At 27.4% G+C, this 518705-nt stretch overlaps 10 protein-coding genes and 4 long non-coding RNA genes across 18 annotated transcripts; 8 read left to right on the forward strand and 6 right to left on the reverse strand.

The window, feature by feature from the left end:
* Window positions 1-14626: 14626 nt before the first annotated feature.
* LOC107171054 (protein amalgam-like) lies at window positions 14627-359604 on the reverse strand. The gene is made up of 6 exons (XM_089219587.1): window positions 359453-359604; window positions 340928-341175; window positions 48499-48659; window positions 39373-39583; window positions 25780-26070; window positions 14627-16290 (listed from the first exon to the last, which is right to left on the reverse strand). Exons 2-6 carry the CDS (start codon window positions 340992-340994, stop codon window positions 16136-16138), a joined length of 885 nt encoding a protein of 294 aa, XP_089075713.1. The 5' UTR covers window positions 340995-341175; window positions 359453-359604; the 3' UTR covers window positions 14627-16135.
* On the forward strand, window positions 174748-239753 carry LOC107167925 (cytochrome P450 6B4-like). Its single transcript, XM_015517145.2, has 5 exons — window positions 174748-174964; window positions 190121-190898; window positions 209540-209761; window positions 229432-229674; window positions 239294-239753. Exons 2-5 carry the CDS (start codon window positions 190181-190183, stop codon window positions 239539-239541), a joined length of 1431 nt encoding a protein of 476 aa, XP_015372631.2. The 5' UTR covers window positions 174748-174964; window positions 190121-190180; the 3' UTR covers window positions 239542-239753.
* LOC149057983 (uncharacterized) lies at window positions 245242-246506 on the forward strand. 2 transcript variants are annotated; one of them, XR_016190282.1, is made up of 2 exons: window positions 245242-246224; window positions 246273-246506. It is a non-coding gene; the product is annotated as an uncharacterized LOC149057983 (long non-coding RNA). The 2 variants fall into 2 exon arrangements; XR_016190281.1 differs by having other exon boundaries at window positions 245242-245646.
* LOC149057984 (uncharacterized) lies at window positions 251025-251821 on the reverse strand. Its single transcript, XR_016190369.1, has 2 exons — window positions 251485-251821; window positions 251025-251230 (listed from the first exon to the last, which is right to left on the reverse strand). It is a non-coding gene; the product is annotated as an uncharacterized LOC149057984 (long non-coding RNA).
* Window positions 359605-368944: 9340 nt separating the features above from the next.
* Window positions 368945-415297, reverse strand: LOC149057985 (uncharacterized). The gene is made up of 3 exons (XR_016190131.1): window positions 414983-415297; window positions 414754-414899; window positions 368945-370582 (listed from the first exon to the last, which is right to left on the reverse strand). It is a non-coding gene; the product is annotated as an uncharacterized LOC149057985 (long non-coding RNA).
* LOC149057986 (chymase-like) lies at window positions 374734-380027 on the forward strand. The gene is made up of 6 exons (XM_089220449.1): window positions 374734-375000; window positions 375218-375331; window positions 376193-376389; window positions 376470-376793; window positions 377943-378045; window positions 379971-380027. The coding sequence occupies exons 1-6, from the start codon at window positions 374734-374736 to the stop codon at window positions 380025-380027; spliced, it is 1062 nt and encodes a 353-aa protein (XP_089076575.1).
* On the forward strand, window positions 394550-397734 carry LOC149057987 (uncharacterized). Its single transcript, XM_089220454.1, has 3 exons — window positions 394550-395019; window positions 395083-395243; window positions 397657-397734. The coding sequence occupies exons 1-3, from the start codon at window positions 394581-394583 to the stop codon at window positions 397732-397734; spliced, it is 678 nt and encodes a 225-aa protein (XP_089076580.1). The 5' UTR covers window positions 394550-394580.
* A 271-nt stretch (window positions 415298-415568) lies between the features above and the next one.
* Window positions 415569-418259, forward strand: rush (pleckstrin homology and FYVE domain containing family member rush hour). Its single transcript, XM_015518071.2, has 8 exons — window positions 415569-415809; window positions 415884-415948; window positions 416073-416210; window positions 416290-416353; window positions 416465-416697; window positions 416758-416926; window positions 416996-417081; window positions 417146-418259. The coding sequence occupies exons 1-8, from the start codon at window positions 415794-415796 to the stop codon at window positions 417158-417160; spliced, it is 786 nt and encodes a 261-aa protein (XP_015373557.2). The 5' UTR covers window positions 415569-415793; the 3' UTR covers window positions 417161-418259.
* Window positions 417808-420727, reverse strand: LOC107168596 (uncharacterized). Its single transcript, XM_015518070.2, has 2 exons — window positions 419632-420727; window positions 417808-418052 (listed from the first exon to the last, which is right to left on the reverse strand). The coding sequence occupies exons 1-2, from the start codon at window positions 420548-420550 to the stop codon at window positions 417880-417882; spliced, it is 1092 nt and encodes a 363-aa protein (XP_015373556.1). The 5' UTR covers window positions 420551-420727; the 3' UTR covers window positions 417808-417879.
* A 110-nt stretch (window positions 420728-420837) lies between these two features.
* On the forward strand, window positions 420838-428581 carry LOC107168594 (uncharacterized). Of its 3 annotated transcripts, XM_089218715.1 has the most exons (22): window positions 420839-421086; window positions 421151-421230; window positions 421303-421368; window positions 421940-422283; window positions 422363-422525; window positions 422625-422904; window positions 422969-423106; window positions 423166-423256; window positions 423356-423629; window positions 424195-424406; window positions 424470-424664; window positions 424733-424858; window positions 424911-425041; window positions 425119-425244; window positions 425302-425612; window positions 425682-425823; window positions 425905-426038; window positions 426102-426295; window positions 426359-426494; window positions 426622-426768; window positions 426822-426995; window positions 427182-428581. In XM_089218715.1, the coding sequence occupies exons 2-21, from the start codon at window positions 421168-421170 to the stop codon at window positions 426972-426974; spliced, it is 3426 nt and encodes a 1141-aa protein (XP_089074841.1). In that variant the 5' UTR covers window positions 420839-421086; window positions 421151-421167; the 3' UTR covers window positions 426975-426995; window positions 427182-428581. The 3 variants fall into 3 exon arrangements, with proteins under 3 accessions (XP_015373553.2, XP_089074841.1, XP_089074842.1); XM_015518067.2 differs by having other exon boundaries at window positions 420838-421086; window positions 426822-428581; XM_089218716.1 differs by lacking the exons at window positions 420839-421086; window positions 421151-421230; window positions 421303-421368 and having other exon boundaries at window positions 421940-422067; window positions 422136-422283.
* LOC107168598 (UDP-glucose 4-epimerase-like) lies at window positions 426763-431573 on the reverse strand. The gene is made up of 6 exons (XM_015518072.2): window positions 431078-431573; window positions 428201-428491; window positions 427892-428072; window positions 427733-427821; window positions 427168-427360; window positions 426763-427104 (listed from the first exon to the last, which is right to left on the reverse strand). The coding sequence occupies exons 1-6, from the start codon at window positions 431315-431317 to the stop codon at window positions 427013-427015; spliced, it is 1086 nt and encodes a 361-aa protein (XP_015373558.1). The 5' UTR covers window positions 431318-431573; the 3' UTR covers window positions 426763-427012.
* A 10457-nt stretch (window positions 431574-442030) lies between these two features.
* Window positions 442031-468681, forward strand: Gpb5 (Glycoprotein hormone beta 5). Of its 2 annotated transcripts, XM_015518068.2 has the most exons (4): window positions 442031-442290; window positions 444798-444836; window positions 462960-463157; window positions 468066-468681. In XM_015518068.2, exons 2-4 carry the CDS (start codon window positions 444816-444818, stop codon window positions 468300-468302), a joined length of 456 nt encoding a protein of 151 aa, XP_015373554.1. In that variant the 5' UTR covers window positions 442031-442290; window positions 444798-444815; the 3' UTR covers window positions 468303-468681. The 2 variants fall into 2 exon arrangements, with proteins under 2 accessions (XP_015373554.1, XP_015373555.1); XM_015518069.2 differs by lacking the exon at window positions 444798-444836.
* Window positions 468682-491347: 22666 nt separating this feature from the next.
* Window positions 491348-504670, reverse strand: Mst84Da (Male-specific RNA 84Da). Its single transcript, XM_089220769.1, has 2 exons — window positions 504474-504670; window positions 491348-491588 (listed from the first exon to the last, which is right to left on the reverse strand). The coding sequence occupies exons 1-2, from the start codon at window positions 504534-504536 to the stop codon at window positions 491487-491489; spliced, it is 165 nt and encodes a 54-aa protein (XP_089076895.1). The 5' UTR covers window positions 504537-504670; the 3' UTR covers window positions 491348-491486.
* Window positions 504671-508004: 3334 nt separating this feature from the next.
* On the forward strand, window positions 508005-510938 carry LOC149057989 (uncharacterized). Its single transcript, XR_016190476.1, has 3 exons — window positions 508005-508435; window positions 509968-510163; window positions 510776-510938. It is a non-coding gene; the product is annotated as an uncharacterized LOC149057989 (long non-coding RNA).
* The last annotated feature ends 7767 nt before the right edge of the window (window positions 510939-518705 follow it).

A 518705-nucleotide genomic window follows, 5' to 3' on the forward strand; every position in this document is an offset into this window, starting at 1 on the left:
GCCCAATCGTGCACAGCCCTGTGCAGCTCTTTAATATCTATTTCCTATAATATTATATCTATCCACTTCCGACTTCCGGGTCACACAGATAAAATGGCCTCCTGACCGTGCGTAGGGCCAATTTGTGAAGTTCCCTAACTGCCGCAGCAGATTTAAGTCTCTGCGGCTGAGTAAGGCCACCGTCACAAGTTAGTATTCACAGTTCAACGTTACGAGTTCAGAGAACTTTTAAGCCAATAAAACGGTAAAGTTTTTATACCCCTTCCCCCACCCACCGAGTTGTATATCTTATGGAAATTGAAAAGTTGTCTGCCGTCACCCCTACTTGTCTTATCAGTCACGTTCTTTAACGTCATCATAAATTAAACGCTGTACAGTGTACACTCGTATGCGTGCGGTGTATTATAATATTATATTATTATTGAAACGTGCATATACTCGTAGTACTTCCTTATACTCAGAAAAAAAAAATAAAAAAATAAATATTATAATATTAAATAAATTTCTCTAAGATAAAACAACTTAAATTCATTTAAAATGTTGTTGGAAAAATTACATTTTGTAGGATAGAGCTGAATTCGAATGTATTTTAGGTTAAAAATAATGTTTTATTATTGATAACAAATTTTGATATTGTGATCGTGTTTCAAATAGTAGGTACAGCGTTATCATGATGAAATTAATTTGTTTCTTTATTAATTAGGTAGGTTACTTTAAAAGTTCAAAAGTTCAATTTTATTTATTTATTTATGCATATGACACTCGGCATGAGCTCGTATTTAGATTTAAATTTAACAGAATTAAAAGATATACATATTATATAGAATATTAGATAAAATATAAAAGACTAATAACTATAACAACAACAAATAAAACAAAGCAGACTAAAATATTATAGGACATGTTCTTCAAACATGGTTGTTAGAGTCGAATATCAAGTTCCTCTAGCCATTTGATCACCAAATGGGGGGAGGGGGGTGTGCTGTACCTTCTCGTGGTCCTCCCTGTAAGTAGTGGTATTCCTAAGGTGCTTTCTGATCTTTGAGATTGAATTTAGCTTAACATGCCACGAAACCAAACAACACAAAACCGACTGCCAGACGTCCCATGTAGACCTCCTGGCATACTCGGCAAAAACAGCCCTTCTCAGGGCTACCCTGACCCACGCGATATTCGCGTAAGCCATAACACAACACCTAAACCTTTCAAAATAAATTTCGAAAACTAAATTTCAAAAACAAATACAAAAATAAACAGACTTTTCATGATAGGTCAAGAGCCTTAAACATAACCAATAAAGAACATTACTCCCCAGATTGTAATGACTCACAGAAAAACATAAGAATCATACACCTTAACATAGAAGGTTTAACAAGCTCTAAAAGTTCAATAAATTATTGTTATAGGTATTTTTTTTAAATGTGAATTGAACTATAGATGATCATATTAATAGTGAATATGTTAATATAGTTTGATTGAATTTTGATCTTAAAATAAACACACACATACAAAATTAGTTAATTATTTTAACCATTGGCTTGATTAATGTAATAATAACACTATCATAACTGCAGTGACCGAGAATGAAAAGTGTTAGTGAATTGTACAAATATATTTATTGCATAAACCCTTACATGTTATTTTAACTTACGTGTAGTGTTTAACTTAAAATTTAAAATGTAAAATAAAATTGTATCTACTATAATTTTTAGTAAATGAAAAAAGAGCGAATTTGATTGAAAGAGAGAGTGAGTAATAATTTATGTCATTTTTAATATTATATTACAATATTTTACTGATTTAACATAATTAGACATTTAAATAAATTAAAATAATAGTAAGTTATTAATTTGTAACTAATTATACTCGTAAACAGTTGGTGTTAAGGGATGTTAATTAATAAAAGGTATTAACTGCTAATGATATAATCAGAGAAATCACATTTATAACATGATTTGATTGTGTATAATGAAAAATGTAAATAACCCTTTACTGCAAGTTATGTTAAATCTCACAGGATAGTTTAAAATTGAATAATAAAAAAAAGACAAAAATAACTGTAGGATGTCTTTGAAGGAGTATGTTTAGTTGGCATTTTTTTGGTGCAATTTATAAAAATCTTAGGATAGCGAAAATGAAATAGGACTAAAATACAATCGAAGCAAATAAACAGTTTTATGATTTGACGTTTACGTTTACGTATATTCGATGATTATGAGTAATAGTTATTATACGAATGCTTGAATCTTTGTGATACAGATGATGACATTGCAAAACTTAATTTTAATAGCAAATGAATACTCCTTTTAATGTAAATGTAAGTTTAGTTTTTGTTTTTGATTTAAGTGTAACTTATACCTCTGTCTGTGTGCGTTCCTGGTCGGATCCCTACGACAATCCTTTATATTATATAATTTGTATAACACTCCCATTGTTTTTTATACAATTTAGGTATTACATTATGTGTTCTTTGGACAATATTATTAAATTATTATTTTGTATTACAAATCTGGTAATTATTGGTTTTTCTGATTTCTTTTGTGTCTAATGAAATTAGCTGCTGGTGTATAAATGGGTTAAAAATACATTTAATTTTTAAAACTGTGTACATTTATAGGTACTTAACCTAACCTAAGTATATATAGCCATATGGATTGATAATAGTACAATACTAAACATTTATGGTTTTTGTGGAAATAAACTATCTTATATACAATTGAAAATAGTTTTTTGAGTAGTCACCAAATCATCCTCTGCCACTTTAGAGCGGCTCTCTTAAGCGTCTAAAATACAATTGTAACAGTTATTTACTAGTTTAATAAAAATTTAATTTCTTATTGCCCGAAGTTCTATAAATAGATGTTTAGCACTTCCCCTCGAATTACGATTACCAATGATATACAGTGGTTCATCTTCACATGTCGTACAATTAATTTATTTTAAAATTGTATGATAATCCAAAACTTGTTATTATATTAAAAACCAAAGTATATTATCATTAGGTATGTTATTTGGTGCAAATACGCACAAATATATTATATTCCTTTTTTTTTTTAACATACAAAAGACTGTATTTTTAACACCAACTAATTAAATCTCTACTCTTATAAATACGGGCGGTACTGGTTTGCGCACAAATACCAAAAAGACAACTTGTTTGGGCACAAAACTACCACTCGTTTGGGATCAGTTGAACCGTAACCAAGCACATGGTTTGGGCACAGTTACCTTTTAGCCTAACCTTTTAGATCTTAATAGTTTAATATCTACCATATTAATATTTGTTTATTTATAAGTAAATTATTGAAGTACTTACATACATTTTCCTTCTCACTTAACAGACTTAGGACCGTCAATGAATATATTCATAGGTATGGTTAAAAATTCATGTTAATACTTGCTTTTTAATAATAATTGTTAATAAATTTATAATATGTTAAAAATGCATATAATATAATACTTGTTTGTGTAAATTTTAATTTTAATTTTAATATAATATGATTGGTAAACGTGACTATTATTTTCCGTAAAAACAGTTTTCCATTATTTTTATGTATTTCATTTGGTCTATTTCGCCAGATCTATATCTTGTCCATAAGTTTATGCGATGTTAGACTGATTCTATTGACTCCTTACTCCTTATTTTCGTCTGCGCAAACCAGTTGTACATTTAATATAACTGTGTGCGCAAACGAGTTCCGATTTTTCAGGTAAAAATTGTAGAATGTGCGCAAACAAGTTGCAGCCATAAATACCTAAAAGACATTTAAGTTATGTAAAGTAGTATAAAGAAACTAGGCTGAAGAAATAGCGTAGGGATCTTATCAATGATTGTATATAATAGGACAATATTTAATTATATAAGAAAGAGGTAAAAGAATGTTGGGACTTGATAAACAAAAAGCTTAGTATTAACTGTTCAGCTATTCCAAAAAAGTAAAACAATCAAATGATAGATATTGCATGATCTACGTTTAAAGTAACAACATCCTTTATTTAAATAAATTGTGCATATGTCATTTTATAATACAAGTATTATTAATATTAATATGATGTCGAATATACAAAATATGAAATATTTCAACCAATCAAACGGGTTTTTTTTAATACATAAACAAAAATAAATTCTAAGTGTTACTTCTGGTTGACTTCTCTCTTCACGTTTCCGTGCCTTGTATATACATGTATATTTTTGCATTTACAGTTGTTATTAAATTCATAACAGGTTGTGTATAATTCAATAGATATTTAAAAATATGTTTTTATTTTATAGTGAGGGTTAGTTTATCAACTGTTAGTTTATTAGTTGTTGTTGTAAAATGATACTATTTATGTGATACCGTTAAGCAATTAAGTTTCATTCAAATGTCTATTAAATATTTAAAATATTATGTTATTTATATTTTGTTCTATTTTTAATATGCGTAGAGCTGTAGGGGACATTATCGAGCACTACGATTTTTTCTGCAGAATATTCATTTATATTTATGTACGTATAAAGTATATTATAATAATAGTTTTTTTAGTAGGTCAAAAGTCCTACTTGATTTGAAAAGGTAGTTCTGAGGGAATACGACTTATCCCTAGAATAATAAATTGCACGTAAGAGTTGCCACAGGGTGTTTAATATCATTGTACGTGTAGGTACGTTGAATCACATTTAGAATTAGTGAAAACCGTATAAACTATGGAACCCTAAAATAATTTGTATTAACGTCACAAAAGGGACTGTGACTTTATTTGTTTATCTTTTATTACCTATTACGGTCTGATTTCGTTACGACTTGAACTCAAAAGAGCCCATAAATGATTCAACGATGTTGAATAAAACACACATCCTTCATAACGGGCTTTCCTTGGTTTATACCCTTTTATATCATTCGGCCCATAAGTCACTTTTTTTAACCGGTTAATGTCGATTACCCATTAAAATTTAACGGCATTAAAACGCTCAAATATTGTGTTCTCAGTCTTGGTGGATATACATTTAACATTGTTTAAAGTTTTCGAGTTCATTGTTTTTTTCTCAGTTCAATTATACTTTTTTTTTATTCAATTTTAACCATTAAAGATGTAAAATCGTATGATTAATAATTAATCGTATACTTGTATTTATTTTTATTTTTTATTTATTACATTTGACTAGGTTTGTAATTCATTCGTAGATTTTTCTGTAGAACAAAAAATCGTATGTACAATAGCTTGTGCCGTACATTTTTTAGAAACTGATAAGAAGTGGAAAATACATAATAACAGCTTAAGCAAAATTTTTTCATCTCATTGATTAATTCGTATGGGTAAACACAATTCTTTATTAATTGATAAAATTACTATGATATTTATTTTTATTAATTATTTCTTCTCATATTTTATAGATACTTACATAATATTAACAATAATAATATAGTGGCTTGGTGTCGCCTAGTGTCTACATTCATTTTCGTACGCGCTTTAAGTATATGTACCAGCCAGAGTTGCTAGTTCCAGGATGAGTCACCAGTGATTTTTACCAAATAAAATCTTTGTCACCCATAAAATACTTGTTATAAACTAACCGTTGTCCTTATAAACAGCTAATATAATAATATATTATGATAATCTGTTATATGTTTATCTGTTCAATTTTCTCTATTAAAAATAATTTAATAATTATATGCCATTCACTTGATTTGTAAACGAATTGTGCAGGTATTTACATATAATTTCTTTTGTGATTTAATGATAAGTGTGAACCAAAATATGATTATGTACTATTGTTTCATGTTTATATATACTATATACTATAGTTAACCAGATGGATCACAGATAGATAATCTCAAATCTTGTTAGTCTTTTTTTACTGTTTATTAGCGTCTAAACTTTGATGTTTATTAAACATTTTATTATTATTATTATTTAGATAATATTTCGAAATAGTATTTGTTATATCAAAGCAAATTATTTAGGGGTTTGTTCATCTTTAGGGCATATTTTGTTATTTTTTTTTTTTAAATAAGTTAAATATTTGAGATTTTTTATTTAACTAAGAATATATTTTATATTTTAATTGATTTTTGGATTGAAGATAAGTAAAACTTAAAAGTGTTATTTAAATAAATAATTGTGTGATTGTTTTTTTTTTTTTTTTTTTACATTAAAAATCAGTTATAGTGACTTTTCATGCATCATTTAAAATATGATTGGTTAGTGTAAACCGTTTTATTTTTTTGATAATTTCTAGGGTTTAATATTAGGAATATATTCAGCATACATATATTTAGTTAGTTTTTAGGGCGTATTATAATGTGGCTGGTTTATGAGTGTCTGACTTGTTTTAGTAAACCACCCTCTCAACGCCATCTCACACTGAAGAAGTACGTTAACCACTTGACTGCCATGCTTTTTTTTTAAAGTAATTGTCACTGCTGCTATCAGATTTATCATAAAATCTTACTAAACATCAGTTAAAGATATTATTTAATAATAATTATAATACTTTTTTTACATAATTTTTGTTGTTGTCATGATTTAGAATTGTCTAATATTATAATATCTACCTCATATTTTAAGTTTTTCAACTAGGTATAATACTATATACTTAATATGTAAACATTATAAATTATATTCAGTAACTAATGCTCTAAAATAGAATACCATAATTGTTAGGCTTAGATACTTGAAGTTCTAAAAAATAAACATGACAAAAATATATGCATACAGAATACAGCTGATATACAGAACAAAATCAAATATGTATCAAAAAATATCAAATATGATCTAAACAAATTGTTGACTGTAAATTATTGTTATTTTTATTTACAATATTATTTTAAAAATATTAATTTGTATTATTAATTATGTTTCTCGTTATTATAATTTAATTGCTAAGAAATCAACGTCAATAAAACAAGTCAATAAGGGAATATATTATATTATTTGAACTTTGAAGAATTCCGTCGATGGCAGTCTTTAAGAGTAGGATATATTTTATACAGGAGAAATGCTTACAATATATTTTATACATTTTTTGCATAATATAAACATTTTAAAATTTGCATTTAACATTTTTATGAGCAATATTTTTTTCTGTAGAGTAGTTAAAAAATGCAATAATATTGTAGATAATAATATGTTAATATTCTTTATTAAGTAAATATCTTTAAAAATGTACAAATATGAAGAAAACAATGTTGGAATTACATTCTCTATAATAATAACTTTTGACTAACATTGACAAAATGTGCTTATTGTATAATATTTATTACATTATAGCCTAGTATAGGTGTTCACATTTACGCATTATACTTCAGTTCAAAACATATTTTAATAAATGATAAAATTGAAATATCGATGGGTTTTAGTGAAGTAATAATTGTGTAATATAGGAATAAGCCAACGTATAATATACCTAGGTATAACCATTGACAACAGATTAAAAATTACTTGTCTTAACGAATTCTGTTAGAATATTTTTCTATATATTTCACGATGTCAGGTTCAATTTCAATATTCACTTAAAATGATTATTATATTTATCGTTATAGTTCAATCTATTGTTAGTTATGGCATTTGTATCTAGGGATAAGCATATAATTCACTTATACCTACCAATTAAAAACCACATTTAAGGGTTTAACAGATTAATAAAACTTTTGTCATTGTATTTTAACAATAGCTCTGTTTACTTAAAATTTAGTGTCTTATGCATTTATAAATTATATTTAAAAGATATCCTATTATGTTTTTACAGGCTTAAGCATAATCTAGCAAAGATGAATCACTCAAATAATACCTGTTACAAGGAGAATATTAATATTTGTGTACATGTTTTAGAAAAATAATATTTTGTATTAAAAGCTACCCGCAGCTGCTCAAACATGTGGACAACATACTATTAATATTTATAATGTTGAGAATATTTACATAATTAGATCATTCTTTAAAACTTAAAACTTTTTTTTTTTTTTTATTAAAGTAGAAAAAAATATACAATCTGTATAACATAATACAATAAGTAATTTAGATAACATTTTTACCAGTCTGGACGGCTTGAGGGAAGGGAGAGTCCATTGACAAAACTTAAAACTATAGATTTTTTATAAAACTGTTTAAAATTTAAAATATATTTTTATATTAATCATCTATGCACGTTTATTAGTGTTGCAGTTATATTTGTTTATACTTTATCTTACTCTTAATATTGTACTGAAAATAAGATTGCTTATTGAGGATCTGTAAACATATAGCACTAATATTTTTATGCAATAGAATAGGAGTGCCACGAGGCGATACAAGCTTCTATTTTCAAATAAGAACTCCAATTTTTTTTATTGCTATTTTTTAGTATATAGATATATATGTACATCAAAACTCCAAAAATCAGAGTTTGTGTGAATGTCAAATGCATATTTAAAAGATAAAACGGGGTGAGCATATTTTGGAAATCACCGCGTATACTATTTACTCACTCCCTTCAGTTATCACCAACCACTTCACCCTTCCGATACATGACATGTAGACGACAGTGCTGTTGCTTCGCCAAATTTCAAAAATCTTTTATATTCCACCTACACACATTATTATTATACTTCCATAGCTATATAATATATTATTCTTGGATGGACGAATATTAAAGGCGCTGTATAATACGATTACGATATATTATAATATTATCATATACGATCCATTTAAAAAATATATCTACGGGGCCTCCTATATATTATATTTACGGTTTAAAAGGCCGTTATTATAAAAGTAATAATAATATTTCCAATGACATCTACGTAGATAATTTAATATTATTATTATATAGGTACTATCGTCGCCGTTCTCGTGGTGAGTTTGTACACGGGTAATATCACTATAAGAGCTTCAAGTCAAAAACGTTTCTTGTATTTCTTGTCACACGCTATTATTTCATCAGATATAAATATTTTTAGTGATTATGCATGTTGTATAATAATATTTATATTGCATTTATGGTATTTTATCAATTACGTTCGGGTTGATTTCGATCATTTTATGTTGATTTATATGGGTACGTATACTTAGGCATAATGCACGGTGGTTGTAAAGTAAATATAGTATATTATTATTATTATTATTTATTATACCTACACCTGTTAAGGTTTGCCCGGATGGTTCAAAATTAAAACCATACCATAAATATCGTTTGTATGAAATAGTATAAATAGTTTAGATCCAAGTTTTTTTTCAATTTATTCTAAAAATATATATTTTTTTATAATTAATTTGATATTAATTATATGCTAAAACAAAAATCGTTTTGAAAAACCATGAATATTTATCGTATTAAAATTGCATAAGCAATGCGCCGTGTTAAAAAAATAAACATAACGATAATAATATATTAATATTATAGATCTATAATATTATTATTTTATATGCATTAGTGAATCTAGTACCAACTATAAAATAGATTATCTGTAAAATCTATGCTTACGTTCATCTAACTCATCAATTATTAACAAAGATGTTTCTACAGTACCTATTTTGTCTTAGTACCCAAGTATTTTATTGTAATAATATGCTTTGCTAGATTTTATAGATTTTGCTAGTAGTACCATACTAGTTTAAGTTATTTGTGAACTGAAGAGGCGATTAAGCTCCAAACCATTTGTTGCTGTATTTGTGTCTTCCATCAGAACTCCGAGTATGCATAGTCAACAGATATCTATACCCTCGATTGGTTATTCTGCATGAAAGCGATGAGAACTCTTATGCTTATGTTAACGCTGCGGTATTCCTACTATCAATATTTATCGGTAAAATTCCATCCATTTTACCATCGTCAACTAAATAAGTATTAAAAATGTGATCATATTTAGTGTGTGTGCGATGGCGTGTAAATGAGATGGTGTATTCCAGGGCCGTAGCTGAAACAAATTTTCTTGGGGGGGTTAAATCAGATAATATTTTCATTTTAAGTGATTAAAAAAACACTTATTTAAAAAAAAATCACATTTTACTATGTTAATACATTATAATTATTTTAAAGTAAATTTATATTATATACAATATACAATATTATAAATTAAATTTATTAGTTGTAAAATATTTCGAGGGGGGTTGAACCTCTAGACCCCCTCTCCCATATACGGCTTTGGTATAGTCCTCTCGCACGTGCCCAATCATGTCAATAACTTATTACATGAATAAAATGAGCTTCTTGTTTTTTTCGGCCAAAAATATAGTATCAATTTTTTGTAAAAAATGTTAAAGTAACCAATTTTTAACAGATTAAATGTTTAAAAATAAATATGAATTAAAATTAATTTTTCACATAAATATCATTAACATTTTACGAAATTAAAAAAATTTATTTGAAAGATCTTAAGTATTATATTTCAAAAAAGTGGGCAGTTAATTTTCAAGTTAAATACATGGAGAGTTAAAATATATTTCCTGAAATTTTATATGTTGTCTTTAATAGTCGGTATATATTTGGTATTGGATATGTTAGAAAACTGAGTTGAATTATCTTAAACACTGGAGTTTGATATAATAGAAATTATCAAAAATTATTATTAATTGTGTACAGACTTGAGTATAACTATCAATTTATAATCTGAAAATACAATATAACAAAATCCATTACGAGTTTTTGTGCCATTCATAAATGTTACTGTCAATATTTGTTAAATTTATATACTCACCACGTTATAATCATATTATACTTCGCTTGTTTTTGAATGATATAAAATTTAATATTGATGGAATTATCATAGTTTGTTGATGTTTTTTTCAATATAGCATTTTTTATGGTGTTGCAGGTATAAACGTGACAAAAATTTTAAACGAAACGACTTGTCGTTAAATGTCTATAAATTAAATGGACGTGACGATTATTATACAGATAGCTTCTGAATTACATTAATTTAATAGTTGCTGCTCTGTATCTAATTACTTTATGTTGATAATTCCCATGTTATAAAGTTCTCGAGAAACAATTTTCTTTTTTAATCAAAATATTTGCTTTCGATTGCATATTGCGTTGTGCTGCACACTCCACTTGTCTAAATTCTAAATACTCGCGTTATTTTCAAAAAAAAAACAATAAACTAAATTACAACGATAAAAACTAGATTTGTTTGCATGATTATATAGTGCAATTATGTATTAGGTATACGTACATCAAATTCAATTAAAAATAAACGTCATATATTGAAGTTGAAAACATTTTTAACACATATTATTTATTAACTTATTACAAATCGTTTAGTTATATCTAGGCATATTGAACAAATTACTAATTGTATTATGTAGGAGATGTTTTTATTTCATATGGCTCAGAACATTAAATATTAAGTTAAATATTTTCACCTAATGATAGATTTCACATTGTATAATTAAAATGTATTTGTGTGTTTCTATTGTTCGGTCAGATGATTTAAAATTATCTTGCTTATCATATTATGACGTACAGAAATAAACAATTCTTCTAAATATCTATCGATTTCAATGATACGTATTGATATTAAATATTATGCACGGTATGGTATATATAGTCTTTTCATTTGTGTCGATTGTTCTCAATATATCTTTACTCAAATTATTTACAGGATAAGGAGTATCATGGGTAAAATTTAACACTTACAGTGGACAAATTTCTATAACTTACAAATTACTTGGTTGCCAGTAGTATATAGACTTTTATACGGCGTGTTGTTAAGTTACCCATAGAATGATTACTTACGTTTTATAAAATAGTCAGGTGACAATGATTAATTGATTGATAATATATAAATTCCTTATATCATTATTTGAATAAAAAACTGATTATGACGTGATACACTATTTCATTAATTACCTATCTGTAATTTCTGCACCATTTATGTCAATTATAATTATTTATTTATTTATTTATTTTTTTTTTTTACAAGATGTATAAAATACGCTTTCAATAAAAATTAAATATAATTATATATTATTTGAATATTGAAGACGAATTAAATACTTAAGCAAATGAAAAAGCAAAATTAAATCGATGCAGAATATTACCAGCTATTATTACTAATGTTTGTTAAGAATAAAAATAATCATCATTATTTGTCAGTTTTTATTTATTCGTATATTCTCAATTCGAAAGAATTTCCATAAATTGCCATTTTTCCAAACAAATACTTTCTTATATTATATCTTGACTTTTGACTTCATACTTTGTCAAATGTTTACTTTTTGGGATACAAAGTTTTCTCAAAATGGTAACTTATAGGTTTGTTTGATAAAAAAAAAAAATCACCCAATGAAAATATAAAATAATTAAAAAACTGTGCATGGCGGTTTTCAATTTATACTTTTAACATTATTTTTAGTAAAATAAACTCAAGCGATCGTTTTTCGAAAAGTGATAAAAAGTTAAAATGAATAAATTAATTTTTTTAATGAAATTCATAATAAGCTCTTACTTAAAAATATTAATATAGTATATAGGCATACCTACAAGTATGAGTAAATTAAAGGGTATGGTATTTTATCACAGAAGTTTAAAAAAAAAAAAATAATAATTCATAAAAATGTTGTTGACGTTTAATTTATTACAAAAGTACATATATTCCACTAAATGGATTTTTTTTCTTAAAATATAACACTTGTATTTTAAATATCCGTTCAAGTAGTATCTGAAAGAGTTACAGCCATCTTATTTACATGTAATTTATATTCGTTTTTCTTGGCTCAAAAATCAATATCAAACACCTTCTAATTTAAATAAAAAAATCTATAACCTATAATATTAGAAAAAATAAAGGAATAGAAAAAAAAACGTACATGAACATATTTATCGGAATATATCATTTGCTTGTAGGTGTTAAACTTGCTTTCTCATCTACAACAGTAAAAATACGTTTTATCTCATAACCATATTTATTGAGTGAAAATCACGTTACTTGTAGATTAAAGTTTATAGTATTACATTAATGCTGTAACTTCATACACTTATTATAGTGGTAGTACGTCTTGCCAGAGCAAGTTCACCGACTTACTGGATATGCTGTCTCGTTCTTATCTCCTTAGCTCGAATGTCTATCTTTTATGTATGACCTTTATAATATATTTATAGCGTTTCGTAAACATTCTCTCTAGGCGTATTTTAAATATATTTTTATTATCTGTTTCTATATTTTATATACTGCTCATACACACACATTATTCGTTTATTTTGAGAATATTATTCATAACTTTCCGCTATATAACCGTGCTTTTATTAGGTACCTATAATATTGTATTGTATTTTCCATATTCTACATTATCAATCTTCATCATGAACTTATATAACTATGTGAATTAATATTAATATTGTATGATATTATAATATTATACACGTATAATTAAGGCTAAATATAAAAAATGTAAAATCGTAAAAAAAATAATGGCCCCATAAAAAACATATTCTTAACAATAATTTATATATCATTTTATGTGAGATTTTGTCATCAATCCTTAACCTTTAAATAAGAAATGAGTAGTACACATTCAAGATATTTCAGCTATAATATAGTGCAATATAAATAACCATAAGAATGAATTGTTTGAATTTTAATAATCTTCGTTAACGTTTTGTTGTCAACCCTATTTTTGACTAAACTCATTCTTTTTAAAACAAATTTCTCCAACACCGCGAGTGTTTATTTTACTTTAATTAGGTATTCTGTTGTCTAAAGATGAATAAATATACCAATCTTTTAATCTTACTTAACATGATCATAATTTATACAAAATAAATTCGAGCACATTCAGTGGTCTAATATTATTATTGTTAGATATTTATTCGCAGTGGTAAGGCATTCGCGATATTTCAGAAACAACATAATTATATTATATTATAAACCCTTCAAAAATTAATTTTGACAAACGACATTTATTCCATTGCAATATACCAGACAAATCCAAACAAAGATGTACCTATTTTGTCTTAATTCCCAAGTATTTTATTATAATAATTAATAATATGCTTTGCCTGATTTTATAGATTCTGCTTAGTAGTATCATATTAGTTTAAGTTATTTGTGAACTGAAGAGGCGATTAAGTTCCAAACCATTTGTTGTTGTATTTGTGTCTTCCATCGGAACTCCGAGTATGCATAGTCAGCCTCTGATGAATGCCCTCGATTGGTTATTCTGCATGAAAGCGATGAGTCTCTTTATGCAGAACTCCTATGCTTATGTTAACGCTGCGGTATTCCTACTATGAATTTATCGATAAAATTCCATCCATTTGACTATCGTCAACTACATAAGTATTAAACATGTGATCATATTTAGTGTGTGTGATGGCGTGTAAATGAGATGGAGTAGACCTCCCACATGTGCGCCAATCACGTTAATAACTTATTACATGAATAAAATGCGCATCTTGTTTTTTTTCGGCCAAAAATATAATATCAATCTTTTGTCAAAAATATTAAAGTTACCAATTTTTAACCGATGAAATGTTTGAATTAAATATACCAGACAAATCCAATTGTGTAAAATGCTACACGTTGTATTTAACTAGTTAACAGCCTATGACGATATGTATAATATACAATCGTTTTTCGCGTTAATTATTGTAGGTACAATGTGGTTAGGTTAGATGCGGATGATATTTCCCAAGAGGATTTAATTAATAAAATATACCTATTACATGTATCATTTTTAATTATACGTTTATTACATTGAATTATAATTTGATCAAGACAAAAACAAAAACATATAACATACTGATTGTGATACTGATATTATTCCTTATGTACAAAACGGTGATGATAATATTATTTATTATTTAATTATGTTATAATATTATTTTATTTACACATTGCAACGATACTATATATTGGTCGGAAGTGATCAACACAACAGAAACGATAAAACAATGTATATTTAACACTATTATTATTGTTATAATTATAATTATATTAAATTGTAATGATCTAAATGAAACTTCCGACACGACATAAACGATTTGTTTTAGAAACATAACGACATCGATAATAATACACAATTACATATACATATATATAATCTTGTCTATATAATAATATATTATATAGGTAATATAATAATATAGTATTCAGCAATGTACACAATTATGAGAAAAAGAACAGCTATAATATAGGAAACATTTATATACAGGTCACAGACACAAAACAAACAATACAACATCAATGGTTCGGCAACAATAATAATAATAATAATAATTTTGACATTACAGCTTACAATAATAATACATATGACAGAAACACGTATATATCATAAATCATAATACAATAATATACATTATTTTTCGTACGAGTGAGGCTCAAGCGGTAAGGAACGATACGGAAAACAAACATCAATAGGTATAAATATTTACAAGCATGTATTTTTTTTCCGTTATCTTATATTATAATAGTTGCATTAGTAATAATATAATGTAATAATTTATAGTGTTTTAAATTTATATATAAAAAAGGGATTTTTGACGCGGTGAACACCACTCAAATCACCGCGCACCGTCGTGAAAAACGCTTCGACCCAAACCGCGTCCTCTGCCTACAATGGTAGTGATAGTAGTAATAATAATAATACGTGTGTATAATATATTACATTATAATATTATCTCTTATCCCTCTCACCATATCACTCTCTCTTCCTCTCTGTGTCTGCTCACTCTCGTTCACTCTTACTCGTTTAACGCACCATTTATTGTCGACACGTGAGTGTTAAACAGTCGAACACCGCGGTGGCACACCACACGGGTATAACTCACGATGATAAATCTTCGGTACACCTACGCTCAATAATAATAATAATAATAATAAAAACAACAATAGCATTGTGTGGAAAAAATGAAAATCAAGAAATTCAATCGACGACGCACATTATAATACATAATATAATAATAGTAACAAAAACATTAAGTACCTACAATAATATTATTATACTTTCCACGCTTAGGTACTGATGACGGTGACGGCTCTTTCCGCAATGATGACAGTAGAATTCACGACGACGTGTTTACATTTATTTATTTTTTATTTTTTTAATAATATTATTGTTTAGACACGCGAATGTATATTATATACGCGGTGTACACGTGAAGTAAATAGTTGTTATAATAACATAATATAATATTAATAGAAAAATGATGATTTTAATCGTGTGCGTTCGTAGTCGTTCATCTAGTCAATTTGACGACGCGGGCTGGCACGTACACATCGGTGACTAACAGCACCTGAATGGAATGGCACACGAACAACAGAAAAATTGGCAGCAGCCTGGTCACCGCACTGTTGCTGCTGTTGCCGTGTTGCATGGCCGCCGGGTGTTCACCTGCCAAAGTTGGAATTTTCGTTATTATTATTATATTGTTGTTGTTGTTGTTGTTGTTGTTGTTATTGTTGTTGTTAGGAATAGGGCCATATAGGTGTATTGCATAAGAAAGGTATGCAAATATTTTTATGAGTAAAAAATTAATATTAGTTGTTGACATTTTTTCGAGAACATAAGTGTCATGATTATAAACGTTTCATATTGATTATTTTGAAATAAAAATATGCAATTGACATCACACGGTTAAAATATTTTAGAAACTATATATTTAGTATAGTTTAATATATATCATGTGACATTTAACATAATAACACGTCATTATATTGTAACTTTGAAATAAGTACAAACATAAAGTTTAATTAAGGGGGATATAGTGTACGTTATCCCTTGACAGTTTGGAAAAAGCTGCCAAACCGTCGGTAGTTGTGATTACGACCTCGGCAGTGGAACATGGACTTATAATTTCAAAAACCATTTAATTACATGCAATATTTCCTTAACACATTCGAGACGAATAATAAAAGGGTCATAATCTAAAAGTTACGTTTGAGACGAGTAACGTGTGGGGCGCGTTACGATATTTTACTAATAAAAGACGAATCACGCGTTGTGCCTACTATCGAATTTTAAAAATCGATATAAAATCATATACTTACATAATTGTTTTCATATGACAATCTATCGATAGGTAATATCGTAAAGATTATTTATATAAAAATAATAAATTATTTAATCCACGTGGAGCGTCACTGGAATTCGATTCGAAACGCCAATTGGCTGTTAATAATAGTTGTTTTAATTAATAATTTTAGCAAAATAATTGTTCATTTTCTTGAACTCTCGTGTGTCGGCTTGACGAAGTTGTTGACGGAGTTTGTGTTTGTTCCTAAATGGTAATACTATTTTATTTATATAGACACGCATATTACGTATTATACGTCGTAATATTTTCTTGTTATCGAATTATTTCTAAAACAAAATAGACGCTGTATACATTTTATTTTTATACATATCGTGATAAGTAAACGATTTACATTTAATATTTTATTATTTTTACACTGAAAAATGTCTAATGAAATTAAAGACAAAGACATAAGTCGTATATTAGATGAATTTATGGACGATAGTATATTTGATAGAGAAGATGATAATGTTGATAATAATAGTTCTGACGAGGACACGTGTGAAGCTGTTAATACGAATTTGTTACCGGTTGCATTTGAAAATGAATGTGCAAATCTTTTTGGAAATCTTGTTGAGATGGTTAAGATTATTTTTTATAAATTTGTTTTTATATTTAAGTTTTTTGGTAATAACTAAATTATGTTATTTATTTTGAATTTATGAATAAAGAAAAATATTGTTTTTGAAGTTTTACATTAAAAAAAGAATTGGTCGACTTTTTTTTGTCATTTTTGATCGTGTTTTGACCGGTAAGAAAAATATGAAGTATTTAAGTTATGGAAATTATTTTTTTTTTTAACAAAAACGACAACATTTCTTCTATATTGGAGTGAAAAAATCATAAAAGTTGATTAAAATGCGAAAGCATAATAATTGTACGAAAAGTGGTAAAAACTGTTCGTCTTCGGAGGAAACAAGGAGCGAAAGTGTTCCGTCTTCATTGTACATAGTTGTATCACGCGCCTTGCGCGTGATTCGTCTCGAATATGTTAAATATCAATGATATATTATAATACATAATTTATTTATTTATTTATTTTGTAAATTTAAACGGGTAGATCCCAATTACAATTTTTATAATTAAATACAATTTTGTGGACTTAAATCTATTAAAAAGAAATACAGTAAATAATATATGTATGTATATAAATAATTATATTAAAAAGTATAAAAACAATATAAGAATATAATTTGGACAATAATAATATAGGTAGCTGAAATAATTTAAAGATACGCAATATGGTTAAAAAAACAATAAAAGTAAGGAAAATTAAATACATCTATCTGGACGTCATTAGTTATTTTCATTAATCTATTAATAGGTGAGCAAAGTGCGTAATTAGTTCTTTGAAATGGAATGTAAAAAGTATTTGCAGATCTAGTTCGACAATGAGGAACATTAAAATTTAAGCAGCTGAGTAATTCGGGACAATTTAAAAAACCATTTACTATTTTATAAAGAAATTTCAAATCTATGATTTTTCTCCTAGACTGGTCATTTTTAGTTGGTTTAATAACGGTGTATATTGTGAGTGTGGTTTTCGTGGTATATTAAATTTGTAAGAGATAAAATGAAGAAAACAATTTTGAATTTTGGATTGCTTCTAAGCTTTGTATATGAACAACACTAGAGGGAAACCATACAACTGAGTTGTATTCTAGAGAAGAATGCACTAAAAGTAACGTATTCTACAAATACATATGTCATGTTGCAGAAATATGCATAAACTAAATGTTATCAGTAGAATCAAAACATTGTGGAACATATTATATATATATTGTATCGGAGAATAATTTTTCTAATTCAAATAAAAAAAAATACATATCGCACATAAATCAAGGTCATTATTACTACTATCATTATTGTGATTATTGTTACACCCACAATCGTCGACGTAATGTATTTAGCGATAGTAGTTCTGATTTTGAATAAATGATGTGTTTAGGTACTACGTAAATTATAATTTCACAGAAATCGTTCTAATATAACATAGTGTATATTATAATGATATTATCGAAGATACGTTTATAATAACCGCTATGCTAAATAAAAAATAAAATTCAAATTTCAGTGAATCTATAGAAAACCTTTGTCATACCATTATTATTTAAAAACATTTACAGTTACCATAAAAATTGTTAAAAGCATCGCTATAATATAACATGACAAATAATATATTTTCATAACAAAATATAATAAGTAATATGCGTACGTATAAAATATTGTACTCCTACCTACACTTTACTTGAAACCACGGCAAGCTTAAACTGATGGTGTTGTGAAGGAGAAAGATTTTTTATCTGCACGCATTTGTTCACCCCACATTAATATCGTTGAAAATATAATTTTTGAAAAACTAATTTTTAACTTTAGTAGTTTATTGGAAAAATCTCAGTGATGTTATAATTCATAGCTCATTTTATGTAATTTAAATTTCGTAATAACTCGACAGTCAAAAATAAAACTTTTTTCTTGGAAATATTTTCCACGCGGAATTAAATACGAAGGCGAACTACTTAAAATATATATTTTTTTCAAACAGTGGCAAAGTTTCACGTTGCATAGACCTATTGGTGCCTTTTATTTAATCTTCCAACCTTTGTTTCTTTGACAATCTGGTATTAATATAATATTTACCTATTGTACAAATATGCATGTTTGGATTTTAAAATAAACAACAGAAAATGCATCGAACATCAACTACAGCAAATAACCACGTTTGATATAAAATGCAATTACATTTCTTCGCGATTCTGGCCATATTATACGTTAAATTATGTACAAATTCCAATTTAAAAGAATACTCCGTGTTCAAAGTTCAACTGTCAAACTCGACAAACTCCATGATGAGGTGTAAATAAAATGTTTAACTCTTTTGCAGTACCTAAATGTTTTTGAAAAAAATTATATCGTATGTATCCAAAATTAATATGAATTCTCTCTTGCACTTATTCAGATATTACTCAAAAAAATAAATCCCAATAAAAGTATAGGTAATATTTTAGATTCTGAGCAGAGCGAGGAATGTATTGGTTTTACAATGATGTTTATTACTTTTTATTTTTTATTTTGTAAACACTTTTTCTCCCTCTTAACTTGCTCAAAAGTATCAAGTGTAGCATATTTTCTGAAAGATAATATTTTTGAGCTGATACTTTAAAAAGGTCATTTTTCGATTTTCGAAACGGTATTTGAAATAAAAGCGGCCAAAGAAGAAAAACGTATGATTTCACGATTTTATAATATTAAATAATTACGGACGACGTTTCTACTAGAAATATTGCTTCAAATGAAAAATAACAAAAGATTTTTTTTTTGTATTTTGGATTTTGTTTTTTACAGTTTAAAGTTTGGAAAATTTTAGTCATTTTTTAGATGTTTATAGACATTTTAATTCCGGGAGTTTTTATTATAACTCAGTCAAAAACATTTGTAAAAACTTGAAGTTTGGGTTGTTTACTTAAATTAGCCTTACCTAGATATGGAAAGACTTTCAACAACTTTGAGCGACTTTTTTATTTTTAAATCTAAGATTTGCAAATTTTTAATAATCTATTATATACCCTAACAGCTAAACCGTCTCCACTCAGAATCGTTTTTCGTATACAATGATATAATATAATTGGATTCAAATTTAATTCCATCCATTACAGTAACCCACTTGTAACCTACTATACAGCAGAGTGACATCCACGACTTACTCACTTTTTTAAAACTTTATTCGAAATCGATGGATCAATATAATTTTGTATTTATGAACGCAAATCGCAGAAATAACATTAAATATGACTGCGTTACAATAATTAATATGCTCAGATGTATTGTCTATGCCTATTACAACAGTATTGATTATATTTTAATTTTTATCATACAGGTGATTCAAATTCTGAATTTTGATTAAATTTAAATACATATACATAGTTAGTATAATATTATTATTATATCCGGGGACGTATAAATCATAAACCGAGTCCGTATGTAATGGCCAATGACATATCAATACTGAATAAAGAGTAGTAACGACAGGAATAAAAACGTGAGTGAAATTGAATATGAAGAAACTGATTCTGAAAACTCTTGCTCGATTTCTATGACGGACAACAGTACTGGACAGAGTATTGAGTGTATCCAAATGTTAGAAAACTCAATAAGTAAACATTCATATTACATTTTATTTATTTTGTATCAAGACGTTCGTGGATTGAATAGGATAACAGAGCAAATAAACTGTGAAACTAAAATGTTGATTATTAATATGATAAAAGTACTAACTGACGATGGAATCTTTCAGCGAATAGCGATAGCGACTGTGTTATGTTTAGAATCGTGGTCTTAGTTTTTGTTCACTTCAATCTCAATTTCCTTGAACTATAAAAGTTATCTAATATTAATATGAAATTTGTTGTTGGATTTTATTTAAATACTTAAATCCTGTGTCTTAACTGGTAGGAAAATGAGGGGAGAGGAAGTTGCTTGATAAAAAATGTTCTGTTATATTTGTAACATGATTTACAAAATTATAAAAATGTATTGGTTAATTTTTTTGCTCCAAGTAATCGTGTAATTGTCACGTTACAATAATTTATCTCGGGTTAAGGTCATTGTTAACCTTTCACTGATCGTGTTTATAAAGAGTTTACTTTCCATGAAATATTCTCAGACTTATTTAATTTTTTTTATAAGACGATAGGCATCATTTTAATACAAATACACATTTAAAAAAAAATGCCATTTTAGCACTTACGTATCAAGATATACTTACAAACGCGGGATAAAAATTAATTTTTCAATCACGCACTTCTAGATCAAGACTGCCACAACTCAAAACTTATTAGTTAAGACTGCTTTCAAATAGTGTAAATAAATAGTTTGAGTAGCTCATTAAAATACATGGATGTCAAATTAGTATACGTATTTTAATTTAATCAATTAAGAAAGTCATATAAAAAAACTTGGCAGTATTGACTTTTATATTGTAGCTGAAATAATATAACAAATTATAAAATACGATATCGCCAAAATTCTAAATATTGCAGTTTTGTACTCAAAATATTACACGATAATTAGTTTTTATTGAGTGTAAAACACCACAAATCGAAATTAGTAAGTTTTGAATTTTGAATTCGGTGATTGAAAACAATTTCTTTATGCAATACAGCTACGTCATTTCAAAATATGTCAGTATTGTATTTACTTAAAAAATTATAATATTCAAAAAGTCTACCCTTTTAGGTTTAAGAGAGCATTTCATTAAAATATTTTAAAAATTCATTTTGTAAGTATGTTTGTAAATATTTATGTTTTTTTAGTTTCAAACGCATTAGTAAAAAATCTCTTTAAAATATAATCTTAATTCAAACTTAAAATCGTTTTTCTCAAAATTATACCTTTAAGTCGTGACAGTTTTGTTCTAGAAGTGCAAATCATGACTTTAAATCGACGATATAGCTAAATTGTATTATTTTTTTGCGAGGTTTCGAAATCGGTCAAACGAATGGAAGTTTGGGTTACGTAATTACGATACGGATTTCGTTCCATCTAATTTGTTTTTAATCAACTTTATTATTGGGTACGACTATTTTCTTTTTTTCATAATTAATATGTGATGGGATGCACCCTCAAATCGCTTTACCCCGTAAGATATATTTCAACAAATGCGAACACCGAAGAATGTATTTCATGTCTGTGCAGAGTTTATATAATTTTAGTCACCCGTTAATGATACGATTATTTCAAAGGTCTCCGCGAAAAGTTTACCGTTTACTTACACAATAATTGTGCGAACCCTTCCTCATCCCCGAACAAAATTGTTTTACATATCAGCCAACTAGATTTGCTTAAGGCATTTAATAAAATATTGGTATTTGAACATATCGTTATTTTTTAATTTGTACAATACACGTGTCGTGTTATGTATATAATATATGAATACATAATAATTAATGTGTAATAATAATAATAATTATTATAGTATGTTTGTTTGTATGTACATTGTCTGGTGGTGGTAACGTGCACGGCCGATTGTGTAAAATATATTTTCTGAAAAATTCACTTGTATAATTTTAAACTCTTTGATAATTTATTGCTCGATATTATAACAACATATCATATTATTAATATATAGGTTGATTTACAAACAACCAATTGACGTTGTAATTTATTTTTAAGTGGAGTCCATGTAGTTACAATTATGTTCAGTTATATTATTTATACGAGTCGTAATTTTAAGTGCGTGACATTTCTCTAAGGGTTCGTTTCAAATAATTGATCATACCTAGTTTTTCATTGACGGGACACTTTTTGAAAACTATTTTTTATTGTTATATTTATTATGTTTCGTGTTATATTATATCTAATGGATTCTTGAAATTAAATAACAAAGTATTTTATCATACTATTATTATGTTTTGCGTATAACACCACACGACCGTTTCTCATTTTTTCATTTTTATAAAATGCTGAAAACTGTTAAGGTTGAATATGATAAAGAGCTACAACCAACTAAATTTGTTAATGAAATATTTAAATACTCAATGATATTTTACTGAAATTTATTTGTCTAACCGTTCATTCATTAACGGTATTTTGACGCAATTCTATTTTACATCTAAACCACGATGTTGTCAGAGTGTCGTATGCATCAAACGAATGTCGACCCAGATATTGGATATATTTTCAAGTACACACAACCACACAGAAACACTCGATTATCGAAGTTGTATAATATAACAATAATACAGAACTAATAATATCAAAACATTGAATTACATTATGAAAACATAATTTAATACCCACTCGAAAAGGTCGTCTAAGGATATCAATTAAAATACCACGTGGTTCATTCAGATCTAATATGAATTGTATTTCAAATTTACCACCAACACCTTTATCTTCAGAGATGAGGAAAATTAATTTATAATCAACAATATAGTTAGTTAAGTCAATATCATAACAACGTTATTACATGATATTATTAAATAATTAAATAAAAATGTTAATAGTTAGTAATTATTCATCGTCAGACATCGTTCAAACGATCTTACCTAATAAATATTATATTTCTAATAATTATATTGTAATGCAACCATGGTTATTTAACGTGCTATATTATACGGTACCGAGTACCGATGCGTTATTAGCTGTCATTTTTATTCACGAAAAAAAAAAAAAATGTATGTGACATTAGTTCAACGCATTTTGATTATATCAATATATATTATACTATACCTACACCAGAGTTTCGACGGCGAATGAATGATACATTTTGATCGTGAAAACGGCGCAAGTTTGCTATACGTTTTTATTATAGAAATTGGTCACGCGTGCACGCCAAACGCTTATAGGCGTAACACGTTTTATATTGGTAAAATAATAACATATTTCCATGACGACGTGATTTGTTCGGGATATCGGTTCGGATGTATTTTTGCCTAATGTAAGTTGGCTGTCGTCATTAGGGTATTGTAATATAATTATAATTGTATTATTGAAATTCATAAAAAAAAAAAATAATAATAAAACAAATATCAGAATAATTACTAGCTACTGGAAAAACGTACCAGTGCGGTGTGATGTAACTAAATTGCCTATCCAGGACGCCGTGTTACCATTATAAAAAATAATTGTATTATTGAAATCCGTAAAAAAAAACAAACACGACTAATGATACACGGACAAAATTGTCTTCGCGATTTGTGGTACAAATTACGGTACGGAAAAAGGATTAATTGGATCAAAAACATCCATTGTGAGTATACCTTATAGTTAGATGCCACGGAATTAAGCTTGTTGTTTTTTTCATAATCATACAAATTTAACCCTCCTTTATTTTTTTTACCCGTCTTAGTGTTAAATAATTATTAATATCATCAGGTTGGATAGACGTTTCCGAAATACGTAAATGACGATAACTGTAGTAGAATGTTACTATTATAGTTCATGACTTCATAAGTATATAGTTAAACTAAACTCAATCAGTTACAATTTTTTTTTGTAAAAAAAAAAAAGAAACGTCTATTTTACGCGATTTACGAGAATTTTATTATTTTAAAAAATATGAACGATATTTTTAAATTTGATTTTATATAATATTTTATCTATCTTGAAGTCATCCGTATTTATTTGATCTAACCATTATTGTACATCGGAAATAAAAAAAAAAATATTTAAAAGCTGTCTAATTCAACTATCGAGTTAAATACATTTTAAAATTTTTACTGTTATGGACATGTTATGGACGTATACGTTTGATATTTTTACTAACTGCCATTTATATGTGTAATGTATTACATGAGTTTTTGTTTAAAATAGACATTATATATGGTAACAAAATAAATCTATTACTGCGAAATGCATTACTGTATTTTTCGAATATGTTATTATTATTATTAACATAAAAGTTTTATTTACAAGCTGGAATAAAAACCTACTAGAAATGTGTACATGATAATAATAATAATGATAAAATAATTAATTTTAAACTATTTGCTTATTACTATAACTCTAGATTAAAAAAAAAAAAAAAATAGTGTTTTCATAAAAACTAATGAATAAATTGTTATAATATGAGTAATTTTCATTTTTAATTATGTATTATTATATTATTTTTTAGTTACTATATAAATTACCCTCACCTGTTCACTGAGATAAAATTGTCTTTTTTTTTTATACTACAAAACCAGAGATAATTGATAACATATATATATGTATATAACGCATAATTACATTCAAATTTGTCATAAAATATTTTACCATACATATATACTGCGTATATTATATTAATGTTAATATAATAATATAGTTACCGTTTAAGACGTGAACGGTGACGCTAGCCGAGTCCGAGGCAGACGGAGCGCACGTGTAGTTGCCAGTGTCGGGTGGTTGGGCCTTGGATATCAGTAGCCTGCTGGTTCGTGTCTGTTTCTCGGTCACCACACTGATGCCACCGCGGCCTGAATAGTTGATGACATCCCTGTCCCGGTACCAGTAGATGAAACTGGGTGGATCTGGCGTTTCCAGCACAACGCACGTCAGGTTAATGTCACTCCCGCTCCGAATGTACATTTCCGTGTTGCCGATGATCTTGGCCTTAGATACTGCAAACGTGAATAATATATTATTGGATTTTTTTTTTATTCACACGATTGAGTTATTTACGACATTTATTCGGCACGTCTCATTCCACCTGTTCACACACTCGTATATCGCGTTCGCCGCGCTGTCAATTGTCATATTATGCATGATATATCGTTGATACGTGGTCAAAACCAAAAAGGGCTCAAGTTAGAATAGTATTAAGATTTATGAAATGATATTCAGAATATTTCCAAAAAATAGATTTATACTAGCTGAGAGTTTGGTAACACCATGATTATCGTTTTAACGATATCAGTGTGGCTTGATTTATTACACGATCTTCATAAATAATAATAGGTATAAAAACACTCATTAATATTATTTTATATGGTTACAATAACTTCACCTACGTATCATTCAAATGTTAGATTAAATATCTGTTTGATCTTAGTCAATTTTATACAAATAGATTTCATATACTTACAATACAATATAATGTGTATTTAAGTTACATAAAAACATAACTATTATTAATACCTACTAACCTAGCTGAGTTATATACAAGGAGTTTAACAGAATAACTCAAAAAATAAAATAACTTTTATTTTAACCAATAAAGTTGTTTAAAGAAGTATCTGAAATACGAAATAATTGAAACATACTCAGTAATATCTGAAATATTAAAGTTACTTAAGTTGAATTGACATAAGTAGCAAGGGTATATAACATAATATAAGTTAAATTTTATTTAAATGTGATAGGTCAGAGACTGTCCACAACTATTCCTCAATATAATCAACCTCTACCCTACTCTTAAAACGTCAAATATCTTTGACTATCACTAGACCACCAGCTCACATGGGCTCCTCATATAATCTCCAAACGTTTAACGCTCAATGATCGTAGCCGCTAGCTGCGACACCTACTTAAACATATTTATCTGAACAACAAGCTCTTTATATGCAAAATGCTACTTAAACCAACATGGGTCTATGGTATACAGCTCTGGGAATCAGCAAAACCTACTAACATCAATAAAATGAAAACCTATCAATCCTAACTTTAAGACAAATCATTAAAGCACCTTATTACGTTTCCAATCACACACTCCATCACGACCTCTCCATACCCTTTGTTGCAGATGTGGCTAAAACATACTAAAAAAGATTCTATAACCGCCTCTTAAACCACAGAAATCCGCTCATGCATGATATCTCTTCCTTGACTATCCCTGGAAATCCTCCCAAACGGCTAAAGTGTAAGGGACATAACTTACTGACAAACTAATTCAATCTTAATATTCATGTTCTTTTTTTATTGTAGTGCCTCCATTGGGGGAGGCTTTTACGCTCTGTTATATCTATCTATCTGTATTATTTGTATTTATTTTTTTTATTACTATCTATTACACTTCGGTTGTTCAAATTGTTCTTTTTTGAAACAGATTGAATAAAAAAAAAAAAAATGTGATAGTTAGGTTTTTAATAAACACTACGAATTTTAAATTTTTAATGTAGGAAAAATAATTTGCTCAATATTTTGTGCTCAAAAGCAGTTATTTTAGATTAGAATATTGTGTTAAAACGTCAAATTGTCAAAATGTTACACGTACCATTTTGGCCACCTACCAAAAAGATATACGCCCATCATATATAAACGATCAACAGCGCAAATGCCGAAGGCCGGCATGTATGTATATACACGTCATCCTAGCATTTAGCTCAAATGTATGGTTTAATACCTATATTGTGGTTTATATCATGTATGTGTGAGTGCGCTTAAAAGAGAGAGAAAAGGAATGCTCGAGGTGGGCAAAAATTTCGGTCATACTATACGAGAAAACATCCACCCCTGTACACGATTGTATTACACATTTTTGCGGGAACCTGTAGCCTCGGAATCAACGGATTTAGGTGACTTTTGTAATTTTATATCGACAATTTAAACCAACATACTTCGGAGCTCCAAATACCGGGATACCTAGAGCGTAAATTTTTTTTCTAGTGGATGAGGGAGGGTGGAATAGTTCAGAACTCGATATGGTCGTGCTTTGAATCGATAATATTTTTATAAAATATATTCAATGATATCACGTTTTTGAAATCACGCATTAGCTATTTACAATATTATTGCGATGAAATGTTATTTTATTGTTTATTGGATCGGTAACGGCATCATATCACGAAATTCAACGAAAAAAAAAACCAATTTCTACTGCGCTCAATATTATTATAATGATTATATTGTACCATATTATTATATTAACGAGGTGTATGAACCACATGGGTTTAGCGTAACTTCGCCAGCCGTTTCTATAGTCGCCTTTGTTGTATCTTATGTGCAGATAGGTACTGCTCATAATATTATAAGAATATACATTATTCATACAGAGGCGAATACAGCCTTTGGCGTATCAAAAAACGACGGCGTAGTAATGATAGAAAATCGAATACTTGTGATAAATAGAAGAAAAAAAACAATTATTGTATGTTTTCACACAAAAAGTTTAGTTTTTTTTTTTTTTTTTTTTTGTCAAGAAAACTCCTCGTAAATTTTGTAAAAAAAAAGATACCAACTTAAGAAAAATAATATAAAATAAATGAAAATCCCCTTACACAGACGTAAAATACTGGTAAAAAAATGGTTGAGAGAATCCAGATAGTCTTATCTACCTTAATCGGTGGAATATACCTACCTAGCATCCAAGGTACATTTAATCGTGAGTTTTTAATTATTTTCATAAAGTTTATGGTTTTTAATAAGCGGAGGTCGTTTTCTGTCTGTGTACTGCGCCTGTTGGCATATTACTGAGAATGACATAAGTTATGAACATAGAGTCATAGGCGGTAGCAGACTTTTACTCCGGGTGCATACAATATGATACACTAACATTATAGTAAAGAAGGGGTCATTTTTCTAAATTATTCCCATTACGATCCGAATTTGTTCTTTGTTAAAAAGGTTTAAAAATATTATTAAGATATTTCTTATATTTTATATGCCCTACATGGATGGAACATGATGCCTATCATTAATAAAATAATAAAATAAATAGCATTATTTTACCAAAATACTATGGAAAAAAATTATGATTTTTATTGAATAAAATATCAAACATAACTAATTAGCTTGAGTTTGAATAAATTTACACATTGAAAAATAATAAAAAATTGTATAGCTGATATGCAAGCTCATTTAACGTAGGTTATACGACGAATGATAATAATAAATCACAATATAGTTTAAACAGTTTCAAATTATAAAAAAAAGAAGTACAACAGACATATACTTCTTAGTTATGTCAGTAGAATATAATATCAGAACATAACATTATTCGATGTTGAAGGTTTTAGCACATAAAATAAAAAAAACAATTTAAAAAAAGGAGATAAGTCGTAGATGTCGCTCTGCTGTACACTAAGTGGGTTATTGTAATGGATGGAATTAAATTTGAATTCAATGATATTAATAATAATATATCATTGTATACAAAAAACGATTCTGAACGGAGACAGTTTATCTGTCTAGGATATATTATAGATTATTAAAAATTTTTAAATCTTAGATTTAAAAAGAACATTTTTTATGAATATTTCCAGCTTAAAATAATATGCGAATTTTTGTGATTTTGATTTTTTTTTCAAAATTCAAACTTTGAATGCTTATAAAAAAAAATTGTGAATATATTTTATTTTTCAACTGTTATTGTAATAATATGTTAGAAACCTTTTATTACATTTTCAAGCTTTTCTACCCAACAAATACATTTTTATCGATATTAATTTAAAAAAACTAATAATGATCGGAAATTACATATGCCTATAAATAGCTCAACTTAGGTCGAACATTTTTGAAAATTGCAAAGTAGATAGAATATACTTACATAAACATTCGGAGAAAATTTTATGTATCTATGGTCATTTGTTTTAAAGTTACATCAAAACCAAAATTGATTTTTTCAAAAACTGATTGTGTGCGTAAAAATACCCGGTTTTTCTTTAATTTTTAGTTTGTTTATTCCAATTACTTAGAAAAATATTTACTTATAACTTTTGACCCCCCAAGTACCAACTAGATCACTTTCTGATTGAACGAGGTACTGAAGTCAAAAATCGAAGCACTTTTACTGTCCCAAAATGGCAAAATGTGATGACAGACACATAAAAAAAAAAAATAATAATAAAAAAACACACATCATGGTAAAATCAATACATTCCTCGCTCCGCTCAGAATCTAAAATATCTATTTATATATATTATTATTATAATAAGTCTTTCTTGATTATTATTTATAAATTTATAATACTTATGTTAACATTCTACAGTACTAGCATAGTAGCATGGCAGTTTGACCTTTATGTTTATTGCTCGTATAATGTGTTTTTTCTCGTTACACATATTCTAATGAAAATACAATGCCAAATGCAGCCTCTGGATATGCTGCATAAACTGCAACCGTATGACTGGCTACGTGAAAAGTACATTAAAGTACTCTGAAATTCGCTTAATTGAAACATAATCAAGGTCTGCATTTTAACAGACGTATTTTTCATCTGTTATTGTACAAGTATATTTGATTTGGAGCATAAATCTTAAATGTTTTCTACGACACGATCTTATAATGAATAAATTATTTTTTATAAAATAAAACTAAAGTATAAATGGCGCAGTTTTATCAAAAATTTGGTAGATATCTTTAGTCACTGATACAAATGTCGTTTCTCTTATAAGATTGTGTTGACCATTGATTTCAAAATTACATCCGTAATTTATATACGAACGGAATTTGTGTAGTGCGCAAGGTTAAACTTTTGGACGACAAAAACTTGGCAAACACTTTACCGTGGCTCGAGACGAAAATGCATTGGAGTTATTCATAAAAACTACATACCTATACTTATACCTGTATACTTGTTTCAACAGAATTCACTATCTGTGTAATCGAGATTAGTTAAAAAAAATTAGTGGTATATGTATAATTTCTGACTTAAGGTTTTTGATCAGTGCGGTGGATTTTCTGAAACGACAGTGTTTAAAGAACGGAAGACATCGTACAATATAATATAGAAATTAATTAGATTTAATAATAAGCACCTGCTATTTTATTAAATACAAAATCCTAATGATTTGAAAGAATATGGTTTACGAAATTGAGTACGTAATGTATGTGTAATTTTGTAGCATTAGGTGTAAAAATTATTTAGCAAGCAATGAGCAAACTGCGTTTTGATAAAAAATAAATCGTACAAAATAATACTTTAATCCGTAGCTACCTATGTTTTAAATAATTGTCATCAATAATATTATTTATCTGAATAAATCAAAGCTCTATAATATATTTCAATTAAAAACATTAATAAATATATGTTTACAGTAACAAAATACCAGAACATTGAAAGACTTGATATAAATATTATATTAATTTATAGAAATAAATTGTTAAGACGTTTTAATTAGACGACTTTCAGAGTTTACTTATCTTTTTTAACTCTACTTGACATCAATTTAATTCACAAGCTATAGTGTCTATGCTAAGATCTTCGAAAATTATGAACACCAAAAATTTGTTTTATGAATGTTAATGATTATCAGCAGTTACAGGTTATTTATGATATTCAATTTTTTTACAAAATTGAGGTTTATTATTAAATTATATAGCGTATAAGTATAGTTTATTGTATTAGTGTTATTATATTATGTTAATGACTGTCCAAATAATTACAAAAGTTTCAAATCTATTGAATTTCGTTTATTTTCAACATTTTATGAATTTTTTTAATACTTGAAAAAAGAAACATTTTAATCGTGCGGTAAGTTTTAGGTCTTGAATTTACTTTACGACTTAATTGGGTAAATGTTAAACATATGTGTATAGTGTATATATATTATAAAAAATACCAACTTACTATGGAAAACCTTGTATGTTTAATAGTTAAAATATTATTATATTAACCAAGCAACAAGCAAACATCAAATTTTCAATAATAAAATAATACCTGAGGCTAAGAATTTACTGTTAACTTTCGACAAATTAAACTTAAATTTTATATATTTTTTTTATTTAAATAATTTTTCTAACTTATTAACATTTAATACTATAGATGATGGAAAAATATTTTTACTAAACTTGTGTCCAACTGTGGTTAACTTATTTTCCGTCAAATTGATTTAGTAAGTCCAGTACCTCCAAGTTTATTCCATTCAATAGTTACATTTTTGTTGAAAACCATTATATTTTTTGTACAATAGAATCATCGGACAATGGTTTTTAGTTTATTTCAGACCATTAAGGTAATATCTTGAGTTGGCACCTTCTATACTTGTTTATCCCAAAAAAATTGTTTTCAAAATTCAGGGCCCATGATTTATGGAGTTCAGTCCTATCCCAATTCCACTATAATTATTAATATTGTCAATGTCGTGGAAAAAAACTCAAAGCCATAATGTAATTTTTTGTGCGTTTGGCAATGAGTCATAAAACATCTATTTAATATTTTTCTGATGTGTGGTTTGTTTAAAGGTCACTATAAATATACGTGTACACTGCAGAAATGTGAATGAACTTTGTTCAATCCAACAGAATAGGTAATCTAAATCTAAATATTACCTATGGCATTAATAAATGCAATTAAACAAAACTACTAATCTGATTACGTTACATTGATGCATTCATCGTCATTTACAGTTAGTTTCATCGTTCTAACAGTGAATCAATATGTAAACTTTATAAACGTAATTCCACGTTAACTTGGAACACAGAAACTGTAAATATTAACTAAAAATAACGTTTTTGCAATGTAAGTACAAACGACTGTGAACAAATACAAGGGAATGTGTAATGCATTATGTAAATAATATTATTGTTATAAGTTAATAACCTTAGTTGTTGATGCTGTACCAATAATAAAAATAAATGTAAATGATGTAAATAATATGGAAAATGTTTGAATAAATATTGGATACTATGAATTTGTAATACATTTGGGATAGTTTTATTTACAGAGAAATCGATAAGGATAGGTTGATAGCTGACAAATTAATTTAGAAAAAAAAGGTTTAAAAAATGAACAATATTTATTGGTGTACATTTTCATCCAATAACATCAGAGTAATAACCGCTTATAATATTGAATAATTATAAATTCATATAAAGTATAATCTCAATCCCCGGAGGACTGTATGAAAGTATGGAACCAACTCAAACGGAATACAATTATTAATTACACAATGCAATTCATTTTTAACATTTACAGCAATTATTAATTAATTATGGTAATAGTACACACACTTGAAACACGATATTAATATATTATGGATTAGTGGAATGAAAATACTGTGAAAAAAATATCATCAAAACCAAATTGTTTTTATATTAAAGAATAAGTACCTATAGATATTATCTGATACAAGAGAATTGAGAGAATGAAAAAAAAAAGACAGCGAAAACTCCGCAAAAACGTTTGTTCTCTAATTACGTCGTGTCGCTGTCATTAAACGAAAAGATAGAATGATGGCACCGTACCTGATAGAAGAGTAATATAGGAGACGTGTAAGTATCTGTCGCAATGACACATAATACATATTACACGGGATATAAATGACAAGATTAAAATAAGGAATATCAATCCTACCGACGACGAACTATTATTATAAGAGAACAAAATATGATCTGGACGGTAATATGAATAATACTCTGGACGACTGATTCGAGAACCAACAAACTCGCGTACAAACAAAAACCCTTCTGAGCGTGAACACGATGGTTGTGCTGTAAACACACCATTAAAATCAGACTCTATGATAGTTGAGCGACGAACGGAAGTGAGAAAATTATTCAAAATACTCGCGGACGATATCAAACAAACCAGAAACACGACCCGGCAGAAAACAATTCAGGGCTGGATAATTAAAGTGTTTAAACGTATTAGAGAATTATTTCAATCACGTATTCGCTAGTTCAAAATTATATATATATATATATATATATCATAATTATAATAATAAAATATTTCCGGATATTTTTTATATTTTTTGCGCAGTGATAAAGATGGTAAAAAAATGGTATTAGATTTCGTAGAAGTATTTTCAGCCGCAACCACCAGGTCATTGATCGATGATATCGTTTTTTTTTTTGTCACAGAACGTATCCGTAAATTTAATAGCTGTTATTAACAACAAGACAAAAGGATCGAACGACCGAGTTTAAAGTAGAATACCGAATATAAACTAGTCAAATATAATTGAATCCATGTTTCGTACGTACTTTGATCTCCTGTGTTGTCTATTTCCATTATTACGTATAGGTAAATTATAATATGTATCTATTATTTATAAATTTATAATATGTTATATATATTATTCAATGTATGTATTATTGTACGATATAATGTGGAAGTACTTCCAAAAATCACTAGGTAACCTAAGTTTCTACGAAGCAAATATTCGGAGTAAATCATACAGCGCTTGATGAGAACACATATTTTTGACGTCATAATAATATTAGGAATATTATGTCAATCCTATGGTTTTGCGTGTTATTGAAACAAAATAGTAAGTAAATTAATAAATAAATAGGATTTACGAATCTTGGTGCAGAAACTTAAATACCTAACTGAAAAATAAGATTTAAAAACTAATATAAAGAAAACCCAGTGTCGAAATGAAATAAAATCTCGCCAGATGTTACGGAAACTATTTATATTAACGGCGTCACAGTAGAGCATACACAATTCAAATGCCTTTGAGATTTTTGTCGAATAAACCCTATACTCGAGATTTGGAAGTAAATATTTCTGATATGGCCACGCCACGTCATACAGACCATAGTAACTCTATTCACGGTTAATACGAATTGGTAGAGTATACTTGTTAAAACTCTAGTATTGTATGTGATGAAAACACGGACTACTAGAGTACTGTAATATTAGTATACTAGAGTATTGTGATGGATAGAAGTAATTTTTTGAGCATAACATAAAATTCCAAACATTCAATGATGGTGATTAAAGTTAAAATTTTTATGTTTGGATTTAAAGTTGCAGATTTTAAATCAATCTTAAGTATTCATCCGATAAAATTGTTTTCTAATTTTGTAACATAGTACCTAATACATTTAAAAATTTTAAGTTTGCAACTTTGTTATTTTTATTGTATTCACTAATTATTGTATGGAACGATGGTATTTAAATTACAAACAAGTTCAATTAATTGGAAAGTTTTTTACTACATTTTGCTATGTCTAATTTTTCAATCGAAAAATAAAATCCTTTATGAAACTACCGTGAATTTGTAACTAATCAGCTAACTTAAATTAATATATTGCAAAGTTTTTTAATACATCCGATTTAGTTCATCAACCGTTTTATTCTTGAAACAAAATCATTATTTTCAGTTCAGATATTAGTGGTAAATATTGAAAGAACAATTCAAAGAATTCTTATAATACTAAGATTATAGTTTGATACTATTTTCGTAAACTATAGTGTCATTATTTTTATTAATATATTATATTTTTATTTTTAGATTCTGAGCGGAGCGAGTAATGTATATTGGTTTTACAATGATGTTTATTTCTTTTTCTTTTTCTTTATTTTTTTGTTTTGTATTTCTGCCCTTGTGTGCATTTTTAGAATACAATTGAAGATTTTTTTATGTGACATGAAAAAAAAATTGACAAAGGTACAGTAGAATATCTCGGTATAATGCGAATTTAATGAATAATTTTACGAAAGCGGCAACATGAACCATAATCAATATTTATTTATTTATTTCCACAATATGCAATAAAATAAAAGACATTTTAATGAGCAAGGCTTTTTTCTATATAAATTATTCACAAAAAGAAATTCTATTCTACAGCGGAACTATAACTAATAATATAATTATGTTTTCGCAAATATAATATATTATTTGCAGGATTCACGTACATCTTTAACTTTAAACGTGGAAAGCCAAACGTGTCTTCATTTTTTTTTTTTTTTTTTGTATATGTGTATCCCGTAAGTCATGAGTTAATAAAATTTTTTTTTGTTAATAATCCTCGCCACCAAGGTCATTTGGATACTAATTTTTTTTTTTAAATATGAGTTACAACGTTGTAACTTAAAGGCTAAGAACAAACATGAAATGAATAAATTTTATAATAATAATAATAATAATAATAATAATAATAATAATGTTGTTTAAATAAATTTGGCCAATCTGGTTATTACTCTCAGTTATGATGTGTTTACAGATTGAACTCACAGGATGTGGATGTGGGAGGTTCCTTTCGGGACATTGGTTATCCATGGGTAAGTCTGGTGTGATCTTTTCAAAGTCAATTTATACATATAGGTTTCTATTTTTCTGATTGAGTGATTATTAGGAAAATATTGTATTGATTGCTTTATTTTATTAAGTTTAGTATTTTGCTTAGATTGTTAAATTTTTATTTTTCACTAATGCTCATAACCAATAGATTCAAATTGCTTCTATTACAAAAACAGAGATTTGTAATAGAAAAAAAAAAATTGAAATAAAAAAATACTAATAAGGAGATAATGCTTATTGAAATATTAATCGACATTTTTGCTGTTATTTTTAGAACTCAAAGTGTTTCATGAATACTCCATTAACTGTTATTTTACAGGGGCAATTACAATATGTTTGTCATCGATGAAACATGAAACAAAATAATCTATTTATTTAAACCAATGAAATAAGTTAGCGTGATTTCTGCGAAAATGGAATTTGACATAATACGAAATATATTTCACTTAAATACGTTAACTATAGAATTATAAACACGGATTGCTATAGTAAACACTTAAAATTACGAGAGTTTATAACATTTGTATTTCAATGTTATACCGATGAAAACTTTTATTTCCTTTGTATAGTTTATAGTAATAAAATGTTATATCCAATTTAACCACGGTATTCATTAAAACTTATTTAAAGTAATAAAAACATTAAGGATAATTAATAGTTGTGGTTTTTTTATTGTTAGAACATTTCAATTGATTTGATCTTTACGATGGCAAATGTTCCAAAAACATGTTGAATTAACATGGATATGTTCTTAATGTTGTATTCATATAATAAGCACACGAAATATTGTATATCGTGCAAAATTCCTAAGTTTTTTTGGCAAATGTTTGTTTTTACATAATTTTTAAATATATTTTTTTATTTATTGGCTTAATGCTTGGCTAAAGGCCATTTGTTGATTGCAAAGAACATTTTGCTGTTTAATTTAGGCAAATAAAACAAGACAAACGTAAGAACTGACTAAGTCGAGGGATATTATTTTTGATTAAAAACTACGTCTTCAGGTTTCAATATAATATTTTTTTTATATTCAATGTAAGTAAACCAAGTGATTAATTTGATATTATTTACTTCTGAAAATTATAATTACCATTTGAAAATCGTTTGTAGATTTTTTAATTAAAATTACTATATTATATAGGTACAATTGGTAAATGTTAAAAATTTTTTAACTTTGTCGATTGTTATTAAACATATTCGCATAAAAAACATGTCAATTGGGAATTATAAATACTTTTAGTCATTAAATAATAATGTATTATTTTTAGGGTTCGTTCTAAATTGAAATATTTCAATGAAATTATTAAAATTATTTTCTTTTAAACATTCGGTTATGGTTGATTATAAATATGTGTTGATTACATAAAAAACCTAACCAAGCCATATGGATTACTATGTTATTGGTTAAAAATTATTGGTACCCTATACGTAAATAGTATTTTAATAGGTAACGGTTAATTTAGCCTAATTAATTTGGTTTCTATTGGCAATTAGGCAGTTTATTAATTAATATATATATATTAGTATTCGATAAAATAAATTCACTTTCAAAAATGTTCTCTTGTCGTAAGTTTATGACTATAATGACAATTTTTTTAAATTTTTTCACACGAATGAAATGTTAAAAAAATAAAATAAGAAATTTAATCTAATTTTAAAACCTCAATAGCTTAAATATCATACGGTGAAGTTAGCATCATAATACGCTTTAATTCTGAGCAATATGTAAATGTTCTTACTTTACACGATTTGAACTTTTTCCGATCTCTTATTTATGTCGTAACGAACTTTCAGTGGGGAAACGGTGCTTGTATTGGTAATGTAGAATCGCAGTGGTTATCGGATCTATCACGACTCTATACACATACAATAACGCAAATGTTTAACAAGTCGCATTGTGCTCGTTGGATAATATTCGGCAACGGATGGTTTTCACGGCGTATTCAAGCGGTGGCGAAAAACGTACAATACGTGTACTATATACATATGACGGTATGTATAGGAGGGTGTTAACCGATCTGATCTGGATTCAGCGAAGAAAAAAAAAATAGAAATGCTTATATATGTATTATATTATATTATAGCATATGAGCTCATCGTATATAATATGAGGTATTTCCGCTATTGTCAGTTATGGCGTGGCTCGTTTTACACAATAACAAAAGCAGCGGTGCTGTCCGAACACACTCACACACGCTCAAATTCTTGGGCCGATATAATGGTAACGTAGGCGTGTAATTTCCTGGTGGCTCACCAGTTGTCGAAAATCGTGAGAACTAAACTAACATTTATACCATTTTTTTTTTATGTATATACAATATACATAGTATATAATATACAATTTAGGTACCTAAACACAAAGTGTTTCACCGAGTACGCTTACTACCGTTTCGTTGTTTTATTTACTAATTTGTAAAAATTCAGATTTTTCGAATTATTGAGTACATAATATTTTAAGATGTTATTGAAAAAAAAAATTTAAAGCGTGTATGCTACGAAACAGAGTCCTATGTCAATTTTATTTTACTTCATAACAATTTAAAATAAGTTAAGGAAGTTTTCATTCCATTCATTTAGAAGTCTGTATCGTTACAGAATAATAATCAATAACTAATGGCATTACATAAATACTTGAGTTTGAAGATGTGAACATTAACATAGTGTAAATTTTCAAAACTCAGAAGTTATATAAAATAATAATTATCATTAAAATATAAGTGAAATCAGTGTTAGCAACGTGCGTGAATTCACCCTGTATAATGTTTTATTCGAATTCGACTTGACCGAACATCCGTAACACTGGTTCAGATCACGTATTGTTTTGTACTCACGTCGGAATCTTTCTCTCTCTCTCTCTTGCTGTCTCCCTAACACACGCACATGTTATATCCACATACACACATACAAAGACACGGCTCAATTTTACTTACTCAATCGTCCACTACTTTTTTTTCTATTAAAAAATTCCGTAGCTTAATATTATTGTTGTTGTTATTATTATTTTATACTCACTGACTACGTTCAACTGGAACCCTTGGCTAATTTTCGGTTCGGTGCTCACTTGACACTCGTACGTCCCCGAGTCTTTGATCTGCGGAGACGTGATCCTGAGCGTCCACTCGTCCGACCCGTCCGAGTGTAGCGATTGGAAACGCTGGTCGTTCGTGTACGTTAGTATGCCAACGGTCAATATGTGAAGGTCACGTTTTCTGATCCACGACACCTGGAGAGAAAAAATATAAAATATACCGCCTTTAAAAAAAAAAAAAAAACATTATAGTAGGAAATTCTCTACACGCGAAAATACTTTTGTTCGTTTATGAGAATTAAATTATCGTAAATCATTTATTGCTATTATTACATAGGTAAGAATTTATACAGGGTGAGTAGCCAGGTTTCCCCGCTTTCCGTTATTATAGTAAGAGCATAAAGAACAATACGTTATTCCGATATATTATGTACATAGTTGTTAATTATAAATTAATGTACACGAGGTGATTAATGTTATTATTTTTTTCTAATTTTATCCATCGATTTTAATTTTTAAACTAATAATTTCGAAGGACACTATGTAGATAATATATACCTTTTAATCTATTACAAAAATAAAATGTGACCTTTTTTAATATGTAAAATTTAAACTGTTTAAATACAACAAAATATGGATTATTAAATTAATTTTGTATAACTATTCATAAAAATATTTGAAGTTTAGCCGGGTTGAGTAACAATATTAATTGTCTGCTACACTCATCTTAACTTAATATGTATTATTGATGTTATGCTCATTAATAATGGCTTTCGTTGGTCCAGCATGGCAGTGTTCGGTTATCGTTATTTAAAATGTGGTGCTCCAGATTTATCGTAAACCAGTATGGAAGTATTTATAATGGAAAATAAGTTATCGTTTCAAAAATGCGAAAACCCATAAAACTGAATACGAAAATTACATTTTTTTTAACCAAAAGTATCGTTATAATAATAATATGTAATTTTATAGTACCAGTAACTTTAAATAAATGGTTCAAGAAAACGTGCGTGTTGGTTTTTTGAATAGCGACCCTGGAGTATACCCTTAATATTATCATATCGATGTCGTTTATCATATCGCCACTATACTGACCTCCCGCGATGCGATCATATTATTCCAACGGTTATCAACAAAGGCAATTATTTGACACATATCTTACACGACCTATTACGTCATTATTTTACACAATTTTTCTCAAAATCGAGGATATAGAATATTATATTGTATACCATTTTTTTCCTCGTGAAAATCATCTCTTCTTTCAGCTGTCAAATTTAAAGTGCCTACTTGCCATGAAACTTCTTTTCGTCTCCCAATCGGCTCAACCAATATTATTATACTATATCCGACGAGCCAATCAACCAATTCACTGGCAAATGAGGGCCCATATTTTTTTAATATTTGCAAATTGAATTATTCGATACTTTTGTTATTATATTTTTATATTGCATAGTATTACAAGGTTACGATACATTATTCACTTGGGTACAAATTTTTTTTTGTATAAAATACATAACTATGGCGTATTATATCATATTTTACACGTCGTCGTCAAGTTTTATCATTGTGTCATGCGCCGTCGTAGACTGTTCGTAGCAGTGGCATAGTGGACGACGTCGTAGTCCGGAAGTTGCGGAGGAAACGCGCAAATCCTCCGGAAACCCGGTGAAAAATCAGCTGCCACTGTTAAGAGATTACAAGCGTACGACACCCATTCGGAATAGCAAATAAAATATTATTATCGGTCCATAATACTGGAGGAAACTCATGCGTACAATGCCCAACGTATGTAACTTCACACAATACAAATATATTATATAAATTATTAAGTATAAACTATAAATATGTCTAGAATAGCCGCCATCAGGAATTTAATGTGAGTGGTATTAATCGAATTTCTTTTTCGCGAGACTCCGATGATACGATACGATTGTGTGTGTAAAATAATCAAAATACAAAATAAATAGAAATATGTAATAGATGCGTTTAAAGACGCGTGTTTTTCATTTTATACCATGCTATGGACAATAATAAAAAAAATGAAAAGACATTCGTATTATTTTGTTTTTTATTTTATTATATATTTATAGCGACGTATTTTTGATATCAATTATAAACGTAATATTATTATAATTATTAATAATTCATAAATGCCCCGTGACGTATTATAAACTCATTCTTATTTTACGACAATTTATAATGTGAGAAATTATACGACGCAAAATTTAAATTAATTACCGAAATTGATAGGACGGGACATTCGTACGGCATAATTGAAATGTTTTATTAAAACCTTCACAATACTCTTTGATTAATAGCACGGACAGACGAACGTAAAACGCATTAAAGAACGTTTCGGCTAATTTATTTTGCCGAATGCTTCTACACCCCACTCCTCTGTGCAATAAATTTGGAGTAAACTCAATATAACTTCGATTAAACAAAAATGTATGACATTGTATATCGTTATGAACATTATTTTGATGAGCTTAAACCAGTCAGATGATCATTGTGTACATTTGAACTCGGCAAAAAATATTTCATGTAATTTTCTTATACTAATAATATGCAAACGTTTCGAAAATATAGTAAGAGTATACGCGTATGTGTTGTATACATCCTTCGTATTTTTACAGGCAACTATAGCTAGGTTAGCAATATATTCTCGGTACTTAAAACTGAGTGTTAATGAAACATTAAATTATTAGTTCAATATTTGGAATTTAAAAATAAAATTATAACGAAAATAATCTATGTCGTAAAATTAAATTTAAAATAGGGATATCAGTAGAAAATGTAAATTTATTATCATAGCCAGGAATTTACTGATTTTACATCAGTATTTCTTATATCATTTTTTCTCTACAATTGTTTAATAAAATTAACATTTGAAAAGTTTTATGGTTACTTAGATATGGAAACCGGGTCTAGACGGTTAAGTTTTTGATTTCTTATTAGTAATTCAAAGCATGAAAACATCATATCGAGAACTGTAAAATAAGTTTAAGAAAGGTCGATTTAAAAGTGCTTCACTTAAATTTGTTTTTAAAATGCGAAAATTCATTATTTATTTTAAGCGTATTTTCACGGAACAATTGCTTGTAGTGTATTGATCGAAATGAGTACAAGATGTGTGTATATTAATCATCTTGTCTGGATGATTTTAAACATAAGTTGGACGGCGCAATATATAGGCAAAAATGGAACATCAATGTATAGAAAAACATATTTTGAACAATATTTGAATATTGATAACTATTTATTGTAATATATTATTATGTAGTAGGTAATAAGGTATACAGTAGGTTTTAAAAGTCCCCTAACTAATTTGAATAAATACTGTTTAAAAATGTGAATTAAAATATCAAATATAAAAATAATGAAAATTTGGTATTTATGAATTCCCCTGAAGATTCAATTCAAAGTCTAGTTTCATTGAAAATGTATAAAAGTCGTATTATAAGAGTTGAGAAGCAAGTTCAACTAAATCATGAATCATTAATGAAATGGCTTATGAACTTATAAAACGACTGTCAGATATAAATTTTGTTTGGTCCAACGTCTCAGTCAAATTATAATAGTTCAAAGATTATACTTAAAGTCGTTTTATATTCGGATCATGTCATGTCGATGTATTAGTCATCAAACATATTATTATGTTGTTTGTAATATTTTGTATGTTAAATGATGGCGTCTTTACTTTTTAAATATATGCAAATGCCATACAAATTACACAGTATACATTATTTAAATAGGTTAATTTGTACGAGTAGGTAAACAAAAACTACAAACAAATACAAGTTAATGGGTCTAGAAATGTATATGCATGTGACGTGATGCAATTGGTTTGGCTGTTTTAATATTACTATAAATCCAGTTTAAACATAATATGAACATTAAACATATAATATAATTAATAAATACTTTATAATTCATTAGTCTACGTATTTTAGTATGCTTTTAGAGAAAATAAATTATTATTATTTTTAAGAACCAATACATACTTTGTATTCATGTACTAAAATGTTATAACAGTTATGAATATAGATTCTGCATAAAATATTTCAAATTCGATTGCACAAAATATATAAAACATGATAAATACAGTATTTTAGTTACTGTGCCTACTCATTGTTAACATTTTACTTTCATTTAACATACTTGGATGGATTTTAAAAAGTTTTTTAATATAGTTGCACCGTAAATTAATTTCAAAACAATGCTGTGTAATATAACTGAGTTTGTTTTATACGAAATAAAATGTTCATCCTTTCATTCAGAAATATTTATACATGAGGGTTCGAAGTTGAAACTATTGAACTAAATTTTATCTCATTAATTATGTACAGTATGTTTTAAATTCTAAAAATTTTAAATTCATCATTAACTTTAAAGAGCGTTTACACGGTGTTTAAGCGTTTTAATATAAATGCACTTAATTTAGGCCTTAAAATGAAACGAATTGTATGTATTTTTTTTTTTAATTAACATACTTTATATAATATTGTACAGATTTCAATTTATTTAATTGTGAAAGGTGTCAAGATTTTTCATTGGATATTTCATGAAATATCTGTAGTAAAAAGTTGATCTTAGAACACTCACTATAAATAGTTTAACAATAAATTTAATTTTTTTTGCAATCAACCTACCGATTCATATTAAATTAATTCAGTGAAAAGATGTTGTTTCCAAGACACGTTATTGATATAAGCAATAATTATGAAAATAAGTTAAATTTGACTGTAAAATAATCTACACACAATATTAACTTGTAAAAAAAAAAAAATAATAAACAAAACAGATGAAAATCAAATTCAAAAATATGATCGCAAATCTAGTAAAATTATATCAAAATATATAAATTTGGAGGCATTGGAAATTTAACACTACCACATGTAATTTAAAAAGAAAAATGCGTAAATGCGTAAATAAAATAGAAAATGGCAAATCTGTTTGGGAATACTGATATTACAAAAAAATAATAACTTAAGAATTGTATTAGGTTCTCGAATGAATATTTCTTATCTGAAATCTTACAATTTAACTGTAGGCTGTTAAAATATTATTTTGGAAATTAATTAAAATAAACCAATTGTAAAATTGTATGAAAATTACCACTATTTTTTTTTTTTAAATTCTTATTTCGAATAAACAACATGTCGATATAAAATACACAATACGCTTTTTACTAAGATTAAGTATATAGATAAAGTGGTCGATTAGGGAGTCATCACTGTTTAAATAATATTTTTATCAAACGTCCAATTCGTTTAGATCCTATATTATATTATAACAGTATTAGGTATCCCTTCGTAGTTGATCGTTTTTATTCAATAACACAATTTCATTAGTTTTCAAATGAAATTTTCGATTAAAATTAGACATCATTTCGGGCCTATTTAATTTGTATAGCCGTAATAACATACGATAGGTAACGTATATCTAACTCATTTCACGCGTTTTGGATTGTGTATCCAACCCGATTAAACAGCACTCAGAAATACGTGTGGTCTACTTAACTCTTTCTATATTTCTCTCTTTCTCTCTCTCCTTGGCTACACCTCCGATCTAACCACGTTAAAGGCTTCCGAATTCTTCAGACGGAATGAAGCGGACCATGGCAGCGGAAGAACGCCCCAGTAAAACACAACACGACAGGCGCTCTTCTATGGTCGTTTTAAACGCACTACATAATTTATAATATTCTATAAATTATATTTTATGTATCGGAAGCAGTTATACCAATTCTTTGCGAAACGTCCCTCGTGGCCTACCACTGACGGTGACGCCTGCAGTGATAATAACGTGACACCGGGGTTTCTGGAACATTTTTGAATTGGGTCAAAGTATTCGGATTTCTACCGCCCCAAGTGCAATATTGCCACGCGAGACGTGCGAACGGAATACCCAATACGGAGATCGGTTTCTTCGATACTATTATATTGTTGTATAATTCACGGCGTATGACATAGTTGACACACGTCGTCGATGAGCTGCCATTTCGGTTTTAAAATAGTGCTGCCAAATTTTTAGGCAATAAAAAATTTCGCAAAGTCAAGGTGACTAATTTTAGCCTTTAGATGAGAATATTAGTAACATAAAAAAATTTGAAATAGAAAATAATTTGCTTATTTTTTTGGGCTATTTCGTTAAATTTGTAATAATTTTATTGTGATAGCGTGTACCATAACATACGATTTACTAATCAGGGAACAATTTTAGGCTTAAAAATTCTTTTTTTGTACTATATATCAAATTATTAAACAGACGCAGAAAAAAACAACACATAATATTATGAAATTAATACATTCGTCAGAATCAAAAACATGCATAATACATGGACAATATTTATTTATGTCGTTCAACACGTCTCATTTATGTACTTGTAAAAAATATTTTCTAATATTTTCGAGTTAAGATTTGAAAACCAATGTCCAGTTTGCCATACACCTAAATCACAAGTCAACCTGGCGATTATATTAATTAAGATCGACTAATAACTATATACACTAGATTTTAGTGTTAAATTTTACACCTATAAGTACTCGATGAACCACCAGACGTGAAAATAAAAACAACTGACTCCGAAGTACATCAGAGCTTTAAGCTATTTTAAGTTATAATATCATAATGTCGTGATGATAACTCGATGCGTGCCAGTTAAAAATAAATAGCCATATGGTTTTAATCGTGAGAAATGAAATTTCTGCAGCGAGCGTACCTGATACATGTATATTTCATAATAATGAATTTTTATACAACATAAAATATTTTTTAACAGGAAATTCGTAAAAAAGCAACCTTTCTGTGCGCATAGAATTAGGGTGAAAAACCAAAGCAATGCAATAATTATTTTACATAGTATGCAAGTTTATTTTCAAAAAAGACCGTTCCCTTCGCTATTAAATCTGAAACGGTTGTATATTTTAAAGTAGGTAGGTAGTTTATAATTTCACTGGTTGGAAATTGGATATCGTTGTGTAAAACCCTTTTTACGATTATCCGCTTTAAAGGGACTATTTAAACATTTTTGCAAACTTCTAAAATTAGAAAGTTTTAATTTGATTTGTAAGATATTATATTATCATAGTACATATTTTGTGCTTCACGCGCAGTTGTAGATTGCTTGATTACAGTTTACTCCTATCGGCTATCACACATGGAAACCACTAAAATATAACAAAATATTATTTTATTATGATAATCACCTTCGGATAGATCATACAACGAATCGGAAAGAATATTTTGCACTCAACCATAACTGATAACTGTATAACGTTGTTTAATTTAAATCTGGTTTATATTTGTTAATATTTAGCACCAACAACCCTAAATAACATCATAACCTCGACCCGTGCAACAGCTAGAGTTTATTTTGGATCGAAGTGTTAGAACAAATATGTTGGCCCCTTTTTCAAATGATCAAATTATTGCAATACATTTTTATATAAAAAAAAAAATATAATATATGAATAATATTTTCCAATTATTAATTAAAAAATATTATCTCTATAACTTGAACTACGGACAAAAAAATTATCATTACTGTTCACAATAACCCATGCAAGGCACATATAAACGTTTTCTTTCAATCACTCAATCAAACCAATAATGGTTGTTCATCAGTTTACCCGAAATTCGGATATAATATTCAAGCTAAACGACTGCACAATGATGAGCACGTAAAAGCTTAGTATGAACCTATTTCTACGATGAACATTGAATATATCAAATGCATTTAATAAAAATGTAGGAACGATAAAGGGTACCCGAATAAGTAGTACATTGTATAGCATAAATAATAAAGAAACATTTTTTAATAAAACATTCTTGATTTGTTTTTTTATGATAAATATGTTGATGTCTCAGCTTACTTACATCATCATCTCATTTTGTATAACAAATGATCAAAAAACTAATATCTACTATATTTGAGTGTTTCCCAAACGACGATATTTTATAATATATGCATATAAGAATATATGCCTATAAGAAAAACAGTTTATATCAATTTAGTAGGTATTTTTAATTATCTAATAAAAAAAGAACATTAATTAAAAGTCCAGGCTTATCTTACTACTACTACGTTTATATGCATATCTAGTGATATTATAACAGTGCGGTTATTTTAGTCGTAATGTAAAAATGAAAGTAAAAATAAAACCCACGTGTATCGTAAACCAGAATGACCTGAACACAATATAATAAGACGCAATGCCTATATTGTTGTTATTGCTGTGGTCTTTGACGATTATCTTACTGTGATACACTATAATATATGATTTATACAGGGTGTATCACTACAAAGTTTTTTGGTAATACCATCGCTGGGAAATGGGAAAATCACGATGGCTTCTCCTGTATACAAATTTAATATTATAGTCAAGCAGATGCAACTTTTGCTTTACCGAGACAATGGAATACCATTTTTTTTTCTTATTTATCCGTAGTGTTTCTCTCTCTCTCTCCCTCTCTTTCGTATGTACACCTAGATTATGGATACGCAAAATACGAATAGACATACGTGCGAATATTATATTTATGATGTGGTATACAATATACCTATCTATATTGTACCTATAGGTATAGGCGCTCATATTTATTTTATTTTTTTGACGTAATGCGTCACATATCTATGCTAATAGGTAGGCTGCCCTCCCCCCCCGGCAAAAAAAAAAAACAGGTGAACAAAATTCACGACGACTGCATCGATTAATATTATTATTATTATATATTAAACTTCTAGGTGTAGTGTATTTTTTCAGCAGCTGCATAGTAGGACGTGTTTTTTTTTTTAATTTCGAAGTCTTTCCCACCGTAGGTATAACTACAACTATTATCCCGACATGTAGCGTCGTTCACTCGATCAATTACATCGGTGGTCCAATTTGTCCACGAACGTGTCCGAAACTTTTTGACCGAAATCTAAAAGTGCGTTGGCTGTAGATTAATGTTTAATCGATATTTACAACACAGCGGCCTACACGCGCGCGCACACACACACACTTAGTACACCAGACTCAGTGACACCATCGTTTCGACGGTACGACTGTCGCTGGAGACTGCTTATAATATGTAGGAGTGGCGGATAATGTCTGACTTACCGATCGGTCACCGAGATTTCGGACCCTGCAGTGTAAGTATGTCATCTGACCAACGGTCGCGGTCACGTCACGTCTAGTGGCGTTGTCGAAGTAAGGCTGCGAGAAGGGCTGTTCCCAGTAGTTGAGGTTGCCGCTCTGCGACGGCGATTCGATCGAACCATCTGCAAACAAGAAAACACGCACATCTATTAAGCATTATGTTTCTTATGTTTTAATAAACATAAAAAAAAAAAAAAAACTCTAAATCTTATAAAACATTAACGACAGTGTGGTAGGTATGTTATTACGGTGTCAGTTTAATTGCGTTATATGTACGGACTTAGTATTAAGTTGGTATAAACTAATATACGGTTGTTACAAAAAAATAAAAATAAATTATAATAATAATAAACATTTTACTACTATTTGCATATTTTGTTTAAACTAAATTACTTCTTGAAGAAATAAAATGTTTTTATTGCATGTAATAATAATAACAATAATAATAGTAATAATATAATATGTCATGAAAAAAAAACACATATGAAAATGTATTTGATTTATGACTTTTATACGGCATATTTGCAGTAATAAACTTAAGTTATTCGGTTTGTTGCATTATATAGGTAAACCTTTGGGGTTTTTAACGACCACAGTACTATATTATAATACAGGCGGTACTTACATACTAATACAATATTATACATGATTTATAATTTTATAATTTAAATCGTATATTATTATTTTCTCATTATAATAATGCCAAGCATATCGTAATACATTGTGTTTATTTAAGTAATTATATTTCTCAAACTTTTGAGCACGATCCACGACGCAGTATTACGTATACGCGTCAATTACACATTATTCATATTCAATATTACATTGTTATCTAGACAATGTGATACGTTCGGTCTTGTGTGGTATTTTCGGTATCGCCATTAAATATTAGTGTACGGAATACTTAATAAATAAATAAATAAATAAATAAATAAATACTTAATAAACTTCGTTTACGTGCTACTTTATTAATTTGATTTTGAATGTCACGAGACAAGCCATTAGTTTCGGGTACATTACAATTACATATGCGTGTCTATACGTGACAGCTGCTCTTGTGACGTATAAATATCTTTTCACTAAATTATTGACCACCAAGCATCTCTTTCTAGTCATCTGTCATCAATATCGTCCGTCTCGTCTGGAGTTTAGAATATTATATTTACCCATTATCTGATATGACTGGTCAGCTGACTTATTGTTTGTCGTAGAACCTTAAACGTATACTTTGCTGCGAAACATAATAAATCTTACGCGATAAGTACAAACATTTTTGCATTCATTCTATTATATTATGGCTATGCTGTTGTTATGTGTGAGATAAAATACATGGATAATCTTTTTAATTTTCGATAAGTGTTATAATGTCTAAATATCATCAGCGAGTTAATAAATATTCAGTTTTAATATTTCGATATTATTGCTTTTGGTTTTACATCACTACGATTTAATCTAAGGTACAAAGAATCGTGAAGCGTATTATAATAGTGTTTAGCCAGTAACTGCAAATATGATATAACTTGCAATGTTTATTTATAGATACTGATAAACTATATTATTACAATATTGTATGCATTGTTGTAACTTATTAGAATAACTATATTTTTGTTTATTATTTGATCATTTTAATTTAACACTAAATTAAAATAAATTGAACATATATATGTATATACATATAATATAGATACATATACACATATACACATACACACATAATATTTAGTTTTTAACTCATCAAAAGCATAAAAAAATCGAAATTATTTTTGTATTGAGTAATGAATTTATTATTATACCTTAAAATAATATAAAATATTTGGATGACTCTTCACATAGACACAAAATATTTTATTTCTATGTGATCATTTTATAGCTTCATAAGATTTGATAATTATGGATTATCTAGCTAATAAATATGCTATGCATTAGTCATTTTAATTTAAAAAAATGAGTTATAGAGAAAATGTTCACTTCAAAACAATTTTAACAACTTTCCAACCCTATGCATTTTTAGAATCATCGGATAAATATTTTCCTCAGGACGTAAAAGATTTAATTATTGAACATCTTCAAATTTTGATATATTTATTTCAAAAATATTTTCCATTTCCTGAAAATAATAAAAATTGGGTAGTAGACCCTTTTAATGTATATATGTACCCGAAATTACTTGTTTAGCAACAACACAAGAAAATCAATTAAATCGGCATATCCAGCCATTCTAATTTAAAAAGGATTTTCAAAGAATCTTTTTTGTCGTCTTTTTGGTTGAGTTTAAGACAAGACTATCCAGAAATATTGGAAACAGCAATAAGACCATTGATGCTTTTTTCAACAACTTATCTCTGTGAAAAAGGATTTTCTACTTATGTTTATACTTACTAAAAAAAAAATACATAGAAATCGATTAAATATAGAATCAGATTTACGTATTCAACTTTCTAATATAGATCCTAAAATACTATATTTATTATCAAAAAAACAACACCATCCATCTTATTGAACACGGTAATTATCTACTATATCTATTATACAAATATAATTATACTATTTATCCATTTTTGTATTAATTAAATTTTTTATCATAAAAATATGTGTATTTAGTTCAGAAAATAAAGTAATCAATTTAGTATTATTATTTGTGATTGTTTTTAATTTTAATTTTTCTTAAGGGGTCCGACAGAGACAAAGTTTGGAAAATGCTGATCTATAAGTAAGGGTAAAAAAAAAATAAGAATAATTATTAGTATGGAAATAATATTTAGTAATTTATAAAAACAACAATATTTTAATTCTATTGGTTGGGATAATTTAAATATGTATTAACGAATTTAAGTCGATCACAAAACACGATATTAAAGAAATGCAATAAAGAAAATATAATCCATATTTACGTACGCATAATATATGTATATATTACTGAATTTTATTCGTACGAACATTTTATTGTTAACATAATTTTAGTTTAAATCGTCAATACGTATAATGTATATACTGTTGGGTGTTGAAGTGAATAGATACGAAATTCAACCCCAAACCTAGTATAATAGTAGCGAATTTAGAGGGTTTCGCGACTTCGTATTGTCTTAAAAGTGCTATACATGTATAGCTGAGAGATAAATTCTAGTTGTCGCCGACTTTTTCTCTGTGGCATGTTATTTACTTATTTAATTCCAAGCTCTTTGGATTTGACTGTTACGTTTATTGTCTATAGCCTTGGGTATGGAAAACTCTGAATTCAATGCATGGTGCTCTCTCTCTCTCTCTCTCTCTCAAATCGATAATCCAAATTATTAAAACTAACAACCTGACTTGACCTGAATTTAAAAAAAAATCATTTTTGTGCTCTCAATGGAATGTATTCTATAATTTAATTATGACTTAAGATTTTTAAGCCAAGACACGACAGAATTTGTTTGCATGATTTAATTTATTAGTAACTACATTTATGATAATTATTAACGTTTTTTTAAAAAAATAACCAATTGGGAAAATTTAGGTGGTTCACGTCGTAATTCAGGAATAATTTTTTTTTCAGTCATAATTATATATTTTTTTAGATTAATTAAGCATTAAATAAAGAACGTTATCTGTATTTTCCAAGTACTTCTGGAGGTTTAAGCACAGATAGAAAGTATTTTATATTAAACGTTACTTAAAGTAATAGTATTAATAAACGGCAGAAATTAATTAAATATTCAAAATACATAATAATTACTTAAAGACGATATTATGTAATTTAATGAAAAAAGATTACAATAATTATGATTTCAGATTTATTTTTATCATTGTATTTAACATAATTTATAATTTTATTTTAAATTACACACACATTTTTTTGATACTATATTATGTAAAAGTTAATAATTTTTAGTCAGTGTACCAAGCATGGAATTCAACATATTATTACGACATGTCTATTTAATATAGTTTATGTAAAACCCATAAAAGATACATTGAAATATATTAAAAATTAATAGTTATGGAAAATGTACTTTTGTTAAATTTAAAATTTATTTTTTATTGATTCACTCAAAATTATTTTATTTATCCACATTAAACAATTCATTAACATTTTAACTCCCAGTAAATATGATTTTAGCGGGCGAGGACAGTGAAACTATACTAATTGAGTAATACAATTTCATATAAATAATGAGATACATATTATATTGATTATATTGTTATATTACTTATTTTATTTAGATTACAATCATTACATATTCACAAAATTTGATTTAAATACGTGGCTATAATATACAACAATAAATAATAATTAAACTAATTAAACAACCACATTGAAAAATTTAATTGTTCTGAATAGTTGGTTAAAATATAAATGTATCCCTTTATTTATATTATAATAATTCCTCATTGATGATGTTTTTTTTTTAATCAACTTTAAATTCCCGTCATTTCTTCCCTTGTTTTATATGTGTTATGAAATTTAATTTTTTTCCGCTATTGTATATTTTTTTTTACATCTGATGGTTTATTGTATAATTAAATTACCTATTGTTAAAATACTATGTTCATTTTTTAATAAATCCTCTGTATTATGTTCGTCGTGTTACTATCGATGTTTTCATTATTATTTCTCTAATAAGTTTTATACGTATTTTTATATTTAGTGGATCTAATACATATTTTTTTTTTGAGCTGAGCCACCATACAATTATAATTTATATTTTATATTATTACTGATTGAACATAAGTAATATTGAAAATACATGTTGAACGTAACTCTTAAATAATATATTGCATGCATTTTTTTTTGTACGCAATGTTACCGTTTCAATATAAGGTACCCATTTTAAGGTTTAACCAAATATTATACCTAAATATTCTAATGGATATACTTTATGTATACATTTAAAATTTGAATTCATCTTTTGTAATTTTTTTATACTTAGGAACATGTAGTTTAATTCAAATTTGATTCGGTTGATTTGACATTGATTGATAAAAGAGAAAACCATTTAGTAGTGCAATGTGATAAAATGTTTCGTTCTACAATATTATGATGGTCTCGAGGGATATTATTAAGAAAAGTTTACGTCACTCAGTATAAACAACATTTTCGCAAAGATTCAAATTATAATAAAATATATTATTATATGATAAGTTATAGATAATATGGTATTGATATTATATATACGTATTAATAATAATTTTCAGTTTTGTGGAAAAATGATAGAATGTACTATAAGCTCGTATCATATTGGTACGTCATCGGCATCGACTAATAATACTGGAATGATTGATTTATGTTTTATGCAATAAACTGCTCATAATTTTTGACTGATAAACGATGCGAGGAATGCTTTGTCGTAATGGATAAGCAATATCGTTTTGTTATTTGCTATATCGTATTTTTTCATATATTGTACTTCAGGTGTTAAATAGAAGCGCTCGAAAGTCTCACACAACACGTCCTGTCCATCCATATAACTACCATAATGTCTATAGGAGTCGATATTGACGGTACACTTTTTTTGAAGAAGTATAATATTTCGAATTTTTTTCCTGGCTAGTTTATTTAAGCGCTGCTTTGAAAATCTTCTCGGAAAGTTGACTCTTAAAAGTTTTGACATCTTGTCTACGCCATAGTTATGATATTATTTAAGTAACTGATATCCGACTGGAATCGCGTTTTATGGTTGTTATTAACTATATACCGCCACAACACATATATACGAATATAATATCCTGATTCGAAGCTGAGATAAGTGGGGTGAGCTCATCCCTTTGGGTCTGAATTTTCACGGTATCCCGTCCGGTTCGGTTTCATATTTCTGCAATATTTATAATAATATTATGCTCGCTGACACCGATCTACATATAATAGTGTTCGTACGTGCGCGCGTTCGTGTGAGTGAAATAAATCACGATTTGCCGGCCCCCAAGGCATATATTGACACCGATGTTACCGCGCGTATACGGTATCATTCGCTTCGGTGTAATATATTTCGTATATACAGTAGCTTTCACATTTGTTTCAGAATTTACGTCGTTATTGTTTCGTGCGAAAAATAATAAAAAAGAAGTTCACAGTGAATATTGTCTGACACTCGGGCTGACGCATCGTAAGATGGCGGCAAACCGCTGAAGGACTACAGGAAAAGAACCATTTGCGAGGGTGTATATAAGTATGGTCGTCGACTGTTCGCATACCTATGATGGTACGATTTAAGGTGTACCTACGCTTTAAAACACGTCGCGCACAAAAAAATAATAATAAAATAAAGAATCAAATTCAACCCTGCGAACGATCGATTTTCTAATCAAATCCCACATGCGCTTATTATTCAGAGGTACAGCTGTTTCCGACGTTGCTGTGCCGCCGACGACGACGACGTAGGTCGGATTTAATACAGTTCATCCTTTGTCTTTGGCTTAGTAATATATTTATATATATGTGTGTGTGTGTATATATAAATAGCGTGAACGCTAAAAAAAAAGTTTTCTATGTGCGAGAAATATTATCGCTGTTTGCGAATCTAACGTGAACGATGCACACGACCGTTACGTATATATATAAGAATATAGGTATATAAAAAACATATATATGATATACACATATTATACAACAACTTGGACCCATCCACACGTACACATATATTATTATATATGAATACGGCGAACATTCGTATTTTATATTCAACGGTAAAAAATTGAAGAGTAACAATAGAGATGCCGGTGCCGTTTGCTTTGCAATTTTTTTTCATACTTTGTAGAAATCCGCTTTGGCGTACGTTCATCCACACACACACGCTTGTGCGCGCGCTCTCTCGACCCTGCACGAGCCGACCCGCTCGCCCACTAATGTCTCTCGATATCCTACCCCTTTCACCCATTTTTTTTCACCTCATTCGCGCCAACTTGAAATCTTCCTAAAACGCGCGCAATAGCATTAAAAACGCACACACGCTGAACGAACATTGTGCATAAGTTTCCGTCGTCCTTCGCACCGTGAACTTTGGCCATTGTCAACACAAGATGTATTTTATATATATATATATATATCATCACATACACCCACCATACCTCACTCCCTCTTCACGCCCACACCCACACACACACACACACACACATACAATATAATAATAATAATTAATATTATTATGCTGGTCGATTCACACACACACGCACACGTAAGGGGCAAAAATATGCACCAGCCGTTTATTATTAAATACCACCATAATAATAATAATAATAATAATATGCCGTCACCGAAACTTGACCCTTTGTGAAGCGGTGGTGGCCATGGCCGTGTGGACCTAGTAATTTACCGTCAAGTATAAATTGGCCGACAAACTTTTGGCACCACGACCAAATTTTATTTCAATATATATCCACGAGTCGCCTTCTGTTCCTCTCCCTCGCCCGAACGGATCGCTCGCATCAGGGGCTGTTCTCTCACTCGTTCTCTTTCACTCAACCCTCTCTCCTCCGTTTCCATTTCGCACTCCTCGACTATAACACACACACGCTGCACCGTCCGAGACGGCTTTGGGGGCCATAAAACACAGCAGCTAACCGCAGTCAACGCAGTCAACGTGCAGGAATTCCGACTGCCAAATGTAATAGCGGTGTTATATAAAATATGTTCGCAGGTCGAGGGGGGGGGGGAAACTGCAGAACGGGACATTTATCGGAGGGCCGCGATTCCGTCTATTCACTACTACAGTAGCCACAGTTCTTCCTCACGTCTATCACTATGTATACAAATATATACACACATTGAAGTGGAACTGGCAAAAGAAAAGTTATTTGGAAGTCATTCTTTGTATAGCTGACGGGTCCCGTCAGAATTGAAAGCGTATAGTTCGGTACTGATTTGACGACAACCGAAGAATTATTATAATACTGTGACAATTATAAATGGCCAGCTGGGACATTATACAATTTTAAACTGCAGTCACTACCATCACATGACATAGTTTTTGACTATTTTTTGCAGTTGACTAGGACTCATAAATAAAAAGTAAAAACCGTTGCTGGGGATTATGATACTCAGTTATCGTTGAAAGTATTACCATTGTTGTTGTTGTTTTTTTTTACCATTACTCGTTCCAATACTTATAAAACTTGAAAGCATGTTTATGCAGTTGATGGAATTGAAAGATGAGAACAACATGCTTATACGATGCTATATACTAATATATAATACTGAGTAGATTTAATTTTCCCGTCTTTTTTTTTTTACAATTTATGTGTGTTAGAAAAAATTAATAAATATTAAATCATTTTATAATATTTCCATGGGCACATATAAAAGTAAGCATTTCCTAGCTTTCTATTTTTACGATAAGGGATTTTTTTAAGCTTTCATTACGGGCATATTATGTGAAGTTGTTTCGTATTTACAGCCTAGGATGTCGCTACCTTTTTTCATTATGTACTTTAAAGATAAAAGGTAGCAAAATTCGGGTTTTCATTGCAGACACCTGTTTATATATATATACTAACTTATGATTCCATGTACACGTGAGCCATTTCCTTTAAACTCGACATTATAGAAACGGAAGTTTTAGTTTTTTTTTTTTTTGTGTAGGGTCAATGGATGAAAAAAATGAAGGATATACCTTTATGTAAGACTGCAATATCATCGTATATATTACAAGCACGATTCGATTTGAAAGGATCGTTTCCTGCGTTAAGCGGTAAAATTGATTGTATTGGTACACTATATGTATTTAACATTACATAATTATGTTATTTATACAATATTGAATATATGATTTTTAGGAGAAATAATTTTTTTTTTACGTTATACATTATTAATTTTATTTCGATAAATGAACAATTACAATTTTGACATTCCACTTTAACAAAATATAATTAGTTCATTTAGCGGAGTTGCCAGGATTTAGAGCATAGTACTGAAAATAAAAGAAAGGTTTTTAACTAATTTTTTTTTTAAATTAACATATACATTTCTCTTCTTCAGACAGATATTTAAAATTTGAACGTATATTTATAGATTTTTATATTGAGTTCAGTTTTTACAACATTTGTCAAAATTACAAAAAATGTTCAAATTACATATTTCGTTAGTATTTTTTTAGCAAGTACTGATAGGATTTAAGTTTATTGAAATTGGCTTCGAGCTCTAAAATGAAAAATTTTAAATTAGTAGGTTACTATGTATTGTTGTTTTAATTTTGACACGTATAACATCAATCATCAATTTTGATAAAAATTCTTTTTGATTATTAACAATATAAATAATTGAAAATTAACTAATTGAATTTAATGAATTTGTGACTAAAACAGCTCATAAATTTTATAACACTTAAGAATAATTTTAAGAATAAAATAGATCTCAAACATTAATAAATGGTTCGATGACGAGATATGAAAAAATGTTCATTACATCTACTACAATATTATAATATAGACCTATTACCGATATAATTATTAGATATATATAAATTTCAAACTGCCTTTGTAAGTTGGGTCATTGGCTAAAAATTAATGTTTACTCTTTACATTTACTATACGCAGATAATACCTACATAATATTTACAGGAAGTTATAGTTTATTCGTTTGGATATTGATAAAATGTAGTGTATATACTGTAAAATGTACAATACACATAATGCATATATCGTATTATAATATATATTCAGTAAATAATATTTTGACAATAACCCCGAGGGAAATATCTCATTTTATTTAAATAGAGTTGTAATAATAATAATAATGGAAAGTAATTGAAACAATTGAAACAATTGAATTTAGACGTGTGTTAAATTAGATGAAATTTCGATTGTGAGCCGCATCATTAGTGTATCTTTGTGGACCGGGAAAAATGGGTTGTTCGTTATCCAATTACGCTCATCAAACAATGAAATATCGAAACCAATTATTCATTAAATAAATATATCTATGGTATATTGGTATGGAGGTGTTGTAAATTCACATTGATGGTCAGTGACATTTGTAAATTGCGCACACCTTTAAACCTACTGAATATTATTTTGGTTAATGGTTCGTTTCCTCTGTTGATTTAACTTATCAAACAAACGGCCTATATCCACCCACTCATACCGTATACATAACATACATATAATATAATATAATATATAATATATATACATTATACAATTATACATAATACATTTTATACTAAACTAAGTATTTGCAACAATTATTTAGCAGGCAATTAAAATTAAATACCAATATTGGGCAGTTAATTTATCATTAAATTCGATTGTCATAGATGTAGTATTTTATTTGTCCAAACTATAATATTTTTACTAAACAAAAAAAACAATAATAAATAAACCGTCTAAAAAAAAAAAATGCTTTGATTATTTTTTTAAACTTCTAAGTTTATAATTTAAGGATCTTATATTGATATTGTTTATTTTTATAATCATAAATATACAATATTTATGCATAACTCATACAATTTCAAATAGGTAATAATTATTACATTATATTATTATGCTTATTAATATTTTTTAAGTAGAAAAAGTCTATTAGGTATCTTGGTACCAATAAACAACCAAACAAATATAAATATTTATTATTTTGTAATGTTTCTTTACAATATAGAGCATTCCTTGATGGTGAGATATTAAATATAATTAATTATGTTTAAATAAAATATTTTAACATAATCAATAATCATATATTTCAAAGATTTTATTTATACTTAAAAATAAGGAGAGCACTTTTATTTTAAACATTATATTACACAGATGCTGAGTAAAAAAAGTTTTTACAACTCTAGACATTAACATTTTATAATATTATAACTGCTGTATTCATGAAAAAAAAAAAAAACAAGTAAATTACTCAACAAAAATGTTTCTTCATATATATTTTTGTGATACATGTTACAATATGAATATAACGTAGAATTTTTTAATTACATTTTATGATTTTTAAAAGGTTACCTATTAATATTTTTATTGTACAATATTGTGTAATATAATTTATATAGTATCAAATATAGAGATATAAGCGAAATTAGTTAATTGTCATTCAACGAGTTCAGTTTAGTTTTAATTTAAAAATATTTCTTCTTATAAAGAAAAATAAAAATTGGTTATTTTTTTGTCAGTAGACAGATGAATGAAAATGTCAATGTGTCCCTAAGTTGAAACGTATTTCTTTTAGCAGTTGTGGTCTGAAACTATTGTATACATTGTATACCTTTTGTCAATGATGATTTCAAATTAATTATACATCACATCATCTATAAATTATTTATGCCATCGAACCTTTAATATTTTACACATTGTACAAATAAATGCATGATTTGGAAATGTGACCAAACAACGCATTCAAATAAAATTAACTAATAAAAAACATTTTATAAAATAAAAAACAACAGTTATTTAATATTGGCGCCGGTCTGTGATTTTTGTTGGACTTGTCTAATATAATTATTCCATATTTATTTATGTTTTACATTCATGAATTTCAAATAAGTAAGCTCACGTTTGTCCATATTACATTTCGTATACATATTTATTTTTATTATCAAAACACAAAACGTTCTAAGTTAATCATTTTTTAATCAAATTAATTTTTTAATTACTTTATTATTATTATTTTAATGGCGTATTTAAATGGGCAATGAGCTGAACAAATTGTTGTTTTCATTTAGTTTGAAATTAAAAGTTACGTCTTTCAAATTAAAATACAAAAACCTTTTGCACATTTATATTAATCTGTTAAAACTGTTCACACTGATTTTCGTATTTTTCATTAGTATCTATATGAATATATGTGAATAAATTACTGTATATTAAATTTGAATGTTTTAAATAATATGTTTATCTTTACTATTTAATTCCAAGCTATAATAAATAATAATAATAATAATATATATATATTAATAATAAATATACATAGTGATAAATTTTGAATAGAAATTCATGTATTATGGCTTATGCGTGTTGTACAACAATGCGTTGTATACGTCATGGTTGGTAAATCTTATTACCTCAAAATCAAAATATATTGTGCCTACTAGTATAATGCCGTAATAGAATGTCAGTTAAAGTTTATCGGTCACTACTGCCGATAATTTTCAAGTATGTAAAGCTTTTCGCCCTCTACACCACCCGTGAATAGAGAAGATTCCTCCCTCCTCTCCCACAAAAAAAAAAAAGATTTAATAAAAGTTGGACATCTCATGGTTGGACTTGAAATGCAATCTATAACTTCAAACTTAAAGACCGCCATTGTTATATAGTCATATAAATATATTTTGACCACCCATCGAGGAGAAACGTGAGATATAGGTATATATATATATATATGGTATATCGCATATAATATATAACCGTTTTTTTTCGTAGCGAAACGCTGTATGCTATTGTACTATTTTTATAATATCATATTAGAATAATGAATAATGAGAAGGGAGATGGAGAAAAAAAAATCATTACTCTGCATGGAGTTTCTTTATGCCATCGACCAGGACTATAAAACTACAAGACGGGTGAACACAAAACGTTATGATAATAACGAGCTATAATAACAGAGGGCGTAATTTATCGCAAATGACCATTTTTCGGTTGTAATTACCATTTCGTTTGTTCTGTACGTTCACATATTACATTAACGTTGTTCAAACGTATTCAAATAACGGTGGGATAAGCGTACTCGCAAAAAATAACTGCACTAGTTTATCTATACTTGGGTTGAATTTCATAGCATCGGACTGCACGATCAGTGTTATCTCTTATTGTGATTCTACAATACGTTTGTAGGTATATATTCTCAGGACCAATTCATTCAAGCACCACGTAATATATTATATGCTATCATTATTATATATATATATATATATATATATATGTATATGCGCACACTATAAATAATGATATCATTGCAATAAGAAAGTCATTAATTGTTAAATCGATTCTGCAACGAAATTCCTATTTTTTTTTTATCGGTCAGTGCAATTATCTGTGCAATTGCATTCGGCTATATGGTGGAAAGAAAAAAAATCACAACAATGTTGTTATAGACCAATCTATATCATTTTCGAGGAAAAACACAATTCTTTGTTATACACCAATGGAAATTATTTAAATGCAACACAAATTATAATACCTATATGATATTGCCATAGGATAAATAAATCGTATCAATGAGTATCGGTTATATACTTATATGGCCATTAAAAAATCAAAGTTCAAATAAAATATAATATTATTATGCGTGTTTTGGTCGAAGAATCTTATTATTTTTATATTTAAATAAATATGTATATGATTATGTTGATAACTCTGATACCTAAAATTGATATTCATCTTTCACAGAGTCCAAGTTTTTTTTATTAGAATTTTTTATTTACAATCTATATTTACAATACAATAAGTATATTTGATTACATTGAGGGTCCAAGTGAATTTTATTTTATTTTCAACACATGCGTTTTCAAACTATAACTTCCAAACACAATATTTTCGGACGATGATTCGTGGTCACAACTCGCGTGGGTTTTAATTTACGAACAAATGACAAATTTGGTAGCCATGAAATTGTACAAGAACTTTATGACACGATCTGGACTAGTCGAGTGAATTTACAAGTATAAACATAAAACAGTAAACACAGATGAAAATCTGTGGCCAATGGAAGACTACATTGAATATATGACAGAATGAGAATTTGTTAACGAGCAAAGTTTTCATGAACAGAACTAACTAAGCTATCAATGTATGTCACAGAGTTAACACTAAACAGATGTTCAGAAGATGACAACTGTTGATTTATTAAAACCACAAAACTTTTCACCACTGTATCACGAAATATTATTGGACACAAAATCTATATTGAAAATAATATATTCTTCTTCTTCTCCGATTCGCCAAAATATGTTGGAAATGTGTAATTCGATAATATTATCCACACGTTATGATTAATTTGTCATAGGTAGAAAGTCGTATAATTTTAGTTTTTTTGTGAATATTATGATTATAATAATGTAAAAGATAAATTTATGAAATCAAAAATGGTTTTATTTTAAAACTGTAAGATAGCTCTAAGATGTATGACTTAGAGTTTAATTAAAAAATACGTAGGTTTTTTAATCGTTGATTATAGAAAATATGCTAATATAAATTTCAACTATACGTTATTCAAATTCAAAAAATATTATGTTTGTTTAGTATAGTGGGAATACAGAACAGCTTAATATTTAATTACTAATTAACGATGCGTATATAGTATAAAAATAAATGTTTTTGCATAATATGCTTTTAAAAATGATAAATCTGCAAAAACAAAGAAAAAACTTTAAAGAAAAAGTGAATTAAAAAAATTAGTGTCTGATACTGTATACTTCATTGGTGGAATAAATATTCCCTCACTTTAAGGCATTAAAATAAATAATAAATTGTATTGATTGATTTATTAGGATGGTATTGATTCCAAATCAAAAATCAAAAATAGTAAATATAATTATATAATTAATTAATTTAAAATTTAGTACATGGTAGCTTCCGAATCTCTTATTATTATAGTGCTGGAACCTGGAAGACTTGAAATATTATTATATTATTACTATATTAAAATTATTCTGTATCAATATTGAAAAGCTAACGATCATAACAAAATCAATTTTATTATAATTTAATTGTAATATTATATTGTGTAAATATTTAAAAGTCGTGTATCAATTCTTTAAATTACTTAAATATTTATACAATGTAATAACTTAAATAAAATTAAAAAGTAATATACAACTTCTTACTTTTACTAACTTTTTGCATAGAAACTATAGCTCAATGGTTATATAAATACAATTATGTAAATATGGCATTTATGCAATCGAGTATAAAATAAATTAAAGCCAATATATAACTTATAATGGCTATTCAACTGTAAAAGATATAGTTAGTCTACGTTAAAATGCCATTCATTGCCTGGAAATAGTATTATGATTTTATTTTTAACTGTTATCGTTACGATTCATTACATATATATATAACTCATAAATTACATTTTTTTAAATTTTCGCTTCAATATGCAATACATTTTAAATTTTGATAAAATATGCAAAAATATGCAATAACCTTTAAATAATATGTAGAAATATACAAAAAAATATTCACCATTAGCTTCTAATTATGATGACTCGTGGAGATTTCTGACAGATATCCAAAAATATTAAAAGGAAAATAATATGCAATTGCATAGAAATCCACGCTTTACTCATAATAATATACTCCGAAGACAAATCATATGATTGTATCAAAAACCATGGGAGTACGATCATCGATCGCTCGACATTATTTATTATACGAACAACAAATTGTAGGTGATCTTGGTTGTACATCTCAAGTCCGTTTGATTGAATTATAATATTTAATATTATTATTTAAAAAAATAATAAAAATCACAAACTATTACCAACAAAATATATTTGTAAAAAATGTGGGTTTTCCTAAGTGTTTTGAATCAAACTGCCATACAAATGGTAGACTTGGCTTTGAACATAAAAAAAAGGGAATAAAACCTTCTTCAACAACTTGTTTAGCATCAAACAATGTCATTTAAAAACAACCATTATACTTCCTTGTACGATTGATGAAGTGATTGTGATCAGGATGATAATGCATGAGTAAACTGCGTAACGGTTCAGGTGACTGTAGAAACATATCGAGTTTTGTTCTATCTAAATACATGGTGTTTCGCCTTTCTATTTGAGAGCGTTACAAAACTTACAATTTTGGTTCATAGTGCCAATGTAATTTTTATAATCAATTGTTGTGGAATCATATGCAAGACCAGTTAATTTAATAATTTTCCATTTGCGCAATGGATTTTCAGACCGAAAAATGTTTTTCTCGTTTTTTTTGAGCTTCCTTGACTTGGTTGCTTCGAGGTCTATATGTACATCTAGCACGGAAATGCTTCTTACTTTTATTAATTAAATTGTCTGTGATACTAACATTATTACAAATGGAAAAATCGCTCTCTGAAGTAAAAATTACATCTGTAAAATTAGGAATATTAGAAATAGATAAATAAACATCAAAATGCCCACTATTAATATTTCCGGTTAGACGCGATCTTTCGAATTTCGATCGAATTTCGAATACATATGGGAAAATATTGCCAGCTGTGAAAAATTCGCATTAACCAACGTAGACAGTAGGATTTTCCATATCACTAACATAATACTCAGCAGTGGAAAAGTTGTCACCATATGAATTGTAAGACATATTAACAAAAGTATTTCAATTATCAGTGACATATGCAACAATTGTATTTTGGATCTCCTGACATCTTTCTTGAGTCTTAAATAAATGAAAGAAAATTGAACAGAAAACGCAGGCACCTTCACCGATAATTGGTACAACTATTTGAAATGTCGACATTCCATTCACAGTAGTTTCTTCAATAGAAGACATATTTTATAAATGAAAGTGAAAAAAAGTGGGCAAGTCTTGGATGTACCTGTAATGCTGCACAGTAGGTAACAAGTGAGTTACTGTAATGGATGGAATTAAATTTGAATCTAATGATTTTATATCATTGTATACAAAAAACGATTCTGAGTGAAGACGATTTATCTGGCTAGGATATATATATATTTTTTTTCGTATGGCGCTATGTCCGGGAGTAGGTACGGAGGCCTAGTTCAGACGCCTATTCGGCAGAATTTCTAGTGGGCACCCGTAGGTTTCTGCCATGCCCAGGAGGGGGGCGGCGGGCTCTCTTTCCAGACAGCGTGAACTGTCCTGAAAGCGATGCTGCCCGTGACCGGGATTCGAACCAGCGTCGGTGCGTGTCGCAACCGACGCATTAATCCACCCGGCCACTACACCCACGCTAGGATATATTTAAAAATAATAATAATAATAATAATAATAATAATTTGAAAATTGCCGTAATTTTTACCTATTTAGTCAAAATTTGAACTTCAAATGCTTATAAAACAAATGACCGCACTACAGTACCATTTCAAGAACATTACCTTTCAGAAAAGGTACTACACTTAAATACTTTTGAGCAAGTTTAGAGGGAGAAAAAGTATTTACAGAATAAAAAATAAAAATAAATAAACATCATTGTAAAACCAATACATTCCTCGATCCGCTCATAATCTAAAATAACTGAATAATAAATAATATCTTATACTCATATTATATTGCAAATGACAACCTCTAATCAATAATAATAATAATTTAATAATATAAATAAATAAATATAATATTAATAAAATTAGATATTGCTTGATAGATGGTGCCACTGTTTTATGCTTACAACCACTTAATTTTGCCTTTAGAGGTTGAATTTCCAAAAATCCTTTTTTAAATCACGGTGAAATTCTAATATTAATCCATCCTGAAAATTTCAAGCAGATCTGAGTTCTACGGAGCACAAATTCCTTTATATATATTCTATTTTACTTTGGAACCGTTTTGCGTATTGTCGGTTACCGTGGCTTTGTACATCAGTAACCATAGTACCAGTACAACATTTTGTGTTTCAATACGGTTAGCGCTTTAATTTCAATAGCCCTTCACCCTTTCACATTGTTATTATAATAAAACTTTCACAATCTGCGGGAATCTGTTTCACGAAAACGGGTCAGGAGGAGAATTAGATGATAATGTTATAATTATTATTCCCCGTTGTTTAAATCTACCGATTATAATATGCATCTATTCTGTATGCATACACTGTTCGGATTTAATTTAGCGTCATACCTACTACATGCAGATATGCTGGGTCATTCCATAGTGCCATATCTATGTACTGTTTATTTTATAAATATTACGAGTCTAATGTTAAACGTCTTTCGTTAGCAATTTTGGTCAAGGTCGTTGAATGTAAGATCAATTAACAAAAAAAACCTTATCCAGACTACGATCACACCGAATGTTTAATGTGCAAAAGGCAATTATTTTATCATTGAACACTCTGCATTTCAAAAAGTATAATTTTTTTGAAAACAAATTTTACATGGGTTTTAATCATAGAAAAATGACATATTAAATACAAATATGTATATTTTTAATAATTTTTAATCCTTGACATTTTTCAAGTTCTACTTTTTTTAATGACATTTTATAGACTTATTAATACATATTATACTAAAGGAAAATATATTTTTTTAAGTTTTTTGATACATAAAAATCAAATTTATTACTAATTAGTAGTTTATGGTTATTTAGTTATTAGTATTTTCAGTTTTGATAATAACGGAGAGGATTGTTACATGTTCACCCCGCAAAATGTTTCGCAACACTACCCATCTAAACTTTTAATACTTATAAGTTATAATTCATAATTCATAAACTACACGTCCTAAATTCTTGTATATATCGAAATACTCATAAAAGTATTTTGCTTTTGAAAGTGAAATTAAAACCGTGTATTGGAGTTCAAAATAAGGAAACATTTATTCAAAAAATACATTTTACTTTTTTGATTGTGATGATTGTCCTACATTAAATGAATCATCTAGTATAATACAATGTCATATTATATTGCATGATGTACTCGTTATTCAGAACAGATAATATTTGTCATCATTCCAATAATACTATCTTAGTATTGTTAATAAATTACGCTAGCCTAATTTTCCCGATCCTTGGGGAACCCTCCGCATGTTTATGGATGGAATGCAAAATAAATTAATAGCAAATTCCGTAGATGCTACGATAATATTGAAAGTTTTATGAGATTGGTATAATATAATAATATGTGATATTGTGTATCCTCGGTTTAGTGTGTAATATAATATTGTAATTGGTAGGAGTTTATGAAAACTTTTTATTTAAGCTTGGGTGAAAAAAAAACATAAAATACAGTCTATTTTGTCTATACAATATAATCGTACTACATTTAGGAGGCTTATACAGAGTCATTTTATATACTACTACTATTACAACAGTCCTTACCGAACTAGATTTTGGCACAATAACGTAAAAGCCCTCAGAGCCCCTTACAGTTAAGTATTAACATCTCTTTTTTTATGACACAACTGCAATTAGAATAGGATGGCTTAACATATTATTGCCCTTTTCAAATCGTTGTACTACCGCCACTATAGGTTTGATATTACAAAAAAATTAAAAAATAATAATATCATAATGATAACAACTATAATTGATATTGTACAATTCAAATTAATTTTACTAAGTCGGAATTGCTTTAAATTGGAATATCTACTAAAACTACAAATACTTAAATTATTATTACTAAAACCACAGTTAAATGTTTTGAATTTTTTTTTTCACTACGTACTTGAAATATAAATATATATTTATATAAATATTTTCTTCTCTCAATTATTTTTGTTTTTAAACTACAACTGAACACTATTAAAATCAATGTTTAATTTTTAACAATATAGGGTAAAATATTACTTCTATTAGTCGCTAATTGATTTAGAAGTTATAATTAGATTCAGCTGATATATGTACTCGTCGTTGACTCTAACACACAATATCGTATGAATAAATTTGTATTGATCTTTGTCATTTCTGATGGATGCGACTGGATAGTTAATTATATTAAAATATACTTTGGAGAGAGATTGTTGGTTCAGTAGATTTAATGCGAGTACATAGTGTTTGAACAAAGTATACACTTTAATATACACATAATAGAACGCAGGACATTAAATTGCTGTCATCTGTGTTAGAAACCTATTATCGTATAATTTGTACATGTATTATTATGATACGAGTGTAATTTATTCGTAGATTTATTATACATTTAACCATCATTAAATTAGCTGGTGGCTACTAGTTGCGTCCCGCGGTAAAAATTTCTTCCAAACTGTGGCCCGAGTTTTTTTGGGATGCATACGAATTGCGGCCCGAGTTTTTTGAGTTACATATGAATTGCGTCCCGGAATTTAAAATTAAATTAATTATATATATGTAATTATATTTTATTATGTTATAACATACATGAATTTATGCATTGATTTTCATTCAAATATGTAAACAAAAATGCATGTTAATTAAATTTATTTAGTTTAAAAATGTCAAATATATATAATTCATTAAATGAGTAATATGGACAAAAAAATGTATTAAAATATCTATTTGAAATAATTGATGTATAATGTACTTATTTAGCTATGTATTTTGTATAAAGTAGGATGTTGCATTTTGAACCTTCACTCATCTAAATAAAAAGTCATGAACAAAAAAAAAAATTAAAATAAATTTAGTATATTTTTATAATATTTCAAAGTTACCTGAAGAGTTACAGTTGAATACTAAAGACTTGGATAAATTTTCAGTAAATCGGTTTTCAAATTTTAATTATCTAGAATAAAAAAAATTCGGGCCGCAACTCGTCTGTACCCAAAATAAACTCGGGCCGCAAAATTCGGATTAGACCTTTTTTCGTAGATATTTTTGGGACGCAACTAGTATGCAGTATGCAGCCAAATTAGCTAATATATATTGTTATGTAATATTTACGAGGAATTAAAATAAACAAACTGTATTTTCTATAATTTGGGCTAGTCATAATATTGACTTGTATAGTCATTAGTTCATATAAGGTGTATCAAATATGTATGTTTACTATTTTAATTTAATTGCGTTCAATAATATTCAAAAATACTATAATCCGTGTTTAATCCCAAATAAATCTTTTCCTTGAATATTCACATGATACGTTACGATAACACCGTTGTGTTAATTTGGATTTCGATTATTTGAGGATTATTTGGCCAATATACTATGCCTTAAGCAGGTACTTAATAATCAATCACCACACACTTGTCGAACCATTTATTACAATTACACATGCCAACACGTGGTGTATATTATATTATTTCCGACAATTCTGAGAAAGGAAGAACATAGTTATTATTATGTTAAAGTAAATTGCTTTCATCTGGTGGAGTATTATTAGGTTTGTAATGGAGATACATGATATACAATGTAAACACGTTACAATAATACTTAAACATTAAATATTAATTGACAACATAATTTGGGTAAAAGTATTTTTATCAGGCATCATGTGACCTATAACGTGCCATATAGTATTTTTTTTATTAACATTTGATAAAAAAAGAAGCTAAGCTTTCTAATTTTGGTAACCTATTTATTTTTATTTACAACATAGTCAAATTTTCGTATAAATAATAAATAAATGTCATTAATAAATCCGTATTAAAATATTTAATGTACAGTGGGTTTATAGTCGGGATTTTCATGTAGGAGATTCATTTCTGAAGATGCAAAATAGACCTGAAAAGAAACGAATTTATTTGTCGCAGTTTGAATTTTTCATAGGTTTCAAAAAAAAAAATCTTTTACATAACTCCCAACCTGGACGTGGAAATTTATAATAATAATATTAAAAATATGAAATCAGTCGGTAGGTCTAATAATAATTAATATAATGTAATTATCATTAAATTCATTTTAAAAGGAATATGCATTTATAGCAGGAATGTACCTATTTTGCCTATAAATTACGCCGTGTTATAATAACTAAGTAAATGATCTTTGCTCATGATTTTAAAACACCATTGTTATGTTAAGTCTCAAAAATAATGGTGATACAAAACCAAATATAGTTTTTAATTTTTATTGAAATTTATTATTTTAAAAATGACCTTTATGCATAGGATCATCAGAAGTTACTTAGTCGTAGTTCATAATATAATATTATTCTATTTTTGTTCAAAATGAATTTAGAAATAAAACAAAAAAAAAATTACCTAAATAGGTTTTTTTTTTCTATTTACGTAAGTTCTTTCTTACGATGAGATAAAACATTGTGACGATCGCAACACTACTTCTTTCATTCCACAAGATGTAATTTAAAATATTGACTTCATGTGGGTACCTTCCCATGTAGGCATAAAAGGAAACAAAATGGCCGACGAAGCAGCCTCCTTGGCTGGTCATAATTAACACGACAACACCATTGATAAAATATCTTCCAGCGACATATTCACATAAATTAGACATTAAACCCTCAAGTCATGGCAACATCTCGGAGACACCATCCCCCTAACCAACAAACTAAAGTACATTAAAAGTTCAACCAAACAATGGTATACTCCCCCGAACCTCATCCGACGCCAAATTGCTATCACTCGCATCAGAATCGGCCACACCTTTCTTACACACTCCTTTCTTATCAGTAAAGACCAACCTCCTATATGCAACACATGCCAAACTCGTATCACCAAAAGACATATTTTTGAAGAATGCCCCAATACACGAGCCAAATCGCACACTCCTCAAACCTCCCACCCAAAATCAAATAAGCCCTCAACGTAGAATCTACTCCAAAAATTATCCAATTCATCACCAAAGTCAACCTTATCAATAAAATATAGTTTAAGCTCATATTTAATTGTAAACTTTCCTAAATAACCTATAATTAATCAAATATTGTAATCTTTTTTTCCCCTATTTTTTCTCAAAAAAAAAAAAAAAAAATGTCGGCTAATAACCATAGCAGTTGAAGCCTGTAAACTTTTAAATGAAAAAAAAAGATGTAATTTACGATCTGTGTAAAATAGTATTGAAAAACTAAAATAAACCCTGACTCATGAATCATAAATGTTAGTAGAGAATAAGGAATATTATATTTTAATACCTAAAAATGAATGTATCAACTCTCTTATAATATTGGCAGGTAATAATATATGATAATTAATGATTATTTCTTTATTTATATAAAATATAAAATTTATTTTTATTTTTATTTAAATTCAAATTTAACTATTTAAGATTCTAAACGGAGCAATTTTACAATTAGGTATGTGACCTTTATAATGTAAAAAATCTTAATTTTCAATTTTGATATCATTTCTGAAAAAAAAAAAACATTCATGTAGTTAGAGGGTCTTAAGTAAAAAAATAATTATTTATTTTCTTAATAGTTGAAAAAATGACTCATCCAATACCGACATACACTCAAAACCTCTAATAAACTGTACAGTACTCCACAAGGTTACCTCCTTTCCACGTTTTTATAAGCTTATCTTACAAAAATTGGTTGTCAATAATATTATGATATAAAATATTAATATTAATTTAATTTAATAACAAAAACAACGCGATGCAAGTTAACATAACTAATAGAAACTTTATTGAGTATATCTAATAATTCACATTAAAAGAAAACATGGCTGGAGCCAAACAAACAAACATGATAATATATCTTAGCAATATGATAAGAGATTACAACAAATATGTTGGTAAACATAATATTTTAAAACGTAGGTGAAATATTAATATTAAAAAGAATAATTCAAAAAACTTTATATTACCAAGTCACTAAAAAATATTGACACATCATATACAATTTTTATCACACCACAAAAGTACTAATAAATCAATTTAAATTTTTCTTTCATAATTTGTATTTTTTTTTTTTTTTTAATAGGTACTATGATTCAATACGAGAAAAACAAGTTTTATATGCAATCCCATGTGCCTATATTAATTATTTTTTAGTATTTTGTATTATAAGAACGAAACTACAGGTATGGTTTAAATTGAAAGAAATTATTATAAATAATAATTTCCATTTTAATATATATAAAAAAAAATTATAATATTTAGTTTATTAAAATTAAAAAACAGTATTTTTTAGATTCAAAACAATATTCGAGGCTGATTAATAATAACAAATACTTTAAGTGTTGATTGTTATTTTTAAACATTATATATTTTATATAAATTCCTGAATATAAAATATTGAATTTTCCCTTTAATTTATTTAAATTAAAAATAATATAAATTTATCTGGAAAATATATTGAACATTTTTTTTCTAACCCATTTAAAATCATACCCATGTTCGTGAAGTTATTTTCTGTTTTGGATTGGTCATTACAGATTATGTATTTTAGAAGTTTATTGTTCTAAAATTTTTCCTGGTGAGTCTATACTTAACCATTAATTATAACCGTTGGTCGTGACGTATTTCAAGGGTTCAAGTGTTTTATTATAAGTTTATTTTTAATTATTTCAAGTTTTATTCATATACCTAATTGGAATAATAATAATTATTATTATGATAATCACAGCTTTTTCTTTTTTTTTATAAAATTGGGCATCAAATTATACTTTTATATAGTTGTATTACAATACCATAGTATAATGCCGATATTATACAAGACATTTTATTAGCTTATGAAATATTTTTGTTATTTTAATAATACACCAGATTGAAGTGCAACCATTAGGTATTTATAAATAGATGGTGTATTATTATTAGTAATAACGAAACACAAGTTGATTTGATAAAATATTAATCAAATTTTCGTGTAGCAATGATACACGATCAGGGGCTGAAGAACAATAAATATTATGAGTTACAATCGTTAAAGGACACATTTGGTAATTTTATTAAAAACTTTGTCGGTAAGTAGGTTGGTAAAATTATGTTAAAGAGTTTTGGGTTCGAAAATTCTCTGCGGCGCACATATTATTCTACACGTATACAATTTTTTGATGTTAAACAGAAAAAAACCAATCTTGATCTAGTTAGTAGTTTCAAAAGCAATTTTTTTTCCAGCACGTGACTGTGAAATCCGATCATCTTGCGTGTATCGCCGCCTTTAGAATTTTTTTTTTCATAGGATGTACAGACATATTATTATAATGGCGGGCAAGTAGGAAGTAGATACATGAGTTCGTATGCATATACATTTTATATATTACGCTGTATAATATATATATATACTCGTACAATATACACATACATACAATAATATGTGGCGTGTAATTTCCTTTCGCGGTTTCTATATAATTTCCTCGAGCAAAGGAGTTACCTACGTTTTTTTTTTTTTTCGTACACATATAATGTTAATAATCGTATGATATACGTGTGACGTACGTATAAATATAATATAATATATTATGACGATAACACGACGTATAATCTTTTACAGCAATCTTGCTGGAAATTCATTTATGCGGCAGCGTATGTAGGTATTCAATTTGGGGTAGGTAATACTAAATTCGAACGGAAGCCATTCCGGACAGTGGCTCTTATTCAGGACGGTTATGCGAATCACGAGTTCCATATTGTACGTGTGAGACACTTCGGCAGTGACCCATTGTGAACCACGACATTTACACTGTCTAGATAGAACTGATGCAATGGCGCAAAGGCCGGAGTGAAGAAATCGAATCACGGAATAACAAAAATAAACGTTTTAATATACGTTATGCACCCTCTCAAAACTGGTGACATAAATGCTAGAAACACCGAATCTTATTATTTTTTTCTTAATTTTGGCACCGGTAATATTAGTATTATTGAACACTAACAAACGATTATCCACTTCCGCCATCCCGTGACTACTTGGCATAGTATACGTCATATTATCACCCACCCCTCCTCTCATATGTTTGGGCTCTGTTTGCACACACAATCACACACGTGTTAGGATACATCCGGAGCCTTGATTATTAATTTGATTAAAAATAACGTAATCGTTAATAGCACAATAGTAATAATTACGAAACGGAGCGATGCGAGGTTGAATATATTCAGAAAGGCTCATTGAACTGACGGCGGCGGTGTATACACGCGAGCAATATATTATTGCTCGGTCGGCGGCGGCGGCAACGATTAAGGGTGAAATGCGTTTAGGACTTTTGGGTCCGATCCAAAGACAATAAATGATAGACAATACCGTGGTATCGCTCCGATTCACCTTTGGCTTGTATTCAAACCGTGTGGCGTCGGTACCGATCGAATACACACTCCTGTCAGATCGAAGTCCCGATGGGATGGTATATTTTTCGTATGCGACCACCGCGCTTTTTGATATGAATTTTCGTTCGATGTATTTTGTGAATATACATATATTATACGAAACAAAACCGATAACAGCATAACGTGCAGTCGGCGTGATGGTACAATAATTTAAGAATTAAATTACTATAGCAATAGCGTCGAGGTTGACACGTAGCTGTGGGTGATGTTGTGTGTTTGCGTTTTTGAATATGAAAGCAACTATGAATAGTATTCTTCTGTGATAGTTAACGTTTGCCCATCATTTATATATATTATATAAAACGGTAATTTTTTTTTTATAAAACTATTGATATATTTTATAAATTACTTTTTTAATGTATCTTTTGCAGATGCTTTTTCATTAATTGAAAAATATATTGGGCGAATTTTGAAAAGATAATGTGACTGTTTGAAAAATGAGAAAGTATAAATATCTGTATAATACTTATTGATCACTCTTAACGTCCCAAACCTTAAATCTTATACTTTTTTTCGTAAACTTCAATTGATAAAATGAATTATAATAGCTTAATAATAATATTGTGCTATAATTTACAGTATAGCATCTTAATAACGCAGAGTAACATAGGTAGATCAAGAATTATGAAACTCGTACACATTTCAACAGGTACAGATAAACCTGCTGGGAATAGTATTTATTTTTCAATTAAAATCATCTATGAAATATAGAGTATTTCGAGAATGATGAATTTAAAAAAAAAAACTGGTTTCTTGTCAGTATTACTTATCCATGCGTCGTTAACTACTTTCAGAATGCACATATTGTATTAGGTAATTGGGACACTAGGATTTTTTCCCATTCCAGTGTGACGCTTACTCGACGGGTATGACAAAACAATCAACAAATATGAGATAGGTACGTCACTCAACATTTGTGAAGAACCATGCAACTATTCATCACGCTAACGTTCTGCGATTTCCTCAAACATACGAAGTGATGTAAGATACGACAATACGTTATCATAATATTATATTTCTACAGTAAATCTGATAGCTGTTCGAAACATAACTTACCACCAGGTAAAATACAAGTAGCTATACCAACGTACAACGTGGATCCATTATTTTCATATCCTAAATATTTAAATATTCGAGAGGAATATAATTACATAAAAACATAATATTATATTAAAAATAATAAATATGACATGGCGTTGTTATCTCGGTCAGTCAATTAAAATTTGGAAGATGGGGTACATACATGATTTTAATATGTTTATAGGAACACAGAAAGAGTTTTAGAGCATGCTCAACCTTATTTTATGCTTAAGTTGTGTATTTGTTTATATTATTATGTATTAATTTTATCAAGTAGGTAACTAATATAGTAATATCTACCTCGAGTTATGTAGTATAATATTCAGGCATTTCAATTTTAATTGTCATTTAATGTGTGTCGTTTGGAGATACAAATTTTTTTTTGTTCAAATTAAGTTTTCAATTTACACTAAATAGGCTCGTTTTTGAAAAAAAAAATAAAGACATAAAACATTTATATAAAAAAAAAAAAAAAACTGTAATTTTGAATTAATGAAAGTATTTATTTTTTTTATTATTATTAAAAGAATAATTACAAGCTATATATAATTTTGTACAATGAATAATTTTATTGAGTGAAATACCGGTGAATATAACAGAGTGTGAAGATACTCGTAGTATCACCCGACAGGTCAAGCCAGCAAGTCTCTAGGCCAAGTTGATAAAAGTTAAATGATAAGATTAGAGTTAACTGTTCAATCATCCAACAATTACAAAAATATCATACGGATGAACATTATTAGTCATTATCCGTATTATCTTTACTCATAACACAACATATTTTTACTGACAGGTGCGTATAATAGTATACAATAATATCATTACGTGTAGTTGATATTTTATAATTGTTTACCTATACAACGGAAAAAAGGTGGTTAACACATTATATTTTTATATTAAATTTAATTAAAAATGAAAAGCTACTTTAAGAAGAACAAGAATAGTATTTTAATACTGTGATTTAAATAATTTTTATCCAAAATGTTTTTTAGTCCTGAGGGTTCAGTATTTTAATAATTAAATATTTTTTAATAAAACTAAAAAAAAATTATAATGAACGAATATAATTATTAAATTACATTGAATAATGTTCATTATAGTTTATAAAGATTAAATTAGTCATGATAAAAATTAAATTAAATAATAAAAGGTTTTTTGTGATTATATAAAGTTATATAAAAACTATGAATAAATTACTGGATATTAAAATAATTAAATTAAATTTTAAATTCTAAGTAATATACGATTTGTTAATTTTAATTTTGGCCACAAATATAACATCCAATTTTTATAATAAAATCGGAATAATGTCTTGAAAATGAAATCATAAACCATTCGAGATGAAATTATTAGAGAAACTATAGAAGCTTTATTAATCATAGATTTTTGGCATTGATATCTGGATTTACTCCAACAGTGATTACAGAACCGTTAAATTTTGAAGTAAACTTCGTTTAGTTAATTACTAAAATTGTTATATCCGTTAGGTATATAATGATTATAATATTTGAAAACATAAAATATGATGTCGAAATATTAGTAACCGACCATATTGATTGACGATTGTTTAGCACATTCGCACATTCACATATTTTTCCACATGGCACATGCCATGGTATTCAAAAATAATATTAATTTATTTTAATTAAATTATATTGCATAATGCATTTTATGTTTGATATTTTGTTTGAAATTTACAAAATATAGTTATTTATATCGTATATTCTTAAAACAATTTATGTATTGTTCTTTTGGGTACCTTATAAGAATATTTTACATAACTGAACGATATCTATTAAAAACAAACTATATTACTTTAATTGCAAAAATATAAATCTTAGTTAAATATCTGCTTACATTTTGTAGTACAAATTTTAAGTACTAACTTCTTAAAGCTTTGATTTGTTTTAAAATGAACAAATCAATAATATAATGTTCAAGAGCAAAGAAGAATATCAAAAAGAGTGGTTGAAGGAATTTGTGAACTTCAATAATATTATTTTGACATAATGATATGTGGATAATATTAATGCAAAATGTCTTACTGAATGTACCGAAAGTATAAATCGAATGTATACAACAATATTAGAGAGCAAAAAAAATAAATCAACGATCAATTATTTGCTGCACGATGAGTTTTTGTTGATTCGTAGAAAACTATATAAAAACGATTTTAAACTGTCATCACAATTGAAATTAATTTTCACTCTTGCGTGAATATGAATTCGTTATTGCGTCTGAATGTCTGATTATAAGGAATTATATTATTGTACACGATTTATGCAGCTAAAAAACGAACTCAATACATTTATTTTGTGATTGAAAAAAAATTCCTACTTGATGATAGAATTAAAAAACCTCTTGAACCAAACAATAATATTAATACATTCTTATGTTAGATTAAATTTATTTTTATTTTTATTTTACAATTTGATATACATAATCTTTACAACGTAGCACAATAAGTATATGTGATATAATAATTAATAATAGTAACATGAATATATTGAATTAAGAAATCACCCATTGGTGACACTTGGCTGGGAATTAACGATATCTAGAATCTAGAACTTCGTTATGTTTTTTTTAAAATTATTTTCATCATTATATATCTATAAATTATAACGCTTCACGGCACCAGTTTCTTTTTAGACGACGCCTGGGGGTTCCCGGTATGGTTTGAGTGTAGAGACTCTTTATTATTGGACTTTGGTGGGTTTTTAGGCGATTATGAAGATTAAATGTGACCAGATTTTATAGGAAAAAATGTTTAACAGAATATTATCTCTACATGGAATTTATAGCTGGTCGGTTATAACTTATACCGTTGTATTGTTCTACAACTCTTGCAGCCATGTATTATTTACACCGTCACACTGCTTGCTATTATAATGTCCCATCATTAATAATATACGATGTATATAATAGCTGCAGTGTAAAAATCAAAATATATGCAGATGTGTTTTTGCATTGTTTGGAGTGTTCGGACCCGTGGGTAATGGATTGTTTAAAAATCCTGCGAAATGTGTATCGATCGTTTTTCGGTACCTAACCAGTGGCATCCCATTTCTTTCCATTAGAAAATTAATGAACGTGATTTGGAACCCATGTCACTGATTAAAGACCTAGGTGAGGTATGTTCAGTGATCTGTATTTTTCTCTTTGTGTTCATTCGACACACGAACGGGAACAGCGTAAGCCTTTTATGGTGCACTCTAAGCCCTTGTGTCCCCATGAAAAACTGCGTTCTATTTGAAAATATAATATTTACTGAACATTTTTTTATAGTGTCTAATATTATATAGCCTTTGCGAGGGCTCGTGGTTGTCATTATTTCCATTGCAGTGTTTTAATATATTGGAATTTAGATTTTCTGGCTTCCAGACATTTCAAAAGCAAAATTGATATTTTATTAAACTGTACATTACTCCAGATCAGATTTAATTTAATTCAGTAGGTTTAAAGTAATAATATTCAATTTAATTCCGAAACAGGTACCTATACCATAAAAGTTTAGAACAAAACGAATCAAATCCAAGAATCGAGACGTAAGGAATTAAGTGAAACAGTGGCTGTTCTAATAAAATTATTGAAATAACTTAAGTATGAATATTACCCACACTTAAAAATGATATGATAATATAAACCATGTTTAAATCTTTATCATACAGATAAATAACGATAGTTCAGCAGTTAATATTCGATAAATATTTGGTGCATTGACTAGATAGATTAGTTATTAATTGTTTCATATCTAAATGTTTAATATATTCAAACAATAAATTAGCATATCTAATCTAGTCTAGAACTGCATATCTTCCGTCTCATACATAGTTTTGAAATGTGATGATTTTTTATTACACTACCTACCTATAATTGTCCACTAGCTAGTAGATGGCTATTACACGACTACTCTTCTGGAAGAGATGGAAAAATAAAAAATACAGAACACTGTGTATTTCAATTGAGTGTAGCACATTTCATGAGCTGGTCAGTGTCGGCAAACCTCGATTTGTGGACAATGACTAACTTAATGAAAAAATCAGCTTACTGTTTACCCTAGTCACGGAAATTACAAATATATAAAAATTAGAGGTTTTAACCATGGTCAAGTCATTGGTTCTGAAGAAAAACATCTTAAAAATTTGCTTAAAAGACCTTACAGACGTTGGCGTAATTCCGTTAAAAATCTGGTTTTTATTAAATTGATTTAAATAACCAAAGCATATCAATTAACATGTTTCAATGTCAGCTGTGAGGTTCACGTACGTTTTGTACGTCTCGTTGTAGTGTTTCCGACAAGGGAAGTGAAAAACCTCGGAAGATTCATATTATAGGCAAGGGAAAGATTTTAACTCGACCCTTTTCTACTCCGATTATGCTTCACTATCCTTTACGTTGAAATTTGTAAGTGGCTCACGCACGCAGTTATCATATGGCAACCAAGGGAGAAAGTGGATCTTTGCCTTCGCTGAGTATACGTGTGTGGTGTGGTCATTAGGAAATGATAGCGTTTTGAATTTGCGTTTAACCGAAATTCATTTTCGGTGACCCTTAGTCATTCTTTTTGGAGCCGGTCAAAGTGCACACCCAGACAATAAATCTGTCAGTTTCGTTTTACCACGATCTTTTTTCCTCCTTTTTTCTTCCTTTTTTCCTCCTTTTTTTTTTTTTGCTCTCACGTAAATAATGTGTGTATACATCAGAATGAAAAAAAGAAGTAATTCCCAAGACTACGTTAGTCAATAGACGTATTTAAACAGCATGCAGTAGAAACAAACTGAAACACTAATAATACCGATGTGACAATTGTTAGTTTTTCATTTCTGAAGAAGGAAAAAAACGCCAAGTAGAACATAGTTTAAAACTGAGTTGTAATTATTTTATTATAGTAAATGCTGTCACATTCAGTTACCTATAGGTGTACACTGTACTGTACTCGCTGTAACGTTGTCTAGAAATTTAGTCTTTAATGCAATATACAACATTAACCATAATGTATTATTAAATGCATTGTTTTCGCAATATATGTTTAGATACGAAAATAATACAACTGATTTGTACATATATAATGTAAAAAATAATTGTTGATCTAAAATCATTGTTCATATTGTTTTCCGAGACACTCTCGATACGAAAGTCGAAAACAAAACATCAATAATAGTTATAATAAAAAATAATAATAATAATAATAATTATGATGGTGATAACTGATAATACAATAATCATAAAATGATAATATCATGCCTACATGTTGCTTTGACGATATCACGCTGCCACTACAGCTGAAGAAAATTCCCGCAACTAACATTGGTCGTTGTTGCTGCCTACACGCAAATTAAAGACTTAAAAATACGAATAGTATTCCGTTTTGAATTTCAAGAACAAAAAACAACGAGATTTTCCGTCAATCGGGGCCGGATCGATTGTCGTGGCCAACAATCAAATACACCATCATGCCTGAACCCGGGAAGTCCGGCGACCATATAATACATTAAAATGAATTGGATATTCATAAGCACATATTATGTATGAATTTGTGTGTATGTGTGAGAGAGAGAGAGAGAGAGAGAGAGATAGAGATAGAGAGAGAGAGTGAGTAATGTATGCACAAGTGTATGTAGAATAACTAGAATAGCTGGAACGGCTGGAATGTGAATAGGTATGTGGTCAACGATTTCATACCGGATAACTGTAACCCACGATAACCATATGTTGGCAGGGGACAGGACATCGGAGTGTCCTGTTATAGTAGACGGAGGAGGGGGCGAGATAGTGACGGTAGATGGATGTCATAGTTGGAGGGCGTGGGAGAGAGAGAGTGAGCGACTGAGGATGAGAGTGACCTAACAAATCGTGTTTTCTGCGGTTCGAACAAGTCCATGGTGACCTGCAACATACCACCACTGGCTGTTAGGTCGGAATTATTATAATATTGTGATTGTATTAAATTAATATTTCGTTAAGAAGATTATGACCATCGCCACGTGTATAATACAATAATAGCACACGGGCGGTAGTATTCAAACAGCACTTGCTCTGATTAAACGTATAGTGGGAAGAGGAATTAAATGTAGCCAAGTTTCGCACAGGTTGATTGTTGTGATAATCGGTAGGTACGTGACGCGTACACTGCAGGGACAACTATTTAAAGTGCCAGGAGTTGTATTGCTGTAGATGAATTATTAGCTACAAAGGTCAAAGAGAATTTTTTTTATTATAAATTACCTGAAACTCTGTTCTCTATTAATTATTGTGAAAAAAAAAATTAAAAAAAAAATAAATGTAAGTAGATAAAAGTTAAAAATATGTATAGAAGTAGAAAAACTGTTGTTTTCTAAAATATATTTTTGGTAAAAAACATTAAGAAATAATAATAATAATAAATTTAAATAACTTGTGAGAAAAAATAATTAACGTTTATATTTTGTGTTAAAATGAAATACAAGCTATTATATATTTTGTTAGGTATATTTATTTTGGATTTTGGCATTTCGCTAGAACTAATTAAGTTAATGTTTTATAAAAGTGAATATATGATACATTATTTAGTTTTTACAAATTAAAATTTGAATTATTATTATGTTTACATTTAACACTGTCATCATTAATATAGTAAAATATGATAAATATAAAAAATAAATTATGCAGTATTCGCCTTCAAATAAAATTTAATAAAACTAATCATCTAATATAGGTAATGAATTTTATTGTGTCCATAAATTAAACAATATTGTACTATTTTTTTTTCTTAAAATATACAAACATTATATTATGTTAAAATACTTTTGGTGAATCTATGACAGTAAACATTTTCTGATGAAATATATAATCATGGGTATTATAAATTTAAAAAAAAAACGTAAACTATATCAAAATGTTATGTCAGGCTGGCAAATAATGAATTAATAAGTAAACTTTTTAAAAAATTTTTATTATTAATTTAATTTAAGTTGTTTTATACAATATCTATGATTTATTAATTAGAAGTTTGTTTTGAATAATATAATACCTTTAATAGGCTACTTTTATGAGTTTATGTCTACAAACCTGATATTTACTCAACTAATTTTCTAAAAATAACCTATTCAAATAAAATGTTAGTTCATATAACTCAACTGAGATGAAATCATTCATTAAGCTTCACAGACTAGTTTTTAATTACTTTAAATTTATTCCCAACAAGCTTAATAGTCCGAAATAATAAATCTTTATTGCATATCTTATATTATTGTATTATACACTGGTATAACATGAGAATTAAGTATAATATTTATATTAATTTTGTTTGAATTAATCGTTATAGAGGATAAATGCGTGTCTTATTGGTAGGTTCTTATATGTTTCCACATTATTATCTATACTGAATTTTTTCATTGATCTAAAAATATTTTTTATGAATACAATAAATTATTTACGTTTTAATAACAAAATGAAATTCATCAAACGTCGACGTGATCGATTGACATTTATTTTAAAATGTTGGGAATGTTTGACGCAGTTCTCACAAATAATCTTACAAAGTTCTTATCTACATGTTCAAAATACTTGTAGTGATCTATACTTTTTAAACTTTTACAATAACTTACCATTAAGTTTATTCACAACGGAAACAATTGAAAATTAACTCGAGTAATTAACTTTATAACTCTGTAATTATAATAATCGTGGTTCCATAAACACTTAAACTCTATACATCATACTGTCGGTTGTTTAGAAGAAATACGCGAAAATTGATGTCGATTACATGTGGGAAATACTAACAAATTTAAGAACATACAATAATCTACAAAGATATACGAACAACAATCTATAATTTATATAGCATAATTATTATTGAGCCGGTCGACTTTTGCCGTTAGATCGGCACGTTTTAATACGATTTTGATGTTGGAAAATCTCTCATAATGTGGAAAATCCTTCGGGAGAAGCTGTACTTTGTAGTTTCACGCGCATAACCTATACAATATGGGTACCTAGGCAATTGGTCGTACACCTAACGGTTGAATGCAGTCATCAGTTGTTATCGTCATAATCATATTTATAATAATGCTCTAATCAAAGCTTGTCTATTGTTGACTGTGGTCTTTATAGTGGATATGTAAATATTATACGGGATAATAGTTTTGGTCGTTAAGTCCGCGCACAAAAGTTTTTCAACGATATTAATTCGGTCCACCTGTTATTTTTAGATGGGATTTCTCTCTTAATGCGTCGAAAACAGGTCTTCTCCTTAAACTACACTGTTTGATTTACAATGTGTGCACAATATACACTCTCTTCGTTCTGAGCCATAGTCAAAGAGATTTAGATTGTTCTTTGTTACGGTGCTTGTTCACGATTTAGAACATAAAAAAATTTTCTAAAAGTTTTATTTATCATAAAAAATAATACCTATGTTTGAGTTCAACATTAAACAATTATAGGTATCTATAACCAATTATTAATTATTAATTATATTTTTTTGTCCTTTAATGATGTCACTAAGATATATGTCTTTATACTCGCTATATCGTGATATTTTAAGTTACTTAGTTGCTTTTTAATTTTATATACATTTTTTTTTTTAAATTTCTTTGCTGTAGATTTATTACTATGCAGAATTTATTGAAACCACGGTAGTTCAACTCGAATACATTTTATGATTTCCATAAACTGCGTTTTGACCATTTTTTAAGGCTTAATGCAAGAAAACTAACGCAAGTAATAATGGAAAAAAAAAAATGTGCAGGTACTATTTATATTATACCGTTGTGGAATAAATTACGTTTTTTTTTTTTTTTTTAAGGTTTCCCGTCGTGATATAATTATTTTATGAATATATGTTTAATATAGCTATCGTACATGTTAATCGAAAAACAAAATAAAAACATATAGCTCAACAACATTGTTTGTAATCAAATGTAATATGTTTATTTGTATTATTTTATTTTTTCTCAGGCTTATTACAAATCAACATCGACGTGATGTGCGAGAACGGGAGAGGAATAAGAAGCGTAGTCTCTAGCGAGGGAATGAGATATCCTTGGCATCTTTTCTTGTACAAAAAAAAAGCAAAGAATTTTGTGGGATACGGAACGCCAATCACGTGCGCACACCCCTTCTTCCAAAAACGATTCTTGGGAGAAAAAAATTTTACGCACAGTCAAACTTAACCGTTCCTTCCTCTTCTACGTCTATCAACCCCTCATACTACCTTTCTCTCTCACATATACCCTCCCCTCGCTCTCTCTCACTCTCTCTCTGTATTCAACTTGCTTCTAAAACTATATATGTATTCTTATATTATATATTTTCATTATATATATGTACGTCTCGTTGGCCTTCTTCATTTCACGTCACGTATCTAAAAAAGGTAACATTGCCGGAATGACATATTTTTCTCGCCGGTACTATCAATAGTCATCATACGAAAATTACCAATCACACAATGAATAATGGACCATATTTTTATCGCAATTTGTCTCTCAGCGTGGCACGTAAATCGACTACGCAGAAATAATACACAGGTACACGACGGTGGATCTATCGTTCTTGCGAAATCTTTACGACGGCCTCGCAACCGATGCAGTTTTTGTCATCGCTGAACTGTTATCATTTTTCATTATACTTATTATATTAGTTTTGGCAATATGCCGACCGCAATCACAGCAGAGAAATAAAAATAAAAACAAACGGGTGAGATGTTGTTTTTTCAATCCCAAGATGACGAGAGCACATCTTATTTTATGTATATACATTATAAACATGTAATTAACTTTAAGAAAACACCAGACTTTTTTTTTTTTTTTTAATTTAAAACATTCGTAAAATGTATAACTCTCGTCGATTGCACAATCTTTTGACGGCGATCATAACATTAAAATAAATATATACATTTCATTACTGTGAAAAATCCACAATCGTAAATTAAATTGTAAATAATGACATACAAGATCCAGTTGGTTATTATTCTGATAAAGTTTCTTTTGAGGGTTTTGAGACTCGCATATTTTAAAAATGACTATTACGAAACTTGTATGTTTGATGATATTGCACCGCCACAATATTGTCAATATTACATCTAACGATAAAACAAAATGTTTCGATGGACGGAAATCTTTTAACTGTATAAAGCGGTAACCCAAAGTCTGTCTTACACTCGCGGGATGATGCAGTTAAAACTATAGCTCCTAATATTTTTGAAAATTGAATAATCATATTTGTTTTATTTATAAAATAAAAAAGTTTCCACAAAAACATAATGCATGTTACTTTATTTTATATTTGATCTCATAGTCATTATATGAACAGTGGTTTTTTTCTTATAACTATGTTAAAAGGACAAATACATACTGTGTCATACAGTGAACCGGGTGGACCATTTTTTGTGGAGGTCATAATCAAAGAAATGACTAAATAAGTTCATAATATACATTGTACAGAAACACCGAATGGCCTATGTTGCCCCGTTTTCCACTTAATAATAAAAAATAAAAATTTTACAGAATACGGAATTCGAATAAGATATATTTTTTCACAATTATTGTTAGAATTAATAATTTATGTTCATAAACTTCTTTGTTAGAAACTTTCATATCAAAAATATAAAAATTTCAACAATATTACAACAGTTTAATATTGTTGAAAATGAAATGATTATTAAAAAATAGTCAATTGGTATGATGGGTACCGAAGTTACAGTATGCCTATATTGTTATTAGGTTAACATGAAATACAATATTATCAGTTGGGAGCGCATTTTAATGATAATACTAATTAACATTCATTAGTATTTATACAGTTCAAGTCGTTTATGAATTACTGGTATATTATAGTAGGTATAATGGTTAATAGTTATAATGTTCCTTATTGGTTATATTATTTAGCCCTGATTTTATTTTCTTAAACGTAATAACTGATTCCGCATTATTTTGTGTTCCGATGAATAATTTTCTACTTTCTCCAAATAAAGACTCGTGTAAATAATACAAGGGAACTTAATGGCCATGATTTTAGAATCGCTTTTATTAATTGTAATTTGTTCGTATTTTAACAGAAGAATGTTCAGATACTTTGAATCAAATCCGTTGGTAAAATCAAAATGTTCCATTTTTCATCTAAAGATATATAAATCAACATAAAATGTATTTCAAATATTTAAGTGGGCAATTATGTAGATTTCACAACAATATTTTTATTTATCTAAATTAAGTAGGTAGTATGAATTTGAATTTAATTCGTTTAAGTAGGTACTGTGTGTCTTATAGAAAAATACATTACATTTGTATTTGTTTTGTTTCGCCCGTAAATAATGTAAATTAAATTAGAGACAGTTATTGTGAACTGCATTTTAAATTATTTATCTTCTAATGATTATTGAATGAGGTAAGAAAATAAAAAAATACTGGCCGTTTGTTTTTAGTAGTATATAAATGTGTGCAATAGGTAATCCTGTTTTGTGGACTTGGAGGATCAAAGGATCTAAATTATGGTAATTTTCTTGGATCTCTTTCCAAATATACGCCTCTACTACAGTCTATATAATGTGTATGTCTCGGGATATCTGTACAGTAAAATAAATTTCAATGGAACTCTTTACTCTGAGGAAAAACACCGTTATTTGACGACACCGTAATAATATAAGGAATATTCAATAAACACAACCATCCCGACCGGGATACGAAACCATATTATATAGACAGTGAACAATAATAAACGCACAAAAAAGCATACACGAACATTTTTAGTAAGGTTTTTATTACCTATATAATACACTCTGATGTTGTTTTTTCCTTCTGATCCTGGTTAAACACACACACATGAAAAAAAAAGAAGCAAAACACGAAATGGCCGTTTTTCGACCTTTTCTCTCCGCGTAGCTCGACACAATTCTAGATAACGTTATGAGTCGGATAAAGGCCACGTGATAATAAATTCGCGTATCGAATTTCCATATGTGAACCTGTGGACATACTGCAGCCCATATAATATACAACCTTACGTAATAGACAGTCCTAGGACCACAAAGTGTCGTGAGAAAATGCTAATAATATTGTGCCCGTTGCTTATTACTGCGCAGTTGTTGTAGCTGTGGTCTGTTGTTGCATTTAACGCGATGGCAAGAAATGTTACTGAAAGAGTTTATTTGTTAAAAGTGATTTTTTGCATTCGAGCAAGCACTAAAACTACACCTTAGTGGCTTAGTGTTACATACATTTGTTTATTACATGCTGCATTACAATACGTAGACTAGTTATAAGCTTTGAAACACTTAAGTTAGGTCCAAAAGTTTGGTTTGGATACAAAATAAATAATTTATATAGTTGTTTTTATTTCTTCAGCATAAATTACATAACAAGGATATTATTTACTTCATCATTATAGGTTGAACGTTAGATTGACGTAATGTTGTGAATAATAATTATTATAACGTTAAAAATCGTCGATCGATGCGCTGCATATTTTTTTCATACTTATTAGTTATTACACAAAGAGTACCCATTAATCGTAGTACTGGAAAATTATGAACACAATGTTTACTGACTATTGACTATGCCGCGACCTATGAAATGTCGGTACCTAATATTTTAGCGTGGCACCATATTAATATATTATTATGTTCACTACGACTTGTTTGGATTTGATTGAATTCGATTTGTTGAAGCCTACTCCACCGCATAATATGCTTTAAAAAAAAAAAAAAATTACATTCGTTATCTAATATATTATATCGTTATATTATTATTGAGTTTAAATAACTACATTATTGAGTAATGTCGACTATTATAGGTAGGTTTTTTGTAAGTCAAACTTATTATCAAAACTATTATTGAAGATGACAAAAATTGAAATTTTACAGTTTGCTTAACATAATATATGACGTGGCCAGAAATCCTTACTATGTATGGTGAAGATGTATCAAGAAAGATCCTGTTAGAAAAATGCTCGTATGGCATGGAAAGACTTAGTTAAAAAATATATGGAAACATTAGGTTAAGTTTTAATTTAAAAAAAGGAACAATTGACAAAGATGGCTGTAGGGTTGAATGTTTGATTGATGGTTCTATTGGCCGTTTTCCCGAAGATTAATAGGAAAAATTATTTGTAATTAATAAATAATTTATAACATAATATCTATTTCTAGTTTTAAGTACGTTTAACTGAATTTTAGATTCTGAGCGGAGTGATTTAAGTTAAAATATTTACAAAAATCTCAAAAAATTGTAAATTATTTTGTAGTTAAAAATGTATAACATTTTTCATTTTTATAGGTATGAATTGGAAATGTTAAATAAGGTTTCTCAAAAATAGTTTATACTGTAATCAAAAATTCTAAAAAATATATACACAGTTTTCTTTATGTATATATATATATTTTAAGTTCAAATTGGAACGAAATTTAATATTATAAATATCAAACAAAGAATGAAGAATTTAGTTGGTTTGTCGTATTACTTGTGGATACTGAAACTTTTAAAGAAAATATTATTATATTTTATATACATAATGGCATTTTCAAATGCATTTTTTTCGGAAAAAAATAATTTCCAACTGATTTACCAACGCCATATAGTAAAATAAATCACTTTAATAGCAAAAGATATTATGAAAATATATAATTATATATTTTCATAATAAAGTTTGATAATTGCTAAGTAGCAATGTTTACTGACTTCGTTAATAATCTGTTTTGTATAAAATGATTTTATAATATCATTGAAATAAAATAAAACATCTATAATTACAATGACTCCTGTAGACATCTACTGGATAGAAGAGCAGTACCCCCTCCCTACCTCCCGATCATTTTTGTTACAATGCTTTACAATTTCATAACAGAGTGACTATTTATTTTTAATTAATTTAAATAAGTACCTAAAACAAAAAAAAAATGATTCTGAAAATGTATAGTTAACAGACAATAGACCCTGAAATTTAAAAATAATCAACTGGATTTCATTAAAAATTCTATTAATAACAATTATATCAGTTAATATAAATTATTAGAAATATCTAAAAAACAAAAACTGTTTTTACCATATTCCGCTAATTTATTTATAGTAAACAATGGAACCTGCAGTTTAATATTAATTAACTAGATTTCATTAAAAATATCGTATAAAAAAAAGTTGTTTTTCTACGTAGTTCTTGTACACGTAATGAGTTTTTTAGAATTTCCATTAATATAATATTTATTTAAATATAAAACAAGTCGGTAAGGCTTGTTTACAATGATAAATAGATATAATTATAGGAAAAATTCGCCAAACGTAATTTTATTTGATCTTATGAAAATATCGTTTTCCTATACATATAATTTAAATACGATCATTGGTGATATAATTAACCTAATTTAATGTTATGTACAAACATTTTATTTAGGTACATAACCTATATTATGGTACTTGGTTATCGTGCACATTTATAACGATGTTTGTACAATCAAATGTTGATAAACTAAAAGTTAATACCAATTTATTTTGCTTCTATTGATAATTTCATTAAAACGTGTCCTTTATGATTTATGTTAAATTTTAAAAGTACAGTTAAATTTTTAATTATAACATTTTATTTTATTCGTATAATATTACATCATTAATTGGCATTCGATAAAACTGAAAATGTATGATTATAAAACGGGGGAATTATCATGAATATTATTTCGCGCCCTTGGAACAAGACCGCCATAATTCGAAATTTGGAACTTTTGTCTCGATATGATTCATCTACATCAAATTAACTTAAATTTAGTTGGGATCAATCCAAATAAGTAATGATAGACTTCTAATGTTATTATTTGAGTTATACATTACGAATTCGGTACATGTGTCTAACATACGGACTGAGTTAAAAATTAAAATAAATTAGTCAGCGGCCAATGTTCACAAAATAAAATTAACGTGTAGTTATCATGCTACTTAACATATTATACTATAATATAGCTGAGATTTCAATGTCCTAAAAATCTCAAAAAAATATTCGAAAATGAGTCGTTAAACTCAAAATATACATTATGAAATTGTAGCAGAATTAGTTTAAATTTGTAAAAATTTTTACAGATAATTAGATCTCATCGACTTGTTTACCAAAGATGTCACATCACCTAGCCTCGTTATTTAACTTTATAATTTGTTATATTTATATAAAAATCATGTTGGTTTGTAAATATTTGAAAATAAAATTTTAAATTCATATTTTTTTTTTCAAAAACACTAAAATGGCCTAAAAAATTAAGAAATTGACTTATAAACTAATTTATATAAGATTTAAACAGTATATATATAAAAAAATCATTTTGCAAACAGATTATTTTTATATTTTTCCCCGTACTAACCCTATGATATGATTTACAACATGAGGGGTGTCGTCCGTGGGTGGCTTATCCCCTTAATATTTCTAAGTTAAACTTAAATTTACATTACTTAGGCGTATATTGTGCAAAAATGTAATAGATTGTTTGATTCAAAAAAAAAAAGTGCATAAATCAAAGTTTTAGTTTTAATATTTTTTAATAAATTATTTCACGAGTTCATGGCAGTTTTATACAAACCTATCGTAAACCAAACTTCCCATGACTGACATTGACAGAAAACTATATTTTTAACGTTATATTAATATGATAATTATTTTTTATTTTCACGTAGTTTATAGTATGATTGCTATAAAATAACGACTGGTATTATTTTTCGTTCATTGTTATTTTATTATTGTTTTATCAAATGCATATTAATGGTATATTATAAATTAAAAATATAGTTGTAGATTTTAACTTTTATCTGTATTTTATTAGTTTGGCTTTAAATATTGAAACATACAAATCATTTACTAAGTTTATGTAATTCGTTAAATTATATATTTGTTATACATATGACATATTTTGAAGAAATCTATAAAATTTCCATCATTATAGTTATCTAAGAGCTTCTTCTATGTCTGCTAGAAATGAGTTTTGCGCTTGTTCATAAGTTTACCTAATTGTGGTATTTTAGAGTATATTGTATTATTGATGTGATGATTATGCGATTTCGGTCCTTACCTATACTTAAAAATTATGGGTTGTTTGTTATTATTTAGTTATGTATATTATGTTGATAACATAGAAACAATAATAGGTAATATAGTTAAAAAAAATTTGTTTCTAGAAAAAAGCGAAAAATTTACAAAATGTAATGTTTTTATTAGTTACTAATTATAAACAATTCATTTCAAGGTGCATTATATCTTCAAAAGAAAAGTTTAAATATATATTAATGATAATTTTGAAAATATTAAAAAACACTTAAATTTTTAATCATTTTGGTATACTACATGAACATTTTTATTATTTAGATCAAATGAATAACCTTTAAACTAAACTAAAAAAAAAAAGAACTATATTGGCTCCGATGGCTGTTGTAGTTTTTTAAATTTGTAAACGTTGATGTCAATATTTTTAAACTTGCTATATTGTTATGATTCGATTGGATGCAACTGGCAGTATTTCAAATTTTCTATTTGCCAAATTCGTATAAAATATACCTATTTTGATTATAAACATAAAATGTGTATTGTAGTTTGGTAGATTAGTATCAAAACCAAATTACTCGTTACTTTAATATTGGGCAGCTATTCACAGTATCTAGCCAAACAGTTTAATATTATTATTAAAAGTCTGATGAGTGTAACCATTTATTTAAAATGCTATATACAAATTAGCAGAATTTATAGACCAAAAAAGCAATTGATCACTTTGATTTTTAAATTAATTCATTGTAAACGACAGTTTTGAATACATTTCCAACTTCATGAGATTATAACTATGATAATTACTAAAAATATTGTATTGCATTATGGTGACTACAGTTTCGAATTAACATATGTAAAAACAGCACAATATTTTATTATTTGTATTTATATTTTATGTCTGAATTTAAATTATTTAAATTTATTATTTCTTTTTAAAAATAATTTTTTTAGCATATAATTATTAGTGTTTGCGCAATTTTGGTTATATTATAATTAAATGATTGACTTCGTATTTTATAGTTATTATTTATTATGTACTCAGATGTGTTAAAAAATATATTTTTTTATCAAATAAAAGAAATTGATGAAATAATATGGTTTTATCTATTATATATTAAACAAATCAATACAAAAATTGGGTATTACTGACAGATTAGGTTAGGCTTCAATACCACACTTTTGGTTATCTATACAAATATATTATTCGTAATTAGATATAGTAAACAGCTTATATGTTATCTTATTATTTGACATTATTTCGATATTTCAATTTTAAAAAAATGTATTTTTCACAAATTAAACTCAATGGACTTTTTATTAGATTCTTTTAAAATTATAATCGTTACATTGAGTATTTTTTATGATTCATTAAAGAAAAAATCTTACCTAGGTATGATAAATTCATATTTTCATTATATGCTAATTGATAATTTCGTTTGGATGGTATATAATGTATTTTTGTTTTACTTGTACTTATAAATATTATATTAAAATACATTTATTTCATAATAAAATATTATAAAAATGTAATTCTTTTATAACTTAAAATTTGTTTTTTTTATTATTTGTTAAATTTCATTAGGTACTCTCTATGTTTTCTCTTCTGAATTAATAATTTTAATTTATGAAATCGTTTCTAAATAAATGTAAGAAAAACGATACGTCTAAGGTATAACTCATACCAATAACTATATATATATATGTATATAAACGTTTCATTGGTTTTGGTTGGTCAAAATATAATGTGAATTTATTATTCAAATAAATATAAGTATCCCTGTATCTTATTTAAAAATGTTATCTAAATGTTAAATTTAAACTTAACGCACCACCATAAAACTTAGACACAAATAAAGTATCAAGTACTTTTTTACGATACATTTACTAGTTCCCGTAAATAATATATTTAATGTTTTGAAATAAAAATACTCATTAAAATTTAAAACTATTTAAAAAGTATACATCTAATATACAACCAAAACATTTTTGGATCAACTATATCTGCTTTTTTAAACACATATTGCGTTTACATTATACGCTGATAGATTAAAATCATTCAAAATATATAATATATAAATATGTAAATATAAATATATAAATATATAATTCCTTTATCTAAAAATAATTCCATACTTAACAATTTAATGAAATGTTTTACCATCGATAATCGTTAGTAAATATCATCAAAGAAATTTTCCTTCAAAATTTAGGTATGCATAGAATCACCTAGTGCTTTGAATCTTTATAAATTTATTTTTTTAAATACAGAACATAAAAATAAACGTTTAAAATATATTTCAAAACATTTTTCCAAGTGTATTTAAATAATTAATAGGTACCTTGTTAATAAGTACATAACATTTTATTATCTATTTCTGTAATTTATTATCAGGAAATAGTATTATATCAGCTTTACAATATTAATTTAAATAGAAAAAAATTAATATAATACATATTCCATTATGTATAATATTAAACTGCAATAGTTATTGTACGGTTTTATAGAATTATTGATTTATGATTAACTAAAAAAATGAAAAATACAATTTTACAAAAAATTACGTTTTAGTTAATATATTTATATAACTATTTTATACTTCCATTTTCAATTCCTGTATTAGTTCTATATTTTTTTTTACAAATTAAAATGTTTAAGGAGAATTTATTATTTTTTCAAAATCATTAACTTCCTATAAAGTTTTAATGGATAATTTCCAATGATAAAAAAATATACTTCTTATATTATGAGTTGAAACTATTTTTTTTTCCATAAAAGTGGCTTACCATGCACAATATGCACATACATAACATTTAAAATATCGTTAATCGTATAACATAATAAATTAAATGTTATATTTCAAAAACCATTTTAGTTACAGTTGACTTCATTTTAAAACCTTTGTTGTAGACATATTTGTAACTTTATGTATTTTCTCACTCGGACACTGACTAACTAAAAAACAAAAATGATTAATGTTATATGTCCAATAGGTATAATAAAGCCGTTAAAAATCGTTTTCATACTTGAAATTGTATTTTATTCTTACCATAGTGAAGGGAGATCATATTTTATCAGAAATATATTATAGAGTTTTTCTTGGAAAATTTTTATATTTAGTCGTTAAAACAGGACTTAATGAGATTTTTAATATTTAACTTATCTACCAAACAAAACAGTTTTCGCTAAAAACCGATAAATCACAAGAAAAACCATGCTGTGACAAAATCAATAGACTAAAACAAAGATATATACTGATACTAAATTCATTTATAATTAATTAAATATTTGCAATACATTTGTATATACCAGAAAGTGTTGTAATTTAACTATTATTAACCTAAATGTTGTCGAATAACTTTTCACATTCTTATAATATTATAGTTATATTAAAAAATATAAAAATCTAAGAATGGAGACTAGTATTGGTGTTCATAGTCTTAAGGCTGTCTTACATACGAATATTTTACAATAATATTAAGAATAAACACCTAATTTCGTTGAACGTCCAGTTCATATAATCGACAAAATTTTAAAAGCAAGAAACATGTTCGCTCATTTTTACAATTTCTTAGCTATTCACAATGGACTGAAATTTATACAAAAATTGGATTTTAATAGTTTATTGAAGTTAAATGTACAATATGCATGCTGTAATAGTTGTGGGACGTGAACTTTTCTACTACGGATGAATTAATAATATAACAAATGATCATGATTGGTACCTTCAACCTTGAATCTAATGCAAATATGAGGAATAATGTAATAACAGAGGCTGCATGCAATTGTTTACGTATTGACATATTGCATAAAGCTACAATAATATGACATATTGTGTGCGTTTAATTTTAAGTGATCAAATATTTCTGTATTATTATTATCGGTTATACTTTATTATACTTAAAACTCATTATAATATATTATAGTTGTATTAATTATGATAAGATATATGATATCATATTATAATATGTATATTCAGAAAAAGTGAACATAAAAAAACATCATTGTTTTAAAATAGTTGAGCGATACAAAAAATTATATAATATTATTAAAATTTTTTTAATTATTCTAACAATTCCCTCATTCATAATCACTTTATTTTTAATTTTATACTTATGTTATACGTAAATTACAAATATTCTTTATAATCATCATGAATATTTTATAGAATAAAAGATATTCGGTATTCCATATATAAGACATCCTTATATTTTAACATCTCAAAAAATAATTATGTTTTAAATTCTGAGAATTTTTTCGATTTGAATGTAAAATATTAAAGAAATACAATTTTGAGGAACAAATTATTTTCAGGGATACAAACATTGTTATTCTGTACAAATAATGACTATTATTTGTGTTACGGTCGAAGAAAATTTTTTCACACGAATAAAAAATACAAAACAATATATTATTCGGAATACGTGTTTGAGTAGGTACTTCATTCCAAACGTTTTCAAATTTCAATAAAAGTGTAAAAAAAAGCGTTGAAATACAATTATTTAAATTCTATAAGATACTGATAAATTATAAAGTAAAAAAATTATAAAATAAAATCATTTTTATTATTATATATGTGAGTTATATTTTTTTTCTTGATAAACAGCACCGCCTGAGGCGTGCTGCAAATGCGGTCTCGACCCGAAAACCTTCACAAACACAAAACAGACTGTTAGGTGGTGGTCTATGTCGTCCGCGACGACAACAATAATAACGGTAATAATAATAATAATTAATCTCGGACTTTGTACTTTTCCGCTACAATTTACGCGTAATAATATTATATATATATATATATATATTATATTATAACGCTTTGTGTTGTGTTTACGAGCACTATATGTTTATAACATTTCGCCCACACACACCTAACCGGTATAGTGCGGACTCTACACCCACTGCACCGGTGGCCAGAAAGCTTCGGCTGGGTGGTGGCGAAAGCGAACAAACGTTTCGTTGGCGTCGGCAAATAGTAAATGACGTGACAGTCGGAACATACAATCCGATTATTAATGATATAGCCGACTTAAAACCGGTGATCAAGAGTCTCAGTAGACGGCGGGGCGGTTGAGGGGGAGGGTGTTATGTGGGTGGGTACGTGATGGGTGAAGAGGGGCAGTGGCAGCAGAAGGGCGGTTGTATACTTGTGGCGTAAAACAAGGTCGTTCGGCCGTGAACGGCCGGAGAGCGAACGCCTCGACGCGTATTTCAACGGGAGCGATACACTCGCATGTACTATATTATATCGCCCTCGAGTCCTGAAAAATGGTGTTGCCCACTTGATAAAACCCGCAGTTTTAATTTTTTCTCTTTTTTTCTCTTTCTTTTGAGTTACATTGATGTCGACGCGTTTCAAAACGGATTAATGAATGACAACAGACGGTGACGGCCGACGGGCCCTTTACACGCTGTGATAAGCGCAAACACACACGTGTTTGCACGTGCGTTTATTGTTATAATAATAATAATATTACATCGCAACGTCTATAGCACCTGAATCGTTATTATTATTACTGTACGAGTGTCATAATAGGTAATAATATTACGGCATATGAATATAATACGATGATATACTATGTATTACGGGTGATCCGCGATGTCGGTCAAAGTTTGACATTGGCCGGATGATATCAACGTACGTTATCCGATACGTCATTACTCATCGGGAAGTAAAATATTATGTTTTAGTATAGGTATGCAGGTAGGCACCTATAGGTATAGGTGTTATGATAATATTATTATGGGTACCGCGTTAAAATGTGTATATTCTCGCATTATATAGTTATATTTAATATTTTGGATTTTCTCGAAATAAACCAATCGTGTCGTAGGTATTAAATAAAAGTTGTGGCAGAAAGTCAGGTATATGTGAATTCAAAAGACGAATTAAAATGAGACATGATCACATTTTATGATTCGGCTAAAAGTGATGGTTTCTACGGGGACGGGATGACTAAAATCTACGGGCTGTAAAACATAGTGCACGTTTGCTTTTAGAGCATCTTACTGCATTATATGTTGACTAATTAATTCTATGATTGTAATATACCTTTGGTGTATAAACCTGGTATAAACCTACACCAAAGGACTAGAAAATACGAAAGATAAAATGACAAGACGATTTGAGTTTTTGAAAACTTAGGGCAAACAATTTGTATAGGATAAAGTTAAGAGAAGAACAGCAAATAATTATTATAGTTTACCTAAACTACAACTATAAAATCAAGACTAAAAAATAATGTTACAACTATAATTTATTTCATTTTACATTTTGAGCGGAGCATATTATAATTTATCAATGAATTTGAAATCACCGTAACATGCCATAAGTAGTATGTTTATATTATACTGATATAATTATGCTGTAGGTATTATAATAGAGTATAATAGAAAGATCTGACAAATGAAATAACTTTTGTCCTTCAATTTTTATACATATATATATATATATATATATATATATGTACAGAGATTTAGGCTACACTTACAGCATAAATGTATATACCTAGTAAAAAGTTATTATATATACAACAATTATATAGGTATATATAGTTTAATTTTTTTAATAATTATGTATATACCTCTCTTAGGAATTAAGCTATATATCAAGTCATTAATGTATTGTATACTTTTATTTTAGAAACTCTAAAGAAACTTTATTTCAAGAAATACAAATTATTACTATTAATCACTGTGCCCCCCCCCCTTAAATAAACTCTCTTATTGATAGACCCTTAACTCAGAATTTTTTTTAACAATTCGATACACAAAAATTAGTAAACAAAAAAATGGGAATTTATTATTTACATAATATAACCTACAATACACATTCAGTGTTTAACTCGATGAAATCGTAATAAAAAATATTCACAGTATTTTACTAACCATACTTTATTTTTTAAGATTTTAATGCAATAGTAAAATGGCTAATGTAAAAATAAAAAACTATAGCATCAAAATACGTAGGACAATATTAAGGCCTAGGATAATATTTAAAATCAAGCGGGCTAAGCGGACCTCACTATGATGAAAAAAGGTGAAAATAATTCTTAATTGTACATACGAATGTTATGTAAAGTAAAAAAATAAACTGTTATCGTAAATCAATAGATGAATTAATGACAGTGACTGGTGACTCTTATCATGAATCACAATAATCATATATTATGTGCATGTGCCACGCTACTGTATGTATATTATTATCGTCCTAATCGTCACCTTTCTGTCATGGTCGTCTGTCCTCGTTTCGAATGAGAATAATAATTAATAATAATAATAATTTCAACATTTTACGTACGACCCGATTCACGTTTTCCATGAACAACACCACATTTATGATACACGCAGGTACACGACATATATATGTATAATACGATAATAATAGTTCCGAGTTCGTCCAACACACGGTTTTCGACGTCGTCGGGAGTGCCAATGGTTGCTGGGCCTTGTGGGCGTAACGGATAGACAAGGTATCGGCCCACCGAGTTTTAGTTATTTATCCGCTCCTAAAAGGGGCCTTTTTCAAATAAAAATGTGTAAATTGATCTAGATTTGACTTAGCGCACAGAGTTAAATAAATGTATTCAAATTTGTGTTATGAAATAATTGCCCAAAAACTTACGATCGATATTTTTTTTGAGTGGCCCACCGAGATTTTCTCGGTAACTCGCCTAACCAATCCGGCCCTGCTTGTGGGGTCTTAAAAAGTCATAATTCAAAGGTCACTGAGCAATAAAGCCACAGAGACTAGTCGCGTATATTATAAGTATGCTGTTTGCGTTTGAAACGCTCGTAATAATAATAATAGCAACAACCGGCGATTAAAATGGCGGCCCACCATTAAGGAACGGTTATTATTACTCAGCTAAGTCGGGGGTATTCGTGGTTTGATGTTGTCGTACGACTATAATATAATATGCTAATTACGCCAGTCAACGCGATTTTTGAGTTGTAAAATACAACACACACGAATACAAATGTACCGTAATAATACGGGCGTTAATTCAGTCATTAGTCGATTAGAAAACGCCTTTTCCGGCATCCATATCTATAGGTTTGCGTTCTGGAAAATTAGGCTTATTATCATAACGAGAGTTATTTGGAGAATGTGAATTTCTCGCACGCTATAAATTGTTGGTCGAGAATACATTAAGTCTTGCAGGCAAAAATATAACGGTCTAATATCCAAATTTTGATTGTTACCATAGGTATATGTTTTTCATAATTATAAATATAATTAAACTTCTCGCGAACGAATCACGATAACATTAGATCGTGAAACAAAATAATAAAGTTCTTAGGTACATAGAAAAGTGCACTTAACAATGCGCGCGTGTACTCAAAACCATTGAATTAACCGAGACGCAAAATATTGTTGATTATTATTGGCTTATGCATTTTCCGTTTTATTACTGTGGTTTTCGCGTTTGTGTGTGCCCATAACAACATGTTATTATTTTAACACCACGCGTAACGGTGCTACTTATCATATTAGCATAGCTTTTGTATTTATATTCAGACAGTAAAGGAATACTATTATAAGGTCCGCATCATGCACATGTTTTTTTTTCTCTGGCCTTATCGACTCGCAGGTGATAATAATAATTTTAATGTAACGTCGCTGTACTATTATAATACATAATATTATGCTAACATATTTCATCCACATATTCTTCACGTTCAATAATAACAACAACATGACACGAACACACGCGTATCATTACTTACAAATAATGTTTCTGTTCATTATCTAGGTAGACGTCGTGTTATTATTATGATATATTATATCCGATGAAAATATTCAAAATAACCTTATAGTTATTTTTACGTCAAATATTGCATATCTTTATTTTTGCCTCTCACAGATGGTCAGCGGAAAAGCTAATAGAATTTACAAAGAATTAAGAAAACATATTTTTTAAAATTGACTGCAAAGAAATATTGTAACCAAGACAGGTAAAACAAGATATCTTTTCCATTGTGAAATTATTTCAAACCTTATCTAAATATTAATCTATGTGGAGTATGTTAAAACTCTAAAAGTATAATGCTATACCTGTACCTTACTGTACATATTCTTGAATATTCACAATATTCCTATATGCATAGAAACTGTGAGAGATGAAAATTCATTTCGAATGTGAATAAATACCACCTAATAAAAATGTAATAATAAGTCACGAGTGTAAAGTTTAATAGCACATAAATTGAAAAATGTCAATCGTAACGTTAACAACTAGACGATTATACCTACATACTATATGAAACAAGAAAACGTGAATAGACCCGGAATACATTTCAAAACCACGTCCTGATAAATACGTGTAAAAGAGAAGGTTGAAACTTGAAGGGATTATAGTTAAGTCCAAAATAATCCATCTAGCTGGTATTTAATGGTTAGGTTTAATTGTCTCTGTTATCGTGTTTAGATGGAAATGGCTGTTAATACAACTTTCAAAACTCGTTGATGACGTTTGAAAATGGCATGTGATCGGTTATTACGAAAACCATATTGTAAAATAGTGATATTATTTTATTATATTTTTTTGTTTTTGTAAGCTTATGAATAATTAGTATGGATAGAATAATAATGTTCACGAAAATCAAATGTATATGCATATTTATAAAATAAAATATCTAAGTACTGCTTTAAACGTTTGTATGTACATACTTTAAGTCCCAATTATTTATTTACTAAATAATGTCAACATTTGCATATATAAGAAAAACTTGATATTTACTTTTTAGTATTCTATAACAGTTGTCAATACATTTACGAGGAAAATATAAACGCAGTTACTGGTTTTACTTGATTTGGAACTATAGTAAGAAGGTATTCTATGATTTTTGACTTTGAGTTCATCTAAAAATCTTCTGTTTGTTTTACAAAGAAGAATTTTCAACGATAAATGTGTTGTGGCCAATTTGAAAGAAAAATATTTTAGTATAAATAAGTATATATTATACCAGAATATTATGATACCTACATAAGATAAAATATTCGATTTAAATCACACAGATACATAAAATAATTTTACTTTAAAGTTTAAACTCCTAATTCTAAATTGCCTCGGTTATATTTTTATTTTTTATTGAACTTAAGAAGCATCAGCAGCTATGGCATTAGAATTTTATAGGGAGGTTACGGTTGGTTGAGTCAAGATTGTTTTGTTTAACAATATATATTATGGTGGTTTGGTAAATGCCGGTTGAACGCTCAACTACAGATACACTCTGAGTGTACGTAGGTACCGACTGGTATTGCTAGTTCCCGGATGGATCATCTCCTGGGTTTTTAGCATTTTAGCAACACATCCTAGCCACACATACAAAACATACCCAACCGTTCCGCAGTATCAGGCTAATGACCTTGGTAGTTGAAACCTTAATTTTAATAATTATAGTAAGACAAAAAAAAAAAAATTATTACGTTATATTTATCGGTATTGGCTTGGTGGAATTAATAAGAGAGAAACAATTATTATTGCCTTAAACTAAAGAAAGTGGTACAAGAATAATGACAATAATTGGTTATTTAGATTCGGATAATTGACACCCGTCGGTTTTCCGGTTTCAGAATTTTTGCACCCGATATATTTAGAACACCAAAGCGTTAATTGACACCAAGCGATTACGATGACGATGACGATAATCGTGAGTAGGTAAGCACCTATAGGCATTAGGCAATAGTTATTAGGTACTAGCTAACGTCTGTAGTAGTGTAGTATCTACTCAGTTTTATTTTAAAGTAACAGATTCATAATATTCATTCAATATGGACTCAGAATGTTCCGATATAATTGAAATAATTAAAAAAAAAGTAATAATTAATGATTATATTTATGTATTTCGAAAAAAAGTAGGCGATGGGCTTAGATATACTTGTGTTCAACGAAAGAAACATTATTGTAAAGGTAGTGTAACGATAAATTCGTCCAAAACCAAAATTTAAAAATTCAAAAACATTCTCATAATCCTGATTCTGCTGAAGCTGAAGTATGTCGTGCCTTAAATTCGATGAAAGAAAATATTATAAACAATTTTGATATTCCTTCTAAAGTGTACGCAAAAGAAGCTACCAAATTAACAGACGTATAGCTGCTTGTTTGATGACAAATAAAAATAATGTGAAAAGAAATTTAAGGAGAATCCGTAAAAATTCATATCCTACAATTTCTTCCAAATTAATTCGTATTAGAGGGTAAGTGGACGATGACAGCAGAACCCAATCAGCAAAAGTTTTTATTTTATGATAATCGATCAATTAATAGTCGTATAATTATATTTTCTTCTCCAGACTACCTAGAAATATTATTACAAAGAGATCACGTGTTCATGGACGGAACATTTTCGTCATGCCCTAAAGGATTTTATCAACTTTATATACTACACGTAATTTATAGAATGAAACCTTTACCTTTCGTTTATGCGTTATTACCAAAAAGAACACAGACAGATTATGTAGAACTTTTGATGGCTCTCAAAGACACGTGTTCATCAGTGAAGTCATTTTCTATTTATATTGATCTTGCTATGATAAAAGCGATTGAAGAAGTTTTTGAAGACAGCGTTTCCATACATTTGTGCTATTACTATCTTTGTCAAAGTGTGTGGCGTAAAATCCAAAATCTTGGTTTGGCAACAAAATATACAAAAGACAAAGGACTCCATTGTTCAGTTCGAATGATCAGTACATTGGTCTTTTTATCAATTAATATTATTAAAAAAGATATCATACACGTACCTAATATATTATACATATATTTTTTTTTAATTTAAATATCTTTTTTTATAGGTATGAGCATATTATATGACATTTTTTCACATGATAATGATGTGGATGACATTTTAACATACTTCGATGTAACATATATTAATGGGCCATGCAAATTAATTAACAATACGCAAGTTATGTGCTTTAGAAGGAGACCATCTATGTTTGCTCCATAAATGTGGAATGTCCACAATGCAACAAAATTAGGATATAGTAGGACTAATATTATATCAGGAGGTTGGAACAATAAATTCCAACATTTAATTAGATTTAAACATCCACTTATACATATATATATATATATATATATATATATATATATATATATATATATATTTATTGAAACTTTACAAATGATGAACTCCATAACCTCAAAGGAGATTTTAAAACTAAATACAGGTATTCAAATAAATTGTAAGATTAAATCAAATGAAGTTAGGCTTAAACACATGTGTAAAACTTTTCAATTCAAGACCAATACTGAAATAATCAGTTTTTTAAAAAACGTATCCTACGTAATTAAATATTAAATTTGAATATTATCTTTTATTTTTATTACCTATTATTTATATTTATATTAATTAATGTTTACAAAATCGTTCATCTCTTCATTTTATTAGAATAACCTTTTGAATTATATAATTATATTATACGATTATACGCTGATTATTCAGTATATATTTTATAAATTTTATATTCAGTGTCAATTGTCCTCTCAGTGGGTGTCGATTGTCCTATTATTGGATGTCAAATGTCTCGAGTGTCAAATGTCCTATAGATTCTAAATTTTAGGAAAATGTATAAACAATATTGATCTAATCACAAGTATTTAAATGATGTATCTCACAATAACATATTTTAGTAGGTATTTATTTTTAATTTTAGATACAATCGGGTCGATGATTACTCGTATGGTTTGTATATTGTATTGTATTTTTTTTCCTTATATTTGAAAACTTTTTTAATCATTGTTACACAAATTATTATACAAGTATTTTGAACCGATTAAACACACACTAATATTTATTTTATTCATTTTAATATACATTTTTATTTTTTATATATACATATATTAATAAAATAGAGCATTTTAAAGATTTTGTCAGGACAAACAATAAATATTGATTGAGTTTTGAATTTGTAATTAATTATTCTCATCGTACAATCGTGTAATAAATGATATTTTTTCAAAACAACAATTTTTAGTAAGATTAATACATTTTTAAAATAATTAAAATAGATTTAATTTCTTCAATTTTCTAAAATGTGTTCGTGAACTTCATCAGTGTTATAAACAAAAGTAAATAACAAAACAAAAATAATAATAACATTTATAAGTTATTTAAAATGTATCTATATTAACTACTAGGAACTATGTTTTAAATTGGTTTTTTATGCAATTATTATTTATAAATATAATTACATAATATTGTACAACGTTACAAACATTATAAGGTTATAATTAAGCAATAATAAATAGTAAGCCATTAAAGTAATGGATAAAAAATATATTCTATAAACATTTGAAATAAAAGCATCGGATATCAGAAATCATAATGAACGCTCTGACATTTTAGTCACAGAAAATAATCCCAAGTATTACCACAAGCAAGATAATTAATTTTGAAATTGAAAGGTCATCTTGAATTCTATATTTATGGTTTTAAATGTTACAGTGGAATTTTTTAAGAATCTATTATTAATGTAATTGTAATGGATTCGACAACCTAATAATTAATAAATGATAACATCAATAATTTATTTAAAAAAGCCCATTTTAGAAAATTAATAATTACAATTATGTCAACTTATACTTAAAGTGATTGATTAATATTTTAATATAAGGTTTTTATTAAATTTTTGTATTAGTACCGGATGATTATTTAATGCTATTATTATAATACTTAGGTATATTACCAGGACAATATAAACTACATAATATATAAACTATTATAGTATAATCTTTTGAATTAGTTAATCGATTTTAAAAGTTTCATTTTCATTTTTTATCATCTGCAGAAAGTATTTTTTGTTTTTAGTACACATTTGAGAATTTTTTATAGAAATCAAATTAAAAATATCATCATCGTCGTTCTAAATTTAACTATTATATGTTTTTATTTTCTCGCTCTTGATAAAATATATTATTTCGTGATGTAAAGGAATATGTTGTTTCAACGGAAATATTTATTTTTGGAAAAATTATAATCGTTTATGATTGACATATCAATTTTCAAAACAATATTAATAGTAATCAATAACAACTATAGGACTTAAATGGTTTGCGCTATAGACGAAAACTGAGAGACATGAGTCAACACTGATAACATTTAATACCCAAAACCTTTTCTTATGATAAAATGCTTAATATTAGAGTTTAGTCAAATATGAGTATAGGATAAATTCTCAGGAAATATTTAATACTTATATTATACAAGTTGAATACCTAAAAGAGTCTAACTCAATTCAACAATAATAGTTTTATTAGGTATATCATATTAAAACGATTCACATTTCATTTTATTTACTGACTGATATTTATTTTGGTATGGATACTATTGTTCTATTTCAATTTATATCAATTAACTTACATTTATAAAATACATATTGTTAAAAAAAAACCATAAATCATTAAATATTTGAAAAATTGCGTTTTATTTGTTGTATACTACCCAGAGAATTGAACCTTAGAGAATTTCCGTTTCCTGGAATTTTCAGGTGTGCTGGTTCTAAATAAGTTATTTATCCATTATAAAAGTAAAGGTTTTTTGTTATATTATTTACTTATTAAAATCACTTTTTGTAAGATGTAAGTCGATACCTATAAATTTCAAATATTTGATTATTTTTTTAAAAACCACATTTTTCAAATAACGTATTTGTTATTTTTTTTAATTATATTGTTGGAAATAATTGTATGTTATTCAAATACTTTTTATAAATAGAAATTTGTTCATATATGGTCGTGTCTGCCTAAAAAAAAAAAAAATACTTAAAAACGGATTACGATCGACTTAAAAAAAAAGTGAACAAAAATGAAACGAGATTTATTTCATTTCTATAATATGATAGTATAATAAATCCTATAAGCTATAATATATTGAAGTTCGCGTACTTCGTTTCTTTGTCACCGTATACTAAATTAAATTATAATGGTGATAGTATTTCACTTATAAAAATAATATAACTTATATTTGATTGTAAATACGTGCGTACACTGAAGACAGTCAGTTATTATTTATTAGAAAGCAAAGCAAGTTCATCTGTAAATTATAAGTTATTATATTGTTATATTAACACCATAAATGTTTTAAACAAATACAAATATTACAACGACGATATTATTCATCATATTATATTAAAATATCATATGAATTACATAATACATTGTGCATATTTGTGTCCAATTTGAAGTAATTCAAACGATGTCAAATTTTAAAATTTATTTAAAAACATATTATGAAACGTACAAAAATATCTATGAACAATTGATTTATGACTATACATTTATATGAGTTGTGACGGATGAAACTGAATAAAATGTAATTTTAGTTGTAACAGAAGTATGCACGATATTAAATTGTGTAACTGCCGAATAGTAATTATTTTGTTTTAATTAAACATTTTAACCGTTAGACAAATTTAGCTATATAGGTCAATTTATACATATTATACGTTTATAATGAAAATATCTTTTTATATTTTACCAAAGCAATATATATTATATGTATATATATATATATATTATTTTTTTTTCATAAACGGAGTGGTACCTATTACCTGTGCTGTGGTTTAAGCTCATTTATGGCATATTCATGTCCGTACCATGTAACTGGAAAAGGCCTTGATGTAACATTTAATGAAAACCCGAAATTAGTGGGGTGTGAGCTGGGTCTTGATGTTTCACCTAATCTTTTTGTTACCCTATATACTGCCAGGAAACGCCCATAAAAACAAAAACTCGTTTCGAGTGCACTTTTATCCCACTGAAAAATAGGTAAAATAAACTTTTTTTTATATGAAAATTATAAGAATATATTTTAATGTGGGTGTATTATATTATTCTAATATATTCCAATAATAATTAAGACGATCAAAAGTGTAACTTCAACCGGGAAACAGTCTCATTATTATTAATTGTATATTATAAGGTACATGAAGTCAAAAATGAATGTTGTAGTGAAGATAAGAAATATTATTTTGAATTTGTCTTACAGCAAGTAACCTATATAATATTATATGCTTGTTGTTATTAGATTATTTATTGTTTTATATATATAAATAATATATAAATAAACTAAGTTTAATGAACGTCTCTTATGGTACTTATATAATATAAATTATAATGTACCGCTATTGTCTACCAAATAATTTAGCTTTAATCAATTTTTAGAATATGATTACCTATTCAAAAACAATATTAAACAATTTTTGTGAAATAATATAGTATATATTTAGTAATTACTTGGAATTACTCGGTAATATTACAATATAAATTTTATTCTAATTATATCAACAAATAAAAGTGATTTTAGTAGTTGCGATAGAAACTAGATTACTAAAATATTTATACATCATTCCTATGTTTCGGTAGAACTAAATATAATTTACGCATAGATATAAATAATAAAAAATTGCTATTATTGCTTTTATATTTTAAATTGATATTTTAAATCTCCAATTATTATACGTTTCCATAAACATAAATATTATTTTAAATCGATGATAAAATTTTTGTTGATTATTCGGTACATGCGAAACACACCACATGTGGCTATTAAAGCATGTGCCAAAGTCAAAGAGAAAAAAAACACAAAATATGAGTACCTAGGATGTGGCACCGTTGTGATCCGTATTATAGGCAGTTAACCTGTTACGACTTAATCTGTTCTCAGTGATATCGCTATAACATCGGTAACATTAATATGATATACATATTATAACCACAAGCAAAACTCGGAAATCGTATATGTGCGATGTGTATAGTGTGTATCGTATATAAGACGGATGAAGACCGAGCCATATAATATATTATACACACACACTCTATTACATCCGACAACCGTATGAACATTCTAATGGGTTTCTGCGCTGAGCCGTATTGCGAACTATTAAGTCCAATTTTACCTTCATAATCGTACCTATCTTGTGCGGTTGGAACTCGGCACAGCACAATTGATCTACTCGGAGCACTATATCCGGTACAGGCCGATTTATATTTCGTATCGTGAAAGCACCCCGCGTTGCTATAATATGCGCACGACGTCTGATGATGCTCGCGCGTTTTATATTGGATTTGGATTCCATTACGATAGCCGACTTCAATCGCGAACCCACCGGCACATATTATACCGTCGATGGCGATTCGGTCAAGTCTATATTTGAAATCTCCAATCTCGGCAAACGTATAACTATAGTGGCACGTAGGTATATATTAAGTCGATGTCCGCATTTATCACGGAGTGTACCGCCCACTATAGCTGAGCGATGTCGCGTCGTTCCGAAGACAAACAATTGTTCATATTATGTTATTACTATAATTATTTTATCATAATATGGATAGGTTGTGCGGTATGATTGAGCCTTGTAAGACGAACACCTCCTTTTTGTGCTCGTGATAATATACGATACATAACACTCGAATAGACAGCACAACAAGTAGGTACATTTTATTATCATAAACGTATTCAGAATATTTATTTGAATATCGCTTTTTTTATTTTTATTTATTTATGTTCAATACAATAAATTTTATAATCATCACCACACTCTTTGTGGATTCGTGTATACATTTTTACATTGTTTTTTTCAACTACTTTATTATGCCATGTATTATATAAATCATCAATTAATAATGTATGAAAAACGAAAATGAAAATACAAATTTTATGTTTTTTGTATAGACAAGTTACACATGAAAATTTATTCAGTATTATATAATATTATGAAACATTTATTTTCAGTTTTGGATTTTTCGTTTACAGGTCATTGTCATTTATGCATTTTACTGCTTCTACCAAATCCTTCCAGTGATCTCTATATTATATTATCTGCTTTTTCCATTATCACTTTGTCAACTACCTTGTCTATTATTGCTTGCTTGCGTGCTTGTATGACCAGACGAATGATTTCAGTGTGCCTAGTTATAATCATATTTTATTTCTTCAAAACTAGAAAAATATTAAAAATCTGGAAATTAATGAAAATAAAATGTTAAAACTTCATTATTTTTAGAAAAATAAACTCTATGAAATGGCTATCTCAAATTTTTTTGAAAGTAATTAGATAAAAAAATCTATTTTTTATATTTTTTACTAAAACATTAAAAAAAAATGAAATAATTGTTGTTCTTATCGTTATCACTGTGAGTTTTATAACAAAACCAGAATTTTGATATCTCCATTATTCCGTGAGATATCACACGCGAGGTAAATCCTCGCGGGATACGCTATTATACCATTATTAAATTTGGTATCGGCACAGATGCGGTCCGTACAGTTGCGGTCAATACCTTTTTGGTGGCACTTGCGGTCACTATTTTTTTTTACATATTTGAACTGGTTTTTACACAATACTGTTATAATAATAATAATAGTTAAACCTATAATAATATATTAAAAATTGAACTTTCCTTCTTTTATGTTATTTTATATATAAATTGGTACAACGTACGATTGGAAATTACGATGGGAAAATTATATTTTTCGATATACGTATATGTTAGTTGTATCAGTTGTAGACAAAACGAATTATTACGAATTATATTTATTGCCAGTCCCAAGCTCCCAAGCCTGTAAAAGTGCGAAGGAAAGTTAATATAGTTTAAGTTTAACTTTATTATTATTATATCAGTATTGTAAAAACCAGTTCAAATATGTAAAAAAATATAGTGACCGTAAGTACCACCAAAAAGGTATTGACCGCAACTGTGCCGACCGCATCTGTGCCGTAATCATTAAATTTTATTTTATTTCTCTGATTTTTTGCATGTTATCTCTCAATAAGCTTTTAAATATTATATTAAAAATAATAGGAGATAAATCACTTCCGTGCACCGGAATTAACTTCGAAGTATCTTGATTCTCTTTAAAGAAATAGTAAACATATTTTACATATGGCATAAAAATTGTAGCTTTTAATTGAGCTCATCAACTTCTTGGACAGGACTGTACCCATACAACTATTATTATTAATTTATTTTTAATAACACAATTTATCTCTAAATTAAAGGATTATAAAATAATGTTCTTTGAAGTTAAGGTGTTATGTATTTTAATCAACATTTTCAAAGACAGATTATTTTCACAGACAATTTCTATTTTTACTTTTTCCACAATTATAATTAAAATACAATATTAATTTAATATACAGTACGTTTTGCACGAATAAGGAATACAATAATAATAATTTTTTTTGTTCATTACACAATATTTATTTTCCTAATCTTAAATGTATTTAATTGAAATTGCATAATTTATAAGACAGCGATCTACATTTAATGATGCAACGAAATGGTGGCTTTTTAAAATACATTTATAGATTGATGTGGTTTCATACTTTCGTATGCATATATAGGTAATCATTCATTGTATTCAAAACACTATTGTAACAACAGAGCTCACATTGAAAACTGTATTCACCGTCATTTTCATGATAATACTTTGTTGACATAATATAGTAAGTATAAACTATTAAGAGACAAGGAACGTTATTTTAATGATTGTAATAATTCATGTGATGGGTGTTGTAAGTTAACAGTGGCCATTGTTATTATGTAGAGCCAATGGAATTGGAGGTACCTATTATTATAGGTACCTAATGTTATCCGCACGATTATCCTATATCATCTTTGGTAGGTAGGTATCGGATTATGCGGTTTTTTTGTATTCCAATGTGTAATAAATAAATAAATGTATACTTAGCTCTTTATGTTTGTCGCACGATGGCTCGTATTTACATTATTCCATTATTATAATATAAAAGGATATTGTATTCCTAGATGCATTATAATACAAGGAACGTCTAAAGAAAGGGTAACGCTATCGAACGTCGACCAAACAGCCACCGAAATGATTATGGTGGTTGTTGCAGTGGTGATGGCGGTGGCGGTATAGTGGTGCAAGTGGTTTTTCTACGGGTCTAAAACGATTTTTTTCCATCCATACATTTATTACTATTTCTTCCATTATTATCCATCATATATTTTTCAGATTCAAATTGATTGAAAAAAATTACTACTATGAGCATTTTTTTTTTGGTTAAGTGATTCCGAGTAACTATGGTTCCGATTGAAATCATTATAAAAACCGTAGTTGCATTTGCATATTGTAAATTTATACATCAAACATCAACTGAAATAGAAAACAAATAATAATGTTTTTGTTCTAATTAAATAGTTGGCCCCATTTAACTTCCTAAGACACTTTTCAAAAGAATTTATTTTATTTTTCAATAATTTATAAATTATATAAATTATAAAAAAATAAAATACCCTTCTTAGTATATGCATTTTAGTGAATTATAGACAGTTAAATTATTTTACCAGTGGATTAAATTTGAAACAAAATTTCAATACCAATAATTCTAATAGTGAAAAATATATTATTGTTATTGTTTCATATAAATTATTTAATTAAAATTAATAAATCATGTATGGTTTTTTCATTTTATGTAAATTGTGTAACTAATCTGGGATACATATTTTCATCATAACAAAAAAAACAAAATGTAGATTATTATATTTTCCTGAGAAATATTATGACTTTATGAGGGTTCAATGATGAAACATATTATTATCATATTGGTTTGATAACATTGAATGATTATATATATTGTTATATAATATATAGTCTAAACTTCAAACCAATTTTTATTGAAATATGTATTTTCAAAAATTGATTTATAATTTAAATACTGAAATTGTATCTACTATATTATGTTTTAAACTAAAACAATGTACCTTTTCAAGTAGTTTTTCCCCCGAGTCTAAAATACTTATATTCGTATTTCTATTATAAATGGTTTTCATATTAAACATTATAATAGCATAACAAATATTTAATGCACATATAGGCAGGTACCTGATCATTTTTACTTTACATTCCATAAAGACACATTAAAAACTCGAGAACAATGTGTTCATCAATAAACCACACTTAAAGCAAATATACTTTGCATCACAAACGTAGGTACTTATAATAGCTGACATTACGAATATTTAAGTGAACTCGCTGAACGAATTGACTTCCCACATTTACATATTATATATTTCAATATTTCATACAATATTGTGTTATATAATATATTGGTTGAGTTAGCCTTAGCCGGTACTTACTCTCAATACTCTCATAGAATGTTTGTTCTTCGCGATTGATTGCAACAAAAATTCCACGCCAAGCCTCTACTTAAATGTTGTATATAATATTAAAATGGATATTTTCTGTAAATTGTATCTAACTATTCCATAATGGGTTTTAATGTAATTTTTACTTTAACCAATGTATTGAATTTTTAAGTGCGTTTAACAAAATATGTAATGTACCCATATTTTAACAAACTGATAAGGTGTCCAACTTTTTCTTAGTTCAAATACGTTTAATTATCATTGTAATATCTCTACAATGTTAACTACTATAATATGCACATACTTATTCCTTATTATGATTTGTTAAACATAATGACCTAAGTTGAACACGACGTATAATATGATAAATTTTTACATATTATTTTAATAAGACTAAACTATTGAATGACAGTGTTTTATGATTAACAGCATAATGCAATATTGTCACCTAAAACTTAAGGGGGCTACAGCCAATAAAAAAAAGTGACTTTTGGACTAATAAACTAGACAAAACTGGAAGAATTTGGTTTGACAGATTTTAATTTTAAAAATGGATTGTTAATAATTTACAAGTTTACTATTGAATGATCGAGGTGATTTTGAATAATTTTTTTCAGCTGTGATATCCAAAAATAAAAATATCGAAAAAATATCATATTTTTCATTATGATATTAACAATACCTAATTGGAATATTCAAAATCGCCTCAATCATACCCTAGTAAACCTGTCGATCGATCATAATCTGCTTTCAAAATTAAAATCTGTCATCCAATTTTGTCTAGCTTATTGGTCTAAAAGTCCCTTTTTTATTGGCTGGAGTCCCCTCCAACCCCCTTAAGGCTTATTTTATGACAAGGAAATTAAATATATTGAAAAACATTATAATAAAAAAAATTAATTTGTAGATTAGTCAAATCTACATAAGTTTTGACTTTTGAGAAATTCGGCTGCAGCCCCCTAAAGTATAATCTATACAATATGTTTAGGGCCACTATCGGAATTTTTCATTTACTTCACTTTGTAATTAAAAGAAAAATACTCATTAAAAAAGTTTAAGGTTGATTCATTTTTAAAAGGAAAAGTTTTTTTTTAAAAGAAATCCATGCCATACTAATTGGAATAGCCTCGTTATACACTCAGGGTTAAGTTCATTTTTTTTAAATGAACAACGAACGGAGACTTTTTGTCCTTGTATTTTTTGTTCTCTGTTCATTAAATAATTTTTCTTTATTTTACTTTTTGAAAAACGAAAACGTTTAAAGGAAAACGAGTTATGATTTATTAAATATTTGGAAGAAAAAACAAATTTTGTGTAGAGTAACTTGGTCTTTGGATATGTAAGGAAACTGTAATATTGTTATTGCATCTACTGAAGAATGTTATCTAGCATAGATATGTCTAATGAAATTTGTAGTCACTTCAAAAATGAATAAGGCCATTTCAGTATAGATTTTTTCTTCTCATGTCAAATATTGTTCGATTATGATTTTAACTGTTTATAAAATAAAATAACTGCGACGCGCACCGGTTCGAATCCTGAGCATGGGCTGCTCGCTTTCCGGGCAGTTCGCGCTGTCTATGACAGAAACCTACGGGTGCCCATTAGAAATTCAGTCAAAAACACACACGTGTACCAAAAACCTACCCAACTTAAAATCCCTAAAGTACCCTCCTTACACCCAATTGCCTATGTCGCCGTGGGTTAACTAATAAAAAAAAAATAATAATAATAAAAAAGTAGAATAATACACCAATTCTAAATTTATAATTTATATGACAAATATTATATTTTATAAGTATTTAAATTTTCAAGACACATAACTATAGTACTTTCACCTTAACGTGAAGTTAAAAAATCCATTTTATAATAAATATAATATATTATTTTATTTTACAAATAATATCCAACATTATAAAACGTAAATAAGCTATTTAAAAAAAAAAAAAAAACTAAAAAGAGGGTTATTGGATAACGCTCTGATATATATTAGGTGTGTAGAAACCAGAGAGTCACCGTAATGAATGTTTTAAATTTAAATTTAATAATTTAATAAAAGATTCTGAGTGATGATGATCAGTCAGCCTATTACATTAATAAGTAAAAAAACAAAAACTGAAAATTGCAAATGCCTATAAATAGTTCAAAATGAGTCAAAGTATTTTGAAAATGTTATAGTTTAAATTAAATACAGGTTAATAAAAACTTAATTTTTTAAGTGGCATCAACTACTAAAATCAATTTTGTCAAAAACATATTTTGCGATACAAAACTAGCTTAATTTACCACTAGAAAAGATACTAAGGTTAAAAATCGAGTCATTATTTTGTGTACAAAGACACAAAAAAAATGAAAATAAAAAAAAACGCACATCATTGTAAATATATTCATCAAACCGCACAAAATCGAAAATAGCTTGCTCATGTTTTGTAGGACCACGTGTATTATCTGTGAGTTAACTCTTAGAGTAACACCTTCAATTTAATATGCTATCAACAATTGTAGTAAAAATTTTAAATATTTCACTCCGCAATATTTAATAGAGCATAGACACTATAATAGTATAACATTAATGACCCAAAAGAATGTTTATTGACATTATAAAATAAAAAATACTACAGCAACATTGTTTTGAATTTAAATCGAAAGTTTCCATCTTCACTTAGGATGTAAAATGATTTAAAATATTCATATACAGCATACTGATGACTGAAATTCAGAGAAAGATAAATGGATTCTTTGGAAATAATATTGTTACACGGTTGACTTCTTTAAACGATTTGGAAACAAGATCTAACTTTCAAAGTGTATATAAAAAAAAAGTTTTTGAAACAAGTTCATATAACTTGAATGAGTTGTTAGTTGTTAAATATAATTTCTATTATACGTGAAGAGTACTTCCTGGGGCTTAAAAAAAAAAAGTTTAGATGTGATTGAGTGGTGTTGACTAAATTGATGAAATAAACGGTATTTACCATAGTTGATGTTCAAAATTAAATAAAACTGTTAAAAATGAACAAATATTAAAAAATCGATCCAAACACAGAACTATAAAAATTTACCAATTTTATAAAAGTGTTTAGTGCTACAAATATTTTATGGTTAGAGCTAAACATATTTTGGTTATTGTTTTAAAAATGGTATGGTTCTAATAATACACACGTCTGCTATTATTTATTTTTAATAATATTATTATTATATAGCAGTCTTATAGGTATTATATACTAAAAAGAATCTAGAATGAAACATATTATGCAACCATATTTTAATGAATTTAGATTTCTTATGTCATTTCTTGGGGCAAGACTAAATATAATTGATGTAGGCACCTGATGAGATTAGCGCGCTTCTAATCAAATGCATAATATGGAATTATAAATTAATTGAAACCTTTAGAATAATGTTGCTATTGCCAAAAAAAAAAAAAAATATCATGGAAATAATTATTTTGTTTTATTCGAAATACGCATACATATTTTATTACTGAAAAACAAACGTACTTGTACTTTTAGTTTAATTTAGAATCAATTACGATATATTATGATCAAACTTCTTAATCTCAAAAAAATTGTAAGTATAATAATACAGTGTAGTTCAGAGTACAGTAACATTTCGTTCTTTACTGTTTTTTTTCGTATTATGATTTATGATATTATGTTGGACGTTGAACGTTAGTGTTAAGATTTATGTACTGTGTAACGTCACTTGAATTGTTTAGTGGATTGTTGAAATTTTTTTATGTTCATAAATATATCATGTTTAAGTATCAAACTTCAAAAACTAATTATAAAAATAAAATATTAAAAACTATGAAACAATAATTTATTTATTAGGTAAACTTTGGCGTGCTTAAATATATAATATTATTATGTATGGATACATATTATAATATTATATGTATATTATTATAATAATCAGCCAATATCACTTCGGTAAATTTACACTATTTTTGCAATCTGTTAGTAGAACAAAAAAGCCTTCTGGAATCCAATACACATAAATCGATCTATTATTTGCCCAAAATATAAGGGTATACTTTTGTTCGAAATCACAGTATAAATTATACAGAATCGAAATGAAATCGTCTTCTCATTCTTATGCCAAATCTGACTATTTTTCATTTAATATTTACTATATCGGGTAGTTTTGATAAGTTCAAAGAAAAGCAAATACATCATACTGTATACCGCCTATCCTGCTGGTAGGTAAAGCCCGTTCAAAAAGGTATAAAGTTTATAAACCCTTTGAAAATTGCATTGTGCTGTGCAAATCCAAATTCAGCCAATATAAAATCTTTGAAAGCTGTTAAAAATGTTGAATATTCTTATAATAACATCTTTATAAAAAAACATTTGTTTACCTATAATAATATTTTTGGCAAGTACTCAATTTAACATTCAATCAATATATTAAATGCAATTTATGTAAGTTTCTTGTTACTTACTTAACACTTGTAAATACACACATTTAATATACATTATGTCATATTATACTTTATATACCTATGTGATAACTGATTTAGTTTTCTACTATAAATGAGCAGTCTGAACCTGTCAAACTGTGTGCAAAAAAAAAAAGTGTAGAAGATAAAATATTTATATTATTATCAATATTATTTTTAATCAAAATCTATTAATCATAAATTCATAACGCTCAAATTACTAATTACGACTGAATATTACGAATTCGTGAAATTCAGAAAAAAACAATGGTGTATCACAATGGTACGCATTGTGTACACAATACGCCAAGTTTAAACAACCCATAATATTATTATATGTTTATTTTGTATCGGTAAATATCACCGAATGGTCCAAGTCAAAAATTCAATTGTGAAATAAAAAAAAAGTTATTCAAACAGAAAAGTGTAACTATTGTATTATGATTGCGTATAAAAAAATATTACAAATAATACGTATACAGTAATGAAAGGACAACGATGCACATATTATAATTTATTGTGATTTCATAAACAGTAATATTTTTCTTTGATGTATTAAATGTTACATAAAAAGTTAATTAAATGTTTTGTGGTCTATAAATAGCATCTATGTTGACCTTAAACTATTTCTGATCTAACCTTGAAAATCGAAAGTCTTAAGTACTTAAGGATCTTTCAGGTATATAAAATATTATAAATTAATGAAAAGTAAGAATAAAGAACGGGGAAATTGCACTTTGTAAAAGTAAGCAGGTGACAGTAATGAATGTGAAGTCGGAATTTAATAATGGTAAATTATTTACAGTATATTTTTGTTATTTTGACAAAATTGGAACTTACGGCGGTTATTAAAAATTGTGAAATGTATTATAGATATTTTATAATACTGCCGTATCACAGAAAATTGATCGTATAAGATTTTTAAGTTCTTTTACTGGTAAAAAACGTTTTGATAACACCAGAACGAAAAAAAAACCTTAGAAACGGGGCAAATTGAAAAGTCTATTAAAAAAGTTTAAAACGGCAAAAATATTTTGAAAACAATTTTATTTCTATAAAATTCTAATATAATTAATACCTATTTGTTTTATATTTAAAATATTTACAATATTTACGATTATTCAATTTTGGTTTATAATTAAAATATTATAAAACACTAATAAATTACATAAATAAAGCTATTGAAATAATACTATTAGAATTTAATTTATGACGTGATGCTTCATAATGTTACATATAATTATCTGTGAAACACGCATTAACAGGGTACATAGTTTAAATAGAGAAGAAAAGCAATATTCCCATTAACAGCATGAAATTTCGGGACCACATATCAAAAGCCAAACACAAAAAACCAACTAATTCATACATGTTAATGTCTGTATTAGTAAAAGCCATTGTAAAATAATAATCTAAATATTAATTTTACATAATAACCCTTCGTATTTGAATCTATAAAGCTGATAAGATCAAATAAATACTCACACAATACCATGTATTATATTTTTAGAAATATCTAAATTTTTATGAAATATTATACAATTACCTTTTATAATAATTCATCTAAAACTATTTGCAAGTTTTAAGACATTTTATAAGTTTAAATTTCCTCTTTTAAGTTAGAACAACCATTACGCATTTAATCATAATATTTCATTCGAAAACGGGAAGACTGTTTTGGTTTTTATTGCCACACGGGTGAATTATAATTTATATGTACAACAGTCAGATGGGGAGGTTATGGTTGATTTTCAAGAAGCCGTTTTCTGGAGTTGAAAACACTTATAGCTACGAGAGCCTTAAAATTCTAAACGGCATTTATGTAATGAAAATGAAACAATATTATCATTTGTAATATTTTTATTTCAAAACATATAAAATAATCTATTATTATCTCGGTAAAATTATTTAAAATTTATTATTTCCGAGAAAATTATTTCTGTAGTGACACTACAGATGGTTGCTGCATAAATGGAATTAAATTCAATTAATTTTACTTAGGACAATGTAGATTGCTTGAGTACCTCAGCCGAATATTAAGTTCTGAATAATACAAGACGTAACTACATTCAAAATCTATTTAATTTTCATGTACATGTTAAAAATATGGACAATAAATCAATAATTAAATTATTTTATCACATGATTTAAGGTTTCAGCTTTAAGTCAAGTTTAGATTTTCATACTAACATGTTTGTGATTCTTCTTGTTATCTTACAGTACACAATATAGTCACCAAAAAGCACCATAGTGGTTGTCATAATATGAATTATTTTACTTTATTCTTTCAAAATAATATACGATGCTACAAATGTTGAGCTCATGATTGAATCTGACGAAAATTTAATCGTTTTTTTAAAACCTGTGTCAATACTTCATTTAAAATTGTAATTAGTTATAAGTTATTAGTTAAATCGTAATACGGTAGGTACTATTATAGTACATATTTGAAAATGGACATTCGTTCAATTAATATAAAAATAGATATATAAGTTGAGATTATTTATTAAATTATTATTATTATTTAAAGTGGCAAAAATAATATACGCAATATTAAACTTCCCAACTATAACTTAATTGCATATAATAATGTAAACCTACTGCAGGCTAATGACCTTGTTGTTGAAGCCTTATTAATAATACCAATTATCAATAAAAAAAATTAAAAATTAAACATTAGTTTCATTATATAAATCAGTTAATAGTAGTTGTAACGACTTTTATATATTTTTTCTCAGCTGTTTAGGAGTATGTTATCTACAATACCTACTGGAAAAAAATGTTGATAATTTTTCAGAATAATATTCAATCGTAGGTACATACTATTATAAATCACGGGTAACACTAGCCATAATTTGACGTATATCTGGATAAAAATATTAATTTTAGAAAATAAACGATGCAACAGGTTGTTTAGTATCGACAATATTTGGGAGAAAGTATTTCAAAATAAAATATACTCATAAAGTCTTATTTTATTTAGCATTTAGAGTTTTAAATCAATTTGTGAAATAACCGTTTTTAACGTTATTCGCGCGAGTATTTTGTTTTGTATATTTTCTGCCAAATATTATCGAGACTAAAAAACTTGTTGCACCTTTTTTTATAGAATTAATATTTTTTACCCAGATATATGTTGATTTATCGTTGGTATTTATGATTATTCAATAACATATTGTTTCAGTAAAATCATTTAATGTTTTAAAATATTTGTATGACCAATTAAATCAACAAAATGGATATTAACATCATTCAAATACCTAATCGATCATATTATGTTTAAAAAAAAAAGATTATATTTATTTGCATGAAATGAATTTTTTAGCAATGTATCATATTAATATGTTATGTACGTATATTATAATATCATCGTAGCTCACGTATGACATGATCCAAAGTAATTGGTGTCTGGTGTTGTAAAAGCCCGACGGATGGCGTTAACAGTAAATACTTTCTGGAAAATGTAAAATTATGTTTCATTTTCGTTGTATTGTGTTCAGGACAATCTAATTAGATTACGGCCATGTCTTAAAATTACGTTCCGTTTAATTTATCGACCCATGTAGCGTTTGGCGAATATTATTTAGTAGTTTGTACACTCCAATTTTTTAGAAAGTCGTATCGCTTTCGTTTTTTAGTTTTCCTCTTTTATAAATCATTTTTTGTAGCATTTTCAGAATAAAAAACGGGATAATCTTGTGCACACATTCGGTGTACGAGATAACTATATCATATAGACTATATCACTAGAGTAGGAATGGAAAACCTATGTCAAGCGTGTCACTCTGTGATACTCACGCATTATTTCACTGACGCACCGATTAAAATATAATTCATAATATTTGCTTCACTTCTAAAAAAATTACTGATAATTTGAAATTAATTTTCAAAAAAGCTGATATTAGTGCAGCATGTATTCAATTAAAATCTCTAAATTATAATCCTAGCTGGAAAAATGCAGAAACAGATTTGTCATTCTAAACTAATTTTTGTAATTAAAAAAATTATGTGTTTATATTGATTTGTAAATGCTGTTAAGTTTAAATATATTATATACCTAACAACAAATACAATTATGTTTCTCCGGACTCTCCAGTCAAGCTTACACGACATGAAGAGACCATGATCGCCATAGTACGCATCGGACATACAAGAATCACCCATTCCTATCTTATGCGTAGAGAGCTCAAACCCATGTGTGAAACATGCAACTGCGAACTCACCGTTAAACATATATTCCTAGAATGCCCCACTTACCATAACGCTAGATCAAAAGCAAAAATAAACACCTCCTCACTCAAAGACGCACTCGGACCAGGACAAGAAAAAAACATTGTTAACTTCATCAAGATGGCCGACCTTACAACCAACATATAAGACAAGAACCAAAGACAGCACATCACAACCATCAATTTCATTATATTATAAATTAAACATGTAAACCATTGTAGGCTAATAAACATTGTATTTGAAGCCTTTAATTAATAAAAATAAAAATAAAAAAAATTATGTTTCTATGTTTGATTAAATTATTTTTTAAGCAAAAAAGGCCTGAAAAGCTTCTGACACACGAAGCAAATAAAATCAAACCAAACATTTTGATCTGACACGCAGTTATCAAAAAGTTTGCCATCCCTGCACTAGAGATGTCATTTGATAAAATTATTTTTGCGTTAAAAGTACAATGTACATACAAGAAAAAAATGAAACTTTTTAATAATAATATATACATTTTATTAAAATACTACCTGCATACAAAATTACGTTATAACAGTTCTGTGGAAAAAAAACACTAATCGTTTTTATGACACACACCAATATAAATATAAATACAATTAAGTACCTATATCAAAAGTTTTTATAACAAAAAATTATTTTGTTTGAATAATATTTTATATTTTTAACTATACATATCGTAATATAATAAAAAAAATTAATCAACCGTTCCTGGGCTTCATTTAGTTGACGAACCTTATTTGACGGAAGAAGAAAAAAGCCATACTGTATGGCCGTACATATGTGAGCGATTAAGTATCATAAAATAATAAAAAAAAAATCGTTCTTAACGTATATAATATAATTACAACAATTTTAAAACAGTTAGGTACCACTAGTAAAATACTATATTGACATTGTCTCTGTGAATTAATGATAAATTATTAAAAAATTTATTTTTTATTTTTTTAGGAATAAATGTGATAAGATTGATTGAGTTTAACTAAAGAGCAAAACTTAATCTTAAACTTAATTTCATAACGAAAATTAAAACTAAATCTCAAAGATAATGAACCTTTCAAATACTACGTGCATTTGACATTCTAAAACATGTAATACCTAAATACTTAAAAATTAAGACACGTACTTTTAAATGAATCCAAAATAGTTCTGTGACTGACATTTTAAATAAAATTAGGTATTAAAAATAATTATTCTCAAAAATTGTTTCAAAAACGATGATGTTGGATAAATCATATTTAAGTCATATAGCATAAATTGTAAGTATGATCAGAAAAAGAAATGCTTGATCAGACTTAGTGTACCTGAGCATATGTAAGTTAATTATTTTTATTTTGTCAAAAAATCTAAAAAATAATATATTTTTAACTAATATTTTCGTTATAAATTAGATTATAATCGATGTGTATTAAATGTATATTTCATTATGTAATAAAATCAACAATAGATCATTTATTTAATTTGAAATAAATAAAATTATATTTTTTCGATGTTATTTCATACTTACATACTTAAATGAATTTAAAATTAAAACATTAATATTTCTAGTTTAAAAATTGGTATTTCTTTAAATTGCTAAAAAAATTTTTTAATCCTTAACGAGTGATGTGCATAAGAAGTAATTTTAATTTTTATATCGGTGGTTTTAGATTGGATAAGCTTAAAATCTAATATTTAAATAAATAATTATTTTTTAATATAACATCATAAAAATATATTATACACGTTTAATAGTTTTATGAAATACATCCTAAATTTTGCCAAATTGAAAGTCTTTCTTAAATAATATACTATATATTTCTATTTAGACTGGAAAAATTATATAATTAATTAATTAATCCACTAAAATGTAAGGTTTTTTATTATCCTGTATATAGTAATATAATTTAATACATTTTATATTTTAGTTAGTCACTACTTGTATAAGACTTCTCTGTTGTCTGTAGTGAAATGGACTTTTACAATTAGTTTTCAATGGTAAAATACGGATGAGAAGAAATTATGGTAATCAGCATGTCTTAATTTTGAATATTAAATTTTATTACAATCTTTCAAGTCTTATATAATGCATTTTTTTATTTAAAATACATCACGGCAGCAGCAATTGTTAAACTATTACTTTTGAAATAACTCAAAAAAGTTTTGTGTACTTAAAATTTAACTATTACCAAAAACAAAATGGTTTTTCAATAATTTCTTAGTAATGTAATATGCATATTTCTCTTTGAATTTAATATAAATAATTTTTAAGAATAAATTTATAGTAAGTTGTTATTATACAAGATGGTTATTTTAACAGTAAACAATCATCAATTAGAAAAAACTTAAATATAATTTCATTATTAAAATTTATTATTTTTTTAAAATAATTGTGATATATTTTCCTATTTCTACCAGTATAATTTATTAAGTTTTTTATTTTATTGAAAATTAGCATGAATGTTTTATTGCATATTTCAAGACAAAATATTTTTCTGATAATAATTTAGATAGTCAAATGGAGTTTGTTTTTAATTTTTTATACTATGTGTTCTAAATGGTCTAATAAGTGCCTTAATTTTTAGAAAAACGAACTAGTATATTAACTTGCTATGAATTATGGGGTACCTTTGTGTCACACCACTGCGCTTAACTAAACTTTAAATAGCTATTTTTAAATAATTATGAACTACCTACTCCTTAAAACTTCGATTATTATGCATTGACAGTATGTAAAAAGTATTAACTTAGGAATATGAAATTTAAAGTACACTTTCATTTAAAAAGAAAGGTTAAAACTATAAAATTTTTAAAAATTAAAATGTTTTCAACAAATTTTGTATTGTAATAAATTAGTGTTTAAATAAAACAGTATGTATGTTGATAAACCCTAAACTACTTCTATCAATATTGTATTATAAATACTGAATATTGATATAGAAAGGTACTGATATTAAATGAAACAAAATGTTATGGAAATACTGTCTCCAATCAGAATCGTCTTTCGTAGGCATACAATGATTTATCTTCATAGTCAACGACAATAGACATAGTCAAACATCATACGCAGACTTTCTGTGTTGATGTTTTTGGTTTGATGTCTACTAAGATCATATTATTAAATACATGGAATAATATCATGTACAGGTTTACTGTCAGTGTTTGTTATGAATAGATCTGAGTTGAGTTATATACTCCGTTTGAAAATTTTAATGACGTTAGTGCGTTGTCACACAAATGTATTCAATTTTGATTTTAAATTAATATCATAGATGTTACTTATCATAATTTTATGTGTCGTTAGTATTCAGTACAAAATATTTAATGTATAAAAAAATAACAATCACTAATATAATATAGACCACAGTCTTAGATAATACAGTTGCGCAATGATGTAAGGTATACCTAATAAGACGTTCTAAGTATCAAGATACTGCGACAGATCTAAGCTCAAGTCCATACAGTGCCATAATACCCATAATATACACTACGTATAACAATACGAGTATAATTTATATTGTGTATTATTATAGAAATCTAACGCGAAGTAATAAAAATGACAATGATAATGTTCTATTGTTTTTTTTTTAATGATAATGTATTAATATCAGTCAAAAAACAAAATTGATAAATAATTGAGTACCTATATACAATAATATGTACTTTATTCATACAAAAAAAAAAATGAAATGCAGAACGCAGAAAGGACCACTGCCAGGTGCCCACACTCTCTACCTCAAGAATTCTACTATTTTCATCAATGACTTAAAATTCCCCAGTTTTATGTTTTTCTATTATTTACTATTAATTGTTTAGTAAAAAAAGATATTACATCTTAAATAAATATTGTGTCAAAAATTGTTATTATATAGTAAATGCATTTTTATTATACCTATGTATTTGTAATTCTTATACATTTGTAAATAAAATAAATTCAAGCATGTGGTTTTTAATTATTTTTATAAATTATAGGAAAACTTATTTAAATTTCGGTAGGTATTTTTTTAATTTTTTTAATTCTTAATAAATGAAATTATAAATTTGTTGAAACAAACATAAAAAGTACAATTTTTTCAATTTATATTAATTTAAATTAAAAGGGTTCTAGCTTTAAATTACACATTTACATTTTTTTTTTTTTTTATTAGGGTTAAGGCTTCGACAACTGAGGTCATTAGCCTGGGGAACTGTAAGGGAAGGTACTGTAGGTTTTTAACACGTTGGTTTTTTTTGGCAGAATTTTGAATGGGCACCCGTAGGTTTCTGCCATGCCCAGTTTGGGGGCGGCGGCCTCTCTCTCCAGACATCGCGAAATGCCCAAAGAGCGATGCCGCCCGTGATCAAGATTCGAACCGGCGGCGGCGACTGCGTGCGTCGCAACAAACGCCTTAGTCCGCTCGGCCACTCCATCCCCACATTTACATTTACAAAATACTTTGAATTCATTTCTTAAATGGTTTGTATACAGAATTAGTTTTAAAAAATATAATGGTCATAAACCTTTTCGACACGATTATTATTTATTTATTATTTTTTTTTTTTTATTAATCTGAAATATACATCGACAACTAGGCCATTAGTACACGAATTTTTTTTTGATTACATTGTTAGTATTTTAGTATTTACATGATTAATATTATTTATTTATACATAATATTATATACAATATATAAAATACAATAGTTTGATTGTGAATAGACAATAATGACTTCTTTCTTGAACAAGGCACGGATAATTACTTTTTACTAAATATAAATTAAAATATTTATACCCATGTACATTGTACATATATAAAAACAATTCTATTAAACTTATATTAAACATTTTATTTTTATTTTTAACTTTTTTCTAAAGGCTGTAATGAAAGTGAAATAAACAAAAAATCGTCTCCACGATTCAATACATAATTTAGTATTGATTAATATCGTTATAATATTCTAATATTTATTAAATTACACATGTTAATATTCGAACTCCGTATTTTATTATGAGCGATTTATTTAGATTTATTTTTTCTTTTTCTCTATGCGTGTGAATCTATACCTACGAATTACCTATACTTTGTTTCGTAAAGATAATCATTTAAAATTTAAAATCATATTTTACATTCTGAGCGGAGCTCAGAATGTATTGATTTTATCATGATGTGTTTTTTTTTTTGTCTGTCATCACGTTTTGGGGCAGTAAAAGTGCTTCGATTTTTGACTTCAGGACCTCGTTCGAACATAAAGTGAATATAGTTGGTACTATGGGGGGTCAAAAGTAAAAAATTCTTAATATTTTTCTAAATATTCGAGAAAAACAAACTAAAAATTAAGGGAAAAACGGGAAATTTTACGCACACTCATTTTTCGACAAAATCGATTTTGGTTTTTGATGTAACTTTAAAACTAATGACCATAGATATATGAAATTTTCACCGAATGTTTATATAAGTATATTCTATCCACCATGCCATTTTCAAAAAAATTCGATTTAAGTTGAACTATTCATAGGCATTTGAAATTTTCGATCATTATTAGTTTTTTTTAAAATTAATATGGATAAAAATTTATTTGTTAGGCAGAAAAGCTTAAAAATTTAATACAAGGCTCTTAACACATTGTTACAATATGAGTTGAAAAATAAAAGAAATTCATAGTCACAATTTTTTTTTATAGGCTTTCAAAGTTTGAATTTTGACAAACTACGTAAAAATCACGAAAATTCACAAATTATTTTAAACTAGAAATTCATAAAAAATTTTCTATTTAAATCTAAGATTTGAAAATTTAATGCAAGATTCCTTACAAGTTTTTCAATCTTTACTACAAAATAAAAAGTCCACCGGAAACTCAAATTAAATTTTTATGAGCATTTGAAATTTAAATTTTCACAACATTGGATTTTCACTTTTAACGATTTCCTTATTTTGGTGTAACTCTAAAACAAATGACCGCAGATACTTGAAATTTTCACTGAATGTTTATATAGGCATTTCATTGGTAAAATTTTCAAAATATTTAAATTTGTTTTGAGCTGTTTACTGACATTTTAATTTTTCAACTTTTTTAGTTTTTTTTTTTCTATAAATATCGATAAAAAATTATTTGTTCCATAGAAAAGCTTGAAAATTTAATACAAGGCTCCTAACATATTTTTACAATAGCAGTTGAAAAATAAAATGAATATAAAGTCACAATTTTTTTTTTAAGCATTCAAAGTTTGAATTTTGATAACATATGTAAAAATCACGAAAATCACAAAAATTCGCAAATTATTTTAAAGTAGTAATTCATAAAAATTTGTCTTTTTAAATCTAAGATTTGAAAAATGTTAATAATCTATAATATATCCTAGACAGATAAACCGTTTCCGCTCAGAATCGTTTTTCGTATACAATGGTGTAATATCATTGGAATCAAATTTAATTCCATCTATAAGAGTAACCCACTTGTAACCTACTGTATAGCAGAGCGACATCCACGACTTAACCGCTTTTTTTATTAATGTATACATTATAATATATATAGACACTATAGAACTGATCTACAAACATATATGGTATACTTACACCATAATAAAATATAATAAAAATATAATAATTAGTATTTATCACTAATATTTTATGATAAATAGTACCTAAATTGAGAGTCTTCTTAACTAGTTTATTTGCAGGTCATTGACTATTTTTATTTTATGAATTAAACTTATTGTTCTAATCTTTAATGAATTTTCTGATGAATAATTTTGTTAAAAGAAATATAGTATATTAAATAATGTTAATAAAGCATGGTCATCCCCCATTTTCCTTTAATAATGTAATTATTAATAATCTGATTTTTGGAATTTTTAAATATACTTAAAGAACATATTTCCATACTCTTCAGATTTTTTTTATACCTATGGAGTGTCTTGTGCTGATACAAATTTTTGTATTTTCAATAAGAACCCTCATTGTTTACTATAAATTATTTTATGAATAATTTTCTACAACATTCGAACATTCAATTTTAAATCAATTTTATATTTTTGTAAAACAATTTTTAATTCAATTTATCCTAATATAACAATCCTAAGAATTGAGGAACTACGCGTTTGAATATTGAATTGAGTACAACAATATGATCCACTAAATAATCTTCAGTAAAAAGAGGAGGGTTTATCAATTTAAAAACTAAAGTTCGTTTCATAACAGACCCACAGAATAGGTACTCTTAAATAGTAACTTAAAAAAAATCTAGAATTTCAATATATGGTTTTTGAGTTTTTAAAACTCATAATCATAATTTGAATAAATTTATCATTGGACAAAAATAGGTCGACCATACTTCATCTTGTGTATATTCAATAACCAGATGATACGTTGGCATTAATATCTGTCAATATACGAGTACATGGTTAAATTATTGTTGTTAAATACAATAACTTACATAAATATCTTATGATTTATATTACGTTACTAGCTGTGTTGAAAAATTTTCAATTTTTGAACGCAGGTCAAATTTACTTCATACCTAGAAAAAAACAAATAAGCAAATTAATAATTTTATCGTAATATAGATAAAATAATTATTAATTATAACGTCGTTATAATTTTCAATCATAATATAGGTATGATTCGTATAATATCTACGAAAATACGTTTTACCTTAATGTTTCGTAAAATACAACTATTACAACAGTATGATGTTTTAATGTATTTTGATGATGCCTAAAAGTATCATAAATGTGATTTAGTTTTAGAACTTAAACAAAAAATAGATTTAATATCTGTGATAATTCGTTATTATTTATGATATACGTATAATATATGACATTTCAAAGATTCTTTTTTGTTATTCACAAAATAATGAAATAACTATTATTGTTTTACCTTTTTCCATAGTATTTAAGTTCAAATACTCTTTGTAAATTTACCTTTGTTTTTCTACTATTTCTAATATTGTTGTAATTTATACTAGGCTAATGACCTGTGAACTGTGATGTTGAAGCCTTACTTCTAATACAAAATAAACATCATGTCTACAGTCTACTATTATGCAGCTTATACTCAATATTATACGTGCACACAATTTTTACTTTAATAAATTTATACGTCATTAGATTCAGCACGAAGGTTAATTTGAAATATTTTCATAGTTTCGAAGTACAATAGAAACACTCTCTTTTTGTCCGTGAGAAAAAACTTTTCTGTCTCATTTTTTTGAGTTTATAACTTAATAAATTTATCAGTTTCCGTATATAAAAAGTACCTACATTATACTATATTTAAAATAATTATGTTTTGCAAAGTATGTATTTGAGAAAACTAACAAAAAATGTTCCTAATTAATTAACTATAATTTTAATAATGTCTGTATTCTAAACAATATGCATATTTTTAGTAAGTCTATTTAGATAATTAATGACTATCATAATCGAAGATCATGAAAATGGGATCTGTTACGTTATAACTTACTGTCCGTGACAATATCATAGGAACTTATTCTTGATTTTTTAGCTCTAAATCGAATGGTTCAAAATAGAAGTGACGAGTTCAAAATTATGTTATTTTAAGTACAGTAAATGTATCTACAGTAGGTAATAACTATTACGTTTTATCTTCGTTCTTTATATTTAGCATTTGCATATGATATTTAAGAGATTTTGACGCCATCAAGATGTCTCACCACCTATATCTACGGCGTACTGCTAATTCTTACTAATCCTCCGATGTAATATATCCCTTCTACTAAATATTTAACGTCCTCGAATTATTCAAAAGTCAACCCACGCGTGATACCAATGTATATCAGACGCATTATCTTGGTTTTTTTTTTTCATTAATCCATATACCTAACTTCTAAACTGTCCTTTCTATCACGTTAACCACCCATGTTTGTACCAAAGCGATTCGCCTATAGTGTCAAATAATTTCAAAATCTTTCGCCGAGAACACGATTCTCGTTTACCAATAAACTTTGTCCCCCGCTTTGCAATTATCGCCACTTTCTCTAAAAATTATCCTCCAAAAAATGCGTTTTCTCGCTCAGGTCAGTCATTTCTGATATACGGCTAAACCATAATAATATTATTATTTATTATATAATCATACTTTTTGTTTCATTTTTCTGTACACAGTTCAATTACTTTAACGTAATACGTTTATAGATAAGCCAAATTTTTAAATTTGGTCTCTGACGTGATTTTGAGAATTTTAAAAATCTTTAAATTATTGCCCCACGTGTACTAATTAGTTATTTAGTTCATAAGTAGGCGCTATTTTACCTATTTGTGTTTTTTACTTGTAATTTTTTTTGTTGGATAACTCTCCGCGTTCTATAGTATCTTACTCGCAGTGATTATTCGATTTAACGAAAAAAAAATATGTGAAAATGGGTTCAATAATAATGATATTATATGCATGACGGGAGTTAGACGTAGAGGCATTATTTACCAGTAGTTAAAATCATTCTGAATATGTCTACGCTAATATATGAATTTGCAAACTCCGTATCGTTAGTAACCGGTTGTGTTTCTAATATTTGTGCGCACCGTTTATTCGCAGTGGAAAGTTAGTTTCGTAAACTATAGTCGCGTGATGGGGCGGACGGTTGATTAGGTATAAAAATAATGATGGGCCCTGTGGCGTAGATACATGCAGACGCGAGTCGTGTTACAGGTACTTAAGTATTTATCGTAAGACTATAATCAGATGTTGTATTAAAACAATAATAGATACGATAGTTCCTAATAAAAAAAAAAAAAATAGTATTACAATATTTTGCTATCAGTTATGAACAAAGAAAAATGTATTTTATAATTTAAGGGAAAAAAACAGTACAGGATTTATTTTTTTCTCTCGCATCCTAGTTCCTACTAATATAAACTATAACGATTTTGAAATTAATAATAATATGATGATTGTAAGAAAAATATCCTCAATGAAATACATTGGACTCGTTTCCAAATAAAAATATGTCATCTTTGTTCTAAAAAAGGATTACTAATTTCTCGCAGAATCTAAGACATTAAACCATACAAATATATACGGCTTTTAACTACATGTCAGTAAGAAATTTAATTAATTATTTATCTTTTAATATTCATGTGTGTATGTAGTGCAAATTTTGATTTTATTTATTTATTTATTTTTGTACTAGCATAGATTTTGTGAACACAGATAAACTAACGAATTAGCTTCATTTTTCACACACGCTATCTATTAAGATATTATTTACAAAAATATATATAATCATTCAATGCGAGTATGACACAACTATAAATGACATAAAATGCGAAGGAATGTATTCAAATAACTATATTGAATTATCGTCTGTTAATGGTAATATTTTTTAAGTAATTTGAATGGTTAGTTAATTCATTATTACCTATTCATATTATTACTAAGAATTATTTGATTCAATTATAAATTTTCACAGACCCTTTGCACTGTTCAGCAGTTAAGCGTTCTTACAGTTAAGAGTTAAATATTTTTAAAAGGTGAATATTTGATGTTATCTATGAATGTTAGTTTATGGACTCAATTGCTTAGAAATAATAGAAGACAGAGAACCTTATTTCAATTATATTCAACATTTATTAATTCATTATAAATTATTGTAGAGTTAATAAATAATGATGCTACATTTAAATTACAATACAAAAAAAAAAAGACAACTATAGATAACGATATACAGTTCACAATATTATACAAATCTTTGTTTCAACTTAACAATTTAATTATTTTTCATCGTCGGCTTCATTGTATTTCCGTTATTATTTCAAATTGTATGAACGAATTGTGTGCGAAACCTATATAATATAATATGCGATTTATATATTATAGATGACTGCAGTAATATAACCACCCATGGTCGAATAATTTTTAGCAATTCTTAGCATTACACACATACAAAGGAAATTAGGTCAATAATGTACGCTCGGAAAATTTACATCCATTATGTGGTTATATAGGTTCCCATATTCTTGTCTCTCTTTTTGTCGTGGTAGGTTGGTACCTATATATATATATATATATTTGAACTCATTTTTCGATGTCATTTAGGACGTTAAACCAGCTCATCCTCGGTAATGACCGTATCACTGTGCCAATAGATGAATTTCGGAGCTCCCGAACAACGCCGGCAATATAATACCCTCGGCCGTGGCTTGGTGTTAAAATCTCCGACGTTGGAAAAAAATATAATATCGAAAACGAAAAAAATAAAAATAATAATGGAGAGAGAAAAATATCGGAAACAGCGATCGTCGTACACGGAATAGATGTTGTCGTTATCCGAGCATAATCCACTTTTCGATTATACCAATTTTCGATGTGCACACCAGGGATTATCCGTTTTGGCGGATTCTTATATCATTATTGTTTATTATTTTATTTTTATATAATACGCGCCACCTCGTGTGGTGCCGTCGAATAATACGCGACCGCCAAAGCACATAATTACACGATAATAATACGCTAATAATGGTCGTTATCCATATAATACGATGATGTAAAATATAATTAATAATAAATAGCGACAATAATAATAATATGATTACAATTGATTTCGAATGCGGTCATCGCGCGTATATGATTATTATTATTATTATTATTGGTCGTTAGCCCAGTTGCCCGGTGGTGGTCCGTTTTTATTACCCGACATATTTTATTCGCGAATAACGTACCACACCATTATATTGTTGTTATTATTATTATGACATGTAGTGGGGATCAAGAAAATATTGAAACATTTGAAATGGTTCATCATATTATTTTTATTCCCTCGCCAGTCCACAATTTGCACTGGGTATAACAATATAATGCCATAAGGATTAAAAAGGGCTTGATTGGTGGTGGTGGTTGTACGGGGGAGGGGGGTGAAACTAAATAACGTTACATAGTATTTATTTTTATTTTTATTTTGTTTTTACCCATCACACATAAACCATGTATAGGAGCTTATGAAAACAGTGTCGAGCAACGACTTACGTGTTTTTTTCGCCTTTTTTATTTATTTTTTTATGGTCGAAGGCTTAAAAAATTAATCATTTTGGTCGGGGTGTCCCTTGACAGTAAAAATGACTTTATGATGTACCACGGTTTTAAAATTTACCAACACAAAAGTGTATATAATAACTCGGTTATTATTATATGACGACGACGACAATAATTTTACGTACGTAATCATTTTGTCACGCGGTTTTTACGACTGCAGTGAATTTTTCTTTAATGAAAGTGCGTGTTTTTGATCTCAGAAAAAGCGGTTCCGGTTATCTTTTTTTTTACGTTTTTTACGTTCATCGTTATTATTATTACGGTAAGAACCTATTATTGTAGTTTTGCGCATATCCCTTTTGTTGCTTTCGATATCATTAGCAATGGAGTTTCATAATAATAATGTTATATTACAATATATTATTATTCTTTTTTCATTAAAACAATACATTTATTTGTATTTTTCGTTAATGATTGGTCCAATAAAGTGTTGGTATATATTCCATAATTTTCATTGAATTTATATATTATTGGTATTATTGGTACTGAGTGCGTGACTGTTGAAAATATAATATAGATGTATTATAATACATCGTCCTACTTTTATGAGAATATTTGGTCATCTTAATTATGGCACATGTATTAAGTGTGACAAGTATAGTTTAAACCTATTCAAAACGTTGTGGATTGGTTTCTACTTTGTTGAATAAAATTTTTAATTATATAATAAAACTTCAAATCCATAAAACTTATGGATATAGAATCTACTGTGACATTTTAATTTTGTTGTGTATAAACATAAATACATAAGTTATCATCATGAATTAAAAATATATTTGTAGTATTTTAAGTCTAAATATTTAATGATATATAAATATTGGTGAAAATGTCTAGTTTTAAAGGTTTTTTCTTGATAAACTTATAATATTGCTTGAAACATTTAAAAAAAAAAACGGATCTCAGGTTTTCATTGAAATATTTTCTACATAAAATTTTATTATTAGTGATTTTGTTCTAAAACTATAATAGAACAAACTATCACTACTATCTTTTGTCTTATTTTTACACTAAAAAGTCAGTGGTATATTTTACAATATAAATAAGTATCTAAAACACTACTGGTTGACACTAGTGGTCATAATTTTAAAAAGATTGTATAAAAATATCCAATTATGTTTGTTTAGTTTTAGTATAATGTGCTTTGTTTAAAAAGTCTCATTTAATCAAACTTTGTTGTTTCAAACATATTTTTGAAAATTTCTCACTCACTAAGTTCACGTTAACAAATTTTCTAAGTTTTCAAAAACTATAACGCAATGTGTAGTTCGGTTTTGTTGGGTACATTTGTAAGGTAGTTTTGAAATCGCGGCTGTTGGTGTACACTTATCGGAGTTTTTAGATAAATACAATTTTTATATACTTAAGTAGGTACCGATAAATTCACAAACTTTTTTTAAATCAGTTTATAAAGTATCAACATATTTGTTTGATAGATTTGAACGATATCTGTAACATGTGCTAAACTCGAAAACATGAACATTTGTGTTTTGTAGTGTTGGGGTAACTGACTTGTTTGTATTGTATATTTTAGTGTCTACAGATTAATGAAACATTGTTTTACTTTTATCCAAGGTCATTCATTATAAGCCATTGGTTATTATAACGATCACTATTCAATCGTTTCAAAATAGGTTATAGTTATACCGATGTTTGTTTGTTCAGTTTTGACAAGTTCACAGAATTTATTAACAAAATCAATAGTTGTATATTGAAATAATTATTATTGAACAATAATTATGCGTTATGTTGATACATTGTACACAAATACTGAATAATGTTTGAAGTCACATAGTTGTCAGTTTAGCTTGCTGTGATGCAAAGACACGCTGTACAAATTAAAACAGTATTCATATTCTGTTCATTCGTTATTTACATTAGCTGGTGCAAAATATCAGGCAAATATTCATCAAACCTGATTTGGCTTATCTGGATTTTCCTATGTAGATAATATATTACGTATGTTGCCAATTAATAATTATTTATTTAATTAAATACATATTAAGTAGGTATTCTAATATTATTACCTTTAATATACCGTTCATGTTTTTACCAACCAATAAGTACCTAACCAAATCGAATGGATAGTTTTTAAGTTATTAAAAAGTTTTTATTCAGGATGATAATACTATAATAGTCCTTAAAAATGGTTCTACAATTATATAAAACATACTTACCATTGGAAATAGGATTTATTTACTTACGACAATATTTCAAATAAATAATGTTGATGGATTAATATTTATGAGTAATGACTAAAAATGTTCAAACCACCATAGCCTCCATATCTTATAACCCTATTTCCATAGACATTTTATCCTTTGAACACAAAGTTAAATAATTCAAGAACCATTCGTACGAATTTTGATTCTGATAAGTCAAATTTTTCAGAAAAATTTTCAAAAATTATTCATCGTTCGAAAAATAAAAGTTTGTATCTTCACATTACACTCCTTAGTAAGTATATTAAAAACCTCAAGATTTTGAAAATATGGTTTTTATAATATTTAAAGTATATCAGAAAATGTGTTCATGAGTTATCTTTAATATTTAAATTGTAATCGCATTATTTTTTCAATAATAAAAAAAAAAAAAATGATGAAAAAATCGAAAATTAGACGTTTTAAAGTGAAAAAGTTCAACTTTGTAATACAAAATGTACTTTGTAACATGATTTTATAATAGCTCATATTTTTTTTTTTATATAAATGATGAATAACTTATAACATGTTTAATTTATTTGAAAACTATATTTTAATTACACACAATCTAACAAATTATACACCCAGTTTTGTTTTGTAATATACATGAGCTGTTTAATATATTAACAATCAGACGTTCTCTTGACGTTATTTTTACTTACAAATTATTAGATAATAAGTATTCATTTATAATTATTATAACACCGGAAGTTAACGAATGTTATGACTACGATATTTTAAAATTTGTATGGAATAGTCTACATGCGTATACGTATGTATATAAATGTATAAATATATTATTATATACATAATTTTTGAAATGTATTTAAATGGCTATTAAAACCTACACGATTCCAAGAATTTTTAGAATCGCGTGTCGCAATCTTTTTTCCAGCAATAAAACATTGCTGTTTATTCTAATATATAATATTGCATAATATTCTAACAAAAACATTACTTTAATAATAATGTTGTACAAGAGCGGTATTTAGTGATTATGGTTTTTGGAATATAGGCAAAACACTAAAACACTGTGAGTCGTGAGATGTGCATATACTTTCTATATACGTTCACGTGAGTTTCTGCAGTGCATATATACCTACGCTTAGATCACCCGTATAGATGATCTTATGTTAATTATACACCTATACTTAATTATAATTATATTATGTATTATATGATGAGGTTAGGTACCTTTGAATTATTCATATTTCATACTATCTCACTTCTATCAGTGAAGTCCATTTAATAATAATAATCGTTAAATAACAAAACTGATAGTTTCTAATGATCCGTGATAAATTTAGAAACTAAAAATTATTTTATAAGTAAAATATTAAACCATAAATTACACTCCTAAATTTCTAAACCGTTTATAAGTATAGTTTTTACACTGTTATATAATAAAAATGTATTACATGCAGGTTTTTAATTTTTTTTATAATATAAAAAGATAATTTTATTGTATACAATTATATACAGGACAAAAATATTTTAATATATATCGTATGTACACGTAGTTACACAAATACATTTATTATTTAGGTATTTCTGCTCAATATCATTTTACTAACTTTTGGCTTTGGGTTAATATTTACTTAATACGTATTTAAATTGATAAAAGTATGATAATTTTTTTGAAAATTAACGTCAGTATTAAAATTAAGTACATGTATAATAATAACGATATGTTACTACAAGTTTAAGAAATAGGTAACTGACAACTTTTTTCTTTAAAATGACACATTTCATACATATAATAAGCTGCTTATTTTTAGTGCCTAACGTTTACATACGTATTTTTATTTTATCTTTCAAAGTATTCATTCATGAAGTTATTAAATATTTTATGAGTGAAATGTTAAATAGTTTATTGTACAAGTATAATAGTACCTTTAAAAAATACCGCAACTGTATACAATTCGAAATTGTTAACCATTAGCAATTTAAATATTGTGACATTTGGTCGTATTCTTATTACTTTCCATACGTATAATCTACTGATATAGACTTGTATAAGGCTTGACATTTGATGCTTTCACGAGCATCCTTGTAGAATTTCGTATAGTGGCTTAGTGGCTTATTTTTATATCAATTATAGATATTTGTATATATTTTTCTTTTTCCGAATTTCGTAAGTACCCCTCTTTACAAATATTTTATCAATATTTACTTTATATCATCACCTTACTCAGCTAAGCCATCACAAACATAGTGTTATATTTGTTCATATTATCTGGTCGATAAAAATAATTAACTACACCTAATATTGTATTATTTTGTTATAATATATTGTTATCTTGTTTCTCACTATACTTAACGTTGCTATATTACTCATTAATTATCTAAATTGATATCCATAATACGAGACATTTTGTTTTTGCTTTTTCAACACTTTTTAATGGTTACAAAAAAATGTATTTTTAATAAAAAGTAATGTGTACAAGTTTTCCAAAGATTCCAAAAGTTTTGAGAAATATGAGCAAAAACTAAACGTCCTTTTTTAAGGTGCTAAATCTTATAGGCTACTATAAATAAAAGTGATAGTGAATGTTCTTTTGATAAATGTTATTTTCAAACATATAAAATATTCAATTTTCTTAATAAATCTAGGTATAAAATGATTATGTGAAATTTGAACATAACGAAAAAAAAATACAGGGTCAAAATAAATAAAATATAATAATATAGACATGTATTAGAGATGAAAATATATTGTTGTAATATGTTAAATATTGAAAATCGGCTATCGTCCATTCAAGAAATGTTTGTATTCTTATTTTACATTTATGATCGAAAATAAAACATAAAATGTCGCTTGGAAAAGTAACTATTTAGTTTTATTTTTAAATCTTAAGTTTTCCTAAATTAAATAAGTGTTTATAAAAATGTCATAAAATGTCAACTTTTGTGTCTTTGTTATTGATTAGAAAATCATTTTGTTTTAATATTTTATTACTATAATAATACCGTAAATTATAATAATTTTGAATTAAATTTTAATAAAACATATATTAATTTGAAACGAATATTATTTATATGCATATATGGACTATAAATCGTTACTCCACTAATCGAGTCAAAATATATGAGTTGTACTATTTGGGTCATTATATTTGATAAAATTAAATACTACACTCTTAAATAATTTTTTTCTGACTGATACTTGTTTATTATTAACACAATTTATCGAATTTTAACATGACTTTAACTTATAAATAATAATCTATATTGTATGTTTGTTATTTATATTATGTTTATCATTATAGGATTTGTAATCAATTGGTAGCACTTCAGCATACTAATTCCAAAATTGAATTTTCAAATGCACATGTTTAAATTTTGATTTTTTTTCAATTATTGAGTGCAAATTAGTTTTAAAATAGATACAAAAACATTTTAAAAAGTTTCAAATAGGTAGGTAGGATACATTATAAAGATAATAAATATATGAAAAATTACTAAAAATATTAAGTTAATATCATGTATTATAATGTGCACAATATTTTTTATGGTGTATTATCCATTATTATTTATACAATAACTAATAATGTTACAAGCTAAGTACTAAAATAAAAATAAAATAATATGAATATGTAAAAATTTATATTGTACATATTACAAAATATAATATATACATAATTTAAAATTGTAAACTACCTATAGTATGTTATCTATGAATCACTCTAAAAATGGCCACTGCTTCCGAGTTTATCCTTCAATAAATTTAAAAAAAAAAAAAAACGTATAAGCTATAAAAAATATTTACTAATCATCATTACTTAAAGGTATTATATTATTATATCATGAGTTATTGAACAAAATAAAAACAAATAAATATGTATTTTTTAAATTGATTTAAAATAAAAAAGTTATTATTTTAAAATATTATATTATTGTACCTGATTCGATGGTAATGAAGGTAAATGTTTCAAATCTGTGGATAACGTTATTAAAATTTACTAAAAATATTATATATGACTTTTTTATTGAACTTAAAAAATTAAAAGCAAAGGTTATTAGGTTTTTGTTTAATTACATAATGAGTGATTTCTAGAACTATAATTATACCATTAATATGACGTTAATTTTGTGTAATTTCCACTAATATTAATATTATGGCTATCGTTAGCAGAAGGTTTAAATTTCATTGTATAGGTCAGTTTTCATTGTAAGTCGGGGAGCTGTCCCGTCTGCCTCCCACGTATGTATTAATATTTGATACTGTCAATAAACGATGGCGGCGCTGCGGAAGCAATGCGAAAGCAGATCCCGCGGCGTCGTCGGTTAAAACGGAAAAAAAAAAGGTCAGTTTTCCTTCAGAAATCTAACACGTTTGCGATGTTTTTGATGCTTAGTCCTAATGCTTCATTCATGTTGGTTGGAATATTGAATTTTCCGAGTTCATCGGAATATTGGAGTATATATTATTGTATGACCACATGAAAGTTATTTTCAACCAAGCAATAAAACTTTACGAACACATCGAAAATGTAAAATATTAATATTTAGATTTATGATAAATGTAATAAAAGGCTGCTATGATAATTCAACAAAATTATATGATAATATTATTGTTCTACTGTGTCATACAATTTTATAGAGAAGACGATAAAATAAAGTATACTTATTTATTTCAAAATTCGAGATTTAATATATTTATATCATGTTAACATTATACGGAGAAAATGATGAGTAAATTTAAAAAATAATAAATTGGTTTGAAAACCATTCATAAATTGTGTATGGGTTATCATATTTATTTGAGTGATTTTTTAATATTAATTTAACAAGATTACGAGTATCATTTATTTCAAAGAAATTGAATATTAAATTTAAAAAATAAATGTATATTGGTAAAAGTTATTGTATTTCATGAATGCTTATTAAGTTCATAGGTAGGTATGTGTATTATTATTACTCGAAGCAGTTGAAGTTAAATTTTAATTAACTGGAAATTATGGTTTCGTGTATATGTGTCTATAAAATAAATATACAATACTTCAACAATACATTTTTATTCTACTTTCTTTTACAACTTTATTTTGTTTCTATAAATATCATTGTATGATTTTATGTGTATTCTTGAAGCAACTAATATAAATAACTGTACGTTAAAGCCATAGATATAAGGTCGTTGTGATGCTGTGAGTATTTTCTAAAGTTATAACAAGAGTATCGAATATATTGAATGGGAGGTTTTGAATACAATTTATACGAAATTATATGGTAATTTAATTTACGAGTATTAAAATCTATTTTAAATTAAGGGGGTTTTAGATCAATTAAAATTAGATTACAACAAATTAAGATGTAAGTACTTATAAAAAGTAAATAGGTATACATGATACGATATATATGATTGTTTTGGACGTGAACATATTTGTAATTTTTATTTTATACAATCATTATAACTAGGCAGTAATTTAATTTTGTAACATTCCTGAACGCCTCAAGCCATCTAGCCTTGTAAATTTGATATTGCTTATTATATTGTCCATAAATAAATATTAATTAATTGTCCATATTGATAGTTAATATCAATTTTTCTCAATAAAAATTACGTATCCATTATTTATTTTTATTTATTAAATTTGATCACGCATGTTAAATTTAATTTATTAGAATAATTGTTTAAATAGGTTGTTCAATCAAATATGTTTTTTGTAATACTGAAAGTTAAAAATTACAATAATTCGTCTTTTTTTGCGTACGTTGCTATACTTTTCTACACTAATTTTCAAGACATAAAATATTAAGGAAATTAATTCTTAAGTCCAATAAGAAATACTCCAATAATTACTTTCTGTTGTCGTTTATTATATCCTTAAATTGTATGTAAAATGTAATAATTGCACTTTTGGGCCTGCCCGTAGTATAATTTAATAATAATTATAATAATAACCCGGAAAATTCCTAAAAAAATGTCATATTCACGGGTACCCTTCGCGGAGGCCTGAATGAAGAATGAATCTGTGTCTGGTCTTTGCGAACATTGATAATGTATTATGACACGTTATCGACGGACAGTTTGAAGCGATGAATCTGTATCCGCATAATATTATACTTAGATATTTATATACATATATGTATAATTATGATATATTATATACGAATTATGCGCATGCCACATTATGATCGATCTGATATACAATATATTATATAATAGGTAGTATGATACCATCTTATAATATTATATTGACCGTACGCTGTTGACGTATAGTTTTATCCATTCTTCTCAACGTCTCACGCGCGTTTATAATAATATTTCCATCTCGATTAGCTGTATTTATACAACAATAATTATGGTTACAGATAGAAAAAATCAAAGTGTCATAATATTATGTCGAGTCGTTTAAAATTTTTATCGGACGGCTTTTTTTACTGAAAATATATCGTGAACGGTCGTCATCAAAGTATCATTATACTATTCGTACTATATTTACTGTAATATACTAAATACAATTATATGACAACGAAAACGACTAATTTATTAGTGGACATTTATATACAAAAGCCCAAATCGGAAATTCCAAATCTAAGTTTGTTTATTTTTAATTTTAATAGACTTTGTGGTCTCTTGAATGTCTATATAGCTAGAGAAAAAGTGAGTTGTAACTACAAAATAATATGGTATCCATTAAATTTTGTAGTTTAGACTTAAACTTAGATGTGATTAATTGGCTACTAAATATTGTTCATAATGTTTGCATTATAAAAAATAGATAATAATATATGCTATTATGTCGGTCACAATTATACAATATATATTTGGATATTTTTTATCTGACATACAACTATAAAGAATAAGATAATACCCAATAATGACGATTAAGAAAGTGAATGTTTAAAATAAAAAGTAAAAGTTATAATTAAAATTAAACCATAATAATCAGAATTAAAAAAAAATTTAATTTAAATTTATTTTATGTAGCAATTATTAAGCAAGTTTTAATAATATTGGTACCTACACAGTATTTTGAGTCTTGATACAGGTAATTTAAATTTTAAATAAAAGTAATAAAAAATATTGATTGTAATGATGCGTGTAGATGGAAATTATTAAATATAAAATAGGTGAACCATGCAATTTAATCATACACAATTTATACATAGCTTTTAATTATTAATAGTAGCCCAAAGGGATATATTCTCATTCATTTTCTCAAAATTGTAATCGTTTTCAAACCTTACAGTATATAATTTCGTTGTTTTGTTACATACTAAATTATTCACTGATTATAAACACCAGAGTTACATGGAATCTATTGTGTAATAATTTTACCATTGGATTAAGTATAGTCGTATAGAACAAACGATGGATCACATTATTACCAAATTAAATTGATCGGTAAGACGGCATTTACCAGAAATTCAAAACGTATTATGTACCGTGCATAACCGTGCATAACCGTGTAGGTACTAAGTAGGTACTAAAAAACTACGTTAACACGCTATCATCCTACAATATGGCAAATAATATCAAATTTCTTAACATGGTCGTAACATATTATTGAGGTAGATACATTATCCTATTGAAAAAAATAATTTATTATTATTTTACTATAAAATATCTATAAATTATTATATTTTACGCAAAGTCTGGTATCATATTGAATATGAAAAAATACGCAACATGGATTACCTTTATTGTTATGCACCGTCCATTGAACATGTTTATAATAATTAAAAATTCAACGTTTAAACTCGGTTGTGTAAATGAATGGTTAGTGAAACCTATTAGACTTAAATTGAGATCCATTATAGATGTATAAAATCATAATTAAAATTACCAAATTTTATATTATTGTTTCGGTTTAAAGTCTCTATTTATTATAATAAGAGTCGGTGACTGATATTTATTTTGTTCAATATAGGCCAACTCATCAGCTTAAGAAAATATCTGCTTGGATAGCTGATAGTGACAATTAAGATTATAGACTGGTATAATATTATAATAGGACCTTAACAATAACAGCGAATCAGATATCCTATTATGTATTTATTTTTTTTAATTATTGTTTTTGCTTTCTTAAAATGTGTTTATCGAGATTCTAATCGTTGTTGTTTTGGTCTACAGAGTTCAGTTAGCATTGTATTATTGATACCATATTATACCTAGTTATTTAATATTTATAAAACATTCGGGACCCAAGTATATGAGTCATAAATAACCATGATGAATTGTACCCTTAATAGTATACAAAATTTTTTTATTTGAAACTCTGAGGAGCACCCATTGTACTGTGAGGTATAAGGATGAACGTTATTAAGATTGACGTGTGCAAACATCAACGCTGTCAGGGAAACGACAATGCGACTATGGTTAAGTTCTACGATAAATTTTATATATGAGTAAAAAATACAAATAATCATACACGGGTTTAACATGATAAATTGCGTGTAAGATATTTACAGCGCCATATTAGAATTTTGAGGTTAGGTTAGGTTTTGCAAAATTATTTTAGATACTCTAGTCTCAAAGATATATACGCTTATAGTGTGTGGCAATCATTATATTATTTTTTGACAGAAAAACTGTGAATTATAAATTTTTTTGTTGGGGGGATTGATTTAAAAAAAAAAAACTCAAATCATGTATATTACATGGGTTTATTGTTTGCGCCTATGGTCATATATTAAGTTGAATCAATTTCGTAGATGATTAAAAGTCAATAAGATTTTCAAGTACATTTAATTGGTAAAAACTCTGTACTTACTAAGAAAACTTTTAAAAATTTTTCTTATAAATTTAAAATCAACATATTTGTCTATTACTGATGAATCTATCATACAGCAGCTAACTATACTATAAGATACAGATTTGTAAAATCTATTTTGTATATTTTGTCTCGATAAAGTTGTAGAATTGTGTATAAAATGTGATCGTGTGCATTAAATTCTAACTTCATACTTGTAATATTATAATTAATGATAACATTGCGGGAACTGATAGGAATCTGCATATTTATTTATGTATTTAAAATCCACAATTTTTCTATGTATTATAATAATTACAATTTTTTTTATATATATTATATTCGTGTATTTGGTCATAGAAGGAATGTATTTTTAAATACATAATTTTTTATGTTTTATGTGCATAATATTATTTTATAAATTTGTATGATAAGAACTTACTTTTCGAACAAAGTTTTATACTTTTGTATTATACAAAAAGTATAAAGTATAATATTGGTTACTAGGTTATAGCTCAATAATTAGTATACGTATCAGCTATTATTAATGTAATTATAGTTGTAAGTTATAGTCATTATGTTATTGATTCAGCTGAAATAAACAAATAAGATATTAATTTGTAACCTGTCAAATACAAAAGTAAAATGCAAATATGACTTGTAGTTTGAAATCACTTTAATCGATAGATTAGATTCATTTTAACCCAATTTGCCATATGCTAATGATAATGCTTGAGCCGTGCAGTTTTAATGTGACATATTTATTTGATGTCACTGATCACAATACAGGTGTCATTTATTTATGTTCATCAACTTTATTACCATCTCTAGGCACGTATAATAATATTATGTTTTGAATACGAGCACAATACTTTTTTGACAACTTTAGATTAATTGATCCATGACTTTTTATGTTATACATAATATTATACTGTCTTTTAATTAATGATGCATTAAAGTTTAATTTTTGAGACGTAAATAAAAGTTGTTTTTTAGTTTTTAATTATATTGGTACCTATCTTTAATAATAATAGATTTTTAGATATCAATATTTGGTATTTATATTCATTATCGTTTTGTCATAATAACTTATATAATATTATGTATGTATTAAATTAAATTTAAGTTTTTAAATTTATATTGAAAATCTGCAGGTAGTTAAATTTTCACCTAATAAATTACTTTTATTATCATTGGAAATTCTTAAAAGTTATAGGAAAATAAAAATTTAATATCATGCTCCACTTGGTACCTCTAGTTTTTATATTTATATATATGATAGCCTATCATTGATGATGATCAATCGATAATAATAATTCATCACGTCAAGATAAGTGAAGTGAGACGAATGCTACACCAATCATATTGACATTATTTTTATATAAAGCAATAAAGCCTACCTTGTATAATGCTATATACTTGTATTACTAAAAAAAAGCGTTTAAGCGCATTACACTTCCACTAAGAGTACTGGTTGTTATCAAACAAATTACCCAAACAATATACTTTTTTTCACTGCTTAAGTACTTGGATTACGAGTCACTATCACGGAGACTTTCTATTGTGAGATAGTCTAATAGTATAAAATTGTTTTCATGTATATTGGTATATGGCTATATGAGTATTATTTAAAACAGAATTTTATGAATTTAATTGACTTTTAATTTCAATTTGGAAAAAATCGAATGATATATTTAAAAAAAAAAATTATTCATCTTCTTTATCGAGAATATATTATGTGTATTGTAGGTATATATGGTTTTAATGTAATTGTTGATTTAAGAAAAAGAATAATTAACTGTAATACAATGGCAATTATTGTTTTGGATTCTATTGATTTGAATTTGAATGTAACAAAACTTTAAACGAACGTTATGCATACGTTCTACAATAATGTTACCTTTCATATTATTTTAGCAATAATTGGTGTATTTTAAAACAAAATTAAAGCAAATTATATTGACGTTAATATCTATTTAAGTATAATATATAATAATTTACTCCATATTTATAACCAGTGCTGTATAAAGATAACCCAAAAATAATCTTCCTATATCAGATAATAGATAATATTTATTGAAAATGTATTTATAGATAGGTAATACATTTATCTTGATAACAGATGAAATGTTAATATAATTTAAATTTTATCACTTGAATTTGTAAAATAGCGTTTTTCTATAAATAGGTTTAATAATAATATACAGTACTTAGGTATACAATTATGATTTATACTCCATAATTTATTTATTTATTTTACTAATTTGGAAACATATCATATGGAAGTAAAGATGTTTTTAATTTGTTTTCTTTGTGGGTATAACTGCAATTTTTACATCATCATAATAATGATAACACCAATAGTCTTAAGATTTTAAGTACTCAATACATTTATAACACCTGATAATAAATAAATGGTTAACTTAACCTATTGAATATTATAATTTAAATAACCAACATTTATTTAAATTGAACTATAATTATACATTGATTACAATTCAATTAATTTAAACATATCTATTCAAAAATACAACAATTTTCATAATGTTTACTACCTACTTATTAACTTACGATACCTTTTGGTTGTAATGTTTATCTTTATTTAACTGGTCAATCAATATATTTTTCTTTTGGTAAAAAAATATTTTGTGAAAACATATCTCAACAAGCCCATATTTACTGAGTTTGTTTACTCAGTGGTTGATTTTATTATTAGTTATCATTTTAATAATGACAGCCCAAGTTGTATTTTATGAAAATTTTCGGCCAGTTAACCAATGCGACATCATATTTACAATATCGCAGTAGTGCCATAATAATATATACAATGGAGTGATAATATTTGAAATGTGTTTTTTGTAATAATATGTTTTCTGTATATATGATACGATAATACATAATATGTATTGTGTATATTGTTCAGTTCAATAAATTACTATAAGACACTATTATTTGGTGTTGTACAAATTGTGAGTAGGTATAAACCTATATTTCTTCTATATTAGCACTGTACCAAAATTTTACAATCGTAAATGCATGTGTTTAAAATTCAGTTAATAACCATTAGTCTTTACAGATAATTATGAACAATATAAAGTCTAAACTACAAAATTACTACAATAAATACTCAAAACAAATATTCGTAATTGCAATTAATAGAACTTGAAAATAAATTGAATAGATAGATAACAGGCAATACCTAGCTCATTATATTATTATATCACATCACGTGAAAATAAAATTGAAAATATTACGTTGTAAAAACATTATCTGGATAATTTATCTTGGAAAAACATTTTAACCTAAAAATATATTTTTTTATTTAGATAATGCACACAATACTCTAGAATATAGTGCATTTATGAATAAATCTCAGTTATTAAAGGGAAATATAATTAATATGCATTAACTGTCAAATACTTTTGAATAAGTTACAATGAATTAATTTTCTGTTCAAAGTTAAGAACTTACATTTAGTTTATGTAAGAAAAAAAGCTTATCCCTAAATGCTTTCGCACCGAGTTTGTTTGCACGATGTTTATTATAATAATGTAATATTATAGGCATGCGGACAGGTATATTAACAACATTACATATAGGCATTCAGATTGTAATACTTCATTATTATACGCAATAACTTCTGCACAATTTTCGATACACATATTTTCAGTGTTTGATGAATACGCTGTAAAAATAAAAGTTCTGGATACGTCATATTAATCCTAGTGACGTTATTCTCATCTATCCTGTCTAGTGTTTGAAACTGTGTTTACTAGGTACTATTATACATTTTTCTATTTCGATGAACATAATATACAGCCTCGTATAGTTATTTAAAAGGTAGCTTTTGAACACTGCAGTGACTGTGTATAACTTTCAAACACGCATTAACAATGTTGAACATAAAACACACCTATAATGTTTTTTTTCTTTCTCGTCCTGTCGCCTTATTACCACAATTTATGACTTATTCTCCCGTACATTCGGACAATTGTTTTTTTTCTGTTCTCGGCGGTTAACATTCAACCCCCCCCCCTCTCATACACCGTGCTTCGAGGTGATGTCACTCGATATTTTTTTGTCAACTGTTCCATTCTAATGGACTCCTATTGATCTTTCGTTTCTAAAAACGTAATGGGGTGTGCATGTGTCCTTTTGAGCAAAAACTATCGTCAGGCGTGTGCGCTAAATTATTTTCTACTTTTCAACTTTTGCACGTAAAACATAAAAAAAATACAAAACTGGAAAAAAGCTAAAGACACGAACGTAGTTAACATGGAAATACTTACGTTTATTTTAAGTACCAACATAACTTATTTAAGTTTTCGACTAATCAAACGTATCACTAAAAGTAGTGTTAACCTCTTTAACCATATTGCATAGATATACGTTTTATTATTATAGGTATACTGCTTATATTATTTTATTATACGCAGTTTTCGTCGGAAATAAGGTGTTATGTACAATTCTTTCCGTTACCATCGTATATAATAAATTATTACAAATAATATTATTATCAAATAAACTTGTTTTTCATTTATTTATTTCGTTTTCTCGTTTCAGATTTCTATACAAAGTTCACTATTGACGAGTTCTATTTCCACGTTATATTCCCGTCTTATCCATTATTTCTATGTTCTATCACATCTTAATGTGGTGGTTATTGATAGGTACCGATATAGATGCATCAGTTATATTACTTTGTTTTATATCCATTCGTTACTACTTATATTACGATTTATATAGTTTATGCGTGATAAATCATAATAATAAGTCAGTGTAATATAAAGTTCATTCGGTGTTTTAATTACTCATTCTCATGGAAAAATATATTGCATATTATGACTTCCTCGTGCTTATCAGTTATTACAGTTTTAATATAATCGTACAATATTTTCTGTTCAAAAAATCACTGGAATTTAACACGCACATGTTTTCAATATTTATCATCGGTTTTGACTATACTCAGCAATCGAATAGGTGCAATAAGTTTAATAGCATTGATACCAGATTATCTGTATAAATATACAAATATCTTACTATTTAAAATCTTTAAAATCTTTATTTTATTAGGTGTTGTGTAAGTATACATCTGTTCATATATTAACTGTGTTATTTGCAAGCATGTATCCAGGATTAATTTTCGTGGGGAGGGGGGATGGTTGAATATAATTTCAATTCATAAAATAAAGTCAACTTCACGTGGCATTCTGGAAAATGTATTGATTACATCTTCAATATTTATTTGGATACCTTGACGGGCTGACAATAAAGCTAAACCTGTTAGACGATTTTCGCTGAATCTATTCTTTTTTTTTTTTTTTTATTCAAAAACAATCTGTACAACAAGCACATTTAGTAATTTTGATATAGAATATATACATTGAATCTATTCTTCAAATAGATTTTTAATCATCATAAAGTCGAAAAAGAACGTTCAGCAGATGAAATCGACACCGGGAATGTCGCAAGTATGGATATTAAACACCAAATGTTTGGATAAAGGTCCTTCGACATGACGCTAAAAGTATTGATCGCAGATTTAGAAAGTTCATTATCGGGTACCGATTTCCATTTTTCAATCCACACCTTCAATTCTAATTCAAAAGTTTCATAAGTTGGTAAAATACTTTTGCAAAAATCAGTTCATATTTTTAACTCATTGTTACTTGGATTTAATTTAATTAAAAACTTGGAATACAATTTCGCAAACCAGAAATTATGTAATTGTGTTTTATAAATCTTTCAATTAACTAACTTTTGAAGTAGGTAGTCTAAAAATGATTGAGTCCGTCTTCCGAAAAGATTGCAGTAACAAATTATACGTTTGTCATTTTCTAAAACAGATAACGTATAATGACTAGAAGAAAATGTAAAAATACTTAAAATAAATTGTAGTTGTACTTATTATACATTTGTACATAAATACGTACCTATATGTACTTAGTTTTTGTTATGTTATAAATATAAACCTAGGTACTATAAAAATTTCAGGAGGGGTGTTGAACCCCTTACCACCCCCCTGTATACGGGCCTAATTATAACTTAACTTGTTATAATATAATATTCATATAGATATTAGCCTAACCTATAACTTATCATATACAAATAACTCATTTGTTATAATATAATATAAGAATATAATATATTATAATATAATACCTATAGTTATAGGTACATATAAAAAATAATCACGTATTATACTGCTTTTTAAAGACATGATTTTTGCTGTATGCATTTGATTATTCAGAATACAAAAAATTGACATAACTGACCTTTATATTATCCTTTGTAATGTACGTGAACTACGTGAAATTATCAGGATACCAATATATTTAATAATTAAAATTACATGTTACGTTACAAGCATTTTATATTTAAAAAATACTCATTGGAAAACATTTTTAACTGTCTACTTAAAATACATTTCAAAAGTATTTTTTAACAACACAAATATAATGAATTTGACTTAGGACCATACACAATTTAACATATTGCATATTGGTATGTGGTATGACGACCGTGGCATAAAAATCCCCTTACTAATGGAGTACGGGTTTTTCGACTTCGCCGATCACATTAAACGGCCTAAGAACGCATCGTAGTTCACGTACCTGCACGTTTGTCAATTTATTTCCAGAAATCGCATTGAAAAATTAATTAAAAAATCGGTGTGTTGAAAAAATAATAAAATAATCACTGGTCAACAACAAGGTTATCCGAAGATTTCTGAAGCTTAACTGCAAAGTATACGAATAAGGCAAATTTGCATAATTCACGTGATATCCCGAATGATCTAATAGCAATACACTGATCTGCAGACCGAAGTTTTTTGCAATATTGGTACAATATTATAGGTAAACGAATAATAAAAATTTGCTTTTGTTAATAATCAACAATATTATGTTAGTAAACTTGGTAAAACACATCATTTTCATAAAAATATTTTATACGAAGTCCCAACATGCTCGTATTGGATTACGTTTTGATAACATGCCCCACTATTATTATTGTTGTTGTAATTTTATTAGCGTGTATAATAATTATTTGATTCTAATTTACATTTATATTACAGGTATGTTTCACAGTTATTATATTAAGCAATTCATGTTTGTAAATTTTAATTGTGCAGTTTTAACTGATTTTATTTTTCTGTATTAACGCGTTGATGTTTTCCCATGCAAACATTATTATCTATAATTATTATATACTATAGTTACTAACAAACTCGTTTTGAACAGTATTAAACAGAGGAATTAGATACTTCTTAAAACAAATATTTATTTAAACAACATTTGGAATCAACGGGGTAAATAAAGTTACATAACTTTTAAAAACTGGCTAAAGAACTTAATATGCTTTGTCCGCACACGTAGGTTTTTTGTTTTTTGAAAAAACTAAAATATAGAAGGCACATATTATTTTTTATAGAACATTGTTTTAATGTCATATTCTATTACAGTTTATATCCAAAGCTAATAATAGCATTAATATATATTTATTTAAGTAATCTATATAAATACATAGAAAAGTCATAGAAAAATCAAGCCAACCTGCATGTCGTAATCATATAATTATGTCGTACTGGACGTATTTAACATTTCGATCAACCTATACATATGTATATTATTATATTTGTACACCGTGTAATGCATATTACAATGTTTGTTGCCGACATGGTCTTAAATTCAACAAAGAGCCAAGTTATCTTGAGTAGATGGTTCTCGTTGCACTTTACTCGAGTTTTAGTAACGTTGCGGTCCGTAAACTTTCAAAATCGGTACCTACCTACCTATCTCGATTCCGTACGGGATGAAACTTCTAGGAACACAAGTACGTATCGGTGGTGAGGAATTAGTAGTCTAGTATATTACCCATATAAAGAGTATTTATCGCAGATGCATCGGGACAACGAAACTTTGTAGTTCGTTTATGTCACGGCACATATCATACGTGCCTCGCGGTGTGCAAATAATAATAATGTTCGATCAATAGAATATTTAAATGAACATTGACATCGCATACATTGCATTAATTGTTCAAACAATCCCTCTTGAACATTGTTTCACACAACCCCAAGGTTTGTTTCTTATATTAATCAAAGAATTTAAAAATTAAACTTTTAATTTATTTAAGATTTAAGTGTGGTTTTTTTATACGTCGTTACTTTTGAGATAATTAAACGTACAAAAAAAAAACCACCGAACTCACTCAACTGTATAATAGGATTCGAGTATACCATGCCATTGATTAGGTCACTGTAATCGATGTAATAAATCATTGTACACGTAAAAAACAATGCTGAGCAAAAGATACGCAAAGAAGGGGAGGGGGAATCAACGATTATTTCCAATTATTATAGTATAGTACACCTATTTTACATTTTATATTAATTATATTTTTTAAAGCACATTATAATTTCGCTAGATACAAAAAATACCGTACATAACTTTATAACTTATAAGTTTTTACATATGACGTGTTGTAATAATGTAAATACCTAATATTTAAATATTAAACAAATAATTAATAAACGGTTTTTAAAATGTGTTAAATACAATTTCATAAATATATAAGGACTTTTTGTTCAACTAAGAAAATCTGAACAATATTTCATTAACTTACTAAAGACATTTTATTATATAACTTAATTTTAACTAAATTTACAGCTGTAAACAATTTATGTACGAGTATAATGTGAATTAATGTTATTTATAATTATCAATAAAAATTTTTTTTTAAAAATCAAATAGCTACATATTATTGAAATTACTATAAATATTTCGAAAATATTTCTTTATGCATAAAAATAATAATACACATAATAATGAGAAGTTTTAGTTTCTAAAATACACATTTTTACTTTAATTACAACAAAATTACTATAATTGTTACAAAAAAGAACAATTTATACTTTTACCTAAATATCCGATTTTGGAAACATGTGAACTTCGATCGTTTTAAAAAAAAAAATTGAGGCTGTGTAAGTTTCCTATATTTTTAAATTACTGTAATAGCAACACATATTAGAAACCTATTGTATTAAATCTTCTACGTTATTTACTGAGAAACGGAAATTTTATTAACATAAAATCAATTGAATGAAAACTAAAAAAGTAGAGTATTAAAAATCATCATAATAAAGTCATAAATAATCTCGGTTAAAGAAAAAACATCTTGAATTATATTTATATATAGAGCTTGTAGAAAATACTAATATAAATATTAATGGTAAAAATTTAATTTATGTTTTTGAATTAAAAAAAAAAAAATTGTCGAAAACTGTTATCCTCTATTATATTATTATAATATTATTACTATTTTACCGTGGTTTTTTGATCTGCCTAATTATAAGAAAAAGTGTTGGAGTAAATGATCTATTTTTGATATTCTAAAGTACAAACTAGATCAAATTTTTTTAAAAGAAACCTCCTTTGATGTTAAAAATTGAAGCACCACTAACTACTTCATATCATGTTGTCACACATAAAAAACATAAAAAGCTCCATTTTAAGACCATTAGATTCCTTTCTTAATTATCTAACATGCCATGATGACGAAAATAGGCTAGTGTTACTTCTATAAGTGATGGTTTAAACTAAGATATTATTACAGAACCAAAATAACATATATGATGTTAATATTTTGGAAGAAATTATCATCAATTTTTGATTTACCTAATAATAATAATAATAATATATTAAATATAATACATACTTAGGCGCACCTTAGAAAATTTCTGGAGTGGATAAAGAAAATTTCTGGAGTGGATAGCATCACAGGTAGTTGATATTTTAAACTAAAATATAATTTAAAAACTGGTGGGCACGGTTAAAACTGGGAGTCCAAGCCCCTGCGCCTATGAATACATGTTATGTTTTGTATATTTAGTATTTATTTTACATTTAAAGTTATCTTTTATTTTTGTTACTCATATATCCTATTTCAGTAAACTGTTTTAACTACCCAATGTCAATTAATTTAAATGATATATTTTGAATTTCAAAGAAATCCACTATATAGAACGATTATAATATCACTGTTCTGTTCAGATGTGTGTGTTTTTATACTAAACATTTATAGGTTGTGGGTATAAAGTAGGTAGATTGGTACACTTAAATATTACATATAGCAGTCATAATAATAACACAATGATAAAAACGTGCTCATCATCTTACTAACACGAATGTTTTTATTGGTGCTATGAGATGCCAATCCGACTCCTCCACGCCCACACCTAAATAGCCTTAATCATATATTGATGTCAATGACGGAACATTATTCATCACGAGCCACGGCGAGCAATGGTTTAGTCGAATATGTAATAAAACTTTTATTTTCTCATATCAGAAATAACAAGGTTTTTTTCTATATTTGTATCGATTACTGATTAGTGGTTAGGTTAAATTGTTTTTTATTCTAAAATCTAAAATTCTACATAATGACTAAATATATAAGTAAAACGAAAAAATAACGTGTACAAAATTCTCACAACGACTGACACTGCGTGTTTGATTTCACAAAACACAATCATGATTGTTCAATATTAATTCAATAATAAATCGCTACCATCAAACAACTGAGAATAATTGAGTTTAACGTGGTAGTAAAATGTGTGTATTGTGTAGGTATGTTAATTTCCATGTGTAAAGTAACCATACAACTAATTGTGTGCAACGAATTTTAAAATTTTAAAGATACAGTTGAAATAGATAACTCATTATTATGATTACTCACAACTCATTGTTTACAATATAATTTCAAGACATTAAATCTTTGAGATAATTTTTATTAAATACGTTTTATAGGTAGCTACTTACAATTTGTACTCATATCCGTTAATTCTTGATTTAATAGCTAATGAAATAATATTCTTCAATCAATAATGTGTTTGAAGTATTTTATGGTCAGTTTCAAAGATTGAATAGTTATATTATAATATAGTATAATGTATATGATTATATTTAGTGAAATTATAAAGCAAAATAATTATGTTATACAAAAAAACAAAATTCTTTACTTCGCATATGATCAAGAAATAAATGTGTTCCTGTTAAAACGAACATTTTAAATAATATAAATGTTTATGGAATATAAAATAAGTAGAAATAGTAATTTAATATAGTTTAAAATAGGATAACTTTGTATTTAAGTTTAATATAAAGGGACTTGTAATTAAAATACTTTATATAAGGTTTTTGGTTCAGTAAACACTAAATATTAACAATTTTTAAAAATAATTAAAACATATAGCTACAGAATAGAATTTGTAACGTTACAGTAAGAGTTTACAGAATAAGTAAGTGAGAGAAGTTAAAATGTACGTTAACTAAAATAATATTTATAGTATGTATACGTTATTTTACATAATAGGTACAACTTTAAATACTAGTTTCATATTCCCAATACTAAAAGGCAAAAAAAGACACAATAAATTATAATAACGATGAAATTAAAGCAACCGCAGCATTCATTTCATTAAAATAATATTTTATTTAATATGTTTAACATAGGCACAGACTGACATATTATTATCACACATGTTACGCATATTACTTTTACTTTCTTGGTAAGTTTTATGATTTTGAAAAATAAATTATTTTATATGATATAATTTGTAAACATTATTTTGTACAAAGAATAAGTTTAGAATTTTTGATTATTTAGATCCAGAGTAGAGCATCGAATTTATTAATTTTGGTATGATATCGTGTGCATTTTTGAGCCGGAGTACGCTTTTTTTAACATCAAAAATGTAAAGATTTTTAATTTTGTATTTGATATCTGGACTTGGTAGCTAATTTGGATCAGGTTTGTACTTGGTTCAAAATAAGAAAATTCTAGTATTCATCAAAATTATACTGAAAAACAAAGATGATATAGTTTTTTTTCCTTAAATGTCAATAAAAAATTGTTCACACTGTTAAAAACTTTTAAAATGTGATACAAGGTTTCTCCTGATTTTTTTTATCAAGGTCATTTAAATGTAGGTATTACTGATACCAATATAAGGCGTGATTTTTTTATAAGCATTCGAAGTTCAAATTTTGATGAAATTCGAAAAAAGCATGAACCATTGTGTAGTTAAAAATATATAAATGTTCATTATGTATAACTTACACTTGAAATTCAATACGATGTTATTCATAATAATAATTCGTTGATACTGTAATCAAAAAAACACATATAATATATGATTTTAGTTACTTATTTTGTTGAAATTTAAAAAGATTATTCTTGATTCTTGGTATTTGAAACTTTCGACGTATATTAGGTATTATATTTTACACGAACAATGATATTTTTGAATATAATGAATATGGAGTGTGCATTTCATATTTTCGTGTAAAATATTTAACCAAACATAATGTTTCAATCAATTGTTGTTTAAAATATTGTTCATTAGAATTTACAATTATTTAGTTGGGCTGAATATTGCATTAGAGCACTTTCATAACGTAACCTTAATTATAGACATACCAGAGTCCTTTTCATCAAACAATTATATACCGTCTGTCGTCTATGAGCGATTAATATTCGTTGATGTCTATAATTATTTTCTATTAAATGGTTTTAGATAATATCGGAAATAATCATCAATAATTTTATAAGAATGTATTACGCAGGCCGACCGTGAGCTAATAGGTACAAAAGTACTTTCAGCCACTTTCTACTTCTTACAACAATATTATAAAGTCTATAATACACAAAAATTATTTACTATTGAGTATTATAACTGACAGGCTATGCGCATTTCATGATTAAGATTGATTTTATAATAAATTATCGTCCATAAAAATTTTAGTCTTGTCATCATCGTACAATTTTTCATTTTGAACGTAATGATTATTATTATAATATAAAACTATATAATAATAATATATGGTCTAATTATTATTTTTAATACGCACCTTGTGAATTCATTATATCGAATGTATGCACTGTACGTTGTATTACATTTTTTGTTACATTATTAAATTTAAGTAGGTTCAATATATTATGTTTATGTATATACCTAATGTTGATCTGAGTGAATAAATTTCATAGTTTTAAAACGATGGAATTTTTTCAGTTTTATATGTAATGGGTTAATTTACCGAATTAACAAGCGATATTTCTTAACACAAACAATGCATATCCTGCACGTAATCTCCACGATACACAACTAAGTGTTTTACACAATGAAGATATTTATTTTTTTATTAAGTATTAATTTCCCAGAGTTCATAATATACAAAAATCTATAACCTTAAAAGTTAGTAGTATATAACATAATTTAATATGTATAAAACTATCAAATCAAGCTAAACAATTAACATGTCTGGGTACATCGAATTCATTAGTACCTAAAACCTAATACAATTATATTGTCTAATTGAAATATAATAATGGCAACATTACCCTCATCCTCTGATAATAATTATATGCCAATTACATCCATCCAATGTGAGTGTCACAGTGTTATCGACGCAATAATAACTATAAAAAATGGAAATGCGAAAAATATTAATTTCAAGATGATACGGTTGCGCATATTATTTCCCTAAGGTCTTCGTGGGTGGCTAAGTTTTCGAATTCCTTTGCATATGTAAGGCAATTATCTAGTTTCATTTACATTTTAATTTAACGCAATAAACATTCTATCCCTCGGGCTCGAATAATTACCACGTGAATATCAATTATGATAACGAATATGCATCTATCCATAGGTACATTTTAACCATCCGAAACGTGCAGGTACCTATAATATTTTCATCGCACACTTGCAAAAACAGTATATTGTACTTACGATGAACGTTGTTTTCGGTTATAAACAACGCGCTCATTCGTAGCACATCAATCAACTATGAATTTCATTCAAATTTATCACCTGCTACTGTATTCAGTAACAGTTGTGGGTAGGTGTTCATTTTTCATAAGCTGTTTGGTTTAAGCTGTAGGGTACTTTGACGCGTACAATATCATACATTTCCATTGGTTTTCATCGAAATGTCCATAAAAATCATCGAAACACTCACGCATACCTACATGGGTAGGTTAAAATAAATTAAGAAAGTGGATTTAATAAAACAAAATATGCAGAAATCAAGTAAATCGTGAATATCAAATATTTTTCTGAGCGGTTTTTAATTTTTTTTTTTTGTTTTTTAATGATAAAATATTGTTAAAAAACACAGGAGTCAGAAGTGTGATCAAAAGTCAAAGGTTGGACCATGAATGTTTTTTATTTATTTTTTTTTTTTTAATTAACTCGTAAGTTAAACTGTGTACGTGAGATAAAAGCTATTGTTTTTATTTCACTCACCGAAGTTTAATTAGTAGAACTTGGATTTAGATGGGGAAAAGTATAACAGTTTCTAAAAAACCCTATACCAAATTCTTTTCACAGTTTGTATGCGTTTTTCTGTAAGTAGCAGGTGTAATTGAATTTAAAAACGAATTTTAAGTTCACAAAATGCACAAAACAAAATGGTCCTATCGGTTCAATTAATAAAGACTTTTCACCAAACTCGAATACTCTTAATTTTTTAACGTTGAAATGCTCTTGTGTGTTGACTGTTGTATAGGAATTTTTACGTAAAATGTTTTATTGACTCGAACTTTTTAAATTATAAAAGTATTCGTATATTAGGTACATATTATTATATTTATAATACTTAATTTATTAAAATTTCAATATTTAATATTACATTTTATTCTTAGATCATATACAACTATGGATGTAGCTATGTGTATAATTAGTGTAGTACCGAATTTTGTTCAACATCATCCCCACCAACTTCAACTTATCAAGGTACACGACACTAATGCGCATGCCCTGGAGGCCAGATATCAGGAATAATTCATCACTTATTACGTTGTCACTTATCAGCATGACAGTATTATTCACATAGAGTCCTAAGCATCGCATTTGTGTCGTGTCCTGTGAAAATTTAATGGTGGGGGTGATGATATTGGTCACAATTCGGTATACGCATAGCTACATCCATATCATATGGTCTAAGATTTCATATTATTTTTCAAAATTACAATGATCTGAATCGGAGATAATTTTGAACAAAACCTTTCAAACCCATCATCAATCTGTCATGTATTCGCAATGTCGGGACTTAGTGCTTACAAAGTGATGTGTTATAAATTATAATATATTAAACAGGTTATAATAGGTACATAATTTTATTATGATATTCTATGAAAAAACATCTATAAATAACATTATAATCGTATTTATTAATTTTTTTATTAATATGATTGTTGCGTAATACAATATTATGACAGTTAACTTAATAACTTAACAACTGGATCAAATTTATTCGTGTAAGCACGCAAGCGAGAGGAAAACTATTTAACTTTGGGAATTTTTTTTACACTTTATTAAGACCAAAGTTAGTTATATCGTCTCATAATATGAAAAAAAAAATTGAATTAAAGAAACTTGATAACAAATAACAGTATAACACTAGGTAACTAAAAAATCGATTTTTATATTTTGGAATCCACAGCTCTCAATAAAAATGTACACATATTAGGACTTTTTCCAAAACATAGTTAATTGAACGATTGAAATTTGACGTATTTTATTATATTAAATTACCAAATTGAACAAAATATGCATTCAAAACTAATAATATGATAAATAATTTTAAAAATAAAACCTTTACTTTCGAAGTATTTATTACATAACTCTTGAAATGCATTGCTCTAAAGCACAAGCAAATTTAAGAAGTTCCCATTGAAACCTAGATCAATTTATTGAGCTATGTCAATAGTTATAGCCAATTAAAGAAGCCACGGTCGATAAAGTGCAAAATAAAAATCATCTTATAGTTATTTTTTGATTACACAAATTTAATTTATGTATAGATTAATATCTTTACAATTTCTGTCGTAAAAATAGAAAAATATTATCCGATCCCTAATAATCAGATTATATTATACAAGATATGAGAAAATTTAAAGGTCCTATGGTGATCCATATGATTGGAGATCGTCCAAAACACCAAAATTGAATATTGATACATGCCCCGCTATTAATACTTATTTTAATTTTATTGAATTAATAATAATTATTGTGAATGTGGACTATTAAAAAATATGATTACTATGTTTATGCCGTTAACGTAAAATCACCAAATTCACAAATCTACAATAATGGACATAGAGATAAAGGAGATTGGTCGCAGGGACGTTTCGGATCCAAGTATAAACAGAAAACGTACCTAACGGGCAATTTAGATTTATATAATTGTAATATACATAATATTATATAATATAACGTTGCGATTTATGTTAAATCACGAGCATGACTCTAACGGTAGGGTATATTATCGTATAATTGGATTAGAGTTTAACGTTGACACATTCCATTGCATTGGGTCTCTCTGCAGGGAATCACCATTACAAATTATATGAACGAACGAACCACTACATAATAATATGATATATATATATCATATATACGTCTATATACATATACACATCACATACCTAACCACATTTATATAGTAAATAAATTTCAGTGACGTTCGGAACTCGTTTGTGGACTATCGTAAATGAGCCATTACATGATATTATTATTATATTGTTTTTATTAAAAATTTGTAATTCGTAAATATTTTTACGAGGGCATTACACATTATTATTTATTGTAGGATTGTTATATTATTACGCCTCGGCGGCAGTAAAGTTGTTGGGATGATGTACACTTATCTACACTACCGGACGGCCAACAGTTGCAGTTTTGTAGTAATATATTATATGGGTGTTATTTTGGCGACAAGTACATTTTATCTCGGCCGATTGCCCGAAATTTTGTGGCAAATCGCGGATAGCGACGGCTTAACGTATATACGGTCACTACGTTTATAATTCGTACACACACACACACACTGTATATACGTGGTTGATGTCAACGAAATCCGTATTATGTAGTCTCTATAGACCAGTATAAGTTACATGTTAATCTTTAGTACAGGGTGTAACAGAAATAGTTGGCAAATGCAAACTTTTGTTAAAATCAATATTTATTTATTTTAATTATTTTTTTTTTTAAAAATATGTACATATACAGTCAAGTAGTAATAACTTGAAAAATTTGACAACTAGATTTTTTTTTATTAACTAACAAAATTCTTACTTTAATAACTAGTTAGATATCTCGAATAATACATATTTCAAAGCGAATTCGTATACCCCTTCAACTTCGAGTTATCGCAACTCGACTATATAATGTTATTAATAAACACTTACATTATATTTACAATATGAATAAGTCGTTTTTTTTTCATTTTTATCTCTTAAAACTGAAAAAAAAAAAATTTATAAATAGCCAATTTATAATTGTGATTATAAAAACAATTTACATTCAACATTTATTGAAGTTGGTTAACTTATTTTTTGGATTTTTTTAAAAATTATTTATATTTTTTAGGAGTAAATTAATCTAAAACGTGATAACTTTTTTCAAAATATTCTTTTTGGTAATTTTCTGACATATATATATTCTTAATTTTTTTATATTACTTGTCAGTTCACTCTGTTGTGCCCCATATATATATATATATTATATGAGCTTATAACGAGCAATACGGTGATCGATCGTATAATAATATTATTACTGCCAGGTGGGGGGTGGGTGAAGACAAACCCATTCGTAAGTTTTCGAAAATACACCGTATCATGTTCTAACAAAGACAAGTAGAGGAGGTGAGTCGTAATTTTTTGAAATTGAAAATTCTTTAGGGAATACAAATTTATAATATACATATGTTATATTATGATGGTAACAGTAGCTGATAACCGTCCCTCGTCGTTGTACGCGTACTAATACACATTATTATGATTTATGAGCACTTTTCCCGAAATTCCTTACTTTATGATTAAAGTCGTTATATAAGTATACTACATGTAACTGTTAACTTTAGAAATATATATATAATATTTATATAACTAAATGTGTGATGCTGAATTGGGATTTGGTATTTTCGGATAATAAATCATTGCATTCGGTAAACAATTATGAACAAAACTGAGTCTAAAAATGGACAAAACTTTGTACTAAGGAAACTGGAGCTTACTTCAGTTACTCTCCCTATAGTCACAACATTCAAGAGAATTTAAAAAAATACTATTGTGGAAAATCCGTGAAGAAAATACAATCCACGTTCAGTTTAAAAAATAAAAGGTATACTGTGAAACTTTTTGTGAGTCGACACTACTCAAAACAGCGTTTTTGGAAAAATAAAAACAAAAATAGGCATGTATAGTTATAGGAAAAAAAAACAACATTGCTATTGTGTGATTATACTATGGTACCTTTACTCAACTCGGAATCTAAACGAAATATCAGAGGTCGATCGCTTTCGGCTCCCCCGCAATATAGTATATTAGTATTATTATAGTATTTTATATACGCCACCACTACGTCGAAGCTGACACAAAAACTATTTTATTTATAAGTCCTACTACAGAGCACTTGGAGATATTAATACAATTATTCGTCGGCCGGGTCACATGAAAACAATAATATCAACAAAAACAACAGCAACAGCAACACCAACAACATTATTATTCTTGGAAGGAAGACGTAAATGGAATGCGTCATTGAACAAAACACGACTACGCTTAACACCACTAAAACTGCACGATAAACCGTTTGACCGTAATAATACTAAAATATAATGATATAATATATGGCATTGCTAAAATAGTATGCATTCGCAGACGATAATCTGTCGAGCGTTTTCATTTTCAGTTTACGAATCCGAAAATAATGTAATATTACATTATTTATGACAGCAGTCCTCAAACATTTTTGTTCGTGAAGCCCGTTGCAATGAAATTCTATGGAGCGCCAAAAATTTGGAAAATATACATAATAATGATGTACCTATAAATATAATAAATATACAAATGATGAATGAGAGATTCGATTGTTATTTTTTTTCTAGGTAGTCTGATCTCGAATTCAATATATTTTTCTGTTGTTCTTCCAAGTTATTGCAATTTAAAAAAATCAATTAAAAAAAAAAACAATTTTCTATCAAAATAAAGTTGTTAAGATGATTATGTTTTTTTGTCAAATAAAACTGTTTTATCTTGTAAAATTAAACGATATATTAATATATTAATATATATAATATATAAAAAAACAAATATGAAATAATATAAGAAGAAAATAATTACACTTTTTAAATATAATTTCAAGTAAATATAATTATATATTATTTATAAATAATTAATCGAGTAACTATAAAAAAAAATATATATCTATATAAGTTTTAAGTAGGTATCCATAAAAATAAAAACACAGATAATTAGAATAGTAAAACGCTCGGAGAAAGGTGGATTTTATTCATCAATTGTTTATTGTGTATATGATATTCAAACATGTTCAAAAGTGAAAAGGTTGTGTTAATTCTTTTTCGTGATAAGAATAATATGATATAATCTGATAATGGGATTGTTATACATACACGCAATATGCTGTAGGTACACATCGTGGGGTAGGTATGCCGTAAACTTTAGTCGGTGTGGTTTTGGTTTGGTTCAATGATTAAACCCAATTCGAGCAAAGGGTCTGCTAAGTAAACTGATGTTCTTATAATATGTACCTGTGGCAACCGAAAACCGCAGTCGCCTTTGGCTGATATAAACGTTGAAGACCTCGCGCTCACCGCGAGAAACGTTATCGTGTCTGAGGGAAGCAAAGAAATAATAACAAGAATAATTTCAAATTTTCAACTACGGTTTTGGCTTGAATTATTACCAATCAGTCTTGACGATAATCGCGGTATACTTCTTTTTTGGAACTGATATTTTAGAACAAATCCGCTACAAAAATAATTTTGCAAACTCATATTGCTATTCACATATTATTCTATTATAATATAATATAGGTACCTATTTCCTACAAAGAAACCACGAACAATGTTTTATATTTTTCCATCTACATTGCAATAATACACTTAAACCGATTAAATAAAATAAATACTATTAATCGTACTTTATATATAAATAAGTATAATACCTATATAAAAAAAAAAAAAAATATTCATCATAATATGATTATTATTATATAATATATTATTATTATTATATATAATTATTATTATAATATTATTATTATCATTTTATAATATAAGAATAATTGGAGCTTATAAGTTTCACACAAATGAAAATAAATAAAATGTGATTTCGTTATTACATTTAATTTTGAATGAAAATGTTCTTTATACAGACTAGTGGTATAGAGGGTGATTTTTTAAGCATGCTCATTCTATTTTATGGTTAAATTATGCATGTATTAAAATTCAGATTTTTTAAATTTTTAGATACACTTGAATACCATATTTCGAATCATTGAAATTGTCGAGCCACATAAGAATGATCCTGTGATAATACAAACTTCAATTTTTGAATAGAGACCTTGCTTTTTATTTTTATTAAAAACCAGATTTTATTTTTTGAGAATTTTAATTTATCTAAATCAAGATTCAAGCAAGTAGTTTTTATAATAAATGTTGTGTTTTAAGCATAATATGTCTACAATAGTAATGTGTTAGGTAGATAGGAAGCTTAGACGATTTGAAAATGTTAGAAATTACTATTGATTCATCGATACGAATAATTTGTAAAAAATATTTAAGTATAATAAATAATACATCTAACATTACATATTATAATTTTTATTTTTATAAAACTATTTTTAAAGATTATAGTATTCTTAGTATAAAATATGTTTTATTAACACAGAATCTGCCAATTAGAATTTTGATTTAGATACATCAACATTTTCAAAAAAATTAGCCGCTAAATAATTTAAAAAGGGGGGGGGTCCTAATTTTATTATAATCATTCTTTATACATAATAGAATAATACTTCACGTTCTTGTCAAATTTTCATTTAAAATACACTCTTCTTGTCATTCTGAATCTTTAAATTTTATTTCTATATGTAATATTTTATTCATCGAACCGTTTAAAAATACCCGAAATTAATACAACTTTTGTAAGAGCGTCATCTTTTTGTGCTTATAAAAATGTACGCGGTGCTTTTTTACAGTGATATAAATAATATAATTCACCAAAATGAGAAGGTAAGTTTTTTATTCAATAAATTTAATATAATATCTTTCATTAAATTGAACTAAATTGTTCATTTGATTTAATTACACTTATATATATAATTATTTTTATAATATATGCTACCACTTATTTATTATTCACTCTTTTTTTCATGTAATATAAAAATGCAAAGTCCAATATTTTAATAATATGATAATAATAATGTAGTTAAAACGTGTTTTGGGCGGCGGTTATATACACGAATGTGTATTAATAAACTATAGTAAAATATATGATACGGTACTTTATATCTGATACAAATTTATTGTTTTGGTGTGATTGCATTATAATGTTAAAAGAATAAATGCTCTAGTTATACTTGTTTGTGATTTTTATCCTTTAATAAAGTAGACAATGAAATAAACATCAAGTGTTGCTTTGTTTGTTTTTTTATAATAAAAATATTTAACTTAGCTTGTACGAAAAAAAAACATGAACAAAAATACAGTAGGTACGTTTAACAACTGCAGTAAGTACAAAAGTTTTTCAAAGGAGAAGCCCGTTACCCGTGTCGGTCACTGATGACGTAGTACCACTTTGTAAGCCTGTAGTCTTGGGCCATTAAGTTTAAAACTTACAACTTTGACGTGGATTTAAAAAAATATAGAAATTCATTTGGCCATTCTCTCGGTCGCGCACTCGCACGTATAAGATGATTTCGTTTATAATATTGCGTGTTTCCAAAATCTATGTATATTAGGGAAGTAATTCTGATTTTCAGTATCTCGTAAAGTCGTAATTAAGGTAAGTTGTTTTATTTATGAAATCATTATATTTTTTCACATAGGTTTAAAAATATGTTTTTGATATATATTATGATTTTAAATGTTCTAGAGCATCGTCGAATATTACCGGAAGTTAGATTTGTACATTAAGTGCCGTAAACTATTAAATTTGTCATTAAATTTGAAGTGTGTTTTTCTATGATAATATGATGTATATTATATCATTTTTATTTTTATTTTGTTAGCTTTCAAAATATAGTCATAATATTATGTTTATTACTATTATTATTACTTTTGTACGTTTTCGTATATCAATAATATGTAACTCATAATAATATAAATTCGTTAATTTCTATTTTTCTTAGAGAAATGGCTTCCATATATTCATTATAAATAATATTAAACTGCAAGAATATAATATATATATATATATAATTTAATATTAATAGAAAATAGTCATGCATTTAAAATAATGAAGAATACGTCTTTCATACATTTTAATATTGTTCTGTTTTGAATACAAAATTCGTTCAGAAAAGTTTTCGATTTTTGGATACAGGTGTACTTCCAGTATAAAAACAGAGATTCCTGAAAGTTGTGGCATTGTAAATTATGCCAAAAAAAAATATCAATACATCCCAGGAGAGAATGTCAAACACAATGACGTGACTGAAGTGACATATATGCTCAAATAAAAATTGAAAACTCAAATGCAAAAAAAAATGTTCACATCGATACAACAACTTTTTCATACAACACTAGGTATGCCAATATTTTTCTATTTTAAATATAAATTTATCACCAACTACCTCATAACAACTAGTTACATTTTAAGTATGAGTATTGTGTACGTATCAGCAAAACTAATATTTGTGAAATATAATTTTCTCTACTCTGTTATTTTTTATACACCTGTGTTTCCATTAACAATATCAAAACTTAGTATATATTAAACATTATATGATGCATTGTGATAACCTTTAATGTTTATTAATTTTCGTGTCTGTTTTGTAAATTAAATATTAATATTTTATTTTCACATTTATGTATTATAAGTTTCAGGAAAAAATATCGACTTAGAAAGAAAAACAAGTTTAAAATTAGGTTTTAAAAAACAAATTCAATAACTTACAAGGATATATCTTTAAATTTGTTTTAGACAATAAATGATAAAATAACAAAAATAAATAATAATAAAAGTTTCATATAAAATAATAATACAGGTGTAACAGATAGAACTGACTTTTGGAATAACTTTTGTTGAAATTAATATTTTTTGTTTTGGTCATCGAGTGACTCTAGCGTTACATATTGTGTTATATATTTTTTTATGTTTATTTTTAGTAAGTACCTACTGAAAATAAAAAAAAAGTAAAAAAATGTTTCTGTAAATTCAAAATAGCCTATTTTTGAATATGGTTATAAGAACAATTTTAATGGTAAAAGAATTTATCTAAGTCAAATAGTTTATTTTTTAGAATTTTTTTAAAATTCAATATTTTTTTAGTTTAATTAATTTGAAACACAATAACTTTTTTTTAAATATGATTTTTGAGAATTTGTTGTCATGAGTATATTTCTTAAATTATTTACTTATCATATAATATTAACAATTTTTGTCATACGATGAATTAGCATAATTTTTTTTTTTTGGTCAGGTCTTTCTGTTACACCCTGTATATAATGATGCTTTTTGTTTTGCTGCTCCAAGAAACATTAATTTATTACATATATGTTTAGTATAATCTCATAGCAAGTTTAGTATAATATACAGTATTAAAGTTTAGTTCTTGACTTTGAAAAACAGAAAATAGATATTTTTACTATAAATATTTCTATAATTATTCTTGTATATTTTTACAACGTAATAAAACTTTTCGAACGATTTTGGAAATATTTTCACCCTGGAAATGATTGTACAAAATATTAACTATCACTTCGGACGGATAAATCCTTCTTAAAATCTGCATAATGACTATCAAATCTCTCAGTTACAAACATAATATTTTAATCGATATTATTGTTTGGCTACTACTATACTCATTATCATAACATTATTACCTATATTGCCTACTATTATAGTATTCTATCATTGTTGTTTTTTTTTTTTTTTTTGGAAGTGCATATTTAATATTTTAGTAATTCCAAGATAATAGGCAAAGCAATAACGTTGATATATTTATGTTATGTAATATCATTAGGTATAATATAAAATTGTATTTATTACATTATATACTCAATGGTAATATATGTGTATATTATATTGCATACTTTGTTTGTATTTATACGTAGACTATATTAACTCTTCAGTATAAATATTATTATAATAATATTTCAATAAATTATTGTTGACTAGTGAATGGCGATGAGCGTACAAAGTTAAATATTTCGTGGAACTAATATTGAAAACATTATGAGATCATATACGATTCCTATCAACGAAAGTACATCCCGCTCAAATGAACCTTCATTTCGAATAAGACATTATTATATAAAGTGTTTCTTTAAAATAACTTCTCTAGTTCTATTTCCAAATGATTATTTTTTATATTATAAATAAAACTTTTTTATGCGTTTTAGTTTGATTTGTTTGAACTACCGGTGTATTTATTTTTTTTATCTCCGTTTTATTTATTTTTTCATTCATTGTCTTTATTTTTTAATAATTATTATAATTTAAACAACTCTTTTCTCCTCAAATAAATATAAATTAGTTTTCTTTACTGTTAAAATCAAGTCTGTGTAATACAATTAAAAGGCAAATTAATTACATGCTGAAAATTCAATTTAAAATTTAAGATTTTAATTCATTAATAAAACGCGGAAGAGAACTGAGTAATTGACATGTATTTATTTATTTTGTTTATACTTTACTTCAATATTAATTTAACACAATGTAATTAAAAACAAAACAAATCCTAAACAATTTGTTCTAAGTTGAACATGATCACAAGTCTATTGTCTCGTAAAATACTCCTATCAGTCCTATCATTACTTATTTTATCCAGTATGCTTTAATTATCGATTAAACATGAACAATTATTTATTTATCTTAGAATTTTCACATATTTATAGTTATATTTGCCTTAAATTAGTTTATTGACTAATTAATATCTTTGTTTAATCGTTAAGAAAAAAATTAAAAAGAATTCACATGGATATGCTTGATGGTTTCGGATCACGAAACTGGATTTTAATTTCCTAATAATAATACATGATAAGGGTTTCCGTTTTTAAAAAATAAAATGAGTTGTCATGACACAATGCGTATTAACAAAATATAGTAATTTCATTATCTGCTTATATTTTTATTTGCGTTGTATTCAAATGTGACATATACTCGTATATATTATATATATATACATATATATTATACCAAGCTAAGCTTGGATGGTTTTATTAGTTATGTTTATCATTGTTTTTATTTATATTGCCTTTTTGTGGACACGGATTTTACTGATATATGCCTGTATTAAATTCAAATGATAGTTTTTAAAATAATGTTATATTCAGGGTGATTTTTTTAAGCATGATCGCTTATTTTAATTTTCTCTTTGGCAGTACATTTATTCAAATTATGATTTTTAGAATATTTAAGTGTACCTTATGACCATATTATTTTCAAATTTCTGATATTTTTTGTAGGTACTACTTAAAAAGTGTTCTGTATCGATACAAACTTCTATTTTTAAAATAAAATCCCTTATTTTTTATATCGATCATTATTCATTTACACATCACGTAAATTTCAACTTGATGTATTTTAAAATATAATAGATAGGTAAATAAGAAATATATGTGTATAGGTATTAGGTACGTTTTAATATTGTTATTTATCTAATTTTTCAAAAAATAACATTTTCGTGATAGAGTAAAAACAAGTTTGGCAGATTGATATAAAACTATATAGGAATAATCATCAATCACTTTATAATAAATAAATTATAGATTATTATAAAATGTCTAGTTTTGAATACGATAATTTGTACTGAGTTTAAGTTATAAACTAAAAATTTAAATAAATGTTATAATATAAAACATGGTATAAACTAGTTAAAGTTTATGCTTTGAGTACATCTTTGACGATAATATTGAGATATTATACGGGGCCAAACCATCAATTATTTAATTTGAATTCTGCGTGCAAAGTAACGAATAGTAGTATATTCATTTTATAATATAATTATTTTTCTCTTCTTTGAACAATGCGCTGGTTATAATATCGTGTTCAGTCTTTACTGGAGGTATCTGGATATAAGACTTGACACGGTTGATTTAAGTCACTGAATAAAAAAATCCAGAAAAATTCTTAAAAAAATATATTTGATTGGGCTCACAATAAATGTTTTAAAATTTGTATATGCATAATAATGGTCAGTTTCGAGTATTCACTGAAGTGAGTGCTTTTGTCCAAACAAATTTTTATTAAATGTTGATAGTTTTTATGTTTTTATAAGCTTAATAGCTATTCACAGATGATGTTCAATAATTTAAAATTTGAAGAATTGTTTTTAGTATTCATAACGTTTGTTCAAATATAATATAGAATTTACCGATCTACTAAATGTTTTTTTTTTTTATTTGAATGGGCAATTGGTTGCGCATGGACTAATTCAATAAGTTGTATGTTTAAACGCACAAAACTAAGAATGATTCGTTGAAAATTTTATATGTATATTAAGAAAACTTTAAAAGAAATTATGAGTAAAAAGAATGAGGGAAAAGTTTAAAAAAATATGATAATATAAATACTAAACTAATTGAATGTACTGGTTATTGTATATTTATCTCGAGAAAATGAAAAATAGTTTTTCTAAGTATCATCTATGTGATGAGATGATGTTTTAATGTATGGAGGAAATCGAAAAGTGCATTATTCGCAACGAGATAGTCGGTAGTGAATAGTTCAGAATTTATTATGAAATTATTATTATTATTAAAATATCTCCAATTGTGTAATATTGTAAATATGTATAGTCCAAATAAATTACAGAACAAAGACAATATTATTGTACGATGTGTCATGCGTAGGTATAACAATATATTTATAAGATAACGGTTTTGACGGAAGTCTTTAGGTCGCATATTGAGTTCCATAAAAGCTCATGTAATAGGCTCATATCTGTTCACAAAAAGACCGGGTTCCGGGTCAAAGGGACATTGACATTTTCAATATTGTGCATTATTGTTTAACTATTATTTTACAAAATAGAAAACAATTGTGACAAGAATTGATAGGTAGGTATATCGTGATGACAGGACAGGCTCATGGCACGTGCAAACGATGCATTAGCAACAGGCGGCAATTTTAAGTGGGTAATTAGGGGTGGCAAAAATATTATAGATTTATTGTTTTTTAGTTATTATTTATATAATACCTACCTATTAATAAATATAATGCAAATTACTGCATGCCGATCACCGCTCATTTAATCACTATCATCACAACGATATTTTTAACCTCGCATTTTTTAATACATTTTTATCTCAAAAAGCAATATGGAATACGGGATACGACGGAATTGCCAAAATTGTTTTCGTCATTTTCATTATCTATATTAACAAAAATATAAATTATATTATAGTATAATATATTATGTTTAGTTGTGTATAAGTATTGTAACGCCAGATTTTGTATGTTCATATGTTTATTGTCACTACAAAGGTTACGTTGCTTACGTTAACTTAAGGTATGTATTATAATAAATAATATTTACATGTAATTTTTTTATTTATAAAATAAACATACATATTAGATTTTTCTTATGTATTAAAAATGTGTGATACTTTAATACTTTAACCCACAATGACTACTCGTCGGGCATAAAAATGGTGCCTGCAGTTTAATATTCGTATACGTACACATTAATAATTTGTAATCCACATAACATTTTGTTAAAATATATTGTTCTTCTTTTTTTCGTATATATTTGTATTCCAATTCATATTCTTTATACTTTTTTATTAATTTTCTAGTACATTCGAGTTTTTAAAAAATAAAGGGAAAACAATGTGAGATGGGAAACAATAACGGCTTTCGGGCTCTCAGTATAGAAAAAGGAAAACTGAAAAAGAAGCCGAATTAAAAAAAAAACAATCTGTTTCTCTTAAAAAGTTTTTAAAATACACTTAAAGATTCTAATATTATTAACCAACAAGGTAATATCATTTCAAGAAACGATTCTAATAAGTTTATTGATGTCGCAATACATTCATCATCTTCAATTTTTCCCTGTCCAGAAAAAACAAAACATATAATACAAGCCAACAAAGCTATTATAAAAAATGATTTACAACATATTAATGATTTTGAATAAATAGTAGCTACCAAAAAAGAAATAGATACTTGTTCTACAAACTCTACTTTTCCAAACTCAAACTTATTAAAACATATTTTAAGGTCAACCATGGTTCAAGATTAATTGGATTAGCTATAATAGCAATTGAACATGAATTGATAGAACTATTAAATGACGTTGACATGATAAAATATTTTGCTAATTATACTATTTATATTATTATTTTATTGGAAGCACTATAAAATGATAATAATAATGATAATATATTTATTATACGCGTAAATCGGTGAAAAATTTACACCGACATTTAGAAGCTATACCATCTGCAGATCGCAGGTACCATTTTCAAAAAAAATTCTCGGAAAGCGATCTCCACAAACCGCCGCGCTGGGTTAGGACTAGCGAGATCGACTGAAGCGACTTCAACGGCAGCGTTGACGTACTCGTACACTTAACCTACAATGATCGGGTGTTATGAATGTTACGACGACGAGGATCCGATCACGTACGATTGCAATAACCGGTCAACGTATAGAAGTCCCGTAGGTACGTCCCATAGGCAATTATATTAGTACCATTATAATTTTATATTATATAATAATTGTTTAGTTTAACATGAAAAAAATATTGTTATTAAGACGACGTCAACAACATTATTTAACTTTATAATATTATATGTACTTGAGTAATAATAATATGTTACAATATTATTATAACAATTATTATACCACGTAAGTATAATATTTCGCAGACGAAAGGGATTTTTTTTAACGAGACGTTCACCAATGTGGGCGATTGCCTATTACTAATAGTGAATTTTTTTGTTTACTAATAGCCTATTAGTAAACAAAAAAATCACTTGCTGTTTCATAATATTAGAAAGAAAATTTAAATTAAATAGGTAATACGAAGAAGAATAAACACCCATATTATATTTAACGTTCAAGTTAGTTAATTTAAAAAAAAAACAATCCAATTTGAATATTATTATTATTATTTAAAAAAAAATATTGTAATTTATAAAAAATAAGTGGCTAGCAAGTAGTTTGTATATATCATCAGGGTTGGGCAGTATCTTAGATACAATTGTATCTTGTATCGCGATACTTCAAAGCAAAGTATCTCGTATCTAGTATCTCGATACTGCTTTTTGTGTATCTTGCCCAACCCTGTATATCATTCAAAATTTGCCAAAGCACATTTGAATTATATGCTTCATACCAAAATCAGTAGAACCCTAAAATTTAATAAACATTTTAGATTCGTAGCGCTTCTGTGAATGAATGTATGATAATATTATTATGATTGACATTTACAAAAATTTTTTTTCAATTTATACATATCTATACATTCACCACAATCCTATTTACATCGTTCTGAGGTATGTATTGGAACTTTGGTGTTGATTTACGATTTAATATAAAGGTACACCATGCAATATTATTTTACACTATTATGATATTATACTATAAATTTTAAATTACATAAAGAATGCGATATTTTTGTAAAAAATTTGTTCAATGGGCCGTATTAATAATAATAATAAAAAAAAATAATAATTACTATATCAATATCAATACTAATCTAATTAGAAATTAGATTAGGCGTCTTTGATCACAGTAGTTTTTTGTATACAAGGATTTATCATTAAATTCAATAATATATACGAATATTACGCGTATTCTATATTTTTAAATCTTTACTTAATTCGTCGTAAATACATCGATAAAAAAAGCGCTAAAATTCGTCACCAAACACTTTGACTGTAAAGTAAAATATTATAGTAGTGTTTAATACGGAAGTACGGACGTATTACGATTCTCTTTCTTCTTTAGTGATATCAGCAAGTTTAACTATTATAATAATTATATAGGTTATTTTTATCTATCCAGTATTAAGGTTATATATTTTCTAAATAATCGTCAATCTTATAGTTGTAACGATCGCGACCGTACTATAACCACTTTGCAGCATCTAATTATTAACCATATTGCACGTTGTGAAATAGTAAATTTGATTTATAAACTAAACTACCTATACGATACTCTTTTTGTGTACATACTTGGTATACTTAAATAAAGTTGTGAAACATAGCATTTGTTTGTATTGCAAGAGATATTATTTGGTGTTTTAGGGCACACGTCCATGCATTATTTTAAGGTTTTTTAGGACATTGCGGTATATCACTATTGGCTCTATAACATTACAATGTTAGACAAAATAATCGGAAGTAGGTGATATGACGTCATGATCGTCCAGTTATTACCGTTTGTGTATTGTCTGTTGTCTGTCGCCGTTGTCTTCGCGTCACGGTATGTACAACCAACCTAAATATTATAGAATAACGTGATGAGTAGCTTCAGTTCCGATAATGATATTACCCATATTAAGCTATTATATTATTATTGTATATATAATACGCATAAACATAATTATATACCAGAACACCATTTATCTGGTATTTATTTAATAGTGTCGTCATAACATACGATTACTAGAACCATTCACACATCGTCTCTCGTCCGGGAAGGGGTTCGTCCGATCCACAGCCTATCACTTTCTCCGGCCTGGAAGTTTATTTTTTTTTTCAGAACTGACGAGCCAGCTTTGAATACGACCGTCTATTTTAATAACAGTACTCGGCCAGTTTAGTGGTCAGTCACAAGTTCACAACCTACACGATCTTATTATTGTTATTTGTTTAAAAAGTATTATATTATAATAATAGTATTATTATACACGATAACCACACGCGCGCATTACTACGACTATATCTACAGCCAGCCTAGTCTCCCGACGAAATTGCAACACGTGAGTACCTATATCACACATCACTATGATATTATTTCGATTGAACACCATACAAATATTATATTATCTCACTCATAACACGTCGTCGCACAGTGGACTTAAAGTTATTTTTTTGTCAAAAGCACAATGGGGATTTTTTTTTTTATCAAATCTTGATTGTTACAGTTTTGACATTCCTGAACCTTAGTCTATAATAATTTCAACCTTTAGACAGGTAACTTCTTATAAATTACTTTTTTTTTATAAATATATTATATTTTAAATCAGTCAACTCGAAATTTTAACTGACGCATCATTACTATATTATGAACAATATTTTTATGCTAGGTCAACTATTGTATATTTCTCACAATGTTTTATTTTTTATTCTATTGTTAGCTGTATCTATATGCGTATAAATATATTATACAGAGTAATCCAAATGTTGTGGGAACGTGTTATAAAAACTGTGAGAATCGTCCGAGAACAAATATTTAATCCCCAGTTTCCACCATTTTTGTCAATCAAAATTTGAAAGACCATTTTTATTAAAATTTTACATCTGGCAGCTATAGAGTAGGTAATAGCGATATTATTTTCATTTAACACACATATATAATTATATGTTTAACGAAATATTTTCTGGACATATAGCAATCAGAATGGAAAAAAAGGGTATGACTTTAAAACAATAGTTGAATAGAGTCCCTTATGTATTTATGTACCAATGGCGGTCAAATGATTGCATACAATATTTGATCTTTAAACACATTTAATTTATATTATTATAAATATTGAAGAAAAAAAGTTATGGTCATTTTACCGACCCCCTACGTAGTAAGACCACTGGTTCATGCGTCATGCATGTTTCTATGTTATGGCCGCGATCTTACATGACATGTCTTATTATTATTTTACTATTCTAGATACTACATAACTGTATAACTATTTTATCATCGGAAATCGAATTGATTAGGTCATCCACAATATTCATCTTGAAAAATTAATGAACAATCACTTTGTGATTTGAATACGAACATAAATAATAAATAATAAATAATAAATAATAATAATTTAATAATAACAACTGAAATAAGATGAGTATTTTAGATTTGTATCTATACTAGAGTTGGCAAACTTGAAAATTCCCCGAGGGTTATTGAAATGAGACCATTCCCGAGAAAATAATAAATTAAAACGTAATTTATAGTTACTTTTTTTTCTAATAATAATAAGTAATTAGGTACTTCAATGTATTTTTAAAGATTTTTTAAAGCTATTTTTAAATAATAGTGAATATAGCAATAGAATTTATGTCTAAAAAAATAAGTCAGTAGGTAAACTAAGTAAATGTGAATCGCTCCATTATTTTACAATTTATATATTATTAATCTTCACCCAGATGACGCGTTATATGTTGAAAGATAAAAAAAATCTGTACAAGGCATGCGTTCGGTGTTGGCTCTTGTCCCCCCCCCCCCCGTGGGTACTTCGAGTAAAGTTTTTATGAAAATATTTAGCTAAAACACTGTGTCACGTTTAACTTAACATTATATCCTCACATATAAAAGTTACATTAAACACGATGTAATATCTTCTACTCTCAGTTTCTAGAAATTGTATTTTTGTGCCTTTTATTTAATTATAGTATAATTAATATAATATGCATGTATATTACTTTAAAGTTTAAAGTAACTACCTCACAATTATTACTTATTTAAAGTTTATAAAGTTATTACCCATCACAATTATATCATCGCAATTCACTTAAAAATACACAAACATGTTCAATTAAATTTAACTTTGTTCGGACCATCGAAAAATAATAGTAAAAAACCCAATTTTATATTTATTTTTATTGTTTGATATTGTTTTATTGAAGTAACTTACTCAATGACGAAGTAATAAGGTCTCTCGACACCTATAATGTACCATAGAGTTTGTTGTTACAAACATTTCCCTTAGTTTTTTTTTTTTAATAACCGTCTATTAAATTCGAACCATTCGACTTGAATAATTTCCTAATGCCTAAAACAAAGTTTATAAGTATTTAAGTGTCGTATAATAAATTCTTCAAAGTTATTTAAATGTGTTTCTTTAATAAACATAATTTTTTGGAATTTAAATTTTCAATTGATCTTATTTCTCAAGAACAATAAATTATTTTAAAAAAGTTTAACTAAAACTAAATACCTAAATAATTTATATTCAACCGTTTACATTATACAAATATAAATTTTTTATAGATTTATTTTTATACTATACTTTTTGTACGTATTTTATTGTATGGTCTGTTTTATATTAATTTACAAAATTGAATAAAATAACTAAAATGTCAATAATTTTTAAAAATCGAAGGTAAAACAAAATTAAATTATATTATCATGATGCGAACAAGTAATATTTGTATAAAATGTAAATCATCAAAGAATAAATATTACTCGCATATCATCAGTCCTAAACAATGTATTTGGTAATTTTACAAAAATAAAATACTAGATAGAATTTCATTTTTATTGTACCTAATACATTTTCCTGAAATTATTTTTAAATTGAATATTTCAAAACAAATATTTCATAATACTATAACACGAGTCCTTTTTTTATAAGTGACCTACCATAAATAAGGTTTATTTTATTTACGTTTTCTAATTACAGGTCCAGAGTTTTTAAATTTTAAATACTAATAATCCATACAATAGTAGGTTATCTAACTTATATATTATTTCAAAAACTAACACTTACTTTTATAAGACCATTGTTGATTTACACTGAGTGTTTTGTGTTTATTTATTCTCCATCGACGAAGTTGGATTAATAGCATTTACATTTTATTTACCTGCCATGTAATAAAACTACTTTCTAAAAATAATATTCATTGAAGTTATTTATAGCCATCTCTTGGTTTTTTATTAATCCTTTCTGAGATATTTTTTACCTTGAGAGCTATTAAGCAATCATTATTTATATAAATTATTAACAACATCCTCTTATTGCTTTTATTGTGATAAACAAAAAATGGAACTATTATTGGTACTATTCACGAATATAGGTATAATATATGATCATGGTTTATGTAATATACATATATAATATATAAATAACTTTATACGTGGTGCCCATGTACTATACTACCTATTATAATATCATATATTAAGCTGCTAAATATACATTCGATTGATAAAACATTTTTCATTCAGCTTTTTTTTTTATGAAATGTTGTCTCGGTCGCTTGACTCCACAACCGTGCTAGATAGAAGTGACGTCGTATCGAATTGGTGATGATAATGTGGCTGTGACAGTCAGTGGTTAGGCGTCAACATTTAACCCGTAGGATCGTGGGTTTGACGTTTCAAAATAGTTTGGTATTTTAATCGTAGATTTCCTATACCTCTTCTACGACCAACCTCGGGTGGTCCCAAGCCGTGTCAAAGTTGTACTGTCAGCTTTTTACTACAAACGCACAGATACGCATTACTCAGATACTCTACGGAGTTTCTAATCGCAGTTATTACTATAAATAGTACTGTAAAAGTATGATTCTATGGATTATTTTATTTTGTCCTCAATTATTATACTACATCGTGGTTTACTTACCTAATCTTTTAATTCAAGACATTTTTTTTTTTACACAATTGATCTATTTCTGGATGTAAATATTCTTACCTGTAAAACATAGAAAAAAATAGTTGATTTAATTGTTAATGAATATAATAACGTTATACACTTTGCATTGTTATTTTTTATTATACTCGTTTATATGTAAATTATACATAGATATTCATATATTTGATTTATAATGTATGATGATTAAATATAAACTCAATCATATTTATATTCTCGTGTAATAAGAACATAAATAAATTAAAAAATCTGTACGGGTATTTTTATTTCATAAGCATATTGAGTTCCATAAAATCAACATGTAAATTGTATCTCACAAATTGCTATTGGTTTTAAATATTTATTGTCATTTATTGGTTTTTTTCTAATAAAATTATATACAGTTATATTATTTTTAATTTTAATGTTGTATCTGATATGGTTGTTTTTTAAGCACATACAATATTTAATAGCCATTTTAAGTTGTATAAACTCTACCATAGTTATGTGTTAATAAAATTGCCATTAATGTAAATCACATTGATTTATGTACAACTGTTATATTATATTTATTAAATTTTAATTAGTTTTCATTTATAAACTATGAAATATAGCATATTGATTCGAACAAACAGGTGCGATTGCATAAAATATTATTATATCATTATAGTCTTTCGGTTGCAAACATGTCGACGAGTATGGTTGAGGTTTAAAGCGAATGCAGTAACGTTAGAATATTTGTAAATAATTACAAATTTGATGAGCTATTAATTTATTGTATAGATACAGAGGTGATCTGAAAGTGTATTTTTTGGGGGTTTAAAAATTAATTTTTTCAATCTCCATATACTAAATTAATTTTATTCGATTAGATTTTAATCTTCAACCAATAGATAATTTAAATGGATGTAAGATACTCGATATTCGGTTTTTTTCTGACTATAAAATATTTTTATTTATTTGAAGTAGTGTTGCAATACGTCATATAAATACAAGAAAAATAATATTGTAGGTATATGCATTTTTGAAACAATAAAATAATACATTCGGTGAGATCGAGAAATTAGATATCAGTGTAAGGATAGGTATGTTAAAAAATATACAGTAATAATAACTATAAATCCTTGAATAAGTTTAAAATAATAAAATCCTATTAAATCATGTAAAAAAAATCATGCATACTCATACATACATATAATAGTTTATGACGTATGTGTATAAAATATTCTTTTATATTTTTTAAAACAAAGGTAGTAAATATTAAAATAATAAACACCAAGACAATATTATTTAATAATTAAATAAAACCAATAAATAATTAATTAATTATATAACTATTGAATAATATTTTAATTATTGTTTATATCCATAATAAGTGGATTTATGAACTATAATGGTTTAAAAACTTATTATTATAAGCAAAAATAAATGATGGGGCTGGCATTGTAATGCACTTTGCATTGTTTATCAAAGCTAGTTATGCTATCCTTATTTTATCATATAAATGTGCTGTATGAATAATTCAATTCCAACTGAGTATATTGGTACAATTTTACTTTGAATCATTAATGAAATTTTGATTTTAATTTGTTGGGAAAATTTAAAAATATTTATGAAATTTTACACTCAAATATGTTGATATAAAATATACTTAAATATTAATACATTAAAAACTATAATAAAACATATTACATTAGGTATAACAGTTATACCCAATTTATTAGGTTTTAGTTATGCTATAACTAATGATTGTTAACTAATAGTTTAACGTTTGAAAAACAAAATATAGGTAGTAAAGTTATTGTTGTATAAATACAAAAACTGGAAACATAAATACTGGATGCAATATTCAAACCTATGTTCATAATTTATACCGATTACCTTTAATGAATGAAACTATATTTATATTTATCATAACTTGGGTTGCATTGTTTATATGCCAACTGAGTATACAGTATCAGTATATAATATCTGTTGTTTAAACATTTTTATTTGTGAAAATAATATAATGCTCACTATAGTCTTGACGATCTCTCGTTTGTATTATTATTATTACTTTTATTTGATATTTTATTAGTTATTTAGTTATTAAGTTACAGACTTATCACATGGATCTCGGAAAAAGTCACAACAGCGTATATAACTGTATACACTGATTATCTGTCTACCGAAATTTATTTGATACAAAGTGGAAGATATTTTAAAATTCAATAAATTTAATAACAAAAAAAAAGCAAAAATATTTTTTTTAAATATATTATTTCTTGAAAATACTAAAGTTATTGTTCAATGAAAGTTTCGAATCATTGCGATAGTTCTTTTTTGAATTACATAAAAATAAAAATTGATTTTGCCAAAAACTGTGTTTTACAAGAATACTATTTCCTATTTATCCTTTTTTTTGTTCTTAAAAATACCAAATAAATCAAATTTGATATAATAAAACACAAACATCATTATATCAAGCGCAATACATATTTTTTTCCATTCAGAGTCTAAAAATAACAATAGATACGCACATTTTCATATGACTAGCGATGAAATGAGCAAATTGAACCCTGCAATACCTATACTTACAGAGAATCTACTGCTTTTAGTCTGAAACATAATGCTTCATGTCTGCGGTTCTTTTTTTTTTTTTGAAACATATTTTATCGCAAGTCTTACAATTTACTGCACTCAGTCAAAAGTAGTGCACCATGACACATGAAAACTATTAAGTCTTTGTGAAATCACACACATGCTAGTATGCGAATTTTCTAAAGGAAATGCGCTAGTCTCTGGGTTAGAAAATCAAAAAAAAAAATTATCTTTCGTTAGGACATAAGACGTAAATTATTATATATTTTTTTTTTAATAATTCATCACATTATTTTAAGCACCACCAGCTACCTCCTCCTATAATAATGTACGTAATTTATCAATGCTGATCATCAGTTATAATAACAATATTTTTTATTTTATGCTTGTCAATATTGATTAAAATTATCTATATGGTTCCGAGTGTATTGACATTTAGTGATGAGTTATTGCCTAGGATCATTTCGTTTTACCCATATAATGATCGATTAAATAAGCAAAAATAAGTTTTTATAGTACCTAGAACAATATAATATCCAATATTAGTAACTCTTCAAAACCTATCAAGTATTGGTTTTAATATGATATTAGATATATACAATTTCCTACGGAAAAATTTAATTTTTTTAAACATAAACAAGTCAGGCCAGAACTTTTTACTATAAATCTATAGTTTAAAGGCCAGAATTATGTAGAAAGATATCATTGAATAATCTAATTCATACAAAAAGTAATACATAAAAACTTCATATAAGTAGTTTGGCGTTTGAAGTATGCAGTGACTACACCTACGCTTTTCTATTTATGTATAGTGAATACTATAAATATTGAATTAAATCCATCTTAAATAAATTAGACCATTTTATTTTGTTTTCATATTATCGTTGATTTCTCTTCAAACATTGGTTACAATATAATATGTTTTATGTATAATACGAAAATATAATATTTAGTTTTACCGTTTTGTCATAAAACTTTCTATTTTACAACCTTGCAAAGGAAATAGTCATGCAGTAACATAATATTATATGTATAATATTATTTACTCTTCCCACTAACATTTATCATAGAGTAAATAAAAATGTATACATCTTTTTCGATTTTTTCTTTTATAGACTATTAGCTACAAAATTTGTTTGCCTAAATAAAACATCCATTTTAAATTGAAATTCTATAGTTATTTAGATTTTTAGTGATTCGTTATTTTATACGTATTTTTAATAATAATAATAATAAAAAACTTTTTATTTTCAGTTAAAATATAAATACTACGTATTGAATGTACCTACGTTAAAGTTTATGCAACCATGGATTTTAATACGAACAGATTATATCGAAAAATTTATTCACCGGGCAGTTTAAAGTTTAAACCAGCAATTTCGATGCAGTTTATACGCACCGTGTCTTTAGCTTTGGTATGTTTTCGTCTAAATTCGAAAGAATGCTTGTTTATAAAATATATTTTAAAATAAGGTTGGCATATTCATTTTACTGGATGTAAACACAGATGAGCGTTCACAGAAATAACGAAAACTAATTAAACACGAAGCACTTGGCATGTAAAAGCCGATTACGTTTTTTTTATTATTTTGTCTGTATTCTAAAATTTTGTTTCCGTAATCGATTAGATGATAAATCGTAATTAACAATATTGTTTCCCTCAGGAACATTATAATTCTACTCATAATAAAATTGGATTATAATATACAGGTGCAGCTTATCTAAATATTAAGCTTAATATTTCATAATATTCGAGCGCTTTATCGATGATGAGTACAAATAAAATACAATATAATGTTTAAGTATGTTTTGATTCCAGTTATATGTAATATTCTTGTCATTATTATTATTTTATTCGATCCCGTCGAAGACTGCGTAGTGAAAACAACTCTTTCGTTAGGTAGTGATTTTCAAACCATGTCTTATAATTTGAACAGAAATATTTTCTCGTCACGATTTTGTTATCGTAGATGTACAACCAGAATGTTAATATATTATTCTGTTTATTCTATACCATAAGTAAACCGTGTGATAACTTGTGTCGTAACTCACAGTCAGGAAGCACCTAGGAATACTTACGATTTATTTATTTTAATTTTTACTACATATATACATAATATTATACATATTCTAATTATTTCAACCGTCGTCCACAGTAGTCTGTTAATTAAATGTCACTTACTCACTTACTGTTATTATTGTAAAACACAGCTGGACTCACGGAGCTCTGTGGTGACGCGTGACTACTGTTCATTATTAAAACCCGTATGGTATATAAAAATCTCAACGCACCCAAAACACAAACACAATTGAGTTACTTCAAAACATATTCACTGGGACACAACAAAAAGAAATAAATAAAATAAGTTTTTGGTAGAGGCAATGTCCGGGGCAAACGTGATGCGGCTTTTGAATTTCAGCATGTGGTTTTTATAGCGTTACATAGAAGTACTGAGGTTACTGAAGTTTTCGAGATATATATACTGCAATATTAGGTCCGATCAAAGAAACAAAAAAAAAAAACATAAATAAACGAAATGAAATACATACAATTCTAAAACTTAATTTTTTTTAAGCTGTAGCTATAGCTAGTAAACTGTTGCAGATTAATCGAATTACTGTATAAAATATGTGAGACTATATCATGGTATTTTGTATACATTATTAATATGAACTCAAATTGTATACAATAATTGTTAGATTGCTTTAGATTTGCTAGCAATGAACAGTGTTTTTTCTTCGTGAGATCAAAATTCTTTTATTTTTCAACAAATCAATTATATACTTTTCCGTAAGCACTAGGTTTACTCTTCATGAATTCATAAATTATACACTAAATTTAATGATGTAACGTAAAACGAAAACTTTACTGTTTGAAAAGAAATAATTATTTGTAAAGTTGTTGAGTTATTGCAGTAAACATTATCAATAAGTTATGACTATTCACAAATTCAATCTTGTAACTCGATAAAGAAACACATTTTTTTTTATACCTACAGATTATTTTAGAACGTGTGCGTACTAAATGTTTATTATTATTATTTTTTACTTTTTAATATAATCACATAATAATTATAATGTGCAACATTAACAGTTTATAAAGTGTACTAGATTTAATTAAAATATATATTTTTTTTTGTTTTATTTATGTAATGGTAAAATAGTTTGTTCATTGAAATATAAAGTGGAAAAAAACTTCGTACAAATTATAGTTGGAAGTGTTCATAATAAAAATAGTATGTGTTCTTTTCCTAGCTCTGTATCAATTTTCCATGTAAAATGAGTTATAATGCAAAATCATATCACATTTAGGTATATTGCAAATTATCCATGCAGAAACATATTTTCTAAACCAGATTTTATCTTACGACTCTTTGTATTACATGTTTATTTGATTTGTTGGTGTTAAATTTTTGGTTGAACACTTTTATTATTATTTAGTAACTAAACGAAAAAAAAATGATTAGTATAATCATTTAGACGAAAAATTGTTGCTGCAGAATTCGTATATTTTAGTAATCACAATTACTCGTCTGAAAAATTTAATAAAATTATTGTCACTCGTACGCACCATTACCTGGAGTTTCGTATATCACCGGACTTGCATTGCAATTATAATTAAAGTAAAAATTAACGGACAATGATACGAAAAATGAAATTAAAAAATATGATTTTTTAGATTTTGAGCGGAGCGATGAATGTATTGATTTTATCATGATGTGTGTTTTTATTTTTTTTTTGTGTCTGTCATCACGTTTTGGGGCAGTAAAAGTGCTTCGATTTTTGACTTAAGTACTTCGTTCGATTAGAAAGTGAATCTAGTTGGTACTTTGGGGGTCAAAAGTAAAAAGTCCCAATATTTTCTAAATAACTGGGATAAACAAACTAAAAATTAGGAAAAAATGGGAATTTTTACGCATAATATTGAAATTAATCTATAAATATCAATAAAAATGTATTTGTTAGGTAGAAAAGCTTGAAAATTTAATACAAGGCTTCTAACACATTGTAACAATAGCAGTTGAAAAATATTAAAAATATATAGGCACGATTTTTTTTTATAAGCATTAAGTGAGTAAACATGTAAAAATTACGGCAATGTTCAAATTATCTTCGATAGAAATTTATAGAGGTTTTTCTTTTTAGATCTAAGATTTGAAAATTAAATACGAGTATATGGCTCCTAACATATTTCTACAATAGCAGTTGAAAAATAAAAGAATTAATATATAGTCATAATTGTTTTTTACAAGCATTCAAAGTTTGAATTTTTACATCATACGTAAAAATCACAAAAATTCGTAAATTATTTTGCTAGAAATTCATAAAACATTTTCCTTTTATGTCTAAGATTTGAAAATTTAATACAAGGCTCTTAAAATATTTTTACATTAGCAGTTGAAAATAAAAGAAATACATAGTCACAATTTTTTTTTACAAGCATTCAAATTTTAATTTTGACAACACGTAAAAATCACTAAAATTCGCAAATTATTTTAAGCTAGAAAATTATTCATAATAATTTTCCTTTTTAAATCTAAGATTTGAAAATTTTTAATAATCTATAATATATTCTATAGACAGATAAACCGTTTACGCTCAGAATCGTTTTTCGTATACAATGGTATAATATCATTGGATTCAAATTAAATTCCATCCATTACAGTAACCCACTTTTGTAACCTACTGTACAGCAAACTGTCATCTACGACTTATCCGCTTTTTTTGTTTTAATTCCAAACCTGAACGGGTGGTAGCTTTTCATTTCACAAACAGCCGGCTCCCTAATAATATCATTGAGATGATCGTGACATTATTATAATACGTGTCACTCTCACGATGAAATTTATGCAAGGTTCTATATTTAGATGCGATATTGTAGACATAACGCGGCCGTTTTCAAATTGAATCTGATTCGATTGAAAACTGATGTTTACCCATTATTAATAGGGCCTTCAAAAGGTTAATGGGCGACGACGGGGCTTAGCACCCTTTCAGAAATCTGTGAATGTGGTTTCTGTGGTCGAAAATCTGTCCAAGTCCTAATCTTATATTATGCACGTTGCCTCGTTCCATTAATCATAAAGTATAGTGTATATATACATATATATATATATATAGTGGCGTCGCTGTCGTCGAATGTTTAAGTACACAAATTCAGTTTTCGATGATTGAGCAATTAAATAATAATTTGTCCGAGACAATTTTTAATAATTGTTTGGAGTGAGGAATAAAATTTAATATTCTGGGAAAATATTACAATCAAGTTATAACATGTAATACAAAAATTGTTTTTACATATATTTACAGTTTACACGCATAAATAAATAATAAGTAAACGGGGCTGATTAGATTTGATTTAATGCGATTCTGCATTATTCATGACCTCTGGAGACAACAATTGTTCATGTTTTATAAAAATATAACAAAAAATATTCTTATATTATTATAGTGTGTTAATACAGTTATAATATAATTTGTTCAGAGGTTCTGTTAATGAATGGTCTCCCCTTCACGTAATTCAGGTTTTTATAAATACTTATCTTGTTACTCTTATTACTAATTGTTTTTGTTTGAAAAAATATGGAATATATTCAAACTAAATTAAATTGTATAATTTTATTTAAAAAAATAGATTTTGATTTTGAAGAATAATTTGTGTAAAGTTATCTTATTATCAAATAAAAAATATGATACGGATGTTTATTATGTAGCCTATATAGTAATTTAAAATCAATGGAAAATAGAATTAATTATCCATTATCAAATACCTTAATTTAAAAGACTGCTAAAAATTCAATAAACATAAAATTATCGAATCTTCCTATCCAACAGTTAATGTGGTTTAGTATTACTTTGTTGACTTGTGTTTACATTTAATAGTAATAAGTAACTCGTTAATGATAAATTAGGGACAAATAAAAGTTTAATTTTTCATAGATCATTTTTTTTTTGCAATTGTTTAGTCGGTTTTTTTTCATACTGATAATATATTTTAGGTACTGAACATTATAGGTAATCGAGTGAACGAAATTCAGATAACTCTAGGTATCAATTAAATGTTAGGCTTTTAAAAGCGGACTATAACGTGTATTATTTCTTAAAAAAATAGGAAGCGATGTAATATGAATTTTGACGAGAGATTTACTATCGGAACTATTTATAACAATGAAACGAAAAAATAAAAAATAAAATGGGAATTGTAATGATAAACAACCATAACATTTAAGATGAGAACGGGCCTTTTGTTGTTAAAAATGATGTACAACAAGAACTCCAATTAGCATTGTAGCAACGTTATATTATTAATTGGCTTATATCATTTGTGTATTATATATTATGTACTAAACCTACATAATAAATAATATAATATACACTAATTATTTTAAAAAAATAACAATAATATGTAAATTTTTTCAACCATAATATGACTAATATTATTCCATCGAGTACTCGAGGACATGGAGTTACTATCGATAATTATCGTAGTATAACACAATTATAATTTAAATATTACAAATAACAATCTGAAATATTTTTAAAATACCTATATTCATATATTCATAAGTACTTTTGAAATTATAATCACGTCTATAAAATACTATAATAAAAAATTGTGTAACATAACATTGATTTTATTAATATGAATTGTAAAACATAATTTTATTCCAATAAAAATATGTCATTATAAAATATATATACAGAGTGTCACAGAAAGATATGACAAGAAAAAATTATTTTAATTAAACGTATACAAAAATGTTTAATATTATATGAAAAGTAAATAATTTAAAAAATATAATCATATTAGAAAATTGACAAAAATTATATTTTTTAAATGTTATTACGTTCCAAATTAATTTAAATAAAAAAATATTGAATTTAAAAAACAAACTAATTGACTTTGATAAATCTTTTTACCATCATCAAAATGGTTCTTATGATCAGATTCACAAATAGACTATTTTGAATTTATCCAAAAAAATGTTCATCAATTTTTAATACTTTTTTATTTTAAGTATTAAAAACTAAAAAATTATACTAAAAATGCAAGTGTCTATGAACCCTACAGGAAAAAAAAATTAAATATTCAATATTACAAAAGTTATTCCATATGCCAGATTATTGTGAGACACCCTGTATTTAAAGATACGATAGACTCAAAAATTGAAATACGTGTATTTAGCATTAATGTTGGCATTTTTAAATACGGAACGATGACTGAGCGTCTGATGAAAATCCTTGAGAGTTATTTAGGCATGTATAAATAATTCTTTTTCTATCTAACAGTTTAAATCTTAATTAATATTTTATTATTATTATATATATATATATATATATTTTTTTTTTTTACTAAAAATGTAGGCTGTATATTTCGTATTGGTCCATTGAAATATTAAATAAAGCCTTAAATTTATATAATTAAATTAAATTATTAATTAAAATGTTAATTTTTCTTATTGAAAATTATCTCTTTCTATATATCATACTACTCTATAAAAATGATTTATTGTATAGTTATAAAGTGCTAACAAAAAAGTATATATATACAGTGCTAAAAAAAATGTCTAAAAACCTAGGGATTTCCAATTCTATAATATTATAAAGTGTTTAGTTAATAATTAATATTTTATGACCCTAATAGATATTAAACAAATGTTTTTATATAAGTACTATCAAAGTAATGTACCTATTCAAGAAAAACAGATATTTTAATATTGTGTAGGAGGTTAACTCCATGTACTACTGGAATGGTCTATAGTAACTTTGTGACTATAAACTTTAGTGTAAATTTTAAATTTATGGATAGTATTATACTTTCGTAAATAATAGATTCAATATCGTAAAAAAATTTTAACTCGAGCAAAGACTTAGAAGTACTATATAGAAATAGAATCATAAAATATGCATCTAAAAACATGTACTTATGGAATTAAACAATTTAAAATATATGATAAAAAAAATAATGCATTACACTTAAACAATTGTTGTTGAACTATCACCACGCACATTCGTAGTAACAATCAAAAATTTACATAATTATTATTTGATAACCTTTGTTTTTCAGTATGCTTTAATATAAACTGTCAACTGATTAATATAGATAATTAAGATCAATAACTATGATTAAAATGATTCCCAATCGTCTATAAGACAGATTTTCAATTTGATTAAATTATGACTGTCTTAAATTACAAAAAACATAATTGAGATTAAATCAGAGTAACTCAGTATCTTATGAATTTTTATAGACATATAAATTAACATATATTCAGAAATTATGAGTCTAAATCTACAATCAGATAGTTATAATTAGACGGGAAAATGTAGAGTTAACACGATTAAATGGTTTTATATAATTTTTATTGATTACTTCTACAACTTGTTTTCACAATACATATTCATAACATCCAGAGAATAAAAAAGAAAATATTAAATCAAGAAAAAAGTATTCAAATCAGGGAAATTTATATGCATATGCTTTTAAGAAGAAAGAAAGACGAAAATCCGTAGAACACGAGTAAAACATTTTATATAAAACAGGTTTGATAATTGTAGCTTAATTTTACCAAAAAATCTCAGGTGAATTTGATTCGCCTCTAAAAAATAATTGGTCAGAGAAATTATGGATAACAGAGTCAAAATAATCGGCGTACGATTCGTAGAGAGCACAATTTGGTTGTTGTGGTGAGGGAAAGGGGGTGGGTATCAACGATAAAATTCGCTGCGCTTATGAGAAAACTGACATGGAATCGCTTGCTCGTTGCTTAGGTTACTAAAAGAATGAGGAAGAAGGGAACATAATATAAAAATGCGATTAGATATAAAATGAAATGTTTACTCATATTTATTTATGTTATACAATAATATAATATACAATTCAAATATCAAAACACTAAAAGTCCAGATCAAAACATTTAGTGGAAAATCGAATTAAAACTTGAGGAATAAATGGCAAAAATATACCGACACTAAAATACTTTTATGTTCCAGATTTTCATTAGCTCCAGACAACGCGTATATAGCGGCGCTGCAGTCGTACCAACAACCGCCATGGGATCGTACGTCACGTGGACGTTGGAGGTGTTGGCGTTTGCGATTTTCGTCGTGCTCGCGGTCGTGGTGCCGTACGCGCGTCGGAAGCGTGACTACTGGACGAGCCGCGGGGTTCTGACGGCGGCCGGTTACCGGTCATTTGCCTGCACGCTGCCGGGCATCCGGCTGCAAGGCAGGTCACTGTCCGGCCACCTGAACGACGCGAAGGCCGCGGGCGCCGCCGCCTTAGGTCTCCACGATGCCGGTCGGCCGACAGCGCTGGCGTGTGATATCCTGGTGGCCGCGGCCGCGATGTCCAACGACGGCTTTGGCGAGGTCGACGCCAGAGGCGGCCACGAATTGAGCCTCTTGCCGTCGGCGGTGCACGCGGATGCGGTGGCCGCCGTGCTGCCGACCATGGCCATGTGCGTGGCCGAGCTCATCACGTCGCTGGAGGCCGTGGCCAACCGTCGGCTAACCATAATGCCGTGGGTGGAACTAAAAAAGTGCGCAACTACGGTGGTGGCCACGTGCGTATATGGACAGCCATTAATCGACTCGCGGATCAAAGCGTTCGCGGAACAGTGCGACAAGGCGTTGTCGGCCGGTGGTGGTCGGCCGACGGTCACTGACTATTTCGAGTCGTACAATTTGTCGTCCAACGGAAAAGAGTCGTTTACCGATTTAAAGACAATTCTACGGTCAGCCGCCACAGGCAGTGAGAAAATAGATGCAGGTGAGTGAACTAAAATGGATTTTTAAATTTTCATTCAAGGTAATTTATAACCCAATAATGTTTCGGATCAGTAACGCATTTCGAAACTATTAAATTATTTTATTCATCTTGTCCAGCGGAATATATCAATATGAGCACTTACTTTCTCTGTGCCAAACCGATAATTTATCACCCTATCCTCAACATTTATGTATATTAGTAAAACATTTGATAAGACTTTATCCTTTGAGGATCATTACAATAAGAGTTTATTTTTTTAAGAAGAAGAAGAAGAAATTCGATATAATATTTTAACTAACGATATGCAATGACTGTTACCTATTATACTATAAGTATTAGTATTAGTAAAAGGTCTATGCTGTTATAATAGTTTACTAGAATATAATACAGAATAAACAATCATAATTAGTATGACAACCAATTTTGTACTTGTAATTGAAAAAATAACTTTCATTGGTGTTCGGACATAATATTAAAGAACTGATACTACCCGACGTAATGTTAGGTAATACCTATATAATTGCCTATCAGGATATTATTATGATTTTGTAGCATAGTTATTATCGAATAACAGGTGATCAAATACGTGTAAGAAAATATTTCATTGTTTTAATAAGAATACCTTTATTATAAACTTTCATTGAGTACCTATGTTTTTTTATGTAATTATACTAATAGAAAATCTAACAATACTAGGTAATGCAATTTTTTTACGACTTTTATTTTTTTTTGTGGAGGATTTACTTGTAAAGTAAATAAAGGACTCTTTAAAATGCTTAAGGCGCAAAATACACGAGGCTCACAATAATTACACAAATAAATAAGTTATATCGTATATCTAACTATAGTACGACTAATCTAAATAGTGTGCGTATATCTTTCTAATTTGTCACCTACAAATTAAACTGGTTCGGTGCCAATCCATCGTTGAGATTCTTAGAATTTTAAGTTTGTGGTATTACAGAACCTACACCAAATTATTATCGAATTTGTCCGAGAAACGTTGAACTACGGCATAAATTACTCGTATAAATTAAATATATATATATATGTATAAAGTAAGACGCGGAGGAGGTGTTGGAGAATGGCGAACAGCAGGCGGGATAACAAATCGGCTCATTTAGATCAAATTATCCGCACACCTTCACACCCCTGCCACCAACCACCACCACCACCTCCCTCGCGTGTGCTTCAAGTATAGAACTTTTATACAAACGATCGGCACCCGAAATTTTAATCCGTCACAGGCACAGCACAGCCGTTGTTTCTCCGATGAAAACCCACGGCGAATTAATGGTTCACGCCACTGTCTACAATACCGGTTATAATATTATATATACCGCGGCCTATAATACCGCCAGAAGTAGGAGGTTTCGCGGTCCCACAACTTTTCTGCGCTAGACGGTGAAAACTTTACCCGGCTGAGAGAAATTAACGTCGTCGCCACCGCCGCCGCCGCCACCACTACCACATACTTTGTCCGGGGTGGCAGCTGAAGTTTTCCAGATTGTTTTTCTGGTCCAATATTATGTAATATATTTTGATTTTTTTTTTCAGCGTACACATGCGCTTGTACCGTTTTTTTCATCTTCTTCGTCCGACACGATTATCGATTAAAATGTTACAACAGTTACAATAATGTGCGTTCTCGCGATAACAATATTGAATTGGTGACTTGAGTATAATAAAACGTGTGTGCCTAATGTGTTTGAAACAAAAGTTCAACAATATAAAATGATGGAAATAATAATATTATGTGGTTAATACTTCATAAAAATATCCAAATCTCGAGACGAACGAATCTATCACATTGCTGATACGGATGTTGTATCATATAAGCGATACAATATTTCAGGTGTCTTATTAATATTAAAGTACTGTACCAGGTATGCGTCATAACTAAAATGATATTCTGCGATTTACATGCAGTATCACTCTTGCATAATACTAACAAACTGTAATTTTATTTATAGCCATCGACACGTCTCTTATAATTGTAACACAATAGGTAATTCAAAATGACTTACCAACACAAATAACTGAGTCAAAATTATTAAAACCTTATTATATAAAACTCACTGATGTTTACTTTTCCAGATTGACTTTAACATCACAAACCATATGTGTAGATCAATTAACACGTGCACTGTTGTATAATGTCTAATAATGAACACATGCGTATTATTTCATGATTACTTATCCGTTATCATGAATAGAAATATCATGACGAGTGATTCATTTTTACCGCCTAAAGGAAATTTTAATCCATCGCAATAATTTGCGTAAATTGGAAAGTGTAACCATTGTAATAGTTAGACACGGTATTGTTGAAGTAGTATAATCGTTACTAAATAAATAGGTATGATCACAACATTGTAATACTCATGCCACCATTATCGCGAGGTTTTCCACTTCTATTATATTCTATAAATATTGACGATAAAATTAGGAGAACTTCGAGCAATAGTATTGTGGATATGCGCAAACTAGAAAAACACTCTATTTTTTATTTTTTGTAATAAAACCTATTTGTTTGGTCATGAATATAATATAATATTGAACGTACTAGACTCATTATTTATTAATTTATGGATTAAGAGTTAGAACATCTACATGAGGAAAATCATTGCGTAATTTTGCTTTATAATCATATTGACATATTATGGAGCACTTATTGTTATATAGAATCATCCAGATTTACCTACTGATTATGACTTTTATCCTTTAATATTATAATTTTTTACATTTTCATAAAATGCTATGGCCAACATGGAACTCCATATATTATGTAGCTTTTTATAGTAGGTACACGCAATATAAGTATAGTACCTAAGTTGAAAAACGATGTTATGAATCTACACCTTTTATGGAAAACAGCGCAAGAACTTTTAAAATGCTAACTATTCAGCACGTTAGTTTTACAGTGATTATTATTTAAAAAAAAAAAAATGGAACAATAAAACCATTACGCACGGCCCAACTGTCGCAGACATAATTTATTCACCGAACACTGTATATTAATATTATTACTATAATGATATGACAATGTCTAACCACGAATGAAAACATATTTTAACTGCATTACTGGAATTCTAATAACCGCAAATTCGTGTTATAATATATACAAGCCTTTAATTATTGTTAAAGAAAAAAAGCAAACGAGAAGATGTTATATTTTTATGTTTTTTTTTCAACCATTCTTTACAAACCGGAGTTTCTCGACAACCCCACAACATCCATTCAAAGCTTTGCCCTGTTTGTTCTACACGCACACGCAACGGAGATACAGCCACAATCAGAAGCCTTTAAATCTATATTAAAATATTATTGGTACGAATGTTACGAAACTGATAGCGATTATAAACGATTTTAGTACGATCGTATGAAGTTCTGCAGTTTGTAACGCAATACGCAACGTTTTGTACTGCAGTATATTACAAAATGCAATTACATAATATCATATAAGTACCTATAGTAGGCACATAATATTATTTTATATTACTTCGACTGAGTGATAAATACGTATTTATAAAGTCTCCGTATTTACGAATACAATCAATTAACAATAATATTTTCAAATGTCTTTAAAATTATTTTAATACGCTTCTATATAAATCTTATAGATAGTTTTATTTTCCTTGGGTAAATTAAACGTATAAACGGTACTACTTAAAATACTTAAAGTTTTCAATTTTCTCACTCTCTATTGAACAACGGCGACCCCACTTCACTTTTTTGTTTTATACCGTATCAAGTTGCTGTGCGCTGGTCATAGTTCAGAAACAACTTAAATGTTTGAAAAACGTCTGCTGTCGATACTGGTGGTAATAGTAATTCCGGAATTCAGTTAGGGAAATAAAAAAAGGGCGACGTGATGACACTTTGGGAGGTATGGGAATGAAAAAAATGGAAATTTCCTCGTCGGAAAACTGGAATGGAAAAAATCTCGGTTATTTTAGATACAGGTACCTACCTATATATAAATAAAACTATAGATATCGTATTTAAATTGTGTGTTTGAATCAGATCAGTACTGATTGAAATGTCTTATTTAATATCCTAGTCAGACGAGATAGTTTTATGAATGGACATTAATTTTAATTTTGATATTATAATAATTACATAAGTACACGTAGGATCGAATATCGATTTCTGGTGGGTATATTATGATGATCCACCTGAATAAAAATACGAATAATATAAGAATCTATTATTATTTATGATTAATTTCATGTACCATTATGATGGTAATAATACTATTTGATGTCTCCAGAACACAGCCTCCCGACGGCTGCGCACGCAGCGGATCTATATATTATGGACTCGCCGCCACGAGTCCACAATGCCACTTTATAATAGCTGTCGTTAAATTATTAATTAATGTACCAAATCATTTCACTAGGATAGAATCGTTTTATTTTATAATTATTTTCCTTCTCCGTCAAAACCACACCAGGTCACATTATGGCCGCGGAAACGGGTGAAGTTCTATAAAAAGTTGCGCCCTTCGAATTTCCGTAAAAGTTTTAACATTTTCTCCGTTTGTAATTTTAGATAAAAACATTGTTCCGTATAATCGTCGCGGTTTCATCTGATAATAGCGTACCTTACGTTATAATATGACCCGTATGATGCACGCCAAGTACATTTTATCGGAACACGCACTGCGAGTATATTATAGTGTAGCCTGTAGGTAATATATAAGAATATTATATAAGAGACAATGTGATCGAAAGGTGAAAAATAATTACTTTACGAAGACAATATAAAGAATATTGCTATTTTAAAATGAAGGAGTTGTGTTACTGTCATAAATTCAATTTTCAAAGTCGTATTATCGAAGTTAAGATCCACTTTTCGTCAATACTGTTTGATTTTTGCGCTCAGTCTTCATCGTTTTCTACTCATTTGAAAACAATAAAGTACAGTCTTATTGGCTTATAGGTCAGCCTCATATATTATGCTATCAATTATCATAATATATTAGGGCGACCAAATTAAACAAACAAAAAAAAACCTCCACGAATGGACTATGAATTTGCGTGAGTTCTGTAATGATAATATTTTAACATTGTTAAAACGTAGAATAGGTGTATAGAACATTATTGTTATTATTATAGACACAAGTATACATACACTGTGGCAATTATTTTTAAACTATTAAATAATTAAACAGTTTTTTTTTCGCTGTAACGCATAGACATTGCGCACCGCCCCGTGTTAATGGATCAGTTGTTTGTTTTTAATTTATATTACAGACCCAATAAAAATATAAGTTGATTATACAGCAGACGTAATTGTAACAAATCGTATGACGTGTACAAAACAGTGGTGGTCACCTTTGAAATTATCTTGTTATTAATAATGTATTATAATATGTTTTGACATGACCACTTTCGTCGATCACACAAATCAAAAATCTATAAATTAGACGCCGTCCAACCAACATCAATATTGTAATAATATTATAATAGCCAATACGACAGTACACCGCGTGGGGTCAAAAACTTTTTGAAACCGGGAGCGGTGGTCAAGTGCGTATTTATGGCTAACTAAAGTAATTTATCACGCGTTACATGGCATCTTTATGTAAGAGGCACACCTGTAACATTATAATCCTTTCTCCTTCCGACACATGTTTAATATAATATAATATTAAGTTATTAAAACTTAAAAAATACCTCCAAATTTTGCTCGTTTTTATAATTCTGTTGAAATATCCTATTCTACGACAATTTAAAATAATAAAATTATCTACGTTTTATCAGACGCTATTTTATATAATATTCATTTTAAAAAAAAGTCATTAATAAATAACATAAAAATCAAATACATACTGCTATAGATGTCTAATTTTCTTAAAAAAAAAATCTTCTTACAGATAATATTTTACTATGTATAATGCTGTGTTACAATAGAAAACAACATCTTAAATCATGTAAATATACATATAGCTTTGTTGAATCATTTTTGTAATACTTCATTGGTGAGCTGATGTGGTAAATGTCAGACCAAGGCTTGCGGATTGATTCTAACTTTTTCATTGTTGACATGATCTGACGTTTTATTCGATACGTTTATATCAGCATTACCGAATTTAGTCTTTCTGGGAGCTTATATTTCATCGACATTTTTTATGTGGATTTTTCGCATCATAAATGTTTTAATTTTTTTTTTTTTTTTTTGGTTGATTTAAACTCTAATTTCCCTACCTTCGACCACAGTAACTGTAACCAATATAATGGCTCCTTCAATTATAACATTATGTTCTCAGCCACTGTTAATATTAAAATTGACAAAATATTCGATATTTGCCGACGGTTTGTCGAATACGATAGTGTTCGCCGTATCCATTTCGGTTAGGCTACCGTAAGAACCACCGGTACACAAACAAACTCACAATGAGTCTGCAAAGCTCCACCAGAAACGGCAGCTGCGTTACAATTTGCGATGGCTACCGTTCATTCTCCGCTTAAAATCTCCTCGTGCTAATTACATTAGGGGTATACCGACCGACCAACGTTTTCGCCTATGCTCATCCCGACCTTCCGTTTAGAAATCGTCATTTATCATTCGTCAAACCATACATTAACCTGGTTAATCATGTCAGCCACTCCGTAGATCCAGTCACCCAAAGTGCTTAAATGAACATAATGTTCAGATGATGGATCAATAATGACTATAATTAATTTCGATATGAATACATAGAACAAATATACGGTTTAATGTGGTGGAGGCAAAAACATTTATCTATATGGACTAGCAATAGATCGACATAGGACTGTTCCAAAGCGTGTAGGAGTCTTGTCGCTCTTGGCAATACCAATAAAACCATAAACGATTTCATTTGTTTTTTTTTTTTTTATTGCATACGTACATTCAATGTATTATAATGTTATAATTCATTCACAATGCAGATCGTTTAGTAAGTGATTTCATGTATAGGTGCTTAAAATATGATTTAGAATTATAAAAAAACAAAGACTATAGAAATTAAGTCTTATTTATTTCGCACAGACTATATTTAAAAAAAAAAAATGTTGATTAGTTATATCATTAATCACAATTATGTATTATGTATAGTATAATGTTTCATATACTCGTATTATCATTATATATATATATATATATATTATTACATATTTTCTTATCACTATCAAACAAAATATAAAATTAAAATAACACATTTTGTACTTAACAATATTAAGTACCTTCGTGTCTATTTCTAAATTCGGTATGCATACTGTACTTGAAAATGGTGCAGGTACAACCATGAAAACATTACCCCTAACGTTTGGAATTGATGTCTTTTTTGTTAGTTCGACCATGTTAGTTTAACACAGACTGAATTTGTGAAAACAAGATGCATTAATTGGCAAATTGGAGTCTGTATTTTTAATAGGTAATAGTACAATTTGTGCGAATACGAAATCTAACATAGGGAATCAAATTAATATACAATACACTCTATTGCACTAGCTTATTACTTAATATTGTTATTTTTTAATTCTATTCCGAGAAGATGATAAAATAAGCATAATAATAATATTAATATTAATTTCAAATATAAAATAACCTATCTCGTGATACGTAGGTATACGCATACTGAATACACATAGGCGTGTAATACTGTTGAGATTAATATTATAATGTTTTGTTATTAACGTATGAAAAAAAAAATCAACTTCGGATATGTATTTTTCTATTAACGTTAGAATAAATCAAGACAAATATATGATTGAAATAATATGCGGTTAATAGATCATTGACGTCATAAAAATAACATCCTTTTCAATGATTATTATTTTTTTTTTTTTTTTTGTGGTCGTAGGTCACCTATACATTATTTCCGTGCGTCACGTGTCGTTGTTGATAATAACCCTTTCGTTTAGCCTAGCCGTCTACCAAAAAAACCAAACGTGTAATTCGACGGTCGTAACGATGAGAGAACGATAATTGATAGGTTCCATCTCAACCGTTTTTTCCACTATTATTACCATATACTTAAATAGTTACGTACAAAACTGTACGCTATACTTAGGCAATGAAATTACTAGATATGAAAACCAATTGAAAATTTTCTTAGCGACAAACGAGGTCTGACTATAAAATTACTACAGTTCCGTTATTATTTATTTATTTATTTAATGTGATATTGATAAAGAGAGACAACAGTTTGTTCAAAAAAATAAATATACATAATATATATCCTGTTTTTCTGTAGTCTATGAGTGGCTAAAATATGATTTGATTTTATAATAAAAAATAATAATATTGTGACATACACAATATTATGATGTATATTATTTTTATCTATTGACATTGAAGATTTACTTGTTTTCTGATGGCTAGAGAAATTAATCAATTAATCTAATTATTTTCTAGAATACAAAATTCTAAAATTATTGGAAATTAATTATCTTAATTAACTTTGGTATATTTTTATGCAATTTTTCAACTAGTTTTTATTTTTTTTAAATATTTAATCAATCTCTAAAAAATAATTAAAATTACCAAATATCCAAACGACTAAAATTGAGCTAAGGGAAAACGCTACTGCAATAATAAATTGAAAATAATTTTATAACATCTGCAAACTTAATTTTTAGTAATTTTTGACAGTTAAATAAAAAAGGACTTTTTAATAGAAATACAACATTGTTATTACAAATTTGATAAAAGTAAGATAAATTATAAGGTTTCAGTGCTCCCAAATTACTCAGCGAGATTTATAGTGAAAAAAAAAAATAACAATCGCAGTTTTGAAAATAACTGAACAATAATTTAAGGCTAATGCCTACGAACGTTTTAAAACGAGTCATCAATTTGTAATTAATAAACACTAAATACTAAATAATAATGCGTTTTTAACTTCGAGCATGTGTTGTAATTATTTAATTAATAATAACGTTAATTTCTACACACTAAAATCGTCTAATGGCCTAAACACTATATGTATATATTAATATAGTTGTAAGTGTAATATTACGAGTATATATCGTATAAACACACAGCCGTTACAATAAACAGGATTAAGTATAATATAATGTTCACATAATACCTTTTATACACGGTAAAATATTATGTGTTTTTATACGACTAACTATAATAGGCACTATAGAATAATATACCGGATGTCCACAAAAACAGGGTACACTCTATAACTCTGCAGCGACTTGCATGCGTACTCAGTACCCTATGCGTATTTTTTAATTCCGTTTGCGGTACGTGTCGAGATTTAACTATTGCATCATAAGTTTCTATGTGTTCCAATGTTCTAAATTTCGTATTCTACGCATGCGCAATAACGTTTTTTCGTGCTCTCTGTTTTAGCGGGCACACGGTATAGTTTCCCCATAGAATTATAGTACTCGCTGGTTCCATAAATTAAAATAATATTATTATTATTATTATTATAGACGTAATCGTACGATATTATATGTGTAATTATTATATAGTATTGTTAATCGAAAATTAGTGGATAGGTCGGTGGTAAATCATGGCTATCAGTTATCAATCATTTACGGAATAAATAATAATAATATTGTCATCGTCGCGTGCATCCAGACTGCAAAACCAAAATGTCAAATCGACGAGTTTCTGCATCTCCGAATATATAGCCAGGAGGTTGAGCGCCATTCGGCGGCGGAGAGTTCACTGCAGACGCGCTAGGCATTTGTTCAATGTTTCGCGCAAAGGATAATTTCGCCGGCGAACCATCTCATGTCAGAAATTAATTACGACAGAAGGAGTCTCCGGCTGCAGCGACATCGCGCGCGATGGCTGAGCGGGTTTCGTGTCGTTTATTATTTTGTATTCATCACGTGGAATCGTTTTAAGACTATATATTATAATATAACACCACCGCCACCGTAAGGTTCGGGATCGAGTAGCGTGGTTTTGACGAGTGCGGCTCGTCGGTCTCTTGAAGACTGACTGAAAAATATTATGATGTATATTTATATAATATTATATTACGCGTTTACATCGAGATGGTCTCGTGTATCTATATATACATATATTTTAGCGCGTTTTGCTCGTATAAATCACCGCGAAACTTTGCAAACTGCTGCGGTTCTCCCATACCGTATAATAATATATGTCCTATTTAATATTATTATCATTATGACGGTACACAATAATAATAATATTTTATTATGACGTCGTGGTTCGTGTACGACGTATACACACGTATAAGGTACTGCCCTTCGAAAGAATTGTGCGTATCATAATATTAGGTATTATAGTGGTATGATGATGATAATTATAGTAATATGGTATATTATTATCTCCAACATTCGATGGAAAATGAAATATTGTTCCATATTATGCACGATTTTTGATTAGAAATTATTAAGAAATCTCATCATTTTTTTTCACACATAGTTCATTAGAATCAATAATAGTATTTCTTGATATTTTTAGCTTATTATTTCTGTTTTTATTTTAATTGAGCCTCAACAACAAAGGTTATTGGCCTTAAACATTATTACATTAATATTTTTTTACACAAGAATGAAGCATTTACAATAATATATACATAACAATAATAATAGTATGAAAAAAAAGGATTGAAATATATCTATAGATTAAATTAGTTGGTATAGTTTAGTTTGTTTTAAATAATTAATTAATTTTTCTATGTTGATTGGCTGTGGACTTAGAGCTTCTTCTATGTTGAACTTAGCTAATATTTTAGCTTATTATTTTTGTTTTTAACAATATTCGCATAATATCAATTGTTTATATTTTGTTTGCTGTTTTCCTTTCGTTAGTAGGAGATATTATATTATTTTTGTATGTTTTATATGTTTGATGTTTACATGTGAGTGCAAAATTTTTCTCTAACACATATCAAGACAACAATTTGCTGTCGACAAATATTATTATATTTTTTTTTTATCGTATATGGCATCGAAAACAAGGTTATTTAACCGGAGTTACATAAATATATTATTATAATTTATAACATTACCTATAATATTGATATTATTAGTATTTTAATATTATACTATTTTAGTATTTTAACATTAAAATATAATTATTATCAAATGGTGTCGGAGTAAGTGATCATATTATGCGTGTAAGAAAGTATTTCACTGTTCTAATGAAAATAAATACATTTCTTATATTATAATTATAATTATAATATAAAAAATACTACCACATACTGGCCTAAATCCAATTTATTGAATCGTAAAGATGAAGTAATTTTATACTACGTGTAAGTTACACTAATACATCTCATGGACATCTCATGTGAAGAGAACAACCAACACTACGCCAAACCTGTGTAGAACCACTTACAATTAAACATCTGATTTTGCTCTGTCGAAACCAAGGGGAAACCAGAGTCCAGAAGTAGTCCTGGAATTACAGACAGCCTCTTCGAAGATATGTGCCTCATATTGACGACATTGATATGATGTGTAACGCAATTTAGTCAATTTTATGTATTTATTGTTATTTAACTAATATTTATATCATTGTAAGCCAATAACCATAGTTGTTGATGCTTAACCATGAATAATAATAAAAAAGAAAAGTATAATAATATATTATAATATTATAATATTATCGCATGAATTCTCAAATTCTTAGAAAAAACCAATTTATATAATCAAATCTAAAAAAAAATTGTATACTAATGTCTAATTGTGATTAATGGGCCTTGCTACTGAATTGATGTTAAATATAATATTAAAAAAAAATATATATATATATATATACATTATAATTTAATTATATATATACATACTTATAACCTTTATATCCTTGATATATGACGACGCGCCAATCAGCTTTAAATCTTAAATTAATGGTAAAAACTTTAATTTCGTTTTTGTCGATCGTTTGTTAACTAAATGTTTGAACGATAAACACGTGTTGATAATTCTATATCAGCTGTTAAGTTGTTGTATATATATATTATACTCTCTATCTGATATTTAAATAAATATTTAAGTTTGTTCGTGCGTAGTTCATACTACAAAGTCGTTTTTGAAAATATTACTAAAGGTGTATTATTAATATGGAATATTCAATTTGTAGGTGAACCTACTTATCTCAATTTTACATAATATTGCGTTTTTCCATAGTATTCAAGAACATTTTCACAGATACAACATTTCAAAATCACTTTTAACGCCATTTATTATATTTTTTTTTACAAAGCGTGTAGTTTCGAAGTTTGATCAATATAGTTTCCGGAATCCTATTCTGATATTTTTATCAATTTTAGGTACTGTGTTTTTTTTTCAGAGAACACGAGTTTTCTAGTTTCCGAGAATAGAGCAGCCGCAGGTATTGTGTGGCAAACTTTTACTATATTGAGTATAAAGAGGCGTGTGACCTTATATATTGTTTCATTTTTAATTTATATCATATATATATATTTATATATTCTCTATTATATGTATTAATATTTAGTATACCTCACGCATGTACCTAAACAATAATATCATTATTATTTTATTGTAAATTGAAATTTCATTCCATTAATAAATTATTATAAAAAAATAAAAATAAAGTCGATCTATCGAACTTACGGAACACCCCCCCCCCCCTATTCATATTCACTGCGTGAGATATAAATATATTATTAAATTATAGACACGATAATCGCCCAATTCGCGACCACGAATTTGGTTGCTCACTTTCGGGATTTAGGTCAGAACAAATCGTACTGTTCGATGCCCGGTGGCCGAATTCTTTTGACGACGGTTTCTATTATGATCGAGTTGCAATATAGAAAATACCTATTATTATAATATTATAGTATTATATTCATCTGTCTACACGTTGTATCCGTGTCGTTCACGCATCGCGAAATATTCATTTCCACGGTTACCGATGATATCCTCGTCGGTGTTATATTTTTATTGTTGCGAATGCGATTTAACAATATGTGTGCAGGCCTTCCGGCGGTGGTATCACTGGTGTTATACGCGAACAAGAATTTGAAGTTGTTGTGGGGGTGAAAAGTGGCCAAGACGATGATTATCGATTGCTGGAGATGTGCTTCATTGACGATATCATGCAGGCAACATATTAGAAAATAAATAGTGTTTATGAAGAAAATAAATAAAGATGGGTACGGTAAAATAGAATACGATGCGTCGGTATAATATAATGAGCTACTTACCAAGCTCTCAATATCATTTGACTGCAGCAGAGTTTTGAATGGTAATAGGTACATCAATTGGAAAGCTTTTGAATATTTAAATAAGCTATAATGATTTATTATACATCACTATTATACATATAGCTGCAACGATGGTTGGCGAATGACGATAATACACGTTTTAGACTCATTTAAAATTTTATATAGGTACATAGGTAATATATTATTAATATAGGTAAAAAGAGAATGATCCAGCACAGTGTGAATTATATGAGTACAAAACGTACATGGTGAATCACAAATCATGTTCACTCTCATATTTTCCCTTTAATAATGCGATTATTCAAACTATGATTATTGGAATCTCTAAATATATTATCTACTTAGAGACTATTTTTTAATATCGACGAATTTTTTTGCTCTACTTGAGAAGTGTTTCATGGTAATACAAACTTCTGTTTTTAAAAAGAGAACCAATATTTTTTTTAAATATTTACTTATTTAGTGAATAATGTTTTTCGTTTTTAATTCTGATAAACCTAATGTAAAATTTGAACAAGTAGTTTCATTTAATAAACAAATAACACATTTAGTCTAGTATTCATTATTTAGATTTTAGATCATTTTTAAAAATGTTTAATGTTGGATTTTAATTAGTAATCATCAAAACATTCAAATTACCATAGCCCTTGCCCCTATCGTATCTTTACAAAGTACAAACCCATTTGCATGGATCTATTATACTTGGAATACAAAGTTAAATAACTGTCAAAACTAGTTGTTTGAATTACTTACTAGTTACTACTTAATTGAATTTCAAAACGTTAAGAAAAATGTATCCGGTAAATATTGCATATTTTATAGTCAGATGATCTAATTTTAAGAACAGAAAACAATATCGTCACAAATTACAATAATGCAAGGAACTCTTTAATTAGTACGAAAAATATAAATAATTTTGTAACTAAAGGGGAAAAAATGGTGGGTGAGCATGCTAGGTAAATAATATTTATATACAATATGTTAATGTACAGAAATATAGAAATCTATATTAATTATTATTTACAACGTACTTATATAACTTATATTTTTACTATTGCCGTAGGTATTTATTTTCTTCTGTTAAAATTTCATGTATTATGATTATAATAATAATATTGTTGTTAATATAATAATTATGTGTACCATTAGGTATAATACACAGACCGTGGGGACTGGTTTATGATATTATTGTGACGTAAAATGTAATTACAAAAATAACAAACAGCAACATTTTAAGCGTACACCTCCCCCACCCCTAACATCAGATAGTAAGTTGTCTAGTTGTAATAATATAATAGTATGCTAGTATGTCGTAAGTACAGGCGCACAGTGACTCGTTTGATACGCACGCACGGATATAATATCATTGTTACTAGCGATATGTAGGTATACATAATATTGTGGTTCGTGACCCAAATGGACGAGAAACGGTTCGTCGGTTGCGCAAACAATAATAATATATAAACGTACGTATAAGTACATACGACGACTTAAACTGCATGCGATGTCAATTATCACAACGAGAAATAGTAAATAATAGCGCGTTATTTTCTCCCGCCTAATGATATGCAGCCATGCAGCGCAATTCTTTTATCAGCAAACGGTAGTAATTTTCTCTATGGAAACGTAGTTGGTACGTATGCGTATTGTTGGAAAAATGAAAATTTTGTTTTTCTTGATGCATGATAATTATTACTTTAATTCATGCACGTCCATGCCGATTCGATACTACGCGGACGCTTTTAATAATAAATAATATTTATTCATAAATATTAAATTTTAGATAAGTGGTGAAGCGACGCATTCCCGGCTAAACGTTAGTTCACTACTCCAGTCATTAAATTTTAGATAAGCATTGTAAATATTTAACTATTAGTATAAGCTCTTATCGAAATTCGAAATACTATTCGAATGCTACGTCAAGGATATTATCGTCGCAGAAGGTAGGCATCAAATGTACAGATTACCGTCCCAGAGGCCCATCAAACTCCAGTATCACGACGGTTTTGTTTTGTTTCGTATGTAATCACTCTTTTTTTTTCAAATACAACGAGTAGAGGTGCTTCTAAAGTTTCAACTCAACATTTCAACTCTCGCGCCCATATACTTTTATGGTAGACAACGTGAGAAGTCTTCCTTAAAATTTCCAAATAGTTTTTCAAAATTTTTTTATTTTTATGGCAATAATTCTTCGGAATCTCAGTAAAAGACCCGTATTCTATTCCCGGCGGAGAAGAAAACTTTTTGTATATTATATTACAACTTGTCACTAGTTGTGATGTAGTCCTAGACAAGTCTCGAAAATATCAACAAATAATTTTATTTAAGTATTCTTTGCTATTCTTTTCTACTTTTATTCTTGGTAAAATTATAATCTCTTTGGAACTTAGTATAAATTAACGAAATCGGTGTCCACTTTTAGTGTTTTCTGGTTTTTACATTCTAATTTACATACTATTTGCAATTTTCATTTTTAACGCTTAAAAATGGAACACAAAGTAGTTTATCATGTTGAAAAACTTACCCTAAAAATAATAGTGAAAACAGTAAATTGTCTATTGCATTCTCATTTCCGGCTAATTTTGAGTGAACTGTTGGCTATCATCTGCTACCCTCTTTTGCATTCCATTTGGCCTTGGTTGTCATTGGTATAAATCTGCAGTTGTTGGGTGGTATGGTTTTTATGGTGCCAGTAATCGGTAATCATATCTGGTCAAGTGCCGTTGATTCTATTAGTTATAATCTTATGTTTAAGCTGATCAGTCTACTGTTGAAAATTTCGGATCTTTAGAATACCGTGGTTCTAGTTGTATTCAATTGGAGGCATGTATCAGCGATGAAGTCTTTGTTGGGGTGTCATATAAATTATATTGGAGAACAAACTCCTTGAATGATCATCGTTATAAAATATTTAGATAAAACCTGATAGGTACGCCTGTTTGTTTTGTGTTAACTGGTGTTCGTCACTGATAGAATTCAGATTTAAAAATAGCCTTCTTCAAGAGCAAGACATTTCTCAATGGTTTTATTATTGAAAATTATGTGTGAAATATATTATTATTTTTTGCTTATGTTACGTCCACGTATGAACTCAAACTATGTTTCAACTTAACGGTAATTTGTCAAAAGGGATGTGAGAAGGCTCAGTAGTAGCCCCTGGCTGGGTCACCTTAGTCCTTAAGGATGTATTGGCTATATAAAAACTGAAGGATGTTTATCACTGTCTGTATTTGAGATTGGTCTGAATCGGTTTACTATTGAGTATAGCATGCAATATAACAGTATCCGTTCCAGATTAATATGTTGCTGGTTTTGGTCTATAGTTCACTGAACATCTCTATTCCTGTCCCTGTTTATTGATGTAGAATCACTTCAACCCGACTTTGGTTCATACATATAATCGGCATCGCTCTATTTTTAAGAAGTTGTATCTTGTTTGCTTTCCATCGACCATCGTATAGGTACACCGGAACACGTATACTATTTGTTTATGTATTTTTGTGTTACATAATATGTATAGATACTTTACAATATTTTAAATCATAACTATTTAGTTTTTTTTTATTTGTGTAATAAAACGAAATCATTTGTTCAGGATTGTAATTTACTTAAACAACGTCATCTAATCAGAGTGTTTACTGTAATCTTCTATTGTCTAATAGTTTACAGAGGGAAGACCTCTGCACGCCACATGTAAATGAGTCGAGCATAGAAATTAAGTTATAACGTACCTAATATTTTCTAGTGACAAACAAATTAGGTTTTTTCATGGCGTAGAATAATAAGTCAAAGTAAAAAAAAAATTTTAATAATAATAATAATACGTAGCATATTAGAAGTATGTGTTTTAGAGTTTGTAAAATGTTAAGTATGTACGCTTATTTATGGACTAATATTATATATATATATATACATATAAGTAATCACAATTGTGTAGGTACCTATTATCTCAAACAACCTTTGAATTTATACCAATTCATTATTTTATTAAATGTTTTATACCAACTAAATACAGTGTTACACTAAAGCCACGCGTGCTATCGTCAAACACCATCTTGATCAAGAATTAAAAATCTGAAAAATAAGTTTAAACGAGTTTAGCGCAATCATTTATCTATTATAAAATTTACAGGAAATTATATTTTTAACATTTATTTGACAGATAGCACCATTGTTATTTTAGTGAATTGGATACTTACTTCATAATAATTTTAAGGTCATAAATTTTAATTGAAAAAGAGTTCCCTTTCATTCATTGCGTGCGTCGTTATATTTTCAAACACAAAATTTCAAAAATATGTGTACTTATATTTTTGTGACTTTTATTGATGCTGCAATTAAAAAAATAAATATTTAAAATCGACATTATATTAAAAAATTTGCTAGGTAATAGATATTTATATCACAACATATTCACATGTCTGTCAAACTTTATGTTATATACATATATCAGTCATCACTCTAGGTTAGGTAGTTTTATTTTTGTGCAATTAGTTTTAAGTTAATATTTTATAAGATCGAAATGTATAGGAAATACAATTTATTTAGTTATTCACAATTTACAATGCAGTATTCTAAGTTTATTAACCACAATAAGTCACGAAAATAGCTTCAATTATTATGAATATTTTTAATTTGAGTTTTACTAGAATTAAACTATTTTAGCAAGTTATGACAAAAACTATTATTTATAATATCATGGTTTGAGGTTATATTTTGTGAATAAGCCAAAAATACGACTCGTTCATCCTATAAACATGTCATATCAATAATAATAATATAAAAGTATATTGCATAATTTTATCAGACTAATAGTTTGATAAAATATATTTTTTAAAGGAAATTATTGATAATCTCCATCTCTTCAAGAAGACCAAACACTTTTTCATCTATAAAACTGCATCAAAGTAAGTCTGGCCAATTGCCAGGTATATACGTTTTCTCACGTCCCTTAGTTTCAGAAAACCATGTTTTTGGTACATTTAGCAATTTTTCGTTATGTGTAAATAGAGACTCAATGGAAAAAAAACATAAATGGATATCTAGATATTTTTGTTGAGCTAAATAAGGGATAATATACTGTTGTACTGAAAGTCGTGAAGATATTGTTTCGCTCATTTCTCTTTGAGTCTTAATGTACATCGTGTATAGGGTGTTTCATTAAGTATGCAAGCGCATATTTTATTCTTATAATTATGCATTTATACAAATAGTGTTTTTATTTTTTAAAACCATATTATTATCTTTAGTTCTTAAAGCTTAATAGAAACCGATTAAGATGCAGAAACATTTTCAAAAAAACATTAGAAATTTGTATAATTACATGATTTAAGGATAAAATACGTAAAGGCGAGCATGCTTGATGAATTACTATTTATAATGTATAATGTATATTTAAGGCTATTCACTGTCTAAAATTATAATACAAGCACGATGGTTGTATTATACTCTAACATTATATTATATTTTCCCGCAGATGTTGCCGACAAACAAGTGAGATTAGATATGTTTGAGTTCGTGACGGGCAGTATAGAACAGACTGCGGCACTAGTAACGGGTGCATTGTACGAGTTAGCTTGTGACAAAAATATCCAAAATCATCTCAGAGAGCACTTGAATAGTGTGCTGAGTGAGCATCAGAAACAAGTCACAATTGACCAATTGGATCGGTTACCATACTTGGAAAACGTGTTAAAAGGTAAGAAGGATAATTTTATGGAAAAATGTCTGGTTGCGCCACTGAGCTGTATTGTATTTTAAATATTTGATTATGCCAAAGAGGCCACAAAATTGATTAAAATATAACACTATTATTAGTATTATTGTTATACCTATAGCATAGGCGTAGACTGATTTTTCTTTTCAGGGTATGCAAGAAGTCTGTCAATACAAGAGGTCATGAGGGGGTTTCGCCTAATATATAATGATATTACAAACTCACTAACTCGAAATTATCCTTCACTTACAAAATTCAACTCAATATTGTTTTTTTTTTTTTTTAACTCGATAGACTTACACAGATCTAATAATCAATTTTTTTAAATACAACCATACAAGTCAAATAATTAAGGTTTCTATTGAGATTTAAGATTCACAATCGTAAGGAAACTCAATTAATGTATAATGGTATCATTATTTATAAGAAAAAAACAAGTTACTATGTACGATATTCTATTATTTATAATAATAATACTAATACATTACCAACTATTACATAATGAACTATATTTGAACCATTGACTTAATATTTTACAGAACCATTACCTTATTTTTTAAATTATCAATAACAGTATCAGCTTCAACATTTATTGAAAGTTCTCGTTCTATAATTATGAGTAGAAGACTGTTGAGCCGTGTCCTTGAGCCATCATAGTCTTTAATTTTAGAGAGATAGCCAAATTAGGGACCAGATTACTGATTACTGATTATTATACCACAATTGTCTAAGGTTAACAGAAGAAAACTTTTTCAAAATTTTAAATTATTGTTCATTACAAAATACACTGCCATCTACCAAAATAGCACTGTTTGTGTACTTAATCTATGGTTTTAGGGTATGCAGTGGCCTCCTGGCTACGCATATGCCTGTACGAATACAGCTTGTTTTATGATGATGAATATGTGCTTTTATAACAATGTTTATATGCATAATTAGGTACTATAAAATGTATGATTAGAGTATTGCTAATTGAAATACACTACTTTCAAATTTTAAGGAAACCGATAAAGTAAAAAAAGAAACACGTATGCAGGTGCCTAAATATTAACCTTGATTAGGAAAAAATTTAAAGGATACCCAATAGTATACTCCAAGAAAAGGGGTATTTCTCCCCTGTCGTTACCGATCAATTTGAGCACTGTGTTCATTTATTAATTTCCGTTATAAATATATCTGTGACCATATATAAATAATATTGTGTTGTGGATTTTTATATATGAACCTTTAGTTTTAATGCTGTAATAATAAGCTTACTGTAAAATATAAAATTGTTTAAAATTCTAAAGGTCTTATATACATTTTTTAAATACAATAAGTATTTTAATGCAATCGCGTTTTGTTTTTGACCAATCATTTCAATTTAATATGTTAAATTAGTATTTTATAGGTACTCAAAATTTTACTGGCAAATTAAATAAACGAACACTTACCAAATAAATTTGAATTGATTTTGTGTGTAATTAAATTTGGATGCGCAGCACTATTAGTTGTATAATACGAGTGTGATATAATTATTATTATGGAGGCAAGTGCATAAAAAAGTGTTAAAAAAAAGAAAATATTATTAGGTTCAGTCGAGTTGAGACGGTTATAAATATAGCACAGAAAATTTAAAAACGCTTTGATGCGTTAGATAGTTGAGATATGTTTTATCTTTATTTTTTTCTCCCTCTTACCTATCTATTCCTTTTATAATATAAAAACCTCTCGTTTGATTTTGTTAAGTGCACGCCGTCACGTTTATCAGATTATGAAAACTCAGAAACCTATATAATAACGTGTGAACGCATTTTGAAAAATATTAATATTGCTATCACGTTAACTTAGGTAACCTAATGTGTTCGACTGCGAATCATACCAAATAGAAGATATAAAAATATAATATAATGTTTATCTTATATAATAATTAGGTCATGTCAAACAAATATTATATTATTTATCGTACGGTCACACAGCCGTCATAATAATAATATAAGCATTTAAATATTATATCACGATGCAGGTATCGTAATCCTTATTGTGTTTTAGGGTAGTCATATTATTATTCTATGTTAACTGCTAACTGCATCGATCCGTAAGAGACACGTCAGAATTGTCAAACAACATTATAAGCTACTCGCAGACCGGGCAGACCTCTAGAGGCCCACAACACTCATGCCAGAGATCTACGATACAAGTCTTGCCCACACACAATAATATTTTATACACAGTGCAAATGTACACAGCAGATAATATGCCCAGAAAATAGGTATTCGGTATCTGATAAAAACTGAATAATGTCACTTGTACGATATCGTCACAGATATTTTTGCTTAATCTGCTGTGAAAATTTAAAGTTCTGCGTAAAGAAATGTGCATGATATGCGGTACCTATTGGCTACAAACATACATAAATAGTTGTTAAAATAATATATGTACCTACATCCGGTGGAAACGAACACGTATTCCCGGTCGTTCAATATAAATTCCCTTTTAATTGGATGAGTGGGTAAAATAACAGAGTATACATTTGAGACCTTCTGCTATGATTTTATTAAACACGGAAATGTCATTGAATTGTGTAACTTTAATGAGTTGCAAAGCCGTTTAAATTGCAAGGGTCAATCAAACTACAGTCCACTCTCGATAGTTCAAACCTATGATTATTCGAAACTTTCGGTAATTCGAAGCAATTGTTCGTTCCCATAAAAATCTCACTATAATTAGCATATAAGTAATGCATTTAGGAACACTCAGTAATTCGTAGTAAAATTTTGGGAAAAAATAATCATTCATAGTGTATTTATCAAAATAATATATTTATCTCGACTTTATTGTTAATACCTTAAACTTGTGTGTACATTTTTACAATAAATTATATTAATTGTACATATTTATTTCAAACCATTCAGCAATTCACACTCTCGGTAACTCAAAATTGTTCATAAGTACCTATTACCTGCAATTTCGAATTATCGAGAGTTTACAGAATTTTATCTGCTATTACTTTTATTTTTATTCAGGACCACTATCTGTACCTGTGATATTCCAGGTGACCCGTTAAACGACACTACTAGTAAGAATTTTATTATCTAAAAAAGTATTTAATTAAAAAAAAATACATTTTAACATGATTTTAAGTAGTTAAAAAACAACATCTTTCTAATAAAAAAAAAATTATATTTTTATCATTCTTTATCATTATAATTTTATTTTATTTTATGATAATATTTTATAAAGGTGAATACTAAATAATGTATAAAAAGTTGGTGGTAAAAAAAATAATCTAAATAATGTTTCTTATAATGACTAAAAATTACGTAAGAAAAAAAATATACATTTGTTTGGACGTGATAAATAAATTATCCTTTATACAATTATTTCTACTTTATTATTTTAATGAAATAATATATATTATTTTTTGCCTTAACATTTTTATTTTTTTCTCGAACTTTCGGTATGCGAGTATAACTACGTTATTCAATTACCATTTTTTTTGTGTTTTCTATTTGAATACTTATACGTATCGATTTAATGGTATCGTCGTCTATCATAAAACGTATATTCTAAAGCACAACAACTTTAAATATAATAAAATAATACTGTATCGTGTTTTGTGATATTATGTATCCCATATATGTTTAAAATATTATACACATAGTATAGAGAGTGGAGACCCTTTACAATAAATAACAATAGCAAAACGCAATGGGTATACGCCGCACTGCAGCTCACTCGATGATTTTTAATTACATTTATATTATGCAAGTACAATAGTGAATGGTGAAATATCGTTGTTACACCTATTGCTGGTATGTTAGTAAAAGCTTCATAAGAAGTATTTGTTATACCTATATAGATAGCATTGTGGTTATGAATATTTGTTATTCTGATATTTGCATTCAATATTGTATTGGAATACAGTGTTTTTGTTCACTCGGAAATATTATTACCGTGCTATATAAAAACACATATTTTGGTTTAAGTCGCGTTTTTAATACTTTATTTCATATATTTTATAAGTTCTTATTGTATAGAATTTATAATTATATTTTTGAAACTTCATAAAAAAACAGAAAAAAAAAAAATACAAAAATGATAAAATTATGAGAGTTCATTATTCCATTTTAAACGCTGAACGTGAAGTAAAAGTAGACTAGCTGTTAAAAACGGAATATTCGAATTGTATGTTAACGACTCGACAGTCTTTTGAAGTCTAAATACGTATTTTATATTTTTATTCAAACAAATTTTATTTCTCTTGGATTTTGTAACTAAACGTTATATTTCTGTATTTGATTATTTTTTTTTTTTTTTACATTTGTCTCGTTCCTTTGTCAAAAACATTATATTTTATCTCTTTTGATATCGTATTACTAAAGGTTTTCTACTTTAATTTCTACTTATTCATTTCATGTTACGGTAATTAACTATAAAATTAAAATAAAACTAATTTTATGTTTTAAACAGTCTGGGTTTATCTAAACACATATTTAATATCCTATAGGTTGATAACTTATACAAATACAATACTAAACATAATCAGATTTTACAAGCACATTAGTGAATGAAAACGATTTATCAATAAAATATATTATAAATACATATGGATAGGTATGCACAGATAATTAAAAATAATAATAATTAATTTTATGATTTTTTTTCTACGCAAATACGTATGTATATTTTAAACAAAACACTAATCTTTATGTATAAATGGCTAAGGTCTATCAAGTGAGTATCGATTTAAAACTTTTATACTATAATGTAATTTATTAAGTGGATTCTTTTGAAAAAAATTATTTTTCATTATTTTTTTTTTTATTCCAAACATAATGTTTCTGTCGACAAGAATGTATATGTATTTCAAACGTTATTGCTATTGGCCAACTATTCTTTTGTCCTCCCGCAAGCGATAAATACGATTTTTATTTTTTGATTCATATCCGTCTCTGTTTTATCTGGCTCCATCTCAAATCTTAATGTACGACACTGAAACAAACTCTGTTCATTTTATGTACATTGTCTGAACATGTTTTAATAAAATTAAACATTTACATAGTACCTAGGTATTATAATATATACCGTGGTCGTATCATTAACCATATTATATAGTATACGACCATATACATCAGTTACTCATATTATATTATAGTATAGTAATCCAAATGATTAGTAACCCTAATCCAATCACTAAAAATAAATTAAAAGTCTAATTAGCCTTAAATTAGGATATAAATAAAGATAATTATTAACATTTAATAATAATATCTTTATTAATGAAAAATCTAAATTTTAACAAAATACAGATAGGTACTTTCAAAATAGTTAGTTAAAGTATGCTCATAGATCGACGTTTGTAGCTAGTATATCAATCTCAATATTATGTGACTGAAAAATAGCTAGTATGCAATTGTCATAAAAGTTTGGATATTAGCACTGTAATTTAAAAATAATTACTCAACAAGAATTCAGAACTACATTATAATATATCAATCTAGTTAAAAGTGTATTTTTTCCATGAACACCGTAATTCTTTTTTTGCTTTGATATGTAGTATATTGTACTAAAACGTATCAACTGGCTAACATTATTAATTTTATAGTATGAAATATTTATGTACCTAGATTTTGTATACGTGAAATGTGAATGCCTAAATTCTTTCTGAACTATCACACAAAGTATACTATAGTAACTATCTTATGTTTACATTTTTTATGAACACTCGATATTTTATTGGTTTTAAACGGTACACATTTATTGAACATTTAGTAAACAAAAAAAATAAATAATGCAAACATTAGTCAAGAATTTCAATAAACTTTTATTATATTAATTAATGATATAAATAAAAATGCATACAACGAAAATAAGACGTTAATTATTTCCAAATAATTTATACTTTATTTTTGTTTCTCTGTTTGAAAACTTTAAGTATATTAAGTAACAATGTTCTTCAAGAATAATTATTTGTTTAATATATAAGCATATATATATAAGTTCAAATTCAAGTTAATAGAAAATGTAATTATTCCACAACTTTGAATAAGAGTGTATTTTAGATTTTGAGTAGCAAACTACGTGTAGTCTAAAAAAACGTCATAACTTATAATTTTAAGTTTTAAAATATACATTTACATAATAATATATTTTTTTGAATAAAAATTTAAAACAAAATCGCAGTTATTAACTGATATTATAAAACTACAATAATAAATTATTAAAAATATTATTAAAAAAAAAAATCACGGAACTGGTTCTTCTGAGTATATTTTGTATATTTTAAGTTATTGAGTAAAAGTATTACTGACATTGATAAAAAAAAATATAAAATGATATCTAAATAGATATATTCCAAAAAAATTATTCCGAACTAATGAACCGAAGAAATCATACTATATTTCTAAGGATAGTTTGGATATATTATATTATGTTAAGACGTATTAATACATTTTTAGTTCAGATTTCTAAACTAATTTTTTCAATAAAAACACATATTATCAAAATTAAATAAATAACGTGAATATAATTCGGGGTTTTTTATCTCTTAAATTAATACGAATATTCTGGTAATTGAATTGTAATAAAAGTAATGGAAAAGTGTTAAGCCTATGGCTATATTATGTGTTAAGTTTATAAATTATATAACAATACGTTATGTATAATATATTAAGGTAAATATCATATTGTTCTCAAATATAGACTGTCACTGGTGAATATTATAACGAGTAGAAAATATAAAGATTAAATGAAGAGTGATGAAAAGTGATGAAAAGTAAATAAATTAACCAGTATGATATTATGATGAAATTTATTAATATATCTAAATAAAAATGTAGTTAAATATTATAACTCTGTGCTATTCACCTTCCACTCATTACTTAAATATTTTTACTTAATGTGATACAGCGCATCCAATATAAAATAAATTAAAATTTTAATGGCAGTTGTGGATTTTGTGTTGATTATGGAGTAGATATTAAAAGAGATTTTAAGAGAGTTTAGTGCGTTAATTAAAATTAGGCATTTGGCCTGTTGTAGGTCCGGGCAGTCATATAAAATATGGGATAAGTCACAGGTAAAGTTTAGGTGAAGTGTATAGAATGTAAAATCATTTAAACCAAGTTTAAATAAGTGGCTAGGTAGAAGATGATGTCCTAGGTGTAGCAATTGAATTGTATAATTTAAGGTCTATGTAAGTGTAATTTATTAAAACAGGTTTTTTTATAAGGATATTAGGTGTAATAATTCTATATATTGAGCCGAAGCCCACAGGTAGATAATTCCAGAGAGAGAGAGCCACATGTTGGTGGAGTATTGTTTTATCAGAGGGGTGAAGTCCGAATGTCAGAGTTGAGAAGAAAAAGGAAACATAAGATTGGATGAAGATTTAGCCAGGTGGCCAGGTGGTCTGCAACTTCATTACCGTGTATGCCTGTATGACTGGGAACCCAAAGAAAGTGGATGTTATAATTTAATTGATTTAAGGTAAAAATAAGAGACTTAATGCGAAGGATAATTGGAGATATATGAGAGTTAAACATGTTTGAATTTAAGGCTTGGAGACACAACATAGAATTTGAGGCAATATAAAATTGTTGAGGGAAAAATTTAGAATTAATTTTAAGGCTTCAGTGATGGACTGATGGCATATCACTCAACTATGAAGGAAGAAGACGTAGGTGGAAAGTAAAAGAGATTTGCAGGTCAGGAATGTAGTAGAATGCATAGTCAGTGGAAAGAGGAGAGAATGATCCATCTGTATAAACAGCAATGAAATTAAAAAAGCGTTTATTAAGATAATTCAAAACAGCTCTATTGACTGAAGAAGTATACATAGATTTAAAATCGTTGGAGGACAGATCATAAAAAAATATATAAGTTGTACATAATTAAATCTGAGAGAAATGGAATGGTAAAGAAGTAGAAAACTTTGGTATAAAATGCGATTATATATCGTATAACATAGGTAATACCTCTCTTAAATTGAAAGTTGAAACATAAGATTAAATAAAAATAGAAAAAACTCAATAGTCGCTTATATAAGATCAAATCGAGATGATATTAAAAAAAAAAAAAATAAGTGATTAAATTACTTTCATGTGAAACCTTCGAGATAAAAGTAAAATTTGTTAAAAGGTAATAAAAAAGGTAGGTATGATGAAAGATAAAAGATATAAAAATGACACTTATAAAACGGAAATTATTGCAATTACTCCATTCGATTATCAAAACTAGTCGTTTATTGAAATCTAAAAAAATATAAATGAAACGTCTTAACATATAATATTAATTGTAGGTATGTAGAAAATAAGTACCAGTTAAACGACATTGTATTTGTATGTTATCTATATTATACAATTATAATTAAACTGAATAATTAATAACATATTATTTACCGACTTGAATAATAACCTTGTACTTATTAAAATTAAATAATGTAAATAAATAAAATATATTTTATGTGTTATAGCTATATTATACAGTATAGGTATTGTTTCTTGTACCGTGAAATAACATTACCTATCAATATTGGATCTCTGTATAATCGCGTTGGTTATATCGTATTAATGTTATTATCAAATCATGTTATGCAGGCACTTATATAGATAATAATAGTTTATTATCAATATTAAGCACCACCATCAAAATACTCTCTCTCGTCAGTTATGTCTGTCACGGTTGACACCGTCCACATGCGTTCTCACGCTGTCACAACTCCTGCAACGTTTGCGGCGATTCTTTTCCACGTTTTGTCGTTCCACAATCCGACTCTACAAACGCCGATATTTCCTCTGAACTCATCAATAAGTGTTGTCGATTTCGTGTTTTTAATGTTCAATATTAAATACATCGTCATAAGTCTATATAAGCATATACTATATTATATGAAATTGGAGGTAGTCGTTAGTTCGTTACTAATTGCGAATATGTTACCTCCACATAATCTCTGAGATTAATCTGCTGAGACGGCAAGAGAGACCAACCCCTAGAAAATATGATAAGTGGCTACACTAGAGATGAGCTCGAGCTAATGCATCGTGCTGTATGCAGGATATGTTAGCCCTAAAAAAAGCTAGGTAATTTTTTATTTTTTTTCATGAAACTGATTTGAGGTTCGCTGGTCTAGGATGAATACCGTCCGCCCGACGTGATTGACCATTTACAAAATCTTGGCACCCGCAGGACTTCCAGTTTGATGTCCTCGCCGACGCCAATATTATGTTCGTCGATGCTTCGTTGACGAGTAGTCCATCATGATGGTATTTGGTGTGGTGACGTTGGCCGGACATCCGTCTGGTGTGGTCGATAGATTGGCGATATCACACATATTGGCTCTACGCGTGTTCGCTCCACCGATGTGGCTGAATCGTTGCCCCGACGAGTAGCTTCCGGTACTAGTCATCGATCAGCAATATTTTGTGAAATTTTTTTCCTGTGTGGCAACTATTGGTCACCATCGGTAGGATTATCATTCTTTATTGGATTCGTCGAGAGCTTGCGGTCATCTGTCCTCGTTATTGTCAAGTTCTCGGTAACTTTTTGAATACGGCTAGACTTGTGGCTGATTATTCACTGGTTTTGTCTTCTGGTCTTTTGACTTACTCCTTCGTTCAATATTTTAACGCAAAATGTATAGCTTATTAATTATAACCATGTTTTTAAGCTCAAATGATAATATTAATGCTACTTTCGCAAAAACTATTAAAAGTGACAATTACATTTTATAAAACTTCATGATATGTCGATACAACAATACAATAGATTCCCGCTACTTAATTTGACAAGTACAAAGGTTTAAAATACCAAAATTCGTTACAATCGCATATGACAAACTTGTTTAAATTTGGTTTTGTAAAACATCAGAGATTGGTGTGGCTTTTATGTTTGTCGATCCCTGCAATTGATATCGTTAACTGTTCGCTATTGCAAAAAGGAAAACAGTTTAAAATATAACATATAAACATAATATGAATGACATTTTAAAGTCATTTTTGCACAAACGTCGACAAATATTTTCTCATCTAGCGTTCGAATATTCCACTTTTCTGATTTGTCATACTTCATCGGGCACGGAAACTTTGATGTTGTGAAACCAACTGTTCCATGTGACTTATTCGACAAAACGCGTATATCTTGTGAGTGTATTTGCATTTATACGGCTGTAAGTGAGGATAACTATTGACTTCCTACTAGTTCTTAGTAATGGTATATTATATACATAGAAAGTATCTCATGTTCACAGTAAGTTAAGCTTGATTGTTAAAATATGCATTAGCGCACTGCAAATATAAACGCTTAGATCTTAAACAAACGTTTAGATACACACTTAATGTGAAGACACTGCGTATATAGACATACGTACGTGACTCTTACGTATAGAACCATATTTCAATTATCATGTTCAAAGTAATTATTGTTTTATTTTCATGTCGATCACGATGTATAAAATACATTTTATATTAATTTAAATACGAATGCAAGTGCTAATGAATGTCAAAATTATCTTTAATCTAGTCGTTCTAATATATATCCTTAGATAAATATCATGGTTGTACCATGGTGTAACCTATCGAGAAGTCGAGAGTGAATAAGTATAATAATATGCCAAAGTTATATTCAGCTAAAAAAATAAATGAAACACTACTCGGTAGTAAGTAATAAAACTAAAATAAAATGTTAATTTGTAAAAAAATATTTTGTAGGAGTTTTGATACAAATTTTTTTTGGCAATTTTGTAATTACATAATTTAAAACATCTCATTTTATCAAATACTGTAGGTACTGCACTTGGATTTAGAGGCGTTCCCTATATATTCAATTATATAATCTCGATTCAATTAATATTTTCAATTCTAAAGCATAAATTATCAGATTCAAAAACCAATCAAAGTTGACAACGTTTTTGATTAGTGTTTTTATACATTAGTAATAACTAATAGCTCATACGAATGTAATATGGTGTGTTCGAGCATTACATATTTACAAAATATTTTGCAAATAGTTTGGAGCTTGAATACGTTGATCGATCGCTTAAGTTCTTTCCCTTCAGATACATATTTAAAACTTTAAAATTTCACCTTTGTTTCTAATGAACTATAAAATATATGTATACCAAAAATAGTTCAATATTTAGTTTATTAACATAGATCAAAATAATGTACACATCATTATATTTTAACATACTTTTATAATTATTTGAATTTTTTTTTAAAAGTAATATTCTGTTAAAATTAAATTTTATATTAAATCATGATAATAATATGTTAAAAGTTTTCATTTCTAAATGAATTTTCGATGTAAGTTCGTATGTTGAATGCATAACACCAATACTTTGTGTAAAGCCTCGAACAAAATAACTTTTTAGCTGTATAATACAATATACATATATATATAGATATATATATATCTTACTTAATTCTCAAAGTTTGTTTAGTATGGAATCATGAAGTACATGTAGGTGCTGTTTGATTTTTTTGTAGAAAAAATTACGTAAAACAAAATAAATTCCATCGCCCATTTCGTACCATAAACCTTATATATATATAGACTCGCCAAAAGAAAGAGCTAAGAGAGGAAAACTATTCTAAAAATAAAAAGTATTCCAAATCCTTCCGGCTAACCACAAAGCATTCTGAGAATATACACCAGTTTTTGATATATTAAAACTCGATAAAGAATTTCAAAATAGTGTATTCAATAATAGTATATTACTTGAGCATTGTTGTAAAAGTATAATAACAAATATAATATAAAATCATTCAGTATAAAAATTATCAAGAAAATAAAATTCTTTGTCCATAAATTTATCTCTTTAATCAATATAATGTGTTTCAAGTAACATTTTACTGAACATTGTGGTGTTCCCATTTTTCAAATTTTTAATATTATTTTAGATTTTTCAAAGTCTTAAGTATTAATAACAATTGTCACTAAAGTAGTAAAATGTCTTCATTGCCAATAATTTAAAAAAAAAATATTAAAAAAGCTTCTAGGTTTCATAATATACTGACCACTTTAGTAATATTAATTTCATTAATTAAATATTAAATTATAATATTTAACTGGCATTATAATTTATATTACTATTTTGTTGTCTTAATATTATTAGTATGGTATTATTTTTTTTTCTCAAATTATATAAATTCCAAATAAGTACACTTCAAAGTTTATTCACACGTGGATTGTAAATATAAGAAACCACCAATTCTTGGAAAACATATTATATGTAAATTATAATATTTTTTTTCTGACATCTGATTTATTAACATTGTTGACTTATGTCTTATAAAAATGAATCAGTGTGTACCAACATTGAACATACACTTATTGCTTATATCACGGGCTATACAATTTTAAAACTATATGAAATATATTATAATGTAGATGAGGCATGCTAGAAGTAAATGATTATTATTTTTGTTGGAATAATTATAATAATTGGCATCCACCTTCATTGGTTGATAATTATAGAATTATCTTAAATATGATCATTGAAAATTATAGTTTTTAGAAAATACCTATTCCTCTAATTGTTGAATGTGCACGATTTTATTTACAATGATATTTTTAATTTTATTCGTATATTGTTTACCACTAACGATAATTACTTGGTAATTACTAATAATTATACTTTGAAAACTATTTTAAATATCGATTTGAGCAAATATTATAAGATGTATAGTTTGTTGACGTTACATTATTCAGTTAATTTCGTCACACCTCATAAATAGTAGACTTGTATTATACCTGTGAACTATAATACTTATATAGGTATATCATGGCACTAAAATGTATTAAAGATTTGGTCCATCAATTTTTAATGAGATCCTTGATTCATAAAAAGTACTAACCTTATCTGTTGACATTTAAGTTACTACCTAACCTACCAACCTATAATATGATACTACGTCAAGTGTTCGAAAGTAATTTGTTAGAAAGTCGTGTGTTATAAATTTAAGTCTCATAAGAATCATGTGTTATAAAACGCATTTCTCAAAAAAATCATGTGTTATAATATTATATTTATTTTCCATACCTATAGATTATAATATTAGATATATTAAATTAGATCATTGTTGTGGTGTATTGGAGTACATGCCTATTAGTTATTACCTTCACCTATAATACCAATAATGTTCAAGGGCGCCGCGAAGGGGTGCAAGGGGGTGCAAGGGGGTGAAATTGCACCCCCTGGCTTTAAAAAAAAATTGTATGGTATTGAAAAGATTTTTTTTGCATACCTAATTATCTATTAAAAACTTTGTATCCGACGAAAAAACAAAAATAACTTCGTATCGTCATATAATTTCAAAAAATATTTCTACGTATTTAACTAAAATAATTTAAACATTATTTAGAAATCATTAATCAAAGTATACTGTGCACGATGCACCCCGCTGACAAAATTCCTGGCGGCACCTATGATAACGTTCCTTATCGTTCAATCGTTTCAGCTATATGTAATCTTTATTTGTTATCAGGGTGGCGTGGGGATGCACAATTACATCGTAAAAGAGTCAGAGTAGTGTTAGGTATATAGTATTAGTAACTCAGTCTACGAAAACGAACAGTCACTCAGTCTACAAAAAGTTATTTTTTTAAAATTAAAATGTAATTAACTTTGACCGTTACTTCATTCATTTACGAAAGATGTGATACATTGGATATAAATGGCTATTTTTACATATTCAATAGACAATACCAACGAATAATTGACGATGATCTTGTGTTTTATTGGATTTGTCAATGTGGAGCATGGATACAGACTAAATTGCTGAAAATAATATTCATATAATTGATCCAAAAAGTAAGCCTTTTTCAATTAATAAACATTCTCATGGGCCAGACCCACAGTATTTAAAAAATGTAAAAACTTAAACAAGGCATCAAACGAAAAGCCGATGAAACTAATGATACTGCATCAATAATTTATCAAGAATCAATAATATCAGCGTCTGTCGCAACTTCATCACTGATTCCTAAAAACTAGACTAGATGTTTGATTAAACGACGGAGAATGGGTAAGGAGTGCAAAGAGCAAAAATCAATTTCTAAAACTATTATTCTCAAAAAACTTCAAAATACATTAGACAATAAATTGTTTTTGATAAAGTCATTTTATCATGGTAATGATTATGTAATGATATTTACTAAAATAGAAAATTGTTTGATTTTAAAAAATGCATCATTTTGGGTAATGAACGTACATTTAAATCTTGTCCTACATTATTTAATCAATTATTTGTTATACGTGGATCAGTTGAAAGAGGAAATAACAGAATGGTTGTTCCATTAGTCTATGCACTGATGACTTCGAGAGATGAAGATTTATATACTTAATTATTTAAAAATATTAATAACTTTGCAGTTGAAAATGAAATATAGATTGAAGAAAATTCAAATTTGGAAATAATTACCGATTTTGAGTTAGCATCAATAAATGCGATTAATGAAGTGTTCAATTTCGCAACATGTTTTTTTTTCATTTGACACATTCAATTCACCAAAAATCCAAAACGTTGGTCTAAGCAATAAGTATCTAAATGACGATTATTTTAATCTTCTTACTCGTCAAATACCAGCATTGATATTTTTTCCTGTAAATATGGTACGTGATGCTTGAAGTAATTTAAAAATGCAATTTAGCAACGACGAAAATGAACAGCAGCTTGTATCATATTTTGATGAGAACTATATTAGCGGTGAAATTAGAATGCGGCATCGCAATAATAGAACACCAAAAATACATGAACCTATTTTCCCTCCTGAAATGTGGTCAGTTTCATCAAGGACATTAACCGGTACTCCAAGAACGTCCAACTCTGCAGAGGGGTGGCATAATAAAATTCAACGAATTCTAACATCTCACCCTGGTAAATTGTATTATTTACCAATTAAGTTTAATTGCCTATATTGTATAACATATTAAATTATTTTTGTCTATACAAATGTATCCGTGGAATACAAAAAGAGTAGAAAGAAACTGAGGTTAGCGTAGAACATGTTTAATAAAAAAAACTCAACATCCATTTCTATAAAAAAAATTAATGACCATAATATCAGATTACAAAATATATGTATAAGATTAACACACAACCCGCCTGGGTATGATATAACAGCATTTCTCAAATTAAAAATTTTAAGCATTTTTACAATAATTATATTTTCCCTGTGTTTCAACAAAAACTTTTTTGATTTTTTATAACAATTGATTTTTATGATAAATAACTTTTATAATATATGATTTTTATGACACTTAATATTATGATATCTGACCTTATGACACATGACTTTCTAACACTCGACCTAGATTCATCTATAAAGCAGGGGTGGCTATGCTATGGCTCATAGATTATTCAATTAAGACACAACATTTTTACAATATTATTATAAGTATTTCAATTCATCGTTACTCTCGGTATACATAATATAAATTATGAATCTGAAAATGTAACTATGTAAGTGATTGAATTATAATTCTACCTTCCTCGACAATTTTCAAAATATCTAGTTCTAGTATTACCTAATGTTATTCAATTTTGTTTAATCTGTCCCGTCATCATCGGTGTAGGAATGTCAAGAATGTAAGTCATTATATAGGTAGGTATTAAAATATTATGCCCCATATTACGAGAAATAATGTTTTTTTTTCAATTTATTTGAAATGGTTACCCTAAAGAAACAGTCGATTGCAGGAATATCTCAACATATTTTCTAAATGAATGTGACTTTGAATTTCACACATTCCGACATACCCGTCACGAGGTTTAGACTATTCAGGAAACATTCAGGGACCTCCACTCTATGTTATTCTAATATTTAATATTTTCATTACCTACCTCGATTGGAATCGGTCTCCACAAAAACTACAATGAATTCTTTAATAATATTGTTAGAAAATCTAAATATCCGATAAATGTAGGTATTCCTAATCTAATCGACCCTATATCATAGTCATAAATTTTAATCGTAATTGTATAAAAACCAGATAATTCTTAAAAAAATTTTTACTAAATATTGTTATTATATTTCTAGTGTAAAATTGGATATTTTATACATAATAAATTGCCTATTAAATAGGCTATGAACGGTAAATTAAACTCATTTTTATACAAAATACTTATGTTCAAATAATATAAGTAATATATGGGCAATATTAATATAATGGTTATTGTAAATATTTCTGTAAGCATCAAATATAAATTTAAACAAATTGAAAAGTTATAAATACATGTTATTTAAAATATTAATATTCAATTACAAAATTGAACATGAAAAATGAACTAATATAGGTTAGTTTGTTTAATGTATCTACTTTATATTAGTGCATTTTTATTAATGTATAATAAATTCAATAATTATTTAGTCATTATTTTGTATTCTGAGCAGAACGAGTAATGTACATATTGATTTTACAACGATGTGTGTTTTTTGTATTTTTTTTTTTACGTCTGTCATCACGTTTATGGCAATAAAAGTACTTCGACTCTAGTACTTCGTTTGATCAGAAAGTGAATCTAATTGGTACTTTGGGGGGTCAAAAGTAAAAAATCTTAAATATCTTTCTAAATAATCGGGATAAACAAACTAAAAAAGGAAAAACGGGAAATTTTACGCACAATCAATTTTCATAGACAAAATCGATTTTGGTTTTTGATGTAACTTTAAAACAAATGACCATAGATACATGCAATTTTCACCGAATGTTTATATTATAAGTATATTCTATCCACCATACAATTTTCAAAAAATTTCGACTTAAGTTGAACTATTTATAGGCATATGCAATTTTCGATCATAATTAGTATTTTTTAAATTAATATCGATAAAAATTTATTTGTTGGGTATAAAAGCTTAAAAATGTAATACAAGGCTCATAACATATTGTTACAATAGCAGTTAAAAAAAAATGCTTTTTTTATAAGCATTTAAAATTCAAATTTTGACAACATACATAAAAATCATGAAAATTCGCAAATTATTTTAAGTTATAGAAATTCATAAAAATTGTTCTTTTTAAATCCAAGATTTGATAACTTTTAATAATCTATAATATATCCTAGATAGATAAACCATCTTCGCTCAGAATCGTTTTTCGTATACAATGATATAATACATTGTATTCAAATTTAATTCCATCCATTACAGTAACCCACTTGTAACCTACTGTACAGCAGAGCGACATCCACGATTTATCCGCTTTTTTTTTATCTTTCATTTAACATATATGTATTATCAAACGATTTGTAACTACTAACTTTAAATGTAAAAAAGTTAATTTAAGTTATCCTAAAGTAATTTTATAACAAGTTTCAAATTTCCAAAAGCAACTTGTAACTAGATACACAACTTAAGTGTAACCTGTAACCTGCAGTTACAACTACTAAACGAGTGACTTGCCCGTCTCTGATCAGGGGCCACTCTTTGATGTTTAAAGGAATGTTAAATATATTAGATTCCATTAGGCTCTGTTAAATATTTTTTTAAATTGAGGATAAATTGATTTGGCTTTTATTAAAAATTATTTCCAGTCACTAAATGAATATAATACACTTGATGACTGGTTTACTAAAGTTGATTATTTTTTTTTAAAAACCCAATGATTCCAATACAATTAACTTTTAAACTGAAAAATACCGTTTATAGTACAATATTTCCCACCAACAACTAGAATTATTTTATGGATTTCCTGACAGAAGATAGATCTAATAGTTGTACTGTAAGTTAGGAAACAGTGTATTTGTTGTGGTATTTCAGTATGCACTTTAAAGGAAGAATTAATTAACCATTCGTAAATGTAATTAAATTGCATGTGCCTTCTTATAAAATTATGTTGTGTATTATGTTAATTGTATTAATCCTTTCGTTTGAACCAAGTTTCTAGAAGCTTATTTAATTTCTAAAGTCGAACCAGACCCAAATCAAAAAAACTACAACTTATATAGACCGTTTTTTTTTTACAAATATTGTATTTTTGATGGTTGATGTAAACGGTACGGTAACAGACCTAATGAATAATCATTTTACACCTGAAATGGTCGCCCTTATTGAATTATTATTATTATTTTAAGTAGGCAAGAAATTTGAGTTTATTTACACAAATCTGACACCAAAGCTACCTTTACACGATGATAGTTTCAAAAACAACTTGCTTTACTGCTGTGATAGTGCGATAGTAGTGAAAACGCTTGATAGCGTGTAAACACTTACGATAGTGTCATCACTATGAGCCTTAAAGCTAAAAACTGAAGCGATGGACAAATTTAATTTTGCAGAGAATGCGGATGAGATCACCCTGGCTAGTCAGAGTTCCAGTTTCGAGGGACTAGAAGAGCTCCTAACCAACGACCTTAGTAAATTAGATTCATATTTTAAATAGTGGAGACTAAAGCCTAACCCAACAAAAACGGAAATAACAATGTTTCATTTGAATAACAAAAAAGCTTGTCAATAAATGAATATAAGCTTTAGTGGTCAGGAAGTACGAAATACTAAACACCCAAAATTGAAAATACCTAGGAGTGGTTTTAGATAGAACACTCACTTATAGAGAACACCTAGCCAGACTGTCAGCAAAAGTTAAGACTCGTCAGAGCATAATTCCAAAGCTAGCCAGCTCAACATGGGGGAGCTGATACAAATGCGTTACGTATAAGCACTACGCTATCATTAGTGTATTCTACAGCTGAGTATTGTGACCCTGTCTGGCTTAACAGCGTGCACACAAAGAACGTAGACAAACACCTTAATGCGGCAATTTGCACAATAAAATTGGTGAGTTGACAAAGCCCACACTACTGAAATGGCTACTAGTGCTTGGTAACATTGCTCCACCAAAGTTACGAAGATAACATTTAGTAGCTCAAGAATGGAAAAAGTAAACCGCTTTCTTCCCATACACACGGACCCGAGTGCATTAGAAAATGTTCAACGACTCAAATTGCGTAAACCACTATGAAAAACAGCAATGGATATTACCAAAGAAAATTTCAATATAAGTTCAAAATGGGAAAACTATTGGACAATAGAAAATCCAGTTAACCAAAAACTGATGATTAACCCAACTATCAAACAACCGGGATTTGACCACGAAAGAAATACTTTGGTAACACTAAACCGTATCATAACTGGTCATGGTAGGAGTGGTCACGTGATATTGTATAAATGGGGACTGCGTGACAATGAAACGTGTGGCTGTGGCTATAAATCCCAGACGATCAATCACATCACCACTGAATGTCCAATTCGTGCATTTAAAAGCACCATAGAATAATATATCCACTGTGGGAAGGAAGAAGAGGTGGAATGGATGAAGAGCCTGGATGTGAAGCTATAGCATGACCCTTACATTGACCAAATGGAGAACCTCTTATCTATTTTATGTTTTATGTGCTTATTTATTTTTTAGTTTTACCACTGTTGACCATCTTTTAATTTTCAATTTCAAATTTATACATGTTATGTCTTTTAATATTCTAAGTGTTTTTTGATGTTGCTCATAGACGCCACACGAAATAATAACCGCATACTCTCGCGATACCAACTATCGCTTTCAACCATCATCGTGTAAACGTAGCTTAAGCCGTGGAAATAAATACTATTTTAAAGTCTAACATTTTTTAGACTCTGTTTAGTAATATTTAAAACTTTTTTCGTTCTGTCCGCAGAAACGTTGCGTAAGTACCCGCTGGCGAGTGTTGTGCGCCGCGTGACCACCAAACCGTACGTTGTGCCAGGCACCGGTGGCCGAGTCACCATCGAACCGGACTCATTGATCGTGGTGCCGGTACACGCGCTGCACCACCACGCCGAATACTTTCCCGAGCCAGATAAGTTCCAGCCACACCGATTTCCAAGACAACTGTCATCTGCGTACATGCCACACGGCAGCGGACCACAGTCCTATATCGGTAAGTGCGTCACAAATAATGCCATCGACAACATTTTAACATATTTGTTATTTGACACACGGTAATAGTATAATAATAGATAAGAATATGAAGTCGGTTCATCGATCTCTATAGGAAAACGGCCGTAACGGCTTACCAAAAAAAAAAAAAAACTATTTTAAACAACACAGTACGCAGTAATATGTGTACAAACATATTTGTTCAAAACTGTTATTATATTGTGAATTGTATGCACCTATTTTTTTAAATTATTGATTTCAAGCTTATTTTAAATAAGTATTATTTAAATGCTAATCAAATACATAATAGTTTTAAATACAGACATCAACGCATTTAGAAAAAAATATTTTAAATTCTTATTAGCCCAAAATAACTCTTTTAGGACCGGAATTCTCGTGTTGCCAGATTTTTATTGTGTATTTTAAGTAGGTAATATTTTTATTTTACGACGGTTAAAATACGTATTTTAAATTGAGTGGAAACAAAATAATAAGTCAACAGACAAATGCCCGCAGAGTTTAACATTAAGTTTATACGTGGGTAGTTTTTTTAGTACTCATTTTGTATTTTAAAACGTAGAATTGAATAAAAAAGGTTTTTTTAAATTCTTAACAAGTATAAATTTGTTTATTTGTTTTAAATTCTAGTGACGCCCAGGGATTAAGGGAGGGAGTATAGTTATCTGGTTCCAAACACGATCCCTCCGCTATAAATAATTATAATACTCGTATGATGTAATATGTATACGTTTTATTTTCGTCACACAACCTTCATCCACCATGTCCTCGTACTCACCCCTAATAATCATTCTGCTGTAGTATACGACGTCTACGATCCTATCGGATTTGTATACATAATATTATAATATTATGTCACAGTAAAAGCCCAATCGCTTTGTATACACAAATACACACACGAGCCATCATGCATACATATATATTGCCATAAAAGCTAGGTCTTACTGATAGGATTTACTAATCACAATCGGTGAAATACGCGAGCTTTTTCCACCCTGTTTCTAAAAGCTATCTGTATACAGCTTGTACGATGTATACAGAATATGATATGTTAGTTGAAGCGAAATGAATCGATTATGCCCGCGGAAAAGCGCCGCCACAAAATAGGTATACTATATAATATAACAGTTGAGATACTTCAAGTATAGTGGTGTCACAAGTGTGCTTCAGTGTACGTAATTTGTTTGCTTCTGTCGTCCAGTGGTCAAGGATTTTTTGGAAGCGTTAAAAACAAAATGAAAAGTACCGCAGAGATACATAAAAAATAATACCATATCGTTTACCACCATTATTCGCCAATAATTTGTATGCTTGGGACCAATATAATTTTATGTTTTTCCATATTATACAAGTTCATAATAACATAATTATGTGTTCATCAAAACTAATTTTTTATGGACTCGAAAACAATTAGTTATTTTTTTAAATTTAATCCACAAATATTTTAAGATATTAAAGTTATACTTTTATGTTTCAACTCGATTGTTTTATTTGCCAGATTCATTAGTCTAGCTACTACTAACAGTACTAACATACTAACATATTTTGTACATGTCCAACAAATCAAATTAAATATTATAATTATTTATAATGCTGTGGATACAATTAGACTAATTCATTATAATTATCAATATTGTATTAAATTTACAAGTATTTAAATATTCTAATTCAATAAATTTTAAAATATAATTTGTCCTTATATATTTTTTTAACTGTACAGAAAATGTTTGTAAAATATTAACACTTCATTACTGAAGATGTAAGTGTAATAACATGGCAGCTCCGTTTTCACAAGAATTATAAATTTTATAATTAAAACAATCTGCTAATATAGAAAGTTTATTTGGACTTAAGAAATTGTTACTCATGTGGATACTTTAAAGTTAATTTAATATTAGAAAAAACCTTAAAAATAATTTTTAATTCGTACTTTTTTCGTGTTTAAATATTTAAATATTTTATACTAAAATTATATTATGGTTGTTTCCCAAACCGGCATCAAGAATTATTTAATTATTTTTATAATCTGTCATAACTATTACAATAACATGAATATAAAATATGGACAATTGTACAATAATAATATAAGATGATATGTTAAGGGTATAGGTATAGGTATAGTATAGGTAGTTAAGTTGAGAAATATTATAAGTTTTTAAAATAACAAATCGTCATTTGTTAAAAATAATATAATTTTACTGGAACAGCAGTAGTAAGTTATCTTCATATGAAGCATGTGTGATACATTGATACAAATACTCCAAAAAAGTGTATAAACAACATGATCATTGTTAACTAAATTCAGCACAAGAACATGTCAGCTCTAGAGTTATCCTGTTGTTCTTACGGATAATACATTTAATCGGACGAATTCTTTTAGGTTAAATTGGCGAAATAATAAAGCCAATATGTATCACATAAACATTGGTTGACTTCTTCATTATCAAAATATGACATCACATTCGAAAAGAATTATAGCTACTTGGTCATTGCACTGATACCTATTTGTTATGTACCTATGCAGGTTATGCTTTTATGTTATATTTGTCATGACTATTATATCTAAATTAATAAATTATTATATTATAACTTTTTATATACTGAGCGGAGCGATGAATGTTTTGATTTAACAATGATGTAGGTTTTTTATTTAATTTATTTTTTATTTTTTAATATATTGTTAGGTATTTTTTATGGTTTCAAAGAGCGAAGAATATATCTATTGGGTTGACAATTATTTGTTTTTATGATGTAAATTTATTATTGGTGTTAACTGTCGCCTTCTGGACCAATAAAAATGCGATGATCTTAATTTTTATGAGTGTTTTCTAATACAAAATTAGAACCAAAACTGTATTAAAATTATGGAAAATTCCCAGTACTAACCTTTCAAAATAATCGGATGAAACTAAAAATAATGACAAAAAACGAGAATAATAATTTTTACAGCAGTTTTTAATTACGTCATGGCTTTTTTTTGAATGTATTTTAGACATATTTTCAATATTTTTGGGTTTTTTTTTTTAGATATTTATAGATATTTGAAATATTTGAAAAGCGAAACTTGTTATACCACATTTTTTTAAAGTTTATTCTTCACCATTCACAATGTGTTTATAAGTCTTTAGAATTGTTTTTTATTCAAACATTTTTTCTATAAATATCTTCTCTAATAATTGTTGTTATTTGTTTTGATTTTTTTTTCTGTTTGATTCAAACAATTTTGATCGTAGTAGATAAAATCCATTATTACTAATCAATCGTTTTCTATAATAAACGATAACATTTAAAAATATTTAGATTATTTTCATGTTTATTATTTCTACTCAAAACGTCTGTATAATTGTATTATAATTAATATCAATAATAGGTTTATGATACACAATATTCTAATAATTGTTCTATGATAATAATAAATTGTGAAGGTTTTGGATAAAATATGTTCAACATAACAAATTACTGATTAGTAATAGAAAACGAAATTCCGAATAACAACAAATATAATATAATATATTATATCATACAAATATAGACTGACACACGGTTTCCACTCGTAATCGTTTTTCGTACCTATAGTTAATGATTAATCATTTTTCTTAAATTTAACAAATCCATCACAGTGGTAACCTTCTCTTTCAGTGCTAGAAACCTAGTAGCAAAGTGACTTCTCCGGTTTTTCTAAAGCCGTTTACAATCTAATTATTCCGGTGACCATCGTCGTACAATCGTAACAACTCGAACAACTCGTAAGTTCGGTATTTATTTTGTTTTTAATCGATTCGTCATGTATTATCATTTATCAATTATCACTAATCATACAGCTATTAAATAACCCACCAAATAAATTCCTAAAGAAATCCTTCATTATTCATTCCCTGCCAGTGTTATGAAGTACAAGGTCATATGACATTGTGGGAAATATCACCAGATGCATAGGTAATATTATCTCGTTTTACGTAAAAAAAAAATTATTTTTAGTTATTTTTATGGTACTAGTTTGATTATCCACCGACATGCGTGCACAAGTCTATACTCGACGTTCTACCAAAATGAAACGGGAACGCCCACACCGATCGATTTCCGTTTAAATGAGAACTATTAGCTATTTTTATTTAATTCGTTACGCTTTTTTTTGGGGGATGTGTATGTTATTATTTATAAACAAATGCCGTTTACCTACAAAAATTATATCTGCACAGTACACACAAAGAATACTTATAGTATCGTTTTGTAAAATTATTCTTCATATTATTTCTAGGAATAGACACTTGATTCCATTCAAATCGTATGACGATTTGTTGTTAATATTAAAACCATAGTACCATACTATAACAATATAACATCTAACATTTATTATGATTTATTGATAAATACAAAATTCGTAATATAGAGAAATTCATTAAAGATAATTTCCGCATGATTCAGAATGGAGGACATGGTTCTCAAAAATTATTGGTTCAACAGAAGATTTCAGTAAATGGAAGTTCGTTATATAGAAGTTTCACTGTACACTATAATATTTCCATACAGTTAAAATCATACTTTTTATCGGGTGATTCGGTTGCTTTTAATTTTTAAACGATAAGCTGGTATGTTAAATATTGTTAAACATTTATAATATGTAAAATATTCACTAATAATTTATACAGAATAGATGAGTGTAAGAAAAAAGAAAATATGTGCAGTATCATTTTTTTACAATGAAATTCTGCCTCCTGGTATTATGGAACATATTTCTATATCATGCTGACCTATGCATAGAATATAGGTTCTTGAAAAATCGTCAATTCCAAATGGCCGCAAGTAATAATATTATTATTATGTTTCAATATTGTTGTAGTCCATTATGGCTTATAAAATATATTCCGATATAATTTGTAATACGTATCGTAATTCTGTAGGAATAATTTTAAGTCTAATACAATATTATAGATAATATTATATAAATGAAAACTCTCAAATCAATAACAATAATAATATGCGTTTATTACTATTATTAGATAGATACCTATATTAAATAATATATTACGTTGGTATAGTTTGACAAAAATATATTGTCAAAGAAGGAATATATAATATTATTATATTGCTACATGTTGTTGACCTGGGCACTATACGACGTGCATTCGCAAACTGGAGTTCGGTGAAGTGTGTGGGATGTGAGGTGTGTTTTTTTCTTTTTCTTTTTTTAAAAAAATAAAGAGCTTTTACTTTGACATGGTATACGAACGTGAACGTGAACGTGAACATGTACATAACAATTCAAAATAATATATGTATATATATATATTATAAGTATGCACTATAATATAATATATCTATATTTGTGACATTGTTCGTACTTTCGTAGTGACCCGTTTCCTTCATTTCCATATTGCATTGTACATACATACGTAGGAGAACATTATATTTTCATAATTTTATTTATACTGTCAACTGCTATAAATAGACATTCTTGAATGTTCAATGAAAATGTCTACCACCAAAAGTTTGGCAAAAATAATTCTTTTTAAAATCGTACAATATAATATCAATAATATCATTGATATTATTATATTACTACTATATATAGCATTATATAATTTTTGATTAAATCCTAAAAAAAACATTTTATACCGCATGTAGAATTCCAAATTTAATTCCTTCTGTATTTATTTTAATATTTCATTTAATATATTTTTATTTATTTTGCAATTAAAGTTTAGAAGTTTGTAGGTATAACAATCAACAGTATAATTCTTATCGACAACAATTATATAATTACATTTATACGACTAATATATTAGTTTGGAAAATATTAATATTCAAAAGTTACCCTTTGTAATTAATAGTTAATTTTATATTTTTAAACTAAATGTTAATGAACTAGAAATATTTTTAAATATTAATTAACATTGATATTCCAATTCGTTAAAACAGTATGTATCAATGTATTTGACTTTTTTACATCATATAGTTGTTAAGACATATTTTTATTCAAATAAAGTTTCAAGTACACCATAAAGTTTATGACTTTTTATACCATAGGTATCATTATTATTTAATTTGTTAGTACCCTTTATTTTCCTTTTATCTTTTTCTTTATAAAACTAACAAAAAGTGTATATATCTTGATTAGAAGGTTTATTTAACTGATATTAATTCAATTTAGTAGAAAATAATGTTATGCACATCATTTATTTTATTTTACTACTTAAAATTTACGGAAATCTCATTTTAATTATTCACCTATAAGTTGCTGTTTTAAGTTAAAATTGAAACTTTCAATTTGAAAGATATAGCATTCAATACAGTATAGTTGGTATCCATTAGAGTAGATTAAAATATGTTAAGTACAAATAGAAATATAAAATGGAATAATTATATATAAGTAAATGCATTTAGGAAACTAATAATTTGTATTACTTTGTCAAAAGTTGATCAATAGTCTTGTAGGTAAATATAGTACCATAATAAATCATTAAATTATATATATATATACAGGGTGATTTTTTTATCATGAACCACTCATTATTTCAAAAAGTATCAATGTTTTTTAAAATATTTTTTTACAAAGTTTCATATTGTTAAAAAAACAACGTTTTTATGAAAAAATTATATTTTTTAATATTTTTTATCCTTATAATTTTTTAAGTTTTTTACTTTTTTGAATGGCAACATAGAGTTTTAATTTCATATTCCAAAGCAGAATATTTTTCTAAGTATTTTGATACGTAAAAATCGAATTTTGGACGAGTAGTTCATGAGTTATAAGTATTTAAAGTTTAGACAAGCGGAGTAGTGGACAAACATTTTGCGGGGTAACCCCGTACCACTCCACTCCGCCAATCTAAACTTTAAATACTTATAACTCATAAACTACTCGTCCAAAATTCGACTTTTACGTATCAAAATACTTAGAAAAATATTCTGCTTTGGGATATGAAATTAAAACTCTAGGTTGCCATTCAAAAAAGTAAAAAACTTAAAAAATTATAAGGATAAAAAATATTAAAAAATATAATTTTTTCATAAAAACGTTGTTTTTTTAACAACATGAAACTTTGTAAAAAAATAATTTCAAAAACATTGATACTTTTTGAAATAATGAGTGGTTCATGATAAAAAAATCGCCCTGTATATATATATATATATATGTTTTTTTGTTTTTTTTTCTTGACACTAAAAACTTAATTATAGTCTATAATAGTTGTTTGTTATATTTTATTGGTAATAAAATAATAATTCTCAATTAGCAGTTGTAAACCTTTAACTGTTTTTATTTTTTTTTTCACTTATTATAAATTATAATACAATGTCAAAATTAATGACGAACTAATATTTTATTATCTATTTACGTTAAAAATAACTATGTGTATGATATAAGAGTTGAGATGTTTATCATAGTTCATAGGTTCCTATATTATAATATTATAATTATTATGAACTGGGAATACAATTTATTTATTTTGTGTATCGTAGTCCGTTTATAAGTACAGTCATGCAATCCTTATAATAATACCAATGTATTTGTAATTAATATTTATGATTTATCAAAAAAATAAAAAAATAGAATTGATATTATATTAAACATATATACGGATTTTTTTTTTCTATATTTTGTCATGTTTAATCTACAGCGAATCTACGTTATGATTTCATTTTAAATCACAAAAAGTTTTCAGGAACCGGCATTTAATAACGTCTCGATCTTAATATAAAACTATGAAAGATGTAATATTATTAAATAGTTTAAATGTTTAATATTATATTACAATTACATAATATCAATTTTAGCTTTTCTATACTTAATACTTTAACCACTTTCCATAGCTGCTTCGAATTATCAAGCTAAAATTTGCAATGAAAAATAATATAGATTTTGTTCACCATTGAAAAATTTGAAAACATATTAATAAGTTAAAAGTTTACTCCTGTAAAAATATTCATCATGAATTTGGCGATTGCAGTCTATATGACCTTCGCAAATTTTTAAGTTATTACTTTAACCGCCGTCCTACCTAACTTCAATTACAGGTGATCATCAGGAGAAAGAGCTTGAAAGGACTTAGTTAGTGCTCATCGAGATGAGTTCTTAATCCCCACCCTTAAAAAGTGTGATGACTTTTTACTATTATTATTAAATTTGTATCGAATTTTTTTCTAAAAAAACACGCAAAATATCCAAAATGAAATTTTGTATTTGAATTGTTCGAATATAACGTCGGTACACTAACACGTATTTGTAAATACTTCTATCCTGTTACAATAATTTGCTACTCAAATACGGGTACGATGTTCGTACACTTACCGCATGATCGGAACTCTGCATGCTATATTATAATATACAGTTTGTCCTGCTAGGATTTACCCGTTGCGATATCTCCTGAGCAAATACATATATATTATCATAAATCTGTTTTTTTTTTTTATTAGATCCACATAGAAAAGAGCTACATGAATTTTATTTTTAAATTTAATTACATTTTTGGTAAAAAGTTAAAACAAATTTATTTTTATTTTTTAATATTTGAAAAAAATAAAGATACCTTTTTATAGAGTTTGTTTTCCTGAAAACGTTGACATTTCAACATTTAATTTTCATTGATATCATGATTTTTAATATTTTTTTTAAATTTATAGATAATTTATCTAAGATAAAACGGCAATAAACTAGTTTTGTCCGGGCGGCGACTGGCAAGTCACCCTCTACCAGTAATGGGTATATTCTTACGGACACTCTGTATATTATCATATATAAATTCACACAGCACTCAGTAATATTTTATTAAATTATGATTGATCCCATTTCATACGTCTCTAGTCTCTTCTATATAACTCGCCCCACGTATGATAATTATATTATAATATTATTATTATGTAATACTCTAGCTCAAATGATGATTATTGATTAAAAAAAAAAGATAAAAACGCATTCAATACCACGCTGGACCCTTTGAAATACATTTGCTAATAATATTATACAAGTTGAGTAAAAAAAAAATACCACAACTCCGAAAATTCATATCGCTACAACTGTGAATATAATATATTAATTAATTGTAGAACGCTACCTACTATGTAGGGTGTAACAGGTCTATTTGACTAGGCATAGCCGTTTTCGACCAAAAACGTACCCTTCCCTTTTCGGTCCATTCACTTTTCGACCAAATTTAAAAAAGACTGATTCCCTTTACGACCAAATACAAAATTATATAATTATGTAATTTTGACAAATTATTAAAAGTATAAGTTGGTACTGAATAGTACCAAGAAATTTGAATTCGATTTGAAAAACCTTCAAAATTTAAATAAATGAAATAATAGGGATAATTTTTAGTGTGTGTATAAAATTAATATCGTTTTGTAAATAATTTTGTCGCGAATTTTATTTTTACGAGTATTTTTATTTAACAACATTATATGCAACTTTTAAAAAACTATATTATGTAGCAGCAATTATTTTATTTTTTTTGCATATATTATATAAATTTTTGTTTTGGCCGAAAAGTGAATCAGTCTTTTTTAAAGAAAAGTGAATTGGCTGAAAAGGGAAAGGTACGATATTGGTCGAAAAGAGGAAAAGGGTAATAAAAAGATAATTTTATGTTCTATATCCGTAGGTAAACATTTTGTGGAGCTGGAAGCCAAGCTCATCATCGCCATGTTGGTATCCCGGTACGAAATGCTTGTGGACAGCTCTAAGCCCGGTACGTCACCAGACCCGTTGGACCCCAGATCGTTTGAGGGCGTCCGGATGACGGTGACCAATCGGAGCGGCGTCCTAGAGTCTACGATGTGTGCTTCTCTGCGTCAGTTTCAAATGAGCAAAGAAGAGAATGCTGGCGACCGGAAATTCCTGTTTTTCTGAACGCGTCGTTGCGTCGTGATATGATGAGCGGTCCTATGTATTATTATTATTATGTCTGTGTCGTGGACTATTGTTGTAATAATAATATAATTTTAATTTGAAAATGGCATTACCTACCATAGACTTTTTTATAATTTTAATCTGTGAGATTCCACTATGCAATATATTTTACAGTAAATATACCTGTCGTGAAATATAAGTTCTTAATACAATGTTGATTTTTTTTCATCCACCAAGATTTTAAAAATAAAACTAAAAAATATTATAGTTTAGTTCCTCAAAAAAGTATACGGTTAAAAAACGAAAAAAGAAATAAAATTTTGAATTACTGTTTGTTTTTTTTATAAAATAAATTTACAATTTATATACAAGTAAATGTGATGATATACTGACAATATGTGAACACGTTAGGGAAAGGAGTGTCCAGTTTTATAAGAACAAAATGTAGTGAGCGTGTTTGGGCGTATCTCTCTGTATATATTTATATAAGCTAAATTATTTATAAGAAATAGTTTTGAATATTTTATGTTCGTGAACCTTTAGGAGTCATAACTTCTCATAAAAGTCAGTCGAGTAAATGGTAATATGACAGCTTTGTGTTGGTTGGTGTAAAAATAAGAAAGTTGTGACATGTATATATGATTGAATAATTCTTAAATTTTGATTTAGGAGTTATTTTTAGCTCTTGTTTAAGAGACAGTTCTGTCAACACTTGGGGCCAACCGTGGGATATCATTGTAGTTTTGACGTGCATAACTTACAGCGATATCGCAATGGACTATTCCTTTGTAAGATTTTTAGATTTCAATTAGATTCCTCGAAGATTATAGGTGAGAGGCAAATATTGTAAAGAAATTCTAACAACAATTTTTAATAAATTTTGAATTTCAGATAATTACAAAATTTATAACAAATAATATATTAAATAAGGTATTCAATTGATTTTAAATGTATACATTTAAATATATATTTATATATATATATATATCACAAACATAAATTAAGTATGAAGTAGTAAATTTGTGTAACACATTTATTTTTATAAACAATTTTATTTATTAAAATGTAAAAATTAAAATAAATGTTCTATTCATAATGTGTTATTTACTGATCTGATGACGTTTAGTTGAACTGTTGAATACTTATAATATAATTATTATTGTTATTAGCTAGTGTTAGTAGTATTAATATTATTTTGCAAACAATAGAGTCTGCCAGTATGACATTGTCGCTTTCCTATTTGCATGAAAATGCATTAATCTCACCGCGTTCATTATTATACCTTTGTAATATTATTAGATACTAATCAGTCGCACGGTCGTAGGTCTTATATCTTCTAACTCCGTATTTAGTAACGTCTTGTTGTAACTAAATTATTATTATTTTATCTTGAAATAGTCAGTACATTTATCATAATACCCATCATCTCTCTAAGCTGATCCATTGTAGGGAGTTATTTAATTATAACACCATGTTCAATTATTGTGCACGATTAGACTTCAATACAAATAATAGTATATAATATAGTAATAATAGGTACAATTTTGCTAATTCTACACCGTTTGTTATTTATAACATTTTTGTACATTACAGTCGTGCTAGGTACTTGGAATTGAATACGTATTGCTTAATTTTATAAAAACAAAAAATTCTTTAGGTATGCCATTAAAATAAGAGAGTTAGATACTGCAGGTTAAAAAATTCACGTTCCGCATGTAATACGCCATATTATATTTGCCGATAATTAATCATTAGCAATACCTATTTTAATGACATAAGGTAGATAATATAATATTATACACTTTTTTTTTATCTACATATACATTATAATATTGTTTTACACTTTTACCTATCAAAAAAACTGTGCACGCGATACAGTCTAAAACAGAGAAACATTATAATATACATTAACCTCTCGTTTTTCGATTGCGCGGTCGAGATAATTAGGTCTTTTCACACGAATGCATGTGGCCCAAAACACTTACATCTGTATTCGTAATGGTTATTTTATCATTATAATAATAATATTTAAAAATATAAATGTATTGAATTAGTATAATATAATAATATGATAAAAATGTTGGTATGATATTTTTATTCATTTTAACTATTCATCATTATTTCTTATAAATATGAGTTTAAACTACTCATGCAAATATAGGTGAATCGTAATAATATGTGAAAGTTAATAAGTTTAATAACGATTTAAATGAAAATCCGTGGAGTATTAAAACATAAGCTTATTTTATCAAATACTTTATTTATCCAATTTTATTTTATTCCTTGATAATTATTTTTATTGGATATGGTATGTATAGTGTAGTATTTTTCATCATAAAATATTTTGAATACAAAAAAAAAAGGTTATTCTGAATTCTGATACTCGAATAAGTTCGAGAAGAATTCCAACGGACAAAATACACATTTTGCTGTAATTATTGTTTCAGTGTTTCTACCGTAATCATTACAATAGTTCAGTGATTGCATTTTTAAAAAAACAATATTTATGCGAAAGGTGATTAAAGGTTTTAAAAATGTTTTCTACGTATTTTCTACAATTTCCAATACATACCCACCGTTCTTAGTTTAAATTAAAAATTAAAAATACTTAGAAACAAAAATATGGTAAAACTTTTTATGATATTTTATTAAAATTCATGTTAAAAAAGAATTTTAAGTTTGAAATGTGCATAGTGTTACAATACATTTGTTATAATTTTACTAAATGTTAGCATACTTACACATTAAATGTAAGTCAATAAACCATATTATAGAAACAGGGATGACCAACATGAATATGTACACGAGCCATATGGATAAATACAATGATATCAAGAGCCAAAATGTTTATAAATACATTTTATATTTTTTATAATTGCATTGTATTTTATCGTTAGTAAGAAAATATACTTTTTTTTTTAATATAAGACACGAGCCGCAAGTTGGCCACTCCTGATATATAACCATCATAAAAGTAGGCCCCTCTATATCATACACCTATGATGTCCATTAAGTGGTCTTGTAACCATCGTATTTTTAGTCAAAAAATACTTATTTTTGTTAATATTCTTTCTATAAATTATTTCTAACAGTTTACTGTCAATAAAACATGTGCAATGTGCATACAAGAGAATGAATGAAAATTATTTTTCATCCTTTGAATTATCATAAATAAAATTAAAAAAATATTATATGTAATTTTTTTTTGATTATTATTATTCATATTGAATTAAAATAGTTTAAATAATAATAATTTTGTTTGAATACCGTTTTCAAACGTAATTAGGTAATTATTGGAATATGTTTAGATTAGCCATCACTGTTAAAATTAAAACTATTTTTCTATACAGAATATTAAGTGAATAATTGACAAGATTTTAGATTATAATAACATGATATTGATTAATTAATTAATTATATTAGATACCTACACGACAACAATGACACGTGATATTATACAATTATTATAATGATAATAATAATGTATAAATAACGTTTTATTTTGTATGATTGTTATGATAAAATCAAAAAATTACTACATCATTATCTTAGAACAACACACACAAATAATACGAGTGTTGGTATAATTAATATCATGATATAAAAAAAAATAAATTATTAGTTTTTTTTTTTTAGGTGCCCACTCGATACCTATAGACACGTTCGGCAGGTTATAGAATATTTTGAAATTATTATTTGCGATTATTACAGTAAATCTCGTTACGATTTGTTGATATATGATTTGATGAAGAGGAGTAGGTAAGTCAACAAATAGAAAACCTTCTGAAATCACGGTAACTAACTATAGACTACATGTAAAGCATTATTTGACTTGAATCTATATTATTACAATATAGGTATATGGCAGTTTTGATAAGGGTATATTTCCGTTTGACATGGTAATAATTTATCAACGAAACGGTTGGCGTTTGAACGTCACTCGTCATAACACTCAAGTTATCAAATTATTGTCTTCGGATGGTTTTACCATTTTTTTCTTTGTATATACATAACTATAAAAAGTTCGCCTAACTATCTGATGGCTTCATGACATCCCAAATATAGTTTCTCAAAACGTGCGAACTCTTGAAACAATATGAAAATTAATTTAAACTTAAGAGTTTAATATAAATAGGTGCATGATTATTCAATTAGTATTCTAAAAATATAATTTATTAAGTCCATAAAGCTTCAATCAATATTATTAAACTGTTTTCAACTTAATTAGTTGAAAACATTATATAAAATAAACTATATTAATTATAAATTATAATATTATTATGTAGGTGTATATAGTACTTGAATATTGTTATATTTTATGGTAATAGCATTTTGTCTTAAACAGTCACAAATAATGTATCCAATTATAACTAAAAAAAGTTTTTGTAATTAATTATTTTTATATAATACTTTATATTTATGTTTGCGTTTTATACAGAGCACATTAATTAATAAGCAATGTGACAAATAATAATTTACTACCTATTAATTAATACTTTAATCAATAACTTAATATTTCTACTCATAAACTATATAATAAAATAATAGGTATTACATTACGATTTACGAGTATTACGCATACCAAATACGTATAAGTAATATGAAATTAAAAATTAAACGTTTGACTATCACAAAATTTAGAATTTTAAAATTTCCGCATTAAACCTTACACAATATTTAAACTGATGAATAATACCCTAAAGTTTGAAACTTTATAAAAAATGTATTATGTTAGTGTTTCGTAAGGAAAATATTGAATGTATTTCCATAAGTTACAAAATAACACTCAACATAGTATGTTATCAGAATATTATATGACTTAAGGAAATATTTTAACCTAATTATAAAATTATAAACTTATTGTATAGTTATTTTTAGATTATTTTTTCTATTTTTATTTTCATTTTTTTTTATCATTAAAGCAATGAATTATTATTAATTTGGAATCACAGAAACGTTAAACATGCTTACATTTAGTCTAATGGCTATTTCATTATATGTAATTTATAATTAATTTAATTTATAAAAATATTATTTCAAAAATAATGTGTTTTTCCACTAGACTGTCTAGTAATTAAAACAAAAATGTGTAATAGTTTTAACAGATTATTATTTTTGAACATATTAATATCACAGAATGTATTCATGATTTAAATAATGTACAATGGGATATAGTTATGATGAACAGTGTTTTTTGTAAAACTATCTACATGATACATAATAAATTTAATGAAACACAATATTATTTCAATAACTTTTTTTTATATATCTAATATATACAGTAGTGTCCATTGGGGGTTAATTAAAATATTAAACCAGCTAAGCCAATAACAATACGAAAAAAAATCCGATGTGCATACTTATGCGTTTGGTTACAACATGATCTACAACTCATTATTTTAATGATCATTTTCAACAAAAAAAGTGGAATTCTTTTCAATAATAATCAACATCAATAACAGTTTATAGGTAGATAGTCATATTTAAAAACTTACTATTTATTAATGAGAAAATTCTGATTGCTGACGAATAATATTGTGACTTTTTGTGGTTAAATAACCGTTAAGAAGCCTATTTTAATTTATGTTCAAATGTACATGCAAATTATAATATAGTACAGATGTTTATATAATATAAATAAATTAAATTAAAAATGAACCCTACTCATTCTCATATTTTTTGGATAACTTGACGATAAAAACCAATTCTCTAATATACGGAGGGGTTACGTCTATCCACTTTACATATTTCTGGTAAACAATAAAAATACTACTATCACGGCATGATAAAGTAAAAATAGAAATGTCAGCAACTATGTGGTACGTATCATGTTCGCTGACAACTTCATATCCTGACAATAAGACTAGTTTCCCTCTTTTCATTGGTAGAATAATCTGTAATATACTGCAGAATAATGTGAGTTGCGTATTTTTCGGGATGATTTAATGGCCAACGAAATAAAGCTAACCCACGACTTTAACTGCCAGACCAAAATTCGTATTGTTTCTGACAAATCTATAACTATTTATGTTGACAGTGTTGAAACCAATTATGGATCACAGTACCTATATCAAAGCACAACGAGATGCAACCGTAATGGATTTAGTACGATATTGTTTTTATTTATTTTATTTTATTAATAATTAGTTTCATGCTATTATACGATACATCATTATTATTGTTTTGAATAGAAGCAAGGGCCAAAGATACGATCTTTTGTTGAAGTTAAACGTTTGAATTATTAATAGAAAATAACTGAATATATTATTTGTTTGAAGTACCTAAACAATTTTATTCGTAGTTAACTCGGTATTTCCACGAACAATAAAGTCGTTTGTCGAGAAAAACAACGTTCCCGTTTTAGATATTAAATCCACCGTATCTGCCGATCAGTATACTACGTTGCGTCACGACAAGAACGGTATAATACTCAGCCATCTTTGATCCTTAATAAATTACATCCGAGAACGAGCGAACAAGCTTAGTTCAGAGGTAAACAACAATGTGTTTGGCAATTCTGACGATACAGAAAACACACAGAAACGTGATAAAAATTTCACTTCTGTTGGGTTTACATAAGCAGATGATGAAATTTAAAATAAAAAGTCGAAATCGGTTAAGCTCCAGCCTTCAATGGAAATCGTATACGACAGTGTATCGACTAAGACCTCAGAGAAATAATGGTAATAATAAAAATAATAATAATAACAAGCCTTGACGTCTTTTTTCAGATTTTAGAGAACTCCACCAGATTGAACTACCTACACTCCAAAAAAGTAGGTTAGCAATCAAATTTAATTTTATCCGCTGCTTTGGGTCCGCGACAAACAGATTTGTACTGGCCAAATTCCATCAATAATTGTCTCATCATAATTATCATGAATTTTACTTTAAAGCTCCATATTTACTCATGTATATTATATTATAATAAAGTGCAACTAGCTCAGCTGGCTAGACCAATTAAATGAGGTGTTTATGTCTATATGTTTTAAAAATGAATAAATTATACTCCTACTAAAAATTTAATCCGCTATATAAACTTTGAATGCTTATCAATAAAAATAAAAATAAACTATTTATTTAATATTCGTTGTGTAATATATCAACATTTAAAAATAAATATGTAAATGGTGGTACTGCTACTGATTATCAGACCAAAAGTACATAGATTTCAAGAAAATATAAATCAACTTTATTCTAAACATAAAGCAATTATTGTAATTATTTAGAACTAAATAAAAGAAATTGTTTGTCCCTTAAAAAACATAAAACTGCCATATGTGATACCAAAAAAATAAAAAGTTATCTATCCATACGGATTTGAATTTTTCGTCAGTGAATGTAAGTATGTACTTCCTTTTTAAAAAAATTAAATTGGAAAGATATACAATAAACATATGACCCAAATACCAGCTAGCGAATAAGCAAACGTATTAGATGGTATTAGAAGTATCTATAAGTGTGTAATGATATATACATTATGATATATCATTATTTAGAATTACAATAAAATGTCAATACAGCTGCACAGATAAAAGTTGAAAAATAAAATATCTTTAATCATTAAAACACTTTTAGATTAAAGAAAATAAACAGAATATTATTTATACAACTATATAAACATTAAACAAACTACTAATAATTAACTTACTCTTGGATTCTGGACAGTAAATAATCATAATCTCTGCAGCTGTATAAACATAAATTATTTAGTACATATTATAACAATTTACTTATATAATGTCACGGAAATGAGTAAGGCGGCAACTCGCCTAAGTCGAGTACAAAGTCGGCCATCAATATCTATAAAAGCAAACACGACAATCAACACCGTGCTCAGTCATCCAGTAGCTCACCCGATGTTATATTTTTAATAATTTGTAAATTGTATATGTGTCGCTTTTTATAAGTAGAATAAATTAAATTTGCTGTAATTATTTTTACCGACTTGTTCAATCATAACATTTTAATATACCTCTCACTATTCTGGTCAGATCGACTTCAACTATACATTGGATTATACAAGATAGTTTTCTACCTGAGGGTTCTTCGAAAGGTAAGTAAAAATTATACATAACAAATATTTTAATACATTTATTTGTTTGGAAAGGAAAAACTCTCGTACCTATCCCCCGTAATATATTTCATGAAGTGATGAGTTAGAAAAATATATAATAATAATTCAACACTTAATATACCTTTCAATACTATCATTTTCTTACTTCATATTTTTAACTCATTACAAGTGAAAGTCAAAAACAGGGGGGGGGGGTGGTTAAAATAGGGGAAGTGCCCTAGGGTATCAAAAGTATTGTAATATATCAAAGAACGGACATTTTTAAAAATATGTATCCTTAATAAGGATGCTAAATATTATTGCCCTAAGACATTAATGAAAGTTAGCATGGCTTTTATACTACTTTCTGTTTTTATCATATTACAAGTCGCTTCCTATACATAGTATTATCGAAGTAATAAAAGATAACCCATGCAAAAACATAATATTATTGTGTATCAGACGTTGATGTCACTAACGCAGAACACGGTAATATTATAAAACACTTTAAATTATATTATGATTGTGGATTTTTCGTATTTCAATACTATGGATTTAGGAGTACCTACCTAACCTACCATACACAACGTTATAAAATATTACTGTACAAACATGATATAGTCTCGGCTTAATCCTATACAGATTACTATATAGCAACAAAGGCATTATTAATTTATTATGATGAATTAGGACAATCGAACGCAGAAGTTTTAGACCCGAGCTTTTCCAATTAGGCTCGATTGGAGTTGAAACGATTTAAAACAACAAGTTTTAACTTCAAGACATCGTGAGATATAGTAGTTTGGTGTGGTACCTACTACTAACCTAATATAACAATTATTATGCTTAATAATATCATTACAATTTACAATACACTACGTGTAGTTTAAATAGTAGGTATATTTTAAATTAACAATGTTTTTGAAAAAAAAAAGCAGGAAGTATCATTATATATATGGTGGCTATTCTTCTGTCGAACGAATCACTGTCAGATTTATAATCCTTACCACATCATTATTGCCATTTAATAGGGTACAAGTTTATTAATTAGAAATAAAACTACACATTTGTGATGTAATTGTTTTTAGTCGACTGTCAATCAACGTTTTCGTGAATTTGATAGATTTATTTTCTTGCGCTTACATCAATAAGAACTTTGTTCATTATTTGTTGCTATAATCGTGATACGTATACAATTATAGCAATTAACACATTTTTAATGGTTATTAATGAACATAATAATTTATTGGGTTGGAAAAATCATGAAACTTTTTTCCAAAGTACTCACTATAATTAAATATTTCCATTATTTCACCAAAGTGAGTACCAAACGAATCATTTATGTATTAGTTTAAAATAGAATTTATTATTTTTGTTGTAACTCGATTGATTAATAAAACATAATTATTTTCTAAAGCGTTGCGTGTGAAAAATACTAATACAGTATATAATTTTTGGATTTTTGGACATGTATTTTTTAAATAAATCATTTTTTCTTTATTCTTAAAAGACAAGATTTATGTTAAGTTTATGTCCATTAAAATGAAAATGGATAGGTAGTGATATAGAACGAAGTATAAGATTTTGCTTAGTTGAAATTATTATAATATGATCCTTGTTATTAAATTAAAATTTTATCAACAGTTTTACAAACAAATACTGTCATGTTAACTTTTATTATAAATTTATTATCTTTATATTATTGAGTACTTAACAAATAAATGCCATCCATTTATATTTTAAGAAATTAAAATTCACACTTTATAGTCAAATATCTAACTTGAAGCATGCGCCATTAATTATTATACATCAAAACATAATAAATATATTAAATATATTGTATTATATTCCGAAACATCATTTTTTAAAAACGATCATAATATGTAATTTGTTTAGCATTATAAAATGTAATGCAGTATGTATACATACCTACTTGTATTTATATTATATAGTGTAAAAAAATGGAAAACCGAATTTATAAAATGAAAATAAAGTTAAACAAAATTTTTTTAATATTATGAACTATCTCAACTCCAGTACTAATCCTCTCATTAAAGATATGGCTTCACTGCATATCCCAGGCAACCCCTCGAAGGCTCAAAAGAAATTGGAATCGAGATCTCCTTAAGTGATCTAAATCCAACTATAAGTTTTTAGGTGTTACCAATGGGTGACTTCCTTAAAAGTTGTTGTTTTTTTAAAAAAATTATGTATATATTCTATATCAAAATTACTAAATGTGCTTGTTGTACAGATTGTTTTTGAAAAAAAAAAAATATTATAAACTATTTTTACAAAAACAAATATATATATATAATAAATAATTAAATGTATCACATAATGGGTACTCCTATATTCTTAACATTTTATAATATAAAATATTTGCTCCACTCTTTTATTTTTCGACAAATTAATTGTATTCCTTTACATTTTGTATACTAGCTTAACTAATATTGTTATTAGGAATCTTAATTTTTGAGCCATTTGTAAACAATAATTATTCATTAAAAGAAAAATAATGTTGTTATTGCATCACACTCTATAGTCAAAACGATATTTACGATGAAGTATTAGTCATATTGAATATTTGTACAAAATTTATTATTAAGAAGTTAAATTAAAATCTATAATATTCATGAGTAATAACTCATTACTATTAGGTACAAATGTAGTCTCTCTATATTAATCTTGTGTGATCCTAATTGGAAAATACTGAAATACCATAATATCTTTATAAATTTCATATTTCATATAGGAAACTTCATTATATAGTGTGCTTTAACCATAAATCATTAGTGTTAGTGTAACATTACTCTAACCTGTGTATTTGTATAATATATGGTTACAAACAAACAGTACATACTCAACTTAACATAAAATTAATGTTGTGTTTATTATTTTTTGTAATAAAATTAATAATAATAATAATACAATAGAATACAATCCAACCACTAGTTTCATAATGTTAAGGATCATTAATAAACAAATAGTGTATGATCTATGATAATTGTAAAATTAAATCAGTCAAAAAAAGTAAAAACCCTATTTCCGTTAGAACTCAAAATTTAGATTAAAACTTATTAATTGAAAAAATAAATATTTGTTGAGCCCAATAGTAGAATACTGTCAAGAATTTTCTAAGACTGATTTTAGTAGGAATATTTTATTCTAAATCATAACTTCTTTATCAAATAACTGTGATTTAAAAATATTAGCTCCAATACTATAATCGTTGTTTAGATGGAGTATTGATATTTAGGATAAAACCTACAAATTATAACATTATAGGAATCATCGTATACAATATTTTAATTTCAATAACATATCTCAAAATATAAACTACCTATTGATTTATTCTATGATATCGAATGGGAAGCTATTATATGTATATCATACTACTGTTGTCTGTTTGGGAAGCTAACCCTAAACGAAAACAATATAAAGTTAGGTAAGATATTTACTGTTCGTTTTATAATTTATATGTATCATCTAATGTCCTAATAGCAATAATAAACAAATGAGCAAAAACGATCCTCCAGTATGTTCTAAATGCGGCACTGAATTGTCAATAAATGACCGAATGTCGTTCATACTCCGAATCAAGGCTGGTCTCAAACCATCACAGAGGCAGAACTACAAAATAAAATATGACAATTGTAAATAATATAGTTGTCAATAATGTAATCTTAACCCAATGAAATAAGAAATTTGTAACCCAATGGCCTATGTCACCGAGGGTATATTTTGTTTAATAATAAAAAAAAAAAAAATAATAATCATTATTTTTTTTTTTTTTTTTTTATTAGGAAAGAGCCCTCGGCACCATAGGCCATTGGGCTTACAAAATATGAATAGCTTAAATTAAATATTTACAGTAAGAAACGTACACGAGAGAACTTAATTCTAGATTTTGGATTGAAGGTTTGCTGTTGTGATGAATTGGATGATGTCTGTTATGGCCTTGGGATGATTTTGAAGTATTTCGGAGAGTGATTCGGAAAGGTTGAGGCTTGATCGGATGTTGTGGTATGTGCGGCATTCGGTGAGTAAGTGTTTAATGGTAATTTGGACGCCGCATGTTGCGCATGTTGGAGGATCTTCTTTAGCCATTAAAAAACTGTGCGAAATTTGAGAGTGGCCGATTCTCAGTCTCGTTATGATAATAAACATTATTATTTAGGTATGTAAAATGCACTTCAGATAAGTTCAACGGCTATAAGGTGTGTTAATCCGACTTATATAGAGTGTGTGTTACATAGACGCATGTCGCATGCTGTTGATTAGTTGACACCTTTTAATTAACACAATGCTATACATTAAGCAAAAATATACAATGACTATATTGGTATCTATTATTATTTATTTTTAACAGACACATATTGGACTCGAAAACGAATGGTATGAAGTACGTAAAGCCACGATGAGATACGTTATTTCCCGCAAAACCAAATACTGTGAACAATTATTATTATGTACCTGTGTGACGTACTGCATTACTGATTAGCTGAGAGTTTGCAATCTACCAGATGGGATAACTACTGTGATATATTTACACAAACACACACACATACTTGTTAGATCAATACGTTAACATCACAAAGTTCATCATACACATAAGTAAACAAACGGTTAAAAGATAATGAGCAGATGCCTACTAAACTAATATATAATAATTAAAATAATAAAAACGAAAACAAAAGCAAAAACATAATATACAATTATGTTTCATTATAACAGATTCTTATGATATTATACGTATATATTTAGAATATATTGGGTGCATCTGCGTAGGTGGGTTGATATCAGTTCGACTATTTTATATTGGAGTTTTTACATTACATGAAATGTAACATGATGATGAAAAAACTAAACATTAATAATAATAATTTAAGTTTTCTATATTTTTAAAATCCCTATTGCATCTTAAATATTATGTACAATAGGTACATCAAACAATTTAACATTGTCAAAAATGAAAACTGAAAATATATTAGTTATGAATTACTTACACCGTTATGGCTCTATATTAGATATGTCGTTTCTCCATAACAGTACCATATTCATAAAAATGTAGGAAATTATTTTACAATTCATAGGTGTACAAATTGAAAATAAATTAATTTCATACTATCAGATAAAATAGATAAATATTTTATTGAAAAAATTGTACCAAAAAGTAAGTAATAATTTTGACTTTTTGAGAATAAAAATTAACATCCATATTCTCATTTCTATTAAATATTACAAAATGGGTGAAAATAATTTTCTACATTATTTTCAAAATGTATTCCACTTTGTATTCAGTTAAATATACTGTTGATTTTAAAATAAATATTTTGTATTTTTATTCATACTGTAATGTATCTTTGTTATCTTATAATTATGTGTTTTACTACTATATATTTTATGTGTAGCAATGTAGCATATTATGTCTTTGTGTTGTTTTTGCTTTATTATTTTGAAAAACAACCAATTTTTTTTATGAAATTATAACATAAAATAATAATAACAAACTTTCAAGAAGTTAAAATTTAAAACCATTTAATTGAGACAAATAAATATTAAAATTATTTTTCAAAGTGATTAAAATATATATATTTCCAATCACTTAAATTTAATATTTTAAACAATTTAAATAAATTTATGTATGTAGCCTACAAAATAAACAAAAAATATGATTATAATATTTAATAATAATTTCTATAGTATACCGTGGTTAATTTTTTCCATGAATTATAAAATTTTAACATTAAAGCATAATTGCATTATTCGTAAATGCAAATATCGTTAATTAACCATCGCATAAACAGTGTACTTAAGTTTTAATTAAAATAAATATTTAAAGATATTAAATATATGAGATATTTTTCGGTAAATTATTTTTATAATAATACTTATCTTATTTAAATTTCAGATACGAAGTTTATTGTTTCAATTTTGGACTTACACTGTAATACGGGAGTATATGAACTAAAATTTGTTTTAAAATAATAAATAAATACCAGAATAAGTTAAAATAATTGAAATATAATTATCTAGTGTTTACAAAAATTACTTGAAATACATGAGTTTATTTTCGTCATATATTTTACCTATGTAGATTGTAGGTATATAAATCGCAAAGTTGACAGTAAAATTCAGACTTAAAAAAAAAAAAAAACTTAATTACATAAAAAACTGAAAGTTTATGTAAAAATTGTACCTCGTCAAGTTAATCAGTTGTATTTAAATCCAATGATTAATTATTGCATATGAAAAATTATTCTCAGTGAGATAGAGCTCCACTCATTAGAGAGTGGGACAGTCACTATTTCTATTGATAATATTTTATGATTCATTTTTACATAAGTAATTTTAAATATTAAACTATATATAATGCATATTGAACTTATAATAATTTATCAAAAATTATAAAAATATATATTATTAAAAAATAATTTAACATATTAAGTATATTATTAATGCTAATAACTTACAAGTCAATAACATCGATAACTTCGTACCATTTAATAGTGTGAATTGATTTATGGTAAGTACCTGGTTAAATTTAGTCTCGAAATTATGACAATTTTACGGTGTATAAAAAAATATAGTCTTATGCGTAATAAAAAACAAACTGATAAATATTTAATTGATTTATGTTTTGTTATTCAACATAACAACATAAAGAATAATATTTTTCGTTAAGATGTTGAAAATTAAACCTCTAAAAGTCTACCATTTTTTTTAAACCATTAAGTTTTTCGAATATAATTAAATATGTTATCAATATGAATTTTAAATGGCTATAAGTAGCAACATATGAATAACTATTATGAAAATCATGTTATTTCTAAAACAGTAACTCTAACAGTTATACTTATTCATTTTTTAATTACAACAAAACATACCTATTTTTAGTTTTTAATTTTAATTATTGATTATTTTAAAAATTTAGTTCCGGAAATGTTTTATTTTTAACTCTTAAGATAGAATTTGATTCGATTTGCTACCAGAAACTAGTTATAATCTTAAAAATTGAAAATTGAAGCATTTTTGTTGCTCCAAAATATGATGAAAATCATTAAAAAATAACCACATTGGTTTAAAATCAATAATTACATTCATAGCTGTCCTTAGACTCCAGACCCTAAAAAAACAAACATTGTATAGAAGTTTTACTAAATACTTATGATTTTGATTTAATTACACGAATTTTTTTACCAGTATGGAAATCTTTTCAATAATAATTAAAGTTCATAATATGTTAATACCTATTCCACCTATAATAACGATATTATGGTAGTTATGTGGTATTTAATATCATAACTCCAGTATCTATACATAATATTATATTATCTAACTGTTATGTGTAATTTATTTATTTTGTAACATAAAATATTATAATAATAATAATGCAAATTATTAATATACAGTATGTTCACAATATGAGGTACCACTTAATATTTCCTCTGGATGACCTTGGATTGAAATGGGATTTTCGGGAGGTAATAGGGAGTACCTAAATACACATCGTCAGGAAAAATTCAAATCTGTAACTCTCTCGATATGCGCATGCGCAATACAACTTACTTTTTTTTTAATGACAACACCAACTTTTTTATACGGATTCAAGTAGAGTATTTTATTTCAAACAATTTTTGTATAAAAAGTTTTTTTCTAATTATAAAATTGGCAAAGTTACAGGATGGTCATATTTAATATTTATGTAGGTATAATCAAGTAAACTAAATACAAGTGGCATGTAATAATTTTACTGAAGATCAAATAAAAGGAGCAATATCACGATAGTTGTTGAGACGTTTGAAATCATGTTTGTAAAATCAAGGTGGAGACTTTGAACAATTTATCAGATAAAAGTATCAATAAGTTAATAGTAATAAGTTCTAAAATTGTTGGATATGTTAATTCAATAAAATTTAAATAAACAAATTCGTAGTATTAATTTTTTTAATTTTCTTTACCTTTAACTATTTTTATTTATTAACTTGTAGATAGAGTAAATAACGGTAGTAAATAATTTATTTTAGTCTTCTTTGTATGTAAGTAGCAAATTAAAAATATAAAAATAGGTAGCTCAATATTATAAAATCAATATTATTAAAATGTCATTAAAAGCAGATTATAATACCTACATAAATATTAAATTTGACCATTCTGTAACTTTGCCAATTTTATAATTAGAAAAAAAATTTTTATACAAAAATTGTTTGAAAAAAAAATAAAAAATAAAAAATATTCTACCTGAATCCGTATAAAAAAATTGGTGTTGCCATAAAAAAAAAGTAAGTTGTATTGCGCATGCGCGTACCGAAAGAATTACAAATTTGAATTTTGCCTGACGATGTGTATTTAGGTACACCCTATTACCTCCCGAAAATCCCATTTTAATCCAAGGTCATCCAGAGGAAATATTAAGTGGTACCTCATATCATGAACACACTGTATGTCATACTTGTCTACATGATGTAGTATAGTATAATATAATATGATAAATAAATAATAGAGAAAATGAGGTGATGAGGTGATGAAAAATAACTTGAAATATAATATTATTATGAAATGAGGATACACCATAAAATACTGTAATGGAAAATTAAGGGATTCAAAAAGTACTTTCGAGTTGAGTTCATATTATATACAATATGAAAACAAAATTGGATAATGATAATCACATTTTCAGGAAAATTTACCCTCGTGCGCGCAGCATGTGTTTAGCTGCCGATTGGCGTTTTGAATAATTAAATTCATAAAGGGTTGGACAAGATGTATATATAATCATGCTAGTGTGGATTTTTACACCACGTACAGAAAAAATAATCATGTGGCAGCGTTGGTAAAATTATTTGTATGAAATGTATAAAGCCATATTTTGCAGCTTTTCTACAAAAAAAAAAAACCAAAACTTTGTCTTGACACATTTAAATACCACACAACGATATCATGCATAATGTATAATATAACACATCACACTGTGATATATAATATAATTATACAGTATACCATTAATATTTACATCATTTTTATAGGGAGCAATACAATTCAGCATGTGAGCAGTGTTTTAATGACCGTTTTTATATAAATTTAAAGCCAGTAACACTGTTTAAAAAAAACTATGATAAAGACAACGAAGTTAATGCTTACAGCTATTATCGAGTTAACTATGAGATGATAATTAAGTTGTCTATCCAACTCAATATAAATGTCAAAAGTTAATTTTTATCAAAATACCTATCGGTAATCTGGCATGAGTCATCTATAATAAATTTCACATGATGATCCAAAATAGAGCAACATTGTAGATACCGAATTACTAATTCATCAAGTGCGATTGGACGAAGCCCGACCAATAAATAATATCAATAATAAAGTACCTAAGTACTTACTTCATAAATTAAATTGATTTCATGAGATGTGCATTGAAAATATACGGGAAGTTATAATTCATGAACTTAAATGTGATTCGTTACAAAATAAAAACTTTTGTAAATGTTATATATTAAAGCTGGTTACATATATAAGTTGAAATTAACAACTAAACTCAAGTTTAAAACATAAAATATTCTTGTTTAGCTTTATTTTGAAATGTTTTATATAACCAATACGTGGATTTTTTAAATATCTTGATAATTCTTTAATTTCCTATATGAAAAAAAAAAACGGTTGAGAGTAATTCTATTATGGACTATGGTTTATCAAATAAAATAAAACACTCTGACTTGTTTGGTGGATAATTTATAACAGGAAGTACTGAAAATAACAGATACATATTATAATAATTTTAAAAACTCGCATTATCAACATATTATTCAATTGTTTCTTAAACTTCTTCTAAACGGTTTAATGGATATTTTAAATTTTTTATCGTCTGAAAGAATCAGCTGTAATTGAATGATCAACAGGTTTGTCTGACCGAATTTCTAATCGAACTAACAATGTTTGATACGCTTGATGAATTATTGTAAACATGCCGAAATGTCAATGTGATACAGAGAACATTATTTTCCAGAATGTAGATATTTATTATTTATTTATAGTAAGTTTTGACTTCATATTATTATGCTATGTGGAATAATACGTCTTCGTTGTGGATTCCACACTATCGAGTAATATTACTTGTTATAAAGTAAAAAAATAAAAAATAAATTATAATAGTTTTATGGTAAACACTAAATTGTTTATCCAATCAACTTTGACTAGTCCGTTTGGTTAAATATTTATAACTTAATTAATTGGTTGTCATTTAAAAATTCTTATAAAAATCGTATGAAGAATTATTGTTATATGAATGGTATTTGTGAAAGTGAAACTTGATAAATAAATGAAACATATTATTAATATTATGAATCCGTAAACCTATGATTGGCATATTGAATTTTATAATTGCATTTTAAGATGTATCTTCGAATAATTAGCATGTAATCAATATACCTATGCAGTTCCTATATTATATTTTACTGTATTTGGATTGTATATTATATTATGAAAATACGTTCTAATAGCGTTGTTCAGACTGTTCAGAGCATAGCTATAAATGTATTGTAGGCATTTAAAATTATACGAGTGTTGTATTTTTTTTTTTCTGTCATAAACATGGGGGGTAGTTAAAATGTTCTGATTTGTTACATCAGCATCTTTACTGATAGAAAACTTGATCTATTTAGTGCATTTGGGAGGTCAAAATTAAAATTTCCAGTAGTTTTTGGAAGTGTGCGAATGAAAAAAAAAAAGAATAATGGAATTTTATACGCAAAACCAATTTATGAAAAATTGATTTTATATTTTTGCGAATGTAACTCAAAAATTGGGTAGAATACGATTGCGCGCGTCGTACTCTTTTGGTTTACGATTGCGCGTGTTAAATACGATTACACGATTGTGCAATGTTGCCAAATTGAATAACCAAATTATTTTTTCTAACTTAAATTTATGTTCTCTCTTTTAATGTAAGAATTACAAATAGTCTGGAAAATTTTCACCGTACTTTTAATGGACAGTTTTATGCGTGTCACCTTGCAGTTACAGTAGTTTTAATTCAAACACAAGCCGAAACGTTCAAAAAATTGTATTCAATCGTCCAAAAAGGTTCTATCAAAAAAATGGCAAAAAAAGATAAGTTTTTCAAAGATAAAAATATTTGTTTATATAAAATTATAAACTTAATAAGACCGCTAACGAATTAATTAGTTATTTAAGTGAACTTAGTCAGCTTTATAAACCTGATACATTGTAAAAATGGTACCAGTATTTAATATTATTATCTCATTTTATTTTTTGAGTGTTGATGGTAGGTATACATTAATTAACATATTAGGGTATTTTTTATATGTATTTCATGATATGTTCGTGTATTGTATTATTAATTGCATTGAATCTGTATGAATTTGGACTAAATTATTATTAATAACAATAATAACTCTTAACTCAAGCAAAATTAAATTACTTTCAATTTTTTTTTTTAATGTAATCACTTAATTAAATTATGCCTGATGTGGCAACGTCGCATGAAGTTTCACGATCAATCATGCATATATCTTACTCAAAATATATGTTCTATATATTATATTGTCTCATTAAAACGTGCGCAATCGTATTATGAAAAAGGTAAAATGTGCGCAATTGTATTTTACCGTAAAAAACTAGTAACACTTGACACTTAAAATATTTTTGTATGTATTTATCGATATACAAAGGATATTATACTATAACTTAATTTTATTTCGATTGTATTCTATATTTTTACTGTTTTAACTCATATAGTCAATATCTCTATTTTTATAAGACAAATTATTATTACCATAATATTATAGTACCAACCTATGTTAATACAATGAGTTAAAGAAACGTATAATAAGGTTCATTCTACATAATAATTTACCTGTATAGAACAATAAAACATATTTATACAGCAGGTAGATACAATAATGGAGAAGACTATAGAATAGATATAATATGATGATTAGATTCAATCAACACTTAATTATAGTATTTTAAACGAAGTTATTTTTTTTTTTTGTCATAATGCGAAATGCACAATAGGGATTAAACATTTCATAATGAAACGTAATATTATTTGTTTTGATTTGTTAAAATTCATAGTCAAGCTTTAATTATAATTTGCATTCAACATTTTTTTTCTAGTCCATTGTATAATTTTGCTCTATAGTCTATAGTAATAATATTTCTGCAATATTTAAATATTATTAAAATATTCAAGAACTTATAATCGTTTTGGCTTATCACTACCCCTTTGGTTAGTGATAAATGGACCATAAACTTATTTAAAATTGCTTTTACCTGCATAAATTAATTTTAAAATTAAAATTGCACATCAATCATAATAAAAATAAAATATATAAACAAAATGATACTATAATATAATTATAAAATAAAATGTTTTCTATTATTTATTAATAATTCAAGAAATGTCTAAAACTTGATTTAAATTGAATTTTGAATTATAATAGTTTTATGAACATGATGATTTATTATTGCATTCAAATTAAATGTCCAAACTCATCACTATAAGTTATCCTGTATTGAAGTAAATGAAGTAAGTGGCCACGAAATTACGATCAATTTTTCTCGTATTAGAATTTATATTCACAATTTTGTTAGTCATCACATTCAAAATTATTAATGCTCAGTTTCGGCGAATTGTCTTTTCTACAGATTAAATGCATTTTTATTTTTACGAACTGAATACTAGAGTAAATTAATAAATTACAAGTAAATTGCATTTTAAGAAAAAAATCTATTCAATTTATATAATAGCATATACAGTAATAGCACGTAAAATAACTTTGTATTCAGAAAAAATTTCACTCAATTTCGAGTCTGAGCTGATTTCTTCGATGTAAAACTTCGTTTGCTTGCACATAGTTTAAATATTTCCAAAGTTTGTCGGTAGTTTTTATTTATACTTACGAAAACAATTGAAAAATAACTCTTTAAATCATCATCGCGACTTGATTTATACTATATTTTTTTTTTTTTTTTTAAACATCATTGCACCTGCAGTAGAATAAAACCAATATTCTATTAAGAATCTAATATAATTCAACTTCAGTAAATTAAACATTTTTCTACATATTTTATCATATTACGTCCATAACAAATTTATAATCTTTAGATGAATCTGATCGATATTGTTATTACTACTATTACTATACTATTTAATACATTTTAATAAAATTATAAATATTTCTTACCAAAAACTGTGTATCTTGATTTTTTGATTAAAAATTAAAAATATGAACAGTGAACACATACCTGAAAAAAAAAGTATAAATATTTATCAAATTATTCGAGTTCTTAAAAATAAGTTAAAATATGAGTATGATATGCACACTACGACCCTAAACCTAATAGTAAGTACCTACTGCTGATAAATCTTATTTCTAGTCGAAAACGGATATCAACGTAATGAATAGCTATATAGGTTATAATAACTGTGTGTACAGGATGATCTATTTAAGTCCACACTCATTATTTCGATTTGTTTTTAACTTTTTCAATAATATTTTTTATTTTATTTTTTTGTATTTTGATGATTTTCAAATCAAAATTTTTGTAAAAATTATATTTTGCCATTTTTATTCTTAAAATATTTTTAAAGTTCTTACTCTATTGAAAGAACCATACATTTTTGTAATTTGTATTCCGTAACAAAGCTTATTAGTTATAAACCTTTGAAGTTTAGATGATTTGAGTAAAGTAGAGAGTGGTACTACAGGGGTACTTCTTTGAAATTAAATTTTCATACATTTTAGAAATACTCTGAATAATATTATGCTTCGAAACATGGAATAAAAAAATGTACAGTATCATTTAAAAATGTAAATATTAAAAAAAATTATAACGATAATAAATATTTTAAAAAAATATGATTTTTTCATAAATAGTGTTTGTAAATGACATCAAGTTATACAAAATGAATATTTAAAAAAAAATTAAAACTTTTTGAAATAATGAGTGTAAATACACGAATGAATCAACTGATTCGATCGACGAGCGCCCCGCAAAATCATATTCGACGAATAAATGGCAGACAGATTCCTTCGGACAAATCATTTAATATTCGTGGGATGTTGCTGCAAAGGCTTGTTTTCAAACCACTCTACCGAAATAGGAATTTGAAATTATTCATTCCATTGATCCAATCTTTAATTAGTGCCTTATTATCTCGTGGACATGAATATTCATAGGACATTGGGTAAACTGGGATGGTGTGGTTTCATACGGTTGGTCTCCACCGAAATCATCACTTAAAATGTATATGCGATAATCCTGTACGTTACAGGTATAGTTAGACGATTTTCTTCTACAAAGAAAACACCGTCACATGCCATTGGTCCATCAAAATGTTTTCGCATTCGTTGGTTATTAAAATCAATCATCAGTTTTGTGTTTCACATGCACAATATTCGCGCTGTATAACATTCAGATATGTTATAAACCTGAACACCAATGTGGTGTGACAAAGTGGTCGTGTAGGATTCGATTTATTTTAATGGTTTTTTTTTTTGCTACATGCTACACTGAAATTATTCATCAAAACTCACAAACGAACTCGTCAATAATATATATTATGGATATGTACATAAAATACATTATACAATATACATATACCAAGTTCAATCCACGATTGACCGTTTTTAACATCCGGTAATTTATTGTGACCTAAATGCAATTAAGGTTATATTTCATTTTAATATAATTTTTAATCGTGGTAATGACACTTAAACAAATAAAAATGATTAAATATCAAAAGTAATAAATCCATATTTTGTGACAGTGTATTTTTGTGCACGATACCAATCATTATTGATTTCATCCGGATAGCACGAAATCAACGACGAAATTTAAATTTTAAAATATGAGCACGTTTTCTAAACAACTAGATGTTGCGTAAAAATTAGCTTAGTTAAAAAAGGAATAAGATTTTTAAAAATTTCAGACTTTTTTCAAATTGGTTAGTATTTAGATTAATTAAGATAAAGCAATTTCCATATTATAAGTGCTGGTATAATACTTAAAAAAATAAACTTTAGTAAATGTTTGTTGTTGATTCGTAAAGTATAATTGGTTTGAATTTATAAATAATTTATGGCATAAATGAAATAATTTGTTTAACACATTATTAAAATAGAGTAATATTTGTATTATATTTTTTATTAGTTTATTATAAATAACAAAGCAAAAATGAATCAAACATTTTAGTATAGATGTGATTTTCATACAAATTTATAATGCACAATAAAATATCAGATTACGAGTTAATACATTTTATTTCACCTATTGTTATGTGTAGGTTGGATAGATTGATAGGTACCTTGGTATAGGTATTCAATATAGGACATTTATGATTTTGAATAAAAAATATTCTGCGAACTCTTACTGGTATACTTACCGATCCTTTAAGTGCATTACTTAGATACTTATATATAGTTTATGTTCAGTTTCTTATATAACCACTTTAAGTTTTGTTTATTTACTACTTTAGTGAATTAAAGATGAAATATTTCACTGGAACTAATTAATTTATATTGCAAAATTTTATTATGGTATAACCTTCCATTAACAGTTTGGCTAGGTGTACACATTAGAAGGGTACTACAGACTGTTTAAATTAAATACCATCAATTCACGAATGTTAAACAATTATTCTTTAAGCCTCACTTCCACTAAGAACTAAACTCCGATACTTACTGAAATTTTATACTGATACAACCAATATTATTATTATTATAAATCTTTATTTGACGATTATATCTATCGTGAAATACTTGTAAATTTGTTTTCCAGAAAATGCATTACAAGTGACATGGTGTCAGCTGGTCTTGACTATAGTCAAATGCATGTAGTAATTAAATACGTACGAGTATAATAGAAAAATGAAATGTATACACTTAAGCTATAATTGTTTTCAAGAAGTATGATTAATGTTTAGTAATAATAAAAGTGCTTAAGTGAACATATTCTTATAGGAAATCTATTTTAAATATTGAACCCATAAAGCTAATTTATAACGAACAGAGTTTTGCTTATACTCAAGTTTTCTCGTTAACACGAAACACTATGGAATGTATTATAACCATCAACATAAATTTTACAATTTAAAACGGAACTTAGTTGAATATTTTATTCGCTACATTTAATCGTTAGTAATAACATGTCATTATTCTGTTTAGTATACCCCTACGACTCACGACCTACAACTGATAATAAATAACGTAGATTTCAGATTTGTAGTATTACACAGTTTTGAAAAAGAGTACTTAAATGGTAATAATTAATTAAATTTATTTTAAAACCAAGAGCCCCATGTATAGTACTACACTTAAGAGACCACACCACAACACTTGTATAATTTTTTACTCCATCTAACACACGCATAATATACAGATAAAACCCCTTTCCACTTTCCACTCATTGAGGTTACATTTTAGATTCTGAGCGGAGCGATGAATGTATTGATTTTACCATGATGTGTGCGTGTGTGTTTTTTTTTTTTTGTGTGTCTGTCATCACGTTTTGGGGCTGTAAAAGTGCTTCGATTTTTGACTTCAGTACCTGGTTCGATCAGAAAGTGAATCTAGTTGGTACTTTGGGGGTCCAAAACTAGAAAATATTCAATATTTTTCTAAATAATCGGGATAAACAAACTAAAAATTAAGGGAAAAACAGAAAATTTTACGTACAGTCAGTTTTCGATAAAATCGATTTTGATTTTTGATGTAACTTTAAAACAAATGACCATTGATAGATGAAATGTTCACAGAATGTTTATATAAATATATTCTATCCACCATGAAATTTTCAAAAATTTTTGACTTAAGTTAAATTATTCATGGGTATATGCAATTTTCGATCATTATTAGTTTTTTTTAAATTAATGTCGATAAAAATGTATTTTTTGGGTAGAAAATCTTGAAAATTTAATACAAGGCGCTTAAAATATTGTTACAATAGCAGTTGAAAAATAAAAGAAATACATAGTCACAATTTTTTTACAAGCATTCAAATTTTAATTTTGACAATATACGTAAAAATCACGAAAATTCGCAAATTATTTTAAGCTAGAAAATTCATAAAAAATTTTCTTTTTAAACCTAAGATTTGAAAATTTTTAATAATCTATAAAATATATCCTAGACAGATAAATCGTTTCCGCTCAGAATCGTTTTTCGTATACAATGATATAATATCATTGGATTCAAATTTAATTCCATCCATAACCCACTTGTAACCTGCTACTGTACAGCACAGCGACATCCACGACTTACCCGCTTTTTAAATTGGTATTATTATTTCATTTATGGCCTATGATAATTATAAAAATGATGTTTTACCAAGGATTTGTTTTAAAAATATATTTCTTCTAAGAAACTTATTAATGATAAAAAAAAATAAAAATAAAATGAAATACTAACAATTTTCATAAAGATAAAAATATTAAGAAAAGCTTCTGACAAAACACAGAAAATATCATCCATTGTAATTTTAATAATAACGTCAATAACGACCAACTAATATAACGTTATCAAAATAGACAGAATAAGTAAAAATAGAAAAACGTTTTTATTGGATATATTTTTCGTGAGTAAGACAGATAATACTATTGATTTACTGATCTTCATTCAATTGTCATTACTTTCACAGAAAATTTTGTAACAATAAATTAGCATCGTGAACGGAAAACTGAAATAAAAGTTTTCTTCTTATATTTAATGATGAAAAATTTTAACAAACATATAAAATTAATTACTAGGCTTATTTTAACGACAGTGCGGGAAAAAAGATTCAACGAGTCTTTGTAAGATACGATTAAAAATAAAGAAAAATCATAAGGAATTAGTTATAGATGTGTTTTTTTTTAGCAGAAAAATGAAATCGATTAGCTGACAAATTTACATAATCCCTGTGAAATTATGTCAGATAAGGGTGACGGCGTGGAAAAAAATAATCCTTCACAAAATTAGTTAACCTGGTGAAAAGTTTACAGTTACAATTATCTGGCATGATTATTTTTAAGAAGCAACCTTAATTATTTTGGAAGCTTAAAGCGGTATATTATTATACATAGAGTGGTTCTCGTAAGGTTCAGGGGAAAGATATTTCTAGTAATTTATTCGAGAAAAACGTAGTAATTATATTAATGATGGTAAAATTATAATATAGAAACCAATTAGTGGAATAAAAATATTGAATAATAATTATCATAACACGCATTACGACACATCGTTATCAGTAGTATTGAAATATAAATTTTAACAGTATAATTACACTGGATAATTGTTTTAACAATAAATACTCATTATCAGGAAAAGTTTATTTTGAAAAAAATTGTTTACATAATTTTAGTTCAGCTTAAAACAAAATTTTAATAATTAATCATATTATTCACTTGTTTTGTTTTAGTTTTTATTCTTTAGCATAATAATTTCCTGAGAATTTGTACAGATAATATCTAATATTTCTAACAAAGTAAAGTTGAATATGGTTATAAGTTATAACTTTTATTAAATAATAATACGTAATATAGTAAATTAAAATACTTATTAATTTAATACCCTACAATTTTTCAAAATTTATTTTTAAATTTAAAATGCATTTTGTCATTTAAAAATGAAAAAAAAAAGTAACTTTAAAATAATTACAAAATAAAAGGGTAAATCATAAATTTAAAAAAAAAATAATGTCGAGTATCAAATTTATAATAAATAAATAAATATTTTCAAAAACTGTTTGATAATCTTTTTTTAGATAAAGATTGTTTTCTGTTAAAATAATACTTATAAAGTTATAACCATATCTTTTAAGTATACTACAATAACAAAAACCGTCAACACCGCACGCGTCGACGATATTCATTTAGGTACCTATGTAGTGTGATTGTACATAATTGGATGAATATTCAAATGGTGAACACAGAATAACGTTTGAGTGGTTTTAAAACTAATTAGGTTAAGGAAAAAAAGTACAAAGGTTGGCTAGAGAGGAAAGAAAACGTCTAACTGCATTGCCAAAATCAACATAGTAGGCACTCTCCAGTGTTCCCTCCAAACATTAGTGTGTAAACAAATTGAAGATTAATGACTACATCGGTTTTCTTAAACACGATTATTAATATATTTCGGGTTATCCGTTTAACACGATACGTTCAATTACTCGGAAAATTGTGTTTTTGCTTATTATCACCCATATTATTATTATAATTAATTTTTTTTTTAGTGGTTGATCGTGGTTTAAAAACAAAGCATTGACTCACAAAAATATTGGTGATGTAGGGCATCGTTTATTTGAGTTTATTTAAAATTGTATATTAAAAAGGAAGAAAAATTAAATGAATTCTCAAATTGTAGTTGTTAGTATTTAATTTTATTTATTTATTGCCATTATAAAAACCGTTTAAGTATATTATTAGGAAAATATTTAATTAGTAGTTAAAAATAATAATACCTTTATTAATTAAAAAATGATATAACGTAATATGTATTGATTTGGAATTTAATTGTGAGGAAGTACATACAAGATAGGTATTGAAAAGAGTACGCATAATAATATTATACATGATTAACTATATTCTCTATTAGAAAATGAAAAATTAAATTTTAATATACCTAATATTTTAATAACAATTATTATTTTAAAAATACCGATAATTATTAAATTTAATATTATTTAGTGATAAGTATTGGTAAAAGGAATCCGTTTTCTAAAATTCAATTTGTGTAACACAAAAGTTATTTTATTTGTCAGTTCATTCAATTACATCTTGCACTTCAATAATTTGTAAGACTATAGTTAAGATATCGTAGGTAATGAAAATTCTTCGAAAGTCTTAGGTGTTATTGTTTATTTCAATGGATTGGGTTCCAGTATTTTGTAACAATTTTCACTATGTACTAAAGTCATACATTAGAATATGGTTTTATTGATAATCTTTTTAATTGCTTAAAGCTACCTATAAACATTTAAGAATAGGCTTTTGAAATATAATTCAATGGCCCAAAGGTCGTAAATACAAACGAAAACCATACAAACTACACTAATGAATTTTGTATTCGTACATATGAATTCAATTAAATCAATAGGTAACATATTATGAACATATTTTATGCTTATTATGAATGGGAACGTAGAACTAATTTCAATATATTCAATATCCTGTTATTTGTTTGGAAGTTATATAAATTTATGTTTGTAACGTTTGTATGTTGTATACAGGGTGTCCCACAGAGATCTGACAAATGAAATAACTTTTGTTCTAATCAACATTTTTTAAAAATTTCCTTTAAATATAATCCATAGACACTTGCGCTACATTTTTAGAATACATTTTTTATTTTATTTTTATTTTTTAATACTGACAATAAAAAACTGAAAAATCGATAAAAAATTTTTTCGAAATATTCAATATAACCAATTTGTAGATTTGATTTTCAAAAAAATTTATATTAAAAACACTTATTTAAGTCAAAAGGCTGATTTTTCACAATTTTTTTAAATATCAATATTTTTGTTAGGAAAATTGTAGTAATTTATAGTTTATACATCACATATTATTAAAATAAATACAATAAAAAAAATAATTAGATTTTAACATGCACTTATTTAAAAATGTAATGTAAAAACAATAATATTTGAATAAAAAATTCTACATATCATGGTCCGAAGGCAAAATAAACAACCAATCACGGGCGAAGCTGTGACGGGTCGGCTAGTGTTCTTATAAAATATTTTTAAAAAACTTTATTATTATTTGAAATTACAAGGTTTCTAACATAATCTAGATAGTAATTTACTTAACGTGTGTCTGTGTAGGTACTGCATAACTAGTCGAAATAATGCTTCAATTTCAAACTTTGGGGGTGATTTCCGATGTAAAAGTGAATGTCCTTGGTACATTATATAGGTCAAAAGTAAACATTTTCCAAGTGTTTTCAAAAAAAAAAAAAAAAAAAAAATGACAGAAAAACGGGAATTTTTACGCAATACCAGTTTTCGACCAAATCGATTTATTAATATGGTTGTAATTCAAAAACTAATCACTGTAAATACTTAAAATTTTCACCAAATGTTTATGTTAGTGTTATCTATATAAAGTTTAATTTTCCAAAAAATTTTTTTTATTGTCGAAAAATTTTTTTTGGCCCTATCAAAATACTTGAAAATTTAATACAAAGTTTCTCATAAGTTATTCTTATAGTGATTAAAAAATTAAAAAATACATAGGCACAATTTTTTTTTTTATTAGCATTTGAAGTTCAAATATTGACAAAAATTCGTCATAACCATGAATATTTGCAAATTATTTTGAAGTTGAAAAATCATAAAATTTTTTGTGTTTATAACTAAAGATAAAAAATACAACACTAAGTTTTCCATAAGTTTTCCTTCAAGTAGCTATAGAGAAAACTCGAAGCATCATTATAGGAAAAATGTGTTGAGCGTTTAAGTTTTAAATTTTTATGAAATCACGTATAACGATAACGATAACGAAAACGATTTATCCTCAAACCAGGTATATGTATATTGTATATATATATGATAATATAAGTTATTATGAATTATGATAACTTACATGCAATATTTTTGGAAAAATTAATTAACCATTCCTTATGCAAAATGCGTCCAATTTGAAAAATAAAATATTTGTTTCAAAATAGAATATATGACAATATTTAAATATAATATATCCTAGACTGAAATTAATCATCTCCGTTCAGAATCGTTTTTCGTATACAATGATACCTATCATTGCATTCAAATCTAACTTACCCTAGTCAGAGGTCCACTCCACGACCTAATGTACAGCAGATGTGAGTATATCCACTTACCCGCTTTTTTTTTTTTTTTAAATAATTACAATATTATGAATATAGTTTAACACATCCTAGACTGATAAACCGTTTCCACTCAGAATCATTTTTCATATACAATGGTATCATATCATTGATTTCAAATTTAATACCATCCATTACAGTAACCCACTTGTAACCTACTATATAGCAAAGATCGACATCCACTTACCCGCTTTTTATTATTGAATATAACTTCCATTAGATTTTTGATTTAAAATGAAAAACGAAGCGGACTATGTAAGTAGGTAATCAATGGATGTGAAGAAAAATTTGGTTTGGATGAAGTTGTCTATACCTAAGAGAGGTGCCCTGATGTTTACCGCTCACCATTAAATAATAGAATATAGAAAGCGAGCAGAAAATAGTTGTGAACTAAGTTGAGCTAATAGTAAAAAAACACTTATTTCGGATAATTAATTTTTTTGATCAGTGGTACCAACTTCTACTCTCTACATTCATAGCCATTTTTTCAAAACACCAAGGGAAACAATAGAAAATTAATCAGAAAATTCAAAATTTACTTACTAATTATTCATAAAGTTAAGTAATGTGATTTGGCCAAAATATTTTCTAAGTGGTTCTCAAAATTAATATATCTATTTTAAAATTTTTTGCAAAAATGAATGTTCCATAACATGAAAATAATTTTAAATCGTTTAACGACATATATAAGGTTGTGAAGCACGTGGCTCCATGAGTGACCAAGCAACGTAATTTAATAATGTTACGATCGTGAAGCTACTTACCATCGTTATATGCATGAAATTCCACATATCTAATAATTACTATGTACCTACACTTATAACTCGCAATTAGGTATAGTTGGTTATTACTTTCTATATTAAGTGTTGTAGAACTCTCGTTGGGAAAAATAATTGTGAACAACGATGGCTGTTTAGACGAATATAACGTGACAGGAAGTGATTATATTGTTTAGCTAAGCCTGAATTATCATTAGAATATTATCGATCGATTCGTAGGTGAAATGTTACAGGTGACAACGTGGGTGTGAAATTCAGTGCATCAGACTGATTGCTAATTACACTAGATTTTTCATCGGGGCTTCAGCCGTCAACAGGGCCCACACTCGCGAGAGAACCTAAATGGGTACACACACACACCCATACACAGTGAGTGAGAGTGAGCGAGATTGGCGGAGAGTATGGTTAGAGGAAAAAACAACCCGTAACTGTCGTCATTTGTCACTATCAGATCGGGATGGTTCAAAAATGTATTTTTTCCACCCCCAATAGTCCGCTAACACTTTCTACAACCTTCACACGCACACTACGCCTTCCCACCATCAGTTGGACGGTTAGTATACTTATACAAAATGTATTCATCCTATCCTTCACCACACATAGACACGAATGCACACATACATATAACATATATATGTGAGTGCGGTGCACAATATACGCGTACTCGGAGTTCCGCGTTCCGCATGCATATATATATATATATATATACATATATATATTTCGATTTTTAGACCCTGAAAATATAACGGTGAAAACGCTCGTAACATCCCGCGGGAACGTAAGCGCCAGTTAAACCAACCATTAATTCGGTATGTTTTTCTATCTCGAACCCACCCTCGCCAACCACCAGCGTCCTAACTAAGCGCCGTTCCAATATTTCAATCTACCCTCCCACCCGTTGTGCCACCGATGCCACACTCTTCTAGTAGTTTTTATTTTATTTTATTTTCAGACCAACAATAACATTTTGAAAGGTTACAACAAGTGAACAAAAAAAAAAAAAAAAAACACGAAAAATCGCTACCATAATATCCACATTGCCTTCAGACGAAACCTATAAACACTGGACTAACACGTCCCCATTAACAGATTTTAGTGCATAAAATCCCAAGTTTCAGTGTAATTTTTTTTCACTCTAACGAAAAATCGTTAATAATTCTCTTGTCTGTTAGGTACCCATTATACGTATCATTATAATTTTATATAGTTTGTAATATATATCATTATTCGTTTTTATCTATTCTGACCGTACATCAGCGGGTAAGCGAAAAAAGTAGATTACATCTCAAAACAATCGAGTTTGTTTATCCATCCCTTACACGGACAATTTATTTCACGTTTAAAATATTATTACTACGATATAGGTATGAATAAACTTAGCAGCATAATGATATAAAAATAAAAATAAAAACTGTTACGTAACATTGTGACTAAATCGAGGAAGGTAGGTAGGTATAGGTACCTAGATAAGCGACCATGATTACGAGGTGCATACTGCATAATATTTATAATATTTATATAAATATTTACAGTCGTAAATTTGTATTTCGTTGTAATAACGATGCAGTAAAATAATTATTAATACCTAAGTAAATTGTTTACAACTAGTTAATTATTCTGATTTCCATGCATACCTAATATATAAAGTAAAATCAATCATTTCTATAAATTAAATCATGATGGATACTGTAATGTCCATGATAAGTTTTACTGTTGGTTTTTTTTACCATTAATTAATTTTATGTTTAATACTTATTAGTTACATCATTTATAAACAATAATAGTACGTATTATATATATTTTAATTAAATAAATTAAGTATCTGCATTCGTACACATTCGTGTTCATAAGATTCATCGTTAAAACGTCTAAATTTACGATCCATTAGTCTAGTTTAATGTCCCGCAAACAGAATTGAAAAATATTTACATGGTAATTAGTGGTAAAGTGTCCCCTGCTTTTTGGGACACACGGTATATAATATTATATTCCTTTTTCTAATAATGAGCAATTATAATCATAAAAAACATGTCTTCGAGAATAGAGATTAATACAAAATAACAAATTAAGAGTAATTGAATCCTCCACCCTCCCTTGGATGTGCGATATGTCACTCCCACGCAGAAATCAAATCATCATCAACAGACTACGAATTGGCCACACATTATACACTCATGAGCATTTAATGAACAACGGATATGCACCTCATGTAGCACCGCGATCACAGTAAAACATCTTTTAAGTGAATGCTTAACAAATTATTATTTGTCTTTATCTTTATAATAGCTATAATAAGTATGGTAAAATAAATAAATAAATATATATATATATTTATATATTATGAAATTTATCAATGTGTGCATGATATATTGAAATATAAACATAAATTATAAAATATGAGCTAATTAAAAAACAAAATATTTTTGATTTTATAATCATAATATTTGAATTTGAAATATCATAAGAGCTCTTATTACATAGACTTAAGAAGACTAAAATGTATTTTATTAAAAAACTTAAATTAAAAATATCTATGTATAAAAAATAAATTATTCTTAACTTAATATTTCACTATGAAAATATTTGTAAACTTTCTTCTCAAATTTTTATTACATCCAAACTCGAATCACATAATGCATTTACTGATTACTGACTTTTCAAAGTTCATACGAAATCCAATTCTTATTATCTACGATACATATAAAACAATAAAGAAGAATCACCAATTAAAAAAATAAGTAGGTAAGTGGATGTCGCTCTGCTGTACATAAGGTGGTGGGGTGGACCTCTGACTAGGGTAGGTTAGATTTGAATGGAATGATCGGTATCATTGTATTACGAAAAACGATTCTGAATGGAGATGATTTGTCAGTGTAGGACATATTATATTAAAATATTGTCATATATTCTATTTTGAAACAAATATACGTATTATTTTTCAATTAGGACGCATTTTAAATAAGGCATGGTTAATCAATTTTTCCAAAAACATTGCATGTAGTTATCATAATTCATAATACCTTATATTATCATAGATATACATATACCTGATTTCATAAAAATTTAAAACTCAAATGCTCAAAACATTTTTCCTATAATGACGCTTCAAATTTTCTCTATAGCTATTTGAAGCAAAACTTATGTAAAACTTAGTGTTGAATTTTTTAACCTTAGATAGGTATAAATACAAACAATTTTAAGAATTTTGAACTACAAAATAATTTGCAAATATTCATGGTTTTGACGAATTTTTGTCAATATTTGAACTTCAAATGCTGATAAAAAAAAAATTGTGAATATGTATTCTTATAATTTTTTAATCACTATAAGAATAACTTATGAGGAACTTTGAATTAAATTTTCAAGTATTTTTATAGGGCCGAAAAAATTTTATCGACACTTCAAAAAAAAAATTCTCAGAAAAATTTAAAATATCAGTTGTCTATAAATACCTAAAAAAAGTCAACATTTGGTGAAAATTTCAAGTATTTACAGTGATTAGTTTTTGAATTACAACCAAATAAAAAAATCGATTGGTCGAAAACTGGTTTTGCGTAAAAATGCCCGTTTTTCTGTCATTTTTTTTTTGTTTTTCTCGATTTTTTTGAAAACTGTTGGAAAATTTTTAGTTTTGACCTCTATAATGCACCAAGGATATTCACTTTTACATCGGAAACCATCCCTAAAGTTTGAAATTGAAGCATTATTTCGACTAGTTATGCTGTACACAGACACACACAAAAAAAACACATCATTGTAAAATCAATATATTCATCACTTCGTTCAGAATCCAAAATCTGATTATATGATGTATTTATACCAATAAACCCTTAGTGATACTTAAGGCCATAACAATTAGTAATTATTCCAGTGATGATCAATCTAATAATGCCCGATTATCCAAACAATATAATACGAAGAAGCAGTCGTGAAAGCTAAAAAAGCTATAGTTAGGTAACTCTGATTCTTAATTATGTTATTTTATATCAAACTTAAATACATTAAATCGCATATGAATCGATCGAATGACATCAAGTTCAAATTCTATGGACACACATCCAACTATAATTCCCTTCATACAGAAGCGGGGAAAATCACTTCTCTGATATAGTAACATCCATAACCAATGATAATAGTAGCCCAGCCAAATGCACCATTAGCGGGGTAAACTATAAAGGATGTCCAAAACACAAATCTCTTTCCGAGTACCATAAAATCAATCAGTCCAACCACCATATTCCGAATAAAACACATAACCCCTCTTCTCAACTATTTTCCTCACCAGTCTCCATAGCTACTTCCACTTTCGACTTTAATAAGATATTATTATCTAATAGTCTCATAATTGAAAAATCATTATACAAATTTATTTTAGAACTTATTACATAAACTTATCCCCTCCGTTCCCTCCTTTCCAAGTTAATTCACAAACGATATAACCCACATTTTATTATTTTTTTTACCTAATTAAATATTTAAATAGAATTTTAATTTTATTGTCTTTGTGGTTTATATACAGAGAAACATAATCTATTTACTAATGTTAGTTGGCAAAAGATTTTAATTTATTTAAATTTATATAATATATTTGTGCAGGTGAGACAAAAAATAATATAACTAGCTATAATTTTGATTTTTTTAATCTTAGAAGTTTTGTTCTTGTAATACTATTATGATAAAATTATTTTATTGATAATTGAACTTTAAATTTTGCTATTTTTTCAAATAACAAAACAATAAATAAATCAATAAACAACAATAATAAAAGTAAATTATTAGTCGGTGCGTAACATTTTTATAAAAAATAAATCAAATAGTATATTTTCATCTAAAAACTTCATATTTACTTCTTGAAACTATTCATAATTATTGACTTTTATGTTAAGGTGTCAATAAGTAGTCAAACAATCAGTTTTCATAATTTTGACTTTTTGAGATTAAAGACTATTAATTTATTCACAAAATAACTTATATTGGTCTGCTTCTTCCGTAAAAAGTTCAGTTCTTATGCGTTATTGATATTTTTCTATTCCATTACCTACTAAATGTTTCATGCATTTATTTTATTCTTTAGAGTTTAAGCTTTTAAACCTTATGATAAATAGAACCAAGTGTTATTAATTTTCAATAACCTTCCAATTTCGAAATTTAAATTTATAAATGTCCTTGAATTTGATTCTAACTAAAAACGTATATAAGATAACTTATCATTATGTTGTGTTGATAAAAATGATAAAAAAAATTTTTCTTTAGAGATGATCGTTTTATTATTTTTACTGCTGTTTTTTAAAACGCTATAAATTATAAATAAATAAACAAGGTTGGGCTTATTAACTTATTTTGTAAATTCGATTAGTAGGAAGCTGAAAAAATAAAAGTTCTATTTAGTTATTACTTATTAGTAGCATTAAAAAGTTTGAAAACATTAACATAACAAAGTTACAATTTTCAATATTTTATTAAGCTGCAAAATATATAACCATTTCAAGGAAAACAATATTTCAAATGGAATATTTATAATATATTGTATGGCTTAACATAAATAATAATAAAAATGTTGACTAATTACAACATAACTTAAAATTTATGGAAAAACCAATAACTAATTGATAACTAAGTAATTAGTATATCGATAGAAATATGAAATTGCTATCTTTGAATACAAGATATTTTATCGTATAAACTTTTTTTTATCGTAAATGATAAAATGTAAATATAATTTCTAAAATGTTTGGAAAATCTTTAGTTAAAATGAATTAGTTAGTAGAGGTTTGTAAGCAATTCCATAAATGAAAAATCTATATAGAATCAACAATTGAAATACCGGCAAGGTTGATATCATTATACTTGGTAGAGTCATTAAATTATTTGGATATTGAATAGATCAAAACTGGTAACTGACAATACTCTAAAATATGTTAAAGATTGGAGCAAACCTTCTGCTCCTAAACGTGATATGACAAACAAAACCAATATATTTCACTTCACAATAAAATAAATACTAATATAGAAACACTCTTATTACCTCAATCGTGTGTAAAATGTAATACAATACATATATACTATAGCGGTTATATAGAATTATCTGAAAAACATTTAGCAAAAAGTCACTATACCTAAATAATTTTATAATCTGTGTTTTAAATTTGAATTATAATAATATGTCATACAAAACTGAATAATAAGCAAACTTTAAATTATAGGACAAAACGTTGCACGATTTTCTCTAAATAAAAATAACACAAATATTTGACAGACATTTTATAAATTTATAATATTTACATAATAATTGGTATCGATAGTTAAACAATTTACATTATTTGTAGACAGTATTAAACAACAATCTTTGTATCGAAAATAAAATGATTTATGATTTTTTTATTCCTTGAGATAAAAAAGTGAACTTTACAAAATCGGCATTATGTAAGTAGTATTTGGTAATGGAGATAATATTATAAACGAAAAGAAATATCCATGATTGTTAGATAAAGACTGTTTCGAAAAGATCGTTTGCGATTTATTTTGATATAATAACGATTGCAAGCCTTATGATTCAAACATCAATTAGGGTCTTACTACGAATAAAAATGTAAAAATAAAATACAAATAATTTACAGGGAAGTTAATCAAAATAAGATGTATTTTTTAAAATCCAGATTCGTGTAATACAGTATTATAGAATATTATTTCAGTTATATACACAATTTCATACCAAGAATCTAGGTGTGAAAGTCGGTACTTATAGTGTTATTATGTAAAACAATAATATTGTATGTTTTTCATTGTTTACTGAATTAATTAGTTTTATATGTCTTCAAAAACATAATAATAATAATAATGATGTATTATATTATTATTACATCCGCCAAAAATAATGTAATTAAAATACAACATTACCTCATAAATTACAGTGAAATATTGTATGTATAATATACTTAATAAATCTTCAATATGCGACCGTATATAATTATCAAACACATACGTATCATGTAAAAGATTTGAGCAAAAACAAATTTAATAGTGCTAAGTGAATTTCTATGTACCTAGTCTCAATGCCCCCCCCCATCAAAAATATAGATAATCCAACCGACATTACCAAGATAATCAAAAAATAAACTTTAAGAGCTTTTGAGAAATGGAAATAGATACATTTCATGGGAATTCGCAGTCACATAACAATACCAGGAAATTAAAAGCAGAACAAGACTAGTATAGGTACTTAATGCAACCTTCTCCACGTCATTTTCTTCTAAATATATCTCTACAAACTCAGACATTTCATAAATGATGACAGCGTTACAGAAATCGTATATTGTCCATACGGATGCGTCGCTATTGCGCATGTGCCCCGTGTTAGAGTTCTTCGTGAAACGATACCTGTCATGGAACTTCTGAACTACACAATATTCAGTCAATAAGGCCTACGAACTTTCCTCAGTCGATTCCACATTTTTTAATACATTCTATGACCCAACTACAAATCACCAAGATAATTACAAACTTAATTTCATTTCTTAAGCTAACTACATTCTAAAGTTCAATATAAAAATATGATATATTATGTAAAAATAATGTGTTCTATATTATATTAATAGTCGGGTTTCTGGTAAAAGTATATAAGATACATACGAAATAATAATATAAAAAAAAACATAATATCAAAACTGGTCTACAATAATAATATTTTTCCTTTCCGAATGCTCCGATGATGAATGTATTAATTTCACAAAGATGTATTATTTATTTATTCAATCTAGTATTTTATTCAATCTTGAATCAACGCATTATTATTTCAAAAATTATAAAAATATTTATTTTTAAGGCCATTTTGTCATAATTGATATTTGGTTAGCAAACTAATGTGCAATTATTTTTTTTTAATTATTAAAAAACGACCGTACTCCGTTTCCGAAATGTCCCACTACTAAGGTTATCATATACAAGGAGTACTGTATGCATGCAACAAGCGTGCATCGTAGTTTACGACTACGACATGTGACTATGAATATTGCAGGTTAGGTTAACTAACTAACCTTTTTTTTTTTTTTCCGTTTTAACCGACGACGCCGCGGGATCTGCTTTCGCATTGCTTCCGCGGCGCCACCCATCGTTTATTGACAGTATCAAATATTAATACATACGTGGGAGGCAGACGGGACAGCTCCCCGACTTACCTCGTTTGAGCATTTCAAAGTTTTGCTTTAACAATTAAATTTTACATTAACAAAGGTCAATCTGAATTGTATGCATTAGGTTAACTAACCTAATCTAACCTAACCTAACCTAACACATTATTATTATATTTTAAGAGTATTTAGTACTGCATACTACCAAAAAGTTACAAAGTCACCCACATCAGAATATGAAACAATACCTATCACTAATAATATGATGTTAAACATATTATGCAAATAATTATGTTCCATTATTATTATTTTCGACCATAAAAACATATTGTTTTGGTCGACGTTAGTAGTCACTGTGTACTCTCCCACCCTCATTGACTATGCTGTGAAATCTACGTGAAAACAATTTGAAGTCGGAAAATCAGCGAGTGGTTGTACTAGTCTAACAAAAACTTAAATTACTGGACTTAAAACTATCAGTTTGTGCTCCGTGGTTTTAATTTACACAAACCACGGTTGAAGATAGAACCGCAGCTGTATAGTTCCATCTATATTCTAGTCACAAATCGTCATAGTACAATATATTACATATATACGTTTATCGTATATGAAAATAATGATTAGCCGGTAGATATGTTTTATAATTTTATATGTCGTTGATACCGTATGGCACAATAATTATAAACGAATGCAACATGCATAATATGACGTATATAGTTGTACAAACTGCAATATTGTTCAATGTACAAATTATGAGAATACTAATGTTATAAGACGTTTAGACGTGTAATGTGTTTTGATCTTGATACTGGTAGTTTGCAGGTTTTGTCAATTGTCGGATACTCAAATCACAAACATTTTTTCTTTTTTTAAATAAAATAATAATCAATACCAGATTTAACACATATATCGATGCTTATTTTATTTTTTTGGCAGAGCAAAGAAGGCGTTTTACAAAAAATTGATGCGAATACACACCCTGTCCTCTTCCCACAAAAAACGCCCGATTTAACCTGCACGGTCCAATCGATATCTGCTCTAGATTCAATTATTATAATTATTATAAAATGTATGGACTTACTAAATTTCTATAATATACATAGTATTTTTCGTAAGTGTACTTACAATATCAATGTATTAATAAACACAACAATTATTCACGTTATACCTTTTCACTAAAATTAATATAACACAAATACGAACAAATTAAATTGCGATTAAAAAAAATGAAGATTAGCCAAAAAGTTATTTTATTCATTGTCAAAAAATATAAAACATAATATAATATAAAATATTATAATATGTTCATATGATTTATAACAACATGCAATGGAAAATTTAATATTCTTATAATTTATTTTGTTATTATTATTTTCATAATTTTATACAAATCTAAACAAATCTAATGTATTTAATACGTTATACGAAGATAGTTTGATATTGCAAATTGAGTTTTATGTTAATCATATAATCTATATACTATGTGTAGTAGATATACATATAAATAGCACTACAGTCTGCATAGAAAAATAAAACACTCGAAGTAATGCACTAACTTCTTAGCTCTAACAAACACAACAAAGTGATGTTTGTTTTGATATTGACATTGTCAAAGTATAGTATTATTTTAGTACTACCTATTAAGTACAAACTATAAAGTACTACTATTCTCGCAGAGAAATTTTTTAAATTGATTATTATTATTATTATTTATGTAAAACAAGTGTCCAATAATATTATTGTAACATAATTTTGAAAATGATCAATATTATTACTCAGTAACAGCTCATTTAAGGGGCACCACGGCTCATCCGAGAATGAAAAAATTACTAAATTATATATTAAAAATTTTACTTTAGTTGAAAAGACAAAAAATTGTTTTTACGTACAAAATTACTTAGCATACTATCTGTATATCTAATATTAAATATAGTGTTTCTGATATGTGTCGAATAATTCAATAATAGATAAAAATATTGCCAAACTTTCCAAAAATAAGCAGCCTCAAATATCCCATTAATTATTAGTTTTTCACTAAGAAAGCAGAATTTTTTCTTTTTACTTTTAACTATAAAATTCTAATTTGTTAATAATATGTTCAATAAAATTATTTAAATCAGTTATGAATGAAAAATAGTGTTTATTTTTATCACTTTCCTCGTGATATTCACAGAAGGGCACTGGCGCACTGCCGGCTAAAAAGGTTGGAAACCGCTGTGAATTTTTTGCAAAATTAATAATTAAATTTTTAACTGTTGGTATAGGTATGTAATTTGATGATCATAACACTATATAACGTATCTATTTACGTGTAATATTTATTATAAATATAAAATAGATGTAAGTTAATATTTTAAGAATCAGCAGCATCGACCACGATGAATCATAATGAATTATTATATTATTATAAGTACGATATTTATTTGAGGAAATGCTAGTGGATTTAATATTAGTTTTATAGTTGGATAAAAATGAATGTTCATATATTATGTAAGCCAAATCGATGGAAAAAATAGATCTAAATAAATTACGTTTTAGTACACTATTCGATTTTTACGACTTTCGGTGCTGAACAGCTATAAAATACCATATTCGAAATAATTCAATTATACTGTGGGCCTGCCTTTAAATTCGCATTATATACACTTACGTACACATATACCTGAACATATACGTATACACATGTACGTGGGAAACCAGCAATTTTTACTGCTAACGATTAAACTTCACAGAAAACTGTAATTTATACTTTCCGCGTTCCATCGGAAGGAAAGGTGGTAGTGAATTATAAAATGGGTTGAATGAAATCGATATACCGAACGGGTAAAAGTTACAATTTTCAAGATAATTTTTTTTAACCAAATAATTCAAATGTTTCATTTTAATTTGTTAGTAAGAACCTATATAAACATCTATAAGTAGGTACCTAAGTTGTTTGTTTTTCAACACAGTGGTAAACTCGAGTAACTTTATATTATGTACAGAAAATAATTATTGTATTTTCAGATTTTTTTGAATTATTATGTTGTTATACATTGGAGATAATAATACGTAATTCACCCTATTAAGATAGTAATAATTATTGAAAACTGCAATAGATTAAATCAATAATATTCTAAAATTATTGAAGAATATTATTCATTGAATTCCCAGTTGTGGTAAACCTAATATTATCTGCCTAATTAGCTACATAATATTATCACCATATAAGAGGATGTCAGCGCACTGTTTGTATTCTCCCTCTAGCCTATGAGTAACATAAATAAAACACATTTACGCAAAATCATTTTTTCAAATGTTTTCGAGTAACCTAAAAATAAAATAACGCATTACAAAAATGATGAAGAGTAATATTTTTGAGAGTATGAGATATCGATTTGTCTGAATATTACCTCAAAACCATATTTAAATTTAAATTTACACAAAAAATTTTTTTTTAATGTTAAAGTAGAATACAAGTCAAATAATAATAAAATATAAAACAAATATACCTAGTTATATACCTTCTATTATTACTTATTACTAGCTACTACTACTATTATAGAGTCATACCCTGAAAAATATGATCTTCTATAATTTTTGTATTGGGTGATTTTTAACTTAAAATTACTCAAAAATCACGAAAAACGATTTTTGATGAAAGCATTTTATCTATATTAAGCATGGTTCTAAGAAAATATAAACATCCTCATTACGAAATATCGTTAGGTATTTGATATTAAAAACCAGAAATTGATTCAGAGTGATGATGAATTGACTAAAATTAAAGTAATAATTTTTTTTAAGACAGAGTTTTAATACAAATTGTGTAATTTGTCTAGTAGACAATCGCAAATTCTAAAGAGTTATATACAACACATGGAGCAAGTATCCATGAATAAGTTGCATATAATACGAATAACACAAAATTCGCTTGAAAATATGACTAAATCTATAATTCAGATAAGTAGTAAAATAATCGCACTTTTTCTGTAATTTTCCGTAAAATATATTATATATAATCACCGTTTTATTTATATTTGGTGTAACTGAGTAAGTAAACCAATAAATATATTGGATTAACAACGTGTACCTATGTGTTTTTTTTATTAGTGTCATTGCATATTAGAGCCGCAAAAATGTTTCAATCTTCAACATCGTTTACTGTAGCAAACAATAATAAATCCATATTCTAGATTTAGTTAGTATTTTGAGTTTTGAGGTCGAAGGTACAATTGATATTTTTAATTTTATCAAATAAAATTTTGAAAATATTTTGACTAATCTAAGTAATTTATATTCATTTGAAAAACATTTTTTAGTTTTTATGTCTAATAAAAATATTTATGAGAAATATTTAAATTCCTGAAAATTAGCCAATATCTCTCTTGTAAATATTTTGCTAGTTATTATTTGAAAAAATGATTTATCTTTTATTGTTATTAATTTTTTTTTAACTTTTAAGAGTATTAAGAAATAGCTATAAAAACTGAATTTTGGAATAGTAATTACTAACTTTTTAATTATAAAGTATTTTATGTTTATAAGATCAGAGTGAAAAGTTACAGCAGAGGTTCTACTATCTATCCGCGAAATTTAGTCCACTAATCCTATCTTCCTAGACTCATCTTAATCTAAACTTAAAATACCTATTTATAAATAATAAACTTTTAGTTCAAAAATTTGATTTTTTATTGATCGGGATGTACTCCAAACAATATTCTTCTTCGTAATACGAAACTAAAAATGTATATTGTCGTTCAAAAGAGGTGAATATTAAAAAACTATGCCCATAAAAAATAGTGGAGATATAATTTTTAGTGTTTTCTGGAAATCATAATAGATGTGTATAGGTTTATTTATATATCACAAAAAAAATGTATGACATATTATACTACTCATCCTGCAGATGTTATTGTATTGTACCTACCTACATATTGTTAAAAAAAAAAAAATGAAATGTGCTTTTTTCGCTGTATGATGAAACGAAAATATTATAAAACCATTTTTATACCTACTTATGTATTTATGTGTATTTGTGTGTATATACGTGTTATTATTATTTTTTTTTTTTATATAAAATGCTTTTATAAAATTAGTTTTCACTTTTCGTTAAAGATATTTTAACGTCAAGCCATCCGATGACAAGCCCATTACTGAAACAGGAATTTTTAAAGCAAATTGAGCACTTACAAATTTCTCAAAACTTATGACTTTTCGTCATTATCCATCATATGAAATATTTTGTAAACACAAAATATGGAATTTCTTATCAAAAATCGTTACTTTTATGCGTGCGTTACTTTAGTTTAACATAATTCTGATGTTAAACACCATTCATTAATGGCGACGCAAACCTTGTATATTATAGTAATTTAGCGCAAATAGGAACCTAATAGTTACAATGATGGCCTTTCGAATTCCAATACATTATCTATGCTTATATTTTATAAATGACGAAGGATATTACTAAGTTTCTAATACGGAAATGCTTCGTTACTCGATAACACATAAATAATTTAAAGTATTTTGTATACAATTCAATTTCTACGATTAATTAATCAGTGTTCATCTATATTTAATATCATAGAAACGTTGATTAACAACCGTCATGTGTATTTGTTGTTTATCCATTCAACTAAATTTAAGTTAAGTCACTTAGAAATCAAGTTTATAATGAATTTAATTTCATATACGCATGAGATATCAGGTCACTACCTACATAATATTATATATTATATGATAAAAATATTAAATTAAACATAAACAATACAATAAATATTAAAATGAATTATATTCAGTAAACCTAGCAGCTATCGGTGTATAAAAATGCAGCGGTAATGATGATTTATTAATAAAAAAAAAACTTTCCATTTTGGCGTTACTTAAGTAACGTTAAATTAAGTTTATAATTTTATTTGTGGAATAACTTTTATATATTATAAAACTTCACTCTCAGTTTATTCGAATTTTTCTGGTTAACTTATTTTCTACAACTTACTGTTGTTCATATTGTTTTTTTAAATATTTAAATTATACAAGCTAAGATTCTCCACATATGCTATAACTATGTTATAAGTGCAGTTACTTTTTCTTCAAAAGCCGCCCAAACAATTAATATGTGTCAATTATATTATTTTGAATACACACACGGCGTTAAATTTATGTCTAAAAGCAATTAAATAAGATTTAGCTTTTCAACGTTGTTATTAAAATGAAAACTTTAAAATGTAATCATTGAGCATTTTTAAAGGAATTTTTTTTTTTCAATTTGCCTTTTATTAAAATTAAAGGTAATATAATTTAAATTTATCGAAATGCAACATATATTATTCTATTTGTATTGTAAATTATTGCACGTGTCTTGAAAACGGTCTTTAATTTTAAAGAACTTGATAATATTATTATGAATCATAATTCATGGTAATCTTTAAAAATAATATAATTTTAAAACTGTAATAAATTGTATAGTCACGAAAATAATAACGCATAACTTTTTTAATTTTATAATAGGCACCTATACCTAGGGTTACCATAATGTTTTTAGACCAAATCCGGACATCAGTTCTGTTTCGGGGGGTAAAATAAAAAATAAAAAAAATTGTTCTTTCATTAATACAATTTTATTTAGATCTATAAATTAGGTTAAATACTAATAATTACATAATAATATTGTGAACAAATTAACACAATATATTATATATAATAATATTAGATAACTAAAAATTTAGTAAGACTATATTTGATAATACTTTAATCTTTTATTTTATGGCAACAACGATAATAGCCAATAGGTAGTCGCATATCGTGACGTGCCGGGAAAAATATGTTTAAAAATATAAATTAGATATTATTCATTTATACAGAGTGAACCCAAAAATCTGCCACCTGATATAACTTTTTATATCAATTTAACCACGTTAACGATTACCTTTGTAAAATCCGGACATTTTTCAAATCCGGACGTCAATCCGGACATGTGTTTGAAATCCGGACTGTCCGCGTGAAATCCGGACGTATGGTAACCCTACCTATACTCGCTATGATATTTTTCGTCGTTAATTTACTGATATCGGCGTACAATAAGACGGAATATCTGCCAATAATAATTCAAAATGGTCGCGGATAATACGCGCATTGCATCAAATGGTAATATATTTATTGTGTCTGGATTGTTCAGGAATAATGAAAATTAGTGCATAATAATATATTCTCCCGGGGCACCCTGTATAATAATAACAGTAATGTGTCGTTATAGTGTTTTGTGGTTATATACCTACACAATACGTACGATGCGCATATTGTATATACAATAATATTATACTATATAAATAGATACTGTATTATCACGATACACGTGTATATGACGTCATGGTGACGTGGTGATAATATTTTCACAGCGGGATGTATATATTATTATTATTATTATTATTATGCTATTGAACGTCCAGACAGGGATAAACAAGCCGTTAATAACCATCTAAGGATATACCCAACCATTTAGGTTAACCGACAAACAATAATAATTGTACAGATAATAGTGTATGTAATATAGGGCGTTTCAAAAAAAAAAAAAAAAAAAATGCACCGATGATTTACCAGCGTATCTGTTATCATCGGCGGAAAAAAGATTTTGTTTCACATAGCCCTCTCCCCCCCCCCCCCCCCCCAAAAAAAAGGTCACGTGGTTTGAGGTCTGATTATCCAGAAATTTGTCGATGTCCTAAAGCGATATGATCCCGATTACCTGTACAACATATTTATCTAGCGATATGGATAGTGGTGATTTAAAAACAGTAAACTTCATGGTTCCAATGTAGAGGAGTTCGAATACCACCTCGATATTGTTCGTGTTACGGGTGGTGGTCACGTTGAATATTTTGAGGAATGTTTGGATTCATGAAATATATTTATTTTTTTTGCAGAATTTTTCAACAAGGGGGTACAGTAATTTAAAAACGTTGAATTATTTTTGAAACGCCAAATATTTTATCGTACATGTATTACTTTATTTATTTTATTTTAAGCGTATCAATACAAGTATATATAATGTATATATACTATAAGAATGATTAACCGACTATATTTATCTTCATTTGATGAGATTTTAAATTCAAAATTTTAAATTTTAAATTTCAACTATGCTTTCGAACACTGTATCATTTTTTTGAACATTTTTTTTTTTTATATATATATATATCATTTGAGGAATGTGGCATAGAAAATGAATGACCTATTTCCAAAAGAGTAGTGTGTTGATTAAATCTTAAGACTATATAGGCATAATTAAAATATCAGCTTCCATACAGCTCAATGAATTTATTTCATTCTCCTTGAACTTCGGTTCTAAATAGTGTCATACCTACGCCATTTTCTAGTATAGAATAGAAAACGACGATCCGTCTGTAGATGAGTAGGTAGGCAGTTTGTTATCGCCGCATTAGATAAAACCGTATATTATACTATTATATTATTATGACATATTCTATGCGCTTATCTACGTTATAGAGACTTCACCGTTCGTACGCTTTTGCTGCTAAATGAATTTGTAATTGTGAAATGTTAAAAGACGGTTGGAATTATAACAGCCAAACATAAATTACGCGCAAAAAGAGCCATCGTAAATAAAATTAGTTTTGGTGATATTGAATTATATAAACGACCTATTTGCGGAATTTATATTATATTATGAATCGGTTGGGCGAGTGCATACGTTGTCGACAGGTATACATTAGCATATCCATATATTGTTTGGTTTGTAAGTACAATATATCAATATAATATCACAATCTGAGTTTCGGCAGTCGACACGTTTTTAGTGGACCATATTGGTGGCTTGCGTGTGTAGCCCGACGCATTGTATTATGCATAATACCACGAAAGGACAGGGACAGAGTGTGTGTGTGTGTGTTTGAGGAGAGGTTGGTTGAGAGTGCGTATAGGGTATTAATAGTTTAAAAGCTTCTTTACAGCGGCGACGTAGCAGCACCACGACGCGAGCAGTTCGCATGAATAATGACAATTCGAAAATTCCTCGAGATCGGAACAAAACCACGATCCGATCCGCGGGGTAGACGAACGGGTAGGGGTGTGATTGGGTGGAGGGGTGCGGCGACATGAAGAAGACATGAAGAGGTTGTTCGGAGGTGTGTGCGTGCGCTGTACAATGACGATTCTCGCGGAGGGCGTAACGTCTATCCGTGGGGATGGCGAATGTTGGGGGTGAGTTGGTCGCAAGGGGGTCGCGCAAAGGGGTTTTGACAAGAACTTTTGCCACACGTCACGCCACCACCGCCGCCGTGGTGTGGGATTTCTTGCTCCTCCGTTCGGTCGCGGTGTAACAATAAACTTTTGCCGCGCTCAAAGGGTCAGCGGCGGTGCTCTGCGACCCCGGCATAACTGATAAATTATTATTATTATTATTACCAACAATACGGAATATTTTGGAGAATCGTTTTGCCCTTTGCAGCCACCACTACACCGTCATAAAATCCAACATGCCGCTCCGTTTTCGTTACATATACAATATATATTATATTATTATACAGATGTATGTACATATTATGTTATATAAATATAAATATATATATATATATATGGCATATCTTACAATATATAATTTGTGCACGGTCTATTCTTTGGCCGAAGTTTCACCCGCCACGCGCTTTTGTTGTCACGTCAACGGTTAGCCGAACGTGCAAAAGCGGGGAAACAACAAACGGCGATGATGGGGGGGGGGGGGGGGGCAAGAAAATGGTTAAATGAAAACGAATCAAAAAAAAAAAAAAAAAAAGAGAAAAAAATCAAGTGACGACGAACTGCTGCGCGAGCAATTCAATTATTCAAACCCGGTCTCGCAAATTCGCGAACAATAATATAGGTTAGTAGGTATCTAATTTGTCATCATCATTCGAAACCAGTGAGTCAACGGAAAAACGTTTCATGAGGGCGCCCGGAGACAATAAGGATGTCCACATAATAAATTAATATCCCAGTATTGCGATGGGGTACAAAATAGGTGCAACTTACGATTTTTCATATTCTCTGAACGATCAAAGTTTATATGTTAGGTTTAATTACGTACAGCTGCCGAGAGCATTATTACATAGTTGTGGTGTAGGTATGAATTTATCTACGAGCAATAATTATTTTTGTGCAAAAACACTTGCCCACAGGCTACAACGGAAAATTGTAAATCATCTCACTTAAACTTTTACTTCTCTTGAAAACCAATGGTCTGTATTATTATTATTATTATTATTTATATTAAATATAATGTTTTTCACAACTTTTGTGGGTTGAGTTCGATGTGGAAAGTTTTTACTTTTTCTAATAATTTAGAACGACGTTTTTCCGATTGCCTACATAAGCGGAAACAAAATATACGCCACTGTTTATGAAGACCATTTCAAATAATATTGCTGTTTAGTCTTTCTCATATATCTCTTATCATTGTTCACTTAAAAATGTGTACACGCGTGGGTTAACGTCATTATATTTTAATTTACTTAATTTTAACTACTTCTAATGCTAAAAATATTATAATCATATTTAATATATTGTATGGGTACATGTCATGTTGACGTACATTAATTATAGTAAATACTATACATAAGTAACTAAACCATTCATTTTTAAAATATTTAAAATAAGACCTAGGAATTAACTAATAACTCGCGTTGTTACCTTTTAAACACAAAGTCAAAATGCTGATATATGACTAATAATTTATACTTCTTACCAAAAACCATAGTTCGTCTGATTTCTTGTAAATAAATTAAATTCATGATCACTCACCTAAAACAAAAAAATAAATGATACAAATTGTATTAGAAACAAATTTTTATATTTTCATACAAATAAATAAAAATAGTAATAAATAGGTACATAAATAAATTTCAAACTAAATTTTTATTATTTTGAGATTTGTTTTACATTTAAAAAAACAATAGTTTACACTTTTAAAGCCTATATTCTCAATAAAAAAAAAAAATACTCTTACATAATCTTAATTAAACCCTACATGATTACACCTTACTGTTTGAAAGGAAAATCTAGGATTTAAATACGTACAATATATATACATACTTAACGTGTGTTTCAGCTGGTATTTAATTACATTAAGACGTGAACTGAGATAAATTTATTATAACACATTTTAATTATTAAAAGTTTATGATTGAGAAATTTGTTTTTAACTCATTTAAAATAAAATAACTTTATGTTTTAAAAATTGTGAACACTATTTTATATTATTAGGTATAATTAAATAGATAGGTTATTCAGTTATCCAAGTTAAAAAAGTTATTACTATTATTATTATCAAGTTGAATTTTTGATGATGATAAATAATCGAATATTGTAATTTAAATTGATATGCTCCTCTACGATTGAACTATACATAAACATCAAACATTTAACATGCGTTTTTATAGTTAAAGTTTGGTAAGTATATAAGAGGATAGAATACGATTGCATATGTATGAACCTTGTAGGGTGTACATTTTTTATCATAACTACCTACCTATTGCAAATGTTTTACTTACCCACGTTTAAATGATACGTTTCAGACATTTATAGGCGTATAATAAATTAATAAACCACTAGGTATATAATACATATTGAGTAAGACTGACTACTGTTGATGGGAATTAATATTATAATTATTTTGAAAACATGAAAACATGAAAAATCACATCCATTCCATAATCATTCGTATTCACGATCATTATATATTTCAATTAATAGGTATGGTATGCGTTCATCTGATTCCATAATTCTATACAATAAATCACATATAATAATTATGAATATATTATCTACAACGAGATAATATTTTATTTCTGCTAAAAATCTAGAATCACTTGCATACCAACATAATATTTTGCTCTCGATTGTGACTTCTAAAGAGATTACAAATAATTTCGATGGTCAAACAATAAAAAAAAAAATGTATTTTGTATAATTATGGAAGCAAATAAACAATATTATATTACACGCTATAGAAAAATGGCCAAAGCAAGAGGTTTTAGAGAATATAATTACACTCTACACTGTTAGATGACGCGGAATTCGTATCCATCAGTCTTTGGATCGTCATTACATGCTCGAGTAAAACTCAATAGGGTTTTGGCAACCTAACTATAAGATAGTTCTCTACAAACTAAATTGGTCAAGGAATCTTTACTCTAAGACGAGATTCAAACGAACTACAACGTATATAAGTATGTAACAAGAAAGGGTAGGTGGAATGGTTTACTTGGAATATTTCTAATAAAAATAATTTATCTAAAATAGATATAACTTGGAGTATTATAATATTTAGCTTGAATCAGGTAAAATGCTTTCTTATAATCAATATATATATATATATATATATATATATGTATTGTATACTTGTATATGAGTTTTGAGTCTATATAGATGTAAACATTAGTGTAATTTTATGTTAAAAATATAATATTAACTAATATTATATATTATCCTCCTATTAATTAATCATTTAAATGAAATTATTCATGATAATCAAACGTCTACGCAGAATATACATCTAGAAGTAATATTATTGACAGTTAAAAAGTTTTACATTGAAATATAGTTTTGGTAAAATTCAATTAAAATAATGTAAGTAAGCGCATTTCTATTAAGTCTTTATTATATATTTAAGCAATGTTTAAAGCATATTTAATACATATCTTACCATTCTATAATACAATAAAATTAGTCTTAAAGTGATTAAGTTGTCAACAAACTTATAGATGCTAACCACGATCTTGTATCTTTCAAATAAATGTTACCAAAACTCTTTAAGCATTTAAGCTGTAATAAAGAGGTAGGTACAAAATGTATTGAATAACATGTCGTTATAGAACGATAAATAAATTTAAAATTGTTCTTAGAATCTAAAACAAAATTATTTTATTAATGCTACGGGATTTCTATAAACAAGTGCCTAACATGTATTTTGCAGATGAAATTAATAATCCAATACAATCCAATACAAAACCGAAGCTTAGTCAGATTAGTGAAATGTGTTTTTCAAAAAAATAATAAATCGTTTCATTATAATAATGAATATATTTTATTTGATACTAACAAATAAATTACTATTAAAGACATCATTACTTTTATTAAATATTATTATTTTTCATAAATTTTATTAATTGAATAGTTTGAAATATTCAGAGGAATAATATTATTATTGATACTTATGAAGTTATGAATTCATAAAGCTTTACGTTTTTATTTTAGTATTTTTAGAAAATACGATTCTGTTTTTACTTATATTATGTCTAATTTCTGACAACACAAATATAATAACACAGCTTGGTTGCTTAAACATTATAGTTATAGTAATATTTCATGATAACGATATCAGACCGTTCCAGTAGCCAGAGCAATACTTGAGTAATGGGGGGGGGGGGTAAATAGTGTTGAAAGGACCGTATGGTGTATGGCGAATTTTTTTTCATATATTATTATAAAATATAAATTTTTAAATGCATGATTAATAAGTAATATAGTATGTATGCATAGTATGTATTTATAAAAGAATATAGTTTTATAATTAAACTCCATGGTAAAATTTTTTTTTTTTTTTTTGATGTTTTATCACAGGCAAAAATTCTATGGAGAAAGGGGTTACGATTGACACTAGGATAGTAAATACCCTCCCCCTCAAAGGCTGCCGTACCGTATATCATAATATATGTGGCTCATAATTTTATACGTAGGTATTCATAGCCACAAACACCCACAGTGTTTAAGTTCAGCCAGAATTCACATAACTCATTTATAAGGAAAAAAGGGTTGGATATTTCATAGTGTCAGAACATTGTACGTCCGGATTACTGCGCAGATTACAACGTAAATATTTAAGTTAATAAACATAGCTTGATATTCTTATTTTTCCAACCAAGTGCTTAAAGACTTGTTAAAAATGTACGTGTATTATGTCGAAGTGTTGGTTGGTTTTGTTAAACCGTTATTATTTTAATCAAAATATAATAATTCTAATTTATAATCAGATAAATTACAATTATTGTAAAATTGACCCGTTAAGAATAATTATGTATAGACGATTAAAATAACACTGATAACATAAATAATTTATTTAATATAAATATTTATAGACCATGTTGAAAACTATATGTATACAAGTACAACAAAATTAAAGTTTTTCTTTTTTTTTCGTAGGTAATTTGTCTATTTTTTTACATGCTAATATATGTGTCTATTAATGAATATTGGATATATAAATATATGTTAATAATATAAAATAATAGACCTGTTGATATTGTGTGAAATAAAAAAAAAAAATGTTTACTACCATAAAAAAAATCGTTTTCTATTAATTTCAAATAGTTTGAAGTGTCAAATTAAATATATTTACTTTAATAAACGAGGTCAATAGTACCAAAAACGAATTTCATACTGTTTACACGATCGAATATTATGATTGTTTTAAAATGTTTATTACGTTATCCAAATATATTTTATCAACTATGAGTACCTTAAATGGTCCTATAAGCTACAACAAATCAATATAATATATATATATATATATATATATATAATACATATTATGAACAATATAAACTATACAGTAACCAGTAATATACTGTTTAACATAAATAGTTTGGTACTTTGGTTAAGTATTTAGCATCAAAATTATCCACTCATTTTCGTTAAACACATACTAGTTGATTAAGTAAATTATTTTAAATTATTATTTTTGAATCAAACCATATGATTTGATGATGACTTTTTTTTTCTATTATATTCATTTTGTCATTTTTTTAAAAGCTATATTCAAAAATAACAGTAAATCAATAAAGTCAGTTCTAAACTGTTATAGAATAACAAATAATTTTGAAAGTTCTCAATTTATATTAAACGTATTTGCCATAAAATTACTATATCGGTTTATAATTAATAATTAATATTATATGATAACATATTAGGTATATGTTATGTCATGAATATATAAATATATTTTAAGTTCTATATCTAGATGTTAGAGACGTTAGAGTTGAAAATAAATTTTATCTGTTGGTAATTATTAATTAGTACATAGTCGTTTGTAAAAGTATAGTTCTTTACATGTGTGATGGCTAATATAATAGGTATTACAATTCACCGGCAATCATGTTTTTACTAAATTATAATATATAAACAAAACCAGCTTATAAGATGTATACGTGTACACCTATGTAGGTAATAAGAAGTTGACAAACAAAAAAAAAAAAAAAAAACGAGTCAAACTACGTAATTTTACTATATTTTTACAGTTTATCCAAATCTCAGCAGTTTATAGCTTACGTAAAATTAATTTTGTACTATAATGTCAAATTAGATATTGCATGTCGTTCATGATATTTATATATCGGTAATATTACCTGACTAAAAGTATTATATTTATTGTTATTAGTCCAATGTGGCGATTATTTAAAATACCCCACGTTACTTAACATTATTTACCATGTTTTATTTTAATCCATTGAACAAAACATTATCCATTTACAATAATGAGACAAAAAAAAAATAGTTTGCCGACATAATCCTAATTCTGTCTGTGACAGAGACTGTGGAAATAAAACGTAATAAAATAGTATGGAACCGATTGTTTTACTCCAAAAGACCATTTTGGTTCAAGAGAATCTCACATCGGTGTAATCCCGGTTGTAAATTTGTCATTTCGTTTCAAGACTCCTGGGAACGAACAAGTATCTAGTTTTTAATCAAATCTGCAACCGGGAAAGAAACTTTCCGTGCACCAACAGGATCAAGGACCCGGAACGCATTATTTCCTTTACTACTCGCACAAACGTGAACGCGACCATTTAAACCAATACTTCATTAACTTTTTCCATTGCAGTGGTTAAAATTCAAATTACGTCCAAAACAAAGATGCCCAATACTTCCTAGTGCTTGTGGTCAACAGAATATCGCAGTGAAAGGGAAATCTCTCGATTATAATGCAACTTTAATGCATTTTCAATAACGGTGTTGTGCCCTGTCCAGATTTAACCACATCTATTAACTATATTTACCTAGATAAAATTTTTTTTTTATATTCTTATCCAGATAAAACTAATCAAAATTGTTTATTCATTTAGATAAGAAAAAAAGGTTAACTAAAATAAATAATCTATAGATCTATAGATTATTTATTTTATGACAAGATCTCAATTTAATTTTGTTTCACATTTTTTCGTGTGGTCATCAGGTTAATTCGTCTGAACTAATGCCTTACTGCCTACACCAGGGGTCACCAAATGGCGGCCCGCGAATGCATTTTAAATCAGCCCGCAGACTGAGAGAAAAAGCCAATAATATAATTATATTTTCATTAGTTTTAGTTAAATAATTAATGAGTGTATAATTTTTTTATTTAGAAATAAAATATTTTTGGCCAACCGGCATATTATAATAAATACTATGTATTTTGAATTTTTATGGCCCGCGAGAATTTTTCCAATTCTTAATGTGGCCCGCGGAAAATATTAATTGGTGACCCCTGGCCTACACCTATTTGTTCGTTTTTATTTTCGGGTTATTGTTGTCCTTTTGTGTGCTCTAATATAGTTGTATTGTTAATTTTATGCAACCACTAAACACCAATGAGTAATGGTATTAAACTTTTAAAAATTACTATTTATTTACTATTAATTTTTATAATGCTATTTTAAAAATTCGAAGTTTTGCTATTTTTTCTAGACAAATTTTTAATAACTAATAATGATTTGATAATTATTTTAAGTGTTATCTAATACCGATATACAATGCAATGAATTATAAGTTAATCGTTCTATATAATTTTTGGGTTGTCTGTATAAAACTGTGAAACAGTACATCGTCGTACACATAAAACGGTCCTTTTCAGAACCACCAATCACAGCTCAGCATAACAACACGACCCGGTAGAATAACTTTGCGCCATCATTACAGAGCCCCAAAGTTATTTTACACTCTGAACAACAAGGGCTACAAAGGGGAAACCGAAACGCGTCGAACAATACCATCCCCATACCTATAGCCCCGAAACTGTGCAGACAACACTACTTCCCGTACAAAACGTAAACACAACAGCAACGGCGGCAACACAAGCGTTTACTAGTCGGTACGGGACCTAGTATATATTCCGGACATTTTCGCCGCACCGATCGTCAGTCTTCTTTCAACAAACCTCCAACAACATAAATACTTGAAGGAACGAAGACTATAGAAGATTTGACGATCCACACTCCCCACGGAGCCAACAACCAGCGGAATCGAAAGATAAGCAGCTCGCGGCGTTGTGCACGGCGAATCAGCCGCATTACACGTCATGCCGACTACGAGCGCCAGCCGCACGAAGCACCCTAGGCCAAGCTGCAGTCACCGCGCTCCGTCAGACAATCAAGACGCTGGTTTACACAGCCGCCGCCAACTCCATCGTTCACGGAGACTGACGCGATACCCCTTGCCCCCCCCACGACCACTTAACCAAGTTGTGTCTGAATCCGGGTCTAGTACCTATATACCGCAGTAGCCGCTTCTTGCGAGTCACGCGGCGGCTGTAACCGTCCGTTTCCCCGATACATTCCACATTTGTAACTATAGGGCCAAAAAATAAAAACCCCTAATTATAAAAAATAAAATAAATAAACTCAAACCCTAACTTCTTGTCAGGTGGCACTGCTGGGAGCCTTCCTTCTATGTAATTAATGTTATTTTTTTTTCTTTTTAAGTCACCACACTTACTTAGGTTAGGTTAGGTTAGCTTTGTATTATACACTGTATGTATAGATTGTAAATAAACTTTTATAATCAATAAAACATAATTTATTATAATTAAAAAAAAAAACTATACGGCCTGGCAACTTCCGGTCGCGCCTAGCTGTCGCCGCCACGGAGTCCGTCTTCATAGACCGACCGTCGCACCCGTGATCCTCTCTGCCCCTAAATTGTATAATACATATACCTACACCTATATGAAAATACAGAACAACACATAATATCGAAAACTCGGGTGTTATTATTTCGGACGCCGGTCCGTTGTGACCGTGCCGTCTCGACTGTTTGTCAATTTCGCATCAAACCATACGCACAGCTGTGCTACTCGTGAGCTGCTCGAAATGTTTACTTGGCAGTAAGATCATAAACGGTATCGTAAATAAAACTGTATTTTAACGACTAGTGTTTCTAAATACACCTAAGATAGAGCTTATATTATTATGATTACTATTATTATTGTTGTTGGATTTTAGACAATATTTCTCAAAGTTTTCTGAGTGAAGTCTTGTCGATTAGAATATAAATCGCTGCTTAAACTTTTGGTCACCGAGTTGAGTTGAATAAATTCGTGCAAAGTTTTTTGATTCACCGCGTTTAATATGGAGAATCGGAACGGTATGCGTAGTCACGATGAACATACACCACGTGAGTGGTGCGGTGGGTGACGACTGGCGGGGGGAAAGCGATACCTTTTCAAATTACTTTTTGTTCTGTTCGTGTATAGGTGTGCGAGACTTCTAAATAATAATAACAACAACACGCATTATTTGGATCCCCGCGCCCGTCTTGAGTCGTTATTTTTGCTCTTCACCGCCACGCATCGGATTACTCATGCTTATATTATATCTCGCCTATATACCTATATATTACTAGGAAAACGACGAAACTACGACTCTTGGCCGCCCGGTGATTTTGGGATTAAACGAGTCCCGGCGGTATTTTATTACCATATACGTACCACGTACGACATTAATATGATAAAGCAAAAACTCACATGGGTATTTAATATTAATGAATAGAACATGCTAGCGTCCGTATCGTATACCTATCCACCTAGTTCACGTATGTATAGCATCGTTGACTCGAATGTGTAAACGTTTTCAACATTTTAAAACAAACGTAGTACTTACCTAACGGCAACCATTATTATTATTTTTATTTTTATGATTATTGCTGTTATAACGGCACTGGAAATGACATCGCGACCGATGTGCCACGAGAAGTGCGACCAGTGCGGTCATCGCACACTTTTTTAGTGGTAGTGGTATTAAACTTTTATGACAAACATTTGTGTTTATTCATGATATTTATAAAAATCGTATACTCTTCAAATGAAAAAAAAAAGGATATTGAATTAAGGATTATGACAGTATAGTTGTGAATATTTGTTTGTCTGGGGATTTTGGAGGTCTCTACAAATCATAGTGCTGATACTGAGTGTACCCATTCAGACATACGATTTTATATAGCATGGGATCAGAATAAAAAAAGTATCTTTTAGGTTTTTTTTTTTTTTAAATACACTATTCTCACACATTTTGGTTTAGTATTATAACAATGTATTATTATTTTTTTAGTGTTCTATAATTAAAGCTCATAACCAACCAATTAGGCATATTAAAAGAGCTATTAATAACTAAATTACACAATAATTTACAATATTTTTCTTAGGAAACTGAGAAACCAATAGACTCTACAGAGTGTTCCATTTAAGTGGCTACACTAACTATCTCGAAATATTATTAGCTTTTTTTTATTTTATTTTTTTAAGCTTTTATAGGTTTATGTTTTTCTAAAACCATATAATATTTATATTTTTTGCGCCCTTATATTTATTAGCGAAACCACTGTTAACTTTTGATTTTCTAATGGTAACATACAATTAGTAAAATATCATGAATTTACATGTTAACATTTTAATTTTTCGTTGATCGGTTTGTGAGATACAGCTCCTCAAAGTATTGGTGGTTTTTACTATTTTTCAAATAATTGTAATGACCAGGAGCTATTAATAAATTCAATATCACTGAATCCAAGGTAACAAAATAAATCCAATTAGTCCAATTAGTCGATAAGTTATTACATTATTAGAGTACAAAGTACAATAGTAATCTTTAATTAATTGTTATTTATTTTGTTACATTGGATTCAGCGATATCGAATATATCACTAAGCCCTGGTATTTTAAATTTTTGGAAAAATTGTAAGAATCACCAATCCTTCGAGGAGCTAGCTGTATCTCACAAACCGATCAACGAAAAATAAAAATGTTAACATGTAAATTCATGGAAAAAAAAAATAGTTTTATTCATTATATTTTAATTATATGTTACCATTTGAAGATCAAATTTGATAGTATTTTCGTTAATAAATATAAAGGTGAAAAAAATGTAAATATTGTATGGTTTTAGAAAAACATAAACCTATAAAAGCTTAAAAAAAATATCAAAAAAAGCTAATACTTTTCGAGATAATTAGTGTAGCCACTTAAATAGATCACCCTGTATACATATTATATGGTAACACAAATTTGGAGGTAACCTAATTAATAATCTATTCATTTTGTCAACCTTACAATAACAACATGATCGAATTTTGGACGAGTAGTTTATGAGTTATAAGTATTTAAAGTTTAGATTGGCAAAGTGGAGTGGTACGGGGTTACCCCGCAAAATGTTTGTCCACTATTCCACTTATCTAAACTTTCTCTAACCTAACCTACCAAAATTCGATTTTTACGTATCAAAATACTTAGAAAAATATTCTGTTTTGGAATATGAAATTAAAACTCTAGGTTGTCATTCAAAAAAGTAAAAAACTTAAAAAATTATAAGGATAAAAAATATTTAAAAATATAATTTTTTAATAAAAACGTTGTTTTTTTAACAACATGAAACTTTGTAAGAAAATATTTTCAAAAACATTGATACTTTTTGTAATAATGAGTGGTTCATGATAAAAGAATCTCCCTGTATATGTATATATATATATAACAGTAACGTTAATAATATAATATGTTAAAAGTTAAAACCGTGTTATTTGGTTTCAACATAACATAACATCCATAATATTTTGTTCATTCAAATTCTATTTCACGAGAATTATTAATTTATAATAGTTTATAAAAATAAATTCTAGCTAAATGCAAAAAATATATTAAAATACAAAAAGTTCTAGGTATTATTTGGAATTGTTAATTATTAACTGAAAACTTTGTCGTTATTTGTTTTCGTTAATTTGTTTTTATAACTAAACCCAAAATATAATATTTATCGCATAACAACATAGACAATTTTGAAATTTAACAGTTATTGGAAATCATTCAATATGAAGAAAGATAGTTATAACAGTATACAAATACAAGTTAAAAATAACTCTCAAAACAATTTGATATTTTAATATAGCTCATTTAGTTCTGCATAAAAGTGTAACCTACCTTATATTATGACGTATATAATATATGTACATATATTTTCTAGTGTGTAGTATATGCATATATATATATATATATTCATTCACTAAATAGTGTATATAGTATATAACTACTACACATACACTGGATTAAATTCGATGAAAATAAATAGAAGCATGTCAATATCATGAATGAACTAAAAAAAGTTGCCTTTTTTTATTAGCTTTTAGTCAGAAACTGTGACAGCTTGACAATTAACAGTTGCCTTTACATACTTAATATTATTGTAGTTATTGAGGTATGTTATTAAATTGTATATATAATAGACTTGTTATAGTTATAAATATATTATTACATAGGGTTTTTTTTTTTTTATCGAACAAACAGAAAATCCAATATATTTTCATAAGAGTTAAAAATAATAATTTAAAAATTAAAAGTGTGTTTTAAATATTGAATTTAGAGGAAAGTTCCCATAAAACAATAAAAAATCATAAAAATGAAAACCGATTATTTATTAAAAATAAATAAATTATGACGTTGAAATGTTTTAAATATTATTACAATTTAATTATGTTATTTCAAACAGCTAAACATAATGTAATATATTGAAAAACAATCAATATTCCAATAAAGGTTAATATACGAGTATTTGCAGACAATTAATTTATATTATATATTTTATACTGCGTGAATGAAAACAGGACAGCATGAAAACATATTTTGAAATAACATCTGTATCAATTTTTGGTAATATTATATTAATTCCATTTCAGAGTAATATTCTAGTTTGGTTAGATAAATTACACAAAAGTGACCTTTATCATCCTATGCATCTTATAAAATTGAGATATCGATATAATTCCTACCTTAGAAATTATAGTTGAAACATTAACTTTATTATGTATACAATAATTTATGAAAAAACTATACCTTTAATTGTATAGAAAAATTTAAATTAATTGAAGTAAATGATTAACAAAAAAAAAAAAAAATTTTCTGAGTATTAACTAAAAATGGATAACCTAGGAAAAAAAAAGGAAATAAGTAAATAATATTTTCGTTCGACTCATTGACTTAAATTTTATTTCAACTAGAAGCTATACATAATAATTACGAATCCATTTATAAATAAGATAACATATTCAATAAATTAAACACTTTAAAATAATTTATTTAGGCAAGTACTATTATTCATATATTCGTTTCATTCCGAAATTATATTATATAGGTAATGTATAATTCCATAAAAACTATTTTGGTTATTTTAAGAATAGTTACTTAAAGGTTTTAGCGTTGTATGATTAAATAAGACTATAATATTGGCTGTGTTTTATTCAATGTAGACAGATATAGGAGCTGTTTTATTTAGTATTCAGTCAACACTCTGTGACTATGAATTAGATATGTTTGATGTGAGGAATTAATAAATATGAAATATTATATTAAAAAGTGTTTAATATTTCTTATTACTTATAGAGTAATCTATAATACATGAGTAATTTTTCAAATTAAAATTGTACTGAATATATATTTATTTATTTATACTATATAATATTATATTGTCCTAAAAATTGATAATGCTTCATATTAGTTCATGAACCGCTATCATGTGTTTAATATGTCGGAAACAGTAAGTTAGTGTATGATTTAACCACATTTTTTCTATATTTTGATCTTCAGTTCTATATAATATTACCATGAGAGTCATTTTCCTTACTTTTGCATTGCAAATTTGTTATTTGCATTTGACTGTTTTAAAGTTACTCTAAATTTAGCGTTATTAACATTTCTAAAGTTTAGTAATAACTTTCGTTCTTGAAAATATTGTTCACCACATTGCATTGTCAAAATATGTTACGTCAATGATTATATGCATTTTCAAGGATTCAAGCTATCTCAACAAATTAAAATTGTATGTATCAACCTATAATCTTAATAACTAACTACAAACAATATTTAAATAAAATTTTCACTGCACTATAATACGTCTCAATAATGATTAAATGCTTAAGTGTATACGCTCTATAATTATTTATTATTTTCTGAAAATTTCAATCAACTGCTATAATATATCCATGACGGTAAAACGTCTTAATAAGTATAGGTATGTATTTGTTAAGTTTATCGAAATGAAGACGATATTATGTCAATAAGAAACTTAATCGAGAGTAATATACACTGTGATGTATACAATAAACGTCATAATATAATACAGTTTAGAAAAAATCGTTGAAAAAAATATGGTATACTTACGTAAATTAAACCCCAACGTCCCCAACCACAACCCTTATAGTATATAGGTAGGTACTATAAACACATATTTTTATTTTTATACTTAGATATTAATCATTTATAATAATCTACAATATTACAATATTAAATAGTGTATAGTATTCTATATTATTATTATAAACAATGTATATTAGAATGTATAGGTTAATTTATTATCGTAAGTACCTAAATATTGTACTCATAGTTAAATATCACGAGTTATAATTCATGTTTCACACAAAATTTTTGAAGAAATAGAAGTGTTTATAATATTTTCCACTGGATGACAAATCCAATGTTTCATATTAGGTTACCTGAGCCAAATATAAGTATAAATCATAAATGCCTTCCTTTTCCACGTGTAAGCTGCGGTTGTATGCTGGTATGAGAAACTGGCAAAAACGGCCCACAGTCCGCACTAGGATTTATTATATGTTCACAAATGTTTCAATACTTTTAGTCTTTAGAACTTAACGGTGTTTACGGTAAATAATTGGTTTTATTGAAACCCAAAGGTCGTTTCCCTATAAATGTGGACTATCATTATGAAAGTAATAAGATAACTTCAGATTAGTATTATTTTACAGAGTCATAAAGTTATTATAAGTCAATAATGTTAAAAATTGTTTCTATTTTCATAACAATATTAAATAGATGAGTATGCAATTATTATATACATATCCAAAAGTATATTAGTTCAGTATAAAACAAGTAAAAAAAAAAAATGAATTATTCTGATCCCATCATTTTTAAACTTTACTGTGATACATTCTTTTTTAAACTCCAATAAAACGTAATACGATATAATATTATATTTTCCATAGAAATTTTAATTACTGAAATTACATTTTATTTTTAGATATTGTTCGTTCTATATCATATACATACATTATCGTATGACTAAAAAATATTTGAGCAGGAAACTGTGATTTTTCTTCATAAAATACGTTTGTTGTACATATTTTTGAAAACGTTGATGTATAGATATTAAATATTGGCCAGATAGTTTATTTTAACTATTTTATGTAGAGAAAAGGCAAAGTAATATTGTAGTGTGATAACAATTTATCATTCCACAAATTTATGCTACACCACAACCTTAACTTTAAAATATTATAGGCCATAGCTAATATAATATTGCATACCAAAAAATATCGTTATATATTATACTGTGCTATCGACACGATAAAATAATCGAAAACCTATCCTATTCAGTTAAAATTTTTAGTAAAAAACAATCATCTGGGTTAAACCATATAATTTTTTACAAATCTAGAAGAATGGAAGCAAAATAGTATATAAAAAAAATAAAAATTGAATAGTTATTCAATTTCATTTCATACAAAAAAGAAAGGGACACAGGTACTAATTTCCATAAAATCAAAGATTTTTATGAAAACTATCAAATTCCGAGTTGTCATTTCAGAGAAAATAACTTGATAGTATATGTTACACAATTTGGTCATGTTCAATTGTTCACTCATGTAATCTTGGTGTAGGTAAGTCCATTGAGGATTTCAATTTATTGCATCAACGAGTGATTTATGTAGTACGTGTATATAGTGCACTTTTTTGCCCTACTGTTCGCTATCTATATCGATATATTATGAACATTTTAGTCATCTTCCGCATTTTTTTCCATCACCTGCACAGTTCCATAAGTTTCTTAAGACTTTCAAGTTTCAATAAACTGTCCCCGTGAGTATCATCAATGATTTTCAAAAGGTCCTTATGTCTTCTTACTTGGCTACGATCTAACCTACTTTGTTGCATTCGTTCCTCTTACGACATGTCTACTTATAACCCATTTCCTTCCCAGCACGTGCAAAACTGGCTAAAACCTTCTTATTTGATTTTAATCTATTTTCTTTGATGTCTTAGAGTGCTGGTGAGGGAGGAAGTACTAAATTACGTTACTAATAAGTATAGGTACGTTAAACGCCAATCACTTCCGGAAATAATATTAAACAAATATAATAAAAGCTGCTGAGATGCTCAAGTTAATTACTAGTTGTCAATATAAACATGGTAAATAATAAATTTGTCGACTGAATGCAAATATATTACGGTCACTTATCCATAAAAAACTTAAAAATAATAAAAAATTAATTATACTAGACTCAAGTGAATTATTATTTGTATTCCTTAAATATTATGCAATCAACGGTAAAATTAGAATTATTTCTAAGTGTGTTGCAAAGTGTGTTTAATTAATGTAATGATTAGTGAAATTTAACCTAACCTGTCCACTTCGCCAAAAAAAATGTTGATATTTACTTTAAATCAATATAAAGAAAAAAAATTGTAATTAATTGTGTTTATAATAACCTAGAGTATTATTATACCAATGACATAATTCGTGACAGAAAAAATTACATTACGACTGGTTATTTTATCTTAACTATTTTATTAAAACAATTTTAAAAGGCAAAATCAGACTAATACAAACAATTACACAGTTTTAAAATCATCATATTATACAATACAAAGCATTCACCTTAATTAAGTAAAACAAATTTGTGTGCAATTAGTTTATTTTAAGTTGGTGCGTTTTTCTATCCTATATCATGTTATAACTTATACGGGATTGCGATCAAGAGTTGACGGTCAATAAATCGAGAACTGATGGGCGATAAAATATATAGTTATGATCTTAATCTGGTATGGATCTTTACTGATTTTGAAAAAAATCAACAATTAATGCAATTACGGATAATTTATTTTCATAAAGTGTCAAACATGGGTGATTATTTTTTTATGCCGCACATGATGTTTAGAGGAAAATTCAATGTTGTGGATTACCTCTAAGTACTGATTCGAATTTTAGTTAACAATATTACATTATATTCCATCTTTATAATTAATTCCACCAAATTAAATAATTGCATGGATCTAAATTTAATTTATATTTGGTATTTAAATTTTGTCATATAGGTCAAATTAAATTAATACTATTGGGTGTACAAAACCTTTTAGAACATCTAAAGTATGCTGCTAGTAAAAAACATTAAACGATATTATAAATGTAAGTTTAATAGGAATCCCACAATTTTTTTTAAATCAAAGTTTTTTTATTTCTGTATCGTTAATAGTAATCAGACAATTATGTTATTATTTTAAAATAAATATTAATTAAAACGAAAAATAAACATAGCACTATATTTTTGGTAAAACAAAAATAAAAAAAATAAAATCTACGAATCATAAATATGTTTTTATTAACAGGTAACCATGATAAGTAAAATCTTACCAAAAATATGTAGGAAACAAAAAAACCTTGTATATAGCCCAAAAAATATTCATGATAAAATAAAAATAAAACAACCAAGGTGGTTGGCCGTTGTCATTAATATTGCTGTGGTCAAGCATTTTTCGGCATTTCTAGCTTCTAATGGGTGACCCCAGGACTTTTGCAGGACAAATCCTCGCCCCATATATTTTATACGTATTTATAAAACCCACTTAAACTCCCCTACAAAATGCTGAAGTCCATAGTTGTCGATGCCTAAGTCAAATTAAAAAATAAAAATATTATTTTATTAGTGCTTAATATTGTTTGATTAGATTTATTAAGTATTCATATCACAGTGACATTGTAATTTTTTTAAATGTTTTCATACCTATTAATATAAAAAGTAGTTAGATTAAATTAGAAATATTATTAAATTAAATGTGCATATCGGCCTAGTATTCAAATGTCTGTCGTTCCGATATCTTGTCAGCACAGGGTGTCGGATCAGTGTCGCTTTCTCTTCTTCGACAGTGTAATGTGAATATTCTTCATAATATTTTTATCCAAGTCGTTGACCGTTATAGTAAGATATTATGTTTTTTTTAGAAATTAAAAGATTTGTGAAAAATGTATTATATGAATTTAAAGAAAATGATATTGTACAGAGTAAGGACGTATACAAATTATAGCTATACAGATTTTCATAATAATTTATTCATACAAAATTACAGAATAATTTGAAGCAGGAGTAAGTAACTGAATAATATCCTGTATTTAAATACTGAATATTAAACGTTCTATAACAATATTATAAATTAAAAATTAAAAAATGGATTAAGCCGTAGCTGGTAAGATTGTTTTCTATCAGACTTTTTTATGTAAATTAAATTTTCCTTATGCTTGTCGAATGCATTTCAACTATAAGCACTTACAAAAAGTAAAAAATAAAGGTCAATTAGTGATTGCCAATAAATAAAAGTACACAATTATCGGTTATGGTGTAAGATGAAACTATTCTACATTCAATAATTGTTCCAAAAGTCGAATACTTTTTTTTAATGACACGCATGATATCTGTAATGGTGGTTTTTTGTTATTAATATTCGCTGTATATATAAATAATAATTTAGCTTTAGTTGAACTAAAAAATAAAATTGATTTTTCAATACATTTATATAAAATTGTAGAATTGAAATCTCACTACCTATTGGAAGACGAAATCATATTTTACAAAAGTTAGGTGAGATCCAGAAAACGGAAAAATTGATTCGTTGAAGTGGTCCCCACGTACTTTGGTGTATAATATGTGTATTAGTTTTTTACTGTCTGTTATCAAGACAGTTATTAAAATCACCTTAAAATTATCTTACATTTAATTTTTATCGTTTGTATAGAATATATCAATATAGTGTACATTGTACACACAATAACTATCACGATTCTTATTTTATGAGCTTAAATTAATCACAGCAGTCAACAAGTAATGACAACAACGAAAATTATTAATAAATATGACTAGGTTTAGTAAGTACTCTATAATAGTATACCTATAACTTAAGAAAAAGTTTTTAAATGATTATAATAATAATAATAATAATAATAATTGTAGTAGAATAAAATAATTTAAAAAGAAAAGAATTTAAAAGGGGGGAGAGAGGGGTGGTAAGGAGAAGGTGGTATATATATATATATATATATATATATATATATATATGGTTAGATTGGTAAAATAAGTAATGAAATGATAATAAGTAATAAAGATTAAATGGGAAATATGTTTGAGTATGATTTGAATTAAATGTGGTTGATTGTTAAATGATTGAAATTAAATACCTTATCTGCATTATTTTATTCTGCTACTATATATGTATTATTGGGTCGGCGTGAAGCTACGTATTTAGTTTTATATGTATATGTTGAATTTCCACTTACCTTTTCGTCGACGGATGTGTATGTGTTGTCTCGGTGTTGTGATTCGATGAACACTATTATATGTATACGATTCGATTTACCTTTTTTAAAATAGATGTTGAGTCGTTTGAACTCGAGTATAACCTATATTGGTATATTATTTTTGGTGTTGTAAAATGTTTAGAAAGAGTTGGATAGATATTAAAATTAGGATTTAGGATTGTAGGACAATATGTTAATATTTTATTGGATGTCAGACAGTATAAATAATAATATGAACGTTTTTAAGTTTTTAGGCAATAAGGCCAATATACCAATTTAGGTTTATACTTAGAAAACGAGGGACCAACACAACGTTACGAAATTAATAATAAATAGGTCTCCGTACGTGGAATTGAATCTTGTGCTGTTCTCGCGTGTTCTCGATATTTTGTCGTGTTCCCTTTGGCGGTGTTTCTGCTTGAAGCTTGTGTGTTGTGTTGGTGAGATTTTTACACTGCGCGGATGCTGTGAGGGCGTTGTGGTTTTTATGTGCGTTCTTCAATGATCTTTTGAACGTATTCTTGCGGCGTTTTTGATACAGATAATTTGGTCTGTCCGTAATTATGTGATTGATATTTTTATTTTAAATTTTATTGTCGTAGTGTTAGTTTCAGTATCTTTGTATAATTTGATTATCGTGGTATTTATTTTAATTCGTTTATTGCGTTCGGTTCCACATTATCTAAGTAATCCTATAATTGGAAATCTGCCTTATATATTTATTGGATTATTATAACTGTAATATTTATATACTACATAATAATAATGTAGGCAAATTAACACTCGTATGGTGTGTTTCACTGATGCACTATAAGACTTGACCTCTCTGCATTCTAAAATAACTATCCTGATTAATAGATATGAAATACAGTAGAACAATATTTTTTCGAGTTGTCTGTAGAAATAAATCTTATTTACTCGTATTGGTAGGTAACCTAGTAAAATTAATTTTAAAATTACAGGTTATCATATGTATTGTCGCCATTACAACTTAAATACCTATAAAGACGTCAGAAAAAATAAACATTTATTTTACAACTATTCAAACTAAACAATAATTAATATCAATGCTTTTGTTTAACATTTTATGATTTTTCATAACAACTGAATTATTGTTCTATGTTCGTATTAAATGAACAAACAAAAGTATATGTATAATCGAATTGGCCCATCTGAGAAAATCATTGATTCGAGTATTTTATTTGACAAAAAGTTTTTATGACATTATTTTTAAACCGTGTACCTGTTCGATGACACATTTGCAATCATACAATAAAAATGGCTTTTCACATAGAGCTACATAACTTGAGTTGAAAACTATTGAAAAATAACATCATGTATCAGCTAGCATTTTTAATTTGCGTTTCACTTTGTCGTCTTTTTGTCTTATTATTATTAATTTTTTTCTAGTCATCCTTGACCAAACAAAAGGTGAAGGATTAATTCTGGACACTACACTGCGATGGGAAACAAACGAGGATAACCAAGACAAGTTAGTGGATGAAGAGAAGAAATCCATTTACGAGCCAACTGTCCCTTTTTTCAAAGAAAAATACCATAAGCAATTGGGAAGTTCGTGGCCTATGGTTAGGTTTGGTTACGGGGCACGTGGGACTGCATCGCCTCTGCTCAGAGACTTTTTTAAAAAATGCATTAGAATTAAGAGAACTTAAAGAAATGTGCTTAGTTGTCATGAGAGACACACTTAACATTATTCATAAACATTTATACTCTTAATATCATACACATCCATATTGTAATCTTATTCACCGCGTTTAAAACATAATGATTTCTCATTTATATTCTGTGACCACTCATATTTTATAGTACGCTTTACCTTTTTAAATGTATTAATCCCATTTATGTACTATTTGCATCCATTTATTTTTACTGTAACAAATATGTTTGATTTTTACACTGTGTCATATAGGCAACCCGATAGACGGGCAATTCACTTTGAATAAATTTATTTCTCTCTCGAGATAATTATTGTATACTGAACCAATGTCATTCAATAATCACATAATATAATGTATACCTATACATCCATACTTATCCGATAAAATGATTTATTCTATCAAAACTGTATTAAATTTGGTAGATAAGCTCAAACAAAACTTTTTTTAAGTATAAAAAATTATAATATAATAATCATACGAACAAATAGAATAAATAAATATATTTATAATTCATGTCCATAGAATTACCAACGGTAAAGAAATTTCTTCAATAATAAATTCATGTACATAACTATCTAAATCAAATATGCTTATTAGTTATTGTAAATAAACTTTTATAGATCACAAATTATTTTGAATAAACATTAAAAATAAAATAAAATAAAGTAACTTGAAATTGTATAAGTATTAAAAAAATAAACAATTGAAAAAAATACGCATAATATACTATAATATAGATAAATATTAAGTTTTAAATTCTTGTTTTTATATGAAAAATAAATATATTTTTGCATTATACAGAATTTTTTTTTGACTTATTGAGAATATAAATTTACCTGGTATAATATGTTATGAGAACAAATCAAAAATATAAATTTTCTATTTGAAATGTATTATTGAACCATTACTGCCTAAGTTTATAACTGTAAAATTTTCTAATTAATATATAAATATTATACATGGGTATTCGAAGTAATATAATAACATGCAACAGAAATGTTTAAATTATGTACTGATTTAAATAAATAAAAAAAATTCTTGATATTATGGTATAGAACACTTCACACCTCAGACAGTAGCATATTTTTTTCTATGTACTTTCATAATATAGTGTCATAAAAATGGTTAAAACATGTAAACTACTCCATGACTTATTATTTTACATACAAAAGGTGCATTATTTAAGTCACTTTTAACCATGGCACTTTGCATTGTGTTACATTAATGAAGCTTACTATCATACTGAATTATATAACAAATAACATGAAAACGTATTTTTTATCACAGAAATATAGGTCAAACACCGTGTGTTCTTAACTCGTGAGTTAGGAATTATGAGCAATTAATAAAAACACAAGATCAATTTAAGTTTTATTTCAACAACCTTAGCCAAGGTCAGTTTATATTTTATATTACGTTTATCGTTTATAATTGTATAATAAATAGAGGTTAATGATCAATATACTCGATAGGTAAAGTTATTAATTTGTAATATGTTTTTGTACTTTTGTCACTTCAGGAAACCGTATTTATATCAAGACATTTTCCTGCTTATAACAAATAATATTATACTTTAAAAAGCAACAAAGGTACATTATTTGTCCATAATAAAAAATAAAATGTTGAACTTTAATCTAATTAAATATTTTCATATGGATAATATTTAAGTGTGACCTGAATAATTTTACATTTAACATTTTATTATCGACGTGTATTGTGACTTTTTTAAAGAATTTTTCTAACGGATCAAGCTTAGAATACTCATGAAGTTTGTTGCCGGTTTCAAAGAATATACTTTTTGATTTTTTTGTTATCATATATTATTTTACAATAAGCGTATGTGATGGAAGTGATATGGTTTGAGTGTCAGAAGATAAGAAGCCGCCCGTTGGAGGCACTTAAGGTTAGGATGTTAGGATAGGATTTTAATGTGCTAGAAAAAATGAGTTTACAGGATTAGAGCCATCCAGAACGATTTAGCTTTCTTAATGCAAGCTGTGTAGGATGGTGATTGCGGTAGATGGACGATATAGATAAGTTACGTTTATTTTTATTTTTGTCTTCATTTTTTTTTTTTGATTATTTGGTTATTGACAATTTTAATTGGTGATACGGTTTTGGAGGCCGTATTCGTCAGTGTTATCGGAGTCCAAAGGTCATCGCTCGCGACAATGCCTATAGTCGGTTTGAGCTTGGACTATGATTATAATGATTTTGATGCGTTTCGCAGTAAAGGGAATGCTATTTATTTAGTTTAATTTATAAATAAATAAAATATTAGACAATGTTACTTGATTTGGAGTATTATCTCGTAAGTTGACCAGCTTAAGAGTTTGTAGCAAGAATGTCAAAGATTTCGTTGAATGAAATGAAAAAAAAAAAATTTCTGTTTGGAGAAGTTTCAGATCTGAACATTATACGGGAGCAACGTATAAATACGTCGGACTATCTGCGCGTGACTACTATTTGATTTTAAATAAAAAATAATCATTTATTACATCGGTATCAAATTTATCTAAAATTGAAATATTTTTTAAGACTAAGCTTCATTATTTAGTTTTTATTTGATCAAGAATTCGTTATAAGGTGTATTTAAATATGAGTGTCACCAAAGTTGTTTTTTAATTTTCGTTTAATTTCCTACTAGCGGATATTTTTGTATAATTGAGATTAACCAAAAAATGTTGCGGAAACTTTTGTTTTGTTTTCTCGTTTTGCGCCTGAAGATAAAATAGTCTTTTTTATTAATAAAGCGGAAATTTAAAAAAAAAAAAAATAGTAAGCAGTTTAGAAAAAAAAATAATTTTTTTTCAACAGTTATTTATATGACACTTTAACAGTTCTGTATTAATTTAACACAACAAACGTAGTATTCTTATAATTATTCTTAGGTTATGCCAAACAAAATATTTTCATTATTTTTACTATTTATATCTAGTGTATTTATATTATATTATGTGATGTAAAATATAAGCCACTACTAATGCAATGTACTTATTTTATAAATTTATATAGATACTAAAATAGATATATTATAAAATGTTTATAATTAATTAAATTAAACATGCAAGAAATTAAAAAAATAATAAATAAATAATAATAGTTACATATATTTAATTAACTCTTATTTATAATCTTTAAATATTAATCACTAGATAGACTTTTATTATAATATAATTTTAATAATGATTATACTAATTTGCTTATCATTTTCAAAACACCCCTTTATGAATTAATAGCTAAACAATGTTTATTCGTTTTTTATCAGTGTATTACAAAATAGCAGTGTTTAATCTTCTGTGATATAAAAAAAAAAAATGTCTTTATGTAGGTAGTTATATTATTGTTAATTACATTTATTTTTTATGACATGTCCTCCGGTGTAATAACGGTTTCACCGTCTAATATCTATTATGGATAGGTAGGTCTCATAAACCACCAACATTGCATATAATAAATTTTATTATAAGAATTTATTATATTATACCTTTAAATGAAAACAGGAATTAATGAAGCCATCGAGAATAAATTTTTTGTAGTACTCAAACATAATAAATCAATTTGTTCTGAAATCAATAAAGTAGTATCCAAATAAAGAGTAGATATTTCTAGTTCTCCAATTATTTTACACGAAATAATGTATACGTATCTAATATTAAAAACCAAAATATAATAATAATTCTATTATTAACTAATTGAATTAAAAATCTATTTCTGGGTTTGTCTTGACCGTTTTCAATTTGGGTCTAAACCATTTTGTTTTTATTTTTTCCACTTCTATTCTCTACGAAACTACATACAAATGATCATATGCTCTAAAATATTCTTTAAGCCATAATCATATTATTATATACACAACGATACAGTAGCTGTTACACAGCGGGCGACTATATTCTCAAACATTATTAAGTGTTCTGCTGTCAGTGTCAGACGTCAGTTATTATCTTAAAATGTACGCTTACATTAATATCAGATTGTCTTCACCTTCGATGAACAAAATATAATATGCAATCTCTATAATCGTTTTCAGTAAAAACTATAAACAATATTAGACTATGATGTATAGGTACGAGCTCATCCATATAATTTTAAATTGGTCTAGCCTTAATGATCGTAGAAACGTGGCAAATGTATCAGTTATTACTAAGCTTCTATATCGTTCTATGTAACTTAATTGACTATCATACTCTCCTTAAACTTATCAGCTTTAAAGCTCCACCTTGACTCACCATGTACAGTTTTCCCTTCTTCGTTTTATTTTATTCGTCTAATTATCTATAGAATTCCTTAATTTATCGTCTTAAGCGTATAGCTAAAGAAGATCCTCCCCTCACACCTTTAATTATCCTTAACATTTTTTTATAGATTTGGTCTCACGTTTATATTATTTACTATTGCCTACCTAATTACTTACTATTGTATTATTTTCATTTTATTTATTATTTAAGTTACAATATTGTATAATTCAAATTTAATAGTATAAGATTTTGTTTCAGGACCTTGACCTGTATTCTATCAAAAATTAAAAATAATTTTTTAAATATATTTTATTAAATTAGTTTTTTAAATAAAGATTTACGTCGGAATATTTTATAACAGTATACATAACACCTAGTATATATTATATTATAATCTGTCAACCAATAAAAAAAAAAATCCGTTAAAACCATTTAAACTCCAATCAGATTACTTGTGATTTATTCATAAAAATTGAAGTATTGCAAGGATAAGTTTAGTTCCTTTTAGAAATCGTTTAGTAAAATTCTAAGTCATGCGTAAAAAATATGATTATTAAAGACTTTATGGGTAAAATTTAAAAACTTTTTTTATTGAAATGATGTTCTAACACGTTTTTAAAAGTCATTTATCCTACAATCTACTCATTCAAGTCACAACCTCAGTCACTCGATATTATAAAGATATGCTTTATTTTTATAAGTCACTGTCTTTTGGATTTTAAATAGTATTCTAACCACGTATTCTAACATGATTGAAAATTAATTTAATGCAATATTATAGATTATATTGACAGCTGTTCTTTACTAAAAATTTAATAATTCATTATTCTATTTTCAAGTTGCTAATGTTACTAAATTAGTGAACTTTTACAGTACGTAATAAATTAAGGAACACAAAATCTTTACAAAAACGTATTTATCCAAAAAGCAAAATACAACTAAAGATAATAAGATAACTATATCTTTATTTGAAATTAATATATCTGAAAGCTTATAAATTAATAGATTTATAATGTTTATTATTAAAACTTAAACATTGCTTAATCTCTCGATTACTAAAACTTTTGCGAATAAATATCGTTAGTAATAATTACTAACCTAACTTATAATGCTTCTACTAAAATATTATACGAATTAATTCAAAGAAAATTTCGTAGAACAATATGATATTATTAGTATCTAATGTGGTTTTCAATTAAACCGACAGAATATGACTTAAAAATAAAATATATAAATTATTGAACCTTCAAGCTTTGAAAAATTTGAACATTTCGGAAAGTTTGAATAATTTTATCATTATCAAATTCGAAACGTTTGAGGATGATAAAAATGAATTTGAATTTTGTTTATTGTAATGTTCGTTAATTTTATTATCATTTTACCTTAATTGACATGGTAAGTTTGAAAAGTCCTAATAATATTACAGTTCAAGTTCAAACAACTCGTGATAAAAAAATTCAACCCATCCCTACTTAAATATACATAATGCATATTGAAATTTGGAATGTGTATTATTATTATCTGCTTAATTATAACGTCCTGGTAGAGCCAATTTTGCGTGACATTAGTTTGTGTGATATGTTCATAAAAAAGGTGTATCATTATAATTTTTTGATAAACATCTATCGATTATTATCGTTAAAAATGATAGCAAGAACTGTAAACGTAAAAAAACTTAATGAAAGCAAAAACAAAAAAAAATATCTAGTTTCGAATAACATGATAATATGTATAATATACTATAATAATACGTAGCATGTTTTCTGTGGTAATACTATTTAAATTGTAAATTTGTTTTCTATATCTTAAAACATTTTATTAAAAATTCATATACAAATTTTTTTTTACCATTATAACCAAAAATCCCTCGGACAATATTGTTTTCATTCTATTAAAATGTTATTGAATACGTCATAATTTATTACATAGTGTTACATACGTTTTGTAATAAAATTGCATACACAGAGCGCCGGTGAACTTATATAATAATAATTATATTATATTGAATAACATTGGTATTACGATAAACTAAATTGAAATGTAAACATATTAGACAGTGTGTATGTTTATTGTGTAAATAATGTATATATATATATATATATATATATATATATCATTTATGTATTTAGTCGACCAATAACAATAATAATAAAACTAAACTGTAACTTGTTTTTCAATTTTTGAAATTTAATTTGTGTAGTTTGTTCAGACTTAAGCCCAATAATTATAGAATTCAGTGGTATATTGTGCTCAATTTCTCAGCTAATAAGAACTAGTGTGTCAGAAAATATATAGTATAAAATATCATTATTTTAATGGTACATAAATGATTATGTTATTACGATATTATAAACTAAGATAATATGTTGCTATATCAAATAAACCAATAACACATTCATGAAAAATTTTAATATATTATTCTTACTTAACGACTTTTTGAAATGATAACACTGTTTGTTATTAATTATAATTTAGTTATTCGTTAGAAATTATAATAATTATTATGTGTTTCTATTTTTAAATTTTAATTGAAAAATTCCTGAAATTAAATGTACGAGATTGACCTCTTGACACTATAAATTTACTCTGTCACGGAAAGTCCACCAGACAAAATACTCATCTACAAGGATGGGGAAAGGTGCGTAAAATTAAGCTAATGTATAAAACTTGCAAGGTTCTTTGTTTGCATGTAGTTTCGTATATCAATCTCCTCTTAAAGCCATCTATCCAAACTGTAATCAGTAGCGTAGATCTTCAGAGTTTTTAAACATGTTTGTCATACGTTAATTAATCTAAACTAAAGGTTATGTTGGAATTTTTCTTTTAATAAGGTTTCAAAGAATATTATAATTTTAGATCGATCACAGAATATATTATGATTGCTTGATTTAAACTAAATGTTTTATGCATTTATATTATTGCATTAAAAAATAAATAATATATGGTTATGTTATATAGCTACAGATTATAATATTATTTTTATAACTGTCCATTGAATAATTTAAGTTCACAAAAATCCTTATACAATATTGAAGATTAAATAATATCAATTTATTATCTGCGTGTCAAAATTTGGAAATTGAAACAAAGCTAGTATTAATAGTTATGATATAACCGTTCTGCGGTACAGAAAGTGTCGAGTGTACGCTACTTTTTCATTGAGTAAGTCATTGTTGTAATAGATGTGTTGAATTCGAATTAAATCATAAATCATGACATAATGTGAAATGCAAATTTGAGTGAAGATGATTAGTCAGATTATATTAAGTAGTATATTTTATAATTTATTTATGAAATAATTAGTTATTAATTTTCCCATTAGCAATTTATTCGGTTGATTGTTAAAAATTTACAAAAACATGTAGTAATAATGATAATATGATTATGTTAGATAATATTATATAATAATCTATAAACCATATAACAAATAACTTGTAAATAATCTTCATTGAGTACATAAAATGATTATTTAAGTAACATAACATTTTTTCAAGTTTCAATAACTAACACTCTGTGACTATTTAAATATTACAAGTACAAAAAACTTCAATCGTTTGATGACGAATAGTTATTTTTCAAATGTAAATATTGAATTTCGTCAAAATATATTATACTTATAACGCTCATACAAATATTTGTGGAACTGCACTCAAAATGTATAACTCTTCAGTCTTCTAAACCTATTAGAACTTCATACTACATAATATTAAAACCTTAAGTATAAAATTTTAACTATAAAAGAATCCACAAATATTCTTATTTGATAGTTTGAAAAATTTTAACAAAAGTCTAACTTTAAACACTATAAAAAAATTTTTTAGATTAACAATCAACTTAATTTTTAATAACAGTATAAAATATTTATTGGGAACCTATTATTAAAACTTGAAGCTTTTTTATTAAGCATATTTTATGTGATCGGCTTTTAACAAAAGAAAACTTTTTATTTTTGCTTTATTATTATTTACACAATCTTTAACTCATGAATACAATAAGAGTATTAGGTAGCTAATAAAAATAAAAATACACGGATAAGCTTGATAAAAGCGATGGCAGTGATGACACTTATAAATTGAGGTTATACATTAATTTATATATTTATATATGAATTTGTTTATTTGTTTTGATTTTACCATGATGTGTGTGTTTTTTTTTTTTGTTTTCTGTCATCACGTTTTGGGGCAGTAAAAATGCTTCGATTTTTGACTCCAGTACCTCGTTCGATTAGAAAGTGAATCTAGTTGGTACTTTGGGAGGTCAAAAGTAAAAAATTCTTAATACTTTTCTAAATAATTGAGAAAAACAAACTAAAAATCACGAAAATTCACAAATTATTTTAAGCTAGAAATTCATAAAAAATTTTCTTTTTAAATCTAAGATTTAAAAATTTAATACAAGATTCCTTACAAGTTTTTCAATCTTTATCACAAATTAAAATTCCACCGGAAACTCAAATTAAATTTTTATGAGCATATGAAATTTAAATTTTTACAACATTGGATTTTCACTTTTAACGATTTCCTTATTTTGGTGTAACTCTAAAACAAATTTCCGCAGATACTTGAAATTTTGACAGAATGTTTATATAGGCGTTTTATATATTTGATAAAATTTTCAAAATATTTAGATTTTTTAGTTTTTTTTTCTATAAATATCGATAAAAATGTATTTGTTCGGTAGAAAAGCTTGAAAATTTAATGCAAGGGTCCTAACACATTGTTACAATAGAAGTTAAAAAATATTAAAAATTCGTAGGCATGATTTTTTTTTATAAGCATTTAAAGTTCAAATTTTGACTAAATACGTAAAAATTACGGCAATGTTCAAATTATCTTAGATAGAAATTCATAAAAGTTTTTCTTTTTAATTCTAAGATTTAAAAAGTTAATACAAGGCTCCTAACATATTTTTACAATAGAAGTTGAAAAATAAAATAAATACATAGTCACAATTTTTTTTTATAAGCATTCAAAGTTTGAATTTTTACAACATATTATAACATATTAAAAATCACGAAATTTCGTAAATTATTTTATGCTAGAAATTCATAAAAAAATTTCCTTTTATATCTAAGATTTGAAAATTTAATACAAAGCTCATAATATATTTTTACAATAAAAATTGAAAAATAAAAGAAATGCGTAGTCACAATTTTTTTTTTACATAAAAAATATTTCAAACGTATCCATAAATAGCTCAAAAAGAGTCAAAATATTTTAAAAATGTATGCCATATTGTATAGAAATAAATATACCTTTTTAACTAAATGCTATCTTCAAATAGATCTATTTTACCACCAGAAAATATATTTAAGTCAAAGATTAAGATTAAAACATTTAGAATTCTCTAAAGAATGCACATATTAGATAAAAACTCACACTTACACACATACATTTTAAAATCAATACATTCTCGAAATGCTCAGAATCTTAAATTGAAACAAGCCATGTTACTGGATAGATATTGTATTTTTTTAGTATAAAAATATACTTATCACGTGGAAATTTAAAACGTAATATATACTCAAATATCATAAGTATAGTTGTATCCCCCAATTAATATACCATTTAAGTCAAGAGAATATTGTTATTTTACGACAAACTTTATAATCGTACAAAATACAATCTACACAGTGCAAAGATAAGTTTAATTTCATTTTACCTCTTTTTTAATGCTCAAATTATTATATTAGTATAGTTATTTTAATAAAAGTTTGATCTTTGTCACTTAACTTATCTTTACAAAAATTCGATAATTTCCGTATATGTTTGTGAAATTTTTATATAAATTATTATTTCTAGCAATAATAATATCGATATTGATAACAATAAATAGATGTATTATAAATTATCAAAAATTTATTTATCAAAGATGTCGATAATTTTAAGTTTATATGAAAGTCACTTCATGAAATCCATTTTTGACTAACTTAATATGTGACGTGCAATCATTCAATTTTGTATTCAAATCTATGGCCCTAATAAAAATATATCATTATAGAATTGTGTGATTTAATGACTGTACGAATCTATCGCATAATGTACGTTTACACTACCTAAGTTCATAACCGAACCCTGTTAGGCATTTTATAGTTGTTACCTTATCTAACGTAGCAGTGTATCTTCGTGGTGTTAATAATATTATCATATCCATAAGGATTCGTGTCTCAAGTCCTTGGGCCTTAAGAATCGGGAGTGTTAGTAATTATCTCATGTTCCGGTACAAAGTCACATCGTATATGTTTTATGATACAGTTCATAGACATTATATCATATGCTTAGACGAACGACTTACGACTCAGAACTTAGGTAGCCACATTATTACATTAAATATAAATACCCATTGACGAGAAAAGTACGCATGATTTGAAAATATATTATATTTTACATGATCATAAAGCCATTTTTAATCAACTTTAAATACACAATATTTTTTTTTTATTTAGAAATACGCCTCAACTACCAGGGTTATTGGCGTTTAAGATATACACGTTTCAGTCAAACACAATATTTTTAAATTATTATTCTTAAGCTATTTTTTTTTCAAATATTTTGGAGATGAGGCTATGTGTGAACAATACTACACATCTGTTGACTGGATAATCTAATTATTAAGAGTTGTTATGTAAACAAATCGAATATCTAATAATTAGTGTGACTAGATAATGAGTTATACGTATTTGAAGTAAAGATGGTATGTGTGTTTCTACTGGCTACTGTACATATCCCTGTGCAAATCCTTTCCACTCGTAAGAAATTTACACACATACTCATAATACCTGTTACATGAATAATTGCTTGAAATTTGATCGGGAAAACGTGTATTATCGTATGTATTCAAAATAGTAAAAACTTTTAAATCAAATAACAAATAATAAATATAAAATTGTTTTTCAAAAACGTTGTTTTGAAATGACTCCGACGGTCAGGTTAGCAATTGTTTAGATTCACTTATTATAAGTGGCTTACATCGGATGAATCCGTTAAGTAAAAATATACTTTATTCTACGACTACAGCGGCTCGTTGACGACAACATTAGATTTCGATTTACCTGGTTGCACATAATATTATAGCCTTTGACTGCATTATTACCGCACACGCAATATTTTGCTCTACTGGGAATTGTTGGTAATTGTAAAAAAGCCACTGTGGCAGTAATGCAGGACACGTATGGATAACCATAATACAACTTTCGCCACTAACTACTAAAAGGGTTCTTTGTGCATCCACAAACAAACCGTATGATTTTAAATTCTATCCAACGTATTGCATGCCATATACGACCTTAAATAAGATACTTAGATTACAAATAGGTAAATAGGATTTATGTTGTTTATGTCCACATTCAACGGTGATTCGATAACCGCAGCGTATATTAATTATAAAGCTCATTATAATATTTACTAGGTAATACTAATACTATACGAGATGCTAGCACCCACTCCCGAGACGGCTAAAAGACTTTTTAATTTTGTCAACAGAACTGCGTCAACTGATTTAAATAATTAGAACTTAAGGTAACTATGTACACATGTAAATATAGGTAATAAGTAGCAATTAAGTAATTTATGTAATGCAATTAATGTAAATTCAAAACGGCTAATAACCTCGTTGTTGATGCTTTAAACAATTAATAACGAAAACAAATTGTTTGTCAATCATTACGACCAACTCTCACAACAGATTTGCCGTTTAAACTTAATAAGACGTTTTATATTCGATGGAACCATTTTAAATGATTTTATAATAACTAATATGTGATTGAATAACGTAGGTTGCATCATAGATACTATAAATACCATAGAAATACCAGATGTTTGTGATAAAATATATGATATATTTTCCAATAAATTGGCTGTTTGAAATTGTAACAGGTACTGTGTTGTCATAAATATTATTTACCTACCTACCTATACTGTTGTAGTATTAACCGATATCAGTATTATATTTTTATATTTTGATGTACTTAACAATTTTTATATAATTTTTATCAAAATATAGCATCAATTCACTTCATCGATAATCTATACATTTTTAATTAGTTATTTTTACTGTTCATTACCCGGTTTCAACGCTGAGCAATAGCTATTATAAATAAAAGATTTGAAAAATTTTAAATTTTCAACTGAAAAGGATTTTAAAAGTCGTGATACAAACTTTAGCTTTTAAAACTCGATTTCGTTTTTGAAGCTTACAAAAATTCAATTATGATTTCGCCGAAAAGATTAAAATATCAGATGGCGTTTACCACTATTCATTCCATGGTTCAATTAACACACTAATTAATCTTGCATTTAGCGTACCGAGACGCCTAACTAGACGCTTTTAGTTCACTTACCACTCTCTTCAGCTTCTGTGATCCTGCAGTCCCAGCAATCTCTCCAAACTCATCCGATTATCATTCTCTTCCAAATCACTATATAATTTGTATAAATTAAAAGGTAGAGAGAATTCTCGTTTTAGGTATCATATATGACGTATGCCAAATTATAATATTAAAAACCGAATATCAATACTATGTTGAAGTTTATACAAAAAACTGTATATTTATTTTATTTAATATTAAACCATTTAAAATTGAATTGCATGTTTTTCTAAAATTTTGATTTCACCGCCAGGTCATTAGTTAGTAGTTCTAAATTCTATATCGATCGTATGACAACAGATTTAAGAAAACATTTTAGATTTGTCTAACCATTAATATCTTAAACTTACATATTTCTAAAAAAAAGAACAAATTCTCATCAATGATCAATGCCTAAAATTTATATTTTTGATGAATTCAAAATGCTACATTGGTTATTGTGTGTCCACATTAAATATAATAGTAAACAGTGTAAAAATCCTAATATTCTATTTAAATAATGACATTGTAATAAATATAAAATATTATTCAAATAAAAAGTGCAGGTATACAAATTTTTCTTATTTACAATTAATTTACGGTGATTTTTTTTATATCTTTTAACTATTTTCAACATAGAGTTAGATTTGGTATAATAGATTTTTAAAATAAATGCAATCAACTAAACTTTTTTAAAAACCTATAATAATATAATATGTTAGATGTATATATGTATATATATAATTTAAAAACAATTAATATTGATTTTTTGTGTATTTTGTATGTTTGAAAATCAATATTCGATAGTAGTTGGTATATGATACTATGGTAATATTAGCAAACATCAAAAGACACACTTTTAAAAATAACAGTCTTAAGTACCTAATTCAATATATTTTTCATGGTTGTATGGATTAATTATTTTTATGACAATATTATTATAGCCTAGCATCAATTATGGTAAAAATATGTTTGTACAGTAATAACTCATATTAATGTGCTTATGTGAATAAATCGTTGAACTTTCAATAAAAATTAATAATACATTCTTTGTAGGATGATTTAATTGTGACCAAGTGCTGCATAAGATATTTGCATTACTCTTTGCTCGCCCCGACATTAAAACGTATTGCATAATATTTATCATTATTTTTGTGTTATTTGTTTTACATTCTATGTTACAAAATACATTTATTTTCAAAGCATATAAGATAATAATTAAAGCAACTTGAATTTTTAAATATTGTATATCGAATAATTTCAAAAATCGATTAAGCCTGAAACTTAAAATTATAGCAACATATTTCAAAATAAATATTTTAAACCTCATACTATAGAATAACTACAGGGAATAATGATTTTATGGTAATGTTGTTCAGTAAATTAAACTGTTATTTTCGTAATTTCTTTATAATAAACTGAAAATAGTCTAACATAATAAAAAAAAAAATAATATTATTGTTAGCAAAATACACAATATTATATTACAATACAACGTAATACGTATACAATATTTTTATAATTTTTATGACTAAAATAACTATAATGTCATTATTTGTAGAAAAATTATGGAAACTGGCGTTTCTGTTATTCAAAATAAAACTTTTTTTAAAATATATTCTTCATTATTATTTTACAATAGAAATGTTTTAAATTCAAGTACAAGAGTTTTTAAAATTTAAATTAAATATTCAAAAAATTAAATTTGTCAGACATCATCCTAAGGGTCTCAAAATTTCTATTTTATTCTTTAAGGTTCAGGTTAAAAAGAACTTAGTAAATTGAAAAAAGTGAATCAAAAAACAATTAGTGAGCATATTATACTCACAAATGAAATAAGGTAGATATTCATTTAATAAGTAGGTATTAAATGCATATGGTTCGCGATTCACGTCAACAAGTCTCAACTTGTATGTTTGATAAACATTATAAACTTATTGATTAATACAATTATTTCGATGTTTTTAAATCATTCATAAAATGTCTTAATGAAATAAAGTATTTTATTCCTATAATTTAATTAACGTATAATTATATTATTTGCACAAAGCCAACGCCTTTAAATTTTTATTGGAGACTTCAACGCTATTATCTCAATTTTGAACCTTCTAATATCTGGAAGACATATTGATCGTCGATTTTGAGTTTATTAATCATCAACTCAGACCAATTCAATTTGATGTTTAATCTAATTGGGACTAAAACTGTGTATCACATTTGCCAAAGTAGGTTATTTATTAATAATCAGTATAATGTTGTTTATCATACGATATCCATGCCGAATAATTCACTATAAATTATAATCTATAATCAATCGATAATTCGTTGAATCGTATTTGTATGATTAATACAGATTTTTAACGGTTATGGTTAAGTGCATTGTAGATTATCATTCATATAGTTATAATATAAATGCTTGTAAAAAAAAAACTTCTTGAATTTAATCAGTCAAATTTTTGTTTTTATCCATAATTTATATGTTGAATTGTAATGTACATGGGTATTTAGAATACATTTTTTATCAGGAATTTCACGCAGGGCTACGCAGTATATCTAGCAGATACGCTGCAGATCATACAGATTACCTACTATGTAATAATGACTATAAGTATATTTCTTATAGTGGTTTAAATGTTTTTGGTCGTGAAAATTCCTTTTGCATGCCGATGATACGAATATTTACTAATCGTTCAGAGAATAATTGTGTCGCTCTTCAACGGGTTTTAATAACGGTGTGTCTTAAATGGAATGATATTAAATGTTTCAAAATGTTTGTACATATTATATTATACATAAGTATAGTTTCTACGTTTTAGTTATCCGATTAAGTCTGATCGTATATATGTATACATATATATTATAGTGTGTCGTGGCGTTGCAGTTTGCCTATAAAATATGTGATCTCAGAATTTCATTATCTCAGAGGATTTATTTTTTGATGGTCATGAATACAAAGTGTATGGTTTTATGGTGAAGATTTTACGTATTCTAGAACGCAATTTTTGGAAATTTAATAATCTGAAATCATCATAGAATAGACTTGTAAGATCTCTGTTAAAATAATGTTCTAAAGCGTTAAACACTGGTTGGATACAACTTGTTGATAAAATTAAAAGCTATAACATTCAGTTAGGTATGTTTTTTTGTGTAATATACTATCACAGATCATATAAAAAAAATATAATATAATCTATGATACTATTATGTACAAATTAGAATGATAAAAAAAATTACCTCGCAATTTATTTAGTCATTCAATCGTATACAATCAGATGATAATTTTTTAGGTAAATTTATGATTAAAATATCTAAACTCTACATTTTTGGTAAATTTCATGAGTCCTTACAACAACAAAAACTTCTGATTACTCGGCATAGCATGACGTACATCACGCAATATAGGTTCAGTATTATGTAACAAACAAACAATTATTTCTTTGCCATAGGTATACTGTAAAATACATAGGACCAACTTTAGTTATTAATCAATTAATCTATATTTTGCTTCCAAACTTTATCTTTTAATAATAATATACTCTTAAGGTGACTATACTGTTTGTTTTCTATCAATATTCGTATTCTAGGTTAATGGTTATAACCTTGTGGCCAAAGTAAAAAACATATGTGTTATTGTAACATCAAAATATTATATTTAGTTAACGGCACCCCTTAACCAATAAATAATAATTATGTATGATTCCTAACTTTTGATAACATATATGGTGTTGATATTGTTCATAAATAAAAAATTTTTACAACAAGAATTCTTATTGTATTATAACTTTTATTATGATATCATTATCTTATGAATATTTTAGGGAACGATTGTTGTTATTTTCATTGTTTTAAAATGAGATTCTGTTTGGTTTATTTTACAAAGAAAATGCATATTAAATTGTTTTTATTGTGATGGATATGTAACATTATAATATATAGTGAAATTATCGTTTATAATATGTACATATATTTTTTTTATTGGTTTAAAATAAACACAACTACACAGGCTTGCACAATGTATGTCGATTTCACTTGTTTTTTTTTTAAATTTTTATTAAAATTTACCTTATACTAGATGGATTTTCTTAGGGATATAATATAGAATATAGGTTACAATTTTTTTTAATGTTTTGATGGTTTTCAAAGTTGGGTTTTAGCGTTTCCCCTAAGTTATTGAGTATTTTAAATTCTTTGTTCTCATCATGTTTGTACTTTCGGTATTCTATCAGTTGTAGGTGTTTGCCGGTTAATGTTACTTATGTTTTATATATTAATATATGTTCATTGTGTTGTAACTAAATAGATTTTAATATTATAATATTCGTTCCCTGACGAATATAGCTGCTTTGAGATAGTGTATGTTCACACACACACACTTGCCAGAATGCCAGATACGTGAAACAGAGTTATTGTCAACCGGAAATGGAACATGTATATATAGACAAAACACATTTAGTGATGTGAACGTGTGTATACAATCCTACTATGTGGATTAGTATAGCAGAAAACCCTTTCTATCATTCTATCGCATACACTATTTTCTCTTCCTCTCTAGCTCTGTCTACCACCGTTCACGTTCCACCACCGTCACATCACAGGGCTTGATATGGGTAACCAGACAATCCGGAAACCACATTTTGACTACCAGAAGTATTCACATGGCCTGAGCAAATGATTCGGCTTGTCAAACGAAAGCCTTTAATGCCTTTTCACTAATAACTACTACGCAACACGTATCCGTCATTATTCTTGTTTAAAAAACAATTACGATAAATATATATATATATATATATATATATATATATGAATGTAATATCATGCGTAGATGGTATGCAAAACAATTGAATCAATTATGATGATTCAAAATTTATATGACATAAACAAATAATGAATAAAAAAAATGACTAATAAACAATAATTTGAAGAACGTATATCCAAAAAAAGTAATCTTATATTTTGGTTGGAAAAACAAGTAATTTTAGTGGTTGAGATTTTTTTTAATCAATTGTTTATCTGTATTTAATTAAAAAAAAATCCTAACATAATATTATTGAAAGTGTAGTGTTTAAAAATGTTATATCATTAATCTAATAAATAACGAATTGTTTTCAACAATTATTAACAAACATTTATTATTTAAAACACCTACTACTTAAGTTTAAGTTTATTTATCTGCAGATACGGAGGGATTATTAAACATTTTCACATAGAAACAATTTTTTTTTTATTCCACTAGAAATATTGATTTTATTGAGTTTCACTGGTTGTCAAATGCTTTTCACTTTTAGATTCTGAGTTGAGCTGTATTATATTATTGGTCTACAATGTGCTGTGCGTGGTTTGTCTTTCATCTCCTTTTAGAATAGAAAAAATTCTTTAATCTTCCATTCTAAGGACGGCCTTTGATTTAAAATTAGTCCTAATTGGTAGTTGAAGAGATCAAAAGTAACAAATTCCAAGTACCTATTTATCTATTTTTCAAAATGATCGTGAAAACTGGAGAAAAACAGAAAACAAGAATTCAAACTTTCATAACTGTCTCTAGAAGCTCTTGGATACCATAAATTTATAATCAATACCTACTCAGTATCGAACCCTAACAAATATTACAAGTACGTCATGTATAAGGTATAACCACATAACGTAACAATGAAATCTTACCTATGGATAATATTAATGATAAGTTCAAAAACAATACCGTAAAGTTCTGACACATTCTGTTGAGACATTCGATTAAATAAAATTATACTTTTACACCATTAAAATATCTTAGAAACTTTATAATTTATATACACTCGCAATATATACATTTTTTTTTGTTTTTTTTTTTTTAAGTTTATTGAAGCAACAGAATTATGCTGTAACGTATTAGATTCTGAAAGGAGCGAGGAATTTATTGATTTTACAATGATGTGGGTTTTTTTTTGAATTTTTTTTTTGTGTCTGTCATCACATTTTAGGGCAGTAAAAGTGCTTCGATTTTCGACTTCAGTACCTCGTTCGATCAGAAAGTGAATGTAGTTGGTACTTTGGGGGGGGGGGGGGTTAAGAGAAAAAATTTTCCAATAATTTTCTCAATAATTAGGATAAACAAACTAAAAATTAAAGAAAAAATGGGAATTTTCACGCACAATCAATTTTCGACGAAATCAATTTTGGTTTTTGATCTAACTTTAAAAAAATGTGATTTTCACTGAATGTTTCTATAAGTATTTTCTATCCACCATAAAATTTTCAAAAAAAAAAAGATTTACGTTGAACTATTTATAGTCATATGGTCATATGTAATTTTCAATTATTATTTGTTTTTATTTAAATTAATATTGATAAAAATTTATTTGTTGGGTAGAAAAGCTTGAAAATGCAATACAAGGCTCCTAACATATTACATGTTACAATAGCAGTTGAAAAATAAAATAAATTCATAATAACACATTTTTTTTTTAAAGCATGCAAAGTTCGAATTTTAACAAGATACGTAAAAATCACGAAAATTCGCAAATTATTTTAAACTAGAAATTCATAATAATGTTCTTTTTAAATCTAAGATTTGAAAATTTAATTCAAGATTCCTTATAATTTTGTCTACCTTTATCAAAAAAAAAAATGTCCACCGGAAAGTTAAATTGAATTATGAGCGTTTGAAATTTAGAAACATTGGATATTCACTAAATGTCTCATTTAGCAATTTTCTTATTTTGGTGTAATTCTAAAACAAATGACCGCGAGTACTTGAAATTTCCATTGAATGTTTATATAAGCATTTGCTATACTTGACAGATAAACCGTCTCTGCAAAGAATCGTTTTTCGTTCATACAATAATATAATATCATTGGATTCAAATTTAATTTCATCCATTACAGTAACCCACTTGTAACCTACTGTACAGCAGAGCGACATCCACTTTCCCACTTTAATTGTATAGGTACCAAGTTAATAAATTTTCGTAAATGTTAAATATTATTCTATAAACTGTTTAACTTTGCGCAAAAAACCATAAATCTTGAAAAGTACAAAAAATAGATACAATTTTTATTCAAATAATTAAATTAATTTAATGTATATAATTATACGTGAAATAGGTACTCACGCCACACAGTTCTACGATTGTTTCGGTTATTAAGTCACAAAAGCGTAAAAAATGTAAGAGGTAAAGTGCAATAAGTTGATTTCATCATAGTTATATTATATACCTAACGATTGATTAGTGTCATTATAACCAGTTCTGTTGATTAGATTGATTTAGAGTTGTGTGATATGAAAATATAATGCATTTAACACATCATGTCGTATTTACATGATAACAAAATATATAATATTATAAATAGAGCATGAATAGAACATCAAATAATATTGATCTGATGTCATAAAATGTATATCTCATGTTTTGCCATTATTTATAAACGCCTTATATTTAGGATGTCTGACAAAATGGTTACTTATCCCAATGGCCAAGTTGCCGAGGGTTATTCCTTTAATAATAATAATAATAAAAAAATGATAACTGATACAAATTGCAAATAAATTTAATATATATATATATAACGATTAAATAATATAATATTTAATTTAATGGTACTTTGGAATACGATTTGTGGTATCTAATGAAAATGTTATTGACAGTCTTATAGTTGTGTTGACGTATTTTATTATCTTTATATGATTATGACGTCATATATTGTTTTTAATTAGGTATATTAAATTAATGAAATACCTATTCCTCTTTTTAGCTCCAATAGATAATTCATGAGTAGGAAAGGTAAATCAGTATTATTCAACATTAATAGCTATAGTGTTTATAATAGTTGAATAAATATCATTAAATAGTTTAAATATAAAGTAGCAAATACTCTAAGACCCAGGATCCATCTTATTCTTCGCATGCTTTCATTAGTATGGCTCTAGTTCAACTAAATAATTAATTAATGTTATGTTTATATTCATTATAAAATAGCTAATAACTATTTAAAGTCAAGGCAAAATTAGTATTATTTTTTATTCGAATATATAAAAATTACAACATTAGCTCTTTTGCTTTGTATTTGATTATTTTTTGTTGTTATAAACACAATCTATTTGAATAAGATATTTAATTTTAGGCTTCATATTTTTGTTATTTCAAAGCGTTCAATATTTTTTATTTCTTAATATGAGAATTACCATGATTTTGTATGAACTTGTATCTTATATTATCATAATGTTATTTATTCGTACTTGTGGAATAATTTGAATATTTTAAAATGAACAAGATCATGTTTATACTAAATATTCTGTAGAAACTACATACATAATATATTATTATAATTAACATACTTTCATCTAAAGAATAAACTCTAACTCGTTTTATTTGGATTGTTTTATAATGTAATTTATATATATTAGCTATTAACTCTCTTAAAAATCAAATGACAATAGCGTAGTAAGAAAAATGCAAATACATACGGTTTATTATCAATACTCCTACATTATTTATAATTTTAATTTTAGTTACAATTGAGCTTAATATTTTGTTTGTGGACGTTAAAATAATTGTATTGAAAGTGCATACATTTATTTATTATACTAAAATAATGATTTAATTATTTTTTTAAATAACATGCCTTAACTAGTATACCTTTCACTATTGTTAATGTGATCAACTAAACATATTATACAAATTGGGTACATTTAAAATAACTTTGTATTTTATACAAAAGGTTTATCTATCCAAAATTGCGCACCTGTTAGTTCTAGTATAAATTTTATCTATAAATTACATGTCCAAAAAAAAAAAAATAATAATAATAAAAAAGTAACTACAACGTAACATATACATAGACTAGCATAATAACGGTTATAAGTCTTGGCACGCTTAAAGGTGTTTACCTAGGGGAGATCCTGGGTCCTGTTTATTCGTACCTCGTATCCATTTACTCGTAACCATCGCGACCCAAATCGGAAATATTCTACCAACCCGTTATAAATCATGACATTTTCAAAATAACAACAATCAAGTTTCTACTACTTTTAGTGATTTATTGAGTTTTATTTATTTTATCTCAGCATATCACTTTCTTACCGTAAAACCAGATAACTGTATTGGTTTTTATATTTGCAAATATTGATTTTCATTAAATATAATTTACTATATTTATGTATTATATGGATACTTAAATCGAATTTGATTGTATTTTACGTTTGTGTAAACAAAAATGTTCATCTTAATGTACATAATATGAATATTGATTTAACTTTAAAAAAAATTAAATTGTACACATTCTAATTAAATTGATTGCTATTATTAATTTAATCCACCAATCAAAACATGTGTTCAAATAAAAAAGAAAAATGGAAAGTATTAACTATTGAGACAGTGATAGATTATGACATAAAATTTAAAGGACAATCAATTTAGTTTTACAAACAAGTTTAACGATAAATGTGTTATTTATTTTAACGAATATATTATATTACTTTTTAATAACTTTGTATTAAACGATAAAAAAAAATAAAACTTGCATTTATGTTAACATATTATATTATCATTATTGCGTATCCATATTCTGTACTAAACAAATATATTAAATGATAAAAAAAAAAATGCTATAAATAAACTACATTTTTAAATTTATTTCAGTTTTAGACAAAACAATAATATTATGGTTATAATAATATAAAAGTATTATTTTTATGCCGCATATAACATTTCTAGCTAATTCTAGGTATCTATATTTTGGTATGATAACAATAATGTACTTACATGTTTCCCATGTAATGTTTTACTTACTGTGATCAGTAAAATTAATTAGTAGTTATGACTAATGATGTACTGACTAAGTGATTTGTAGCTATTAATACTAAACGTTGAGTGGAGTTTAAATTATTAAGTTATGACAACGGCCTAGTAATAGGTGAGGTTGAAGTGGTGGTCCAATGTTAAGATGGAAATACATTGGACCTGTTGACTTGAGAATAGACTTGAAGAAATTCTCAATCAAATTTTTAATGTGATTACTGATTTCGAAGTTTTGGAATTTCGAGGTTTCTGTGCATGTCAATGTTTCTTACAAATCACAGAGCATATATTATTATTATTATTATTATTAATGTTTTTCTAAATAGAGAACTTATAATAATATTATGGAAGCAGTGAGCGCAGTGAATGCTTATAGATTAGTATAGAACACTATTTTCCTAAAATGTAGACTTCATTTTTAGAATAGGGAGCAACATCGCTAAGCATTGATAAGCTTGTTGAAGTTTGGATAATGAGTACGAGGTCACCAATATATGATGATAGAATAAAAAACATAAAGAGATCATTCGTTGTTAGTAATCTATTATTCTAGTTATTTCGAATTGGTTATTTTCATAAAAAATAAAAATGAATACTACCTATCACACATTTGAAAATAATGAAAAATGCACAGAGATGACTTAGATTATTATAAATATGGTGTAAAACTGATGTGCTTAAATTTATACTGTTTTAAAATGTAGTTTGAATTACTAAGAACAAAAAATAACTCTAACAGTAAAAAGTAAAATCTTTGTACGGTTCCGCAAAATTATGTTTCCACATGGATTAATATTTTCTTAAAGAAAAAACAACGAAACAATTTCAAACAGTTGTTAAATCAATAACCATCTAATGACTATATGATTTTCAAGCGGATATCAAAACTAGGTATACGATTTATATTTTTTCAATTTACTACATTATAATAAATTGTTATAGGTGGTCTTTTTTCATTCCAGGATGAAAATCATTGTACTTGAGCAAATAGGATTATGTTACTAATGATTATTGAAATTAAATATTACAACTGAGTTTAAAAATAATTTAATATAATCGTTGATAATGTGGGTTTTAGAAATAAAAAACACTAATAATGTCGTATAAAATATGTATTCAATGTATTTCATTGTATGTAATTTATGTAATAGGAAATTATGTAAATGGCAAAATAAATTTTAAAAATAATCTTCCAAAACTATATACCACATAATTTCCTGTTTCTGGTAAATTTTTGAAAAATAATAACTAAAAAATATAGGTAATTATTTTTAATATCTTGATAATAATTAAATTAGAGTGTGATACACTCTTTATATTGTCGTCTTTACATTTATCGTTATTATTTTACACTGATTATTCCATTTATTGCAAAAGTGGTAGATTTAACTATAATTAATGCAAAAAAAACAAAAGTTAGGTGTAAAATATTATATTATGTTTGTGAATATATCCAGTAAGTTAATGTATACATTAAGCTAGTACTATTTCGGTTGTAATTAAAACCCAACCCCCGACATACTACTATCTTAGAATTATAGTTAATCATAGTTATATTACATGAAATTTAATATGAATCATAGGATAAATCCATACGCCTGTATACGTACAAAGGAACGTATAACAAATAATATCATAAAAATATTTTTATTATGGAGCATGAAAAAAAAATTATCTAAAAAAAATATTGTGCCAGACTAAATATATTTTACCTTGTGTTTAGCGATAGAGTCATAATTTTAAATAAATTACTAGAATTCAGGTAATTACTTTAAACATCTTAATACAAACGTTAAACTCCCTTTTTCATAATTCAAATTAAATTATAAGAGTAATATAGAATAATACTTCAGTTTGGTTACAACATATAGTAGTGGCGCCTAATATATAGCCCAGTTATGTTCAACATTTCTCATAAATTATATAATATTTAAATCCTGCTTTGGTTACTTTAACATGGTTTAATAGTAAACACACGTACAATAAAAATAAACTACGTTCAACGAATACATTTAAAATCCAACCTTGTGCCTAGTGGAACACAGAACACACATGTAGGTGTCAATTAGTACCTATAAGTTTTGATTTACAGCACAAAAATCTCATTAAACGTCATTCTATTCAGTATTAGGTAATTAATAGAATCTCAAATTAAATTACTATCCAAAATATGATTCATTTTGTGCAATAAATTGCTTATTTTTTTTTTTTTAATTTGCCTATTTCAAACTAAAAACATTGTTCCAGGTCTGATAAAATCTATTTTAGAGTTTAAAACAACAATCAACATTTTGTAACCCATTACGTATTATTTCATTCAAGATTTTTTGAAAAATAAAGTAAACTAAATCAGAGTTGTGACTTAAGCCATTATAAGCTTTTGTTGTGCGCGTGTATTAGGACTGTCAACACCCTTTTATCATAATACCTATGCTTATCTAGGTAAACATATAACACATTTTCATGCACATAAATATAAATAAATCCTATGTTTCTTTTTTTATAACATATTTAAACTAATATCCTATGGTGTATCCCACATAGTTTATATAAGAAAAAAGTATTCAGGTAGAAAAAATCAAAAATAGTAATACCCTGTTCAAGTACAAAATATCTGAGCAATAAATCATTTTTTATAAATTTATATAGAATCAAAACATCGAAACATGATTATAAATTTCCTTTAAAAAAAAAATACACATATTATTGTAAACTTATAAAAATATATTGATAAAATTATAAACATAAATCTGTTTTAAAAGAAATAATCATATGAACGTATAATATAATATATTATATACTATAAAGGTAAGATGTCTCTTAGAGAAATGTATATTTTAACCACTTTTGATGATTGGCATTGATAACGAATTTACTTTTAGTATACATTTTAAATTATGATGTATTGAAGCCAAAAATCTCAAACGAATTTATAATTATTTATTAAAACAGTAGTCTATACATTACTCGAAATGTATAACGCACGTTACTACTACCTACCACCTATGTAACAATATATTATATCCTAAGCCAGGAGTTACCAAATGGCTACCCTTGGACAAAATTTTATCCGGCCGCAGACAAGAGAAAAAGTAAAAACTGATAATATAAACGTTCTGGTGTTTATCATTTATGTTCAATGGTTTTTACCAACGTCTGAAATTTTGATACCTTGCTCATAAAATTTTAAGATTCTTTTGTTAGCCCTTCAATAATATTAATTGATGACCCCTGCTCTAAGACACTTAATAAAGTCAGTAATCACATAAATAATAATAATTTTAATCTGAAACTTGAATTCCTGAATTATTTCAATTAACTGTTATAAAATAACATTTTATGCCACTATTGGCTGGTTAAATACAATAATAATATACTCATATTATAATATTATGTAATTCTTGCATCTAATAATTTATTTTAAAATTTATAAAAGATACCTGACCATTGCTAAAAAAGTATAATATCATGTACCTGTACTTTTAAGAAGTTGTTTTATTTTTTCGAAACTAAATTCATTAGAATAATAGTCTCTAATTATTATACTATAGATTATATTATTTATACATAATTATCTCCGAAGCAATAACTTAATTACACATTAATAAAATCACTAATAAAAATGTAGTACTTATTGTATAAATCTACAAAACTCATTGATGTTTATAATTACTAATAAATTGAAACTCTGAAGTTTAAGAACGAATACTAGTTTATGGACGTGAGGGAGGTGCAACATAACATATTTTACAAATTACGTTTATGAATGGTTGAATGGTTTTGAACAGGTACGTAGAATTTAATTGTTGTACCTACCTACCACATCTAAACATAACTTTGAACTTGTTAGAACTCGTATTTTATACTCGAATCATACTCAACATGTCGAGGACAAGTTTGTTCATTTCATTTAACTGGGTTAGAATTATGGTTGTTTCAATGCATCGCCAGAGCTAAATCCAAACCTTATTATTTATAGTTTCTAATTACATTTATTTCATTACTCGTGCTATGATACGGCGCAACTGCAACCAAAAACTAAGCATTGAAATAAAATATCTTGGAAAATCGACACGACTTATTTTGATCGAAAAGTATACGAACATATTATATTATTCATTATTTACATGTCTTTAATGATATACTATTGTCGTATAGATTTTTTTGATAGGTGAATCAATTTATAAAATTGAATTCGCTGCCAAATTTTGACGAATTGACGTGGTTAGTGGTACGTCGCTAAATCTCATAAAATATTGTCATATTTTAGGAAAAATAGCGTACAACTCATGAATGTACAAGTGGCTAGTGAAAAACACGTAACAAGACACGTAACATACTGATAAGAAATACCAACCCTTAACTTGATAAGTAATTCTTTCAATCATTATAATAGTGAAAGTTTAAAATAAAAAGAATGTTAAAAAGTGGACGCAACACCGATGCTTTTCTCTCCCCCCCCCTGATACTATATTATTAACAAAGAAAATGAAGGTGCATACAATACATATACGACTGTAATAAGTATAGTTATGTATTTCAGATAGTACACATTTGTTTTTATCGAATTTATAGTTATCTACTTTATATCTTCTATTGTGAAAATCTATGTTGAAATTGTTTTAGGATATAATAAATCTCAATATTTACCCAAATGGTCATATTGTGTACTCGTATGTTTTTATATTCATCGCGTGTTTCTTAGTACCTATTGCCATCTGTTTTCCTTTACGAGTAGCAAAGTTATAAAACTAATAATAAAAAAGACAAATCTTGAGTATTTTTTAAATTTTTTTCTAAATCACATTTTTGACATATTTACTAACGTTTATTATATTCCAAGAATTTTGTATCTTTTGGACATTTTCAATGAAATTCAGTCTGACAATTTATTTTACAAATGCATTAAAACGTGCCAAAAAAAACAAGTTTATTTTAATTTTAAAAAGAGCAGACTACATAAAATGTCACCAGCTATGTGGCGCCCTAGTTATTAATATTATAAATATCAAAAGGTCATGCTTCCAAGTAAATATTGACTGGTTAAAAAAAATGATTGATAATGTCTAAGGGCTATGTTACACGATACAATGGTATCATATCACATTATGCACTCTCGACTAAATGTTCTGTGGACAACTCATTCGCTTTCATATCTTGTGTTTGAATACTGATGTTTCCGTTTTAATATGTTTACAAACTTGATAAATTATCAAAGCGTTTTCAGTTTATGACAAATTTGTTTTAAATAATCAGTTTATACTTCATTTAGACATTTTTTAAATCACAAAAAAAAAACGCACTGAATCACATACAGCTTAATATATAAATCCATCTATAATTATAATTAAAAAAACCTTTTTGTTGAAATGTGAAGTTTTATATTTAAAGCAATAAAACAATGAACGGTATGAACTCATTTGAATTTTTTAAAACATCTGCCACATAATTGAATTATAATTAGTCATCCCAATCAATTTATAAATGTTTGTTTTCATTTAAAAGCAGTGCGTATAATTTACTTTTAATATTATCAATGTCATGAAAATAAAATAAAAATCTTTCTTTTCAGAAAATAAATTTATTGAAAATTGAATTATATATATAGGAACTATATTTAAAATTATTTATCGTAAAATATTATACAGGATGTCCCGCGAAGATTTACTCATTGCGATATCTCACGAATGATAGAGATATCAAAATTATGGCTTTATAATAAGATTCACAGAGGTAAGAACTACAAATATTTCATTTTAATTTATTTTAATACTTATGTTAAAAATATTTTTTTTTATTTAATTATTTCTAAAAAAAATTAAAGATGGCCATGTTGTAGAGTTTATTTTTCTGAAAATATTGACGTTTCAAAATTTTATTTTATTAATTTCCTGATTTTTAATATTTTTTCTAGTTTTGAAGAAATAAAATATGATTATAACTATTAGGAACACAGAATGTATTCGGCTTGTCGTATGGCAGTACGCGCGGTGCGACGCGTCACATGTTTGATATTAACATTGCAGTGTTAAATAATTCGCAATTTTTCTCGAAACTAAAAAAAAAAAAATGAAAAATCAAGAAATTAATGAAAATAAAATGTTGAAATGTCAATATTTTCAGAAAAATAAACTGGAAATTATTAAATAAAAAAATATGTTTTTTAACTTTTTTGCTAAAACATTAAAATATGAAATAATTGTAGTTCTTATCTCTGTGAGTCTTAATACAAAACCAGAATTTCAATATCACCATTATTTCGGGAGATATCGCAATGGGTAAATTCTCTAGTCATCATCAGTGACTTTATTACAACTCGATTACTATGTAGTTATAGATAGTGAAGTGGATTTAATACAGAAAACGTTCATTTGAAAGAAAATCAGTCGTGTGTATTAAAATGCTACAAGTAAAACTCTTATGAGCTTTTACTTCTATTACGTTAAATTCATAATTCAATTTTATCGAATTTTGTGTAAATTATTTAAAAAAAATAATTAATTGAAAATCTTTAAGCTAACGACGACGATGAAATGACATAAACGTAAATTTGTCTATTTTTTAAACATGCTTAATCAACTGATAAAGCAAACTTAAAAATTAAGAAAAAATTGTACCTTTTAAACTAGTTTCAGATTGTAGAAGTACAAGTTATTGAAGAAACGTCTAGTTGACATCAGAAATGTAAATTTAATGCGATATATTATGTATGCCCATGAAGTTGGCTAACTTGGTTAAAGTTTATCTCGAATTTATCCAGTTGATTAGTTAGATGTGTCAACGTTTGGCTGATTTGTCGAAAACAATAATTTCAAATTTGTAACTTAGGCAGCTTTTTAAATTTGCTAGTATGACATTCAAATATCACTTGGAAGGAATAACGATTCAAAGATTATGCCAATATTTAGTAAATAAGTTGCGAAAAGTTTCAAATTCTATAGACTAATTTGAAATTAATTTGCAAAATATTGGAAGACTTTTCAATCTATCGGACAAAGATTGCGGGAAGGGTGGCCACTTCATGGATTTGATTTATTTAAAAAAAAAATAAACAAATGAAATTACATGTAATGTAGAATTACCGCACAATAACAAGGACGTATTTTCATTAGTGGCAATTTAAAATTCTCTGAAAAACAAACATCTATATGCTATGGGTATATTTGATGAGGATATTTTTTTTTCGCAGTACAAGATCGTAATACCATACAAATTATAGTATTTAAAAAAAAAAAAAAATACTATGCTTCAATAAAATAGCATAAATCACTAAATAAATAATTTAAAATACCACAGAGTTAATAAAATTGAAGTGTATGCAAATTTATTGATACATTAAAAAGCACGTAGTTGTCTGAAAAAGTGGTTTTGTTTATTGATTTCCAAGAAAACTAACAGAAGTAATAATTTTGAAGCAACTCTTGCATGCCTACTTTATTTTATACGTATGCTTACACATGAAATGTATAAGGTTATACGAAAAGTTTTTCCAATAAAATCAGCTGACGTAAGTCGTTTTATTACAGATGAAGAATAATAGAAAATAAAGCTATACCAACATAATACAGAGAAACGCGCAAAATGATTATATATTTTATTTTTAATAAACCAAATAAGCATTTGATTTAATCAACAAAGATTATAAAAGCAGGGAAGTGATTATTTGTAGCGGATATGAGTGTAAAAAATATAATGATATCTAATAAGCATGTTCTATTTTTGTTTAGTTAATTAGTTGTCTTGATTTAAAACAATTTAAAAAGTAGTTAATAGTCTGTTACTCGAGTTAAACAATAATACATCACTTAACACTTCATAATAGCATTTAGTTCTAAAGCCACTTTCTGATACCTATTACAAAACGCATTCAGATCAAAAAATTGTTTAAGCTGTTGCTTATAATTTCCATTGCATGTATCATTCTATATAAACATATGTAATTGATTATGTTTAAATTCAGGCAACAAAATCCCTAAAGTAATATAATGGCAAATTACAATGTTAATTATACTACAGAAAACATTATTTTATTAACAACTAAACATTGGGTTGGATTCATATCATTTGTAATTGAAAAAAATAATGCAGAACATCAATCAAATAATAAAAAATCACTGAAAAAGGGATAGGTATAATAAGTCATAATATTTGCATTGATAAATATAATTCTCAGAATCCACAAAGGTAATAAATTATCCATGAATAAATATTAAAAAATGATATACATCCTTCAAAAGTATATTACTGACTACGAAATTATATTAATATACTATATTATCTTATATACAATTATAAATTAATATTTTCATCCAAGATGTAAGTATTGATAATTTATTAAACCTTCTTGTCACAAGTCTATTGGTTATTATTAATTTTAATTCAAAGAAGTGACTTTTCTGGACGCAGATACCAAGAAAATAATAATAATGTATATCCAACCATACAATTTTTAAATATGAATAGATGCTTTTTTTATAAAACCTGTTTTTTATTAACCCGGTTGAATTAATTCAAGTAAAAACTTTTTAAATAGCATTGACTGTCTAATTTTTAATAAATCTAATTTTATTCTTAAATTTGTACATTCTCTAACACGCCGTTCAAAATAACACATTTTTTTCTTTTACAATAAAACAGTTTTTGTTTAATGATAAACCACATTTCACAAGGTTTGTTGGTTTAAAACCCATTACTAATTTGGAACTTACCATAATACACAAATACACAATTAATCAAATAAATTTAGAAACTCTGAATATTCAATAAAACATCAATCAATACCATTCCTGTAGTGTAAATGTCAAAAAATATTTAGTCTTTGAATATTCAACGGGCTGAGAAAACAATTGAAGCTTATGTAAAGAAAATAAAAGCCCTATTTATAGAGCTAAAGCTGTTTACCCATCCTACGTCGTCTTTAAGAGCTAGAATAAGGAAAGTGGAAAAACTTCTTTACCTTAGCCACTTGGATGTAATGTCTTAAATCATCCCCTGAAATCTGGTCTGGTTTTATTTTAGATTTTTTATTCGCCTACGTGTTTTAAGTTCACTGTCGATTGTTCCCTTCGATTTCACATGGGATAGATTTTGCGGAAGTAATAAGTTGTAAAGTTTTATTGACCGGACAGAAATGCAATTTTGCTCTTCCTTGTCCCATAGGATATGGTTGCTTTTCAATCGTTACTTCTCTAACCCCTCTCAAGCCAGTTTTTTCTTTTCCCGACGTCCCCCCCCCCCACCCACTGAGCGACGTTACCAATTTCGGACTCATTTCGCATTGATAAACAGATTGGGTGACGAAAAAAAAACCGTAAGATGAATACGGATTTCACCGACCGTGACGCATAAGTCCTTTAGGGAAATTTCTTTGTTTCCAAACGCCATTAGTAAAACTGCCGAACAAGAAAATACGTTTTTCTCTTGTATTCTGCTAAGCGGACATCTTTTATTGTGCCGGTCCAGTGAGACAAAAAAAAAAAAAAACTGTTGACCGCATAAAACTTTTGAATACAAACTCAGTGGATAAATACAGCTTTTTTTTACGACATCTCAAACGACTATACCGAAATATTCAAAACGATTGGCTTAAGAGAAGGACCTTTGATGTTTAATGCAGTACATTATTTTTATTTCAGAACCGATTTACTGGCTTACTGTACATGCATTATATCTACATTAATGTGTTATATAATAATATTTTGATTTGTATGCACAATGCATACTATATAATATAAGACACAGTCAATAGTTTAAAATGCGTGAATCGTACAAATATGAGTTGACTCTTAAATCACAAATGCACAAATATGCGCCCTATAAAAAACGTTTTTTATACAATAATAAAATTAATGTACAATGTATAAATTTACCATTGGTTATACTAAGACTAAATAAAATATTAAATAAATTTACCTGAATTTGAGATCCATTGAAACGTCACCAACCATATCGATATCAATTTTAATTGCATTTCTAACATAGTGATTGAAATTAAAATAGTTCACTTTTTAATGAAAACTATTTATAAATATATATACCTCAATGCCACACAACAGTTTGTAATCGCACTTTTTAATTTTATGAAAAACTAATTTAGTTTATAAAAGAAATACTCAAGAACCATTTTAAATTCACTACCATCTTCGAATGGTTATAATCACCTGGAAAAAAAAATAAAAAATTTAGTTAGTCATATTCGTTATAAATTAATAAATAATGTTTTTTATAATGTTATAATACCTATTTATTATTTTTACTATCATCTATTTTTTCATCAAATTAAATCAAAATTGAGAAATATTTTGTCGATTCATTTACGATTTAAAATAATATATTTGCGTGACAGTGATAAAATCTTTAAAAAAAATGTTGTACATTATTTTTTTTTTTTTTTGTCACCACTTCTTTGGTTAAAAAGAGTTTCATGTGACCCAATCATCGATAGGAAATTGAGTCAAGAGGTCATTTTTCGTATTTCTCAACAATCTCTTTAAGCGCATACAAAAACTACTGACAACCGTTGAGAAATGTTTAAAAATATATATATCGGGAAACGAAAAATCGTTTTTCGGACGAGATGATTTATTATGGCTATCAAATTTGTCATAATGTAAACACTATTCTACCCCTAGACGAGCAATCACGCGAGTTACTAAAACTCTAAATCCATGGCAGGAGTCTGTCCATACATTTTAATTAAAACCATAAATAATAATCATTTTTTAACATGATTCAACCGTTAAAGTAGTTTGTCAATAACGATTTTCCCATAGTGGGTCTGAAATAGAGATTATAGGTTATTTCTCAGATTACATTAAAAAAGTGTTATTTTCAAAAAAAAATCTTCTATAAGTATCTATTTTTTTTTCTAATTTTATAGAATTCTAAGATAAGAATACATTAAATTATTCCTATTGAAAAACGATAATCAGTACTGCTTTACTACAATTTACGTCTAAAATTTATAAACAGCAGATCAGTAGCGTACGCAGGATTTTAGCTCGGTAAGGGCTTTACACGAGTAATTAATTTGAATAATAATAAATGATCTAAATAATTTGCTTAGAAGTTTTTATATTATGATTAGATATAACAAATTATAATTAATAATAAATTAACAATTTAGTTTAAATCTATTAAAAATTACCAACATATGATCGGCTCCGTGTATTGAAATGGTGGTAAATAAGATTTGTTTTTTAAAATAAAAAAATTTCAGAACCCTAAAACGCTACTCCTGGGTACGCCAGTGTAACCAATAGATATTGTAATATTCTACCATTCACATTCAACCATACTCACTATAATGTATAAAGTCAAATGCATATTATGAATTGGTTTAGCAGTTGTTTTTTTTAGTTTATAAAGTTTTATAGAATTTAATGCTATATCACACGTCTAACTGTAAATTTTTCAGCTACCTTAATACATAATATGTTTAGATTTAATTTAATACCTATGTTTATGGAAAGTGTTGAATAAAGTAATTTTACAGAATCCTAAATTAGAAATAAGTAAAGTTTCTATTTTATAATAACAAAAATGATATTCATCGTTATTATTTTTTTTTAAATTAAAATCAAACGTGTTTATGTGATGGTGCACCATAACATGTTATTACAATAAATTGCGGTAAGAACAGCAATAAATTGATGCTTGATTACCTGTAATTGCACATTTATACTAATACATTAATAGGTTAAATTTAATTTTATAAGAAAAAAAAAACAAAAAGCCGTATATATAATACAACTATATTACCTATTGGCTATTAATATATTTTTAGCACCCAATAATCTGGTAAAAATATTTTTTATTTTCAACTGTAGCGTGGCGTGTCTTCTTTTCATATGTGCATTTTTTATTAGACAGAAATCAGTAATTATTCATGAAATACTTTGATATATTCTTCTACATATTTTAAAAGCGTTCAACAACTCCATATTATTATTATTATAACCCAAAATTGATAGAATAGACCTGTAGGTAGTGCATAAACTACAATAGGTTATACAGGCCAATGGCAACTGTAGTGAAACCAAAGTCATTAATATTTATTATTTTTTTAATTTTATCGATTGACTTTCATAATTATATTATAATAGGTACGCAATCGGTTTTTTCCAGATACAGTCTTAAATACCAGTTTTCATAATTATTTTAAACAAAATGAAATATTTAAATATGCAAGCGTTTGTCATTGAGCCATGGATTGGCCCATTTCTCCACAGCAGGAGGTAACTACCACCACTCACCAATTCTAAATCCAGCACGGGTAACATGCCTCCACAATATAGTGTTTATTATTACTTATAATTTTTAACGATATATTTATTAAAAATGTGAATCGCAATAACAATAATAACTAAAAGGTCAGATAATAATTTTGTAAATCGAGATGATTTCCGTTTTACGTATTAATGTAATTATAATATACGGATGAGACATGGTAATGAAACTAGATTAATACAGATAGACTATCTCAGAATCAAGAGTCATAAAGCTAAATTTATACATTTGATTTTCAAAAAACTTAAAATACACGCAATATTAAAACATTTAATATTTCCATCAATGTATTTGTTAAGTTTTAGTATTAATATCGATATAGAGTAATATTATTTTTAATTTAAAACCTGAAACATAATATTTTAATAAAAATTTTTATAATTTAATACTGATAGTACCTATAAGTAATATTTACTAACAAATATTTTAAATAATAAATAAAAAAATTTTATGATATTAACCAGAATAGAAATTGAGACTATATTAGACTTATATTAATTTATTTAAAATTCCGAGTGAAATGTAATGAATGTATTGATTTTGCAAAATGTGTATTTTTATTATTTTTCATTTTATCTATCATTACTTTTCTGAATAGTCAAGAAAAAGAAAAATACTAAAATTTTCATAGGTATCGATATATTTTCGGGTATACACAATATTTTTTAAACACACATTTAAGTTCATATTTAGACGAAGTTAAATTTTTAAACGTAGAATAAAGATTATAGGTTTGTCGTAGTATAAAAATATTATTCGTTAGCATTTAAAACTTCATTATTATATTTCAATATGCACAATGATATTTTTAAATATAAGAACTATTATCACACCGTTCTATAGTGAGTAGGTATCGAAATCAGAGTATATTTTAAAACTTGATTTAATTAAATAAATGTTGATATCCAATGATTATTATCATCAAATTCAAATAATCTGACATTTCATACATTGAAATCTACAATAAACTACTCAATAATGAGTTATACTCATCACCTGCTTTATAATTACATAAGAGCGGATTCGTCTCCATGCAGATTTAAAAAAAATATAGTTATATAATTGGTTTAGCAGGTACTTAAGCGGCCAAAGGATGATAATTGTAATTCAATTAAATTTCAAATAGGAATAAGTAATTAGTTGTAGGTACTTAAACATTTTTAAATATAATGACTTGGCAACAATAATATTCGTATATATTTATATAGGTTTTATATACCGAGTGATTCTTTTATCATTGAACACTCATTATTTCAAAAATTATTAATGTTTTTAAAAATATTATTTTATATAGTTTCAAGTTGTTGAAAAACCAACGTTTTTATTAAAAAATTATATTTTTAAATATTTTTTATCCTTATCATTTTTTAAGTTTTTACTTTTTTGAATGAAAACATAGAGTTTTAATTTTATATTCCAAAGCAGAATATTTTTCTAAGTATTTTGATTCATAAAAAACAAATTTAGGACGAGTAGTTTATGAGTTATAAGTATTTAAAGTTTAGACAAGCTGAGTAGTAGACACACATTTTGTGGGGTAACACCGTACCACTCCATTCTGCCAATCTAAACTTTAAACACTTATAACTCATAAACTACTCGTCCTAAATTCGATTTTTATGAATCAAAATACTTAGAAAACTATTCTGCTTTAGAATATAATATTAAAACTCTGTTGTCATTCAAAAAGGTAAAAAATTTAAAAAATGATAAGGATAAAAATATTTAAAAATATAATTTTTTAATAAAAAATTTGGTTTTTTAACAACTTGAAACTATGTAAAAAAATATTTTGAAAAAAATAAATACTTTTTTAAATAATGAGTGTTCAATGATAAAAGAATCACCCTGTATATATATATATATATATATATATATATATATGCATAACATTGCATAACATACACAAATAGTGAAGTAACCAAAATTATTTTGAAACCGTGTAAAAATAATAAATATTACGTTTAAATAATATTCAAACTGAATATTACTATATATACAGTGTCTCAGAAAGATATAAAAAAAAATTAAACTAATTAGACGTATGACAAAAATGATTAATATTATATGATAAGTAAATAATTTAAGAATTACTTATACTCATATTAACAAATTCTCAAAAATCATATTTTTATAACAGTTATTTCGTTCCAAATTAATTTAACTAAAAAAATATTGAATTTTAATAAAATTAACTACTTGAATTAGATAAATCTTTTTGCCATTAAAATTGTTCTTATAATTAGATTCACAAATAGGCTATTTTTAATTGACCTAAAAAATATTTTACCAATTTGTAAGTTTTTAATTTCAGCATTAAAATATAAAAAATATTGAATACAACAAAAGTTATTCCATAAGTCAGATAATCGTGAGACACCTTGCATATATATTTAAATTATTTCAACTCTGGTGAATACAGAGGAATAAAACGTAATGAATAGCTTTGATAGATTTATTTATAAAATACTTCCAATAAATGCGAGTAATATTAAAAATTATTTGACCTGGTATTTCATGTTAAAATAAATTCATAAAGGTTTAACCGAAATTATTTTATCACCGATAAATAAGATAACTAGCTCCATTACAACTGTTTATATAGTAATTAAATATTCTAACCCTCCTAGAATAAATGTTTTTCCTATTTTAGAAATGAATACTCCAGTATTTTGACAAAATCTGTATTATATTATGTAGGTAGTGGGGACATACAGTTTCATATGTTCAATAGAAGGAAAAACATATATCAGATCAATGGAAATTTTTCCCCTTATAGTAGATATACAAGTATTTACGCCATACTTAAAAATGATTATTTATTATACTACATCTTCATTTTTTATTGTTGGATTTAGTTTTTTTTTTTGTCTTGTGAGAGTAAGGAATTCATGAATAAGAATTAAAAAATTTAATTTCAACACAATACAAAACTTATTATTTTTATAACCCGGTTTGCACAGCATTTTATTTGTTTAGGTGAATTGTGAAAACATATTTTTGTTTTTAAATGATGATTGCATATCAACAATATTTTATTTGATATGTAAACGACTGTGTTAAATTGTATGCAAAACCACGACAGCTACAGGAAAGTATATATTCAAATTTAAAGAATCGTCCCCTCAAATGACGACGCTGAATAAAATAATAATAAAAGTTTTTTGTTTTGTTTTTGTTTTTTTTTTTTTTTTTGTCAACAGATGATTCGATAGTCAAGATAAAGTCGAGACTGTCTAATTGTAGAACCAATCATTTTGTCGATCCACGTTTATGTCAAAGATTTTCAAATAATATAATACATTATTTTACAAAATTTAAAATTCATATACTCATTCACATATACTTGATAAATATTTAAATCCTTTTTTTGCTTTTAAAAAATATTTTAAGTTTTATAGAAACGACGAAATCAGATATATTTCAATCACTTTATATTTTATGTGTTTATAATTAAATATATTTTGTATTTACTGCAGGCTAATGACCTCAGGAGTTGAAGCCTTATTTAAATTTAAAAAAAAAAAAAAAATTAAATACAAAAAAAAACATTTAAAACCCATGAATATATTTTGATGCACTTAAACTACAAGACCTCGAAAAAGAATCACATTGATAATAATGATTTAATAATAATTATAGTTTTTAAATAACTCATTTTAAATAAATGGAAGGTAACTGAAAAGTTTTAAAACGAAAGCATGATTAATCAGTAATCACTTAATTTTTTTTTATAAATCATAACTTTCACCTTTTTTTACTTTATTTAAACCCAGATTTAAGAAGAAAGAAGTTAACATGAGCCAAAAAATATGAAAAAATTGATTTAATATAAATTTTAAAATATCTGAACATTTTTAATAAGTAGTGTAATAAGAATACTCTTTGGCTTTCTTTTTAATAAAAAATTTACAATTTAATATTCACTAAATTAAAAATTTCATATTGCCCAAGATCTCCTGAGAAGCAGTTTTGTTATTACCTACTTTTACCATACAATTTAGCCCATAGGCACATTTTACGATAATCAACTTTGCGCCTATCATAATGTTATATTAATTAATACAAGGATAACCTACATAATTACTTGTTAATACAGAAAAAATAAGAAAATTTATTACAAGTTAAAAAAGATAAATATTAATTATAGAAAATTTCTATATTATATTAAATAGTTAAAATATTATTTTCTTCAATATAAATACTATATACCATTACGATAATAACATTGAAGAATTTTTGTTTTAAAATTTTGTAAGTAATGATATTTTACCTACCTAATGAATTTTCATTAGCTATTAAAAGGCACGTTTATAGCAGGTAATTAACTCACTTTTCTTATAGTAAATATTATGTTAGCAATTTTTGTAGGCTGAATGAATCCAGAAGCAGGTTTTCCCACCGAGAATTACCTTGGAGAAAAAGGGTCCTATAATGGTAATTTCAACATTTTCTTCAGTGCTTGTTACCAACTATAAATTAAATTATTTAGTCAACGAAGTTAAGATTAAATTAAATTAAATATATTACACCAAAATATTCCTAACGTGTATGTATTTAATAAATTTAAAGTCTCCATCGGCAATTAATTATCACAATATTTTAAAGTATGATTTTCAATTTATACAGTGTTCACTATAATGCACTAAGCACTGAAACAATACATTTATTTAGTTATTATTTTTGCTTCAGATATATTGTGTACCCGCTTAAAATTTATTTAAATTATATATTATACATATGTATATAATATATTGTATATCCTATACCTATTCAGTAAATTTTGCTGATTGCATCACCTACTTCAACCCCTATTGTAGAGCATCTGCACTATGCAGGTTAGCTAACAGATTAGGATTTTTGTTGATTTTAGAATGAAGACGTCTGTTGTAGGTAGTCTCTTGTGTTATATACCTATTGTTTACGGTGGGGTTCGATATCACTGTCTGTTTTCAATAAAATTGGATTGGTATGTAAAAAAGAACCTAAGAACCTAAATAATGTACTCTAATACCATCGACCAAAAATGTTACACCTTATCGATGATGTAGGGTACATGCCTGAGCATATATAACTTGTAATGAAGGATATTATACATTAATAAAATGTATATAACTATTCTTTAATGTTTGTAAATCGTGAGACGGCCAATTAAATGCTAAATAAATTAAGAATTTAAATATATAATAATATTACGATAAACAGCGAAAACCTCTAATAATCTAATTTTTACATTAATAACAACACGGACAGCTTAAATTGTGTAGTCCTGATTAGTTTATTAATTATTTACTTATTAAATTTAATATTGTATCTATGTTTTCAAATAAATTGGTTATTAAAACTACTCAACATTAATTAAATATTTAAAATAAATTCTTAAAAAAATGTTATTGTATATAAGTGTATACAAATTTATGTTACAATAAGGCTAGATGATGAGGTGATTAAATATGATGCCAAACTTAAAGCTAATTCGAGTTTCATGGGTTTTTTTTATGTTAATATAATGAATTTAACATAAATATTATTTATTTTTTCAATTTACGATTTACTACAAGTCATAAATCTATTCCTTTTTTGCTTTACAACTTTCTGTGTTTTGCCTTGTTTTAGATTTTGAATTCAAAATGTTAAATTTTTTCATACAATTTAACCACAGATATTTATTATATTTGTCTGTTCTTATTTAAAATTAATTGTGGTATTAATAATGACAAAATATATAATATTTTATAATTGAGTTCAATTTCCGGAGTCCTGACACATTAATATTGTGATTACTTGCGATCACACGAAATCATTGTTCAAAATGAATAAATTAAAATAACTATACTACAACTGTTTAATACAATAATTGTCTGTTTAACAAATAATCGATTTTATAGATATCGTGTAATTTTGTTGTGTAGCGTTTTTCAAGAGCAAATCGAAAAGCATATAGAACATTGACCATGTTATTTACGATGCAATAATAGTAAAACACAATATTATTATTATGTTTTGGTCATCGGCAAAACTGAGTCCACCCCAAATAACACTTAAACGAAAAGTATACGCTTTGTAATACATGTACATTGTATATTATTAGGCGTGGGTGCGAGCGAAAAAAAAAGGTGTGCTGCGCAACCGAATGCATTGAGACATTATTGCTGAATAAGTAAAACGGCGGAAGCAGAGGCACGAGAAGTAATAATAATAATAATAATAATAATATCACATCAAAAAGCAAACATATATTAACATGGGAAAGGCGCTCCATAAACTGCTGATAAAACACAACTGACGCACATTACACACTGCTGGTAACGAAATAATAATAACGTCGTTCCCACCGTTTTTTTTGCATTATTATATGGATGGATGCAATAAAATACCCTTTCTCTGCCCTTTTGTATAATGTTAAGTCAAAAGGCCGCTCGTTTTTATTTTTCAACATATTACTATACCTACACCTCAAACTTTCCCCCTCACCCCCCTACATATATCACCACCGAGTAGGTACAGCGCGCATATTGCGTGCACTCGTCTTTGTGGTCCTTGTACCACCAAACTCATGACGAATAATGACGTTTCAACCATAAAAAAGTGGATTACAACAAATAGTAAAACAAAATGTAATAAAAATGAAAAATTATAAAATAGATTTCGGAAAATCAGGTCAAAACTTAAATGTTGATATTATACATAGATACATAAATTTATTTTATTATTTTTTTTTTAATAGACTTTTCATATTGTATCCTCGTGGATTTGTGGTCAAAATGAACACTATTTATCACCCAAAATATAGCATTGTAATTATATCTATAAAAATTTTTTTTTTTTTTTTTTTAATAGCTGTTTATTACCAATACATTATTTTATTCCTAAAAAAAAGTATTCAATGTACTGATATGAATAGGAAACTCACAAAGTGATACTTTATGTTCATTAAATTTAATATTTGATACATGTTTGCACTAATATTCTTTTAATCATTTTCATCGATTTATGTAAGCATGATTCATTGTTTACATATTATGCCTAGCTAAAAATTGTGAACAAAACCTAAGTTTAATTATATTAATTTAAGCATGGTATGTAGATATTATTGTATACTGACTGATGAGTAGGTGCTTGGTACTCGGCATTCGATATCAAAATGACTTAAATATGACTACTGTAGTTATCCTGTGTAACATATTATGAATGTTAAGACGATTTCACAATATTACATCAGATAAAAATGTAAATGGTTGTCCTAAAACATTGTCTTGGTAGAAAAATATCCTTGTTAGAGAAAATTAAAACACAATAACGGATGAATGTATCCTACAAATTTTAAACCGGAAGACAATGCAAATAATTTAAATGTAAACAATGACAAAAAAACACAATTATCATGAGACTATGTATTTTTGGCTTTTATTAAAAAATATAATGATGTTTTGCTGCGTATTTTTTTTTTATCTTTAAAAGAGACCTTCAAACTTTACTATCAACAATTATTATAAATTAAATTTCTCCTACAGTTCTACTATTTATTTTAGTGAGCGGTGGACACACAACACTTTAAAAGATCGTGGATATAAGTGTATATAGTTTGAAATTTTCCATCGACCTTGTAACTAGAATTTAAAAACAACCATTCAAATATGACTGTGGAGACATTTCATAAAACTAAATTACTGTATAAAATTCAAAATATAAGAAGCTTCTGGCATGTTACAATACTAACTTCTGAAAGATTGGCGGTAACTGGCAACTATTTTAGTCCAAAGAAAAAGAAAACATTCTTTAACTATTCCATGAAGATAGAAAAAAAATTACATTTACTCTAAATATAAACAATATCAAAAGTAAAATATTAAAGTTTAAATTTAAGGTCTTTTGAGTTCCGGTCGATGTTAGAAATAATTTACTACCATATTTTGAATATTTTTTCCCGTCACTCTCATATTATATTATACATAGTATAATATAAGTATAGTGTATTCAAAAATCAAATTAATATGTTTAAAATCAATTGATGATAATTCATTCGCGAGTCTTTAAAATTGTACTAATATTGTTTATGGTTTAAGTTGAATTCAATTGAATTTATACAAAATAAAGATTTAAGATCTAATTTGAGTTAGTAATACTATTTTAAAATTAGTAGCTCATCTTTAGATTGTATGGGTATAAAAAAAATTGCAATTCGAATAGAATAGTATTGTATAAGATGGTAAATATAATAATCAATGTTATTCTCACATGGATATATTTAATAGATTTATATCAATATACCTATTTAATTAATGTTGATGTCAAGTTACCAAACACTTTTATATTATCCTGCAATAAATGCTATATTTTATGCTTAGCCGATCATTGTTCATAATTGTCTATTTTTTTTCTTTTATAGATCTAATTTATGATAGCATTTAAATTCATAATAATAGTACCCTGTGTTCTGTGATAAGCGAAGCAAAGGAAGACATGTGACCTAATCTAGGTCTATGTACCTTTACTGTTCTACTGTTTCACGAATAGTTACCTATATATTTTATTTAGATCCGACGTAATTTAATGTCATTAAAAATGAACGACTGTAAAAATCTGTGTTCAAAAATTATTTTATACGAACAATTTGTTGCACTATACCTTGTAAACTTAATACTTATTATTATTAATTCATCATTTATACAGTTTTCCAAACTAATAGTATATTATTATTAATAATAAAAATGTAAGTAGCTAACTAAAGATGTACTTTTTACTTCATACTTTTAACTTCTGCTTACAACTAATTAATATAGAAAAAAAACACATTTAGTTTATATAAATATTAGGCGAAAGTTAAGTTTTTAAAGCTCATATTTAATATTAATACATTTGTATAGAATTATTTATTTTAAGTACTTTAAAATAGAGGAACAATGTGTATTACATATATATGCAAAATTTTAACTAAAAAATAGTGAGCTAATGACGCTTGTCGCTGTATAAAGTTCAATAAAAAAAGAAAAAAATGAATAAATAAATAATTTTAATGAAAATACATTGTGTAGACTCAAGAAATCAAACCCTTTTAAAAGATCAAACGGTGATGAGAAACTTATGTTTATCGGTAACTGAAAATATTATTTGTCAAGATTTAGTTACTGAATTCCATGTACTACAGAAATTTCTGATAAATGAAATGAACTTTCTAAGTATTCATTTGATTTTTCACTCCCCGAGATGTTTGATAGTCAATTTTCAATATAATATTATTATACAATTTATACTTGCCTAATTAAATATGTAAATTATAATGCTATTAACACGTCACGACGATTAAAATATATTGTATCTACCTACATAATACAAAATACACACTGAGTCGATAGAACTTTTTATACCAATGATTTCTACATTAACACAGTAAACACTGTATGAAAACTCGGAAACAAGTTTTTTTTATACTTAGTTCAAAGGTTAATAAGCCAATCATAGTACACATTAATGTTTATAAATACAATTACGCGATTTTTATTTGATCGGAATTCCGGGTCGACAGTTATATTGTTGTATGTTATTGTTCTGTTTTAAATTATCAATATTTTTTATTTCCAACGCCATCTGTATTCGTCGTTTGATTGACAAATTACCATTAGTGTTTAAGGGTACAGAAAAGGGATTTTTTTTTTTTTGACGGAATAATTAACGTTTTGTAGCTTGATTACAACATTTCACACATACAATCTAGTTAAAGTATAAAGATCTAAATATATTGAGGCGTATAAAAAATATAATAAATTACACACATAGAACATATATTGTATAGATGACATCAACAAAATCATGAGATCCTCACTAATTGTTTATTAAATATTGGTCGTGTGCCTTAAATATATTCAAACAAAATAGCCATACAAAATACCAAACGACCAAAAGTTTCTCTAACAACTCGGTCCAACAATTTTCGTAGGCGGACGTGCTGTCGTAGCAGTAAGTAAGTAGATATATATCGTGTCGCTGAGATCACGTATACAATCCCTAGATACGAAATCCAACCAGGGTTAACAATCTCAAAGAATCGATTTCGTATACCTACTCTTGCTACCCTGTACAATTTCATCATGCCTATTCGGCAATTAATTTCCTTTCGAACCCTGCAGAGAGATGTGTTATTTTTCGGTTCATCATTCCGAGGAGGAGGTGGAGGATGCGCGCTAAGTACGTTTCCAATTCCGAAAAACGATTTTGATCGTTTTCAATGACACGGCCGATCACGATGGCGGCGTTACTAAAGTTCCGTTGCTTCCATCTCTGACATTCGACGGAATTAATGGCGTCAGGCGAGTTAGCTATCCGATTCGGAAGACCTGACATAGTGCTTAAACAAGCCGTGTATGTACACGAAGTCATTTCCTCGAAATTTGTTCATCAAGATTCAAATTTAACGATAACGAGTGTACAGAAAGGAACTTAAGGTCCTTATACTGATAAATAGAATATTATTATAATTACAACCGTTTTAAACCATTATTTAAAAAATAAAATAACCTAATTATAGCGAAACAATAATATCAAAATTATGCATTTTTGCTAAATATCTTTTACACATTGCCTGACGTACTATTGTACCAAACACATTTTTTTCTCCATATTTTAATCTTAAATAACACTATATACAATATTAGTAGGTACAATTCATATTCAATGTTATATTATTCAGTATATACCATTTTATAATATAAATTTACAATATATACTCAATGGCGAATTTACTGACATATATTATAATGTACGTTACGCATTAGAAATATATTATATATGTATACTAGTAAAAAATATAATTCGTACCTATTTATAGGTGTGAGACATTATTTTTCTTTTGCTATACTCAGTGCTATACTCAAAGTAATTATATTAATATATAATAATGTACCTACATAACAATAAATCATCATTTTAAAAATACAAGATAAAGATAATTTAATTTAATATGCGCATTTTTAAAATGTGATGAGATTATTATGTAAGACTAAGAAACAACTAAAATACTTCTTAGAAGTGTTAAAATATGAATTATGTTATTTTTCTTTTCAGATTTCGTATTAAAATTAGTTGAAATTTGAATCAAATACTGTTTTAAGAATTTAAATATTTTACATCCGTATAATTTTATAAATGGTGATGGTTATCTCTGTTATAGATTTCTAATCTAATTATAATAATTATATTTATATATTATTAATATTTAATTTTATATTATCTAATACTTCTCCCGTTTTCGTCCACCATCAAAACGATTTCTAAACCAAAATTACAACCAATTCATAACTATTATTAATCGACCGTAAATAATTGCTTTACGTTGTACACTTTCCAATATAACTACATAAATATAAAATAAAAAACTATACAAAGATCTTTATATGTACAATTATAATATAAAGGTACTATATCGACGCAAAATAAGGGTATAACTGCTTCAAAACTTCGTATTTGAAAACAAAAATATATCATAATTATTCCACGAAATTCAGAGCAATAGAACTATCGATCCTTTCGTGGAATCTCAAACGAAAGACGCATAATATTATTATAATACTGAAACGTATATTATTATAATTAAGTAACATGCGCTCGGCGGCGACCGACGAAACAGCGTGGCGTGACGCAACAATGATGTCGAAGAATACTGTACAGCACCAGATCGCCAGCTCGGACATCCTGCCAGTAAAGGTCTACCACCGCCGTCATCGTTTCCGCAATAAATTATTATGCGGATTTCACCATTTAAATATTTCATATAATTCATTTGCCCGTTTCGAGGTTAAATAAACCGCAAAAATTACAGGGAGCCGTGCGAAAAACATATCTCCCTATATAATTCTATATAATTTGAAATAGTAGTTATGTACTTTCTCATGAGTGACACCTATACTTTGTTTTGGTTTCAATATATACATATAGTTTTTTTTTTTTTGTTACAATTGACCATAAGCGCAATATTTATAGAAATGATATAGAAACCAATATTGAAAGCGTTTGTTATTTTATTTGATCGTTGAACTAAATGAACCATTGTTTTTGTTGTCTATTAGGTATAATATTACTTACGTTATTTCATTATTTGGTCTGCTTGTATTCAAACAGTAAGACAAATATCGTGTCACGATATACGGACAAATATAAAATTATGTAAAGTATGATCTCTTTAGATAACCTTGTACAATAGTCTATCTCTAAAAGAAACACTCAGAATTTAAAATAATTATTTATTTATTTCCGATGAGATATTTACACCTATAGGTAGGTATCAACTAACATCAAAATTTCAAAAAAATATATTATTAGATTTCACTTATGCAGTCAATCGCTTTAATAAAATTATTTATTTTTAAAATTATTCAAATCATTTTTTCTATGGAATATAAAGTATGATAGTACAATATGTACCTAACTAACACAAAAAAACACTTATATTAATATATCACCGAGTGCACGTCAACAAATTAATGAAAACAGGCCAATAATACATTATCTGTTTACTAAATATTTAATATTATGAAATAATTAATTTTACCTAACACTTAACTACTTATAAATTATAGGTGTTAGAAAAAATTAATATATGAAAAAATTAATAACGTTATATTTCTTAGATAAATTTAAACAACATTTTTCAAATTTTTTCGAAATAATCAATTTATACGAGTATACTTAATAATAATTTAAAAAAATCGAAAAATCGACCATACCCACGCATGACCTATATAAAGAAATATGTCTTAAGAATATTATCATTATGACAAATTCAAATAATTAAATTTTATGATTTTTTTAAGTGGTATTAATCAAAAATATCACAGTTTTAGAGTATTTTTTAATATGGTAGTTAATTTTATTTTAAAGTTTTAGTTATTTAAATAGTAAATATTCACATAACTAATAATAAGTTACCATTATATTAAAGCTCTATAGGAAAAACATAATTTCACAATTTCACAATTTTTTATAATATTCTAATATTTGATCTATAATATTGAAGAATCAGCAATTTGATTTCGATTGTAACTCGCAGTTATAATCACTCAATTATCTAAGTAAATTATAAATTAGATCATCACAAATAATGAGCAAAATAATATGAAATGATTAACATAATTTAAAATTTAAAAGAAAGAAAGTATCCAAATATTGTACCTAGGTACTTGTTTTTAAGAAAATAATTATAATATCTTTTTAATTATACATACGAGTATTTAATAAATAATTTGTTGATTAGTTCATTACCAATAGTATTAATCGTATATCCAGAAAATTGCCTTATACAATATTACTAATTAAAAAAATAATATATATATATATATATATATATATATATATATATATATATAGGTATATAAATGCGAAAAAGTGAATATTTCAAAATACTGAATATCGTATAGGTATCAAAAATATTATCCTGAATCATTCAATATGTTTTCAATAATTGCTTAACGTGTACAATGTATATTCATTAAATTTCCACTTAACAATACTAAGAACCGCCCTGGCTAGTGTAAATAATAAAATAATATACAGATTGAATGATTGCCCAGAAATCAATACAGATTAGGTACATTGAAATTTATAATTAAAGATTATACCCTCTCGGCCGTTTGGATTATATACATATTAAGTACTCTTTTTAGTAACGATAGATACAATATTTAAGAGTATTTAAGTTTATAAGTTTGTTTGAACATAATCTTAAAAAACAATCGACGCTGTAGTTAAATCTCTATCTCTTCCTTCCAGGGAAAACCTATAAACATGCCTTTACTCTATGAGAATAACGAATGTAAAACAGTAACCATTAAAAAAAAAATGTTATATCCTCACTTCATTAGAATCAGAATATCATGATGTTTATAAAATGTATTGTTTTCAACGATAAGCATAATTTATATTCATTAACTATTAAGCTCTAATTATCTGTTGTTAAGTATTAAAATAAGATATACATTTATAGGTCGCAAAATAATTTAAAATTAAAAAAATATATATATAAAACAATTTGAAAAAAAATCATTACCTATTCAATTTATTTCTCATTCTATTCAAAAATGTTTATCCACGTTTAAAAAAGTCTTAATATTGTATTACATCAAATCGCATTTTTACCAAATTAAATAAACTGATAAATATAAAAAAGCTTTAAAGCAGTCAAAGTTTTAATGAACAATTATTAGCGAAACCGTACTTTTTGAAACAAAAAACCCAAAAATTATTACATTGCTATAATACTACATAAAACATATTCCACAACAGTTTAATAATAATAATAATTTTAAAAAAAATCAAATGTTGTATACAAAATAATATCATTTTACTACTTTAGTACCCAATGGATGTATTCGATGAAAAAATTCTTGTAAATAGGATATTATTTTGTGTTGTTGAAGAGTGTTATTCACTGTAATTATACATAAACATATACATAATCGTCTACGTAAAATATTTACAAAACTGCCAATTTAAAAAAATTTAAAAAATTAATTTACATACACATATATACAAAAATTCTGTTAATGACCATTGTATATATAATATTATTTATTTCGGCATTTGATATAATTGCTTTTATGCACATTTTATTTTAATATACCTGTTCAGTGAAATATGGACTAAATGCAAAATACTGAAAATTTAATTCAATATTAAAATATAATATTGGTACCTAAATATTTCTTTCGGAGAATTATAATTTAATTATGGTTTGATTTTATATTAAATGGCATAGTTAAAATATCTCAGGTCATGAAGTCATTATTTTTTAACAATTAGAAATGACAAAGAGATGTTTTCTATCAACGATTCCGATAGAGTTTGGGTATTGAAAATGATCAATACCTTTCGGTAGAATTGATAAATAACCTATATAACTGCTATTACTTTAGTATTTCAATAAGGGGTATAAAAATAAAATGCTTTTTTCTGTTCCTTTTTACTCAATTGCACCGATAGTATGAGGTTTAGGTATTGTTTTTTTTTTTTTTTTCAAGCTCTTGCCTAAAAATAAATTCCCTATTATGTGTCGTTCACACATACACACACGTTTATAGTGAAATTGTAAAATTTCCATTTATTTTTATTTTTTTTTAATAGATTTGGCAATGATGACTGTTGTAGGGGTCAACCTTTAAAGGCCGGCACGTTGTTGAGGCTAAACAATAATAGACGTGTACACCGACAATACTCTGAACCCTGAGGGATTTAATTCAAATCCACGACCTTTGTTCCATTTCAATTCGCGTTGTTGCTCTTTGCAATTATTATTTTTGCCATAAAGTATATGGTATTGAAAAAAAAAATCCTGCACAGGCGCCAAAAATAAACATTTTACTCATTTGGAGAATGAAATATTGATATAATAATAATCTATATGCACTAATACCCTAAATAATATTATAATAAAGATATCATATGTAATGACAGTGTTATAAATTCTTACTGTTGCAAGAATGTAATTCTTGAAGGTTTATAAAAAAATTTTCAAAAAAAAAAAAATGAAATTGAATTGAATTCTTCACGATATATAATGAATTAATTATTAAAGCATTTATATTTAGGAACTAATAAACGTTTTTAGGTCTTATTTTCTTGATAAATTTTAAATTTAATTCAAGAACCATTTAATAAAAATAGATCTAAAAAAATCTGTTTCGTTATTACATGGCATGCGAAATTCATAAACACACACACACATATATATATATATATATATATATTTAATATTTCCAAAGATATAAAAAAATCATTAAAATGTATAATTTCAATAATATTTACAGTATTTAAACCAAAAGTCAAAAATATATTACCAGAAACAGAAATAAATACTAATAATTATAGTTCGATAATATCGTACATTCGTACAGTTACTCACAGTTGTTTTATATAAGCTCGTTGGTAAATCACAAAGTGTCAAATAATTATTTTTAAAAACTCTAAACGGCCATTTAATATTTAAAAAAATGATAACCAGTAATAAAAAATTCTGGTCTTAAAATATAATACCACAAGGAAGTGAAAACTAGACAAAATCCCTATTCCAAATGTAATAATTATCAAAACTTTTAAATTATTTTTATTTTTACTAGCAATAAAAAAAATATGAAAATGTATTATAACGTTCAAAGTACTTACTTATTTTAAGTTTCTTATTCAGCGTCCACTTTGTAAAAATCTCATTATTATGTGAATATTTTATCTTATATAACACAATTTTCACTAGCGTAAACAAATCGTTAGATGAAAAAGATAATTATTACCGACGACTGCCCCGCAACGACATAAAAGGCACACTGGATACAGAAAACTTTTCACGGTTTTCCCTAGTTTTCTGCAGCGCACCCTACACACGAAGCGCATAATCCATTGATACTTAACACACGCTTGTTTAACGAATACAGCATTAAAGATATATACACATTTTTTTCTTTTTTGAAAACGATCGTTTATCCAATGGAGTACCGATGATAATATTTGTAAAATGTTTGGTTTAAACTTAAACATTTTGTTGGCTCTTCATTGACATGAATAAAATAATATTAATATTTTTAAAAATATTAAATGCAATTTATAATATATATATATATATATATAAATTACCTATACATAATATATCACATATTAACGTTATTAAACATTCTTAAATTAGCAATGAAATTATTTCATTAATTTTTCAATATAAATTGTTCAAACATTATACTTCAATCGAATGCATGATATGATTTATGTCTAAAATTATCAAAAACTATTGAGTACTTATGTTATATGGTGGTAGAAAATTGTTTGAACTCACCAAACTATTTTATATTATTTAAAAATTAATGTGGATATGAAACATGATACAGAACTGACTAAATGTAAGGTACCTACATTTTGTCTCATTCACCATTGCTTTTCATTAATCAACGTTGTAAGTGTTATTTTTTTTTTTTAATTTATCACCAAAAAATAGTGAATAGTGATAAATCGTCTTATTCAAAAAATTGATTTTTAATGGCACTGGCAGATGTATGTTTTTTTAAATGTTGAATAATCGTTTAAAAATAAAATAGAAAAAATAAGAATAAAACTAATAACATGGGTTAAGTTAAGTTTTATAATTTTTTTAATGCCTTAATTGCATTAACGCGCATAATTTCATTAGAATGTAGTTATTACCACGTGTAAATATTTAAATGTCTATAAGTTATTTATGTTTCTGGACAGACAAAAAGATAATTTGGAGTAGCTTCAGAATACACAAGGTTGTTTTTGTTTACATGACTCACTCTTTCTTACAGTTACAATATTTTGTAGCTTGGTTTTTTGCTGTCATTATATTGAAACTGTTTATTAATATAAGCTCTACGGCTTTAAAAAATGTTCTTAATTATATTGTTATTGTAGTTAATTTATTTTTATCAAACGCTTGTCAAATTTAAAATATAAATTGAGTTAGATTTTTATTTATGATGTACCTAGTCAGCTGAGGAATCCAAATGTTTCTATAAAAGATTCTTCAACCACATAAACGTTTTTTCGAATCCACTTATCAAAAAATTGGCTTCCGTTACCACACCAGGTAATCCCCCAAGACGGCTAAAGCGCAAGCGGTGTCGTGATTTGTTATAAAAAAATTTTTAAAAAATGTACCTATACGTTAAAAAAAAAAAAATAATAATATAATAATTACATTGCACATAGATATAGGTAGGTATGGTACTACGAATAAAATGGGAATTTCAAAATGCTGGCTCTATACCAAGCACTATCCAGTTAATTTATTTCTTTAATTAATTTTATTCATTAGGTTTCGTTTCAATTAAGGATTAAAACACATCTAAGGACATAACACGAAAAAGTTTATCTGGATCAGTGGAAATAGAACTTGATATTTCTTCAAACACTTTAATGTGATAATGTACATCAGAGATGATTTTTGGAATATTATTATTATTATTATTATTACTAATAACATTATTATGAGACATTTAGTTATCATTGACAATTTTGTAAATTAAATGTGTTTGTATATTGATAGAATGATTACTATGGCGAATGCAAAATTTTTAATATTACAAAAAATTTAATTTTCATACTTATATTAATACGTATCACGTAAAATAAAATGTACAATCAACATTAATTATTTTTAACATTTAGACCATTTAGTTGTTAAACATCGATTGTTCAGACAAAATTACCCATGAGTGCAAAAATTTCAAGAAGATTTTATCATAGAAATTGTTTTTTTTTTTTAATGGTTGACGATTTAGGTACTTAGATATTTAGTGAGGTGGTCCAATCAAATTATAATGCTATGCAGGACGTGCTAAGAGCAAAACGTTTCTATTTTTTTGCAATAGATATTATGCATGACACATACAAACACACATTGTATAATTTTACGGCAGCAAAAATATGTAGAGTAAAATTGTTTCATAGAAATAATCTTTTACGACAGAAATTATAAATATCATAAATTATTAAGAACTATATGTATATGAAGGAAAACATAATAAAAATGTCAACTAAATTAAAATTAGTGGAAAAATTAATATGAATGAAAGTGTATACCTACGTTCAGTGTTTTCTTCGTTAATATTTTTCCACCAAAACATTTATTTTTATTTTTTAGAGCGTTTTAAAATATTATACTAAAGGTTAGTTTTTCAGTGATTCTAATTTTATTTTTTCGGCACTATAATTTAACTGTAAAATAGTAAATGAAGAACTACAACAATAGTACACTTAACTTGCTAATCACATCACTCAAGTCAATATTTTTCAAGATATTTTTAAGTAATTTCACTATTTCAGACTTTCAGTTCCAATTACATGATAAATTGTTATTTTCGAAAGACTATATCTTCTTAAAAGTAAATAAAGACTTTGATTGATGGAATATTAGAAGAGTAATAATAACAAGTAGTTAGGTACTTACTACAAAATATTAACACATCACAGTGATATATTTCCTTTTGCGTATGTGACTTTATTCTTGTTTTGATTGTTTTATAGCAAACCTACATAATACAATGTTTTATGTTATATTTTATAAGTGGCTGTTGAACATAATTTATCTTTAAATAATTTAATAAATATATTACCATTATTTTCTCGAATTAGGTACTTGATAGTGACACAATTTTCTACATTGATAATTTCACATATTTTATTTAATATTATTCTGTTATTGTCTCTATAATGTCTTGTTTCATTACATCTGTAAGTTGTGACACATAAAATTGTCGAATCGCCTAATTCTATCAGTACTATTAGTTTCGAAATTGCAATATGGCCTTCTTACGTAAGTTTTCTGTCCCTATTTCTGTAATTTCTTATAATTCTTCATTCATTTTACCATAATTTTCTCAGTATTCCGGTCACAAATATTGTTTTTATTAGTCATATCACTCATATATAATATTGGTTCATATAATTTCTACGTTTATACTCTATATCGTCTTACATAAAAACGGATTTATCGATTTCACTAAAGCGTCCAAAAACATTTTCAAACATTTTCAAACAATTACTAACCATCGTACCGTACCAGTCTCCATTGCCCCGAGTATCATTATTGAAATGTTGTAAGTACGATGATATTCTACATTTTAAAACTACAAATTCCTTATAATTTAGAATAGAATTATTAATAGCTTATAATTATAGGTACTTATCAGTTAAATATTTTTAAAACAATTATTAAAAAGCGGGAAAGTGGATGTCGCTCTGCTGTACAGTAGGTTAGTTACAAGTGGGTTACTGTAATGGATGGAATTAAATTTGAATCCAATGATATTATATTATACCATTCTGAGCGAAGACAATTTATCTGTCTAGGTTCTAGGATATATTATAGAAGATTAAAAAATTTCAAATCTTAGATTTAAAATAAATTTTTTTTATGAATTTCTAGCTTAAAATAATTTGCTAGAATTTTCGTGATTTTTACGTATGTTGTCAAAATTAAAATTTGAATGATTGTAAAAGAAAATTAAGACTATGTATTTCTTTTATTCTTCAACTGCTATTGTAAAAATATGTTAGGAGCCTTGTATTCAATTTTAAAATCTTAGAATTAAAAAGAAAAACTTTTATGAATTTCTATCTAAGATAATTTGAACATTGCCGTAATTTTTATGTATTTAGTCAAAATTTGAACTTTAAATGCTTATAAAAAAAAAAAATCGTGCCTATGTATTTTTAATTTAATTAAAATTATGATTTACATGATATAGGTTACCAGCGTTTTATTACGTAAAACGAATCTACAATATAATTTTTAATATTAAACTTAAGAATGGATTGGTAATAAATCAAAAACTAGTAGTTATTGAAGTCGATAGGTAATAGATGTAAATCTTAATTTGCTTACAACAGCTGCAATGTAGTTGCAATCTAAATAAATGAAATTAGAATGTATAAAACAATACATTGGTAAGTCAATAGGTAACTATTTAATATTATATTATGATAAATTTCAGGTCATTATTTTTGTAAAGAAAGGAATTTAAAACAAACTTGTTTTAAATCTCTAGATTCTCACAATGATTAATTGTTGCTTATTAAAAAAACAAATATTTTAGCATTAATGGAATGATGTATATGAACGTGATGGTTTCAAAGTTATTTTTATTTTATCACCTCAAAAATAGTTAAGTTCTTTAAATCGTTAAGTTATATAAAAAAAAATATATAATAGAAACTAGTAATAAGTATACAGGGTGTCCTACAGAGATCTGACATTCTGACAAATGAAATAACTTTTGTTCTAATCAATATTTTTTAAAAATGTCTTTTAAATATAATCCATAGACACTTGCGCAACATTTTTAGAATACATTTTTTATTTTTATTTTTTAATACTGAAAATAAAAAACTTAAAAATTGATAAATTTTTTTTCGATATATTATTCAATATAGCCAATTTGTAAATTTGATTTTCAGAAAAATGTATATGGTAAAAACACTTATTTAAGTCAAAAGGCTGATTTTTTACAATTTCTTAAATATCAATATTTTCGTTAGGTAAATTATAGTAATTTATAGTTTATATATCATATATTATTAAAATAAATACAATAAAAAAATAATTATATTTTAACATGCACTTATTTAAAAATGTTCTTATAAAATATTTTTTTAAAACTTTATTATTATTTGAAATTACAAGGTTTCTAACATCAACTAGATCGTAATTTACTTAACGAAAATTTTGATAATTAAAAAAATTGTAAAAAATCAGCCATTTGACTTAAATAAGTGTTTTTACCATATAAATTTTTCTAAAAGAAATTTTTTTAAAATATTAATTAGAACAAAAGTTATTTTATTTCATTTGTCAGAATGTCAGATCTCTGCGGGACACCCTGTATAGTATCGTTAAATTTCAAAACAATGATAGAGTACCTAATACATTGCATTTCAGTTCATGTAAAAATATACAACGATTAAAAATCTGACAATAGTGTCTAATCTTTTTGTTTGACAATTGAATTATATTGATAATTTACTAAAGTTCCTTAAATATCAATATTATTTAAATATACATATTTTAAAAACGATTTGTAACGATCTTTGAATTTCTAAATAAAACTGTTAATATGAGGTAAGCACATACACTGATTTAACTATATAATTAAATACTTATTCATTATGGAATAATCATATATGCATACTTAATACTTATATTAAAAAATAATTTTACCTGCAGCTTAATCGCCCTCCAGCTCGTGAACCACTCGACAAGGTATAACATGATATACTTCTTGAATGTTTAAACATACGGTAGTATGATTAAATCATCAATAGATGAATTGAAACTTCAGGATTAATCGTCACATATAAAATAAATGCAGTAAATAAACCAATAAATGTTATTAATTTTTCGGAAGTAAACTAATTTCATACAACTTATGCTTAAATATAAATTTAAAACTATGTAGGCCAACAACACCATAGTTGAAACCAAAAACTCGTAAAAACAAAAATAGAACTTTTTCTTGAGTTGATGTTTTAGATTATTTTTTTAAATCACCTTTTTTAATGACAATTTTATTTCATAAATATATTTATTTGAAAAAGAATATGTTTTATGAAAACTTCGATGTACAAATAATGAATATTTAATAAATAATCTTTTATTTACAGGTATTTAAATTTCAAAGTTTAAATGAGCGGAGTAGTGCATTGCGACTTTGCACAGTATCCCACGCCACACCACACCTCTCCTAAACAATTTAAACTTTAAATGTTTTAAAAAAAGACAATCAATTAAGTATTCAGCCGAGATATGTAAAATTAAAAGTATAAATTGTCATTAAAAAAGTAAGAATCCTAAAATAAAATGACAAAAATTAATTTTCAATTCTAAAGTTTAAATGTTGTGCCCGTTACATAAATACATTGGATACATCTTATAAAAGAAAAAATGTATCCAAAAATAAATAAATAAAAATGTGTTTTCATTTAATAAATAATAATTGTGTTATATAATAACTAATCCACGAAACTTTATGAAATCATACATAGCTCCGTAGTTTTCAAAGAGTTTTTATCACAATATTTATTAGAATTTTAAATGCAAAAATTATACAAAAATAACGCCTCAATGTGCACCTTCTGTAGAGTTCATATCAGCATAAAATATATAATCACCAACTGCCACACGCTAAGATCAGAGAAGATTCAAAGTTCCATGAATCATCGGTAGAATCACATCCATAGAGGTATATAATAATAATTTTAAGTTGGCACTGCTTATTTAATACTAACTTCTCTTAACAAAATCGTGAAAATAATAAAATCATTTATATGGTGTAATAAGAGTATTTTTCAATAGTGCATATTATAATGTCATATTAATATATTATGTAAATCAATATTTGTGAATATTTCACAATCGCCAATGCTACCAAGGATATCATTAAACAAACAAAAAAAAAAAAAAAATTAATAATAGAGGCTTATAATAATTTTTATAAAATGTTAACTCAAATAAATTGGCACAATAGTGCGTAATTTCTGTGTTTTATGACGTATGATACCAAGTAGACTGTAGAGCGTGTAACCCTTTCATATGGGATATTTTATCAGCCTATGGTGGAAAATATTTCAAATCAATTAAAATAATGCATCCGTGCAAAATATTTTGGTTTATACAAAAGAGACATATCTTCAAAAATTACTGTCAATAGTTTTTTCTTCATGTTATATAATAATCGTTAAAAATAGCCACATGTATAGGATATAATTTTGAAATCCGTAAATAATTAATCAGGTAATTGGATTTAGTGTTAGGTACAATGATTTAAGAGTAAAATATGTGGGTGTGATTTTAATTCAAACATCCGACTACTATAACTATTTCATAAATCAACATTAATTAAATTGTTCAAAATGTATTTAAAAAAAATTATTTTCAATTTGTGCAAAATATTTTCACAATAAGCACTATGGAAGGATATATTATAAGAGAGGTTGGTTGGCTTGATTGCAGAAACTATTCAATAATAGTACTACATAGCGGTGGTTGTAGTGGTTATAACATGTAGTTGTAGTGGATACTATATATTATATTAAATATATTTAACTAGTAAGTCACTGCACCAGCTACGCTTTAAACGCCAGTCAGGGTCACGTGGGATTTTACGGGGAAAAAGGATATAGATGAGGGAGTTTCGTGGAAGTATGAACACCTATATACAATATGATTAAAAATAGAGATATCCACACTAAACTTCTAATCTAAAATTGATCAAATTTTAAATCTGAAATAGAAAGAACTATAATCACAAAATGTAACAATATTTTTGCATAATATAATTTTTAACAATTTTTTTTCAAATATTAATAGTACCTACTTAACTTAAGTAAAATATGTCTACATAGAAGCTGTATACTCCTATTTATAATAAGAGCCTAAGCCCTAAGTATATAATATTATACTTCTACTTCTAAATTTTAAAATATAAATTTCATCATAATTATTATTTATTGTAATACACATACCAAATATTAAATATCATCTAAAGTACATATAATTCATAAGAACAAGTTATATAATATGTTATATTGTTACCTAACGAAAGTAAATAATAAGTAAGTTCTTTATAACGTTTTAGAAACATTTTAATTTTATGAACAATATTAACGTTTTTTTATAAATGTTATAAAACTATATATAAAAAAAAGAAATCTAAATAGAATATATTTTGATTTTACAAAAAAAAGGTTAAAAATGAAAAATCCCTATTTTCATGAAAAACATTATGCATAAAAATCAAATCAAAGTTAGTAAATTTCTCTGGTTCATCCACGAGAGTATAGTGTTCAGTGTTCATATGAGACGTATAAGACATATTAGGAATATCTAAAAGTATTTTTATTTTGACAACTATGATCTATGTGGTACATGTTGTTCAAATAAAAACAAATTCGTAAGTAAGTATCTCGAGATGCATAAGATTAAGAGAACTTTTAAATACTTTAACTAACACCTGCGATGGAAAGAAGATCACGGGGATCAGGTGGTCTATAACAACAAGCTAAACAATATGGACTTGAAATATTACTTTACTTCTTGTTAAAAGTTATTTCTATTTTAAAATATCAACTTTGATGAAAAAAAAAATTGAACATGCTTAATTTTCCAACAAGTTTTATGCTCTAGCTACGTTTTGTTTTCCTTTTTATTTTGGATGCATTTAAAATAAACAGTATATTAATATTGCTGAAGAGAGTTGACGTAAAGAAAAAAAATAGAATAAATAATGTAAAAAAAGAACAAACCACGTTGGATGATTAATTATTGTTCCTACTTATTTGTTTTATTATTTTATTTTGGTTTTAGTAATTTTCGTATAATATTCTCTTATTAAGTTTTAGTTTTTTGCTTAACATGATTTTTAACATGAATTAATTTAAATATATTATTAAAAAATGTTCTTCGGGTTATAAATAATTTAAAATATTATGTTGGTCAAAAGACATCAACTTCAGTAGTATGGCCGTAGAATAAAATAAAAATAAATAAAAGAAAATTAGGACGTAAAAACTAAAATGTATATATGGGTTGTAAATTGGGTATGCAATCAGAACCATTAATATAATATGTTTATTGAGGGATGGAGGTGACTGCGATAGTATAGTGATGTGTTATTTTATACGCAAAGACTATATGAACAAGTCGTAGCGGTGAATGCAAGGATATAGATATGGGCATACGGCTGATGTAGTTTTCTTGATTTTCTTATATTAATCGGTCAATATTACTAATAATGTAATAATTATGATGTAATTAATGTATTCCACTTTTATATTTATTGAGTCCATATTTAGGTAATATATGTTTAGGATATAACTTATAAGTGTATACTAATAAGTACAATAATATACCAATATATATTTTTCAGGAACATATTATAAAATGTATAGTAAAAAATCCATGTGTTAGGCTTTGTTAAGCGTCATTCGTCTGATTTTAAAAATCTGGATTCATTAAAGTTGCTTTATTGCGATTTAGTTAGATCCATCCTAGAGTATGGATGTCCTATTTGGAGCCCCTATACTAATTCCAACATCGAGATTATTTTTGGGGGGGGGGGGGGGGGGGGGGTCCAGAAGCAATTTTTAAGGTTCGCAACATACAAATTCAACATAACTATTAACCAGCATGATTATACATCAATAAGATCACTTATTAACCTTCCCACTCTAGCCTCCAGACGGGATTTAGCTGATATTTCTTTTTTATATAAACTAATCAATAACCATATTGATGTGCGCCTTACCTATTAGAACATATTTCATTCAATATCTCTGCACATATTAATCGAACCACTCCCATTTTCTACTTACCATCACACAGGACAAATTATTTAAAATACTCCCCTATTCTTAGAGCCATGACCCTGTGTAATAAATTTGCACCTAATATAGTAATATTGATTGTTTCTTTACTCCGTTAGCCTTAATTCTTAAAACTTACTTTACTAACAATATATGTAATATTCTATTTGTGCAATTGTTTTCGTTTAGTTTATATTTCTAGTTTATAATTATTATAAATTTATGTTATTGTACGATTTCCGTATCAATTTATTAATAAGTTATTTACTTATACTTGTATTATTGGGCAATTTGCCCATTTTATTCATTGAATAAATATTATTATATTTACATTTGAGTATATATTAGGTATGTAAATTTTATAGACTTTTGATGTCCACTATATTACTCATTCAACCTCGTGTGTGGTGAAAATGTATAAGTATGGGGATGAACTCGGTTATAGGTATAACTCTAGTATACATATTATTTTTTTTATTTTTTTTTTTTTTTTGTAAGGAGAACCCGCGGCAACATAGGCCATTGGGTGTGGGGTGGTACGGTAGGGATTATTTTTGTATGTTTGTTTGTAGGTTTTTAATTGGGTAGGGTTGTAACACGTGTTTGTGTAAGTGTGGCAAGGATATGTTGCTAAAAATCCAGGGTGGTCACCCATCCGGGAGCTAGCAACTGCGGCCGGTACGTACGCTCAGTGCGTTTCCGCAGATTGAGCGTACGACCGCGCCTCACCAAGCCACTATACATATTATTAACTACTGTAATTATAGTTATTCTTCGTATAAGACATGTGCATTGAATCATTGAGAATTATAATTAAAAGCTGCAGGGATTTCGATGCACTTTACATTGTTTTGCGAAACTAGGTATACGCGATGCTCGTTTTGTGACATAAATGTTTAATATATTTTTATACTAGAGTATAAAGGTTTTAGTTAGTTAGCAATGTTAGCATTTTTTTTTCATTTTGGAGATTGTTGGAGTTTTGAATCCAAAATTGAAATTTTACTTTGTTTTAAGATTTCCAAATACCTAATTTTCCATGATTTTGATATATATATATATATTTAACAAACTATATAGCTATGTACAAACAAACAAAAAATATTAGTCGTAGATATATGTAGCTATTTCATTTCACGTCCATAAATTGATTTTAAATATTTTTATCTAATGCCTAAATGACATGTAGTATGCGGGTGTGTAATATGTATAATTGGTGGGGAATATACACACACTAATGATTATTTACCACACACACAAAGATAAGTAGTGATCTCGACTAAAAACATCACGGTTTCTCCTAAATTAATTTTGTTTGTGTTGTTATAATTGGAAAAATATATGTCGCAAAAACTTAAAACATTCCACTTTTACCTATATTACTAACTGTGTTTTAATTAAGTGACATGCTTCTGATTTTTGATTCATCATCTGAAACATACGAAACAATGAATTAGTTTTTGTTTAAAAATAAAATTGTTTTTTTCACTTATTATTCTATTATAGAAACAATGTCCCACATTACATACCAAACAAAACAAATTTACCAAATAAAAATTAATAGAAGTGATTGCACCATTAATTTACTCTCTCTGGCCCACGTGCACAATATAAACAATTTATGTTAATCAGAACTAACTCTGTGTTGTTACTTTTAATATTAGAATGAATTCACCAATTATGAAACTTTAAACTAAGAAAATTACCTGAATAGTACCTGGAATTTATTTATGTTTTGTAATACAGAAAAACAAAAACTTTAAATCTGATATAATTTAGTTTTAAAATATTAAAAATAGCTAACTTCTAAATCTGGTATTAAGAAAAATTCCGATTGTAAAAACATTCTTTTACAATACGTAATGTAGTTTATTTTTTATAATTATTTTAAATCTCATTATTTTTGATTAGCAAAGTTGATTCACTTGTTAAAACTATTTTAAACTCAAAAAGTATTATTATAAAATGTTTTTATTTAATCATGCATGGATTTAAGTTTTATATCAGTTTAGACTTGTATGAGTATGTCATTGAACACGTAAGAAGGTGCAACTATGCAAGGAATGGGTAGTATAAAAAATAATATTATAAAACAACGAAGATGAAAGTACATTTACTTTATTTGGCGTTAGGTGCGGAAAGTAGTGACAGAGTAATTTGATTTTTTTTCATAAATATTATCAAGATTTATTGCTCACAATATAATAAAAATCTTCAATACCTGGAGAACAGCACAATATGAAATAATATCAATCCATTTGAATTAGTTGATAACTGAATTAAAAATAAAATTTTACGTAAATTATATTATATTTTTCAAATTCTAAAGACTGATGAATTCAGAAGATATATTATTCATTTTATCACAAAAAGATTTTGAAGAAATAAATTTGACCTTGAAGTCTTTAAAATCATTTGAAAAAGATACATACGAATACAATATTGGTATATAATTTTTATTCATTTATGAAGAAAACTACCTATTTAATGTTTACAAATTACAAGGAGTAGGTACAAGTATCATCAAATATTCAAATAAGGATTATGTATATTATCATTAATTTCATTATGATAAGTATATACTATTAGTTAAGCACAAGAAACCATTATTCAACTATTCATACTATATTACATATGTATCATACACATTAAAATATCTAAGTTAAAACAAAATAATATAATGAAGAGAAAAAATAACCCGACAGCTCATCTAAAGAAAATTCATTATTAACTTAAAAACAGTTATATTATTGTCGGATAATTTTTATTGTTTGCACAATTAATAATTATGCATAATATATTTTGTATTATATGTATATACCTACTATTTCATATTTTGTGACCTGTGTAGTTTACAATATATAAAAGCCTGAATATCATAAATAAATAATAACCTAACATTATTCTTGTCTTGATATCATTTTTAATTTTATTTCATCATATTCTTGTAAATATTTTAAATATCTTATTTTATCATTCAATACTAAAATTCATCAATTAAATATCCAACAATTAATAGTTGTACTATTCAGTAATGCATTATATTTTAATTATGATGCTCATATTACAGTGATAAGAGTATACTTGAATTTTATTCATATAATTATATTAATGCAACAAATAGCTTTACAGGATTCAATCTTGGTTTCCATTTGTATCATTATGTTTAAACTTATAATATTAAAATCTTGACCATACATCACTTTGAATTTTAATAAATATTTTATTTTGTTTGAATTTTCTTAAATATCAATAGTTTTCATAATTCGAAAATAGTGTTCAACGTTTGAAATTTTTCAAATAATCTTTTTTGCTGAGAAACCGTCAATGATGGCCATTGGATTTCATTTCAATTTTAAGGATAATATATTTTTCAATATTTAGAGGATTGAATTAATCGGATTAGATTAGATATTCTTATAAACAGTATTAATGATATGGCGTTGTACTGTTTGAACGATTCAAATACAATTTCCAATTTTTCTCATAGGTGTTCGCTTAAATATGTTTGATACCAAAGTGAATAACATAGTTGGAAGTTCTAATCGCTTTTAGCAAGATAAAGGTATTAATAAATGAAAAATAATATTGTGATTAGAATTCACATAAATGAAAACAAATAAATAGCCTAGCTAAATTGTCATAATTACGCATTTAAAGATTCTATACCCACTCATTTTAAGAAAAATTAAAAATATAGAATGATATAGAACAATATTTCAAGACTTATTCATAATGACATTACCTATCAAACGTAATGGTATTCATACATAATTGATTTAATCCGTTGTGTGAGTACCAACGCATCACGTCATATCTATATTTCCGAGACTGTCACTTAATTCACAGATAAATGATATAATTGTTGTCTACTGGGAGTATTGACATTCATAAATATATTAAATGGAGAAGAAAATAATATTTTTACGATAGAGGCACGATTGATGAATTTATTTATATCGTCGATTCATGTATGATAAATACGTGATATCGTACACGTTGTCACATACCGTTGATATACCTCACCTATACGTTTAAATGATACTTGTTAAAACAACAAACATTTTTCAATTTAAAAAAAATATAATAGATCCCATTTAAGTGATAAGATTATGTCAGTTGTCAGTTTCAGTGATTTATTGCTGCCACGACTCATCAAAATGTGAAATGTCCCACATGCTATTTTATTTATTTTTTTTTGTTCCAACATCGTGGTTATTAGCTTACAATTAGATTGGGTATAGTTATGTACATAAGGGATTTTTACGATGAAGTTTAATAATAATGTAAATTAGGTTAAATTAAGTTATACATTTCAATTTTTTTTTTAAATATGATTATTTTTTCTGTGTCAGCATATAGGGTCCTATAACTTCGTATAGATTTTCTGGTATTTCGCATTCTTTTCTGACCTCCGTGAAGATTTGGCGGTGGGTGATGATGTGTTTGACTGTAATGATAGAATTGCAAGGGCAGCATATTATAAGAAGTTCGGTCTTTTCCATTAGGTACCCATGCGTAACTTTCGTGTGGCCAATTCGAAGTCAGTTCATGATTACTTCTTCTTTTCTATTTGAACATACTATTTTATTGTAGGTGAACTAGGTATGTATTACAGTGATTAAAATATGATCGAACAATTCAATTTTTCACATAAAAATATGTAATAACTAGCTGAATAACCCGGCTTTGCTCGTGTACAGTTGTTTGTGTTAATTATATTTTTTTTTTATCAGTTTTTATATTATAGATGTATAAGTATTAAGTAGCAACCAGAAATTGGCAAAAAAAAAATATTATATTTAATACTTCGAAGACAAAATCGTAAGAAACAATTTTAATCGGAGAAATTTTGAAATAAAATTACCAACAAAATTGTAACTTACCCACTTTGTAGATTTTTAGTTTAAAAAAAAAAAAAAAACGTAATTTTATAATTCTTATCATTATAATTATTATTACCATTATTCTTATTATTACTAAAATTGTTATTATTATTCATTAGATCACCTTATTTTATTATAAATAACAGTTTCTGGGAACTCTTTTTAATCTAATTAAGTTTAACAACGTCGTAGTAACATTATTATGTACATTATTTTCTATCAATTTTTTCCATTTGTATTCCTTTTAACCATTTTAACCTCTGTAAGGGTTGAAAAAAAGTCCTATCTTAGGAGTTTTCGCATCGTAAAAAGAAACTACTGTCCAAATTTTATACTCAAACTTCAGCGGTTTCGGATAGGCAATAATGACTGATTGTCAGGACTAGGTATGTTATTTTATATATTATATAAATATCAACTATTAAAAATAATTTTTTTTATACACATTTGATACTTAACTATGTTATTATAATTGTACATATTTCTAACCTTTAATATATTGTTTTAAAAATAAAATGTCATGGAATTTTCTTTTATCGCAGACTATTCTATTTTAATAAATGATGTCATCTTTCAAATACCCATAAGTAAACTGTTTGGTTGTCAGGAATACATATTACTAAATATATATTTTTTCATATTATAATAAACTATATTATGTGAATCCTACTATATATTTTCTAAAAACGTTTTTTTATGAACATTTCAATCATTGCAGTTATTTCATTCGTCACAGTTATTGATGGATTCATAGTGAATCGATCGCTACCGATCAAAAATAATAAGAGAGTTGTTAGGATTGCGAACGGTGAACAATTCGACGAAGCCTACTATCCCTATATAGTCGGATTAAAAATAGAAATTATCGATGAACAAAGTATATACTTCTGTACTGGTACATTGGTGTCTCCGAAATTTGTGTTGACGGCTGCTCATTGTACATGCGGAGCAAATGTTATAGAGGTAATAATTATTTGACAGGTATATTATGTATATTATCAATGTTAATAAATGTATATAATTTACTAAAAATATTTTTGCCTAAAAGTTCCGTGTTGATTCATAATACGTATTGTATATTGTATAATAAATTAATAAATCAAAACATTTCATGATAATATTATAATTAATGTAAGATACAATGTATATATTATTATGTATAATATATGTATTTTGTAAGGTGTATCAATCCGATCCACGAAATGAGACAAGTGAAAAAAGAGAAGTTATTGAATTTTTTAAGCATCCATTATACAACGATACAAGCCTGGTTGCTGATTTGTGTTTATTAAAGGTCTGTGAAAAATCAAATCTGTTCACCAATTAATTTTATTATGCTTATATTTATTTACTTGAATTTATCAAATTTGGCAAAAACTCCTATTATAAAATAATGTTAGTTAATGTTAATTATTAACTATCAATTTATTTAATAAAAATTGATCTAATCGGCTAGCTTTACAAAAATATACTGAAAAAATGTAATAAACTAAATTTGAACCAACAAGTTAAAAATAAAAATAAAGCTTATATTTTATTAAAAAAAAAAAATCATGAAAAATTAAATTGTATAGATACTTGCTCCACATTGTTTTGAGTAACATACAAAACAATTTCTAGTTACGAAGATTTCTTTTAATGTGGACGTACCTGTAGAGTGTAGGTACATAAAAACATTAATCCTAGGTTGTATTCAGTGAGCACTCTTATGTTTTATCGAATATTTTTATCTTAAGTAGGATGTAGAACATTTTCAGATTTATAATTATCAGCAAGTTCACTTTTTATTACAGACATAATACACTATAATAGATGCCTTATAAGTATTACAACTTACTAAAAAATGGTCTCATAAATAATTTGTCATTTGAAAATTTATAAATAGTTTAAGTAATGTTTAATACAATTAAAAATAATACAACTGCAGTATTCATTGAAAATGTCTCCTCAACATTTTTACTATTTTAATAATTATCAATTGATTAACGTTATTTATTTGAAAAAACCAAATTAAACAATTTATTTATCTAAATCAGTATTAAATAAACGTCCATAAAATTAATCTAAATTAAATATGTGTCTTGTGTATGACAATAAAATCGTTTACAATTAGATTAGATTATTTAGGAATTAATTAATTACTTTTTATCATTAGATGAGCAAACCTTTTAACAATATTACTAATTACGCAATTATTTCCGGAAGTCCCGAGCTCTTTGAAAATAAAACCATATTGAAATGTTATACATTTGGTTGGGGCAAAAATGAAGTTGGTTACCCAAAACATAGAGCAAATGTCGCTGCAGTTTTGGTGAAGTACGGACTTGATGCTTGTGAAGTACCACCAGACAAGTACAACATATAAATTCTCTCAGATTGTTAATAATTCATGTATGATTGATCGTCGTCATAATTTGATTGCGTTTTTACAGTAACGATTTAAAGAATATAATAAAAAATACATGGACAGATTTCTTGTGTCCTGTGCCCAATAACCGTATGGTATGCATTGGAGATAGTGGAGGCGCTTTAATGTGCCAAGGATTCTTATTTGGTATTACCAGTCACGGTTATAACTACTATCCTGGAATGGTGAACTTAAGACCAGAGTGCGGCGATGCTCGTGTTCAAACCAGACTTTTATTTATTTACAATTATCGGAATTGGATTGATGGTATTATACTTACATGTTCATCCAGCTCATTAAAGTATAATCTTTTGATGTTTGTTTTAATAAGTATTATTAGACTTGTATCGTAGTTTTACGATTTTTAAATTAACAAACAATAAATTGCCATCTATAAAAAAGTGTATTATGTATCATTTATTTCAAAGAAATATTATATAAATATAAGCTGATTCTATTTTTATACCGAAAACCAACTTTAATGTTGAAAATCTAAGTATTTTTAATGCACCAAAAAGTGATGACAGACATATAAAAAAAGAGAATATATCATTGAAAATATATTGTAACTCCCTACCCCACCACAAGCTTAACATAAATAGGGATAGATAATTTTGTAATTTATCAGAACATAGTGTTTTAATATTTATTAAAATAAAATGATTAAAATTAATATATTCATCAATCCACATAGGATCTAAAATAAGCACCAACATTATTTAATAAACAATGTCTAATTCATGTTTAAAAAGCTTATTTACTTGACGCTTTATTTTTGTTTTATTAATTTTATTGTATAAATCATCAGACTCTATAGCTGTTACACGTGACAACGAGAAATTATGTTTAAATAGCATATCAAATTATAAACATAACATAAATAATTTACATCGCATATTTGGAGAAATAATAATGTATTATCACCAGTAAAAATATCTACTTTATATATCTTAACTAAATCACGCAACCGTACGGAATAATAACTTTTAACTTTTTGCATATTTCTTGCAAATAAAATAAACAGTAACCGCATATGATATCGAAATACACTCATGACACGCCAGCGGAACAGTTGAGTCGAAATGACTGAATACTTTTAAAACTTTTACCTACACCAACCATTAGAGGCTGCGCCATGTAATTTCTTATCCATATCATGCCAACCAATAATAAATTCAACATTGCAAGACAAATTTGATTTAATCTGTATCTATTACTCTAATCATTGTTGTATAAAAATTAATAATTAAAACCTATCAAATATCTCTGCAACTACATAGATATAATTTATAAACAAAACATTAATACATATAAAAAAAATACATCGTAAATAATAAAACGAAAAGTCAAAATAAAATTCATTTATTTACTCTGAAAGTTACAAGAGTATGAAAACAATTTCATACAGCTGATCGCGCACGATCTAATTGGACTAATGGAAAAAAAAAATCAAATCCCTACACAGGTCTACAACAATATACTGAATTTACTCATCAAGGTACTTAGAGACCGCTAAGAAAGTCGACCGTATTATATCAACTAAAACTTCACCATACACAAACAATACAAAAAAAAAAGGCAAACATAGTTTATTAACTAAAGTAAGTAGTAACCAATCAACTAATTCAAAAACATATAGGTACGGTCATCAACAAGGCAAAAATATTTTAAACAAATATTGTTGAGGTGTTTTTTTTCTTGATTTAAAAATTTCAAGCATAATTTTTGTTCTATAAAAAAAATATCTACAAAATATAATAATAATACATTTTTTAATTAATATTAAAAATAGGCCGGAGTGGCCACGCAGTTGATTGCAACTCACACAGTCATCGATTCGATTCATAGCAAAGTGCAAAAAAAAAATGCGTTGTTTTAAGCGATCGCCAATTTCTCGTGCTGTTGGCTGTCGTCCGATTACGTCATCCGGTTTCTAATTAGGTTCCACTTCGCTGGGAGTGAAGACCGCACGTAATATTGTCTCCTCTTGGAAAAAGGGGTGGTATCATGTGTATAGTGATATATGTATAGATAAATAGATCAAATGATCTCCCTACTACCCATTTGTGATAAGCATTTGTCAGGACAAAGACCTTAAAGTCGTTTCAATGAACAAATACAGAGAAAAAATAAAAATAAAATATTCCAATACTTCACGCGTATCTAAAACCAGGGCCGGTTTTAGTGGTGGGCGAGCTAGGTGACCGCCCAGGGCGTCGATATATCATGGGTGCCTTCAGAATTAAAACTTCTGAGTATAAAATACTTTATCTGAACTAGAAGGCGCATTAATTTTCCTTGCCCTGGGCGCATAGTTCCCTAATACCGGCCCCGTCTAAAACTATAATCTATTTTTCATTTACGATTTACACTTATATAAGTAATAATTGTTTTGAATTCAAATGATACTTATAAAAACAAAATTTACATTATTAAATGCTCGAGATTTTCAACATTTCATAAAAGATATATTCTGAAAACAGTTATTTTCAAAATCAGTCTGCGTAATAAGTCCTCTGCTAAATATATGTACACAGTGTATGTTGTATACAGAACCTCTCTTAAATTAAAACTAAGCTGGTTTATACCTGATAATGGGATTTATGCTGTTTTCTCTTAATAATTATTTCATTATTCTTGAATTAATATACTATTTGTGTTTTGAACTCAACACCTTTATCTTAAGCCACACAAAATGTATGGTTTACGTTACATACTTTCCATAGGCGTGCACATTTATTAACAAACGCTAATTTAAGCATACCGGCGACGTAAATATCATAACGCTGTTATGGTGGTCTAGTGGTATACGGCAGTTATAGCCACTGCGTGTAATTACCATAATAACAAATTAAACAGGGCAACTGGTGAATGGGGTGAGCAAACGACCGGTTGAGAACACGGGTGGGAGTTAAGTGGGAGGGGGTTGAAATGCGCTCGTAATTTATGAACGTCCGGGTAATTTTGTGCTGATTGTGAATGGGCGCCGCCGCGTGTTATCTGAAAGGGGGTTGGTTAATGTCCCGTACAAGTCCGAAAAAATAAAAGTCAGTTCTTACACTTGGCTTTTGGCTGGATAATAAAAACCACCGAAACAGGAATAATATACAGGGTAAAAATATACAGACATTTGTGTTCATTATATCCATGCTACATATACTCATAACAAAAGGAAATAAAGGGTAAAGCGTGTTAATTTGTAAACACTTATATTTTATTATAAAGCCCACCTTTTGTGATATGGTTCAGAACGTAGACATTCATATACATTTCTGCAGCTGTATTATATTCAAAGACAAAATTACGCTTTAGATTTTAGAATTTAACTATTAGAATAGATATTATGACGTGTCTTCATAAAATATATATACTTACCATAAATACATCAAAAATTAATTTCAAATTAACTGTAGCATTTCAAACGCTTTGTCTAGGTTAAAGATATAATAATTATGTTTCGCTAATTCCTATTGTCCATCTGAGCCATTATTTTATGTCAACCTTTATTTAATAAAACATTACCTAGTGGATGAGTAAAAAAGAACCAGCACAACTTGCTAAGCTATTACAGAAAACCCTCTAGAAGTAAAATACATTCTTATCAATTCTTGAAACCAAGTGAAAGCTATCACAAAACTATAAAAGAGCTCAACTGCTAAAATGTTTCATTATTTTCAAACCAATTGAAATCAATTGAACTTGAGTACTATCGTATATCAGTATTGAATACAATACATATATAAACAATTGTACCTAAACCACATAATATACAACACAAACAAATTAACTGTAGTATACCTATATTGTTTTTTTTTTTTTTTATTAGGTTAATAATCTTTGTAGTTTGAAGTTTAAGCTACACAATTTTAATACAATTACTACAATATAAAGATGTAAATGAAATTCCCCGTTGAAAAATTGTACTTCTAAAATTGTTTAATATTGTTTAAATTATACTAGAAAATTAAAGGTAATAATGAACCTAGTAAAAAATAAAAATAAATTCTTATTACACTATATTAATTTTATTTTTATATTTTAAATAGATATCTATTAAAATAATATTTTCAACCGTTGATAAGACTAAAATTACTAACAATTATCTTTACTGTACGTAATAATAATTATGAAAATACCTAATATGGTGAAATTATGATAATGGACAATTTTTGAAAATGCTTTTTGTCTAATTAGGTGGTAATAAAAAGACATTCAAAGTGTTTAAATGTATTATAGTTGTGTAAACACCAACATTAAAATAAGTACGCGGCCTACTACTTATATATTTTCTTGTATTAACATTTATTTAACATTATGGTATTATTTAGTTTTTAGATACATAGTCCACGAGTATAAGCGTGATAACAAAATATCAATGTCTATGTACTTTTACTTGTTTTTGAAATATAATAAAAATAGATGCAGTAATGCTGAGTTAGATTAATAAACAATATAATGAGCTAATCATCTCATAAACATGATTTTGTATTCCATGATTGGTGCATTAAATTTTAGTGAATCATTAAATTGATCAATCTTTTATGCAACAAGGCATAATAATTACACTATTTTCATTTTATTTTGTATTCTTAATTTAATTCAATTCAAGAATTTCGTTAATTTTTAATTAAAAATAATTTAGAAAAAAATCTAGTAATTTTCTCTTAAGTTTCCATTTATTTTTATTGATTCTGCTAGTATGTGTTAAAAATAAAAAGCTTTTAGAAACTTAATCAATGATCAAAATAAACCCAGTCACTTGCTTGAATATACCAACTTTTTAAATTAAAATATTAAAAAGTCAATAATAATCTACACGACTGTCCGACCGGGAGTCACAAATATATTTCCATAAAATGTTTATATTATATAATATAAATATATAAATAATAAACTTTATTTAACCATTTTAATGAATATTCATAAATTGTTTATTAGATGACAACATGTAATTAAATAGAATTTAAGTACTTTCCCCAAAAGTTGGTGGTAGAGTGAGGGCGGGAGTGAGCGAGAAAGAGCTTTGTTTCAACACTTTCAACACAGTAGTAGGTAGCTGCAGGGTATGATGGTGTTACTTTGCGGTCATGTCAACCCGCACTCACGACAACGTTTGACCCTAAATCGTTATCTCGCGGTATATCAAATAATTTACAAACAAGTGCTTTTATGTACTATCCTCCTCGGTGATGGGATTAACATATTTCAATGTATGGTACACAAGCAGGCATAGTGGAAAATGAAACATTTTAAGAAAATGTAATTATCACATATACATATTTGCTGTACAACCAAAAAATAAGTATAATCAACCATCGATTCATAAGTGACTTTATTGTAAATATAAACAAGTGTTTTGTGTTGCTCTTTTTCTCCAATCCGACATATAGTATAGACTAAAGGTATTAATGTTTAAGAGTATTATAGTTTTATATTATCAATATATATCGCAAAAAATCTATGATCAAAGTGTTTTCAAAAAAATGATCTCATCAAAAATATTCATACTAGAAAATAGAAAGATTGCATTAAACTTTGCAAATAATAGAAGGTATCTGTTAATTATAATACATGTCTGTATACATCTGTATATGTATATATTATATATAAATTAAATTATGTTACATGATTTTAAATCAATTTAAAAAGATTTTCAATTTCAATTTAAAAAAGCGGGTAAGTCGTGTATGTCGCTCTGCTGCACAGTAGGTTACAAGTGGGTTACTGTAATGGATGGAATTAAATTTGAATCCAATGATATTATATCATTGTATACAAAAAACGATTCTGAGCGAAGACGGTTTATCTGTCTAGGATATATTATAGATTATTAAAAATTTTCAAATCTTAGATTTAAAAAGAAAAATTTTTATGAATTTCTAGTTTGAAATAATTTGCGAATTTTCGTGATTATTACATATGTAGTCAAAATTCAAACTTTGAATGCTTATAAAAAAAGCATTTTTTTTTAACTGCTATTGTAACAATATGTTATGAGCCTTGTATTAAATTTTTAAGCTTTTATACCCAACAAATAAATTTTTATCGATATTAATTTAAAAAATACTAATTATGATCGAAAATTGCATATGCCTATAAATAGTTCAACTTAAGTCGAAATTTTTTGAAAATTGCATGGTGGATAGAATATACTTATATAAACATTAGGTGAAAATTTCATGTATCTATGGTCATTTGTTTTAAAGTTACATCAAAAACCAAAATCGATTTTGTCGAAAAATGAGTGTGCGTAAAATTTCCCGTTTTTCCCTTAATTTTTAGTTTGTTCTTCTCAATTATTTAGAAAAGTATTAAGAATTTTTTACTTTTGACCCCCCAAAGTACCAACTAGATTCACTTTCTGATCGAACGAGGTACTGAAGTCAAAAATCGAAGCATTTTTACTGCCCCGAAACGTGATGACAGACACAAAAAAAAAAAAAAAAAACACACATCATGGTAAAATCAATACATTCATCGCTCCGCTCAGAATCTAAAATCATATTTACACAGAGTTTTGATTTGATTTTGTAAAATCTTTGTAACGATTTTATTTTTTAATGAAGTCAGTTCATAACAATTATGGACGTAAAAATCTAATAATGAAACCATTAGCTGGCTACCAAAGATTATTGAGATTAATGCTTATATTATGCCATAAAACGGCGTCGGTAACCCGTAACACTTTTTTTATTAAAATGCACAATAGTCTGAAAAGATCGTGTTGTACACATTCGATCATATAGCTACCATGCTCCAATACAAGGAATTTTCAATTTGAATTTGAGACTTACCTACCTATATTTAAAAATGTTTTATCATTATGATCAGTAACTATTTGGTATTTACAATGGCATTCTTGAAAACTATTATAGGTCAGCAGATGGTATCCACTTGTCTGACTTTTTTAATATGATAGTAAAATATCATTTTTTTTCTATTATTCTGCATTTGATTGATAATAGAAATAGAAAACTTTTGAGTTTCTCAAAATTATAACACTCATTTTAAATTCATCGTAAACAACTGTAAAAAATGTGTTCTTTGGTAAAGCATTTTTTATTTTCTAAAATGTCTTTATAAACCTTTGAAACTCAAATTAAACTTTTAAACTTTTACTATTACGTAAAATAAAGTATAGTAAGCACACAATATACACTGATACAAAATATATTACATAAAAACTATAAATCTAAAGTAAAAAAATATAATACATACTAACCTAAACCACTGAGTATGGTAAGATTTTCAGCTCAAGAAACATTGATTATTTTCTAGAAAATATTATGAATAAATTAGAATTAATAAATTTGTATGTTTTGAACGAAACGATAAAGCTATTAATTTCACAACGTTGAGTTATTTTTTATCCAGGCGAAATTTCAGGAATTGTGAAAAATGTCAAACACTTTCAAGTAGTTATTCTATAGATAATAAATGAACACAGATTATACAATAATTATGTTGCTTTCAAAAAACGCTGAAAAAAAATATTAATCATCATTTTCATCATGTTAGAGTACACGAAATTTCGTTCAGAATCGTTTTTAGAATAGTTTACAAATTAAAAATAATAATATAATACACCATCGTCGTAAATTATAATATTGAAATGTAGACACAAGTCAATTAGACAATAATAATTTGCCAAAACAGTAATTGTTTTAGATTCTGAGTGGAGTGATGAATTTATTGATTTTACAATGATTATGTGTGTATTTTTTTATTTTTGTGTCCGTGTGCAAGATAAATTGTCAAAATAATGCTTCGATTTTATACTTAAGTATCTTTTTAAAGTGAATCTAATTGGTGCATTCGGTAGTCAAAATTTAAAATTCCAAGTAGTTTTCGAAACTAGAAAACTAAGAAACGTGAATTTTTACTCAAAATCTGGTTTTGATAAAATAGATTTTGGTTTTTGGTGTAAAACCTAAAAATATTACTATAGGTACATGAATTACTTCTTATACATGACATTTTTCATGCATCATAAAAATGTTTCACCCTGTCAAAAAACTTGAAAATGTAACATAATGTTTCTCATAAGTTTTCGTAAGTGGGACTTAAAAAAAAGTAGAGCCTAAATCCACAATATTTTCTTATGAGCGTCTAAAGCCAGAATTTTTAAAAATTGTTGAGTTATAAATGCATAAAAAGTTTTATTTTTACATCTTAAATATTTTAATATTATTCCTCATAAATTTTTCTACCTTTAATAAAATAAATAGTTACTAGAAAATCAAATTAAATTTTTATAAGCATTTGAAGTTCAAATTTTGTCATATTATTTTGTTATTAAAAATGTATGAAATAAATTTCATTCTTAAACAACTACCTACTACCTTTATTGTAACGCTAAAAATGTAAACGAAACATAAATAATATTTTTGATATATTTTCTTAACATCATAAAAGTTTAGCAAGGGAGGACAAACAAACAAAATAAATTCCAATATTTTTCTTATTAATAGATATAGAAATTTAAATTAACCAACTGAAAACCTACCAGTAGATATTTATCAAGACTACGAGCTATTATGATGGACTTTTAAATATCTTTCAACTTACACAATTTAATGAAACCTGCAGGCCATTGGTCAAACGTCCTTACTTTAACTTCTTCAATAGAGTTTTAGGACATTGACAGATGAAAGACCGTAACACGAAAGCAAAATATATCCCTCTATCCCCCTCACTACGTTACTCTTGAGCGCATACATATATCTAAGATAAATACTATACCACTATGTAAGCGAAACAAACTTTAAATAGAATTTAGAAAATTCAATAAACGATTTACTAACGTTTATGGTAAAATCAATTTATATTATTAACAAATCATATTTAATCACAATTAGTCCGGACTGAAAATTAAAACCATTGATAAATTTCGATATGATATGAATAATATTATTATTATTAGGTATATAATATTCAAGGATCTAATAAAAAATAATTTACCCATTCAACTTTTAAACTTAACTTTAAGGAAAAATATTAAGCAATTAGCTTTTTTAAGTACGATTTGAATTCTTCTTCCTAAAGATAAAAGTTATAACTATGTCTAATTTGATTTTTTTGTTTGTTTCTCTCCTTCCTCATATCAGTCATTTATACATACGCCCATAGTAGGTACATAGCACTTTTAAACTATAGAATTTTAAAATTTATGTTTGTAAATTATAACTTGAATACTTAATATTATAATATTTTCTAAAACTAAAATTAATTATTATAAAATATTAATCTTCAGGCAGTGTTTTGTAATTGATTAAAAATTACAATTTATAATCAATGGTAATACTATAGTACATTGAAAATTAAATATTTTTAATTTAATCAACAATATCGATTCAGTAACACATAATATATAAGTATACTTTCCGAACCTAGATCTGAGTAAAAACAAAAATAAACTGCGAAATCTAATATTCATATTTTTCTGAGAATAAAAATAATTCCACGAACACAAAGGCTGAACTAAAATAATTTATTCTAAGTATGCGTTTTACTTTGTCCACTCCATGAATATAATTCATTGATAACAATTGATTTCATGACATGGGTCCCGGAAAAAGCGAAAACAATATTCAAAACGTCCGGGGCGTCTATGCAACAACATCATATTATAGTCGCACATAAAGGCGTGTTTGAGGTAGGAATAACACCAATTAATTTAAAGCTTCCTATCAGATGGACTCACGCAATCATCATAAATTGCGGCAGTAATGCTGCCATCTTCCTTGCGAAATTGTTCCGGCCCAGCGATATAATTACGGACGAAGGACCTGCCCGTTTCCTGAGGAAAGATATACCCCAGTGCCGCAAAACTCGCATTTTGCTTTGTGTGACGGGAATTAATTTTTGTAACCTACATTTAAAACACTAAAACGTTATATTGTACCGTTATACCAGAAAAACAAAAAAACAATTTATGTATACCAAATGATAGTGGCGAAACTAATTATTAAAACTTAAGTATCAAGCCTTTATTTAATTACGCATGTAAAACAAAATTTTTATTAAAATCTGGTCCTACATTGATGAATAATTCGAGAATGATGATATTGAACGATTTAAATACTAACCGAATGATTGAGCATATCAAAGCCATTTGAACATAATAATATGCGTATATTTATTGAATATACCTGTCGAATTAATATCAGAAGCTTTCAAATTCAGTATATACCTACTTATTATAGTGCACTTAATTGTCAAAAAGCTTTCATTTTTTAATAATTTTTTTCGTTATAATATTCCAAAAATTATCCAAAACGTCACTTATCTTTAACTACCTACTTACTTAATCTAACTATTATCTCAATAAAATAATAAAATAATATATAGAAATATTATATAAATATTTTATAAAATATGTAAGAATAATAACAAGTGGTTCTCTACCTAAATGGCCAAACTAAAATTTTTGTTCTCTGCATATATGTTTTGTTTTTTTGTTATTATATTATATTATAATTTATAACGTATTACTAAATAAATTATAAAATTATATGTTACATTAGATGTCTATTATTATAGGTATATTGGTGTCAGAAAATATGATATTTAAAGGTTACTTAATATAATAATATTTTTTTGCTATCTACGTTATCATAATATTATATAATTATCTCATATACATTATGCTTCTCTTATTTCATTTTTAAATATTAAAATGGTATAAGGAATATTGACGCGACTAGGAAGTTGTTTTAGGGTACCACGAAAGACAAAACTCACTAATGAACATTGGCTATTATTATCACTATTATATCGATAACCTATCTACCTCGGCTGAACTAAGGGTTAGTTTTATAGTTAATAATTTACATTTTGGATTATCGGCAGAACGATGAATGTATTACATAGACTTTACAACAACGACTTTAATAAAAAAAAAAAACTGAAAAAATAGTTAAAAGTATTGATCTGTAAGATTGTAAACAATATACTTTAAAAAAAAATTAAGATTAAATGTGTATATACTTAATTGTTCAAAAATGTGTTGATAATACTATATAAAATATTTAAATAACTAAGAATACATAATATGTTTACATGTATTAGAATAACATCATTAAATACCAAAAACTATCTTTAATTATTTTTAAGTATTTATAAAATATAAAGATTTGTTATGTTTAAGCGAGTAACTAAAATAAAATCATTTATTTAGCTATAATTAAATTAAAAATCTACAATATTTTACTGATGTCCAAATAAATACAATTATGCATTAAATTTGTTAGATTTTAAACACATAAACATTTCAAACGTCTTGTCACTCAAGCTTTCTAGTTAAAAAAATTTTTCCAATAACATTGAATATCGATGCTAACCACCATCCGTTATCCATCGACACCCAATGACGCAATTTATATGGGATAATAAATTCATAGTAGTTATCGTAATTATTTCATAAATATTATTATTATTATTAATACAAAGTGCGGTGAATGTTTAGGATTTAAAAATAATTTTGTGTTAAAGATTTCTAAATCATTGACTGAATAATTATCTATATTTCTCAGATAACCTATTTATTTATCTACTTATAGATAAGATAAAAATATCTAGATAATGCATAACACTGCAGTACTGCTTCTTAGTGAAATCTTTGTGCGAGATTCTTTACTTATAGAAAAGCTCAGCTGCTCAGATATTACTAAGAACTACGAAAGAAGGTTCACTCCATCCATGCGTGCTTGCACACACACACACACACTTTTTTTGTAATTTAATTAGTTTTTGAATATAGAAATTATTTTTTTTCAAACTTTCCTACTTTTTATAAAAACTTGTATAGACATTTCTAACTAGCAATAAATATCTATAGATAAACTATCGGGTGTAGCTCAAAGTTAACACTATGTCTATGTAGGAGATTACCTACTCTTGTAAGAATATACCTTTCCTCTAGATTCCTACTATACAGCCGAGCGATTTTCAGGGTTTTTTATTATTAAGAATATATTAAACTTTAGAATGGGTGTAACCGGGATTACCTCATGGTCGTTAATTCAGCCCGACCATGGAAATAGCAGGAGGTACCTAATAAATAATTGCAGATCGTAACTTCAGTCTCGATTATTTTTGCTGACACAACTATGTAGTCGGTGGTAAACACAACTCGATTAAATCTGTGAGTGATCTAAAGTTTTTTAAATGTTATCATATAGAAAATAGTATGATTATATACTTTTAAAAAATACAAAAATAACAAAATATTATACACTAATGAATTGGTACCTATACAAAGAATCTTAAACGCTTATTTTTAAAGAATAAATAATTCTGTACTTCCAAGATTATATGTATTTTTAAACAAAAAATTAAATATTCATACCTATAATCTTATTACAAAATGTCCTAAATTATTTAATAAAATAACAAAAAAACTAAATACTTATGGAAGACAATAGTAATTATCTCTTATCGCAGTATCTTCTAGATAATTATGTGGTTCTCAATAGGTACTGAAAACCATTTCGACTCATATTTTTTCTACTAGAGAACTATTATTGTCAACGACTTAATTATAAATTGAATATTATAATTATTGCAATAAAAGGTAAAATACCTTTAAGGACGTATCTATGACGACTAATTTAAAAATTTTGAAAAATCTACTTATTATATAATGTTTTGGTTGAACTGTGAATGTATAACAGGCCCTTATGCACGCGTGTAAATTAAGCATAGTTTAGTTTTGTTAAATTCTAGTTCTTAAATATTTAAGTACATTTTTTTAATTTTCTAACGCAAACGCCCTCAGTCGTACTAGTACATCAATACTTTCGTTAGAATTCCGAATGAATATAAAATATTGTTCAACATAAAATTTATGTACATATAACAGAATGTATTAAAGAATATTGTTTACATGCATTACACCCCCCCCCCCCCCCCCATTGAACTAGCATTAGCATGCCAATATAAACATTCAGCAAAAATTTCATGTGTCAACGGTAATTTGTTTTAGAGTTAAATCAATATCTAAAATCGATTTTCTCAAAAATTAATTTTGTGTAAATCTTCTTGTTTTTTCTTAATTTTTAATTTTTTTTGTTTTTCCAGGTTTATCCACAACATTGAAAATCGCTCCACTCAGAATCTAAAATCTACGAAGTAAAAAAAAATTATCAATCAAAATAAAACATTTATCGCGTACAAATTCAGATATTAAAATTATTATTATTATTGAGGGAGTAAATGCGTTAATGTGAGTATAAATGAATTTTTACGGGAAAATCGGGAAAATTCGACATCGGTGACGCCGTGACAGTAGTACAAAGTCATTCTAATGACGTGCTGATACTTGGTAAAAAAAACTTTAAAAAGGTGATTATTTTGATCGGGGGAGGGGGGGGGCTAATGCGAGAAATTGGAAAACGAGTATACACGGAAAAATCTTGAACATTCGACATCGACGACAGTCATGCAAATTTATGTGAATGACGTTGTAACCAGGCACGGATACAAGAGGTGGCAATGGGGGCTGAAGCCCCTCCCTTAGACATTAGGTAGGACTTGGTACTTAAAATACTTCAAAGATTAGCCGTAAGAAGAAAGACCTGGTACAAAATACAAATCAGTAATACACTTTTATAATTTTTTTTTTTTTTCAATTTAGTGTAGTTTTTCATCCAAGGAGTAAAGTAACTAGCATAGTTATCTACACAGTAGACAGTATAGATAACTGTGGTAATTACTAATGTTAGTAAGTATGTTAGTTACTACATCTATTTGTATAGATCGTCTTAGGTTGACTTATGTTACTATCTGTATCCTGTATTCCTGTGGTTAATATGTTATAAATGTTATCATTACTTGAGATTTTACACTTTTGAATGAATTATCATGATAATTAAACAACATATTAATTTGAATAATTATTTCTTAACTTTAAATTTTACATATTAATAGTAAATACTTAATACCATGAGTGGTAAAAAAAAGAGCTGGGACATTGTTTTCATTTTTCAAGAAAACTAAAAACGAACTTAGAGATGATATTGTCAATATGGATATTCTAGATGATCCTGATCCTGAAAAACCAGTACAACTTGTAGCGGTTACATCACTAATCAAAACGTCCTCCTAAGGATTACACAATCAACCAATCAGAATACGACGTACAGGAAATAACAGTAGTCAGAGACTTTTGACCAAAGAACCACCAAAACAAACCAACTTGGACGAGCCGCACTGCAAATTGACAACCAGATAACGGCGACTACGACGCCGACAAAAACGACCATCGACAGTATCCGAACATTCCTCATCGTACAATCCTACGAGCAACCCATTCCTGCATCATCGCCACGCATAGAGTCGAAGAGCCAGTACGAATCAGTGACTATCGGCGGCATCCTCACCACCCAGTAAGAACACAAGCCGACTCATATTCCTCTATTTCGAAACAAGCCGAAGGAGCCACAGTTTCAACGTGCTAATAGTTGGTATAAAAAAATGTCAAAAAAGTGATTATTTCAATCAGAGGGGGGTAACGTTAAGATAGCCCTTCCTGTAGTTTTTTATAAATAACTCGTAAAAATGTTTCGAGTAAATTCTAGAAATAGTCTCGCAAATTCATGCTAATAGCGTACTAAAAATTGTATAGTTTTTTTTTTAAGTTCAATGGTGGGAGCGTGTGTAATACACGTATATTGTTTAAGTTGAGCACATTGATAGAATTTTTCTAATTCAAATGTCCCCCACAGAATCTGACGCTTAATCCTTCCTTGATATATTTAAGTTATAATAACATACATATTACACAACTTTTTTTAAAAACAATACAGGTGACCCGTTCAATGGTACCTACCTACCTAATAGGTGCATAATACGTTTTATTACAGCAAATAACTTTATGAAATTAAATATAACCATTCTTAAGAATACGACAAAATTACTGTACATCTGTCACACGACTTAATGTGATGGACTCGGTATTTCAATGCACGAGGTCCCGAGTTCTATATACATTATTATATAATACTATACGACCATATAGGTATGTCGCCTGCACGTGCATCAGTGCAAGTTTAGAGTCACTGCCCTAAGTATAGCACAAAATCATTCAGACAAAACAGCTGAAAAAATGAATACAATAAATATGTTTTATATAATACTATATAATTTAATACAGGTGCATTATATAAATACTGAAAGCTTGTATATTTAGAAAAAAAATAACAATTCACAGATACCATGAGTAAATGGATAGGTGTCCTATACCTATATATATATAGATTGTATGAATGACGATAATAAATCAATTTTCAATGATTTAAAATATTATATTTGAGGCTATAAATATAGAAATGGCTGTGATTAAAATAAATAAATAATATATCATGTATATATTATTATAGTTAAGGTTTGGAAGTTATAGAAGCAAAAAAGGCAAAATAGACATGTAAATATGCAAGAAAAAAATTATTTATTTATTAAAAGTGTGTTACTTATTCATTAACATACACGAAAATAAATTCTAAATACATATATTTAAAAAAATTGTATTATTTAAAACTCTTATATATAAATAAAAATAAAAAATTATGGCACGTTACCGGTTGGCGTTTGAGATTTTATTTAATTGAAAAAATAGTGTAATAAATATATTTTCATTATTTGTGAAATACGAAATAAATATATGTTGAATAATACCTGTTAAGTTGTTTTTCGCGTTATTAGCGTTGTATTATGTAACATTATTTAAAATAAATTGGTTAAGAATGAAAAAAAATTAATTTTTGTTGGAAATATTAAATATGCATACAAATATGCGAACATCAATGAAAATCGACGAAATATGCACTTTTCCTCTGAAATTATCGAAATATGCAAAATATGAATTTTAATTTTTAAACTCAACATTGTATAGTTCGGATACTATCTTGGTCTACTACAATTCGACAGCATATAGAACAATATGCAACTCCTATAACTTCAGAACCCTAATTATAATTTTATACTGTTCACGTATTTAAAAAATGTCAATAAGTGGTTGAACGAGATGATAGCTCCTCCTAATTGCAAATCATGAACCATTCTGATGTTACAGATTCAAGTAGAATAACTTTAAACGAAATGATCGGAATTGGACATCGCGGTCATGCCTAAGTAAAAAAAGACCAAAATGTCCGACTTCGACATGACCAAATAAATATTCAATAGACTTATAATTATAATGCACCATAATATGAAGTATATTCGTATGATTTATAGCATGCATATAATGATAACTGATACCATATAGCCACAGATATCCATACAAATTGTAAGTATCTAAGGAAAAAAATACAACCTGTTGTTGCTAATACAAAATGCTATTATTATTATTATTATTATTTAACATATGAGAATATTTAAAAAAAATAATAACTATTACTCAGTAGCACTGAGTAGCACAAAGGGGCGGACTGGGCCGGCGGGATACTGGGAACTTTCCCGATGGGCCGCTGCTCAAAAATAATTTGTTATTCTTATATACTTAATACTTATACAAGATGTTATAACACTATAATAATGAGTTAAAATATAAATTATAAATATTTTTTTTTTTCATATAATAACACGCAAGTGTAAAAATTCAAAATTGTTTATATTTGGTGTTTAAAAATAGATTTTAGGTTTCGAATTGACTGATAATCCTCCACTCCACCCAATCTGCATCACGAACAATTATTATTTATAACGTCTATTAATAATGTTGATTATACCAATCGATTAATGCGCGTTTATAACCACGGCTAGTCTTCATCGAGAATTTACATTTTACAATATATTAATATACTGTATAGGTAGTGTTAGTGTTACGTTCGATGATATTATATAATGTTGTGAGATTTTTACTTGTTTTTATTTTATTTGATTGTTGAATGTTTTGTATTTTTTGGTGATTTTTAATACACCTGTCTATTGAGTATTGGTTGTTGTCTGTTAAAAATGGAAAACAAAAGAAAGGGTGGTGCCAAAAAAATGAAACTATTAAAAAAGTCAAGTGAGAACTGTGTAAAGATTAATCATTGTTTTACACCAATTGTGACTCCTCTATGTTATAGTGACTCTGGTAAGTATAAATTTGATTTCAAAGCTAGGTATGTCATGAAATTGCATATTTTTTTATTTAAAACCCATGTATTTCTATATTTTAGTACGATGGTGAAAATAAAAATAGGAAATTATTTTTATACGACTTATGAGTGTATGAGTATGACCAAGAATTTTAATAATGTATGTATTAATTTAGTTATGCAAAAAAATATTAGCAATCAACCACTATTAGGCATTGGAAATGTGAGTATCTACCTATTTTACCTAGAATAATTATTTACCTAGAATTCTTTAAAAATAATATGTATATAGTTTATAACCGAAAGAAAATTAATTCAGCCATAATAGTTACTAAACTACAATATAAGTGTCAAAATACTTCATATTTTTACATTAGCTATTAAATATGTTATGATTAAATTATTTTCATAAATATATTATATAAGTATTAATTGTGAAATACTTGCTTAATATTAAACAAAACTAAAATCACCTATTAAAACTATTTTGGTAAGTTTAGTTTACACAAAATATAGTTAGTAAAAATTAATTATTTTTAATATTTAAAATGATTATTTCATATTTTTTATTATACTTTACTAATGTAGATTAACAATATAATTTTTTAGAGTAATGTGAATAATGATAAAATTAATTCTGGTACTAGTACTGTACCAGTACTAAGATCTGTTATAATGGATTTTCATGACAACCAACTAGTTCAAAATCAAGTAAGAATGAAAAAGTTTGGTTCAATTAGATAAGAAAATATAAATCATGTTAAAATGTATAAGAGTTTTAGTATTTACTATTATAATAAATAATAATCTTGTTGCCATGGTAAAAATGAGTGTTGATATAAATACATTCATATTTTTTGTCATTCATAATACCTATTCTAGTTGAACAGTCACATATTATATATTATTGTGTTAATTTCTAATTAAAAGTTTTTTAGTATATTCGTATTTTTGTGCCTATACAATTATCGTATTACATTAAGTGTTTATTAAATTTAATTAATCACAAATAAACGTAATATTTAACGAACCCGTCTAACAGCGAATTGAAGATGTCGGAAGGCGATTATAATGAAAACGCATCGTCCAAAAATGATCAGATGCATGAAGTTTCCAACGATCTTCAAGGAAAACAACAGGACATTTTGGAAAGTTCAGATGATTTGCAGACGCCCGAAAGACTTAGCTCAGTGTCAGAGACAGAGAGGTCTTCAGCCATCGATCCGCTAGTGCTATCCACGACCGATCTTATGTTGCAGATTTTCTATAATATCCGTACAAATCAGCTAAATGAACTTGAAAGTCACGGGCCCGCAGATTTATGTAATTCAATTCCAAATATGCCAGTGATTCATACATCTTCTGTCACCGAGGACTGCCCCGAAGATGTCGAGATGAATACACTGTCTAGTGACTCGTATACGGCGCTGAAGGATTCAGTCTCAACTGCAGACGAACCGCCAGCAGAACTAATTCCGATATTCGATGAAAGTATGGCATTTTGTTACTATAATTTATTGTCGGATACGGAAAAAATAACACCTACCATTTCAGAAAATTGCGAGATGGAACTTGTCCCGTCCAAGCCGTTGCTTCAGCCAACGTCTGAAATCGATGTTCTCGAGGATTCGATCCCTTGCAGTCGAGCAGTATCGATGTCCAATATTTCTATAAAGTGTGGTAAGGTCGAGACTGTAGGATTTGTTGTGGCTCTAGTAAATGTTAATTTTATTATTTTACAACATAATATATGATTCAATGTATATTTTAATAATTATATCTATTTAATCGTTTTGTAAAGCCCACTATATTATGTTAAACATTTTTTTTTTATTATTATCATAGATTTCTTTTGTTTATATTACTATATTAACGTAATAATCTATTTTACATTTAAATCCGAGCCCTACTAGTAATTTAACTTCTTAAATTATGGGTGTGAAAAATTGTAGCATTTATTCAAAATATATTCATATGGACAAGTTAGATTTTTAAAAAATCACCATATTATTCACAACAATTTTCATATTAATTTGAGTTGAAAATAAAATATTTCTTTATTTCTTTTTGCTTCTAAAATTTTAATATTTAATATTAGATACCTTAAAACCTCATACATATATATTATATATTTTCTACATTAAATCAAACAATTAAAATGTTTTGACAGTTGACGTGTCATAAAATATATATTTTCGAAAATTCTATCTGAGTTTTAAATCATTATATTTATTTTACATTATCTATACATACGACTATTATCAAAGAATTTATATTATGGTACTTAAAAATAAAATTTGTTTTTATAGGAACTTCACTTGAAAAAGTTTTGTATCTGTGTATATTTGTCTAGATGGTAGCATATTCTTCATCGATTTATTTTCACTATTATCTTAGTAGAAAAATTGTTTAATAAGTCAAATCATCAATTTCTAAATTTACTCAGAAACAATATTTTTAAAAACTAATTGTCATACAAATGATTCTCACTATACTCAATTATGCATAGTTTTTAGTTAATATTTCTTTTGTTGTAGTTTATACGAAAACCGTGACTTTCACAAACCTTCTACCATCATACGTTTTAGTTATAAACATTCATAAGTACGAATGATTGGATAAAGTTATAATTTAACCATAAACCTTTAAAGTGTTCATATACAATAGATGTTACAAAACAGTACCTAATTAGAAAAATAAAATAAAATTCTTTATTAGAATTTCATATCAGAATTTTCCAATTTTTGTACACGAAGTACACTATATTACTGTAAACAAAACCTGTATAATAAAGACAATATTTTCACAAATCTCATACATATATTCCAGTTTGACGCGTTTATTCACAATACATAAAAATAATTAGTTATTCGTATAAATGTGTATAGAATTTCTATAATTAATGCAGTATAGCCATTTTATTATTAACAGATGATATTTTTGTGGACGAGTCTTAGTAAAACAAATATATCTCTAAATATTAAAATTTCTATACCACATTACTTGTAGGAGTTCAATGTACGTTTACACGAATAAACGATTTGTCGTGTTATTTAATTGGTATTTTTTTATGATATTACCCTATGTATTATTTATAAACGCGTCAAACTATTTTAGAATTAACGTATGTGTTTTTTGAAAATTTTGTCTTTATTATACAGGTTTTGTTTATAGTAATATAGTGTACTTCCTGTACAAAAATTGGAAAATTCTGATATGAAATTCTAATAAAGAATTTTATTTTATTTTTCTAATTACTGTTTTGTAACATCTATTGTATATGAACACTTTAAAGGTTTATGGTTAAATTATAACTTTATCCAATCATTCGTACTTATGAAATGTTTATAACTAAAACGTATGATGGTAGAAGATTTGTGAAAGTCACGGTTTTCGTATAAACTACAACAAAAGAAATATTAACTAAAAACTATGCATAATTGAGTATAGTGAGAATCATTTGTATGACAATTAGTTTTTAAAAATATTGTTTCTGAGTAAATTTAGAAATTGATGATCTTGACTTGTTCAAAAATTTGACCTCTAAGTTAATATTAGAAATAAAATAATGAAGAATATGCCACCGAAATTCTAGACTTAGACAACTATATACACTGATAACCCTTTTCAAGCGAAGTTCTTAAAAAAACAAATATTATTAAGTACCATTATATAGATATACTTTGAAAATAATCGTATGTTTAAATAATGCAAACTAAATTTAATGCTTTAAGAATCATATAGAATTTTCGAAAATTTATTTTTTATGAATGTCGACTGTCAAAAAATGTATATTAATGTTGACAATAGTTTTAAATATGAGCTTTTAAGATATCTAATATTTGATATTAGGTTTTAAATATAAAGATAAATATTATATTTTCAACTCAAATTAATTTGAAAATTTTCGTGATGATGTCGTTTTTTTCAATATTCTAAGTTTCTTATAAAAATATATTTTGAATGTACGCTATTTTCAGCAACTGACTTATGAGACTTTTACTGAAAAATCACTTATTTATGAAAAAAAATTATTATTCAAAAATGACTAATTTATTAATAAAAAAAACTAGCTATGAATCATAGCACCGAAATCCTAAAATCTAGTAGGGCGAATAAAATTTCAAGAGACCTATTACTTTAATATTGTCAAAAATGGAGTTCCGTGAAGAGGAAAGTGGTCAATATGAACCGGCCGAATCATAAATCTTCAAAATCTCCCTATTCTAACCTAAAGTTCAGCAAAACTGGTCATATCCTAGTTACCTCTGTCATAACCATATTACTTTCCCTCGTCTTTTTTACAGCCCATTCTGCCCATTAGTATTTTTTCACTTTGTTTTATTTGTTAAATTAAAACTTTTAAATTACACCTCCATACAAAGTTGTCAACTTGCTACCTACAACGTACAACATACGTGTATCAATGGTTCGCGTAGTGCGAGCTAAACGCTTACACGTGAGACCCAGTGGAGCTGAAGGATTTCGATGCATTGTTTGTGGTGTGAACTCGTCATTTTTGAATGACTTATGAGTATGTAAATTAAAAATATTTGAAAATTGCAAATGAGTTCCGTAACTCGTTTAAAAATTTATATATTGTAAAATACCAACGAGAGAAACTTGATAATCTTCTTAGCTAAAATTCAATAAAGGGTCAGTTCGCTCTAATATCAAAATTAGCAATACACAATTGAAACTAGTGAACAAAGATTTGATATATAGTACGTGAATAAAACGGAGAGAACACATGCGGTTGCAACATTCTCTCAATGAAATAAGGCTGTTAGGGCCGGAAGCATATTATAATAATAATATGCGCACTCCGGACACCTTTTTTGCTCACCACTAACACCTATAGGTCTTATATATACGAGGACTAGCTGGGTGTGTAGTGCTGTAATAGCTCGAACAGCTGTGGTCGGGATTGCCGGGCAAATACTGTCGAGCTACGTAATGCGTGTAGTGTACCTATTTACGTTTATTATGTGTGTATATATGTTGATGTGTGTACAGTGAATTAAAATTAAATAAGTGGTAACGCGATTGTTGATAAATAATAAGTTGCTGTATAATAAACTGGAAATGTAGAAATAAATATAAAATTCGCAATAGTATTAATAATAAAAATGAAGTATAATTCAAGGTAGCTATTTGAGCTGCGCGAGTAGGTATACTGTAGGGGGTAGCCCTTCTGGCTCAACAGAATAATATTAATATAAAACAATCCGTGCAAATTAATCTGCGGTCCTTATGACCAAACTAATATAATATTTTTCAAATTTGCAGTAACAAATATAAATGTCAAAATACTATGTGTCCTTCTGGCACATCAGAATAATACAAAATATAAAGCCCTTATGGCGCATTGGAATTTAACAATAAATAATAATATAAGTTCTGTACGGCACTTGTGGCACGATATAATATATAATAATAAGTATAACGAATATAATAATAATAATAATAATAATAATAATAATATAAAATAAATAACTCACAGTTTTTCGGTGCACTGCTGGCCAGCCGCTGCCTAGCTATATAATTTTACATTAAAAAACAAAGAATGATGTTTACACATAAATATAATAACTTCGGTGATTGGCACCACGAAATTCACAATAATAATAATATAGCGTCGCGCCGGCGATTTAATATAATACTTCAATTCGTAGCAAAGTAATTAGGCCCTTTGTCACTAATATAACATTGTAAACCTGAACCTCAAACTTTTTTTCAGCATTTAGAATAGGTGTATCTGAGGATTTTTCATCATACATTTTTTTCTTACACCGACTTCTGACTTCGGGAAACTTTATTTCAATTAAAACATCTACATCACATTCTTCAAATTTACTATTCACTAGTTCAATAAAATGATCAGTTCTTTTTTTTACATTTTGCATATTTCTTTATAATTTTTTCAATTGTACTAAAGAACCATCAACCAATTCTTGCGACATAATCAAATCCATACCTTTTGTTTGTAAATACCTGGAGAGAGGACCAACAATCTCAAAAATATACCGAAGGAACGGTATTTACCGAAGAGACGGTATTTACCGAAAAATACCGAATTACCGGTATACCGATAGAAACCGGTATGTAAATACATACCGAATACCGGTGAGTGAATTTTTCATACCGCCAACTCTAAGATTTTTTGTACTTCTTAAGGAATGTCATATGGAGTCATGGGGATACTATTATAAACTTCCGGTTATTTTTTCAAATAACAATCCTTTTTTTTTACAATAGCTAAATTATGTTATGTAAATATGAACTATTATCCCTATTACTGTAACTGTATATAATGATTTAAATAAAGAGTACCTAGGTCAATTCCTAGTAACGAAAAAATATATTACCGTTTGGGTATTTACTATTTACGCTATACTTATATTTTTTGTTTTAGATACAAAATTAAAGCACAATTTTTAAAAGTAAAAAAAACTAATTTATATTATATACCTAAGTAGACTTTAAATTATATCTTATACACTATATATTTTGTAAATCCAGGGAAGCCAGCAGCGGTAAGAGAATCAAGAGCCGCACAATGTAACAAAAAATAACATGATGTGTTCATCATAAAAAGGAAATGGAATAATACCTATTGCAGTATTTCTATATTAGTGAAAATGTTAGAACGCTAACCACGTGATTCGACGAACCTATTGGCTGCTACAAATAACCAAATGTAAGTATGTATAACATAATATTCAAATATAATTCATCATTCATCAATCATCATATTTAGTGGTTTTGTTAAATCATGAGAATAAAGATGAGATAATATTTCAATCGATCCTGTTATAGTATAATGACATTCTACTTATTTCAAAGTGTTATTCACTTTGATTAATATTTTTTAATGAAATAAGTAAAAAAAAAAAACAATAGCAGGTATAATCATCATATCATATCATTGTGACGATTATAATTATAATTATTGATTTTAAAGTACCCATTATACAAACTACCGATAAGATACTCAGTTAAATTATTATTATTATTATTTTTTTTAATCTGTATACTATAGACACAAATGTTGAATTCATTATTCAAACATTTTAAATTATTTTTTTAGAATACCATAATAGGCCATTTATGTCACAATAAGTTTTTTCTTTGTTATGTGTGAATGAAGTTATTCATTTATATAATTCGCCAAAATATATAACACAATTATAACGAATATGCGTTAAACGGATAATAATATTTCTGATGTATTCTCACACTTCATGCGATAACAAAACAAAAATCTGATACGTATGCCAAAGAAGCCATCTCCTCCCATCTCTCTTACAAAATTCACACCTATACTCTTCACGATATAAAATCCGTCATCGACAAACACATTTTAACTCAATGGCAGATCTCGCGGTCATCACTTCATACCAAGCTAAATAAAATAAAATCTACAGTTTCTCCATGGTCATTCTTCTCATTACCAAGACGCCAGGAAGTAATTTTAAACAGATTACGGATAGGTCACACATGGGTGACCCATAAACACCTTATGAACAGATCAGATCCTGACCAATGCCAAACTTGCGGTGAAACTTCCACGGTTGAACATCTAATATGCCACTGCCGTAAATTCACCGACATCAGAATCAAGCTCAACATAGAAAACAATCTGGAAGAAGCTCTAAGTCCCCAGCCAAGCAACATTGAAAAATTAATCAGTTATTTAAAACAAACTAAACTATATCAAATTATTTAACCTAGATATATCTCAATCCTTTTTTGTTCATACTATTACCTTTGTTTAAAAAAAAAATCGGGTAACACGCGGCTGGTATCGAATGGAGTCGCGGAAAAAAACTAGGGAAAATAAGTCCTGACGTAAAACGTCCCACCTTTAATAATATAGACTTAAATTTAATTGTTACCTATTATTTGTGTACCTAACGATTGGCAGTCGAACAAATACTGATAATCGTTTCAATATAATTGATAAAATAATAAAACGTATTGTAATAATTATAATAAGGTATGTCTGCCGTCGGCAGTTTGTCGAAAGTCTCTTGTTAATCGCAAAAATTTGCATTCATTTTATAAACAAATTGTGAAAAATGCTATGCTCTAAAAACTAAAAAAGTATAAAGAATAAAATAAAACATTATTAGTATATTTTAATCACCCGAAACATATTTTACTTACGGACCAACGTTTCAAAACACCAGAAACAAGATACCTTTCCATCAAAATCTCAGCCCTAATTATTAAAATAGATAACAAATATACATGGACAAGCATTTTTATATTACACACTAAAATATCAAGTACAACTATAGAACTAACATCCTCAACCAACCTTAATCGATGGAGGAAGCACTAGGAGAACACAATACTCACTTAATACATAGCTTCTTCAAATGCCAATGCATCGACACCAAAATCTAATACTATAAAAAATGTCACTACTCACTACTAACAACTGTATTGTAATATTATATAAAACTGTAAAAACTACTAACCCATAATCATGTAATTCCCAACTATAACTTAATTGTGGTAAACGGACGTTTCGCCCCCGCACCGTTTCGTCCCCGTCAAAAAAAACCCGTCCGCGGCAGTTTTTAAGATAGGACGTTCGTCCCGGAGAATTATAAGACATAGGACGTTTGGTTCTCGGCATATTTTGATTAAGGGACATTTGGTTCTCAGGTTTTAAATAAACAGCATTCAGACATTAAATTATATTAAATTTCGAAGTAATTATATACTAGGAAACTTATACTAGCAAACAAGAAAAAAAATAACAAACACTTGGTAGATCGTATGACTGAGTACATTAATGAGAAGCTTGCGTGAATTGAATACTTAAAGAAAGTTTATTTCAAATTTGCAAATCAACGATTTTAAATATTTGTATTTATTATACAGAGTGATTGATTTATCCAACAACACTCATTTTTTCAAAAAGTATTTAACAATGAAATATCAGTGCAATTGTGTTTTTACCATTTAAACCAATCTATCTGGCGAAAGGTTCAAGAATTGGGATTAGCCGTTAGATATAAACAAGACAAACAATTTAGAGAGGCTGTAAAAATGATTCCTGCCTTAGCATTTCTTCCTGCAAATATTGTAAAAAAAGGTAATTTATATTTTTTTTAATGTATACATTTATATAATCTTTAAGTATTTAAAAATATGTAGGAATGTCACTATTATTAGAATGATTATTGAAATCATTGGAAGGATTAGACGATATCTTGGTGTATTTTGATTCAATTTACGTCATCGAAACTTACAAATACACAATAACGGAGTACGGTACAATTCGCTTTCTACGAGATCCACCAATATTTTTACCGCACATGTGGAACGTTTACAATGCCACAAAAGAAGGTTATGGTCGGACCAACAACGTGTCAGAAGGGTTCAACAATAAATTAAAAAATATTGAAAGAATTAAACATCCTAATTTATATATATTTATTGAATCAATGTGCAATGCCATGCGTCTGCAACGACTGCATTGGTACGAAAACAAAATGAAATAATAAATGTACCGAAAATACCTACTTAGTTTTAAGAAAAAGAAATTACAGTCATTTTGTACAACATTTAACTATAATAATGATAATGACATTTTATATTAGGAATTTAAAAATAATAAGTCAGCTGACGTACGTGAAGTTGGCCCCCCCACATCAACCCAGAAACTTCAAACCTCTTTAGAAAAATTGCTACTTATTTGCTAGAATTTGCTATGTAGTTTTTAGAATTTGCATGGTTTTGGTTTTCCCAGCAAAAACATTTTTCACTCGGGGGGGCCAACTTCACTGTAGCCCCCCCACATTTACTCAGAAACTTCAAACCTCTTTAGAAAAATTGCTACTTATTTGCTAGAATTTGCTATGTAGTTTTTAGAATTTGCATGGTTTTGGTTTTCCCAGCAAAAACATTTTTCACTCGGGGGGGCCAACTTCACTGTAGCCCCCCCACATTTACTCAGAAACTTCAAACCTCTTTAGAAAAATTGCTACTTATTTGCTAGAATTTGCTATGTAGTTTTTAGAATTTGCATGGTTTTGGTTTTCCCAGCAAAAACATTTTTCACTCGGGGGGGCCAACTTCCCGTAGCCCCCCCACATTAACTCAGAAACTTTAAACCTCTTTAGGAAAATTGCTACTTATTTGCTAGAATTTGCTATGTAGTTTTTAGAATTTGCATGGTTTTGGTTTATTCCTAATATATTTATATCATTTTTAAATCTCTTTAGAAAAATTGCTACTAACTTTTTATTTTTTTTTTTATTGAATAAAAACATGATGAATACGTGTTTTTTTAATTTTATTTTTTCTTATGTTTAAAAAATTATATTTATTCTCATTATTAGAATGAAAACAAAAAATAAAATATAAAATATTTTTTTCGATTCATTCTTCCATCAACAAATATAATAGAGTATCATGTTGGCCATTGGGTGTATAATAACAAAATAGTTTATTATAAAAATTAAAGTCTAATGAACTATACTATAATGAACATTATTAATTATAAGCAATTTAAAAAAAAATGAAATAAGTCTTTTATCTAAAAATGATAATAATAATATTAAAAGTTTAAATTAACATTTCACGTGTTTCTTTTTAAAATGTTTAGTTTAATCTTATATATACAAGAAGATGTGGAGTTAAATATTTTTCTTTTGTACTTGAGAATTTCATAATTTTTTTCAAAATATCATTGTGAAGTTCCCATTTATTTTCGGATCTTCGTATATACGCCACGTAGTGACCAGAACTAAAAGCTACAGCTCCGTAAAATATGTAGCTGAAAAATAATATATGAGTATGATTGTTACTAAGTTGTATGAAATTATATGAAATTTGTTCAATTTTAACTCAGTAAAAATAAATATAATTATATTTTTTGTTTAAATTATAAATAAAATTTTAACTACTATACTAACTTTTTTGTTTCAATATTTATGTTCACTGGAAAATCATCCAGCTTAAATTGTTGATTTTCAGCAAAAATATCAGTCTCAATAAATAAATGATATCCCAAGACTCTGGATGAATTCATGATCCCGCTACAAAATTCTTCTTGGCATTCGTATCTATTATTTTCTATATACTGAATAAGACTTTGTTGTAATAAATTAAATCCATTGCCTTTAAAACGCATGATGATTGTTGGGCAACCGTGAGTTTTTGAAGCATTTTTACATTGATTATTAGAACAAGTGATGTATTCTTCAGCCGATGGTGCATCTTTGAGCAATTGTGTAACAATAAAAGAAACGTTACATTCAGTGTTAATTAGTTTTATGTTGGATACATTCATGTCTTCGTTAAAAATGCCTTTTAGTAGAACAAATCGATCGGTGTATGTTTTTTTTGATGTCTTGTGATGAGCTAATTCTTTGCAAAATTGTAACATCCTATTTTTACTTGTGTTTATAAAATCTTTGTAGAAACTTATATCAATGTATGCCATTACTAATATCGACGAAACCGAATCAAACGGGCAGGTGTTGTGTAATAAATATTTATTTTTATTATATCGAATAGGAGTAGATGTATTACCATTTAACAATATAGTATCCAATGATGAACGCGTTGAAGGATTACTAAGAATTCTTTCTATTTCTGGATTTGAACTCATATATTTAGTAACTCTTTGTTTTTTATGTTTATTTATTTGAACTGGAGAAATAGTTGTATCATTCCCAAAACCACGCCAATTTTCAACAGCACTCAGAGAACATTCCGAGTTAATTGAAGTACTTAATTCATCGTCCGTAGCTGAGGAGTTTGGACTACTGATAGAATAATTCTGAATATTATCATTGTTGGTTGGTATTGGACTTGTTGTATTTAAATCGGAATCAGAATAGTCAATATTTTTTAAATATTCTATTGGTGCACATACAAGTTTATTTTTTGATTTCTCGTGAACCATTGTGTCATCAATGATTGAAATGTGATTATTTCTGTGATCTTGTGATATTAAAGAGTCTCGAATCTGAGTACTTCTGGTCAGTTTTGCATTAGATTCAATACTTTTTAGATGTGTTATTATAAACCTATCCACACTCATAGGTCGAACATCAAACCTCAGAATTTGAGATTTAAGCTCTTTGAAATCATTTTCAACTACGGCAGAACTTCCATTAGTATAAGGTGATTTAAACATTGTTCTCATAACATTGGTCCATAGAGGGAAATCTTTACAAATACGTAGAACATGGTTGGCTAATTCAGGAAGATAATATGCCGATAACCGATCTCCTTTTACTAAAGAATTTGTTTTACTTTGCTCGTAAATACTGTTTAAATATTGCTGTACATGATTTGAACTTAATACTTCAATATTATTATCTTCTATAACATAATCATCATCAGTACTTTGAAAACCATCTATAAAATCATTTTGTTCAGGCAACCCTTTTATTTTATTAATTATATTTTCTCTATTTTTCTCAGCCGGAGTTTTATTATGGTTATCATTTTCAATCCATCCATCAGTTTCGCTCATAATTACAGTCAGTACCGCTTCTAAATAATAACCAAATTCAAAAAGATTTTCTGATGATAAGAGAAGCCGCAGTGATCTAACATAAAATTCTTTCAGTGTTTTATTTCTTACACCAGTTAAACATTTCAATCGACAAAATATTTTAATAACATGTGCAACATCTATGCGTAAGAAACAACACGGTAAACGTTCCTCATGACCCATCAATGCCATGAAACAATTTTCTACATAGCTGCTTATGCTGCTACCGTTACAAAAGGCTCTCGACGTGGCTCCAAGTAGAGCTTTCGAATAATCACAGACAACTTCATTAGGATTGCCAATACCAAACTGCATCCATTCACTCAACCATAAAAAAATTGTCAAAGTATTTTGTTTTTCTGACAACATTTGTGAAACAGTCATGTTATTTCCAAAACTGGTACTTACTACAGCCTCATATAAGAATATGTGACTTGATAGTAATTTTAGCGACGAACGTTTAAGCTTTTTAACTAAAGAACCAGTAGCATCAATTGATAACTTACAATAATTTTTGCATGCTTCTTTGTAAATTATAATTTGATGTTGAGTCCAATAATGTACTAAAAAAGGATCGATGCCAATAGTATGTATAGACCCTGAATACTTTGAATTATTCTTAAATTCTACAAGTGATTGAACTGAGCATTTATATTTTTTACCTATTTCTTTATCTTTCGACTCCTGTTTCGCTTTTCGTAAGACAGATGTCTTATATAAATTTGGTGGGGAAATACTACCAAACTCCATATCATCAACATTTGCACGCCTCCAATTGCAAGCGAGATCGGTTTTTAATGATTGCCCTATTTCTTGACGTTTTATTCCTTTCAACGGTCTTTTTGTATTATGTTGATGTTCAAGCCCCTTTGTGTTATTCGTTAAAATTGAAACATCTAGCGGTTTTCCTTCGTCAGGTTTAGATTCACTCCAACCAAAAAGATTAGCATCACAATCCTTACATTTTGCCTTAAATGTAATGTAATACCTACTTTCGGAATTCGTGTATGCTTTCCCTCTTTTATAAATGAAGTTACAAGGAAGTTTATGAGCCTTTAAAAATTCATCATTTATTATATCTGTCCAAACATATGGTGTTAATATTTCATAATTTCTTCTTTTATTTTTTCTTTTATACGAAGTTGTTGTAGGACATATTAGTCTAAATTTTTCATATGACAGATAAAATTTAAATAACTCTCTACTAGAGTCATTTAATGATAATGATGATTCTGATGACGATATAAATGATTCATCTGTTGAACTTTCTTTATCATTTGATGATAGAACAGTTATTTTTTCATTAATACCTAGTAGATTCTTTAATTTGGTTTGCCAATTATTTCGATTATGATGCACAGCCAAATGCAATGTTACTGATGTAATTTTTCCTTCAAGAGCAGTAGAAATCTCATTCCAAATTTTCGAAGAGGCTTTTTTCAAAATACCATTTTCATTAAATAAGTCATTTTTCCTTTTTTCAAGATGACTGAAGACAATACCTAGCTCAACTACTGGTTTTCTACCTTTCTTCGATTTTTCCTAAAATAAAATTGTTTAAAAACTTAGACACCCGCATTTTATATTATCAGAAAAAAAAAATATGTAGGTATTTATTGTTGTTTTTAAAAATAAAATATCAATCTCGCAATCCATTTTACATATAGCACAGTAGGACAATAAGTTATCACTTTAATAGCTTAATATATATAGTAAATTTTGTTAAATATTGATTCAATTTTGTATCATTGTAAAAGAAAAACGTTTCTGAGCAAAGGCTGTCAAAGGTATTTTATATTCATATTAGGTACCAAAATACACATAAGTCGTAATTAAAAAAATTAAAAATTTGTTAATTTTTTGACTAATTCGATATAATGTTATTCAAATTTGAACATAAAATTACTATAGCAGCACCAATTTTATATTTTTAACATTATTCTACTTTAAAATATCATTAAATATAGAAAATATAACCTACTTGAAGCTGGCACCACAAAGTTAGCACAATCAACTAAAACCATTCCAACAAACTCTACTCGGACTTGTTGGACAATTGTTGGATTTTGTTTGAAGCTATAAAAAAAGTTATTCGATTTCAAAGTTTGTAGTGCCAACTACATGACCAGCACTACATTTATAAAAAAACACTTCAAAACTCTTACAAAAATACTCATATAACGTTGTTGGACATTGTTGGGCATTTGTTGGAAGCTATATAAAAAGGTATTCAATTTCAAAGTTCAAATGCCCAACAATGTCCAACAACGTTATATGAGTATTTTTGTAAGAGTTTTAAAGTGTTTTTTTATAAATGTAGTGCTTGTCATGTAGTTGGCACTACAAACTTTGAAATCGAATAACTTTTTTTATAGCTTCCAACAAAATCTAACAATTGTCCAACAAGTCCGAGTAGAGTTTGTTGGAATGGTTTTAGGTGATTGTGCTAACTTTGTGGTGCCAGCTTCACGTAGGTGAAAATATAAGATATGAAAATAAATTTATATTTTAAAATAGTTTTTATTTATTAAATATATTTATACTACCTAATAATCTTATAATTTACTTAATTATATTTATTCTTCTTTAGATTCTGAACGAAGTGATTAATGTATTGATTTTACAATTATGAGTTTTTTTTTTGTATGTATACTGTACAACAATTTTCGATATTTCTAATTATTTTTTTTAAAGTGTCAATAAAAAAATTTTGGGTACTCAAAAAAACTTGAAAATTTAATACAACGTTACTTATAAGTCGCTCTTATTGTAGTTAAAAAAAAATCAAAAATTGTTAAGCACAATCTTTTTTATAAGTGTTAAAAGTTCAAATTTTTACAAAATATGTCAAAATCGCGAAAATAAACAATTAATTTTGTAGTTGAAAATTCATAAAAATGTTGTATAAGTAGCTACGAGTTAAAAATTTAATACAAGATTTTCAATAAGTTTGGCTTGTATTATTATTATATAAATATTCATATTAGACGAGGAATTTCAAAAAATTAATTTAATTTTAAAATAACATGAATTATTGAAGTAATCTTACTACTATTAACTTAATATAATAACAGTTTATGTATATTAGGTATTTCCTATCATGAGATAAAATATCATTCTGAGAACCTTAATTTAAAACATAAAAAAGCGGGTAAGTGGATGTCGCTCTGCTGTACATTAGGGGGTGGGGTGGACCTCTGACTAGGGTAGGTTAAATTTGAATGAAATGATAGGTATCATTGTATACAAAAAACGATTCTAAACGGAGATGATTTGTCAGTCTAGGATATATTATAGATTATTAAATATCGAACCTTAGATTTAAAAAGAAAATTTGTCATGCATTTCTAGCTTAAAATAATTTGCGAATTTTTGTGATTTTTACGTATTTAGTCAAAATTTTAACTTTAAATGCTTATAAAAAAAAATCGTGCCTACGAATTTTTAATATTTTTTAACTGCTATTGTTACAATGTGTTAGAAGCCTTGTATTAAATTTTCAAGCTTTTCTACCGAACAAATAAATTTTTATCGATATTTATAGAAAAAAAAACTAAAAAAGTTGAAAAATTAAAATGTCAGTAAACAGCTCAAAACAAATCTAAATATTTTGAAAATTGTATCAAATATATAAAATGCCTATATAAATATTCAGTGAAAATTTCAAGTATCTGCGGTCATTTGTTTTAGTCTTTTAGAGTTACACCAAAATAAGAAAATCACTAAATGTGAAATCCAGTGAAAATCCAATGTTGTAAAAATTTAAATTTCAAATGCTCATAAAAATTTAATTTGAATTTCCGGTGGAATTTTTATTTGTGATAAAGATTGAAAAACTTGTAAGAAATCTTGTATTAAATTTTTAAATCTTAGATTTAAAAAGAAAATTTTTTATGAATTTCTACCTTAAAATAATTTGAGAATTTTCGAGATTTTTACGTATTTTGTCAAAATTCAAACTTTGAAGGCATATAAAATAAAATTGTGACAATGAATTTCTTTTATTTTTCAGCTGCTATTGTAACAATATATTTAGAGCCTTGAATTAAATGTTCAAGCTTTTCTGCCTAACAAATAAATTTTTATCGATATTAATTTTAAAAAAACTAATAATGATCGAAAATTTCAAATGCCTATGAATAGTTCAACTTAAGTCGAAATTTTTTGAAAATTGCATGTTTGATAGAATATACTTATATAAATATTCGGTGAAAATTTCATGTATCTATGGTCATTCGTTTTAAAGTTACATCAAAAACCAAAATCGATTTTGTCGAAAAATGAGTGTGCGTAAAATTTCCCGTTTTTCCCTTAATTTTTAGTTTGTTTTTCTCGATTATTTAGAAAAGTATTATTAAGAATTTTTTACTTTTGACCCCCCAAAGTACCAACTAGATTCACTTTCTGATCGAACGAGGTACTGAAGTCAAAAATCGAAGCACTTTTACTGCCCCAAAACGTGATGACAGACACAAAAAAAAACACACATCATTGTAAAATTAATACATTCATCGCTCCGCTCAGAATCTAATACAAACTGTTTTATTATTCGTAATTTCGTCACATTTGTCGTATTCACATAGGACACGGCGTAATAACCTTATGATAATTATTATTGCTTTATTATTTTCTTACTTCTAGATTTATTAAAACATAAAAGTACATAATTTATAAACAATCAAGGTAACTTACTATTTTGTTGTCCATTTTTCAAACGCGGCAAGCAAATGACAATGTGATAAATCAATATTATAAGTTGGTACACGAAATCGCATCAAACATCACACGTTGGAAATCGTAATACGAAAACGAATGACAGACAATCTAGTGTTTTTTACTTTATCGATAGTAAAATCAACGACGATACAATCATATGTAAATAACAAGATAACAATACTAAATATAAACCATTTTAATCGTTCGTATAGTCGATATACATAATAAGGTCGGGTTATATTAAACATTTAAAAATAGCAATATTTTAAAAGACAGTGGGAAATATTATTAGAACTCATATTATTTTTCATGTACTTTCTTGAAGTAATCGACCCGAAATCATTAGTGTGGGGCACAGGCGGGGTATCTTCACGGACATAATAAATTAATAACTAATAATGTATAGTTAAATTGTATTTGTTCATTACTGGGATAAATTAATTTAGTTAAGAATGTGACAGCCGACAGGTACTAGTCACAAAATAGGCACTTATCAAAGTACCTAAATTTACTTTGGATTTTATTTTTATTGTTATATAATAAAACAAATCTACCTATACCAAATAATACATAATATAATACTTTTCATGTAACTACTAGAGAGTAAATAAGAAATAATTATATGAAGTCTGAACAATCCGTTGCTATTACACGTTATGATTTGTCGATGGCTATAGTAGTGTTATAATATTATTTGATAAATCGTTGATTTTCGAAAAAAAAAAAAATTATGCAATTAGAAGTTAAATATGAACTATTTTGTTGCATAGTTTCCGCAAGCACTTTGACTTACTAATTTTGAAAACCAACTTGCTATTAATTGCTAAGTAATAAGTATTCGCTATTTTTTGACATATATTTGCAGTGGATTGCGTAAAGTGGGTGGGCCAAGTTCATTGACGTGTTGTTTATTAATTATTAAAATAATATTTGATGAGTCATTAATATTGATGTTATAACCATCTATGACAATACCAACATCAACAGACATGCTTAAAAATGACGCAATAAATTTGGCATCCAAAACTATGTTGAAAGTTGTGGACATAAAGCAATGTTACAAATTCTAAAACTTATGTTTCAAATTGTTGCATGAAATCTGCAAAACCTTATTGGCACAAGTTTGAATTTGGTCAACCATACTCAAGGTGTCAACTTCAGGACGTAAAAAAGTAATATATAACAGATAAATGATTATAATTAATAATGTTTATTATAATGTAGTTCATTAGACTTTAATTTTTATAATAAACTATTTTGTTATTATACACCCAATGGCCAACATGATACTCTATTATATTTGTTGATGGAAGAATGAATCGAAAAAAATATTTTATATTTTATTTTTTGTTTTCATTCTAATAATGAGAATAAATATAATTTTTTAAACATAAGAAAAAATAAAATTAAAAAAACACGTATTCATCATGTTTTTATTCAATAAAAAAAAAAAATAAAAAGTTAGTAGCAATTTTTCTAAAGAGATTTAAAAATGATATAAATATATTAGGAATAAACCAAAACCATGCAAATTCTAAAAACTACATAGCAAATTCTAGCAAATAAGTAGCAATTTTCCTAAAGAGGTTTAAAGTTTCTGAGTTAATGTGGGGGGGCTACGGGAAGTTGGCCCCCCCGAGTGAAAAATGTTTTTGCTGGGAAAACCAAAACCATGCAAATTCTAAAAACTACATAGCAAATTCTAGCAAATAAGTAGCAATTTTTCTAAAGAGGTTTGAAGTTTCTGAGTAAATGTGGGGGGGCTACAGTGAAGTTGGCCCCCCCGAGTGAAAAATGTTTTTGCTGGGAAAACCAAAACCATGCAAATTCTAAAAACTACATAGCAAATTCTAGCAAATAAGTAGCAATTTTTCTAAAGAGGTTTGAAGTTTCTGAGTAAATGTGGGGGGGCTACAGTGAAGTTGGCCCCCCCGAGTGAAAAATGTTTTTGCTGGGAAAACCAAAACCATGCAAATTCTAAAAACTACATAGCAAATTCTAGCAAATAAGTAGCAATTTTTCTAAAGAGGTTTGAAGTTTCTGGGTTGATGTGGGGGGGCCAACTTCACGTACGTAGTCAGCTGACCTAAAAATGTATTAATTTATTAATTTTTACGACATTTAATATGACTTAATATAATTGTGATTTATTTAAATTTTGACTAGGTATTTGTATAATTATAATTATATTGTGTGAATATTGATTATGTATTTGTAATTTTGTAATATTGTCATTTAAAAATTAAATTGTTCATTTAAAATTAAAGTACTTATCAAAATATGCTGGGGACCAAACGTCCTATGTCTTATAACTCTCCGGGACGAAACGTCCTATCTTAAAAATTGCCGGAGACTGGTTTTTTTGACGGGGACGAAAGGGTGGGGGCGAAACGTCCGCGATTCCTTAATTGTATATAACAATCAACAATGTAAAAATACCGTAAGCTAATGACGTTGTTGAAGCCTTATTATCAATAATAATTATTAATTTAAAAAAAAAAAAAAGCTAGAACTATACAAATAAACGTATTTTGGTAATTTTTTCACTTTACTTTTTTCCGGGATTATTTACTGGGACTTTTTTCTTCCGTTAACCGTCGAATGTACCTAGTCATTGATTAGGTCACCCTTATGGCAACGGGTGTGTTGCATTCGAATTAAATGTTAAATCATCGTCCATTACATACGAAAACGAATGTTTTTATATATATGGGAACGGTCAGCCTGCATTTCTAAAATATTGTACCTATTATATAATAATATATAGGTATTGGAGTAGCATATTATTATGTAATTTTTTTTCTCCCATTACGCCTTATTAATACACAGTAGATTGAACTAATTTTACAAACCAAATCACAAAATATATTAAATAATGTTTATTGAAATATTAAGTGCATTCCATAATTATTGTTTTTAACGTACTATGTGGTATAATGATATGTTAACACCTATGTAGGTATTTCAGAATAGATTCATACAATAAACACATAAATACATAATACATTTAATCTATTCTGTGGTATAAATAACATAATATTAATCTTAATTCTTTGAACAGTATGTTATTAAGTATAATAAACAATAAAACGCGTATCTAATGGTGAAAGTTTTAAGTCCCTTCGAATAATATTGTTTAAAAAGGTACAACAAATTCCTAAAATATTTATTTTTGTTTAAATATTTTCAAATTTACCGAAATTCGAAATTTGTCTGTATTCAAAATCGGGCATAATAATATTATGTAGGATTTTATAGATTTCTATGTTTCTTGGGTTGGTGCAAGAACAACTTATGTGGAGGTTCGTTGTGGTTTGTAAAGTTGTACCTATTTAAAATTGAACACTTAAATCTTCAAGCATTTGCTACTTCAATTGAATATTTTTTATCAAATTTTGAAATTTTGGGTTGATATTTGTTCTAAAATTAATTTAATGTTTTCGGTAGCTAATTTTACCTGTGTATAAATATTATGATGAGGAATGGAAATCCCAAACGTACTATTGACAAAAATGACAAAATCGAGTTAAATATCGATTGTATAGGAATAAACATCATTGAATCGATTGACGCCGTTTGAATAAATCAAAACGTAATATTTTCAGGTCAAATCCTCTTTCAAAATTACAGGTTAATCGAAAACGAACTTTTTCCATAGGTACCTACATGAAAATGATTTCAGAGAAGATGTTTTTGTGTTTTTTAACGAGCAACAAATAATTTGTTTTATATATTTTTATATGGATACCATACCAATTATTCAATAATTTCGTTTCATACAAATCAGAGACCCCGCCAGAGACCTAATTATTAGTATATTTTAAATTGTGGTCCTATAGCCGATAAACTATATTTTACAATATTTAGATTAAAATGTTATACTAATTACCCACGCAATACTACAGAATAAATAAATACCATTATTGTATGGCAGTATGCACAACAACACACTTAAGCACTAAAAAGTAAAAATGCAGTCGTACCTGTTTGGCTGTACAAATTACAACTGCAGTTTACTGCAGTCTGCACACGAGTTGTTATCGACGATCACGACGACGACTACCTTGGCCAATTATACATTTATTGCATAATGTGCACTTGTTAGAATAATTCGAAAAACTGTCAATCCCTAGGTACATGAATCATGCATAATATATTCATTTATATTATAGTCATTTAACAATATCAAGAATACTGTAGTATTATACGTACGTGACCTATGACCACCTTCCGAATGTTAACATTTAAATAATTCTGTCTGATAATACGACTTGTCACTCGTGTAATTGAATGTCAATACTCTGATGGGTACATACTACATTTATTTTGTACATAAATCATAATCATTATTATAATATGTAGGTACGCCCCATTATTATTAAGTTATAAGTGGGTAAACACAATCAAAAATATTCTTGAGATAGGTAACAAACTAACAACTTGTCAATATTTACTTTAATCGTATACGTTATTATTTTTATTTATATAAAAAGTGCAATATACATAATATACAATAATGTTGATAACGAGAAGACTTACCTAAAAATAAAAATAAAAAAGTGTTTTTTTTTTTATATATATATTATGTAAATGCATCAAATTTATTTTATTAAATGATAAATACATAGATGTCGTGATTGTAATACTCAGTCGTGAATTGTAACTACTAAGTTATAACAATGGTGATCACATAAACAGTGAAACAGCAAAAGTATACGATAATAATGTTATACTATTATTATGTGTGAATACAAAATAATGAAACGACAATGACGTCATAATGATAAGAATTTGATAAATATTGTGATGTTGATTGTAAGTTATGACACGGACCTTATTGTTTTCAAAATCGTTAACTGGTTAAGACTGTTGGGAAGAATTACATTTTTTTTTTTTTTTTGAAATAACTTCCGTTTATAGTTACCGTTCTAGACCTTGAATAGTATTAAATTGTTTTTTATTACTAATTATTTGTTATCATATTGGCTGTATTGGCCCAGGGTATTGTTACAGAGTTCAAACAATGGTGGACCGATTAGGTGAGTAATATTTTATTTCATGCTTAATTATGAAATCCTTACAGTTGTTTGTAAATAAATATTTGAATTTTTAGTAAATAGTGAGGCAAATGCCCGTCGCATTACTATGGTCGAAAGTTGTTTTGGTAGCTCGGGACAAGTAAGTGAAATTTCTACTTCCTACTAAGTCTTTGAGGCAAAAATAACATAGAGTGAATAAAGTCACACATACTTGGCTGTATTATTATATTTTTCTGATACATTTTTTTCATTTATTATTGCAGCCTCTAGCTGTTCCTGGACGTGTGTTAGTCGGTGAAGGTGTACTGACAAAAATTTGCCGAAAAAAACCAAAACCTAGACAATTCTTTTTGTTCAACGACATTTTAGTATATGGAAATATACTCATAAATAAAAAAAAAGTAAATATTGTAAACAGCATTGTAATCATTTATTAAAATTATTTATAAATTACTTAAATTATTTATAAATTTGTTTTAGTATAACAAACAGCATGTCATACCATTAGAAGAAGTAAAATTAGAATCTTTACAAGATGAAGGACGTAAGTTATGATAACAATTACTAAGTGTAATGTAACTAATGATTATTATTTATGATCATATTAAAAAAAAATACCATTAAATGTATCATATATATGTATCCTAATGTTAAGAGTTAAGAAATGGTTGGTTAATTCGAACTGCATCCAAGTCGTTTGCTGTATATGCAGCCACTTCAACAGAAAAACAAGAATGGATGGCGCACATTAATAAATGTATTGAAGATTTGTTAAGAAAGAGTGGTAAAAAAGCTGTTGAAGTTCACGCTGCAGTATGGGTTCCAGATTCTGAAGCCAATGTTTGCATGCATTGTAAAAAGACTCAATTTACAGTCCTCAATCGAAGAGTAATTGCATTATAAAAAATTAAATACTTTTTTAAATTCTAATTTCTTTGTTGGTTTCAGCATCATTGTCGTAACTGTGGTACTGTGGTATGTGGTCCATGTTCTAGTAAACGATTTTTATTACCAAATCAATCAACTAAACAATTGCGTGTCTGCCTAAATTGTTTCGATAAACTGTCTCGAGATAAAGCACAACAAAACAGTTCTAACCTCAATTATCTAAGAAACTGTATGTTTGTATTATAATCTAAGTTATTGACAGTCTTTTTATCTCAATAATAATGATTCTAATTTACAGCCTTAAAAGATCGTAGCGAATCTTCGGGTGACGATGATTCTGATGATGATGATAATTTTGTCCCATCAACTACAACACCAGAGCAAGTATGTACCTGATAAAATAAGTATTTTTCTTCTTACTTATAATAAACATTTGTTTAATTTACAGCCGAAGTTTTACTGATTTTACCATCTGCATGAGTACTTTCTTTGTTTTACTAACATTTTCTATGAAGTTTGTTATTCCTGGAACCATCCAATTTGACAAGAATTGAATCATAATTGTTTATATTTGTGTAGTAAAATCATATTGTACCATTTAACTTTATCAAATTATGCAAATTGAATCCATAGATCTATTATTTTATTTAATGTGTAAAATCCGAATTATGTATTTGTGATACTTAGTTAATAATATTGTTAAGTTATTCTTATCAATATTAAGTTATTCAATATCTTGTTAATATTAAATATTAGTATATTATATTTATTTATTTACAATCAAAGTATTTTTTTCTGATAATAATTTATTTTTACAATGAAAAAGACCAAATAATATTATTCATCTGGGTCATTAATGTTTAAGAATTTATACATAAGTCAATTTTTAATATTTGAATGGGATGGATTTATTTTTATTACATTATAATTATAACCATTAATTATTATCTCTTTTTCTAACTTGTTTTAATGTATTTTTTCTATAATTAAACTACTGCTGTTATTAAAAAAAAACCTGAAGAATTCAATAATCACAGCATTACAGTTAGTGTTACCATTTAAAATATTGTTTTTTTATAAGTATTATGTAACATACTATAACTGGCATAATTTCAAATATTAAACAATACATTATTATTTGGTTTTAAACAACAAAATCGTACTAACAAATAGCATACTAATTTAAAACATAAGTTTAAATATAATTGCAGTCACTTCTTTGTTGATTTTTTGTTGATGTTTATTGTTGAGCACCATGTGAATTAAACGTGATTGCTGTGCTTGTGTTAATGGTACATTGAGTTCAGTAGAGTGTTTCATAATTTCTTTGCATTGGGAAACATTTCCCAATGTGTCTAAAAAATAAATAAAACATATATATATTTTAAATCAATACTGACTGAATATCATATTTGAATAAATATTGTCATTACAAATACTAGGTACTTTGGTATTTTTAAAATATACTTGTAAAAATATGTATAATTATTATTCATTTTTTTTATTTATTTTTTTTTATGAACATTTATTTGTTTTTAACAATAAAATATTTTTGAATTAAATTGTTCTTATTTTGTACAATACAGACTACAATCTTAATGTTAGATTATAGATATGGTGACTAAACTTTACACTAAAAAACATAATATACCTACTATTCTAATAAAAATATTAATACAATTAATATGTAACCTACTCTTATTAACCAATTTTTATGTCTGAATGAACATTATTCATTAATTTCGTTTATCGAAATAAAATATTTAAATATTGTTAATAGAAATTCAACTTATATTCCATTTATTTATTGATAAAATAGTGATTTTAATATTTTTAACAGATATCATTGTTTGAAATAGTATGATACATCTTCCTAACATATTTATGATAGCCACAATGTATAGAATAGTGTGATGTGCTAATTATTTTGAGTTAAAACTGATGACTCATTGGCCATTGCACTGTAATGATTCACATATTAACCTATTAGTAACTATAGTCATTAATTTTAACAAACTAACACTAACATATAAAAGCCAAAATGTGTACTCATATTACCTACATTAAGCATAATAGTAATGCAATAATTTGGAGGGGAGATAGATAGTAAAAAGTATTTATCTCACCAATTGGCCTACAAATCGACTTTAGAAGAAGCATATTAAATTTATGAATTTAATATATTTATATCATCAACCAATAGGTTTCGATGAATTAAATACTTTTTTGATTTTTATTTTAAACAGTATGAATATATTAAGACTATTACGCATAAATTATAGTAGGCTACATTTAATATTGTTTATACAGTTTTTGGTAGATAAAGGGCTGGAAATAAATAAGCAGTTGGTCATTGTTTTAAAATTAACTCATGTTTTGTCACTTATCATCAAAATTTGACTAAATAAATGATTTTTTTCTAGACTAATTTCACCACTATAATCTATAAACAATCAACTATAAATTTAATTTGAATATTTTGAGATTTCAGAATTTTCAAACGTTCATTATTCGGAATTTAAATCAGATATCTCAAAATGTGGATTGATTGACATCATAACGAATTCGGAAATATTTTCGTATTATGAGGTCGATCGGTAGGATGGACAAAAAGCGACATACAAAATACCAAAAACCGACTGTTCAGCGTTCATGAAATCACGCAGTGGGTTTGATGGAGTAGCGACCATTTTAAATTATTTGTCGCTATTATCTATTTATTTTAGTACATGAACATAAATAAGTACATTTTTATTATTTTATTATTATTATTTTCCTACTGATTTGAACTTGGTTATATTGTATAATATGGGTCACTTTTTTTAATAGCTTTCACTACTTCCAACCCTGTAGATGACAAACATCATTTATTCAATAATATCTAGGTATAATTCTAATAAAAATATGTAATAATTCAAAACATAGTATACTCACAATAATACTCAAACAGAGACCTTAAAATCCATTGATATGGTTCCATTCGTTTATGTTTTAAAAAAATTATCATTATCCTTTGAACACAATCAATTTTATGCATTTTTAACATTTTTTTTGTAAGGACTGGTGCAAGGTATTGTATATTTTCTATTAAATTAGTATTTTGTGATAATAATTTTTCTGCTTCTAGGTTGTCATTATATACTTCACTTAAAAATAAATACTTCCATAAAATGCACATTGGATGATAATCTCCATGATTTACAACTATCGAGTTCACAAATTTCGAAACCATAACTACTGATGCAACACCATGTGATTTGATTATGGTATGAATAATAGGGTCTAATACATGATTGACATTTGTAGACTCCACAGGATAGAATGTTTCAAAAATTTTAAACATGTGATACAAATTACCATTTATCCAATATGCTTCTGCAAAATTCATCTGTAATTCAGATTTCTTAATACAATTACCATACTTTTCACTGAGTTTTTCGATTAATACTAATCCATTAATTTTTCCATGTCTTGCCATTGTTGACCTGAATTGATTTAATGCACTTTCACTGACTTGAGAATGCCCATCTAAGCATTGCTGTAGATATGTTGTCAGATGGTCTGGATCATCACAGAGTTCAAAAATAGAATCTGATTTGACTTTTGGCAATTTATAATCTGTAGTGACAAAATTGTCTGATTTCCATTTCATCATATTTTCCAGAACGAGACTATTAGTAAAAGCATCCAATGCATCATGGTGGTAGTTGCAAATTGGTTTTTCTGATTTTTGTGCATTGCCTTTTACAGCGAATGTGTTTTTGTTTGAAGCCAAATTTAAATATAATAAGCTTTTAGACTTTCCACACTTCGAACAAATATTAAAAAGTAACATATTACGAAAACTAAACATTTAACCTTTAATAAAGTACCTAAATAGGTACTTCAACAATTATTAAAATACATAATTATGTTAATTTTTATTTATTCTAAAAAAAAAACCTAGTAAAAAAATGGATACACGACAATTGTATCTAACAAAGTAACAAGTAACAACGACTATATAATATAATTAAGCACAAATTTCATTAAATTAGGCAACTACTTTATTTTAAAAGTATCAGATGTGATAACACCGTTATCAATCGCGATGTCAGACTATCACAGAAATGTATTATCTTTATACCGTATCGTGTTATTCTGTGATATCGTTTGAAAATTTTAAGCCTTTAAGGGCAGGACGTGTAAAAGTGTTGTGGTTTAGGTTTTCGGTCTTGGCAGTTCTGAATGTTCTGATACCATTTTCGAATATTTTAATGTTTAAGTATTAGCCGTTAGATAACTATTTTCTATTTAAGACTTAGTTATTGTATTTGAGATTTTCCTTATAAAGTTCATACCTTCATACTTGATCTTGAATCGTTACTCTGTTGTTGCCATTTGAACACTGTAAGTTGTTGATATTTTGTTATGTGCAATTATTTTACTTAAGTAATAAATTGTGTCATTGTAGCGCACAAAAATCTTCCAATGGATACTCTACCGGAGATCAAACGAAAAATAGACTCTGGAAATACAATTTTAGTGACTGCTGTAAATATAACTCAATGATTATTGTTGATTAAACTTGAATACCTATCTAATGCAAATTTAATTCATTTTTAGGCAACAGACAATCTAGTTAATATGATCAAAACTAAAATCAAAGGAAATCGTTCTGACATGACAAATGTAATTATTCATTTCTACTTAATTTTTTATTCTATTCTCAGAATTGTATCAATAACAAATTTACTTATAAATACATAGTGATGTTACATATTTTTTTACTCATGTCTCATTGTATGACAGATATAGATAATAAACTATTGCATTATACGCACAAATGCAGTGGTTAAGAGTTATAGTTATCATGATTAGGTACTTAAGTGCAGTGCCGTAACTAGCTCTATGTGCGCCCTTGGCAACCAATGTTATAAATTTAAAATGAATTTTTAGTATTTATATATGATATAAAAATTGTGCCCCTAGCGCAATCATTTTAAACTGCGCCCTTGGTCACCGCCTACCTTGCCAATGCCTAGATACAGCACTGCTTAAGTGTGACACTCATCACATATGATTAATTTTCAGTTACTAGACATTTTTAAGGGGATAAAAAATTGAATTATTAAACATTTTAAATATTAACAAATTAAAAGTTATAAAATTTGAAGGAAAATTTTTTTTATTTAAAATATCTAGGTTATTGTATACACTTAAGACTTTCAACAACAATTTCACTCATTTCACATTATTCTAGATTCCTGAAATGTTACTTCTCCAAGAGTATTGTTGTCACCAAAATCCAATAATCTGTACTAGTGCATTAAGAGCTTTGTGCACATTTATGATGTCTAATAACTATCAAAACCAATTACTATTTGACTGGTTAGTCGTTCTAAATCCTCAAATTAAATGTAGAACTGGATTTATACAAGAAATATTTGAATTAATAGTTTTTGGATTGAAAAATAAAGAAAATACTAACAATAATGGCATCAATACTCTGGTTGATGTTCTAATAAAAATAATGGATGAAAGTATTGAAGAATGGAATACAATTTTGTTCCATATGAAAATCAGTACACATTTTGATGATCATGAGTAATACATTATTTTAATTAATTAAGTACTTATTTTATTGTAATTCAAATTATAATTACATCTTAAATTATTGTTTCAGGTTTATTACAAGCTGGCTGAATATTACAAAACAATTATTTAAATTCATTTTTTTGTCTCGAGCATCATCAAATCATCGTATTCTGTTTGTCAGACTATTTGTTCAAATACTTAACTGTGCATCTAATTATGATTTATTATTTGAAATTTATGCTTGGCTACAGGTGAAATATTTGTCAATGCTGTAAAAATATTATATATATATATATATGTTTATATGTACTATAATATTTTTATTACAATATGATTATTATTTATTACAGGTGGATAATTTAGATGACATTCTATTTTTAAGCAATTTTTTAGGAGAATTTTGCGACACAATCCCTGATACACTTCATGAAACAAAATATAATTTATGTTTGTGTGTAATTCAAATATCAGTTCAACTTGTTTCACATGGATTCGACCCAACTTCCACGTTCCAACGCTTGAATAGTCTTTTGATATTATGTCCTTGCGCTTCTGATGTTTTATTACTATGTTGTTGCAGAATTTTAAGTTTATGCTCTTCAAAATTTGTACTACAAACTATTGACTTCTGTAATATTCAATATTTTTTATTTCCCTCTATAATTTTTATTATAATTAAAATTTTATTTCTTAGGCTTGAATGTTGTTAGAAAATATGGGTGCCATAAAATAATAGCTCAGGCTGTCGTAGCAAGTGTCTTACAATGGAATCGTACAAAATTAATTGATGATGATAAAATTACTATGGTTTTGACAACTTTTAACTCTGAAAGTAAGATGTTAATTTATATTTTATGAAAATGTGTACAACTTATATTTTGATGTTTGTAGTTACTATATTCAGATCATGTGCTAAAAACCACAAGTTATTTCCATTTTTATCTAGCGATTCATTTTTGATTATATCATACTCACTGATAAAGTAAGACAATTTATGAGCACATTTGTATAACTTTGTTGAGTATATTTTAGAAAATAAAAGGATAAATTATCTAACAATAAATGATTTTATATTTTTCAGACTATGTCCAGAATTTAATAACCAACAATTTACTACAAAATGGTTGTCTGAGATTAATCATACCAGTGATTTATTAAATGACACTCAGTTTAATTTTTATTTAGTAGGTCTTTACTTGAGTAAAATCTGTGATCGCTCTCAACAACTAACTCTATTAAAGTTATTAAATAAACAATATTTGTTGCCATTAATTTCATATGCTGTGGATCAAGAAATAAGTAATTATGGTCGATTTGATTTAATGAAAGTCATACCGACTGCCGCCTGTGTATCGGTAAGTTTATTATTTATGTATATAAAATATAAGTAATGCAGTAAAAATAATTAAATATTTCTTACACTGAAAAACATTTACCACCAACCGCTCATGATATTACCGTTAAGAAATAATAATCATTAATGAGGAAATAAAATCAAAACTAATTTTCTATTAAGTTTCTTCTTTCAAATTACCAAAAACTTATTTTCAATTTAATTTATAAATTTAAATAATTTTTGTTAATTTTATCAATTGTTTAAAAATATATTATATAAAATAAGCATTAGGTATAACATCATTGATTAGTTGTACAATTTATGATATTTAAAAAAAATGTCTTTTATACCATTTTGTTTCATTGTAATTTAATTTAAATTCCAATGAAGGGCCATAGCTATAACTTATTACATATTTAACTACTAATCATTTCATTTTTATAAATACTCATTTAAATTTGAAAAAAAAATTATTTGATGGAAATGTTTTTTTTTTTTAAAGTGTTGTTATTTGACATTGTATATAGTTATAGTGTTTTCTTAACCTTACACTTATAAATATTTATTTTATTTTTTTTTTGTAGGAAAACATTTCATTAGTAATAAGTTTTATAAAACGATTTGAAAATAGCAATGATGAAACACTGAATAAATTAAGTATTGATATGTATTATGACTTATGGTTAACAGAAGTTAGATGTTACAGATTTTTATTGTATTGTTTATCAAAAGATAAACCAGGATGGCAGTGGAATGTAGTTAAGTCATATACTATTAGAAAAATTGTCAAATCAAAGTAAACAAATTCACTAAAAATAAGCAAAAATATTAACTTTAAAAATTATATTTTATTCATTAGTCCTAGTTCAGATTTGGTATCTATTTTGAAACAAATGGTTGAATTTTACATAAATCACTCAATGCACTTGCCACTGAAATTGACATTAGAATCTTTAGTAGACTTGTGTCTTGCTGAGTATATGAATCCAGAATCTCTTTTAAAAATGATTGATAAAAGTATTTTAGACATTCACCATCCTTCTGTTATATCTAGGTATGATTTTATTTATTTGAGTAAAATTAAATTAAAACACATGATGTTCAGCTATTTATTTTTCACAGCTATTGTAATTTATTAATGGTGTTGTGTAACCAAACAACAGAAAGTGAAAAATGCAGTGAATTTTTCCAAAAATTATGGTCTATGGTACTACACTCTAATGATAATACTGTTAAATGTGCTCTTAAGTAAGTTTGAATCCCTTGAACTTTTATAAAAATATTAATTCAAATGTTTTAGTTCTTTATCCAACACAAATGTGGAAAACATGCCTCTCAATGTTTTACCCAAAATATTTCAAACCCATCCAAATGTTGTAACACGGTTGGAGGATTCAGAAAAATTAGATTTATTTAATGGACCTATACCTGGTGATAATTTTACTATTTTGTTATGTCATTCAATTAATATTTTTCTTGTATATTAATAAAATATTTTGTAATTATAGGAGAGTGTTGGGTAAAATTTCTTAAAATTATTAACAAAAAATTTATCATAGAAGCACAAATGATGCTATCAGTTTGGCTTAAGCGAGAGTTAGAAAAAAATGTCATAATAAGAGTCCAGTCAGACCGTTAGTATTATAGAAAATTTTTCTGTGATATGTTGTTTACTAAACGTTTATTTTCAGATGAACCAAAAAATTTAAAACATCTTTCTGAGTATAGCATTGCTCGAGGATTAATGTCATTTATTGTTCCAAAACGAAAACAAATGTTGGATGTTGATGAAGATACCAAAGTGACTTGTTTAGCTGTCATTAATGGTACAGATAAATCAATGTATCCATTTGATTGGAGTTTTTTAGAAAAATATGTGACTGAAGGGCCCAATAGCAAGCTTTGGAAAGAGTCAGTTATATTAATTGCTAAGCAATCAACAAAATCTACCTCAGCATTTCGACTTCTATACAAGTGTTATGATCACCTCTCAAATTTTGATGTAAAATTCATGGGCATGAATTTTTGTTGGTTTTTTACTTAATTAATTTTTTTGAATAATTTTTTGTAGATAAATCAAATTAAATTACTGATTACAATATTATATAAAGTTTCCAATATTATTTTTCATGATTTACAAAAGCAGTTTGTGACAGATATAGTTAATGGAATTTTAAATAACATACATGGAACACATGCTATTAGCAATTTAGGTATAGACAGTATAGTTTTGTTACAATTTTATCAATTAATAATCAACATTTTTTTTTATACATGTTTATGGTATTTTGTAGATGTTGACTTGCTATGTCATATTTTATCAGAATTTAGACAAATGTTACAAAGTCCCCAAACAAATATGAATAATGTACACTTTATTTTCAATATCTTACAAAATATATGGTGTACAATCAATTTGGAAGATAAGGTTTGTCTGTATATTCATAAGTAGATAAATAAGATCCAAAATATTTATTTCGATTAATTCTAGAAAATACTTCATGCATTCCTTGATTGCTGCTTATCCATGCCAATTGAAATGCTGAAAAACTTAAAACCATATCCAGTTCAAGAATCAATGTTACTGAAGTTTTTAATTCTTTCCTGTGCACACAATTTCATTTCTAGTAACACATCTTTCGATTCACTGAATGAATGTATTCAAGCATGCAATCAATTTTTCAAGTAAAGTAGATTCATTATAACCATGATAGATCTATTTTAAGGTTATACATTTTTTGTTTTTAGGAATTCCAAATTTTTGTATGACACAGTTATTGAAGTTTTTAAACTTGAAATATTTATTCCATATCATCATGAGTTTATGGCTAATTTCATGATTTATCTAACTAGTTTCACAAGGAACACAAATACATTGAAAAATGTTGGTACTATATTAATTCATTAAAAATGTTTGATTTATCATTCATTTTTGTGATATACTTATATTTTATGTATTTTTAATTAAACAAAAAAATGTATTTTAATGTCTTTAAATGTTTTTTTTTTAGGATTTATTAGATGTATTATGCTCAATTTTTATTAATCTTATAATCACATTATCAGGATATGACAGTATAAGTTTCACCAATATCTGTAAACTAAATTGTTCAGTTTTTCCTATAGCATTAGCAACATATTCTAAAAAAACATCACAGGTAAGAACAATGTATTTAGTTTGTATTTCTTTGTTAACATTATTATTTTATAGTCTTCTAGGATAATTGAATGGCTTAAAACTATGATAACCATTTCATCGTTGTGCGAAGAATATTCCAAATTGTTCTATTGTTGTTTAGTTGCATTTAAAAATGACAAATGTTTATTAGTATGGACAAACAGAAAAAAAATCATACTACACTGACCATTGTTCTAAAAATTTAAGGTAATTTTTATATTGATTTAATGTCCATCTGTTTTACCATTCATACTTGATGTATCATTTGATTTGTAACCATTTGGATTCATGGTTTGCCATTTCCAAAAGTCTCTACCTAAAATGTTTAATATGTATAGTTATGTAAATATATTTTTAATAATTTACTATATTAACTTACACATATCTTCTAAGGTATATTTAGCTGTCCAACCGAGATCATCTTTTGCAAAATCACAATTGGCATACATTGATTCTATGTCACCATAGCGCCGTGCTTCAATTGTGTATGGTATTTTGACACCTGTTACTTTTTCAAAGGTTTTTACAAAATCCAATACAGAAGTTCCTTGTCCACTTCCTAAGTTATAAACCTAAGATCATTATTATAATATTAACATACAATAATGATAGGTAAATCCATTTCAATTATTTTTATATTTTTATTTTTATCTACAATCATGATGACATTATTATTAGTCTACAATTATATTTTTCTTGTGTTAAAATATTAAACAAGTCTTATTAAATAAAAATATGAATTTTTTTATCAAATAATTAGGTAAATAATATTAAATAACTTTACAATTCATAATATATTTTGTAAAAATCTAAGTTATGAATATCATTTATGAAAACACTTTCCTTATGGTCTTCCATGTAGATTTGTATATACCAAACATGAAATCAAATAGATAGTTAGAATGTTGTATAAAAAAAATAGCATAATAATTTATTATAGTTACCTGTAAATGTGCATGCTTTGATTGTAATTTTTTTAAAGCTGCCACATGCCCTTCGGCCAAGTCCATCACATGAACATAATCTCTTATGCCTGTGAACAATGAAATTTATAAAAAACATAATAACTGGTCATTGTTTCATGATGTGTAAATTATGTGTACCGGTGCCATCAGGGGTTGCATAATCTCCACCGTAGATTGACAACTCGGGCTTTTTCCCCAACGCCACTTGAGCTATGTACGGCATTAAGTTTGAAAAGTTTGTTGTTGGGTCTTCCCCGATCAATCCTGACGAATGAGCTCCTACCGGATTAAAGTATCTCAGGCTCACGATGTTCCATTTCTTTTAACACAAAAACAAAATTGAAACGTTTCATCGGGAACGACAAATCAACAAAGCTCAAGCTATTTTTATAGTTAATACAATTTATGAAGATAATTATTGTTATTATTTGGTCAGTAGGTATTTACTTGTTCGGAGTTTACGACGTCTCTGAGTATCTCTTCGATAAAATATTTCGTACGGCCGTACACATTAGTAACATTTCCGATTGGGTGACTTTCGGTTATGGGCAAAAACGATGGATTTCCGTAAACAGTACATGAGCTGGAGAACACTAGCTGGTAACATCCGTGAGAAGCCATCACTTCCAAGAGATTCATTGCGCCTATAATGTTATTCTTGTAATACATAAGAGGTTGTTTCATCGATTCTCCGACCGATTTCACTGCAGCAAAGTGTATAACACAGTCGAACGTATGCTATAACAATTAGATCAGTTCATAACAATCAGATAATGACGATGGTGTAAATTTGTAATAATAACATCATATATAATTGAGTATCTGTCAGTTTTCGTTTAATGTTTTTTAATCCGCAAGGGGTCAGAACTATATGGATTAAGTTCTATGACATTGCGTACGCACCTCACATACATGAAATCTCTCTATAACGAATCTGAAGGAACTGTGATTTCTTTCGTTATTGAGAGCTTTCGTAATAGACAGTAATTAATAGGTTTTAAATCAAACCAACCGTTACAAGTTAACTTAATGTTATTTTCGTAATATACATAGCGCTTTTCGGTGTAAAGAGTTTTCACTGTATATAAAAAAAAATAGGCAGTCCCGGGTAAACCTAGAGCAAATCAAGTACCTACTGCTTAAGGCCCACGTAGTAAAACTTCAACTCGTACCCAATATTTATTTTTCGTATTGATAAAATTTAAAATCTGTAGATTTGCATACTAAACAATTTTGATCATAAAAATTAAAATGACCAATACCTATTTATTTAAAAATATATTTCACGATTATTATATCATATGGCCAACAATTATGTTTGTATTTATGATCGTTTATCGACGCAATCACAATGACTGACGACGACGACTATCTCACTATCTCAGTTGTTTGGTGAACATGTACAGCATTACACCGTGCTTTAGTATTTAAAAATTATATTCTGTGTGGTTAAAAGTAAATAGATTTTTAAAAAGTGATTAAAAAATGTGGAAATTGAAAGCTGATTGGAAAAAGCCAAAAGAATCGTTAATAAAATACCTATGCTTATATCTGGTATCTGCTGAATTTTTTCTCGATTAAAATTATTAAAAAATTTATTGAAATTTTCACTCTCACGAAACAATTTTCAGAATTTTGAAATTTTGAGCATCAAAAGTGAATTTGTAAAATATCTAGACTTTGATGATATTATACGAATTTTTTTAACGGAAATTCTAGTAAAAAGAATTAAATTAATATATATAGATGAAGAGGATAGACAAGTAGAATGCAGTTGCAATGATGAAAGTAACTAATTTTATAATTAATATATAACACATACATATTATATCTTAGTATTTACCTCTAATTAAACAATTTATTAAACAAATTAAATATTTTTAATTTGAAACTACATTGTATATTAAATATTATTTATGTTCAGAAATAAAATTATAAAATATGACTTTTTTTTCTAATTTGTAGGTAGTTCAGAAACACGGCTGAGATATTGGACAGTGTATATATTTTTCTTGCTTTTTATGGCCAATTAGGCTTGTCTGACTTATTTCCTTAAGGCCCGTAAAGCACTTAATCCGGTACTGGGCATAGCCCCTCAAAGATAATAAAATATTAAACGCGTGATATAATGGTGTAGAAAGTGCCGTGACAGTCTTTCTAACCCCAATAAAACATAAAAAAAAAAAATAATAATGTATTCAAATGATATAATTAAAAATTCATTAAATTATTGTACTTAGGTAAAACAGTTTTGAGTGAAGATAGACAATATAAAAGCTAATTAAATATAATTTTGCACATTCATTTTCAATTACCCATTAGGATATATTATGCACCTACATATTAATTTGGGAATTTTTGAGATTTTGAATACTTATTAAGCAAAATAAGTTAATTTTTTTTGTAACGTTATCTAGAAATAGTACGCGCGAAATTAAAACTATTTTTAAATTTTCTTTTTATTGAATTTTAAGTCGTAAAATGCTATCTCCGCCCATCCCTTCCACCAAATAGTATCTGATTTACGATGTTATGGTGTATGTTGTACCTCTAATAAACGTGGAATATGCGAAGTATTCAAAAATACACATTTTAGATTTGAAATGTCATGTAAATAATATAATATGATAACCAATAGCCATTAATTACTTATGTATAAATTCCGCCATTTAAATTTGGTTTTGGCTTTACCATATTTTTCATTTCATAGACACTAATTGTGCGATAATATAGTACCTATGCCCCCTTTTTTTTAGAAAATTAAACTAAAAGATTATTAAGATAAATCGTTTATCGAATTTTATAATTTTTAAGGAAACCAGCAAGATAAATACAATAACAAACACTAATTTCCTACAAAATCTCAATCATTATTTCGTAAATGGTAAATAACACTCATTATGAAAATGTCGTTGTTCAAAAGCAATTGTAAGAGCTGATATAAGACTTTACCTAAATGTTTTTAAACACACATATCTAATTATTTTAGTTCTGGCTCAGATAAGACTACAATTTTATTTTTTGACTATTTGTTAATCCTGTGAAGTCCTCATAAGGTTTTTATTGGTTTTATAGGTTTTATGATTTTTAAACACGGTTAGTTTTTATATGTGGTTAAATCAATGGCACGGCTATATGTTACCTATACCTACCCATATAATATTATAAACGCATAGGATTTATAGTCCAATAATTTTCAGGATATAATTGTGCAAAAAATATTCGTATTAAACGAGGCACCTACTAATTTAGTAATTTGTGTACGGGAACATAATTTCCCAAAATAATAATAATAACATAAAATATAGAATAGTTATTGTATACTTTGTCGAAAATGCCGTCCAGCTGCTTGATGTCCAACAGGTCACACTTGTAAAAAGTGATCTCCTTGCCGGTGATGCGTTGCACCCGATCCAGGCTGGCGGCGGTCTGCTCCTTGCCTACGCTGTTTGCGAAGTTGTCGATTGCCACCACGTCGTAGCCGGCTTCCAGCAGTGACAGTACGCAATGGCTGCCGATGTATCCTGCTCCGCCCGTGACAAAAACCGTCTTGATTTCCACCATGGTACCTATCTATTTCCTACCCGTAAATCGTGTGCTCGCAGAGTCCTCGCCGGAGGATTTCGCGGATTTTCGTGGCACGGTCGAACGAACCTGCAAAAACGGCCGTCACACGAATATCACTACAGACGCACTCTATAATTTTTTCGTCTTATACTCGTGCCAGGACCTGTTATGGTTAATTTTTGTTTCCGATCGGATGATCGAGAGGAGAGAGCGACCTGCTTCACGCACGCCGCGCTATAGAATGACGTAGGATATGTGTATACCTACCTACTACCACGCACGTCGGTAGGTATCTATACGTAATTTGAACGCCGGATAGTATCGTCCTTGGCCTTGGACTCGTACGGTCGACGAAGAAGATCTGAACCGCGGTGGGGACTCGATTTATAATAATATAGGTAGGTATATTATGTATAATATACAGAGTGGTTCTTTCATCAACAACTATTTTCAGCTAATTCATCAGTAAATATAAAATTGTATGAAACATTTTGTCATACCTAACCTACCTATTATACTTAGGCAGTTGGTAGTGAATTTACTAGAAATTATTTGACACAAAAAATATTCATAAAAATACTTATAGTCGGCCATAAATAAATGTCTGATTCTTGAAAGAAGAATCATTCTGTATATAACGAGTATATTACGCGTTTATGTGTAAATTGGTTTGTAGGGTACTATAAATGGTATATAACGGTTAGGTACAAGCTACCTGTATAGTGATGATTGGCGATTTATATGTCGGGTCTGTAACTGGTTTTCAATTTGCGCCACGCGATCATTGCTGCACATTATCGCTGCGTGCCATCTGTTTTATAAGTATTATACGTAATGTAAAACATGTATAGTTATGTATTTATTTTAATAACCATTATGCTCTTTGGGAATCGTATTGAAATTTTAATGACATTTTCAATTTAACTATACAGTTGTCCTATAAAATCAGTAAAATGTTACCTTCCAATTATTTGTCTTGTTAGGTATTACGTCGGTAGCTTGGTATAGGTAGCTACCGTCAAAATTATTTATTTTTTCATACATATCATTTTATATTATAATATGCTGTTATGCCAGTGTTCAATAATACATGTGTGTTTTTATGTACACTTATTATACTGTTTTATCATGATGATATTTTAAAAAGCCAACATAGGACACAAGTCCCTATGTTATTTGCTTAAAGTTAGGTAATATGTGAATTCGCTCTATAATATTAGAAGTAACAACATTGGTGTTAGGTCAAAGGGTTGATTCTGTTAAACATAAATGTACTTTATGTCACGTGTGGGTCATAGAGAGAAAATAAATGGTATGCTGACATCCTCAGATGAGACTTGGCAACTGGGTCATTGGCACTCATTGGCTAAAAATATATTGTTTATTTAAGTATATAATATTGTCAACATTTAATATTAAAATATTTTAAAATTTTAAGTAGGTACTATATACTATAATTAAGAAACATATTTTTAATCTTCAATTCATTACTTTTATGTTCAGGTAGATAACGTCGAATTATGTGGATGGGTAAACGCAAAAGTAATATTTTCCCTTTAATAATTAATGTTGGCAAGCAAAGTTTTAACTAAATTTAGGATCGTTTTTATTTGAATGTAGTTGGCTAAGGTTACTAAAGATTTCATCTTCAATTATGTAATATGATGTAATAGGAATACGCTTGAGAGGTTATATGAGATTATTAAGCTTTGTTTGACAGAGATGTTGTTAATTTACTTATGTAGTGCGATTATATTTAATTTGTCGAGAAATTTACATTATTAGGTCCCTTTCATTTGTTCAAATGACCTAACCTACTATAGGTTGTTACTAGTTTTAGTATTAGTAACCTACGGCGTTTTAAATTTTAAAGCTTGTCATATTAAAATTATTAAACGACCACTTAGTTTCCATATGATTATTGCCTGAAGACTGTGCTTGTAAATTACTAAATTACAACATAATGGCATCGAGATCAGTACACTTTCCCGACATGATATCAATGTGCAGTATACGAAAACGTGGCATAATTACTAAAATAACGCATAAACAATTTCATGATGAATTTTGCATTTTACAGCTCGAAAAGAATTTTAAACTTTTTTAAAACCTACACCAACACACATCATGCATTTTTAAATTAGAGAGTATCTATATACGAAAGAAATACATAATCTAGATGATGAAGAACTGCTGAAAATTTTTTTTTTTTTTGTTAGAAGTAAGGCTTCAACATCCACAGGTCATTAGCCTAGTATAAATTATAAAAATATTAGAAATAGTAGAAAAACAAAGGTAAATTTACAAAGAGTATTTGAACTTAAAGACTATGGAAAAAGGTTTGTACATTATTAAAATTTGCTTAAAAGATTGATTTTGGTTAGAAATGAAATAATTTTGGAGATGTTGTTTTAGTTGAGCGCTTCATTCATATTAGGTGGTATTGCTATTTTGTTTTTTATGTCCTGATATTTGATGCAATAAATTATAATGTGTTGAACTGAAAGGCTGGTGAGGCATTCGTCACAAGTGGGTGGTGGATCTTTGCTAATGAGGAAAGAATGAGTTAGAAACGAATGTCCGATTATGCATCTCGTGATTGTAACTTCTTGTCGTTTGTTGAGGTAATAAGGTGCGATCCATTTCTTTGTATTTTTCTTAATTGTTTTGCGTTTATTAGAGGGAGGGATGGTATGCCAATAATTTTGCCATTTTGAAAGTATTTTGTGTTTGATAGAAGTTTTGATGTTATTAGTCGGTAGATCGGATATAGTTGGGTGGGACATAATTCTATTTGCAAGGTCGGCTGCTTTGTCAGCCATTTCATTGCTGGTTATACTGGTGTGGAATGGTATCCACATGAGTTCAATGTTTTTAGAGGTCGATTTTAATACCTTTTGAATATTTTGGGTGATTTCGTTTGAAGGTTGAGGGTTTTGAAGGGCTGGTAAAGCACTGAGCAAGTCGCTTAAAATTAGAATATCATTTGAGATGATGGTCTTGGCTAATATGGTAGCTTCATAAATGGCTTGGGTTTCAGCTGAGAATATGCATGATTCAGGTGGGAGCTTATGGAGCAGAGTGATATTATCTAGGGGAATTGCAAATCCGACTCCATGTGCGGATTTTGATGCGTTCTGATTACACAAATCATATTTTCGTGTAGTGTGGGTATTTGGTTTGGATAATATCATAGAAAAGAGAGTTGATATTATTAGGGTTTGTGTCATGTTTGCTTTATTGTAAGAGCTCAGTATTTACATTGATTTTTCAAAGCCAAGTGGGGTGGTTTGGATATGTGATTTTTTTTCGTAGATGTACAAATATTAAGATTATTGTTAAGTTTGAAGAAGATTTCATGTATGGACGGTAAGGTTTTTTTTATTGAAGCTGTTCTTATTAATCGTTTGGTTGTCGTAAAAATTATTGTATCCTATGTGGTTTGGTGTGCTTTTCCTTTTAATACCATAGTTTAAGAATTATTTTTCTCTGAGTAGGTTAAGGGGAAGTTCACCAGCATACCATAAAATGCTGACAGTGGGACTGGTTCTGAAGGCTCCTGTTGATAAGTGAATCCCTTCGTTGTGTATAGGGTCTAATTTTTTTAGAAGATTTTCTTTGGTTGTAATATAAATTTGGAAACCGTATTGTATTAGAGATAAAATAAGAGATTTATAAACTGTGTTGAGTGATTTAATACAGGCACCCCATGTATGGTGGGAAAGAGATTTATTGATGTCCATTCATATTTTGCATGTACTTTTGAAAATGCGCACTCGCGACAGATAAACACGTGCTACACGATCGGCTGTCAGACACGTACTGTGCTGAACATTTTATTGATAAAAAAAAATGGTTTACCGTGGAAAAATGTAGGTACAGTACTATCTTTTTTTATGCATTATGCTGATTAAAATCTATAACATTAGTAGCTACGTTAACGGAACAATTGTTGTCTTTATAATTATATTTATACAAATCTAGTATATAAAATTTATAAATAGTAATATGAATTAATATCAATGGTATATTATATAATATGTCGTTGAATATCGTTTGAAAATTCCGGTCGACGACAGAAAAGATCCGATCGCATAGCTCCGATGTCTTGATGACTACCTATAGAGGAAATTATTGATAGATTTAAGTCGTTTATTCTTCTTCTTCTTTTTTTTTTTTTAATATGTCGAGTTAAGGCGGTGCGATGCAAATATAACAAGTTTGAAGTGGCCGATTTTATGCGAATCGAGTGTAAAAAAAGTCCCGAAACTTGAAGCGAATGAATGAAATAAACTATGAAAGACTAAAAGAAAATGAGCGTTACAATTAATTAAAATATTTGAATACCGCACTGACGGTAATTTAGATTCGTAAAATATTTGGAAATGAAGAGAGGAATTTTCAGACCAACATTAATGAGATTATGTAAAATATTATTTTGTAACAGTTGAATATTTATGGTTTTCGTGCGTGTATATAGTCATCATGCATAATTATAAATACCTAGTATTTTATAAATAAACAGGGAGTTTTAGGATTTAGAACTGTTATACACCTAGGCAAATATTATAATATTATGGTATAAATCGGATTTCCCAATGTTATATAAGTATTATTAATTATTATGAATAATTAATAATAATTTATGGTTGCACCCATACCATTATTCATTGGTGGACACCACAAACAGTCATGTGAGCACCGTAAATTAAAAAATTAATAACCACACATTTTTAATGAATGCGTTGACACGTCGGTTAATTATTATGATGCATAATATTAAAACATCTTTTTTACAGGTTCACACGACTCACGTTGTATTTACAAAATAAACCCGTCATAAATTATGCAAATGGTTTTATTTAATGTAATATATATTTCAAAATGCACGTAGTCTATGATACAATATGTCAATATTATTTGAAAAAACAACTTGAACTTAATATTAATTTAATCGTTTGATTTAAAACGATCATCCAAACTCTAAACAATCAAACGATGTAGTACAATCCGGATGGCTCCGCAAAAATCGTGCTCGACCAGTGTTAAACTTGTCAAGATAAGATAATTAGTAGGTACTTATAAGTACTCAATACTCATCATCTTATGTAGATATATCATACACAAATATTTTAACTCTATCAATAGTTAAAATGTATATAGGTAGTTAAATCTCAAAACTTAAATAATGGTCATTTAAGATCGAGTGATAATTATTGTTACAGCAGGGTATAGATAATTTCATAAAATCATGAAATTAAATTGCTTTTACTGTTTAGTTAATTTTCGAATTAGTTATTCAATGGATTACCAACCAAAACTAATATTTTGCATTTATTATGTACCTATTATGAGTCCATAGGCGCAACTAGAGGCCAAACATTGGGGGTGCTAAAATTATGTAGATGAGACAGGTCCATGGGGGCTACACCCCCACACCCCTAAGTACCATTCTTCAATTTTATAATTATTTTAACAGTATATCCAATCTTAAATGCACTGTAAAAATGTAAGCACACTAATATTTAAGACAAGTATCTAAACAGTAATATACCTCATAAAATATACATTAGGTATATTACCTATATAATGACCTAGTATAAACAGATAAAAATGTCAATGTTACATAACTAATTTTTAATACAACCATATTACTTATATAACTATATAATCATCATAAATAGTTTGTGTTTCCACCAAAAACGCCTAATAAAAAACAATCTTACGTATAACAAAGAAAACTTTTTTCATATGATTTTTCCATTTTAATTTGGGGGTGCTAAATTAACGGCTGGGGTGCTGAAGCACTTCCAAGCACCCCCCTAGTTGCGCCTTTATTTATGACACTACTAAAACTGGTACTATACAAAAATGTCCACGGTAAAAATGTCCGAAAAAAAATGTCCAAAATCAAAAATGTCCGAAACCGAGGTGAAAATGTCCCAAACCAAGAATGTCCGTGGTAAAATTTTTCAAAATCGAAAAATTGACTGATCGTTATATAATAAAATGGGGACATCCTGTATCACAATATAGTTAACCATTTCAAAAAAAACACTGTATGGCTGTGTATTTTCTTTACTGTGACTGTGAATAGGTACCTGAAGACATTTATAATTACCTACCTAATTTGTGATTAACATAATGTAGGTAACGGTTATTACGATAAGATATTATCGAGACAATTTTGTTACAACGTATTATACGTAGGTAACACCTAATTAATAATTTTTTTTTTATATTATTAGTCAATGTTGTAAATGCGCATTTAGTTCTACTATTTTTTTTTTTTTTATTAATTGTTTATGGCATCAACTACATGGTTATTAGCCGGCGTTACGTATTAAATTTATATTAATTACTTACATATTTGCTTAATTTCTACTTATTACCTATATTTAAAGATTTACATTTTAATCTAAGTTAGAATATTCAAATCAGTTGACGCAGTTCTGTTGAGTTGACGAATTTGAGGAGTTTTTTGGTCGTTTCGGGAGTGGGTGATAGCATCTCGTTTAGTGTATCGGGTAGTTTTAGTTCAATGGGCCTTTCACTGAATTTATGACATTCTGTTAGTATATGCTTGACTGTGATGATTGTTCCACACGTCAGGCATGATGGAGGGTCTTCTTTGGCCATGAGATATCCGTGTGTCATGCGCGTGTGGTCTATTCGTAGGCGGACAAGAATTACCTCGTCTCTTTTGGACATCTCAAATGATTTGGGCCATGGTAGTATCGATTGTTTTATTTCCCTTAGCTTATTGTAATCACATTTCGACCAAAGGTTTTGCCATTCATCCATGTACTTGAATTTGGTTGAGTTTATCAAGTCTCTGCCCGATAGTTCTACTATTATGTAGGTATACTGTGTATAATATTATATTTAACCTGTACATATTTATCCTATTTTCGATTAAAATTTAAAAAAAGTATGTGAGGAGTACAACAATAATGAAAAAAGTATTGACAACTTTTTAAAATGTTTATCATTGACGTTTATACATTTTAATTAGGAAATATTTGTGTAAATTATATTTATTTTTTTTTTCTTGACAATTTTACCATGGACATTTTTGTTTGTGGACCATTTTACCACGGACATTTTTATCGTGAACATTTTTTCCTCGGACATTTTTACCTAGATTCACTAAAACTAATATACTACTTACAACTTACCCATGTAAGTATAACAGTATAACATATATTCTGTAGTTCCCCAACTATATTTTATTAAATAATAATCAGTGTTGGGTAAATTACTTTTCAAATTGAAAAGTAACTAATTACTTTCTCGTTATATAAAAAAAAAAAAAAAATTTTTTTTTATATTTCTTAACAATATTATCATTGTGCCTGGCAATAATGTTACTAGAAATACATTACCTGTAGAAAATAGATATAATTTGAAAAAGAAATAAATATACTATAATCAATACTATACAATATTATTATTTTATATTTATTTATGTTTTAAATTAACTTTACATAATTTAACTTTACCTTTTTTTAAAACAAATGTCCCTTTTTTCCGTTCAAAAACCCGGTAACGAGTGGGAAATGTTTAGCAATGTCCCCTGAAACACTAAATAATCGCTCTATAGAAGCACTGGATGGTAAAGCTGTGTTGTATTTAATAAAAATATTCTTCACTAATGTCATTGAATTCAAAATTGTGATAACAGCTGTATAAGGAGCTTTAATAAATATATATAGTATATATTACTATACCAGATTGGTAAACATAATAATATCCACATTAAAGACATTTTTTTTTTTTCAATTCGCAAAAGGTAGGTACTTAATAATTCGAAATTGTAGCGCGTTATTCGATAGAAATTACTTATCAAAAGTAATTTCCATTACATTTTCGTTACTTTGAAATAATTCTAATGAAATTACGTAACGCGTTACTTTCGTTACGTTACTACCCAACACAGATAATAATTATACCTATAACTTGTTTATAATTATTTGTATCTGAATAGGTACCACATCAATAATCAAGATATAGTTAAGCTCAAAAGTTTGAGTACCTATCCATCTATTTATTATCAGGTATATATTTTTTTCTTCGAATAGAATAATATTAATATAAAAAATACAGCTTTAGTGCAAGATTAAGTAGGTACCTACCTATGTATCTACTACCAAAATCATTTTTTAATTAATTAATTGATATAAAATGGATGTATTAGTTTTGAAGGACTGTTTTTTTTTTTTTTTTTAAATAAAATAATAACATAAATACTTCATCATCATAAATTTAAAATATGCAGTCCCGAGCCTTTAAAAATTGGAATAAAATAATTATTATGCTCTCGATTATTTTATTGGTAACCAACAGGAGTAGAGTACATTCCAAATTTAAATGGAAACCAACAAATTTAGCCACATCAATTAGATCTCTATTTTTAAATGGGAACCAATTAGACAACTACAACTACCTGCAACTACCCATGTTGGGTGTTTTTGTTGATATTATGATATTCTGTAATGTGATCTACCTTAGGAAATATAAGTACAGCTACGAAAATACCATAGATAATTAATAATAATAATCACAACCTGGCAATAATGTTTCTTTTGTTATTATTATTTTTTTCTTTTAGTTTTTATGTAGATGCTTGTTTGGAAATACTAAAAAAGTTTCAAGTTTCTCTATCCAAAAATTAATTTACAATCGGCCTAGTTGGATAGTAATAATTGGTACTTTGAAACGTAAATTGCAATTATTTCCTAAAAACGTTTCTTTACCATAAATGAAAAACTATAGTGTCATAAAATAAATTTAAACAAGTCTGGTTTTTGATTTTCGAATGGGATTTATATTGAAAAAAAATTACATTTCCCTAAATAACAAGGAAAAATATTATCTAACCTTTAGTTTTTTTCTTTCTACTTTTTATATTAATACAGAAAAATTTATTGCTAACAGTATATTATAATTATATGCATCGTCGAAAAGAACATGCATTGTATTTTATCGGTATAGACGCGTTTACAGGTTATAGCAGCCATTGTGAAAAAATTATATAAAATATATTCAGTTTTGGGAAAGATATCCAAATAAAGCATCTGGATACATGATGCAATATCCTTTTAATTCGGGTATTTCAGCTTCTTGACACTTGATACTTTTAGAATTAATAAAAAATTCAAGATATCTACTTTAAAAAAAGTTGTTCAATAGTTTACATCGTATTATACAAATAAATAAAAAAAAAAACTAAACATTTTCATTTAATCACAACAACAAAAATAAAAAAGCCGGCAAGTCGTGGATGTCGCTCTGATGTACAGTAGGTTACAAGTGGGTTACTGTAATGGATGGAATTAAATTTGAAACCAATGATATTATATCATAGTATACGAAAAACTATTCTGAGCGGAGACGGTTTATCTGTCTAGAATATATTACAGATTATTAAAAATTTTCAAATCTTACTAATCTTAGATTTAAAAAAAAATTGGGCCCAAGTATTCTTATAATTTTTTAATCACTATAAAAACAACTCATAAGGAACCTTGTATTAAATTTTCAAGTTTTTTGGTCATTCATCCAAAATTTTTTTACCGACAATTCAAAAAAAAATTCTCATAAAAATCGAAAATTTCAGTGGTCTATAAATAACTCAAAAAAAGTCAAAAAATTTTGAAAATTTTTGAAAATTGAACTGTATATAGATAACACTAACATAAATATTTGGTGAAAATTTCAAGTATTTACAGTGATTAATTTTTCAGTTACAACCATATAAAAAAATTGATTTGGTCGAAAACTAGTTTTGCGTAAAAATTCCCGTTTTTTTTGTTTTTCTCGATTTTTTTGAAAACTGTTGAAAAATGTTTACTTTTGACCTCTATAATGCACCAAGGATATTTACTTTTACATCGAAAAGCACCCCCAATGTTTGAAATTGAAGCATTATTTCGACTAGTTATGCTGTACAGACACAAAAAAAAAACACACACACACACACACCATTGTAAAATCAATACATTCATCACTCCATTCAGAATCTAAAATAAAAACACACATAATCATGGTAAAATCAATACATTCATCGCTCCGCTCAGAATCTAAAATTAGTTTTTGGAACATTTTCACTGAAGGGTCTCTGAGGAAAAACAACCGAATTATCTTTAAATTAAAAATGTACCCATATCTTAAGCGTTTTTTTCTTCAAACACATTTGGATAATAGATTATAATATAGTATGTTCGGTACTGTCAGTGGACTCTGCAGTTGTTAAAATCTTACAATAATATTACAAACCTAGGTATATGTTATTATTAATAAAATTATTATTATTATAATTATTTTTATCTCAATATAGTTGCAAATGTGCACCATATTTTCTTCATCACCGCGCCTACACGTGACCTATTGGGGCACGTTATAATTATAATAATAATACCGATAATTATATCGTATTAATATTATTGTTGTCGCCGTCTCCGGCATTGTCGTTTCCGAAAGAAAAAGGAAAAAAAACGAACGTCGAGAAGAAATACAGAAAAATACCGAACCGGAGCAACTAATAACAACTATAATACGGCCAACAAACACTCGACGGCAAAACGTGTGCGTAAAACATATTCGGCGGCGGCGGCGGTGACGGAGTCGGGTCGGCCGCCAATGGGGTGTCGCGAAAACGCGGTCCGCGCGCGCCGTCCGGACGCACACGACGAACAGTGAACGCACACCCCTTCGGCCGGCGGGACACGGGCGCGCGCGGCCCATCATCTCTCGCGCGGTCGTCGTCGTCGTCGTCGTCAACAGTGTCTACGATTGCCGTCGCGAATTCCTTCGTCTTGGTCGTCGTCTTCTCCGCCGCCACCGTCAGATGGCAAATTGATCATTTGACTATATAGCGATTTTTTCGTCGGCGATTTATAACAACAACATCAATAATAATAATAATAATAATAATATTATTGCCGTTAAAATATCATAATAATTCACAGGTCAGTATGTACAATAATAATAATAATAATATAATGTAGGATTTATATTCTATAATATGCACACGTCGATGAACAAATATTATTATTTAAGTATTACCCATTGTTATTGTTATTGCATTCACATACTTCATATTATTACGATGAGATTTAACGGGTGAGAACTTTTTGATTTTTGAATGTGATCGAGATTAGAGCGTTAGGGACATTGTTATCATATGCTAATTGTCAGTGGTGTATTGGTGAACAAATGTTTGGGTGTACGCACTTTAAACTATATTTTATTGCAAAAAAAAAATTTTATCGCTACACTCCAAATGTTAAATACTTTCACAAATTGTGAACTACATTCGAATATTTGTACTATAATCTTCGTTTTTTTCTGTTTTATACACAGTATCTCCATTTGTATGTCAATTGTTAATATAGTTTTAACTATATTTATAGTTATTTTATTTTACTAAAAATCAATGACGGTTTGAGTGACGTACAAACGCCACTGCTAAAAATGAACATCTACGTCCGAAGATGTTTTTTGGACGGAGGTTTGATATTTTTCAACATTTTTGCAAACTTGGGTAAAATAATTTTTAAAAGTATTTTGAATACGCATATTCCGAACATGTTAAAAAAAAGTATTCAAAATACATATTAATATATTGATACTTTAAAAAAATAGTTATGTCTTTCGATTGTCATCCCAACAAATCATCAGCCAACTGGCCAGATTTATCGTCAAAATAAATAATTGTTTTTTCAATAGAAATTAGCCTGCATAATATCATAATAAGATCTGTGTTTTAATTATTTACCGTGGAAATTTTAAATACCGAAATATAGGATATTACCGTGGGTACATTGCAGTACAGCCGGTCGGTACTTATAAATGTCTTAAACACAAGGTAATCACATTTACGCGGTTGTTTTCTCAGCTGCTGAATGTTATAGTAATTTAGTTATATAGTTGATTATGGTGATTTTAGCGTTATACGGTATACAGTTACAGCAGCGTCTTTAGAGATGAAAACCGTTTAGATAATGTATACTCAATTAAATAGGTGCGTTTATATGAGCTTACCTCTTCCGACAATGACAACATTAAGCTTTATTTTTCCTGATTTGTTAAAATAATAGTCTAAATCATCGGTATGTGTGTACAGTAAATAGAAATAAACGATTAATTGTTAACAATATAAGCCCATATTTTTCATTTCTGTAACTTATGACTTTACAATTATAATACTCAAAAGTAAAAATATCAAAAAACAAATTGACCCATGAGAAAACACGTTTTCTTAAGTCGCGATGTCTTAAATATATGTCAGCCAGTCTACAGTTATTGTTTTCAATTTAAAACGCAATAAAACGTCTAATAATATCGAACAATTAATATTTATCAATTTGACTAACATTTATTTTATTATTTTTACAGACACAAAAATACTAAGACTTAATTTATTTGGTTCTCATTTAGCATTTAGAAGATATGATGATGTTAAATATATTACAAAAACATTTTAATTTCGGTCACATTTAAAAAAAAAATGTCATAAAGACCATCATTTCTCAAATGCAATCTGAGTTATATACTTATATAATATAAATATAATGTATTTTACTATACTATTAGAAGTATTGTTTCTTTCCTAGGCAAAACGATTTAAGCAATAACTCATGTTAAAAAAAATCTATCAAAGTTGGTGGATAGTTAAAAATACTGACGATAATGGTTAAAATTTTCACAAAATATTTTGAAAAAATAAAATACACGATATTATCACCATGAATGTAACTATTTTTGCAACATATTGTTACATGTAGGCAATATAAGTACATTAGTGTGTAGAAGAAAAACATTATAAGAAATTCAATCTTTCGTAATCCTTTTTTAAAATAATTATTACAAATATAGTATACAATGTGCGTTATTGTTTTACTATTGTTAGAATATTATAAACATAGTAAAATACCATTTACAAAGTATGTACGTTATACGTTATAACCTTATAACATTTAATATAGGTACTATTTCGAACAATATTTAGGGAGTTCATAAAGCGAAACGCATTCTTTAGTATTATAATAATTTAATTATGTAGTATTTTTTTTTTTTTTAATATAAAATTTTCTGTTTGATGATATAATACTTTAAGACGTGCAAATATAAATAGGTCATTGTTTATACTAGACGCAACTACAAAAACAATCGCAAGAATAGATTCACGCATAAAACATAATGTTAGATAAAATACGAACTCGTAGAACCATTATATTAATTTTATTAAAAAAATATCGCAAGAACAACGTAATTTTTTAAATGTTTTCTCAATGGAAAAAAATATAGCATTCAAAAGTTAATATTATGCTCTCATTCGTATCAAACGGTTACAATTACGGTCATCTAAAAATAATTCTCCGTTTACGAACCCAATAATAAGTTGATTTTTGTTAAGTGCACATATAATATTTAATTTTATGAGAAAATATTAACGATATGATTGTTGTTGCAGAGTGAAGGGTTGCGCAAGATGACGCTACCACTTAAAATAGTAAGTCTGATTAAAGCAAACCGTTTATAATAGACCCTATAAGCCGGTCTCGCGTATTCGTATATTTTCTCATACAAAACACTATATTCGATGTGGTCATGTTATTTAAATTCATTTTTAATCGACGTATATAATGAAATACAGATATTATTATACAACTATTATGTATTACATCATATTATTATATAATATTGCTATTCGTATTATTTATTTACCTATTTTTAGTACATTCGTTACTGTTTTTTTATTTTTATAATAGTGATCTATATGAGGATAATACGGTAGGTATCTGGGTTTTACAGTATTTTTTTCAAAACACATAAATCAGTAATAATATATTATGTAATAACATAGGCGCAAATAGTGTTTGAAATTTGGAGAAGGGGGATCGAATCAGCAAAAACTACACGCGGCCAAGTTCCAATGTATTGTTGTAAAATCGTAAGATTTGGGGAGGGGGGGCTATAGCAGTTCTAAAGGAGGCTAAGCCCTCCAGCTGCCTTTATTTGCGCCTATGTGTAATGGTATTATACGATATGATACGACACCGTCATTGGTTTTGTTAGTACATTTAATACAACTGTACCCTAAATTCACATATCTGATAAGTAACAATATTATAATACAAATTTCATTCAGATTATCTTAAAATTTAATACTAAATGTAAAAAATAAATGTTTTAGTACCTAGTCGTGGTGTATAACACAATAATACACAATAATATATTACGAGCCGTCATCACATAGGTATAACGGTATACATAATAAAGTTTAATGCATTATTACGTCGATATACCTTATTTTAAACAGCTAACCACTTGTAATATTATATTTTTAATAACTGCTGCAGCAGTTCCGATTCGGTAACGAAGCCGTGTTGGCATTTTATTGTTTCGGTGCACGACATGTCACGATGTCAGCGAAAACACACCAGCTGCTGAGTTAATAATATAATATATTAATATTATACCTATAAGTGCACGTTTTTCGGTGTCCAATTCGTTCGTTTGCGTTTAGAAAGTCTTAAGTTGTAACGAAACCAAAATCACCCGAAATGTATATAGTCCCTAATAGACCACCTTACTATCGCTCTGCAGGATCACTCGACAATAATATTAATTCATAATTAATTGCTATGTTCGATTTGCTACGATTAAAATGTTGTATAACATAATTCATAACTGATCGTGTATACATGAAAAATGTATATTTCACGCTAAGGATTCTTTAGCAACTCAATAAATACGATGTAATCTATTTAGTATGTACTGTCTTATATAACAGATATCTGACCTTATGTATATATTTTATATACGTATATAGTTTCATGTAGGAAATACAACTTAAATTATGTAAATAGGCAACTATTAGTTTGTACAATTTTTTTTCATCATTATCTGTAATATATATCTATAATATTATGTCAATAGTATAGAATATTTGAGTAAGAAAAGATTTTTAAGAAACTGAAACTCCGAAATAAATGTTTTTTTGATTATTTTTTACTACGAGAATACCAATCAATTTATTTTGTAACCACCAACTTATACATTTTACCGCTCATCTTTACTTCAATTGCATTTTTCAATATAATAGGTAGTATCTTGTCAAAAATTAAATTTTACCATCTGTTTTTTTATGTTTCATAAATGTACTGATTAAAAATAAACTAATGACGTCTATAATTATATAGGTACAAGTTCAATATTATTTTACAGTGTACATGCAACTATGTCACGGTTTAATTTAATAAGTGCGTAGAACGAAAAATTTATATTAAAATATAAAAATAGGTTAATTTAAAAATATGTAAACCCTATGGTAATTAATGTCAATTTATACTACATCCCAGATCTCGTATACTTAAATAAACTTTTGTTTTGAGTAAATTATTTAAAAAAATATATTGCTGATTTTATTAGTTTTTACAATAATTTTGGTAATAAAAAAATTATAGATTTCAAAGTTTTTTTATTCAAACCTAGACTAATTAATTTGTATTAAATTAATTAATTGTTTTAATTAAAATAATTCCACTACATTTATTTTAATTTATGAGGCCAATAAAATATAATATATTAAGTTAATAAAAATATGGTAAATCATAATTATTGATGAAAAAAAATACTTTATGACAGGATTTTTAAATAAATAATAATCCACGATTATAATCATAATTACCAATATTTTATATCAAAATGCAAAACATAATTATTATTATTTTGATCTAATACTCTTTTGGAAAAAAATTGATAAATAATTTTATAATTTTTTTTTTTTAAATCCGTGTAAAATAGTATAATAAAATTAGTTACCTACCTATAGTAATTAAATTAATTTAATTCTTGAATTAATGTCTCAAGTCCAGTGAGTAATGTGTTACCTATATTTTATGTAATAGTTAACAACGACTGTGGGTTTTTTTTAGCATATTATACCGGATGTGATTTTCAAAATTATGTTAATATTATAAACCATAAAATGTTACACGGCGTATTATATAGGCAAAATAAGTACTTAAAAATCCGTATCGATCATAATAATATTACTATAATTGTAATATCACATTAAAATATTTGAAATCTGCTCACTATAACTTTCTAGACATTCTCTTTCCACACTTTTACTACTTAGCTTGAGGGTTCTTCGGTCTATTGGTTTTTATTTAATAGAATCACGCTGTTGTAAAATCTAACAGATCAATTAATAGGTTGACGGCGGCTAATCCATTACATGATCTGAATTATGATTAGAATTGCGTAATGCACTAGAGTACCGACATTGGAGTAGGTTTCGTGTATTATTATCACTTATCAGGGCTGTCAGTTTAATTATAAAAGTCAAATATTGTTATAGTTTAGAATACACTTGGGAATGGTATGAAAACGAGTAATTTTTTTTATTTATTTAGAATAAGGCTTCGACATCGGAGGTCATTAGCCTGAAAAGGTTTACAATGGTAGATTAAAAGCTTAGAAATATTGATACAGTCTTATGTACATAGTAACATAGTAATTAAACAAAATAAGTAGATAAATAACATAAAATAGTAATGATAAATAAATAAATAAAACAGTAGTATTTGCAGATTTTTTATAATAGGTTGGATACTTTGATGGCATTAAAAAAGTTGAAGATAGCATCGGTGTTGGTTTCCCCGAGTGCTTCTTCGATGTTGGAGGAGTAGTGAAAACGAGTAATATATGGTGCAAAAACTAAAGACTATATTGTATTAGGCAAAACCCTGTTGAAAATTAAATGTCAATAAATAAAAGAATAAAATTTAATTAGTCGGGTACGATATAATATACAATTATGACACTGAATATTTCACTCATTACTTAATCAGAATTCAAATACACGGTTTGATTACTGTAGAATATATTAATCATCTATTGAAGTTTATGTATCAAGAGCTTATATAGTTTTGTTTACTGCATGTAAACTTAAAAGAACTAAAAAAAGCAATATATTATGAAAAGAATATTTCTGATATAACGCGTCAATATAAAATCATTTTTACTTTTCAGGTTTATGAGATAATTAAGTGTTAAGGCTAACGGATAATGTATCATGACTTGTATTTTTATACGATGATTATTCGTATTAAAATAATAGGCTCCCAATAGTTTTTATAGTTATTAACAAACACCATTAAAACTTCACCGAAGTTACCCAATTATTTGAATGGAACGATATTAAATTTTCAATTATCTATATTCCCAAATGTTTATGGTTGTGTTTTATAGCATTTCGCTTTATAGTGTTTATAGTAAACTGCAATTTTAACTAGATATATAAATAATATTCAAACATGAAGATTTTTATAAATAGTATGAATAAAAAAATGTAGCGTTTAATTTCTTAAAAAAATGATTATCAAAATTGAAACATAAGCACTAAGCAATACACGTGCAGTGTGCACTATCTAGTAAAATATTTAATGTTTTATTTAGTAAAATAAATATATAATAATATGCATGATCTTATTTTTGAAATACTCAATATAGCATTATAATGATTAATTAAAAAATATTTCATTCAACCACCAGAAAATTCATAATACATATTATACGTGTTTTACTTTTGATAAACATTTTCTTGCGAATATACTTCAAAAAGTTACATTACGACTTATCGCGCGCTATACATCAAAGTGTATTATTTCCTTTAAACGTTTATTTTTTATTTTTCAACAAATAGTAACGCATTCGATATATGTTAAATATTATAATATATTCTAGGCCATCAAAAAACTAAAACAAAAGAAAAAAAATCAACAACTAAAAATATATTTAATTTAAATGTTATTTATTAATATAATATGCAGTTGTTTATTCTGATTATGTTGAATAACAAAACTATACTATCAAATATTAACGGAATTTGAACACTGTGACAACTTTAGACCGAATTAAGATGAATATTTTTATTCCCTAATATTGTTAAAACCATTCGTAAAAGAAAAACATTTTGGACATTTTTTTTGTTTAACAAAATGGTTGTGCGTGGGATCTTATAGTGTGTACATTGCGCGGATACAATTTCTCGGTCACCAGATTACAATCTCTTTATTGTTTATATTAAAATACAACCATGGAATGCACATGCATTGTTCTCGACTAAAGTAGTTTAAACAAACTTAATCCCATCACTCATCGAGTCTAATTGTGAACGGTAGTGGAAAAATGTGTATTAATTTACAGTGACCTTATTCTAATATATCATTTTGACTAAAATGCTTGAAACGGACGTCATAATATTAAATCTTACCTTTGAAAAAAAATTACTAGTTAACAGTTCTAAAATATACATTGGTCAGCATAGATAATATTAAATATGTAGTTACTCTTTGGCTGGTCAACAAGGGATTAACAATTAAATACTTGTGATCAATAAATTATTCTCTGTGCTGTCACGATGATACACGATTTGTGATCTTCAGATGATTATAAAGGGAACATGGGCTAAAAAATAATTATCCTTATGGATAAAATTCATTCAATAAATGTATAATTGTGAAAATGATCATGACATTATTGTAATATTATAATATACTCGAAAGTTAAGATTACTATTCCTCAACGCAAGGTCTTTAGAAGGTAATACAATATTAAATATGTGCATACTCATTTCTTTATTTTCCATTTGGTCAACAGAACATTAATACAACTTAAATAATCGTAGTGAGAAGATTTGTAAATTTATATTATACATTTTCAGATGAGAAAATATATTTTATTTTTTAAGTACGAGTAGTTCTTAGTATCTAAATTTAAAATGAAAACAATTTTGAATGAATGAAATATTTAAGTATTTGTTTTTAATATTATTAAGACTCATAACACGACGACTTTTGATGACACTTTTGGGAGACTACCGATACGGATACACATATAAATGCACAAACAGTAAACATGAACTATTTATGTAATGTATGAAAATAAAAAAATAAATAAAAATATAACCATTTTAAAATTTAAATACTAAGTCATTATCCACATTTCAATTAGATTAGGCTTGCGCACGATATCGTTTGAGTTTATGTAAAAAAAAAAAAAACAATTTCCGGAAAATGCATAAAAATCACATAATTATATGAACCTCAAACCCTATCCGTGCGTTGAATGTTAAACAAATTAATGCGTTTTTTAGATTTTGTTAATATTTTTATTAAATAATATTTTTAAATGCTAATAAAATATAAATATATTATCATCTAGCTATTAACTCGACTCGCTTGTTTTATAAAAATAAAGTAGTTTTATTTATTTTGTACTGTCAGCATACTTGTAAATTGTAATTTCCTTTTTGTAAATCGAAGAAGATTAACTTAACTCGCAACGTTTACCAATTACACATTTTAGCAATGAAAATGCTGTGGTATCTGAAATATTATCTTCGACGGCCTCTTCAAATTAGTAATCATGGTTCACGTCCGATGAAAATTTTCAAAAGGGAAATTTATTTCAACATTTTTTATAGCAACTTTGTTCTGAAATCAATTCCTAAACTTAAATTATACGGTACTACAATTTTCAACCACAAACTCATAAACCACATATAGATAACCATCGATAGTAATCCAACATAATACTTCTTTTAATTACATGAAAAATAAAAATTTTTTTTTAAATTCATTTTCAAATTTTAGTGAATCCCTAATAGCACATTTGTATTTCTAGAATATTAGTCTAAAATATCAGTTATATTGGTCATTAAGGAATATATCAAATGTATACGATATTATAAACTTTAAAAGAGTAAAATTAAGTATGCATAGACCATAGTTATTTCACAATACTTAGACACAAGGTGAAAAATAATCTCAGGTGAACACCATTTGTGTTTTTTTTACTTAAGTCTCAATATCGATAGGAAAAATTTAAAGCATTAAACTTGCTTTGAAAAAATTTGGAACTACTGCGCAGCAGAGCGACGTCCACTTACCGGCTTTTTATTATTTTATTTATGTTGGACGTCTTATTATGCGTGATCTAAACTAATTGTAAAAAAAAAAAATATATGAAAATATAATTAAAATTGACTGAAGAAGAATTATTAATTATAGTACATGTAAAATTATAAAAAATACATATATGATTGCAAAAGTTTAATTTTCTTTTTTCAAACACAATTATACGTTTGATAAACTCGAATGCTTTGAGATTAGCAATTTTATAGTATACTACGTGAATTCGGTGCATTAGAATATAAGTGCAACATTGACAAAACTATATAGATGCTCGCTACTATAGCGCTCTAAAATAATGTTACTATTGCAGCCTTTGTTTTTGTAGTGCATATTAATTAATGTGTAAATAGTATCCCAATGTTTTAAATATTAACCACTATCATAATACATATTTCAATATTTGAACTGGGTCCGCTTTTTCCGCATATGAGCGTACTGAGCGCAGTATAAAAAACTAATTTAGCAGCTGAAACTTTTTTCCCTGGAGCCTTATCTTTAGCAAATTCTGTGTGTGATTTTTTTGATGTCTCGAGAATAGTATTTTGTAAAATTTACGTTTTTTTTTCTACTTTTTAATTCATGTACTATATGTATATTGTATAATATATATATTTGTATTAAATTAATTCATACGTTAATTTTATTTATGATTTTACTCTTGTCTATCGCGAGGTCTCAATGCCTATTTATGAATATAAATAAATATAATATTGATAACACAATATTAGTAATATGTGTCACCCTTTAAACTGTAAACATAAATTAAAATTTATTATGATTATTTTTAGGCAGAAAATAGAATGTTTATCTGATTCAAAAATAGAAAGAAAAAAACAATGAAACTTCGATTTATTATTTTCATACTCTTTTGCTGATTCAAAGAAAAACTGGCACACTGTATTTATTTGAATTCCGTTGTAATTCTTTTTTGTACACACGCAATAATGTCATTAGCTTTTAGGCTTTTCATCCAAAATTAAACATTAAATTCAATACACTAGAGTACCATTAGTATCATATTTTTGGTATATTTACGTGTATGAATCATTAATTGACATGACAAAACGAAATTTTATGTGTTTCAAATTAATTTATTTTTATAATGATTGGTCAACAAGGAAAGTACAACAATATAAATCGTTATAGTAGATAGTTCAATGTAAAGTCGTTCATAATAATATTATATTCAAATTGTGTTATTGATAAAAGATACAGCTGCCTGTTGGTGTATTAAGAGTTCCCCCTCTACAACTGTATAAATTGTAATATTATGATATTATGTATTTTGTAGGATAATCGATTCTTTTGCTTTTGAAATTATCCGCTTATAAACGCTCTTAAATAACTTAACTATGATATAATGTTATATCATACTGTTTGACGATTTACCCAAAAAACACGAGTTAAATGCATGTATTGTCATCACTTCTAGGTTACAATTAAACTTAAAATTATTTATTATTTTTTTTTGTGATATTTTTAATAACAATCAATGAATGATAAAAAATAATTACTTATCTTATAAATATTAGTTACAAACACAGACATATAAAACAACTAGATAGCCGACTACGGGATAATATTGAAGTCAGCCGCCATAATATACCAACAGGGCAATGTTTACAAAATCGCATGATTGATAAGAATATTTATTAATGATAACAAAATTAATATAAATAATATTTGTACTGTAGTATATTATGTACTTATTACTACTTTATGTAAATTAATTTGTAGTTGACATTTTGATTATAGAATATGAAAAGAAATTCGTTTTTTCATTATTTGAATAAAATTATTATTTATTATCACTTATCAATATAGGTATCTTATTTATTGAGTTATTATGTAAACATTGCCCTATTGGCATATGGCGGCCCGACTTCAAAGTTCTTATGGGAATTTAATTCACAGTCGGCTATCTAGTTGTTTTATATGTCTATGGTTACAAAATATATTTAATTGTTGTACATTTTTTTTTTTTTTTTTTTTTGTATAATTTTTATTCAATATCGCAGTTTAATATGGTTATTATATTATTTTTTTGATTTGTATTCATCAGAACGATGAATATACTATACACATTAATTTATGATATGTTTAACTTATGACTACGATTTTAACTAAAATAATTTCCAAATTCTCAAGATGTATTTAGCTTAATATAGTAGAGGATTTAGTTTTATATTTTTTATTTACAATATTTGTTGTTCTTCATGAATAATGTGCTATTAGGCAAGTGCTGCGTGTTAGCTACACTTACTTTATTACAGTGTATTATGTGCCAAGAAAATGTTGATATGTTAATGGTTTGATATTTTTCAGCACGGGTTAAAAATATTTGTACTCTACTCCCAAACAACAACAATAACATTATATTATTACTTGATAGATGATTATTGGTCATGTTTATTTCATAATATATTATTAATGAATAAAATAATTCATGTTATTAACTATTTTGATAGTTAAATATTTACTCATTTATCCATTTTAGAGCATCTATACAGTACTTATAATAATGATTATAATTTATATGGTATAAGCTTTTAACACTACTCTGAAAAATTAATATAAATTATGGGCACTTAAAACTGCTTATTACATGATAAATTTAACGACAAGAGAATTTAATAAGTCACATAGGTAATACTTGAGCATTGCTTGTATGCGTTGCGGGCGTATAATAAAACTTGGTATTTTCAACATTAAAATCTAGTAAAAAAAAAATTAAAAAAAAAAATAAATGGCCATAGACGGTAAAAGATTGTTTGAAATCAACGATAATATCTCAGAAGAACCATTAGATCAATACGATTATATATTTTAATACCCAAAAAAGATTTTATTTACATTACAGATTAGACAATACTATTAGACTAATCTAACTTACAAGGAAAATTTTGAAAACTTTTTTGTTAAAAATTGACATGATCTTCAAATAGTATTTTATCAGAATCGTGTTGTTTTCGTTATATTTAAAACTAACACGTTGAAAAAATAATCGGTTTTAGTGTTATGTACCTATGGTGTCTATAATATTTTACATATTTTTAGTTAACACAACAATATTATCATCATTTAAATCCGATTGGTAACGGAGTAGTTTAGCGGAATACGTTTCGAATTAAACGTAAGTACATGAAATAAACGTTTGATTTTATTACGATCTTAAGTGGATACGTGCACCATTTGGTTTTTTTTTTAATTACATTAATTTGCTTACCAAAATTTATTTTTATTTGTATAAATTCTGAACAGGAAGCTTACGGTCAGAGCGATTATTTTCCAAAGACAAATAATATTTAACATATTGTATATGCTGTCTCACATCCAAAGAACAATACAGTGTATTATTTACAATTACATACTATGTTGAGAGTGTTTACTGTAATTGAGTAGAAACTCACTTTTAATTAATGTGTTTAATTTTAATTCAACGATAAATCGTATACCTACGAAAAAATTATTCTCAGCAGAAACAATGTTTTTAACACAATGCTAAATGATATTTTATAGTTTATTTACATTATCGTTACCGGAGGTTATTTTTTGGGAAAACTGCATAAATTATATAAATATTATTTTAGATTAATATCATATATTATTCCTATTAACTTATGAGCTTATACCAAAATCGCTCAGAATCTTATAATATGTTTTGTTTGTTCTTACGTATATCGGTTTAAGTTGCTTTAATAGTTTGGCATCAGAGTCAAATTTAAAAGCATCGTAATATTGTATCCCTGAAATCTATTAAAACAACAAAATAATCTTTAAGATATGACACTGGAAAAGCCAAACCTCGACAGTGGTGTAGCGAAATAGCCTACCTTGAGTGCCGTGTTATCAATTATTTAATAATTAAAATTCATTAAATAAAAACACGTCATACATGATAGTGGTAAAAGTGCCAGAAAAAATTGAAAAATTTTAGTTCAAGGCTTATGCTGTGTGTTATACTATAAAATGAATACTTTGGTAAAATAAACGTTTAGCTCATTTGATTTAATATGTACCTACATCTATCATCCATTAATCAAACAACAATAAAGAATCTATTGATTAGATGCATTATCAATAATATTACAATAAATTAATATTATAAAATAAAAAAGTTTTTTTCTAACAATAAATAATAATGTATTTCATAGACTAAATAGTTTTCAATTTTTACAATGATTTGATTCCGTTTCATACTATAGTTTATTTAAAAAATAAAAAACATGAATTTACAATGAGAATTTTAAACCTTCGAGTATCCATTATAAATTTCATAAATTATGATACTCATATTAATTAAGTTGCTAATTTCACGGTTCAAAATGTTTATTTTTATAAACCAATTGCTTTTCAATAGTTCACGAGCGTCTAAAATGTAATTTGTTTTTTTTTTACATTTATTTAACCGCATTTCAACAATTTTAAATTTAAATACGACCGTTCGACAATATTACCATAATATTTTACCTAGGTACATCAACGAAAGTTTATTTTTATAAGTGTGTGTAATGTGTATACTATAAAGTAGGAAGTGAGGCCAACTTAGTCAACCACACGTCGATTAGCTACACCTACACATAGCATAATATTTTATACGTAATATATATATTAATGTTAAAAATTGACATTTTACCTATATGATTAAATGAAGTGTGTAAATCTAACGAATTTAATCGTCATCACGAATAGTCATAGGCACTTTTTGTCGATACCAAGGATTTATTTTTTTATTTTCAGACACTTCTCATCTAATATTATTATATAACACGATGCTGTTGCCATTCCGAATATTAAATATATTCATTTAAAACTCGGGTTTCTATACAAACGGTTTTATGGAGACAAATGTATGGCTGAATCGTGAAATGTTATCTTTTCAAGGGAAAGCATGCAGAATGTACATTATAACATGAGGTTATGCAAAACTGTTCTCAGCTTTTCATCAATACACCTATATATAACGTTAATATCACCAGAGTGTTCGAAGTACTGAAAAACGCGATGATTCTACAAAAAATGATTACGTCTTCTACCGTACGCACCGTTCGCCGAGGATCGGTTTCGAGTGTAACACAATACTCCTCTTGTTCTAATAAATACCTATCGGCTATCATATTTTCTATTTCACCTATTAACCTCGCAGAGTTCTGCCGTCGTCAAAAAGAAACGCCAACGAACATAAACTACGGCGTGGAAATGCGTCGCAGTCATATGATAATAAAATATGCATAAGTCGTGTGAGCAGAGGACAAAACATCTCTGTCGTTGTGTGTTATGGAAAACATAAGTTACGTACAGATACGCACGTTGGCACTCGTTTATATTATTGTATGCATAACATTCATGCGAATGGTTTTTTCCGAGGAAAATGTATTAAGTTTTCATGTTATATTTATTTTTGGACTTGTAATAGGTGTAGGTACGTCGCTACCAACTGTGGTAGTAATGCGTGAGTTATAGACGCTGACCATCACCCACAAACACTGTAATGTATATTTGCAGTGATGCGTAATCGATTTCGTCGATTGTTTTTTTTTTCTTAAGAGTTATAACAATACGTTAGGCAACTCATAAAACTCAAGCATGGTGGCAGTTTTAATAGCAAAGTTTATACATTCGTATTGTTTAAGTCTTTAGTTTAAGATCATACTTTTGTTATTTTTTAATTTTTAGCATTTATAATCAACTATAAATAGTATATTATTTTTTATTATTGATATAGAACAAACATATTGAAATTCACAACGTCACATAAGTTTTTGAGAGGAGTCCATCAATAGTTTTATAAGGTATTTAATTTTTCTAAATGTTTAAAACAAATACCAATAGTTATAAAAATAATATTTTAATCTGTAGGTACTTCTTAATATCTTTAAGCGAAAAAAAATCTAAAAATTCAACGTATTTCCTAATATATTGTCTGTTAGACGATAAAACAATCATGCTGTATAGTATATGAATATCTTCAATGCATTGTGCATAGCAAGAAAGTAATGACATATGATATACTTTCGGTCGGATAGCACAGATTGTTATTTTTCTCAGTACGTCAACGAGTTATGACGAACTAGAGTTGTTTGTTTTTGTAATCGGCCATATATTTCATTTCCAATCTCACGGTGATGTGTTGATCGAGTCAGTCGCAGGCATACCCTCCCCTCCACAACCAGACTTGATATTTCTGTAAAAAAATATGCTATTCAGGAAACAAAATTATATAATAAACGTTAAACAGCGATACAAATTCTAATGTTACAAATATCTAGGTACTATGATATTGAGTTTACAAATAGATGCATTGAATTTTTAATGTACATAATATTTAGTCAGTATTTTGATTTTTAGTTTTTACCCCCTCCCCCGAAATTCAAGTTCTGGATGTTGTCGATGGTTTGAGTATAGGAAAATCGTGTATCGTAGTCGAGTTCTGAATATTTCAAAGCGATATAATATATCGTTGATATGGGTACTCACTCTGAAAAGTAGAATCAAGCAAAGGATCATGACCGATGGCCAGCATTTCCGGTCGTCGAGCTCTCTTCCCGTCATTATATACGTTATGTAGGATACAATATAAAATATAATAGGTATATAAATGCTGGGCAAGGAAAAAATACCCATACCGCATGTGGTTTCCTCGGCGCCAATTTGATTCGTTAAATAAAAAAAGGACATAACTCTACGAAAATAAATGTATTTTACTCGACCGAAGGATATTAATCTTTCGTTGGGCATCTTTTACGTCATAAAATACTTTGCCGTTTTCTGGACGGACATATTAATGTAACGAATACTCGCGGAAGTTGTACAGGAATAGGCGGTACACGACAACGCCGACACCGCCGCGTGGATAATACCTACACTATCGCTGGTATTTGTTTTTAGTCTTTATCGGCCTGGTATCGATGAGATACCACTTAAATGCGTACACACACATATAGAGAGATAGGGTGAGAAAGAGGGAAGAAGTGACGAGATTGGATCAAAAACACTATACAACAAAAACTATTATTTATACATACAGAGTGGTTATTTCATTAGAAAACGTATCACTGTTATAAGTATATTATACGTATTATAATTAGTATATCGTTAAAAATAACTGTACGAATATGTATTGTACCAAATAGATCATAATTTTATTAACTTAAAGACCAAAATACAAAAAACTTGACTGAAAATAATCAACAGACAATCGTGTTGTCATCTACAAACGTTATTAATATAATATACTATCGTATTTTTAAAGTATTAAATTCTCATTATATTATGCTCTGTGCATGATAATTTTAACAATAAGAAAATTCCAATTCACTCATACAGCTTTACAGCATTATGTACTTTATTTTTTCTTCCAGAAACGACCTCATCCGATTTATTTTTTTTTTTTATTGGAATAACGTAAACTAACGAGAAAATAATAGAATACCATAGCTTAATTATTTATAATTAAACTCATCTTCGTGTTCGATTGTTTAATACAAACTATTAACTTACTATCTACTACAGATTAGAAATTCAATTTGTATCCACGAAAATTCTTTAGTTTTAACTTTAACTAAAATGGATTTTATCATTTAAAAATGTAAAAAAAGAATAAAAAAAATGTTGTTGACTTAAATAAAAATTATTTTGAAAAAGTTATCGAGAAAATTACCGTTTTTCGAAAGAAAAATTCTCCCTGTATAGCATATGTATATTATATTTAATGGGTGTGCGCTTGTGATGTTTGTTTAATTTTGCCCCGTATCCTACCTCCCCCCTTCAAACGAACACAGCTTTTGACCACTGTGCTCCTGTAAACTTGACGACTATGATATATATATATATATTGTACACACACACACACACATAAATGGAGGCCTCGTGAGAAACTGGACAATTGTCGTCGACGTATATTCTTTCATATTGTTTATACATATATTTTATATATATATATACATTCGCTATATTTCCTCATAAAGTTTTACTCCACCGCCGCCGTCAAATATTACGCTAAACTAAACATCGTCTTAAATATCTATACGTCCCGACCGTATCCGATCTTGGGGTTCGCCTTTGCCGCAGACTTCCGGACGCCTGTCGTTATAAATATTATACACCGCCGTATCTATTTTAATACATTAAATTCGTAATTATATTACAATTGGATATTATATTATACGGTCAGACCGGAAATAACCGGAAAACCTTAATCATTATAGGTACTCTGCACACCGTCCCCCGGCTGGAGACGATGAGTCGTCTCAATAATGCGATTTAACGTCCATTTACCGGTCAACATAATATTTATGCGATGGATGTAACTATATACTAATTACATCAAAAACACAAAGCGTATACGTTCATATTGTGATACTCATTACAATGTTGTACAATAATTAACAGATTTTGCGATATAGATACGCTGTCGATGTATTTTTTCTTGCAATATGACGTGATGGTTGTGCGCTTCGGTCCATCCTTTCCGCAATATATTGATTAGATACTCTTTAAACGCGATAGTGGACCTATTATTTTAAATTATTGTTCCATTCATCGACATTGTTCGCGATATTGTTATTTTATACCAGATAACGACCTCCTTAATATACTTTCTTTTCAAAATAACGGTGATTATTTGCTTATTTTCGTGAGTTCTCTGCCGAAAAGTTATTACAACAAATTCCTATAAAACTTTATCTCAAATAACAATATCATGAAGTTAATACTATAATGAACTCAAAATAAACGTGAACAATAGAATTTAAAAAACTATTGATGTTAATAAGAAAGTACAACAAACCAACCAATAACTTTGTTAATTTTTCGTCAAACATAAATGAAGAAGTCGTGACAGTATTATAAAAAACTTAAGTTAAAGTTTTTTGTTCATACGGTCGTTATCTGTCATATATATATATATATTTTTACTGATTAATACAACTGTTCTTTGTATAATGATTATCCAGAATAAATTAATAATGTCAAAATAATACATAGTGTATAGTATTTGTTCAAAACAGTGATATTTATATTGTAATTCGAATCTGGTTATATTTAAAGTTAATACTGTAATGAGTTAAAAATATGAAGTAAAAAAATGATAGTATGGAAAGGTATTTTAAATGTTAAATGTTAAATTATTATTATATAATTTTAGCTCATCACTTGATAAAACATATTACGGGGGATAGGTACGAGAGTTTTTTTCTTTCCAAATAAATAAATGTATTAGAATATTTGTTATGTATAATTTGTATTTACCTTCCGAAGAACCCACTGGCAGAAAACTGTATCTTGTATAATTCAATGTACTGTTGAAGTCGACTGACGAGAATAGTGGGAGGTATATCAAAATGTTGTGATTGAACAAGTCGGTAAAAATAATTACAGCAAATTGAATTTATTTCTACTTATAAAAATCGACACATATACAATTTACAAATTATTAAAAATATGACATTGGGTGAGCTACTGGATGACTGAGCGCGGTGTTGATTGTCGTGTTTGCTTTTATAGATATTGATGGCCGACTTTGTACTCGACTTAGCGAGTTGCCGCCTTACTCATTTCCGTGACATTATAAGTAAATTGTTATAATATGTACTAAATAATTTATGTTTATACAGCTGCAAAGATTATGATTATTTACTGTCCAGAATCCAAGTGTGAGTTAATTAATAGTAATTTATTTAATGTTTATACAATTGTATAAATAATATTCTATTTATTTTCTTTAATCTAAAAGTATTCTAATGATTAAAGATATTTTATTTTTCAACTTTTATCTGTGCAGCTGTATTCACATTTTATTATGATTCTAAGTAATGATATATTATTACAATACAAAATAATATGTACAAAAACATTCATAATACTATTCACATATATCTGTATAAACGATTATTAATAATATGTTGAGATTCAAGAAAATAATTCATAATGATTTATTCTTCTGCGTGTTTTTTAATATTTTTATTTTTTTTATTGTATCAGTAAATTATTTTAAATGACTTAATAATAAATGTATATATTATAATTGAAATTAGAGTATACATTGTAAGTATGTCAAAAAGCTTGTGCTAAATATATTGTTACTTTTGAAAATCGATTTTTACCATAATTTAAATATCAAATGACAATCATTTTCTTTGAATAATGATATAAAATAATAAGTGTAAATATCTATATGTGTTTTTTTTAAATATTTTCCTGAGAAATTGTATATGAGTTTTAAAAGATTTTCACTTTCTTAATTTTATATAGAATAAATACAATAGGTAACTCGTTTGTTTTGAAAATATAATAATTATGAATGAATATCGAAAAAAGTATTTAATACAATGGATTTTCTTATCATATTTTGAATTAAAAAAATAATTTTAACATATTATTTTATAATGCATGGATACATAAAAAAAAAAATCGTGGTCTATGGAAATTAGTAAATATAACCACTTTTCTTTGAGCATAGTAAATAATATTAATCAAATATGCATATTTTTATAGCATCTGTAGTGTCGTTGTAGTTTACAAATTTATTCAAGGTGAGATAAAGTATTCTGAAAGAATGCGTGTTTTATCATATCAAAAATGGAAATACGTGCTTAAGTTTTAAATATATTAGTATTGGTCTTGTGAAAAAGTATCTAGAAAGTGTTAACTTTGTGTAGAATAAAATAATATGATAATATTTTTCCGATGCCTTTGACTCCAGAAAATAAATAGGTACATTCTTTTGTATTTATAAGTTATGAATTTATGATTAATACAACAGTATACATATAAAAAATCAAGAAATAATTTTAAATTCCATTTATTTACAATTATTGTAAGTTACAAAAGGCGATAATACAGTTTTGACACGGTTATGTATAATTAATGAAATATCAAGATTATTATTTCAATATTTGAATAAAGTGTTCAACTATCTCGAATTAAATTAAACAGTAGAAGATACAACACAAATTTTAAATAATCGAGAAATAATTGTATTCTTATCACAAGTATTAGTAGTTACCTTTATTATATAATATAAACTTTTTGATTGTGTTTTATCAATTTATATCCTGAATACAATATGTTTGCAACATGTTTTATAACCTTACAACCCCTGGAAATATAATATTATTATTGAATGCATTGTTAGTAAATTTCATATTGTATTTAATTTTCACCAGTATAGTAAAAATACTAATAACTAATAATCTATGTTTAGAGCGATCTATAAGGGTCGTTTTGAAATTAATTAAATTTAAAAAGAAGATAATAAGAACACGGCGATGACTGATGATCAATACGATGGGAGCTGTAAAGTAAAACAAAATATTTAGATCGAGAAAGAGTATTGAAAACTTATGAGGGTACCAACTAGATGAAACAAAGATAACTTATAAAATACAAAGATTAATATGATTTGAACAAAAAGTATTTTACCTATTGATATTATGTTATATGGAAATCAATACTTCGATAGAAAATGCCCGCTATAAAAAAAAAACTCAAATCGAACGATCTGAATAATATTTGGTAAACTTTTCAGCGCCCTCCCCCCTCCCTCCAGTAGCGTAGCCGTTGTTTTTGAGACTGCTACTATACTGAGTAAAATTCAATGAATAAGTAAAAAAAAAAAATACATTTTTTCCTTCTATTTATTGTTTTAGCATATACCAATGGTTTGCACGGCGGTGTTTTGTGCCGTATCAACGATGATCGTATGGTCTTCGGTGGCGGGTTTCAATATCTTAGACTGTAACCGACAACTGTCTACATTCCGAGTGTCCAACACCGACGTGAACGGGAGGACGTGTTCTGATGAGATCAACGTGATGTCTTGCTGGGGAAGATGTGACTCAAACGAGGTATACCTACTGTATTAAACATAAAAGGGTTTTTTTTTTGTAATGTTAAAATTATAACGTATGATGCATGAAAACTGTATTCACGATGGAAGACATTGAAGTCATCCACACGCAAAAAAAAAATCAAAACCGACATCATATGTGTGATGTTTTTTTTCCTATTGTAAAATAGAAATTGAAGTTGTTTTACAATATAGATTGACATTAATGTAACCGAAAACTTTCAATAGGTAATAAGTAGGTACTATACGCATATAATAAATATTATCTTCTCAGTTTCCCTATTAGGTACTTTCGACAATACAGAATGAAGTGTTTTATCACTTAAGTGTTGACTTTTTGATTTTTTATTCAATCTGTTTCAAAGAACAACAATTAGAATAACTGAGGTAATATATACAGTAGGGTCTCGATAATCCGAACGAGATTGGGTAAAGGGGTTGTTCGGATTAGCGATTTGTTCAGATTATCTATGGCTTGAAAAAAAAATCAATTTTATTGTAATTTGAATCATGAAATTTTATTTTTATTTGTATTAATCGTGTAAAAACTTGTAATTTAAAAAGACAATGAATATATAAAAATTTTAATATAATATTATGAGTATAATTATGAACTTTACTATTTAAAATATCGATTTATTATTTTTTTTTTGTCTGTACGCTGGTTCTTATTATGGTTTGGTATGCCTTGTCCCATATAATCGAAAAATCTTATTACCCGAAAATATTTTTTTATAAATACATACATATTATGGCGATAAGGTAATTCTCAAGCCCGTTTGGATTAGCCTGTGTTCGGATTATCGAGACCGTACTGTTGTAACAAAAGCTGATTTTTAAAATATTCAGTTAAATATACCTATTGAACAACGTTAATTTATCGCATACTGAATTAAAATTAACATATTACTTATTTCGTGTTATTACGGTAAAATATAGAAATATAATATTTACACCCTAAAAAAATTGACCACAATCGTATAAAATTGTTTCGTGGGATATGTTCGTAACACTCTGCTGGTATATGATGTATACACACGTCACGATAATAATATTATATCTACCAATCTTTTTTTTTAATATTCTAATAGAATCACTGAGTAAAGTTTTATTATTACGTAATTCGACACATATTAATTTATCAACATTCTAGAAAATAATTCATTTTCAATAGTTTTTACCTATACAATTTCTGTCAATTTAAAATATTTGACAGCAGAAACTTGATGTTTGCTCATAAAAATGTAATATATAATAATATTAAATGTATTCAAATCAAACAAGTCAAAAACGATGAAATAGCTTCCATAACTCATTGATGTAATATGAAACACGTGTAAGCAAATTGGTGTGATAAAAATAATTTTAAAAACGCATTGATTTATAGATAGTTCAAACTTGTGAATATGCAAAATATGATGACGTAAAGCGGTTATACAAATCTGAACATATAAATAATTGATAGTTTTTGACATAACTCTTGATTGATTGAACTATAATCGTTATTATTGCACACCATATTTTCAGTATTCTCATTTTTCAATTATCCTTTTTTGCCAACGACGATAAAAAAAATTCAATCTTCTACTTTTTTTGTTGCCAGATAGAGCTTAAGATAAAATATTACGCTGGTGACTGAACTGAATCTTCGTTTAAAATCCCTAAAAATTGTATTTGATTTTACTTCATAGACACACGATCTTGTAGCGTGTTTTCTAGTTCGTGAATATTCAGAATTATCATTTAGCAGTCTGTGTTTGAACAACCTACACAGCTATACTACTTCTATGATCAAGAAATCTTCTTCTGCCCAATTTAGAAGTTAAACATTTGAAAGTTTATATACATTTTAAATGATCATATAGTAGGTATAGCTACTAAGTACGGACTTATATTTTCCGTGTGAGCGTAAGATTCAGTGATTCAGTCCTACTAGGCCGATTGTGATTCAGTCCCATCAAACATAATTTTATACGGTTTATCCTAAATCAAACCTTATAATTCGAAAATAATCGTAGATAACTATTGACTTATATAACAACATTAGGCCATACCAAATAAATAATACTGTGAAATCACTACATAATTCAAAAATTTATATTTTTTTTCAAATGATCTACTACTTTTAGTGTATAAATACACGGTTTATTAGATATCTTTGATATTTTACTTGGTTTATATTGAATAATTAGTGAAAATATAATATTAGTAGGTATAGGTATATTAAATAATCCGTGTGTATGTAATATTATATACTGGCATTTAGATTCAGACAGAACTACTGATCTACATTAAATATTCATTCGGATAAGTTACTGTTATTTTACATTATTGTATGTCTTAATTTCCAAGCCAAAAATTGAGTATTGTTCAACGTTATGTGACCCATCGAAAATAAATATACGCTTAATTTAATCGCTTGAGCGTGTTCAAAGACGATTTTTTCGGTTTATTGGCTACAAGCGAAAGCGAAATAGTAGTGACCTTTATCCTTCATTATCTACATCCCTAAATATAACTCGAGATAGTCTTGAAATAGTCTGTTTGGATACTAGAAGTAGGCTTATTGACATTTACTTCACTTTCAAACTTCTAAACGGATCTATATCTTGTCAGTTATCTTGAGCTACTGGAACTCGGACAATTTCACGTCCTTCAACACCCGTTTTTATTCTTATTCATATTTTTCAATAAAAACCCACAGAATATCATATGGATATATTAGCTTAGTAATTTATCTTATCTCGCAGGAATGCAACAATGACTATAATGACTACATTAAAATCTCCCCATTTGTATAAAAATGTTTAAATTTTAAATTTATTTTTGTTATTAATGGAAACACTTGATTAAGTATATTTTATGTTCTTTTCTTTACACAACATAATTTATTGTGATATCGTGTAATATTTTAAACTGCACTTAATCAAACACACAGACTTTTAATAAAAATAAAAAAAATAAAACAATTTTGGACTAGTAGAAATTATAACTTTGTGTTTAATTTTAGTTGTTCAACTGAACGTTGCTCTGCACAAATTCAAGTTTTTCAAAGAGCACACAATTATAATAATAAAAACAATATTGCAGTAAACTCTTTCTTTCTCGACGTTCTTCTTTGCAAAAACACTTTTTTACCAAACGCCTCATAGTAATACCACATCGGTTATATTAAGCATAATAGATTACACTTTGCGCAGTGGGCGACTATAGTGACTTCGTAATATAATACGAACTGTAATTTACAAGAACGGCGCCAGACATAAATAATTTTCACTGCTCAAATGTCTTAGTCAAAACATTTTTTCAATTTTCTGAATATATTTTGTTAATTTTTAATTTTTTTCTTATTATTTACCCATTTTGTTTTGATGGTTTATGAATTATGAGTATGTAACTAATACTCTTATAGTTATTGGTGTATAAACTAAATTAACAAAGCGTTATGGTTTCACTTGATAGTCAAAGGACTTAATAATAATGTTTGTTTTGATAAATTATTAATCAGTATATTCTTAATATGTCTATACTGAGAAGAAAAATTCCATTCCACCAGTCCGTTTAAATGAAAGCAAACAAAATTATCAATTTTTCAAAATTATTACAATACCTATACTAACCCTATAACACTTAAATTATTAAAATAATAAATCTATAGTATACATTAGAAGCAAATCAGCGGAGAAACGAACAAAAAATGCAAACACATGACTACATGAGTTATAATGTTGAAAGCAGAACATAGACATTGACTTCTGGTATTTACTCCTCTCCTTACTGATTTATAGTTTGTAATATTATATACATAATGATAATGAATTCTATAAATTCCTATAGAACTTTTCTATATTTTCAATAAATAGACGTACCTAGCAATGCACACAAAGTAATAATAATGCATATTATGTCAGTATTACTCTTTGAGTTATATTATATTCAATCTTTATAAAATCAGATACAATGTAGTTATGATTTTCATAATGTACTTTTCATTTATATGAATACCATTTTTTTTTATAAAAAAAATAGATGAAATATCCAACATTTTTTAGTATACCACAATATATGTAATACTTTAAAGGTGATACACATTATGTATTATATATATTATTATTTCCAAAGAGTTTGTTATATAGAGAACTGAGCGACTTGATAAAAAAATAAACAGTTATTAGTTAGCCGTTACTATTGGATACCATATATCACGTCCATTTGATGTGAAGGAGTAGTGTGAGAAACGATACAACCGATTTATTACAATTTTTTTTTTCAATCTATGACAGTTATAATTTTTTTTCATTTCTTATATTTTAGCACCTAAGTAATCTAGTATATATATATATACACTCACATAGGTGTAGGTATGTTTTGATATGACATTTGAGAGCAATGATTAATCATCGCATTCAATGATATTCAGTAAAAATAAGGACAATTTTTTGAAACCTTTTGCATAAAAATGAGTGAGATGGTTATATTTATAGTGTTCTCCGAAAAGCTTGAAAAACAGAAAAAAAAATCAATAAAATGTCTCCCTAATCCTTCAAGTCGGAATGCCATATTTGGTTTCTTATCAAAGTGTCTACTATAAGTTCAAGGGTGTTTCGAGTAACTTTTTGGGAAGTCCTTTTACTTCGTAGGACATGTCGTCACAGATTTAAAAAACATTTTTAAAACTAAAACATTCTCTGTTCAAACAAGAATACGAAATAAACACTATTGGTAAAAAATATCTAAATACAATATTATTGTTACCTCTAACTACGAGGTTTTTAAAAAAAGCTCAAAATTTTTAAACAGACCAAAATAAAATACGGACATTCCGTTTTATATTATGTTGATATGTTGGTATACCCAATACCGCAATGTGGTGACCGATTTCCCTATGTTTTTTTTTATTCCACAGGTGTCCGACTGGCGGTTCCCATACAAGAGATCGCACCATCCGGTGTGCATTCACGCCGGCCAAGTGCTCACCGAGTTCGTGTTGAAGGACTGTGACGAAGGCGTTCAGCCGGGCACCGAACTTTACATTTTCCCGCAGGCCACATCATGCAAGTGTCACGCGTGCAAGTCATCGGAGGCGTCTTGCGAGGGGTACCGGTACAAAGATTTCCAGTTCATTTCCACCGACGAAGTCTGATGGGATGAATAACTTAAAGAAAACAAAAAAAAAAACAAAATGCGACGGAATTACGAACGACAGCGAACCGAATGAGTCATCATATTTACATATTATATATAAATATATATTTATCATTATTATTATTATACGCGCTTCCGTTTTTCTCTTTCTCGTCTCCTTCGATACTCATTATCCATAATAATCGTTTGCTACAATATTATGGTCTTCATCATCACACACTCGGCAAAACACACTGTTGTACATTCTTAAGTTCTCTATCAAATAGTGATATTAAATTATATGTCTCATTGTTATCCGAAACGTGAAAAACTAAACTCATTATAATCTATAAGCCCTCGCCTGTGTAGATAAAATATATAACCAATTTTAATGTTTATTGTGTGCTTTTATATCGTATAATAATATATATTATATTATATAAATATAAATATATATATAATATGAATTCTCGGTATACGTGTGTGCGACACGAATAAAAATAATAATAATAAAAAAAAATCAGATTAATTATAACGAATGCACAGCGTTATTTTATTTTTCTTTCCTACTATTTAATACGAATATAAATTATATTGTGACCTCGTCTGATTACGAAAAGGCGCCGTAAGGCATGCATCAACAATATTTGAACACGAACATCCGAGATAAAAGTTCTGGTGCAATTTATAGTGGCCCGAATACATCATGTGAGTTACACATAGTGGCAATTTAGTCAGTTATCAGACTTTTTCTCGGTAATCGTTTGTATGGTTCAGTGTTTAATATTTAGATTCGTAGAGCAGTGCACCAACGTTTTACGTGGTACACAAAGTATGTGACACTTTACTCAACAGCTCGTCTAAACTGTAAATTCTTATAAAACTTATGTCAAGTGTTATGATTGTATTGACTAACAAAACATAAAAATTTTAACTTAAAATAAATTTAAAAAAAAAAAAACGAAACAAAAACAAAAATTTTTAATTGGACTAATTAATGTTATGTCTTAGAGACATAACTTGGATCCTATATTCTCAAACAAATATTCTGCCTAGGAATATTAAAATAGAAACGTATATCGATATAATTAGTTCAATGGGGTTGTATTGTAGCGAATTAAAAGTATTATATGTAATATAATAATATTTATCTACATTAGGTCATTATAATATAATAAAAGCTCATTAGTCGCAGAATTTTTACGTTTTTAATTTCACCAAAACGAGGGAAACTGTTTAAGAGTTTCAAACCCTCAAGCGCATGAATATATAATACAAAAATTACGTAACTGTCAAATTTAAGAATAGTATGTGAGAACATAAAAAATCACCTGAAAAAAATAAAAACACTATTTCCTCGACGATTCGTCTAAATGACGTTTATAATAATCCCAAATGGTGCTTTCAGAAAACCATCGATTTTTCTCTGCCAGACAATACATCTTATGTAAGTATACGTTTTACTTATATTCTACACTCGCTATTCAGCCATCGCCTCCGATAATCGTTGTACAACAACAGTGCGTCTCTGTGGTAGATATAGTTTCTAACAATAATTAGTTATTTGTTCGTTATACGGCAATTTATACTGATTCACGACATACGTAGTAACAGTAACGACACAAAATTTACATAAATGAACGCTATTTAATGCCTCAGCTAATTTTAGTTGGTAATAACGGTAAATGGGAAATCTGATAAAAAATGTACATAACTAAAAAATTAAGATTGACTATATTCCCTCGCTGAACTATGTATGTAAAGATGTTTCAAATTGTTTAGCAGTGAATTGGATATAATTTTTAATCTCTCATTTGTTAAACAATAACAGTTATTACATTATATAAAAAAATAATTTACTATTCTTGTATATTATGTTATTTGATTTATCTTTTGAAAAAGTTTTAGATTTTTTTAAAGTACTGTGTTGTTGCTAAAAGCAATATATAATAAAATATTCTTAGAAGTATAATATAGACCTTACCTCCTCTCAGAACCGTTTTCCATATACAACGATTTAATGTTCAATTCAGATTTAATAAACATTTATAAAATTACTTACGACCTACTTAACAAAGTGGTACACTTGTAACTGCTAAATTTCTGCGTGCTCTCAATTTTTTCCTGATTGTTTCAAATTATTCTGAAACATTACAATTTTAGACAGTAAGGAGTAATAAAAAAATAAGCATAATTTAAAACCAATGGGTAAGTCGATCGCTATGCTCAGAATCTATATTAAGTATGTCTTATACTTCTCAACGAATAATCTCCTTGGCCATAATTTGTACTATAAATTGTTTTGTTTTTGTGTGTATAAATTATACAGTTTTGTATAATGGTAAAATTTTTTGAGCGGAGATCCGATCGGAAACAAAATACTGTCGAATGAATGAAAACGGTATACAATAGCTTCCCTTACCGCCCATCGAAAGAACAATACAACTATAACGTGATTATTTTTGTAAATATAATCAGTGTGTGAAGTGCTACAATATGGTACCTATATGGTGAGCGACTGATGAGAACACACGTGCCCAACAATAATAAGATGGTAAATTGTGTTATTGCAGAGCGTCTACGATGGAATTAAAAAATTCTCCATCACATTTTTGAGTTGAAACAGCTGTATATATTTTGGTCTGGAGAACAATTCTAATTTATTATTAACTCTAAATTATATTGCAAATATAATACAATGATTCACATAGAACACTTATTTGAGGTAAATATATATATATATAAATAATTTATTTATATTGTATATTATAACAAAAGAATGAGGTATGAATGGTTATTGATAATGAACAATTTTTTTTTTAAATGTAAAACTTAAAGTTGAATTTAATATTATACTTGGTGTAGACTGTAGGTAATACAATATTATTACAAGCGACCAAATGTTTATTCTATCAAAGGATATTAAATATAAAATGTTTTTCGGTCCAGCACTTTATTTAAATTAACAATAAAACAAGTATAAAAGCTTTAATTTTGAAATTAAGAACCTCTTAAAACATTATATTATTATAAAATGTATTTTTTAGTTCAAAATTAATTGAAAAACGAAAAAGAAATAAATGTAAAGGTTTTCATAGCAGCTATTAAAGTCGTTTAAAACATCAAATGTATAAAAAGTTTTGCGATGCCTTTATAACGGTATAATAATTTTCATAGTAGGCACGTACTATTATTTCCAGAAAAATCGTAAAACTAATCAAATTAATATTTTGCCCTGAAATGTTGTTGCTTCCAATGAACATCCAAAGACCTTATTTATTAAACTATGCTACTAGGATATTGCATGTATATTACTATGTTTATGTGGTTTATCAATGATTCTTAACAAAATCAATTCAATTCGTTTGTATCCAAATTACATATGATATTATTCGGTGTATTAATCATCTATTAAAAATTATTAAATTAATTAAACATACAGTTTAGTTAGGTATGGTATATAATGAATGTGAGAGGTAACGTCTAATAAACTTGTTTTTTTTTTCTAAATGCAATCAACATGTAATCAAAAATCAAAATATATAAATTATTTTAATGCTAATTCAAGGAAAAATTAGTTTAAAAAAAAAAATCCATTTCACTGTGACTCTGATTGTAAAATGTAAAATAGCAGCAATGCTGAAAACCCGTGAAATTACTGCAACTATACAAAACGATTTATATTAGTTGTAAATTAAATATTAAAATCCATTCACCATGGCTGACTATATAGCAAATCATGATTGTTAGATGAATGATAATGAACGAATCACGATATAATTGACAATTGCATGCAGATAGCAGAACATTGAATTAAAAATATATAAATATATGTTTAAACTTTTAACAAATCCACACGAAATCAAAATGGCAAAATTAATTTAAAGCTATAGTTATATAATTTTTCCACTTAAACTAAATCTCATCTAATTTTGATTAATAACTCACAAAAGTATAAAAATGGATTCCATTTTAAAAAATTATATAAAATCAATACCATAATGTCGCATGACTTTTGATGTTGAGTTTTAGACAAAACTTATGGGTGTATGTATTATAACTCAATACAAAATGTCAACTCACTAAAACCATTCTAAACAAATTATGATTTTAAAAAAAAAATCGTTAAATTCTACAAATTAATAATGAAACTGAAAATATCAACAATTGAGATAAATTTATTGAAGTCAAAATATAGCTTAGACTTAAAGAAAAAAGAGAAGTGAAAGCTAGAAGTTCAAAGTATAATCATCTTTGATGATCATTAGGGGGTCTTTTATCCAATTTACACCTTTAAACTAAGTATCCTGCACTGTGTCATTACACTTTGGAATAAAAAAATAATTTTTAAACTGCAGAAGTTTTTTGAATTAAGAAAACCACAGAGTTCAATGGATATTTTGAACCACGATCAAATGTTTATTTTTATTATTCTTACTTATAATATTCTGGTCGATAAGAAAATACATTATACGTAATTAAAGTTTTTCATTTGGTAAGCAGGGTTTTATTCTAACAAAATACAATAGGTATTTATCTATTTATCTAAGTGCTAAATATACTACACAACTACACCAATTGAAAAAATGTAACCATTGTGTTTTTGTTGATCGGATTGGGCGATTACTCTGTCTTGTCTGTTGAAGATAAATGTGGCAATACTATTTATACGATTATTTATTTTGAATATCAACGCCACAAAAGCATACAGTAAAAAATTCAACGTTAAAAAAAATTATGAAAATTATGAAGAATATAGATACAGTTACCAAAAACCAAGTGCAATATTATGTAGTTATAGTTATCTGAGATTCTTACAATATTATGTTTGTGAGTAAGTTATTTAATTAATAATTTCAGTAAAGGAGTAAGGTAAAGCGAGAATGTAAACGATGTTCGTTTGGCCATTAAAATAAAAATGTTCTCTATCCATATTATTATAGTCTTAAATCGGTTGTATGACAATATGACATGTTATGTGACGTATTTTCAGTGGGCACTGCTAGAAGAATCGATCATTTTTGGAATTGTTTCTATTAAACAAATAATTATATCTAGATCGAGTTGGAAAAATACGAAAGATTGTTTCAATGGTTGCGTAAGCATAATATGTTTGAAAAACGGACTGACGAGAAGAAGATTTAAATGATGATACATCGGTACTAATAATGTGTTATAAGAGAATCATAAACACGCTGCAGGAAAACCGTCAGAACCATATGAGCCCACAATAATAGCAATAGCTTACCTATAAAACAATAAAATATGGCCACGATAATTATGATGTATTATGTTATTATGGTGGTCTATGGATGTGAGTGGTGACTTGTTGGTAGATAACTGAGTTGGCACTACCCTTATAACTTGACGCAACAAAGTGATCACCTGCAGCAGCGGCTAGCAGGCACGGGTTGGTTATTTGATAACAACCTGCGAGACTATGACAAATCGCCGACATCACGTGTCGAATTAAAGGTAAGAATAATAAGAAACGACAGTGCCGATGAGTTATGGCCTATGGTCGGGTATAATATTATTGTCATATATTTTTAGCAACACGATCGAGCATGTACATATAATATACTTACCTATAGCTGTTTAATATTTTCCGTTTAATAATAATATAATATTCTACCATCGTTTAATATGTTAAATATCCGCAAAATCCTCCATACATAATTAAATACATTACTATTTAATTTGACTCAAATATTCTATCTATAAGAACATTATAACAACTCAGAAATATTACAATGTACGAAGCCGAGTGACGATAAATTTAAAAAAAAAAACCTGTTGAAGTAATGTATGGTTAACGTAACGTGTATGAGATGTTTGTATTATTTATAACTTACTGATACATTTATTTCGAGCGTATTAAATGACTTAACGGGTGAATGAATACGAGAGATAATATTATCGTTGTGATATGGTGTAATAAATATTTGGAAAAAAAATTGGGGTGATTGAAGATCGTTGCAACGTACTCGTTCTTAATGTACTACATTAAAATATGTGTAATACCGGGGTGCATATATTTTGTATTCGCCAGAAAGTCTTCCGCCGCCCACGGATGGTAATAAATTATAACCCAGTTGCTCTGTTGACTGCTTTGTTTAAACCATTTTATATATATATATAATCGTTAAACCACAAAACCACAAAAACTCCATGCACCTAACATGTATTTTATTATAGCTTAGCCGTGACGACATATTGTGACAATGACATACTTATTATTATATTGCCACTTATATTAAAGGTGCTTTCAAACAATGTTAAATGAATATGTTTTTTTCAGGTTTACGGACATACTATAATCTACAAAGTAAAAGCAGTTTTTTATGCTTATATCCATCGTTACATTTAATGAAAAATAAATCATCAACAAACATTTTGAACAGGAGTTTTAGTTTTATATAATTTATATGCCGATGATGCAAAAACGAGGTTTTTGAATTTCTTAACACAGTTAATTAATAGCTAGTCCAGATCCAAATGGTATTCATAACTTAATAACCTAGCTAAGAGTCTTCAAAAAAAAAAAAAATACAATATGTACAAAAAAAAAGTGAGATATACTTTAATTTAAGCAATGAATTATAAATATATCTAATTTAATAATGTGATAATTTTAGTTCGTCAGACTAGTGACCACAATACCAAGGTTTTTATTTTTCAAGTAAATATATATATATATGTATACAGGGTGTACCGTGAAAATTTACCCATTTCGATATCTCCCGAAATAATGGTGATATCGAAATTCTGGTTTTGTAAAAAGACTCACAAGGATAAGAACTACAATTATTTCATATTTTAATGTTTTGTTAAAAATGTTAAAAAATATATATTTTTATTTAATTATTTCCAAAAAAAAATTGACCATAGCAATATTGTAGAGTTTATTTTTTTGAAAATATTGACGTCTCAACATTTTATTTTTATTAATTTTTTGATTTTAATTTTTGTTTTTAGTTTCGAGAAAATTTGTGATTTATTTAACACCTTAACGTTATATAATATAATATGTGACTCGCCGCAACGCGCGCATTCCCATACGACTGTCCGAATACTTTCCGTGTTCCTAATAGTTATAATTATATTTTACCAGATGAAATTCTCGGACTAAGCCCCGATCAAAACACGAAAATTATAACTTTCTTAAAACTAACCGACATTATAGATAAAATATAATTGTAATTATAATTGCTAAGATAATGTAACATAATGTAAACTTAAAAAAATTGTAAAAATTGTAATTAGTATTTAAGAGATTAACTAATGACTCTTGCTGCCGAGTTATATATTATAGAGATCAATAATAAAAAAATCATATTTTATTTCTTAAAAACTAGAAAAAATATTAAAAATCAGGAAATTAATGAAAATACAATTTTGAAACGTCAATATTTTCAGAAAAATAAACTCTACAAAATTGCTACCTTTAATTTTTTTGGAAATAATTAAATAAAAAAAAATTTTTTAATTTTTTACAAAAACATTTAAATAAATTAAAAAATAAATAAATTGTAGTTCTTATCTAATCTTTTATATATTTTTATTTTTACAAGAAATAAACAATCTGTATCATAAATTATATCTAGACAGTAGTCACAATAGGATTATATGCTAAAAGTTAACAGGTCATGAAATGTTGTTGAAAGGAGCCACCCATTGATGACACTTTCTGTTAGCTTGAATATTTTAATTTAATAACATATTAAGTTAATTTAATATATAAATTTTTTTTATTTTATGTTTTTATAAAACCAGAATTTTGATATCTCCATTATTTCGTGAGATATTGCAATGGGTAAATTTAATCCTCGCGGGACATCCTGTATAATAACTATTATAATATTTTCAAGACTACAATTTGAAACTATTAATATAAATAATATTATATTTGTTTGTGTCATAAAGTTATATAAACATTTTTTATAACATAATATTGGTATATTAAAATATATGTATATGTATATAAAATTAGTATCCAACTTAACATTTTTACGCATAACGTTGTCTATACTATGAACCTGACATCACCATTGAACGAGAATTCACCTACTGTAATATAAAACTCTACTACACGATTCACAAAACACTTGCCAAGATTATTATTATAAAAAAAAAAAATGATTATACCTAGGTACTTCATAAATATTTTAAAACACACTTCAAATTGTTTATTTAACACAACAATACAACACTGATGATAGCCGCCTTTTCACCTTGATAATCGAATTTTAAGTGATCCATCTGAATTGATACTTATAATTTAATATGAAGTGCATTAAGTATCAAATAGTGTTAAGAGGATGCCACACCCGCATGTGTTGTCTTCGTCGTACAAGTGCGTAGCATAGCAAATTTTGCGCTCAGTAGATCACGTTTATCGCCGTTATTTTAAAATTTAGAGTGAATTGAACTATTATAAAAATTAAAGGCAAGATTATTACCGAGTGCATCTCATAGGCTTTTTATTCTATTTTAATTTTAAGCCGAGTTATGAGTATTTTTAGATATAAAAATTATTTACAATTTTTAAATACTCATTACTCGCTTTAAAATTAAAAAATAATTAAAAGCCTATGAGATGCACTCGGTAATAATCTTGCCTTTAATTTGTATAATAGGTCAATTCACTCTAAATTTTAAAATAACGGAGATAAACGTGATCTGCTGAGCGTAAAATTTGCTATGCTACGCACTTGTACGACGTAGACAACGCATGAAGGTGTGGCTTCCTCTTAAGTATTTTCACAGGAAAATTAAAATAATATTCTAAGTGCGTATTTCTTAGGATTAAGTATGCAAGTTTTGATAGTGAGAAAAAATAAATACAATTTTCTACATTTGCCTATAGTTTATTTAACACTTGTACGGAATATTTAATTTTATGTTTTGTAAATATATTATTATATTAATATGTTATAATATGATTTATTTATTGGGCAATTTCTCCACGAAACATGAAAGATTCTAGTCATTCTACGTAGAGATTTAGTTTAATTTAAAATATTTTCCTTTGTGAATATTCGATTGTGAAACACAAGAATTGTTTAAACAATGATAGAAAAAATAATTATTAAATTTATTCGATTTTATTCGATTTTATTCGGAGTGCACGTCAAAGTACCTAATATTAATAGCAATAAACTTGGGGGAAATCATCGTCGTACATTAAATGAAAAATAAAGAATTTTTTTAACACACATCAACGATGGTGATATAATAATAATGCTCTATAACAAGTTTAATGTAATTGTTGAAATATTACACGCCCCCGTGTCATTAATCCCGTTGAAATTACTCCAAAAATATCCTTAGTTAAATGATCGATAAATCTTTCCAAAAAATAATAAATAATAATAATAGACACAATACACAAATTTTCTTTCGCAATCGATATTGGCGCAAATGTTTACTTATTAGAATTATGTCCATATTCTTTAGCTAGAGTTGCACATATATCTTCGTATTTAAGCATGATCAGATTTTGTGTCTATAATTTTGGTGCAAGTTAGATTACATTACCTACAATTCGACTTTAATGTACGTTCTTTTTAACGCCAGTAATATGTAAGAAGTAGTATCGTTGTAACAATCGTGGGTAATATAAGTACTCATTTTTTCCTCGTTAAAGAATCTGCACTGCAATTTCAGTAAAAATGCAATTTTTTTGCTCATTAAACTCATGATTAAGTGAAAACTAAAAACACAAATGCGTGTGAGTACTTACTGACACAATTGTACATCATTTCGGACCTTTGTAAATACTCGTAATAAATGCATAATTGTAACGCGTGTGCAATTAGTAGAGACCGGACTTTTGTGTTTTTCTATATTTTTATACTGAGGTTAATATACAGTATGTAGTAAGATTTGGGTAAGACTTCTTGACATATGACAACAAATGCATTTACGAAATTCCATTTTACATAGAAATGCATACTTAGACGTTACATATTAATATGATATTTTGAAAATATATTGTATTTATTTGAATAATTAAAGATAATTAATAGAATATAAAGTGAATATAGGACTGGTCATTTACTTCTGATCTTCGAGGACATATACATCATAATATAATTAATAGATTCGATTATTTTTGTGAATTATATTGTAATTTTTATAATTGGCAAATTTTTAATCATAGAGTTTTTTTAGGAGAAAATATACAATCCATATCATAGACGTAATCAGTATAACGTGATTCAAGAAAACAATAGAAAATACGAGTTATACATTTTGAGGAATGGAACCATCTATTGATGACACTTTAAATTTGATTTTAGATTTTGTGTATTTTTTTCCAGTGCAGTGAATCTGTGCACTATTTACGTCTAAGTCACCTTGAATAACTGAACCCTAACCTGAGATTGTAAGGGATAATTATTAAAGATCAAGTGGTAAATTAATGGCTTTCATAATAGATATAGCTATTGTTTAAAAAAAGGAAAAAAAATTTTTTATTGTTCTGTTAAAAATGAACAATTTCATAAGAAATTATTATTGCATATTTGAACATTAAGCTAATTATTTATTATATTGAGACAACTGAAAAACCATGCTTACAAAAATGTTTAACCAAAATACGAGTTTTTTCTATGATAACTGGTATTTGTTGATTCCACAAAAATTGTTCTGTTAAAATATGTGACATATAGAAGACCTATCGGGTTATAACAACCGTTGCATACTAGTGTATAATTTAAAATGACATAATTACTAGGACTCAAAAGTCTCGTCAGTCAACTAAGGGTAAATATTATTATTGAGATTATAAAAAAAGTTTTTTTATTTAAATAAATTGTCCACGTGACCACGTAGATTTAGATGTAAAATAATCTGCAGTAAAAAATACTGTAAAAAATACCTGAAAAAATTTGCGTTTTCCATCGAGGTCTTATTCCCATTACGATAGTGCAAAATGTATTCACATTTTCTTTTGTACAAACATGGTGCCGTGAAAAAAAACAATGATAGGATAATGTATGCTCCATTAATAACTCGAGATTTCTATAAATCGTCAACATAATGCGTTTAAACACTTTAAATCGCATTGGGTTTCTACATGAAACGTTTGTAATTAAAAATTATTCAGGATGAGTCGTTGGGAAATTCGTATTTTTAAGCTCTGTGGGCTCTGTATAATCTTGTTCGGGCGTACTCGCCGTGTACAAGATGACCGAAAAACAAGGACGACTCGTTTCTCTCGTGGAAGGACGTTATGCGTTTCGGTTATAAATTACAATGGCATTTTTTCATACCGTTTTCAGACAAATGATGGATTAAACGATCACGATGAAATATTCTTTTGGCTAACTGTTTGCTCAGTTGGAACACACGTCACGTGTAGAAATATTTTTAAAACGAAAACAAAGAAAACCCGCTCGAGTGCCACACGTACGCATGTTTGTAGTTATATAATTATTATATATATTTAATGTTTATACTCATACCTATTTATAATATTTGTGGTTAAAGAAAATTCTCTTAAAAATCGATGAGCGACCGATCAATTTTCTTTTTGCTTGCTATTATTATTACGTTGTTCACCGCGTGGAGTTGTTGACATTTCATTGGTTATACGATTTTAGTTTCTGACCTAAGCGAAGAACGGCCATTATATTATGGAAGTGTTATATATTTTTTTTGAATAGAATAAGTGATGATGCACCATTACTTCAAGTTTTCTATTTATTTAAATTGAATGTAGATTGAACAACGGTCAATTTTGAGGTTTATCTAGTACTTCAAACTATTAAGTATTTCTTTCGAAGTATACAGGTAAATCGCAAAATATTTATTTTTTCGTCTTGTTTAGTGGAACACATACTCAAAACATTGTACATTTATAGCGATTGGCAAAAAGCGGAGTGAAAAACACTCGAGAACTCATCTTCTATGTTTCAGATACCTAACAAACAATGTGAATTTATTTGACATTAAAAATACGAAAGTACTAACTGAGTATTTATTCAAATTATATATATAATTGTTAAATACATTTCTTCATTATAAATTAATTTGTATTTAATTGCTTGCATTTTTATTTTTTATCACATACACGATTTATAACAACCATATCTACATTTATATTTTTAGATAATAAAAGTACATAATTTGAATCCAATATTAAAATGGTGTATTTTATGCAATTAAAAGCTAGATGCCAATATTCATCAAATTTTCGTAAAGAATAAACGTAAACCAAAAACTTGAAATAACCACTAAAAATGATTCATGCTGTAAAGTTTTGTTTAATCACTTTATATATTTATACATTTTAAGCAACACTTTTTAAAATTTGTATTACCTTAGGAAGTGTTAACCTAGAAATAGCCATTAAATTCTGTTAAAAAAAATTGCAGATTTCCGATCTTCTCCAGAGAAAACAATTCACTCAACAGCGTATATGGCGTGGTGGAGACTGTGTTATCATCGGTCCTAACTGAAATCCTAACAAAACCTGAGCAATTGTGATAGTCTTAGTGACTTAGTACCATATGGAAGAGGTCGAAGAGATATGTATGGAAGTTCTTGGTGAATGCTGCGCGCAGAATTTTTCTTTCTGCCATAGTCTTTTAGACTTGGAATAATATTTGAGAAGTTCGACGCTCTCCCTTACAACCATGGTCGGTTATCACTGTTATCAGTTACCACCACTTGCAGGCCGGCCAACTAGTTTTTGGCGTACCTTTGTGTCAGGTCCAAGTCTCGTAGGGTACTGTCGTCACCCCCTTATGTTCGCGGGACATTTTATCCGGATCCGTTGGACTATACGTCCACGTTGTGCGAATTCAACAGTCTTACGTTTTTCGTCTCCGTTTTTATGACCGTTAGTGCACATTTTCCACGCGTGCTTTGTTCACCACGTGTTTGGCTGACACCATTCGGTTTTATTCCGAACTCGCTCAGTTACATTCGCATATTTGCGTTCTTTTATTTTTTATTTTTTATTAGACACAAACCTCAGCAGCGGAGGCCATTGGCTGACATAGTTTACACTGTTTAGGAAGAAAATTATTATATACATTATTTACATACACATATTACATATTATATTACAACATAATAGATTATATGCAATTAATAAGGCTGGTCTTGGTCAAAAAGGACATCATGCGACTTACGTTTTCTGGGTGGAGGGCTTCCGATATAATATTTGATACCCCAGCTGCACGTTTGTCCGATTCAAAGGAACGGCATTTAAATATAATATGTATGATTGATAGGAGTGTACCACAACGGGCGCAAGTGGGTGGGTCTTCTTTCTTCATCAGGTACTGGTGAGTTAGCTGCGTGTGTCCTATGCGCATTATGTTTATGGAAATTTCCATCTTTCTTGAGAAGTCAGGTGGGGGATGCCATGTGTGAATGATTTGCGTTCTTTATTAATTATTAACTTTGCGTTTATTACGACTTTCCATGCCGTATTAAGTCGTTGTTTCCGCTATGGCCGTGTTTGGTTAAGTCTCCGTTATACTGACCAATATCAGACGATTTGTATTTACATGATTAATTTGTCACCCGAAATAATCGGTCGTGTCCTGGCCAATACCACACTTATACCGCGGTTATGGTTACGTTTTTGGAAAAACCAATACCATAATGATTTGTGATTAATATATATTACATAGGTACTTTGTGCACTTGGTGTTCTATTTAAAATTTAAATCGTATCTACCGTTCGTATCTATACATATAATGTGGTAACCTTCTACCACACTAAACAGTTCATAGATCGGTCGTAAGGTCGTAAATCACTTCAAGTCGTCGTTTCCGCTAACCTCAAGCTATTTTAAGAAAGGACTAATCTCTAAATCATTGTTGTGTTTCATGTTATGGAAAGTTTACTAATTTTAGACATTATATTGTTACTACTGTAATTGAGCCCGTTATGGACATTTACCATATTAAAAAATACTATGAAAATATGTGCGTTATATATTTATAATATATGTTCTTGTATTTCATTGCCACAAATTAGACGTGACTAATGTTTAATGGCAATTTATGTCTACCTATGTAATGCTCAGAGTGTAATGTAACTAAAAATTGTATATAAACACAAACCACAATGTTAATTCTATGTGTTTCAATATCGGCTGACCAATTTGATTTGATGACTTCCAAAATAAATAATGTCCAGCGAGTATTGCATGTAACAATCACCCTTTTTTAGATAAAATGTTTATAATTTAAATTATTATGTCAATAGACAACTATTTATGATGAATGATTTTTTTATTTTTTTTTTGATTCAATAAAAATCACGAGTTTCAAAATATTATCTTAGGTATAAAAATGCATACATTAAATTACAACAATTAATTAAATTTTTGATTATTAAATCAGCATGGTTTAATAGGTGAAATTGTAGACAATATAAATAAGAAATTACTAAAATATCAGATATTAATATAAATATAAAATTGAAACCCAATTATTAAAAGTGTACAAGTAAAAATAACGTATTCTACTGATTCACGGGGTTTATGATAATTTTTAAAGCATTTATAAGAAAAAATAGTTATAAAGTTATAATACAGCACTATATTAGTACATCAGTAAGAGAAAATGAATTAATGCAATAATATTTGAAAGAAATTCAGATAACGATGTACTATTTAGGTGATAAATATAATATTATTGGGGTTAGAAGAACGGAGAATTAAGATAATTTGATCTGAAAAGGGGGGAGTTGGCAGGAATGTTGTAGATTTTTTATTCGGATTGAAATGGTTTTTCTGTAATTTTTGTACTTCGGTGCTTGAGGATATCTTTGTACATCAAATATACTTTTTTAATGGAAGTTCCAAGTGTGATCGCCACCACCAAGGCTGCAGTCGACTGGGATCCTTGCTACAGATGTCTGAGGAAGTGATGAATGATAATTTCCACACATAAAACTCAGTGGGAAGCATGACAACGGTGATAAGAAGTGTGCCCACAAAACTGGCAGTTATGACACTGTATGACCTAGTAGACCACCCTTTATGTTATAAGGTATTTATCCTTGGTTCAAACACCTCGAGAGATTGAGGTGTACTACACGTCTACACTCTACCTTCTTTACATTTAGTGCTAAAACGGACGATGCATTTAAAGATGTTCATACTTTACCAGGTGCAGTATATTTAAACTAGCTGACGGTGGACATATTTTATTTATTACATGTTAGAATGCGCATAAACTTGAGTGCTCGGCAAAGTTGAGGGAAATAAATAATTGTCATATTATGATGCCACTACTACTAGCACAAGTGTACAACAACCTTACTGTATTCGATATTATAGTTTTCGTGAAATTCACAACTCTTGTTCTTCGTACCTATTTATATTTTGTTTGATAAATTTATCGTTTTACGATACATAATACGATAACCCAATGTTTTTGAGAGTTCCGGTTTTGGTAGTTCTTATAGTTATAGTTAATATTAAATTCCATTTTTTGTGAAATTTAATTTTATAATGTAAAATACTAAAATCAACACAATATCGTTTTGGTCCTTTAAATTTTAAAATATCCACTGATATATTAAAGCACATGCTTTTATGAAATCCCTCAAACATATCGAAAAACCATTCTTGAAAAATCTGATCAAAAACCAATTTAAAACATTTCATTCAAGGCTTAATTCAATTGAATAAATTCTCCAGAATAAAATTCGGTAAAAAAAACGAAAAACAGTTAATTAAAACCATCTTCCATAAATATATCCTGTTTTTTTTTTGTAAAAATAAATTTATATATATAAAATGCATAATAAAAACATAAGCAAATTATTTTAAGACATTTAAAATATCAGATAAAAAAAGGAGTGCCCAAGCAAATAAATGGTAATGAACAAGAGTTAAAAAAAAAAATTATTATTACCTACAGTTGTATTTCACAGTGAACCAATTTAAATCAAGTTGAAAACTTATAATTTATAAAATAGTAAAGTGGTGTAATTCTGCAGTTGCATGTTGAGTATGTCATTGTCAAAAACTTGCAACTAAATAATGTCAAGCATATTATTATATTTATGTTATGAAAATTGTTTCGGTAGTAATTTATTCTCGCGAAACCTAGTAAGTATTTTATATGTAGTTTTATTTTACAAAGAAAAAAATATAAATATTGAAACATTTGTATATAAAGCATCAGGATTATAGTTGAAAATTGAAAAAAATTTTCCTCTGGAACTCACAGACTATATAATATTGTTATTTATTTCATACAGCTCCATTCAAGATACGTCTGCTGTTACGTACCTACAATATAAAACACACGTTGAGTCATTGTTTTGATTAGACTACTATACCATGTGTCACAAAAAATATACATTATAATATATTATTATGTTTCTATTTGGCCGCTGGTTAAACGAAAGAAATATTTTCCTCGTTTTCCGACGTTTGTATTCTTCATGACCATGTAGTCGAAATGAATAATGACAGAAGTCACCTGCAGCTAAATTTTATTAGTATTTAGGGCTATTAGTATCTGATAATTATAAGACCATTTAAAAACTAATTTTAACTAATAGAAAATGCAAATAAAAGTTATGATACTTTTGGAATATTTAAGTTAAACGTCCAATGCTAAACAAATGCTATAAATACCTATATACGAAATTATTATTCTACTACTTATAATTATTAGTTGAATACTAAGTAGTGAATTCGCCTTTTTGTTAAATATATATATATATATATTCAATTACCTCGAATGACTGTGAATAATGCTCGGTAGACTTTTAGATTCTGAGCGGAGCGATGAATGTATTGATTTTACACCATGATGTGTGTGTTTTTTTTTTTTTTTTTTTGTGTCTGTCATCACGTTTTGGGGCAGTAAAAATGCTTCGAGTTTTGACTTCAGTACCTCGTTCAATTAGAAAGTGAATCTAGTTGGTACTTCGGGGGGTCAAAAGTAAAAAATTCTTAATACTTTTCTAAATAATTGAGAAAAACAAACTAAAAATTAAGGGAAAAACGGAAAATTTTACGCACACTCATTTTTCGACAAAATCGATTTTGATTTTTGATGTAACTTTAAATCAAATGACCATAGATACATGAAATTTTCACCTAATGTTTATATAAGTATATTCTATCCACCATGCAATTTTCAAAAAATTTCGACTTAAGTTGAACTATTCATAGGTATTTCAAATTTTCGATCATTATTAGTTTTTTTTAAATTAATATCGATAAAAATGTATTTGTTATAGGCAGAAAAGCTTGACAATTTAATACAAGGCTCTTAACATATTGTTACAATAGCAGTTGAAAAATAAAAGAAATTCATAGTCACAATTTTTTTTTATAAGCATTCAAAGTTTGAATTTTGTCAAAATACGTAAAAATCACGAAAATTCACAAATTATTTTAAGCTAGAAATTCATAAAAAATTTTCTTTTTAAATCTAAGATTTAAAAATTTAATACAAGATTCCTTACTAGTTTTTCAATCTTTATCACAAATAAAAATTCCACCGGAAATTAAAATTAAATTTTTATGAGCATTTGAAATTTAAATTTTTACAACATTGGATTTTCACTTTTAGCGATTTCCTTATTTTGGTGTAACTCTAGAACAAATTACCGCAGATACTTGAAATTTTGACTGAATGTTTATATAGGCGTTTTATATATTTAATAAAATTTTCAAAATATTTAGATTTGTTTTGAGCTGTTTACATTTTAATTTTTCAATTTTTTTAGTTTTTTTTTCTATAAATATCGATAAAAATTTATTTGTTCAGTAGAAAAGCTTGAAAATTTAATACAAGGCTTCTAACACATTATTGTAACAATAGAAGTTAAAAAATATTAAAAATTCGTAGGCACGATTTTTTTTTTATAAGCATTTAAAGTTCAAATTTTGACTAAATACGTAAAAATTACGGCAATGTTCAAATTATCTTAGATAGAAATTCATAAAAGTTTTTCTTTTTAATTCTAAGATTTGAAAATTTAATACAAGGCTCCTAACATATTTTTACAATAGAAGTTGAAAAATAAAAGAAATACATAGTCACAATTTTTTTTTATAAGCATTTAAAATTCAAATATTGACAACATATTATGTAAAAATCACGAAAATTCGTAAATTTTTTTATGCTAGAAATTCATAAAAAATTTTCCTTTTATATCTAAGATTTGAAAATTTAATACAAGGCTCCTAACATATTTTTACAATAGCAGTTGCAAAATAAAAGGAATACATAGTCACAATTTTTTTTTTAAGCATTCAAAGTTTGAGTTTTGACAACATATTATGTAAAAATCACGAAAATACAGAAATTATTTTAAGCTAGAAATTCATAAAAAATTTTCTTTTTATATCTAAGATTTGAAAATTTAATACAAGGCTCATAATATATTTTTACAATAAAAATTGAAAAATAAAAGAAATGCGTAGTCACAATTTTTTTTTTACAAGCATTCAAAGTTTGAATTTTGACAACATATGTAAAAATCACGAAAATTCGCAAATTATTTCAAACTAGAAATTCATAAAAAATTTTCTTTTTAAATCTAAGATTTGAAAATTTTTAATAATCTATAATATATCCTAGACAGATAAACCGTCTTCGCTCAGAATCGTTTTTTGTATACAATGATATAATATCATTGGATTCAAATTTAATTCCATCCATTACAGTAACCCACTTGTAACCTACTGTACAGCAGAGCGACATACACGACTTACCCGCTTTTTGTTAGATTGGATTCATACGTCTCTGATTGGTGTGGGTTGAAGCTCATTATTATTTCACGACTTATTATTACAATACATTCATATCACAGTTAAGTACACATTATTTTAATATACACTGTTTTGACTCTCTGTTCCCGTGATTAAACACGATATATGTTAGTATTTGTAAAGATCTGAGAGAATTAACAACACAAAAAGGTTAAGAATATTTAGTACGATATTGATTCAAATTATTTTTATTATATGATGTTACAAGGTACGCTTATTTACGAGTCGTTATAATTTTTAAGTTATTTATTAGTAATATTATGGATATTTACATTTTTCTTCATTGTAGTTTTTATTTGCTTATTTCGTTAGGAGATACCTATCAAGTCTGAGTATCAAAGAAATAACTCTTCCTGCTTCAGAGAACGTAAACTGAAAATATATCCTGACAGTATAAATTATTTAACAGTGCCTTTGAATATATTATAATACGTTTTAAAGACTTAAATTTATTTTAATTATTGGTGTTTATTGAGTGTATTGAACTATTTGGAGTATTATAACTGGGTGTGAGGATATTAAATAGTTGTCAAAGGATCGTTTAAGTGGTGCAATGAATTAAAATGACAAGTTTTTTGTAACTAAGGAATAAAATTAATATAGTAAGATAAACCCATACCTGGTGCGAAGAACGAGCATAGTTGCTGTTTGCACGTTTGTATAATATAATACAATATAATATAATAATACAATACAGAGAAGTGATTGTTTTATCCCTTCTTAATTATTGTTGCGTTACGTTATAACTGATTGCTCAAGATTGTCACGGGAATCCACGTGCATTTGTGTCATAATTTTTGAACACTGTCGTTTCTTTTTCATTATTCGCATGGAGGAGGTGTTTTGTTAGGCCTTGTGTTCCAGTGTTGTTATTCTCTCTATACATACAATATTTGATCGATGATATCTTATTGCTTAAGTGGATGTTGTATTATTGAGCACGTGTAAGTTGTATTCTAGATGCATTTTGGCGATACATGATATTTTTAAGTTTTGTATATTAATATCATACACAATTAGTATGACTAAGGGTGAAATTTTTAACAAAATATTTGTTATTGGTTTATTATGTATGTTACAGTATAATATAATATTTGGTCCATGTTGACCAGTGCCGTATCTAGGGGGTGGGATTTTGGGCTTAAGCCCCCCCCCCCTGAAATCTCAGGTGAGATATGTTTTTTAGTAATGCGTAATGAGTTCATATAATAGTAAAAATGTTGACGGGTGAGCTTAGATTTAAAATTGTGACAATTTATATTAATATACCTATTAAATGCACAATACATTAAATACCTAGTATGAGTATATATGTATATATGTTTTTAAACTTTCTCCTATAGAGTTAAGTGTGAAAGTTTAAGCCCACTCCCCCTCAAAAAAAAAATAAATAAATAAATCCTGGGTACGGCACTGATGTTGACCATGTATATATAGGCGTTTGTGCAAAAAATCTGTTCAGATCGCATTATATTGTGTAGGTGTTGTACTGTTGTGTAATCTATACGTTATAGCATTTTTTTTTTTAAGCCCATATATATTATGGTCATCATGCTTTTAGTGCGCGTACGGCTAAGAATGTTAATGCCTTGCTATCGGTCGTTGTTTCGTAGTTAAAATTCAGGGACGGAGCGAGGGGGGGGACAATCGGGGCAGTTGCCCCGGGCCCCACGATTTTAAAATTATAATTAAGGCCCCGCAGTTATATTTTATACTGTTCTGCAGAGATTAGTTAATTTGGATAATATGTAATGTGACTGTTATTTATTTTGCACGTGGCCCCACAAATCCTAGCACCATCCCTGAGTTACATGATGATGACGTAATTGTTAAGGAATGTTGGTTGCCTTATATTATTTTACATAAATATTATATAAATGTATGATATATTTTATTAAGTTCGATTTTTCACACAAAAGTAAGTCTGTATCCAAAATTCAATTCTGTATACGTACCTGTTTTAGCATGAATAAGTCTGTGTTCATAAAATAATACTTACTAAACATTTTTTTTTTTTCTTTATTTGTAATACACAATCTGTACACAATCGGCACAATAAGAGTATGAGCTAAGACAATAAAAAACATGAAATTATGAGCTAAGAAGCCACCCACCGATGACACTTATGTTTTTAAATTATTTGTTTTAACTTAATTATTATTATTATTATTATTAAATATTTTTATTTTTTATTTTTTTTTATTCTTTTTTTTTTGTTAGGGGTTAAGTAGGTCTCTACACCATTTACGCTTGAGGCGACGAGGGGGATTACCAGGAATGGTTAATGAAGCCAGATTTCTTACAAGTTCGTTTGGATGATAATTGAGGCGTTGGTGAAATCGTTTGTAATAATTTTTTGCTTCTTCCTGAATTGTTTTCATATGAAGGTCTTTATGCAGGGAGTGATTTGAGACATATAGTGGAGAGTTGGTAATTTTTCTTAGAATTTTGTTTTGGAAACGTTGAATTTTATTTAGATTTGATATTTTTGCGTTGCCCCACAGCTGTAGGCCGTACGTCCAAATTGGCTTTAAAAGAGATTTATACTTACTAAACATAAATATTAAATAATAGTTGATTTTTTTTTTAATGTTTATATTTAAGACGACAAAATTATGAAAAAAAAAGTATCACATAAAACATCGCATAAATACCATTTATAATTCATAGAAATTACTAAGTATTATATATTTGTATCTTAACATTGCTATTAGTGGATACGTAAGGTATATAATTTGGCTAGTGTTAGGTCAATAGGTGCAATTAGAAGGCTAAGTTATCATATTTTAGTTTAAAATATGAATTATCATTTATCAGGATTTGTGCTGCTGATACAATTCTAGCTCCTCCTCCCAATTTCACTAGTTACACATATGGTTGGATCGTGTATAATACACCTTTTACGATAAAAAAAGTTTTTTATTTCCATTAATTCTAGAAATAATTAAAAATATTTCACTCATAGCTAATGAGTAAACAGTAATTATACAATCTTATATTTATTATATTCCAAAGCTTATTGAAAAATTAAATTATGATAATACATAAAAATAAAAAAGTATTGAATGTTTTTAAGTAAGTCTGCGTAGTATAGTAGTTTCTATTTAGATATACAGACACTTTGAACTACATATAGATTATAAATTATGAATAAGTGAAAAAACTTGGATCAAGGAAATAATGCGTTGTATACAGAAAATACAGAAAAACATAATATTAGGTATGTGCAAATTCTCATATAACATATATATATTATATACAATTACAGTATTGCCCTACTACTTATACAAAGAACTTATTTTAGCATATTCCTTGAATTTGATTTTTAGGATAATCTTCTCAATTTATTTCTAAGCTGCCAATATTTTAGAAATATTATTTAACTATTCAAAACGTATAGAAATATATAATATAATGTATACATTTATTTACAGTAAAGTGATTTTAAATCCTGAGACTGAGAGTGGATAGTGAAAAACCTAATCCACAGATTAATTTTAATAAAGAATAATAAATCATTTTTCTAAGTTTAAAAATTCAGCTTATTTACATATCAAAAGTTTAATATCGATTAATAGTTATTTTAAATGTATCATTATTTTCAATAATAATCTAGAAGGTGTAAAATCAAATCTGAAATTTCGTCGTTTGTAAGTGCTATACACAACCAACGTCGACTAATTCCGATCATTACGATCATTGGACGGTAGAACACCGTATACATACCTTATTGGGCGATGCCCGTTTCCACCAAAAGTGTACCTTTCCCTTTTCCATCAATACCCGTTTTCACCAAAAGTGTATCTTTCCCTTTTTCACCACCTTTTTCAACCACGTTTTATACATAACTAAATACACTAATATATAATTTTTTCAATCCAGCATTAGTATTTTAAATAAACTTATTACTGTCTTAAAGATTTTAATATAAGCGAAGTATACAAATTATTTTGGTAAACTAACCGTGGTTAAATTATAGGTAGATCTCATTTGGTGGTAACGGATATTGGTGGAAAAGGGAAAGATACACTTTTGGTGGAAACGGGTATTGGTGAAAAGGGGAAAGGTCTACTTTTGGTGGAAACGTGTTACGCACATCTTATTAAATGGGTGAAAACCAAAATATGGCCATGTCGCCAGGAAGTATTGTATCGATATTGTAAAAAGAGATTTCGTATTTTTTATTTAATTTTTATTTACTGTTCTAACACTTGAAATTCATATTCGTAATCTAAGTAATTATACCAAACAAATCAAAATATTCAAATCAACAAACTATAAAAATGTGATATTCATTAATATTCATCGTTCAATATAATTTTGTAGTTAAAAATTAAAATAATCAATCGTTATCAGATCTATTATCATAGTTCGGTTTCGTTATGTCGAGTTTTACCAAGGTGGCAAGATCTTGATAATTGTGGTTTTTTTCAGCAACAACCGCCGCCACAACCGCCACAACAGCCTTTACATTTTTTACCGCAACCACCACACGGTGCGGACATTGATGTTTGGACGTACATCGTTAATATCTAAAACCATAAATAAGAGTATATGTATACGAATAACGATTTTGAATGGAGACTGTCTGTCAGCCTTATGTTTTATTAAATATTTATATAGCTTATTAGAAGTGTATTGTTCTATATATATAATATGGTAAGTTGAACTAATTTATGCCAAACACATCTGTTGCCGCCATAAATTAATATAATACAATATAGTAAAATACTATCGGTTACGGAGGAACAGCCGATCGACACAATCACACACATACACAAACACTCGCGAGCACCAGCCGTTATTTTTATATTTATTTTGTTTTAATTATATTTTGTGTCTTGTGAATTATATAATATTATGCGAATCGAGTATCGGCGCGTTATCTACTGCCGCCGGCTCACCGGTGCGCGCAGCTTAACACGGCCGCCGCAATGTTGTTCTCCTCCGTCCGTCGTCGTGATGCTAGGCCGTTGCGAATAATATATTCTTTTTTATGCACGAATTGCTATTTCTTGTTATTAACTTATAATTATTTTTTGTCATATTATTATACCTTTTATATTTGTTGCGTGAATTTATATACGCGTAATCGCCATATATTTTACTTTATATTATATACGTGTGCGACATTACTAGTCATTAATTTCATTGTAATTATATTATATTTATTGGGTGTGAATTTTATTTAGTGTATATAGGCTTAGGTAGCAGCTGGCCAGCAGTGCACCGACAAGCCGTGAGTTATTGTTTATTGTTATTTTGTCGTGCCAGAAGGGCCGCGTATTATTTTTATATTACAATTTTTCTATATAAGCTTACAGCTCTGATAGCTACCTAATTTATATATTTTATTCTGTTTGGTCATAAGGGCTGTGCATCTATGTAACAGATTTTAATTATTATACTTATTTTTACTCTGTTGGGCCAGAAGGGTCAAATTATTATATATTTATTTGTCAACCATAAGGGCTGCACATTTATAATTGTATATTTATCTTGCTTAGCCATAAGGGCTTGATTTATTATTATTATATTATTAAGTATTGTAACATCTATTCTGTTGAGCCAAAAGGGCTATGTAATTTTTATATCAATTACCCGAGCTTTCAGCTCTAACAGCTGTTTTTATATATTATAATTGTGTTATTGAGCCAGAAGGGCCTTAACTACTTTTTATTATTTATCATATACCTGTATACTAATATTTTATTCTATTCGGTCATAAGGACCATATAGTTATCACATTTGTTTTTTTATACCTTTTAGTGTGATTTTTTATATAATTACACTTTTTTCATATCTATATACACCTTTTATACCTGGTTTTGCCGAACCGGCATTTTGGTTTATTATATACATTTTTTACTTGTTGGGCCAAAAGGGCCGTAATTTGCTTATTTTATTATTATATCATATTTTATACCATATTTGCATTTGAGTTACCATTATTTATTATAGAGTTACCTATTCGTCTTAGATTTAAGTATACACACAAACATATATACAAACTTACACACCACCACATTACATAGCTCACTAGTATTTGCGCGGCGAACCCAACCAATTCTAGTTGAGCTATATACAACTAACACAAATTTACAAAGGTCGGTCGGTGTGTTAGTATAATACTTATTAAGCGCGAAGTATTTTGGTAACCGGGCGCACGGCCTATTATTGTTCGTTCCCGGCCCATACATTATGGTGACCTCGACGTGATATTATCTTATTTTATTACGTATATTTTATATATTTTTAAATCCTATATTTCTGTGGTATTTTTAATTGGTATATTTTATAGTTGCGTAACTGCATAGTGATTAATATTTCAATTCTTTAATCTATTATCTTTTATTGCGAATTATAAATTATAAATATTATTATCAATTTATCGTATATAACAATTTGCATTTTAATTTGATATCGCATTATTTTTGATACTAGATCATATTTATTTTGTTGTATGCGTGTATTCAAATTATATTTATTATATATATATTGAGCTTTCTAATAAATTATTAGCATCTGTCTTCGTTACAATCATGGTACTCGACGAATCGTCGCAGAAAATGCTAACGGACCTCAAAAGAAAGCGGGGCGTCATAAAGGCATCGTTAAAGCGAATAATAACATTTGTAAACAAATTTGATCCCGTCGAACATGCAATTTCACTCCTCGATTTTCGACAAGAAGAGCTTCCGCAGATAAATCGAAAGTTCGATGCTATTCAATGTGAAATTGAATTAATCGCAGTAGATGATATAGAAGACGCTGAACAAGAAAGAGAAAAGTTTGAGGCTGATTATTATAATATAAGATCCCGTATACAAGAGCTAATAAATGCAGAAAGACCAACTAGTGCGACAGGACAGAATGTGTCATTTGGAAACACCTCAATTAGCAATCGAGTGCAACTAGCTCCAATACCATTACCCAAGTTCAACGGCAACATTCAAGATTGGCCATCATTCTACGATGTTTTTAAGGCATTGGTTCACCACGACGAGTCACTATCAGCTGCACAAAAGTTTTATTATTTGAGATCGTGTCTAAGCGACCAAGCGTTAGACTTAGTGAAATCCATCCCGGTTAGTGATGGTAACTATGAAGCAGTATTACAAAGGCTCAAACAACGCTACGATAATAAAAGCTTGATTATACAATCTCATATCAGGTCAATTTTGGATTCTCCAAGGATAGAAGAGGCATCGGCTAGTTCATTGCAAGAATTACATTCTCATGTTTGTGCACATGTAGCAGCATTACGAGCAATAGAGCAACCAGTAGAACACTGGGATGCTTGGCTAGTTACTATTGTCATAGATCGATTTGACAAGAACACTGCACATGGATGGCAGCTACACCAAAGAAATACAGAGCTACCAAAATTTAAGCAATTGGAGGAGTTTCTATCCAGTCGATGTGTAGCCTTTGAATCATCGGAAGCAGCAGCTGGGCATAAAAAGGATATCAAAACTAATATGGCTGTTGAAGCAGCAAAGAAAAGTAGTGTCAAACATTCCGCTACTGAAGCAAGGCGAGCTTTAGTAGCATCTACCGAAACTGTCTCCTGTCATTACTGTACCAAGCTGCATAAATTATATAATTGTGAAGATTTCAAAGCAGCTCCATTAAACGCACGCCTTTCATTTGTTCAAGGAAAAGGAATATGCTTCAATTGCTTATCTTCGGGACATATGGCAAATACTTGTAGATCCACTTACAGGTGTCGAACGTGCAACCGTAATCATCATTCATTATTGCATTTTGAAAAGAAGGAAAAAACAGAAGAGAAGGAGCAGCTCAAAGGAGAACAACCGGATAAAGGTCAAACACCGTCTATCTCTGCAATCCTTGTGTCTGCACCTGTACCTGCAGAAATCGCTAGGGTTAACTCTCACGTATTTCTTGCGACAGCTTTAGTTATAGTTCGAGATAAAAATGGTGGACGGCGCCAGTGCAGAGCTATCTTGGATAGCGGTTCCCAAGTCAACTTTGTGTCAAAAAGATATGCAAATCTATTACAACTAACGTGTAAGAAGTCTTTATTACCAATAAGTGGTATTGGAGACAATCGGTTAAGAGCAAGGTCATGTAGCGAGTTGAAGGTTGAATCAAGAACGAATGAATTTAGTATTAATATTTCTTGCTATATATTGCCTAATATAGTCGGAGAATTAGCGTCTTGTACAGAACCGGCAGGTGGATGGGGTATACCAGGGACTATGGCTCCACTTCTGGCTGATCCGGATTTCCATCGACCTCAAGGTATCGATCTGCTTATTGGAGGTGGCTCGTTCTTTGATGTTTTGGGAACAAAAAAAATACCACTAAATATAGGTTCAGTCACATTACATGAAAGTAGCTTCGGATGGCTCGTAACAGGAGAACTTTCTAACTACCATACATCGACACTTTTCTCAATGGGTCAACCAATAGAGGAAGATTGGAAGGTGCTCAGCAGCATTGAAGATACAAGCTATGGCCGAGCATCAAAAGCGAATAAGAGATGTCAAGAAGAGCAAGAAACTCTCCAACATTTTAAGCAACACACCATCCGTGATGAGGAGGGACGTTTTATCGTACGGCTTCCCACCAAACAGGCAATCAGTGAATTAGGGGCTACATTACCTATGGCGACCGCACGTTTTTTGAATGTTGAGAAAAGATTACAACATGATGAGCATCTGAAGGCCGAGTACATACGATTTATGAACGAATATATTGAAATGGGACACATGGTTCAAGTAATGGACGATTCAGTTCAGACGCGGAATCCCTTCTATCTACCACATCATTCTGTAATAAAAGCATCAAGTTTAACTACAAAGGTCCGAGTGGTTTTCGATGCCTCTGCCAAAAGTACATCTGGCATATCTCTTAATGATGTCTTGAGGTGTGGTCCAGTTGTTCAGCAAGATTTATTTTCAATCCTCATTCGCTTCCGCAAGCATCAATTTGTCTTAACTTCGGATATAGAAAAAATGTTTCGCCAAATAAAGGTGGCAAGGGAAGATTGGGACCTACAAAGAATTGTTTGGAGATCCAGCCCTGAAGAATTACTACGGTCGTACCAGCTAACTACAGTCACGTATGGAACAACTCCTGCCTCATTTCTGTCAACCTACTGTCTTATAGCACTCGCCAAAAGTGTTGAGAAGGAATTACCGAAAGCTGCAAAGGTGATTGCCGAAGATTTCTACATGGACGATCTAATGACGGGAGCCGATACAGAGGATGACTGCTGTCGGTTGCAAATAGATGTTAGCTCAGTGCTAAACTCAGCAAAGTTACCATTAAGGAAATGGTGTTCCAACTCTGCATTTGTTTTGCGAAACATGTCCAAGTGTGTTGACGATCCTTTGTTCGTATTAGATATAGGAGACGATGACACGGTCAAGTCACTCGGGTTGCAGTGGAAACCAGTCGCAGACCATTTTCAATATGACATCGTAGCAAGATCATCAGAAGGTGCGTTATCGAAAAGAGCTATACTCTCTGACCTGAATAAAATTTTCGATCCACTTGGGTTCCTGTCGCCAGTTTTAGTGAAAGGAAAAATATTCTTACAACAGCTGTGGTCTATGAAGATAGACTGGGATGCACGGCTTCCGGTAGATATTCAGCAAAGATGGATTCGTTTTTATGATGAGCTTGAGCAGCTAAAGGAATTTTCCATTCCCAGAAAAGCTATTCCCGAGCACACCGAGATTATAGATGTACATGGATTTTGCGACGCCTCGGAGGAAGCATATGGAGCCTGTATCTATATTCGTACTCAGAGCGGCGATGGAGAATGGTATTCCAGACTTCTATGCGCTAAAACTCGAGTGGCCCCACTAAAAGGCAGCACAATCCCACGCCTTGAGTTGAACGGTGCATTATTATTAGCGGAGCTGGCCCAACGAGTTGCTGAGTCATGGCAAATCAACATTCATCAGTTCAAGCTTTGGACGGACTCAACTATTGTACTAGGGTGGTTAAATAGCCAGAGCAGCCGGCTAAAAACATATGTTGCAAATCGAATAGCTCAAATCATGGATGTTACAGATATCAACCAGTGGAACCATATAGGAACACATGAAAACCCAGCGGATATCCCTTCAAGAGGTTTGGGGCCACGGGAGCTTTTAGAGGCAAAATTGTGGTGGAAGGGGCCCACCTGGTTGGAAAAGAATGAGAAAGATTGGATCTTTAATCCAATAGTCAACACGAATGAAGAGCTACCTGAAGTACGTAAAGTGAAACTAGTACTTGTAGCAAACAACTCAGTAAATGATATATTAGAACACTACTCAGAATGGAACCAAATGCTACGAGGAATAGCTTGGCTAACAATCTATTCAAAGTTCCTGCGTAAGAAGATCAATGGACCTCAATCTTTAAGGATACATGACTTGAACGAAGCGAGAAAAACGGTGCTAAGAATGGTTCAAGCTGAGTGCTTTAGCAAAGAGATCTTTTCGCTAGAAAAAGGACAAGAAGTACCAAGAAATAGCAAGTTACGGAGTTTGAATCCTTTCCTGCGCAATGGTTTAATACTGGTGGGTGGAAGACTCAACAATTCAGACATGGCGGATAAACATAAGCACCCTGTGGTATTGCCTGCCGCTCATAAAGTAACCCGTATGATATTTGAAAAATACCATCTGGAGCTTCTTCATGGAGGACCTCAACTCTTGTTGTCTGAGGTAAGGCGTTTATACTGGCCACTGCTGGGTCGAGTAACTGCAAGGTCAGTGGTATGGCGTTGTGTTAAATGTACGAGAGCGCAGCCACGTTTTAATCACCCAATGATGGCAGCGCTCCCAAGAGATCGAGTGCAGTGTACTAGACCTTTCACAGTTACAGGTGTAGATTTTGCGGGACCAATATATATTCGAAGTGGATTGAGACGCGTGGCAGCTAAGAAGGCTTGGATTGCAGTATTTGTTTGCTTTTCCACAAAGGCCATACATTTGGAGTTAGTTGACGATCTTTCGAGTAAGTCCTTTATAGCGACATTGCGTTGTTTTATGTCTAGAAGAGGAAAATGTGCTAAGATTTATAGCGACAATGGAACAAATTTTGTCGGCGCTCAAAAGGAGTTAGTTTCAATGATGAAGAAGGTTAGTGTTGACTTAGAGAAAGAAGGTATTGAGTGGCATTTTAATCCACCGGCTGCGCCCCATTTTGGTGGTATATGGGAGAGTGCAGTCAAGAGTATGAAACATCACCTGAAGAGAGTTATATCCGATCATAAGCTTACAAACACAGAAATGCGTACACTACTATGCCAAATTGAGGCTTGTCTTAATTCAAGACCGATGACCCCCCTAAATAGCGACCCTTCAGACTTGGCCGTATTAACCCCATCTCACTTCTTGATTGGAGGGGCTATGTTGTTACCGGATGAACCAGACATATCCAAAGAAGAGCCTAAGGGCCTACGAAGATGGCAGCTTGTGCAAAATCTGATGCAAACGTTTTGGAAGAGGTGGTCAAAGGAGTATTTACCGCAAGCTCAAATTCGTGGCAAGTGGACGAGTAAGAGCGTGCAACTAGCAAAGGATGATGTTGTAATCATAAAGGATGACTGTATGCCTCCAGCCAAGTGGAAGTTAGGTATAGTCGTGGAATTACATCCTGGCTCCGATGGTACAGTTCGGGTTGCCACACTAAGGACAGCAAACGGGACGCATATGCGTCGTCCAGTCATCAAGTTATGTAGGCTACCGACGGACAAGGACAACACAACAGTTGAAACCCAAGACTTTCAACGGGGGGAGAATGTTGCCGCCATAAATTAATATAATACAATATAGTAAAATACTATCGGTTACGGAGGAACAGCCGATCGACACAATCACACACATACACAAACACTCGCGAGCACCAGCCGTTATTTTTATATTTATTTTGTTTTAATTATATTTTGTGTCTTGTGAATTATATAATATTATGCGAATCGAGTATCGGCGCGTTATCTACTGCCGCCGGCTCACCGGTGCGCGCAGCTTAACACGGCCGCCGCAATGTTGTTCTCCTCCGTCCGTCGTCGTGATGCTAGGCCGTTGCGAATAATATATTCTTTTTTATGCACGAATTGCTATTTCTTGTTATTAACTTATAATTATTTTTTGTCATATTATTATACCTTTTATATTTGTTGCGTGAATTTATATACGCGTAATCGCCATATATTTTACTTTATATTATATACGTGTGCGACATTACTAGTCATTAATTTCATTGTAATTATATTATATTTATTGGGTGTGAATTTTATTTAGTGTATATAGGCTTAGGTAGCAGCTGGCCAGCAGTGCACCGACAAGCCGTGAGTTATTGTTTATTGTTATTTTGTCGTGCCAGAAGGGCCGCGTATTATTTTTATATTACAATTTTTCTATATAAGCTTACAGCTCTGATAGCTACCTAATTTATATATTTTATTCTGTTTGGTCATAAGGGCTGTGCATCTATGTAACAGATTTTAATTATTATACTTATTTTTACTCTGTTGGGCCAGAAGGGTCAAATTATTATATATTTATTTGTCAACCATAAGGGCTGCACATTTATAATTGTATATTTATCTTGCTTAGCCATAAGGGCTTGATTTATTATTATTATATTATTAAGTATTGTAACATCTATTCTGTTGAGCCAAAAGGGCTATGTAATTTTTATATCAATTACCCGAGCTTTCAGCTCTAACAGCTGTTTTTATATATTATAATTGTGTTATTGAGCCAGAAGGGCCTTAACTACTTTTTATTATTTATCATATACCTGTATACTAATATTTTATTCTATTCGGTCATAAGGACCATATAGTTATCACATTTGTTTTTTTATACCTTTTAGTGTGATTTTTTATATAATTACACTTTTTTCATATCTATATACACCTTTTATACCTGGTTTTGCCGAACCGGCATTTTGGTTTATTATATACATTTTTTACTTGTTGGGCCAAAAGGGCCGTAATTTGCTTATTTTATTATTATATCATATTTTATACCATATTTGCATTTGAGTTACCATTATTTATTATAGAGTTACCTATTCGTCTTAGATTTAAGTATACACACAAACATATATACAAACTTACACACCACCACATTACATAGCTCACTAGTATTTGCGCGGCGAACCCAACCAATTCTAGTTGAGCTATATACAACTAACACAAATTTACAAAGGTCGGTCGGTGTGTTAGTATAATACTTATTAAGCGCGAAGTATTTTGGTAACCGGGCGCACGGCCTATTATTGTTCGTTCCCGGCCCATACAACATCCATTTTGGTACGTCTACTGAAAAGTCGACCACACAGAGCTGACTTTGCGCTACATACAATGATACAATTTTAGTTCCGACATAAAATAGTTAAGAGGCCTAAATACAAGATTAGCGTTCCTAAAAATGGAAGTAAAATAGTTTGTTATTGTATTAATTAACCATACACCCAAACATAATAAGAAAATGAAGATTTTTATGCTGAGGTAGAATTTCTACTAGAAATTATAATAATAATAAAAAAAAAAAAATTGTACTAGGAGATATTAACACAAAAATAAAAAAAAGAGAAATTAAAATATGTAGAACATATAAATATATTCACGTACATCTTCATAGCAATCCTTGTTGATATGGGGGATAATCCCCCCCCCTTGACATTTTTTTTTTAATAGGTAGTTAAGTTGTCTCATTTTCTGTATTTATCAAATATGATATTACTTTTAAGTATGTCTGCTTTCTAAATGTTCTATTCGTGCTTATTGTACCACTCTGATATACTTTTTTTTCATTTTTTTTTATTAAATAAAGTCTTACTGACGTATGTCATCTTAACTTAGTGTTGAATAGATACATTTTTTTTTACATTTGAAAATAAATAACAATTAGTAATAATAAGAAAAATTACTACCTAGTAAAAAAAATACAATCGGCTACGTTTTAAAGTATTTACAAATCAGAAGAAAATTAAAATTAATAATCATAGTTATAACAACAGGTCGTGTGGGCGTCCACGCTTGAGTCTGCGTACAGAAGGTGGATCACTTAGTCTATAAAATTTCGCACTATGAACAGAATTGATGAGTTTGAAGAAGTTAATTGCAAATTTTTTTCGTGCACTCAGTTATTACTTATTAGTTATTATGGGTAGTTGGAAGTCTTTGTGAAGACTTATATTACTTACATTACGTACAAACCATGAAGCATTAGAAAATATTATCCGGACTTTTGATTGGAAAACTTGAATTTTTTGTATTTTAATTTTTTGTCCAAAATTACACCGTATATATTTTATATTTGGTGACCAAGGAATACTATTACCGTACAATTTTAAATTACTAGGAGTTTTGGGGCGCCGGTTGAAGAAGAGTACCGCTGTACTCTTTTGAGGGTTTAATATAATTTTCTATTTATCTCCTAATTTTTAAATTGCATTCAAGTGGGTTTGAATATTTTGGGTTATTGTTTCGGCGTCTTTAGCACTTAAGTATATAGCACTGTCATCAGCATAAAGTGCTACTTCAGTATTATTCGTTGTTGGGAAGTCCGAAACGTATAGTTTAAAAAGTAAAGGTGAAATTGTTGAACCTTTTGGTACTACTGCATTAATTTGTTTAGTTTCCGATGTGGTATCGTTGATTCGAACTTTAAAGCAGTGATCGGAGAGGTAGGATTTAATTAGATTATATATTGCAGTTGGAGTGCTTAATGTTTTTGATTAATATAAAAGTCCGTGGTGCCAGACCCGATCAAAGGCTTGGACGACATCTAAGAAGGCTGCACCTGTATGTAGTTTTTTTCAAATCCATCATTTATATGCACTGTTAGGCGAAGAAGTTTTTGAGCGGTGGATTGGTTTGATTTGAATCCAAATTAGAAATGCGGGATAGCATTTATTGCATTTAGGTAATTGGTAAGCCTTAAGTGAATATTTTTTTCAAATACTTTTGAAACTGAGGACAGAAGGCTTATAGGTTTGTAATTGCTAGCGTTAGAGTTGTCTTTACCTGATTTTCTGAACAAAATTATTGTGTTATTGTAGCTAATTTCGATTCGGTTGGAAAGTAACCGATTTTTATTAGGGAATTGAATAAGATGGATAAGTATGTTATCGCTTTCTGGTTATATTTTTTAGAATATCGAGTCCACGTGAAAATCGTGAAAAAACGCGAAAGTAAAAATCGTGAAAATGTAATCAAGATTACGGTGTTGTCAATATCAGAAGACAAAACTATGGATATCAAGACTAAATAGAAGCAGCGAAGAATAAAGAAGAATGGTAGGGAATTTTTATTATGGCAAGATGACCTTAAAGCCTGAATAATATCTGCAACGTATATACGTATTATATAATAAAAAGTGTAAATAATATTATTTTGTTTTATTTATAACCTGTATCCACAGGTTAAATGCTTACAATTAGCTAAAAGTTAGTCTTAATATTTTGAAAATATTAAAGATTTGGTACAATGATAAATAAAGCAAAAGTGGAATACCTCAAGTTTATACGGTTACTATTTTTTTTTTTTTTAAATCACAAATTAACAAAAATTATTTAAAAATCATACATCATTGTAAAATAAAAACATTCATTGTCCTGCTTAGAATATAAAAAAATAAAACCAGAAACCATTCAATTATAATAATAGGATGACTATTGGACATATAAACTAAAGTCATATAGGTCGATCTTACAGTCGTAGGTTTAACATGTCTTGAATCTCAAAGATTTTTTTCCAACCGTTCATTTTTGTTATTGATAGGTATTATTTTCCAGATTGAAAAATCTTAACACCGATAAGTTTTTTGTCAACAAACGTACAAACAATAATACGTTAATAATAAAATGATAATACAAAATCATGTTTTTAGAAAATATAAAAAGCAAAATAGTTCATTCATTAATATTCTCAAATTAATTTTCATCTATGCAATTTATGTTTTACTGTCGAAGGGCTGAAAAAGAAAAGGATAAACGGGATAGATAGATAAACAATTTAAATTACTGACTTAAACAATCAAATTATATTTATGGGCAATTGTTGCAGTGCGAGCGATGTGACAGGGTGTAATCACAGGAAAGAGTTCAAACCGTTTTAAGATTTTTAGCCGGGTGTAAGGAGCCGGGCAAACAACTGTTTACACAAACTGAAAATAAAAATCTCATATTGATGTATATGTATGAAATAATATGTTTTCAATGGTTTGTTAATTGCGTGAAATACATTGTTTTGTGCCTTCCGTCCCATAAGATTTTTCAGCTATTATAAATTATTCAAAAAATATCAAAAAACTAATATTAATGTTATTACCGAACGACACGGACTACGAATCCGAAGACACTATTGGACCATATTTGTACTGATACCTACCACCACAGCGTTTTATTGCTTTTAACCCAATCATTATGTTCAGTGTCAAACATGGAACACGGTCAACGGTATTTTCGAGTCCTCTGGGACCGCATCGACTGCAGACAGCCGGTCTCAGACAAGCCACCGACATGGTGCGTGACGTATGGGAATAATTCATGAGCCTTTAATTATTTTTTTCCATTAAACAAGCCATTTTATTATTATTTAATTTTTTTCACACGCCAAGCACGTAGTATTATTTAAAATAATATAATTTATAGACGAAACACGCGTGTTCGAATGACCTATACTCATCAGCGGATTTATTAAATGTCCACTAGTATACACCTCTTGTACGAAATAGGTATTCATTTTTTTTTTTCATTTCACTAATTTTTTTTTTTCGTAGTGCTAACCTAATTCATTTTTACTGTTAAGGTAAATTGGATATCGAATAAAAACAATTGTATAATATTTGTTTATCTCACATTAAGATTCGAACTGAGACTGAGATTAGGTTCACCATTTGTCGTTTTCGGAATTGGACTCGATTTACTGAAAAATTCACTTAACTCGCCAAAAGTTTTCAGAATATTTCAAAAATATTCCAGCCATATAATAATTTCCAAATTGTGATTCTGATATCGAATGTTCATAAATGTTCGAATGACTATAGTAACGTTTTAAGATGTATTTAAAAACATGCCATGCAAAATTAATGCTTCGAAGACTCAGGAGAAGTACTTATGTTTGATTTTCAACCATATTTTATCAGGCAACAAGTTTTTCCACACAACTTTAATCTTGTTATTAATCAATAATCATAATGTTGTTTGACTGGGTTAACTCATCTGCACTTTAGAGTGTATTTCACGATACAAACGTCCAGCAATATAATAAATCTCTTATAATTCCGTCAGCAAATTTAAATAAATAAATCCCATTTCTAGCATTGGAAAACTACGATGACTCACACGCAAACACTCGTTATTGTTAATATATAAATTGTGTAAAATGGGTGTGTGTGTGTAAAATTGTTTTTGTACACTGCTTAACTTACCATGGCCACGGCGACCAGCGTCCACTTCCGGATATTGCGGGTGACGGTAACGTGTCGGCCCATATCACTTCCGTCCACCACGGTTGCTATACGGCTTTTCGTGTACGCAAACGTACTTACGGGCACATACGTTTGGTATGTTCACAAACAGTACGGATGATATTATGCCCGACGACCTTCAGCTAACCGGATATGTTTAATGTCCCGGAGCGTATGCACGCGCGCGTTTTATATCCGCGAGACATGGGCTTATTGTGCGTAGGTACATCAACACAATATTGTCGCGTCAATAATACCTACGTCAATATTGAAAATCGCTGCGGGCTGTCGCTCAAACGTTATGGATTCGGATCGCAAGTGTCACTTCATTATTGAATGGTCCGGTGGATCGATTTTGGTTCAGGTAAGCTTGAGCGGTGTTCAAATCCCGGACTTAAAACATCTGAACGAAACGTCCGTCCGACATCGGTAAATCCACTGCAACAGCGATTGATCGCGTGCAATGAAATGTTATAACATTATATTAATTCTTAAATGCAAATATTCGTAAATATTCCACATACAATTTTCATTTTCGAATTTGAAATATTTAAATTACATTTTAATATAATATAATAGGTATTTTCACGGAAACGAGCGTATGTATGACCAGCAAAGGTACATTTTAATAAATCACGTGTATTTTTGTATGAGAAAAATGCAGGTGATTTATATTTAATGAGCTAGTGTCTATAATATTGTATAATATTCAGGTATTATTTTTCACCTAAATAGTATCAAATAAAATCAAAATCGAAATAATTTGTTCAAGTTATTAGTTTATTACTGTATTGTGTGGATAGTGTTATTGTATGAAGGTCACAATGTCGACTGTTGCGTAACGTAACACAAACATAAAATCATATCGATTTAAATCCCATGTAAGTGTATCCAACTATAATATTTGCATATACTTGTGACTGTCTTGCAGAGTAATAGTTGTTTGTCCTATCTTTCATTCACAGCAACACCGTGGACATATTTGGTCCAAAAAAAGGCACTGCGCAAAAAAGTTTGGGAATCGCTCGTGTGCTGCGTATACTGCTCAACGTAAAAAAAATTAATATGCAATTAAGATAAGAAATTATATAAAATTAATTGTTATCTACCTATATGTTAATTTTCAATTAACTCAAATTAAGACAATACCAATTAAGTCAACCCTCCAAATTTTTCATGGGAAATATTAATTTAGCCTCTGGATTAAGACACTGGCTATGTTTGAACACTAATTGTTTGCTTTACAATTGGGTATATCCAAGTCCCCCCCGTTTAATATTATTATTTTTTTATTTGAGAGTTATTTTTTAAAACAAAAACATTACTGATTACATTTATTAAAATACAATTTATGATCGAAAGCAGAAAGTTTAATTCTATTATTATGAATTTTTAGAACGTTTTTATTTGTGTGAGTCATTTATTTGTTTATGTGTCATACGCTTTGAATATCGGTTGTCAAAAAAAAATAATTCTAAAATGATATTCGAAGTACGAGTATATACGAGTGTCGAGTATAATAGGTTTACATTGGAAATCGTTTAAATATTTTAAAATGGTAAAAATGAAACCCTTACATTAGTAAATATAATACGTATAGATACCAAATTATTTTCAGAAGTTCTGAAGACAAAACGATTATAAAAACTACAAGTATAATTGTAGTATACTGTATACGGAATGTTGAAAAATTACATTTTATTAAGTTGTTAAAATAATGTATAACCTTGTTTCCGTCCACCTTGCCGTCCTATCGATTCGTTGAGTTGGTTACTAATATTAATGTTTGTAAAATAGTATAATAAATTACTACAGTGTTAACTTGAGTGTCACTAAAAGAGACATTTTTTTGAAAGCACCAGAAATCGGAATTAATATAAACAAGGTTAAACAAGCAAAATGTATAATGATCAATGTATTCAAAGTATAATTTTAATTTTAATTAGTATTCTAATTATTACTAACGATTATCCACTGTAAAATATAATAATTTTCTAAATTAAAATTTGATATATAAATAATTAATAAAATAAGAACCAATACAAATTGAGAACTATTTGAGTTTTAACATTTTTATGAAATAAAGATAATATCTTTATATATTATATAAGTATGGACATAAAAATATGACCTATGAGTAATGCTTTTTATAGGGTTATATGTCTTTACGTTTTAGTGCAACATACATTTTATCAGACTCGCTTATTCTCAGAGAAATATGACTGAATAAATATTTCGATTTGATGTCTTATATCAATAGTTTTATGTTATCATGGCGTATTTTTAAAAATATTTCATAATATATTTTACTGACGATTTTTCGTAACAATTTGTGTGTTGATACTAATGTTGTGTTTACTCGTACAACCATCGTAAACAGTGCATTAAAATGTTCGTTTTTGTATGAGATAATCATTAAAATAATAATTTTATATGATCAAAATGAAGGACCCAAATTAAATATTCGACAAAAATGTTTGTTTTTCTCGTTACACTTTAACGTGCACCGTGCACAACATAAAATATCGTCCTAGGTGACTTTTTAAATAAATACAAGCGTGTACTTCAATCTGATTTTTGTATTTGCTGTTAAATAATAAATTGATTTCTCAAATTATTGACAAATGAAAAACAAAAAAAACATTAGTCGTATATTTATTCCACATCTGCGCAATCAGTGATTTAAATAAACATGTCCGTTTGGAACGAACACGTATGTCAATTTATTTCGAGAACGGTTAAAATTCATCAAAAAAAAAGCTTACGTGTTCGATTTTTATTTTGTTATTATTATTTATAAAGTTTTCCTAACAAAGTCGTAGAAAACTTAGGTATAATTTACAAATTGTTTAGCTATTTATAAAAACGATATTAACATAATATATGACCTAGTAAATAACTAGGTTAAACAATTAGCGATATACACTAATAGATTTAAGATAGTGTTACAAGCAATGAACGATATACAATAGAATTTTAATTGAAGATAATCTTATTTAGGACGTCATGAGGACGACCACGTTTTAGTCTTCGATTGACGGGGTCGACATTTAACCCGAAATGTTGTGAGCCGCTTGCTTTGCGTAGATGACAGAAGAAGCTATACGTGTTCGAAGATACACAACATATTTTTTCAATCATATACACAACGAATATAGATAATACAATTAATAGACTGTAGAGTACATAACATAATAAACATAAACAAAAAAAAATTAAATATTAAAAAATGTATTTGTCCTTGTATAGTGGAAACTAAAATTACGTAACTGTTGACTTTTGTTGGTGACATTATATTTTTTCAGGGTCAAGCTTTTCTACAGAAAAATTGATTTGACGTGCAAACAGTTTTGTAATTTACAACGTTACATTATTATTTGATCATAATTGACATTTAATTGATATATGAGCAGCGTTCATGTTTGGGTTAAAATATTAATATAGGCCCTATAAATATGGCCTAAATACTGCACAAACGCCACAAACATTTGACGTAGACGCAACTACTAAAAACATTTTCTATGACGAAAACATCTTCTTTAAACTCTTAACGATATTCGGTTTGTTGATCATGTATTCACGTGTAATCTTATTTTAAAACTATGAAAATCAAATAATAAATCTCACGGTTCAAAAACCGAAAGGTCGAAGTTGATTTTCAATGGAAATGTAGGGGAGAGCGGAGTTAGTTGTTACACGGGTTAGTTGTTACAGTGAAGATATTTTATACTTCTAATTATAGTAACACTGCGGAGACTGGACGAAAAAATTACATTATCATTAATTACATAATAATATGTTTTGTAATAATATCGAGTACATTTTATCTGTGTTTTGAATTGACAACGTTTTTCTGTAATTTGTTATCAAAAGTAACTTTTGTTCCGCGACATGCGTTTTTTTTTACAACGCACAAATTCAAGGTGAGATTATTTGTCATTTAATAATTCTTCATTATGTAGTACTACATCATATTATAACTATACAACGACTTATAATATAATACTTTATTATATTATATTATATTACTTATAAATTATAACAATGTTATTTTAACAATTATTTATATTTTGTTTTTAAATAAGGCAGTTACCTATATTTATTTGTATTCAACAGGACTACATTACTATAAATACTCATAAAAAGGAAAATTGTTTATTTATATTTAGTTATTATAAATATATTATATTATATTATATTATAAAATGTTTATCATTACTGTTACTGTTGATTTCTTATTTGTTTTGGGTAATAATATTTCGAAATGTAGAATGTAACAATGTGCCCCTGGACTATAACAATTTACCACACCCGGGGGTAGGTTGTTACATTTTGACTTAGTGACTTTACCAGGGGTTTTTTAGTATTAAAAATTAATTTTTTTTTATTTTACATTCATAAAAAGATACCCAAGAAGTTATACTTAATAGAATGGTGTCACAAAAATTATGATCGTAGTAAAAGAAAAATTATAAAAAATCGATAAGTCAAAAGTGTAACAACTAACTCCGCTATCCCCTACATCTTTCAAAATCCATAAATAACTTCTTCTTTTTTTTTACAAGAAATAAACAATCTGTATCATGAATTATATCTAGACATAATAGGATTATATGCTAAAAGTTAACAGGTCATGAAATGTTGTTGAAAGGAGCCACCCATTGATGACACTTTCTGTTAGCTTGAATAGTTTAATTTAATTTAAGAAATCACGGCACCGCTTACGCTTCAAACGCCTCGGAGGATTTCCAGGTATCGTGAGAGTGGCCAAGTTTTTAACAAGTTGATTTGGATGATTATTTAGGTGACAATGGAATCTTTTATAAAAGATTTTTTCTTCCTCATTAATTGTTTTGAGTTTTAAGTCAGTGTGTAGTGTATGATTTGAAACGTAGGTGGAGCATTCATCAGTTTTCTAAGTGCAATATTTTTAAAGGTTTGGATTTTCTGAATATTTGTCTTTTTCGCATTGACCCAAAGCTGAAGGCCGTAGGTCCATATTGGTTTTAATAGCGTTTTGTATATAAGAAGCTTAGTTTTAGTGGAAGTGTATTTATTATTGCATAGTAAAGTTTTAAGTAACCGGAGACGATGATTCAAAGCTAATCTTTTAGTTCTGATGTGATGAGCCCACGTTAATCTTAGATCAAGAATAAGGCCGAGGTATTTGGTTTTTGGAGAGTAGGGAATCGGAAGGCCGTATAGAACTTCACCAGGACAAGGAGTATGTCTAAGGGTTACGATAACGACGTGCGTTAGGTACGGCTGCTCGCACGGTACTATAAATAACTTACTTTTAGAATCATTAATGTATGTATTTATAGGTTTTAAAAATTCAACTTTGTATATGTTTTTTTTTTTTTATTGATCATACTTGACATCAGCAGCAAAAGCCATTAGTCACAATTAGTATACACAATTTTTTAGATTTTTTATATAGACTGGTTTTTCTTAGAATTTTAGAATCCGAGCGATGGTGGTAGCGTCCAGTCCGAGACATGCGTTTTGGGTACGTTGAATTTCTTCTTTCATCCGTGAATCGATGGAAATGAGTGTGTTTAGTTGTGAAATTCGTCCATCGTATTTCCGTTATATCTACATAATATCTGAATGACACTTACATTTGTTGAGACCTTTAATAATTCATAACGGTAAGTTTACCTGTTATAGACTATGATTACTTATGTACTACACCAAGAGTATAATATTTCGGTGCTTTTCAAAGTTTCTATAGATAATTTAATTTAGGGTAAAAATGTTTTTGGATTCATATGGTCAAATAAAAGTATCTATTGTTATCCATATTATTTAACTTTATATTTAATCATTTAAATATCTTAACTTTTTCATAACTATTTGACATTGCTGACGAAGTTAGTTTATTCGAAATCAGTGGTAAAAAAAAAAAGATTCATCTTATTATTATTTTGTTTTTAATTTATTCGATTATATTATTGTTGGTAGAGCGGCTAGTTTTCTTGTACTAGTTTCTGTCTAACTAATCTGATATTGAGAGTACATTTTTTTTTCCTGTCTCCCGCCAAAAAACTTATGAAAAACAATAAAAATATATTTCAATTTAGTGAAAGTTCTCGTTATAATTTTAACGAAATTATTAATGTAATTCAAAAAATAATTTTCGAAGATATTTTGTAGATGTCATACGAAAATAAAAATATTTTTTTTTTCCAAACGTATTATGAAAATCAATGTAATAATCAATAGTATAAAAGAATAAATTAATATATTATTTTTTTTTATAGAGAAGCATTTCGAGTGTTCTCCGATTAAATTATACACGAAAATTGCACCCAAAAACACCTGAAGTCGTCAATTTGAATAAAAAAAAGTGGTGTACCCCCCTAAATTGGAGAGGCAGTTCCTACGCACTGTCATTAACATTGTCAATGTATAATTAACACAATCTCAGCCCAATAGTAATCATTATCAAAGTGAAATGTAAATAAAAATATTTTTTTATCTTGAAATTAGGTATTGTATTGATTTTAGCAATGCAGTGGATGCTGGTTAATGTGCGTGAAATGTCGTTAATACTATATTTGAATTTTAAATTGTAAGTAACTTTATGAATGCACTGGCATTTGTTGTATTTATATATCATCGAATCTATATTGCATTATATAATCGCAACTACATCCACCTAGAAATTCGTGATATAATATATCTTAATACCTAGTGGTATACTTTTAACTTCATACATGGGATGTCGAGAGGTGTGTTTAGTGTATATACTGAGTGTAGTGTAGGACGTGTTTAAAAACTAATAATTTAATATTGTGTGGGTCGGATTTGGTTAAGTCGCCTCCTAACCTCTACCTAACCTTTTTTTAATGGTCTCAAACATGCCGTTAACAGATAGTGTACACATACATAATAACCTACACTGGCATTATATGACCAACAAAAATTATATAATTACTAAATAAATATTTTAGTTTCATTTTAACGATATCGGATAAGCGTAAAAATTCAGTAATAATAAACGAAAATCTTATCGAAAGTGTAGAAACTATTATAAAATGCGTGCACATATGAGCATATATTTAATTAACCTTTTATGTACATCAAAACAAACTTTATCGTATAAAATAATAATACGCAATAATCTGACGTTAAATCGCATTAAAAATTATTTATTCCCTTCGTCTGATCGTTCGCGTAAAACCATAAAAGTGTTGAGTAAAAATTTCCGGAAATGTTAAAGAATAGCTTATAGTTTAGTACCTACAACAATTTATCGTTTACGTCATCAAACAATATCAAAATTCAAAGTTCGTCACGAAAATAGTGAATGACGCAAAGTCTTGAGCTATATTTTACAATGTTGAAATTATGTATCGAATCGTTGACGTCACCGATTGGCTGTCTACAACTCCATGAACATGCACTAATCATTTCCTTTACACCGTAATATTATAATATATTTACTTAAAATGTGATATCACATTTTCAATGAATTACGTATTTTTTATTAACTATCGATATTGAAACGGTTGAGAAATTTCATATAAACTGTTTATGAAAAATGATAGTTGAAAAATCAGTTTTTGGAAAATAAATAAGTCTATAGGTACATATTGCTATTCAATATTCATAAATCTGAATACAGATTAATTGCTTAGTTAATGGACATTCGTCTAACAATATTCAAGTAGCATAGTTATATTATTAACAAGTAATAACCAACAATAAATATGCGAATGATCACTATATATTCATATTTATTATATTTCAACAATAATAGTAAATCTACGATAAAAACAATAGCTTCTGTAAATAAAAAAGTATATTGCTTTTCGACTAGCTTAATATCATTTTTAGATTAGTGTTCAAATTAAAAGACAACTTTTACATGATTAAATAAAAAAGGAAAAATCCAACCTGCATAAAATATTTGACTGTTTGACTCATTTTATTTATGTATTCTTCTTCATATCTATATATTTTCTGTGTTTCTATACACTTTTATTTTTTTTTTTTTAGATATTTTCAGTATAGTTATATATTGAAATAAAACACAGGTACAAGTTTACATAAAAATAGATAAATATAATATGTTGATAACACATATTCTTTCATAAATTTATAAACCAGACCAAATTATTAAAATGATTCATAAATATTTTTTACCAAACAAAAAAAATGATAATGCGTATTTTGAGTTTTATTAAACGGGTAACTACAAAACCATTTTAACGTCTTATTTGCAACTTACGTAGGTACTTTCGATGTTCAAATTACACATTTTTTTATATTGCAAATGAAATGTATACACAAAAATTAGCCAAGGTTCACGGAGATTTAAGATGTAAAAACACTAAAAACATTATATACCTATTACGTAATTTAGAATCCTTATGGATTACGATTAATTATTCTTAGATGGTTAAGTAAAAACGAATATTATGTATCTTCATACTCCAAAGTTTAAAAAAGATCTTAAATCTTAAAAAGATTATAAATAATTTATTTATGTCTAAAATTTAACATTGTGACTACCTGCAGCTTACACAAAGCCAAGTAAATATACTAAGTCGAGTCTAAATAGTCGGATTTTGTCTTTGACCAAACAAATAAGTAGTATAATAATCTGCACACATTAATGGTTGAAACCAAAAGTACAAATACGTCCGACCAACAACGGGCTGTAGCGTTAGTTAAATTACATAGCCAACAATTCGTGTAGCCTACACGATTTAGGTAGCTGTAATATTTAATTCGTGACTTCCGGGGGCTGCGATAAATGTTTTAAAAATAGCGAATAATCCATCCTATACCTGTGTAACTCTACATCTCTAATCAGGAGCCCATTTTGCTTACAACGTGATGATATAATAAAATACTACGCAACGTTTAAGTCAAATTCGTAGGTAATAATTACAGATAATTTACGTGGTTTGAGACTGGTGCAGTGTTTATCATAATAGTACACAGAATAATTTGTTTAGTCTAAATTTCTACAATCTGGCATATTTATTGATTAAATATAAAAAATACGATCATATGATTTTCAAACAGCTTATAAATTCTAAAAACTTAAAATCCATGCACTAACAAAAATTACAAACCTACGTCATCAACAAAAAAAATTACTTAATACTTCTAAAATTGGTAACAGGCCAATTCACCCTAAAATTTACATAATCAACTAAATTATTCAAAACGTACAATTTGATGTGTTCTATGTTTGTAAGACGGAAACATGTTCAAGTTTTACACCCTTTTAGGCGTTATTTCAGCACTGAAATTATTTGATTAAAAAAAAAAAAAAAAACATTAGATACATGACAAATAATTCTACCAAATATGAAATATGTGTCGGTTGCAAGAGTAGTACATATTTGCATGTTCACAGTTATTTTTTTTTTCGACACGGTAATAAATTACACCGCGTGCAAGCGGAAATTTCCACTCAAAGAATGTCGATTTCTCGTATTACACATTACAGGGGGATTACACGTGCAGTCGTTATTCGCCAATTTGTTGCTCACACAAAAGTATTTACCGTATTGCACTTTTCAGGGAGATTTCACAATCTCAGTATAACGCCTTACCACTTACACAAAATATTCACCATATTTTTAAATTACAGGGAGATTAAACACTATATATTGGTTATGCCGCTTATACTTAAAAAATATTTACCGTAAATACAAAAAATTTGTTTAACTTGTGTATAAGTAATTTAGAATTAATTTATAATAAAAAATATCAACAACAACAAAAAGTTTACCTATTTAAACAATTTTGAGTTTTTTTTACTCAAAAAATAATAATAATTTCAGTTTCTATAGCAATATATTTGAAAAAAATCTAAAGTTTACACAAGATAAAAAGTATTGTTGTGTATCTATACGATAAATGTTATTGAGTGAGCACAATAATAAATTGTAGGATTCTAAACAGTAAACACGATTTGAAGTAGTTATGAACTCACGCATCATTAAATGAAATTGTTTAATTACCTACACTATGGTTGATATAATGTGCTTGGAAAAAAAATAGCCATTAAAAAATACTCTGTTTTACGAGATTTTTCATTAGAAACGTTATCTATGATTGAAATGACTTACATATTTTGCAAATGTACATTTTCTAATATAAAGCATATCAAATCAAAAAAAAAAAATCATAGTCTTATAACTGATGAAACATAATTTTTTTTTATTTATTTATTTTACAATAAGACATTTCTAGCCGATAGGCTATCTACATCTATGGATAATAAGTAATATTCATTTTTGGCTATTTTAACGTGATAACAGTATAGTAGTGATAGTGATAATCAATAGTAAGACGACGATAGCAATATAGTTAAGGTTGGTTAGACATAATTAGACAAACATATTAGTGTAGATAAACAATAATTACATTTTTACATATTTACATTCTAGTTTAAAATTTAATTAATAGTAATTAACGAATAAGGTCATGCGGACGGCCACGTTTTAGACGTCTTTGTGCAGGTGGACGTATATGTAGATTGAAGAGAATTGAGCCTGTTGATTTGTGGAGTGAACTATGGAAATTTATGGCAAGGGTTCTTATATGATCTTTAATTTTGGTAATTCGGAGGTCTTTGTGTAAGTTTTCGTTACGTATGAACCATGGTGCGTTCGTTATTATTCTCAATATTTTGTTTTGAAAAATTTGAATTTTTCTTAAGTGGGGGGCTGAACAGTTACCCCAGATAGGACAAGCGTAGGTAATTAGTGACCGTAGTAATTGCTTGTAAATTAATATTGAACATTTTTTATGTATAAGTGATTTTTTGTTTAGAATATAGGAAATAACATTGGAAGGCGTTGGTAGGCTTGTTGTAGTTTAGTAACATAATTAGTTCACTAATCTACTTTGTGTAATCGTATTTCCACTTCCGATATTGAAGCTGATTTTTCTACGTTATCATTTGCAGTCATACTAACTCAATAGGTACTCACATTAAAAAATTTGTAAAAATCAAAAAAAAAAAATTAAGTTTTTATATTCAAAATAGTTATCTTTAATGACCTTATTTTTTCTCTGGCCCTCTAATTTTTTAAGTTCTAAAAATTTTTCCTCTAATAACTTAAAGTTATTTATAAATTATCCCTGGTGTAGTATGGTATATAAAATAATATACAAAATATAGTAATATATAATTAAAAAACACAATGAAGATAAGTATATAGGCATTATGTTAATATAACTATTAATTAATTCATATTAATACAAATATATAAATAATATATGTATTATGTTATCCACATCATTGCATACAATTTTTAAATTTTAAATTCTCAATCATGAATAATTTATTAGAGTTTTTTTTGTTTAAATAAATAAACAGAACATAATGCTGATCATTCGTTTTGAAAATTGTATAATCTATATTTGTATTATTGTATATGAACAAAAAAAAACTTACTCAATAAGCGTGATCAAAAATAAAATTAATTAAGGTTACATTTTATTTTATTTTTATTTATATGAATTTAAGCCATTCGGATTTTGTGCAATATGCATTATTATATTACTTGAAATATAAAGATACGTTTTAAATTTTATATTTTAAATAAAACAGTATGATAATATTGTTACTAACAAAATGCATGTGGTCTCGTTATTTATTCGTAAGCATAATAATTGACGTATCGGAATGCCAATTGCTTAAGCCGTTTAAAAAATCGAGAAATATTGTTAGGTTAACTATTTAACCGATTTTAAATATATCATATTCAACTTGCCCAGCATCATAATCTGTATAATATAGCTACCTCTGCATCATATCATAAAATATGCGGAATATTCGCAATCATTACGTGGAAGTAAAATCATTTTTATTCAGTCGAAAATTGAAATTGATCTGCTTGTGAGTGATTATTTTTCTCGGAAAATATATATTTTTAAGAACTACTACTACCTACTGTGCGTTTGGTTACTTAACACGCGTTTCAGCGATTCAGAAATGTCCGTTGCAAAAAAAAAAAAAGTCAATTTCTACAACTCGGTTTTCAGAGGATTCGAATCAGTATGATATATTATTAAAAATATGTACCTACCTCTCTGCGTGCGTATTACATCGTATATTATTATTACTCGTCTATAAATCGTACACCGCAAGTACACCGCATTCAGTGGTGAACACATATTTTTATTTTCCGCAAATTGTCTACCCAACGGCTATAATATCGATCCCGGTGAATACATAACGTCATGTACGCCAACTTATTTGAACATACATAATAGACCTTGATTTCGAAATCCTATTTGGAAACCCTACACTGTTTCGTGATTGACTCGACGTGATGTTTTCGTTTGTTGTAGATAATGTTATGATTAGAGCCCGGAACTATATTCTTTAAAAAAAGCCAAAATAAGATTCTATATATAATATCTCTTAAAAAGTTGAAAATATTCTTCCAATATTCTTTAAAAATCATAATAAAATATACCAAAACTATATGCTTTTTTATTAATATATTCTCAATATGCAACAAAATTAAGCAAATAATAAAAAAAAAAACTGATATAAATAGATACTACGATACAACTGATACAAGATTGGAGCTAGCTATTTTTGTGTAGTAATTCCATTTTTTGTCAGGCATTGTTATCTTAGAATAAGTCACATATCTTATGTACTACAGTGAATTGCAGCACATTACTATACGTAGCCACGTAGGGTATAACAATCGTATATACGATGGACGATGGTATATAAATATAAAGTATATTTTCAATATCATATCATTATCACTATTATCGGACATAATATAATTTATAGTATTTACGTCACTGCAACCAAAAAGAACGAGCATCTATACAAATTGATCAATATTTTCTCTAATATTCTTTATTATATGAAATAATCTTTTATCTTGAAATATTCTCAAATATGCAAAAAAAACTTTTGCCATTATTACACCTGTTTCATGATTCGTAAAAATTTCGAACCCCCGTCTGACTGCATAGACTCAAAAAAAAATATGCAAAAGAATATAATTCCGGGCTCTAGTTATGATTTTGAACAAAGATGAAACTTACGAATAGTGAAATAATAACCCCGCAGTTTGTATTTTCCGAATTTCTCTCTCGATTCGCATCCGAGTAGAGTTTTTGATTTCGAAATAATCAAAACTGTCAATACCGATGCGGTTTAATATTCATTGCAGCAATAACCACACTAACGCCGCTAGTTCGCAGAAATCAAAAATATTCGAGTCGTATATTATAATAAGGGAACGGGCTTTATTGCCTTAAGAAATAAGAAAAATGATCTAAAACAATACGACTATACACATACAAAAAAAAAACATACAGTACCAATACACGAAAAAATGCACTAAAAAAATGTTCTAAAACTTCCAAAATGTATTTAAATTCAATAAAAACACAATTTTAAACTTAAAACTTATAAAAAATTGCATTCAGTTAACTCAACAGTGCAATACAAAATTAAAATTTAGATAAATAGCTTATCTTATCTTTACCTAATTGCATATAATATGTTGTAACTTGTATGTCAGTACTCGACGGATTTCGGGTTTTAACTGTAACATGTATATAAATATACGTAGGTATATCTACACGTGTCAACAATAGTTTCGTCTGGAGTCAGCGTTTTTTCTGATGGGTAAAATCATAATAAATATTTATTTTTATTTTTTAGAATGAATGTTAATCTATATTTTTATCGAATTTTTTCTATTCCTATATAAATATGACTTAAAAACATAAAAATGCACTTAAAATATCAAAAAATTTAACTGTCTTAAAATTCAAAAAAATACAAAATAAAAGTTACATTCTTTATTTCCTTGAAGTATGAAATGAACTTTGTGCTTGAAAAGCAATATTTTCGGGCATTCAGAAAGAAATGCGATTTGCATTCAATTCGCTCCCTAATAATTATAATATTATAACGTAATATTATTTTTTTATCAAATATATTGCTTTACATGTAGGTTACTACTATTACCAGGACCTGAAGGTCGTAGGATATATAATAATATGTATTTAAAAACCCCAAAATTATAAATATATTAAAAATACTAAATAAACCGACTATTAAAAACTATTCACAATAAACGAAAACTGCAACGATTTTTCATGTGTAAGATTTAAAAGAATAAAATAAAAATATTAATATAGTTTTACATTCGACCACTGTGAGGATGTGGATTTAAATTG

The sequence above is a fragment of the Diuraphis noxia genome, unplaced genomic scaffold (assembly GCF_037042655.1).
Source record: "Diuraphis noxia isolate RWA-SAM2 unplaced genomic scaffold, SU_Dnox_SAM2 contig0002, whole genome shotgun sequence".
Lineage (NCBI taxonomy): Eukaryota > Metazoa > Arthropoda > Insecta > Hemiptera > Aphididae > Diuraphis > Diuraphis noxia.

Excerpts from the sequence above, each read along its gene's own strand:
- Mst84Da (XM_089220769.1), bottom strand. The coding sequence starts at position 504,536 with ATGGGCCGACACGTTACCGTCACCCGCAATATCCGGAAGTGGACGCTG. Across the intron at positions 491,589-504,473 it reads CGCTGGTCGCCGTGGCCATG|ATATTAACGATGTACGTCCA; the intron begins GTAAGTTAAGCA and ends TTATGGTTTTAG.
- LOC107168596 (XM_015518070.2), bottom strand. The coding sequence starts at position 420,550 with ATGTTTAGTTTTCGTAATATGTTACTTTTTAATATTTGTTCGAAGTGT. Across the intron at positions 418,053-419,631 it reads GTCTCTGTTTGAGTATTATT|ACACATTGGGAAATGTTTCC; the intron begins GTGAGTATACTA and ends TTTATTTTTTAG.
- LOC149057987 (XM_089220454.1), top strand. The coding sequence starts at position 394,581 with ATGTCGGAAGGCGATTATAATGAAAACGCATCGTCCAAAAATGATCAG. Across the intron at positions 395,020-395,082 it reads AATTCCGATATTCGATGAAA|AAAATTGCGAGATGGAACTT; the intron begins GTATGGCATTTT and ends CTACCATTTCAG. Across the intron at positions 395,244-397,656 it reads TAGGATTTGTTGTGGCTCTA|AGACCTATTACTTTAATATT; the intron begins GTAAATGTTAAT and ends TAAAATTTCAAG.
- LOC107171054 (XM_089219587.1), bottom strand. The coding sequence starts at position 340,994 with ATGTTAGAAATGCAATTAAAATTGATATCGATATGGTTGGTGACGTTT. Across the intron at positions 39,584-48,498 it reads GAAATCTCGGTGACCGATCG|GTGTCGTGGATCAGAAAACG; the intron begins GTAAGTCAGACA and ends TTTTCTCTCCAG. Across the intron at positions 26,071-39,372 it reads GTTCCAGTTGAACGTAGTCA|TATCTAAGGCCAAGATCATC; the intron begins GTGAGTATAAAA and ends TCACGTTTGCAG.
- LOC107168598 (XM_015518072.2), bottom strand. The coding sequence starts at position 431,317 with ATGGTGGAAATCAAGACGGTTTTTGTCACGGGCGGAGCAGGATACATC. Across the intron at positions 428,492-431,077 it reads TGGACGGCATTTTCGACAAA|CATACGTTCGACTGTGTTAT; the intron begins GTATACAATAAC and ends TAATTGTTATAG. Across the intron at positions 427,822-427,891 it reads TGCAACCCCTGATGGCACCG|GCATAAGAGATTATGTTCAT; the intron begins GTACACATAATT and ends CATTGTTCACAG.
- Gpb5 (XM_015518068.2), top strand. The coding sequence starts at position 444,816 with ATGACGCTACCACTTAAAATA. Across the intron at positions 444,837-462,959 it reads TGACGCTACCACTTAAAATA|CATATACCAATGGTTTGCAC; the intron begins GTAAGTCTGATT and ends TTATTGTTTTAG. Across the intron at positions 463,158-468,065 it reads GAAGATGTGACTCAAACGAG|GTGTCCGACTGGCGGTTCCC; the intron begins GTATACCTACTG and ends TTTATTCCACAG.
- rush (XM_015518071.2), top strand. Across the intron at positions 415,949-416,072 it reads GTTTTGGTAGCTCGGGACAA|CCTCTAGCTGTTCCTGGACG; the intron begins GTAAGTGAAATT and ends TTATTATTGCAG. Across the intron at positions 416,927-416,995 it reads CCTCAATTATCTAAGAAACT|CCTTAAAAGATCGTAGCGAA; the intron begins GTATGTTTGTAT and ends TCTAATTTACAG.
- LOC149057986 (XM_089220449.1), top strand. The coding sequence starts at position 374,734 with ATGAACATTTCAATCATTGCAGTTATTTCATTCGTCACAGTTATTGAT. Across the intron at positions 375,001-375,217 it reads GCGGAGCAAATGTTATAGAG|GTGTATCAATCCGATCCACG; the intron begins GTAATAATTATT and ends GTATTTTGTAAG. Across the intron at positions 376,390-376,469 it reads TGTGAAGTACCACCAGACAA|TAACGATTTAAAGAATATAA; the intron begins GTACAACATATA and ends GCGTTTTTACAG.
- LOC107167925 (XM_015517145.2), top strand. The coding sequence starts at position 190,181 with ATGGGATCGTACGTCACGTGGACGTTGGAGGTGTTGGCGTTTGCGATT. Across the intron at positions 190,899-209,539 it reads CAGTGAGAAAATAGATGCAG|ATGTTGCCGACAAACAAGTG; the intron begins GTGAGTGAACTA and ends ATTTTCCCGCAG. Across the intron at positions 229,675-239,293 it reads CGGACCACAGTCCTATATCG|GTAAACATTTTGTGGAGCTG; the intron begins GTAAGTGCGTCA and ends CTATATCCGTAG.
- LOC107168594 (XM_015518067.2), top strand. The coding sequence starts at position 421,168 with ATGGATACTCTACCGGAGATCAAACGAAAAATAGACTCTGGAAATACA. Across the intron at positions 424,859-424,910 it reads ACTGTTAAATGTGCTCTTAA|TTCTTTATCCAACACAAATG; the intron begins GTAAGTTTGAAT and ends CAAATGTTTTAG. Across the intron at positions 426,495-426,621 it reads ACACAAATACATTGAAAAAT|GATTTATTAGATGTATTATG; the intron begins GTTGGTACTATA and ends TTTTTTTTTTAG.